This window comes from Choloepus didactylus, chromosome 23 (assembly GCF_015220235.1).
Source record: "Choloepus didactylus isolate mChoDid1 chromosome 23, mChoDid1.pri, whole genome shotgun sequence".
NCBI classification, from domain to species: Eukaryota; Metazoa; Chordata; class Mammalia; order Pilosa; family Megalonychidae; genus Choloepus; species Choloepus didactylus.
Genome location: NC_051329.1, coordinates 12,600,435 through 13,171,477, shown reverse-complemented (window position 1 = coordinate 13,171,477; position 571,043 = coordinate 12,600,435). Strand labels below are relative to the sequence as shown.

Here is a 571,043-nt window from a genome sequence, read left to right as displayed (position 1 = left end):
CCCCACTGCCCCAAAACCCACAGAATCCAGAGTTATTTTAAGCCATTATGTATTGGGGTAACTTGTTAGGCAGCAGTAGTAACCGGGATAAGTCAAGAGATGGATGGCAAGAGTGCTTTATCTGTGCCAGGTTCTCCACTAAGGGCTTTAGACAGCTACCCCCACGACGATGGCATGATTATTATCATTCCCACTTTACAGGTAAGAAAAGTGAGGCACAGGTTGTCATTCAATAAAAATCTATTAAGGGCCTATATATAGCAGATACTGTCCGAGGAGCTGGCGACACAGCAAGGAACAAAACAGGTCCCTGCCCTCATGGAAATTACATTCTACCAGGGAGAAGGAGACAATCAACAATCACCGTAAAATATTAGTAACTCCCAAAGCAAGTTAATTGTGGGACCTCAAGCCCCAGCACTCTGACTCCGGGAAAAAGTACCTAACCCCTCTGAGCCTGCTTGCAAACAAGGGCTCTCTTTTCTGCATGGTTTTCTGGATACACATGATTTAGAAATATTTACCCCCCTGCAATTTTACTATGCCCAGAGATATACCAAAAAGAGACTCAAGGCACTGGGCCCCCCTGGACAGCGTGTCCTTTGACTTCAGCAGCCAAGGGTGGTCCTCCCAGCCTCGGCTCCCTGGGGAGCTGCTTAGAAATGCAGAGTCGCAGGCACCACCCCAGACCTGCTGAAGCAGACTCTGCATTTAATATGATCCCAGGTGATCCGGGAGCACATGACAGTTTCAGGAATGCTGTCTTCTGAGATGCCACGGTTCAGCTGCCTGGAAGTAGAAGGCAGGGGCCCTCCGGGTGCTTGTGTGTGCCCCACGATGGGAAATGTGGGGGTGACGCCTGAGCAGGTGCAGGCAGGGCACCCCTCAGCCCAGCCTCACATCGCCCAGGACCTCAAGGGCCAGTGCCCGGCAAGTCTGTGTGTTTCAACTCTATGAACAACTGCTCCGCCAGGTACTCATGGGCAGGGCGAATGTTTATCAGATGGTATTTTAGAAACTCAGATTTGTCTTTATTTCACTTTAGTTTTAAATTTTCACAGGGAATCACCAAAATATCAAAGTATTTTTAGTCTTGTATTTAGCATCTGATTTCTTGTTTCTTAAACCTGCCTTTAAAATGAGTGTGTGTGTGTGTGTGTGTGTGTGTACAATTGGTATGGAGTTTGGAGTGGGAGTGGGTGGTGGTGATGGAGGCTCACTTTGTGAATGTAATTAACAGCACTGAACTGCATATTTGAAAGTGGATAAAATGGGAAATTTTAGGTTGTAGATAAGTTACCAGAATTAAAAAAAAAAAAAAAACAGAACTGTACAACATAAAGAGTGAATCCTAATGTAAACTCTGGGCTATGGTTAATAGTATAATTATAATAGCATTGTTTCATCAATTGTAACAAAGCTACCAAAATAGTGTAAAATGTTAATAGGGAAAACTGCGGGGTGGGGGTGGGGGGCAGATATGGGAACTCTACTTCCTATACGACTTTTCTGTAAACCTACCTCCGCGCTAATTATATATAGAAATATACATTGTCTATATATAATTATACATACACACACATACACAAATCCATAAACACATCCTTGCCAGTACTGCTAGAAATTAGAGACATATGTCTACAAAGAGACACTAAAAATAATAATAAAATGACTGCGTTCCAACTGCACGCTACTGACGTTTGGAGCAGGGTGAGTCTTTGTCACCGGGTCCTTCCTAAGCCTTGCAGGGTGTTGCACAGCCTCCCTGGCCTCTATCCACTAGATGCCAGTGGCGTCCCTCCACTTTCTTACACACACACACACACACACACACACACACACACACACACACACACACACACACACACACACACACACACACACACACACACACACACACACACACACACACACCCCAAATTTCCAGACATGGCCCAATGTCCCCTGGGGGTGGAGGACAAAACTGCACCTGGATGAAAACCACTGCTCCAGCCTAAAACATCGGGGACTGACAACACCTCGTGCAGACACCCCCGCGGCGCCCTCTCGCCGAGTCAGCGGCAGCCGCCGTCCGAGCCGCCCCGGGGCGCCCGCGGGAGCAGGCGGCTGAGCGCGCGGGCGAGGGTGCGTGCGTGCGCGTTATCCCAGTAATTCTTTTTATCTTCTTCTCACACCCTGGGCATTATGAACATTCATCAAAATAATTGACGCGGATGAAATTAGCACTTCCTGCTATGTCGGGCAGATAAACTTTGCTGAATATTGATTTCACACAAAGAAAATGACATGTGCTTGGGCCTAACCCTTTATCTGGCCGGCCCAGGGAAATGCGGCAGGAGGGGACGGGGCTGGCGCCGCCGGTGGAGGAGCGGCCGTAAGAATTACTTTTATCTCTTCTTCCACAAGAAGACAAGGGAAGATAAGGAGCCAGGAGGGAGAGAAAGCACAGCCCTGGGCATTGGGGAAATCTGCAGAAGGCGTGGGACGGGGCAGTTCTCCGGGGACCCTGGAGGATGGATTCCGAGGAGGGAGGAGGAAAGGACCCCAGAAGAGCTGGCAGGGAACAGGCTGTGGGGGTCGGGGACTGAGTGGTTTCCAGGAATTCTGGGCTGTCGAGGAGAGCTGGTCACCCTGCATTTCAGCTGCATGACTTTGGGGGTTGGTGCCCAGCTGCCTCCTCTGTAGGACTGAGAAAGATGAGATCGACGTGCCTGGCTTGGGCGGAGGGAGGGGAGCGCCCCCTGGAGTTGTGCAACGTGGAACCTGGATCCTAGCAGCAAACGACTCTGATGGAGGGCACCGCCTGGCAGAGCCTGCCTGACTAGCCCGGCCCACAGGGACCTGCACGCGGAGAAGGCCACAGCTCCCTCTGCTTGGCTCTTAGGCACTTAAAGAGAGGCCAGTTCCTCTCCTTCACCCTTTTTCTGAAATCATGAGCTTCCTGTCCCTGCTACCAGGTGTGGCTGGGTGAGTCTCTGGGATGCTCAGGCCAGTGGGAAATGTTTGCTCGGAGATTCCCAAATCTGCTCAGTAAATATATACTGAGGGCCTCCTAGGTGGCAGGCTGTGCTGCGCCAGGCATTGTGAGGAGTGACAGAAGACAGCTGCCTCTTCTGCCACCTCCTCCTCCTCCTCCTCTTAGCCTCTGAATCCCTGAGCAGCCTCAGAACCCTGCACCCTCTTAGCGGAATGCCTGGTCAAGTCACCACCCCAAAAAGGAAGTGGGTCAGACTCTGGGCTGGTGTCACTGCCACACCTGAGTCACTATCCCAGGGCTCTCACGACATGTGGGACACTGGACAAAGCCCCTCGGGTTCCCGTTTGGAAGGCCAGATTGACATGCTTGTCCCACCCGCCTTGTTCATGCGGAGGACAAAGTATGGCGACCAGCACAAGGAAGGGGAAAAGGCATTGGGGAGCCGGCAGGTAGCATAGTGCTTAGGATATGGGTTCTAGAACCAGCTATCCTGGGTTGAATCCCGGCCATACCTCTTGCAGTGTGGCCAGTGGGAAAGAAGTTATTTAAACTTTCTGTGCTATATGTTCCTTCTCACTGAAAAGGAAAATAATAGGATCTACCTTGTAAAATTATTGTAAGGAGCAAATGAGCTAATATGTGTAAAGAGCTTAGTACAATGCCTGGCACATGGCAAGTGTTTGCCAATTTTATCAAAATCAGAGCCACCGTATTGCATGACGTGGAACAGAGTGCAAAGGGCACCCCCCGGAGTTGTGCCATGTGGAACCCCGAACCTAACAGCGACCTTACTGGATCCAGGCCACCTCCTCTTAGAAGCCTTGACCACCCCGACCCACAGAGACCCCCAGGAGCTGTACAGCTCCGACTGCCTGGCTTGCTCCAGACGTGTCAGGGAGTGTGCGTGTGCAGCCAGCACTGTGGCTTGGTCATCTCCCCTCCCGCTCAGTGCCCGGCCCGGGGCAGAGGGGACTGAGGGAGAAGTGAGTGTTGGGGAGGGGGTGTTTGCAGGTGGGCAGCCCAGGCACTGGGACTCGCAGACCCCGTCCCCACTGTCTCCTCTGCTCTCCAGTTCAGCTTGCTAGGGCTGCAAGAGCAAGGACAGTCATAGCAGCTGTCACTTATGGAGCCCTTTCTGCTTTCATAATACTCTATGATGTGGGTAGGATTATCCCCATTTTTCAGGTGAGAAAACTGAGGCTCAGAAAGAAGTGATCTGCCCAAGGCCACACAGCCAGAACATGAACACACTGGCACTTCTCTGAGCATCTATATTTCTAAACTTCAAAATGGGGATCATTTCCCTGCCTCCCTGAGTGATGGGGAAGATTTATCATGGGGAAGCACCCAGCACAGTGCCACGTACCCAGAGGGGCACGGGGATTGCAGGGATATGTTCCAGGTGATGTTCCAGGGAGGTAGGGGTGTGCAGTGGTCAGAGCGTTGGACTGGATGGGGGGGGGAGTTTCCATCCAACGCCCCCTCTGCAGAGCAGGTGATCTGACTTGATCATTCCTAATGTCCTTTCTGGCCTGGTAAAGTCTTGGCCTGCCAGGTTCCAAGAGAAGTCAAACCTGGCTGGCTGCACGTCGGATCTGAGATGCTCGAGTTCAGTCACCCCTGCCTGGGTTTCTACCAGCACCGGGCGGTGTCTCCAGCCCCCTGGCCATTCCCCACTTGGCGCCCAAGCTTTGCGTCCCAGCGGGGGGCCGTGGGGCTGCGGCTAATTGCAAATCATTTCTCAGGGCTCCCCGCTGTTCAGCTAAATTCACTGGAACTAATGTGTCCCGAAACAAATTTCACAGACGATCCAGGGCAATTACATGATGCTCGGTTCCCCTCCCTATTTCCCCCACTGGAGGCTCTGGGCCAGGGGCAGAGAGGGCTGGATGGAGTGGGGCGGGGAGCAGGGATGCAGGCTGCTTTCTCGGGGACCAGAATGTTCTTCCTTCCCCTCTCAGCACCTCCAGCTGCTGCCTCATCCAACCCCCCTCACTGTACCTACTGCTCCTAAATCTTAGCCCTGCTATCACACTGCCCAGCATCATCCCTTCCCTAACCTCCCGCCTCTCACATGTCCATTACCTCCATCCCTGAGTTTGGGAGACATCTCAATCTAGTGAGCAAAGCAAGCCTTGACTCTGAAATTAGACAGACCTGGGTTCAAATCCCAGCTCCAACAATGATCAGCTGTGTGTCATTAGGAAAGTCACTTACCCTCTCTGAGCCTCTGTTCTTAGTCCCTAATTTTAGAGAATACTACTACTTGGCCAGCATTGACTATTGTGACGATCAGACAAAATGACATGGGTACAATCTTTTTTGTGGCCCCAGTGCATGGTAGGTTCTCAATAAATAGTCCCTCTGGCACCTATTGATACTTTCAGGGGAACCAGATCAACCCCCTTCTGAGAGTCTCACAATCAATACAAAAAAGAGGAATCAGAAAGCAAAGACCCAGCCTCTCCTCCCCAAGCAAGGCATCAACATGCCTGATCTCTCTGCTGGCCATTCCACCTCACCCAAGCTGCCTCCTTGCAGCCTTTCCAGATCTTTCCATCAGAATAACTCTCCCTCCCTTCACCTTCCTTTAGCATTTCCCATGAGCCTCTCTGAGAGCCTTTATTCTGTTCTGTCTCCTCGTCCTTGGTTGACTAAAGTCTATCATAGAACCAAGTAGCAAAGGAGGGGCTTGTGGGATCATCCAGGCCAGCTGTGGGTGACCATTTTCCCATCCTGATACTCACAGTGGGCAGAGCCCAGATCCTGACAAAGTTCACACAACTGCAAAGGAACACAGTGACTTCTCATCATGATCACCGGCAACAGGGCCTCGATGGATGTGTCCCCTGCACTGTGGCAGCGAGGGCAGGACTGAGAGTCCCCTGGAATCAGGCTGGTGGCGAGTCCATCCCTTTGGCTTCTGCCCAAGACAGCAGAGCAGTCTGCTAGCCAGTGAGCCATGTTTGTCCTATATGATTGGATTTACCCCACATTTTATCTTTCAAATTTAAGAACCTACTCACCCACTTACAAATAACTTGAAATATACCTAGATAGAAACAGGTGTGTTGAAACATCAAGGCTCAAAGATTAATCTGATGAATATTTACAGAGCACCCTGTGCACCGGGCTCTGGGCAGGGTGCTGAGAATCCCATGGGAATAAGACAGACCCCATCCCTGTCCTTGGCTGACATTCCACTGGGGTTCAGACACTAAACATGCAAAGGCACACACAAGGTAATATCAGAGAGTGCTGAGTACAATTAAGATAATCAAGATAATAAAGATGATACAGTGGGTCCTAGAAGTCTATTAGATTGGGTGGTCAGGAGGTGATGACTTTTCAGCTGGGGACTGAGTGATAAAAAACAGCCAGGGGGACTGGAGGAAAGTGTTGCAGTAAGGACCATCATGTGCAAAGGCCCTGAGGTGGGAGTGAGCTCCACGTGGCTGGAGTAAAGTGAGCAAGGTGGAGGGTGGGAGACGACATGAGCTGGGCCAGGTCACACACAGCCTGAAAGACCAAAGAAAGGATGTTGGACTTGGTTCAGAAGGAAAAGGAGAAGCCATTGGGGTGTAGATCCCTCGGGCTGGATGTCGAGAAAGGGGCATGGGGCAGGAGAAGAGTGGCACTGAGGAGGCCACTGTCCAGCAGACAGATGATGGGGGCTTGGCTTCGGGTGGAGGGGGGCGGGCAATAGACAGTGATCGGGTTCACTCCTACAGGTGGAGAAACCGAGACCCAGACAGGGAAGCCACCGGCACCTGACCGCCCAGCCAGCCAGCGATGAGGTGCAAACCCAGAAGTCCGGTCCCCAGCCAGACCCTGTTTCATTTCGCCACCACTGACTGCTCCATGGGGGAACCTTGGCAGAGAGTACTCCAGCTTCCTATATTAGAGTCTTTTCGGTTTAAAGACTCCCTGTAAGCCATCCCTTTGTGATGAGAATAATCATCCTGAATGTTTCTGCTTCATGAGTTTGGTATCACTTTTCTTTGAAACACTGAGCATGTCTTTATCCCTGTCCAGAAATAAACTACTATTTTTCAAAACATAACTTGGGATTGCTTATAAAGGCCGCTCTTTCTTGTCAGTGCTGTGTACCGTATCTGCGCCCCACTGGTACACAGGAGGCACACAGTAAATAATAAAAGCAATAATTATTGTGCCCTATGTGTATGTGCCAAGTGATAGCACTTTCATTGATTTCTCATTCAATTCCTCATAATAATGGAATGAAGTGGGTTTTATCACTGCTCCCATTTTACAGCTAGGGAAACTGACACTCAGAGCAGTAAAGCCCCTTGCTCAGTGTCACACAGCCTGCAAAAGTCAGGACTCAAACCAGGGGACAGACAAACCCATGTTCTGAAACTCAAGAGCTATTGTTTAATGGAGGAAGGAGGGAGGAAGGGAGAAAAGAAGGAAGGAATATTTAGAGAGAAAACTCAGTTCCTTTGCTGATCAGTGCCTCCTTGGACCTCAGGCTGCTCTCCGCAGTTGAAGCGGGGTGAGGTAGGGGTTCAACTATGGCTGTCTGAGAACTGACCTCTGCCACTAGCAGGTTCCCCGGCACCCAAAATCCCTTTTTCTGCCCTGAACTGGCTAGTCATTTGAGCCCCCAACCTCTCCCCAGCCAGTTTCCTTATTCTCTCTTCCCCAAAGTCCCTGCTGGGGCCTAGGGAGGGAGCGGCTCCTCTATGTGCCGCTGAGAATACCTGCACATCTGAGAGCTGTCTCCTGCCACCCCACCTGCCCTTGGCTAAATGAATGCAGTGTCAGCCCAGATAATTCCAAAGCCATAAAGATGATATTAAAAAAAAAAAAAAAAGTGGGGGAGTTGGTGCAAGGAGGGGGTGATGGTGGTGGAGGAGGAGATTACACAAAAAGAGGGCCAGCCCGTGGCTTGTGCTCCTTATCTAACCTGCAGCAGGCCTGGCTGGGGGCTTTCTGGCTCTGGGGGAGGCAGCTGTGCCGCTCCCTCGGCCCTCCCACCCCCGACTGGGTGAGCTGAAGGACTGGGGGCCGGTGGGGGGGAGGCAGCCAGGGAGGCACGAACAGCTGAGCAGGGGATGGTGTCCCCAAGGCTGGGGGCTGGGAGGCCTACCTGCCCAGGAGACCCAAAGCACCTGCTCAGCTGGGGAGGCAGAATGTCCAGGATGTGCAGGTCACAGCCGAACCACTCGGATATTGACTCAGGGCTGGGGGATGCTAAACCCGACAGCGATAAGCAGATGAGCAGCCTTACGCTTTCACTGGTGCGGGCTAACCGTCCTCCTCCCACGGAGGAGAGCAGAGGCCTGGAGTCAGGAGGCTGCCAGTTGAGGTGTGGCCCTGGGCAGGAAGCCGCACCCCTCGAGCCTCAGCTTCATCACCGGTACAAAGGGGCCCCAGTCCCTGCCCTTTCTTGGGGCCGTGGGGAGCCAGTGAAATAGTGCGTGTGCGTGTGCATGCACATGTGTGCGTGCACATATGTGCACACACAAGCATACAGACTGCCAAGTGCTTTACCCTGGGAAGGACATAGTGGACGATGCCATCCAGGCTCTGAGCCATGCCAAGGATGAAAAGAGGGGCCCAGGAGCCCAGGGACCCACCAGCTCAGCAAAGCCTTCCCCATTCCATCTTTTAGTCCTTGAGATGTTGGAGCCAAACTGTCTGTGGGAGGACGAAAGTGGGGGTGGGGGCACAAGTGCAGGGACTTCAGGGCACCTAGCCCCCCAGCATCATTCTCTATCCTGCAGAGACGGTCAGAGACAGAGACACATGCACAGAGATGAGAACTAAAGAGGCAAAGAGACAGAGAAGGACATCAGAGCCAGAGAGTGGGACGAGGGGGAGAGAAGCTGACAGAGGGGGACGAGATGGTCAGAGAAACAGAGGACAGAGGGAGACAGAGTAGAGACAAGGAGAAATACAGACAGAGGCCATCAGAGAGAGAACCCGAGACCAGTGCTCAGAGAGCAGAGAGGCAGGGAGGGGTGACCAGAGAGAAAGAAATGGAGGCACAGAGATGGACATAGAAGGAGGGAGACAGAGAGAGACAAAGAGAGACAGAGAGGCAGGGCCAAGTCCCGGACAGCGGGAGAGAGAAAGGAGGCTGGTGGGAGACGCAAAGGCCAGTCGGGCCAGACCCCCTCTCCCCTCCGAGCCCCCCGGCCCCACTCAGCCGGCCTGGCCCCGCCCCAAGCCCCCCTCGTCCCCTGCCCCCATCCAGGCGGTGCCCCCCGCCCCATCTTCTTCCCCACTCGGGTTGCTCCCCCGCCCCACCCCTCCGAACACGGCAGGGTTTTCTGGCGCCTTTGTGGCCGGCCCCGAAGTGCGCGGCGACAATGGCGAAGGTGACGGGGGTTAATTCGCGCGCTGAGGTAGGACGCGCGGGCGCCGGGCCGAACAATGCCCGCGGCGCGCCTCTGAGGGCGGCCATTGTGCGCGGTGTGAACCGGGAAAGCTGTTCCCCGCGCCCGGAGGCGGGGCGCCCGCGCAGCCCGGCCCGGGGTGTGCCCAGGTGGGGGGCAGCTCGGGGCGTGCGTTTCCCGTTGGACTTGGGTTTAACGCCTCTGTCTTCCTCGTCATATCCTTGAACCCTGTGCCAGGGGCTTGGGGATTGATGCAGGGGAGGAGCTCAAGGTTCTCCCACCCACCCTGCCCTGACATGCTGTGTGACCTTGGCCAAGGCCCTGTCCCTCTCTGAGCCTCACGTCTCCACCCGAAAACACCAGACCCGTTCTAGGAGGCTGAAACTCAGGGCTGCAAGGGGCCACATAGAGGGGAGGTTGAGGGGTAGACCTCAAGGTCGCAGCTGGCTTAGCCGCAGAGTGTGGGGCTCTGGGTTCTCAGACCCCAAGTTTGTCCTTTGGCACAGTAAGGAACTCCCAGCCCAGCTCCAATACCGTTAGTGTGCTATCGACTCACCTAACCTCTCTGCCTCAGTTTCCTCCCCTGTGCAATGCGGAGCATCATAATACCTACCGTAGAGAGCCAGTGTGAGTATTAAACGAGGTGGTGTACATCAATTCTTATTACATATATATGTGACTATATATTCGTCATGCATGATAGTAATGCTAACATTTATTTAGCTCTTCCTGTGTTCCAGGAACTGTTCTAACTTTATGATATAAATTTTATGATATTTTACTTTCTACACATATATTCTGAACTCCATCATTTACCAGCTTTGTCACTTAATTTCGTGCCTCCGTTTGGTTGTCTATAGAATGGAGGCAGTGATCCCTACCCCACAGGATGGCGAGTTTTCCCTCCCTCCCCAAGCATGGACCCATTTCCTCTCTTTCCACCCCTCGTTGTCCTTAGGAGCCCCCGGCAGGGTGGTTTCCATCCAGGACCCACGCATTCCATCTCCTCGGAGAAAGAACCTCCCTGAGTGATTCAACTCAGCCCAGGCGCCCTCCTCCTCCTCTTTCAGCTCCTGCTGACCAAACCCTAAGGCCTGAGAAGTTGGATCCTCAATTTGGTGTGGAAGTGCTGGGGGAGAAGCAGGCAAAAAGTGGAAGGAGCCCTGTAGGGAAATTCCTGCCTTGCATCTGGAGAGCAGTTTCTATCTCTGCTGGTGTTTTTGCTCACATCTGCCCAGGGCTGGGGTGACTCCTCCAGACGCAGGGAGGAGGAAACACACACTCGCTCGGGAGATAATACTGTGAAGATGCTGAACCCCTTGTGGGGTCACACAGCCCTCTATGATACTGATAGAAGCTCCAGTCCCTCTCCCCGGAAAAATACACATCTGTCTACAAACAGAACATTTTACTTGCAACCTCAGGGGCCTCCCACGTTCACCTGGGCACTCCTGAAGGTGGCTTAGAACCTAGATGGTGGCGGGACAGAGCATCCAAAACCATGGGCTCGCGGTGTTGACCAGAGTCGGAGTTCTCCTTTGACGAGCTTTTGAGTCCGGGCCATGGGATTCAAAATCAGGTGGTGACGGAGGAGCGTTAAAAGTACACTCACCCGGCCCCACGCCAGAGTTTGCGATTGGGTTGGCATGGATCTTGGCCAAGCGTTTGCGTTTTTAACGTGGTGCCCTGGTCCAGGATGTCCTCGGGGGCAAATGAGCTTCACCTTTTCCACTCTGCTTTTCCACCCTGCCTTTCATCCCTCATCCATTTGAAGTCCCCTGTAAGCCCCCTCCCTGGGAGAAAGTCAAAGCTAGCCCTCTAGACTCCCAAAACAGTGCTCTCCTTTCCACTCCCAGACCGGATGGGGATCTGGAAAGCCCTGCACTCTTGGAGGAAGGGAGCAGCCGCGACCAGCAGGTGCCTCCAAGTCCCCGCGTGCTGGGACGGGCACAGATGGAAGGGCTCTGGGCTGGGGGCAAGGGGCAGATGCAGCCACCCCTGGAGCCTCAGCTGCCTTGTTATCTCTTCATTGTCTCCCTGTCGCCCCAGCCCACCTCCCTCCCCAGCTGCCCTTCTGTCATCTCCATGTGGCCCCCCTCAGCCAGCAGCCCAGCCCCAGAACTCCAGAGGGAGCTCGAGAGAGGGTCACGGTGGGTTTCCCTGCTCTGGGGGGCAAGGGGGAAGGGGGGGGGCTGCAGGGTGGGTGGGAGGGAGGCAGCTCGGGTGGAGAGGCCAGAGATGGGGGGTGTCAGAGTCTATAAATCACGCCCCACTGCGCTCCTGTTTAACACACACTTCTCCGACGAGTTGTCAGTGAAACCGTTAATTAATTAGCTAATCCCGCAATGAAGTGGATTCTAAATGGTTCTCCCCCTCCCATCCTCCCATTTAGATAATTGCTGCTGAGGGATCTTTTGTGAGAGTCATTTTTTTCCAACAGAGATGGCCCTGGAACACTGAGGGAGATGAAATTAAAGAAAGGGTCAGTGTACTGTCCCCCAAGCTCCTGTTGGAAGAGGGGGAGACCCTTCTCTTAGCCTGGGCAAAAGCTGGAAATCAGAATTGGTTGTCAGGGGTGGGGCAAAGGGAGGGCAGGGAGAGCTGAGCTTGGGGGTTTGGGGGTTTGTTTTTATTCACCATGATGCTTTGTAACTCTAAGGGGGTCTTCCTGGGCAGGATATAATATTAATAATGATGAAGATGATAATGACAATTACCACCTTGTAACAGATGTCAGTTAGGGGCCGGGCATCTAGCTACATGCCTTAGGTGCCTGATCTTATTCATCCCCCTCCAATAGCTCTGTGAGTAAATGGGACTATGGATATTGGGGAAACTGAGTTTTCAAACCAGGTAGTGGCTTGCCCAATGTCACAGAGCTGGGAAGTGGCAGAAACAAAGGTCTACATGATCTCAGCATCCACCCTCTTAACGATTATGGGATATGATGGGAATCTGCTCACTTCCCAGAGGGGATACGGAGGCCCTTGAAAAGGAGCGTGGTCAGCTAAAGGGCACACAGGGAGAGTAAGAGTGCTGGTGAATGAATGAACAGAACCCAGAGCTCATGACTTATGGCTCAGGATTCAATAACTTCCGTTGGCACTGAATGGGAGTAAGGGAGTGGAAACTGGTGGCTTTTACCTACCTAAGATCCCTGCCCACCTTGTGGCACTTGAACTTTGATTTTTCTATAGGGAAACTGCCCCCATGGAGTCTCAGTCCTTGTGGCTTCAGTGGGGCTGCCCTTCCTGGCCCAAGCCCAGCCCATCAGAGTACATTTTCCACCAAGCCCTACCACTACTCAAAGTGGATTGGCCAGGGATGGACTTGTGACCAAAGCCAGACCAATAGACACCAGTGTAGGGTTTTTGCTAGAACTCTAAGAATAGATGTGTCCTCCCTGCCTAAGATCATTAAACAGATAGTGTCAGCTTGCAGTTACTGGGAGCCATTTTGCACCAGGGATGTAACCACACAGAGGAAAATTACGATATGATGTCATTTGAACCCCTAGATCTAGCTGTACCTGAAGCCTGATACACCTGGATTTTTTTCAGTTACATAAGACTCTCAATTTGAATTGATATGGTAGATCCTGCTAGTCCCCTATCTGTATCCATTCTAAGTCCTTGTGACTCTAATGTCTTCAGGTTCTAAAAGTCTGTAACTCTAAGATTTGAAATTTCAGTAATTCTCACACTCTACTTTATTCTACAATTCTATTAGTTTATTCTGAAAATCTGTGGTTCCATGATGTGTATACAATTCTTTTTTTCTTAATAATTCAATTTTATTGAGATATATTCACATACCATGCAGTCGTACAATCAATTGTTCACAGTAGCACCATAGAGTTGTGCATCCATCACCAAAATTAATATTTGAACATTTTCATTACCACACACACAAAAGTAATAAGAATAAAAATAGAAGTGAAAAAGAACAATTAAAGTAAAAAAGAACATTGGGTGCTATTTTTTTTTTTGCCCCCATTTTTCTATGTAATTCTAAAACTTGAAGGATATGAGACACCTTAAATCTAGTATTTATAAAGTTAATTAGCTTAATCTAAAACATAATTTTAATATTTTAATCATTAAATCTAAAATTTTATGATGCTTAGATTCTATAAATTATAGAATTATAAGACTCTATGAGTTCCATTTTTAAAGATTTCTCTAATTCTAAAATGCTATTGTTCGAAGTTCTATAAAGCTAGAATTTTAGATCCTCTTGATCTAATATTATAGAATTCTGTACTTCTAAGATACCATTGTTGAGTCTTCTAAAATGCTAAGATAATGTGGTTCTAAATTTCTATAAACTTAAGCTAATATTCTAGAATTCTTTTGCTCTAAGATTTTAAGATTTCTGCCTAAGTCTCTTGGAAGAGCTGCACCTAGAAGGGTATGTCTGAGAAGCTGTACCACCTCACCACCTTCTCAGAACTTCATCCCAATGCAACCATCCCAGACCCAAATTCTTCTGGGACTGACCATCTAGTTGTGGATTCAGACCAGACTCCTGCCCCTGTCCCTGGAATAGGATTTTCAGACCACCAGTCCCCACAGGGTCCCTTCACAGGCGGCTTCTCCATCTTTGTGCCAGGGTATCGGGGGCTCCTTAGGTGCCCTAAGGCCTGGTGTTCCTGGACCCACCTTACGGGCATGGAGGCCCTGATTAGTTGAATGAAGGGGCCAACCTTGGTAGATGGTAGGTCCTTGAGAGAATGGGACACAGGACTGGTAAGTTGTGTTGAAGGTACGTAGCCAGCTAGGCTTTTGTACTTGGTGTAGGTGGAGAGATGACACATTTCTTCAGAGCCTTTTCCACCTTTCCTATTTTAAAATTTCGCCTGGAGCCAGTCTTTGCTAACGACCAATTTTCTTCCCCACCTACGTGCAATTTATGTTCCCTCCAGATTGCTATCTTTGCTGGGTTATAGAGATGAGAGAACAAGGTGGACAATTATCTTGGAGGAAGCAGAGAAGTGAAAGCTATTTCACCCTATCCTACCAGTTTCTTCTTCCCACATTCCTTACAAACTGTTGGAGCTGGTGGATCAGCCTGAGTGTTGTCGGTTGCAAATACAGAAACCCAATTCTGTGATTAGAATTGTATCAGGCTGCATGTAACATAAATGCAAGTATAACAGGTGAATCAAGCAAGGGGGTTATTTTTTCAAAGGTTAACAAGAAATCCAAATATAAGTATTGTAATCCAGGCAGGAAAAAAAGGTAGAAAGGCAACGAGCCTTCTCCTCAGACCTTGCCTTTTTCTTTGGGAGGGATATTTCCCCCAAAGACTGCTGCTCATATTTCATTGCCCAGAATTGGGACCCATGATCTCTCTCAGAGATGCAAGAGAGTCTGGACAAGTACTCCAGGTGCTGCATTGCTGCCTCAAGCAAAATCAGTTATGCTGTGGGCTGCATACTGCCCTAATGCCTGGAACTTATGGGCACTTTATGTTACCTGGCAAAAGGGACTTTGCAGATGTAATTAAGGTAGGGACCTTAAAATAGGAAGATTATCCTGGATTATCCAAGAGGGTCCAATTTAATCACACCCGTAAGAGCAGAGAAAGTCCTCTGATTGGAGTCAGAAAGGCAGCAGAAAGAGAGGTCAGAAAAATTTGAGGCACGAGAAGGATTCCACCTGCCACTGCTGTGGTGGGGGGGTGGTAGGGGGGCACCTGGAACTGAATTTGGTCAACAATAAAACGTGAATGAAATCCTAGGCAGACTCTTCCCTAGAACCTCCAGTAAAGAACGCAGCCCTGCAAGACCCCAGGCAGAGGCCCAGGCCAGGCCCCCTGAACTTCTGACCTGCAAAGCTGTGAGAATAAGTTTGCATTGTTTTAAGCCACTATATTTATGCTAATTTATTAGGGCAGCAATAGAAAACGAACGCAGATTAAAATCTGCCTACTAGCCATTACTCTTCTTTGAGCCTACCTTTGCCCTCCTGGGCCACCTAGAAACCCCACTCGCTCACCACCCCCCTCCACTTGGGGAGCCTTTTGAATATTTTAAGTCAATGCTCACAGCCCCCAGTGAGGCTTCCCTCTTCAGGGAAAGCATCCTCAGCTGTTTATGGGGCTCAAATGTCAAATGCATTTCCAGCCTGGCATGCTCCCGTGTACACATCCGACCCAGTCAAGGGTCTGTCCTCACTGGGCATGGCTTCCAGGCCAGTTCCTCCAGTACAGCTTCCCGGTGGCTGTCCCAGTTCAGATTCCTCCAGTGACTCCCCATTCCTCCCCATTGTCAGGCCACAAGTTCATTCAAGGGCCTTGCCCCATCTGCCTTCCTGGCTTCCGCTTCTCCTCTCCCCCACTTCCTGTTAAATGGGGCTCCTCATCGTCTCCCAAACAAGCTGATATTTTTGCACATTCACATATTCGCCAGTGCTATTGACCTTACGTGAAATGCCTTCTCCAGCCCCTTTCTTCTGAATCTGTTAATATCCTTTGTCTTGTTCAAGGCCCAGATCCTAAACCAACTCCTCTTTGGCCACCGCAGCTAGGATGAATCTCAGCTGGACCCAGTATCTGGGACTCAGTAGGAACTCCAAATATTTGCTGAATGAATGCTAAAGTCAACACTGAGTCCTGGAAATTTTACCACCTGAATGTTCCCAGATTCACCCACTTCTCTGCATCTGCACTGATCCAGCTCCTAAGACCAAAGTCCCATCATCTCTTCCCTGCACAACTGCAACACCCCCTAACCGGTCTCCCAGCTTCCACGCTCTCTGTTCTCTCTGTTCTACCATCTGTTCTCCATAGAGTAGCTAAAGGGGTCTTTATAAAATGGCATTTGTCGTCATGCCATCCCCCTGCTTAAAACCCTTTCATGGATAACCATTCTCTTAGGTCAAAATCCAATCCCTTCCTCTAGGAGCCTGGATCACCTGGTTCCTGATGCCCTGTCCATCCTCAGCTCATGTCAGTGGTGTTCTTTATTCCCTCGTTCTTATTATGCACCCTCCCACCTGAGGGCCCAAGCTCAGCTATTCCCTCTACCCAAGATGCTGCTCCTCTTCCCTGGTTGTATCTGTCAGCAGAGGCTAAGGTATGCTGCTGTTGACAAACACACCCCTAGTCTCCATGGCTGAACACAACCAAGGATTATTTCTTGTTCACATTACACTCTCACTGTGGCTTCGCGGGGGACTCTGCATTGTTACTGCCATCTCCCCTCTGGGATGAAGGCCCCTGGGCAGGCCCTTTTTGGAACACTGTTAGTGCACACAATAAAAGAAAAATAGACTATTCCAAGATGCATACTGACTTTTGGATCTTCTGCTTGGAAGTGACGTATCACTTCCATTCACATTTCACTGGTGGAGGCAATGGCCGCTCCTGGGTTCAGAGGAGCAGGGAAGTGCAATCCTATCACATTCCTGGACAAAGAGATAGAACCAAATATTTATGAATGACTCCACTATTTGACTCTTCCTTGGGATTTTAGCTCAAGTATTGCTTCCCTGACCAAGTGGCACCCTCCTGTTGGTGTTCATGGATCATGGGCCTCTCCTCTCCGGCACCTGCCACAGCTGGGATTTTGCATTTAATTGTGTAATTTTTTTGTGAGTCATTTCCTTCTTGAGACCACAGACTCTATGAGGTCAGGGATTGCTGTATCCTCAGCCCATGGCCCAGTGCCTGGGGCCTAGAGACACCCAGTCAATGTAAATGAACACAAGAATGAATGAAGGATGAAGGAAGCCTCTCTTCATTTGCCCTATTGCTCCTACCTCATTCTGTGGCTCTTTCCTATGTGCTGTCCTAGCAGAAAATCACCAAGGACACATTAGTGACACATGCAAATTCTGCATGCCTCCCTCCTGGCTCACTGCCTTCCACACGTCACTCGACATGTACTGGAATGGACACCATCCTAGGAGTCAGGGGACATGGATTCTATCCAGGTGAAGTTGGGGAGTCCTTTCTCTTCTCAGAACCTCTGTGGCCACATCTGCAAAATGAGAAATAATTTCACCAGCCATGATTCTAAATCCCAGCCTAGCTAGAGAAACACAGAAGATTTGCTTGCTCGCTCCTATTCATTGAGTGCTTGCCGTGTGCTGGCCGTCACCCCCAAACCTAAAGTGGTACAAGTTACCAGACTGAGTTATGACCTTGCCCAAGGTGACACCGAGAGAAAGAAGCCAGGCCGGCACTCCACTGAGCCCCTGTTGACTCTGAAGCCCCATTCTCTTCTGCTCTGGAAACCACAGACCATCTCCCTTTGTTTCCTGAAGAGGCAGCACAATTTGGTAGATAATAAGATAAATATAGGCACCAATAGGCCAGGTGTGAAGCCTGCTTCCCCTTGGCTTGGCTGAAGGAGCCTGGGCAAATGACATGACCTCCAAGTGCCTCAGTCTCCCAGTGTGGACAATGGGGATGGTAGAGCATTACCCCACGGAGTTGGTGGGGAGGGTAAGTGAGTGAAAAATAGAAAGTCTTAAACAGTAGCCGGCACACAGCTCACACTTGGTGAATGGTCCTTGATGGCTGCTTCCGGAAGCCTTTCCCAAGGTGTGGGACACACCACAAGTACGTGGACATGGTGTTAAATAACGCTCACTCCATGGTGGCAATGAGCCTCCATTTCCAGTCCTTACTCATATCGTGGAGAAAGCCTCAGCTGGGTACTAGCATTGTGTTTGTGTTTTACATTTTTAGGAGTAATTTACATAGGTAACCTTCTAATATAAGATTTTAATAATGGGGAAAACTGGACCTAGGGTATATGGAAAATTTTGGAACAATCTTTGTAATTTTTTTGTAAAACTATTCTAAAGTTAAAAGTTTATTACAAAAAAAGAGTGGATTTACAAATGCCCATCAGCAGATAACTAGATAAACAAATGGTGGTATGTCCATGCAATGGAATATTACTCAGCGATAGAAGGGAATGAACGCTTGGTACATGCAACAACGTGGAGGAACTCAAAATAATTAAGCCACGAGAAAGAAGACAGGCAAGAAAGCGTATAGACTATGTGATTCCATTTATATGAAACTTTAGAAAATGCAAACTAATCTCTAGTGACAAGGCTTGGCAATGGGGGCTGTGGAGACAGAAGGAAGGGGGAGTAAAGGAGTAAAGGAGTGCTAAAAAGCTTTTGCGGGTTCACTCTCTTGACTGTGGCAATTGGATTCACAGGCATAAACATATATCAAAACGTGTCCAATTTTACACTTTAAATATGTGCAGTTTATTTTATGTCTGTTAAACCTCAATAAAGCTTTTCATAAAGTGAGGGGATGTGAAGGGAGATATTAAGGAAATGCCGGTGTTTGTGGCCTGAGTTTGTGGGGAGAACAGGCGAGCCAGGCTGGGAAACATCTCTCCCTCCTTCGAGAAATCGACTCCCTGCTCACTGGACCTGTCTCTGGTTAATTCCTCTTCCCCGGGGGCTCCCTGGGAAACTAGGCCTCATTAGCTGAGGGCCTGGCCTCGTGGAACTTCATATTTGTTAAAGATTAGTAGGGTGTCTCCTGTGCGAGAGCAGAGAGGTCTTCTGGCCTTGTTTCCTCCAAATCAGCCCCCCGCCACGGCTCATCATCAGTCACGGGGGAGGCGACTGCCCGCCTGGGAGAGCTGAGGGAAGGCTGCTGGGGAGAGCTAATGGGCCTCTTCGGGCCCTCCCTGCAGGCCTCATCATTTCCTCCAGAGGCCAGACGGGGAGAGGCTCCAGCCTCCCAGAGTCAGGGTTTCCTTATTATATTTGCACAACCCAAAATTCGACCCCTCAAAGGGCTCTTTCCTGGTTCAGAATGGTGACCTTGTGTGTGTGTGGGGTGGGGGGCATGTTGTTCCAAGGAGGCTGCCATATTGCAGACGCTGGGGACGACTTCTCTGTGGACAGCATGAATCCCAATGATGGAGCGGGTCCCCTTCTGGCCAAGGATGCCAGGTCAATAGAGACCAAACTACCTGCACCATTTCTGTCACACCTGACCGTGCCTATAATTTCTTTTTCAAAGTCTGTGTGCTCCATTCCTGTCTGGCTTTGTCCCCACTGTATTCCCAGTATCTAGCACAGCTTGGCATATGGCAGGTGCTTAATACTTGCTTGCCAAATGAATAAATGAATGAGTCCTCTCTCTGTATGTTCAAAATCTAGCCGGTGTTTGACAGTTCTCCCCACGTCTGTTGTGACTAACCTGTGGCAGCCCCTCACCGGTGCCCCTGCTTCCTGTTTTCCCACCCCGCAGCAGCCAGTAAGCTTCTAAGGCAGAAATCAGATAGTGTAGATTTACCAGTTCAAAACCAACAAGCGGCTCCATCACACTCAGAATAAAATCCACGCCCTTCACCTGAGGGCTTTCCACAGGCCACCCTCGGCCATCCCACCTGTCTCCTCCCTCCCTCCCACTCCCTCACTTGGCTCCGGACACCTCCGCCTCCCCCCTGGTCCTCGAATGAGCCACACAAGTTCCTGCCTCGGGGTATTCGCCAATGCTGTTCCCTCTTTCAGGAGCTCCCTTCCCACTCATCTCCCTCTTCAAGCTCATTCCTGCCTCAGAGCCCTTACGTTCTCTTCCTTCTCTCCGAAGCCCTCTTCCACTAGATCTGGGAGGCCTTTCTTGAGACCAGAAAACTCCAGACTCAAGATAAATAATATTTTAGTGCAATATTTTAAAAAATTAATAAAAATATGTTTGGATAAATAAAATGTGGTATGTCCCTCCGATGGACTATTATTCAGTCACAAAAAGGAGTGAAGTGCTGCTGATCCCGCTACACATGAATGAACCTTGAAAGCCTTATGCTGAGTGAAGAACCCAGCTGCACAAGGCCAATGCCGTTTGATTCCATTTATATGAAACATCCAGAATAGGCAAATCCATAGAGACAGAAAATAATAAGTCAGGGTACCAGGGGCTGGGGGGAGGGGAGAATGGGGAGTGACTGCTGATGGGTATGGGGTTTTTTTTTTAGGAGAAGAAATGTTCCAGAATTAGGTAGTGGTGATGGTTGTACAGCTTTCCACAAAACTACTAAAACTACTGAATTATGCATTTTAAAACTACTGAATTATGCACTTTAAAATGGTTAAATGGTAAATTTTATGTTATATGAATTTAATTTTGATCAAAATATATATGTTGCTGGAATAAAAAACTTTCAAAAAAATCCATGGAACCGCAAAAACACAAAGAGTGAACCCTAAGTTAAACCAGGGACTATAATTAATAGTACAGTTATAAAAATGAGTTTTCATCAACTATAACAAATGTTCCACACCAATGCAAGGCGTTAATGATAGGGTGATATATGGAAATCCTATATTTTATGCATGATTGTTCTGTAAACCCACAACTTCTCTAGTAAAAAAATAAAATCTTTGATGAACAAAATATCAACATTTTAACTAAAGACGGGATCAGTGACAGCTGTGCTGAGCCATATTGAGCCTGAGGCAAAAGGAAAAGTCATAACAGGGATCCCCTGTCACTGCCACATCCCTGAAATCTGAGCTCACGTCATCACCTCAAAGAGGCCTTTCCTGATGCCCCTTGTTCGTAACGTCCCTACGCTTTCTTCCCTTTCTGAAATGATCTGCTCACTGCTTGATTATGTTGCCTTCAGGAGGGCAAGGAGCTGTGCCCCTCAGGTTGGGTGAATGCACTGCTGTGGCCCCAGCACCCAGCCTGCCTGGCACACAGTGGGTGCTCAAGAAATACCTGTCAAATCAATGAATGCATGAATGAATGAATGAGGGCTGGAGTGGATTGGGTTCCTTGAACTTGGAGGATGGGCGGAAGAGACCAACAGAGACGAGAACTCTCCAACCTCACTCCATGTTAAGATACAGACTCAAGGCCCCTCGCCCAGGCCCCAGAACCTCAGGGCTGGAGAAATTCTGCTTAAAGCTATTGCTCCAGGCCTGGACACCCCAGCAAACCAGAGAAGCTGCCTGTCTCCCCCAGATCTTCTTAGGAATTGGAGCCTGGGAGAAGAACCCCGAGCTCCACTCACTGGCCTCTTTGGGGACTGGCAGGACACGGTGTGTCAGTGGAGCTGGTGAAGGACGAGCTTTGCTCTGGGGGCCCCAGCCCAGCCCGAGTGACTGGGGAATTGGTGGTGTTTGCTGAGCAAACATTGCCGGGTGGGGAGAAGCTGCAGGCCGAGGGTTTAGCATACGTCTCGGATTTGCTGGCAAATATCCCTCAGCCTGCCAGGCTCCCCCCTCGGGGCTGCTGGTGCAAAGAATGGAGTTCTAATTTGAAGGCCGACTAGAGAGGGTCCACTCTGTCACCCCTGACATGTCCACACCAGGCCAAAGTCCACCATGGCTTTAGGGAGGGGGGCTCTTCAAAGCCAAACTCTTATTGATTTTCTTGCTGCATGATCCTGGAAGTTTGACATGATGTCACGGAGCCTGAGCCTTGTCTTATTTAAATAATAAAAGAGCAGATATTTCCAGAGCACATACACCAGGTGCTAACTTCTCTGTGCCTCCGCATTCCTATCTTTAAAATGGGGACAATAATAGAGCCATCTCGTAGTTTTGTTTTTCCTTTTTATTTCGAGATTTGTCAAACATGGAAAAGTTGCAAGAATAATAAATCCATGAACCCTTGCATACCCTAAGTTACTATTATGGGCTGAATTATGTCCTCCAAAAGATCCATTTTCAGTCTTACTCCCCAGAGCCTCCGAATGTGAGCTTCTTTGGGAATACAGTTCTTACAGTTGGAAAGTTAAGATGAGGTCATACTGAAGTGGCGGGGGTGGGGGTTAATCCAGTGTGACTGGTGTCCTTAGAAAAGGGGAGAGGGGACAGTGATGGAGACAAACGGAAAACACCATGTGACAACAGAGGCAGGGACTGAAACCCAGGGATGGTCACCAAACCAACAGAAGCTAGGAAGAGACAAGGAAGGGTTCTCCCCTACAGCTGTGGGACTCTTGGGAACCAGGACTCCGATACAATAGATTTCTGTTGTTTTAAGCCATCCCGTTTGTGGTCCCGGTTGCAGCAGCCTTAGCAAGCTAAGACACCTGTGTTCCACAATTGTTACATTTTGTCCCATTTTCTTTCTCATCCTGTCTGTCAATCTATCTATCACCTATCATTTTTCTATCTACTTTCTTTTCTTCTGCTGAACCATTTGCAAGTAAGTTGTAGTCATCCTGCCATTTCACCCCTTAGTGCCTCAGTGTGTATTTCCTAAAAACAAGGACCACAACGCAATTATCAAATCCAGGAACTTTACCATTGCCACAGTTCTGTTCTTTAACAAGCACCTTATGAATTTTTGTGAGAAATAAATGAGTTAGTATTTCAAAGCCCTTTGAAGAGTGCCAGGCTTGTAGTAAGTGCTGGATAAATGCTGTCATTTTTAAGCCGATGTTATGTTTATTGCTGTTGTTGTTGTCTTGTTGTTCTGAGCAGAAGGGCCGTTGCCTTCCCCTTGGGTGACCCGTGAGGCCCACAGGCCCTTCCCTCTCTGTTCGGGTGGGTCACATGAAGGCTGGACGCCCGGTGGGGCCGTCGGAGGGATTTCTGCACCAGGCAATGGGTGTCCGGACATCCAAGGTTTGGCCTTTTGGGGAGCCTGGGGCTTTGTGTTCAGGGCCTCATTCTACCCCACCTGACAAGTGGACCCCTAAGCCACCCTCCACCAGGGAGAAAAGGGAGAAGCCAATCCTGGGAAAGTGCCACGCCTGCGGGAAAACCAGGCACACGCCAGGGATGTTGGACCAGGAGGTGCCGGCCCCGGACTCTGCTCCCAGATGCGGGGCTGACCTGGGGGGTCCCCTCCCCCCTCCCTAGGCCGGGTTTTGGTCCAGCCTGCCAAGGGAAGGGTGTCGATAACTGAACTCATCCCATCTCCCTCTCCCAAAGGGCTGGCATGTCATAGGCACTCAGAATTTGCTATCAAATGAATGCACACGATGAGACCATAGTCTTGCGACTTAAAAACACCAAAAGCTCCAGGCATGGAAATAAAGAAACCATCACCGTCCTAATCTGAGAATACCATCTCTCAGGGTTGCCTTGAAAGCCTTTCAGGAAGCCTTCCTCCCGTTTTTCAGGGAGACGAGTGGGAAACTGCCTATAGATTTTCTTTTATGACAAAGTGATAGGGTTGCCGATCGACATCATGTAGCAATGCCAAGCCAAGGCTCTGGCAAACAAGGGCATTCTTCTAGCAGCCGGGCACCGCAGCCAACTTGTACTGATTAGCAAAAGCCACTGTCAAACTTACAGGAATTTTGCAACTCAGAATTTTGCAATGGAAACTATAATTAAATAAATCATATTAAAAACAGGAGTAAAAAATACTCGAAATTCCCCCCTTTACCTGATTATTTTACTGCATTTTACTATTTTCTTATGCTCTGAGATTATGTCCATCTATTGTATCTATGTGGTGGAAATACTGTATAAGGGCATGCATATCTCTTCCCAAATCCATGTCCAGCCAACTCCATGTTCATGAAGTCAGGTGGGAATATTTACGCCATGGAAATTGACAAACTCTACAAATCAGAGATTTTTTTTTTTTTTTTTTTGAGAGCTGGTTGTTAACCATTTACCAGCACACCACTGCCTAGGACCCTGATGGTGGCTGGGGACACACAGAGCTTTTTGTCTTCACAGCAGGAAGCATGGAGGGGCAAGGAACCCTGGGGAGGCAGCCGATAGGAGCTCAGAGAACAGCATGCCTCACCGGGTTTCATACCCACCTGCAGGGCGAAGCGACCCACAGGGACTCCCCAAGCACCCAATCCTTCTTAACCCCCACCCCCCCCCCAGCCCAGCCTGCAGGCTGAGAAAGGCCAAACATTATCCCTGCTGAATCTCCACTGCCTTCTCTTAAGCACCCTAACTGCCCAGCGTCTCGCAGGCTGCAGTTTACAGCAGAATGGCCCCTGATAATTGGGACTCCTACTTGCTATTTCTCTGCCTTCTTTTTTGCCCGAAAAACCCCGGGCGGTAATTGCCCAGCCTCTGGCGTGGAGAGGCGGCCAGCCCTTCTGCCGCTCCGGCTCCCAATTGGGCTATTACGACCCCGGTCCACTTTCCCTTAAATGGCCCCAAGTCGAGATCTGTCGACGTTTTGAAGAAGAGGGCTCATCTTTCTCACATCTGGACAGGAAGACGAGAAGATAGGAAAGCTCGCTTTATCTTGCAAGGATGGGAGGTGGTGAGAGCATCTCTCTCCGGCCCCCTCCTTTATTGTTCTGTTGTTCCCATTTCACAGATGGGCAAAGTAAGGTCGTAACTGACCAGATGCCTTAATCCCACAGTGAAAGCAGAATTCGAGACCCAGACTTTTCAGACGTCATTAGGCGCCTAAATGCTCTTGCTCAAAGGCCCCAAACCTCACCGAGAGCCTGGGTTTGCTGCCAAAAATTTCGAAAGGACTTTTCACATTTTCCTTTTCAAATCTGGTGCTAAGGAGCTCATGGAAGTGTTCAGGAAGAGCCAGGATTTGCTCAGCCCTCCCCAGGCACGCTCGCTCAGAAATTTCTTGCAAGAGTGAGAAAACATGAACTAAAATGGAAAGGGATGTTGTTTGGAAATATAAATATGTGATAAACTATTTTCAAAAGAGAAAGCGAATGTCCAAGACAAACTGTAGGACGATGATTAGCTCTTCCGAGTTGACCAGGGGGTGGGATGGGGAGAAAAGCACAAGGTTAGGGTAAGTTACTAGCAATGCACTACGAGTCTTGAGGTGGGAGGTTGGTTCACAGGTGTTTTTTATACTACTGGGATGGGAGGGAAGGAGGGGCGGGTCATGGATGGTAAGAAAAAGGAAATCTGCCCCACACATTGTTGTCATATGCAATGACATTTTTAGGAATGTCAAATTGAACTAGTGCAGTTGACATCAAATATGTTGCGTAGACTTTTAATTCCGCATTTGGTGGTTTTCTTTGCATATTTTGCAGCCAACCCTTTCTCTCCAGGGCCCGAGCATTTTCGTGGATGCTGAAAAGCCTGAGGGCCCAAGCTCTGGTCCCTGCTGGATGCTCAAGGACTCCGGGGGTGGAAGGGCCCTGCATCCTCTCCCGCCCTGAGCTCCCCCGGACGCCTCCAGCTCTCCTTTCAGAAATGCTGGCAAAGGCCACGCCAGGCCCCAGATGTCTCTATTGCCCTCATCACACTCACACAAACACACACGCTCACACACACTTTTTCCTTCCCCACACACGTGCCATCCGCGTCTTTCCTTTCCAACCAGGGCATGCCAGGGGCTGAAGGAGGTGCAGTCTGAAGCCAAGGGACCCCCGGGCCTGGGTTGGAGTGGGGGGGAGGGGTCTGGTCCCCGAGAAACTCCCCCTCTCCTCCCCCACCCTCCTCCCTCTCCCCTCCCCCTAGGTCCTGATCCTCCGCAGCCTAACTCGATCGGTGAAAGAAATACTTTGCGAGGATGTTGGGTCTTTGTTGGGGTGGAAGAGGACATGGCATAAAGGGTCTGAGAAAGTGAAATGGGGTGTGCGGGGTGGAGAGAGGGAGGGGGCAGCGAGGGGCAGAAGACGGATCCTCCGTATCTAAAAGGGAATTAAAGTGCTTTTACCGCAGTGAAGAAATCAGCTGAAGAATGGCTGGAGAACAAAAGCAGAGAGTCTGCGGACAAGCCCCGCTGAATAGGCCCCGATCCCCTTAAGTTTGTAAGCCCCCTCCCCTGCGCCCTAAGCCTTCCTTACTTACTTCTGCTGAGAACAAATGCCAGGGGGGAAAACACAGCCAGGGGAGGGGAGGAGGGGAAGGGCAAAACTAGGGGAGAAAAAACCTAAAATAAAAGGTAATCCCTCCGGCACTTTGCCCTCCAAGTGCCTACCAGGGATCTGATTAAAGGTCCAAGATGAAGCCATTCCGCTATTCACATGCAAGACGCGGGATTTACAAGAAAAGAGAGAGGAAAGAATAGGCGGAGAGGAGAAAAGGGGAATTATTTGTGTCCCTTAATGCTTGTTAAGCATTCCTCTTTGCTGCGCACCAGACAAGACAAGGCTCAGAACTTTCAGGGAAATCTCCTGCAAAACCCCACCATCACCCCTGCACACACATTCCCTACACACACGCACACACACACATGCACGCACACACGCACACACACACACACACACACACACACACACACGCCTGCAGCCGCTGAGCAGAGCGGCTCGGGCGAGCCAGATTTACAAAGAGAATAGCAATTAACCTCCGGTTCCTCCTGACAGTGATCTAATCAAATCGGCCCTCCCAGGTTCTCTCCAGGCTGTTCTGCGCACAGAGCCAGGGGCCTCGGCTGCCAGCAGTTTGGGGTGGGGTGGGAAAGTGAGGTCCAGGGGACGCCAGGGGACACGGCATCCTAAGGGACAGCTGTGGCTCCCCTGTGGTACTCAAGCTGGTCCTGCCCACCCACCCCCCCCTAGAACCTTCGGGGTCCCCAGTACTCTGGGCTCCCGCTAGTGTCTCTGAGCTGTGTCCTGCTCCAAGGCCTTGCTGACACTGGTGGATCAGCCAGGGCTCCTCCCGCCCCTGCTGGAGGAGTTCACATCCACCCCCCCTGGGGAAGGACCACATCAAATATCCTCTTTCTTATGGCCTTCTCCATGCATCCCTGTGTCCAAATTTCCCTCTTCTTATCAGCACACCAGTCATATTAAATTAAGGCCCACCCTCATCCAGTTTGACCTCATCTTAACTACTCACATCTTCAAAGACCCTATTTCCAAATAAGGTCTCATTCACACCATGGGGGTTCGGGCTTGAAACATGTTTTTTAGGGGATACAAGTCAACCCCTGTCTAGTTATTCGATCTCAGCTCAGCTTTGCATTAGCAGCACTGTGCAGCAATTCCGGTGTCTAGATCTGAACAGGATGTTATTGATTAGATTCAAAGTTCATTTTTAAATTTCCACCCGGTTTGGTGCCAAGGCAGGAAGGCAGGGTGGGGCCATGGAAAGGACCCTCAACTGGTGTACTGTTGACAAGCACATCGCCCCTATGTGTGTGATATGTGCCCCCCACCCTCACCCCTGGCAAGTCATAAGTCCTCTCTCCAGGCCTCATTTTCTTCACCTGAAACCTGGAGCCAATATTCCTGACCTGGTGACAAGAGAGACGATGGACATTTGGAGTCTGCAGACCTGAGTGCAAATCCCACCTCTGTCGCTTACCACCCGAGTGATCTTGGGCAAGTGATTTCATCTCCCTGAGCCTCGGTTTCCTTATCTGTCAAATAGGCTTGTAGGAGTGCCTGAGACTTAGCAGTGGTCTATGTAAAGCATCAAGTGCAGACGGGGGCTGGATAAAGGGCAACTGGTAGGACAGTGAAGGTTAAAATGCAGTTTGCAGAAAAAATAAGTCTCCGGGTGGTCCACCCGAGCTTGATATCTGTGTTAAAAATAATAGGAGTCATTTATCGACACAATTGCTATCTATATAGCATGCACTGTATGTTTGTGTACTATGGACTTAGCATATATTCTCCTAGTGGTGACATGCTTGAATTCAATTAATATTTAATGAGCACCTACTATGTACCAGGAGAGCCATGAGCGAGCAGAGATCCCTGCCCCCATGGAGATCACATTCTAGTAATCCCCATTTTTAGGAAGAAATTGAGCTTAGCATCCCCAGCCCAATCAACAAATGAACCTCTGTATAGCACACAGTATGTTGATTTTTTAAATCAAAATTTTAGGCATAGTGGGCAGGGGATAGGGATCTAATGCTCAAGCCCCTTCAACTCTGCCGTCCAATGATGACTTTAGCAAAAAGGAGAGCCAAAGGAAATTGGGGTTTGGAAGAGACGAGTACGTCAAAGAGAGGTAGGTACCTTCCTCAGAAACCAAGGAGACGCATAAACCCCTCAATTATACCTCGGGAAGCATGGCTAATGGAAGCTAGAATGATTCAAAGGTAACAATTAGGGAACTATTTTCATCCCTGCTGTGATTGAGACACGCAGTTTATTTTTAATTTGTATCCGTAATAAAAAATAATAATTAAAAGGGCCGGCAAATTGCAGCTTTTGCCAAGAAATTAGATTTCCACTGCCCACCTTCACCCCATCAGGAGCGAGATCTTTTCTCCTGCCTTCTCTCTCTGCTGACGGCACATCCCGGCTGCTCCTCCCGCACGGAAGCCACGGACCCCGTTTTAAATATAGGCATTCATTAATTAAAGGAGATGGGAAGTGGACTTTTTTTAGCATCTACTATGTTCCAGGAACAATGTGAAATACATTCGCATAGATTATTTCATTCAACCCTCGCATTACCTTGGGAAGTGGAAATCCCTGTCTACCACCGTGTTACAAAGGCAGAGCCGGAGCCCCAGCCACAGGGTTTGGTCACACAGCCAGGCGGACAAGGAGGAGAGGAAAGAAGAAAGAGACAGAAAAAGAGGAGAAGAGGGAAGAGGAAGAGAAGAAGCAGAACAGAGAGGAAAAAGAAGAGGAGGAAGGAAGAAAGAAGAGAAAGGAGAGGAGGAAGAGAAGGAGAGGAGGAGGGAAAAGAGAAAGAGAAGGAAGGAGGAAGAGGTGCAGTCTCAGGCTGCTTGACTCCCAGCCTGTCCTCATTGCCACGTGGTCCCAATCCTGCCTGTCTCTGAAGGTCTGGTTCAGAGGCCCCTTCCTCCATGAAGACCTCCATGAACTCATCCCCCAACTGAAAACAGCTGTCTTCCCTGACTTCCCAAAGCATTTTACATTTTACCGATGGTACTTGACATGGGGGACTTTGGTTATTTGGGCACCTGTCCACCTCCCCCACTAGCCTGGGAGCTTCCCAAAGCCAGGGAACCTGAACTTTGACCTCCCAGATCTCCCAAACTTTGTCTCGTGCTTTCTCCTGGGGCCCCTTTGCTTCCCTGGTGGCACCTTCCTCTTTAGCCCATTTGTTCCTTGATCAAACTCTGTTTTCTTGAAAGGGATGGGAGAAGGGAGAGAACCAATTAATAATAGTGATAGGGAAACAATGCTGATATTTGTCAAAATAGTAATAATAGTTTCCCATTATTGAGTGCTTGTGGCTGAGATATAGAGGCTACAGGGCCTAATGGCTTAAGTGTGGACTCTGCAACCAGATCCCCTGGGCTCAAATCCCAGTTCTGCCACTTACCAGCTGTGTGACTGTAACCAAGTTCCTTCACCTTTCTGTGCCTCGATTTCTCATCTGCAACAGGGTTGTTGTGGGCCTTGAGTGAGAGAGAGGGTTTATAGCATTTAGGAAGGAGCCTTGCATATTGTAAACACTCAATAAATGGAGATTGCTATTGACATTATTATTATGACTCCAAAATAATAACAGTGACAATTCCTTATTGAGTGCTCACCATGCCAAGTTTTGTGTAAGCTCTTTTATAGGCAGCATTTCATTCATCTTCAAAACAACCCTACTACTAACCTGTTTTACAAAAGTTTCCAGCTAGAAAATGGCAGAGATACAACAAGATCCCAGACGGTGGAAAAGGGTCAGGGTTCTTAAACCCCAAATGACACCATTCCTTGGGAGACAAGAAGGGGATGTCACCTGAGGAGGCAGCAGATTGGACAAGATGACCCCGGATGACCCCAGAAGGTCTCTAGAAACCCTAGGATTGGGTATAGCTCACCTTAGAAGGCCCCCTGTTCTGGTTGGGGGCCCAGCTTGGCCTACATTCTCGGGTACCTGAAGAATCCAAAGCCCCATCCGAGCCCCAGAACCACACTTGGATGGGGCCCAAGGGCTGAGCAACTCTTGTAAGGCAGGAAGTTCACTCACAGTTTCTGCCAACTAATTAATTTGGACCCAAAGTACTGGTTTGGGTAACTTGCCAGTAACTTGGCAGGTCCTGACCTATCACTGAAGCATAAATCCAAGCCCTATCCCACCTCCACCAACCACAGAGGTCTCTACTCGGAACTCAGTTCCTAGTAATAATCTACATGCACCTGTAATCTCAGAAGCCCCTTATGCATGGAGGGTACCAGAGGTTGTATGTTCTCCTGGCACCTCAGCAAGGACATGGCACCAGATCCCTCCTGCACAAGGCAAAAATCTCCTGGTTAAAAGCAGGGTGAAGAAGTCCCCTTGCTTGGATGAAGTGGGCTTCTGCCTCTCTGGTCTAATTTTAGGGGCAGTAGGATTTCAGGACCTAAAAATACTTCCCTTCCAGCTCAACAAGCCTAATGTTCCTCTACAGGGAAACCAAGATCAAGTTTAGGGGGCAAAATCTCAGGAGAGGGGGCAGACTGGTCTTAAGTCTTTCCTAAAGCATGAATGACGGATAGCACTTCCTACCTGGGCAGGGTGGGGAAGGAAGTGCAGGCGTTTGGGAGTCAGAGAGACCTGGTGTTCTGGTTTGCTAATGCTGTAGTTATGCAAAACACCAGAAATGGATTGGCTTTTATAAAGGAGGTTTATTTGGTTACAAAGTTACAGACTTAAGGCCATAAAAGTGTCCAAGCTAAGGTGTCAGCAGTCGAGTACCTTCACAGAAGGATGGCCAATGGTGTCTGTTGTCTGGGAAGGCACGTGGCTGGCGTCTTCTTCCTTTGCTCCTAGGTTGTGTTTCAAAATGGCTTTCTCTCAGGATGTCTCTCTCTATGTGTCTGGAGATATTCTCTTAGTTTCTCCTAGGCAAACTCTGGAGTAGCAAAAGTCTACTTTCAATGGACGTCTTGAAAATGTCTCTCTTGGCTGCAGGACTGAGCTCTTTTATAGGACTCCAGTGATTAAATCAAGACTCATCCTGAATGGGTGGGTTCCCTATCTCCATGGAAATAATTCAATCAAACGTTTCACCCACAGTTGATTGAGTGTTTCCATGGAGATGTGACTCAATCAAAGGATTCCAACCCAATCAACACTAATACATGAACCCCCACAAGATTGCATCAAAGAACACGGCATTTGGTGGGGGCATAATACATCCAAACTGGCACAACCAGGGTGACACCGCTTTCCAGCTTGGGCAAGCGACCTTACACCTGCACAGAAAAGGACTAACCTAGCTTGATACATGATGAGCGAGGAGTGGAGGGTAGTCGCATCCTCCACGCCATTTCCTCTCTGTGTTGCTGTTTGTCTGTCCCTTCCTCCTCCTCTCCTTATGCTACCACCCTCACATACATCTTTCTTGCTCACCCCACCGCCTAAAAAATAATGGCCTTTCCCTTTCTCCTAATCAACGTCTTTGGGGAGGAGTCATTTCACTGAAGACCGTCCCAGTGGATAGATTCATTCGAACCATTAAATTGCCATTTTTTGTAGGTCAAAATGATCAAATATCAGCAATTTCATATAACAGTAGAAGCACAAGCCCTGAGACTTCTCCTTTAGACTTTGTAGAAACAGGACAAGGATTTGTTATTTTTGGAGAGGCCACCTGTCTTGGTTTGCCAGGGCTGCTAGAACAAATACCACAGGCGGGCTGGCTTCAACAACAGCAATTTATCGCCTCACCATTTGGGAGGCTTGAAGTTCAAAACCAAGGTACTGGCAGGATCAGGCTTTCCCAGAAGTCTGCAGGGTTTTGGTGGCGGCTTGCTGACCAAAGTGTCTCCTTCTCTGCCTTCTTGGTCATGCTCTTGTCTCCCTCCCCACCCATCTCCTCCACTCCAGCTTTCCTCTGCTTACAAAGCCTCCGGTTGCATTGGATTAAAATCTGCGTTCGTTCAATTTGGCCTCAACTTAACTAATAACATCTTCAAAGATCATATTTACAAATGGGCTCTCATCCACAGGGCAGGGGTTGGGACTTGAACATGATTTTGTGGGGAGTACTGAAGGGAAAGGACTCATCCCTCTATATTAAACATCACAGTGAAATGTACAGACAATAAACCCAAGAGCCCCCCACCCAGTGCCACATCCCCTAAGACCGAGGATGGCAATTCAGCCATTTTTGAAAGAGAAAGAAAATATTCTTCTCACACTTAGAGACAAATTGGCTTAAATAATCTTCGTCATCGTCTCTTGTCTCCTCAGCTAATCATGTTGGTAAATGGTTTGTATTTTTTTCCCTGTGGCCGCTGCTTAGGAGGAGGGGAGGTGGACGTGGGGTGGGGGACAGGGAGGAGGAAAACGTTTTGTGATAGATGACTGATTCGAGTGTGCCTTTGATATTCTTGGTTAACTTCGGTGCAGACACAGAAAATTGGATTGGTCAGACAGCTCCCCCTGTGTGGCACAAACAAGAAACATTAATTAAAAATAATTGCCACCCCCTCCCCAGAATTCAGAGTGTGGTGTTCAGATTCGTTTTAAGAAAGGTAATTTGATGCCAATAAATTACAATTATAAAAACTTCATTACAGTCAAGAGCAATCTATCCACCATTGTCCTAATTACACATTGTAGGAATAATGAATGCTAATGATTTAATGTACAATAATTGCCACGATTGAAAAATAAAACATAATAATCGCGATTGTTATTGGTATCAATAATAAAGATATTTTGGCATGGCTGAACTCCACATGAGGCTGAGATAAGATTTCAGGGTGTTTTGGGGTGTTTGGGTTTTTTGGGGGTCCCCAATTAGAAATCCCCCTCCAAGAGTCATCTTTATTAAGATAAGAAATCCACTGCACAGAAAGGAAATGTTTTTCCTCTCCTTCCCAAAGAGCAGAAGTGAAGGGTCAAATCAAAATCCTCTAACCCCTGGCCCATAGATCGCTTTCAGGGATTTTCCTGAATATCTTTTGGGATAGGAAGGAAAGGTAAAGTCATCATTCTCCTACAGAGATGGGGTTGTGTCTTGGCTGCAGTCATTCTCAAGTTCTTTTATGAAACCATCTATGGCTTCCAATAGCAAAGAGAAAATAATCCAAGTTTTTAGCTTGACATTCACATGCAGGGTCACGGCAAAGAGTCTGGGTGCAGGAGCCAGGCTGCCTGAAGTTTGAGTCCCAGCTCCATTACCTACTGGCTGAGCAAATCTTTTAACATTTCTATGCCTTGGTTTCCTCCCTGTGAAATGGGGCTAGATATAATGCCTACCACAGGGTTCTGTGAAGTTCAAGTGCATTAATATGTATAAAGCGACTGGCACATAGTAACTGCTCCAAAACTGTAAAGCTTGCCTCAGTCTACCTTTCAGGTCTTTTCTCCCACCAGCCTTCATCACACATATCCTGATCTAGCCCCAGCAGTCAACTTGTCATTCGCTAAAGATGCTCTGCACACTCTGGTGATGCAATGCCCTCCATATGGAGGATGGGTCCCCTCCCAGCCAGGTGGGCTCACTCGTCCTCCAGGAGGCTGCCCCGTGGCTCCCAGGTGACAGGGGCAATTCCTTCTTCAGCATTGCATATACTATTCATACATCTGTGAATCTGATCTCTTGTCCTCTCTGTTTCCCAGTAGAATTCTTTGTTTCTATGTCTTATAATTGTGTATTCCCAAATAAAGTGTAAACACTTTGAAAGCAAGAATTGTGCTTTTCCCACCCCCATCTTTGTGCTCCTCCCATCTCCACACAATACCCCTTACAAAACATCTTGTGTTTAGAAGATGCTCGTTATGTGTTTGTTGGATGTCAGGGATGCAAAGGAATGTCTTCCTAACAATGTTGATTATTTCTGATTCTATAAGTAATGCATGTTTGTTGTAGGGCAACTGGAAAATAAAGAAAAGTATAAGGAAGAAATTTAATATGAACTACATTCCCATAACCTAGATAACCACTATAAATATATTTGTGTATTTCTGTCTGGCCTTTTACGTAGAATTTTAAATAGAATTGTCCTGCTGTGTATCAAGTTCAGTAATAGCAAATACCCTTAGCTAGCATTTCTCATGTGTTTATCATGTGCCAGATGTTAAGAATTTTATTCATACTATTTTATTTAATTCTGACAGCAACCTACATGGTAGGTGTTATTAGCATGTCCATTGTACAGACGAGGAAACTGAGGCTTAGAAAGACTAAGTACTTGTCCAGCACCACACAGCTGGCGTGTGGCAGAGCCAGGATTCGACACAAAGGGCCCCCAGATCCGACGTCCCACCCTTTGTCTGCCAGTTGGCATTTTATCATGAGCATTTCCCTGTGTCCTGAAATTATTTTAATAATTTGCACAGCAATCCATCCTACGCATATGCCATCATTTATTTCATCCTGCCCCTACCATTGGCCATTTTGTCAGTGTATAATTTCTCACCACAATAAACAATTCTTTCAAGTCCATCCTCATGCATAAATCCTTATCCTCACTTATGAATATTTCCTTATCATCTTAGAAGTGTAATTATGGGGCCAGAGGATATGAGCATTTTTCATAATCAGCTTGATTGAGGTATAATTTACATACAGTAAAATTCACCGATTCTAAGTGTGCAAGTTGAAGCATTTTGGCAAATAATGCACCACCAGTACAATCATGATATAGAACTTTTCCATCACCCCAAAAAGGTGCCTTTTGGAGTCAGTGCCTCCCCCACACCCACGTTCTGGCCCCAGGGAGCCAGTCCTGCTTTCTGTGGCTACAGATTGCCTTTTCTAGGATTCCATATCAGTAGAATCATACATTGTGTAATCTTTTGTCTCTGATTTCTTTTCACTCAGCATTATGCTTTTGAGATTCATTTATGTTGTATATATCAGTAATTTATTTCTTTATCATTAAGTACTATTCTTCCACTGTACGGCTATACCACAATTTGATACCCATCTATCCACCAATGGACATTTGAGTTATTTCCAGTTTAGAGCAATTATAAATAAAACTGCCATAAAAATTCAAGTACAAATCTTTGTGTGAACATAAGTCTCCATTTCTCCTGGGTAAATACCCAGGAGTGGGACTGCTGGATCATATAATAAGTGTATGTTTAATTTTATAAGAAAACAGTTTACCTGCAAACTGCTTTTCAAAAGAGCCTTCCTGCCAACAGTGTTTGGGAGTTCCAGTTGCTCTGCATTCTCCAAAAAAAATGGGTATTTTCAATCTATTTTATTTTAGTCATTCTGGTGAATATGTAGTGGTGCATCATTGTGGTTTTAATGTGCATTTTCCTGATGACTAATGGTATTAACCACCTTTTCATGCACTAATTGTCCATTTGTATATATTCTTTGGTGAAGTGTCTATTCAGATCACTCTTTTGCCCATTTTTATAAGGTTGTTTACTTTATTATTCAGTTATAAGAGTTTCTTATATATTCTGGATACAAGTCCTTAATCAGAATTTTTTTTTTTTTTTTTGGCAAATATTTTTCCAAGTCTCTGGCTTCTATTGCCAATTGTCTTTTGAAGAGGGCATTTTAATTTGGATAAATTCCAATTTATCAGTATTTTTCATTTATGGTTTGGATTGTTTTGTGTCCTAACTAAGAAATATTTGCCTAACTCAGGTCACGAAGATTTTCTCCTATATTTTCAACTAGAAATTTTCTAGATTTAGTTCCTACATTTAGGTCTATGAACCATTTTGGGTTACTTTTTGTTAATGGTTTGAGATAAGGATTGAGGTTCTCTTTTTTAAATGCATGTGGCTACACAATTGTCCTGGCACAATTTGTTGAAAAGATTATCTTTACCTTTTGAATGGCCCTGGAATAATTTTCAAATATCAAATGACTATATATTAGTCAATGTAATAGACATATAGTAGACTATATGTGACCCTAATTACCCATGTATTGCAATGCTTATAATTAGCCCACAAGTCACTGGTGCTTTGACCATACTTTAAATTCTTTTTTCTCTCTGTGCTTCATTTTTGGATAGTTTCTATTGCTGTATCATCAAGTTCATTGATCTTTTCTTTTGCAGTATCTAATCTGATGTTTATCCCGCCCAATATACATTTCCTTTCAGGCACTGTATTTTTCATCTCTAGTGTTCTCTTTGGATCTCTTTTATATTTTCCATTTTTTTTCTCATCGTGCTCATGTTTTCCTCTACCTTCTTGAACTTATGGAACATATTTATAATAGATTTTTTAATGCCCTTCCCTGTTAATTCTATCAGCTCTGTCATTTCTGTGTCTGTTTCTAATGATTAGTTTTTCTCTTGGTTATGGGTCCTATTTTCCTGCTTCTTTGCATGCATGGTGATTTTTGACTGAATGCTAAACATTTCCATTTTGGGTTGCTGGGTTTCTTTGTATTCCTTTCAATCATGTTGGGTTACGTCCCGGCACTCAGTTAAGTTACTTGAAGTCACTTGGATCCTTTCAAGTCTTGCTTTTAAGCTTTTTTAGGAAAAATTCAAAGCAGCCTTTGAATACTTTATCCCCACTACTAAGGCGATACCCTTCTGAAGATTCTACCTGAAGTCTTGTCTATTATGAGATCTTCCACGTTGGCTGGTGATGATAGAAACTATTCCCAGCCCTGTGTGAGATCCAGGAATTGTTCACCTACTCCTTTTTAGTGAGTCTTTGCTGACCTTAAGAAGTCCCCTCTCACATATACAAAGAGCACAGAGCCACAGGCACAAGGATCACACCCTCTGCAGCTTTCTAGAGTTTTCTCCCTATGAAGAGCTCTCCCCTCTGGTACTCGGTCCCACGAATTCTAGCCGTCTTGGAATCCCCAGGCTCTGATCTCTTTCCCAAGCTGATCTCAGGAAACCATCACGCTGTCTGGGTCTTCTCTCCCTGTGCTGCGGCCTGGGGCAGTTGACCGGCTCATCTCATCTGCTTTCCTTTTTCCAAGGATAGTAGCTCTGAGTTGCCTGTTGTTCAGTGTCTGAAAACTGTAGCTTGTTTTTAATTTAGTCTGATTTTCTAGTTGTTTAAAGCAGGGCAGTAAATCTGGTCTCTGTTCTGTCACCTTTAGTAGAAAAAGAAGCTTAGAATGAACACTTTTGAGAATTTTGATAAGATTAATAATGTATGGGGGGGTCTTCCTCCCATCCCCTCAAAAAAGCACCTCCCTCAACTAATATTTGAAAAGTATTTCTCATGAAATAAATGAATTTAAAGGAATTTAAGGAAACACTCTCAAAAGAAGCAGAAAACATAATTCTGAATTAAGCGAGAAAAAGTGATGCAAGGAAGACAATCAGGGTTGGAATATAAAATAAAAGTAGGATTTAAGCAGGTGTTTAACTTGCCAGCTCTGACACCCCTTATCAGGGTTTCTTAAAGCTTGGGCCTTTGCAGCAAAATTTACCCGGCCGTTTTGCTCATCTCTGGGTGTTCAGCCTCTGACATAGAGCCTAGCATCAGTAGCTTCTCAAAGAATATTTGTTGGGTGTGTCTAACTCTTCCCAAAATGGGTAAGTGAGGAAGGAGGCTTACATTCTGTCTCTTTAACTGTTTCATAAACATGCACTACTTTTAAAACATGAAGAAAATTTTAAAGAAGGAATCAGGGACAAACGAAAGATACTTTATAAAAAGGAAAGGAGGAATTTAACAAATTGATCAACAGAAGGCAAACCCGGCGATAGGACGAGAGGGTAGGTAGGACTTGGTGGCCAATTGACCGACACTTGCTGACCAGTTGACTTGGCAGCTCTGCTGAGAGGCTTCACCACCTTAGCAAGGTTGTTTGGCCACTGACCCTTGTGTCTTGCCCTCTTTCCCAGGGGGAGGAGACTGAGGCCGTAGAGGTTGCCCAACTGTCCCCCAAGACAGCTGCCCCCTTCCCGGATTCTGAGCCAAGCTGTCAGGAATGTGACCACCCAGACCTCCCAGAACAGTGCAGAAGGGTCCTTTGTTCCAGGAGACGCAGAGAGGTGAGTGGGGGAGGGATCTGTTGGGGATTAGGGAAGAGCCTGCAGGGAATTCCTTTCTCACTGGGGCTCGGCAGGGGGCTCAGGCTGGATTTTCACCTTCTCAGAGCCTGACCTGAGCTGCCTCCTACCTGCTGGGAATGCCCAAAACCAGGGATGCACGGAGGCCCACCCCCCACCCGAGGCTGTCATTCTTAGGGCAGCCCACCTGGGCAGAAGGAAAGGGGAGGAGGGGAAGTGGGGGAGGTGGGAGGCAGGGAGATGGAGGGAGGTGGAAGAAAAGGAGAGAGGAAAGGAGAGCCTCAGGCACACCTTTAAAAATGCACAGACATTTATATGCACACGGTCACAAATGTATATAAGACTTGCACACATTCAGATGCACATAAGTGTGTGCAGGATTGAGGATCTATGTATATATGTGTTTGTATGCATCTCTCTCCCCATTCATTTATAGTTCATGCACATGTATACACAATCACATATACAAAGATGCACACACAAATGCGCCCTCATCTGATGCAGATATGGACACACACGTGCTCATAGATCATGCAAAATATGCATGGATACTCACACATATGCCCAGACCCAGGACACTCCCACACACAGAGTCAGTCACAGTCACAAGTCACACGTGTACATCGTCATATTCATATAGGCTTGCCTGTACACACCCATGTACAAATATGTAGATGGGGGAACACGCACAAGTGCACACTGCAGACCTGCCTCTGTTGGCCCTGCTTGCCACCAACCCAAACCCCCCCCCAGCTGCCTTTTGCCCAACATTTAAGAAAATTCCTCTTAAGCAGTTTTGCAAGTCCCTGCATGAGCATTTTGCATCCAGGCAGCTGCAGGGTCTCCCCTGGAGATGAAGAAGTTGCTGCTATCATCTCCATTTTACAAATGGGAACAGCAAGGCACAAAGAAGCTACGTGACGTGCTGAAGGGATTTGAACCCAGATAGCCTGGCCCCAGAGTCCATGTGCTGATCGATTCATTCATTCAGTGAGTCATTTATTCACCAAATATTCTATTGAGAACCTACTATGTGCCAGACCCTGTCCTTGGCAGTGATCCTAGCTTTTAGGAAGCCTACCACCTAATGGTAGGGGAGCAAAATTATTGGGTTTATTTACTTTTTTAACTTGTTTATGGACAGTGGTAAGTGCTTTGGGAAAGAAGCAGAGTAATAGGCTAGAGAATGATGGGGATGGGGTGGTCAGGCAAGGCCTCTCCAAGGAGGAGACATTTGAGTGGAAACCTCAGTGTTGAGGAGAAAAGTCAAGCCAAGATCTTAAATAACAGTGTCCCAGGTGGAGGGAACAGGGGAGCAGAGGCCCCAAATCAGCAGCCCTTCTGGAATGTTCCAGAGCAAGGTGAGTGAGGGGGTGAATGATGGGAGAGGTTGGAGACGGGCTGGGGGGGCCACAGTCAGATCCTCAGTGTGAATTGGGCCTGACAAAGGAATCAAAGTGCAAATCTGATTCACACCCAGGGATGTGTGCTGAGGCCAGTGAAGTCTATTCACTTGAAATACCTTGTGTGTGTGTGGGGGGGGAGTAGGGAAGTGGGGGGATGAGGGGGTGAGGGGGTGGGGACAGCTGCAACAAGGAGGGGGGTCCCTAGTTCTATTTCTTGGAACCACAGTCACTGGTCCCAAAAGACTCCCCTTCTAGGCTTTCTTGGCAGAGCCAAAGCTAGTCCCCGTGGTTTGAGCATCATATTCTTGTTTATCTTTCTGCAATCTTGTGAAATCATCCGAGGGCACCCATTCTCCAAGAACTTGCCCTATGGAGAGAGCTTCCACTTCCCTTTTCCCTGGGAAAAGGGAAATAGATGGTGTGAGCTCGGGCTTCCAAGTGAGGCAGACGTAGATTCAGATCTCACCTCCACCCCTTCATAGCTGTGTGCCCTTGGGCCAAGGACTCAGCCTCTCTGAGCCTCCACTTCATCACCTGTCAAACAGCAGGAGTGTTGAGAAATAGCCTATGTCTCATCCCAGGCACACAGAAGTGTTCCAGCCCAGGTTAGTTTCCGCTTTCCTTGGGGACTGATTTTTCAACCTCAGGCAACAGGCTTTGCCACTTCTGATGAGGGGCAGTTTGGGTTTGCGGAGGGCTTGTTAGGATCTGCCTGGCCATGATTGGAGCGCACGATGAAGTCTCTCCTCGCCTGGCCTTCTCGGGGGCACGTCATCCAGGACCTTTGCCTTGTCTTTGCAGGATTCTTCTCTGCCCCACTGCACCCCTGAGTCACAGCTTCCAGGCCCGGGGGTCGTGGCTGTGGGAGGGGGAGCGAGAGGGTGACCTCCTGGCTGTTAGGGTGGGAGAGCTGGGGGTGGGGCTGGCGTGCGGTGACCCAGGCCGCGTCTTCCCCCTTTCTCTTTCTTCCTTGAGATGGAGTGAAGGGCTTTCACACTTGTCTGGGCTGACTCCGAGTGTGTGATCACTCTCCCCGGGTGTCAGCGCGGCTGGGAGATTTGTGATCCCGCCCGGCTCCTAATTACCTCCCTCTCTGCACTCTCTCCCCTCCCCGCGCTCCCCAGGGCGGCTGCCACCACCTCCATCATCTCCACCTGCCAGTCTGAAGAGGAGAAGAAGGGACGAAGGGACGGGGGCCGAGAGAGGAGGTGTCACAGGGCCCCGCTGCCAGGGGTCGTGTCACCTTGTGTGCCCAGGTGTCAACCTGCAGCCACACTCACACGCCCGCACAAAGACCCACTCACCGAGCAGGGCTTATCCCAGGAACACAAACATGTTTTAGAACAAAGTGACCATGTAATTCACTACATTATCAGATTGAAGGAGTGAAACTACATGGTTATCTCAATAAATGCTGAAAATGCATAAAAAAAATCCTAGTTGGATTATGAGAAGATAAAATCTACTGGGAAGGTGCACAACCAGGACAGTGAGAGTGGGGCGAACGGGCAGGAGGAGGTGAACAAGGCAAAGCGGCATCTTACTGGACTGCCCGCTGCTTCTTGGAAAGGCAGGTGGGATGCTGGCAGGTGCAAAGGCTCAGCCCCAGGGGACCTCCAGGTGGGCGGCGCCTCTGAGCTGTCCATCTGAGGGAGGAGTGGGGAATGTATCGGGTCAGCTCCCTTCCTGCCTCAGTTTCCCATTCGTCTAAGTTTGCCCTGTGGGTAGTGAAGACTCCTGCATTTCTGCATTGCATCATGCAGGTCCTTTGGCAGCTGCTGGGGAAGCCATACCCTGGGGTATGCTGTTTCTCTTAAGTCCAGAAGTGACAGGAGAAGCCAGAGACTCTGGGCTTGTGGCTGATCAGCCTCAGGCTGCAAAACTGGAGTCTGTTGGCAGCTGCAGGGGCTGAGGCTGAACAAATAGCTAAGGTCCGGGAAGCAGATGAGGCCAAGAGGATCTCAGGAGGCTCATAAGTATGTCAGTTACCATTGATTCCCACTCTCATTCCTGATAAAAACTCAGCAAGCAGCATACTTACTGCTGAAATATTTAAAATATTCCCATTAAGTTCAGGACTGAGATAAAGTTACCCAGGATCACCATTCCCATTCAACATTGTACTTTAAGCACTAACCAATGCAGTGAGACAAGAAAAAAAAAAAAACAAAAACAAAAAACAGAAGCATAAAGTTTAGAAAGGAAGGGACAAATTTGTCAGTATTTACATGTGATATGATTGACCACATACAAAATGCAAAAGAAGCAACTCATCAACTATTTAAATAAACAAATTTATATTCATTATTTCCAAATCATCATTGCTTTGGATATATTCCTCTATATTTTACATGCCAGGAAAACTTACTTCCTCTGTTCCTTGCACCTGCTCTACAATTTCGCACCTCTGGACATTTACCCCACATTGATCACTTTCCTTGCAGTTTCTGCAACTGCAAGTCCAATCCCCAATACAAATGCCATTGTGTCCTTTACAATACCTCTCTTGTCCCCCCACCATTCATAGACTTTCCATCTTCTAAGCTCACACAATCGGATTCATTCATTCATTCTCCATAGTTCTCCAAAGTCACCCCCCGTCCTACCTTTTATTCTAGCTCTCTGTGCCCATATCCTATCCACTGAACTAAGCCATGAGCAATTTGAGGCCAGAGGTTGTGGGGAAAGGATATAGTTTAGTAGCTAAGCACACTTAGGAGTTCAACTTCCATTCACAGTGCCGCTATTTATGACTTCTCTGAGCTCTTATGACTTCTCTGAGTTCTTACCACAGGTAAAATTTGAGAAACTGTTAGGGTTGTTCTGAGGTTTACACTAAACAAGTAGACATTATATGTTCATTTATACATATATTGGTAAGTATTTAGCAAAGTGCCCAGCATGTGGCAAGTGATAACATTATTATTACTCACTGTTATTACTCACCTGTTTATCTGCAGCACCTAGCACAGTGCCTATTATATAACAGGAGTTCAGAAGCGGCTTGAGGAAAGAATTCTATTTATGGTATTTCAGTAAACCTTTCTGGAGTCCCTTCTGTGTACAAGACAATACACAAGATGTTAGAGATGCAAGGATGAGAACCAAACCCTGGTCTCCAAGAGCTCAAGGGTGTGGTGGAACACAAACAACAAACAGAACATGAAAGCAGAGGAAGTCAAACCCAAGTACACTCAAGTCACACCCACACCCCCAATCCTGTCAGTTTTCATCCTGGAGGAGAAATTAGCTTAAGACATGGAGTCTTAGACCATTGGATCATTTTAGAGAAGTTGTCAAGAGCTTGCAGCCTAGAGTTCAGACAACCCTGGGTTCAAATCTTGGGTCCTGCAATGAATCAGATTGTGTGAGCTTAGAAGATGGAAAGCCCTGGCATGTAAAATATAAAGGATTATATCCAAAGCAATGATGATTTGGGAAAATTATCTCATCTCTGAGTCTTGGTTCCTCCCCTGTAAAAAGGGGATAATACAGTTCCTACCTAATGGAGTTATTGTGGGGATGAAATTAGACTATCATAAAGAACTTGGCACAGCACCTGCCATCCATGAAGCACTTGTTTAATGTAACATCCACGCCACCATCTCATTCTAGAGAAGGGGAACCAGGGCCCAGGGAGGGAGAGAGTCACGTCATGGGTCACGCTAAGCTGCGAGTATATCAGGTCTCCTGGCTCCAAAGCTGCCTTCATCTGGAGATGTCCTGGGTCCCAGCCAGCTCTGGTAGACCAAGGGCCCGTGGAAGATTCAGGAAGGTGAGCCACACAGTCTTCTCAAGCCCTCTCGTGCATGAGCTGGATTGGACACGGCAGCCCGACATCATTTCTAGGAAAAACGTGTTCCCTTCTTGGCTGATCTCCTTCCTTCCAGGTGAGGCATCTGATATTCTCGGTCACCTGCTTGGCCGATACCACCCAACTAGACCTCCCCATCCCCAACCCCGGGCACCAGGGTGTTCCCTTCTCTTACCCAAACCACCTCTCAAAAATGGGTCTTCCTAATGAGGCTGATCTCTGTGTAATAACATGGACAGACAAATTAAGTGGAGATAAACTAAGGGAAAAATCGGAAAATGCCACACCCTCCGCTTTCTCCCACACCATTGGAAAAATATTAACCAAGTGTTCTGTTGATTATGACTGAGGTTCAGAGTACAGTGAATGTTTTCTATTACAATATTTCTGTGTTTTGATGGAGGCATTGCTTTTGTAATCAGGCAAAATACAATTTCTGAAAACAAAAAAAAGAAAAGATTCTTTGGTTCTTGGCCAGCATAAGAGGCCAGCAAGGCTAAGAGGGTGAGGCAGAGAGACCACCTGCCCGGGCTGGGGAGATTCCACCCTTGGGTGCAAGACAGAGTTCTTCAGAAGCCGAGAGGAAGCAGGTGATGCCAAAGAGGCCCTGGCATTGCCTCTTTTCCTGAAAATGTATGTATGTCTCAGCATTTGCAACATGCTGCTGTCTCTGGGAGAACACCAAGGAGCAGGTGTAATGTCCCCCCTGCCCCAGGTAACCAGGTGGTTTGGGATGGGGTGGGGCGAGAGGGTGGTGACAGTTTCCTTTTATACCTTTTTTGGTACCTTTTGGATTATAAACCATGAGAATGTATTGCCTACTCAAAAACTAAATAAAACGTAAACATGAAAATAAGGTAATTTCAAAATAGTACCATGAAATCAGAGCTCAATGTGTTAAGTATGTGTATAGATGCATGGATAAACACAGCCATGTGAAAACAATGAATTGATTTTTAAATACTCATTAAGAAACATTTAGAAAATACGAAAGAGGAGGAAAAAATATAGATTTCATTCAGATTCTCACCACTCAAAGACAACCAATTTAATATTCTAGCTCATTTATTTCCAGTCTGCTTTCAATGCATGGGTTTCAGGGCTTTTGCTTGTTTTTAGTTTTTTTTACGGGGGGTGGTTCTTATAGTCTTGTAGTTACGGATCATGTTAGAAGGGTTATAATTTTAAAAATTGCTTTAAAGATCTGAACATGGAAAGATGCTTACAGTATAGTATCACTGTATAACTTTGAACATCATTCTTACAGGCTAGTATCGGGTCCTTGCTCGGGATGAGAAGCCCTGAGAAATCTCAGAAGAAAATTCTGCCCCTGCCAACCCCGAGGGAGGGTCAGGTGAGGCGGCTGGAGAGCGTCTTCTGGGCGGTTAACTGGGCTACACGCTGTCGGTGCCACCCCACTCAGCCCTGTAGCCAGCACCTCCCATCGCCAAGCCCTGCTTGGAAGGGGGGCTGCTGGCTTCAGGGCCATGGAGACGGGGTGGAGGGAGGAGGCGAGAGCAAGAGCAGCTCCCTGAGCAAGAGTGATGGGGCACTGGGACAGGAGGAGGGAGCGGAAAAGAGGAAATGATGGATGGGAAGGAGGACAGCCTGCGACGGGAGAAGTGTCCAGGAGGGGAAGGGGGAGCGTGTGAGCGTGGGAGGGGGTTTGCTTCCCCCTCTTCCACATGGGGTGGGGAGGGGTGCATTTCTCGGGTGTGAATCCACAGACGAGCAGGAAAGAGCCAGAGCTGCTGTGTCCAGTTAACTCCCCCAACCTTTCCTGAGCACCTCCTGTGTGTGTGTCCCGGGCTCGGAGCTGGGTGCAGGGGAGAAGGTCAATGGTGGGTTGAATGACGACCAAAGGAAGGCTGGGCGGGTTCCCAGGTGAGGTGGCCACTGCAGGGACCCAGGAGCTGCAGGTGCATGTGCATTTGGGGTCTGGGTGTGGGGGGGGTTGGTTTGGAGCTGGAAGATCACAGCCTCTGGTGGAGGGAGAGAGAAAGAGAGAGGGAGAGAAAAAGAGGAGGAGAGGGTGGGGAGAGGAGAAAGGGAGCAGGAGAGAGCCAGGGCAGAGTGGGGCAGGGGGTCTGGCCAGCCTGGTGTTGGAGAGGCCAGGGGCAGGTGGACACAAAAGGGAAAAGACAGAAATGAAAAAGGACAGATGGGCAGGATGGCACGTGAAAGAGAAGGGGACGCAGGGGAGTGACAGAATTAAAGAGGGACAAGTGGTGACGGCAGTGACAGTGGGTACAGTGAGTGACAGGTGCACAGGGCAGGCCCTGTCCCCGTGAGACCCCAGCCCCTTCCTGCACATGCTGGTAACTCAGACCCTCACTGGCCCTGCTCCGACACATCCATCCGCACCTTCTCTGGCTCCCTATTGCCTCCCAAATGGAGCTCAGGCTTTGGGCATTCCAGGCCTTCCCAGATCTGCTTGTCCTGCTCTCACACACCCTGCCCCACTGCCCACCTTTGCCCAGGTCCCATCTGGAGCCTCTGGGGCTCCTGACCCCCTTTACCCTGTGCCAAGACAATTACAGATAGTGCCCAGGCCAAACTGTACGTTTAACAAGACCATCCAATGATGCTGGGTTCCCATTTGCTGCTGCAACGTACAGATTTCCTTTCTAAATCCATTTACTTAAGGCCAGAGAGTAAGTGGATTTAAAGAACAATGTTAAGTGAATGTCGTCATGGGCACAGATCCCAGAGGTAGAACCTGACTGCCCAGTGTTTAGGAACCATTGCTTCATTTGAAACTCATTCCCAGTCCTCCCTCTAGAAGCCCTTCCCCGACGCGGGGCCCTCGTGTGCCTTTTGCTGCTTCCCGGCTTCCAAGGAGGGAGGGAATCACGTTCCCTCACTGGGTGGGAGATGGGAACAGCTTCGGGGAGGAGGCACGTTCAAGAACTGGGCCTTGAGGAGGGGGAAACGGAGGCAGGGGGCTTGCAGGCAGAGGGGCAGCAGCCCCCACCCCCGGCCCCCCTCTCACCCTAAGACCACCTCTTGCCTCATATCCATTTTCGGGCCTTCACCCCCGCCCCCCACTCCTTCCTGCCCGTGGAGGGCTCTGGTCTGGGTTTGCCACTGGGTTTGCTGGGTGCAACTGGGGAGTTGGGGCCATGTATCCGTGGAACGCCCAGTCTCAGCCCAGGAACGGCCACGTGCCTCTCCCCACCCTCCCCTCTTGTTCCTCTCTTTCATCACGCAGGAGAGCGGGAAGGTGGGTCCACAGAAGGAAGGCACCCCGCAGGTCACATGGGAGGTGGGGGGGAGTTGTCACTGGGCCGTCCAGAACCCAGAGCTCCCCCCACCAGGAGCTTCCGGGCCCCTGGCCTCTCACTGTCCCATGCCCACCTCCCTGCCCCCTCCTCCCCTCTCTGGGCTTGCGTGAGTCCATCTCTCTACCTCTGTGTGTCCATCTCTGTGATCCTACATGTCTCCCTTTCTCTCTGCATCCCTCTGCATCGCTTTCTCTCTTCCCCTTCCTCCCCCCCCAATCTGTTCTTCCTCCAGTTCCAACATCTTTGACTATCTTGTATGGATCTCTCTTGGGTCTCTCTCTCTTTCTCTACCTCTACATGTGTCTCCCTCTCAGTGTCTTCTGATTGTGTTTCTCCTTCTCTCTCTCTTCCCCTCCAACTCCCACCCTGCCCCCTCTCCCTTTCCTCCCCCCCTCCTGCCCCCACCCCTCAGCAAATCCCACCATGCTGTGCTCCCACTCTCCCCTTCTCTCTTTTCCACGACGCAGGCTTTCCCACACCGACGAGCCACACACACTCACACCCCTTCCACACTTAGGCTTGTGGACACACGCTAGCATAGTCACACGTGTGTAAGCACACTATCACATATTTCTATGCATGTTACACTCTGTCACAGTTGCACACTCACCCACACATGCACACGTGCTCACACTCAGTCGCACACTTACACAAGCCACGCTCACGCATGGTCACGTACTCACACCCCTGCACACACGCACGCACAAATGCTCACAGGCCCCGCTCCACTCATCCAGCAGCCCCTTCATCTTCCAATTCCCAGATGGGTGGGCCCGATTTCAGGGTCTGCAATGGACCCACCGAGTCTGGACTGGGAACAGGCACCTTCCGGAAGCTGGAAGGGGTCAGGGACAAGACAGCGGCTGGGAGGAGCAGAAGGTGGTGGGGCGAGAAGCGAGGCGCCCCTCCAACCTGGACCCTGAGCGCCGAGCATGTGGCCAGATATTATTTTAATAAACTCGGCGCATCTTGCCCTCACGCCAGCTGCTGCACACCCTCTCCCATCCTGTGGATCTCATTTATTCCTCATTAGCAAAATCACCTGTTTGTCAAATAGGGCCAGCTCTGTGAGACATTAAATTGCGCTGAGGCTGAGGGGGGCTTGGGGACCGCGGCGGGTGGCAGGCAGTGGGGAGGGCGGAGGGGAGGATGGGGGGTGGTGGAGGTGACCTAGAAGCCAACTTTGCTCTGGCCACTGTGGCAAGTCCCCTGCTGCTGGCCGCTCCGTCCCCACCACCCATATCCCTGGGGCAGGGCTGGGGGGGTCGGGGGAGAGGGTGGAACTGGGGCTGGGGCTGGAGCTGGAGCATCAAATTTCCCAAGGACACCAGCTGGTGAGGGAGCCAAGAAAGGTTGCCTGGGGGGCAGGTATTGGGCCGCCCACTTCCACTCTGTGGGGGGCTGGGGTGGGAGAAGGAGCCCGCAACAATGGATCTGCACACAACAATGGTGGCATCTCTCCAACCTGGAGAAGTGGTATCCATTCGCGGTTAAGCACACGGGATCTGGAGTCAGAAAGAGTTAGGTTCGAATCCCAGTTCAGCTCACCTCTAAGGGCTCCCATCTTGCAGCTGGAAGATGGAGCCAAGGTCAGTACCTACCTCGTAGGGTTGTTGCACGATTACTAGGTGAGTCCATGTGCCGACAACACTGCACCCCGGGGCGTGGGCCAGGGAGAATGATCAGCTTCACCACTTGCCACATCAGCCTGCAGCCAGGTTGGGAGGATGGTGCAAAATCATTACAGCCTCTGACTATGTCACTGCGTCTCACTTCCTCCTTGAAACCTCCTCCCCACTGGCTTTCGGGCTCTCTCGCCATCCCAGGACTCCACTCTACACTGCAAGCTCCAGGAGGTCAGCGTCCATCGCTGCTTTGTTTGTGCTAGCACATAGTCTATGTTCAGGTGCTGTTTGTTGACTGACTAATGGACCAATGCCTTCCTCCCTCCCCAATCACCACTTTCGCTTCCTTCTTCTCTGAATACCGTCTTCCTTCATTGCTCTAGCCCAGAGCCGCCCTCTAGAAATATAATGTAAGCCACAAAAGATTTAAATTTTTCTAATAGCCTCATTTTAAAAAGTAAAAAAGAAACAGGTGAAATCAAACTCAATCATCTATTTTATTTAACTCAATATATCCAAAATATCATTTCAACATATAATAAATTGTAAAAATCACTAGCCTGTAATTTTAAATTCTTTTTCACACCAAGTCTTTGAAGTCCAGTGTGTGTTCTATACTTAGCACCCCTCGATTCAGATGGTCCTCATCGCACTGGCTCAAAACCCACCGCACTGGACGGCACAGCTCTAGACCCAGGTAAGCTGCATCCCCTGGGAGCTGTCTAGAAATGCAGAGTCTCAGATTCCACCCCAGCCCTCCCAAATCAGAATCTGTTTTGTTTCGGTTTTTTAACTTTTTATTTTGAGATCATTGTAGACTCATACACAGTCGTGTGAGAGCCCATGTCCCCATGTACTGATTTGTATATATATTATGTCCCCCCCCAAAAAAAGCCATATTCTTTGATGCAGTCTTGTGGGGGCAGACATATTAGTGTTGATTAGGTTGGAACCTATTGATTGAGTGTTTCCATGGAGATGTGACACAATCAATGGTGGGCAAGACCTTTGATTGGATAATTTCTGTGGAGGTGTTACCCCACCCATTCAGGGTGGGTCTGAATTAAATCACTGGAGTCATATAAATGAGCTGACAAGCAGAAGGAATTCAGAGCAACTGAGAGTGACATTTTGAAGAGGAGCTGCAGCTAAGAGAGGACAGAACGCTCCAAGAGCAATATTTTGGAGAAAGCCATTTTGAAACACAACCTGGGAGCAAGTGGACGCCAGCCACAAGCCTTCCGACCTAACAGAGGTTTTCTGGACGCCAATGGTCATCCTTCAGTGAAGGATGCCTCACTTTGGACACTTTATATGGCCTTAAGACTGTAACTGTGTAACCAAATAAACCCCCTTTATAAAAGCCAACCCGTTTCTGGCATTTTGCATAACGACAGCATTAGCACACCAGAACACCCTGTCACCCCGTATCCCCCAGTGCTAGTGTCTTGCACAACTACAGTGCAATATCACAGCCAGGATATCGACATCTCATCACTTTTACCTGCCGCCATGCGTGTGTGCATTGAGATCTGTGCACTTTTATCACATGAGGGTTGAGATGCTCCCCACCACAGTCCAGATACAGACTGGTTCCCTCCCAGGACCCTCCCACCACCCTTTTATAGGCAAGATCACCTGCCTCCCACCCCTCCCTAGTTCCTGTAGAACCTGCTTTTCCACCAGACCCCCAGGTGATTCACATGCGTGTTCAGTTTGAGAATCAAACCTTGAGAGAGTTATATTCTCTTTCCTGTCTTCTTTCAATCTTTCGATTACTTGAGGGAGAAAGTCTTCGTTTAGAACTAATTCGTCCTTAGCACCTGTCTAGGTCTTGCTAATCTCCTGTGTGCCCTTGAGGAAGTTGCAGGCCTTTCCCAGCCTCATTTTCCAACCTCAAGCAGCAGAGACCATAATAAAATCCACCACAGTATTGCTGAGAGGATTAAATGGGATAATGCTGGAAATGGGCTCCTTCAGGGACCGCGCTGAGGCGAACACCTTCAGAATCTGCCCCTCGCTCGAGCTTCTATTCTTAACCGCTAGGCCAGGATGTCCATCACAGCGTTATTTATAATTGTCATGGTTGGAAACGACCTCAACTTCCAACCACAGAAAAATGGCTAAATTGATGCTGGAACAGCTACACAATGGAGTATCATGCAGTATCTCAAGCTTCATGTTGTGGGTGTCTGCTGACGGTCCAAGAGGGACAATCGTGCCATTTTATTTTTTTAAATTCAGTTTTATTGAGATATAGTCGCATACCATGCAAGCATCCATGGTGTACAATCAGCTGTTCACAGTACCATCCTATAGTTGTGCATTCATCACCACAATCTATTATTGAACATTTTCCTTAAGCCAGAAAGAATAAAAATAAGAATAAAAAATAAAATAAAAAAGAACACCCAAATCAACCCCCCCATCCCACCCTATTTTTCATTTAGTTTTTGTCCCCATTTTTCTACTCATCCATCCATACACTGGATAAAAAGATGTGGATACATCTGATCCACAAGGCTTTCACAATCACACTGTCACCCCTTGTAAGCTACACTGTTATACAATCGTCTTCAAGAGTCAAGGCTACCGGGTGGCAGTTTGATAGTTTCAGGTATTTACTTCTAGCTATTCCAGTGCATTAAAACCTAAAAAGGGTTATCTATATAGTGCATAAGAATGCCCACCAGAGTGACCTCTCGACTCCATTTGAAATCTTTCAGCCAATGAAGCTTTATTTCATTTTATTTTGCATCCCCCTTTTGGTCAAGAAGATGTTCTCAATCCCACGATGCCGGGTCCAGATTCATCCCCAGGAGTCATATCGTGCGTTGCCAGGGAGATTTACACCCTGAGAGTCAGGTCCCATGTAGGGGGGATTTTATTCATTTTTTAAATTAAAAAGCAATACATGGTTGATGTAAACTTTCAAATACACTATATTGTGGGAACCTGAAAGCTCCCTCTTCCCCATCCCTTCGGCCCAACCCAACTCAGGAGAAATTGTGGATCACAATTTTGTACGTCTTTCTGGACATTTTCTATACATATTCAAACACGCAAACGTGTGTGTGTGTGTGTGTGTGTGTGTGTGTGTGTGTGTGTGTGCATTTACACAAAGGTGTCATGCTGTATATCCCAAGTGGCAACCTGTTCTTCTCACCCAACCCTATATGTGCTAGGTTATTAAGTGAGAAAAACAAGTTACAAAATGACATGTTCAGTATGATCCTGATTTTGTGAATATATGCATAGAAAAGATCTGGAACTCCATATCTGAAAGATAAATAAGAAATGTTAGTGGCTGTGGGGATGGGAAAAGGCTGAAGACAGAGGTTTGATACTCAGTCCTGTAAGGTACAGAGTGGTCACCTTTCTGAGCCTCAGTTTCCCCTTCTGTAAAATAGGATATAAACATAAAAAGTGGTTCTCAACCAGAGATAATTTTGCCCCCAGAGTACATTTGGCAGTGTCTGGAGGCTTGTTTTGGTTGTTATAACTTGGGTGAAACTGCTATCAGCATCTACCTTAGTGGATAGAGTTCAGGGATGCTTCTAAACATCCTACAAGGCACAGGACAGACACCCACAAGGAATTACCTGGCCCCAATTGCCAACAGTGCCAGAGTTGGGAAACCCTTAATGTAATATCCCCTGTACACCTCACTAGGGCTACTGTGACATTCTAGGAGGTGCTGGATGACAGGAAGCTATTGCTATCACCATCATCATAATTATCATCTTTTATGGTTGCTATGATTGCCAACAATTGTGAAGAGTCGAATATCTTTTTAAACCTCAGAGATGTGTCCATTTGTCTGAGCCCGAGCTCACGGAGGCCACTGGACTGATTCACCATCCAGGTGAGCACACGGCTATCACACCATTTGCTCCAAGGACCAAGCCATAGAACGACCCCTCCTTTCCCCGCTGGCAGCCGGGCTGGCCGGGGCATCAGCAGGGCTGGCATGGAGCCCCAGCCAGCAGCTGATCTGCTGTCCAAGCCCCTGAGTGGGAGTCCAGCTGCCCAGCCTGGACCAGGGCCCTCTCTGCCTTCCCCAGTGGCTCCCGGTGAGCAGGAATTAGCACAGAACCGTCCTTTGCACCTCCGAGCTCATTAGCTCCCCGGCCTCATTCTCTGCGGAAAGCTGGAGATCTGCTTGTGGCCTCACGCTCTACTGCTGGGCCTGTGCTTGCAGCCCTCGTCCTCCGGGTTCCCATCCAGGGCCGCTCCTTCCCGTCTGCCTCCCCACTCCGGACCCTGCCCTTTGTCTTTGCTCCGTGTCCTCACTAGCACCTACGCATCTTTCTTCTCTCCATGCCATCCTGGTGGTGGACACAAAACAGAGCCAGGTCCCTGAGCATCTTCTTTCCCTCCCCTTGAAAGAGGACCCCACCTACCCTACCCCAGAGGATTGGGGGAGGCCTGAACCTTGGAGATGGTTGTTCCACAGATGTGGAAACCAAGGCCTGAGGTCAGAGGTCAAAGGGCAAGTTTGAGGCGGCGTGAGACTCACCTGCACATTTGTTTGCTACATATTTAAGGGACACAACTTTTTGCTGCCAGGCACCGTGCTAGACCCTGAGAACAGAGCAGTGAGCGAGACAGATCCCGGGAAGGAAAGTGGTGGGAAGCTCCTGAGGCAGAGGGTAGGGTTTGGGCAAAGGTCTAGAGATGGGAAAGTACAAGGCCTGCTTCCCAGGGCCTGGGCTCCCAGCCTGCTCCAGCCCTGGTTTCCCCCTCACATCCCATCTCTAACTTCCCACCTCAACCATGGGCCCTACCCTTGTGGAACTTTCCCTCCAGAACAGGGGTTGGCAAACTTTTTCTGAAAAGGGCCAAATAGGAAATTTCTTAGGTTTTGTGGCCATATGGTCTCCATCACAACCACTCAGCTCTGCCTTTGTAACTCAAAAGACAATACAAGTGGCAAATGGATGTGGCTGTGTCCCAGTAAAACTTCATCTACAAAAGCAGGTGGTCTGTCAGATTTCACCCACGGGCCACAGTTTGCAGATCCCTGGTTTAGGGGTTTCCTAATAACATTTTTCCCAGCAAGCAGCCTGCTGATTTCTTGTGTGTTTAAATGCATGGGATTGTATTTAGAAAGCTAAGGCAATTTTCTTCCTTTGCATTCCCCACCCAAGGGATGGCTGGGGGCAAAGGCTGACCAGAAGGCCCGCTCCCTGGAGCACAGTGGGTAGAGACCCGGCCTAAAGGGCTGAGCGGGGCTGAGTCTGCATATAGGCCCTAGCACTGGATCCACATTCAGAATATTGCCCAAAACCCCAAAACTGGGCCTCCCGGCTTCCAAGCTGGGCTCTTCCAGCTCCACAGTCACCCTCCTGCAGTGCCCGGGTCCAGGGAGATAGCCTCAGGCTCGAAATCCAAGAGCCTGGTTTCTTTCCTGGCTGTGGCTCTTGGAGTGAGTGCCTCAGTTTCCCCTATGTTAGCACCAGAAGCACCTGGTCTTTCTGTAGAGTGGCAGCCAGGTTAGTCAGAAAGCGTGCGTGCACGTGTGCACCCGCCATTCCTAGAACTGTTCATTCCAGAGGGCAGTGGGAAATCTGGCCTCTGTCACCTGCAGAGAGCCACTGTCTGAATGCAAGCCGCCCACACTGGGGCAGGACAGGGTGGTGGCATGGTTGGAAGGCAGCGCTGCTGAGCACAGCTGCACCCCTGGGCAGCTGAGTGACCTCAGGCAAATCATTTCACCTGTGAGCCTCCTCCGTGCGCCCCAGCTCCCACGTCCCAGGCTTGCAGTGAGGCCAAGAGGCAACTGCATGGGCAGCTGTGGGCGCGGCCTGCTAGGTGGCTCACAGTGAGTGAATCATCGCCGCCATTATCCCATCACCGTCACGTCATTTGATCAACATACTCCAGGCAGAAGGAGAAAGGTACTATCGTTCCCACTTTACAGGCACAGAGACTGAGAAGAAGTCATAGGCCCTGACCTGAGACCATGTTTCCCCAGAGGCTGGAAATGCCGGCTTCTGATGGCCCTCAGGTGAAAAGGAGGGCGCCCCCAAGGCCCCCGCCCTCGGGGAGCAGCGGAGAGCCAAAGGCTGGTTGGTGCGGGGTGCAAAGGCGCAGCCCCTTCCCCTCAATCAGGGGCACCTGGGGCACCAGCTTCTCTCCTGCTGCCCTCACTTCCTGTCCCCGGCGGGGCTGCCTGTGCCCCACCACCCACTCGCTGCCCGGCCTCTGTCACCTGGAGGGAGTGGACACCTGGGCCTGCAGAAGGCCATGCCAGCTGGTTGGGCTTTCCTTGTTGGCTGCACGTTTCTTCAGCGGGATGCAATCAACACGTGTGGATAATGGCAAGTGCCAGCCGGGCGGATGCCCTACCACGCCCAAGCCAGCCCAGTGCAGGGAGCCAGGGGCTCTCAGACTCGGCGAGCCTCCCAGTCACCAGGAGGAAGGACGGTTGCCAAAACATCGAGTGCATGGTAGGTCTGGGGTGGGGCCTGAGAATGGGCATTTTTAAGTTTTCCAGGTGCCACTTGTGCTACTGCTCTGAGAACCACTGAGTAGAAAACAGCACAAGGTCTGATTTCAGAGAACCCAACTTAAACCCTGACATGCCTATTTGCCCACTGTGTGATCTTTAGCAAGACTTAATCTCTCTGAACCTCCAGTTCTCTTTCTTTTTTCTTTTTGTTTTATTTTTTACTTCCTCTATTTCACGTGTGGGAAATGCATGCGGAGGGACCGACACTGCAGGGCTCACTGAAAGACTAAGAAGATCACGAAAGTTAAAACCCCAGCACCACACGTGTGCCCAGAACCACGGCATCTATAACCGTTGCCAGCAAGGTCTACGCCAGGTGTGGCTCATGCTCAGCAGTAGTTTCATTTCTGATACGAGTTGACCCTTTTCCTTCGGCGCCCAAGGCTGCCTGGTGCTGTCTGCCTCCCCCTCTCTGCTGGGCAGTTCTCCCCATTTTCGAGAGGAGCAAACCGAGGCACAGGCCTCGCCAGAAGAGGTCTCGCGGCTCCTGTCCTCTGCACGGCCTCCCCTCCCGGAGCCGGAGCCGGGCTTCCTCCGGAGTGAAGCCTTCCCAAACAAGGAGAGAATAAAGAGCTTTCTGTCCACACCAGAAGAAAAACAAACCCCCACCGCCCTCCATTCCCCGCTAAGGAAATGATGGATTTCTGTTATTGTTGTTGTTGAAATCACTACCAGGGGAAATAGATCACGGACGTTTTCCCCGCGAGAGCGCTCACCGTGTCATGGAGGGAAAGAATTTGCACTTCCACTAGGCTGCCTGTCTTCTCTCGCGCTCCTTCTTCTCTTCCCCAGATCTCGGGGTGGGGGCAGCACCCGAGGTGGGGGCAGCACCCAAGGGCCCTGGACCCTGGACGGAGTGATGACGAGGCCACTGTTGGGGCAGCGGGCACTTTTTAGCTCCTTTCTCTGCTCCTACTCCGCCTTCCCACCCTGTTTATCCCCCTGCCTCCAGCCGGGGGCTGGAAAGAAACAGGGTTTTATACTGTTTAAATCCCAGGACCGTGGGCAACTCTCCTAAACCTCTAGGAGCCTCAGTTTTGTCATCTGTAAAACTGGGATAATCTCATCTACCCCCGGAGGATTACAAGAGAATAATCACGTTTATGAAATACCTAACAAACAACAATAGTTAACATTTATGGAAGGCATTGTTCTAAGGGTTTTATGTGGGTAAACACATTTAATCTTTACAGGAACCCTATGAGGTAGGCACTACTATATGTGTGATAGAGGAGGAAACTGAAACACAGAGAGGTTATGTAACTTGCCCCAGCTCACAGGGCTGGAAAGAGGCAGAGCAGGATTCAAACCCAGGCAGCCAGGCTCCAGATCCCACTTGTAACAAGTCTTCAGTCCTCCACATACTAGATGCACAATTAAAGTTAATTCTTTCTTTCCCTCTCTTCGTTCTTTTCCTTTTGCTTTCCAGCCCCTACGCTCTCCATTAAGGACCTCACCAAACCCCAGTCCTAAGTCCAGATGTTCCTAATACCCAAAGGTTTGACATCATCCTGCCCCAACACCCAGATGCTTGACCAAGGTTATTTTCTTCCCTATTTTATCCGCTGGTCATTTGTGGTCATTTCCATTTGGTCAACATGCTCGCATTTACCCCTGGGGGTCACCATCAGTCCCAGTGCCTTTGGGGAATGATGACCCAGAAAACATCCTGGGTCAGTGTTACAGGTAGCACAGGCTATTACAAAAAGCATCCGAGGGAAGAGGTTCTGGGGCATCAATTCCAAAACCTTTGCCTGGGGGAGACGTTCCCTGGGTCTGTCTCTCCTAAAGCTCTCCTGCTCTGATCTTAGTCTAGTTCTTGGGCTCCCAGTGGCTTCATCGCTAAAACTGCAGGTGCCCGGGCCAGCCCCGAGCCTCCCAAAGCAGCACACTGGCAGCGTGGGGTGCTGGGCAAGCGAGGGCACACGAGCCCACACCTTTCATCCCTTGCCGAGTTCAGATAAATCTCTCCCCCTCTCCTTCCCAGCTGAAAGTCGTCAGGTCTAGCTAGGGTTTCTCCCACTTATGCAGCTCATGAATATTTAGCAGCATCTGCCGTGGAGGCGATAAAGCCCTACCAATCCTTGACAAATATGGCCTAATCTTTTCAATTTCGGGGTGCAAATATGCCTTCTGAGTCCTGTTTGTCACCTAGATTAATGGCCCAGGGTCCCATAATCCTTTGGTGCTAATTCAAGTGGTGGCTGGCTGGCGTGTGTCTGCTGGGGGGTGCTGGGATACGCACACACACGCGCACACACGTGAAGGAGTGATTAGGCATGTGAGGATTACTTGTAGCAAGCATGTGTGTGTGTGTGTGGTTGTTGTATGAATGGTTCGTGTGTATATATATGTGTATTTGCAGTCTTTGTATCACGACTGTGTTTACAAATGCTTGGGTGCATACATCCAGGGTGTGTTGTGTAGGTTCATGAGTGCATTTGTGTGCACGCACATGTATACAATGTGGATACTGCATGTGTGTCCGCGTACCTACTGGGGGGACATATAAACCAGAGGAGCCCTCCATCTTTCTCTCCTTCATATAGATGGTGATGGAGGGCCTAGAAGGTGAGCACAGGGGAGGAGAACATGGGGAAATATTCTATCTGCAGGGAAAAGTCTTCTGGAAATATGTGTGGTCTGTTTGTAAAGCAAACACACAACCCACATACTCTGGGGCCATTTTGGGTTCAAATATTCTATACTGCCGTCACTGTAAGAAACATGCAATCATATGTCTATATGGCCTATCTCAGCTTACAGCCCAGTAGAGGAGATAAAATGGATGTATGTGTTTTGCTCTAGTGTAGACGGATCCACAGTGGCTGGTCTGCTTTGCCTATATCTCTCCCAGCAGCCTTCATCATTTCACCAAAAGCTGGGGCTGAGTCCATGTGGATCTGGCCTCTGATGATATTCTAACCACCTCCATTTACTTCTCTCTCCCAGGTCTGTGTTCAGAGCAGCCCGGCAGCAGATGGAAGAGAGAAGGGTGTGAAGTCCCCCTCCATCACCCCATGGAGGAAACTGCACCAGGAAAACCACAGTCCTCCATCCTTTCCCCTCCTTCCCACCACCAGCGTCTGTACTGCTTACCTGCGAGGGCAAGGAGGCAGGTGAGTAGCAGCATGGCAGGTGGAGAGGCGCAGCCTAGCCCCAGCTGGGGCTGGAAAGGAGGTAGTAAGGCACAGGATGGCAAGGAGCCTGGACAAAAATGGGGAGCAAGGCAGGAGGCCCCTCATAGTGTGAATATGACATGACTATGACTCTATCATGTCACACATAGAGACGAAGTTACTCCCCCTCTTTCCAGTGCCTTCCATTCATTCCTTCAACAAATATTTCTCCAGCACCAACTATGTGTCATCTGGGCACAGCTTAGCTGCCCATCCATAGTGTTGCTACCTGGCCCTGTGTTTGGGCCTGAGAATACTGACAGAGAAAGCAGGGCCTCTCATCCTCAAATGGGGAAAAGAGCCTTGTATCCTGAGAACTGAAATGCAACGTGCCAAGTGGGAGAAGTGGGGGATTATGTGGGGGGTCCCACCCTTTGTCAGAAACATCAAAGGCAGGGTATATATATATTTGCAAAGGAAGAGAGCTTTGTGGACAAATTTACCAATCCCCGGGAAGGTACCGGAAGAAGGAAGTATAGCTCAGTGGACAAAAGCCTTGGTGCAGGGGTCAGAGGGAGCAAAGTTCGAATCCTTGTGAAGACTCCTCTAAGTTGAATTTCCTTGAGCGAGTCATTTCTCTATTTTATAGCTCAGTTTCCTCCAAAATAAGTGGAGATAGATAAGCAGTACATTTACTCCCCCTGGTGTGTTTTGAGGATTATATCAGGTAACGTGTGCCTGACACATGGTTTGTACTGGTGGGTGTTAGCTGCTGCCACCACCACCATCATCATCATCTTCATCATCATCATCATCATCTTCATCATCATCATCATCTTCATCATCATCATCATCATCATCATCATTTTCCAAGGCCCTTCACTGTCGATGTCCAATACTCTCCTCCTGCAAGAAAGAGGAATTCTGGGAGCTGGAGCTGGCCTGAGTTCAATCCATAACTCCCATGACCTACCTGGGGGGGAAAGGAGATGATTTTAAGGCCTTTCTCCCTTTTGTAAGGAAAGTTCTATTAGAGAAACCTCTGGATTGAGGCGTAAATACAGGTAAATACAGAAACAGCACTCGGCATCCCAACCTCTGGGACCTGCCCTTGGGAATGGCTTCCTCCAAGCCACACAACCTCAAGCACAAATGGGTCCTTACACCAGCGCCGGCCAGCCCACCCCACAGAGGAGGCCCCTCTCGGAGGGTGCAGGCCTCCCTGGTTGCTAGTAAAAATCGTCTCATCCTGAAGCCAGAGGGGTACATGGGAGGCCTTTGAAGAATGAGGGCTGGATGTGTGTTTCTCAGCCTTTTGAGGAACAAAAAACTCTCCCTCTTCCCCTCCCCATAAACAAGGGAGACTTTCTGCTCTGCCACCTGTGTCCCCACAAACCAAGGAGATTCTGTTCCCTTTTATATTCTGTGGCTTGTGTGATGAAAACAACAGGCTCAGCTCTTTTTCCAAATGCCGCTCGTTTTTCCAATTGTTACCCACTCCTCCCTGGGAGAGTCTCACTAGCAACGAATCCATCCACACCCTGAGCCAACAGTCTGCGGGTTTGCCTGTTGTTACATCCTGGAGGATGGGCTGAGCCCCGAGGGTCTCTGTGGAACACTCTGGATGTCTGCCCCAGCCTTTGAGGATGGAAGGAACGGTTGCTTATTATTGGGGTGGCGGTGGGATTGCAAGAGAAGGGCACAGTGGTTGTAGTGGGCAACCCCCAAGATGTCCCCAAGGATCCCAGTCCCCGGAGGTATCCAGCTAAGCCACTCCCAAATTCCTGCTTTAAGCCATTGCGGTTGGAGATAATCTGTTATTCAGCAAAATACAGAAGTTGTGCGTGGACCATCAAACCAGCCTGCCCAGGTTCAAATCCTGGCTCTGCCTTTCCTAGCTTAAACAAGTCACTTAACTTCTTGGTGACAGTTTCCTCAATTGAAAAGCAAGGATCATAAAAGCAGCTACCTCGTCCGGCAGTGGCCAGGATTAAATAAGCTAATACTACACTTAAAGCATTTGGTGCATAGAAAGCGTTCCATGAAAGCAGACATCACTCGTGTTGTTACCTCCAAAGATCTAAGACTGAGATGTCTCAGGTGACAGGTGCATCGAGACCAAGTGACGTGTAAAAGGTCCCAGCCAAGCCACGGCCATGACAATACTGGGCACGCCGAGTACCTGCACCCCATCTCCTGGAACAGGCTCCGATCATAAGTAATTCAAACTTCCAGAGTGTTAACCACGTGCATCATGTATCATGTCATTTAACCCTAACAGTCCTATGAAACAGGTAATGGAGCAGGTTGTTTCCAAAGGTGGCCCCATTGACCCCTTCCCTCCCTGGACTCACAGGGGCTCCTCCCATCAGGAGGGGAGTCTCTGTCCCCAGTCCTTGAGTCTGCCCTTGCCTTGTGACTTGCTGTGACCACTAGAATGCAGCGAAGAGGGCATTCAAGCCCAGGTCTTAAGGGCACTGGTAGCTTCCACTCTCTCCTCTCTGGAGCCTGGGGCCATGTGAGAAGTCTGACGAGCCTGAGACCACCGAGCTGCAGCAACAGAGAAACAAACCAGGAACTGTTATTTTATTCTGTTTTACCTATGAGTCAACTGAGGCTCTAAGGAATAAGGTCACTTGACCAAAGTAATATGGCCAGTGGGGGATGGTGCCGAGATTCGTCCCTGGGAAGTCTGGCTCCGGATCCTACAAATCTAACCATGATGCTATCCGGCCTCCAGGGCAAGTGTGGGTTGCTCCTCCTTCGGGGGCCTTTGGCCCACCTGGGCACACTTCTCATAGAGAATAGCCTCTGGCCAGGCATCACCATGTGACCAGCGGCCCCTCTTGAATCACATGAATGAATGTCACTCTTCTCCAGGACAGTGAATTCATGATCTAAACCCCCAACACACAGTAGATGCTCAGAAAATATGGGTTGCTTGGATGTGTAAGGTATTTTGTACTTTTCCAAACCCTTTCCTGTCTAGTGCCCCATTGCATCTTCACCAACACTCAGTGCGTACACAGGGCAAGGAGAGAAGGCCTTACTGAGCTGGTGACGTGTGTCAGCAAGGATCAAAAAGCAAGTGAATGGCTGAGCTGGGCCCGGAGCATGGATTTGCCAAAACAAGGTCACTGGACAAAGGATGTGAGCAGATGATTCCAGCCAAGGAAAAACAAATGAGCTGGCATGCAGTTGACTTGCCGGGCAAATACAACCTCCTAAGACACGGGCATCGTGTACTCCAGGGTTTCTCAACCTCAGCACTATTGATATTTGGGGCTGGGTGATTCTTTTTCGCGGGGGTCCTGTGCACTATAGGATGTTCAGCAGCACCCTTGGCCTCTGCCCATTAGATGCCAGTAGCACTGCCCCCTACCCAAGTTATGTCAACCAAAAATATCTCCAGATGCAGCCAAGTGTCCCCTGAGGCCCCACTGAGAACCACCACCTCACTAATGGCCAAAGAAGGGCAAATTAGTGCAACTTCAAGGTAGCAGTTACAACTCCCACACTATTTTTTAAAAGTAGAGTGGCCGTAGTAACATGGCAGGGAAATGGTGCAAGCAAATTTTATTAACATCTGGGGTGATGGGTCTGAGTTTGCACAAATCCACTTCTAGCCATCATCGTGGTGAAGTTTGCCATTCAGTGTAGAAATCCCATGTCAGTAGGGATCTTAGAGAAGTCAACCCCGGAGGGTTCAGAGCTGCTTATGAAGATGGGGGGGATGAGAGTTTAAAAGAACAAACACCAGTGGGGAGCTGTGACTCGCTGCCACACCTCTAGTACTGGGGCCGGGGGAAGGACTCGGTTCTGCAGCTGAAGCCCAGCAGTGGCCGAAGAGGTCGCTGGACAGGAGTGGTAGTCTGGAGGGACAGCCATCGTCTAAGACACACACAGAAGCAGGAAGGGGGCCGGGAAGAAATACCCCAACCTCTCTCCCCCTGCTGGGGTCTCCCACTGGCTGAGTCCAGTGTAAGCCAAGGGGCAAGGGGGTCCAGGAAGTCTACTCAGCAGGCACCCGCTCCCCCGGGCACAGAGCAGGGCAGAGGCAAATGATTGTGTCAACAGGGACTAACCAGTGCCCCGTCTGATGCTGTAAACCCTGCCTTGGAAATTTATTCTAAGAAAAAAAACTTCCTCAAAAGCCAAAAGATAGATGCACAAAGATGTTCATGTAGTGTTATCTATAATTCCCCAAATAAATCTAGAAGGGGGAAAATGCTCCTAATCCAGTGCTCATTTTACCACCTAAAACCCCCCCTCCAGGGACATCCGTGCTCCAGAAAGAGGTTCTTTTGCTTGCCCCCCAGACCGTCAGGGTTTCTGAGACCCCAGAGGAGAATGGAGACGTATTTAATTTGAATTCCAGAGCCTTGTCTCTGGGATGTTTTCCCAAGACTGCCGCACAGAGACCAAAGTCACGCCTGCTTTTGGAGGGTGGGAAACTCCTTTCCGAGGAATGATCCCCCGTTGAACAGTTGCCAGCGCCGGGCAAGCGCCGGGCAAGGTGGAGAAGGGAACAAAAGCCGGGGTCCTGGTCCCCTCCATTCTCTCCAGGACATTCATTGAGCAGAGACAAAGCAGACAAATTGCTCCAACCCTGCAGTGCCAAACAGGCCTTGGCTTTGGGACGAGGAAGCCCAGGCCACCGCGGGGGAGACGCCCCTCTCCCCCTGAGGATGTGCAGCTCCTGACTGCAAAATCGAGGCAGTGGCGTGATTCCCACCAGTCACCCAGCTCATCCTCCAGGCCGGGCCTGGGCTGGGCACGGCAGATGCTTTGTCTCTCTGAACCTCACCCCAGCCTTAGGAGGCTCGTTATACCTGCCTTATGGGTGAGGGAACCGGGCTCAGAGACGTTAAGTCACTGTTCAACCACACACAGCTAGGAAGAGGCAGGGCTGGGGTTCCAGCTCCAGAGTGGACACTCCTGACCCCTTAGATCTCCAGTCTCCCCCACTGCCACCCTGCTCTCCACACACCCATCCCCCAGCCTGGCTTGAACGGCAAAGGAGAGGGAACAAGTATTTAGTGCACCCCAACTCTGGGGCAAAGACTGTTACTTAATCCACTAACTGGCTTATCCCTGGAACCACAAGGCCCTTCACCTCCCAAGCCTCAGTCACCCTCATCAATAAAACAGAAACAGCACGTCACTTACCTCACAGCACTGTAAGCGTGAGAACTGCTAAGACAGTCACTAGTATTTGAATGCTTGGTCCTATGCTAAGCACTTCACACGGAATCTCATGGAATCCTCCCCACAGCCCCTTGAGGGATGTACTATTATTATTTTCATTTGACTGGTGAGGAAACAGAGGCCCAGAGAGGTTAAGAAAGTGGCCTAAGGTCACACAGCGAGGAAATTGCAAAGCCTGGAGTCACACTTGGTCTGTCAGATGCCAGAAGCAGAGATTTTAACCAGTAAAACATCTGCCACATCCTGAAAATGTGGAATTCATCCGTCCATCCAAGCAATGTCTTTGGAGCACCTATTATGTGCTAGGCACACTTCTTGGCACTGGGGATATCATCAAATGAATAAGACAGACCAAGTTCCTGGCCTTGTGGAGCTGACAGTTTAGTGAGGAGAGGAGACGAGGCAAATTGAAACATAGATAAATAAAACTCCAAATTATGATGAATGCTGTGATAAAATCAACGGTTGCTATGATAGAAAATGATGAGGGGGTCAGGGTGGCCGGGAAGGGCCTCTCTGAAGACACAGCCTTTGAGCTGAGACCTAGAAGAGGACAAGAGCTCCCTAAGCCAGGAGGTGGGGGGACAAGCACCCAGCAGAGGGGACAGCAGTAAAAGGCCCCGAGGCAGGACAGATGTAGCAGAACACCCAAAACAGCCAGGGGGGGCAGGGAGTGGGATCAGAGAGTGGGTGAGTGCAGAATGAAGGACAAGCGGGCTGAGGCCAGGAGTCTGCCATGGGAGTCACCGAAGAATGGTGTGGTGCAACCGCGATGAGTCGGGTTCTCTGGCGGGGTTCAACACAGCTCACAGTCCATGGGCAAATGGACAACGACATGCAATGGGATATATGTCCTAAGAAAGATCCTTGCACAGTGCTGACAGCTGGGTCCCACCAAAGAGACAGTTTGCAGACCCAGGGGCCAAGGAACACAGCCTGCCCCGTGCCCACCTCAGCCTCCCAGCCATCTGTGCTAGACCCTCCCCTCCCTGCATCTGTGCCCTTCACAAGATGACTTTGCTGTTCTCCTGATTAGAAGTGGAGTCTGTTTCCTTCTCCTTGAACCTGGGCTCCTTTTTGACTTGCTTTGGCTGATAGAATGCAGAACAAGTAACACTGTGCCATATTCAACGTCTCAAGAGGCCTTGCAGCTTCTGCTTGCTCGCTCTCTCTCAGAACCCTGCTGTCACCCTGTGGACAAGCCCGGGCTGGCCTGCTGGAGAGTGACAGCCATGGACACCCACATCATCAGCCTCCTTGGCCCCAGGAAGCCCCAGAGATGTGAAAGGACCAGGCAAGATCAGCTGCTCACAGATGCTTGAAGGAGCCTAGCTGGTCCGTGAAATGGCGAGCAATTGCAGCTGGGTGTTTTAAGACCTGAAATTCTGGGATCTTAAGATCTTAAATTTGGATCCCTTCAAAGCCTCTTCAACCTTTCCCCCACAAGTGCTAAGGCTTCACCTATTCTCAATTCCTTGGGAATATCAGGGGAACCCCAAAGGACACACCAAAAAAGTTATCTACTACAGTGGGGATCACCAAACCCCAAGCTCACAGCACAGCCTAACATTTCTGCAATAAAATACAGCTAAGAATAACCAAAAATTTCAGTGCCCCTTTCAGATCCTTGTGATTCTATAAATATAAGAACAATGTCATTTATAAAGCTATTTTCTGGCTACACATCATTCATTTCATTCTTTCATTCATCAAATATTTATTGAGCACCTACTACATGCAAGGCACTGTGGCAGCAAAGATAGACAGAGTCCCTAACCTCAGGGAGCTGATGGCCTGGAGGGGGAGAGAGGGAGGGAGCAGCAATCAATAAACCATTCTGAAATACAAACTGCTGGCTGGAAAGGGGCAAGATGCTTTGACTAATAGTGAAGGAGACTGACTTAGAGAGGGTGGTTGTGGAGGACTCTCCCGAAGGTGACATGTAAGCTGAACCATGAGAAGACGTCAGCTTTTCCGAGAGCCAGGGGAAGTGCATTCCAAGAAAAGGGGAGAGCAAGGCAAAGGCCCTGCGGTAGGATGCGCTTAGAGGACGTGAGAGAAGGCCAGTGCGACTGGAGCACCAAGCTTAGAGCCCCTTCTCTTCTTATTCCCCTAATAGACTGAAAAATTGACCACAAAATCTTTGCTGCTTTTCCCACCAAGAAATGGAATGCCTTGAATCTAGGTCTGAAGGTATGACTTGCTTTGGCCAATGGGACATTAGCAAATATGATGCAAGCAACGGTTTAACAAGTGCTTGTGCGCTAGGGCTTGCCCTATCTTACTGCTCTTCAGGATCCTGAGACCACCACATGAAGAAGCCTGGGCGAGCCTGCTGGAGGAGCACTGAGGAGCTCTATCTGAAGTCCCTTGGATGAAACTGCCAGATGTGTGAGTGAGGCCATCCTCTACCATGCAGTCCTATTTGAGCCATTCTGGCCCTCTGGCCATCCCAGCCAATGCACAGAATCAAGAGCCAAAAAAACCGACTGGTGTTCTAAGCTACCCAGTGTGCGGGCAGCTTGTTATGCAGCAGAAGCTAACTGATACACTCAGTTCCCCAGCCAAGTCTTTAGTCTTTGGAGTGATTTGTCACCAAGAAAGTTTTGCTTGATTAACCAATTTTACTGAGCAGAAAATTAAAAAGTGGTAATGAAATGTGAGGGCTGGCTGGTTGCTAGGCTCACTCAGCAGCAGCACCATACCTGCATGCATGTGAGATTTAAAATCCCAACTAGAAAAAATCACAATTTTTACTGGTATTGTGCAAAGACTCCAGGTCCTCAGTTAAATCTGTTAATGTTAAATCCCTTAATTACAGGGATCCACTGTTTTAAGCACCAACTATGTGTCTATTCCTGTGTGAGGCACTGCGGAAACACAGAAAAAGCAAGCAACACTCAACCCTGCCTTCAAGAAGCTTAGAATAGAGCAGGGAAGATGTCCGGCGCTGCCCCGCTCGGTCCCCGGTTCCCGGCCGGCGAGGGGAAACAGGGAAGGAGAGAGAGAGATGCAGACTGCGCGAACTAACCTGGTCATGAATCACGACTCGAACCACACGGCAGTTGTGAAAGCAAGCCCTTTACTACAGCTAGATGAACATTCTGTGTTACTGGTTCCCACACGGGGCACGGCGCCTCGTGGGAGAGCAGCCTCGATGTGGCCGTCAGGCACGGCTCCTTGTGGGCTGTCTCTCCGAGGCTAGCCCGGGTAATTTCTTATATACAATAGTTACAACCAATGTGCTGGCGCTACGTAAGCGTGTACAATAGGCTAGCAGCAACCGCTGCCTTATGCGTCATATGCGGAAGCAGGATACGGGCGCCGTCTTGGCTCAAACGATGGGCGGGGGCTACTCTAGAGCAGGTCGCGGCGTGTCCACTAGGCCTTAACCCGGAAAGCGGCTCCCCACAGGAAGACCTGACTAATTCATGAAGTGGGGGGAGAGGAAGACTAGAGAATAATGTAAGGACCTAGAAAAGACCTCAAACAAGTGGGTCAAGGGCTGAATTTTGTGTTATATTTAGATGACACAGTGCTCAGTAAATTTTAATGCCTTCAGGTGTTATCTTCCATTTGTCCTCCTGTGTCTGCTCTCCACCTTTTCTCACCCTGTCCTTGTCCCAGGAGGTCGACCCAAGTGTACCCACCAATGGGCTCCCTCACTTTCTGGTTTACAGGTGGATTCAGCCAATGGGAGGCCTAGCAGGGGACTGGAGGGCGGGAAGAGGGTGAGGTCGGGGTATTGAGTCCCCTGGCTCCCTCCCTGCTTTCCCTCTGTGCATGTGTTTGAGCTGGAAGTGACACCCCTACCCCCCACTCCCAGCTACTCTCTGGGCTCCTGCTCTATTCTTTTGGTTCCCCTCTCCCCTCCTCACCCCTTTGTAATTGGTCCCTTTGCAAATAAACCTTTGTGTGTTACCCTAATTGGAGGACACCATGTGATACCTTTTGGGATACACATGCACTCTCTAGTTTGCCACAGTCTCCACCATTCCCTATTGCCCTGAGGTGGACCTGACCAGCCATTTTCATGTATGTTACCTGCCTGGCATTTCGGTTTGAGAACTGCACCCATCCCCCACCTACACATTAAATTCTGGGGCAGAGAGGGACCCCTGGATGGGGACCACCTCCTGTTTAAGGAGGGGCTGGGGAATGGGTAGGATTTGCAAAGGTAGGGAGGAAGGGGTGGCAGTCAGTCCAGATGAAGGCAGAGACCCCCATTCCCCAGGACCGATGCCCTCACAAGGCCTCAGGTTGGCCAAAGGCCATTGGGGGCTGAGGGCACACCATTCCCTTCCTTCTCCACTCACCAAGGCCCCCTCTGGGTCTGGGGACAAATCGGGGTCTCATCCTGGAGGTCTGTCTGCTAGGAGCTTCCCAACCAGCCCTGGCACTCACCTCCCACTGCCTTTTTGTTTTGCATTTTCTGGGGGCCACGGTGTAGGGGAGGGGCTGGTGGTGATTGAGAAAACAAACAAACAAAAGGGCTGGCTGCTCTCCAAGCCACCTCACCTCCCTGCTGCGGTCCCCTGCCTCACCCTCACCGCTAGCTCTGCCTGTCTCTTCTCAGCCTCCCCCTTCCCTACAGGACCCTCCTCTGACACCCCAGACCCATCGACCCCTCATTCTTCCCTGCCCCCGCCACTGCCTGCCTTCCCCCTCCCTGCCTCCCGCTCCCAGTCCTTTCTCGCTCCCCCCTTCCTTCTGCACTACACTCAGCTCTCCCCTCCCTTCTCATTTTTTTCTCACTTCCGTTATCTAATGCTCCCAGGGGCCTCTCTCCCTCTCTTCCTTTCCTTTGTTTTTCCTCCCCTCTTCCACTCTGCCATCTCCTCCTCCTCTGCCCCCCCTCCCCTCCTGCCTCTGAGCCCCCACCCCATCCATCTTCCCCTCTCCCGTCCCCCACCCCTCCTCACATCATGACAGGGAGCGGGTGGAGAGAGATGGATGGAAATGACGCGGGGCTCTGGTGTGACTGCCACCCGCTGATGCATGGGGTGCCGTCCCCGGCTTTCTGTGGGAGCCATACAGATGAGATGGTGACCCCTCGCCACGCGAGGTCAAGGACACCGCAAGGGCAGGGGCCGGGGCCAGCGTGGACGGGGCTCTCCCCTCTCTCTGGGCCCCAGCAGTGGACAAAGGGCCCAGTCACGTAAGGCCAATGTCCGCAGAAGCAGGAGGAGAGTATGGGGGCGGGAAAACGACACACGCTTCGGGCCCAGCCGCACACTCGATGTACTCAAAACGCTCTGCGCCACAGTTTCCTCACTTGCAAAATGGGAATAATCATAGCCACCTCCTGGGAGGATGAAATGAGTCAATCCACATGCAGCATACAGCAGAGTGCCCAGCGTAGGATGAGCTGTCTCCACCTGGGGCTACGGATGACAGCACCCAGCCCGGTGCCCGGGAACCAGTGAGGATAAGAACCATCAAGATGTCCTGAGGCTCACAGATGCCAGCCCACTGCTCAGCGGCCTCTGATGGGAAGGCATGCCAGCCCCTCGACAGCCCTCTGCAGTGTGCATGCCTACCCCCATTTCACAGAGGGGGAAACTGAGGCCCAGGGCAGTTAATCTTATTATGAACTAACAAGTCATCTCCTTCATAGGGCACGTAAGGGATAGAGTGGGGTGATTCTGTTCCGCAGCCGCCCACCGAGACCACCTCTGAGTGCAAAAGCTGTGCCCGAGGTAGGTGCGTGCGTGATTCATGGGTGGGTCCTGAATGAGTAATCTTGGGTTAAATGTGCAGGGTTTGGGCTGCTCCAGTCTCCTGGGTGTTTCTGTCTCGACCTAGCCAAGCCTCACCCCTCTCCTGGCCTCCACAGCTCCAAGCCAAGGGCTTGGGAAAGGAAGTTGGCCTGGCGGCTTCCCGAAGCTCCCGCAGAGGGACTGGGCAGGCACAACTCAGAGATTTCCAGGCACAGGCAGCAGGAGGTGCCAGACCCTGGCCAGGGGTGTCTCTCAACACTGGAGCCCCCACCCTAATTATCTCCCTGGAATAAGTGCGTGGTGGTTTATCAGATTGGATCCAACAATCAAATAAGTGTGAATAGGAAACTTGTGTGTGGACAAGGCCTGGTCTGAGATCTCAGAAATGAATCGGGGTGCTCATGGAAAGATGTTTTTTCCTGCCTTTTGATTGCTGCCCAGTTAACAGGCTGCTTGTGAAATTAGAGGCAGGATGGAGTCAAGGAAAACCCCTGGGCCTGGATGTCCGACAGCCTGCTGTTTACTTGCTCAGGCACTGAGGCGCCTGCTGTTTGCCAGGCACTCGACAGGGTACTGGGGATTCAGGGCTCAGCAAGATGTCAGAAATCCCTGCCCTCACGGAGCTTACAAGGTGGTGGCAGCCGGCAGATAATAAGAGTGGGCACAGTGGCTGTTGCCACTCTAAAGGCAGGCCTGCAGGACACATGCCCCCTCCCTGGCACCACCAGGCCCCTGCCCCCAGCCCAGACTGCTCCTAAGCCACCCCAGAAAGAGGCAGCTAAGCCCCCCAGAATTCCTAGGGAGGAGGAAGCCCCCACCCCAACACCACCTCTTCACTCACCCTTGACTCTCCTCAAACATTCGTTTCTCCTTATTAAGCACCTGTTATGTGCCGGGCACGGTGCTGAGGGGAAAAGCTACTTGATGAGATAAACAGTCCCTGCTCTCTGGGAGCTTGCCAGCTCGTCTCACTCCCCTGTCTCCCCTTGAGGTGAATGCATTTCCTTCCTCTTTTCTGCCTCCCCAGCCCACAAGACCTATGCAAAACGGGCCTCTTCCCCAAATCCCTGAGACCAGCTCCCCTAAATGGCAGCTTTTAGAGCCAAATAGGAGGATGTTCACCTCCTTGTGGTGTCTGGTTTGCTTCTGTTAGGTGCAGAGCAATGTTCTCTCCCCACCTAGATTGCAACCCAGCGGGCAGTTGGGCTGATGGCGTTACTCGCTCCCATTCTTCTCCCTATATCCACAGCCTTTGTCATTTGACTTTGCAGTTTCTCTTACTAAAAAGAAGGAGTCTATTTCCTTGTCCTCAGCCACATGGCATGTTTAAGCCAACAGGATGTGGCAGAAGTGATGGTGGGGTTACCAGTTCTAAGCATAGGACTAAAGAGGACTTGCCTGTTTCTACTTGCTCCCTTGCACTTCTGCCTTCACCATGAGAAAGGTCTAGCCCAGCTTGCTCACTGACCCAGAGGGGACAGAGCTGCCCCAGCCAAGGAGCCGCAGTCAAGCCCAACTGAGTGGAGAAGCTCCGAGCCAACCAACCCACAGGAGCATAAGCCCAGCCAGGACCCCAGCGCACCTGCCGATAGGTGAAATACAGTAATTGTTGTTTTAAGCCACTGCATTTTGGGGGTGGCTTGTTACACAGCATTAGCTGACTGATACAGTAGACCTGGAAAGGGCATGGGTTTGGGAGCCAGCAGACTCCACCTGAAGCCCTGCCACAACTCACTGTGTGAACTTCGGCAAATTACTTAACCTCTCTGGTTTCATTGTCCTCATCTGTAGAATGGGGATGCTGATTCCGCCCTCGCAGGGTGGTTGGAATGGAGAATTAAGTTCCTGGATCTGTGTAGGTACTCACTGGATGGGGGCTACTATTATTATCATCAGGGAGGACTAGGATGGGATTTCCTTTTGTCTCTGGATACCAAGAGGCTTAGCTTCTCCATGCTCGGTAAATACTCATTGGTCAAATCAGGAAAGCTGACCCCATACTAGGATCTGTGGTACAATAGAAAGGGAACTGGATCAAGTGAGACATCTGGTTTTGAATCCCAGCTCTGCCCCCTTACTGCTGTGTGACCCAGGCAAGGGACTTGACTTCTAAGAATCTCAAATCCTCCATCTGTGAAATGGGGGTGATGGACCCATCACGGTGTCCTCTTGGCACCCTATAAGGACACAGACTGCTGGCATGGTATCTGCTACCTGGATCCCATTCATGGATTAGTGCTTCCCCTCTCTCTACAGGGGCAGCAACAGTCTTCGGGGCTAAAGGCCTTTTGGAGAGCTGATTTCTCTCCTTTCTGGGCCATGGAGTCAGACCACCTGGTTTAACCCATAGCTCCTCCACAGTCCGGCTATGCATCCTTGAGCAAACAGTCTTTACACTTCTAAGCCTCAGTTTTCCTGTCTGTAAAATGGGGATCATGAGATGTATACCATGGATGATTGTATGGTGTGTGAATGTATTTCAATAAAACTGAATTTAATAAAAAAAAAATTACAGTGGGATTTGGACAGGGCTTGAGAAGTGGGAAAGCCCTCCTGGCAGGGCAAATGGAGTAAGCAACGGCACAAAGGGGTACGCACAGGAAGAGGGGAAGAGCAGCCTGGCCGGGGCTTTAGGACCACATTGGGGACAAGGAATCAGCCCCTCCTGGAGCAGAGAGGAGCAAATCAGCATTTACTGAGGGCTAATGCAGTTTCGTGAGAGATCTGAGCCAGCGTTACCCAGCTAAGCCAATTTCAAATTCCTGACCCATAGAAACTGTGTAGGTAATAAATGTTTATTGTTGTGTTAAGCTGCTAATTTGTAATGCATGTGTAATGAACTCATATACCAGGAGCTGTCTTTAGCTCATTCTTCCTCATCTCCAAGTGACCAGATACCCCCCAAAGGACCATAAGCTCTTCCAGGACAAGGTTGTGTCTTATTCATCTCCAAATCCCCAGCAGAACAGCCCTGGGGTCACAGTTCCCCACCTGCTAAAGTTCCTAAAGGTGGCAGGGAATGGGAGTGGGGGCTTCAGGGAGGGCAGAGCTCATGATATGGACACGGATGGGGTCCTCAGCCCCAGCCACTCCCAGAACCTGAATACCAGGGAGCTGGATTCTCAGAAAAGTCCTTTCTCCCCACCCTATCCCACCCACTCAGCCAACCTTCCAAAGTCCCCCAGCCTTCCTCATCCCCTACCTGATACTATCAGAAGAGAGAAACAAGAGGGTGGTGTTAAGGGAGCCTTGAACCTGAAGCAAGAAGTAGGAGAAGGCACACAGGCATCCAAGGCCCAGAATCTTCTCCTGGCCCAGCTACCTACCGGCTTCAGGGCCTTGTATTAGTCATCTAGTGCTGCGTAACAAATCAACCTAAAACTTAGCAGATAAAAATTAAAATAATTATTTATTATCTATCTCTGACAGTTTCTGTGGGTTCAGGAATTTGAAAGAAACATGTTTAGGCCCAAGGTCTCTCTAGAAGCTGCCACCAGCTGTCAGCTGAGGCTGCAGTTATCTGAAGGCACTATGGGGGCCAGAGGATCCCCTGCCACGATGGCATACTCATGTGGCAGGCACGTTGGTGCTGGCTATTGGCTGGGGGGCCTCGGGTTCTTTCCACGTGGGCCTCTCCACAGGCTGCTTGAGTGTCCTTCCAACTGGGTGGCTGGCTTCCCCCAGGGACAGCAATTCCGGAGACCTGGCAGAAGCTGCAAGGCCTTTTCTGACCTACCTTCGGAAGCCACATGTCATCACATCCACTGTATTCTCTAGATTCCACAGGGCAACCCTGACTCAGTGTGGGAGGTGGCCACCCAAGGGTGTGGGGACAAAGAGGGGAGGGCCATGGAGGCTGCCATGGACCGCAAGCAAGTCACCTCCCTTATCTGCACCTTGGTTCCCTCATTTGAAAAATGGGGGGAACTATCCCTACCCAGACTGCCCCGGAGGGAACCCTTATTCCCCACAATCACTCTTTCCCCTCTCCTGCTGTATGCTTTTCAGAGCAGACATGACTACTAAAATTTAACTTGTTCATTTATGCATACAGTTGTTTCCCAGGTGTCCCTCCCACTATAGCAGAAGCATCGTGGGGGCAGGGTCTCATCTTCCTCCCAGCTATATCCACAGTGCCTTAGCCCAGCGCACGGCACCTAATCAGTGCCCAGTAAATATGTGTTGAATGAATGAATGCAAATAACAAACAGAGGCTGGGATGGCTAAGCCGCAAGCCCCCGGCACCTCTCTGTCCATCTCTGCCAAGCCCAGCTGCCTCTCAGAAGGGTCTCTGGCTGTCTTGTTTCCTAATCAGTCACCTATCTCCCCTCCACGCTGGTGTCACACTTGTTAGAAAAGTCCCCACAGCCGTGTTTACCGCGATTTGAACTTATCTATCACTCAGCCTGCTTCCTGCCTCTGTCCATCAATCTTATCACCTGTGGAAGGAGCGGAGGCTGCGGGGCCACTCTCCCTGCTCCCCTCTCTCTATGCGGGTGTTGATTCTCCCCGCTCCTGGCTCACAAACCCCTCCTGCACTGGGCTGCCCCACCCCTTCCTTATGTCTTGAAGGATGTTTCTGGATGGATGCGCTCCCAGGCTCCTACCTTCCTGCGTCCCTCCAGCAGTGCCCCCATCGCTGACACCTGCCCCAGGTGGACCCAACCCGAGGACGGGGTCCCCAGAGCATCCCCTGGGAGCTCTGGGTTGACGTGTGCCTGGTTCCAGGCTCAGAGGGCCTCAAAGGGGGCACCGTCTCCCAGCCCCAGCCTCCTGGGAGCTACAGCACCAGACTTCCTGTCTGCAGAAGCCCTTGCCCCGTAAAAGGGAGAAGCCACTTTTGCTGAGTGCACACCGTGTCCCTGTTCCAGGCACTTACATCTTCACCTAGCTTGTCTAAAGTAACCCAGCAAGGAGGTGGCAGAGTGGGGCTTTGACTAAAGGTATATCTGATTTCAAAACCCATGTCATCATCACCCTTTCAACAAGCAGCTTCTTTGTGCTAATACCTCACTCCTTCCTGCTTGCATTAATATGCCCACTTCCATTAGTGCTGAGCTGGATGAGGATTTTTTTTTTTAATCATCCAGAGCAGTGGTTTCTAATCGCAGACAATTTTGCCCCCCAGGTGATATTTGGCAATGTTGGAGACATTTTTGGTTGTCACAAATGGGGGCAGGGTCCCAGGGGTCTACTGGCACCCAGTGGGTAGAGGCTGGGGAGGCTGCTAAGCACCCTGCAATGCACATGATGAATTATTATCCAGGCTACACGGCAACAGCACCAAAGCTGGGAAACCCTGTTCGGACTACATCAGCAGCCAGTGAACTTGTGCAACAATGGAGATGTTCTCTAACTGTGCTGCCTAACAGGAAAGCCACACTTGGCTACTGAGCACTTTGAAATGTAGCTGGTGGGACTAAGAGACTACATTTTTATTATTTAGTTTTACTTAATTTAGTTAGGTAGGCTACTGGCTACCATATTGGACAGAGCAACTACAGACCATTTTTCGCTACCTTGTCCTTTTATATTCTTTTTTTGTTGTTTTTGTTTTTTTGCTTTTTTTAAATTCAATTTTATTGAGATGTAGTCACATACCACAGTTATCCAAAGTGTACAATCAGTTGTTCACAGTACCATTATATAGTTGTCATTCATCACCGCAATCAATTTTGAACATTTTCAAAATAAGAATAAAAATTAAAGTAAAAAAACAACACCCCAAACATCCCATCTCCCCATCCCTCCCTATTATTCATTTACTTTTTGTCCCCATTTTTCTATTCATCTGTCCATACACTGGATAAAGGGAGTGTGAGCCACAAGGTTTTCACAATCACACAGTCATACAGGGTAAGCTACATAGTTATACAATCGTCTTCAAGAATCAAGGCTACTGGGTTGCAGTTGAACAGTTTCAGGTATTTCCTTCTAGCTATTCCAACAGACTGAAAACTACAAAGTTATATCTATATAATGCATAAGAATAACCTCCAGAATGTCCTCTTGACTCCTTTTGAAATCTCTCAGCCACTGAAACTTTGTTTCATTTCTCTTCCCTCTTTTGGTCAAGAAGACTCTATCAGTCCCATGATGCCAGGCCAGGTTCATCCCCAGGAGTCATGTCCTGCATTGCCAGGGAGATTTACACCCCTGGGAGTCAGGTCCCACGTAGTGAGGAGGGCGGTGAGTTTACCTGCAGAGTTAGCTTAGAGAGAGAGGCCACATCTGAGCAACAAAAGAGATTCTCTGGGGATGACTCTCAGGCACAATTTTTAGTAGGCCTAGCTTTTCCTTTGCAGTAACAAGCTTCATAAGGGCAAGCCCCAAGATCAAGCGCTCAGCCTTCTAAATTGGTAGTCCCCAATGCTTGTGAGAATATCATTAATTCCCCAGATGGGGAAGTTTAATATTTCCACATTTTCCCCAAGTCCCTCAAGGAGGCTTTGCAAATACATTTTTATTCCCTGCCTAGATCACTCTGGGATGTATCAGGGCTTCACACTAACCTGTTGAAACCAACCAAATCTCACTCCTTATTCAAAGTTCCATGTAATTATTGCATTTGAATAAACTGACCATACAAGTTAAATTATATAGTGTGCTACAGAAAATATAGATTTTGCTCCACCAACAGTGATTGGGTACATCCCTCTCTCCACATTTTCTCCAGCACTTGTATCTGTCTGTTTGTTTTTTAAAAAGTTTTATTCATACACTATATATTCCCTCCTAAGTAAACAATTAAAGGTTCCCAGTACAATCTTTAAATAGGGTCTATTTATCTGTAAATATTTTAAACTCTCCCTCATTTTTTAAGGACAATTTTTCTGGATATAGGACTCTTGGTTGGCAATTTTTCTCTTTCAGTAACTTGAATATGTCTTACCACTGCCTTCTCACCTCCCTGATTTCTGCTGAGAGATCCATACTTAATCTTATTGAGCTTCCCTTGTATGTGATGGATTGCTTTTCTCTTGCTGTTTTCAGAATTCTCTTTTTCCATGACATTTGAAAATCTGATTAGTAAGTGTCTTGGAGTAGATCTATTTGGATCAATTCTGTTTGGGGTAAGCTGTGCTTCGTGAACCTGTAATTATATGTCTTTTGTAAGAGTTGGGAAATTTTCATTAATTGTTTCCTCTATTATTCTTTCTGCCCATTTTCCCTTCTCTTCTCCTTCTGGGACACCTATGACATGTATATTCATGTGCTTCATGTTGTCATTCAGTTCCCTGAGACCCTGCTCATATTTTTCCATCCTTTTCCCTATCTGTTCTTTTGTGTGTAGGATTTCAGATGTCCTGTCCTCCAGTTCACTAATCCTTTCTTCTGCCTCTCCAAGTCTGCTGTTGTATGTCTCCACTGTGTTTTTCATCTCTTCTGTTTTGCCTTTCATTCCCATAAGTTCTGCCATTTGTTTTTTCAAGCTTACAAATTCTTCATTATGGTCACCCAGTGTCTTCCTTGTATCCTTCCTCTCTTTTGTCACATTTTCTTTCAACTCATTGATTTGCTTTAGAAGATTTGTTTGAACATCTTTAATTAGTCGTGTCAACTCTTGAATCTCAGTTGATGTATTAGTTTGTTGCTTTGACTGGGCCATATCTTTGTGTTTCCTGGTGTTGCTCATGATTTATTGCTGTTCTAGGCATCTGATTTTCTTGATTAGTTTATTCTGGAGGTTGTTTTCTCTCTTTTGCCTAGAGTTTTCTTGTTAATAGTCTTTGATCACTATCTTTTCTTTGTTTCTTTCACTGGCCAGTTGTCATATTGGCTCTGCCCCATCTTCTCCCAAAATCAGGCACCCACTGTGGCCTGCCATAGGGATGGGAGGTAGACACTGGGCACCCCAGCAGGTTTACTGTGTGTGGTAATACAGATCTGCTGGCTTCCAGTGGTACTCTGCTTTCTGCCAGTCAGCAAGACCTGGGTTTGTTTTAGAGTCCTGCTTTAACAGTTGGGTCTTTCATATTTCTCAGCCAAAACAGGGCTAGGTGTGTCTGTACAGAGCATGGAGACCAGATCCTGTGGTCCTAAGAAAGGGTCTGAAGCATCTTTTTAAAAGTGTTTCAATTCATTTGCACCTTCCAGACTGTCTAGCAGATGGTGCTGTTTGGTAACTTAATTGTCCTCAGAAGCTGCTTTGCCTCTGAGCACAGGTTGTGTCTACACAGGTGAGCTGAAACTGCAGGGTTGCTATGCCCTCACTGTGCCAGCCAAAATCTGGCTTGATGTGGGGCTTCACTTCTAGCAAAGTAATCCCTTGGCTGACCCAGTACTCCAGCTGTCCCAGTGCAAGAAAACAACCACTGGCTATTTCCCTCAAGGGTGGCCGAAGGGCTTTCAGACCCAGGGATGGAAACACTATCTCTGTCCACGTTTTCTCAGTCTCTTTGTCCCTCACTGACCTGAGCCTTGAAATGTCCTCCCTTGTCCCCCAGGTCTTCAAATGGTGGGGGTATGTCTCACTGCTGTGAGATTTTATAGTCTGTGTCCCTGGTGGAAGGGGTCCTGTCTGCTGATTCTATGCCTTTCTCGCTCTGAGCCTGAGTGAGGGGGAGTGGAGAGGACCGGCTGGTCTGGGATGGAAGATTCCTACCTGACATTTCTTCTCTTTCTTCAATTTGGCATTTGCAGGGTAATTCTCCAGTCTATATCCTCCTCCAGAGTTTCAAACAATTCAGAATTATTCTTTTTTTTTTTTTTTTTTGGTTGAATCTCTGGAGAGAAGTTTTCAGTAGCTGTTTACATTGCCATGCTGATGAAGTCACTCCCCTCCTTTTATAATATTAAAGATGGTTTTAAAAAACTGCATAGAGGAATGAAAGAACAGTGAAAACAGACATGAGCTCCTCAAGAGCACCAACAATGTCTGCTTTTGACTTTTTACACCTGGGGGGGTGGGGAGCAGCAGTAAGGAAGCAAGAACTGACAAAGGAAATGACATTAACCTATAGACACAGAAAGCTGGCTAGATCTGTGACCTTGAGAGAGTTCCTGAGCTGTATTGGGCCTCAGTTTGTCAATCTATAATTGTCATAAGTATACTTAACTCATGGCTGTTCTATGGTTTTGGGGTTGCCCTCCTGATAACCAACAGTAGTAGTCCCTAAATTTGTCATCTCAGAGTTTCACCACAACCCTCTGGGGCAGGAGGTTGGAGGGCAGTGGTAGACCCTGCCCAGCAGGAGTTCACAATCTTCCCGAGACACTCCCACATGAAACCAAACACAAGAAGAAACCTTAGAAATGAAAAATCTGAAAATAATGTCAGAACCAGCTGCATTTCCCAGGCTCCAAAGGGAGGCAGATGGCTGGCTGCCATGGATCAGGGAAGGCTTCCTGGAGGAGGTGTCTTGAACCACATCTTGGAAGAAGGAAAAGGTGCCCATCAGCAGAAAAAAGATAAGCTGAGGTTGAGGAATGATGGGACCTGGAGCCAGAGATTTCGTCTTTGAGTCCTGGTTCTAGCACATACTGGCTGGGCAATCATGAACAACCTAATAATCCTCTCTAGGTCTCAGTTTCCTCATTTGTAAACAAGGACTAGCCATTACGTCTACCTTAGGATGCCACTATTCTGAGTAAATGGGTGTCAAATGCTTTGTGAGTTGTAGAGCAACCTGGAGGTGTGTTTAGGTTCCAGGAGGCAAAGGGACAGACCTGGGTTCAAATTCAGGCTCTGCTATGTATGAGCTGTGTGGCCTGACAAGTGCCTGAGCCTCTCTGAGCCTCAGTTTGCCTATCTGTAGATTGAGTATAATCAAAATGTCTACTTCATGATGATTATATGAAATAATGTAATACAGGTAAAATGCCTGGCCATGGAGTAAGCATTCAGTGAATGTTACTCATTATAATTTTATTTATTTATTTAATGAGCACAGATATGACACCTACTCTGTGCAAAGAACTTTTCAAGGTGATTTATACATTCTGAGTACACCAATTCATTTAACCCCATAACAACCCTATGAAGGAGGATGTCCATCAGGATCTAACCAGGAAATCAGATGCCACTTTAAGTATTAAAACAGAGAGAACAAATCAAATGTGATTGTTATAGATTCAGAATATTAAATATTAGCCCCATTGTAACGACAAAGAAAATATATGGAAAATTTGTATGGAAAGAAATCAGAAGGGACTCAAAACGGTATGATACAAAAAATCAAAAGAATATGAAAGTGGGCTTTATGGAAGAATTGAGGGAAAAACGCATAAGACTTACAAAGACCAAACAAAAAAATGGCAGAAGAAACTCCACTCAAAATGCCAAGATTGACAGAATGGATTTAAAAAAAAAAGCGTGACCCAACTATATGCTGTTTTCAAGAGAGTCACCTTAAATTTGAAGACACAAGTTGGCTGAAAGTGAAAGGACGGAAAAAATATACCATGCAGATAGTAACAAAAGAGAGCTGGAGTAGCTACACCAATATCAGATAAAATAGACCTTAAGTTAAAAACTGTTTTTTAACAGAGAGACAAAGAAGGTCACTATATACTGATAAAGGAGTCAACTCAATAAGAAGACATAACAATTATAAATATATATGCACCTAACGGCAGAGCCCCAAAATACATGAAGCAATGTTGACAAATTTGAAGAGAGAAATAGATGGTTCTATAGTAATAGTAGGAGACTTCAATATACCACTTTTAATAATGGATAGAACACCTAGACAGAAGATCAAAAAGGAAATAGAAGACTTGAATGATACTACAAACCAACTGGACCTAACAAACATGTATAGAACACTTCACCCAACAGTAGCAGAATATACCTTCTCCCTGGTGCACATGGACCATTCTCCAGGATAGACCATATGTTAGATCACAACAACAAAACTCAATAAATATTATAATGTATCTTCTCCAATCACAATGGAATGAAGCTAGAAATCATTAACAGAGGGAGAACTGGAAAATTCACAAATATGTGGAAATTTAAAAATACACTCAAACAATCAGTGGGTCAGAGAAAAAAATCACAAGGGAAATTAGGAAATATCTTGAGGCAAATGAAAATGAAAACACAGTGTACCAAAACGTATGGGATGCAGCAAAGGCAGTACTGAAAGGGAAATTTATAGCCCTAAGTGCATACATTAAAAAATAAGAAAGATCTCAAATCAGAGACCTAACCTCACAACTAGAGGATCTAGAAAAAGAAGAATAAACTAAACCCAAAGCGAGCAGAAGAAGGGAAATAACAAAGATTAAAACAGAGATAAATGAAATAGAGTAAAAAAAAATAGACTCAACAAAACCAAAAATCAGTTCTTTGTAAAGATCAGTAAAATCAACAGAACTTTAGTTAGACTGATAAAAAAAGAGGGATGATGCAAATAAATGAAATCAGAAATGAAAGGAGAGATATTACTACCAACCCCACAGAAATAACAAGGACTATAACAGGATACTATGAACAACTGTACATCAACAAATTAGATAACCTAGATGAAATGGACAAATTCCTAGAAACATATCAACTGCTTACACACACTCAAGAAGATCTCAAAAGACCATTAATAAGAGATTGAATCAGTAATCAAAAACCTCCCAACAAGGCAAAGCCCAGGACCAGACAGCTTCACTGAAAGTTTTTACCAAACATTCCAGAAGAATTGACACCAATTCTGCTCAAACTCTTCCAAAAACTGAAGAGGAGAGAATACTTCCTAACTCATTCTATGGGGCCAACATCCCCCTAATATCAAAGCCAAATAAAGATATCGAAAGAAAATAAAATTACAGACTAATATCCATTATGAATATAGATGTAAAAATCCTCAAAAAAATACTAGCAAATTAAATCCAATAGCATATTAAAAGAATTATACACCATGATCAAGTAGGATTTATCCCAGGTACACCAGGATGGTTCAACATATGAATATCAGTGAATGTAACACATGGCATTAATAGAATGAAGGAAAAAAAAAACCCATAATTATCTCAATTGATGCAAAGGAATTTGACAAAATCCAGCACCTCTTCTTGATAAAAACACTTAGAAAACTAGGAATAGAAGGGAAATTTCTCAATATGATAAAGGGCATATATGAAAAACCCACAGCTAACATCCTACTTAATGGAGAAAGACTGAAAGCTTTACCTCAAAGATCAGGAACAGAACAAGGATGCCCACTGTCACCACTGTTATTCAACATTGTACTGGAAGTTTCAGCCAGAGCAATTAGGCAAGAAAAAGAAATAAAAAGCATCCAAATTGGAAAGGAAAAAGTAAAACTTTCCTTGTTAGCAGATGACCTGGTCCTACAGGTAGAAAATCCTGAAAAATCCACAACAAAGCTACTTGAGCTTATAAACAAATTCAGCAAATTGGCAGAGTACAAGATCAACACACAAAAATCAGTAGTGTTTCTATATGTTAGTAATGAACAATCTGAAGAAGGAATCAAGAAAAAGTTCCATTTACATTAGCACCTAAATAATCAAATATCTAGGAATAAATTTAACAAGGATATAATGGACTAACACATGAAACACTATAAAACATTGCTAAAAGAAATCAAAGACGACTTAAATAAATGGAAAGTGTTCATGGATTGGAAGACTAAATATTGTTAAGTTATCATTTCTACCCAAAGTGATTTATAGATTCAACCCAGTTCCAATCAAAATTCCAACAGCCTTCCATCCAGAAATGGAAAAGCTAATCATCAAATTTGTATGGATGGACAAGGGTCCCCGAATAGCCAAAACCATCTTGAAAAGAAGAACAAGGTTGGAGGACTCACACTTCCCAATTTTAAAATTTATTTCCAAGCCACAGTAATCAAAACAGCATGGTACTAGCATAAGGACAGAAATATAGACCAATGGAATCTAATTGAGAGTTCAGAAATAAACCCTCACATCCACGGCAAATTGATTTTTGACAAGGGTGCCAAGTCCACTCAATGGGGAGAGATAGTCTCTTTAACAAATGGTGCTGGGAAAACTGGATATCCATATGCAAAAGAATGAAGGTGTACCCCTACCTTACACCACAAACAAAAATTAACTCAAATGGCTCAAAGACCTAAATACAAGAACCAAAACTATCAAACTCCCAGAAGAAAACGTAGGAAGCATCTTCAGAACCTTGTGTTAGGCAATGGTTTCTTAGGATTTACACCCAAAACACGAGCAACAAAAGAAAAAATAGATAAGTGGGACTTCATCAAAATTAAACATTTTTGTGCATCAACGAACTTCATCATGAAAGTAAAAAGAATCTACAGAAAGGGAGAAAATATTTGGAAACATGTCCTTTAAATGTTAAATATCCAGACTATATAAAGAAATCCTACAATTCAACAACAAAATGACAAACAACCCAATGTTTTAAATGGGCAAAAGACTTGAATAGACATCTCTCCAAAGAAGATATAAAAATGTCTAAAAAACACACAAAATGATGCTCAACATCTTTAGCCATTAGAGAAATGCAAATCCAAACCACAGTGAGATACCATTTCACAATCACTAGAATGGTTACTATTTAAAAACTGGAAAATAACAAGGGTCAGAGAGGATGTAGAAAAATAGAAACCCTCGTTCTTTGTTGGTGGGAACGTAAAATGCATTGGGGGAACTGTAAAATGGTGCAGCCACTGTGGAAAAGTTTGGTGACCTCTCAGAGTTAAGTATAGAATTACCATATGACCCAGCAATCTCACTTCTAGTTATATACCCAAAAGAACTGAAAGCAGGATCTCGAACACATATTTGCACACCGATGTGCATAGCAGCATTATTCACAAATGAAAAAGATGGAAGCAATCCAAGTGTTTGAGTGAATAAACAAAATGTGGTATACTCATGCAATGGAACATTATTCAGCCGTAAAAAGGAATGAATTTCTGATACATGCGACAACATGGATGAACCTTGAAGACATCACATTGAATGAAAAAAGCCAGACACAAAAGGACAAATATTGTATGATCTCAGTGATATGAAATCATTAGACTAAGCAAATCCATAGAGCCAGAAACTAGAATACAGGTCACCAGGGGCTGGGATGGGATAGAGAATGGGAAGTTAATGCTTAATTAGTACAGAACTCTTCGGGGTGATGGAAAAGTTTTGGTAATGAATGGCAGTGATGGCAGCACGACAGAGCGTGGTTAAAAGGGAACATTTTAAGCTGTATATATGTTACTGGATAAAAAAAATTTAAACCGTAGAACAGTACAACATAAACAGTGAACCCTAATGTAAACTATGGACTACAGTTAACAGTATAATGATAATAATGTTCTTCTATCAATTGTAACAAGGTACCACATTAATGCAGTGTTAATAATGGGGGGAGAGGGGTATATGGGAACTCTATTTTCTGCATGATTTTTCTGTAAACCTACAACTCTTCTAATAAAAGTGATAATGATAATAAAACAGAGGGAAGTTAAGGCAGGGAATTGATTATACAAGTTACAGGGAATTAGTTACAAACTCTGCAATCCCCCGACCTTGCTTCCCGGGGCGGACGCAGCTACCCCCGGGGGCCGCGGGCTACGGCAGCCCAGAGGGGTCAGTCCCTGGGGCCACAGGGCAGCGCAGGGGAGCGCGGGCGGTGGGTCAGGGGGCAGTAGGCCCGAGAATGGCACCCGTAGGAACTATTATTATCCCCTTTGTACAGAAGGGGACATTGAGACCCCGAAAACTTACGCAACTTGCGCAAGGTCCCCCAAGCGCCTCTTGAGCCAACTCGCGTCCTCGCGCACAACCTCTAGGCCCGGGCGCGCCTCGTGCAGCGGCTCCATGTTGTTTTTGTAGCTGCCGGGGGGCAGGACGCCCCAGGGGCTGGGGCATGGCTTCTGGGTGAGACAGGCCAGGCCAAGGGGCCGGGATGTCCGGCTGGAGAGAGAAAGCAGGCGACGGCCCTGAAGGCAGGCAGCGGAAGCTGGGATTTGACCCGACTGAGGACGACCTCCGAGCCCGAGCGCCGGAGAAAGGAGACAACCACCTTCTCCAGAACCGCAATAGCAGCGATTTCCCGAGGTGAGGGGGGACGGGGCCGCCGGGCACGACTGTCGCCCATTTGTAATCGCAAAGCAAGCATTTTTCCACCCCTTAATGGGGGACCCAACCAATCCGCGAGACACCCTATTTCTCTTTGTCTTTCCCCTGCCAAGTCAGCAGGCTGACTGATCTCCCCCGGGTGATTAATTTTCCCCTTGACACCCTGGGGAATGAGACATTTGTCCCAAGGGTAGAGAGACAAAGAGGCAGGGCTGACGCGCAGAGGGGAAGCGGGGCCGCCGCAGACCCCGCCCACCTCCCCAGACACCCCAGCCTGCCGGGGTTTCTAGGGTTGGGGGACTCGGGAGAGCTTCCCTGGCCTGGGGTTTAGCAAAAGGCAAGTGTAAAGGCCGAGTAGGTACCAAAATTCCACTGGGGACAAAACAGAACTTTTGGTGAAATGATCCCAGGCCGGGTTTTTAACTGGGGGCTGTTCCGGGCTATTTTACTTCCTGTATTCCTAAGATTCGGAATCAAACCAATTAGAGAATTTGTCCAATGGTGATCATGGGGAGGGGCAGTTAGGTAGAACACATATGTCTCTGGGTCTCCTTTCTTCCTGTTCTAAAACTAGCTTAGTGGTTGCAGGTACAGGCCTGGGAGTTAAATCCCCTGGATTCAAGTCCTGCCTTGGCCACTTACTATGAGATTTGGTGCAAGTTACTTAACTTCTCTGAGCCTTGCTTTCGTCATCTGTGAATAGCAGTTCTCATCTGGTAGGGTTGTTGGGAGGTCCTAAGTTTAGTTCTCTAAAACCTTGGGACAGGGCCCAGTGCCTAGTGGATGCTGTATAAATGTTAGTTATTTACTCTTTACATTCTTGGAGTTGGACAAAGTGAGGGTTTCTCAAACTCTGGTCACTTTTGAATTCATGATTCTTAGCACACCATGTAGCATTTCTAACACAACTTACTTAATGAGTTTACTTAAATTGATTCTGGTTTTGCTCCAATTTATTTTAAAGGAAAACTTTTTGTTCTAACCTTAAAGGGAAAATCTCTTAAGAAGGTAACCAGGAAAATAAGTACCATAAAAAGAAAACATTATGATTAAATTCTAGCTCGTTCCTGTCGCCTGCTAAAGGATCCATGCATGGGCCTGCTCTCTCTTATGAAGAGGTTAGCTAGTTTGGAGCAGTGTTAGAGGGTTAAAGTAGTGTCAAACAGAGACTTCCGCCTTGATGGACTTAAAAGGATTGAAAGAGGATGGAAAAGGGAAGAATGTTCTTGCTGTGAAATTCCACGGCCTGCACACACCACAGTGAAAACTCTCTCGTGGAACAGCATCCCACCTCGTGGGCCAAATCATTCTGGGGGCCTTGCAGCCCCAATTTCTGGTTAGCCAGTAGCCTCAGTGTCTTGGGGTGAGTGTGCTCGACCTGCTGCTGAGGTTCTGAAGCAGCAGTGGTTTTCCTTGGTTTTTCAACCAAGGACTGACTAGGATTTGGGTAAGGCAGTACCCCACTTCCTTTCGGCTTCCATCTTGGTTTCCCAAAGAATGGAACAAAATCACTGATGTCGTGTTTTCTTGCCCTGACTTTCCTGTGTCTACTGAACCCAGGGACCCTGTACTCTGCCTTTAACGGGCTCATGTTTCTTGAGAAGGGGGATGCTATTTAGGCCTCTGACTCCATAAGACCTCTGACTCTTTAAGGGTGGAAGCAAGAGTTTCTAGCTTGTCCATACTCTGGAGGACAAGAGAGAGAGAAGGAAGGTTATGAGGCAGTGAGGTAAATGGAGAAGGGAACTAGTATTGATTTCTATGTTCTCCTTCTCACCTCTGCCTCCCCCTTGCCCCCATCCAAGTAGCTTGGAGGCATGCTATCAACCACTGGATCACCTCAGGAAACCTATGTCAGAGCAGTAATGTTCAATAGGGGCTTTGGGACTCTCCTATGAAATCCATTAATGAGCATTTATTGAACACCTACTAGGTGCCTTGTTGGACTCATCTTTGAACTCTTCCTCTGCAACTTGCATGCAGTGTGGCACATAGATCGCCAAATGTTTGTTGAATGAATGAATGACAGTGAATGAATGGGTGACTGAAATGAATTGTTTAGATGGATGGTTGGATAGTTGGATGGATGGATGGATGGATAGATGGAGGGATCAATGATTTAAATAATCGAATGAGTGGGATGATAACTACTGGATATGTCAGGGTTTTTTTGGTAAACAATAGAAACTCACTCTGGCTAGTTAAATCAGAAAGCAAATTATTGGACAGCTTTTGAGCAGCTCCCAGAAATTGCCAGGAAGGTTGGAGAACCAGGCCCAGGAAATGGGCTAAAACAAGGGAGGCTAGCACTAGCAAGCACAGCCAGGGCCCCATCACAGGAATAGTCTGGGGAAGATGCCAACCATGGCCCGCCTCCCCTCCAGGTCCTCTAGACCACGGCTATTGAGCCCTGGACACTTTAGCCATGAAAAGGGACTCAGACCCTTCCTGTTTCATTACCTCCCTCCCTCAAGATTCAAAATCCCGGGCAGGAGCATTCGAGGGCCTGAACCCAGGTTCCATGGCTGAGTCCTAACTGCAAGGGGAGAAGAGAAGGGTATCTAGCCCCTCTGGCTTCCATGTGTATCCCACCAAGATTCACTTAATGGAAACCCCTCCAAGTGGGAAGGAGGTGAATGAATAAATGAATTAATTTGAGCGTTAATTAGATGGATGGTCAGATGAGTGGATGGATGATGGATAGATGGCCATATGAATGAGTGGGAAGGGTAGGATAGAGGGAAGGAAAGAAGGGGCAATTACAAAAGGTTGGTAGAGGACTTGGGGTTGGAAGAGGAAAGGAAAAGGAAGGAAGAAGGGAAGGAGGGAAGATGGGCACGTAGCAGTAAGCTCCTATTAGGAGGTTCAAATATACTAAACGAGATGCCGACCGCTGAAGGCTGAGTGAGAAGGACACTGTGAGGAGGAGACCCTAGCACCGTGTCTAGGGGCTCCCTTATCTTCAGTTTCCCCTGGCAATGACCCCTCCAGCTGAACACATGTCCCCACTGTCCCCACACACACTGTGACTTCCCCACCACTGTGCCCTACTCACCTGGAATACCCTCCCTGCCCCCTACCTGTCCAAGTGCTGCCCGTCCATCTGGCCTGGTTCAAGGCTGCCTTGCCCAGGACACCTTCACAGGGAACACCAAGCTCCCACTTAGCTCTGGCTGGAGGATTCCAGAGACTATCACATGAGCTGGTTGGTGTTCTAAATGGGAGCGTGTACTTGAAAAGTGTTTTGCAGTCATGAACAATGCTCAAAAGCTGGTGGAGATGAGCAGTGTTAGTGTTATTGTGGCTAATAATATCCTCAAAGGTTCCCGAGTGCCCACCATGTGCCAGTGTGCCAGGCACTGGCCTAAGCAACTCTGGACGGTACATCTGACTGAATCTTCACAACAGCTCTACTGCCCCATCTTACAGATGAGGAAAAGAAGGCTCAGAGAGGTTAAGTAACTTGCCCATGGTTGCATAGCTCCTGCATGTCAGGGCTGGGCCTGGATTCCAGGTTCGAGTGTCTCTCTAGTGCATGTGTAATTGATTACTTTGGTAGCTGCTTCACTCTAATGCTGTATCTGGTTAGTCCTGATTCCCCAACTGGACTATGGGGCAGGAAGTGGGTGTCAATTTCTCTGCAGGTTCAGCACCCAGACCAACACCCCTCCTGAGGGAGCCATCAATACAAGTCCATTGCCCTTGAATTGTAAGGTCCATCCTCTCAGACCCTGTGTTTCTTCCCAAATGCATGTTCAAGTTCTCTCTCCATAAAATCTGTGGGTCTGAACCACCTCCCCAGGACAGTGGGGCCAAATCTTAAATACACTGTGCATGTGCCTACTTCTGGGTCTTTGCATCTGCTGTTCCCCCCACCCAGCATGTCCTTTTCCAGGCTACAAGTGGCCTGAGTGACTCCCATACATTTGTATAGGAAGAAACTTACAAAATGTGTTCACAGCAGCCAAGCAAGGCAGGAAGCAGCCTCCCCATTTGACGAATGAGCCTCTTGGGTCCCGGGGCTGCCTCCAGTTCATGGGGGATGGTCTCTGTAAAAGGCTGGCTTTCCCAGTCCAGGGGGACGGAAACAGGATGGAAACAAGGGCTGGGGTTTGCACAAGCCTTTCTAATCCAAAGCAAACAGATAAAGCCGGGGAAGAGAGACAGGAAACAGGCCCTCCCACCCATCGATGCCCACCGCCAGCGCCGGGCTGCTGATTGCCTCGGGAACCACCTGGTCTCCACTTAGCACAAAACTGCCCCCTTTGCTCGGCGCGGCGGCAGCGAGGCCTCAGGTGCTTCTTGGCTGGGTGCAGAGAGGAGGCTGGGACTCGTGCCCTGGGCCAGGCGAGGGCTCCCTTCCTGCTGGAGGGAGAGGGCTTGGTCACCACGTTGCTGGGGTTTTTGTTTTCTTCCTCCTGCTCCTGGCAGGGGAGCCTGGCAGAGTTGGCTGTAAGCTCTGTCCCTGGAATTTGCCATCTCAATTAGGACCCAAAATGAGCAGAACACCTGACGGAGAACAGAGGGAAAGATGTAGGGAGAGGAGCGGGGAGGGGAGACCCTCCGTGCTGTACCTCAGGAAGCAGAAGTCCAAAGAGAGCGAAAAGAGAGGAGGCCTTAAAAGTCCTCAGGCCTTCTCATTCTGGAGCTGAGTTCAGAGGGGGAAGGCAATTGTCCAAATAGACACAGCGGTGGGGCTGGACAAGCTTTCTTTCTGGCAACTATTACTGTAATACCCAGTGTGCACCAGCTACTATGCCACATGCTCTATATGCATTGTCTACACCTTCCTGGCAACCCTTCCATATAAGCATTCATTCATTCATTCCCACAAATATATATTGAGCACATACAAAATATATTGAGCACATACGAACCCAGACACTCCTCTCAGTGCTGAGAGTTCAGTGGTAATCTTTCTAGACAGACAGAGTCCCTGTCATCACAGTGTTTACAGTTTACTGAGGGTCACAGGCAATCATCAGGTAAGCAAGTAACTAAGTGGCATACGTATTTTGGAGGGGTAGTTGGGGGGAAGCTCTCTCGATGGCGGCAGGCAATATTTGAGCAGAGACCTGGATAAAGTGGAGGCATGAGCCACATGGCTAGGGGAAGAGTGTTCCAGGAGGGGACGGCAAGTGCAAAGGCCCTGAGGTGCGAATGAGCTGGGTAGGTTTGCAAGGTGGCAGAAGGACTAGTACGGCTGGCAAAGGGGGAGCAGCAGAAGATAAGGGCTGGGAGGCAGAGGGGGACACTAAGGTCGAGCCTTGGAAGCCATGGGAAGAAGGTAGGATTTGGAGGGTTTTGAGCTGGAAGTGACATGGTTGGATTGATAATTTACAAAGAACCCCCAGGCAGGGGTGATCAAGGACTGTGGGGGCCAAATGTGGGAGCCAGGAGCCCAGTGGAGAGGCTGATGCGTCAGGACAGGTGAGAGAAGACGGTAGCTCAGACTAGGCTGGTGGCAGTGGGATGGAAATGTTTGATTCTCAATACACTTTAGGGATGGAACCAACAAGAACAAATACTCTTCATCTGCAGTTGAGTAAACTGAGGTTCAGAGAGTAGCGTTGACTTGCCCAAGGTCACCCAGTGAATCGCTGGAACTGGGACAAATATCATGATCCCCACATAAAAACCTTCTCCCCTGTGCCCCAAATTGTCATCTGAATCAGGAGTCTGCGAAGTTGCTCTGAAAAGTAAAAAGTTTAGGCTTTGCATGCCATCCCGTCTCTGTGGCAACTTCCATTGCAGTTCAAAACTCTGCCGTGGCAGTTTGGAAGCAGCCATAGGCAATATGTAAACAAACGGGCATGGCACCTGCCAATAAAACCTTATTTACAACACACATGTCTGGCTCAGGGACTGAGATTTGCCAACTCCTGGTCAAAAATGACCCAGGAAGACTTTCAGAACAAGTGAATGACCATCTAGAGGAGCCAACGTAATCTTATTACCTGATTTCAGTCACTGGGACAGAACTCCCATACCCTGCGAAAATAAAAATGCCCACCGGAAAAAACAAAAACAAAAAAACCCCAGTAACAGCATTTGGGACCATCCTGAGTTCACCCCACTGGGAAGCAGGGCTGAGCAGGAGTCTTCGCCCGGAGGTGTCTGGCTGCTGGCAGGACCTGAGGAAATGGGGGAATCTGCGACCATCCCAGCCATCAGCATCACAGATGTGCAGGCTGGCAAAGCCTCCCGACCATCGTCACTCTCTGGGGTCCCAGGAGAGGAAGCAGGACACAGATGCTATTTCAGAGCACAATATGGGCCGGGGAAATGGAGACGGAGCCAGGGGAGAGGAAGCACCCCTCGGGGTCCTCGTCATCAGTATTAAGAAGGGCTGGCAATGCTTGCACAGCAGCAGTCACTGTTTTGTTCTGGTGTACGTTTATGCGTGTGTGATATGTGTGCTTGTGTGTGTTTCTTGGGGGGCGGGGTGAGGGTGTAAATTTTGTGGGGGAAGGGGTTGTTATTTGATTTAACAAAGGGATTTCAGCACTACCTGAGCCTTTGTGCAGCTGTCACTTGGTGGGAGACTTCCACTGCAACACCTGGGCTGTCTGAGCCCCTGTTTCCTTCTCTGTGACTCAGGAGATAATCAGGGTAGAAGTGGCATGTCATTGGGCCAGCTCTGTGGCTCTCAACACTGACTGTGCATCAGAATCAACTGGGAAACTTGTTAAAACACCCCAGCGCTGAGGGCTCTCCAGAAGGAGCTGGCACCAAGGAGGAGATGCAGCTGCTACCAAGAAGCCACCAAGACAGAGAAGGGGAAAATGCCCCGGTGTCTCCCTTCCTACTCCAGCAATCCCCTGACAGTGCCTCCCACGACGCAGCCTGCGGACATCAGCCCCTGTGGCACTACCTGAGCAGGGGAGGGCAGAGAATGGACCTGAGAGCAAATGAGCTGAGGACCAGCCCACCAAGCCCTCCTCCCAGAATTCCTGCATGGTCCCTTACTGGCCACTGTCTGTCCATCTCACTGGACTCTTTTGATCACAGCCTTACCCCTGACACCTGCCCAGGGGCCGTGCACTGAGGAGGTACCCCATTAGGTTGGATCAGTGCGTGCAGGGAGTGCATTTGGGTCAGACACACTGCCTGCTCCTTGCTGCCACCATTCTAGAGTAGTTTCTAGAGTAGAAGAGAGATCTTTGCTCAAGCCAACCTCAGGACTCCCGAAGGTATCTTCTAGCTGGAACCCATCAATGAGCAAGGCCTTGAACACCTGTTATCTGCCCAACCCCGTGCTGCCAGCTTGGGGAGTTCAGAAGTCAAACAAAAGGAGGTGAACAAAACAGGTAGAAGCTGACACCTTAGCAGGATACAGAGAGTAAACAAATAAACAAATGTAGTAGATAATTTCAGATAACGCTCAGTGCTGGGAGGAAATAAACAAGGTGATATGATCCGGAGGGATCAAGGGGATGGAGCGGGGGCTGTTTTCTCTGAGGAGAAGTTTCAGTGGAGACCTGAAGGAGATAAAGAGAAGAGTCATGTGGATACCTGGGGGAGAGTGTCCCAAGCAGAGAGAACAGTAGGTGCAAAGGTCCTGAGGTGGGAGTGTGCTTGGTGGGTATGGAGAACCACAAAGAAAGAGGCCGGTGTGGTCGGAGTCTGGTGAGAGAGCTAGACAAGGGCCAAGATTTTTAGGGTCTTATGGGTTAGAGTCAGAAATGGAGTTTTGTTTAAGAGGTGGGGCACCAATGGGGAGCTTTAGGCAGGGGAATGACATGGTCTGGTCCATGCGTTCATTAGTGCACTCTAACTGTTGTAAGGAGATACGGACTATGATGAATAAATGTATCATGTTGCCACTGATTCACTTAAATTTTACAGACCAGTAGTATCCCTCCCCTCTAAAAAATGGGGACCATTATAAGGCTGTCAGCCCTTCATCTTACCAAGGTTGAAGATGTTAAAATTTTTGAAAACGTGCCATCTCCCATCACCTTAATTTTATAATAGGAAGGACGTTTAGTACCAAAAGAAAAAAATAGTAAGTGGGAAGGAAATAATCTCAGAATAAGGAATAGTGCTTTATATTAAATGCATTTCACTTTGTGAAAACCTCCCCCTTCTGTCCTTTCTTTTCTCATTTTCCCTGAGGAGGGGTGATCGCTTCCTTGTGGATCCCCCATCCCAGCCCTGGCCAGGGGTCAGGGGAGGAACAAGGGGTGGGATGGAGCCCAGGCCTTGTCCTCAAACAGGGGCTGTGGTACAGACGAGGGGTCCTGCTGGCAAACCTAGAACTCTCCAGAGCTCCCCCCCCAACCCCAGCACGGCCCCCCAGGCTTGAGGGTCAATGGGACACAAAAGCCAGCGGTCCTGCCGTGGACCTCAGAAGATGTCACTGAGCTCTAGTTGATACTACAATTAATAAAAATTACAGCAAATATTTATTAAGACTTGTATGTGCTGGGCTCTGTTCCAAGAGCTTTATACATATGAATTCATTTAACAATGATAATAATTGTAATATATGTAATATAGATACTATTATTAAATATTATAATTATATGTAGTATTATATATAATAATCCTATAAGGCAGATACTTCATTTTCTGTTGAAAGACTGAAACACAGAGAGTTCAAGTCACTTATCTGTGGCAACACAGCACATAAATGGCAGAGCTGGGATTTGAACCCATGCTCTCTGACTCTGGCACCAGTGATTTTAAAATTTCCAAATTACTTCGATCTCCGTTCACCTTGCCCATGCTCTTGCAGAGAGAACTGGGGAAGCAGTTCGGCGGGCAGGGGGTGGGCAGAGGCCTGGAGGTGTGAGTGATGATGGGGACAGGTCAGGAGGACTGACAGAGCAGGGAGGATCCTGGGAGGGGAGCAGAGAGGGAGGAGGGCACTTGGGAAGGACACCTACGCCCTAACCCTGAGCCGGGAAAGGGTGTGCCTGCAAGGACGCGCAGCCCCTTTAGATTCTGTTCCAAGACCTCGGTCCAACACCACTCTTCTCTCACGGTTTACTCCCTCATTTGACAAAACAGTGATGAGCACCTACTACACAGGCAACTGTCAGAGACAATCCTAGAGGAGAGGGGCCCTGACCCATCCTGAGGGTCTGGAGGTCTTCCTGGAGCCAGAGTCCTGTGCACTCAGATCTAAGACATGAGTAGGAATGGGCTGGGCCTGAGCTTCTCAGCCCTCTCTGGGCTTCAGAACCACCTGGGGTGATTGTTGAAGTGCTTGCCCAGGTGATTCTAATGCGCCAGCAAAGTTGGGAAGCACGGCCTGGATAGAGGGAGGAGGAAACACTCTCCAAGCAAAGGGAAGAGCTTGAGCAAAGGCCCAGGGCAGGCGAGAGCTGGCGGTTCTAGAGGAATGGAAGGGAGAGCCTCCAGAGGGGAAGTCTGAAAGGCCCACAGTGAGCAGTCAGCAGGTCCCGTGGACCGTGCAGCCGGATGGGTTGTCATCAGGGGAGAGGACTTTTCAAGTTAGTGTCTTTGAGAGGTTACTTTGTTTCACCTCCTGGGGAGAGAAAATGGAGGAATCAGTTTTTCTGGTCCTGAAAAAGCAAAGAGCTTTCCAGAATCATAGGGCTGGACAGAACGTCTCTCCTTCAAATATCTTTTTCTGCCCTCATATCCGAGCTCTGCCCCCAACAATCCATGCAACTTTGCAATGTCTCGGAGCCTCAGTTTTCCATCCATCAGACAGAATAACGTTTTCTGCATCCCAGAAGAAGTAAAGAAGATTTCGTGGGGTGGGGGGAGCTGGGGGGGTGGTTCTGGGCTTGCACATGTTTCCAGTACCCTTTCATTGGGCACCTGCTCTGTGCCAGGCGCTGTGCTGGGTGCTGGGGATGCAGCCGTGAGCAAGACTCCGCTGCTGTCCCCCAAGGAACGCACATCTGAGCAGAGGAGACAGAGAAGTAGACAGATGCCCGGAAAGAAGAGGCATCGTGGGCAGCGAGAGGGTGTGCCGGGCCAGGCGGGTGGGCAGGGTCCTCACTGCGCTGTTTGCCTTGCTGCCCTGCATGTGGAGCGAAGGTGAGGCAGCCAGGCCCCGAGAGGACAAAAGGCCATCAGACAGGGCAGGGGAGAAACGGGGCAGGCCTGTGGTTTGGGTGGACGGGGAGCGAGGTCAGGGCGGGCGCTCGGGGTTCAGGCTCCTTGCCTTTGGGATCCTGGAGGAGGCGGCCCCAGAAGGAAGGCCGAGCACACAAAGGAAGCCAAGAGACCGCAGGAGGAGCCTAATGCAACCTTTTAGAAAACAATAAATAATAGCACCCGGTGATAAATGCGTCCCCTCATCTGAGTGGTGGCTGGAGGTCTGGTCCCTTCTTTCTAATCACTTAATGACCCCCAAGAGGGTGGGGGGGATTTCTCTCACTGACCCCCCTCCCCCTCCTCCCTCCACTCTCTGCACCACGGTCTATAACGAGAAACTCATTCCTTAAAGAGGGTCATTTACAAACCCTCCTTAATGGAGGGCGGCAGAGCTCCCGGGTGACACCCTTCTGGTCCCGGACAAGGGTCATGAAAAAGGAATTGGCTTCGGAGACCTGAGCATATGAGCTCGCCAAGCCCTGAGCCGTCCCTCTGGCCCCCACGCCTCTCCAGCCAGGAGCCCTGTGGCTGGCACACTCCGATGTATTTATTATTTCTTCCCCCATTGTCTCGGCCTCCCTCCACCCCTGCCCGGGCCCCTTCGCTCCTCCGGGCCTCCCCCTCCCCAGCCGCCCCTGCGGCCCGCCCTCCGCCTGCATCCAGCCTCTCTCATAATAGCATCCTTTTCACGGAGACAAATTGTCCAGCCTCAGGATGCACCTGAGGACTTTCGCCCCTTAACAAATGGTCTTTTAATTTTCTACCAGAAGGGCAGAGGGAAGGGGGGCTGAATCAATCACACATCCATCTTCATCATTGCTGCCGAGGGACTCTTTTTGCTGGCTGGCTGCCCCTGGGGAAGATGGGGTGAAAAAGAGGAAGGGGGGCGCCGTCGGAAGGGCCGTGGGGGAGGGGCGGCTGCAGGGAAGCCGGGCGGAGCCCACCCAGCTCATGTCCTCTTAGAGTTCGAGTCAAACCAGCACCACCGAGGGAGGGAGGTATTGCTATTTTGACAAATGGGGAAACTGAGGCCCACATAGGAAACTGTCTCACAGCAAGGCAGTGACAGAACAGAGAGGGGAAAGCAGCTTGTGCTTCTTTGCCACTTCCTGCAAACCCTTTGGAGTCACATAGTCTGGCTTTCTCCTTCTGCCCTATCTGCCCTGTCCCCCCAACTGTCTATCTGCGTTCTGGGCCAAGTGAATCATTCTGCCTAAGCCTCAGATTTCTCATCTGTAAAGTGGGGTTTTAAAGAGTACCTACTTCCTAGGGGTGTTATGGAGACTGAGAGAAAATCGATGTGAAATGCTTAGCACAATCCCAGGCACAGGGTGAGCATGTGATTCAAGATAGCTGTTGTATATTCCCTGAAGGCTCCTGAACCAGGTTTTAGGTTTCAAGCCTCCCTCACAACTCCCCTCAAAAAAAAAAAAATGTACCCTCTACTTAGGAACTTCGTTTCCCTGGAGTTGGGGGAGCTGGTTTTAGTCAGGCCAGGTATGTTCCTGCCCCAGGGCCTTTGCATTGCCTGTACCTCAGCCTGCTTGCCTCAATACAGGCCTGTCTCACTCCTTCACCTCCTGATCTCTGCTTAAATGTTGTGTTTTCACTGAAGCCGCCTTGGACCATCCTTCATTATATTGCAACACTCCCACACTTCATTTTTCTCTGGAGTCCTTGTCAGTATCTAACACTTTATAGATATTTATTTATCTAACAAACACATAGCATCAGCCATGTGCCAGGCACTGTTTCAGTTACTGGCTCATTTAATCTTTTCTAGTAATCTAAGAGGTTGGGACTATTGTTTCCCATTTCAGAGTGAAGAAACTGAGGCACCTGGCTGGGTCTGCTGAGGGGGCCTCCGAGCATTCACACCCACTGGCATTGAGCACACTGGAGCCTGAGTTGTGGTTATATCATTCCCTGCTAAAAGGAGCCAGGGCTCCTTGGAGAAATGGCTGATTCCAGGTCTGGGGCAAGAAAAGTCCAAGGTGAGCCTGGATCATCTTCCTGTGCAAAAAAGGAAGGAAGTGGACAAAGATTGATGAGGACAGGTCAAAGGGCACAGGAGCCAGCTTGAAGGGGTTCCCAATGACCAAATCTAGGACAACTTGAGCATCAAAATAAATAATACGAAAGGATTATTGCCCACTGAAGAAAATAAGGGCCCACAAGTCAATGTTGAAATAATAAGGAACACTCTTTTTTACAGTAGAAAATCAACTAATAAATGTAAGAGGAAGATTGGAATTAGAAAATCTTCATTTGGGAAATATCGTCATAATTGATTCAGGCAAGAATCATCAAAGGGTGCTAAAACCAGTGAGTCAGAGTCTGAGGAGTATCCAGACATTTGCAACGGATCTCCCCACAATGTACTTTTTCGTTAGAAAGGGCGAACAGTAAGTGTGCAGTGGGAAAACCTGCGGACACCACCTTAAGCAAGCTATCAAAGGTAACGTCCCCAGTAATGGGACAAGTAGATGTCAGCTAGACCTCCTGATCCCATGCACCGAGAAGAGCCCAGCATCCCCCATATGGGATCCCTGCCAAATCCCCAACCCAAATCGAATCTGGGGAAATCTCCAACACACTCAAACTGAGGGACGTCTTACAGAACAGCCAGCCTGGATGCCTCAAAATCGCCAATGTCATGAAGCCCAAAGACCAAGGACCTGGTTCCAAATTAAAGGAGTCTAGAGAGAGATGACAGCTGAACACAGGTGTGATCCAGGGTTTTCTTTTGCTATGAAGGACATTATCAAAGGACATCATCGGGACAAATGGCGAATTATGAATAAGGCCTGTAGATTAGATAATACTATTGTATCAGTGTTAATTTCTTGGTTTTGATCATTCTGAAGTGCTCAGCTCACAGCTGTCAGGGGCAGGGAGCCTGGACTTGGCCCCCATTTGGGGTGGCTCAGGGTCCATTATTCCACCTGCTACTCAGGTGGCCCGAGGAGGCTCCCAGTCCAGGGCCACTGAGAGTTCCCACCAAAAGCAGGCTCTGCAGCACCCTGTCCCCACCAAAGGAAAAACAACCCTCAAACTCCCCATTTCCCCTGACTTGAGGACTCTATACCTGGCCATTTGGAATAGAGTGGGTTTGCAGCGTGTATTAGGGTCTATTATATAGGAACGGGGTCTCAGACCAAGCTGAGCTGGAGGTTTAGCTCAGCCCCTACTGGAGGGGCAATGGTTTTAAAAAAAAAAAATCCTGGCTTCCTCTCTCTCCCTCCCCCCACCCCTCCTCCTTCCTCCCTTCCCCCAAATCCATCCCCCGAGGGAAGGCAGGCGCTGGGAGCCCCAGGAGGGCCACCTCCCCCTCTGTGGAGGGGACCGAGGGAGAAGGTTAATTAGATGTTTGCATCCAATTTACGTCTTGTTTGTGAAAGCTGCAGCCGGGGGCGGCCGCACCTTGCCCTCCTCCACCCATCTTAGAGTTACTTCACAGCTCCGGAACTAGTTAGCTGGGGTCAAAACGCGCCCATTATCATTTTATCACTGCCTCTTCCTCTATAATTACGGAGCTCTGCTCCCCCCTCCCCTTTTCTGTTGTTTAAATCCCCCTTTTCTCTCTCCTCCCAGGCAGGCCCACCGCTTGGGAAAGATGGGCCCTGGGAGGTCCATGCCAGCCCACGCCTTGGACTCGCCCACCCCCATGGACCTGGCACCTGCCTTCCGTGGGTTTGGTGGGGTGGGCTCAGAGTGGGGTGCCCCAGGGAGAGGCCCTGGGCATGAAAGCAGCCCGTAGCCTTGGAAGGCTCCCACCCAGGCTGGCTGCCCGGCCAGTGGTTAGAACCCCCCTGTAAACTCAGATGCCAGGCAGGAAAGGCAAGTAAGCCACACTGGAGAGTGGGAAGCAAAAAGGAGTGGAGCCGACTGTGGCAAATGGAGGGCACAACCGTGTCTAAAGGGGGCAGCTTCCTCAGCTCTGGCTAATGCGTAATGGGCGATTGGCAGATGGGGAGATTGGCCAATCTCTGTCCTCAGGGAGCCTTGGGGGGCGGGGGCAAAGGGGAGAATTCTGGGCAGTGGGACATCTGCCAGGTTAGCAGATTTTTCCAGAGTGGTTGGACAGATAGCTCAGCACTGGAAACTACCCAAGTGGCCATCAACAGTAGAAGAGAAATAAGATGTGGTTGATTCATATAATGGAGTACTACACAGTGACGAGAATGAACGGTCAGCTGCACAGAACAGTATGGGTAAACGTTACAAACATAAAGCTGACCAAAAGAAGCCAGACTCTGTGGTCATGTGGGGTGCATATGGAGGGCCACTGAATGTCAGGATTTTTTGTCTCTCTTGACCCCTGATGTCTTCCAAGCCTCTCACAGCACCTGGCACGTGGTTGTTGAAGGAACTCTTGAGAAGTGTGTACCAAGGTTTGGTTTTAAAAGTCCACTTCCAGAGACGTGTCCTAACTGGATGGTAATCCCGGCCAACCCGGACCCACTCGGAGGCTCCCCTTGCCAGCACCAGCCCCCAGCCCCCATTCAGAGCTGCTCCTGCTGCCTTGTCCTGCCTCCCCGGCCTGCTGGGCCCTGTCAGTCACTCTAAGTCCTGCAGGCAGGGCCCACTGGAGACCAGATGGAGCCCTCCAAACTCATTCTGATTGTCAGGGCAGCCGGACTGGAGGTGGGGAGCCTCTGGGGAGAGGCAGCCAGTCGGGTCTATTAACCCCTTCACCCCTGCCCAGCCCATCCAAGGCTTTGGGATGCAAATCAACGTGGGCTAGGTGGGAAGGGAATGGGGGGGGGGGGTGCTCCCTGTCACTCCTGGGCCCCAGCACCTCAGGAAACAGAAGGTAGCTCTGCTTTGTTCTTGCAGGGAGGGTCCAGTGGTGACAAAGAAGGGAGCCACTGAACAGAAACTCCCTCCACCTCCACCTCCACCTTCCGGGGAATCCGAGCAGCCTCCCTATTTATACAGGGGAACCAAGGCTCTGAGACCGGGAGGCCCAAGGCCACCCACTCAGCAGAGGCAGGAGTGAGTCTCCTGAGTCCACGGCCCAGGGTCTCCCCCCTCCCCTGTGGCAGAGTCCCTGCCAGTCAGGGACCCCCTTTGCCGCTGCCAGCACCCCATCCTCGGCCCTACAGACCTCCGCCCCAACCAGCACTTCTCAGCAGGGGGAGCGAGGAAAGGGGTGGAGGCTTGGGGAGAGGAACTCAGACACAAGAGGATTGGAGGGAGATGGAGCCTCCTTTCGTGACCCCCCAGGTGCTCAGGACTCCCCCACAGGTGAAGAATGTCTGGGCCTCGCTGACCCTTCCACTGACCTTCGACTCCTGAGGCAGCATTCATGAGCTTAAGGGCCCGATTTCAGCGCCACAGGCACCGGGAAATCCAGGACACTGGGGAAGGAGCAGGAGGGCATGGGACGATGAGGCCAGCGGTGTAGTCTTGGCTCTGCTTCCCAGTTCTCTTTAAGCCTCAGTTTACCCATCTTCAGAATGAGGATCAGGCCATTAACCCGACACCCACTTGGTGTTAGACACTGTAGTATGCACTTGCATCCCTGAGCTAAACGTCCCCTTTCAGCCATTCTGTGAAGTGGGTGTCACCGCCTCTAGTTTCTCTGTGGGGAAGCTGAGGCTCAGAGAGGCTGAGGAACTCATCCCAGAGCACACTAAGCCCAGCTCCTCGCTGGCAGGTCTCGTAACTGAGGAGCCGTCCCCTTTCCCCTGCACTAAGGGAAGCAGCTCCCTTGTGCAAATAAGACCACTGTGGGTCAAGATCCTGCTCCAGGCCAAGTAGGAGGCAGTTTAGGGTGGACCCTTCCCCCCTTGGAAAGAAAGAGCTCAGAGCCCCAGGCTTCCTTACGACCCTGGTGCTGGAGCTTTGGGGGCCCAGAGACCCCTTCCCAGAGACCCCTTCCCTGGAAGTTCGTCAGAAGATTTCCATGTATCACAGCACCCTGGGGAGCAGAACGGGCCAGGGCGTGCCCTTGAGGAGCTTCTCGTTCAGGGAGAGAACAGATGTTGAACAAAACACAGAACTGTGCAATTATGAATTGTGGTTCAGGCTTGGAAGGAGAAAAGTGGGGTGCTGTGAGAGAGAAGAACAGGAATCCGTTTCTGATGGGGAGTCAGGAAAGGTCTCTCTGAGGAGGTGACATTTGGGCTGAGAACACAAGGTGGATAGGAGACAGCGTGCGAGGCGTACACAGGCCGAGGGAAGGCAGGTGCAGGGGCCCTGAGGCCAGAGAGGGCTCGGCGGGTGGTGGTGGGGAGCCAGCTGGTCCCACCACAGTGATGGAAGAAGGAGGGCGGTGAGGCTAACATCAGGTATGTGAATAGCACCTGCTGGGTGCCAGGCGCTGGTCTAGGTTCTTTACGTGCATCCATTCACTTAATGCTTTCTGTGAAGTGGGTACCGCTGTTCCCCCATTTTTCAGATGAGTAAATGAACATACAGAGAGGCTCAATGATTTGCCTACAGTCACACCGAAAATAAGTGGAGATGCCAGGCTTCAACCCCCGGAAATCTGGGCCCTGGGACGTCGTTCTCACCCGCACTGCCTCTCACCTCGTTCCCACTGGTGTGAGATGAGACCAGAGCACTTATGCAGGCCAGGTCCCCCGGCCTCACCTGAGGAGTTTGGGATTCTATTCTCAGGCCCACAGAGGGAGTCATGTGAGGTGGTGTATGATTTTAAACTCCCTGGCTGCCGGGTGGGGAGGAGCGGAAGAGGGGTGCTCAGTTAGAAGGCGTGAGGTGATGGCTTGGGCTGGGGTGTGGCAGCAGTGCTGGACAGATCTGCACACCGCACGCCCACGTTGGATTCACGCCCTTCTAAGGTCCTTGTCTGGATCCAAAAAAAACTCTGACTTAGGGTGAAATAGCAGCTTCATCTTCATCCCTCTTTGTCCCTTCTTTAGACCCCACCCTAGAAGACCCTTGAACCCCTGCCCTGAGGCTCCTGCCCGAGGGCCATGGTGGGCAGCAGAGGGTGGGCCTGCCCTGCCAGAGCTGGTAACTTGCCTTGGCATCCATCCCCCTCCCCTGCCTGCAGTCCCCCCAACTCAGCTGGGAAGAGCAGAAAACCTCTGTCCTCATATGCAGCTGGAAGAAGGAAGGAAAGAAGGAAGGGAGGGGGTCCTAATTGCTTCTTATGACACTATAATGGCAGGACTATTTACGGGAGATTAAAATCCAATTCATAATAGGCTTTAATAATTTCACCATTGCTGGGCTAGCAGCCGGGCGGGGGTTCCTGATGACACTGCGAGGCGAACGGCCCTCAGCCACAGGTTCAAGATGCCTGACAGATCATCTAGCCTTCTGGCCTGGGGTGGCTGAAGAGCTGGAAACCCACATTGGCTGGGGTTGGGGGGGAGCACTTCATTTGTTTATTCTTTCATTCATTCAAGTATTTATTCAGCGCACTATGCCGGGCGCTGGAGGGCACAGCCCCTGCCCTCAGAGAGCTTCAGTCTCATGGGGGAGAACAATGACAAACCAGATGAAGGAATGCAAAATCCAGGGATAAGGGCTCCATTGATCCCTTTCCCAGGAGGGAAAGATCCTGAGATAGAGGGGATGCTTGGCAAGCTTCCTTTCTCCCCTAGTTGTCGCAAGACAGTGTCACTGACCTTATCTCCAGTTAAGGGGGTACACCTTAACCCAGGCCCAGGCTTTGGAGCCAGAATGCCAGAGTTCAAGTCCTGATTTGGCCACTTCCAATAACATTTTTTAAAAATAACAACAACAAAAAAAAGAGTGAACAACTCGTTTGCATTTATTAAGAGGTATATAGTGCGGTGGTTAAACACGTGGCCTCTGGGTTCAAATCCCAGATCCCCAGTTGGCTGGCTATGTGACCTTGTGCAAGTTACTAAATCTTTCTGTGCCTACTTCCCCATTTGAGAATGGAGAGAATAATTGCACCTACCTCACAGGGTGGCTGTGAAAATTAAATAAGTTAATACATGGGCAGCACTTAAAACCTGATAGCTGGCACACAGTAAGTGCCACACAAGCAAACAGACGTGAAATAAAATAAACCTATATAAGTAGCATCCCTTGTAGACAGCACCTACTGGTCAGCCCCTTCCCTGAGGCCAGCAGCTGCCTGCTGTCCCCAGCCCATGAACACCATAGCATGGACCCCAGATGCTGTTTCTGGGGCCCAGCCAGGCCCCACCTTCAGCCCTCACGGCAGGCAGACAGACGGCCTTGCCCCTTGAAGTGAGAATACATTCCACCGTCGGGAAGTGGAGCCCCTGAAAACTTGCTTGGAGGAGCTGGAGATTATACCTTCACTGGCCTGAGGTCCTGCCGCTGACCTCAATGAACTACCAGGGACAGATGGTGACAAAAGACCTGGCAGATTCACTGGGCCCCTGCTACAAAGTGCTTTCGGGGAGTAACAGGTTGAAGATCAATAGGGAGCAAGAAGGGGAGTGGTTTAAAATAGCCTAGTTTGGAGGGGATTAAAAGGATAGTGTGGGAGGGTGAGGAGAGGGGCGAGGGGATGCTTGGTCAACAGGAGCTTTTCCCCCCAGCCCAGGAGTCGGGGGTGAGCGGCTTTCAGACCTCAAGCAGATCTGGGTCGGCTGTAGATTGGAAATGGGCCTCCTCTGCAGCCGACCCTAATTCTGGCACTGGCCGGGGACACCACAAAGTGTTGGAGCCTGAGAATTACCCTGGAGGCTCCGTCTGACCCAAGAAGATCCTGGATGGCAAAGTTTAGGGTACTAAGAGCAGCTCACATCGACCGAGGCTGCCGGGTGCCAGGCCCAGAGCCGAGCGCTTTCCCTGGTGGATGAGCCTCCTTGGGCTGCTGTGACAAAGGATTACAAACCTGGTGGCTTAAAACAATGCGAATTTATCATTGCACAGTTCAGGAGGTCACAACTCTGAAAGGGGGGTCATGGGCTAAAATTAAGGTGTCAGCAGGGCCACATTCCCTGTGGAGGTTCTAGGGGAGAGCCCGTTTCTTTGTCTTTTCCAGCTCCTAGAGGCCACCCCCATTCCTTGGCTTGGGGGCCCTGCCTCCATCCTCAAAGCCAGCAGTGTAGCGTCGTCTCTCCCCCCTTTCCCTCTATGCCCTGTGCTCCCATTACCGCACTTCCTTCTGCGACTTTGACCCCTCCCCCACCTTCCTCTTATAAGGACTCTTGTAATTACATTGGGTCCACCCTGATAATCCAGGAGAATCTCCCCATCTCGGGCTCTTTAACCTAATTGCATGTGCAATGGCCCTTCTGCCATGTAAGGTGACACATCAGAGGGTCCAGGGATGAGGATGTTGATTTTTTATTTTTTCAGCCTCCCACACCTGGACTGACTCATCTCCCCCTTGCAGCTTCCTTATGAGGCAGGGACTGCTCTCCCTCCCATTTTACAGAGAGAAGTGAGCCTCTGGAAGGTGACCAGCATATCCAAGGTCATCCCCCCAGGGAAGGAGAGGCAGGTGAGCCCCAGACCCACCTCTGCCTGAAGTAGTCTACCTTCAGTTGTTCAACTCATGGCTCAAGTCCGTCACGGTGGATTTCCTGTTACTTGTGATCGAGAGAGCCCTGGCAAGCACGGGATTCTCTGGGAAGAGGACACTGGGCTCCAGTTCCCCAAGGAGCATGGATGACACGTGGCTGGAATAACCGGTCGTTTAACCTGCCGATTGGATCTTTAAGAAATGAAGTCGCAGATTCAGTCAGTCAGTCTACAAATAAATATTGAATGCCTGCTGTGATTCAGACAGTGTTTGGGTCAGGAGTAGGCAAACTTTTTCTGTAGAAGGCCAGAGAGTGAATATTTCCAGCTTTGCAAGGCCTCCAGTCTATTGCAACTACTTAGCTCTGCTGTTGTAGCACAAAAGCACCAGGGACTGCGTACACGAACAGGGGCAACTGTGTTCCAATAAAACTTTATTTACGAAAAACAGGGTGTGGGCTGGCTTTGTCCATGGGCTGTTCTGGGTAGTAAGGATGCAACAGTGAACAAGTCAGCCCAAGTCCCTGCCCTCAAGGAGCTTACATTCTGGTGAGAGAAACAGACAATAAACAAGTAAATAACTATGAAATAACAGTGAGAGACGACACCTGCCACAAAGAAAAACAAAGCAGGATGAGGAGCTAGGGAGGAACGGGGATATTTATGAGGGGTGGGAGGGAAGGCCTCTGTGCAGGGGTCATTGAACAGAAACCCGGGAGGTGAGGAGGTGAGGCGGATGGGTGTCAGCAGGAAGAGCATTCTGGGCAGAGGGAACAGCAGGTGCAGGACCACCGTGGCGAGTTTGAGGAACAGCGAGGAGGCCGTGGACCCAGGCCCGAGTCGAGCGAGCACGAGGAGAGAGGTGGGACCTGAGGTTGGAGAGTCCTGGGAGCCACGCTGAGGCCTCCGGCGTCCCCTGTGATGGGAGAGACCAGAGTCTGGAGCAAGGAGTGGCACGCTCGGGCTTAGGCTCAGAGACGATGTTCCTGGCTACTGGAGCTAGGGCAGGAACAGGGAGGCCGGTGAGAAGGCTGCGGCCATGAGCAGGCGAGAGCCGTTGAGGCCTGACCCTGGGACAGCAGCGAAGATGGCGAGGGGTAGCTGGAGTCGGGATGAATGTCGAAGGTCGAGCTGACAGGAGGGTCTGATGGCCGCCTCCCCTGACCCAGGCCTTGTTTTCCACCACCTTCCGCAGCCGTCCCCACCCACCCCCACAACAGTGAAGACAGCTATCAAGACTTTTCTTTCCAGAGAGTGGGGGGAAAAAGGCCAACAGTCTATTAACTCATCAATACAGGACCCACCAATCTGTCCATCACCCAGGATCTCATCAATAACTCCATCTCCGGGCTGACAAGGCAGGAGAGAAGGGGGAAAATGAAATATTTATAATTCCTTAAGGGACGAAGCCCTTCCCCAAGGTGATGTGTTCAGGTTCAAGCACACTGGTGTTTCCCTCACAGAACCATCTGCTCCCTGTCTCCCATCCTGCCACCATCTTGTCAGGGCAGAGCCACCCGATAGAGGGGAAAATCATAAAAGAGATCTAAGAGCAAAGTTCTTTGACCGTATAGATTTCCAGCACCCACTGTCTGTGTGACCAAGGGCAAGTTACTTAACCTCTGTGAGTCTCAGTTTCTCAACTATAAAATGGGGGCAGTGATAGCACCCATCTCGTGAGGTTCTTACGCAGATAAAAAGAGATGATAGTGTGAAGCTCTTAGCACAGTGCACAGCATGGAGAGGAAGTGCCTATGATAAGCAACCTTTTCCTGGGTGCCTGTTCCATCTGGTCCTGAAAGGTGAGGAGGTTCAGTGCCGGGAAGGGGATATCAAGCCTAGGCAAAGGCCCTGAGGATGTGAGAGAGAGCAGATAGAGGTGGGAGATTCCTTCTCTGCCACTCCCCAGCAATTCTTTTCTAGAGATGTAAGATACCCTAGGATGTAGCAAGGCAGTAGGGTTTCCCCAGTGTAGGATAAGCAAAGTCAGAATCTTGGCCTGGTTGTCCTGGTGAGAGGTGAAGGTACCCTACAGCTATAGAGAGAGTTTGTGAGTGGGGGGCTTTCTTTTTCACCTCTGGTGTGGAAATTAAATTGATTATTCTCCTCAGTACACAGGGTATGCTATCATCATTTATCATGCAAGGTTCTCCCCTTCCCCCCCTTTATTCCTGCATTAGTCACCTTCTGCTAGAATAGTAATATATAACAAACAACCCCCCCGATCTCAGACGCTTACAACAACCAACACTTGTTTTCACACTGTGGGTCTCCAGGGCAGCTGTAGCTTGGCTGATCCAGGCTGGGCTCAGGCTCCCAGAGGGGCGTGGGTGTGTTGTTTGTGTCTTGATTCTGGGTCCCAGACTGAAAGCACAGCAGCTGCCCAAAGCATGAGCTTAGCATGGCAGATCATAAAGTGCAAGAGAGCAAGGCAACCCACAAGTGCATTTAGTTTCCGCTCATGTCACATCCTTTAACGTTCCATTGGCCCAAACAGGTCACATGACCAAGTCAAGGTCAAGGAGCAAGCGAGTACATTCCACCTACCATGAAGACATAGCAAAGGTGGAAAAGTATAATTCTACATACAGCAGAGAGGGAGTGAAGAATTGGGAACAGTAATCCAATCTACAATTCCGTTATCCTCCCTACTGACCGCACCTACTCTTACGTATGTCCAGCCAGATGTTTAACGTATAGTTTTATTATAACAAAATACGCTTATTTTAAATAAACTCTTGAGCCTGATTTATAGCCAATAAAATGACGCACCATTTTAAGTCTGTAGTTTGATACATTATGATAAATGCATACATTCTTTCAGCCACTCAGGATATTAAACACTTCACAAACCCCAGAAAAAAGTTTCCTCTTGCCTCTTTGAAGTAAAGTCCACCAGCCCCAGCCCCAGGTAGCCATTGATCTGCTTTCTATGCCTATAGATTGGTTTTGCCTGTTCTTGAATTTCGTGTAAACAGAATCCTGCCATATGCATTGTTTTGCACCTGGCTCCTTTCACTTAGTGTGGTGCTTTTGAGCTTCATCCCTGTTGTTGCCTGAATCAGCAGTTCGTTCCTTTTTATTGCTGAGTAATGTTCCATCACAGGCATGTGCCATTTGTTGAACCCCTCAGCTGTTGATGGACATCAGTGTCATTTTAAATTTACATAACGAATGCTGTTTTACATATCTTATTCTTTCTTTCTTTTCGCAGAAAATATTTTTATAGGCATCCTTGTTGCAGGTGTCACTCTAGTTTGTTCCTTCTGTCCGCTGTCTGGGCACCAATACTCCTTCACCTCGTTTTCTTTATCCATTCCCCGGGCCACAGAGGTCGGCTCACCTGTTCGCCAGCACTAATGATGCTTCAGTGAACCTCCTCGTGCATGTTTCCTTTTATATCTGTGTCAGAGTTTCTCTGGGATTACCCAAGAATGGGATTTCTGGGGCATGATGTATGCAAATATTTAACATCACGCAGTACCGACCAACTGCCCTGCAGGCTGCTGCCCCAGCATACACTCCCCTTTCCCTGGCCTTCTTGAGCCTGGCCTTCTTGAGGAGGAACCCCAACCTCCAGCTCCTTGTGTCCACCCCCACCCCCCCCCACTCCCCACTTTCCAGTTGTTCCCAATGAAATTGGAATTCAACAGGAAATCTTTTTGTTTTCCTACATGATTCTCAAGTTGCTAGTGCTTCTTTTCTTGTACTCTCTTATCCAGACTTGGTGTCAAAGTTGAGTTGGGCAGCTTTCCTTTTTCTTTTCTTTCTTTTTTCTAGGACAACTCATATAATACAAGAATTATCTGCTTCTTAATATCTGTAGACTCTCCTGTTAAGACCATCTGGGCCTGGCACTTTTTTTTTTTTTTTTTGGATGGCATAGTGAGGCCTTTTCTGAGGAAGCTTGGCTCTCTTTGATGCTACCTGCCAGACACACGGGGGCCAGGGCAGCTGCTGCTGCAGCCAGGTGGATGAAGAAGGGATAAGGAAAGGGGGAAACCAGGGACAAGGGGTTGGGGGGTGCGGTCATCGCCGAGCCTGGGAATCCAGAGATCCGGGGTGGGGTGTACAAAATGGAAAGCTGGCTTGGTTCACATTGGAAGTGACAAGGGGAGGGAGAAGGAATGGGACCCTGAGAGCCTATACTCTGTGCTGCTTGCCGATGTGTGTGTGTGGAACTGAGCCTGGTGACTCTTTGTGAACCTGTCACACACCATGTTATCTGCCCATGTATGTTACACACAGTGTCCATTTGCATAGGTGTCACATGGTGCATGTGTATGTGTCTGCGTGCACAAAAGCACACCCCCACCTGCCATTTCCAGCAGTGCCTATTTGTATGAGCTCTGTGGAGTGTGTGTGTGTGTGTGCTGCGTGCACACATTTTACAGCTGGTTATTGTCTGTCATTTACATAATCTGAATATCACACTGCGCTTAGTGCATTTGTATCTTTTGTGTTCTTCGTAAAGACTTGGCACATGGAGTATGGGTGCACATGTGTGCAATGCACATGTATGTATGTGTGTTGGGGAAATATTACATAGAGTATGTATCTCATAGATTACATAGACTAGCTCATTACATGGGTTTGTTAAACAAAATCCATGCACCAATTGTGTTTGCTGTGTGCACACATGAGTGTATGTGTGTGTGTGCAGATGTTACCCCGTGTCTATTTCCAGACTCCACACACTGTGTATTTATTTGCATATTGATGTCTGTCCATTGCACCCAAACAGCCTCCCCCGGCCCCCGCCCCAAGCCTGTTTGTAAAGACACCCGGCATAATGTAGCTGTGTGTGTGAATGTGTGTGTGTGTGTGCTTGCCTTTTATTTTGCTCACTGTTCTGTGACAACAGAATGCCCCCCCCCCCTGCTTACCTCCTCTTCCACATTGCAGTCCTTTGGGGATATCAAGGGCAAGCCAGAGAAGGGTTACCTGGAGGAAAGGGTTGCTAAGCAACCAAACACCCACCACCCCCAGCACTACCAACCCAAAACTCCGTTCCAGGCCTGCGACCAGATTAGCATATTAATGAGGCTGTAATTTCCCCTGAATTGTCTGCTAGTACACACTCAACTCACAGCACACTGGCCCAGGAGTTTGCTATGCAAATAAACTGGTTTTACAGACTGCGACTTAATTAACTCATCAAGTTCATCCTCCTAACAGAAAAGGCAGACGAACTACAGATTAATGAACCTGTATTTGCTCGCCCCTCTCTCTCTCTCCCTTGCCACAGCAAGCCCGTTCTTTTTATGGCCCATTTCTCTTTCTTCTCCTTCTGAACCTGGTGGCTCCTGCAACCCAGCCATGGTTCCTCTCTCCTCCTTCCTCTGGCATTCCCCAGTCTAAGCCTGGCCCCCCCCCACCCCGGTCCCCCCAGTGCCTCTCTTCCCTCGTGCCTGGTTGGAGGCCCCCCCACCCCCCATCCCTCCACCAGCTCCAGGGATCTCCGTGGCCTTGGCGTTCAACCTTGTCACACAGGCCAGCGGGCAGGCAGAGGGCTGGAAACGGGGACGCTGCTCCTTTAATGAGAGGAACGCACAGGCTTTCTTTTTGACACACGATCCATATTTTAGCCCCAGCCCTGATATTCAATCCGCTGAATACAGACTCTGGAAGAAGACACAGTCTCCCTGCCTGCGTGTTAATTAGAAATGCCAGTCCTGGCTGCCACCCACACTAATCAACTTCCTCCACGTCTCCATGGAAGACACCCACCCAGGAGGGGTCTCTGGAACTCTTGGTGGGAAAGTTAGCAATGCCCTGGATGCAGGAAGCCCCTTCAGAGGGAGCGGCTTTGAATATCAGGTGATGTCGCCTTCAATCTTAAAGCTGCCTCTGGTAGGTCTTTTCTCCCTGGGTTCGCCCCTCACTGAGGCCTGTGGGTGGTGCCACCTCCTCCAAGAAGCCTTCTCTGGTTTGATGAAATATCATGGATGAATCCAAACCTGGAAGAGAGCTCTATATTGGACATTCCATAATTTCTCTAGTGCCACACATGAGCAGCTTGCTGACATTCTGCTCCCGTCCCAGGCCTCCTGCCTCCCTGTCCAGGTTCAGGCCCTACTATCTCTCACATGGATTATTGCACCTATGTCCTATATCAGTTCTCCCTGCTGCCTATCTTAGTTCCTTCCAATGAGGCTTCATTGTGCCATCAGAGAAATAAACCAGGCCCTTCCCCTGCTCAAAAACCTTCAATAACTCCCTATGGCCCTCAGAACAAAGTCCAGATGTAGCATAGTATTCAAGGCCATCCATGACCTGGCAATACCTAATTTCCCCACATATTGCCCCAGCACCCCAGGTGTCTATGGTTCTGAAATATACATGAGTATAAGAACCACCTGAACCCCATGTTAAAATACAAATTCCTGGGTCTCCCCTCAAGAGATTCTGTTTCTCCAGGTTTGGGATGGGGGCCCAGGAATCTGCATCTTTAGCCTGAGTCCCAGGTGACACCGATGTGGGTCATCCTCGGATCACACTGTGAGAGAAGACCCTTGGCTCATGCCACCCTGAGAGCTGAAATTCCCTTCTGCCTCCACCAGATTAAATCCACCTGTCCTAGGGGCTTGGTCGGGACTGGCCTTCCTCTGGGGAGGGGCCACCTAGATGCCCCTGCCTGGCACTCCCCCCTGTGTCACCTGTCCTGGATGCAGCCTGGGCCGTGGCAAGCAGGGACCCTCCCCCTGGAGTCCCCGGCCAGCTGGCCCCTCACTCCTCCTGTCAGCACACAGAGGGTACCCATGCAGTCCTGGGGACAGTTGTGTGCAACACTTTGGGTTGGGTTAGAGGTATGTTTGAGGTTTTCTTATGATTTTTTTTTTTTTCTGTCCTTTAAAAATGGGCAATGTTTGGAAATTAGGGGAAAAAATCAATTCTGTCAAATGGTTGCTCTTACTGTGTAATCAATAAAGATCTTGAGTACAAACTTAAGATTGGGTCCAAATTCCTCCATCTCACCACCGATTGCTGTGTGACCTTGGAGAAGTGGCTTCCCTTCTCTGTATCCTCAGTTTCCCCATCTGCAAAATGGGAAAATGACGATAGTGGAAAGAGAGTTCACATAAAGCAGTTAAGACCGCCAGTTGGTGCTGGCTTACTGTGAACCATGGTCATTAATAAGGCCCTGTTTCCCTGCTCATCAGACCCCGAGGAGCCCTGACAACTCTTCACCGAGCAGGTCACTCCCTGCCCCAGATACAGGGCCTCGCGCACAGTAGGTGCTCAGCCAGCGAATGCTTTACTGATTAGAGTTCAAATGAAAAGTGAACAGTGCAGGGGTGCAGAGAAGCTTCCTTCAGGCATCCAAGCAGCTCTTAACACTCACTCACACACCAAAACAGACACACTCAGACACATACAACGACACATGGACAGACACTGGTAGACAGGTACACTCAGACCCACACACAACGCTCAAAGACACACACAGAAACACACATCCATCCACATATACAGAGACACAATGCAGACACACACCAACACAGAAAACACACACACACACACACACGAGACACACCTATACATACACATGCACACACAGACACACTGTCACATGCACACTGGCACATGCACACAAAACCCGTCTGTTTTGTTCTCTTGTGCCGGCATCAGAGGTTGCAGCAGCTGCCTCCCGTCTCCATAACAAGCCTGCATTTATTTGAAGAGTGTCAGGAGGTCATTCCTCAGCTAAATAGTGTCATTCCCATCCCTTCCCTCCCCCCCCAGGACCTGTTCTGTGATCCCTTCATCATGCCGGATCTCCAGCTGCAGTGGCCCCCCGCCCACCCAGCCACTGGCCCCTCCCGCACAGAGGGGCAGCCCAAGCCTTGATTTGGGGGGCTGGCTGTCTAGTTTCCCCAAAGCTTCCCCCCAGCACCCCACCTTACAAATGAGAAGGCAGAGGCTTGGAGAGGAGAAACTCATTCATTCATTCATTCATTCAAGATTAGGTTGAACCATTTGAAGCTGCCATTTTTGAAAGGTCAGAAATGGTCAAATATCAGCAAATTTGAACAGTTCATCCTAATGTGTAATGAGTTTGTATCTTGTGCCAGGCTCTGGGCTAGGCCTGGAGGTCTAGGGATTGACCTGAAGTGAGCATTTCAGTGGGTGAGCAGGATAATACAGAGAAACCATGCGTGAGTCCCCTACTTTCAGATGGCAGTAAGTGCTAGAAGAAAATAGTGCCAGGGAAGAGATGGCATGATAAGAGCGGGATGGGGGGCTGTTTCAGACATGGAGAGACAGGACCTGTCCAGTAAAGTGACATTTGAGCTGAGGCCCAAGTGAAGCCATGGGCTGAGCCCCTGTGGAAATCTGGGGCCCAAGGATTTACAGGCAGAGGGAACACAGATGCAAAGGCCCGGAGCAGGGGGACATGCTGGGGGAAAGAGGCACAGCAAGGAGGCCAGAAGGGCTGGAGATGAGGGCAGGGGGCCCGGAGCACCGGGTCCCGTGGGCAGTTTGGACTTTATTATGTTAATGGAAGTGGCAGAGAACTTGGGAAGTGTCAGGATCTAGTAAAGGCATTGCTGCTGGGTAGAGAATAACCTGGAAAGGGCAAGGATGGCCACAGGGAGGCCAGTGTGAAGACAAGAGACTGGAGTGGCCAGAACACAACTTATCCAAGGTGTCTTGGTGAGGCTGGAAGTCTTGGGACTCAATCCCAGGTCTTTGGCCGCCACACCTTTCTCCAGTGCCAGAAATTCTGACTTTGGGAACTGCAGGAGTGACAGTAGAGCTCAAGCGCAAGTTCCAGGATTCGTGACCCCGGGGTTCACATCTCTGGCCTTCCTCTTCCTAGCTGTGTGACCTTGGGTTCATGACCTCCCCTCTCTGAGCCTTGTTTTCCTCTTCTGTCGAGTGGGGATCCCGGTAGCACCCGTTGGGAATTGTTGGGAGGATTAATTGGGATAAGGTAGCTAAAGGACTTGTCCCATTTCCTGACAACAGAAAGTCCTGGATAAACACTTCTCAGCTGAGGTCACTGTGGGAGGTGGTGAATTTCCAGCCCCAGGTGTCCTCCTTTTCTCCCCGCCTTGTCACACACACCCCCTCTCCTCTCTCCCTCACCTTCCCCCTCTTCCTCCTCTTTTATCACTTCCTCCCTCCTCTTCTCTCCTTCTCCCAGGCCCAGCTTTATACTATGTGATTCCATTTATATAAAATTTTAGAAAATACAGTCTAATCTCTAGTGACAGAAAGCAGGTCTGTGGTTGCCTGGGAATGGGTGGGGGGAGAGGACAGGGAGGGTGGGATCGCCAAGGGGCATAAGGCAACTCAGGGGTGCTGGATATATTCACTGTCTTGATGTAGTCGTGGTTTCACATCATCCATCAAAACTAATCATATTGAACATTTTTAAAATACGTACAATTTATTGTACATCAATTGTACCTCAAAAAAGCTGGATCAAAAAAAAATTCCCTCTAAGCAACCCCACAAAAACTTTACAGCTTCCCCGTCTCCTAAGTGCCCGGGCTGCTGGTTGGCAACCACTTGTGCTCATTCAATCAGAAACTGTTTATTGAGCATCTACTGTGAACCAGACACTGGACTCCATGCACCGAGGGAGGCTGAGACAAGCCCCAGCCCTCAGCAAGCTCGGAGCCTGTGGGAAACAGACCCCGGGGCTGTGGGAGCTGAGGTTTCCTGGAGGAGGCAGGCGGAGGACAAGATAGGCATGCAGGAGTGGGGGGGGAGGCGAATCCTTACAATAAAAGGAACATCAGAGTCTGAAGAGAGGGAATATGTTGGAGAGCCTAGTAAGGACTCAGGATGGCTGGACTATGAGAGGGAGGGGACAGGGGATGAGAGATGAAGCCTGGGAGGGGGCAGGGGCTTAGCAACCAACTAAGGGGTTTGCTTTTGTCCTGGCAGCAATGTGGAGCCCCTAGGGGAGGGGGGGTAAACACGGGAGTAAACTGGACGGTTTTGCTCTACAACAAAATCACTCTCCCTGGGACCACAACAGTGAATTGGAGGAGAGGAGATGGGAGCCGGGTGTCCCAGCAGGAGATTGCTTTGGCCTCACCTAAGGCATGGCCAGGGGTAAGTGAGAGATGTGAAAGAGAGAAAATCAACAGGATTTGGGGGTGGATTGGAGGGGAGTGAGAGAGAAGGAGCCAAGCATGGCTTCTGGCTTGGGTAGTGAGGTGGCAGGTGGTGCCAGGAGAGGCAGCAGGTGTGGGCAGGGAAAAGGAGATGGTTCAGCGTTGATTGCCGTGAGTTTGCGGGACCTGTGGGCTCCCCCAGGAATCTGTTCAGTGAGCAGTCAGGTAGATGGAGCTGACATTCGGGGGCCAGGTCCAAGGAGTCCTCTTTTAAGCTCTGAGATCCTTGAAGACAAGGGTCCTCATCATCTTTGCATCCGCAGCAAGCCTCACTCAAGGCTTGACACACTTTTCTCTTAATAGATGTTAGTTGATTGACCCATCCCTGAATTGTCTCTCCAGATTGAGCACATAAGCCCAGGCTCAGGAGACATCTATTTATTGGCTGATGAGTTTTCCATCTCTCCTTGGTCCAAGCCCTGGGTAAGGACAGTGATGGAGAGCACCCCATGGACCAACTCCTCCAGGCCCTCCCCACGACTTCCACTTTGCCTCCCCATTCCTAGAGGAGGGTGGGTCTCTGACTGGCCTCCCCTCTTAATGAACCATTTGCACCCAGGAGGAAACAGAACTCTGTATCTGCCAAATACTAATCATTACACCTTGGATAGCTCAAACGTGGTTCTCCAGGAAGCTCTGGCCAATGTAAGTTGGGCTGGGGAAACAACTCCCAATGCACAGATTGGGGGTGTGCAACAGAGAGTTTCAGTGACTTTCCCAGGGTCACACAGCAAATCCAAAGACAGAATAAGGCCTCCTGGTATGAGTGTGGCTAGTCCCTGACACTGGCCAATCTTACCTCTGCCTGCAGTGTCCAAAGTTTGGCTCTAAGGACTCTGAGGGTCTGCAGATTAGAAAAGCCATGAAGAGTGCAGAGGGGTGAGGTGACTTGCCCACAGTCTCCCAGCTAGAAAGTGGCATGACTGCTTTTCCTCCTCCAGCTACTTGATTCCTCCGGGTAACGTGTACAATGAGGGGGTCACTCTTGTATACACTGATGAGCCTGGCTGCCACAAACCCTTCCTTCCTTGGGGCATTTTGTATTTTTTCCTGGTTTCACAATTGATCTTCTCCACTGAACTCCTGGGCAAGCACTGGGTTTGATACATCTCACTACCCAGCCCCTTGCAAAGCCCCTCAGTCACATAGGAGGCTCAGTGAATGTCTGCTGAGTCACTTTGATCTCTCAGTGCAGTGGAAGAGGAGAAATCATTGAAGAAGGGGGAAACAAGCCCACGGCTGGATAAGGGCCCAGGACCCCTGGTGGCTCTTTGGGAACCTGGGTTCCTATCCCTGTCCTCTTTTCCACCATGTGGGAAGTGCCAAGGTAGACATCCACCCAGAGCCTGAGCTGCGATGTCTGCAAAATGGAAGAGAGGAAGGAAGGAAGGGATCGAGACCTAGGCAATCACAACTCACATTCAAAGAATCACTCTTCTCATCAAATAAAGAGGGACAGGACACCTCTGCTACTTTGTCTCCGCTCTCCTCCATGGACTTCATTGGGATCAGAGCTCAGAGAGTTCTGTCTATGGTGGAGGATGAGCTCAAATAAACACACCCAATCAAATGCATGGGCTTATACTTAATACTTTATCACTAATAAATAATCATAGCCGTCATTATTTGGGCACTTACCTTGTACCAGCACTGTGCTAAATATTCTACCTGCACCATCTCATTTAATCCTCACAACAACCCCATGAGGTTGTAAGTTTCATTTGTCGTTATTATCATCCCTGTTCTGCAAATGAGGAAAATGAGCCCCAGAGAGATCAAGTAACTAACCCAAAGGTACCCAGCTGTATGCATTTTTGAATGAATGAATGAATGAATGGACAAACCAGCAGTCCTTAGCTTTTCCTCCTCTGATGCCCATGGTAACCCGTAGCTTGTGGTTCAGAAGATTGTGTTGACATGTGGGTCTCCCCCGACCAGGCCAAGAGCAGCTTGCGGGCAGGGGGGCTCCTTCACAGTGGCATCTGCAGCCCCTGGCACATGCTTGCACCCAGTAGGTACCCAATACATGCCTTAGTGAATGAGCAAATGAAGGAAGGCACTTTCCATGTGTCTTCTCTACCTTCATAGGCACCCCCTCCCCCTGACCCAGAACAGCGCAGTATTATTGTGGTTTGCTCAAAGGGTAGAGGAGGGCTGACTGCTGGAAACCTGACGGATGGCTGTAGATCAGAGATGATTTTGCACCCCAGGGGACATTTGACAACATCAGAGACATTTTGGTCGTCACAACTGGGAGGTGGGCAGAGAGTACTACTGGCATCTAATGGATGGAGGCCAGAGGTCAGCCCCCCTCAACAAAAAATTATCCCTTCCCCAAATTTCAGTAGTGCCACAGTGGGGAAACCCCACTCTGCATGGACATGTGAGCAGATGAGTTATAATTGGAGGTGCTAAGGGTTGTTACAGATACTTGGGTACAAAATGCAATGGGGTCACCTGGCTGTTCATTCCTTCACTTAAAACATCTGTATCAAAACCTGCCGAGCCTCAGGCTAAAACATTCTCTATCCACTGTCCGATCAAGTCACCTTTTCATCCCACTTCCCCACTTCCCCACACCCAGTTCTTTCTAGCCTTATTTACTCCTCTCTTTAATAGAAAACTCCTTTTTGCAGAATCCTTGAGATGCTTGCTGATCTTATGGTCAGAACACCTCCCTATTGCCCCAACCCCCCTCGATTGCAATAGCCCCTTCCCCCTTTAATAATCCTTTTGAATAAAGTCTTTCCTTTCAAAAAAAAAAGCCCTGATATAAGACAGTTGTAAGAGGGGGCTGGGTAAGGAAGAGGCAAAGATGAATTTGACTCAGCCCACACTGCCTAGCTCACCAGCTGCTGGGGCCACTGGCAGGGAGAGGAAACATCAGCATGCTGGGTGGGAAACAGGTGCTGTCTCCAGTCAGCCATAGGGAGAAAAGCCCAAGAAGAAGGAGGAGAAAATGGCTTTGGAGTTACTCCCAGGAGGAGGGACATCCTCACATTTAGTTCCCTCCTATGTGATCTTTTCACCACATGTCAGTGAGATGCCCCTACATGGGGGATGCTGCATTGAGAGAAAGGTGACTTGAAAGAGGCAGGCCCTGTTTTAATTATCTCTGATCTATTCACAGCTAACATTTGTGCATCACTTTACAGTAGGCTTTCCTATTGCTAATGCTGCTGTTATACAAAATACCAGCAGTGGATTGGCTTTTATAAAGGGGGTTTACTTGGTTACAGATTTACAGTTCTAAGACCATAAAAGTGTCCAAACTAAGGTATAAACACAAGGATACCTTCATTGAAGAACTACCTATGGCATCCAGAACACCTCTGTCAGCTGGGAAGCCACGTGGCTGGCCTCTGCTGGTCCTTTGCTCCTGGGTTGTGTTTCAAAATGGCTTTCTTCAAAATGTCTCTGGGCTTCTTTTAGCTTAGCATCTCCAAACGTCCTTCTGTCTGCACCTCCAAGCATCTCCAGGAGTCAGCAAACATCTGGGTCTGTGTCAGCTCTTTTTAAAGGACTCCAGTAAACTAATCAAGACGTACCCTGAGTGGGCGGGGTCAGATCTCCATGGAAACATTCAATCAAGAGGTCACACCCTAATCAAAAAGATTAATAAGTCTGCCCCCACAAGATTGCATTAAAGAACATGGCTTTTGGGGGTTACATAATATATCCAAACCAGCACGACTATATTATTGGGAAAATTCTTATTTAGAAGCACACAAATAAAATAGGAGATGCACATTAATATCATGGTCAGGAATCAGGACTCCGAGTCACACAGGTCTGGGTAGAAGTCCAGGTAGGCTCTGCCACTTACTAGCTGGGTGACTTCCCCTTCCTTAGTTTCTCTATTTGTAAAATGGGGCTAATAACAGCCCCCTGCCTTGGGTTGCTTTTCTGAGAATGCCATGATACAAGGCACTCTATAGCCCTCATCTCACTTCATAGCAGAACACCTGGCACCTAGAAGGGATCAATGACTTTTTTAATGCCCGCAGATTAAGGAGTGATCATTAACGTAACAAAAGGATTTTTCCATGAGAATTATCTTAATGTCAGATTCCAGTAATGCATTTGACACCTGGTGACACTGACCAGCATGGGATGGAGACCCATTTTGGAGAATACTTCTATTATGAAAAAATGAAGTTCCCCCACATGATGACAGTGACTACCATGACCCCAATAAAACCCTCTTGGAACCAGCTCTGAAGACGTGGGACTAGATATTGGAAGGCTCTTTAATAACTCTGACACATAACTGCCTGCCCTTCTCTCCAGGAAGAGAGGCCTCATCTTCCTTCTCTATCTACTCCAGGGTTCAACATAATGGATTCACTCACTTTCACTCACTCAGGGAGACCCTTCTCTTTGTAAAGAGTAAAGAAATTAGCCCCCAAAACAAGGCCCGGTAACAGCAGCTAACATGTAGGAAAGCTTTCCAATTTCTCCAACATCATCTCCCCAAATGCTCCCAGCAACCCTATGTGGAGGAAACAATTGTTTCCCCATTTTACATGAGAGGAGATTGAGGCTCAGGGAGGTAAGTATTCCTACCTGTTCATGGCTGAGCTGGTCAGGATTGGAGCTAGGACTCTAAGCCAGCTCCTGTAACTTCAGAGTCCTCTTCTACCTCAACAGATAACAGAAGGGCTCTTGAAGGAGAAAACGAGATCTCCAAGGGTGCGTCTCAGCGCTTTTCCCTTTGCATCTCAGCCTCTTTGCACCATTGCTTTCCCCAGCCCCTGGCATACTCGGCTCCCCCTTTACCCACCCATAACAGATTCTGACACAAAACAGACCAAAACAATCCGTCATGACCACTCTGTGAGGCAGGTATACTGCTCTTATCCTCATCCCACGGAAGAGGAAACTGAGGCTCACAGAGAGCCTAAATGACTTGCCCTATTACACATGGCTGGTAAGCAACAGGCCCAGGAGACTCAAGCTATGGAGTCTGAGCTACTAACACTAGACTGTATTATCTCCCTCAGAGTGGAACAGGCTGAAATTTTCAAAAAAGTTTTGTAATTTAGATGTCTTCCTTATTTGCTGTGTTGTTCAGTATCACCTTTTTGTTTGCAACCAAATGAAGATTTCAGACTCAACAAGGAGCTTATAAAAATCATTCTCAAAGGTCCTAGATCCATTTTCCCACCCCAATTTGATTCCTCATGCAGTCTGCAGAATCCACCCAAAGATTGTATCCTCTTTGAGTCCTTGGGGAAACTTTCTTTTTTCTTCTTTCCAAACTGAAAGCTCACCCAGCCAGCTTCTCCATTTGTAGAGCCCAGAAGATTGGCAAATAAAGCTCAGTCCTTTCTCAGCTTTGCCCATCCATCTCCAGCCACTTCTGCAGCTCTCACACCATCTTTGTATTTTTTCATTATTCATTCGGTCAACAAATATGTATTAAGCATCTCCCATGTTCTAAGTACTGAGCTAGGCACTGGGGATTCAGCAGTGAACTGACAACAGTGAAGATGGCATTTTATTATGGAAGTCAGGCAATACATAACTAAACATATAAATAGGATGATTCTAGATATCAATAAAAGCTACAAACAAAATAGATAGCACAGAAAGTGGCTGGGGATGGGTGCTATTAGATAAAGTGGTCAGAGGAAACTTCTTTGAAGAGTTGACGTGAGCTGAGCTGTAAGGGACAAGAGGGAGCCAGCCTTGTGAGGAACTGAGGGCAGTGGGAACAGCCAAGTGTGAAGTTCTTGAGGGGAGAAAGCCTAGGTGTTGTGAGACATGGCAGAGGGCCAATGTGGCTGATGCAGAGCTATTAAAGAGGGAAGTGTTAGGAAGGGGGGACAGGACAATCATAAAGGGCTTTGCAAGCTGGAGTGAGGAGTGTGGATTTTATTCTAAGTGCAATATGGAGTCATTGGAGGATTAAAAGCAGAAGAATGACAAGCTCTGATTTATGATTGCAAATTATAACTTTAGTTACAATGTGGAGAATGGATTGCAGAGCAGGGTAAGGGCAGAAGAAACAGGGAGATCAGCCAGGAGGCTCTTGCTATAAAATAGATGAGAGATGATGGTGAGTTGGACCAGGGTAATATTGGAGGAAAAGATGAGAAGTAGATGGGTTTGGAATATATTTTGGAGGCAGAGCTAACTGAACTTGCTGATGGATTGGATGCAGGGAAGGAGAAAAAGGGAATCAAGGAGAACTCCTGGGTATGGGGCTAGGAGATGACATGGAGCCTTTTTCCCATTAGGCTTGTCCCATTCTTTCGAACACCCACGCAACTTGCATGAAGAGGAAGACCCCACTGTCTCTGCCATTCTTACTTCAGGGTTAGGGCTTAAACACAACTTCCAAGTACAGATCACAGGCCATGGTGGCCTGAGAATCCAAAGGGACAAGGCTATAAAAGTTAGCAGTGTAATCAGTAGTATACCCCTGTGTGACCACCAATGTGGGCCCCAGCAAAGCATGGGGTATTAGAGCAAACAAGGGCTCCAAAGACAATGAAACCTGGGTTAGAATCCCAGGCCTTCACCTTGTAATCTTATGCAAGTTAATGAGCCTCAATTTCCTTATCTGTAAAATGGGGCCATGGTAAATGTCTATTCCTTTTCAGGGTTGCCATGAAGATCAAGGAATCAAATGCACATAAAGGACACTCAAAAAAGGGCATTTATTTTCTCTTTTCCTTTACCCACCCAAGGTCAGGGCTCCTCTCCCAGCAGCATTAGGTTCTGCATTCTGAGAGGGTGAAAGGTGCATTGTCCAAAGGGATGACCAATTTACCCTTAATGAAAGATCTAAGAGTGTTTGAGTGGGACATAACAGTCAGGGTCTGGAGAAATTGGGGTGCCATTACCGCAACCCAAAGATCAACCTCTTATTACAAATTTTGAGAATTCTGGTTCCTCTCCCTTTATGGGCAGATGAGCTCTAGAATGTTAAAGCAGGAAGCCAGAGTGATTCTATTCAATTGAATTGGCAGGGCACCCTCCCCCAGTGTATTAGCAATACTGATAACTGGGCTTAGCAGACACCCCTCAGGGTGGGAAGGCTTTGGAGGGTGCTGAGAAGACCAAATGGAACCAGGACATCTGGGCTCTGTGGTAGGCAGTGTATCTGTGAGTGCACACAGATGTGTGTGAACTAGAATGGGTGCGTCATTCCCCCCATCCCCCAAGTGGGAATAGTTTCATGGTTTTTTTTCTCCCCTGCACTAACTTCTTTAGGCAAGTGTTGCATACAAACATGAGCAGAGAAGTGGATGCTTGGTTATACAGCATGCCAGGCATCTAGATAACACCACACACATTTAGAAAATGAAGCACCAGATTAAAGATTAACTCTTTGTTACTCAGACTGTTTAAAGGAATCATTTCCCTTGTAATAATTCTGAAGACTGTTAGCCCTGCAGATCTCATCTGTTCCACAAAGGGTTGAGTCAACTTAATGTCCATCTCTTTGACTCTCGCAAGCCATCTATCTCCACGCAGGCAGAAGCCTCAGATGTTTACCTTCATGTTTGACCACAAATCCTCCCAGGCCTTTATATTTTTCTACCCAAGAAGTTAAGTTCCCAGGGATACTGTGTTCCCAAAACTCAAATTTCTAAACCCCTTGCCTCTTCTTCAGAATAAATCAAAGGACAGATACATGCCATTCGTTACTGTTTAGTTCTATTGTTTTAAAAACGGATTTCCACTACTTTGGGGGTGGGAATAGCTATTTGTATCTGATTTAGAGTACATTTTAAATGAACCTTGCTTAAATCATTCATCTGAGAAGAAAGGAGAAGACACCGTTTGTAATCAATTGTTTTGTTCTTTGGTAGGAAAAAAAAATATATATATATATATACTTGCATACAGGATGCGAGTTCTAAGGAGGGAAATAAATGCAGGGGAAGGCGAGAGCCACGGAGTGAAGGAGAGATAGGAAGAGGAGAATGAGGGGGAGAGGGCAGGTTACAGGAGCCTCCTCGCCCCTGCGGCCGCGCCCACGGGTTCAGCACCGCGGACAGCTCCCATCTTTGTCTCGGTCGGAGCTCCCGCGCCCGTTCACAGCCAGGCAGCGACCGCCGGCTCGCCCCCTGCCTTCTCCGCCAAACCTGCTTCCTGAAGAGAGAGAGAAAGAGATAGTAGAGATTTTACCACCCTCTCCCCGCATCCGCCGAACTCGGCCTGGATTCCATTCCACCGCATCGCAGCAGCCGATTTTTATTTAGTTTCGCATGGTACCTCGCGTCTGTCTACGCGGTGTTAGGGCGGTGTGGTTGGGGGTTTGGGCGGTCGCGGTGGCAACTTCAGTTTGGGTTTGGAATTCGTTTCGTTGTCACTGCCCGAGGCTCCCGCCGTCCACGATCTGTCCCCAGTCAACGCCTCACCTTCGACCAAAATAAAACAAAACAAAACAAAAACCCGGCGATGTAGAGCGCTTCGCCATGCGCGCCCTCACAAGGACGCCAGCTGAGCTTCGACCCGAGACCCGCAACATCAAATCCAGGGGAGGAATAATCGAAATTCAAAGAGGGTCGCCAAAAAGCTGAGGAAGCTTTTCTTCCGATGCAACCGCGGTCCAACAAAAGCAAAGAATTAAGTTACAATCGCAGACCTTGCAATCCGCCCTCACGAATTCCGCAGCGCTTCTCTCTCTTTTGCCAGGAAAAGCGTCTGGCTCCGAGGTTGACAAGCCTCACCCATGAAGCTTCTCCAAAACACTTTTTTTTCCCTGGACTCTTTCGTAGGATCCAGGAGAAAAGGGATTTTTTTTCCCTCACGTTCTCCTCTGCCTGAAACCTCGCTTCCCTGGAGGGTGGTGGGTGGGAAATAGAGCGCGTCTGAAGCCCACTCTCCAAATCTTACACCCACATGCATACACACACACACACACACACACACACAGACGCCCAGGATCAATAAAGAGGCGCTTCCGCCAAGCTTAGATAAACAGGCCAGCCAAGCTGCAATTTTGAACTTGGCGAATTCTTTCCGAACTCAAACCCGGTAGTGGGGGTAGACGTGGAAAGTAAGATTAAGAATGAGCCTCCGGCGCAAAGACTTCACCTCTTCTTGTAGCCACCTGCGAGTACGTTGGGAGGAAAGAAAAAGGATTTTTCGCCAAACCACAAAGCTTGAGGGCCCCACACGCTTGTCTGGGCGGGAGGAAATCACCACACACCATCCAGCAGAATACCTCAGCTCTGCCAGCATAAGATACCTCAACCTTATCCCCACCCCTCACCCCCACAAACATACACTCAGAAAAATCCCCGGAATTTTTAAAAACAGCATCCTGCCCTCCCCCGTCCCCTCCCCAAGAAACCTGGGAAAGAAAGGCCGCCGCGCACTGTTGGGCAGCACAGGGGAGTTTTGCAGAAAGCCCGATCCCCGCTGCGGTTCCCGCGGTGCAGAAGGGCGCGCAGAGGGGTAAACATACTCGCCTTGGGAGGAAGGAGCTGGGGGTCGCCTTCCCTGGGCCCCTCCCCCCTCCCGGGGTCCACGGCGGTCGGCTCCTGGGGCGGGGGGGCGGGGGGCGAGCCGGCTCCAGCTCGCGGCGTTTAGCCGCGCTGCAGTGTAAACCGCCGCTTTCCGATGCAGATTTCCCTTTTAACACCTTCTAAACAAAGGCTAATGAGGCCACTGCATTACTCTATCAACACACAATCATTAACAGCCGAGAAATATACACACGCACACGCGCGGGCGCGCGTGCACACAGCGCGCGGGCTGCCAAAGTCGGGAGAATTCTAAAGGAACCCATATTAAGCTAACAAAAAGGAGGTGGGATATGAGGGGCGGGAAGGGGGGGAGGAGAGAATGGGGAGAGGAGGGGCTGGGAGTGCTATCGAGACCGAGAAAAAGACCATGAAAAAAGAAAGAGGAAGCAAACGCGGGCCAGCTGGTCTGAGGGAGTATAATTAGAAATCTTGGGGATCCTTAATTTGGGGCATTAGGGAACCCTGAAAGGCTCTCCCCCTTTGGGTTCCAGAGACAGCTCCAAGGGCCCCGCGGGTCTTTTGGGTTCCAGAAACAGCTCCAAAGGCCCCGAGTATCGCCTCCACTGTCAGATGCGCTCCGTGGGGCCAGAGCGGCCGTGATCACAGCCCCGCGTGCCCCGGCGCTGCCTGCCCTCGGACGCCGAAGGGCCGAGCCCAGCCTCCGGGCCCAGCCGCCGGGGCGAGGATGAGGAGGCTTTGAGCCGCCCTCGGCTCTCTGCCTGGCTGCGTGCGCAGGGCCGGTGGCCGCCCGGGGATGCGCTTTACCGGTAGTTGGTGGAGCAGCCGGCTGCTCTGAGCGAATTAGGGGCGGCTTGTCCACTCTGAACAAAAGCCTCAGGATTTCCTGCACAAGTCTGGGGTAACGGCTGGCATGCACATTTCCCTCAATCTTCCTTAGGCCTCCCTCTGGCGAACCCCAAGCATGGATCAGCCACTGTCCTCCACCTGCTCCCTCCCACATCCGTGGCCTATCCCTGGTGAGCTGAAGGACCAGCAAAGAGGATCGCAGCCTTCTGGCCCAGGCACCTGTCCCACAGCCACCCAGTTCAGTATTGCCCAAGCCCTGCCTGTTCCCCCCCAACAGGTCCCTTAAAGTTCCAGCCAGATATTGAGTTAGGGGTGGAGTTCAGACTCAGAGTCACCTTTTGCCAGATGGAAGCAGTGAGGGGAAAGTGGAACTTGTGGAGGTGTAAGGTTGTTGATTTAGTTCCCGTCCCCAGCAGCTCTTCCTGGGAAGGAGGGAAGGAAGGAAGGAGGGAGGGAGGGAGGGAGGGAGGAAAAGAGGGAGGAAGGAAGGGGGGACGTAGGGATTCCCTGCCTTTTTGATTAAACGTCCTGGGTCGGGACTGCCCAGTTAACAAGACCATTAATTAAGCCGAGTGCGATTCCACTGACAGGAAGGCCCTGCGCCCGGGAGATGTTCCGGAAACCAAGCAGGCCGCGGCAGAGCGCAAAGGGGCCACACCCGCTGCGCCGGCCCCCGCCTGTTTCGCCTAGGCCCTGATCCTCAGGGACACACTCCACGCTTGGCCTCGGGGCTGCCCCCAGCCAGTCCCCTCAGGGACCCGGGAACGCTCATCCACACACGCACACACCCCGCACCTCCACGCCCTCCCATCTCTCCCGCATCCTGCGCGGATACCTAGGCCAGAGCCCAGGCTCTGACCCATCCAGCGCTCTCCGCCCGGGCGGGCCCCGGCCAGTCCGGGAGTCATCTGGCAAACCCGAACTCCCGAGGTCAGGGCCTAGGGACCCGGCCTGCCCGCTCGGCTGGCTGGGTCTCGCTTGGAGAGCCAAACCAGCGGCTTTCCTCCAGCCTCCAGACGGCGGGGCCCAGCCTCCACGCGGCTGCTACTCCGGGCCGATTCCTCTCGGCAGCGGGCAGTGCGCGGCGGCGCGGCGGCGCCGCGGGACGCTGAGTGTGTGTGCGCGGCGCGGCCTATATTTACACCCCAAACAAAATAATTACACTTTTGTCGGAGGGAGAAAGCCAGTGATTAGGCGCGGGCTCTTTGCGGCAAAACAGTTTCTCAGTGGTACACCAGTATAATTTTTCACGGCTGGCTGAAATCAAAGAGGGGAGGTAATGAATCCGGCGAGCAATTTAAATTTACAATTTGTAACGCCGCTGCCGTGGCGCAGACCCGGCCGAGAGCGCAGCTCCGAGGCGCTCGCTGCGTTTGTTTAATGTTAAAGCCGCGCTGGCTCTGGGAGGGGGTGGGGGACGCCGAGTCTGCGGGGGGCGGAATGGGGGGGCTGTAACGATCGAAGTCGGGAGAGGACCGCTTTGTCGCCCAGGATGCGACGGGGAGAAAAGGGCGAGGGGCGCGCCTCCCGAGTCCCCACGGCCACCGCGGTCCCCAGTGCGCGCGCTCCTCGGGAAGGCAGGCCACGAGTGGACATGCAAAACAGGAGAACTTTAGGATGGGCAAAGGGAGACCCTCGGGCCGCGAGAGGAGACCTCCGTTCCTGCATGCCGGGAGAATCCCCCCAGACTGGAGAGTTTCTGGTAAGGAACGGGGAGATGCGATTGAAATATCCTCTTCAGCCTGCGGGAAGGTCAGCTCTAAATGCCCAGAAGAGACCCCATCCCGGGCCGCAGCCCCCGTCCGGGGCTGGAGAAGTCAAGGAAGGCGCCCTCCACGCCCAGCTCCGCCCGTCACGAAACTCCCCACCCGGCCGGGTGCGCGCCTCCTCGTCGGTAATTAATTACCGAACTCAAGGGGGAATATGCAAACCGCATATTACTAACTCTACAGGGCTTAAGTGATTGGAAACAGATTATTATCGTGTTTGTCTTTTGTCTGTTTTACTTATCCCGCCGCCGTCTGTCGAGTTGTAATGTTGATACTCTTTACTCTAGGAGGAAGATTTTTATATAGTAAATTCCATCAACATCTTGTATAAGTGACATTGCCTCTCCATGCATTACCCTGTTAAGATACAAGCGGTTTATTAGTTACATATAGGAGGGGATTCCGCTGCCTGGTCGCCATCTGTTAGTGCTGTTAGGGCGGGATAATGTGTCTAATAGTTGGTCTGATGGCGTTTTCGGTTGCTGTGCACCCAGGAAGGTGGAGGGCTTGGGAGGGCCCTGGAGGGTCCCTGGGGGCCGGGCTGGGGCTAGGAGGGTCTGTGGCTGTGGCTGGGCTGTTCTGAGGGTGATGCCCCCAGGGCACCTCCCAGAGCTGCGTCCTGGGTGTGGTGGGCGAGTTCAGCTGCAGAGGCAGAAGGCAAGCCCTGGGCTTCTGGAAGGGAAGCCCTCATCTCCTGCAACTAAGGATTCAGCCCTGGGTGGCCCACCCACATCCGGGCTTGGGGACCCGGCCTGCTCTCAGAGACCAGCTCCCTGTCGGCACAACCTCATTGACCCAGCGCTGCCACTGCTGGGGCCAGGCTGTGTGTTGGCATTTAAGCACATCTGGGAAACCGGGGAAGGTGGGTTTGCCCAAGAGTCAGAGGGAGCCGGGCGCTCAGCAGCTGGCCGGGTGGGCAAGGCCAGGGCTGGGAAGACAGACCAGACTCGGTACCTGGTGGGAAGGTGGCATTGCGGCTCAGTGAGCCTGATCAGGGGAGGAGGCTGGAGGATGGGGTTTTTAAATGTGTGCTTAGGGTGTGTGAGTCTTCCCCTGGCACCCCAAAATAACAATGAGGCTCATTAACCTGTGTGTTGAGCTGGCTGCTTGGTTTGAGCACCCAGCAGAGAGGCAGAGGGAGGAAAACAAAAGGAGAGAAAGAAGGTGGAGAAACCGAGGGAAAGGGCAAACAGAAAGAGGGCAGAGACTAATCATCAGACACAGACAAAAAGGAAAACAGATCTGAAGAGACCCCAGTGAGACAAAGACCGAGAAGGGAGTGAAACTGGCCTCCACCTGGATCCCCAGCACCTCTCTCCTCTGCTGGTTCTTGTTTCTCTCCATCTCTGCCTTCCTAGAGCTCAAGGGCTTTTCACCCCCCAGGCAGGCAGGACCAGGTGCTGTCAGAAACTGCTTTTTCGTTTGGGGCTCCGGGAGCCTCTCCATGGTTCAGCTGCACTCAGCAGTGAAGCAAGGTGGGGAGGCCAAGCAAGATCCTTTCCGCTTGCTCCTGGCCAAGCCTGGCTCTCACCAACTTACTGCTACGCTGTGTAGACACCTGTCCCCTGGCTAGTGGGAGGATGGGGTATCAGCCCCAATACCAGCACCCCTCAGTTCCCTGAGCCCTGCCAGACCAGTTCCCCTGGTCTAGAGGGGACCAGTGCTAGATCTGGAGACGAACACGGAGAGAAGTGAGCTTTTCTGTGTCTCCACCAAATGCCCCAACACGGACATCCATAAATCCCCCCACCCCCAATTCACAAAGGTAAGCACTGCCAGGATCACACAAGCACAAACACACCCAAACATACCTACAGGAGTCACAGTAAAAAAAAAAAACAAAACTGCTATCTACACACACACACACAACCGCATACGGCAACCGGCACAGATCCTCAAAATTCTTCCCTCACAAATACACCACCCTATCTCAGTCACATATACATGGTGTCTCAAGCACACACATGCTCACCTACACGCAAATACACACTCGGATTTTTTTAAAGTACACCTTTACCCAACATCAATATACACATGTACACAAAAAACTAACACAGACACACACACTATTTGTGTGTACACTCACATTCACACGGTCTCGAGTAAGCAGACAGATACGAAAACTAACAAAAGTACACACACTAATACATACAAACATTAGCAGAAATGTACTCAGAAATAAACACACAGAGATGCATACACAAAAAATTCAAATGCACTCACACAATTGAATCCTGACATGCCACAGACACATTAAAAAAACAAACAAAAAAAATACATATATACATATATACAACCTACCAGCATATCCTCACAGACACAAATACATACACCCTATTCTCGAACAGCAAATATATGCTAACAAACCCAGCAAATACACCCCAACGAATAAACGTTCACAGTCACGTCTTGGCACCAACACACACTCCTCCTGCTCCAGCCCCTGGGTCAGGCCCTAGCCCAGCAGCCCTCCTTCCGGGAGCAGGAACGAAACCGCGCAGTGCCTTCCCTACTCCCCAACTTGGAGGGTCAGTTGCAGGGTTGGCCCAGTGGGAAGAGAGACCTGGCTCCTCCCCTCTCCTGTTCCCCTCCCCACCCTCAGTGCCCTGCCGAACCCCAGGATCAGTCCACTGCTCCCAGTTCACCCTAGGAAGGGCCGAACTTGCACACATAGCCTGCACACCCCACGTGTGCAACAGCGCCCACGCAGTCACTCATGTCCCCTGACTTGAGCAACACACTCCCCTGGCTGACCTGGGATCTGAAAGGTGCAATGAGGAAAGCAGAGCCCGGGTGAGCCCCAGGCTGTCCGCCCTGCCACCCCACCCCCTAGCTAGCTCCTGGAAGTCTCCTCTGTCCTGGACCTGCTCCCCAACTCCCCCAGAGCTCCGTGGGCAGTTCGCTCAGGTCTGAAACTCCAGAATCGGGCCAGGCCAGATAACACCATCCTGCAAAAACTGGATCTAAACCTGGGCGCCCAGCTTGAGAATACTCAAGCTGGGCGGCCCTACTTTCTCTCTCCATGAGAAAGGCCCGGTTGGGTCCCAACCCCGTGTATGACAAAAGAAGCTGGGGGCGGTTCCCGGAGCCCCAAAACCGCGCTGCCGCAGCTCCAGGGCACCGACCCGAGGGCGCCGGGATAGGGGAGTCCTATCAGGGTGGGCTGGGCAGGGAGCTGGAGGCTGAGGTAGAGCGCGCTCCGGATCTCGGGCAACTTCTGCAAGTTCCTGGGATGGCGAAGGGGGAGGGGGACCCTACCCGAGTAGGCCTCGGAACCCTGGCCCCCAAAGATTCGTGAGAGGAGAGAGAGCGGGAAAGAGAGCAGCAGTTTTCGGATCAGGCGGCCCCCCGCCCTCCAGACCCAAACTGAAAGGTAAATACTTACTTAGCCTCCGAACCAGGTACAAGCTAATACTCAACAATACTGATGCCTTGTTTTTTTTGCTCTGTCTGGACCGCAACGCTGTAGCCAATTTAGATATGCTATAAATTTAAGAGGTTGCCATGGCCACGGCGCGCCCATTGGCTGCCGGGGCCCCTACGTGCCGCGCCACGTCACCAAATCTGAATAAGGATGCGCGAATTAGGCGGCGGCCAGACAAAGATGAGGATCGGGACTGCCTGAAAGTGGGGGAAAGTGCCGGCGCCTCCGCCACCGGGGAAAGCCGCTCGGCAGTGCCGAGGCCAGCGGCCGCCCGAGACACCTGGGGAGCCCGGAATAAGCGCCGGGGCGCGCTGCCCGGGATATGAGGCGGTGAACTCCACGCGCGTCTCCCCGCCCGCCCGGGGCAGCCGAGCGTCGGGCCGGCGACCGCGCAGGGACTTGACCGGCGGAGTCTTGGTCCGGACCGGACTCGCCCGCCGGCGGCCGAGGCAAGAGGCAGAGCGCAGCGGCGGGGCAGGGGGGCCCGAGGGCCGGGGGCCCGAACCAAGGACGAGGCGGCCCGAGGAGCCGCCGGGCCGCGGGGCTATGATGGTGCACTGTGCCGGCTGCGAGCGGCCCATCCTCGACCGCTTCCTGCTGAACGTGCTGGACCGCGCGTGGCATATCAAATGCGTGCAGTGCTGCGAGTGCAAGACCAACCTCTCGGAAAAGTGCTTCTCGCGGGAGGGCAAGCTCTACTGCAAAAATGACTTTTTCAGGTAAGAGGCCCCTCGCCCTGCTGCCTGCCTGCCTGCCTGCGCGCTCCTCTGGGTGCCTGGGAAGGGGAGACCACAAAACCCATCCCAGCCTCTCAGGCTCCCCGGCTGAAATGGGGAGCAGGACCGCACACTGCCCTCCTCTTGTCCTCGACCCGGGAAAGGACCGGAGCCAGCGGAGAAAGGAGCCTTCATGGCCTCCCATTGGGTCCTCCAGGCCCGGCTCTGAGCGATTGGGGCAGGAGTAGGAAGCCCTGGCAAATTTGCTCTCCACGGTCTCTACCCCTTCCCAGTGGCTGCACCCCAAGACTGGAGCTTCAAGTTCCATTCTTGATAGAGTGAGCGGCTGCTGGAGGCTTCTTGGGCCAGGCAGCTGGCAGAGAGGCTGAGCTCAGGGCAGGCCCAGGGCCCCCAAGCCCTCCTGGACAAACAGAAACTTCCCTTTTCCAAAAGGGGGCCGGCCAGGAAGGTCTCCCCTTTTTCCATTCCACCTCCCACCCTCTTAACCATTGTCTCCCATATTGCAAAGCACAAACGAGAATCAGGAGCTCCAGGAGCCAGCTTGGGCTGTGTCACCTACCCCCTCCCTCTGCGTGTCCTTTGGTGGGCCAGGCAGGTTTCTTCTCCGGGCCTCAGTTTCCCCAACTGGGAAATGCTGAGAGATGGTCTGGAAAACTAGAGGTTGTCAGCAGCGCAGCCCTGCCTGACCCCCACGGGAGCCCAGAGCAGGCTTTGTGATTGCGAATTCCAGGCGCTGAAGGAACGGGGGCTTGATTAACGCTTGGGAAAAAGGCAGCTCGCCTGTCCCAGAGGCTTGGCGCTGGGAAATTTGAATAGGAGAAAATGTCAGCCGCGCCTTTACACGTGTAAACTCCTGGGCCCTGGAGGCCCGACACCCCTAATGTAGCGGTGCTTGCAAAACGCCTAATGATTTTTGATAAGGTGCATATGGCCAATTACACTGCCGGATAAGGCCCAAAGTGACTTATGGCTTCTAATGCCCTCACTACATCAACGTCACCCAAATTCACCCTGTTCCGAGACATGGGTGTGAGTGGATGTGAGACCCAGAGCCCTGCACCTTACCCCTCCCCCGACACCCATCTAACCCACACAGGTCGAGGCCGGCTTTCTCCAGCACTCCAGGAAGAAAGAAAATGAATTAGACCAGGAACATGGGAAAGGGGGGGGGGGGGTGGGATCCTGCATCCTAGCAGTGCAGAGTTCAGGATTTCTTTCTGTTCATGTCCTTCTACTACCTTTCAGGGTCAGAGATTTTTGGAGGGTGGGGATTCAGTTCCTGCTTTCCAGAGTCCCCCACCCCTGAGGCCCTGCCTTCTGCAGGCTTCTCCAGATTAGTGTCAGAGGGTTTTACAGTAGGAACTGAAAAGCCTTCTTCCTGTTCCATCCTTCTGGCTCAAGTCTAACTCAGGAGACGGGCTCCTAACCCCATCGCTAGGACCAGCCCACGAGGTGGATTGGCCCTACCCAGTTCAGGGTGGCCAGGAAAGGATCCACACATCTGGGCTCCCGGCAAAGTCAAGAAATGAACCAAACTCAGCCTACCTGGCTTAAAAGCTTTCACAATTGAAGATCTGAGCCGGCTGCCTGGAGCAGCACCCGGGCGAGTTGGGCAGGGAACTGGGGGGCTGGGGAACATCTTCAGGTACTCCAGACCCTCAGCTTGGCTGAAAGCTGCACCCATTACTCTCTCCTTCCCAGTCCCCATGGAGACCAAATACCCAAACCCCTCATGACAGTTGGGAGAATAGCTTGGGACGTTTGTCTCGCCTTGCGTGCTCTGGCCAGGGAGGTCAGGAGTGGGGTCCCATTTGACAGATGTGGAAACCGGGGCTTTTCAGAAACCAGGGTGCGTGCGAAAGGATCAGGGCCTGGAGAGAATGGGACACAGGAGCCGGCGCCACAGTGACAACCCAGTATTGTGTCCGCAGGCGCTTCGGCACCAAATGCGCAGGCTGTGCACAAGGCATCTCACCGAGCGACCTGGTCCGGAAGGCGCGCAGCAAAGTCTTCCACCTCAACTGCTTCACCTGCATGGTGTGCAACAAGCAGCTGTCCACTGGCGAGGAGCTCTACGTCATCGACGAGAACAAGTTCGTGTGCAAGGACGACTACCTGAGCTCGTCCAGCCTCAAGGAAGGCAGCCTCAACTCAGGTACGGAGGCCTTGGCCCTGCCCCAGGCCCAGCCGGGGCCCTAGTGCCCTCCGCAGTGCCCAGCCCCGCGCTCTCCTCTCTGCTCCCCGTGTGCCTTCTGTGCCCCAGTCCAGCTTACCCTCAGGTAGCTCTCAGGCAAGGTGAGCAGAGCGACTGGGGAGGAAAGACAGCTTTTGGTGCCAGTCCCTCAGGGGAACCCGGAACCGCCAGCTTTTTCCAAGTTGCCCCCTAACCCTCGATTTGGAACAGCACAAATTCCCCTTAGGGGTCATTTGAGCGCCTGGTAATTGTTAGCTGCACTGGGGGAGCCCTGGTTGGGGTCTGGAGGAAAAAGAGGAAGGAAAAGAAGATCCGAGGTCCTGGAGGAGGCTTCAGTCCCTCCTCCCCCCCCCTCTCCCCCAAGACGGGCTTCTCCAGAGCGCCGGCTCCCCTCTTCATCCAGGCGATAGCTGAGATGTGCCGCGAGGGCTGGGGAAGGGCACTTGGAACGGCCCAGCCCCGCCTGGGGGTGGGGGGCGGGTCCCCGAGGGAGGGGCTACAGCGGGGTTTGGGAAGGAACCTCGCCCGGCCCTAGCCGACCGAACCCGCAGCGGGGTTGGAGAGGCCTCGGGCCGCCGCTGACGCCGCTGTCCCCTTCCCGCTCCGTGCGCCCACAGTGTCATCCTGTACGGACCGCAGTTTGTCCCCGGACCTCCAGGACCCACTCCAGGACGACCCCAAGGAAACAGACAATTCGACTTCGTCGGACAAGGAGACGGCCAACAACGAGAACGAAGAGCAGAACTCTGGCACCAAGCGGCGGGGTCCCCGCACCACCATCAAAGCCAAGCAGCTGGAGACGCTCAAGGCCGCCTTTGCCGCCACGCCCAAGCCCACGCGCCACATCCGCGAGCAGCTGGCGCAGGAGACTGGCCTCAACATGCGCGTCATTCAGGTGTGGCCTGGCCCCGGCCACCTCTCCCCAGCCCCGGCGCCTTCTGGAGCCAGGAGGCCGGGAGGAGCCTCCCACTTACTGAGAGCGCGCTGGGTTGGGAATGGGGCAGATGGTGCGCCGGAGGTCAGAGACAGCGGGACAAACTCTGGGCCAAAAACAGGCGGTGTGATCTGGGGCGTCACTTCACTTCTCTGAATTCCCGCCCTCCACCCCCACCCCACCCCTGGGGTCCAGGACCCCTCATTTTCTCTCAGCCTCCAAGAAGAGAAAGAGGCAATGTTCTTAATGCCCCCCGAGCCTTGCGCCGGATGCGCAGGCAGACACAGACGGCCAGAGCCCAGTTCGGGAGCCGAAGGACCCAGGCGAGAGCCAGGCCCGGGCGGGAGGTCTTTATAAAGCCGTCAGGCCGCGGCGGGCCGAAAACCAGGAAGCCCAAGTCTTTATGAGTCGCCCCACGGGTCCGCAAAATCCTTCACCCTTGGCTGGTTCGCAGAGGCCCCTCCCCAGTCCTCCTGGCCTAATCCGGCCGGCCCCCGCCTCAGGGGAGTTCTGGTGCACAGGAGGCGCTAGGACCCAGCGGGGGAGGCCCGGGCATGGAGGGAAGGGGAGGGCACCCCTGAGCCGGGAGCTCAGTGCACCCCCCTCTTTTTTCCAGGTGTGGTTCCAGAACCGACGATCCAAAGAACGCCGGATGAAACAGCTGAGCGCGCTGGGCGCCCGGAGACACGCCTTCTTCCGGAGTCCGCGGCGCATGCGTCCGCTGGGCGGCCGCTTGGATGAGTCTGAGATGTTGGGGTCCACCCCGTACACGTACTACGGAGGTAAGGAGCACCCCAGGACGCGCTACCCCACACCTTGCCCGGCCCAGTTCTGGGGGCTGAGGGTGCAAGACCGGGACCTGCCTGCTGTCGGCTGCCCGGAGACCCCTTCTCACCAGCCCAAGGACACAACACACAACCTACGCAGGACAGACTCGTGTACACACCTTCACAGAGACACAGCCACACACTCACCCACAGACACCTCAGGATACACACTCACTCACGCAGGACTCGTGGGTGCACTGACACACTCGTGTGCAGAGGCCTCAGAGACATACGGAGACACAACCACACAGAGGTCCACTCATGCCAAGTATCTTTACTAGCGACCCACCCAGGGACACACACAGACCCACACGTTCCCACGGGTCACCCAGCGCTCAAGCACTGGCCAGTCCACGTGCCCGGGCACCCCTGCCGGACACAACAAGCCTTCCCGCTGCCCTTGCCTGTGGACTGGGGTACTGGCACGAGCCGAGAACGCGCTCACTGGAGGACGGACACCGCGCGGCCGCGGGAGTAGCAGGGTGTCTTCATCCACCCGGGCCGCCTGCTCGCTAGCTTGCAAGGCAGCAACCCCCGGCTCGCCGCGGGGCCCTGCGCGCAGCGTCCTGCATGTGAGCCCAGATGCCGGCAGTTGCTCCGGGCAGTCTCCCAGCCGGGGGTCGTGGGGCTGGGAGTGCAAGGGCTGGGCCAAGCCCCGTGGTCCGCCCTCCCTCAGAAGCCGGAGTTTGCAAAGGGGAGTGCTGCAGTTGGTGTTTTCTTGAGCTTTTGGCTAGATCACATCTTCTGTTCTTCTCTCCTTCCTATTTTCCTTCTTCCACCCTTTCCATCTCCCTCATTTACCCCACACTGGGCCCGCAGTCCCGACTCCCCCACTGGGTTTTTGGGGACCTCGTCCCTAGGCACTGCACTGGAACACAGTCCTCCCCACACTTTCCTGAGCTGTGGATCCAAAACAGCACCTCCCTCCTGCTGTCCCTGAGCCTCTGGATGGAGGGGCGCCCCAGGAGTGCTTATGCCCGACAGGAGCATGAGTTGCCCCATGTTCCCTGCCACAGGAGCGGAGGCTCCTTTTAGAAAAGCGGGTTTGATGGCAAGGGAAGGGGGATGAGGTAGGAGCGGGGCCCTGGGCCTGGGACAGTTTATAGAACCTGCTAGCTGCCTGGGCACAGCCTGAGGCCTGGGAGGTTCCGGGCTTCAGACTCGGCCAGAACCCCTAGAAATTGCCAGCAAAACGCGCTTCTGTGCTTATTCTCAGGGCAGAGGCGGCTGGCAGGGCCCGAGTTTGGGGCGCTGCAGCCGCTCATCCCAGAACAGGACGGATGTATCCCCTTGGTTTCCTCTCACGTTCTCTGCGTCTAGTTTTGCCTCCTTCCCCACAAAATCTTGGCCCTGCGTAGGGAGGTGATGGAGGCGGTACCGGGCCGGAATTTTTCCCGCCTGGGTAATTAACTGAGGTTTCCCGGAGGACCAACCGCGCCCCCCACCAAGCTTGCCGTATTTTCTCCCTGCGCGCCTGCTGGATGGGTTGGGGGACTGGACCGTCCCGGCCACGCGGGCCCCTCTTTCCCCGGAATGGGGGGTGGGGGGCCGGGCTCCCCCCATCCGGGTCCTCAACAAGGCAGCCCCGCCTAATCCGCGCTGGGAGATCCCGGCGGCGGCGGCCGGCAGCGGGCGAGAAAGGGGCCGGGCGGCGGGGCCGGCGGCTCCCCGTGGGAGCGCGGACAAAGCCCCAGCTGCGGCTTTTGTGCCCTTTTCAGACGGCGTTTGTTCCAATTACCTCCGGCCCGGCAGCCATATGGGCGGAGGCGGCGCGCCCGGCGCGGGGGCCAGGGCCCTCGCTGGCTTGCCTGCTAGCTGCGGGCCGCGGGCATCCCCCATCCCCGTCCCTTTGGGGCCCCAAATTCGCCGCTCTCAACGTTCGCCTTCACTTTCGGGCAGAATGGAATCCATGATTTTAGAAAAGTAATTAGCGACTGTTTTAGCTGTTGTCTCCAAACCGCGCCTCCAGATATCACCCCCTCCCCCGCCCCCGAGGTGGACGGATTTCAGTGTTTGGAGAATGAAGGGGGGTGGCGGATGGTGTCCAGAACTCGGAGACCCCAGGACTGAATAGGGTTTCGGAGGAGACCCCCGCTTCCGCACGCTCTGGTTTTCCCGCCGTACGAAGCGGGTGGTTGTCATCGGTGTGGGTACGGGGTGTTCCTTTCATGGGGTCTTGCGCCCCAATCCTTTAGGGGGACCGACTTGGGGGACCCTGGAAAGACCTGGGAAGGGGCTACTGGAGGAGGGCAGAGGGGTGCGCAGAAGCAATTTGTTGAGGCAGGCCAATGTGGAGTCCCCTGCGCCCCTTGATTTTGTGAACGAAATGCGAATCCGCGCATATTTCTGGAGAGAGCGAGCCTGTATTTATCACCTCAAAAAGGCTCAATGCCCCCAAATGGTTCAGAACCACCCGGGGTTGGACAAGGTGCCCGCGTCGCTGTGGGTATGCGCGGGCGAATGCCCGCCTCCACCTCCGCCGCTGAGGCTCAGCTTGCGCGGGCCGGACAATGCAAGTGCACACGGTCGGACCCCAACTTGCACCCCCGCGCGGGGCTGTATTTGGCTCCGCAGGGCGGGGCAGGGGGCCGCGGCGGCTCGGCGGGAGGCGGAGGAGAGCGCGCCGAGGCCACTTCTGAGCGCTCCGCGTCTAGTGTCCGCGACCTGCGCGAACCGCCAGCCCCTCCGCGCCCCGTCGCTGCCTGCAGCCCCTGTTTTCCGTCCCGGGAGGGTGGCCGCCCGGATCTAGGACCGTTTCGCGCTCTGGTTCGGCATCCCCGCCCGCGCCTCTCGCGGGGCTGAGCCTCGGCGCCTCTGGCCGTCTCTCTGACTTAGCCGCATCGCGCTCACTTTCCATCCACTTCGGCGTCTCTGGCCGTCCACTTCCGAGTTTTGTTCGCGCGTGGCTATCCGCGGCCTCTTCATCTCTCGCTCGCCGCTCTCTGCATCTCCTCGACTTCATCTCGCCATGGCGTCCCCAGGTCCCCTCCTGCCTCTCCTGCCCTCTCTCCGCGTTTGGAGGTGTCCCGTGGCGCCTCTCTCCGCTTCTTTTCACTCTGCTCTCGCTCTCTTTGTATCTCTTCCAAACTCCAGGACACCGTCTGGAATCTTCTGCTTCGGTGTCCCGGGCGGCCTGCCCCTCTCCATCGCTCTGTCAGGGCCCCTCGACTTGGGGGTCGAACGCAGAAACTTCTTCGCTGTCTGTGTATCTCGCTGTCTCCGGGTCTCTCGCGCTCCGTGCGTCTCTCTTTTCGTCTTCTCACCCTTATTGTCCTTCGCGGTGTGGGTCCTCACCGTCTCGAGGGTCTCGGGCCTCCCTGTCCTTTGGCTTCCACGGGTCTCCACGGGTCTCTCACCTCGAGACCCCCCCATTAATGCTGCCTCTCCCTGCGCCCCTGACCACGTCCACGGGTCCCTCGTGGGCGCCACCATCTCTGATCTTTCCCTGTCCCCCACCTCCCGCAGACTACCAAGGCGACTACTATGGGCCAGGAGGCAACTACGACTTCTTCGCGCACGGCCCGCCGTCGCAGGCGCAGTCCCCGGCCGACTCGAGCTTCCTGGCTGCCTCGGGGCCCGGCTCGACGCCGCTGGGCGCGCTGGAGCCGCCGCTCGCGGGCCCGCACGCCGCGGACAACCCGCGGTTCACCGATATGATCTCGCACCCGGACACGCCGAGCCCGGAGCCGGGCCTGCCGGGCGCGCTGCATCCCATGCCCGGCGAGGTGTTCAGCGGAGGGCCGAGTCCGCCCTTCCCCATGAGCGGCACCAGCGGCTACAGCGGACCCCTGTCGCACCCCAACCCCGAGCTCAACGAGGCCGCCGTGTGGTAAGGCCGCCGGGCCGCTCCGACCCGCGCTCGGCCCCGGGGCGCCGCACCGGCCGCAGCCGCGCGCAACCCAAACGCCCCGCGCAGCGGCTGCTCGCACGCGGCCCAGGGCTCCCTCTCCAGCTCTCTCTCGGGTCCGCGCTCAACCGGCAGCTGCTCCTCCGCTGGGCGCGGGGGTCTGGGGGGCCGACCCCCCACCTCCACCCCTCGGGCTCTCCGGGACCCCCAGCCCCTCGGCAGCGCTCTCCAGGTGGCCGCGAGCAATTTCTTGGGACCAAAGTCGACACTCCAGAGGGTCAAGGGATTTCCAGCACGCTCTAGACTTCCCCCGACGCCCCCACGCCCCAACCCACCCACCACCTCTTTGGACCAAGGGCGGGTTGAGGCCAAGGGGCGGAGACAATGTTTTTTTTTTTCTTCTCTGCAATCCCGAGTGGCATTTTGTAATCTTATTTCTCACTCTGCTTTCCCCGTCTTCAAAACAAAACAAAACACCGATAAGTAAAATAGAGCTCGAAAGGGAGAGAGAGGCAAAGAGAAATGTGAAGAATAGAGAGATGGGGAGAGCGCCGGCTGGAGAGCGCGCGAGGTGAGCGCGCTTGGATGGAGGTGTCTCTGGCAAGACAAATCCACCTGCGAGTTAGCGCCCCCTGGTGGCCGATCTTGAGGCTCAAGGTCAGCGCTCCGAGGAAGGGGAGGTGGGAGCCGTGGGAACCGCGCCAGCCCGGGGCCAGCCGCCCTCTTCTTTACTTTGGACATTTATCTTGAGCCCGGGTGTCCGGGCCGGACTCGTACACTCGCCCACCCCGCTCTCCCCCTGGGGGGCTTTGGCCCACAGACCGCCCTCCCCGAGGCCTGGAGGCTGGGCCGTCAGGATGTACAGTATTATACTTTTTTGGAAGTTGAACGCTTCTAGTTTCCTTATTTTGTATAAAGAAGAAACAAATAAAGTATGTTTTTGTGTTTACTGTTTATTTATTGTACTCTAGTTATCTGGGATTGGACATTTTTATATTTTTAAGAGGCGGGTGGGCAGAGTGAGGGGGGGAAGGCAGAAAGAGGTTTACCTAAGAAAAACAAAAAAAAAATGAACTTTTTTAAAAAGAAAGATTAATAAAAAAAAATTCTTTTTCCCGCAGTGCTGTGTGGTTTTCTTTTTTGTCCCTCCCTTGCTAGTCACTCAGAGTGAGTGGAATTGTCCTTTTCTCTGAGTCTTGTCTGTCTAAGGGGAAGTTCTTTGGGTGACTCCCAGGGAGTGAAAGTGGCTGCCACTTTGGGACAGTTCCTATGGGCCAGACACAGGATCTCCCCACACTTCATGTAACCCCCTGATCTAATCCAAACACATGTGGCACATAGTAGGCCTTCAAAGTGTTTGACGAATAGATGAATGTGTGACTTGTTTGTACCCAGAAGGTCAAAAGAGTCCTAGTTTCACTCCTGATGAGGCCCCGTGTAATTTCAGGTGGCAAAAATGAAAGAGAGCGGGCTGGTAACCTGGTGCTCCTTATCTGCAAGGCTATAGTAGGGCAGAAGGGCCCCGGGGGAGGGCAGGCTATTCTGCGCTGCAATCCGTACACAGCGCACGCTGGTGTCATTTGGTAAATTGTCATGATGGATGAGGCTTAGGAGGCCTGAGGTCACTACCTAAAGACAAGCCCCTCCCCCTCTTTGCCTCAGCTTCCCTACTTGCAAAAGTGTGGGTTGGAGGGAGAATTTCCTACATTCCCTTCCAACTCGGAATCTGTAAAATTAGAAAAACAGGTGAGGGAGAGAAAAACAAAGGGAAGAGTGTCCTGCTTTTAGATCCCTTTTTACCCAAGTTTTAGTGGCAGCAGGGAAAGGTGAGGGTGAAGGGGAAGTAAACCCGAAGAGCCCTGTCACCTGTCTGCTTTTATGTGGACCTCACAAGAAGAAGGCAAGGTGGCCTTTCTGTTCTTTCCTTATGGGACATTTGACTTTATCAGACAAATGCTACCTGCTCATTGTGGAAAATTTTGAAATTTCAGATAAACAAAAGGGAAAAATGTCATTGCCTGGAATCTCAAGCACCATTGAGATTAAACCATTAATGTAGTTGGTGCATTTCGTTCCAGACTTTTTTTTTTTTTTTTTTTTCATTTTGAAAACAGGGATCACACTCTACACACCTTGTAGCCACCTGCTTTGGTTCACTTGGCAAACCCTCCAGATTCTGATCTTCATAGGCAGAGCTACACTGTCCTCTGTAGTGAGTGCTCAGAGGTCCCTGGAATGGATGAGCCATCGTTTTTTGTCTTCTTTTTAACCAAGTCTATTGTGGACATTTGGGTTCATTTGTAATCCTTCATCACTGTAAACCACACCGGAATAAATATCCCTGTGGCTAATTTTTTTTACTCGTTTCAACATAGGTATTTTTTGCCCTGTTAGGATGCTCAGAGAGGTCAGGGCACTTACCCAAGGTCACACAGCTTGGGAGAAGCAGAGCTGAGATTTGAGCCCACATGTTCAGTTGTATTTCTGCTCCACTATGGTGCAGTGGAAGGGGAGGAGGTGAAAGGAGGAGGGGGAAAGGAAAGAAGAGGAAGAGGGAGAGGACGATGGAGGTGGAAGGAGGTGAAAGGGATAGGAGGTGCACTTTCCCCTAAAGCGATGTACAGACCCTTAGTGCTGTGGCCCCATGGTGTCCAAGGACCCCAGCTGGCACCACCTACCCAGAGGGGAAGCTGGGACCCAGAGGCGTTAGGAACTCAGACTGGCAGGGCAGCTGAGTTGGGGTGCAGGATGAGAACTCACTGTAGGGGCCGCCCCTCCCAACCACTCCTTCCAGGTACAGGTGCACGCACACGCACACACACACACAGACATGGATGTTGCCACACACATGCATATTCACACATGCAGGTACATTTGCACCAACACAGAAACACACATCCACACATGCACACCAGCACCTCCAAGTACATGAACACACATACCAGCCACATGCACACACCGCTGTCTATGCACTCACAGACACACACGTACAGACAGGCATATGTCACCATGCACACACATCCTTGCACATGTGCACAGACAGGCACACATAATATACGCACACCTGCACACCAATGCAAACACCCACACATGTGCATACATATATGCACACAGCTACAGAGAGGCCTTGCACATACATACATGTGCACACAGCACACCCATGCATTTCCACACATACCTGTGCACACACGTGCCTAACCCCCATGGACACAGGCAAACCCAAACACCGTGTCCTTGGGCGTGTGTACACTGCCCTTCACATGTCCACGACTTCAGTCTGGGAGAACCGGGAGTGGGAGAAGCCCACCTTTGCATCAGGGGAACTGGAATAACCCTGGGGTGGCCCCAGCAAGATCTCCGAGGATGGCACCGGAAGCCCAGAACATGGGGCAAATTCCCCTGGGCCCTTCTTCTAGGTGTTGAGGAGGAGGAGGGACGGGAGCCCAAGGCACCTGGGAGTGGGAAGGAGAGAACACAGTGGGGGCTCTGGGCTCTGGGAGGCCACCCGGCTGGGGAACCACCAGCCGCTCCCTGTCACCTTTCTAGCCTCGGTTCGCCCTGCTGTGAAAGGGGCTCACAAGAGCATTTCATCCCAGGGTTGGGGGGAGGATCGAGGAGCAGATGTAAACTAACCTGTGGCCAAGACCCAGGAAATCAAGGTCACGGGGCCAATCCCCATACGCACACATCTGCATACACACACACAGGCAATGCACTCACACACACTCATGCACACACCAGCTTCTTAGTAGGACAGCAAGGGGAGAGAGTGGGGATGACTTGGCCTAAAGCCACCCCCATTTCTGTGTGCTTGTTTCAACTCCCCAGTTCACTACTGGGCACCAGGGGCACTGGGGGCAGAAATTCCCTTACGCACCCCACCCCACCCTATCCCCGGACCCCACCACCCAACACCAGAATCACTCTCTGGGCTGGAGCCCAGGAGGGTCTACATTTATCAAGCTCCCCAAGAGATTCCTATGCCCCACCCCCCCCAAGTTGCAGTCACCCCTGGCAGGATTCTGCTCCCCACTGCCCCCTGTCCAACCCCTACAATGCCCCTTCGCACTAAGCCTTGTTAGCCCACTTCGCAGGTGAGGAGATGAGGAGACTGAGGCCCAGAGATGATGCGAGACGCCTGGGTCACCGTAGTCAGAGGGTGGCAGAGCCAGGCTTTGGATCCAGAACTTCTACTTCCAGAGCCCTCTTTGCCCCTAGATCCAAGACAGAGCTCGGCACAAATAACAGCCACCTTCCATGTCCACTAATTGAATGAGTTGATTAAGGAACTAACGAAATTAATGAACAAATGAAACGAATGCCCCCCCCCGCTGCCATAAAAGGGGAGCCTTTAAGAAAGGGTCTAATGAATGCTATTTCTTACGGGTAGCGACCTAACTGGGTTTTATTAAAACCCCCTCCCGGGTTAAACAAAGCAAGCCGGGAGGGCAAAGGGAGTGATGAAAATCGTCAAGGTCAAAAGACGTCAGGACTTCTGGCTTCTCCCTGCCTGCCCTTGTTTTTCTCTCCCTCCCTGCCTTGTCCGTTTCCTCCTCCATTAATCTATCTCTTCATCGCCTATGTTTATTATCATTAAATTTTTTTTTTTCGGAGAGGAAAAAATACAGAAGACATGCAGGTCAGTCGGATTCCAGCTCTGGGAATAAGGGGGTGCTGTCCCTGTCCCCAAACCCCACCAGCCCTGAGCTGTGCTTCTGGCCAACACTGGATCCCCAGCGCACTTAGATTCTGGCCCCATCGTGTCCACTCTCCCCCATCCCTGTCCCTGTTTCCCCCCTGAGCAAACACCCCACAGAGCACGAGGGCTGCCCCAGCGAGCTCAGGACTAATATTTAAAATGCAGAATGGCTGTGGAGGGCTCCTGCTCCCCAGCCTTGTCTTGCAGTAAAAAGATATAAACAGAATAAATTACCTCTCCAGCTCGGATTATGAGAATACCCATCTCCTGACTGGAATTTTAAGTCCTGCCTCCCCCGTCGCCCCGCACACGGCTGATTTATGGGCAGCCGAGAGCTGCTCTGCATGTTTCTTCTGTTCAGCCAAGTGACAGTTTACCCTTCCTATGCCATTAGCGCTATTAACAACTGGGCAAGCCGTCATGGCAAATGGGCCATTCCCGTGGCCGTCGGAAACGTCTCCGGCCGCTGCTCCAGGACCGGGCCGCCTCTGGCCTCCTCTTCCGTAATTTTGTGCCAGGGCTGAGGACCGCCACCCTCACAGCCACCTGTTGAAAGGGGGGCTTTGGAATCTGCTCGCCCCGGCTGCTGCCCGTGGCTTCCTGGCCAGCACACGGAAAGTGACAGCGCTGCCCTGAGTTGTCACTCTTCAGAGAATGTTGGCAGCATGGGACAATGCCCCAGGGGGCCAAGGAAAGGCTCAGAGACGGCAAGAAACTAGACCAAATTCCCACAGAGTTTCTCGTGGAGCTGGGTGCAGAAATCACAGCATGGCCCACAGGCTGGTGGCATCAGCGTCCCCTGGGAGCTCGTTCGAAATGCAGAGTCCTCGGCCCGGCCCCAGCCCTATGAAGTCAGAATCTGCACTTCTGCAAGATCTCCAGGGAATCTGTGTGGTCACTAAAGTTTGAGATGCGCTGGTTTAGAAATCACACTCAAATTCTCAATGATCCTTTTTTCTTTTTGGAGGAAAACCTGATAGTGGTGTAAATTCTCTTTGCTCAAAATCAGCAGGCCTTTGCTCTTGGGTCACATCAATTAAATGATGATGAAGCAGCAGGCCGAGCTAGCGGCGTCTTCCTCTGGTGGAAAGCCTCGTCCCACGGCATGCCCAGGTGTGCCTGCCTCTCAGTCTCCAGGCTGGGAGCAACTTGAGATGTGTGACTTGAGGTTGGGCATGTCACCTCTCTGAGCCTCAGTTTTGCCATCTATAAACAGGGCACAGGAATATCTAACTTCAAGGGTCATTATGAAGGTTAAACGAGGCCATGTATGTCATCGTCTTAACCCAGTGCCTGACACAGCACGGGCCATTGAGTAATAAACGCAGAATGAAATGACACTAGTACAATGGGAACATGCCATTTTCTGGATACCGTAGCAATTATCATGCTGGTTTCTTTTTTGAGGATGTGCTTAAAACATTTTTTTAAAGCAAAGACTAACTCCCTGGCTTATTTGGGCAGAAATGCGGTTTATTACTTTCCAGAACATACTTTAAGCTATCCATGGTGTCTTCTAGAAGATTATAAGGGCCTGTGCAGATAAGAATTGGTCTGCACTCTGTCAGAGGTTAAAGGCCAATGAAGAATAGCTTGACAGATCGTTTAAAAAGAAACATTTTAAAAATTCCATTTCTAGGTATATACTCCGAAGAATTGGAAGCAGGGATTCAAGCGGGTATTTGCACACTGATGTTCGTGGCTGCATTATTCATAATTGCCAGAAAGTAGACTCAACCCAAGTGTCCATCAACAGATGAACGGGTGCAAAATGCGGCATCTCCATACAGTGGAATTGTATTCAGCCCTAAAAAAGGAATAAACTACGGATGTATGCTACAACATGCATGAACCTTGAAAACATTATGCTGAATGAAATAAGCCAGACACAAAAGAACAAATATTGTGTGATTCCACTTATGTGAAATACCTAGAATAAGCAAATTCACAGAGACAGAAGGTAGGTTAGAGGTCACCGGGGGCTGGGAGGGAGTTAATGCTTAATGGTGACAGAGTTTCTGTTTGGGGCGATGAGAACATTTGGTAATGGATGGCGGTGATGGTAGCACAATATCGCGAATTTAATTAATACCACTGAATTGTACATACGAAAGTGGTTAAAATGGGAAATTTTGTGGTGCATAAATATTACCACAATTGAAATTCATAGAAGTAAAGAAAAGCACCATCAGTGGATGCATGGATAAACAGTATGTGATCTAGGCATGCAATGGAATATTACCCAGCCATCAAAAAGATTGAAGTACTGACTGATGCTACAACATGGCTTAGCCTTGTAAACATGATGCTGCGTGAAAGAAAGCAGGCACCAAAGGACACATGTCATCTGATTCCATTTATATGTAATGTCCAGAATAGGTAAATTCTAGACAGAAAGCTGATCAGTTGTTCCCAGGGGCTGCGGGGGGAGTGGGGAGGGACTGCCGAGCGGGCATGAGGTGTCCTTTGGGGGCGATGAGAGTGTTCTGGAACTGGATAGGGTGGTCCCTGCACACTACTATGCACGTGCTAAACACCACTGATGTGCCAATTTAAAATGGTTAATTTTGTGTTATGTGAATTTCACCTCATTAAAAAATATATATGTTTGGAAAAAAAAAAGAAATGCAGTTTTATTATATTTGGGGACCTGCAGGACACCTGGGCCTGCTGAAGAATGAATCGCCTCTCTGGCCGAGAGCCTCGGGAACCTGTGCCCACCCTGCCGGGCGGGCTCGCTCGCAGCCCAGACTGGGGGCACTGCTGGGGGAAGGGTCTGTCTCAGGTGCTCTTTTGGGGGGCACTGAAGTCAAAATCAGCATCTTCACGTGGTGCTCCCAGGTCCTTATTCAACCAAGGGAGTGGCCTGAAGTGTGAGCCAGAAACCCCAAAGCATCTGGGCATTTTCAGAGGCCCAGCAAATGGCACCTCATAATCTCGGAAGGAAGTCACTCTCCTTTCCATTCTTTTTCAACCCTTCTGCTTCCTGGAAGGGGAGTCTCCGTTTGGTGCTAAGGTGTCTTAAACACCCCCTCTAACACTTGCCTCTCAGACAGAACTGCATTCTCAGGCTCCGCGACTTGGCACACAGAAGCTAGCCACGATGGCATGGCATGGTTTGGGTTTTTTGTTGTTTTTTTTTCCACTGTATTTACTTCTATCCTTATATTCTGGGGAATGATACTGGTTTTTCCTTCCAGAGTTCTGATAAAGTTTTCTTTCTAAATAACATCAATGGTTCAAAGAAAAACCTGATTAGGGGATAGGAAAGGATGCACAGGCCTGGGTGATAATATGGGAGTGATATTTTCGGAACGTGGGCATCCACACAAGTCCTGGAAGACCTCTCTGTGGTGACGACGCAGCCCTGGGGGTCTCCAGCTTTGGCCAGGCTTTGCCGTGACTGTGCTGTGTGGCTGTGGCTAGCTTACTCACCTTCTCTGGGCCTCAGGCTCCTCATGTGAAAACCAGGAATGGTACATGCACCACGGACCCTGCACACAAGTCATGCAGACCACTCCCTACCTTTTCTGAATGCTACTCCTCATGTGTCCACTCAGGCAGGATTCTGCAGTTTTTGTTGAAGGCCTACTATGTGCTGAGCACTGTTCTAGGCTCTGGGGTTACAGATGTGAATAGAACAGACCTTCTGAGCTGCTATTCTACTGGGGGAGACAGAGTGTGAACAAGGGAGAAAAGGAGAAAGTAACTGCAGATGGTGGGAAGGAAAGGGGGCAGACAGGTGGAGGGCAGCTGGGCTGGGCTAGGGTGAGGTGAGTGCACACATTAAGACTGGAGCGTCGAAAATGCAGCGCTCAACATAGCTAGTATTTCAATGCAGTAATTTTAAAAGTCAAAATGAATGAAAAATAACATGCGGTGGGCAAAACACCAACATTTCAGTAAAGACGGGATGCCCGGAGCCTGGGATTAGGGTAAGGAGGAGGGAGGATTTGCAAGTACAGGGTCGGATTCCGTCTTTATTGGAAACGTTGGTATTTCATTCATTGCAGATACGTTCTGCATCAATTTTTTAATTTTAAAAAAATATTGCCTTAACTCAGTGAGCCTGGGGGTGGGGGAGGAGCTGAGCCCCGAAAGGTCAGCAGAGGTCAGAGGTCAGTGGTGCAGGACTCCATAGGACAAGGAGAGGGGCTGGCCCTTTATCCTAAATGCAGAGGGGGCCGTGGGAGGGTTTACGCAGGCAGGTGCAAGGATCTACCTTAGCTTTGCCCAAGGCGACTCTGGTTGCTTGGTGGCAAAAGGTAGGGGTGGGCAGCAGGGAGACCACTGGGGAGGCTCCAGCAGTCACCCAGGAAAGCGGCATAAACAGGCTCAGAGAAGTAAATTCACCTGTCAGGATCCCAGCTAAGAAGGGGCAGAGGTGGGATTTGAACCCTGCTCTTTCTGCTCACCTCACCATCTCAGAAGAAAGGTTCACACCCTGTGACTTCAGACAAGCCCCAGTCTCCCTCCTGTGTGAACACAGGACAAATTCTAGCACCTTCCAGGGCTGAGGGGTCAAGGAAACACTCCACGCACAGCACTCAATGACTCTTATCTTAAAAGGAAGAAAAAAGGTCCTCTCCACCCACTTCTCTCTCTGCCGCTTCTCCCATAAAAGGAGAAACTTTGGTATTTGTTCTTCAAACATTTATTTTACTCTTTAGGGTTTTTTGGAAGGGGAAGGATTGGTGAAGGCAATCAGTTTTCGGACTTAAGATAAAAAATCGCAGGAGAGGGTCGACTTGACTCTTTATAATTAATGGGGCGGCTTGTAATAGGATTCTCCTGCCCGCGGTGCTCCCAGGAAACACCTTTTTACATAAGATATTGCCCACGCCGGAGGGGCAGCGGGGTGATTTATGGGGTTTCTTGCTCCAGAAAACCTCTCCTGGGGTTGCCCAGCCAGTGGAATTTATCAGGGAGTTTGGAAGCCAAGCAAGAAACCTGCCTGGGTCATTTTTGGTGGAGTTTAAAAAGCAGAACACTGGGGAAGGCAGAGGAAGGTGGGACGAGGGGAGAGAAAAACCCACGTCCACTGGGTTTGCTATAAGCAGAGCCTGAGACGGGATTCTTGGCACGTGATTTATTAAGGGATTTGGGGGCAGGGGGGGGAGTGCGCCAGGCCAAGGTGCAAACTTGCATGTGAGTCTCTGCTGGCAATCCTTTGGGGAAGGGGACAGCGGGAGCTCTTAGCAGCCAACAGTCCCAGCGGGTGGGGAAGGCTGCACCCACTTGGCAAAGAGGATCCGAAGCAAAGCTTGCTCAGGACAGGAGCTGGAAGTCAAGGCTGCGGGCAGGGCTGAGGGGGCCAGGGGAGGCGGGGGAGGACGTGACCTCAGGCTCCAAGGCCCTCCACGCTCTTTCCCTACCCACACACCCCTTTTTCTCTCTGTGTATCTTCTACCACTCACCCCCTCGCCCGCTGCCCCGGGGCCACACTGGCCTCTGCACCCATTCAGACCTCGGGGCCTTTGCACTCCCTGCCCCCTCTGTCCGACCCTGCACCCCACACAGTTTGCCCCTTCATTTCCTTCAGGTCTCAGCTCAAATTTCACCTTTGCTAAGAGGCCTTCTTTGACCCACCCTCACTCTCCATCTCAACCAACTGTAAGAGATTAAGAGACTTAAGAAACATATTAACCTGTAAGGAAAATGTTCAGAAATAGATTGGGGTGATGAATGCATCACTATATGATGGTGCTGTGAACAGCTGATTGTACTCCGTGGATGATTGTATGGTATGTGAATATATCTCAATAAAACTGAATTTAATTAAAAAAAATAGAATCACATCAACCAAATGCAACGTGAGGCCTTTGTCTGGGTCCTGATTCCAACAAACTAACTCTAACAAGACCATCTTGGGGGAAAGTAAATACACACTGGCCATTAGATAGTTAAGGAATCGGTAGTTCATTGTGATGGGTGTGATGATGGTCTTGTGCTGACATTTTACATTTTTTCCCCTTATCTGTTGGAGATATTGGCATACTTTATGAGTAAACTGAGGAGGTGGTGTTTCCCCAACTGCTTTGAGTCTGAGCTAACACTATGAAATTGGGAGAAGATCTGCCACACAGAGCGTGCTGCAGGCTGGAGCTGTCCTCTTTAGAGCACGAGCTCTCCAGTTTGCTCCAATCCCTACCACTCCCTAAAGTGGAGCCCCCAACGTCTCTGTAGACATCTAACTTTGATGTCCGGCTCATGATTGGATTCTAAGGCCCAAACATGAAAATGTGAAGCACTACCCACTTCACAGGGATTCAGACAGCCCTCTGTTAATTTTGTGTATTCCCCATAAACCCATGAGCATGGTGCACTCTCCAACATGCATACACATGGACACACAGTGTACACAAGGACACGGTACACACACAACCACATCCAGACGACCTGAGACAGGAAGTCAGCCCAGGCCATGACTTTCCCAGCACGGGGGTCTGACCCTTCTCTGCAAGTGATGGGACATGTGCCCTGCTGGGTGCCGGGCTTTGGCTCTGGCCAGGGAGGGTGAGGTACAGTGGCCTGACCGTAGACTCCAATCCCCATGCCCCTGCCCTACCCGGGGCCAGCTCTAGGGTGAGAACACCCACTTTGCCAGCCAAAGTACCCTGTAGCTATGGCTGAAATGGAGGCTGGATGGAGGCAAGGCCCCTGGAGGGTGGCAGTGGACAAGTGGTGGGGGGCAAGGGGTTGGAGAGGAGGGCAGGTGTTAGGGTCAGCCACGGAAAGAGCCAGAGGAGGCCTCAGCTGCTGGAACCCACAGGGAGCTCAAGGGGCTGCAGGTGGGACAGAGAGGCTGGGCATATCACAAGCAGGTAGACACACCTGGCAGCCCCCCGGCTCTCTGCACAGCCCTGGACCGGCACATAAAGTCCCCTGCCTCCAGGACTCCTAGCAGGCTCCCCTTTTCCAGAGGCAGTACCCTAGATTCTCCCTGCCCCCCAGGGCCCATCTCTGCTACATGAAGTCACAGCATGGTTCATCTCTGCTCTCTTCCCGTGCCTCCCTCCCCGGTCTTGGCATTCCTTGGGTGTCAACCAGGAAGGGCTAAACTAAGGTAATTGAAGCGTGTTATCTGGACAGGATTGACAGCCCCCTTGGCTACTTATCTCCAGTTTGCTGAGACCAGGAGAGGAGCAAACAGCAGCTGACAAGTCTCCCAGGAGCACGGCCAACGGCCCTAGAGAGTGTGGGCACAGGCTGGGAAACAGAGCATCTGGAACCGAGGTGAGTGCTGCACCAGGAGGAGCAGGGGGGCAGGGGGTAGGGGGGAAGACGTGGCTGGCTGAAGTAACCCAGGAAGGCTTCAGGGAGGAGGCTGCACTCATACTGGGCTTTGTGTAGGATTCAGAAGCATAGAGGGCATGGCAGGCAGGGATACACCTTAAGCAGAGGAAAGGAACTGGTGCACAGCTTCAGATTTTGCCATTTTGGGGTTCCCGTTGTGCTGTGTGACCTGGAGTAAGTGACTCAACTGTTCTGTGCCTCTGTGTCCTCATTTGCAAAATGAGGATAACAGTCTCTCCCACGTGGGTTATTGTGGGGATTGAATGAAATGTCTGGGCTGGTAAAGCCTGTAGTCCACAGTAGGTGCTCAAAAAAGGCTAGCTCTCCCCCCCCAAACTCCCCACCCCCTTTTTGGGGGAAGGAATGTTCAAGAAATACTAAAAACTAGCATCTGTTGAAAGCCTGCATGTCATGTGCCGGGTCCATAGTAATGATCCGGAAACAACCCATTTTACAGATGACAAGATTGAGGCGCTGAAGGGCGCCTCGTGGGCGCAAGGCCCCGGGGCTGGGGAGCAGGAGCAGAGGTGAGGCTCGGGGCCCTTAGCTCTCCTCTCCCCTGGGAAACCTCACACGGCCTGACTCCAAGGAACCCTGGCTGGGGTGGGCGGTCCCGGAGGGAACGGAGCAGCAGCGCGGGGCCGTGCGCTCCCAGGTCCGCCCCTTCGGAAAGCCTGCGCCCAGGGACGCTGGCGGAGGGAACGGCGGCGGCAAAGGCAGGTGGGTGGGGAGAGGGGCCCAGAGGTGCCGCCTGAGGCCCAGCGAGGGGTCACCCGGCCCACCAGAGCCCTGGGAGGGTGGGTGCGGCCGGGAGCTGGGGGGGATCCCATGCTCTGAGCCTCGTTCCCGGAAGGGCTGTGAGCGGAGGGACGAGGCCCTCTCCAGCGCAGACGTGGGGAGCCTCAGCACCCTCCAGCAGGGGTGAGGACCCCCCAGTAGGGGCAGAGGACCCCAGGGGCCCGCCTCCGCCTCCAGCCAGCCTTCCCCGTAGGAGACACTTTGCTGCCCCCTCGTGGCTCCAAAAGATTCTAAACTTTCTGTCCCGGTTCCAGGGAGAGGCTCCCAGGGGTGGGTGGCGCACACGCCCGGTACTTGCCGCTCCTTGTCACCCGCGGATGCGCCCAGGCAGACCTGGGGTCCTGCTCCCTTCCGCGATATCCCACCACCACTTAACCCCACCTAAAGCAAACCAAGGTCCGAGCCATAGAGTGACATTAAAGATCACAGAACCTGGCTGCGTGACCTTGGGAAAGTTACCTGACCTCGTGCCTCAGTTTCCCCATCTGTAAAGGGGGGGTGGTAATAATGGTTCCTACTTTATGGTGCCGTGGTGAATAGTCAAGAAGACAACACAGTCCTCTGAATAGTTCCAGGCACAGAAGGCTGCAAAGTGACGGAAGAGCCCCTTTCCTTCCTGACCTGCTTGACATAAGCAGTTACCCCAGGTCAGGGAAGTGCATTGGGCTGCTCAGCATGATGGATTTTTCGGGCACCCTGAGATTTCAGGCCTGGGCTTTGCTGCCCAAGCTGTGTGATGTGGGAAGGGTTGCTCCCTCACGGAGCCTGCTCAGGGTTGGGTGCCGTCTGGGAGCTCCCGGAGGTGGACAGACAGACCTGTGGAGTTACAGACTCGGTTCAGGAAGGGTTTATTGGCCACGGCTGCGGGCAACCACAGGGAGCTGCTCAAGGAGGACTTCCCGTAGGAGGCAGCTGGTACAGAAGACCAGTCATAGAGATGTCGAGGCTCGTTCCCAGGGCCTGGCTGCCTCCTCACCAGAACAGGACCCCTTAGCTCTGGCCCAGCTGTGCTTTCAGACCCTGGAGCTCTCGGCTGTCGATACTGTTGCCCCCACACACGATCACCACGACTGAGGCCAGGGAGGGGCTGAGGCGTCCATCGGCCTGGAGCCTTCCCAGAAGTCCCGAGTAGATGGCGGCCAAAGCTGCCCCGCAGGCAGGCTCCACCAGCATCCGCTCGTCATCTGCCCAGGGCAGGGGATCAGGAGTGGGGGAGTGGAGAGAAAGGGAGAAAGAACCAGTTAGTGCTCAGCAGGCTCTGGACACCGCAAATAGTTGACGTCACCTGTCCATCCATCTGTCCATCCATTCATCCATTCATCTCGCTATCCATCATTTGTCTGACTCTCTGTCCATCCATCAATCTGGCCACCTATCTCTCTCTCTGGCCACCTTTCATCTATCTATGCATCCATCCATTCCTCCATCCATCATTAGGCTGTCTGTCTGTCCATCAGTGTGCCCATCAATCAACGTGTCCATCCATCCATCTCCCTATCCATCATTGGACTGTCTGTCCATCCATCAATATGTTCATTAATCACTGTGTCCACCCATCCATCCATCCGTTTCTCTGTCATTCATCAATCCATTACCCCACCCATCTATCCAACCACCCATCCACCACCCATCCATCCGTTATCCACCTTTCCATTCATGCATTCATTCAACAAACATTTATGGGGTGCCCATTTCCTGCCAAGCCCTGTGCTAGGGAGGCCCTGGGGACCCAACAGTGAGCAAGACGCCCCAGGCCCCGGCCTCACAGAGCTCACAATCTAGCGATGTGATGGGAACCAGACACTTATGAACAGACAGACTGGCACATGGGAGGCCCCCAACCCAGGTGGGGTGAGGTGGGAGGTCAGGGGAGGCTTCCTGGAGGAGGAGTCATCATGGCTGAGTAGCTCTGAGTCATACAATGACAACTGGGAGAGGGCCATGGATAGGCATGCCAGAGGGAGGAACAGCATGGACGATAGCCTGGAGGCAAGCGACAATGTGGCACCCTCCTTCTGTTTACTCGACGTGAGTTTACTGTGTGCTTGCTGTGTACCCAGCCCTGTGCTAGGTGCTGAGCAGATAGCACACTGAAAGAGAACCTGCTCATGCTCTGGGGTCCTTGGACTTGCAGGGGCTCTGGCCCCTGGGTGGGGGCAGCGCTCACTCACCCAGGAACCGCTGCATGGCTCTCACGGCCTCGGCGTCCTCCACCACCTCCGAGAGGATCTCGCTCTCCTGCAGGCACTCCAGGGCCCGCGCGGCCACCGTCCGGGCGCCCAAGCACTTGGCCACACTGCAGGGTGGGTCGGGGCAGGGCAGAAGGAAGAGTTTGTGAGTCAGGCCTCCTGCCCACCCCAGTCCTGCAGGGGATCCAGCACCCGGCCTGGTGCCAAGGAGGGGCTCAGAAAGGACGTGCCCGCGTTTGGAAAGAGGGTGTTGGCAGATGGAGACAAGTTCATATGAGGTCATACTGGGTCTCATGAGAAGAGGGAGAGCTGGACATAGAGCGGGAGAGAAACAAAGGCTGGCAAAAATCCAGCCCGATCTGAGCCACGTTCAGCTTTGGACGGTGGAATTGAGGGTGATGTTTTGTGTCGTGTTGCTTTCTGCTTGTCTGCATTTTCCAACTTATCTGCAACACACTTAAATTGTTCTTGTCGTGATGCAAACCAGTGAAAGTGGTGTTTTAATTGGAGAAAGTACTTGAACAGCACAGCCTTCTACTGTAGATCCGCGCGGCTGTGCTTGGAGTCCCGGGGCTAAGAGGGCTGTTCCGATGCCTCCCCCTCCCCCACTGGCTGGGACGGGGAGACCCCTGGGGCAGGGTCACCCCCAGCCCGCCCCCACCTGGTGATGTCCGGTAGCGTGACCAGCCGGCCCGCCTTGATGGCCGCGTTGAAGCTGTGCGCCCCACGGGTCTCCATGGCAATGATAGGCACGTGCTGCCAGCCCACCTCCGCCAGGCCAGCCACCACCCCGGCCAGCAGCCCCCCACCCCCCACTGCCAGCACCAGGGCTCCCGGCGGGGTCCCCAGTGCTGCCTTCAGCTCCTGCACCAGGCTGGCGTGGCCTTCCCTGGGGAGGGGGTGGGAGAGAGAAGGAGAGAGAAACTCTGGGATGGGGGCATCACATAAATGCAGCCCCCCCTTCCCATCCACAGCAAGTGGAGAGGAGACCCTGCCACACTTAAGAGCTTTCATTCATTCATATGATTCCTTTGTTCATTCTTTCCCCCTGCATCAACCCTCCAGGTGCTTTCTTGGAGACCCCCACCACGGGGGAAAGAGGCAACAATAGTGCATGTGGTTAAGAGGGGACCAGCACGTCACTTAGAACACCCCCACCCCAAGTTCAGCTGTGTGATCCTGAGCAAGTTGTTTGACCCCCTCTGTGCCTCAGTTTCCTCGCCTGTAGAACAGGTGATACCCCACCCCCTTCAGGGCTCTGGTGAGGATTAAACAGAGTAGCAGAGGGAGCCTCAGCTGGTGCCTTGCCCCGAGTTCACACTCATTAAAGGGGACCTGTTCTTATCGTTTCCATTTTAGATGTGTGCTCACACCGCTCACAAGTGGCAGAAACAAGTGTCCACTTCAAATGCCCTTGTCCCCTCCGGGCCTGAGATCCCCTTTTGTCCAAAGGGAAGATCCTGACTCAGTGAGGACCCCGGCCCCGAGCCCCATACCATATCAGGGGGTGATCAAACGGGTGGATGTGCACCCAGCCGTCCGTCTTGGCCAACTCCTGAGCCCTCAGGTTGGCATCGTCCCAGACCTACAGAGGAACCGAGGGCGCCCAGAAGACCCGGGTCAGGTCTGGCAGAGGCTGCAGCAGAGGTCTGGGGTCTCCCAGCTGGCCCCAGGACCCAGAGGTCTGGGGAGACGCCTGGCAGCCTCCCGGGACAAGGGCGGAGACTTCCAGGTGGACAAAGGGACGCCATGTGCATCCCCCAGTCCCAACGGGACCCTCTCCCTGGAGTCACGCTAGCATGTGATGCTGCAAGCAGGTCAACTCGGTTACTGCATGTGACCAGGACAACCAGCAGTGGTTCCGCTGATGATTGGGACAGGCAAGTTTGAGCCACTGGAGAGCTAGGCCTTGAGGGACCCTATTAGACTAGGCAGGGGTGGGTTTGCTTTCCTCTCTGGCTTGGCATCCGTGGCAGAGGACCGTGTCCCACAGCCCACCCTGGATTCCCCTGCAGGGCATGCTCTGGCCGTGGTAGTGTGCTGGGCCGTGTGCAATGCAGACTGCAAGAACCAAGGGGTCGGTGCCCCAGGAGCCGCCCTCCCCCAGTCAGGGATGGGAGTTGGCAGATGAAGAGTAGCCCAGCCCACAAGCAAGTGAAAGAGATGTTCCCCATAAGCTACTGACAGATGGGGGCTGTTTGTTACGCAGCATGAGTTAGCAGCACTAGCGGACTAATGCACGGTGCATCCTTTGTCTCACAGTGCCCTGTGCTTCCCCCATCACGGCATTCACTGTGCTCTACTATAATCACCGGTAACAACTTCCCCGCGGTACTTTGAGCTTCATGAGATCAAGACCTGGTCTTGTTACTTCTGTAACCTGCTCGGTGGCTAGCTGTTGAAAGTATGGATGGGAAGATGGATGGAAAAAAGACAGGGAGGGAGGGAGTAAGGGTAATGGATGGACGGATGGGAGGATGGTTGGATGAATGAATAAATGGGTGGGTGGAAGGAGGGAGGGAGAGAGGGAAGGAAGGAAGGAAGGAACGAATGAACGAACGAACTATATACACTATTTGGTGACCAGCTTTTGGGTACCACAGTATGGCTTTTACTTTTACTTTTACTTTTAGTTTTAAAGGTTTTTTAAAATCTGTTTTCCAGGGATGGTTTTTGCCCCCTTCCCAGGGGAGGAATCTGTATCTGTTTTTTTGGCAACAGTGGGCCTGTTTCACATGAGACTGGTCTAAGAGTGAGGGGAAAATGCTGCCAGCCTCTTTTTATTTTTTGTTTTTTTCTGAATGGCAAAAATTTAAAAAGTGAATAATACCAAGTGTTAGCGAGGATGTAGGGACATGGACGCTGTCCTGCTTGTCACTAGTTTCTCCTGAGTTCATGAATGGGTGGGGAGGGGTCTTCTCAGGGTGGGGAGCACCCAATGGTGTGGGGGTCCTAGCCTTTGACATACATTGCCCCTCGCTCCCACCCCTCAGCTCGGCCAGTCCCGTGGGGCACCCCAGGCCCTTACCTTTCCAGCCAGCTGCACCTCGGCCCCTTCCCCCTGCAGCCTCCTCACCACCTGCTGGGAGGCGCTCTCGGGGAGCACGATGGTGACAGGAAGGCCCAGCTTCCGGGCTGAGTAGGCAGCGGCTATGCCCGCGTTGCCCCCTGGGGAAGCACAGCAGGGTGTGCGGTGGGCAGTGTTGTGTTAGCCTAGTGACATCCCTCCCACCTCCATTTTCCTTTGGAGCCGCTCCTCCCCCACTCCCGCCTGCCCCCTCCCACTGACTCTCCTCCTAGCTCCAGAGGGGGACACGTGAGTTACATGGACCCAATTGGAGAATCAGTTCTCTGAGCCAGGATTGATTCTGGCACAAGTACACGACCCAAGCTTGGCCAAAAGGATCAATTCTGGGATTTAGGGGGACCATCAAAAAGGAATGCTCTCTTTTCATGGGATTGGGAAGACGTTAATGCAAGCCTGGAACTTCTATCTTTTGAACTATCTTCCTACCATAAAGAAAGCAAAGTCAAGAGAGGGAGGGATAAAGAGAAGGGCTCCTGGATCCAGCCATGCCTGAAAGCCATTTATCTCAGGCCTGTAAATTCATTAGCCTACACCTGCATGCATTGGGTTTCTGCCCCTTCCTATCAAGAGCCCTGGATGATGGGAAGGGGGCGGGAGACAATATATGATGTGGTCACCTCAGGCTATGACCCTGATAAGACTGGACTCAAGAGGAGGCTGAGCCCAGGACATTTGCTGCTCTAGCAGATTGTCCTCCCCCACCCCCAGCCCTGAGGACCCTCTCCCAGCAGAAACGGGGGTCTCACCTGATGAGCACACCAGGTGTCTGCATCCCTTCTTGGCTACCTGGGAAGATAGACGACCAAGCAGGTAACAGGGGTGGAGTTAGACCCTCATGGTCCCACTCCCCCAAAACTCCTCACCTCTGTCCTGCCCACACCCCTCGCCCCACCTCACCCCACCCCTCCTCCTGGACAGCCCCCTTCCTCCCCCCTCCTGCCCCCCTCACCTCCTGGCAGAAATGCCCGATGCCCCGGATCTTGAAGGATCCGGCCGGCTGCACGTTCTCATACTTGAGGAAGACAGTTGTGCCCGCCACCTGGGACAGGGCCCAGCTCTCCAGCAGAGGCGTGACCACGTGGAAGTGCGCACCCTCGGCGGGGTCCTGCATCCCGGCCGTCACCCGAGGGGCCTGCGGGAGGACACGGATTCCGTGGTCCAGGCAGCTTCAGCCACACTGAATTCTACTTAAGGTGGGATAATTTTATTGACTTTCAATTATCCCTCAGTAATCCTAAGGTGGGGAGCCCCTCAGCCCCTTCCAGCTGCTATGCTGGGAGACCCCGGGCAGGGGCCTGCTCCTTCTGGGCCTCTGCTTCCACATCTGGACAGGGATTTGAGTAGGGGCCCTTTCGTTCTATAACCGTGGCTGCCCACAGTGTTGGGGATGTAGAATGTGGCCAATATGTGGCAGTGGACGAGTGAGAGAGGGGGAGGATTTAACATTCATTCATTCATTCATTCATCCAAAAACCATTTACTGAGCACCTACCCAGGAGTGGAAATCTTTGCCTGAGCTCTCACTGTGAGAATCGCAGAACTTCAAATGGGAGTGACTTGGGGGGATCTTTTAGCTAGGGGGGGTGCTTCTCTAGGGAGGGAGATTTACAAAACTTTTATTATGGAAAATTTGCAAGAAGTGTGTCAACTCCTCCCAAGTAGGGACCCAAAAGTCACTGACTTGTGTTCTATCTGGTTTCACCCGCATCTCTGACACTATTTTTCCTGCCTTTGTTATTTTTATGTTTTCCTCCTGCATTTTTTCCTCTGTAAATATTTCAATATGTATCTCTAAAATGACTGTTTTTTTATGTAGCCACATGATTTCACAACTGTATACATTTGTCCAAACATTGAATTCTACTTAAGATGGGATAGTTTTATTGACTTTAAATTATCCCTCAATAATCCTAACTTTGGAAGAAAATGTAACCACAATACTATTATCACACCTAAAAATAGTAACAATAATTTCTTAGTATCATCAAAATATCTGGTAATTGTTCTGATTTCCAGCTGTCTCATCAGTGGGGTAACCGTCGACTTTGGGTTAGTGGTAGGTTGGGTGTTTGACAGTTTGCATCAGGATGCGAATCTGGTCTGTGCGTTTTGATTGGTTGATGGGTCTTTTAAATCTCTTTGATCTGTAAGTTCTCTGGAGGGGAAACTTTGACATGAATGAGAACAAGAGGCAGGTCAAGGGGAAACATTCCTGCAGAGGGAACCCAGTAGAAACACTCTGGGGGAGAAATGAACTTGGGGTGCTGCTGGTGCGAAGAGAAGAAGTGGCTGGAGAGGGCGTGGGGTGGGAGGTGAGGAGGGAGCTATTGGGAGGTTTTAAGCCAAGGAGAGAGGGGTGAGTGAATGAATGAGTGAATGAGTGAATGGACCAGTGGGTAGATACAAGGAGGAGAGGAGGAGGAAATGAGATGGTGGAAAAAGGAAAAATAGAAGGAATTTTTTTAAAGGAGCAAAAGCAGCCCCACTGTTCTCTCTGGGGTAGTAAAGTTGGGCCAGCCCCCGCAGTTCCATTGTCAGCCACCAGGGAGCGCTCTGTAGCCATTTTACACACACACACACACACACACACACACACACACACACACACACACGCGCGCGCGCGCGCGCGCGTGCGCGCTTTGGGAATCCCCGGATCAGTGTTGTTCACACCTCCCGCCAGTGGATCTGACCTCCTTGTTGTCGGGGCAGCCCTGGGACTCCCCCCGCAACAGGGCGAAGCCTGAGACACCTCTGCTCATTCCCATCAAGGGAACCTCTGGGCTGGACATACGAGGAAAGAGCACGGGTCACCACTCGTCCACAAAACCCAGCATACCCCAGCCCAAGCCCCACCCCAACCGTGGAGCCCAAGGTTGTGGATTTGGGGGTCAGAGACCAAAGTTAAAAACCAGCTCTGACTTCCTGGCTGTGTGACTTGGACAAGTGTCTCAACCACTCTGTGCCTCGGTTTCCCCTTCTGTAAAATGGGGATACTAGCCGTCCCCACCTCTCAGGCTGTGATGCAGACTGATAATAATAATAGCCACCAATTGTTGGGCCCCTACTATGTCCCAGACATGGGCTGAGTACTCTGGGATAGTATCTCTGTGGGGCTTTCTGACACTGGGCACACATGTCCTTACTCTAGAGGGTTATAAGGCACACCTAGCGGTGCAGTGTCCTAGGCACTGGAGATACCATGAGGAACAAGACAGATGTCTGCTCTTGAGATGATTTTCAGTTTGAAGGGAAAAACAGCATTTAACAAATAACTGTGTAGGCAAACAAAATAATTAGAAATGGTGAAAACTTCTAAGATGGAAACAAGTATATAGAAATTCATGAAAGAGAAGAACAAAGGGATGTACTTTGGGTAGGGAGGTCAGGAAAGGCCTCTTGGAGGAGGTTACCATTAAATAGAGACCAGGACAATGAGAACCAAGTAGCCATACCCCAAACTGGGAAAAAGGTCATGTATCGCAGAGTCGTTGTAAAGATTAAGGGATGCCATGTAGTAAAAGCTCCAGCAACGTGCATGACATATTATAATAAGAGCTAGTAGTTGGGCAGGACTTACTGGAAGCCAGGCACTGCACTAAGCACCTTGTATATTATCTCATTTAATCCCCCCAACCACTCTGTGAGATAGGTTGTAGAGACAATGAAACTGAGACCCAGAGAGGTTAAGTAACTTGTCAAAAGTCACACAGTTACAAACTGCACAGCCAGGACTCAAGCCTAAGCAATCTGGCTTTGGTGTCTGTGCTCCTAACCACTATGCTATACTTCCACTATTAATATTATTGTTATTGTTAGATTATTGTTATTATGAAAGGTGGGGGTATCTAATAATTAATTGGTAGTTATCCTTAGGAGCCAAATTCTCCTGGCTCAGCCCCCAGGCTTCCCCAGTTCTCCTGGTTATACTGGCCTCCTCCAAAAGGACAGCAGGCATCAGTTAAATCAACAAGCCTTGTCAAGCCCAGACCCCATCAGGGACCCCAGCCTCCCAGACCTCACTGGTTGAAGTCAGGGATTCAGTGCCTCCCATTCTGAGGTCTGGGGCCGAGCTCTTGCTGGGTTTGGCAGCCGTGGAGGCTGTGGTAGGAGCCGTGGGTCCTTCTGGGTGTGGAATACTGCAGAGGGCCCTGTGCTGGCTCAGGGCCCACCTCTGCGTGACCTTGGCTAAGTCACATTTCCTCCCTGGGTCTTGCCTGCCTCACTGATGAACTGGATAAAAAGGCCACCACCTACCCTTTCCACTTCCCTGATCCCTAAAGCCTTTCCCCAGAGGCCAGATCCCGGGAAACCCCCAGCTGGCCCTGGGCTGGCAGAATGCCCGGCCCTTGCCCCTCTGGACCCCTCAGGGTTCCCAGTGGCTTCTCCAGGCAGGCTGGGTCCAGGGCACCCTATTTCATCCCGAGGTTCCTGGGAAAGCTCAGGCGGCTGTCATCCTCTCTCACATCCCATCCTTTCAGCTGGACGGTGCCCCAGAGCTGCCCAGACCACCACCCACTCACTCAGAGCCCCCGAGACCCCTTACCTCCCCGCCTGACAATCCCCAGACCAGCCCCAGGTTCTGCACAGCTGCAGCTTCCTGTGGCCCAGCGGCTCCTCCCACTTAAAGGGGCAGCTCCGGCCCTAAGCCTCGGGCTGTGAAGACAGAGGAGGAAAGGAGCCGCGAAGCAACTCTCGCTGCCCCGCCAGTGCTGCCCAGGTGCATTACCTGGTCCCATCAGACAGGTGGGGAAACTGAGGCTGAGGGGGGACACCCTTAGCTGAGGCCACCCAGACAGCGGGCAGAGCCGGCCTTCACCCTCACCCTGGATCACCCCTTTCATGATACAGACATCTACAAATCTTCTTACTCCAAGTCCATCCCAGACACCAAGCCACGTCCCCTGGGCCACTGCTGGGGTCAGTTTAGATGTGACAGGAGTTGGGAAAATGAGGGCAAGAAACTTATGATTATCTGTCACATGAAAAAGGCGTCTTTTTTTCTGAAGTACCTTTCCGTCTCTCATATTTTATATCCAATATACGAATGCAAACAAATATTTATTGTTCAAATGACTGACAATTCATTCATGGGTTCAGAAATGTTTATTGAACACCTACTATGTGCCAAGCCCTCGGACACAGCCTTGAGCAGGACAGTGTGTCCCCTGCCCTCACGAAGCCCTCGTGGCGCCAATGAGGAGCAATTACAAACAGCGCTATCAGAAGGGGTGGTGCCAGGTGACGGGTTTGTGGGAGTAAGCGCTGGCCCTGGGGGGCTGGGAAGGCCTCCCGGAGGAGGGCAAGTGTGAGATGAGTCAGGAATCAGGAACATGGAGTCCAAAGTTCCGGAATTTGAAAAACATGGTGCGTTCTAGGGACAGAGGAGTGCCCAGTGCACTGGAACAGAGAAGGAGGGCTGGAGCAGCAAGTGGGTTTGGGGCAGGAGAGCTGGGCAGGGGCCAGAGTCCGCAGGGACTCCCATGCCAATTCAGAGTCTGGACTTTACCCAGGGTCGCTAGGGAACCACAGAAGGCGTTAGACAGGGGAGTGACATGATCAGATTCAATCTGGTCTCTATCTCTTGACTCACTGAGCCAGTCACACCCACCTCTGGGCCTCAGTTTCCCCATCTGTCAAATAGGAGGTGAGGTCCGGGAAAGACCTGGCAGCCCAGACGTTCTGTGTCTTTCTTGGCCTAGGTGTGATCTCCCGGGTTTGATGGCCCCTTGGGGTCAAGTTGAACTGCTTGGCCACGATCCTTAATAAGGACCCTGGCAACTCTAGCCCCGTCCTCACCGTTATAAATACCCTGATACTCATCAAGGGTCCTGTCTTGGAACAAGAAAGGCACCCAATCCAGTGACAACTCAAGCACAGATGGCCCCATCGGGCAGCCGCAGTGTGAAATCAGGCTGGGCTTCCTGGAGGAGGTGGAGCCATAGCACACAGTTCAGGCTGGGGAGAGAAGCAGCTGCATTTATTGCATGCCTACTGTATGCCAGTCCTTTCAGGCTGGCTAGTACATCTCAGCATATTTTTTTAAATAGATGAGTATTTATTTCTTTGTGCATTAGGAAATATATGTACATGTATTATCATATCATATTACATGATATGTATATCATATATATAATATCAAACCCATAATTTCATGGATATCATTGCTTAGGAAGAAGCTAAACCAAGCATTAACATGTAAAAAGGGAGTCTGTTTCAAGAAAAATATAAGTAGTTTCCGGTATGGAGTTGACCCAGTGGTACATGAATTAGTGGTTCGAACATAGAACTTGCCTTGGTTTCCGCAACAGTAAGATGGGGATAAAATAGTACTAGTATTTTATTGATGTGAGGGTTATATAAGGTATTACATGTAAAACATTTAGAATGGTAGCAAGTACCCTGCGTTTGCTGCATCTGCTATTACTACTATTATAAAAGAGATGACATGACGATATGAAAAAAATTGCAAAGGCAGTCCCTGAATGTTGGAAGTTTGGGAACGTGACACAGTTATCTTGCACAATCCTTGAACAACCTGGAAAGGTGGGTATTGTAATGGATCCTACAATTGTGGAAACAGGCTCAGAGAGGCCAAGCTGCTTTCCCAAGGTCACACAGCAGTGGCAGAGCCAGGGCTCAGGCACAGTTGGGCTGGACTTCAAAGCTTCTGGCTTGGGTGAGGGAGAGGAAGGAAGGGGTGGGAGGGTCAGGGTGGCTGCAGTGGAGAGGTGGATCTGAGTCAATGACCTGTCCCCTCCAAGAGCCACATTTGTCAGCCAGCCCCTGTCCCTGACACCTCAGACTCCCCAACACCCACTCTGGCCAGTTCCCGGGGTTATTCATTAATTTTCATTTCACCATCCTCATCCCCAGCCAGCCTTCCTGTTTCCAGGGCAACGGAACCACGTAAAGAGGAGGGATGGAGCCTCCAACTAGGGTGTTTGGCTCTCCCCAACTTGCAGGTTTAACACTGGACTCTGCGTCACAAGTTTCCCAAGCCATGGAGGCTGAGTCTTATCAAACAGATGAGAGGTCTGGGGTTTTGGGCCGTCAAGCGCCCAGCCCACTAATGATTAACCCAGCAGGGATTTGGATCCCGGTCTTTTGCCAGCTGATACAATACAGTGTTGGAGCCATATTCTGACCTTTCGGCCCTTGCCAAGAAAATAGATCATTCTAGAGCAGAGAGGGTCTCAAATTGGGATGGGGAGACACGTTCCCACTGGCTGGAGCTGAATCGCACCGTCATGGATCTCTGTTTGCTGCTGTCCCCACCTCTCCCTGTTGCACCTCCAAATCCCAACAGCTCCCTGTCTGCTCCAGTCTGAGACCCTTGTGCAGAAGAAGTCTTCTCCTCTCCTCCTACTCCCAAAAGAGAGAGGAGTCACAGAGGCACAGAGAAGTTAAGTGACTAGCCTTGGGTTGCCCAGCAAATAAGCCACAGGACCAATTTTTAAGGGACCCCCACATCCAACCATTTTGTGGATGGGGAAACTGAGGCCCAGAGAAAAGAAGGGACAGTTTGACATCTCTCTGTGTCAAAGAAAATTTTGGTCTACCTAAACCAGACTTTGAGGATTAAGCCATTCATTTATGCCTGCAGCATTCATCACTCAAGCCTATTAAAACCCCAGCCCTATGGAGGGCTGTCAGTAAATATGTGCAATGAAGCATTAGAGATGTACCATCAAAAAATACAAAGTAGGACAACAATAAAATGTTATTTTTTTAAACTACCAGGTTGGCAGAACATTTTGGAAAGCAAAACAGTAACAACCAGGGCTGGTGAGTATGAAGGAAACCACATATTCTGCTGGTGTTGCTGGGAATTGCTACAGCCTTTTGGGAAACAGATCTGGCAATATCTATTACAAGTTGCTAAATAGCCATCCCTTTAACCAAACAATCTTATTTTGGGGGATTTATTCTCTAAAAAGAAAATCACTAGGAGGTGGGGATGTGGGTATGAGAGTGTTTACTGGAGTGCCGTTTAGAGTAGCAAAATAACTGGAAGCTTGGATTTCCTGGAATTGGGAAATGGTTAAATAAGTCATAATATACCTTCAAACATGGAATTTTAGGCAGCCATTCAAAAGAATAAATTCGAACCCAATCTGTTCACCTGAAGAGATACTCAGGATGCATTCTGAGGAGAGGAAAAGAAATATGTACAGTGTATAATGTCATGGTTTTATAAAGAGCAGTGGTCAAAACTGCCCAGTATTCCAGTCTGTAATTGTGAATATCTGTAGGGCTCATGGAGAATTATAATGATAACGCTGGTTGGGGGGAAGCAGGAATAAGGAATAACAGGTTCTTTATCCTATTTGTCACTGGTTATAAGGAAAATGTGTTACTTGTTTTGCAATCGGAATTTAACAGAAGAATAAAAAGTGAAAATTAGACACTTTGCATTGAGAGCAGAGCCATCCGATAGAAGATTCTGTGGCGATGAAAGTGCTCTCTCTGTGCTGTGCAACACGGAAGCCACTTGCCACTGAAATGTGGTTCGTGCAACCAAGGAAGTCATTTTTTATTTTATTTAATTTTAATTAATTTTGATTTAAATAGTCCAGCCATATCGGACAGCACCAGGATAGAGCATCTGTCTAGGGGGCAGTGTGGACCCACCGTGGGAGCTGTCATTGTCACCAGGGGAGGGGGAGAGTTAGAAAACACTTTGGCCTCTGAGAGACATGCAGACAGAAAGGAATTATCAAACCAGGACAGTAAATACCCAAAATAAGCAATGAAATAGTGTAGAGTGCAACTTTTTAAAAATCCCATGCTCAAAAAAAAAGAGGAACTTAACAGTGGAGAGACCTGACAAACACGACCTCAGCGGGGATCAAGGTCAATGTCAGCAGGGAGCGAGGTCAGCATCAGCAGGAATAAGTCTAGGCACGGCTTGGACCCTTCATAGGATGTGATGAGAACGGGGCTTCACCTCTGGGGTCTGGCTCCCCAGATCCCACAATCCCACTCTAATCATGAGAAAAACATCCGACAGATTCCCAGAGAGGGGCATCCCAGCCTGGGACCCCCAAAACTGTCAAGTCTTTAAAACAAGGAGAGTCTGAGAAACCGTCAAAGTCAAGAGGAGCCTGAGCAGAGCTGCGGCCAAATGTAATGTGGGATCCTGGATCAGAAAAAGGCAACAGGAAAAAACTAAGGAAATCCGAACAGAGCAGGGACTTTAGTTAATTATAGGGTCTCAGCATCAGTTCAGTCATTGTGACAAACGTACCACAGTAAACGTAAGGTGTTAATAATTGGGGAAGCTGGCACAGAGTGTCTCTTTGGGGGGAGAGAAAAGTTCTGGTAATAGATGGTGTCGAGGGTTGCACAACATTGTAAATGTAATTAACACCACCGAACATATACCTAAAAGCGGTTAAAATGGGAAGTTTTATGTTGTATATGTTACCACAATAAAAAATTTTTTTAAAATAATAATAGGGGAAACTGGGGTGGGATATATAAAACTCTCTGTACTATCTTTGCAGTTTTAGGTTTACTTTTCTGTAAATTAAAACTACTCTAAAATAAAGAGCTTTTTTTTAAATCCCCACACCCAAACTTGCAAAAATAATGGGAAGTAATGCCGCCTCTTAACAAAAAGATTATTTGCTTTGCAGACAGATTCTCCTGAGATCATTTAAATAATTAGGCTTCTTTCAACCTCATTAAAATAGTGCTCAAATTTTAAAAGTCCTAGGTTTTAAAACAGAGAGAAAAACAGGCTCCCCTTCTTGGATATAAATGGTGAGAAACTAGAAGATGACAGAGAAAAAGCTGGAAAATAAATTGGTGCTACCGTTGGATAAGGAATGGGTGAAAGCAGGAAGCACCCTTAAATCATCAGAGGCTATTTTTCCCCCTTTTGCCACAGTTATTAGTCTGCACTATGCGGGGAAATGCACAGATGAGGCGTTTGTGGGAGATAATATTTCATGTGTGTTAATGTATCCCACCCCCCGCCCCATCTTTCTTCTCTTCCTCGGGGCCCAGCGTCCACAGTGCGTGTTTAACAACCACACACACACCTCCTGCCGATTAGCAATCAGTGGCCGTCACTCCACACGCTGCCGCTGGGGCTGGGGGCGCTTTATAAAAACAGCCACCGGGGCCTTCTCTGCTTGCCGCCTTGGGGAAAGAAGGAGCCGTTCTTCCAGGCTTTTGCTTTTTCAAGAGCTTAGCAGTTAAGCAAAATAGAAGGAGCTTATGGAAGAGGCCAAAAATTGGTGGGCAAACACCCTGAGTTCCCACGGCCCGGCTCTGGAACGGTTGCTGGGGCCCCAGAATACAACACAAGGGACCCGTGGCTGGGAACGAGGGTGGGCTCCTCAGCCCCCGGGGGTGGGAGGAGGGGGAAGGGCCTGCCTTGGCCCCCAGGGTGTCTCTGTGGCCCCTGGGAGAGGCGGGGAAACCCCCATGGCCTCAGACGAAGTATCTGCTTGAAAGAAAACGTAAGCTGATTTAGGGGAAAATAAAGAAGTCTTCATTCGTTGCACACAGAGTTTGTGGTAGGAGATTTATTCCTTCTGCAAGTATCTTGATATTTTGCTGGGCCTGGGATAATAACCCTTCCTGGGGCGTTTTGTCCTGGCCGATTCCACTATTGCCCGTTGATGATGGGCTGCTGATAAGCCCAAGGTGGAGTTCCAGTGTGGCCTTGGAGGGACAGTTTTAGCCGAAAGGGCCCAGCAAGAGTCTGTCTGTCACACGTGGGGGTGACACGCAGCCGGGAGGCACGCGGAAGGCAGCACCCTCGCACCGTCCCAGGAGGGAACCAAAGGGCTTCCTCCAAATTGCACAAAGGCGAATTGAAGCCAGGTGGATGAAAAGGAAGCGGGCTGCATGCAAAGCCCTACAGTTAGGGTCACAGAGCTTAATTAAATTAAGTCCAAAAAAGGGATAGCCTGAACCGTGCAGCTTAATTTGGCCCAGATTAAAATCATTGACTTCCTTTTCGGGGGACAGGGGGTTGATCGACAAGCAATTCAATATAAAACAAAAGCCTTTTAGATGGAGGACACTTTACCCCAATGGGATTAAGTTCTGGGCATAATAATAGTAGTAGAGGGGGTCGGATGAGGGAGGTGTTGGCTCGGTCCACATTCCCCCGAGGCGCGGTGAACATTTAGGGCCGGGTAATTCACTGCAGGGGGTGCCGTCCTGGGCATTGTGGGGTGTCGGGCACCAGCTGAGGCCTCTGCCCACTGGATGCCAGGAGCACCTCCCAGTTGTGACAACCACAAATATCCCCAGGCATCAACCGGTTCACTGCCCGGGATCCACTGCTCCGGAATCAGGGGACCGGAGTGGCTCCGTCTTCAAATAGGGGCTGGATGGAGTGGATATAGATCTGTGGAACATTTATAGGGTTTTTTTTTTTTTCCTCTTTCTCTTTTTAGTAGAATCTTTTTTTTTTTCCCCAACAAAGAGTTTTCCAACCACATGCAGGAGGGATATGAGCAGGGGGAGGTGTCCGTACATCCATTTCTGGCTCCCACCCCATGTGGTTTTGGCAGCAATAAGGGCTGTGGGGTAACAGCCCCCAAGACAAAAAGGGTGTGTGTGTGTTTGGGAAGGAGAGAGGTGCAGACCAGAGGGGAATGGGCGGAGGGGACGGATGAGGTCAGTGCTGGGAACGCCGCAGGTGAGAGGCCATTGCGTCACGTTTCTCATTGCTCAAACCAGGTGTTTGGCATTTGGGGCGGTGCATGCGGGAAAGGGGGAGCAGTGAGAAGGCCCAGCAGGCTGGAGACACACACACCGGCCTACAGTCAGGCACAAGGGGCTCACAGCAGGGTCTCGGGTGGGGTTTTCCCTCCGGAAAGAGTAACCGCAGGCCCCCACTTTGAGCAAAGAAGATCTCAGATGTGCGTTGGCATCTCTACCCCAGGCTGCACGACGCCCCCAGCCCATCCTCACACAGCATAGATGGCCACTTAGTATTATTTCTTCTTATTTTTATGCTTCTCTGATAGTTTCCTTTCTTCAATTCATTTGGCAACCACCGACCCCGATGTGCACTGGGCACCTGCTCTGGGCTGGGCACTGCTGTAGGCCCTGGGGATTCAGCAGTGGACGAAACAGCTGAAAATCCCTGCTCTCCTGGAGCCTGCAGTCCAGTGGGGGGAAATGACGATAACAAGGAAAATGGGGTGTAATAGAATGACAATGTGATGGAAAAAAACAAAAGCACATTGTGCAATTTTAGATAGAGGGAACAGAGCAGCTCTGTCTTTGAAGGTGGCATTTAAGTAAGTAGCTGAGGGAGGTGAGGAGGAGCCTCTGGGACGTCTGAAGGAAGAACCAGGCAGGCAGGAGGCGGCAGGTGCAGAGGCCCCGGGGCAGGAGGAGTCTGCCTGGCGTGCTGGAGGAACAGTCGGGGGTGGGGGGCCAGTGTGGCTGAAGCAGAGTGGATGGAGGGGAGAGGTAATGGGGCCAGGTTCAGTAGGGTCCTAGAGGCCACTGCCAGGATTTCGGCTTTTATTCCAAGTAAGGTGGGAGCCATGGAAGGTTCTTGAGAGGAGCAGCACCATACTCTGACTCGGGTTGAACAGAATTCTTCCAGACTGTTGGGGAGCCCAGAGAGAAGCAGGGAGCCCTGAAGGAGACTGCTGCAAGAATCCAGGCACAAGAACTGGGGAGCCTTGGGCCAGGGGTCAGCAGTGAAGGTGGTGGGACGTGGCTGGATTCCAGGTCTGTCTGGAAGGTCAGGCTGCCAGAATGAGCTGGTGCAGCCGATGTAGAGTGAGAGCAAGAGGACACTGGATGGAGGGAACTGCCCCTGCAGAATCGGGGAACCCAGCAGGAAAGAGGTCAGCCCTGGGGATTGACTCAAGGGCTGCTGAGCTGTGCAGTCCTAAAGAGGCTCCGCCCCAGACTCGATGTGGAGGGAACGTGCTGGGTGTAGAGGGGGATCTGGGGGAGGGGTCCAGAAGGCGGGACAGTCCTAGGCAATCGTCATGACAATAACCAAAAAAATAACAGCAGGAGCTCCTATTCTTTGATCGCATATTCTGAGCAGCCATCGGGCTCCCAGTTCTCTAATTCTTTCAATACCCTGTGGGTATCACGTCCCCCTTTCTCGGCTAAGGGAGGTTAGGGGACCGGCCCAAGGTCACGCAGCTGGGAGGCAGTTCCAGCCCAGCTCTGTGGGACTCAGAAGCCAGAGCCCCTCCCTAATCGGGAGGCATTGGCTGGCCGCACTGACCAGGGAAGGCAAACAGAGGCGAGAGCTGTCTGTTCCTCCCGCGCCGTGAAAACAGCCGTCAGAACCCGTCAGAATCTCCACCTCCTGCAGCCCAGGACACGCTGATCTGCCCATTCTCCGGGAGGGTGTGATGTGACAGACAGGAGGTGGAGGGGAGCAGGCAACTTCCCCGAGAGTCCCCAGCCGGTCTCCCACTTCTCCTCCTGGGACTGAAGGCTCTGCCCAAGTGTTCCTGCTTTGGGCCTCAGTTTTCTTATCCGTTAAATGGGGGGAGGTGACTTCTTTCTTCCCCTACTCCACAAGACCTATCTGAGGAGCATCCCTGTGCTGTGATACCCAGAGCTGGGGGTACAAATGCCATCTCAGGCACCAGAAAAAAAAATGCCCACCATTGATTAAGTGCCCTCTATTTTCTGGGCACTGTCCTTACAGCTCAACATCAATTAAGTCATTCAAGACTCAGAATAAATCTAAGAGGTGGACTTTATTATTAGTTGAAGAGACTGAGGTCCAGAGAGGTTAGGTGACTTACCCAAGGTCACACAGCAAGTCCACAACAAAAGTTGGATTGAAACTTGGGCCTGACTACCCAGTCCATGCTCTCATGCTCACGGTGACTCCCTGGTCTCCTGGAAATAGATACCTCTTGGATACTAGTGTCACAAGCATGAACCAGTCCTTCTGGCCTTGGGGCACTGACAGTGGCCAGCCTTCCCCCCGAGCCCCTGTGGCATCCGGGTGACTGGTCAGAACACCCCATCTCATCGTTGCTCTACCTGGTCCTGCTCCAATTCTCCTACGGTGACCTTGGGCAAGCCCCCTGGGTCTTCCCATCCGAGTGACGGGACACTCACCCGTGAACCACCCACCTGGGTCTCGCTATATAAAAATTATGCTGTGCCCAGGTGGCAAGTATCCAACCATGGAGGAACAGAAAAACAAACTTCAGCCTATCCCTACAAAGGAATATTAGTCAGCCATAAAAAGGAATAGAGTTCTGATACATGCAACTCCGTTGCTAAGTGAAAGAAACCGTCACAAAAGGCCACATCCTGAGTGATTCCATTTATACGAAATTAACAGAATAGGCAAATTTCAGAAAGACAGAAAGTAGATTCATGATTGCCAGGGGCTCGGGGGAGAGGGGAATTGGCATAACTGGTAATGGATAAGGGGTTTCTTTTAGGGGTGACAAAAATATTCTGAAATTGAAACATTTTAAATGGGCAAACTGTCTCATAAGTAAATTATATCCCAATAAAGTTGTATAAAAAATATGTCCAGACAAGATGTCAAAAACAGTGATTATATATTTTATGCCCTCCCCCCTGCCCCCCCCACCTTTTGGTTCTGATAAGGTTGGTTTTCTCAGTTGGGTGTTTTTAAATAACAACAATGATGCATCCTTGTTGAAACAAATGGAAAATAAACAGAAGTCTAAAGAAAGAGTTGATCATTGTCCCTTCCACTTGCACCTGCCCACTACCCCCCCCCCACCCCCCCAGCAAAGTACCCGATCGTGACGCAGCACATCGGAGCAGGAATGAGTTCAACGTTAGACGCTGGCTGTCTGCCTCCAGTCCCTCCCCCTGGCCATGTAAAAAGCCTCCTGGAATATACAGTCAAAATCCGAAATGGTGTGTGACCTGGGTGTGAGCCAGGCTGTGCCAGGTGCCCCTCCTACCCCCCACCCCAGCCCTCGCCCTGGACTGGGAATCCCCCCGCGTTTGCGCGCCACCGCCCGCCTGGGTGACTCAGGAGTTTTACGCCCACCCCACCCCACCTGATTCTGCTTCTGTTTCCTCACCTGTAACCTGGGCCTCAAAAGGCCCTCTCACCTGCTGGCTTGAGAACTGAGACCCCACCTGGGAAACGCAGGGCAACGTGAGTGCCAGCTGTATACACTCAGAGACGCGTGCCGGGGGGCGGGTATGTGTCTCCAGGTGGCCACCACGCCGCTCGCCTTGCCCCAGCTGTGCCATCCTGTGTCCCCACACACGCCTGTGGATGTCCCACTGGGGAGGGGGCTGTGAGTGTCAGTGGAAGGTCAGAGGGAGCCGGCAGGAGAGGATGGCTTGTCCCCCAGAGAGAGAGGACTCGGCTGGCCGGGCGAGCTGTTTGCTCCCTGGCTGCCCTCCGCCGTCTCATCGACATTCCTGTCCCGGCCAGCCTGACAAGACAGCTTTGTTCAGGGGGCCGGAGAGAGAGCCAGCCGGGCCATGTGTGTGTGCATGCACGTGTGGACAGACGGACCCCTGCCCACAGCCCAGGACAAACATATGTTGAGACAGGGAGGCTTGTCGCAGAGCAAGGAGTGAGCACAGATGCAAGACCTTCCTTCTAGCCCGGCGTTGGCAGTTTTTGCTGCTGACATTTATTGCACGCTCGCTCAACCTCAGGCCCCTTATGTAACATATCACCATCTCATTTAATCCTAGGAGGAGGTGTCATTGTCACTCCCACTTTCCAGGTGAGGAAACAGGGGCTCCAGGGGGCAGAAAGCTTGCCCAAGGCCACACAGCTGCTAAACAGCACAGCCAGGATTTGAACCCCCGCATCCGTGGCTCTAGAGTTTATGTACTCTGCCACGCGTCTCGTCAGGCCAAAAGGGACTTGCAGGAGAAGGACGGGAGAAAGCAATGAAGAACTGCGTTTGGATTGTGGGGCCAGGAGTCAGACCGCCTGGGCTCAGCCGCCAACTTCTCCCTGGTATTTCCTGCGATATTGGGGAAGTGACCACTTCGCTGCCTCAGTTTCCCTTTCTGTAAGACGGTGATAATAGTACCCACTGCATCCTGTGCTTTGGCACTTGCTGAGGGCTCGGTAGCATTATTATTATTATTATCATTATTATTTCTTGGGCACCTGCTATGTGCCAAGCCCATGCTAGGGGTTTTCAGTGCATTATCTCCCATGATCTGCAGCCATCCTCATGGTCCTTGCGGAGTGGGTGTTGTCTCTGTGTGCAAGTGAAGACCCTGAAGACGCAGAAGGGAAGGTGCCCAGAGGAGAAAGGAGACCACCGATGGGGGAGGGGGCTGGCAGTGGGGAGGGGGCATGCAAGAGGAAGCTGCCAGAAGGACAGACGGAGGAAGGCAGCCAGTGTCCCCATCCGCTCCCGGAAGCCCCGGGGCCTCGGGCCAGGGGGCGGGTCCTGGCAGGGCCGTGCCTGCCCCTGGGGCCCCATTGGCTGCCAAGAGTCGCAGGGGGAATAAAGCCTCACACGGGGAGCTCCTGGGACAAATCAGAAGACAGCCGGCCTGTCATCCCTCCATCTGTCCCTGGACGGCCAGCCTGCAGTCTCTTCCTCCCTCCCTTTGCTGGGTAAGTGGCCCCATCTCCCATCCTCTGCCCCATCCCAGGACTGGGGCGCCCAGGGTCAGCTGGAGTTGGGGACTGCAAGGGAGGAGGGGGATAGAAAGGTCAAACGTGGGTAAAAAGCCAGGCACTGGAGCCAGACTGCCTGGGTTCCCAGCCAGCTTATGCCTCAGTTTCCTAATCTGTAAAATGGGATAATAGAACATTCTCCCTAGGGTTGTTGTAATAGTGGGGTGAGAGAGTACATTTAAAATACCCAGTCCAGTTATAATAATTACTGTTGAGCGCTTACTGTGAGCCAAGGGGGGCCCAGTCGGAACTGCGGGACACGAAGGGGTAGACAGCAGCTTCTAGTGCTTTCCTCCTCCGTGGTGCTTGGCAGGGTGGGACTGGCGGGCTGGGGCAGTTCACAGATGCCTGCTCTCAGCAGAGGGGGGTGCCGACACGGTGTGGGCGGCTTTCCAAGACCCATGCAAAAGGGGTCTTTCTGGTGGGCTCCTGACACTCCCATCTTGAGTTGTCTCTGCAGCCAGGGCTTGGAGGTCTACCCCGGCATAACTGGGGTGCCACTCAGGCTGAATTAATTCAAACACATTTGGAGATGCCTGTGTTTGGGGGTGCCCCCAGTCTCTGACTTTTATTCAACAGCTCTAGGGGGGAGGTTGTATATATTTGGGGCCCCTTGCCAGGTTCTCAATGTGAGCTAAATCAGACAGACAGGAGCGTGCTCATATTTGGAGGTTTGAGGCTGGTGGGGTGACCAGGGGCCCTACTTCCACTTTCCTTCTGACCCGGGGTATCTGGTTCAATCTGGGAGGGGTGGTGCCTGATCTGGGTGGGCCCAGGTCAGGACTCGGCCAGAGAGAATCTTGGGGAATGAGGGGTGGGTGGATGCTCAGCCCAAGTCAGGAGAACCCTGTGTGTGTCTCTGATTGTCAGCAGAGGAGAGGGAGGGATGGCTGGTTGCTGGGTGACCTCAACTTCTCACTCACCCAGAGCCCGTGTGGAAGAGGAGGCCTGGACTCGGGAACCAGACTGCCTCAGTTCAAATCCTGCCTCCCCAACTTATCAGCTATTGGGCTGGTCAATTTAACATTCCCATTCCTGTGGCTGCGTAACAAACAAGCTCCCCAAACTCAGGGACGTGAAATGACAGCAGTCACTCTGTTATCATCTGCCACAGTTCTGGGGCCTGAGCGGGCTCGGTGGGGCGGTTCTCACTCAGGGTCTTTTAAGGCTGGGGTCGCGGCCAAGGCCCCCTCCCACACGTGTCCAGCAGTTGATGCTGGCTGTTGGCTGGGGCCTCAGCGGGAGCTGTCAGCCAGAACCTCCGCACGTGGCCTGGGCTTCCTTGCAGCATGGCGGCTCGGTTCCCGGGGGAGTGTCTCAGGCGAGAAAGCCAGATGGAGGCCGTCACCTCCTATGACCTGGCCTTGGAAGCAGTGACGTGCGGTGTGGCTAGGCATGCTCAGAGAGCCGAGTGCACGCTTCTCTCCCAGCTCTATGTTTACGGGCATCACGTTGGCAGTTTGAAACGGCCCTGGTAGGAGTGAGCATTCCACCAAGTCAGCTAACCTTACAAATTGGGGCTCCCCTACCACCACCCCCTGCCCTTTGGAGAGGCAGTTGTTAGATGCAAACCAGCACACCACGGCTTGGAAGTCACATGGCGTTGCTTCCACGGCCATCACAGGCACCCCAGGACCCGGGGGAGGAAACCGAGACCCCCACCTCTCGAGAAAAGCGTCAACATCAAATTGTGAGAGGTGCATGTGAGAAGGGAGAGCTCGTGGTAGCCGCCTCGGAAAGCACATCACGAGTCTGTTTCCTCGCCAGGAGGAGAGGGTAATCGTGCCCACCTCCTAGCACTGTTGAAGAGGTAAAATGAGTTCGTGTTTGCAAAACTTGAAACAGTACCTGGCAATTGGTCATCACTTTATAAGCAAATATGAAATACTGCATTGTTTCCTCACTGGGCTTTCCAAAGGTTAGTGTTTTCAACCAAAAAAGATGTATTTAAATAAGTAATGCATTCATTAAAACACAGCACAAAAGGGGATGCTGTGTTCCTGAAGGCCAGGTCTCCCCAGAGGCCCACACCCTGACTGGTTTCTTGTATGTATTTCCCGAGATGCTCTGTGTGCATGGAAGCACATGGATTATGTGTGTGCATGTGCAGATTATATGTGTGTGGGGGTTATATGTGTGTGTCCTGCACTTTTTGCACAAACAGGCTATACCGGAGAGCCTGCCTTTACTGTATCCCTTAACCCTCTCGCAGCTCATTCTGCAGCAGCACATGCAAACCCCCCTCCACCTCATGCTTTTCAAAGGTCTGAATATTATTCGGTGAGATGTGTACGTGTTGGGGGAAGAGGGTGATTTTCATCCCCATTTTACAGACGAGGAAACTGAGGCTGGGAGGGGGATGTGATTCCTCTGCTGCCACCTGGCAAGTCAGTGGCCGAGTTGAGATTTGAAACCCCGTCTCCGGGATGCTATCCCCTGGGCCCTCTCCTTGGCTCCACTCGAGCTGACCACCCCCCAGCGGCGGCCGGCCCAGGGCCTCTCGGCTGACCCCCTGGGTTTCTTCCCTTCTCCCAGCAATGGCCTCCGGAGAGCCCCTGCATGTGAAGACCCCCATCCGGGACAGCATGTCCCTGTCCAAGGTGGCGGGCACCAGTGTCTATCTCAAGATGGACAGTGCCCAGCCCTCTGGCTCCTTCAAGATCCGAGGCATCGGGCACCTCTGCAAGACGGTACAGGTGGGGTCTCCACACCATCTGGGTGGGACGGGCGATGAGTCCTCCTTCTTCGGCGTGGCCGGATGCATGCTGGGTGACATTGAGTGCCAGGGTGGGCCCTGCCGACCACGAGAGCTTCCTCTGCTCAGTCCCCAGTGCACTGATGCCTGAGCCCTCACCTGCCCCTCCTTCACCCTTCCATAACCCTTCCCTCTTTGGGGAGAGGAAATGTCATCTGAGAGGCTAGGGTAGTCCAAGTGTAAGTTGAGTCACGGGGAAGGCTTTCCCGGTGGGAGGGAAGAGCCCAGGCCAAGCCTGATCTCCTCCCCACTTGTCTCCACAGTGGGCTGAGCAAGGCTGTGAGCATTTCGTCTGCTCCTCAGGTGAGCCACCTGCGGGCTGCTGTGTGTCCCAGGGCTGTGCTCTGCCTGTCTCTGGGCCCTGGTTTCCCCAGCAGTGAGCGGTTGCAAACATTTGCTGCATTTCCCAAATTTGGAATCCTGGGAGAGGTTGGCGGTGACCCAGGAGGGTCCAGGGCCCCGAGTTGGGGTGAGTGGTCCTGGGCTGGGGCCCCAGGCCCTCCTGTACTGATACGCTCCCCACACCCTCCCCGGCAGCGGGCAACGCAGGCATGGCCACCGCCTATGCCGCCAGGAAGCTAGGCATCCCCGCCACCATCGTCGTGCCTAGCACCACGCCCGCCGTCACCATCGAGCGACTCAAGAACGAGGGTGCCATGGTCAGGGTGGTGGGCGAGGTGAGTGCCGCCCGGGGGCCGTGGGGGGTGCCTGGTGGCAGGGCAGGACGCCCCCAGCCCCTCACCTTGGTCTCGCAGACGCTGGACGAGGCCTTCGAGCTGGCCAAGGCCCTGGCGAAGAACAACCCGGGCTGGGTCTACATTCCCCCGTTCGACGACCCCCTCATCTGGTATGTGGGGCTGAGGGTCGCCGGGTGTGGGTGGTGACCACTGCCCTACGCCCCTGGGTGGGCACCTGCCACACGGTGCACTGTGACACCATCACGCAGAGCAGCCGACGCAGTGTGCACACGCGTGCACACGATGAGTCGGCAGGTGGGGCCAGGCACATGGGTACACGGGGGTCTGAGACTGGGTTCCCAGGCCGGGATCTCAGTGCAGTTTATCTGGGAGGTGATTCCAGGAAACCCCACAGGGGAGTGGGGAAGTGAGAAGGGGAAGGAAAGGCAGGGCGCTTTGAGCAGGTGACACTGCGGGCAGCTGGAGCTTTGTCCCTCTGGAGACCCCCAGGAGCCAGTGTGAGCAAGCACCCCAGTCACCCCACCCCAGGGCTGAGGAGCTGGGGCATTTAGACCCCAAGGGAGGGCTGCTACTCTCTGGCACTTCCAGTGACCACACTTGCAGGCAGCTCCAGTGGCCCGAAAAAGCCCTCAGGCAAAGATGTGGACGCTGGAGGTTGGAGGTCAGGGTGGGGTGGGAGGGGGGCTGGTCCCAAGGCCCAGCAGCTGCTGGACAGGGGCAGGTGCAGACCCCAGCTGGCCTCTCCAGGGTCTCCTGCCTGGCCATTCTGCTCCAGCAACTCCAGCCCTGACCTGCCGTGCCCCCTCCCCGCCCCTCCAGGGAAGGCCACACGTCCATCGTGAAGGAGCTGAAGGAGACGCTGAGTGCAAAGCCCGGGGCCATCGTGCTGTCGGTGGGCGGCGGGGGGCTGCTGTGCGGCGTGGTCCAGGGGCTGCAGGAGGTGGGCTGGGACGATGTGCCCGTCATCGCCATGGAGACCCTGGGTGCCCACAGCTTCCACGCCGCCACCGCCGCTGGCAAGCTTGTCTCCCTCCCCAAGGTCACCAGGTGAGTAGCTGGGGTGCCTCTCATCAGGTGCCCTGCAATCCTCGGGGAGCCCCCTCAGAGCTGGCTGCAAGGTGTGTCTGATGTCAGCCCCGTTTTAGAGGAGGGGTGGGTAGACCAGGGACAGAATGGCAGCTCCCTGCAGCCAGAGGCCCAGGTTCTTTCCGTCTTCTGCCTTACGGCTCAAAATGACTGCCTGAGCGCCAACCACCACATCCACATTCCATGTAGCAGGAAGTCCGAAGCAGGGGTAGAAGGCTATGCTTCTTCCCTTTAAAGACATGCAGAATACTTCTACTTACCTCTCGTTGGCCAGAGGTTAAGTTACATGGCCACCTAGCTGCAAGGGAAGCTGGGACATGTCTTTATACCAGGCTTCCATGTGTGCAGCCAGAATAAATATGGGGGTAGACAACAGTCCCTGCCACAGATAGGGAAGACTGAGTCCCGGTGAGAACCTCCTCAGGCTTCCCGAGCCCGGCACCTTGGAGCCACTGTGTTGGCCTCTGCTCCTGCATTGTTGAGAGTGAAGAAATAGTTGTCGTGTGCCAACTTTGAGCCACAAGCCAGGCTAAAGGCTAAGGCGATCCAGGTCCTTAAGATGTTCATGGGCGAGAAGGCAGATGAGTAGAGGAGGTGAGCCAGGACCAGAACACACAGGGAGGCCGAGGGCAGGTGTAGAGTTATACAAGTACTGCTTGCATCCCAGTGTCACCACTTCCCTCTCTCGGCCTCAGTTTCCCCTTCTATGAAATTGAGTTCATAATGGCAAGAATTGTTGTGAGAATTAAGTAATGCTTGTCAAGTGCTTGGCACCTAACCCTTTCTCAACAAATAGCCACCATGTTGAATACCTTGGGGGTGGGGGTGGGGGTGGGGGTGGGGCCCATTTGAGAATTCCACACAGGAGAAAGCACTGGAAGGCTTCCTGGAGGAGGTGGCTTTAATCCTGCACCTTGCAGGGCAGGGCGGGACTTGGGAAGGCAGAGTAGTGCTGAGCAGCTTGGTGAAGGCATTCGAGGTGGAGGTTACAATCTGGAGCAAAGGCAGAGTCTTATCAACTCCTGAGAGTTGATGTTGGACAGAACTGATGGTATTAACCCAAATTCAAACAATCAGTGCCTTATTAAAAGCCTTCCTCCTACCCTGCTTGGGGAGCCCCTGGGGCTTTTTCAGTGTTTTTTAGCTGCAGAGTGTCCTTCCCTTTCCCCTGTCCACTGGCCCCGGTTGCCTCCTCCCTCTTACCATTTGATTTTTTGTCTCTCTTCCCTCCTGCCCTACCTGCTCTCTGCCCCCCTCTTCTCTCGCTGTCTGTTTCCCCCATGCCTTGTCCCTTGTCTGACCCTACCCCACCTCCCCACCCCCTCAGTGTTGCCACAGCCCTGGGCGTGAAGACTGTGGGGGCTCAGGCCCTGAAGCTGTTTCGGGAACACCCCATTTTCCCCGAAGTCGTCTCGGACCAGGAGGCTGTGGCCGCCATTGAGAGGTTTGTGGGTATGTGCTGACACCTTCCAAGACCTGGCCTGCTGGTTCATGAACTAAGGGGCTGTCTGCGTGGCATCCGAGGGATCCCAGTCACCCCAACTTTTCCTCCCAGTTCTGTTTCCCATCCCATCCCAACCTAGAACTTCACCACTAATCAAAGAGAATACAATGTAGTGATAAAAACAGAAAGACTAAAGCCACAAATGAAGAAGTAAATCTAGCAACCATAACAGCCAGAAAAAAATAACTGAGTATTTAAATGTTGATTCTGAGCTTCCTGGTAGCCAGTGCAGTAAAGGAAAGCATGGGGCTCAGAGTTGGATTCAGAATTGGGTCTGTAGCTAAGAGGGAACTTATACTTTCTGGGATTGGCCTAGGACAGGCCTGTTCCCCACCCCCCCACCCCCCAAAAAAAGCATTTCTGCTGCTACTTAATCCTCCTGTACCCATAACAGTTGTGTAGTCAACCATAAGCTCAGATGATGCCTCAGAATCCTTCTCAACACAGTGCTCAGGCAATTACAAAAATTTTATCAGTGTTAGCCCTGCCTCAGGGCTGGGGAGGGTCACTCTGGAGTGATGACAGGAGCTTTGGTCTAGGACCTAAGTCTGGCCACAGCTGGGAGCCTACTGGCTCATAACCCCCAAGCTCTACCAATGGCCCAACGGTCCCCTTGCACCTTGCAGAGCTCAGGCCCCACCCTCACTGTCCCACTTCTCAGAGTAAGATTGCTTCTAGCCCCCATGTCCCACCTGAACTGGGTACAAAAGATTGCTTCTCCTGGCAGATGATGAGAAGATCCTGGTGGAGCCCGCCTGTGGGGCCGCCCTGGCCGCCGTCTACAGCCACGTGGTCCAGAAGCTGCAGGGGGAGGGGAAGCTCCGCGCGCCCCTGTCCTCCCTCGTGATCATCGTCTGCGGGGGCAGCAACATCAGCCTGGCCCAGCTCCGGGCCCTCAAGGAACAGCTGGGCATGCAGAACGGGCTGCCCAAGTGAGAAGCCCCTCTCCCACTTGTGCCCCTTTACCCAGGAGACCCCTGGAGGCACCGGGGTTTTATCTGGACTCCCTGAGGTGCAGCCGGAAGGTCAGCAGCTAGCGAGGCTGTGAATCTAAGGGCCAGGCTCTGGCCATCTTGGGTGTGATGACTCTGTGGCCATCGTCCTTAGCCACCCCTGCTGGGATGACAACCACCCACGTGGAACAGCCCAGGTCCCAGGGCAGGTGGACAGGGAAGGAGCCGAATCACAGCAGGCAGGGACTCCTCGAAGTCAGCTGCCCCTGCTCCAGGCTTCCTCCCTGGGAAGGTGGACAGGGCAACAGCCCCAGGGGCCGCAGGCAGCTTGTCCTTTCAGGATCCTAGGATGCCCAACTCCACCCTCAGTCATTTTTCTAATGTGCAAACTTTTTCATTGAAAAAAAAATATATTTATGAAACCGAGCCTTTGAGCTTGTCCTTCTCTCTTCTGTCCTTCCGTCCCACCACACTGCTTTCAGGCAGGGCTCTCGGGTCACAGGGTGCTGTGGGAAACCCTGGGACAGACATCGAGGCCAGGAGCCTGACTCCAGCTGGCCTCCAAGCTGGGAGCAGGGGCATCCTCGCACCCCAGGAAGCAGGTGGAGGGAACTGGGGTGACACAAAGGCCACCTCCACCAAAGGCAGAATCTGCTGGGGAGGCAGAACTCATTCTGAGAGGAAGTCCTTCTTGGTAACAGTCAGAATGATTCTAGCACAGAACCACAGAAATTTGGTAGCAGAGGTAGTGAGCTCCCCATCCGAGAGTGTGTAAGTAGGGCACTCATCTCTGAGATGGGGAAGGTGGGGCTTGAAGTCAGGGTCGTGCAAACCCTCTTGAGATGCAAAACTCCCCCTTCCAATGCAAGTGTACACTAAAGCCCAGACAAGGGCCTGGACCCCCCCCCCGCCCCCCCCACACACACATACCTGCTCAGCAATGTCCCTCACCCCCTACTACAGCCCTCAGGGCACTATTTTGGAAACACGCTAACCCTTTGGGGCACCACTTAGATCACACAGGCTTGCTAGAATCCAACCCCACCTCCACCCTGGACATAGCTGGGGCTGGGAGGTTTCAGGGGGAGTGGGAAACCCACCCCAAAACCCACACCAGTGACAAGCCTGCCTAATGACTTCCAATCAGGAAGGACAGTGCAATACACAGCACATCGCATGTAAAAAACCTGGAGGACAGGGCATTAAGGAAGGGCTGGCAGGGACGGAGAAACCAAACGAGCCCCTTGGCCCCAGAATTTCTCCTGGGATGGGGGAAGGGGAGGGCGACATTTTAAAATTATTCAGTTCGGCAAAACCTGCTCAGAGTAAGATTGCTTCCAGCCCCCATGTCCCACCTGAACTGGGTGCAAAAGCGTAAGAGATGAAGCAGACACCTCTGCCCTGAGCAGAGGAGCAGAGGCATGGGGGCTGAGGTCTACCAGCTGGCCAGACCCCTGTCCTCAGGGACAGCCAGAGGTCACAGATGAGCATGTGACTGCCACCTTGGGGCAGAGGATTGTGGGGAACTTCCAGTGGGCAAGCCTTTCTAGCTGCCCCTGTACAAGTGCATCCTGCCTTTGCTGGGTCAGCTGAAGCCCAGCTTCAGCCACCACACAACACCCCCAATATCCAGTTCTGAGTCAGCCTGGCTCCAAGGCTGTCCCCACCCTCCTGCAATCAGAGAGACCAAAACCATTCTAGGGAATAAACCAGAGCTGCCCTTTCCTGCAGAAGGACCCCCGAGCCTTGACTTCCCCATCTGTCGAATGGGTCTCCTGGGAGCCCTGACTGCAGGGGTGTTTGTGAAGTGGGTGACTGGCACACAGTAGGTGCACAATGAGTGATCACCACCCCACAAGGTCCTGCACCGTCACAAGGGGAGCCCGTAAGGGAGTTCCGGGCCTGGGCTCCATGCCTGGCTCTGACGGGCCCATGTCTTGAGAGCTGGGCCACGTCCCTCCATTTCACCAAGCCCATGTGCTTATCTGCAAGCACAAGTGAAAATCCCCGCCTCTCCCACCTAGAGGCTGCGGTGTGAAGAGACCCAGGGTGCAGACACAGCTCTAGGGAGCCGGGAACTGTACCAACAAGGAGCTCCTCTTTAAAACCCCAGGCAGGCAACCCCCAGGTAACAGGGAGCGGAAAGGCTCAGCAAGAAAGACAAACCGTGAACCCAACCCCAGCCCCCACCTTGCTTGATTTGCTCCAGGGCATTTAGCAGCCTCTGACACAGGGCACATTCCTTTATTTTCTTTACTGTTTGTTTCCCCAACTTGAATGTCAACTTCCCAAGGGCGGGGATTTTGTGCCTTTCCTTATACCGTACTCCCAGGGTCTTAACATAGTGCTTGGATAAGAGCCCAGCTTGTTGGTGAACAAAGGGTGTGAAAGGCCCCATGGAGGCCGTGTCACAGCAGATCGGCACTGCACCCCACGAGGGATGTGCTGTTCGCATCGTTACCCGGTTTCACAGGCGAGGCCTAGCCAGTAAGAGGTGGAGGCAGGATTCGAACCCAGGACTCCCATTCCAGGGCTTGTGTGCTTTCCGCCCTCCAAGCACAAAAGCACTAGGGGAGCCTTGTCCCCGCTCCCCACAAGGGGAGGGGCTCTGTACTATCTCGGACTGGACCCGGCCAGGCCTCGGTGGTCACCAGGTCCTAGCACAGGACCAAGAACACAGCAGCTGCTCAAGAAACACCTTTTTTTTTTCCTGGTTTCTTTCACTTAGCAAAATGTTATTTTTTAAATTAGCTTTTTTTAATTATAGTTTTTTTAAAGTTAGGTTATAGGTTTACAGAATCAATAAATATCTTGATTTATGGATGGATGGATGGACAGATGCATGGCAGACAGACAGAAGGATACACGGGTGGGTGGTGCAAAACCCAAACCTGAGAGGATAATGGCGCCGGCCCAGCCTTCCCCGCTGCCCCAAGAAGCACAGCAAAGGGGTCACCGCCTCTCTCGTTTAATGGCGGCACAGCCCATGGCTTGGTTCCTACACAGGGGAGCTGTGGGCGCTGCCCTGGGGCCAGCAGTGGGGACAGATGGGGGGCGGCAGGAGGCAGGGCTGGCATTCTGCCTGCCCTGGAAGGAGGACGACGCTCAGGCCCCTCCAGCCACAGGTCACAGAAAAAACTTTGGTTTTTGATTGTTTTCAAGGAAGCTGCCCAGAGGAGAGACAAGCGGGCTGTTTCCCCACAATGCAGAGGGGCTGGGGCTGGGCACTGGACGAGTGACACCAACCCGGGGCAATACCAGGTCCAGAGGCTGTGAGGGCCCACAAGCTCCAGCAGGAAGGGCGCTGGGAGGTGGGCGCTGGACTGGCCAGCCCCTCCTGCCCACTGAGGGCGGCCAGGGCTCAGGCCCCCTCCCAATCCCCCCAGGGGAGCAGCCATGAGTCGGGGACCCAGGGCAGGGCAGAGAGAGAGAAGCAGCCTGAAACAGATGCAGAGAGCAGAGAAGCAGAAAGAGAGACAGAGGCAGAGGGAGGCGGCGATGGTACAGGCCCACGTCTGGAGAGAGAGTGACACAAGTCAGTTCTGGGCCCCCTGGTGTGCCCCCATCCTGGGAGGAGCCCACCCAGACGAGAGTGACCCCACAGCCGGCGGCAGAGCTGCGGACGGAGCCTCAGTCCCACCAGACCTCGATGGGCGAGAACTTCCAGAGGTCGGGCTGGCCCATGTGCAGCAGGCCGTGGAAGGGCGAGGTGCTCCACTGGAAGGGGGGCAGCTGGTCCCACGTGGGGCCGCTGACCGCCCGCAGGCGCAGGGCCTTGGCCAGTGCCGCGCTGGTCACCTGGGGGCCGGGCAGAGCGGGCGGCTCAGTGCCAGCTCACGTGGGACCCGCCTGCCCCGACCCACAGGGAGGCCCTCGCCCCGTTCCCGGCCTGTTTCTGACCCCGCTCCCCACCCTAACCTTGACCCCATCCACTGTCTGATTCTGACCCTGATGCTACTCTTAACCCTGAATACAAAGCTGACCATCACCTTAACCTTGGTCCCCACCCCACACCCAACTGTGACCCACGTGCTCTGACCCCAGGCTTCACCCCCCACCCTCTCCCCCACCCCTCGGCCCCCAGGCCCCGGGGGGGAAGGCAGCACCTTCACGTCGATGCCCCCATGGGAGCGCTGGCGCAGGGCCTGGAAGGGGTAGGAGCCGTTGGAGGGGTTGAGGTCGGAGCGGGCCGAGATGGCATTCTCCCCGTTGGGCTGGGGGCTGCAGGCTTGGCACAGGGACAGGGGGTCGTGGAGGAAGTCATTGTACCTGGAGGGGCCGGGAGGGGGGAGCACTGGTCATCTGCTGCCTCCCTCAGCCCGGCCTTTGCCCTGGGAAGCCCTCTGGGTGCCCACCCCAAGCGCCTGTGTATCCCTTTCTAGCACCTCCTGGGACTCGGACCCTAGTCACACTCCATGTCGGTGAGTACTCCCCTAATTTGGGGCGCTTTCTGAGGATGGGGGTGCAGTTCTGTGCCCGTTTCTCTGGATACCAAGCACACGGCCAGCCTGGGGCGGTCACTCGACACCGTGTGCCCCACGTGCAGCGGACACCCAGCCAGCCTGAGCCGCCGGCCCAGCTGTCAGCCTCCTCGGCCACCCTCGCCGGCCCCCGGGAGGTAGGGAGGTCACGGAACTCCGGGCTCCGTCCCCCTTGGCCACCCGGCCGCACCCACCTCATGAGCCGGATCATGGAGTCCACGTCCTGCACCAGTGACTGGTTCCGCCGGAAGATCTGGGCCCGCGGGCTGCCATCGTAGGAAAACCAGTCCCCATACTGGGCCACCAGTTCCTGCAGCCCGCTGGCGTTGAACACACACTCAAAGGACCTGGTGGGGACGAGGGGGTCACCCACGACCCCCTCTGGCCACACCCAGGCAGGGGAGGTGGCCCCAAGGAGGTTCGGGGTGGGGACAGGACCTTATGGTGAACCCCCGTGCGAGTCAGCAGCACGGTCACGTCTTTGGTGTGTGCTGGGGGGTGGCCTTGTGGGGTCCACCGCTCGCCAGCTAGGGGATCTCAGAGCCTCCGTTTCTCATCTGTGCAATGGGGACAGTGGTGGGAGTGCCCATGGGCAGTGGCTGAAGGGACCCAGTGGGTGACTCAGAAAAGCACAGCGGGCATCACAGAGGGCACGGCTGTGCAGACCGTTCACCGTGGGTGCCAGGCCTGGCAGGTCACACGATGCTGACCTGAGCCACCCCACTGCACCCCAAAACTGTCAGGCCTTTTCTGGCCAGAGAAGGGGGTAGGCTGGGCCCCTTTGCTCTGTGGGGGAAGCACCCCTCAGAGCACAGGTGGGGGGCAGGAGGAGAGGGGGCACGTACGGTATGTTGTAGCTGGCCCAGTAGGACTTCTGGTAGAGCTCCGAGGTCTTGTCGGCCACCACCACCACGCCCCTGGGACCGAGAAGAGAGACGGGGTGGAGGAAGAAAAGGGGCTCCCAGGAGCAGGGGTCTGTCTAGGACCCACAATGGCTCCCCAGTGCCTAGGGGACAGATGATGTCCTGGAGCTTCAGCCCAGCATCCGGGGCCCTGCCTTCTCTTCCAGCCTCACCATCCTCCAACTTTCCCCCTCCTGCAGGGGGTCCGGCCTAGGAGGTCCCCTCTTTCCCGGGCTACTCACGGGAGCTGCTCCAGGATGGTGAGCACCTTGCTCCCAGGGCTGGGGTCGCCCGGGACGAACGCCTTGTAGTCCACGATCATCCACTGGTTGTTGTACCTGCCGGGCCCAGGAGGGGGCACTGAGAAGACGCTGGGGCAGCTGCCCGAGCTGCCCCCTACCCCTGGCACCCCGCCCAGCCAGGAATCACAAGGTGGGGGGTGGCTGGCCATCAGCTCGACCAGGCTTCCATAAATCCTTTTCTCGTCAGGCTATGTTCCTGCTTCAGAATAGTCTGTAGATCCCCAGTGCTCATCAGAACAAAGCAATTCTTCTGCCCAATGTTCTAAGACCCTGCACTCCCCTACCCCCTCGTCTCTGGTTCAAAGGGCACCCACCCACCCACTGACGCCACCTCCTCGGACGGCCCATTCCCACTTTCTTGGTACCTGAGCCCTCAAGTTCCAGGTTCCCCTCCCGTCCCACTTCCAAGGTGGCCTCTGTCCCCAGGCCGAGAAGCATGCAGGGGAAGGGAAAATTTTCCTCCCCCAAGCCTCAGTTTCCCCATGTGTAAGCAAGGGCGAGGACTCTGGGACTCTCCCACCTCCCAGGAGAACCTGTAAGAGGGCTCTGAAGGTGTGGGGTGTGTGGCCCGGGCCCAGGTGTTAAGGGGGCGGCTGGTCTGTTTCCGGGGAGGAGACGCATGGCCAGGAGCCCACTCACGTGCCACTGTTGAACCTTTTGAAGATGTCTGTCCACGTGTCCCCGTCCAGGGCCAAGCGGTTAGCCACCACGTTACGCACCCACTCGAGCACCCCGCCCCTGGGCTGCACGTACTTCCACAGGGCCGGGTTGTTGTTGCCGATGGTGGTTTCCAGGGTGACCTGTGGGAGAGCAGAGGGGAGCGATGCCCTGAAGGGCCGCCTGATTTACAACCGGGCATGCTGCCACCAAGTGGCGGTGCTGCATCTGGCACGGCCCATAAGTAAGCATTTCGTAATGGTTTATTTTAAACCCACAGCCAAAGCAATTTTGTTGAACTTGATTTTCTACAGTGCATATTAGGAATACAGGGGGTTCTAAATATAAGATTATCCTGTAGTTTGAACAACACATGCCTCCAGAAAAGCTAATACATTCCCCCAGGAACGCTGACCAACCCCTCTACACCTGGTTGAGACATGCTCTAGGCACAAGTAGCTTGAAACAGCCATACCAACCATCAGGAAGGGTCTGCACCACCACCATCCCAAGTGACCCTCATGACCCCCCAGAGATAACAGGCCAAGTGGTCATCTCCGTTTCTCACTGAAAGCTAAACCGAGGCCCGAAGAGGCTAAGAGACTTGCCAAAGGTCACAGCTGGTAAGTGGAAAGGCCAACATTCAATCCCCCCAAACTCTTACTCCCAACTCTTAAATTAGTGTTTATTTCACCAGGCAGGACATCAGCATCTTGCCTCCTTTTTATATAAACAAGCTGGAAAACAGCCGGAAGACAGCAGCAGCTAGAGGGGATGTTTAAAGGAGAGCAGCGGCAGAAGCAAGGCTTTAAGGAACTGGGCCCGAGAGGAAGAGCTCCTCCCACTTCCTGAGCTAATTCACCGCCCGGGGTAAGAACGTTCCCTACGTCCCAGCCGGCTTCCCTTCTGTATGATCCTTGTTATCACACCCATTACAGAGCCTGTTATTTAATGCGTTAATAAACCAGCACATTTATCATAAATTATTTATATAGTATTTTGGTAACCGTATTTCAAAATCTTTGGTTTCGTTATAATCCTGTGTATTTTGCTTTAGACATTTAAACACATTCTGAGAAGGGGTCTGCAAGCCTCCAAAGGGGTCCACAGCACAGAAACAGAGGACTCCACGCGAGGGGGGCTTCCTGCCCTGGCTGGGTGCAGGCTGAGCCATCTTAGGCGCCACTCCAGGGGCCTCTCCCCACCCCCATCCCACCCCCATCCCACCCCCAGCACCGCAGAGGGGTCCTTCCCCACTGCCCAGCCTTCCCAAGCCTCTTTCCACATTTAGAGGGGAGTAAACGCCACATTCCCCACAAAAAGTAACAGAAAAGACCAGGAGAGCCGCCCCCCCTGCCCCGGCAGCTGGCGGCCCTGCACTGGGTTTCCTGGGCCAGGCTGCTCCCCTCCGGCGCTGGTTGCCCTGGCAATCGCGGGGCTGGCGGCCTTGGCCGGGGGGTGCCAGGGACAGATTTCTAAGCCAGTCTGGGCCCCAGCCAGGAGTAAGGATAAAAACACCTGACAAAACGGCATTTATTCGGAAAAGCTGCCCAGGTTGGAGGAGTTTTGAGGAAAGCAAGAAGTGAGGGTGAGAGAGAACCAGGTGATGGGCAGGGAGGATGGCTTAGCCCCGAGCCTTAAAACCTAAACGAGGCCTCTGAGGGAGGTCGTGGAGGTCAAGGGCATTTCCAGAGGCCGCTGAGAGCAGCAGCTCCTGAGCCGGTTGCAATGCTGGGGGCCGGGCGCTGGTCGTCTACACTGTAACGAGCCCCTCTGGGTGTCCAGGGAGGGACCCCCCCAGGGGAGCGAGCCTCAGCCCAGGGTGGTGGGTGGGGGCTGCGCCTGCCTCCCCTTCCCTGGGCACCCCCAGGGACACCCTCCTTGCCCATCCGGGGACAAGACGACACGAGGCCACTCACCAGCCCACTGCCCAGGATGTAGAAGTCATCGCAGGAGAAGATGGTGCCAGGGTAGGAAGAGAAGATCACGTTGTTGCCGGGAACCAGCGGGTCGTCCTCTGTGGGGAGTGAGCCCCGAGGTGGGGGTGCAGGGGTGCTGATCAGACACGCCCGGGTGGGCTGGGGGCTCTCAGGGGAAGGCCCACCCTGCCCTCGCTGTCACTCGGCACGCCAGGCCACTCCACAGACCCAAAGGGACTCGCCCTGGGTGCGCGAGCAGAAAAAGACTTATTGTAAAATGACAGCTCGGAGGGCAGTGCACAGAGGCCTCGGAGCACCGGCTCTGGGGTTGGGAGACCCGGAGGCGTCCCAGCCCAGCGCTCAGCAACTGTCGGACCTGTGTCAAGTGACCCAGCCTTCACAAGCCTCAGTGTCCTCAGCTGCAAAGTGGGAGTAATCGTTCCCCAACTCCACACAGGGAGGTTGTAAAGATTTAATTACAAGATCACAGATATAAAGAGCTTCTAGTACTAGACAGGGCACACAGTAGGCACACAGCAGACGGTTCTCACCCAGGAACGGGCCTCAAGGCACAGAGCTGGGGGGCAGGGGGCACTCGGAGGGGATGGACCAAAGGAGCTATTTCCATATGACTAAGGAACAGACATTAAAGGGCAAAATATAACAAACTAGTCAGCTGGAACTCAGAGGGTAGACAACTAAGGTTAACGGCAGTTCTTGGGGGAACGGGGAAGGGGGTCAGGTGAATTGTAAGTGATTCCTATTCCTTCTTTGTGCTCCCCTGTATTTTCTAATTTTCTACAGTGAGCAGGTATTATTACGTAAGTAATTTTTTAATTATTAAAAATTAGTGTGGTCTTACATAACGTTCTAGAACAGGCAAAACAAACCTAGTAGGAAAGCAATCAGATCAGGGGCTGCCTGGAGAGAGGAAAGGCTGACTACAAAGGGCAGCAGGGAACCCTCTGGGGTGATGGAGACATTCTCTGTATTTATGGGATGGGGCTCCCACAAGTGCATGCGTTTGTCCAAACTCCCCTGAATGTGTGCTCTTAAGCTATAGCTCAATAAAGTCAGCACCCTAGAAAACCAGAACAAACTTAGCCCAGGATGCCATTTGTCACCCCTCCAAATGGCAAAACTTGAAACGGGCAATAGCGATGCCCAGAGCTCAGCAGGCTGTGGCGAGACGGGCTCATAGACTGGCGGTGGGAGCGTACATCGGTTCAGCCAAGTGGGGAGGCGATTTGGCTGCTAACGAGTGACTAAAATTCCAGATGTGCCCAGCTTTTACCCCTGTTTCCTCCAGGAAACATCTCTGTGTGCCCCTTGCTTGCTGCAGCACTGTTTGAAGCAGCAAACCCCTGGAAATGGACCAAATCTGCAACTGGGGATGGAGTTAAAAGAGAACTGATCCAGCCCCACAGAGAACTCCGCACAGCAGTTGAAAGGACGTGCTGGACTGGGCACGGCAGCTCGGAGACTCCGCAAACTGGGCTGCTGAGCGAAAGAAGCAAGTTGCGAGCAATCCATGTGGTATGTTCTTATTCATGTTAAAAAAAAAAAAAAAAATGGAAAGAGAAAAAGCAAAGCAAGGGGGGAAAAGGGTACATATATACAAATAGAAACGCACCCCCACCCCAAATCTAGATGGATCCAAACTAAAATGGCAACAGTGGTTTCCTCTTAGGAGGAGCCTGGAATTTGGGAGGGAGGGTGTCAAAGACGTATTTCTACATCTTATTGTTGGGCTTTGTGACAATGAGCAAAAATGTATTCACACATTACTTATGTAATAATAATAAAAAAAAAGGAAGGAAGATTGTAATATGTTTTTTAAAAGTCTAGAAGAAAACAACCAAATGCTCTCAGAGATCATCTCTTGTGGGTTGCAGGGTGTTCGAGTGGTTTTCATCATGTGTATATGATCTGCTGTGATTCCAATTTTCTATAGCATACATGTATGAATTATGTAGGTTTGTTTACAGATATTAAAATTGTAAAGGATCTACAGCAAGAATGGTGGATTTTACAGCTACACATGGCATATGGCTGAATATGACAGATATCATGCTGAGCAAAAGAGGCCAGACACAAGTGAGTACATACTGCATGGTTCCATTCATTTAACATTCTAGAACAGGCAAACCTAATCTCTGCTGTTAGAAGTCAAGATAGAGGTCACCCCGGGTGGCTGGAGTGCCTGAAAGGGGACATGAGGGAAGCTTCCGGGGAGGCTGACAAAGTTCTGTGTCCCTCTGGAGACTATACATGGGTGTGTTCAATGTGTGAAAATTAAAGCATTTCACTTATGATCTGTACATTTTTCTGTATAAACGTTAGACATTGTAAATTTAGAAGTATACTTAAATTTAAATTAATGGACGTTGGGTTATTTCCAAATAATCCCCCGTTATGGCTGATATCCATGGACATGCTCCCTGTGCAGAAACAGAAACATTTCTCTAGGACAGATCTGAGCTGGAGAATTGCTGGATCTTGGGAGTGAAAAGCTGTGGAATCTATCAGCTGCCAGCCGGATTCCCCTTCCAAGTGGCTATGCCAACTTGTACTCCCCATAGCAGGGAACAAGAGTACATACTCTCCCACTCCCTCCACCACCTCCTTGGCAAGAAGGCACTGTGAACCTGTGGCAGTAGCAAGTGCTGAGGCTGACCCTGGGTCCTGGGGTCTGGGGTCTGGGTGGGGGGTACTAAAGGAGGCTCGGGCCTCAGTTGCAAAGTTTTAACGTTTGCCAGGAAGAATGCATTCGTGCATTCTTTGTGTGGTGGACTGTTTGCAAAACTGGCTGTAATTCTTCTCCCTGGATCCTCATCACTTGCAAGGTTGACTTTGCAGCCCTCTCCTCAAGTGCTGGGGTCTACTTCCCCACCCCTTGATTCTGGTCATGTGACTCACACTGGGCAACAGAAGGTGGAGCCAGTTTCAACCAGGCCTTAAGAGGTCCCCCACTTCCCTGCCCGGATGCCGCATGGATCAGCCTGGGCTTGCCTGTTGGAGGACGACAGACTCTACAGCTCAGTTGCCCCCTTACTCTGGCTAACGGAGACCCAACCCCTGGACATGTGATGAGGCCAGCCCACATCAGCCAGGCCTAGCCCAGAACAGCCAAGCCACCTAGCTGACCCACAGGCATGTGAGTGGCAATCAATGGTGGTTGTTTTAAGCATTAGTTGTTTTAAATTTGGGGATGATTTGTTATGCAGCAATAGCTAACTGATACACCTTATGAAATTTAAAAAAATGGAAGGAAATAAACATGTAAAAAAACAAGATGAACTCAGAGTGGCCGTCAGTGACCCCAGCGTGTGAGAGGGAGGGAGGTGGGGAGGGCTTCCAAGGCCGCACCTCCCTCCTCGTACCACCCTCCGCTGCCCTCCCAACACACACTCATACAGACAGACACGGCCACGGCCACCCACCTCGGGGGCCCTCCTGAAACTGGAACGAGTACTTCTTGATGACACGCAGCATCTGCTGGTAGGAGTTCCAGGTGTTGTGGGCAACCAGGAGGTCGCGCTGGCCGGGCAGCAGCTTGATGAGAGCAGAGCAGGAGCCCGAGCCCAGGGCGCGCTTGGTCTTGGTCTTATTCAGGGCCGGTTCCAGGTCTTCCAGGTCCCCGGAGATCTGCAGCAGGCTGAGGAGGGCCAGGGCGGCAGAGGGTTACCAGGCTCGCTCTTACCAAACCCATTTCACCGAGCGGGAAGCTGAGGCTCGGGGAGGTGAGCTGGCCAGTGACCGTGAGGGAGGCGGCTCTTTCCCCTGCCCTGTCTGCCCTGGGGGGGCACTTACAGGAACCCCAAGGGCTTGATGGTGAACCTCCCGGTTGGGAAGGCCACACTGCCTTCGTAGCTGTCCTCCAGGCCTTTCAGCTGCAGGAGGGTCAGCCGCACCTGGGGGAGGGGACAGGGGGCAGGGGGAGGGTGAGGTCTCGCCTCTAGGCTCACACCTTCTCCTCCAGCTGCAGGGGCCTGGGGATCCGGACGGAGCAGGAGAGACCAAGGCACACCCTCCCAGCTCCAGCCAGCCCTGCCCCCCACTTCCCACCACACACCACTCACCACTCCGTTGCAAGGACCTTCCTGCCTTGAGTGGATCATTCTATGTCCCCCGTCCTATACCACCTCAAATCTTTCTGACTTCAGAGCCCAGCCCCAAAGCCACCTCCTCCAGGAAGTCTCCCAGCCCACCCTGGCCCCTGGCCAACGGCTCCCCGTCGGGAGTTCAGTTCCTGGCTACGCTGCTGCCTTGGGGCACCTGTCCCAGGTGGCTGACTTCTCCCCATTGTCACTGTCCTGCCTCAACATCCTGCAACCAGGGAGTATCATCCCCATGTCCCTCACGGGGGCTTGGCGCTTAGGAAGCATCTGCAAGATGGATGAATGGACAGACAGATGGGCGAGACTGAGAGATGTATGGGTAGTTGCTAAATTAGACAGGGCAGAACAGAGAGAAGCAACTGGCTATACGGATGGGAGGGAGGAGAAAGGGACAGAAGTCCAGTCCGGCGCAGGGATTGCATGGATAAGACAAGATGGATTCATTCCTCTCTCTATAGTCAACAAACATCTATTTATGAAGTGCCTACTATGTGCCGGGCACTGAGCTAGGCACAGGGGACACAGCGGTGACCAGACCAAGTGTGGTCCTGGGACTCCTGGAGCTCACAGCTGATGAGAAAAGACAGACTCTGGATAGCCCATCACAGTTAGCATCCCAAGAACTGCAAAGAAGTGTGGGGACAGGATGCAGGGGGAGCGGACGGTAGGAGTTAGCCAGGCAAAGAGTGGGTGGAGGGAGGGGGTTCCCGGCAGAGGGAAGAGCGTGTTCAAAAGCCCTGGGGTGGGATGTAACACATCGTAACACATCGTGTTGGAGGAAGTGAGAGGAGGTTGGGGAGGTGGAGCTGGATGCTGGGAGGGAGACGAAAGAGGAAGAGCTTTGACTTGACAGCACAGGGGCAGCCCCTGCCGAGATCCAAGGCAGGGGCTGTGATGAGCGGATTTGATTAATCAACCAACACATATGGAGAGAATGGGAAATGCTTAGATGGCCAAGAGGAAAGCCGGGGGAAATGGAGAGCAGACGGAACGGTGGAGACACAGCTGGGAAGGTGGGTGGGAGGAAGCTTGCGGAAGGCAGAGGGACAGACAGGTAGACGACAGGCAACCAAACGGGGTGGGTGGATGTAAGAACAGACGGCTGGGGACATTCAGATGGGTGGGTGGATGGGAGGAGGAGAATGGACAGGGACTAGATGTGGGTGTGGGTGGGTCGGGGCAGACAGACAGCGGACGGGTGGTGGGGAGAAAGTCTACGGAGGGAAATGGTGTGAACCTGATGTGACCCAGGTGGGGTTGCTGACAGACACCGACAGTCTGTTACATGTACTTCACAGTTAAACGCTTGAGGCTTTTCAGGGAATCCATAAATGACTCGGCTCTTTTTGAAGACCTGCCCAGCTGCCCAAAGGCAGGACACTGCTGCCAGCTAATCTGCAGCTCACCCAAGGAAAGGAAAAAAAAATGTACCAGGTCCAAACTTTGCTTTTTTTTTTTTTTTTTTTATGAGAGAAGTTGCAGGTTCACAGAAGAATCACACATAAAACACAGAGCTCCCATCTACCACCCTATTATTAACACCCTGCCTTAGAGCTACAATGTGCACCTGTTACAATTTCTTTATTAGGAGTGCATTTGTTACAATTCGTGAAAGAAGAGTTTTGCAATTATACTATTATACTTACTGTGGCCAAACTTTATTGCCTTTTAAAATTCTCCCCTTTCCCTCTTCCTCTTTTATATTCTTTTCACCTGAATTTAATGATGCTAATCTGTCAAGCTTTTTCCCTTATAGACAAGTAAAACAGCACGCTAACGATTAACTGTATGACTATTCTTTGACAACAGGAAGGCAGAATGGGCTGGAAGGACAAGTAACTAGGGAGGGATGGCTGGAGTAGAGTCAAGAGAACAGATGGGAGGACGGACAGGGGGAGACTGGACAGACGGATGCACAGCAGGTCAGCCAGGAGGGATGGAGATGACAATGGACGCAAGAGTGGCAGCTGGACAGACTGAAGAGCCGGCCCAGAGGGGTGGGAGACGGGCGTCGGGCGGCAGGGGGGTGGGGGTGGGGGTGGGATACCCCCTCCTCCCTCCCCCCTCCCCTCCCCCTCCCGCTGGCATGACGGCTGTGCCCACCTGGTGCCAGTAGGTGATGTCCGTGCTCAGCTCCATCTCCTCCTGCATCCACGCCAGGTTGGCCTCCAGGAAGCTCTTGAGCCTCTCGCAGTAGCTGGCTTCGTACTTGAAGGGGCCGCAGTAGTTCACCACCGTATTCATCCAGTGCATGTAGATGAGCTGCAGGGGCAGGTGGGCTCGGCGAGGGCAGGGCCGGGCGGCGGGGCGGCTCCCTGCCCCGAGGACCCCGCTGGCTCCCCACTGAGGCTCAGAGGCCCTCACCCACCTCCAGGTCACCAAAGAGCCCCAGAGTCTTCGCGCAGGCCTGTTCCTCTCCCTGGGGGACCCTCCCCCCATCCAGGTCGCACCCTCTGCCAGGGCCCAGCACCCCTGGGCGACTCCCTCCTCTGGAAGCCTTTGGCCTTCAAGGACAATAGTAGACTGAGCCTCTTCTGTTACCAGGGAGGACCCCGAATTTATGTGTGCGTTCAGTCAGCCAGTCGGTCAACTAATAAGTTTTTTGAGACCTACTATGTTGGTTATCCTAAGCACTGAGGGCACAGCAGGGAAGCAAACAGCAAATATCCCCACTGCCTCATTTCAGGCAACAAAATGTTGTGCCCAGTTGCAAGAGGATTTCCACGCTCCCCTGCCTGGGTGCCTGGGCTAGCCCACTGGGGGATAAAAGGCCACACAGCCCAGTGGCCCCGTCACCTCAGCTGGCAGAGCCAACCCCGGATCCGTGAACAGGGCCAGCCTGTTGGCGCCGACCAGCCAGCTGACAGCAGAGGCCTTGGTGAGCCCTGCCAAGATTAGCCAGGCCTGGTGCCCAACGAACGACCCCCAGCCGACACTCTGGCAGGAGAAAGGGCTGGCGATCACGCTGAGCTACAGAAGAGGGCTCCACTGCCCACCGACAACGTCCCAAGAGCACTCTTTATGTGAACTAGCATGTGTGACCCAGAGAAGAAGGCTTTACTGTCACCATCCCCACTTTACAGATGGGGAAACTGAGGCCCAGGTGGACTAACTCTCCCAAGGTCACCCAGGAATGAGTAAGTGAGATATAGCTCAATAAAAACACACACACAAACCTACAAATTAATAAGAAGGAATGACGGTCACCTTGTTTAAGGTGGTGGATACCTCTGGGAGGAAGAGGGGAGGGGTTTTATTATGTTCTTATGTGCCACGACTTACAGCATGTTACATAGTTTTACATGTATCAAATAGTACAGAGTGTAACTTTGTATAGCCTTTTCTCCCCATTTTCCCCCACTAGCTGGAGAGCTGGGAGTGGGGGTAGGGGGCAACCCTCCAAAGCCCCCTGGGGAGCACACGTGGTGGGGCTGCCCCATGGTGGCCTTACCTCCTCGGACACGGCGGCCTCTGCCATCCCAGCCGCGTAGGCCTGCAGGCTGTCATTGTAGCGGCCGCTTGTGCCGACCTCCAGAAAGGCCCATCTGAAGAGACGGGAGAAGGGACTTGGTCAGCGGCAGGAGCCCTCACAAAGCCAGTCCTCGGGCTCGACACGCAAGCCAGTTTTAAACCATGAAAACCAAAGCAGTGCTCAATGGCTGTTCACACGGATGTCTGTGTGTCCATCTTTGTGCACCCACCAGGCCAAATCCCTGAAAGAGTAATGGCTGGGTCAAAGGGCACACACATTTTAAACTTCAGTAACTATTGCCAAGCAGACGCTGCAAAGCGGTGTACCTGTCTGTTTTGTTACGCAGCACCATTGCCCAAAACTAGCTGATATACTTGCCAAAGATCACAGAGCTAGCAAAGGGCAGAGCCAGGATTCAATTCCAGGCAGATTGGCCCCTCCTGCTCCTCTAAGCAGCACTTCTCAAACTCTGATGTGGATCCAGAGCACCCGAAGCCCTTGCTAAAAGGTAGATCCTGGAGATCTGGGGAAGGCTTGAAATTCTGCATTTCTAACTAGCCTCCAAATGATCCCAGTGCTGCCAATCCTAAAATTATGGTGGGGTATATACTGACTTTCTATGATGTATGAGCTCCTGTTTGCCCAATACCTAACTTGAAATGCTTTCTGATCAATCTCTTTCACCTTTGCTAACATGATAGTTGAAAAATTCATCTTGTCTTAATTAATTATAATCTTTTAAGTTACATATATTTTATTATTTTTATTGGCCGTCTATAGTTCTTTGGCTCATGTCCTTTAGCCATTCTTCTCTATTAGAGTCTTCTGTTTTGTTTTTTACCTTTCTTACTGATGAGTGAAATTCCTTTGCTTTCCACAGTGGCTGAAAATATGTTTGTATTTTAACTGATTTTTTGCTTTTGTTTTTGCCATATAGGAGTTAGCCAAATCTATCCATCTTTTCCTGAGTGCTTCCGGATTTCAAATTCCTGCTCCAAGGACCCAAAAATATCCACCCATGTAATTTCTATAACTAGGGGGAAAATACTTTTTAAAGGCAATTTCTAATACAAAAATGAGGGCAACAGGAAGACACTAAAAAGAACTTGAAGAAGCTACAAGACAAGGAAGAGCCAGGCTCAGCCAGGACTATCTCACGGAAAGTTGGCAAAAAAGCTGTAGAAAGGCTCCAGGACAGGGACAACTCCCCCTAGAGAAGATTCTGCAGAGAAAAAGACTATCAAATACCTGCACTCGATACCTCTGGCAAGCAGGGTTTTTTGAGTGGCTACTCGTTGCCTATTGAGGGCATAGGGGGATGCACGACACTCAGTCCTGGCCTTCCAAAAGCTCGTGGGGTGGGGTGGGGTGGGGGGAAAGGAGAATGACAAGTAAACAGCTAATGACAGGACAGGGTAAGGACTATTGTGAGCAGCTCTGAGGAGATGCAACACTGCCTGCGTCAAATCTGGGAAGGCTTCACAGAAGAGGTGTCAGCTTCTCTCAGTTTTGAAGTTTAAGTGTGTGCTTGCCAGGCAGACAAAAAAGGGAAAGTGAAAGAAGGAAGGCTGAGTTCTGAATGTTCCATAGCAAAGGATATTGGGGCCAGTAGGATGGAACTATGGGGATCAGGAGGAGGTCCCCCCCATGGCAGGTAACAGTAGCCCCCCAGGCACTGTGCTAGCCATGTCACATGTTTACCTATCTCTCTAACCTATGACACAGGTTTTATTCTCCCGATTTGCCAGATGTGGGAACCGAGGCTCAGAGAGGTAAAGTCACTGGCCTGAGGTCACACAGCAAGTAAGTGGCAGAATGGGGGGATAAGGGTTTTTACTTTCTACATGCCGTCTCACCCTTCTAAACTGCTGGAATTTTTACCACAAAAAAGAAATCACTCCAGTATCTAGGCACTGCCCCTGTTCAAGAGGGGGCCTTGTGCGCTGCCTTATTCCAAACAGCAACTGGGATGACTTACTTTAAAGTTTTTAGTCATTGTGCCCAAATCCTCAGAAAAACCAGATATGGTAGGTGGCATCTGCCCAGCAATGCTAGTGTTTCCGGGGAGGTTCCCATTACGGTTGAGAAAGCCCTCTCTCCACTTCCCATTTCCCATAATCGACGGCAACACAGTCCAGTGTGTGCCTCCGAGGGCAAAAGCCCCCTCCACACGCAGAACCTCACCTCTGAGCCTCCTCCCTTGGCTGGCATCAAGGCAGGGAACTGCCATGCCCTCTTGGCTCTGCTAAGCAGGGCCAAAAACAAGTGTGAGTCAGCAGAGAAAGGATCACCCGCTCCCAGAGTCACAGCCACCCCTGCAGCCAGCCACAAAGCTCTGGTTCCCTCCATACAAGCCAGCAGCCCTGTGGCCTCTCCCTGGGAGCCTTCCAGGATTAGCCCCACCCAGCTCCTACATCTGTAGCAAATCCTTCTCCCCATCTGTCTGTCTGATAACCCCCCAAGTGCCATAAAGCACCAGAAGGGGGGGTCCTCAGTGTCCTGTGTCTCCCCAACACCTACAGGAATATGGAGGGGGGCTGCAGTAGGGAGTGACCGTGCCTACTGGAGGGAGCAATACACTGTGAGCACCAAGATGGGCCCAGGATGCGGGTGGGTGGCACTCAGGGTTCCCTAAGGCCTCCCACCATGGCCTGGATCTAGGACTGGACACTGCTGGTCAGTTCCCACCCACTAACTGGTGTCTCTTCTGGCAGCATCCCCTTCCCCTTGCTCAGCTTGGTGTCCCAAGGCCAAGCACCAGAAGAATGAATGAATGAATGAATGAATGGACACAAGTCTGACGGGCTGTCCCATCCCTCCTACAACCTCTCAGCCAGAGTCCATCCAAAATATCTGGGCCGCGGGTGGGGAAAGGGGAGCCAGACAGGCAATGGGGTTAGGTGAGAGTCACCCCTCAGAGTGACAGCCCAGGTCCCTGTGATTCAGATAGCGGTTGTGATGGCCAAGTACACCGCACTTGCTCCGTGCTCGGTCCCTAGCCAAGGACTTCCCCTGGATCACGGCAGAGAAAGGGAGGGAAGAGCAGAGTCCCAGCAAGGACACTATCTGGGTCTATGTGAATTGAGGGGCCCTCTGCTTTCAGACTCGCCTAGAACCCAGGCTCAGTCCCGATACTCCAGTTCTGGAAGGGTGCAGGGGACTGGCATCCATGGGGCAAGCTACAGCCAAAGAAGTAATAGTTAGTCCCCTGCAGAGCTATCACCTTCCACCCCAGGCAGGGGGCTGGCCTCTGGGGGGTGGGGAGTTGAAGTCCGGGGAAGTGGGCTGATCCCTTGGGGATGGGAGTCGGCTTATTATCCGTCAGTCAGGGACCTGGTCCAGCTGGGGGCACTGCAGCCTTGGAGGCGGGAAACTGGCCTCTAGAGGGACGGTGGACTGTCACCCGGGCTGAAAGCAAGGGCTTGGCCCCCACAAGGTGAGGAATGCTGCATTAAGGCCCCCCAACCAGGGACCTGGTCCCGATCAGCGTTCTGCAGCCTCGGAGGAGGGGAACTGACCCTCAGGGGGATAGGGGCAATGTCACCCGGCAAAGGGCAGGCCCCATCGGGGCACGGTCACCTCCGCCGGAGACAGGCAGGGCCCGGCGCCCAGGCAGCCCGCTCTCGTGGCCTGCACCGCACGCGGTCAGGCCAACCCTTACCCGGTCTCGCGGATGGCGTTGGTGAGGTTGGCCCAGGCCACGGCGTCGGGGTGACGGCCGTCCACCAGGCGCAGCTGGCCCGTCGCGGCATCCAGGAGCACCGAGCGGCTGCGGGAGGCGGGCGGCACCGGGCTGTCGCGCTCCCAGCGGCCCCCTGCGGCCGGGATCGCGCCCGTCAGGCCGCTCAGGGAGAGCCCGATCAGGAGGTCTAGCGCCAGGGCCAGCGCCAGGGCCCGCGTCAGCGTCCGGGCCGGGCGGCCGCCCGATGAACCGCACATTGGGGCCACCATGCGAGCGCGTAACGGGACGCCCCGGCCCGGCTCACGTGACTGCGCTCCGCCACGTCGGGAGGGGCCTACAGCGCCGGGGGCGGGGCCAGGCCGGGCGGGGCGGGACCCGGCGGGAAGTAGGCAGGGCCGAGAGTGGGGCGGGGCGGGGCGGGGCAAAAGCGGAACTCTTCCGGGGAGGGAGGAGCCTAGGGTGACGCGTGGGGGCGGAGCCAATCTTAAAGGGCCCGGGCGCCCTGTCCCACCGACGCAAGGCCGGAAAACCTCACCCACTTTACACCCAAGTTTTTATTTTGCAGATTTTCATACCTAGAGACACCTAGAGAAAAGTTGCAAGAATAGTAGAATAAATACCCACATACCCGTCATCACTTGCTAATATTTTGGCACATTTGATGAATCTCCTCTCATACTTCTTTGCTGATGCATGCGAATTAATTGAAGACATCAAGATATATCAACTCTATCATTTATTTATTACTGTTATCTAATAAAGGGTATTTATTAAATTTTTTCCAATTGTCCCAAACTTTTTTTTCTTTCTTTGCTATCTCCCTTTCTTTCCCTTCTTTCCTTCCTTCCTTCCCTTCTTTTAATTCAATAACCATACCTCACATCATGCACAAGAACAAACTCCTAATTGGTCAGAATCTAAATGTAAAAAATGAAACTCTGTAAGCACTAGATGAAAACAAGGGTGAATTTACTCCACAACTTGTGTGTGGAAAAAGGGTTTCTAAGTATGACTCAAATAAAAGATTAATACATTTGACTATGTAATTTTTTAAAAAAACTTGTGCATCTCAAACACCATAAGCAAAGTCAAAAGACAACTGACAAACTGAGAGGAAATATTTGCAACAAATTATCACAAATCAAAGGCTAATAACTGTAATATTATAAAGAAATCTTAAATTTTGAGAGAAAATCTAAAGCCAGGTAGACAAATGGGCAAAAGACATGAACAACTTTTTTTTTAAAACGTCAACATGGTCCTTAAATTTATGGAAAGATGCTCAACTTCATTCACTATGAAAGAAATGCAAATTATAGCTACACTGAGGAAATAGAAAGACAATCCAGTGCACTGGTAGTGGTGGCTTAGTGTTAAGTTCCCCAGAAGAACACATTCTTAACTTAATCCAATGGGTGTGAATCCATTGTAAATAGGACCTTTTGATGAGGTTGCTTCAGGTAAGGTGTGGCTCAGTGTCAGGGGTCTGGAGAAATGGTATTTCTGGAGCTCAGTTTGTTTTTTCTTGGCGCTAGAGAAGGTCCCCCTTCTCTCTGGAGATGGGCCAGGCCAAGGCCAGGAGGTCTGCAGGGCCATGCCCACCTCACCACTCGCTCAGGGCTGCCCCTGAAACACCTATACCTGTTCTTCTCAGGATCACTCTGTTCCAGGAGCCCTCTGCCCTGGTAGAAGGGCTGGCTGCCTCCCTGGCTGAGCCTTGCTTGAGGAAAGCAGTGTCCCCCGGGGTGTGACGGGCAGGTGACAGGCAGCCTGGTGGCCCTGGGGTCTTTCTGGAAACTTGTCAGACTCAGTCATGAAGATGCCATTCAGCACCTCCTACATGCCAGGCTCTGTTTTGGGCTCCAGGGACACAGCAGTGAATGAGAGACAAAAACCTCTGCCCCTGTGGAGCTCCCCTTCCAGTAGAGGAAGACAGAGAGCAAACAGGTGACAGATTTAAAAATAACAGTGGTGATTTCAGAGAGCAGTAAGTGCCATGAAGACAACAAAGCTGGGAGTCCTCAATGAGGAGGAAATTTGGGGGAAGAGTTCTCGGCAGAGGGAACAGCAAGTGCAAAACCCCAGAGGCAGAAAGAGCCTGATGTTGTCTGAAGAACGGAAAGGAGACCAGTGGAGGGGTGGAGGGGGTGTGGCACGAGATAACGGAATGATCCTCCACTTGCCACAAAGTGACTTTCTAAAGCTTTGAAGGTGCCCTCCCCACCCGGTACCCTCGGTGAGGTTGACCTGAGCAGGCGCTTCCAGCCCCCTCCCCATCCTCGGGAAAAGGATCTTTTCCAAGTGGCGGCAAGATCAGGAAGCCGATCTGTTAATTGCTTACCGTGACCACTTTCTATCACGGGATCCTCACAGTCACTCAAGACGTTTGCGCTATTACTATTCCCATTTTATGGATGATAAAACTGAGGCTCAAGTTGGTGAAGAGACTTAAGCAGTTCACACAACCCAGAAGTGTCCCAACAGGCAGTTAACTCATTTCTGCGGCCCCGTGGACGCTGCCCATTGTGGCCACCAGGGGGCGGCCTCTGCCCTAGAAGGGTCCTTAAACGTTTCCTTTCCCCAGCGCCGCCTCCAATGGTTGCAAACACTTCCCCATTTAATGTCATTACCCCCCTCCTTCAGGAAGGTGCTGCAGGCCCCTGGGGAGAGCTCTGAGGTCAGACAGATTGGGGCCTGTACCCCCCCATCATTCCATGAAGGTCCTCAGCCAAAGTGGCGTCACCATTCTGTGCCTCAGTTTACCCATCTGTAAAAAGGGACCAGCAACATCCTTTTTTAGGATCCTTTTTTAGGATCAGGATTGCTCAGTACTTGGAACTTAGTAGATGCTCAGTAAATGCTACTCATCAGTGTCGATGCCTTCTGAGTACAGTATATTTGTTAAAGGCTGCTCCGTCAAGAATTTTGGGAGCCACTGCCCACTGGCATTTGGTCACAGGTGTGCCCACTGTGGAGTGAAAAATCGCCAACAGGGAGCAAAGGCAATCGGCACTGTCATTGGCCAGTGTGGGGTAATTGTTAGGAGCATGGAGTTGGGGATTCAGACACACTTGGGTTCAAATCCCTGCTCCATCATTTATTGGCTTTGTGACTGCAGGAGAGTGACCTCACCTCTCTGATCCCCAATAAATGAGGATGGTAATCATATCCACCAAATGGGATGTCTAGAGGACTGTGTGAGGTGCCTAGCATGGTGGAAGCCTGGGAGAAATAGGAAGCTGCCCTGCCCTGTCCCCTAACGCTACCTTATTGGACCCCTCAGCTGCTTTGGGCTGCAGAGAGAAGAGTGGATCTCACACCTCAGGATCCTGGCCAGGATCCACCAGTCACCCTGCTCCATCCCGGCCAGTTTTTGAGGGTCCAAGTTTGAGGGTCCAAGTTTTTGAGGGTCCAAGGCAACCGGCCAGGTAGAGAAGACAGGGCTCCCCAGGTCCCCAGACCCATCTCTACAACTGCCCAGTCAGCACTAGGGGGTCCCACTGCTGCAACAGCACTGCCCCAGCACCCGGTCTTTGACCCGGCCTGTGGTGCCATGTGACTTGCTGTGGTCCCCTGGCTGTGCCTCGGGCGTGACCGGCTGTCTGGGTCCAGCTGCCAAGGGATTCTGTGTTCTTGGGGACGTGATCCCTGATAACGACACCCGACGTCCACCTATTGACCCCTTACATGTATGGGCGTTTTGTGTCTGTTTCATTTTCTCATTTTATCTTCACAGCAACCCTAAGAGATCCATGAGACCCTTAGCCCCATTTTAAAGAGGGGAAACCGGACTGCAGAGGAGAGGTGCCTTGCCCAAGGTCATTCTCAAGGGAGTAGAGGACCCTGGTGTCCCTGATCCAAAGACCTAACTCTTACTCACTGCAGATGGGAGCTGCTCTAATGCACAGTTTTACCAAAAATGATTTTAAAGGCAACAGCCTCACAGAAAATACTCAAAGGAATTTAGGGAAAAGAACATGCAAATAGCTAATGCAACCAACAGGAAAGGAGTACAAATTGGAACAATGACAAAAAATTTTTTTCTTGCACTCAACAGGTTTGAAAATGTTAGCAAAATTGTTAACATCCACTGCAGGTGAGGATGTAGGGAAATGGCTGCTCCCTGACACCGCTGGAAGGAGCATGAATTGCTATAGCTTTTTTAAGAAGGGGTCTACCAGAGTCTGCTGATATTTAAAATATGCATGCCCTTTGGGGAGTCTAGCCTTCAGAAGTAGAAGCACCTGTACAAAAGGACAAGTCTACCAGGATGTTGAGGGACCATTCTTTGTAAGGGGTGAAATCCAGAAGCAGAGCAAATGCCCTTCGACGAGAGAGTGGCTGTGAAGTTAGGGGGCCTCCATCCTATGGAATATCACACACCTATTATACATAATGATTTAGACCCACCCAAGGGCAGGGTCAAAGGCCGGGCACTAAAGGCTGTGTACTTGGGACAATGCTGTCACAGCAGTGGGGCCCACCCAGCGCTGACTAGGCATGAGGGATGCCCATGAAAAAGGATCAATATATAAAAAAATGCAAGTCACAGAATGCTGTGACTTGTACATACCTGATCCTAACATTGATTATCTGGGTCAGGGCAGGGGCAGAGTGGGGATGCAGCAGGCACCTAGAGGACTAGAGGGCAGTGTCAATCAATCAGTTAACTAACCAATTAATTGTGTTCGTTTTCAGATTTTAACAAATGTCTTGTTCTTCAAACAATAAAAGAATGACATGCTTGTTGTAACAAATGAATTGATATGTTTACATTAAAAAAAAAAAAAAAAAAGCTTGTGACTTCTCTCCCATCTTGCTCCTTGCTCATGTACAAACAACTCCACACTCAGGTTTATGTCCTGGAAAAATTCTTTTGCATATGCACCAGAAGATAAGTAAAAGGATGTCCTCCACAGCAAAAACCAGGAAACAACCCACACACTCATCACCAGGAATCACCAGGAAAATGGAGAGGTAAACAGAGACAAAGTCCTGCAGTGAACTATTACACAGCAATGAAAATGAACTCCAACCACACGTCACAACCGGACGAACCACACATGCAGGATGTTGAAAGAAAAGCAAATCATAGAAGAATGTATAGAAAACTGTTTAATTCATGTAAAGTAAGAAAACAAAACAAAACAGGCAAAACAAAACAAGGCATTGTTGAGGAAAAGTTACTAGCCGTAAATATATGTGTGTGTGTGGGCATGTGTAGTTTTGCACATACAGTGAGGAACGATTACCAAAAACATCATGTTGATGGTGATTCCAGGGGCTTCTAAGGTACTAGTCAAGTTCTGTTTCCTAACGTGGGTGGAGGGCACTTGTGTGTTGGTTAGTTTTCTTTAAAGTGTAAATTAACTATTTTATGCCCCGTTTTGTATGGACAATACGTTTCACAATAAGACATTTTTAAACGAAGCAAGCAAGCAAATAAAGGCGGTCTGGGCAGGGAGATGCAGCAGAGGGTGTCCGGAATATCTTGGTGGAGACTATTAACCATCTCTTCTCCCAGAATGGGAGGGGATCCCTCTGGCACTGTGCTGGGTGGGGAAGGGCCAGGAAGGAGATCGGGGAGCTGGGATCTCAATTAGTTCAGAGTTCTAACTTCTCCACCACATGTGTGCACTGAAGCTCCTTCATGAGGAGATAGTGTTAGTAGAACTCGGGTGGGTAAATTCTAGAAAAGCGGATTTCAACTCTGGAGGAGGAGGTGGGAGGGGAATGGGGAGGAAGTAGGAAAAAGTAGAAAACAGAACAAGAAATTGCAGTCGATTGAATACACCCACGATTCTCGGCTGCTCCCTGCATCCCTTCACCCTGGCTGGCCATGTGACCTGCTTTGACCAATAGGATGATGAGAAAGTGATGTCATGTGATGGCTGAGGTTACCCCTCGCGAGACTTGAGACTTGGCAGGGCCCACCTCCACCTGCTGGGAAAGCTTCCTGGAGACCTCGTCCTGTAGAGAAGTGAAGGATGAAAACCAGAGAGAGAGATGGGGAGGCCTGGCTGTCCCAGTGCACCTGCCAGCGAGAGGCGGGTGCCTGAGGGAACCAGGCTGGACCCGGACGAACCGCCCAGCCGGCCCACGGAATCCCAAAATATACTAAATGATTATTGTCTTAAGCCACTAATTTTGGAGTGGTGTGTTACCCAGCAATAAACATTCCATTGTTTCTAGGTAAAAAACATTGCCAGTTTATCTTAGACAAAGTAGAAAATACAAGTATCCACAAGAAATTACCCACAATTCCTTTACCCTAGACAGTGATGCCTCCGCGAATGTCTTTCTAGACTGTTGTTTCTCATACATACATAGAAATACATGTGTTTAAAAAAATGATTGTATTTATACTGTATAAATGGGTTTAAATGCAACCTTTTCATGTGTAATACTTTAGTCTTAGTGTCACTGAAACGGGGTGTTAAATGGCTGCCTAGCAGTATTTCATAGGAGGACCCATAAGTTATTTGCCCAACCCTTACTGTCGGACATTTAGGTTGCTTCCAAATTTCTGCACAATTGTGAAGACGGCTGCAGTAGACATTCTTGTGCTTAGAGCATTTTCCAAATCTTCTCTTATTTACTTCACGAAAGCTTCAGTAGCAGCATTGGTGTGTCATAGGGCACCTGTGTTTTCAAGGCTCTTAAAATGGACATTTATCAATTGCCAAATTGCTTTCCAGAAAGGTTATTCCATTTGAGATTCCTCTCAGCAGCACCCATGAAAACATTTCCTCACAACTCCCTAGCTGTTAATTGTACCACCTTGTATGGTATGAGCACCCCATCTCTGTGTTGTATTTTTTTTAACTGTTTATTTTGAAATAATTTCAAACTTACAGGACAGTAGCAAAAATAATACATAACAAACACCCCCTACCCAGATAACCCAAATTTGCCAACTTTTGACATGTTGCCACGTTTGTTATATCTATCTATCTAACTTTGTATCTATTTTCTAAACATTTGAGAATAGGGTACATACAGCATGCTGCTTTAACATGTAATACTTCCAAGCATATTTCCTAAGAATAAGGATATTTCCTTATCAACCTCATTAATAAACTTATTGAGTTCAAGAAATTTACGTTGTTATAAAGCATACAGTCTCTATTTGTTTTTTTCCAGTTTTCCCAATAATGTCCTTTCGGGGATTTTCTTCTCCATTATTAGATCCAGTCCAGGATCAGGCATTGCATTTAATTGTCATTGTCTCTTTAGTCTTTCCTTTTTTTATTTTTTTAGTAGTGGAAACATATACACAACATAAACTTCCCATCTCAGACCCTCCCAAGCATACAACTCAGTGGGATTAACCACAAATAGTGATGTGCTGCCCTCACCACCATCCATTACCAACACTCTTCCATTACCCTGAACAAAAACCCTGCCTCCGTTATGTCTTAACTCCCTGGGGTGGGGGGTAGAGGGTTAAGGGGGTCCGTGTTACTTCTGTCTAGGGTGGCCACGGTGGGGAGGAGACGTGCATTGGTTGAAGGTGGGGCTCAGACACCCTTACGTTCCCCTTCCAAGACTTGGGCCCCTTAGACTAAGACTGAAAGCTCTGATTCTGTCTCTTTCCTGTTTTAAGTAGCCCTTCCAGCTTTCTGCTCATGCTGTGGCTCTTCCCAGGCTCCCACATCCGGCCTGGAACTGCCACCCACTCCTTGGCTCCCTCTGGCCTTACCTTTGACCTGTGGCGGTGAAGGGGACTCAATTGGGGTCACACAGATCTGGTGCAAATCCTGTCTCTTGTCACTTCCCAGTGGGTGCGTTAGGGGCTCTTCATCTCCCTGAACCTCAGTTTCCCTGCTCTGTATAACGGAGATAACTGTAGCCTTTACCCCATAGGGCTGTTAAATGAGACAAGCACATCAACACCAAGTGTAACTGCAAGTCTTTGGTAATTAGTCACAATCTATATTGCTTGGTTTGGGGTTTGTTTGTAAGAGGCTGTGGACAGATTGACTCATGGTGTTTTGAGGGTCTCTTCTCCTCCCTACCCCCAAAATATAGTCCCTGCCCCTGCTGCTCATTGTGCTGCCTAAATGTCCACCAGAGTCAACCCTCTGGGTTAAGGCATGGGGCAGGTTGTAATTTCCAAATATAGTCACATCGCACTCTTTCATGTCACGTACTCTTCTGACAATGTGACTTTGACATGCCTCTCACTGAGGGGGGATGGTCTATGCTCCCTTCTCTCGAATCTTCCAAGGTGGAAGTGGTGCAGTGTCACAAAGCATTACTTCTACAAGAAGGCCATAAGAGGCAATATAGCTTCCGCCGTGTTCCCCAGAACCCCCTGTGCTGGTGCCCTGAGCTGCCATGGCAGCAGGCCACCTGCCCTGAGGCTGCCAGGCTTCAGGGAAGCCCAGACACCAGCTCATGTGGAGAGATTGCACAGGAAGGACCCAAGGATTCTTGAAGAAAGAAATGTCCAGAGAGCCCTCAACTGCTCCAGCCCCAATCCCCATCCAATAGCAACCACATGAAAGACCTGAGCCAGAGATGCCCAGCTGGGCCCATCCCAAATTCCTGAGCCACAGATTGTATTAGGAATGTTGTGGGATGTTTGTTGCGCAGCAATAGATAACTGATACAATCACAAAATCCTCCTCTAAAAGGGAAGGAAATTAACATTTGTACCTGCTGTGTGCCAGGCATGGTGTCAGGTCCTTTTACATTAGTAATAATGATAATGATGATAACGACAGCAGCTTCTGCATTTATTCAGCTTTTACAAGTACCAGCATATGCAATAAGTTTTACATATATAATCTCATTGAATCCTCACCACGGCTCATTTTCCAGATGAGGAAATCAAGGTTCAAAAAGATACAAATGATTTATCTGAGGTCAAAGAGCCAGTAAATGCAGAACTAGGATTTGAACCTGGGTCTGAGTGACTTCCGAGACTGTTCTATGATGCAAATAGCCTTTCCCAGCCTGGGAAATAAGTCTTACTACTGATCACTGTCCCCTAGAGCAGGAGTGAATCAGGGACTGTGTCCCAGGCCTTGTCTGGCTCACTTCTCTGCTCCCACTGATTTGCCCCCTGTGGATCTTTCCAGGGAAACACATACACACACACTCAGCCCCTGGAAGACAGGGAGGCAGTGTCTGGCCTGCTGACATGACTCAGGATGGTGACTTCGTGGCCTTGTCTTGGCTGGGCCCCTGCATACCAAAGCCAGGGGCTCTGGGGAAGGAGGACTTTGGTTCCAAACTCAGCAAGTCTGGAGCCATTTTCCCCAAGCAGGTGACCTGGGGAACATCTGGCCCCTGAGCCAGCTTGGTGCCCCCTTCCCCACCACAGGCACCAGCTGGGGGCTTAACCCTGTACTGGTCACCTGGACCTGGGGACAAACCAGGCCTGGGCCCTGCTGTGACGGGGTCTGAGCTGTGGGGAACACAGCATGTGAGTCGCCATGTTGCAGCACTAATAGTGGACTGTGGCCACCACCCTGGCTTCCGGTGACAGAGCACTCATTTGGCTCTGGGCATGGGGCTTGGCACATGTAAGATCTTGTAAGGACCCAAGACGTGGGTCCTATCATCACCTTCATTTTTCAGGGAAGGAAACTGAGGCTCAGTGTCTAAGTGTCTTGCCCAAGCAAGTCACACAGAAACCCGATGCTCTGTGATTGCAAATGCATCATCATGTTCTGGACCACAATGACCTAGGTCCCTGAGTTGGGAACTAGAGGTGCACTCTGAAGGTAAGGGGGCTCCCGGGGACGTGGAGGGGCAGAGAGGACCGTGGAGGGGCAGGGAGGACCGTGGCCGGGGCATCCACACTCAGCCTGGATAAGGCACAGGTCTGGAAGGTGTGCTGGGGCTTGGAGTGGGGGCCTCCATCCTGCAGGTGAGGAAGGAGCAGACGGACTTCAGATGAGAGATGTGATGCGATTACATGTGCGTGGAATTAGGGGTGCTGCGGAAAGGTCCCCGGGAAAACAAGGGAGGCGGGGCTTTTTATTTAAAAAATCAATGCTGCTTAATTAACCCTAGTAGGCAGTCTGTCAAATAGAGGCATTTCAGGCAGTTGCGCCATACTATCTGTGGGTGGGATAGGGCCTTCGGGGACCTTCTCTAGTACTTCTTATACTGTTGATTACCGGAAGCATTTTACACCCTCTTGCCCACCCTACCCTCTGCAAAACAGCCCCCTATACTCACCGTCTAACTGCCGCTCTCGGGCCACCTGCTATTTTTACCCACCTGTTTTCATTTCAGTTTCGCCTTTCGTGGAGAAAGCAGAACTGGGAGGCAGGGGGCGGAGGGGAGGGTCTCACGTGTTGGAGACCTTCGGGGCCTCTCGGGGCACCTGTGCCTTTAAGGGTGGGGCGGGGCGAGCCTCCCGGGCCGGGGGCGGGGCCGGGGCGGGCTACACAGAGCGGATCCCGGGGACGCCGCAGCCTGCAGGGCGCACGGGGCGCACGGGCTTGACTGCGCCCGGGGCGGAAAGACGCGCGGCGCGGGACGGCGCGTGGGACCCGGGAAGGCAGCGGGGCCCGGGGTGGAGGGGGTCCAGGTTCGGAGTTTGCGGGCTCGAAGGCCGGTCGAGGTAAGAGAACCCCCCGCCCTCCCGGGCGCCGCGGGAGGACCGGGGCACCCGGATTCTACTTCTGTGTCGGGATGGGGCAGCTGCGCACCGGGACGTGTCCGAGGTCTCCCAGCCCCGAAGGTGGCTCTGTCCCCAGTTTCCTGCCGCCGCCCGGTCTATCAGGCCTGCGGATCTCTCTAGCGCTCAGCACGGGACAGGCGCGCAGGTGGTGCTCCTTAGAGGCTCATTCGGAAACGAGTAAAAGAAATCGGGAGCCAGTGGAGACGAGACCCTTGCGGATCCTTAAGTTGGGGACGCCAGGGGAGCGAGCATTTATCGGGTCCCCAGCGGCCAGCATTTGTTTGCATTTTACAGATGCGGAATTAGAGAGTCAGAGAGGTTAAGCGACCTGTCCAGGGCCTCCCAGCTAGTAAAGTGGCTGAGACCGAACTGGAAACCGGGGGCATCCGGTTCCAAGGCCGTGTCAAGTGGTGTCCAGGATACGGCGGAGGAGGAAAGAGCCGTGTCTTTCCCTCACAGGTGAGGACAGAGTGCTGGGGACAGGAGCCCGTCTTCCCCGTTCTCCTGCCTTCTCTTCCTCCCCTTCGTCGTCCTCTCCCTCCTCTCCTTACTCTTCTCTGCCAGGACGTTGAGAAACTTCTGTGCAAAGAATGACAAGAAACAATACAAAACATTGTTTACTGGGCTTTGTTTTTCCTGACTGCAAAAATAAAACATGCCCTTCGTAGAATGCGTGGAAAAGTCAAAAGAGGAAAATTACTGTGCCAAGGACCCCCCCCCCCCGCCCTGTTTAATTTCTTTGGAAAAAAATAAAGTGGCTTTTGCCCTGGTGTTCAGAAAAAGGCAGAAGCTAGAATTCAGCCCAGCTCTGCTGCTTGTGGGCTGTGTGACTTGTAGCAAATCATTTCCCTCTGGCTGTCGGTTTCCCCATTTGAGGAGCCCTTGGCTCTGTGACCTCGGGCTGATTACAGAACCCCACTCGGCTCCACTCTCTCGTCTTTCGTAAAAGGGATGGAGACAATGGCATCTCCAGAATTGTCCTGAAGACTAGATGAAGTGTGCAATGGCTGGGAGCCGGGACACAGGGTCTGGCTGTGTGACCTGGGGCAAGTGGCTTCACCTCTCTGTGCCACTGTTTGCTCATCTCTAAAATGGGACTAATAGAGGCTCTCTGTGGGCTGTTGGGATTAAATGTAAACCACCTGTGTAAAGTGCTTGGCCCGTGTAAGACGGAGATGAGCAGCCTTACTTCTGTGGCGTCTTTGTGTGGGGCTCGTCTGTTGGGATCTCAAGGTGGAGCCTGGGGACCAAGTGCTCCTCCCAGAAGTGTGTTCTCTTTCTTTGTTTTGAGGGTTTTCCTAGTTCGACCCTATCCCCAACGATCACCATTGCCCACTTCCCTTGCTTATTTCATTCAGCTGGGCCTCCTGAGGGACGAGTTTCTGGATCACCTTTGAAGTCCCTTCCAGCGCTGATGTTCTGGTTTCTGGGACCGGGTGGGGGTGAAGGGGTGCCCCCCCCAAAGACTCCATGGAGATACCGTGGAGGGCTCCTATGCTGAGTGGGCCAGGCCCTTGGCCCCCCAGTGTGCCTCCATTGGGAATGGGGGTGTCTACATCAGCTTTCCTTGGTGGGGGCGAGGAGGGAGCTCCCTTGCTGAAAAAGTTGTCATGCCCCTCTTGCTGGGTCCTGTGGTCTTTGCTGACACTGCCCCCCCCTTGTCACCCCCCACCCTGCAGGCCACTAGAGCCGCCGGCCATTTGGAGGTGAAACACTGTGGAGGGGAAGTGGCGAGTGAGGGCAGGGGCCCTCGTGGGGCTGATGGCTGGCAGAAGGCTGAATGGGGACCAGGTGCCCAGTTGGCTCTGTGTGCTGCTGCTGACAGAGACAGTGTCCGGAGCCGGCTCCAGGGGGCTGTCTGCAGGGGCCCACGTTAGCCCCGAGTTTCCAGCCTCAGGTGGGAAGGAGATCCCCGCGGTGGACGTGAGTATCTGGGCAGAAGCCGGGGTCAGGTGGGGCGAATTCATGTAATCAGTGAACGTTTATTGAGCTCTTACATGTGCGGGGTACGGTACTGAGCCCTGGGGCAGACCAGGGAACACTGTGGGTAAATTTCCTGCCCTCATGTAGCTGACAGTCTCCTAGGAAGAAAGAGAGAAAGAAGTAAACCTGTAAATAAATTTCAGGTGGGAGGTCCTAAGTGCCTTGCAAAACAATGAGGAGAAGTGAGAGTGGGAGCTGGGATGGGGTCAGCACTCTGAGGGGCGCGGTTTGAACTGTTTGGGATTGGGAGGTCAGGTGTGGCTTTTGAGGCAAGCCCTGAAAGGAGAGAGGAAACCACTTTCAGGGAGATCTGGGGGAAGGGCATTCCAGGCCGAGGGAACAGCAGCTGCGGGGGCCCTGAGGCAGGAGCGGGCTTAGTGTCTTCTGGGAACAGCATGGCTAGACCAGGTGAGTGAGGCTGAGAGGGTTAAAAAATGAAGGTGGGAAGGTGGCAGTGGCCAGATGACAAAAGCCTTACAGGCTGAGGCTGGCTGATTGAAATCGCACAGTTTTATGCAGAAGAATGTGAAAATCGGGCTTATTTCTTCAAGGGGTCTCTCTGGCTACTCTGGGGAGAGTGGCTTGACGGTGGCAACGAGGAAACCAGTGAGGGGGGGGGGCTCCTGCAGCCATCCAGGTCAGTGGGGGTGTTTGTGGGAGATGGGAAAGAAGCGGTAGGATTTGGAATCAGTGTTGGCAGCTGAGCAAGCAGCAGGTCCTGATCAATGAGATGGAAGGGCCTGGTAGCAGGAGGACGAGCCAGGGAGGGCTCCAGGTTTCTCGAGTGACTGGAGGTAAGGTGGGTGTGTGTGTGGGGGTGGGTGGGTGATGGAGCCGTTGACTTGGGGGCAGGAGCAGTGGGGACACTTCCTGTGGGGACAGAGAGCACGTGGGCCGTTGAGACAGGCTGCAGGGAGCTTGCTTCATTCCACCCAGATGTCTGGAAGGAGAGGAGAGAGCACAGCGCATCTAGAGAGAGAAACTGAAGGCAGGGGACTGCTCAGGATGACCCCCAGTGTCCCCTCCAGCTGCACCCTGTGTTTTCTTCCCCTCTTGAACTGACAGGCTGAGAGGTTTTAGCGTCCACACCCACTTTATGGGGCTGCAAAGTATGTTCATTCCCCCCCATGCCCTTGTGGCAGGCTGAGAGGTAATTATGCCCATTTTACAGATGGCAAGTGGTTTGTTTGGTTACAAAATTGGCTGCTGCCTCTTAGGGCCTGCTCCTTGGGGGCAGGAAAACTGGGGTGACTGATCGGTGGCTCTAATGCCGGAGAATCTCTCCCAGCGACTGAGCGTTGATGCCAGCACCGTGCCGAGCTCAGCAGAGCCTCACAGAGACCCCTAAAGATGGGTGTGGGGATCCCCGCCGGGGTTCAGGGAGGTGAACTTGGCTGCGAGGGAATCCCTCCACCTCCCCGGCACACTCGGGCAGCTGCCCTTCTGGAGGTCCTGCCCGCGTCGGGCCCGCCTCTGCCCGGGGTCTGTGGGCCGGGGAAGCCCACCTGTCCCTCACCTTAGGTCCTTTTTGAGTTCACAGTGACTCATGTCACATCCCACCAATATTTCCTGAGCACCAACTATATGCCAGGAACTGTGCTGTGGGGTGGGGATACGGTGGGGAGCAGTACAGGGGGACCCTCCCTGCCCTTGTGGAGCTTACGCACCAGTGAGAGTCACAGATAAGAGGCAAGCCAATGAGTACATCCGCAGGATGTTTTGGTGGTGGTGCACAAGACAGAACACAAAAGTGGATGTTGGAGCAAAATGGGGAGGGAGCCTCTGCTTTACATCAGGCTGTCAGGGAAAGCCTCTCTGGGGAGGTGATGTTTTGGCTGAAACTGGGATGCTTTGGAAAAGTCCAGGGAAGAGTGGTCCAGGCAGAGGAAAAGCAGGTGCAAAGGCCCCAAGGCAGGAGTGGAATAGTGGATTTTGTGCATAAACTGAGGGAGTCTAGAGCCTCTGGAACAGAGTAAGCAAGGGGAAAAGGGTGGGCTTTATCGCATGGAGCCGCATGGGCCGCTGCGAGGACGTTGGCTGTTTCTGGGGGTAAGATGGGAGCCATGTGAGAGTTTAGAGCAAAGGCGGTGTAAGTACTACAGCCTTGGGCCATGTTGCAGCTTCTGTATGGGGTTGATGGAGTGTGGTTGCAAAGGTGAGGAGGCTTTGAAGGTATTCAGATATCTCCATTCAACCGACTCTAGGCCAGTGCATTAATCTCCTAGGGCTGGTGTAGCAAATGACCTCCCATTTAGTGGCTTAAAACAACACATATATTTTACAGTTCTGGGGATCAGAACTGACATGGGTTTCATTTTGCTCTGGGGGAGAGCTGTAGATAGGGACCTTCCCTGCCCTGGGCCTGGCCTTTTCCAGCTTCCAGAGGCTGCCTGTGTTCCTTGGCTTGTGGCCCCTTCCTCCACCTTCAAAGCCAGCAGCGTGGCATCTTCAGATCCCTCCTTCTGACCTGTGTTCTCCCTCTCTGTGTAAGGAAGCTGCAGTTGCTTTGGGCTAACCCAGGATAAACTCCCCGTGTCGAGATCCTTGATTTCATCACATCTGCAAAGTCCCCTTTGCCGTGGAAGGTAGCATATTCATTCCCAGACGTGGGAGTGGGCCGTGGACGGCTGTGGGGGCCTGGTTCTCCCTCCTGCAGCCAGCGAGGCTGACCCAGTGTCCGGGTCCCCATGGCCTCCCCTGTCTCGCCTGCAGCAGTAGGGCCACCTGCCTTTGGCTGCAAGGAGCATTGAGGGAGGGCATTTAAATTAAGAAAGCACAAGCTTTTTTGGGGTAACTAACAAAATGGGAAAGTTTTTAAATTGTTCCCTAGGCTTAATTGGCTTCTCAGTGGAGGAGTGTAGAATTTGAGAGTGTGCACTCCTAGATTAGGTAACCATGGGAGAGCAGAGGAGCCCTTCACAGTCTGTGTGCCTCTGGAGGACGGCCGGGCCAGGGTGCGTTTGGTGGTTTTCTGTGTTTTTTTTTGTTTGGGTTTTTTTTGCTTTATGACTTCAGCATCTCTCATCCGGGCATCTGCCCTCTAGTTTATGGCAATTCCATGCAGCTCCTGTGGTTTTAGACATTTACACAATGTGTCTGGGCCCCCGAGGCATTGGGTTTTCCACTCTTTCCTCTCCAGCCTGACTCGTGAAACCCCAGTTTCTCCCTGGGCTGCCTGGGACTGACTCAGGAAAGAGGAGGGGAAGGGAGTGGGACGACACCAGCATGGTTGACGAGATGAGTCACCTACCCCAGGCTGCTGGACAGAGCTGGGGAGGGGCCCTGGGGTCCCCGCCTGCTGACTCCCCAGATCCAGGCCAGCTGGGGTGGGGGCGGCTCCCGGGCCGAGCCTGAGCACTGAGGTGGTCTCTCCCAGCAGCTGGTAACATTCACGCGGGGCTGGGTTTAAAACCACCAGGTGGCGGGCTCTGCATCCTAGGGCGAGATGCTTTGCCTCTCTGTGCATCTGTTTTCTCATCCATGAAGTGGAAATGGTAGCACTTACGTTTTTGGTCTGTTATGCAGCGTGTGAGCACACGGCTAGCGCGGGCCTCCTGTGTGCGGGCGCGGGCCACACCGTCTGTCAGGGAGAGGCTGGCGGTCGGGTAGCCTGTGATCCGGCTAACACGGGGGCGGCTTCAAAACGCCCTAAGTGCTTTGAAGGCGGAGACCTGGGTGGAAGGAGCATTTGACTGGGGGAATCCAGCCTCGTCTGGGCGTGGTCAGGGAAGGCTTCCAGGAAGCAACAGCCTCTAGGGAATTAGGAACAAGAAGACGGAAGTGGATGAACTGGGGAGAAGGAGCGGTTTACTTGGCGGAGGGGGAGGGGGAGGGAGAGGGGGTAGGTGGGTTCAGGTATCCTTTAGGAGCTAAAAATGAATCTCTTCTTCCTCACCTGGGATTTGGGTGTCGTGTTCTCCTTATTGGTCTCCTTGTTCAGTTTGGAAACTGAACAGGTAAATTTGCTCAAAAGTAGCAGCCTAAAAGTTTTGGTTTAAGATTAGGACCAGACAACTACATTCCCTTCAGGATTATTGCTCGACCCTGGGGCCTGCTTCCTTGCTCTGAGCCATGCTGGGTGGGACCTTCTGCTCAGAAGCCCCAGAGTGGGCCCAGCCCCAAATTCCTGGGCCCTGTAGAGTCCAGGCCTGGGCTTTGGGGTGGGCGGAAACCCTCTCCTCCCTGGGTGGGTTGGGGTGAGGGCCCTCACCGCAGAAAGCTGGGGCTCGTATCTGTGTCTCCTTGGTGGAGAGCTGTTGGCAGCCAATGTGGAGATCCCCAGGCCGAGGGGACTCTGTTTAGGCCGGGGGTTGGCAGACTTTTGCTGTATGCCAGATAGTAAATATTTTCGGCTTTGCATAGTCTCTGCAGCCACTCACTGTGCTGTCCCAGAGCTTCCGCAGCTGCTGGCAGTGTGGCTGCATTCTCATAAATACTTACGGGCACGGAAATTTGAACTTCATGCAATTTAAAAATGTAAAAATCAATTTTGAGAGGTGGTGGGTGGAGTTTGCCAACCCCCGGTTGACTCGTCTGTTCAGTGGGAATCTGTTCATTTATCTTGCAGAGGGGTTGTAAAGATTGCAGAAGAGCATTCAGCTGGTCACCACTGTATACATATTAGGCCTCTATTAGGTGCTGGGCTCAGGGCGAATGTAGGACTCCCTCTTTCACGGCTTAGATAGTGATCCAGTAAACCAGGAAACAGATGAAACAGTTAGAGACTGACGGCCGCTATGAAGGGAGAACATAGGGTGAAAGGGTGAAGAGGACGTGGAGGGGTTGCTACTTGACACAGAAGGTCTCTAAGGAGGGCAAATTTCAACTCCCATAATCTCATTTGATTCCTTCATCAAATTAATTCCATTTTATGGCTGAGGAGTCAGAGGCTCAGAGAGGGAAAGTGAATGGCTGTTTATTTGGCAGTTAGAAGGTGGAGCTGGGGGAGTATTAGGCTCAGACTGTGCTGACCCCCAGTTCCATGGTCTCCCACTGTTCCATACTTCCTGAGAGCCAGGCACTGTAGAAAGTGGAGGAGTGGGCCCTTATTTCCCTGATCGGAGGCCCCCAGTTTGGTGAAACCCGGAGGACGGGGCTCTGTGCCTGAGTATTGCATTGGGTAAAGAGCCAGTGAGCAAGAGATGGCCACAGGGCTCAGAGATGAGAAATCTCACCTCCAGTTTAGTGTTGGTGGGAGCTCAGAGAGGGCTTATGGAGGAGGTGAAACTGCTTTTGAACAAAAATTCGAAAAGGGAGGGGGACCCTCTAGGTGGAGGGTGTTGCTTAAACAAATGGATACCATGACAAAGGGGTAATATCCATGCTATGTAAAGAGCTACTACAAATCAATAAGCAAAAGGAAACATTCCAGTGTTGGGGGGGGGTGAGGAGGTGGGTTCAAAGAAGAAGAAACACAGAGTCATTGACATATGAAAAGAACACCCAGTTTCATTAGTAATTAGGTACTTGGAGCTTAACAACAAAGATTGTCATTAGACTGAGACTTCTGATGGTTTGTGCAGAACTGCTTATTTCCCATTGCTGGTGGGGATTTACATGGGTAGAGCTTTAGGGAGAGCATTTTGGCAATACCCACCAGAGTTCAAGCTGTTTATCCCTCTGCAGCAGACACTGGCAGGGCCCTGCCCGTACACTTTGGACCCTACCATTTGGGTGGGTTTCTGCTAATTTCTGGCTACAAGTATCATTTTCTAGCCTCTCACTTCCCTACTCCTCCCAAACATACTATTTGCATTTGAATCCTTTCCTCAGGGTCTGTTTCTGGAAGAAACCAGCCTAAGATACCTTCTGACTCAGCACTTTCACTTCTGGAATTCTCTCTGCAAAAATGTTCTCACATGAGCCCAAAGGGTCATGTCCAAGGAAGGTCATGGTTGGTAATATTGAAACGATAGCCACACGCCCGCTAGTAGGGAAGTGGTTTTCATCCGTTGTGTGTCACACATGTATGAAATACCGCACTGCTGTTGAAAAGATTCTGCAATGAGGCCGGAGAGTGTGATGGTTAAGAATAGGGGTTTGGAGCCTCAAACTTCAGGGGCTCAGATCCTGACTATGCCCCTGAGTGGACCCTGGGCCTGTGTCCCAGTCCCCTCACCTGAATCACAGGGATGATAGCAGGCCCTCCTCAAAGATTTTATCCAGATTAAGTGAGATACATGTTAAGTTCCTAGCACAGTGCCTGGCGTATTGAAATCACTCGGTACGTTTTGCTTTTTATCATCTTCAAAGCCATGATGTGTGTATTAACATAGAAAGTTGTCTGTGAAATTGCTGTCAGACCAAGACGGTGGATCCTTTTGCCCAATGCGCTCAAATGACTGATTCCTGAGACACTGGGGTCTCAAAGAGAGTTTTATTGCTAGGTATGAAGCAGGAGAGCAAATGGCCTATCAGTCCAAAATCTGTCTCCCCGAACAGCAGAAATTCTGATAGTTTTATAGCATCAAAAGATGGGCAGATTTTAGGATGATGAGGACGGTGGCCCCAGATGATATGATTAGAAGTGATCTATTGAGCATGTGCAGATTGATTACACGCTTAGTCACAGAACGTGTGTAAGAGAATGGCGGCCTTAATAGGAAGATGGGTGTGATTTTCAGCATCATAATGAGGTATAGGTGACTTGTAGGGTAAAGTCTAAGCTACTGTGCATGTCAGGCAGGCCCATTTTAGTTAGATCCAGCTTTGGTTATCAAGGGTAACTTTGAACTTGGGGTAGGTTAGTTCTGGGCTGACCCAAGACCCTTCATTAATAAACATTAGGGGCTCTCTTTAGTGATCATAAGACTTTGAAGTAAAAAAAAAACTGGGTAAATGGGTACAAGTGAAGGTTTGTCACAAGGTTTTTGACAATCACGAGGTCATAAGGTAAAGGCTATACAATCATTATCAGAGATCAAGGCAGCTGGATTATAGTTCAGGTTTCAGGTATTTCCCCGTCTCCTCTAATATGCCAGAAAGTAAAAAGGAATATCTATATAATCAGTATTCGTAATAAGTCCTTAAATCATGACTTCTTGATTGCAATTCCTCCTTCTCATTTGATAATTTTCCCTCAATCTTGAGGGATATCTGGGCGTTGACTCTTCTGACTGCTTTGTTCTGAAAAAGGGGCTTTGACATCATGGGGCAGAGGGAAGAAACTGGTTGGTGTTTTTTGAGAGATCTGTACATCTGGGTTTCAGAGTTTATCTGGCATAGGAACAGTCCGGAGGCTTTAAGGCTCTCAAAAATTAACTTGATAAGTAAAACTTCTCTAGAGCCCAGGGTATCCTTTAGGGTTTTTAGGAATACTCTTTGTTGGGGCTTGCCATATTGTGGCAGTTTGTAATATCTGGCTGATATTTGCATAAGAATAACCTCCAGAATGACCTCTTGATTTGATTTGTAATCTCTTAGCCATTGAAACTGTTTGCTTCTTTTCCCCATTGTGGTCATCCAATTCCACAATGCCAGGGAGACTTACACCCCTGGAAGTCATGTCCCATGTAGGGGGGAGGTAGTGAGTTTATTTGCAGAGTCTGGCTTAGAGAGAGAGACCACATCTGAGTAACAAAGGAGATTGTCTAGGGTGACTCTTAGGCATTAAGTATAAGTAGGCTTAGCTTTGCCATTACAGAAATAAGTTTCACGGGGGCAAGCCTCAAGATCGAGGGTCTGGCCCATCAAACTGGGAGCCCCCATTGTCTAAGAGAACATGAGGACTTCCCCAGGCGGGTAAGTCTAACAGTTCAGTTATTTAATCCAGTCCCTTCAAGGGCCCCTGCAAATACTTTCTCATTTTTTTTTTCCTCCTAAAATACTTTGAAATGCATCAGGGTTTAACAGTAACTTGTACAGAATGTCAAGATTTCATTTTAGGTTCCATGTCAAATAAAGCTGAATTAGGTTGTTTAAATAAACTGACTGTACAGGCTAAATTAGATAGTATGCTACAGAAAATTTAAATTTTGGACAAGATAAATATCTTTTGGTCTCACACGGAAGTCAAAGTTTTAAAATACAATATTATCTTTTACCCTTTACTCTGATTTACCTTGATCTTAACCAGATCAGCTTTATTCGCACTTCAATCGAAGTCTGATTTCCTTTTCAGCTTTTTGTCAGTTGTGTAGAGTAACGGTGACTGTCAGAGCTGGAGACCACTAACTCTGAGTCTCAGGTGTCACACAGAAATCTAAAGTGCTTGTGAACTACTAGGTTATACAAAGAGCAAAACACTTCAGAATTTGTAAATAACAGTTTAACTTAACAGTAAACGTGACTACCATAAGAGCTTACAATCTAAGCCCTAATTTTCTTATAAGCATTTCTGAATGAAGCTCTTTTCAGAAGTAACATTTAACAGTTGTCTTGTACTGACAAAACATAGGAGAGGTTTTGTCCTTTTTCACCTTTTCACACTTACCAGGGTTATGTCAATGAACAGGTGTGACATAAGTTATGTATTTTTCTTTTCTTTTCGTTGCAAATGAAGTTCTGACTTACAACTGACTACATATACTTTGTTTTGTTTTTTTAAGTTCAGTTTTATAGAGATATATTCACAAATTATACGGTCATCTGTGGTGTACAATTAACTATTCATGGTACCATCCTATAGTTGTGCATTCATCACTCCAATCTACTTTTTGAACATTTTCCTTATACTGGTATGAAAAAGTAAAAATAAGGATAAAAAGTAAAAGTAAAAAAGAACACCTGAGTCATCCCCCCGCTCCCACCCTATTTCTCATTTAGTTCTTGTCTGCATTTTTCTCCTCATCCATCCATACGCTGGATAAAGGGAGTGCAAGCCACAAGGTTTACACAATCACACTGTTACCCCTTGTAAGCTCCATTGTTATATAATCGTCTTCAAGAGTCAAGGCTACTGGGTTGGAGTTGGATAGTTTCAGGTATTTACTTCTAGCTATTCCAATACATTAAAGCCTAAAATGGGTTATCTGTATAGTGCGTAAGAATGTCCACCAGAGTGACCTCTCCAGTCCAGATTCATCCTCAGGAGTCATATCCTGCATTGCCAGGGAGATTTACACCCCTGGGAGTCAGGTCCCATGTAGTGGGGAGGGCAGTGAGTTCACCTGCAGAACTGGTTGTGTGTGAGAGAGAGAGAGAAAGAGAGAGAGAGAGCTAGCTACAAATGAGCAACAAAGAGGTACTCGGGGGAGACTCTGAGGCACAATTATAAGCAGGTTTAGCCTCTCCTTTGCAGTAATGAGCTTCATAAGGGTAAGTCCCGAGATGGAGGGCTTGGTATTCCAAACCACCAGTCCTCAATGTTTGCGAAAACATCAGCAACAACCCAGGTGAGGAAGTCCAACACTTCTGCATTTCCCCCCAGCTGCTCAGGGGGGCCCTGCAAATATATTTCTATTTTCTGTCCAAATTACTTTGGGATGTGTAGCTATTTCACACTAACCTATGCAAACCTACCAGGTCTCACTTCCTATTAAAAGTTCCATGTAATTATGTACGAGTTAAATTGTTCAGGAAATATAGATCTTGCACCAACTAAACATCTCTTCCCTTGGTCTCACATGGAATTTGAAGTTTTAAAAAGCAGTCAGTATTGTCCTTTTCCCTTTGGCCCAATTTGCCCTAGTCCTAACCACATCTGCTTCATTCATATCTCTAGTTGAAGTCTGGATTCTTTTTCAGCTTTAACAGTTGCTGTATGCACTAATACTGACCTTCATATCTGCCAAGCTCTAGCTCTGAGTTTCAGGTGTCACACAGATACCCAATGTTCCAGGGATCGGTCAGTTTATACACAAAGGGATCAGCATCTTGGAATCTGGAGATAGCTGTTACAATTCAGGAACGGATGTGACAGCTGTAACCGTTTACAATCTAGGGACTGTTAAAATAAGCGTTTCCCTGATAAGCTGTGCTCTAAGATTCAATTATGAGTTTGCACATTGTAGTTAGTCCATATTGGTGAGGCATTATAGTGTTTGCCTTTGTTTCTGGCATAGTTCACTCAAAATGCTGTCTACAGGATCCGTTCACCTCGTGTGTCTCACAGCTTCGTTCCTTCTGGCAGTTGCTCAGTGTTCCATTGTATGCACACACAACAGTTCACCATTCTGTTCCTCAGTGTACCCTTAGGCCACCTCCACCCATTGCAAATCATGTACACTCTCTGTAAACACCATTGTGCCAATGTCCATTCATGTCCCTGCTCTCAGATCCTTCAAGTAAATGCCCCTTAATGAGGCTGCAGGACCTTATGGCACCCACATACTTGGCTTCCTGTGGAACCACCCCACTGTCCTCCAGAAGGGCTACACCATTCTGCTCCTAATCAACAGTAAATACGTACATCCCTCTCTCCATGTCTTCTCCAGCACTTTTATCCCTCTTTATACTTTTTCCTACGGTTTTATAGAGCTATATTCACATGCCATACAATTACCCACAGTGTACAATCCGTTCACGGTATCATGATATAGGTGTGCATTGATCACCACTGTCAGCACTTGAATATATTATTATGAAAAATTTTTTTAACAAATAAAGATAATAAAAAGATAAAGTATCATACAATGCAATATAATAGTTGGTTCAGATAACACCACCACTACCAAGAATCCCATATCCCTCCCTTATATCCACTTCTCATGCGCATTTAACTTTTGTATATTGCCTTTGTTACGTTTAATGGAAGCATATTACAATGTTACTGTTGACCGTAGACTCCAGTTTGTTTTGATTATATTTTTTTCCCCCACACCTTCCCCTTTTCAACACTCTGCAGGGTTGACATTTGTTTTCCCACATGCAAGAACATTTTTTTATTTGTACATTTAGTCACAGTTGTTGACCACTCTGGTTTTTGCGGAATTAAACATCCCAGTCTTTTATCTTCTGTCTTTACCTCAGGTGTCATACATGCCCCTAGGCCACCTCTTTCAGCTTTACTCAAGGACATCTTTGTTCAGTGTAGTTACAATATTGTGATACCATCATATGGTATTATGCTGTCTATTTCTGGATCTATACAATCACAATCCTGCTGAACAGTCTGTAGTCTTCAGCATCAAATGCCTGATGTCTACCCTCTTTCTATCTCCTGATAGCCTGTGTTACCAGCTTTTAACTCTCAAAGTTTGCTCATTAATGTTAGTTCATATTAGTGAGACCATATAGTATTTGTCCTTTTGTTTCTGACTAATTTCGCGCAATATGTCCTCAAGGTTCATCCACATTACTATACGTTCTATGTCTTTGTTCTGTCTTAACAGCTGTGTAATATTTCATTGTGTGTACGTACCACAGTTTGTTTATCCGCTTGTCCGTTGATGGATGTTTGAGCTGTTTCCATCTCTTGGCCATCGTGAATAATGCCGCAGTAAACACCGGCTTACAAATGTCCTTTCGTGTCTTAATTTTCAGTTCCTCTGAATATATATACCTAGTAATGGAATAGTTCGTGTTCTAGTTTGCTAATGCTAGAATGCAAAACACCAGAAATGGATTGGCTTTTATAAAGGGGGTTTATTTGGTTACACAGTTACAGTCTTAAGGCCATAAAGTGTCCAAGGTAATGCATCAACAATTGGGTACCTTCACCGGAGGATGACCAAATGGTGTCCGGAAAACCTCCGTTAGCTAGGAAGGCACGTGGCTGGCGTCTGCTCTGGAGTTCTGCTTTCAAAATGGCTTTCTCCCAGGACGTTCCTCTCTAGGCTGCAGTTCCTCAAAGATGTCACTCTTAGTTGCACTTGGGATGTTTGTCCTCTCTTAGCTTCTTCAGAGTAAGAGTCTACTTTCAACGGCTGTCTTCAAACTGTCTCTCATCTCAGCTACTTTCTTAGCTTCTGTGCATTCTTTTTTTTTTTTTTAATTTTTTTTATTAAATTCAGTTTTATTGAAATACATTCACACACCATACAATCATCCATGATATACAATCCACTGTCCACAGTATGATAACATAGTTATGCGTTCATCACCACAATCTATCTCTGAACATTTTCCTTACATCAGAAAGAACCAGAACAAGAATAAAAAATAAAAGTGAAAAAAGAACACCCAAATCATCCCCCCATCCCACCCCATTTGTCCTTTAGTTTTTATCCCCATTCCTCCACTCATCCATACACTAGCTAAAGGGGGTGTGATCCACAAGGTCTTCACAATCACACTGTCACCCCTTGTAATCTACATTATTATATAATTGTCTTCAGGAGTCCAGACTGCTGGGTTGGAGTTTGGTAGTTTCAGGTATTTACTTCTAGCTATTCCAATACATTAAAGCCTAAGAGGTGTTATCTATATAGTGCAGAAGAATGTCCATGAGAACTTCTGTGCATTCTTCAAAGTGTCCCTCTTGGCTGTAGCTCCTTTTCAAAATGTCACTCTCAGTTGCTCTTCAAAATGTTACTCACAGCTGCACTGAGTTCCTTCTGTTTGTCATCTCATTTATATGGCTCCAGTGATTTCATTTAGACCCACCCTGAATGGGTGGGGTAACACCTCCATGGAAATTATCCAATCAGAGTCATCACCCACAGTTGGGTGGGGCTCATGTTCATGGAAACACCCTAATCCAAATGTTTGAACTTAATCCTCACTAATATATCTGACCCCACAACATTGAATCAAAGAACATGACTTTTTCTGGGGGACACAATATATACAAACCGGTACAGCTGGGTCATGTGGAGAATCTATACTTAGTTTCCTGAGGAACGGCCACACTGCCTTCCAGAGTGGTTGCACCATTCTGCATTCCCACCAACAGTGAATAAGTGTGCCTCTTTCTCCACATCCTCTCCAGCACTTGTAATTTTCTGTTTTTTAGGATAATGGCCATTCTGGTAGTTGTGAGATGATATCACATTGTGGTTTTGATTTGTGTTTCCCTGATAGCCAGTGAAGTTGAGCATTTTTCATATGTTTTTGAACCATTTGTATTTCCCCTTCAGGAAAGTATCTGTCCATATCTTTTGCCCATTTTTAAATTTGGTTGTCTTTCTGTTGTTGAGTTGCAGGATTGCTTTATATATTTGGGATATCAAACCCTTATCTGATATATGGTTTCCAAATATTGTTTCCCATTGCATAGGCTGCCTTTTTACCTTTCTGCCAAAGTCCTTTGATGTAGAAAAGTGTTTGATTTTGAAGAGATCCCATTTGTATATTCTTTGGTTGCTTGTGCTTTGGGTGTAAAGTCTAGGAAACCACCTCCTATCACAAGATCTAAGATATTGCCCTACATTTCCTTCTAAGAGTCTTATGGTCTTACTGCTAATGTTTATGTCTTTCATCCATTTCGAGTTAATTTTTGTATAAGGTGTGAGATAGGGGTCCTCTTCCATTCCTTTGGAAATGGATATCCCTTTCTCCAAACACCATTTATTGAAGAGGCTGCGCTGTCTCAGTTGCTTTGGCTTGACTGCCTTATCAAAGATCAACTGTCCATAGATGCAAGAGTGTATTTCTGAACACTGAATTAGGTTCCATTGGTCGGTATATCCTTATGCAGTACCATGCTGTTTTGAGCACTGTAGCTTTGTAATGTGCTTCCAAGTAAGGTAGTGTGAGACCTCCCACTTCGTTTAAGATCAACATAAATGTCAATAGGGATATTATTCTGAGAGAAAATCTTTGTCTTATAGACAGAGTACTCAGATGGTTAAGGAAACTTTTTATAACTTTTCATTAAGAGCAGGCTTACAATCCACATTATTTTAACAGAGCAAATTAATCTTTATGAATACAAGGTTTGACACAATAGTTTTTTTTTTTTTTTTCCCAAAAAACATAATCAGGTTTATCAAATTTTTAGTCAGCGTTGACTATGACAGACAGAATTGACTTTTATAAACCTTCTACAATTTTCCTTATCCATTCAGGGCTTGTAGTCGTACAAACAAAATTCACTTTCTCAAACTTTCTCCAACTTTCCATGTTCATTCAGGGTTGCTGACTACAACAAACAAAATTACTTTAATCAGAGAATATAGTCATCATAGTACGGAAAACAATAAAAATACTGTCTGTCCTACCTACAGTTTTAACTTATCCGTACTGCGTATAATCAGAAATAAATTTGATAACAAATTCACAAAGCTCTTTGACCATGCTTACTACCTTCCAGTAGCGGTGTTCATGCAGGGAGAAGACAGATACTACAGCATAATGGAAGAAGGAAAAATTTATGCTTAGGTTTGGAGCACAGCCTGGCATTTATATACTTTATACTCACAACATCACAACACACAAATGAGTACTTCACAATATGCCTAAAATTTCTTGGTCCAATCCAGCGCGACCTTCAGAGGTCACAGGAGCCCAAATGTGAAATACAGTTCTTTAATGGTTAACGGATTTATATCCAGAAAAAAACTCAAAATTTCAACATTATTTCCATGTTCTAAATAATACCAGGAATGTTCACAATGTTAAATTATGGCTTCTAAAAAACTAGTTTAAAGCTCTGTTTATTCAAATACAAATGTCATCTCTTTTGTGAGGTCTTCCTATGTCATTATTTATCTGCTTTTAAAAATTCTTCCAGCATTTTAATTTCTTTATTGAGATAATCAGCTATTTTAATTCTTTTTATTTTTTTAGCTTATTGAAAAATTAAAACAAAAAAAACAAAAAAAAGCACATTTCAAACAAAACAAAGCAGAGGATTAAGAAAAACAACCTAAAATGACTACTTTGCTTCCAATATGTTCCTGCCATACCCCAAGAAAATTAATAAACCATATCCAAGCAAAGGAAAAAAAAATAATCGAAAATAACTACATTGCTTCCAACATGTTCCTATCATACCCCAAGAAAATTAAACATAATCAAAGGTATAAGAAAAACCAAATAACCTAAAATAACTACACTGAAGCTAATTTTTTAATGCAATACTTTATCAAAAAATTAAAAAAAAAAAATTCAAACAAAACAAAGGATTAAGAAAAACGAATAACCTAAAATAACTGTATTGCTTCTAACACGTCCCTACCATATCCCAAGAAAATTAAACCCTACCAAAACAAAGGAATAAGAAAATCAAGTAACCTAAAATGACTACATTGCTTCCAGCAGGATCCCACCATACCCAAGAAAGTTTGTAAACCATAGTCATTCCTGAGCATTCCCATAACAGTGCGATTACCCTCAATAGCTTATCCGTTCTTATTAGATTATCATTCCCCCTTTACTAGTTGCTGTCTATCTCTAGGTTCCCTGCATTCTACAATATAAAATATTTATTTTAAATTTTTCACTGAGTTCACATTAGTGGTAACATACACTATCTCTCCTTTTGTGTCTGACTTATTTCATTCAGCATTATGTCTTCAAGGTTCATCCTCGTTGTCCTATGTTTCATGACCTCGTTCCTTCTTACTGCTCCATAGTATTCCATAGTGTGTATATAGCACATTTTGTTTATCCACTCATCTGTCGAAGGGCATTTCGATTGTTTCCAAACCTGCAAAGTAGGTTGTTGGAATTTTGATTGGGATTGCATTGGATCTATAGATGAGTTTGGGTAGAATTGGCATCTTAATGACATTTAGCCTTCTATCCATGAACATGGAATATTTTTCCATCTTTTTAGGTCCCCTTCTATTTCTTTCAGTAAGGTTATATAGTTTTCTAGGTGTAGGTCTTTTATATCCTTGGTTAAGTTTATTCCTAGGTACTTGACTTTTTGGTTGCTATTGAGAATATAATATTTTTCTTGAATGTCTCTTCAGTTAAGTCATTTCTGGTGTATTGGAACATTACTGATTTATGTGTGTTGATCTTGTATCCCACTGCTTTGCTAAATTTGCTTGTTAGCTCAAGTAGGTGGGATGTTGATTTTTTCAGAGTTTTCCAAATATGAGATCATATCATCTGCAAATAATGACAGTGGGCCAGTTCAATGAATTATGTCCCCTAGAACGCCGTTATCTTTGATGCAATCTTGTGTGGGCAGACATATTAGTATTGATTAGATTTTGGAATCCTTTAGGTGTTTCTATGGAGATGTGATTCAATCAATTGTGGACAAGACCTTTTTTTTTTTGAATTTGGTTCTATTGAAATACATTCGCATACCATACAATCATCCATGGTGTACAATCAGCTGTTTACAGTACCATCATATAGTTAGGCATTCATCAGCACAATCTGTTTCTGAACATTTTCCTGACATCAGAAAGAATCAGAATAAGAATAAAAAATAAAAGTAAAAAAAGAACACCCAAACCACCCCCCCATCCCATCCTATTTTTCATTTAGTTTTTGTCCCCATTTTTCTACTCATCTGTCCATACACTAGATAAAGGGAGTGTGATCCACAAGGTTTTCACAATCACACTGTCACCGCTTGTAATCTACATTATTATATAATTGTCTTCAGGAGGTCCAGACTGCTGGGTTGGAGTTTGGTAGTTTCAGGTATTTACTTCTAGCTATTCCAATACATTAAAGCCTAAGAGGTATTATCTATATAGTGCATAGGAACGTCCACCAGTGTGACCTCTCGACTCCATTTGAAATCTCTCAGCCACTGAAACTATTTCGTCTCATTTTGCATCCCCCTTTTGGTCAAGAAGATATTCTCACTCTCATGATGCCGGGTCCAGATTCATCCCCAGGAGTCATATCCTGCATTGCCAGGGAGATTTACATCCCTGGGAGACAGGCCCCAAGTAGAGAGGAGGGCAATGAGTTCACATGCTGAGGTGGCTCAGTTAGAGAGACAGAGGGCCACATCTGAGCAACAAGGAGGTACTCGGGGAGATCTTAGGTGCAATTATATGCAAGTTTAGCCTCTCCTTTGCAGTAACGAGCTTCATGAGGGCAAGTCCCATGATAGTGGGCTTGGCACATCAAACTGCCAGTCCCAATGTTTGTGACAACATCAACACCAGTACAGGTGAGGAAGTTGTGGACAAGAACTTTGGTTGGATAATTTCCATAGGGGTGTTGCCCCACCCATTCAGGGTGGGTCTGAATTAAATTATGGAGCACTATACAAGCTCAGACAGAAGGAGCAAGCTTGCTACAGCCAAGAGGGACACTTTGAAGAAAGCACTGGAACTGAGAGAGGAGCTTCGGCTTACAGAGACATTTTGGAGACGGCCTTGAAAGCAGACTTCTGCTCTGGAGAAGCTAAGAGCAGCTAAGAGTGACATTCCTTGAGGAGCTGAAGCCTAGAGAGGAACGTCCAGGGACAAAGCCAATTTGAAAGCAGAACTCCGGAGCAGACACTGGCCACATGCCTTCCCAGCTAACAGAGGTTTCCCGGACACCATTGGCCATCCTCTGGTGAAGGTACTGATTGTTGATGCCTTACCTTGGACACTTTATGGCCTTACGACTATAACTGTGTAACCAAATAAACCCCCTTATATAAAAGCTAACCCATTTCTGGTGTTCTGCATTCCGGCAGCATTAGCGAACTAGAACAGACAGTTTTACTTCTTCCTTTCCCATTTGGATGCCTTTTATTTCTTTGTCTTGCCGGATTGCCCTGGCTGGCACTTCTAGCACAACGTTGAATAACAGTGGTGACAGTGGGCATCCTTGTCTCATTCCTGATCTTACAGGGAAGGCTTTCAGTCTCTTGCCATTGAGTACTATGCTGGCTGTGGGTTTTTCATACATGCCCTGTATCATATTGGGGAAGTTTCCTTCAATTCCTACCTTTTGAAGTGTTTTTATCAAAAAAGGATGCTGGATTTTTTTGAATGCCTTTTCAGCATCTATTGAGATGATCATTTGATTTTTTCCTTTTGATTTATTAATGTGTTGTATTACATTGATTTTTCTTATGTTGAACCATCCTTGCATGCCTGGAATGAACCCCACTTGGTCATGGTGTATGATTTTTTTAATGTGTCTTTGGATTCGATTTGCAAGTATTTTGTGGAGAATTTTTGCATCTGTATTCATGAGGGAGATTGGCCTGTAGTTTTCCTTTCTTGTAACATCTTTACCTGGTTTGGATATTAGAGTGATGTTAGCTTCATAAAATGAATTAGGTAGTGTTCCATTTTCTTCAGTATTTTGAAAGAGTTTAAGATTGGTGTCAGTTCTTTTTGGGAAGTTTGGTAGAATTCCCCTGTGAAGCCATCTGGCCCTGGGCATTTATTTTTGGGAAGTTTTTTGATGACTGCTTGGATCTCTTTGCTTGTGATTTGTTTGTTGAGGTCTTCTGTTTCTTCTCTGGTCAGTCTAGGTTGTTCATGTGTTTCCATTTTCTCTACATTATCTTGTTTGTTGGTGTACAGTTCATAGTATCCTCTTAAAGTTTTTTTTATTTCTTTGGAATCTGCAGTAATGTCCCCTCTCCCATTTATTATTTTGTTTGGGTCTTCTCTCTTTTTGATTTTGTCTATCTAGCTAAGGGCTTGTCAATCTTATTGATCTTCTCAAATAACCAACTTTTGTTTATATTTATTCTGTTTTTTCGTTCTCTGGCATTTATTTCTGCTTTAATACTTGTTAATTCTTTTCTTGTTTGTTTAATGGCAGCCATTCTAATTGGTGTGAGATGATACCTCATTGTGGCCTTAATTTGCATCTCCCTAATAGCTAGTGAAGATGAACATTTTTTCATGTGTCTTTTGGCCATTTGTATTTCCTCTTTAGAGAAATGTCTTTTCATATCTTTTGCCCATTTTATAATTGGGCTGTTTGTACTATTGTCATTGAGTTGTTGGATTTCTTTATATATGGAAGATACCAGTTTTTTGTCAGATACATGGTTTCCAAATATTTTTTCCTATTGAGTTGACTGCCTCTTCACCTTTTTGACAAAATCCTTTGAGGTGCAGAAGCTTTGAAGTTTCAGGAGTTCCCGTTTATCTGTTTTTTCTTTCATTGCTTGTGCTTTGGGTGTAAGGTCTAAGAAGCTACCTCCTAATACAAGGTCTTGATGTTTTTCCTACATTATCTTCTAGGAGTTTTATGGTACTGTCTCTCATATTGAGGTCTTTGATCCACTTTGAGTTAATTTTTATATAGGGTATGAGGTAGGGGTTCTCTTTTAGTCTTTGGGATATGGATATCCAGCTCTCCCAGCTCCATTTGTTGAAGATAGTCTTATGTCCCAGTTTCCTGGGTTTCAGGGCCCTTTAAAGATGTCGGCTGTATATCTGGGGGTCTGTCTCCAAATTCCGAATTTGATTCCGTTGATAAATATGTCTATCTTTGTTCCATTACCATGCTGTTTTGACTACTGTGGCTTTATAGTAAGCTTCAAAGTCAGGAAATGTAAGTCCTCCCACTTTGTTTTTCCTTTTTAGAATCTTTTTGACAATTCGAGGCATCTTTCCCTTCCAAGTAAATTTGATAACTAGCTATTCCAAGTGTGCAAAGTAGGTTGGTGGAATTTTGATTGGGATTGCATTGAATCTGTAGATGAGTTTGGGTAATTGACATCTTAATGATATTTAGCCTTCCTATCCATAAACATGGAATATTTTTATATCTTTTTAGGTCCCCTTCTATTTCTTTTAGTAAATTTATGTAATTTTCTATCTATAGGGCTTTTACATCCTTGGTTAAGTTTATTTCTAGGTACTTGTTTTTTTAGTTGCTATTGAGAATGGAAATCTTTTTCTCGAGATTGCTATTGAGAATGAAAATCTTTTCTTAGTGTCTCTTCAGATAGTTTATTTCTAGTGTATAGGAAGATTACTGACTTATGTGCATTAATCTTGTATCCCACTACTTTGCTAAATTTGTATATTAGCTCAAGTAGCTGTGTTACCGATTTCTCAGGGTCTTCCATATATAAGATCATATCTCATTCAGTTACTCTTATCCCCAGGCTATTTATATTTTAATAATGATCTGATTAGTATGATTACCTTGCAAAGTTATTATTGGAAAAAAAATAACTTGAACAGATATGGCCTATTCCACAGCATTTTTTCTATGCCTACTGTTTCTAATTTCTTGGTTCAGCTGAAAGGATTATAAAACACACCCCCGCCACCTTTCTATATCCAACCCTTCCCTCATAGCTGCCTTAGGTGGTGGGCCCTGGAGCAGGGATAGGTGAGACAAGGAAAAAGTCAGGTCTGGTTTGTGGAACTTGAATTTAAAAGTTTTAGGTGAGGGCAGTGTGATTTGAGAGTTCCTATGCCCCTCTTTTAATTATTTCCAATTATTAGATCTACTTTACTTAAGGCTGTGACCCAAACTATGGATAGGGTCTTTGCCTTTTCCAGAGACAGCCCTCTGACAGCCTTCTGGTGTTGCAGGGAAATCCCAGGGGCAGTTTCTTTGTTATGTCCAGGTTTGTTTACAGTAATTACAAAACCAAGACTTTGAACCATGCTACCTAGAGGGTTTTTCTTTTCAGACTTCTGGATTACAAAGTTATATGTGTGTGTGTGTGTGTGTGTATGTAGATGTGTGTGTTTGTGTATATATATATATATATACACACACATGTATATATAGATGTGTATATATATGTAGATGTGTATATATACACATGTGTATATATGTAAATATGAAGATGTATATATACATGTGTATATATATGTATATGTATATTATATACATGTGTATATATATGTGCTTGCTCATTTTAAAGCAATTCAGATAGAGAATTTAAGAATTTTTTGTTGATTTGCTGTTACCAACCAGAGGTATAGGGATATACATTTAACAGGCAGACAGGATACAAATAGAAAGTCACAAGAAACAAAAACACAGAAATACGTTAGAGGAACAAGTAAAAGACTGAACTGTGCATAATCTTATCCCATGTCTTTTGCAGAACAATACAGAGTCCTTCTCAGGCCATTTCTCGCCTTATCTTTTTTTTTTTTTTTTTTTTTTTAATCATCATTTTATTGAGATATATTCACATACCACGCAGTCATACAAAACAAATTGTACTTTCGATTGTTTACAGTACCATTACATAGTTGTACATTCATCACCTAAATCAATCCCTGACACCTTCATTAGCACACACACAAAAATAACAAGAATAATAATTAGAGTGAAAAAGAGCAATTGAAGTAAAAAAGAACACTGGGTACCTTTGTCTGTCTGTTTGTTTCCTTCCCCTACTTTTCTACACATCCATCCATAAACTAGACAAAGTGGAGTTTGGTCCTTATGGCTTTCCCAATCCCATTGTCACCCCTCATAAGCTACATTTTTATACAACTGTCTTCGAGATTCATGGGTTCTGGGTTGTAGTTTGATAGTTTCAGGTATCCACCACCAGCTACCCCAATTCTTTAGAACCTAAAAAGGGTTGTCTAAAGTGTGCGTAAGAGTGCCCACCAGAGTGACCTCTCGGCTCGTTTTGGAATCTCTCTGCTACTGAAGCTTATTTCATTTCCTTTCACATCCCCCTTTTGGTCAAGAAGATGTTCTCCGTCCCACGATGCCGGGCCTACATTCCTCCCCGGGAGTCATATTCCAGGTTGCCAGGGAGATTCACTCCCCTGGGTGTCTGATCCCACGTAGGGGGGAGGGCAGTGATTTCACCTTTCAAGTTGGCTTAGCCAGAGAGAGAGGGCCACATCTGAGCAACAAAGAGGCATTTGGGAGGAGACTCTTAGGCACAAATATAGGGAGGCCTAGCCTCTCCTTTGCAGCAACCGTCTTCCCAAGGGTAAAATTTATGGTAGAGGGCTCAACCCATCAAACCACCAGTCCCCTATGTCTGTGGTCATGTTAGCAACCATGGAGGTGGGGTAGGCGAATACCCCTGCATTCTCCACAGGCTCCTCAAGGGGGCACTGCATCTTTTTTTTTTTTTTTCTTTAACTTTCCCTTCTTTTTTAAATCAACTGTATGAAAAAAAAAGTTGAAAACAAACATCCAATAAAAGAACATTTCAAAGAGACCATAACAAGGGAGTAAGAAAAAGACAACTAACCTAAGATAACTGCTTAACTTCCAACATGTTCCTACTTTACCCCAAGAAAGTTACATAATATAGCAACATTTCTGTGAACTTGTTCCTACTATATCCATCGGAAATTAACAGACCATAGTCATTTCTGGGCATCCCCAGAACGTTAAATAGCTTATCTGTTCTTCTTGGATTATTGTTCCCCCTTCCTTAATTGCTCTCTACTGCTAGTTCCCCTACATTCTACATTATAAACCATTAGTTTTACATTTTTCAAAGTTCACATTAGTGGTAGCATATAATATTTCTCTTTTTGTGCCTGGCTTATTTCGCTCAGCATTATGTCTTCAAGGTTCATCCATGTTGTCATATATTTCACGAGATCGTTCCTTCTTACTGCCGCGTAGTATTCCATCGTGTGTATATACCACATTTTATTTATCCACTCATCTGTTGAAGGACATTTGGGTTGTTTCCATCTCTTGGCAATTGTGAATAATGCTGCTATGAACATTGGCGTGCAGATATCTGTTCGTGTCACTGCTTTCCGATCTTCCGGGTATATACCGAGAAGTGCAATCGCTGGGTTGAATGGTAGCTTTATATCTAGTTTTCTAAGGAACTGCCAGACTGACTTCCAGAGTGGCTGAACCATTATACAGTCCCACCAACAATGAATAAGAGTTCCAATTTCTCCACATCCCCTCCAGCATTTGTAGTTTCCTGTTTGTTTAATGGCAGCCATTCTAACCGGTGTTAGATGGTATCTCATTGTGGTCTTAATTTGCATCTCTCTAATAGCTAGTGAAGCTGAACATTTTTTCATGTGTTTCTTGGCCATTTGTATTTCCTCTTCAGAGAACTGTCTTTTCATATCTTTTGCCCATTTTATAATTGGGCTGCCTGTACTATTGTCATTGAGTTGTAGGATTTCTTTGTATATGCAAGATATCAGTCTTTTGTCAGATACATGGTTTCCAAAAATTTTTTCCCATTGAGTTGGCTGCCTCTTTACCTTTTTGAGAAATTCCTTTGAGGTGCAGAAACTTCTAAGCTTGATGAGTTCCCATTTATCTATTTTCTCTTTTGTTGCTTGTGCTTTGGGTGTAAAGTCTAGGAAGTGGCCGCCTAATACAAGGTCTTGAAGATGTTTTCCTACATTATGTTCTAGGAGTTTTATGGTACTTTCTTTTATATTGAGATCTTTGGTCCATTTTGAGTTAATTTTTGTGTAGGGGGTGAGGTAGGGGTCCTCTTTCATTCTTTTGGATATGGATATCCAACTCTCCCAGCCCCATTTGTTGAAAAGACCATTATGGCTCAGTTCAGTGACTTTGGGGGCCTTATCAAAGATCAGTCGGCCATAGATCTGAGGGTCTATCTCTGAATTCTCAATTCGATTCCATTGATCTATATGTCTATCTTTGGGCCAGTACCATGCTGTTTTGGCAACTGTGGCTTTATAATAAGCTTCAAAGTCAGGGAGTGTAAGTCCTCCCACTTCGTTTTTCTTTTTTAGAGTGTCTTTAGCAATTCGAGGCATCTTCCCTTTCCAAATAAATTTGATAACTAGCTTTTCCAAGTCTGCAAAGTAGGTTGTTGGAATTTTGATTGGGATTGCATTGAATCTGTAGATGAGTTTGGGTAGAATTGACATCTTAATGACATTTAGTCTTCCTATCCATGAACATGGAATATTTTTCCATCTTTTAAGGTCCCCTTCTATTTCTTTTAGTAGAGTTATGTAGTTTTCTTTGTATAGGTCTTTTACATCTTTGGTTAAGTTTATTCCTAGGTACTTGATTTTTTTAGTTGCTATTGAAAATGGTATCTTTTTCTTGAGTGTCTCTTCAGTTTGTTCATTTCTAGCATATAGAAACATTACTGACTTATGTGCATTAATCTTGTATCCCGCTACTTTGCTAAATTTGTTTATTAGCTCTAGTAGGTGTATCGTTGATTTCTCAGGGTTTTCTAGATATAAGATCATATCATCTGCAAATAATGACAGTTTTACTTCTTCTTTTCCAATTTGGATGCCTTTTATTTCTTTGTCTTGCCGGATTGCCCTGGCTAGCACTTCCAGCACAATGTTGAATAACAGTGGTGACAGCGGGCATCCTTGTCTTGTTCCTGATCTTAGAGGGAAGGCTTTCAGTCTCTCACCATTGAGTACTATGCTGGCTGTGGGTTTTTCATATATGCTCTTTATCATGTTGAGGAAGTTTCCTTCAATTCCTACCTTTTGAAGTGTTTTTATCAAAAATGGATGTTGGATTTTGTCAAATGCTTTTTCAGCATCTATTGAGATGATCAATTGATTTTTCCCTTTCGAGTTTTTAATGTGTTGTAATACATTGATTGTTTTTCTTATGTTGAACCATCCTTGCATGCCTGGAATGAACCCCACTTGGTCATGGTGTATGATTTTTTTAATGTGTCTTTGGATTCGATTTGCAAGTATTTTGTTGAGGATTTTTGCATCTATATTCATTAGGGAGATTGGCCGGTAGTTTTCCTTTTTTGTAGCATCTTTGCCTGGTTTTGGTATTAGATTGATGTTAGCCTCATAAAATGAGTTAGGTAGTGTTCCATTTTTTTCAATGTTTTGAAAGAGTTTGAGTAAGATTGGTGTCAGTTCTTTCTGGAAAGTTTGGTAGAATTCCCCTGTGAAGCCATCTGGCCCTGGGCATTTATTTGTGGGAAGATTTTTGATGACTGATTGGATCTCTTTGCTTGTGATGGGTTGGTTGAGGTCTTCTATTTCTTCTCTGGTCAGTCTAGGTTGTTCATATGTTTCCAGGAAATTGTCCATTTCCTCTACATTATCCAGTTTGTTGCCATACAGTTGCTCATAGTATCCTCTTATAATTTTTTTAATTTCTTCAGGATCTGCAGTTATGTCACCTTTTTCATTCATTATTTTGTTTATATGTGTCTTCTCTCTTTTTGATTTTGTCAGTCTAGCTAGGGGCTTGTCAATCTTGTTGATCGTCTCAAAGAACCAACTTTTGGTGATATTTATCCTCTCTATTGTTTTTTTGTTCTCTATGTCATTTATTTCTGCTTTAATCCTTGTTATTTCTTTTCTTGTACTTGGTTTAGGATTGGTTTGCTGTTCATTTTCTAGCTTCTTCAGTTGATCCATTAGTTCTTTGATTTTGGCTCTTTCTTCCTTTTTAATATATGCGTTTAGTGCTATAAATTTCCCCCTTAGCACTGCTTTTGCTGCATCCCATAGGTTTTGGTATGTTGTGTTCTCATTTTCATTCGTCTCTATATATTTAGCAATTTCTCTTGCTATTTCTTCTTTAACCCACTGATTGTTTAGGAGTGTGTTGTTTAACCTCCAGGTATTTGTGAATTTTCTAAGTCTCTGATGGTTATTGACTTCTAATTGTATTCCATTGTGGTCAGAGAATGTGCTTTGAATAATTTCAATCTTTTTAAATTTATTGAGGCTTGTTTTATGTCCCAGCATATGATCTATTCTGGAGAAAGTTCCATGAGCACTAGAAAAGTATGTGTATCCTGGTGATTTGGGATGTAATGTCCTGTATATGTCTGTTAAATCTAATTCATTTATCAGATTGTTTAGGTTTTCAATTTCCTTATTGGTCTTCTGTCTGGTTGATCTATCTATAGGAGAGAGTGATGTGTTAAAGTCTCCCACAATTATTGTGGAAACATCAATTGCTTCCTTTAGTTTTGCCAGTGTTTCTCTCATGTATTTTGTGGCACCTTGATTGGGTGCATAGACATTTACGATTGTTATTTCTTCTTGTTGAATTGCCCCTTTTATTAGTATGTAGTGGCCTTCTTTGTCTCTCAAAACATCCCTGCATTTGAAGTCTATTTTATCTGAGATTAATATTGCTACACCTGCTTTCTTTTGACTGTAGCTTGCATGAAATATTTTTTCCATCCTTTCACTTTCAGTTTCTTTGTGTCCCTGTGTCTAAGATGAGTCTCTTGTATGCAACATATAGATGGTTCATTTTTTTTGATCCATTCTGCGAATCTATATCTTTTAATTGGGGAGTTTAATCCATTTACATTCAACGTTAAAACCGTGAAGGCATTTCTTGAATCGGCCATCTTATCCTTTGGTTTATGTTTGCCATATTTTTCCCCTCTCTCTATTAATATCCTTTATTGTACCCATACTGAATCTCTTTAGTACTGAACCTTTCTCCAAGTCTCTCTGTCCTGTCTTTGTTTCTCTGTCTGTAGGGCTCCCTTTAGTATCTCCAGTAGGGCAGGTCTCTTGTTAGCAAATTCTCTCAGCATTTGTTTGTCTGTGAAAAATTTAAGCTCTCCCTCAAATTTGAAGGAGAGCTTTGCTGGATAAAGTATTTTGGCTGGAAATTTTTCTCAGAATTTTAAATATATCGTGCCACTGCCTTCTCGCCTCCATGGTGGCTGCTGAGTAGTCACTACTTAGTCTTATGCTGTTTCCTTTGTATGTGGTGAATTGCTTTTCTCTTGCTGCTTTCAGAACTTGCTCCTTCTCTTCTGTGTTTGACAGTGTGATCAGTATATGTCTCGGAGTGGGTTTATTTGGATTTATTCTATTTGGAGTTCGCTGAGCATTTATGATTTGTGTATTTATGTTGTTTTGAAGATTTGGGAAGTTTTCCCCAACAATTTCTTTGAATACTCTTCCTAGACCTTTACCCTTTTCTTCCCCTTCTGGGACACCAATGAGTCTTATATTTGGACGTTTCATATTATCTATCATATCCCTGAGGTCCATTTCGATTTTTTTCAATTTTTTTTCCCCATTCTTTCTTTTATGCTTTCATTTTCCATTCTGTCATCTTCCAGGTCACTGATTCGTTGTTCAACTTCCTCTAGTCTTGTACTATGAGTGTCCAGAATCTTTTTAATTTGGTCAACAGTTTCTTTAATTTCCATAAGATCATCCATTTTTTTATTTAGTCTTGCAATGTCTTCTTTATGCTCTTCGAGGGTCTTCTTGATTTCCTTCATATCCCGTACTATGGTCTCATTGTTCATCTTTAGTTCTTTGAGTAGCTGCTCTAGGTGCTGTGTCTCTTCTGGTCTTTTGATTTGGGTGCTTGGGCTTGGGTTATCCATATCGTCTGGTTTTTTCATATGCTTTATAATTTTCTGTTGTTTTTGGCCTCGTGGCATTTGCTGAACTTGATAGGGTTCTTTTAGGGTTTGTAGACCTATTGAAGTCCTTATCTCTAATTTATCAGATCTACAGCTTCATGGAGTACACTTTCTCTAACTAACCAGCAGGTGGCGTCCGCGAGCCACCTGTTCTCCACAAGCCAGTTCTCCCCTGCTTAGCCTTTTTGGTGAGTGGGGGAGTGAGTCTTGTGGGGCCCAATTGGTGTACCAAGCTTGCATGTGTAGTTGGTGTTGCCTGCCCTGTATGTGGGGTGTGTTTCTGGGCAGTCGGGGAGGGGGGGTGGCCCTAACAATCAAATCTCCCTGATGATCCTAGAGTTTTAAAGCTGCTGCAATAGTCTAATCCTTCAGTTCAGTCCTGCCACAGTTTGTCTCTGCCACTGACCCACAAGTCTTTGGTATTGGCGTATGGCTCCTGAGACTTGCAAGTGGACCCCTCTTCCAGGCCGTGCACCCCGGGTCCTCTGTTGAGGGATGACTGTGCTATGTCACAGGTGAGTGCCGTCCCCCCAGGGCAGTTCTGGGCTGCTGGGCTGTGTAGGGAGGCTCCCAGTCTGCTCAAATGATGGCTGAATGGGGCTTTGTTAATTCACACTGCTCCACCTTCCCAGCTCTGGGACAATCAGCTGAGGTTGCAGGGAAGGCTAATGTCCACGCCCAGTTTTGTGGTGTGTGCCTGTTATTTGAAGCACTTCCGTCACACTGGGTTGTCTGGGGCAGTTCTGGGCTATGGGGCTGGCAATGGGCAGGAGTGTTTCCTGTCCACCAGGATGATGGCTGTGAGCGGACACCCCCCTTTTCTTGGGAAGTTGTGGTGTTTAGTGAATTTTCTCAGCCACTGGATTATTGCCTTTTGTCTCAGAGCTCTCTTAGTTCTGCTCTTGACTTGACGTGCCCAAATTGCAATTCTTTGAAGCTTTCTGTATTGGGCTTCTTAGAGTAATTGTTTTAGAAAAAGAAAAAAGGATTTAAAAAAAAAAACAAAAAAAAAACGGCCCTCCTCAGAGATCTAATGGGTTATTGAAATGCTAAGAGACAAAGCAACCAGGGCCATTAAGGAAAGGTCCACAGGGCAGAGAGATCAGCTTTTCTTCGGGATTTGCATATGCGCCTCAAGGCCTGAGCTCCGCCCTTCCCCTTTCTGTGTTCACCAGAACTCCAAAAATCCTCTGCTTTTATTTTGGAGTTTTTCGTGTTATTTTTTTTTTTTCTATGCCTGTCTCCTCTCAGCTGGGCTGGCAGCTCTCAGATTCTCTGGTGTCTGGTCTCAGTCTATCTATGGTTGGAGTATGGATCAGTAGAATGAGTTTCAGAGAAGGGCTACCACTGCAGTTCTCCCTTCTCCTTCCCGGAGCTGGCAGCCCCTCCTCCCACGGGACCGAGCCTGGCAGGGAGGGGCGCGGGTCCCCTGGCCGCAAAAACTCACAGATTTCGCTGATCTCAGCAGTTCGACATTTTCTTGAGTGTTGTATGAAGTATGCCCAAAGACAGATTGCTCTGTGGTGTCCAGTCCACGCAGTTCCTGGCTTTTTACCTACTTTCCTGGAGGAGTAACTAAAACTTACAGCTCACCAGTCTGCCATCTTGCCCCGCCTCCTCTCGCCTTATCTTAAATCATACTGAGGCCAGATAATTTTACAGAAATAAACCTTTTTCTCATAGGCTTGTAATTAAAATCCATCCAACTTTTCAAAATACAGTCGAAAGGACTACATTGAGGAATGCTATTGGAAATAGAATTTCCCATTGTAAAAAAATTTTTTGGAATCAGTAACCAGTTAGGAATGCTTGACCAATACAAATGCGGTAAGACACCAATTAATAAACTTAAATGCTTAACATTTACAATATGATTAGTAACACACCAGTTAATAACTAGACTAAATACACCAATTAACAATTCAACAGGCATTATTATATCTAACACATCAATTAACAATTAAACAAGCATTAAACACTTACTATACCTGGGTAACATACCGGTTAACAGTTAAACAGGCCTACTTAATTTCATTAAATACCAATTAATTGTTGGATGACTTATTTTTTTTCAAGAGTATACCAGAAGACACATTTGAGGCAGAGTCCTTAAACCCTGTACAGAATGGTACCCAGAAAACAGAAGTAGAGGGCAGAGCACGAGGATCGTCCTGGAAATGAGACCCAGGCCTCCAACCTAGGTCTAGGGGACTCGAACGGCCATACTAACTCTCCGGTCCATTTTTACCTTGATGACTCAGTCACACAGTCAGATGTCCGGTACTTGAAACCATTTCTCTCCTTGAAGCTTTTCAAGGCGCCAAGGGTCTGGAGTGCCAGCAGGACAGAGAAAAACCCGGTTGCCGAGCCTTTGGACTAAATACAGTCCAGTGGCTGCAAAAGGCTTGGCTACTGCGCTTACCTGTCATACTGGGCCCCAGAGACTTGGGTATCGTCCCATCTGGGTCGCCAGATTGTTACCGGACCAAGGCGGTGGATTCTTTTGCCCGATGCTCTCAAATGACCAATTCCTGAGACACTGGACTTTCAAAGAGAGAAAGAGTTTTATTGCTAGGTGTGAAGTAGGAGAACAAATGGCCTATCAGTCCAAAATCTGTCTCCCCGAACAGCAGAAGTTCTGATAGTTTTACAGCATCAAAAGATGGGCAGGTTCTACGTGGGACCTGACTCTCAGGGGTGTAAATCTCCCTGGCAACGCAGGACATGATTCCTGGGGATGGATTTGGACCCAGCATTGTGGGATTGAGAACATCTTCTTGACCAAAAGTGGGGTGTGAAATGAAATGAAATAAAGCTTCAGTGGCTGAGAGATTTCAAATGGAGCTGAGAGGTCACTCTGGTGGACATTCTTATGCTCTGTATAGATAGCACTTTTTAGGTTTTACTATATTGCAATAGCTAGAAGTAAATACCTGAAACTACCAAACTCCAACCCAGTAGCCTTGACTCTTGAAGACGATTGTATAACAATGTAGATTACAAGGGGTGACAGTCTGATGGTGAAAACCCTGTGGATCGCACTCCTTTATCCAGTGGATGGATGGATGAGGAGAAAAATGGAGACAAAACCTAAATGAAAAATAGGGTGGGATGGGGTGGTGGTGAACGGGGTGTTTTTTTTATTTTTTTATTTTCATTTTTTATTCTGAGTCTTTCTGGTGTAAGGAAAGTGTTCAAAAATAGATTGGGGTGATGAATGCACAACTACAGGATGGTACTGTGAGCAGTTGATTGTACACCATGGATGATTGTATGGTATGTGAATATATCTCAATAAAACTGAATTGGAAAAAAAAAAAAAAGATGGGCAGATTCTAGGATAATGAGGACAGTGACCCTAGATGATGATATTAGAAGTGATCTAACTGTTGAGCATGCACAGGTTGATTACACAGTTTGTCACAGAACGTAGGTAAGAAAACTGCAACCTTAATACGATGATGGGCGTAATTTTTAGTATTATAATGAGGTGTTAGTGACTTGTAGGGTAAAGTCTAAGCTGCTGTACCTGTCAGGCAGGCACATTTTGGTTAGATCCAGCTTCACTTATCAAGATAACTTTGGACTTGGGGTGGATTAGTTCTGGGCTGACTGAAGACCCTTCATTAATAAGCATTAGGGGGTGTCTTTAGTGATCATAAGATTTTGAAGTAAAAAAAACTGGGTAAATGAGTACGAGTGAAGGTTAGTCACAAGGTTTTCACAATCACGAGGGCATAAGATAAAGGTTAGACAGTCATTATCAGAGATCAAGGCAGCTTGATTACAATTCAGCTTTCAGGTGTTTCCCTCTGTCTGCTCTAATATACCAGATAGTAAAATGGAATATCTATATAATTCAGTAATCATAATCAGTCCTTAAATCCTAACTTCTCGGTTACACTGTGAAGTGGTAAAAGCAAATTGTAGAAACGAGATTTAGAGTAGATCCATTTCTGTAAAGGAAAAGGAACTGTATAATTGGGTGTACATACAAATATAATTCAACTGAGAAATGTCTGTAAAGATATGCTTCAAACTGCTCACAGTGGGATCTGTGGAGAAAGGATTGTGGAAGGCAGAGATGAGAAGGGGCATTTAGAAATCTTTATATATAGTTCCAGTTTTTGGGGAAAGAAACATATTCATGAATCACTTGTATTAATTCCAAACTCAAGTTTTTTGTGATTTTTTTTTTTAAAAGGCCAACGCCCAGAAGCGGCAGTGGGTGGGGCAGATGGTGGAGCATGTTCTAGACGGGTTGGAGGTTCTAGGTTTATCCTCCCGAGGGGAACAGCAGGAAGGACACCTGGAGGACAGGGCAGTGAGGAGCCCTGAATGCCCCGTTAGGGCGTCTGGGCTTAATCCTTGGGGCGAGGGGAGTTGCAGAAGGACCTGTGAAGCATTAGCGTGGAGGGGGTCTCTGCCCCAGCCCTGGCTCTGCCGCTTCCCTGCTCTGAGACCTTGGGTGGCTGAGCTGACTTCTCCACACCCTCTTCCCTCATCTGCAACTAGGCGTGGCCCGGTACCCAGTGAGCGCCCAGTACGCGCTCCAAGGTGCAGTGCGGGGTTGGCGCTGGCGGGGCTGGGGGCTGCGAGACGGGGTGTGGGTGGTGGTCTTCCCCCGCTCCATGGGCCTGTTACACCGACGCCCCCTCCGTGCTTTCTTGCAGTGCCGAGACGTGTGCACCCTGAACGTCTCCGACCGCTGCAGCTTCGTCCGCACAAACCCCAACTGCCGCAGCGACGGGGGGTACCTGGACTATCTGGACGGCGTCTTCTGCCACTTCCCCCCCGGCCTCCTCCCCCTGGCCGTCACCCTCTACGTGAGGCCCTGCCCCGGGGCGCCTGGCGAGGGGGGCACTGGGGGCCCAGGCCGGCCTTCAACCCTGCCTCCCTCTCCCGCCCCCCACCAGGCCGTCTGGCTGCTCTACCTGTTTCTCATTCTGGGCGTCACCGCGGCCAAGTTGTGAGTTTGGCCTTGGGGTTGCCCCAGCTGGCAGGTGGGGAGACTGAGTCCCAGAGCTTGACATTCGGAGGTTGGGGCTGACCACTGGCGAGCACCGACTGCGTGCTTCTTCTCTGTAGTTTCTGCCCCAACTTGTCAGCCATCTCCACCTCCCTGAAACTCTCCCACAACGTGGCAGTATCCTTTTGTCCAGGGGCTGGCGCTCGGGAGGGAGCGAGGGCAGCACGGGGGGGAGGCTGGGGGACAGGGAGGGGGCTCAGGGCCCAGGGCAGACCCTCCTTGACATGCCCCCACCCCATGGCGTCACCTTCCTGGCGTTTGGGAACGGCGCGCCCGACATCTTCAGTGCCCTGGTGGCCTTCTCGGACCCGCGCACGGCCGGCCTGGCCCTGGGAGCGCTGTTTGGTGAGTGTGTCCCTGGCGGGGCGGGGTAGCTGGGGGGCACAGTGGGGGTGCTGAGCCGGGGCGTTCCCCCTCCAGGAGCGGGCGTCCTGGTCACCACGGTGGTGGCCGGTGGCATTGCCATCCTGCGGTCCTTCACGGCTGCCTCCAGGCCCTTCCTCAGGGACATCGTGTTCTACATGGTGGCCGTGTTCCTGACCTTCACCGCACTCTACCTCGGCAGGGTCACGCTGGCGTGGGCGCTGGGTGAGCAGCTGACGGGTGGGAGATGTGGGGACGGCTGGAGGCAGAGGGTGGCGACTGGGCGGCCAGCAGGGGCAGTGCTGGGGCTCCTGTGATCCAGGTGACAGAGACCTATCTTCAGCTGGCCGGAGCCAGAAAGGGAACCTGTGGTTGAGAGAACCAAGGGGGCAGGGGCCGAGCCGGGGGTGATGGTCACAGTTTGCAACAAACAGCATGGCCAGGAGGCTGGCTGCCACCGTCAGGGGCTCCATAGCAAAGGCTTTCGGGAACCGACAGGGAGTGCCACGATGCCGAGACCCCCAGGGGCCAGCAAACGTTACTGCAGGGGCTAGGGGCCTGGTCCCAGGGCCCATGAGCCACAGCCACGGAGGGTCCTAGGCCCTGGCGGAGAGACACTTCTGCAGCAGGGAAGGAGTGGGGAGGAAATACCCCGTCTCCTCTGCCTTCTGATTTCCTGCTGGGCCTCTGTAGGCTGAACCCCACTGCAGCCAAGATGCTGGTGATCAGCCCCTCAGGACCCAGAGCATGACACAACCCTTGAATGGGGCCCTGGAGGCCGCTGTCTGTGCCCGGCAGCATTGGCTCCTTTATTATTGGATTGTGAGGGAGTGAGGAGGAGGAGGAGAGGCCAAGGAAGGCAGGTGGGGGTGGACCCAGGGTACTGACCCTTTACCTATCTTTATTGGGCTGACCCAACCAAGGTAGCCACTGCTAACCCACACCAGCACAGCAGCCTCACTCTCTGTGCCCTGCCGCAAGGACGCCACTTGGTGATGGCGTGCACCCTTGTCTGCAGGTTACCTGGGCTTCTATGTGTTTTATGTGGTCACCGTGGTTCTCTGTACCTGGATCTACCAGTGGCAGCGGAGAAAGTCCCTGGTATGTTCCATGCCAGGCACTCCAGGTAAGGTTCTGAATCGAGTCTGCAAGATGATCAGTGGGGACTGGGACCCTCTGTGCCCCTCACTGCTGCCTTCTTTCCTTGAGGCCATTCCCATGGGCCCTGCCAAGCCCACCTCCTTAACTTCTTTCCACTCTCTCTACTCATTCTGTCGAAGGTCCTGCCATCACGCTTTCCCTTCCAGTGAAGCCTCCTCAGCCCCTGCTTCTCTAAGTTGATTAGTTTTTGTTGCCAGGGTGATCTTTGTAAAGGGTGTCTATGCTGATAGCCTGTAATGGGGTGAAATCCAAACACACCTGCACACACACCCAAATACATAAACCACACATACAAACCACACACATACACAAGTACACAAATACATACACCACAGACACAAACCACACAAATATGCAAACACACACAAATACATTTACCGTGGACACAAACCACACATACACAAACACACATATCCAAATGCACAATTACACGCATCACATACATAAACACATACACAAACTCATATATATACAAATACATACACCATACACACACACACACACAATTTATTGTATAATTACTGCTAGTCATTATGTATCATTTTATTCATTCCTTTTGATGCTACTTTGAGCCAGAGATTATCATCCCCCTTTATGGATGAGGAAACAGATTCAGGAAGATCAAGTCCTCCCAAGTCCAGAAGGCTGGAGAGGGGCAGAGGTGGGACTCGAACCCTGGTCTCCCGTGCCCCAAAGGCCACCCTGTTTATGCACTGTGCCAGAGGTCGCAACTGGGAACCTGCAGACCACCTCTTATATACACAAGTGTTGTCTAGGTTTTTGTTTTGTTTTGTTTTGACAAGCATATTTTAAAAAATCAGGCCAACAGTTAAAATGGAAAGATGTGATTTAAAAAACCCCTAAAATTTGGCTTCTCTTGAAAAACTGGCAGCTCTGGTCCCCCTGGGCCTCTGTCCCCACCTGCATGATGGCTAGAGCTGAGGGGAGCTGCCCCCTTAGAGTGAGGTGTGGTTCTCGAGTATACCCCAGGCCCCACCACTCTCTCGTCCCCTGCTCCCTGCCTCGCTATGATAGTGAGCTGGCTGGAGACCCGGTGAAGTGAGGAAACCGGAGTCCGGTCCCATGACTGATCCGGCCCGTCAGTGTCTGAGCCTGCACTTGATGTTTTGCCATCCGTGATGGACCTTGGCTTTATTCTGCAGATTGGTTTCATGACCCCATTCCCCAAATTCCATGTCCCAGCCATGCAGAACTACCCCTTTGTCCCTGGACATGCCAGACTCGGACTTTCTCTGGGCCTTTGTGTGTGCTGTCCCGTCTTCCTGCTCTGCCTTTCTTTCTGAAAAACTCAAGGACTTGGCACAGAGGGGGCTCTAAAGAGAACCACCACATGTCCCCTCTGTGTCTCACAGCTTCTTGAATTCCCTCCAGCACAGCCTTTATCACTCCGTCCTGTTATTAATTTATGTCTGTCTGTTGGATTGTGGGCCTCCAAAGGGCAGGACCATGTCTTGTTTCCTCTCATATCCCTGGGGCCTTGGCAGAAAGCAGATGCCAGATGACTCCTCCTACAGGAAGCCTTCCATGATCTATGTTTCCCTCCCTTCTTTGCCAACTGAGCTTCCAGAGTTCAACACACATCACCCTTGTGCTGCCTTGTAGACCCATCATAGCTTATCAGGCTAGAACAGAAGGGGAAACTGAGGCCTGGAGAGGGGCCCGAGGTCACACAGACACAGAATTCTGGCCAGAATTTGTGGAGGGCCATTTTCCTATTTAGCCACTCTTTATAGGATCCAGGACCTGCAAACATACTAGAGGATACCTGGAGAAGAAAAATATTACGTGTTCCAAATTCTGAAAAGTAAAAACCTGAAGTAAATCTCAGTTTAAATAATATCCTCAAATACCTTTATCATTAAATGTAGCTTTATAACTACATCAATAAATTTGAAACTGCTTTGTAAGACAGACTTTCCTACTCCGTAAGAACTCCCGAGCACACATGATGATTGCTGAGAAATCTAAAATAAGAGGGCCTGGGGCCTGCACCCTTGAAACATGTAGGCAGACAGGGTCTGGGCTCCCGGTAACCACCCCCTTTTCCTACAGAGGTACTCTCGGATTCTGAGGAGGATCAGGTGTCTTCTAACACCAACAGCTATGACTACGGTGAGTCCAGTGCCCGGTGTCCACATGGGACGGGGGGTGCCAGGCAGGGCTGGGTGGAGAGATGAGGCCATCCAGGGCCTCGGCCCCGGGGTGAAGCCATGAACCAGCCCCACCTCCCGCTGCCCCTTGGCTGAGCTGGGTTCCACTGCCTCTGCAAGGGATGGGGTCAGGAGGGCTGGTGGGAGGGAGGGAGAGGGTTTCCTGGAGCCCAGGCAGCTACAGGTGCTGCCCCTGTCCTGCCCACACGCACAGGTGATGAGTACCGGCCCCTGCTCCTCTGCCCGGAGTCCACAGCTGAGATCCTGGTGCAGGCCCTCAACCCGCTGGATTACAGGAAGTGGAGAAGCAAATCTGCATACTGGAGGGTCCTCAAGGTGTTCAAGGTACAATGGGGTATCCTGGAGCTGGGCTCATGGCACCCTGATCTGGGGCCTGGGGAAACTGAGTCACAGAGCCAACCTAAAGTCTGACCCGTCTGGAGAAAGGAGAGCGTCTGTGCAAGGAAAGAGAGGAGGAGGGCACTAGCCCTGACTGGATGAGGGTGGGGAACTGGGGCTGGGGTGACTGAGGTGACAGAGCCGCTCAAGGGGAGTTAAAATGAGAACAGAAGGGCTTGGCAGGCTTGACTAAGATGGGTGACGGAAGATGCTCCAGGATGCCTTCCCCCAACAGAATCTTTGAACAATTAGCAAAAACGGCAGAGCCATTGCCTCAGAAATCCAGAAAACAGTTAAAGGATTACAGATATAGGGTGAGTGTCCAGTCAAGAAAACGTGGCTTTAACAAATGATAAAGAAGATTGTGACACCCTTGCTGACCCCTTCTCCACCCCCCCCCCACCCCCCGGCTCAGTGTGGAACCGGCCTGAGCCCCCGCTGTGTCCCTGGCCCTGTTCTGGAGGTAGCAGAATAATTATGCGCATATCGGGGTGCCTGTGAGTTGGCGTTAGTGGCGCCTTGAGAGACTGAACCAGGAAACTCCTCTCTAGCTTGCTTTCTGAGAAGTTGCCCTGTAGGCATAAGCTGCTTGCTGACAGCTAAAGCAGTGTAAGAAACAATTTAGTTGAGAGTAGTGTTGTAGTTTGCTAATGCTGCCAGAATGCAAAACACCAGAAATGGATTGGCTTTTATAAAAGGGGGTTTATTTGGTTACACAGTTACAGTCTTAAGGCCAAAGTGTACAAGGTAACGCATCAACAATCGGGTACCTTCACTGGAGGAAAACCTCTGTTAGTTGGGAAGGCACATGGCTGGCGTCTGCTCTGGAGTTCTGGTTTCAAAATGGCTTTCTCCCAGGACGTTCCTCTCTAGGCTGCAGTTCCTCAAAAATGTCACTCTTAGTTTCTCTTGGGGTGTTTGTCTTCTCTTAGATTCTCCAGAGCAAGAGTCTGCTTTCAGTGGCCGTCTTCAAACTGTCTCTCATCTGCAGCTCCTCTCTCAGCTCCTGGGTGTTCTTCAGAGTGTCCCTCTTGGCTGTAGCAAGCTCACTCCTTCTATCTGAGCTTATATAGGGCTCCAGTGAACTAATCAAGGCCCGTGCTGAATCGGTGGGGCCACGCCTCCATGGAAACTATCAAATTAGAGTTATCACCTACAGTTGAGTGGGGCTCATTTCCATGGAAACAACCTAATCCAAACCTTCCAACTTAATTCCCGCTAATACGTCTGTCCCCACAGGATTGCATCAAAGATAATGGTGTTTTGGGGGACATAATGCATTCAAACTGGCACATGTAGCTTGGGACAGGATCAACTGCTTTAAGTCATACAATAGAGCACCCCAGGGGCTGGGGGTGCGGGTGGGGAGTCTGTTTCATAGAACGTACGTAAACGGGCTTTCCTGAGGCCGTGGGCAAGCACAGGCCCAGGACAAGGTGCAGGTGCAGAAGAGACAGAGAACACACTGATAGGAGAGCTCAGCTCCAAAGGATAGCACCAGCCAGCACAGAGCAGTTTGTGTAGATCCTGAAAGGCTTTTTTTACATTGGTTGGTTTTTCTTAGCTCCTGGCTTCAAGGATATTGCTGTCATAGCACTAGCTGAATAGAAACTTAAGGAACTGATAGCTCAGTGACTCACTCCCAGAGTTGGCACTCAAAAATATTAAAGTGTACAGTGTGCAACAAAAGATTATAAGACAAAGAAACAGGAAATGATGACCCATCCAAAGGAAGAAGATAATTTAGAAACCATCAGTGAAGACCAGACATTAGACATACTGAACAAAAACTTAAAAAAAAATAAAAGGATCCTCAGTGGAAAAACTTAAGGGTATCAGGAAAACAATGAAGGAACAATATGAGAATCTCAAAAAGGAGAAATTTTAAAAAGGTACCAACAATTGCTGGAGTTGGAGAGAGCAGTGACTGAAATGAGAAATTCCCTAGAGGGCTTCACCAGCGGAAGAAAGAATGTGTGAGCTCAGACGAGGCAGTTGAAATGATTCAGGCTAAGGAGCTGTCACGGCCCAAGACGACTTTTGCAGCCACAGACTAAAGAAAGCACTGGATGCATTCTGAGACATGAGCTTTTATTTGGGGGCTCACCTTCAGGGTGGGAAATCGGTCACATTGCCCTGAATTCAGGAGCTGCTCTGAGTGGCGGCAGGTTCAGAGCTCAATGTGAAGATTCTCTGCAAAAGCGGGGTGGTTTATAAGGGTTAGGATGAAGACATTCAAATGGGTATGAGAGGAGCAGGGGTATTGTGATGTAGGGAGGGATCGATTGTAGTCAGCAGGGAAGAGGGGAGGATTATAGATTATTATAGATAATAGCAATTATCTACAATGATAGATAATAATATAGATTATTATAGATAATAGTACCTCAGGGAATTTCAGGGAGGAGGTAGTTTCTTGAGGGATTTTACAAGGAGAGGAGGTCAAACCTTGCTTGTCCTAGGTCAAGCAAGCTGTTATGTGCCGTCTTCAGGCCCTTGGGGAAGGCCCTGCTCCCAGGGCTCCCACAGTGCACCCCCATGCAGTGTTTTGCGTTGACCATAGGACAGACATTGCATCCATAATTCACAACAGCAATACAAGTAAACCGGTACATATGGGTAGTAATCCTATTAACAAGTGGTGCCATGGCCAAGTTAAAGAATTAAACCATTTGGACAAAGGATCATCAGATACGTGTGCAATATTTTGTATATGATCTTGCATGGATTAAGAGCTTGTGTTACAATTCTGGGAGTTGTCAGGTATATAAATACAACCTTGAATATTAATTAGAGCATAAGTATACCTGGGGCTAAAATAGCTAAAGGATAAAACTAGGCAGTCTGCTTTATTCTAGATCCAGTTTTTACCATTTCCTAACTTTGAGTACAGAAATAAATTTCCCTTTCTGCAAACTTTTTGCAACTTTCTGTATGCATTCAGGTTTTGTCCTACATTTTCTTTTTCTTTATTCTGAAACAACCAGTCATTTAGGATAAAGCTACTTTCCTTTTTCTTTTAATATAAAACATCGTTGATACTTCTTATACTGAAGTTACCAAAATAATTTTGGAAACTATTTTCATGGAAACATTCTACAGCATACAATTACCAGTAAAATTAAAACTTGTTAGACTGATGCTAAATATTTAAAACACTTTACTTAATGCATTATTGAAACAGTAATATACGATTTTTTAAGTAAGAATGAACACATGCAGGCATTAAACTGGATGGCTGGGTGCTTTAACAATAAGCTGAGTTTTCATTAGTGGATAGAAGAGTTCCAGGTGAGGGGGATTTAAATGCCATATTTTCTCCCCCTGCAGGGAGCCCTTTGGGGTCAGACTTACAGTTAGTTTAGGGTTGCAAAGTTACGCATGCAGTTCCCTGGGGGATGGAGGTCCCAGATGGGAAATACAAATAACCTTTGGCCTCCTATGTAATTCTGATAACCCGTGGGCTTAAGATCCTCAACTAGTGTGGCTGCATCGGCCAGAGCCTGAGCCAATTGACGTTATTTTCCGTGATTTCTAGAGTTTGTGGCACAGGCAAGAGCAGGTGATCATCGCTGCCTCCCTGCGGCTCGAGGGCAGCCGCCCCCCTTATGTGAATTTGTAAGGCCTGCACGGGCCCTGCGGTTACCGTGTCCACGGGCAGGGGAGTCTCTGCTTTGGGTCTGGAGTTAAGGCTGGTACAGTCGTCAGATCCATTGTGGTAAGGAGTTTCTATCATCCTTTAAGTGTTCCTTTAAAAGACCATTCATTCTTTCAGTTAACCCAGCTGCTGTGGGACTATAGGGCAAGTGAAACGTCCAAAGGACATTATGTTCTGTAGCCCAGGCCTGGGTTAGTTGCCCAGCGAAGAGGGCCCCCTATCGCGTCCACATGTGCGGGGGTCCAAAAAAGGCACTTACTTTTTCTAAGGTACATATGGTAGTTTGTTAGTTGGCCTTGCCCCTTCGGAAGGCTGGCAGCAGTCCTGTAGCCATATCTGTGGTGGTGAAGGCACATTTTGCTTCTTCGGACACAGGAAGGGGCCAGTATAGTCTACTTACCACCAGGTGATAGGGATCTGATCTCGGCTGATGTGCCCAAGTAGGTGAGGTAGCATTCTGGGCCGTTGGAGCGAGCAGGAGGGGCTAGCGTCCTCTGTTCCTTTTAGCTCTTATAGGGTGATTGGCAGCCGAACTGCTGCACCAGCTTCCACAGGGTCTGGTACCCTCCGTGCCCAGTTTTCTGATGCAGCCATTCAGTCACCTCATGCATCATTGGTGTTAGGCTGTGGAACTTCACTAGGACATCTGCTTCTGCATTACCTGGCAGTGAGTTAACATTATGGGCAGAAATGTGGAAAGCAGTTACCTTACGTTTCTGGCAGGCTGTCCAGATGTCTTTCCACAGTTCCTTCCCCCCATAGGGGCGGTCGACCACCATCCATTACTCTTGCTTCCACGTGGCCATCCATACTGTTAGGCCTTTATATAGGGCCCAGTTATCTGCAGACAATCAAGGTGTCTGCTGGTTCTTGGATAATTACCATCCATACAGCCTGCAGCTCAACCTACTGTAAATCTTCATGCATCTCTGCATGCAAAGAGTTGTTAAAAATGCTGCATCGTAGGAGGTAGGCTTTTCACTTTGTCAGCATGCTCACCTAAGCGCTCCCCACGTGGGGCTTGTTTATAGTATCCACCCCTGTATGGGTGTGGTCATCTGTAAGGTCACTGGGCACCTTTGAGTTAGACCTTTGACTTGTAATGGAGCATTATAAGCTCTGCACAATTGCTCTTCCAAAGGGCTGTATCCGAGTTCTGTGCCCTTCCAAAGTTGGGACCAGAATCTAATAGTTACACATTCAGCCTGTTGCCTTTGCCACAAACCCCACCCAAAGCCAATATTGGCACTAGCCACATCCAGTTCACAGGGTTTATCGGGATCCACCCTCCTTAAAGCCTGTGCTTGCACGATAGTGTGCTTAGCTTTTATAAACACAGCCTGCTGTGGAAAATTCCATTCCTATGTGTTTCCTTTTCTAATTAGGGTGTACAAAGCTTTTAAAATTTGTACTAAAATAGAGTAAACAGTTTCTAATAGCCCAATAACCAAGAAAAGCTATTAACTGTTCAGGAGTTAGCAGTGTAGGATAACTTTGTATTTTAATAACAACAGCTGAAGTAATAGCTTTAGTTTTACCCAACCCAACAATACCAAAGAACTTGATAGAATGTCCAGGCTTTTGTAATTTGCTTTGATTTATCGTCCATCCTCCACTTTCAAGGTAGGTCGCCACTGTGCTAGTGGCGATTTCTAGTTTTGGAGAAGAATTACCAGTTAGCATGATATCATGGTTATAGTGAAACATAGGGGGTGTCCTTTTCTTTAAATCTTGTGCTACCACACATGGCAGATGGTGGCACCGTGGAGGTATCCTTGTGGGAGGAAAGCAAATGTCTGTTGTTGGTTTTCCCACTTGAAGGTGGATGCAGCCTGGCTGGAGAGATCTAAAATACTAAAACAAGCTTTAGCAAGCCTTAACACAAAGTGAAATTGGTTTGATTGAGTATTCATATCCTGCAACAAGGTAGCTATATTTGGCACAGCTGCAAACAAAGGAGTTACTAAATTAAGTTTGATGTAATCATCATTTGCCAGGTACCATTAGTTTTTTTCATTGGCCAAACAGGGCTATTAAATGGCCTTGATAGTTTATACTGATATATTGCCACAGTACATCTGGGGGAAGACACCTTTTGTTGGACCATACAACGCATGTGCTTACTTTCATCAGTTTTAACTTCTCAGTCAGGCAGGGATTCTTCATCTTTTTTTTTTTTTTTTTTTTTTTTTTTTTTTTTTTTTTTTTTTTTTTTTTTTTTTTTTTTTTATCATCATTTTATTGAGATATATTCACATACCACGCAGTCATACAAAACAAATTGTACTTTCGATTGTTTACAGTACCATTACATAGTTGTACATTCATCACCTAAATCAATCCCTGACACCTTCATTAGCACACACACAAAAATAACAAGAATAATAATTAGAGTGAAAAAGAGCAATTGAAGTAAAAAAGAACACTAGGTACCTTTGTCTGTTTGTTTGCTTCCCCTACTTTTCTACACATCGATCCATAAACTAGACAAAGTGGAGTTTGGTCCTTATGGCAATTCTTCATCTTTTGATGAGGAATCAACAGGGTTCCATACTTTGGGGTCCCAGTTGGGGGAAGCTAGGATATGTGTAACTTGCCCTTTGGGCGGCTTATGCCCTCTTACTCTAATGTACTGGCATGTCAGTATTTCTAAACTTTTATCCAGAGTATCTTTCAATTCTGCTTGGGTCAATTGCATATCCCTTTCTAACTTTAATTCTTTTTCTAAGTGGCAGACTGCCACATCGGCCTTTAAGGCCTTTTCTGTAGTTGTATGCACAGCCTCCAAGAACGGCCAGGCTACTGCTGCAGCAGCTTGGCAGCTTTCCTTTTTCTCATGAAATCCTATTTTGAGGCCTGTTGCAGGAGGGCTGTTGTCCAGCCGGGGAGTTATACGCATGTCTGTACTCCCTCAGCAGACCCCATTCATCTAGGAGGGGTAGCTGCCCCTCCCCGTGTAGCTGTCGCAGGCCACCCTGGTGTCCCTCACGGGGACGTCCCCTTTCCCTTCCCCAAGTTCATGTCATCAGTGCCTGGGATTTCGTTAGTCTCCAGGTTGGTACACCAATTATCATGGCCCAAGAGGGCTTTTGCAGCCAGAGGACTAAACAAAGCACCAGACATGTTCTGAGACATGAGCTTTTATGTTTGGGGCTTACCTACAGGGCGGGAAGTCAGCTGCCCTGAATGCTGGCGGGTTCAGAGCTTGCTGTGTAAGATACTCCGCAAAAGCAGGGGGTGCCAGCGAGTGGTTTATAAGGTTAGGACAAAGACATTCAAATGGGTATGAGAGGAGCAGGGGTCTTGTGACATAGGGAGGGATCTATTGTAGTCAGCAGGGAAGAGGGGAGGATTATAGATTATCTCGTAGTAATAGTACCTCAGGGAGTTTCAGGGGGGAGGTAGTTTCAGGAGGGAGGCAAGTTATAGATTACATTTAGCACCAGAGGCCTGATGTTAAAAGGAGAGGAGGTCAAACCTTAACTGTCCTAGGTCAAGCAAGCTGCTATGTGTAGTCTTCAAGGCCCTTGGGGAAGGCCCAGGATTCCCACTGGAGTAGAAAGAAAAAAAGTTTGAAAAAAATGAACAGAGCCGAAGAGTCCTGGGGACACCATGAAGCATGCCAGTATATACCTTATGGGAGTCCCAGAAGGAGAAGAAAGAGGCAGAAGGAATATTCAAAGGAATAATGGCAGAGAACTTCCCTGAATTTAACAAAAGACATGAATAAGCAAATTTAAGAAGCCTAACAAACCCCAAACAGGTTAAACTCGAAGAGAACCACACCCAGACACACAGCATTCAAACTGTCCAATGCCAAGGACAAAGAGTTCTGGAAGCTGCAAGAGAAAAGTACCATATTATGTACAAGAGAGTCGCAGTGGGATTACGCCTTGATTTCTCATCAGAAACCAAGGAGGCAAGAAGGCAGTGGGATGAAATATTTAAAGTGTTGAAAGAAAACAATTGCCAACCAAGAATTTTATACCCAGTAAGACTTTCAAAAATGAGGGAGAAAATAAGACATTCCCAGAAAACAAAAGCCGGGGAGTTTGTCACCACCAGACCTGACCTAAAAGCAGTGCTAAAAGGAGATCTTCACACTGAAAGGAAAGGACCCTAGACAGTGGTTCAAAGCGGCATAAAGAAATAAAGACCTCTGGTAAAGGTAAGTGTTCTGGTTTGCTAATGCTGCCATTATGCAAAATACCAAAAATAGATTGGCTTTTTTTTTTTTTTTTAAATTCAGTTTTATTGAAATATAGTCACAAACCATACAGTCATCCATGGTATACAATCAACTGTTCACAGTATGATCCTATAGTTATGCGTTCATCACCACAATCTATTTCTGAACATTTTCCTTACATCAGAAAGAATCAGAATAAGAATAAAAAATAAAAGTGAAAAGAGAATACCCAAACCATCCCCCCATCCCACCCTATTTGTCATTTAGTTTTTACTCCCATTTTTCTACTGATTTTTTTTCAATTTTTTAACTTTGTTTATCAAAAAATTAAAAACAAACAGGCAAACAACAACCAAAAAAACCCCACAACATTTCAAACAAAGCAATGGATTAAGGAAAACAAATAACCTAAAATAACTACTTTGCTTCCAATATGTTCCTACCATACCCCAAGAAAATTAATAAACCATGTCCAAACAGGAGTAAGAAGAACAAATAATCTAAAATAACTACATTGCTTCCAACATGTTCCTACCATACCCCAAGAAAATTGACAACCCCTAAGAAAACAAAGGAATAAGAGAAAAAAAAAACCTAAAATAACTCTATTGCTTCCAACATGATCTTACTATATCCAAGAAAGTTTACAAACCATAATCATTCCTGAGCATTCCCATAACATTGAGATTACCCTCCATAGTTTATCTGTTCTTATTAGATTATCATTCCCCCTCCACTAATTGGTATCTCTAGGTCCCCTACATTCTACAGTATAAAACATTGTACATTTTTCACAGAATTCACATTAGTGGTAACATACAATATCTCTCTTTTTGTGCCTGGCTTATTTTGCTCAGCATTATGTCTTTTTTTTTTTTTTTTTTTTTTAATCTTCATTTTATTGAGATATATTCATATACCACGCAGTCATACAAAATAAATCGTACTTTCGATTGTTCACAGTACCATTACATAGTTGTACATTCATCACCCAAATCAATCCCTGACACCTTCATTAGCACACACACAAGAATAACAAGAATAATAATTAGAGTGAAAAAGAGCAATTGAAGTAAAAAAGAACACTGGGTACCTTTGTCTGTTTGTTTCCTTCCCCTATTTTTCTACTCATCCATCCATAAACTAGACAAAGTGGAGTGTGGTCCTTATGGCTTTCCCAATCCCCTTGTCACCCCTCATAAGCTACATTTTTATACAACTGTCTTCGAGATTCATGGGTTCTGGGTTGTAGTTTGATAGTTTCAGGTATCCACCACCAGCTACCCCAATTCTTTAGAACCTAAAAAGGGTTGTCTAAAGTGTGCGTAAGAGTGCCCACCAGAGTGACCTCTCGGCTCCTTTTGGAATCTCTCTGCCACTGAAGCTTATTTCATTTCCTTTCACATCCCCCTTTTGGTCAAGAAGATGTTCTCCGTCCCACGATGCCGGGTCTACATTCCTCCCTGGGAGTCATATTCCACGTTGCCAGGGAGATTCACTCCCCTGGGTGTCTGATCCCACGTAGGGGGGAGGGCAGTGATTTCACCTTTCAAGTTGGCTTAGCTAGAGAGAGAGGGCCACATCTGAGCAACAAAGAGGCATTCGGGAGGAGGCTCTTAGGCACAACCATAGGGAGGCCTAGCCTCTCCTTTGCAGCAACCGTCTTCCCAAGGGTAAAACCTGTGGTAGAGGGCCCAACCCATCAAACCACCAGTCCCCTATGTCTGTGGTCATGTTAGCAACCATGGAGGTGGGGTAGGCGAATACCCCTGCATTCTCCACAGGCTCCTCAAGGGGACACTACATCTTTTTTTTTTCCTTGTTTTTCTTTTCTTTTTTTTTTTTTTTAACTTTCCCTTCTTTTTTAAATCAACTGTATGAAAAAAAAGTTAAAAAGAAAACAAACATACAATAAAAGAACATTTCAAAGAGACCATAACAAGGGAGTAAGAAAAAGACAACTAACCTAAGATAACTGCTTAACTTCCAACATGTTCCTACTTTACCCCAAGAATGTTACCTAATATAGCAACATTTCTGTGAACTTGCTCCTACTATATCCATCAGAAATTAACAGACCATAGTCATTCCTGGGCATCCCCAGAACGTTAAATAGCTTATCTGTTCTTCTTGGATTATTCTTCCCCCTTCCTTAATTGCTCTCTACTGCTAGTTCCCCTACATTCTACATTATAAACCATTTGTTTTACATTTTTCAAAGTTCACATTAGTGGTAGCATATATTTCTCTTTTTGTGCCTGGCTTATTTCGCTCAGCATTATGTCTTCAAGGTTCATCCATGTTGTCATGTTTCACGAGATCGTTCCTTCTTACTGCCGCGTACTATTCCATCATGTGTATATACCACATTTTATTTATCCACTCATCTGTTGAAGGACATTTGGGTTGTTTCCATCTTTTGGCAATTGTGAATAATGCTGCTATGAACATTGACGTGCAGATATCTGTTCGTGTCACTGCTTTCCGATCTTCCGGGTTTATACCGAGAAGTGCAATCGCTGGATCGAATGGTAACTCTATATCTAGTTTTCTAAGGAACTGCCAGACTGACTTCCAGAGTGGCTGAACCATTATACAGTCCCACCAACAGTGAATAAGAGTTCCAATTTCTCCACATCCCCTCCAGCATTTGTAGTTTCCTGTTTGTTTAATGGCAGCCATTCTAACCGGTGTTAGATGGTATCTCATTGTGGTCTTAATTTGCATCTCTCTAATAGCTAGTGAAGCTGAACATTTTTTCATGTGTTTCTTGGCCATTTGTATTTCTTCTTCAGAGAACTGTCTTTTCATATCTTTTGCCCATTTTATAATTGGGCCGACTGTACTATTGTCATTGAGTTGTAGGATTTCTTTATATATGCAAGATATCAGTCTTTTGTCAGATACATGGTTTCCAAAAATTTTTTCCCATTGAGTTGGCTGCCTCTTTACCTTTTTGAGAAATTCCTTTGAGGTGCAGAAACTTCTAAGCTTGAGGAGTTCCCATTTATCTATTTTCTCTTTTGTTGCTTGTGCTTTGGGTGTAAAGTCTAGGAAGTGGCCGCCTAATACAAGGTCTTGAAGATGTTTTCCTACATTATCTTCTAGGAGTTTTATGGTACTTTCTTTTATATTTAGATCTTTGGTCCATTTTGAGTTAATTTTTGTGTAGGGGGTGAGGTAGGGGTCCTCTTTCATTCTTTTGGATATGGATATCCAACTCTCCCAGCCCCATTTGTTGAAAAGACCATTATGGCTCAGTTCAGTGACTTTGGGGGCCTTATCAAAGATCAGTCGGCCATAGATCTGAGGGTCTATCTTCGAATTCTCAATTCGATTCCATTGATCTATATGTCTGTCTTTGTGCCAGTACCATGCTGTTTTGGCAACTGTGGCTTTATAATAAGCTTCAAAGTCAGGGAGTGTAAGTCCTCCCACTTCGTTTTTCTTTAATTTTAGAGTGTCTTTAGCAATTCGAGGCATCTTCCCTTTCCAAATAAATTTGATAACTAGCTTTTCCAAGTCTGCAAAGTAGGTTGTTGGAATTTTGATTGGGATTGCATTGAATCTGTAGATGAGTTTGGGTAGAATTGACATCTTAATGACATTTAGCCTTCCTATCCATGAACATGGAATATTTTTCCATCTTTTAAGGTCCCCTTCTATTTCTTTTAGTAGAGTTATGTAGTTTTCTTTGTATAGGTCTTTTACATCTTTGGTTAAGTTTATTCCTAGGTACTTGATTTTTTTAGTTGCTATTGAAAATGGTATCTTTTTCTTGAGTGTCTCTTCAGTTTGTTCATTTCTAGCATATAGAAACATTACTGACTTATGTGCATTAACCTTGTATCCCGCTACTTTGCTAAATTTGTTTATTAGCTCTAGTAGCTGTATCGTCGATTTCTCAGGGTTTTCTAGATATAAGATCATATCATCTGCAAACAATGACAGTTTTACTTCTTCTTTTCCAATTTGGATGCCTTTTATTTCTTTGTCTTGCCGGATTGCCTTGGCTAGCACTTCCAGCACAATGTTGAATAACAGTGGTGATAGCAGGCATCCTTGTCTTGTTCCTGATCTTAGAGGGAAGGCTTTCAGTCTCTCTCCATTGAGTACTATGCTGGCTGTGGGTTTTTCATATATGCTCTTTATCATGTTGAGGAAGTTTCCTTCAATTCCTACCTTTTGAAGTGTTTTTATCAAAAAGGGATGTTGGATTTTGTCAAATGCTTTTTCAGCATCTATTGAGATGATCAATTGATTTTTCCCTTTTGACTTGTTAATGTGTTGTAATACATTGATTGATTTTCTTATGCTGAACCATCCTTGCATGCCTGGAATAAACCCCACTTGGTCATGGTGTATGATTTTTTTAATGTGTCTTTGGATTCGATTTGCAAGTATTTTGTTGAGGATTTTTGCATCTATATTCATTAGGGAGATTGGCTGGTAGTTTTCCTTTTTTGTAACATCTTTGCCTGGTTTTGGTATTAGATTGATGTTAGCTTCATAAAATGAGTTAGGTAGTGTTCCCTTTTCTTCAATGTTTTGAAAGAGTTTGAGTAAGATTGGTGTCAGTTCTTTCTGGAAAGTTTGGTAGAATTCCCCTGTGAAGCCATCTGGCCCTGGGCATTTATTTGTGGGAAGATTTTTGATGACTGATTGGATCTCTTTGCTTGTGATGGGTTGGTTGAGGTCTTCTGTTTCTTCTCTGGTCAGTCTAGGTTGTTCATATGTTTCCAGGAAATTGTCCATTTCCTCTACATTATCCAGTTTGTTGCCATACAGTTGCTCATAGTATCCTCTTATAATTTTTTTAATTTCTTCAGGATCTGCAGTTACGTCACCTTTTTCATTCATTATTTTGTTTATATGGGTCTTCTCTCTTTTTGATTTTGTCAGTCTAGCTAGGGGCTTGTCAATCTTGTTGATCTTCTCAAAGAACCAACTTTTGGTGATATTTATCCTCTCTATTGTTTTTTTGTTCTCTATGTCATTTATTTCTGCTTTAATCCTTGTTATTTCTTTTCTTCTACTTGGTTTAGGATTGGTTTGCTGTTCATTTTCTAGCTTCTTCAGTTGATCCATTAGTTCTTTGATTTTGGCTCTTTCTTCCTTTTTAATATATGCGTTTAGTGCTATAAATTTCCCCCTTAGCACTGCTTTTGCTGCATCCCATAGGTTTTGGTATGTTGTGTTCTCATTTTCATTCGTCTCTATATATTTAGCAATTTCTCTTGCTATTTCTTCTTTAACCCACTGATTGTTTAGGAGTGTGTTGTTTAACCTCCAGGTATTTGTGAATTTTCTAAGTCTCTGATGGTTATTGACTTCTAATTGTATTCCATTGTGGTCAGAGAATGTGCTTTGAATAATTTCAATCTTTTTAAATTTATTGAGGCTTGTTTTATGTCCCAGCATATGATCTATTCTGGAGAAAGTTCCATGAGCACTAGAAAAGTATGTGTATCCTGGTGATTTGGGATGTAATGTCCTGTATATGTCTGTTAAATCTAATTCATTTATCAGATTGTTTAGGTTTTCAATTTCCTTATTAGTCTTCTGTCTGGTTGATCTATCTATAGGAGAGAGTGATGTGTTGAAGTCTCCCACAATTATTGTGGAAACATCAATTGCTTCCTTTAGTTTTGCCAGTGTTTCTCTCATGTATTTTGTGGCACCTTGGTTGGGTGCATAGACATTTACGATTGTTATTTCTTCTTGCTGAATTGCCCCTTTTATTAGTATGTAGTGGCCTTCTTTGTCTCTCAAAACATCCCTGCATTTGAAGTCTATTTTATCTGAGATTAATATTGCTACACCTGCTTTCTTTTGGCTGTAGCTTGCATGAAATATTTTTTTCCATCCTTTCACTTTCAGTTTCTTTGTGTCCCTGTGTCTAAGATGAGTCTCTTGTATGCAACATATTGATGGTTCATTTTTTTTGATCCATTCTGCGAATCTATATCTTTTAATTGGGGAGTTTAATCCATTTACATTCAACGTTATAACCGTGAAGGCATTTCTTGAATCAGCCATCTTATCCTTTGTTTTATGTTTGTCATATTTTTCCCCTCTGTCTATTAATATCCTTTATTGTACCCATACCGAATCTCTTTAGTACTGAACCTTTCTCCAAGTCTCTCTGTCCTTTTTTTGTTTCTCTGTCTGTAGGGCTCCCTTGAGTATCTCCAGTAGGGCAGGTCTCTTGTTAGCAAATTCTCTCAGCATTTGTTTGTCTGTGAAAAATTTAAGCTCTCCCTCAAATTTGAAGGAGAGCTTTGCTGGATAAAGTATTCTTTGCTGGAAATTCCTCTCACTCAGAATTTTAAATATATCGTGCCACTGCCTTCTTGCCTCCATGGTGGCTGCTGAGTAGTCACTACTTAGTCTTATGCTGTTTCCTTTGTATGTGGTGAATTGCTTTTCTCTTGCTGCTTTCAGAACTTGCTCCTTCTCTTCTGTGTTTGACAGTGTGATCAGTATATGTCTCGGAGTGGGTTTATTTGGATTTATTCTATTTGGAGTTCGCTGAGCATTTATGATTTGTGTATTTATGTTGTTTAGAAGCTTTGGGAAGTTTTCCCCAACAATTTCTTTGAATACTCTTCCTAGACCTTTACCCTTTTCTTCCCCTTCTGGAACACCAATGAGTCTTATATTCGGACGTTTCATATTATCTATCATATCCCTGAGGTCCATTTCGATTTTTTTCAATTTTTTTCCCCATTCTTTCTTTTATGCTTTCATTTTCCATTCTGTCATCTTTGAGGTCACTGATTTGTTGTTCAACTTCCTCTAGTTTTGTACTATGAGTGTCCAGAATCTTTTTAATTTGGTCAACAGTTTCTTTAATTTCCATAAGATCATCCATTTTTTTATTTAGTCTTGCAATGTCTTCTTTATGCTCTTCTAGGGTCTTCTTGATTTCCTTTATCTCCCGTACTATGGTCTCATTGTTCATCTTTAGTTCTTTGAGTAGCTGCTCTAGGTGCTGTGTCTCTTCTGGTCTTTTGATTTGGGTGCTTGGGCTTGGGTTATCCATATCGTCTGGTTTTTTCATATGCTTTATAATTTTCTGTTGTTTTTGGCCTTGTGGCATTTGCTGAACTTGATAGGGTTCTTTTAGGATTTGTAGACCAATTGAAGTCCTTATCTCTAATTTATCAGATCTACAGCTTCGTGGAGTACACTTTCTCTAACTAACCAGCAGGTGGCGTCCACGAGCCACCTGTTCTCCACAAGCCAGTTCTCCCCTGCTTAGCCTTTTTGGTGAGTGGGGGAGTGAGTCTTGTGGGGTCCAATTGGTGTACCAAGCTTGCGTGTGTAGTTGGTGTTGCCTGCCCTGTATATGGGGCGTGTTTCTGGGCAGTCAGGGAGAGGGGGGTGGCTCTAACAATCAAATCTCCCTGGTGATCCTAGAGTTTTAAAGCTGCTGCAATAGTCTAATCCTTCAGTTCAGTCCTGCCACAGTTTGTCTCTGCCGCTGACCCACAAGTCCTTGGTATTGGCGTATGGCTCCTGAGACTTGCAAGTGGGCCCCTCTTCCAGGCTGTGCACCCCGGGTCCTCTGTTGAGGGATGACTGTGCTATGTCACAGGTGAGTGCCGTCTCCCCAGGGCAGTTCTGGGCTGCTGGGCTGTGTAGGGAGGCTCCCAGTCTGCTGAAATGATGGCTGAATGGGGCTTTGTTAATTCACACTGCTCCACCTTCCCAACTCTGGGACAATCAGCTGAGGTTGCAGGGAAGGCTAATGTCCACGCCCAGTTTTGTGGTGTGTGCCTGTTATTTGAAGCGCTTCCGTCACACTGGGTTGTCTGGGGCAGTTCTGGGCTATGGGGCTGGCGATGGGCAGGAGTGTTTCCTGTCCACCATGATGATGGCTGTGAGCAGACACCCCCCTTTTCTTGGGAAGTTGTGGTGTTTAGTGAATTTTCTCAGCCACTGGATTATTGTGTTTTGTCTCAGAGCTCTCCTAGTTCTGCTCTTGACTTGACCTGCCCAAATAGTAAGTCTCTGAAGCTTTCTGTATTGGGCTTCTTAGAGTAATTGTTTTAGAAAAAGAAAAAAGGATTAAAAAAAAAAAAACAAACAAAAAAAAAACGGGCCCTCCTCAGAGATCTAATAGGTTATTGAAATGCTAATAGACAAAGCAACCAGGGCCATTAAGGAAAGGTCCACAGGGCAGATAGATCAGCTTTTCTTCGGGATTTGCATATGCGCCTCAGGGCCCTTCCCCTTTCTATGTTCACCAGAACTCCAAAAATCCTCCGCTTTTATTTTGGAGTTTTTTGTGCTGTTTTTTTCTATGCCTGTCTCCTCTCTGCTGGGCTGGCTGCTCTCAGATTCTCTGGTGTCTGGTCTCAGTCTATCTATGGTTGGAGTTTGGATCAGTAGAATGAGTTTCCGATAAGGGCTGCCACTGCAGTTCTCCCTTCTCCTTCCCGGAGCTGACAGCCCCTCCTCCCACGGGACTGAGCCTGGCAGGGAGGGGCGCGGGTCCCCTGGCCGCAAAAACTTACAGATTTCGCTGATCTCAGCAGTTCCACGTTTTCATGAGTGTTGTATGAAGTATGCCCAAAGTCAGATTGCTCTGTGGTGTCCAGTCCACGCAGTTCCTGGCTTTCTACCTAGATTGGCTTTTATAAAGGGTGTTTATTTGGTTACAAAGTTACAGTCTTAAGGCCATAAAGCATCCAAGGTAAGGCATCAACAATAGGGGACCTTCACTGAAGAAAGGCCATGGGCATCCGGAAAACCCCTTTTAGCTGTGAAGTAACGTGGCTGGCATCTGCCAATCCCAGGTTGTGTTGCAGCTCCACTAGCTCCTGTGCATTCTTCAAAGTGTCTGTCATGGCTGCAGTACCTCCTTATGTCTGTGAACAATTTTGTAGGACTCCAGTGATTCAATTAAGACCTACCCTGAATGGGTGGGGTAATATCTCCATGGAAATTATCCAAAGTTCTTGCCCTCAGTTGGTTCACATCTCCATGGAAACAACTGATCAAAGGATTCCAACCTAGTCAACACTAATACGTCTGCCCCGACAAGATTGCATGAAAGAACACGGTGTTTTGGGGGACATAGTACACCCAAACTGGCACAGTAACTGCGTGGGTGATTATCATAGCCAGTACCATTCTGTTATATTTTTTGGTATGTAATTCCACTTTTTACTTCTTAGAAGGTCTATGATGCAAATGTATAAGAGTAATAAAAGGGTTTTGGACATACAGTGTATAGAGATAATTGGTAAGAAGTACAATGAAAGGTGGGGGTTGGAAGGTATAATAAGAGTGTATATGTATGCCATTGAAATTAAGTTGGCATCAAATCAGAGATGATTGTTATATATTTAGGATGTTAAATTAAAACCCTGTAGAAATCACAAAGAAAATACATGAAAAATATATGCAGAAAGAAATGAGAATGGGCTCAAAACGGTATAATACAAAAAATCAAGTAAATGTAAAAGTAGGCAATAACAGAAGCATTGAGGGACAAAAAAGGCATGATTTATAAAGACCAGATCACAAAACGGCAGAAGAAAGTCTTGCATTATCAGTGGTTACTTTAAATTTAAATGGATTAAACTCTCCAGTCAAAAGGCAGAGATTGGCAGAATGGGTGAAAAAAAAAACAAAAAACTATGCTTTCTGCAAGAGACTCACCTTAAAATAAAGACACAGGTATGTTGAAAGTAAAAGGATGGAAAAAAAAATAAACCATGCAAATCGTAACCAAAAGAAAGCTGGTGCAGCTATACTAATATCAGATGCAATAGATTTTAGGTCAAAAACTGTTACAAGGGACAAAGAACGTTACCATTTGACAAAATCGAGCACCCCTTCTTGATAAACAAACAAACAAAAAACTTAGAAAACGAGGAATAGGAGGAAACTTCCTCAATGTGATAAAAGGCGTATATGAAAAACCCTGAGCTAACACTGTAATGGTGGAAGACTGACAGCTTTTCCTCTGAGATCAGTAACAAGATAAAGATGCCCGCTGCCACCACATTTATTCAACATTGTACCAGAAGTTCTAGCCAGAGCAATTAGGAGAGAGAAAGAAATGTAAGGCTTCCAAATTGGAAAAGAAGAAGTAAAACTTTCCCTATTTGGAGATGACGTAATCCTATTATATATGGAAAATCCTGAAACATCCACAAAAACGCTACTAGAGCTAATAAATGAAGTCAGCAAAGTGGCAGGGTACACGATCAATATGCAAAGACCAGTAGTGTTTTTATACACTAGTAACAAACAATGTGGAGAGGAAATTTTTTAAAAATTCCGTTTAAGGAGTGAAATATCCAGGAATAAATTTAACCAAGGATCTAAAGAACTTACATGTGGAAAATCACGTAACAGTGCTAAAAGTATTCAGAGAAAACCTAAATAAAGGGAAGGACATTGTGTTCCTGGATTGAGGACTAAATATCAAGATGTCAATTTTACCTAAAGCAATTTATAGATTCAACATGATCCCAATCAAAATTCCAACAGCCTTTTTTGCAGAAATGGAAAAGCTAACCATCAAATTTATTTGGAAGGGTGAGGGACCCTGAATAGCCAAAAACATCTTGAAAAAGAACTAAGCTGGAGGACTCTCACTGCCCAGTGCTGTCTCTTGCTCGAGGGCCTGTGAGTGGGCTTGGCAGCCTCTGCTTCAGGCTGTGGGTTTCAGGCCTGCCCAACATCTTCTGGGACCACTGGGGTGTGCTTCATGGCAAACGGCAGAAGCACAGGAGTCCAGAGCAAATTGCACAAGCACATTTAAAGCCTTTGTTCATAGGATGTTCACCCATACGCCACTGGCCAAAGGAAGTCCTATGGCCAAGCCCAGTTGGGCAAGGAAATACATTCTGCCCACTCTAGGAGGCCCTTGACAAAGGGTGTTGGTGTGTATTTCTGTTATCAGAAGGGGCAGAGGGCTTAGGAACACCACAGTCGACCACAGTGGCTGTGAGAATTTAACTACCTGATTTGTGTGAAGGGCTGAGCACGGGGCTGGAGATCTGGTGAGTGTTCATCCGTGCCATTGCTATTTAGATGTCAGCTAAGCATGCGAGCTGTGGAGTCAGAGCTGGAGTTGTATCCCAGCTGTATACTCTTCTCTGACTTTGGACAATTTCCCTAACCTCTCTGAGTCTGTTTCTTCATATGGAAAGTAGAAAAATATTTCCTAATCACAGGATTGTTGTCAGGATTAGCATATAAAGTGTCAGGTGGGTAGTCAGAATAACAGCCCCCCAGATATACCCACGTCCCAATCCCCAGAATGTGTGGCTATGCCACCTGGCATGGCAATAGGGGCGTTGCAGTTATATTAAGTTAGGGACCCTGAGATGGGGAGTCTGCTGGTTTGGATGTATTACGTTCCCCAAAATGCCATGCTGTTTGCTGCAATCTTGTGGGGGCAGATGTATTAGTGTTGATTACGTTGGAATCTTTTGATTGAGTATATCCATGGAGATACGACTCAATCAGCTGTGGGTGAAATATTTGAGTAAATTACTTCTGTGGAGATGTGGACCCTGCCCATTCAGGGTGGGTCTTGATTTAATCACTGGAGTCCAATAAAAGAGCTCACAAACAGAAGGACCTCAGAGCAACTGAGAGTGACATGTTGGAGAGCAGCTCAGAGAGATTTTGGAGATGGCCACTGAAAGCAGAGTTCTGCTGACACTTTGGAGGTGCTAGCCCAGAGTTTGCTTTGGAGAAGCTAAGAGAGGACAAAACGCCCCAAGAGCAACATTTTGAAGAATGCACAGGAGCTGAGAGAGGAGCTAGAACACAACCCGGGATCAGCAGATGCCAGCCACTTGCCTTCCCAGCTAACAGAGGTTTTCTGGATGCCACTGACCTTCCTTTGGTGAAGGTATATTTATGCCTTAATTTGAGTATTTTCATGGCCTTCAGACTAAATTTGTAACCAAATAAACTCTCTTTACGAAAGCCAATCCATTTCTAGTATTTCGCGTAATGGCAGCTTTAGCAAACCAGAACAAGGAGAGTTCCTGGATTACCCAGGTGGGCCTGGTGTCATCATGAAGGTTGTTAGAAGGGAAAGAGGGAGGCAGGGTGGAGAGTCAAGAAGGAGACATGGGGACAGAAGCAGAAGTCAGAGCGAGGGAGCAGTTGGAAGATGCTGGGCTTGTAGCTTTGTGACTGGAGGCAGGAGCTACCAGCTAAGGAATGCATCAGCCTCTAGAAGCCGGAAGAGGCAAAGAATACAGCCCATTTTAGACTTCCGGCATCCAGAACTGTAAAATTATAAATTCATTTCGGTTAAGCCACTGTGTTGGGGGTAATTTGTTACAGCAGCAATGGAAACTAACACGATTAGCCCGGGTGCTACCCGAGTGGCAGCCTGGGTCTCGTGGCCAGCTGCCACTCAGGCCTCCCTGGTGACACTCTCCCGGCTTTGCCCACCCAACAGATTCCTGTGGAGTTTGCCCTCCTCCTCACGGTGCCCGTCGTGGACCCGGACAAGGATGATGGGAACTGGAAACGACCCCTGAACTGCCTGCACCTGGTGACCAGCCCGCTGTTCTGCGTCCTCACCCTGCAGTCGGGGGTCTGTGAGTATCCCTTCCTCGGGCTCACCGATCGTCTCCTCCCCTGTCCTGCCATAATCTTCTCGGGCACACCTCCAGACCGGGAGCTGAGAAAGGGCCGGGCTTTCTATGCTGTGATGGATCACTGTCGCCTCTGTTGGGTTTTTTGACTGAGAAGAGAAGAGACCAAACTCAATTGGAGAAAGTTTTATACGTGTGCAGGCGGGCTGAAGCCAAAAATGGTGACAGCCCCAAACAAACGTGGGAGTACAGTTTTATAGCTTTTGGGATAAGATAGAGACGTAAGGAGTTGGCGTCGGGATTGGTGTGCTTGGGGTAAGATAAGGAGTTGAAATCAGGAGGGGTATTACGTTATGGAAAATTTTTGTTTTTGTTCTTGCTCAGACTGCTACATTAGCTAAGAGTAGGTTTTATGTAAACAGTCACATCTATTGGGGGTGTGGAGAGCTTCCTGGAATATTTGATAAGGGTGGGTTGTGTGTGTGTTGGGGATGGAGAGTTTTGCCTAACATTCTAGGCTTTTTCTTTCAGTTTTCTAGGAGTGCTGAGGGGCATGTATCCATCTTCTTTATCTGCTTCCAGCTTCTGTCGAGTTGTCCCTATGGTTCGTTACGGGGTAGTGGCTGGTAGGGGTGTTTTAGTTGGAGGAGTAGCATGTCGTCGACGGCTTGATTGGTCATGGCTTGTATTGTCCTGCAGATGAATTTAACTAAAAGTTGTAAGAGACAAAGTTCCAGGAGAAGGATTAAAACGAGCATGATGAGAGCATTATAGGAGGTGTTACTATAGAATGTAGAGGAGATGAGAAGTAGGATATGAGAGAGCTGAGCCAGGATGAGGTGTCAGCTGCATTTTCTTTAGCTGTTATAATAATTTTTATGTTTTCTTTTAGAATTTTTAGATTTTGTACTACCTGCCCTGTAGTGTTAATGTAGGAAAGCAAGTTCTGTTTATTATAGCACAGGTGCCACCTGCTATGGCAGTTAGCATGTTTAGAGCTCTTCTATTTTGCAGGACTACATTTGCTAAGTTGTTTAGGGATCTTTGTTGGTTTTCTTTTTTCTTTCTTTTTTTTTATAAAGGGGTTTATTTGTCCAAACCAAGGCATCAACATCATTATACCTTCACTGAAGAAAGGCCAATGGTGTTTGGAACATCTCTGTCAGCTGGGAAGGCACGTGGCTGGCATCTGCTGGTCCTTTGCTCCCGGGTTGCATTTCAAAATGGCTTTCTCCAAACTGTCTCTGCACTTGTCTCTCTTAGGTTCTCTGGGGCAAACTCTGGGCTTCCTCTCTTAGCTAAGCATCTCCAAACATCCTTCTGTCTGCATCTCCAAGCATCTAAAGTGTCAGCAAGCGCCTGGGTCTTGGCTTAGCATATCCCAGGGTGTTTTCATCTCTCTGCTCTCCGTGTGAGCTCCCTTTAAAGGACTCCAGTAACTAATCAAGATCTACCCTGAATCGGTAGAGTCAAATCTCCATGGAAACATTCAACCAAGAAGTCACACCCTAATCAAAAGATTAATAACTCTGCCCTCACAAGATTGCATTAAAGACTCTGACTTTTTCAGGGACATAATATATTCAAACCGGCCCTACAGCTCTAGGAGCTATATTGAGAACAGACCCTACAGGTCAGGATGGAAGCAGGGGGGCCAATTAGGAGGCCATGCCAACACCCAGAGGAGGGCTGAGAGTGGCTTGGACTATGGTAGTAGCCGTGGAGAGGGTGAGAAGTAGTTGTATTCATGATATAGTTTATCCACCATGTGTGCCAGTTTGGTAATGCTGCCATTATGCAAAATACCAGAAATGGATTGGCTTTTATAAAGGGGGTTTATTTGGTTACACAGTTACAGTCTTTTTTTTTTTTAATTTTATTTTGTAATAAATACAAAGTTACAGGAACAGTTACAAAAACAATACAAACCCCATACACAGCATACCCTGAACCCCCTCCCCCGATAACCCAATCCATCAACTTTAACGTGCTATCACACCGCCATTTCTTTCTTTCCCTCCCTCCCTCCCTATCATCCATCATCTATTGCTCTGTCTTCTGAACATATGAGAGCTAGCTGCACACATCCTTGAACAAACACTGTAATTCACATATACACTTCCCATGAACAAGAACATTCTTTTATGCAATCCAGTTAAGCGCAGCTGAGAAGTTCAAGAAATTCAACATTGATACAAAGCTTACATTCTATATTTCCTTTTTTTTTTTTTCCCTTATAACCCACCTCTGTCCCTTTGAGCCTCCTGTCCTCCATCCTCAGATCTCATCCAGGATCATCCTTGGCATTCAATTGTCATCTATTTAGACTGTCTTTTTTTTTTCTCCCCCAATTGTGGAAACATGTATACAGCCTAAATCTTCCCATTCTACCCCCTCCCTAGCATTCCCTTAGTGGGATTAATCACATTTAGAATGTTGTAATGCTATCACCTTCCCACCATTGATTACTACGAATTTCCCTTCACCTCAAACAGCAACCCTACACTCGTTTCTTAACTCTCCATTGTCCCTTCCCCCACTTCTCGTAACCCACACTCTACTTTTCATCTCTATGGTCATATTCTCTAATTTCTTTCTGTTTACTGTGGGGCTTAAATTTAATCTCTTAAATCCATAACAATCTTGGTTTTCTTTGATACTAACTTAACTTCAATAGGACCCGTAAACTATGTTCCTATACTCCTCCATTCCCCCGCCTTTATATAGTTCTTGTCAAATATTACATATTTTACATTGAGTCCAAAACCACTGATTTGTCATTAGAGTTTATGTGTTTTATATCCTGTAGGAAGTAAATAGTGGAGTTACAAATAAAAAATTATTGACTTCTATTTGTATTCCATTGTGGTCAGAGAATGTGCTCTGAATATATTGAATTGTTTTTTTTTTTTGTTTTTTTTTTTTTAATTTATTGAGGCTTGTTTTATATCTCAGCACATGGTCCACTCTGGAGAAAGATCCGTGATCATTAGAGAAAAATGTGTGTCCTGGTGATTTGGGATGTGAGATTCCATATATGTCTGTCAGAATTCTCTATATCTCTCTCTCCTTTCTTTGTTTCTCTGTCGGTAGGGCTTCCTTTAGTATCTGAAGTAGGGCAGGTCTTTTATTGACAAAATCTCTCAGCATTTGTTTGTGAAGAATTTAAGCTCTCCCTCAATTTTGAAGGAGAGTTTTGCTGGATAAAGTATTCTTGGTTGGAAATTTTTCTCTCTCAGAATTTTAAATATGTCATGCCACTGCCTTCTCGCCTCCATGGTGGCCACTGAGTAGTCACTACTTAGTCATATGTTGTTTCCTTTGTATGTGGTGACTTGCTTTTCTCTTGCTGCTTTCAGAACTTGCTCCTTCTCTTCAGTATTTGAGAGTCTGATCAGAATATGTCTCGGAGTGGGTTTATTTGGATTTATTCTATTTGGAGTTCGCTGGGCATTTATGCTTTGTGCATTGATATTGTATAGAAGGTTTGGGAAGTTTTCCCCAACAATTTCTTTGAATACTCTTTCTAGACCTTTACCCTTCTCTTCCCCTTCTGGGACACCAGTGAGTCTTAAATTTGGATGTTTTATTTTATCTTTTGTATCCCTGCATTTCAATTTTTTCGATTTATTTCTCCATTCTTTCTTTTGTTCTTTCATTTTCTGTTCTGTGGTCTTCTAGGACACTGAGACGTTGTTCACCTTCCTCTAATCTTGTATTATGAGTATCCAGAGTCTTTTTAATTTGGCCAACAGTTTCTTTTATTTCCATAACATCTTCTGTTTTTTTAATTTACTCTTGCAGTTTCTTCTTTATGCTCTTCTAGGGTCTTCTTCATGTCCTTTATATCCTATGCCATGTTCTCATTCTTTGACTGTAGTCCTTTGATTAATTGCACCAAGTACTGTGTCTCTTCTGATCGTTTGATTTGGGTGTTTGGGATTGGGTTCTCCATATCGTCTGGTTTTAGCAAATGCTTTTAAGATGTTCTGTTGTTTTTGGCCTCTTGGCACTTGCTTTGCTTGATAGCTGTGATGTTCCAGAACCTCTGCTGAGGGAAGGCTGTGCTACGTCACAAGTGCGCACCTTCCCTCAAGGGAAGCCAGGGCTGCCGGGCCGTGCAGAGGCGCTCCCAGCCTGATGCAAAAATGGCTGAATGGGGCGTCTCAACCCCCCCCCCCGCCTTTTCACACAGCTCTGCCTTCCCAGCTCCAGGACAACTAGCTGTGGTTTCACCCAAGGCCACTGTCCACGGCCGATATTGTGGCATGTGGAGGGTGCTGTGGGATACACTCCTGTCAGACTGGGTTTCCTGGCGCAGCTCTGGGCTGTGGGTATGGCCCCAGACAAGAGTGTCTCCAGGCTGCTGGGAAGCTGGCTGCAAGGCATGCGGTTTCTTTTTCCTTTTGGCTCTCCCCTCTGTCCCTTTGGCCCCGGGACAATCAGCAGCGGGTGTGGGGAGGGCTATCCTCCATGCCAGACACCGAGGCATTGGCTATAGCCCGCTCCTGCAGTGCTTCACTGCACGGTTCTCGCTGCCGTATCCTGGTTTGTTTTTTTTTTTTTACAGAACTAGTCCGTCTTCAAATGCCAGGCCGCAGTTTCCCCATACCACAGTGTGGCTGTGGGACTTTCAACCGGCTTACCCACTCGTTTCAGAATGCAGACTCCCGGTTTCACCAAATGCATAGCCCCTTGGATCTAGCAGACCTTGTGCGGCTGGTGCATCGCTGGAGGTGGTATTCTGGGTCACTTTCTGTTTTTTTTCTAGTATTTTTCATGGAGGTGTTTTTTTGCCCTGTCTCACCTAGCTGCCATGTTAGGTTCTGGCCCACAGTTACAGTCTTAGGGCCATAAAGTGTCCAACAATGGGGTACCTTCACCAAAGGATGGTTGATGGCATCCAAAAACCTCTGTTAGCTGGGAAGGCACGTGGCTGGCATCTGCTGATCCTGGGTTGTGTTCCAGTTCTTCTCTCAACTCCTGTGCATTCTTCAAAATGTTGCTCTTGGGGCATTTGTCCTCTCTCATCTTCTCTTGAGCAAAAGTCTCCTTTCAAATGACATCTCCAAAATGTCTCTGTAAGCTGAAGCTCTCTCCAAAATGTCACTCTCAGTTGCTCTGAGTTCCCTGTGTCTGTGAACTCCTTTTTATGACTCCAGTGATCCAGTTAACACCCACCTTGAATGGGTGGGGTAACACCTCCTTGGAAATTATCCAATCAAATGTTTCACTCACAGTTGATTGAGTTGCACCTCCATGGAAACAACCAAAGGAGTCCAATCGAGTCAACACTAATATGTCTGCCTCCACAAGATTGCTTCAAAGATAATGGCATTTTGGGGGCCATAATACATCCAAACCAGCACACCATGTATTTTATTTTATTTTATTTTTTGTCTTTTAATCACCTTTATTTTTTTAACTTTATCAAAAAATTAAAAAATAAACAATAAAAAACATTTCAAACAAAACCAAAACAAAGGAATGAGAAAAAACAAATAACCTAAAATAACTACATTGCTTCCAACATGTTCCTACCATACCACAAGAATATAAGCGGACAATAATCCAACAAAGGAATAAGAAAAACAAATAACCTAAAATAACTACGTTTTTGTGAACTTGTTCCTACCATACCCCCCAGAAATTAACAAACTATAGTTGTTCCTGAACATTCCCAGAATATTAAGTTTACCATCCATAACTTATCTGTTCCTAATAGATTATCGTTCCCCCTTCGCTATTTGCTGTGCATCGCTAGGTCCCCTACATTCTACAATCTAAACTATTTATTTTTCTTTTTTCACAGTGTTCACAGTAGTAGTAACATACAATATTTCTCTTATGGTGCCTGGCTTATTTTGCTCAGCATTGTGTCTTCAAGTTTCATCCATGTTGTCATATGTTTCACGACATCATCCCTTCTTACTGCTGTGTAGTATTCCATTGTGTGTATATACCACATTTTGTTTATCCACTCATCTGTTGGGTTGTTTCCATCTTTTGTCAATTGTGAATATTGCTGCTATGAAGATTGGCATGCAGATACCTGTTCGTGTCACTGCTTTCGGATCTTCCTGGTGTATACCGAGAAGTGAAATTGCTGGATTGAAGGGTAACGCTGTATCTAGTGTTCTAAGGAACCACCAGACTGTCTTCCAGAGTGGCTGTACCATTATACAGTCCCAACAAGAAAGAATAGTGTTCCAGTTTCTCCACATCCTCTCCAGCATTTGTAGTTTCCTGTTTGTTTAATGGCAGACAATCTAATTGGTGTGAGATGATATCTCATTGTGTTCTTAATTTGCATCTCCCTAATAGCTAGTGAGCTGAACATATTTTCATGTGTTTTTTGGCCATTTGTATTTCCTCCTCAGAGAACTGTCTTTTCATATCTTTTGCCTATTTTATAAGTGAACTGTTTGTACTATTGTCATTGAGTTTTAGGATTTCTTTATATATGCAAGATATCAGTCTTTTGTCAGATACATGGTTTCCAAATATTTTTTCCCATTGAGTTGGCTGCCTCTTCACCTTTCTGGCAAATTCCTTTGAGGTACAGAAGCTTTTAATTTTGAGGACTTATTTTTTCTTGCATTGCTTGTGCTTTGAGTGTAAGGTCTGGGAAGTGTCCTCCTAATACAAGGTCTTGATGATGTTTCCCTGTATTACCTTTTAGGGTTCTTATGATACTGTCTCTTAAATGGAGGTCTTTAATCCATTTTGAGTTAATTTTTGTGTAGGGTGTGAGGCAGGGTTCCTCTTTCATTCTTTTGGATATGGATATCCAACTCTCCCAGCCCCATTTGTTGAAGAGACTGTTATGTCCCAGTTCAGTGGTTTTGGGGGCCTTATCAAAGATCAGTCAACTGTAGATTTGGGGGTCTGTCTCCAAATTCTCAGTTTGATTCCATTGATCAATATGTCTGTCTTTGTGCCAGTACCATGCTGTTTTGACTACTGTGGCTTTAGAAGAAGCTTCAAACTCTTTTTGTATGTATTCAGGTTTTGTCCCACATTTTCTCTTTTTCTTCATTCTGAAACAGGCAGTCATTTAGGACAAAACTACTTACTTTTTTCTTTTAATAAAAACATCCTTTGTACCATTTATAAATACATTTCCCTTTCCACAAACTTTTTGCAACTTTTTGCGTGTATTCAGGTTTTGTCCCACATTTTCTCTTTTTTCTACATTCTGAAACAACCAGTCATTTAGGACAAAACTACTTGATTTTTCTTTTTAATGAGAACATCCTTGATTACCTGTTATACGTAAGTTAACCAAATAATTGTAGAAATTGTTTTTACGCAAACGTTCTACAACATACTATTATTAAAATTAAACTTGCTAAAAGTATGCTGAATACTTAAAACATTTTAGTTAATGCATTATTGAAACAGCAATACATAATTTTTTTTTTACAAAAGAAACAAATTGTATTGAAGTCAAATACCAAAATATTTAAAAAATGGGTATCTGTTAATATATGTGCTTTGTTTTTTTAATTCAATTTTATTGAGATTATTTACATACCATAGAATCATCCAAAGTGTGCAACCAGTTGTTCACGGTACCATTATGTAATTGTGTATTCATCACCATAATTAATTTTTTTCAATTTTAGAATATTTTTATTACTACAGAAAAGAAATAAAAAAAGAAAACTCAAATCCTCCCATTCCCCTAACCACCTCTTTCTATTATTGACTCATAGTAGTGGGATAGTACATTTGTTACTGTTGAGGAAAGAATATTAAAATATTACTAACTGTAATACATAGTTTGCAGTAGGTACATTTTCCCCCATTTCCCTCTCTATTATTAACTTCTAGTTATAGTGACATACATTTGTTCTAGTTCAAGAGAGAGATATCTAATATTTGTACAGTTAATCACAGACATTGCTCACCACAAGAGTCACTGTTTTATACATTTCCATGTTTTAACCTCCAGCTTTCCTTCTGGTGACATACGTGACTCTAACTTCCCCTTTCCACCACATTCACACACCATTCAGCACTGTTAGTTATTCTTACAATAATGTGCTACCGTCACCTCTGTCCATTTCCAAACATTTAAGTTCAACCTAGTTAAACATTCTGCACATATTAATCAACCACTCCCCATTCTTTAGCCTCTTTCTATATCCTCGTAACTTATATTTTGTGTCTATGAGTTTACATATTATAATTCATATTAATGAGATCATACAATATTTGTCCTTTTGTGTCTGACTTATTTCACTGAATATAACGTCCTCAAGTTTCATTCATAAACCTGAGTTTTTGAAGACGATTTTATTCACACACCATACATTCCATCCTAATTAAAAAATCAATGTTTCTCTGTATAATCATGTCGTTTTGCATTCACCACCAGCATCCCCACTATCTGTATAAGGACATTTCCATTTCTTCCAAAGAAAGAACAGTCAAAAAGAGTAGAAAGACAAAAGAAAAAGAAAAAAAGTGACAGCTAAAAAGCAAAAAAATAAAAGATAAAATTAGAATAAGGTACAATAAAAAAGTTAGACAACATCACCAATGCCAAGAATCCCATATCCCTCCCTTATATCACCCTCCTATAGGCCTTTAGCTTTGGTATATTGTCTTTGATACATTAAAAGATGCATAATACAATGTTTTTGTTAACTGTAGACTCTAGTTTGTATTGAAACTATGAAAACATAGTTGTACATTTTATCAGAATCATTGCCTGCTCTAGGTTTCACTGAGTTATACAGTCCCAGTCTTTATCTTTCCTCCTCTCGTGTCCCACATGCTCCTAACCTTCCTCTTTCAACCATACTCATAGTCATCTTTGTTCAGTATACTTACATTGCTGTGCTACTATCTCCCAAAATTGTGTTCCAGACCTCTCACTCCTGTCCTTTCCTATCTGTGTGTAGTGCTCCCTTTAGTATTTTCTGTAGAGCAGGTGTCTTGTTCACAAACTCTCTCATTGTCTGTCAAAGAATATTTTATTTTTTGTTTTTTTAAATGCAATTTTATTTAGATATACTCACATAACTATAGTCCTTGAAAGTGCACAGTCAGTGATTCATAGTATCATCATTTAGTTGTGCTTTCATCACTACAATCAATCTTTGAACATTTTTGTTACTCCAAAAAATAAAAATTAAAAAAGAACATCCAAAATATTCCATTCCCCTCCTCTCCTCATTGTTCATTTACTTATTTACTCTTTTTTGAACAGCCATTCATTGTTTTTTACTGGACAAAAACTTATATTTAGAATTTGCAGCTGGACTCAGTTTAGATGATCCCAGTTTTGTTGGCAACATCCAAAGCATCATAGTCAGGAGCCAGTTGAACACATGCCGTCTTCTGTCCATCAGGCCTGATCAGGTGTTGACCTTTGCCACGTCAATGTCATAGAGCTCCTTCACAGCCTGTTTCCTCTGGTGCTTGTTGGCCTTGACCTCCACAATGAACACAAGTGTGTTGTCTTCAGTCTTCATGGCTGACTCAGTGGTCAGGGGGAATTTGATGATGGCACTGTGGTCATGCTTGTTTGTCCTGGGGGTGCTCTACCAAGGATATTTGGGCATCTTCTGAGATGCAGTGTCTTGGGCCGCTGGAATGTGGGTGAAGTGTGGATTTTCTTTTTGTTGTGGCTGTGGACGCCTTTAAGTACCTCCTTCTTGGCTTTCAAAGCCTTTGCTTTGGCTTTGGTTTTGGGAGGGGCAGGGACTTCCTTCTTCGCTTTCGGCGCCATCTTTGGGAAAAGGCAATTTTTTTTTTTAAACTTTATAAAAAAATTTAAAAAACACAATAAAAAAACAACATTTCAAACAAAACCAAAACAAAGTACTAAGAAAAAAACAAATAACCTAAAATAACCACATTGCTGCCAACTTGTTCCTACCATAACCTCCCCCCACCCAAAAATTAACAAACCATAGTCGCTCCTGACCATTCCCTTAACATTAAGTTTACCCTCCATAATTTATCTGTTCTTACTAGATTATCATTCCCCCTTCGTTATTTGCTCAATATTCTACAATATAAACCATTTATTTTACATTTTTCACAGAGTTAACATTAGTGGTAACACACAATATCTCTCTTTTTGTGCCTGGCTTATCTCACTCAGTATTATGTCTCTAAGATTCTTCCACGTTGTTGTATGTTTCATGACCTCATTCCTTCTTAACTCCTGCGTAGTATTCCATCGTGTGTATATGCCACATTTTATTTATCCACTCATCTGTGGATGGACACTTGGATTGTTTCCATCTCTTGGCAATTGTGAATAATACTGCCATGAACACTGGCCTGCAGATATCAGTTTGTGTCACCGCTTTCTGATCTTCCGTGTATATACCGAGAAGTGCAATAGCTGGATCAAAGGGTAACTCTATATCTAGTTTTCTGAGGAACCGCCAGAGTGGCTGTACCATTATACAGTCCCGCCAGCAACGAATAAGAGTTCTAATTTCTCCACATCCTTTCCAGCATTTGTAGTTTCCTGCTTGTTCCTGCCACTCTAATTGGTGTGAGATGATATCTCAGTGTGGTCTTGATTTGCATCTCCCTAATAGCTAGTGAAGGTGAACATTTTTCACGTGCTTTTTAGCCATTTGTATTTCCTCTTCAGTGAGATGTCTTTCATATCTTTTGCCCATTTTATAATTGGGTTCTCTGTACTACTGTGGTTGAGTTGTAGGATTTCTGTTTAAATATAAGATATCAGTCTTTTGATAGATAGATGGTTTCCAAATATTTTTTCCTATTGAGTTGGATGCCCCTTCACCTTTTTTGACAAATCATTTTGAGATACAGAAGTTTTGAAGTTTGAGGAGTTCCTCTATCTGTTTTCTCTTTTGTTGCTTGTACTTTGGGTGTAAGGTCTAGGAAGTGACCTCCTAATACAAGATCTTAACGATGTTTCCCTACGTTATCTTGTAGGAATTTTATGGTACTGTCTCTTATATTGAGGTTTTTAATCCATTTTGAGTTAACTTTTGTGTAGTGTGTGAGGCAGGGTCTTCTTTCATTCTTTTGGATGTGAATATCCAGCTCTCCCAACCCCATTTGTTGAAGAGATTCTTATGTCCCAGTTCAGTGGGTTTCGGGGCCTTATCAGAGATCAGTGAGCCGTGATCTGGGGATCTATCTCTGAATTCTCAGTTCGATTCCATTGACTAATATGTCTATCTTGGTGCCTGTATCATGCTGTTTTGACTACTGTGGCCTTATAATAAGCTTCAAAGTCAGGGAGTGTAAGTCCTGCTTCATTGTTCTTTTTTAGAATCTTTTTAGCAATTTGAGGCACCTTTTCCTTCCAAATAAATTTGATAACTAGTTTAAGTCTGCAAAGTAGGATGTTGGAATTTTGATTGGAATTGCATTGAATCTATAGATGAGTTTGGGTAGAATTGACTTCATAATGACATTTAGCCTTCCTATCCATGAACAAGGCATATTTTTCCATCTTTTTAGGTCCCTTCTATTTCTTTTAGTAAAGTTATATCATTTTTTATGGATAGGTCTTTTACATCCTTGATTTAGTTTATTCCTAATCACTTCATTTTTTAGTTGCTATTGAGAATGGAATCTTTTTCTTGAGTGTCTCTTCAGTTAGCTCATTTCTAGTGTATAGGAACATTAATGACTTACGTGCATTAATCTTGTGTCCTGCTACTTCGCTGAATTTGTTTATTAGCTCAAGTAGCTGTGTCGTTGATATCTCAGGGTTTTCTAGATATAATAAGATCACATCATCAGCAATAATGACAGTTTTACTTCTTCCTTTCCACTTTGGATGCCTTTTATTTCTTTGTCTTGCCGGATTGCCCTGGCTAGCACTTCCAGCACAATGTTGAATAACAGTGGTGACAGCGGGCATCCTTGTCTCGTTCCTGATCTTAGAGGGAAGGCTTGAGTCTCTCACCATTGAGTACTATGCTGGCTGTGGGTTTTTTATATATGTTCTTTATCATATTGAGGAAGTTTCCTTCAATTCCTATGTTTTGAAATGTTTTTTATCAAAAATGGATGCTGAATTTTGTTGAATGATTTTTTAGCATCTTTTGAGATGATCATTTGATTTTTCCCTTTTGATTTGTTAATGTGTTGTATTACATTGGTTGCTTTTCTTATGTTGAACCATCCTTTCATGCCTGGAATGAACCCCACTTGGTCATGGTGTATGATTTTTTTAATATGTCTTTGGATTGGATTTGCAAGTATTTTGTTGTGAATTTGCATCTATATACATGAGGTAGATTGGCCTGTAGTTTTCCTTTCTTTTAGCCTCTTTACCTGGTTTTGGTATTAGAGTGATGTTAGCTCCAAAAAATGAGTTAGGTAGTATTCCGTTTTCTTTAATATTTTGAAAGAGTTTAAGTAAGATTAGTATTAGTTCTTTTTGGAAAGTTTGGTAGAATTCCCCTATGAAGCCATTTGGCCCTGGGCATTTGTTTGTGGGAAGCTTTTTGATGACTGATTGGATCTGTTTGCTTGTAATTGGTTTGTTTGAGTCTTCTGTTTCTTCTCTGGTCAGTCTCGGTTGTTCATGTGTTTCCAGGAAATTGTCCATTTCCTCTATATTTATAATCAAGTTTATTGGTGTATAGTTGCTCATAGTAGCCTCATAATTTTTTAAATTTCTTTGAGATACGCAGTAATGCTCTCTCTCATTTATTCTGTTTATTTTGGTCTTCTCTCTTTTTGATTTTCTCAGTCTAACTAGGGGCTTGTAATCTTGTTGATCTTCTCAAAGAACCAACTTTTGGTGTTATTCTCTCTATTGTTTTTTTCTCTGTCATTTATTTCTGCTTTAGTCCTTGTTATTTCTTTTTTTCTCCTTTATTTAGGATTTGTTTGCTGTTCATTTTCTAGAGTCTTCAGTTTTTTCATTTATCTCTTTCTTCCTTTTTAGTGTATGCTTTTAGAGCTATAAATTTCCCCCTCAGTACCACCTTCGCTGCATCCCGTAAGTTTTGATATGTTGTGTTTAATTTTCATTCCTCTATATATTTAGCAATTTCTCTTGCTATTTCTTTTTTAACCCATTGATTGTTTAGGAATGTGTTGTTTAACCTCCAGATATTTGTGAATTTTCTCAGTCTCTGGTGGTTATTGACTTCTAATTTATTCCATTGGGAGCAGAGAATGTGCTTTGAATAATTTCAAACTTTTTAAATTTATTGAGGCTTGTTTTATGGCCCAGTATATGATCTATTCTGGAGAAGGTTCCATGAGCACTAGAGAAGAATGTGTATCCTGGTGATTTGGGATGTAATGTTCTATACGTGTCTGCTAATTGAAATTCATTCATCAGATTGTTTAGGTTTCCAATTTCTTATTGGTCCTCTGATTGATCTCTCTATGGGAGACAGTGATGTACTGAAGTCTCCCACAATTATTGTGAAAGCTTCTATTGCTTCCTTTGGTTTTGCCAATGTGTGTCTCATGTATTTTTGGGCACCTTGATTAAGTGTGTAGACATTTATGATTGTTATTTCTTCTTGTTGAATTGTCCCTTTTACTAGTATATAGTGACTTTCTTTGTCTCTTATAACATCCTTGCATTTAAAGTCTATTTTATCTGAGATTAGTATTGATACTCCTGCTATTTTTGGCCATAACTTGCATGGAATATTTTTTTCCATCCTTTCACTTTCAATTTCTTTGCGTCTCTGTGTCTAAGATGAGTCTTTTGTAAGCAACATATTGATGGTTCATATTTTCAAAATCCATTCTGCCAATCTATACCTTTTAAGTGGAGAGTTTAATCCATTCATATTCAATGTTATTACTGTAAAGGCATTTCTGGAATCAGCCATCCTATCCTTTCGTTTTTCTGGTCAGGTATATTTTTCCCCCTCTCTTTATTTCCTTTAATGTACCCTTACTAAATCTCTTTAGTTCTGAACCCTTCTCCATACCTCTCTCTCCTTTCTTTATTTCTCCGCCATTAGGGCTCCCTTTAGTATCTCTTCTAGGGCAGGTCTCTTGTTAGCAAAGTCTCTCAGCATTTGTTTGTTTGTAAAGATTTTAAGCTCTCCCTCAAATTTGAAGGAGAGCCTTTCCAGATAAAGAATCTTGATTGGCAGTTTTTCTCTTGCAGAGTTTTAAATACGTCATACCACTGCCTTCTCACCTCCATGGTGGCCACTGAGTAGTCACTACTTAGTCCTATTCTGTTTCCCTTGTATGTGGTGAATTGCTTCTCTTTTGCTGCTTTCAAAACTTGTTCCTTCTCTTCATCATTTGACAATCTGATCAGAATATGTCTTGCAGTGGGTTTTTCTGGATTTATTCTGTTTGGAGTTTGTTGGGCATCTGTGATTTGCGTATTTGTGTTCTTGAGAACGGCTGGGAAGTTTTCCCCAACAATTTCTTTGAATTCTCTTCCTAGACCTTTACCCTTCTCTTCCCCTTCTGGAACACCAATGATTCTTATCTTTGTGCACTTTATGTTGTCCATCATATCCCTGAGGTCCGTTTCAAATTTTTCGATTTTTTTCCCCATTGTTTCTTTTGTACTTTCGCTTTCAAGCCTGCACTCTTCCAGTTTGCTCATTCTTTCCTTGGCTTTCTCTAATCTAGGACTGTGTGTATGGAGACTCTTTTTAATTTGATCATGTTTCTTTTATTTCCATAAAATTGCCCATTTTTTTTTTAAGTTACTCTTGTAAATTTTTCTTTATGCTCTTCTAGGGTCTTCTTCATGTCTTTTATACCCTGTGCCATGATCTTGTTGTTTTTGATTACTTCTTTAATTGCTTGAAGTATTGTGTCTCCTCTGATGTTTTGATTTGGGTGTTTGGGTTTCAGTTATCCATATCTTCTGTTTCTTCATATAGTTTAAAATTTTCTGTTGTTTTTGGCCTTTTGGGATTGGCTTATCTTGGTAGGGTTGTTTTAGGATATGCAGGCTTATTTGAACAATTAGCTATAATTTATCAGAGCTACAGCTTTGTGGAGTGCATTTTCCCTGACTTACCAGCAGACGGCGGCTCTGAGCCACCTATTACCCTCAAGCCAGTTCTCCCCAGCTTGTCTGTTTGGCAAGTGGAGGTCCGAATCTTGTGGGGGTCCAATCAGTGCACCAAATTTCCATGTGCAGTTAGTTGGTGCAGCCAACCCTGAAGGGGAAGTGTGTGCCCTGTGCAGTTAGCAGCTTTAAGACTCAAATCTACCATCCATTCCTGGAGACTTAAAGCTGTTGGATGCTTCCAGTACTTTGGCTCAGACTCCCCACCGTCTCTCTCTGCTGCAGGCCCACAAGTCCCTGGGAGTGATGTAGGGCCCTTGGGACTTCCATATGGGACCCTGCCCCCAAGCCATGCACTCCGTGGGCCTCCGCAGAGGAAGACTGCAACGTCACAAGGGAAGCTCTGAGCTGTGGTGCTGCTCGGGCGTTCCCAGCTGGCTGAAGAGATGGCTGTACAGTGTGTTAATTTCCGACTTCTGCGGACCTTCGCCTTCCCAGCTCTGGGACAATGAGCTGCAGGTGTGCGAAAGGCTATTGTCCCTGCCAGATACTGAGGCAGGTGCCCAGGGTGTGGACAGGACTCCCCACCGCACTTGACCACTTGGCTCTCGCTGCCAGCTCTGCAGCCACTTTTGGGGATTTTAATCTAATCCATCTCCAAACCCTGATCCTGTTTCTCCCCATCACGGCGTGGCTGCCGTTTCCCCAGCAGCCTCACTCACTTGTTTCCAAACACAGACTCTCAGTTTCACAAAGTGCACAGTCGCTGTGGAGGTAGCAGACCTTGTCCAGCCAGTAAAACTCTGGAACTGGCATTCTGGAGCACTTTCTGTCTTTTATTTAGTGTTTTTCATGGAAAAGTATTTTGCTCTGTCTCTCCTAATCTGCCACCTTGGATCCTCTGCTCCTTGTTGGTTTTCTGTGATCAGTACAGTGGCATTCCAAGACTACTGCATCATAGAGATGTTTAAAACTGATCTTTCTAATATTGGGATGCCCACACACCAGAAGAAACCTCAGAAAATTGAACGTCCAATGCCTGTTTTTTTTTTTTTTTTTTTAAGTAGGGTTATTGTGTGCATGGTATCCCCATTCTGCTGCATTTTTTAAATACTTTTTTGCTGGGGTAGCCTGGCTAGAGTTAAGGAGGTTTCTAGAAGTGAACCTAAGTTGGGGATTTGGCCAGAGGTGGCTATTTCTGGGGGTGGGGTGGGGTGGGGGGGGTGGTTTAAAATCATTGCATTAAGGAATAATGAGACAGTAGGGTGGGTTTCAGACCATAGCCTTGGGAGAATAAGGTGTGCTGTGTTCCCGCACAGGAAGTACTATCCTGTTCCCATGAGAGTGAGAGAGCAGTTGTGAATTCCTGGGGTCAAGAATATTGAAAGGAGCTTAGAATAAACGGATCTTTAGAGTTGATGATTAGTCTACCTGAGAAGAAATCATCTATGCACAAGGGGGAGTAGAGGGGCCCTGAAGTGTTACGTGGGTGTCATGGGCTTTGGTAGAGTAAGTTATGGGAAATTAGTTGGAAAAGGTGATTTTTTGGGCCTAGGGTAGGGAATGGTTCATTACCATTTTGTCTCCTGAGATATTGAAGAGCTAACCTCAGCATGTTCCTGTGCTAACGAGTTTTGTTTTGTGTTGTGAGCTGTTACGCTGGAGAACTTTTTCGGTGTAACTTTCTGAGGCATTTTGGCTGTGCTTCCCCAGTATAGAGGAGTGGTATTATCATAGTACAGGTCGCCTTTGGCGGGGACCCATGTTAATGTTGAAAGGTTAACATATAGGGTGTGATTATAGTAGGAGATGTTAAGATAGCTGAGATATGATGCTTGAGGGTGTAAGGAGTTATGCTAGAAACAAATGTACGTATTATCCATGTCCCGGTTTGCTAATGCTGCCGTTTTGCAAAACACCAGAAATGGATTGACTTTTATAAAGGGGATTTATTTGGTTATAAAGCTACAGTCTGAAGGCCATAAAGTGACCAAATTAGGGCATCAACACAAGTATACCTTCACCAAAGGAAGGCCATTGGCATCTGGAAAACCTCTGTTAGCTGGGAAGGCACGTGGCTGGCGTCTGCTGATCCTGGGATGTGTTCCAGCTCCTCTCTCAGCTCCTGTGCATTCTTCAAAATGTTGCTTTGAGGTGTTTTGTCCTCTCTTAGTTTTTCTGGAGCAAACTCTGGGCTAGCATAAGTCGCTTTCAAAGGCTGCCTCCAAAATGTCTCTCTCAGTTGCTCTGCAAAATGTCACTCGCAGCTGCTCTGAGTTCCTTCTGTTTTGTCAGCTCTTTGATATAGCTCCAGTGATTTAATTCAGACCCCCCCCCATGGGTGGGGTAACACCTCCATGGAAATTATCCAATCAAAGGTCTTGCCCATAGTTGACTGAGTCACATCTCCATGGAAATAATCAATAGGTTCCAACCTAATCAACACTAATACGTCTGCCCCAACTTTGCATCAAAGAACATGTCATTTTGGGTGACATAATACATCCAATCTGGCACAATCCATTGAGTAGGTGACGGTTCCTACTGGTTTAGAATTTTTTTTTAAAATTTTGTGTCTGAAGTTCACGAAGTGCTAGAAGTGCTAGCTGAGTTTTGGTTAGTATGGTATTGTTTAAATTGATTTTAAACCCATGGTAATGAGGTATTATGGTGAGAGGGATTTCTGGACTTACAGGAAAGGCTAGAAGAGAGATGGTGATGGCAGGGGTGGACTCTGGACAGGTCCAGCCGTCAGTTTGGTTGTTTGGGCAGTGTACTGGATAGTGGGAGTTAAGGGCTGGTGAGGTAGGGCTCCTGTTGTGTTAGTTTAGTGAGGAGAGTTATCATTTGTATTCTATGTACGGGCTTCTTAGTTTTAACCAACAGAAACCTCCCAAGTAAAGTGGATAAGGCACCTTGCAGGTGTGCCTCCCAGCGAACGGTTAGGGGTCTTTTTCTGTGCAGGGCTTGGGAGAGGCTTGAGCGATAAGATTAAGGACTAGAGAGTAAAAGTTATCAGGAGCTGTGAGAGGTTTCTGGGTAGCGGGTGGTGTGGGATGCGAGGGGTTCATGTGTGTTGGGGACCCACGACTCTGAGGTGGACGGTTCCCTTCTGGAATGCGTGACAATTTCAGTTTCAGTGGTGCAACCGTGTGCTCCGGGGTTGCTCTGCTTGTTGCTCTTGATGGTTCCCTCTTGAGTCCGGAGGTGTGGAACCAGGGAGCTAGCCCCGGGGGGTTGGCTGCGGTGGGAGTAGTAAGAAGAACTTGATAGGACCCGACCATCGGGGTTTTAGCTGTGTTTGTCTGCTGATCTTTCAGCAGGACCCAGTCTCTGGGTTGGAGGGGTGGCGTTAGTGGGGATGTGTCAGTGGGTTTGGGGAGTGCTTTGCATGTTGTCTGAGGAGGTACCGGGTGAGGCTGAGGGTTGGGGTGTAATCCCCGAAGGGAGAGGAGCTGTGGGGGAAATTTCCTAGGAGGAAGGGTTTCCACACGTAACCTAAAAGGGGCTCAGAAAGGAAGGAGCCTGTGGCGGCTTTGCGTGCACATGAGGGCCTGTGTGAGCAGCGTAATCCAAGTTTCTTTTGTTTCAGTACTTAGTTTAGTTAGATGAGTTTTAAGGATAGAGTTGGCTTTTTCTGTTTTTCCCGAGGACTGGGGATGATATGGGATGTGTAAATCCATTTGATACTTAGGGATTGGGCAACTTCTCATTATTTGGGAGATGAAGGCTGGGCCATGGTTGGACTGTGGGGTGGAGGGTAGGCCACGTCGCGGGATGATATGATTAGCAAGGGCCTTGACTACTTCTGTTGCTTTTTTGGACGTTGCTGGGAAAGCTTCTCCCCAGTCTGAAAAGGTGTATACCGGAGTAAGAAGATAATTGTGCCGGTGTTCAGGGGCATATGGGTGAAATCTGTTTGCCAGTCCTGACCTGGAACTTGTCCTCGGGCTTGGTGTGTGGGGAAGGAAGGTGGTGGTTCAAGTCCGCCTCGGGGAGAGGTTTGGCTACAGATGTGACATTGGTGGGTGATGTTTTGAAGAATAGGTGTTAGCTTTGGGCAGATGACTAAAGGGATGAGGAATTTTAAGGGTGGTTTAAATCCTCCATGTAGGGCATTGTGAGACTGTTGGAGGATTTGTTTTTGTTGTGTGGTAGGGAGAATTAATCGCCCCCCTGATGTTAGTCATGTTCCTTGCCATGTTGCGCCAGCCCCTTTTAAAGGTTGTATTTCTTTGGGTGTCTACTGAGGGATAATAGCGGGGATGGCCAGGGGATGCTTTTCTGGCATTTCTATGAGTGCAGCCTTTTTGCTTGTCTATCAGCTGCTTCGTTTCCCTGGGCAATGCTAGAGGAGGACCCCTGGGGTCCTTCACAGTGGGTGGCTGCTACTGGACTTACCTCTTGGGCTTTTTGTGAGTTTAGAGATTGATCAGCATTAGTAATGGGGGACCCTTTAGTGGTGAGGAATCCCCTTTCTGCCCAAGTGGCCGCGTGTGAGTGTAGGATATGGTAAGCATAGCGAGAGTCGGTGTGTATGTTGATTTTTCTGTCTTTCGCTAGTGTTAGGGCTTGTATTAGTGCAAGTAATTCAGCCCGCTGGGAGGATGCTCCTGGGGGAAGGGGCTTTGCTTCTGTTTTTGTGGGAGACAATGGTGTATCCTGCTCTCGTTTTCCCTGGTGGTTATAAAGGAGCTGCCATCAGTAAACCAGGTGTCATGGGGTTTAGGTAAGGGCATTTCTGGGATATGTGGGAAAGGAGAGAGGAGGTTAGAGAGGATTTCAGGGCATGAGTGAGGATTATGTGTAGCTGTAGGAAGCAGAGGGAGAGTGGCAGGGTTGGTGTAGAACAGCGGGACACAGTAACTTGAGGAGCTTGCAGTAGGGTGGGGAATATTTACATTCTGTGAATTACTAGGCACATGTACTTGGCATCGAATATTTATTACAGCACAAGTACTGCTTTGGGTGGCAGTTAAAATATTTAATGCTATTCTGTTTTGCAAAACCACTTTTTTAAGTTGTGAGGCTTTATCATTAAGCAGTGATAGCGCTCGTTTTTACCATGTGTTTTTAACTTTGGCCATAGAAAAAATTTCCCTTTCTGCAAACTTTCTGCAACTTTTTGTGTGTATTCACATTATGTCCCACATTCTCTTTTTCTTGAAACAACCAGTCATTTAGGACAAAATTACTTTCTTTTTCCTTTTAATAAAAACACCCTTTATACCTTTTATACCTAAGTTCCCAAAATAATTTTGGAAATTGTTTTTAAGCAAACATTCTACAACATACTATTATTAAAATTAAACTTTCTAAGATTAATGCTAAATACTTAAAACATTTTAGTTAATGCATTATTGAAACAAAAATATATACTTTTTTTGCAAAAGAAACCAAGTTTATTGATATGAAATACCAAAATATTTAAAAAAATGGGTATCCATTAATATATATGCTTTGTTTTTTTAATTCAGCTTTATAGAGATTATTCACATACCATACATTCATCCAAAATATACAATCAGCTGTTCACAGTACCATTATATAGTTGTACATTCATCCCCACCATTAACTTTTTTTCAATCTTAGAACATTTTCATTTACTCCAGAAAAGAAATTAAAATAAAAAAGAAAACTCAAATCCTCCCATACACCTAACCACACCACTCCATTATTGACTCATAGTATTGGTACAGTACATTTGTTACTGGTGATGAAAGAATATTAAAACATGACTAACTGTACTACATAGTTTGCCATAGGTACAATTCCCCCCATTTACACCCCTACTAATTAACTTCTAGTAATAATGTCATACATTTGTTCTAGTTCATGGAAGAAATTTCTAATATTTGTACAGTTAATCATGGACATTGTCCACCACAAGATTCACTGTGATATACATTCCCACATTTCAACATCCAGCTTTCCTTCTGGTGACATACGTGACGCTAACTTCCCCTTTCCACCACCTTCACACACCATTCAGCACTGTTAGTTATTCTCACAATAATCTGCTACTATTGCCTCGCCATTTCCAAACTGTTAAGTTCAACCTAGTTAAACATTCTGCGTATATTAAGCAACCACTCCCCATTCTTTAGCCTCATTCTATATCTTGATAACTTATATTTCATGTCTATGAGTTTACATATTATAATTAGTTCATATCAGTGAGACCCTGCGATATTTGTCCTTTTGTGTCAGACTTATTACACTTAATATAATGTCCTCAAGTTTCATCCATCAGCCTTTTTTTTTTAAGATGATTTTATTCATGCATCATACATTCCATACTAATTAAACAGTCAGTGGTTCCCTGTATAATCACATAGTTTTGTATTCACAACCACCACTACTATCTATATAAGGACATTTCCATTTCTTCCACAAAGAAAGAACAGTCAGAAAGAGTACAAAGACAAAAGAAAAAGAAGAAGAAAGAAGAAAATGACAGCTAAAAGCAACAAAAGAAAAGATAAAGTAAAATAGTCAGACAACATCACCAATGCCAAGCGTCCCATACCCCTCCCTTACATCCCCCTCCTATATGCATTTAGCTTTGGTATATTGCCTTGGTGACTTTAAAGGAAGCTTAATACAGTGTTTCTGTTAATTGTAGACTCTAGTTTATATTGATTGTATTTTTTCCCCAATACCACCCCATTTTTTAACATCTTGCAAGGTTGATATTCATTTGTTCTCCCTCACGTAAAAACATATTTGTACATTTTATCACAATTGTTGAGCACTCTAGGTTTTACTGAATTATACAGTCCCAGTCTTTATCTTTCCTGTTTCCTTCTGGTGTCCCACATGCTCCTAACCTTCCTCTTTCAACCATGTTTACAGTCATCTTTGTTCAGTGTTCTTACATTGCTGTGCTAATGTCTCCCCAAACTGTGCTGCAAACCTCTCACTCCTGTCTTTTCCTATCTGTGTGTAGTGCTACCTTTAGTATTTCCTGTAGAGCAGGTATCTTGTTCACAAACTCGCTCATTGTCTGTTAGAGAATATTTTATTTTTTTGTTTTTTAATGCAGTTTTATTGAGATATACTCACATAACACAGTCCACCAAAGTGTACAATCATTTGTTCATAGTAGCATTATTTTGTTGTGCATTCATCACCACAATCAATTTTTGAACATTTTTGTTACTCCAGAAAATAAAATTAAAATAAAAAAGAACATCCAAAACATTCCAATCCCTTGCTTCCCCCATTGTTCGTTTACTTATTTAGGTTTTTTTTTTTAACAGTCATTCATTTTTTTTTTTTTAAACTTTATCAAAAAATTGAAAAACAATAAAAAAACCATTTCAAAGAAAACCAAAACAAAGGAATAAGAAGAAATAACCTAAAATAAATACATTGCTTCCAACATGTTCCTACCATACCCCAAGAAAATAAACTGTAAACAAAGAAATAAGAAAAACAATTAACCTAAAAAACTACATTGCTGCCAACTTGTTCCTATTGTATCTCCCCACAATTAACAAAGCATAGTTGTTCCTGAGCAGTCCCATAACATGAACCATCCATAACTTATCTGTTCTTATTAGATTATTGTTGCCCCTTCACTATTTGCTGTCTATTGCTAGGCCCCCTATATTCTACAATATAAAACATTCATTTTACATTTTTCAGTGTTCACATTAGTGGTAAAATCAGTATTTATCTTTTTGTGTCTGGCTTCTTTCACTCAGCATTATGTCTTCAAGGTTCATCCATGTTGTCGTATGTTTCACGACCTCATTTCTTTCAGTGCCACGTAGTACTCCATTGTGTGTATACACCGCATTTAGTTTATCTGCTCCTCTGTTGGAGGACATTTGGATTGTTTCCATCTCTTGGCAGCTGTGAATGATGCTCCTGTGAACATTATTGTACACTAATGTTCGTGTCACTGATTTCAGATCTTCCGGGTGAAGATGTGAAATTGCTGTATTGAAGGGTAACTCAGTATCTAGTTTTCTAAGGAACAGCCAGACTGTCCTCCAGAGTGGCTGTACCATTATACGGTCCCACCAGCAATCAATAAGAGTTCCAATTTCTCCACATCCCCTCCAGCATTTGTAGTTTCCTGCTTGTTCCTGCCACTCTAATTGGTGTGAGATGATATCTCAGTGTGGTCTTGATTTGCATCTCCCTAATAGCTAGTGAAGATGAATATTTTTTCATGTGTCTTTTGGCCATTTGAATTTCCTGTTCAGAGAACTGTCTTTTCATATCTTTTGCCCATTTTATAATTGGGCTGTCTGTACTACTGTCATTGAGTTGTAGGATTTCTTTATATATGTAAGATATCAATATTTTGTCAGATACATGGTTTCCAAATATTTTTTCCATTTCAGTTGGCTGCCTCTTCCCCTTTTTGACAAATTCCTTTGAGATACAGAAGCTTTTAAATTTCAGGGGTTCCCTTTTATCTATTTTTTCTTTTGTTGCTTGTGCTTTGGGTGTAAGGTCTAAGAAGTGACCTCCTAATACAAGGTCTTGAAGATGTCTCCCTACGTTATCTACTAGGAGTTTTATGGTAATATCTCTTATATTGAGGTCTTTAATTCATTTTGATTTAATTTTTGTGTAGGGTGTGAGATAGAGGTCTTATTTCATTCTTTTGGATATGGTTAGCCAGCTCTCCCAGCCCCATTTGTTGAAGAGACTGTTATGTCCCAGTTCAGTGGGTTTGAGGGGTCTTATCAAATTTCAGTTATCCATGGATCTGGGGGTCTATCTCTGAATTCTCAGTTCGGCTCCATTGATCAATATGTCTCTCTCTTGCAATACCATGTTGTTTTGACCACTGTGGCTTCATTATAAGTTTCAGAGTCAGGGAGTTTAAGTTCTTCCACTCTGTTTTTCTCTTTCAGAGTGTTTTTAGCAACTCAAGGCATCTTTACCTTCCAAATAAATGTGATAACTAGCTTTTCCAAGTCTGGAAAATAGATCGTTGGAATTTTGATTGGAATTGTGTTGAATCTGTAGATGAATTTGGGTAGTATTGACATCTTAACAACACTTAGCCTTCCTGTCTGTGAACTTGGAATATTTTTCCATCTTTTTAGGTCCCGTTCTATTTCTTTTAGTAAAGTTTGTAGTTTTCTATGTATAGGTCTTTTACATCCATGGTTAAGTTTATTCCTAGGTACTTGATTTTTTTAGTTGCTGAGAGAATGGCATCTTTTTCCTGAGTGTCTCTCTTCAGGTAGGTCCTTTCTAGTGTATAGGAACATTTCTGACTTATGTGCATTAATCTTGTATCCTGCTACTTTGCTGAATTTATTAGCTCAAGTAGCTGTGTCATTGATTTCTCAGGGCTTTCCAGATAAAAGATCATATCATCTGCAAACAATGACAGTTTTACTTCTTCTTTTCCAATTTGGATGCCTTTTATTTCTTTGTCTTGCCGGATTGCCCTGGCTAGCACTTCCAGCACAATGTTGAATAACAGTGGTGACAGCGGGCATCCTTGTCTCGTTTCTGATCTTAGAGGGAAGGCTTTCAATCTCTCACCATTGAGTACTGTTCTGGCTGTGGGTTTTTCATATATGCCCTTTATCATATTGAGGAAGTTTCCTTCAATTCCTACCTTTTGAAGTGTTTTTTTCAAAAAAGGATGCTGGATTTTGTTGAATGCTTTTTCACCATCTGTTGAGATGATCATTTGATTTTTCCCTTTTCATTTGTTAATGTGTTGTTTTACATTGACTGATTTTTTTATGTTGAACCATCCTTGCATGCCTGGAATGAACCCCACTTGGTCATTGGATTTGCAAGTATGTTGAGAATTTTTGCATTTATATTCATGAGGGATATTGGCCTATAGTTTTTCTTTCTTGTAGTATCTTTACTTGATTTTGGTATTAGAGTGATGTTGGCTTCATAAAAAGAGTTAGGTAGTGTTCCATTTTCTTCAATGTTTTGAAAGAGTTTAAGTAAGATTGGTGTCAGTTCGTTTTGGAAAGCTTGGTAGAATTCCCCCGTGAAGCCATCTGGCCCTGGGTTTTTATTTGTGGGAAGCTTTTTAATGACTGATTGGATCTCTTTGCTTGTGATTGGTTTGTTGGGGTCTTCTGTTTTCTTCTCTGGTCAGTCTTTGTTGTTCACGTGTTTACAGGAATTTGTCCATTTCTTCTACATTATTTAGTTTGTTGGCGTAGAGTTGTTCATAGTATCTTCTTATAATTTTTTAAATTTCTTCGGGATCTGCAGTAATGTCTCCTCTCTCATTTATTGTTTTGTTTATTTGGGTCTTCTCTCTTTTGGATTTTGTCAGTCTAGCTAAGGGCTTGACTTGATCTCAGAGAACCAACTTTTGGTTTTATGTATTCTCTTGTTTTTTTTTTTTTTTTCTCTGTGTCCTTTATTTCTGCTTTAATAATTATTTCTTCTACTTTGTTTAGGATTAGTTTGCTGTTCATTTTCTAGTTTCTTCAGTTCCATTAGTTCTTTGATTTTAGCTCCTTCTTCCTTTTTAATGTATGCATTTAGAGCTATAAATTTCCCCTGCAATACTGCCTTCGCTGCATCCCATAAGTTTTGATAGAATGTGCTCTCGTTTTCATTCGTCTCTAGATATTTAGCAATTTCTCTTGCTATTTCGTCTTTAACCCACTCATTGTTTAGGAGTGTGTTGTTTAACCTCCAAATATTTGTGAATGTTCTAAATCATTGATGGTTATTGACTTCTAGTTGTATTCCATTGTGATCAGAGAATGTGCTTTGAATAACTTGAATCTTTTTAAATTTTTTGAGGCTTGTTTTATGCCCCAGCATAGATCTTTCCCGGAGAAAGTTCGATGAGCACTAGAGAACTGTGTGTATCCTGGTGATTTGGGATGTAATGCTCTCTGTATGTCTGTTAAGTCAAATTAATTTATCACATTGTTTAGATTTTCAGTTCCCTTATTAGTCCTCTGTCTGGTTGATCTACCTATAGGAGAGAGTGATATATTGGAGTCAGCCACGATTATTGTGAAAACATCTATTGCTTCCTTCAGTTTTGCCAATGTTTGTAAACTCATGTACTTTGGGACACCTTGATTGGGTGCATAGACATTTATGATTGTTATTTCTTCTTGTTGAATTGTCCCTTTTATTAGTATATAGTGACCTTCTTTGTCTCTTATAACATCCTTGCATTTAAAGTCTATTTTATTTGAGATTAATATTGCTACTCCTGCTTTCTTTTGGCTTTAGCTTATATGGAATATTTTTTTTCCATCCTTTCACTTTCAATTTCTTTGTGTCTCTGGGTCTAAGATGAGTCTCTTGTCAGCAACATATTGATGGTTTATACTTCTTAATCCATTCTGCCAATCTATAACTTTTAATTGAGTTTAATCCATTCACAGTCAACGTTATTACTGTGAAGGCATTTCTTGAATCAGCCATCATATCCTTCAGTTTTATATGTCAGATATATTTTTTCCCTCTATTTCCTTTAATGTACCCTTACTAGAATTCATTAGTTCTGAGCCCTTCTTCATACCTCTCTCCTTTCTTTGTTTCTCTGTCAGTAGGGATCCCTTTAGTATCTTGTAGGGTAGGTCTCTTGTTAAGAAATTCTTTCAGCATTTGTTTGTCTGATGATTGTAAGTTCTCCCTCACATTTGAAGGATAGTGTTGCTGGATAAAGAATTCTTGGTTGGCAGTTTTTCTCTTTCAGAATTTTAAATAATTCATACCACTGCCTTCTCACCTCCATGGTGGCCGCTGAGTAGTCACTACTTAGTCTTACGTTGTTTCCCTTGTATGTGGTGAATCTTTTCTCTCTTGCTGCTTTCAGAAGACTCATTTTCAGCATTTGACAGTCTGATCAGAATATGTCTCTGGGTGGGTTTATTTGGACTTATTCTATTTGGAGTTCGTTGGGCATCTATGATTTGCGTATTTATGTCGTTTGGAAGGGTTGGGAAGTTTTCTGCAACAATGTCTTTGAATACTCTTTACCCTTGTCTTCTCCTTCTGGAACACCACTGATTCTTATATTTGTGTGCTTTGTGTTGTCCATCATTTCCCTGAGATTCATTTCAAATTTTTCAATTTTTTTCACCATTCTTTCTTTTGTGCTTTCAATTTCCAACACACTATCATCGAAGTCACTTATTCATTCCTCTACTTCTTCAAATCTGGTGTTATGTGTCTCAAGAATCTTTTTAGTTTAATTAGTTTATTTTATTTCTGTAAGATTTGCTATTTTTTTATTACTCTTGCAAATTCTTCTTTATGCTCTTCTAGGGTCGTCTTGATGTCCTTTATATCCTGAGCCATGATATTACTGTTTGTGATTACTTCTTTGATTAATTGCTCCACGTTCTGTTTCTCCTCTGGTTTTTTATTTGTGCATTTGGGTTATCCATAGATTCTGGTTTCTTCATATACTTTGTAATTTCCTGTTGTTTTTGGCTTCTTAGTGTTTGCTTATTTTGATAGGGTTCTTTTAGGGAATGCAGACTTATTTAAACAATTATCTGTAATTCGACAGAGCTATAGCTTGTTGGAGTGTGCTTTCCCGACCCTAGGGCCCCTCCCCTCCCGCCGCCATGGACGCTGAGCACCGTTTCCCCAGCAGCTCAAACATTCACTTGATTGCGAAAGCAGAGTCTCGGTTTCACCAGGTGCACAGTCACTGTGGATGTAGGGGACCTTGTCCAGCCACTAGAACCCTGGAACTGCTCTTCTGAAGTGCTTACTGTGTTTTATCTAGTATTTTTATGGAGGAGAATTTTGCTCGGTCTTTCCTAATCCCCTATCTTGAATCTTCCCAGAGAATATTTTAAACTCTTCCCCATATTTGAAGGACAGTTTTGACAGATATAAAATTCTTGGTAGGTGGTTTTTCTCATTCAGTATCTTAAATATATCACATCACTCTCTTCTTGCCTCCGTGGTTTCTACTGAGAAATCCGCACACAGTCCTATCGGGCTCCCCTTGTATGTGATGCATCCCTTTTCTCTTGCTGTATTCAGAATTCTGTATTCGTCTTTGACATTTGATAATCTGATTATTAAGTGATTTGGCATGGGCCTATTCAGATCTATTCTGTTTGGGGTACGCTGCGCTTCTTGGATCTGTAATTTTATGTCTTTCATAAGAGATTGGAAATTTTCAGTAAACATTCCCTCCATTATTGCTTCTGCCCTTTTCCCTCCTCTTCTCCTTCTGGGACACCCATGACCCATATATTTATGAGCCTTCAGGTTGTCATTCAGTTCTCTGAGATGTTTCTCATATTTTTCCATTCTTTTCCCTTTCTGTTCTTTTGTGTGTAGGATTTCAGGTGTCCTGTTCTCCAGTTCATGAATTTTTTCTTGTGCCTCTTGAAATCTGCCATTATATGTCTCCATTGTGTTTTTCATCTCTTTTGTTGTGCCTTTCATTTCCATAGATTCTGCCACTTGTTTTTTCAAACTTTCAATTTCTTCCTTATGTTTGCCTAATGTTTTCTTTATTGCCTTCATCTCTTTTGCCATATATTCTCTCAACTTGTTGAATTGGTTTTTGAATTGACATAGCATATTTGTTTGAAGATCTTTAATTGGTTGTTTCAATTCCTATATCTCAGTTGAAGTGTAATTTTGTTTTTTTGGGCCATAACTTCATTTTTTCCTAGTGAGTTGTAGTTTTCTGTTGTCTAGGCATCTAGTTTTCTTGATTACACCAGTAAGATTTTCCCAGACCAGTAGGGACTCAGGTCTGAGGAGGAGGCTGTATTCAGTATCAGGTTTCCCTGAGGGTGAGTCCTAGAAGACTGACAGACTTTTCTGTGAGGCCTCTAGATGCTGTGGTTTTTCTAACTTGCCCAGCAGGTGGCACCTGCCAGCTCTTCACTCCTCATTTGTGTAAAGATGTCTCTCTCTAATTCTTATCAGACCCTGTCCTGACCAGAGACCGAGGGTGTCAGAAGCCAAGCTTTAAGTTGTTTCTGGTTTGATTGATTGTTTTCCCCCAGGCCCTGGGTTCTGGGTTCTGAAGGGAAGGTAGCCACTTGAGCTGTGCCCTCTTCCCTTCCTCTTAGGGAAGATACACCCCTTAAGGATTTATCGTCTGCACTTGAATTACTGCTTTGTCGCTGACTCTGTCACCTCCACCGCTGCCTGGGCCTGCTCCAAGAAATGAAAATGCCTGAGGTTTTCTCCACTGAGCCCCTCAGTTTGAGAGAGAAATAAAGGAGAAAGAGAGTATGCCGCTTTTCAGATCCAGTCCTTGGCCTCCCCAGTTTTACCTGTTGACCAGAGATATAACCTGGTCCTCTGTGCTCCTTTTCTTGGGGCACAGTAGTCTTCCAGTACTCTAAGCTCAGCCGTCTCCTAAAGCCTCTGTATTTGTTTTCCTGTCAGCCCTACCTCCTCTCCGCTGGGAGTGCTGTCATGGTACTTTGCTGCTTGTTAGAGGCGTATCTGTGCTTGTAGCTTGTATTCAGCAGCCTACATTTGTTAATTAAAACCGCAGTTGGAGCTTGGTTGAGCTGCATTCACTTGCTCCTGGCAGGGACTGCTGCTTTGCCCCACAGTGAAGTTATTCAGTTTAGCCTGCCATGCTGGGGGCAGGGGAGGGGTGCCGGTTCTGCAATTCTCATTTACAGCTTTTATGCTACGATCTCAGCCGATCCACCCATTCCAGTCTGGTGTATGATGTGTGGACAGTCACGGTTGTCCCCCAACCATTGTTCCAGAGTATTTATTAGTTCCTCCCTATTTACTAGTTGCTCTTGAGGACTAACTAAATTCCATACCTCTCTATGCCACCGTCTTGCCCCACCCCTCCATAGTTTTTTAATAAGAATTAACAGCACATGTAGGTATAAAACTTGGTTTCTGAGTGGTTTAACAATATGTAAGCTGAGTTTTTATTAGCAGATATAGTTTTAGTTGAGGTTGTTTTTTTGTTCTATCCTTAAGCGTCCACTAGAGAGGGAGGGAAAGGGAGAGAAGGGGGGTTGGTAGGGTCTGTTGAAGAAGTTGTATTAAAAGACAGAAGGAAGACACTTGATGTAGTTTTTGGAGAAGAAATGAGTATTTGGGCTTTTAGCTCAGCTAGGAGTTTTCTTCCTAGGATTGGTGTAGGGAGCGTGGGAGGATAAGGAACAAGTGGGTAAATACATGGTTGTCAGGTGTGCAGGGTAGGAGTGGGGTAGCTAAAGGCTGTGAAAGTATGCCATGAACCCTAACTATTGAGACTGATTTGGTGGCCCTTTGTCTTCAGGGAGAGCAGAGTAAGTGGCCCCCGTGTCTATAAGAAATGGAATTGGCTTAACGGCTACTGAGTTACTCGGGGTTCCATGTGGGTGATCACCGTGGGGCTTTGCATGGTTCCCAGGCATTTTCAGTCCTCCGCTGCTGGTCCCGGTTCTGGAAGGTCTAAGAGGGTGTCTGAGTCAAGTGGGTAACTGAGGTCTCCATGCCTTGAGGGGTTGGAGGGCAGTCGGCCTTCCAATGACCCTCCTGCTTGCAGAGCGGGCACGGCCCCGGGGTTTGGACCGTGGTTTTGGGGATTTGGGCAGTGTTTAGCTCATTGCCTGAGCTGTCTGCCTTTAAAACAAGCTCCCAGTGGTGTTTTCCTTTCGGTTTAGTAGGGCTTTGGGTTTCTTTCAGTGCTGAAGTAAGACGCTGGTAAGCCTGAGTATGAGATTTGGCTTTGGCTTCCTCTTTAAGTTTTTCCTTCTGGGCTTCTTTTACATCTCTATTGTTAAAGACCTTAAAGGCCAGGTTGACAAAGTCTTTTTGGTTAGCCTGGGGTTCTCCTTCTTGTTTTTGAGGTTTTTGGTGGATATTAGGGACTGACTGAGAAATAAAATGCATATGGAGGAGTAAAGTGTTTTCAGGGGAGTTTGGGTTAAGATTAGCATAGCATTGGAGGGCTTTTAGGAGTCTAGCTAGAAAAGCTGCCAGGTTTTCGTCATTGTTTTGGGATTTTTTTTTTTCAGTTTATTATAATTGCTTTATGTACAGTTGCTTGCAGTTCCATAATGAGGCAATTTATTGTAAGGCTGAGAGACTGTTGGCTAGGCTTTGCATCTGGATAATTCCAACTGGGTTTTTGGGGGGTATTGCGGTGGCTCCTATGGGACTGTTATTGGGGTCCTGTCTATTTAAGGTGTCTGCATGAGTCTGAGCTGCTAGCTATGCTCGTTCCTCCTCGGGGGTGAGACAGGCAGAGAGAATCATATTAGAGAGTTTGCTAGGTGAGGCTGTAGGACACAGTATGGTATTGGAATTTTTTTTTTTTTTAAGAAATCAGGTAGGGTCAGTAGAGTATGAACTTACATGCTGTTCAACTTGGGAAAGGTTAGAAAGAGAAGGGAACAAGGACGTGGATGGGCTTTTTCCGACTAGATACTTCTCGCAGTGGAAGAAAACAGGCTGGGGTTGGGAGAATAGGGTTCCTCGTGGAGAGGGAAGGGAGGGTTGAGGTTCTGAGGTGGAATCTGAGGATGGAGGAGTGTTGTTTCCTGGCTGCAGTTCAGCCGCAGCCTCGGCTTGATTAGGAGGGGCTGCATAGAGAGGAGCATTGAGGAGAAGGTTTCGGAGGGATTGAAGGAGGAGTTAGGAGGAGGAGAGGGAGTATTGGGTGGAGATGGGCTGTTTAGGAACAATCAAGAGGACATCCGCCGCTTTGAGAGTTTTTAAGCCCCGAGGCAGAAGCAGGTGGAGGAGTGGATGGAGACATCCCATAGTCTCACTCTCTCGTGGGTTCCCAGACCTGGCAGAGGCAGCTCTCATCTAGCACTAGGATTTCATGAGTGTTGTCCCAGACAACAGAGAAAGTGAGTGCCAGAGGGGAAAGAGAGGGCACTTTCTCCCTACCTGGAGGTGATTCACTGGTGTTGGTGCTGAAGACAGGCCAGTGGGTTCTGACCCTTCTGATGGAGATTTTGTCTCCTCTTATGGTCCCGGGTTTCAGCACCAAAATGTTAGGGTTTTTGACCAGGAAGAAAAGAGACCAAAGCTTGATTGGAGAAAGTTTTATTTATGCACAGGCGAGCTGAAGCCAAAAATGGGAACAGCGCCAAACAAAAGCAGGAGCACAATTTTACAGCTTTTGGGAGGGGTGGTTGGGGGGTAAGATGGAGAAGTGAGGAGTTGACGTCAGGGGATCGGTTTGTTCAGGGTAAGATAAGGAGTTGACATCAGGGAGGTTATTATGTTATGAAAAATTTCTGTTTTTGTTTTTGCTTAGACTGCTATGTTATCTAAGAGTGGGTTTTATGTAAACGGTCATGTCCATTGTGGGTGTGGAGAGCTTCCTGGAATATTTGCTAAGGGTGGGTTGTGTGTGTGTGTGTTGGGGGTGGGAGTTTTGCCTAACACCCTCCATTCCCTCTTGCGTAATTCTCATTTCGTTCATGTGTGTGACCTGGCTCATCCCACTGGCATTTCAGGTTTTAACCTCTGCCCCAGACTGTCCTTTCTTTCCAGCTCTGATTGAGGAAATGCCCCAGTTTTGTCAGGTGGCTGCTGACTCCTGCTCAGTATCCTTCCTGTTGTCTAACTTTAGTATCTCATGCTGTCCATTGTGTTCTCTAGTATCTGGGCTCCTCTGTCTTCAACCAAGGGGCATCAACTGTGGGTGGAGCTGGGGCTCTGGTGGCAAAAAAGTGCCCAGCTGTGTGTGCTATTTGCTATCACAGCATATGAAACTATATCAGGGTGAAGGTGCAGCCAAATTCCCTGTGAGTCTTCTTTCCCCAATTCCCACTGACTTGTGGGAGGACACAGAGAGCAAGAGAGGGGAGAAATGCAGAGGGCAGTGCAACCCTGGGGCTGTGAAGGAACTGCCCTTTTGGGGTGCTTGCTGTTTCAGCACAGTGCTACCTCAGTCCCTATATAGCTGGGAAGTCTTGCCTCTGGGGCCAGGGCAAGCCCAAGGATTTGCTTTCACGATCATTGTTGCTTCCTAAAAGAGTAATTCCTAAGCATCAGCGATTCATGAACCATCTTCTCAATTTTCTTCCATTCCACACTATTTTTGTTTTTCTTAAATTAAACTTAAATTTATGAAAAAGGAAACTGTATTATCCACCTTACTAGAAAACTGGCATCATTTCCAGTAAATTCAAGGTAACTGCAAAAATAAATACAACAAAAGCAAAACAATCTATTCAGCATTCCAATTGTAGTCTGAACCCTGTGGTTTCTTTGCCAAATATAGGCATACCTTTTAAACTTAGCAGATACTGTGTTTTTAAAAGTTGAAAGTTTGTCTATTGACACCATTTTTCCAGCAGTATGTGCCCATTTCCTGTTTCTGTGTCACATGTTGGTAATTCTCACAATATTTCAAACTTTTTCATTATTACTATATCTGTTATGGTGATCTGCGATCTTTGATGTTACTGTTGTAATTGTTTTGGGATGCCATGAGTTGCACCCATATGAGACAGTGAACTTGGTAAGTGTTGTGTGTGCTCTGAGCGCTCCACCGACGTTCCCTCTCGCTGTCCTGCTCCTTCCCTGAGAGGCAACACTATTGAAATTAGGTCACTTAACCCTACAATGGCATTGAAAGTAGGCCACATAATACTCCTACAATGGCCTCTAAGTTTTGAAGTGAAAGGAAGAGTCGCAGGTCTCGCACTTTAAATCAAAAGCCAGAAATGAGTGAGCTCAGTGAGGAAGGCAGGTTGAAAGCCAGGAGAGGCCAAAAGCTGGGCCTCTTGCACCCAACAGGTATCCAGGTTGTGAATGCAAAGGAAAAGTTCTTGAAGGAAATGAAAAGTGCGACTCCAGTGAACACGGGTGATAAGAAAGAGAAGCACCCTGAGTACCTCTTTGTTGCTCAGATGTGGCCCTCTCTCTAACTGAGCCATCTCGACAGGTGAACTCGCTGCCCTCCCCCCTACGTGGGACCCAACTCCCAGGGGTGTAAATCTCTCTGGCAACGCAGAGTATGACTCCCGGGGATGAATGTGGACCCGGCATCATGGGACTGAGAGTATCTTCTTGACCAAAAGGGGGATGCAAAATGAAACGAAATAGTTTCAGTGGCTGAGAGATTCCAAATGGAGTCGAGAGGTCACTCTGGTGGACATTCTTATGCACTATATAGATAACATCTCTTAGGCTTTAATGTATTGGAATAGCTTTAAGTAAATAGCTGAAACTACCAAACTCCAACCCAGCAGTCTGGACTCCTGAAGACGATTATACAATAATGTAGATTACAAGGGGTGACAGTGTGATTGTGAAGACCTTGTGGATCACACCCCCTTTATCTAGTGTATGGATGAGTGGAGGAATGGGGATAAAAACTAAAGGGCAAATGGGGTGGGATGGGGGGATGATTTGGGTGTTTTTTTTTTCACTTTTATTTTTTATTCTTGCTCTGGTTCTTTCTGATGTAAGGAAAATGTTCAGAGATAGATTGTGGTGATGAACGCATAACTATGTTATCATACTGTGGACAGTGGATTGTATATCATGGATGATTGTATGGTGTGTGAATGTATTTCAATAAAACTGAATTTAATTAAAAAAAAAAAAAAAAGAGAGAAGCAGCCTTATTGCTGACATGGAGAAAGTTTCAGTGGTCTGGATAGAAGATCAAAGCAGCCATAACATTCCCTTAAGCCAAAGCCTAATACAGAGCAGGGCCCTAACTGTTCAATTCTGTGAAGCTGAGAGAGGTGAGGAAGCTGCAGAAGGGGCTGGAAGCTGGGCAGAGGTTGGTTCACAAGGTTTAAGGAAAGAAGCCATCTCCTTAAAGCATAACATCAAAGTGCAAGGAGAAAGCAGCAGATTATCCAGAAGATCTAGTAAGGTCATTGACGAAGGTTGCTACACCTGAAGAACAGATTTTTCAATGTAGAGGAAACAGCCTTCTGTTGGAAGAAGATGGCATCTAGGGGTTTTGCTAGCTAGAAAGGAGAAGTTAATGCCTGGTTTCAAAGTGTCAAAGGGAAGGCTGGCTGTCTTTTAGGGGTTAATGCAGCTGCTGACTTTGTTAAAAAAGCCAGTGCTCATTTACCATTCCGAAAATCCTAGGGACCTTAAGAATTATGCTAAGTCTCCTCTGCCTGGGCTCTATAAATGAAACAACAAAGCCTGGATGACAGCATGTCTGTATACAACATGGTTTCCTGAATATTTGAAGGCCAACGTTGAGATCTGCCCAGAATAAAGATGGCTTTCAAAATACGACTGCTCACTGCTTGGCAGCTATGAATGTCAGTATTACCACATACAGCAACTGTTTAAAAAAAGCTGAAAAAGAGTCCAGACTTCAATTAGAGAAATGAATGAAGTGGATCTGGTTAGTACTAAGGCAAATCAGACCAAAGGGTAAAGGACGATATTGACTGCGTTGTAAAACCTCAACTTCTGTATGAGACCAAGGGAAGTGATGTTTATTTGGTGCAGAATATATATATATTCTATAGCACACTAAATAATTTAACTTGCATGGTCAGTTTATTCAAGCACAAAAATTACATGGAACTTTGACTAGGAAGTGAGACCTGGTAGTCTGTACAGGTTGGTGTGAAATAGGGATACATCCCAAAGTAATTTGGGCAGAGGATAAAAATATGTTTGCAGGGACCCCCAGAGGAGCTGGGGAAGCATACTGAAATGTTGCACCTCCCTACCTGGGTTATTGCTGATATTCTCACAAACATTGAGGACTGACGGTTTGGTATGCTGAGTCCTCTGTCTTGGGGCTTGCCCTCATGAAGGAGGTTACTGCAAAGGAGAGGCTAAACCTGCTTACCGTTGTGCCTAAGAGTCTCCCCCAGAGAACCTCTTTGTTGCTCACATGTGGCCTCTTTTTCTAGCTAACCCAACTCGGCAGATGAACTCACTGCCCTCCCCACTATGTGGGACCTGACTCCCAGGGGTATAAATCTCCCTGGCAATGCAGGATATGCCTCCCAGGGATGAACCTGGAGCTGGCGTTGTGGGGCAGAGAAAATCTTCTTTACCAAAAGGGGGAAGCGAAATGAAACAAAGTTTCAGTGGCTGAGAGATTTCAAATTGGGTCAAGAGGTCATGCTAGAGGGGATTTTTATGCACAATATAGATATCCCTTTTTAGGTTTTAGTGTATTGCAATAGCTAGAAGGAAGTACCTGAGACTGTCGAATGGCAACCCAGTAGCATTAATTTTTTTTTTAAAGGGTACAATCCAGTGACTTTTTAAAAAAAACTTTATCAAAAAATTAATAGAAAAAAACATGTCAAACAAAACAAATATATAGATAACTACATAGCTTACAACATGTTCCTCCCAAACCCGAAAAACCTTAACAAACCATGACAAAACAAAGGAATAACAAAAAACAAATAACCTAAAATAACTACTTTGCTTCCACCATGTTCCTACCATACTCCAAGAAAATTAACACACCATACTCATTCCTGAGCATTCCCATAACATTAAGATTATCCTTAATAACTTATCTGTTCTTATTAGGTTATCATTCCCCCTTCACTAGTTACTGTCTATCTGTAGGTTCCCTACATTCTACAGTATAAAACATTTATTTTACATTTTTCACAGATTTTACATTAGTGGTAACATGCAATATCTCTTTTTGTGTCTCGCTTATTTCACTCAGCATTATGTCTTCAGGGTTCATCCATGTTGTCCTATGTTTCACGACCTCGTTCCTCCTTCTGCCGTGTAATGGTCCATCGTGTGTCTATACCACATTTTGTTTATCCACTCATTTGTTGATGGACATTTGGATTGTTTCCATCTCTTAGCAATTGCGAATAATGCCGCTATGAACACTAGTGTGCAAATATTTGTTCGTGTCACTGATTTCACATCTTCTGGGTATATACTGAGAAGTAAAATTGCTGCATCGAAGGGTAACTCGATATCTAGTTTTCTAAAGAACAGCCAGAGTGTCCTCCAGAGTGGCTGTACCATTATAGAGTCCCACTGGCAATGAATAAGAGTTATAATTTCTCCACATCCTCTCCAGCATTTGTAGTTTCCTGTTTGTTTAATGGCAGCCATTCTAATTGGTATGAGATGGTATCTCATTGTGCTCTTAATTTGCATCTCCCTAATAGCTAGTGAAGATGAACATTTTTTCATGTGTCTTTTGGCCATTGTGTTTCTTCTTCAGTGAAATGTCTTTTCATATATTTTGCCCATTTTATAATTGAGTTGTTTGTACTACTGTCATTGAGTTTAGGATTTCTTTATATATGCAAGATATCAGTCTTTTGTCAGATGCATGGTTTCCAAATATTTTTTCCCATTGAGTTGGCTGCCTCTTCACCTTTCTGACAAATTCCTTTGAGGTACAGAAGCTGTTAATTTTGAGGACTTCCCATTTATTTTTTCTTGCATTGCTTGTGCTTTGGGTGTAAGGTCTAAGAAACAACCTCCTAATACAAGGTCTGGAAGATGTTTCCCTACATTATCTTCTAGGAGTTTTATGGTACTCTTATATTCAGGTCTTTGAACCATGCTGAGATAATTTTTGTGAATGGTGTTAGGTAGGGGGTCCTCTTTCATTCTATTAGATATGGATATCCAGTTCTCCCAGCTCCATTTGTTGAAGAGACTGTTAACGTCTCAACTCAGTGGGTTTGAGGGCCTTATCAAAGATCAGTCGACCGTAGATCTGGGGGCCTATTTCTGAATTCTCAATTTGATTCCATTGATCAATATGTCTATCCAGTACCATGCTGTTTTGACTACTGTGGCTTTATAGTAAGCTTCAAAGTCAGGAAGTATAAGTCCTCCTGCTGTGTTTTCTTTTTTAGAATGTTTTTAGCAATTCAAGGCATCGTTCCCTTCCAAATAAATTTGATTACTAGCTTTTCCAAGTATGGAAAGTAGATTGCTGGAATTTTGATTGGGATTGCATTTAATCTGTAGATGAGTTGGGGTAGAATTGACTTCATAAAGACATTTAGCCTTCCTATCCATGAACATGGAGTATCTTTCCATCTTTTTAGGTTCCCTTCTATTTCTTTTAGTAAAGTTATGTAATTTTCTATGTAAAGGTCTTTTACATCCTTGGTTAAGTTTATTCCTAGGTACTTGGTTTTTTTTAGTTGCTGTTGAGAATGGAATCTTTTTCTTGAGTGTCTCTTCAGTTAGGTCATTTCTAGTGTATAGAAACATTGCTGACTTATGTGCATTAATTTTATGTCCCACTACTTTGCCTAATTTGTTTATTAGATCAAGTAGCTGTGTGGTTGCTCTCTCAGGGTTTTCCAAATATAAGATCATATCATCTGCAAATAATGTCACCTTTACTTCTTGCTTTCCAATTTGGATGCCTTTTTATTTCTTTTTTCTTGCTGGATTGTTCTGCCTAGCACTTCTAGCACAATACTGAAAATACTGGTGACAGTAGGTATCCTTGTCTTGTTCCTGATCTTAGAAGAAAGGCTTTCAGTCTCTTGCCATTGAGTACCATGCTAGCTGTGGGTTTTTCATATATGCCCTTCATCATATTTAGGAAATTTCCTTCAATTCCTACCTGTTGAAATGTTTTTTTATCAAAAAGTGATGCTGGATATTGTCGACTGCTTTTTCAGCATCTATTGAGATGGTTATTTGATTTTTCCTTTTGATTTGTTAATGTGTTGTATTACACTGATTGATTTTCTTATGTTGAACCATCCTCGCATGCCTGGAATGAACCCCACTTGGTCATGGTGTATGATTTTTTTAATGTGTCTTTGGATTCGATTTGCAAGTATTTTGTTGAGAATTTTTGCATCTATATTCATGAGGGAGATTGGCCTGTAGTTTTCCTTTTTTTGTAGCAGTTTCACTTGGATTTGGTATTAGAGTGATGTTAGCTTCATAAAATGCATTAGGTAGTGTTCCATCTTCATTTTTTTTGAAAGAGTTTAAGTAAGATTGGTGTTAGTTCTTTTTGGAAAGTTTGGTAGAATTCCCCTGTGAAGCCATCTGGCCCTGGGCTTTTATTTGTGGGAAGCTTTTTGATGATTGATTGGCTCTCTTTGCTTGTGATTGTTTTGTTGAGGTCTTCTGTTTCTTCTCTGATCCAGTCTAGGTTATTCATGTGTTTCTAAGAAATGGTCCATTTCTGCTGCATATCTAGTTTGTTGGCTTACAATTGTTCATAGTATCCTGTTATGATTTTTTAAAGTTCTTAGTATCTGCAGTAATGTCCCCTCTGTGATTTATTATTTTGTAAATTTAGGTCTTCTTTTTGATTTTGTCAGTCTAGCTAAGGGTTTGTCAATTTTGTTGATCATCTCAAAAAACTAACTTTTGGTTTTATGTATTCTGTATTTTTTGTTTTCTATGTCATTATTTCTGCTTTAATCCTTGTTATTTTTTTTCTTCCACTAGATTTAGCATTAGTTTGCTGTTCATTTTCTAGCTTCTTGAGTTTTCCGTTAGTTCTTTATTTTAGCTTTTTTTTTTTTAAGGTAGGCATTTAGAGCTATAAATTTCCCCCTCGTAACTGCCTTTGGTGCATCCCATAAGTTTTGATATGTTGTGTTCTCTTTTTCATTCATCTCGAGATATTTTGCAATTTCTCTTGCAATTTGTGCTTTAATCCACTGATTATTTAGGAGTGTGTTCTTTAACCTCCAGATATTTGTGAATATTCTAGATCTTTGATGGTTGTTGACTTCTAGTTGTATTCCATTGTGAGCAGAGAATGTGCTTTGAATAACTTCAATCTTTTTAAATTTATTGAGGCTTGTTTTATGCCCGAGCATAGATCTATCCTGGAGAAAGTTCAATGAGCATTAGAGAACAAGGTGTATCCTGGTGATTTGTGATGTAATGCTCTATATATGTCTGTTAAGTCAAATTCATTTATCACATGGTTTAGGTTTTCAGCTTCCTTATTGGTCCTCTGTTTATCTATCTATAGGAGACAGTGATGTATTGAAGTCTCCCACAGTTATTGTGGAAACTTCTATTGCTTCCTTCACTTTTGCTAATGTTTGTCTCATGTGTTTGGTGGCACCTTGATTGGGTACATAGATGTTTATGATGATATTTCTTCTTGTTGAATTGTCCCTTTTATTAATATATAGTGTCCTTCTTTGTCTCTTATGACATCCTTGTATTTAAAGTCTACTTTATCTGAGATTAATATTGCTACCCCTGATTTCTTTGGCTATAGCTTGCATGGAATACTTTTTTCCACCCTTTCACTTTCAATTTCTTTGTGTGTCTGGGTGTAATTTGAGTCTCTTGTAAGCAACATATTGATGGTTCATATTTTTTTAATCCATTCCGCCAGTCTATATCTTTTAATCGGGGAGTTTAACCCATTCGTATTCAGTATTATTACTGTGAAGGCAGTTCTTGAATCAGCCATCATATCCTTTGTTTTTTATCAGTTATATTTTTTTCCTCTCCTTCTTTAACGTACCCTTACTAAAACTCTTTAGTTCTGTGCCCTTCTCCAGACCGCTTCCTTTTTTTCTCAGCTGGTAGTGGTCCTTTTAGTATTTCTTCTGGGCATTTCTTTTGTTAGCAAATTCTCTCATGATTTGTTTGTATCTGAAAATTTTAAGCTCTCCCTCAATTTTGAAGGCGAGCTTTGCTGGATAAAGAATTCTTGGCTGGCAATTTTTCTCTTTCAGAATCTTAAATATGTCATACCACTGCCTTTTTGCCTCTATGATGGCTGCTGAGTAGTCACTACTTAGTCTTATAGTGTTCCCCTTGTATGTGGTAAAGTGCTTCTCTCTTGCTGCTTTCAGAACTTTCTCCTTCAGTATCTGACAATCTGATCAGAATATATGTCGGAGTGGGTTTATTTGGATTTATTCTATTTGCAGTTCATTGGGCATGTATGATTTGCATATTTATTTAGTTTAGGAGGGTTGGGAAGTTTTCCCCAACAATGTCTTTGAATGCTCTTTGTGGTCCTTTACCCTTCTCTTCAACTTCTGGAGCACCAGTGATTCTTATATTTATGCGCATCATGTTGTCCACCATTTCCTTGAGATCTGTTTCAAATTTTTTTTATTTTTTTCACCATTCATTCTTTTGTGCTTTCACTTTCCAAAACACTTATCTTGTAGTTTGCTTATTTGTTTCTCTGCTTCTTCAAATGTGGTCTTATATGTCCCAAGAATCTTTGTGATTTGATCAAGTTTCTTTTATTTCCATAACATCTGCTATTTTTTTATTTACTTTTGCAAATTCTTCTTTATACTCTTCTGGGGTCTTCTTGATGTACTTTATATCCTGAGCCATGATATTCATGTTTGTGATTCCTTCTTAGATTAATTGCTCCAAGTTCTATGTCTTCTCTGGTTTTTTGATTTGGGTGTTTGGGTTATGCATATCTTCTGGTTCCTTCATGTGATTTATAATTTTCCATTGTTTTTGGCCCCTTGGTATTTGCTTATCTTGATAGGGTTCTTTTAGAATAAGTAGGCTTATTTGAACAATCATCTCTGATTTGTCAGAGCTACAGCTTGGTGCAGTGCACTTTCCCTGACCTACCAGCAGATGGCTCTTCTGAGCCACCTCTTACTCCCAAGTCAGTTCCTCCAACTTCGTGTGTGCACTGAGTTGGGGCACAAACCATGTGGATGTCCAGTGCATCGGTTTTCCTTGTGCAGTGGGGACTGCCAGCCATGTGGGTTGGGGGTGTGCCCCGTGTGGTTTGGCAGGAGGATAGCTCTAAGACAGTACTCCCAGCCATTCCTGAGGCTGCATGTGGAATACTCTGGGGCTGCAGAATGCATCTAACCCGTCAGCTTAGTTTCCCCACCATCCCTCTCTGCCGTGGACCCACAGTCCCTGGGACTGGTGTAGGGCTCTTGGCACTTCCATGTGGCAACCCTGCCTCTAGGCTGTGCACACCCCGGATTTCCTCGGAGGAGGAGTGTGCACTGTCACAAGCCAGCTGAATCTTGAATTCCCTCAAGGAAGCTCTCAGTCATAGTGCTGTGAAGAGGTGTCTTCCAGCCAGCTGCAGAGATGGCTGCTTGGGTGTGGAAACTACCTGCCTCTGTGATCGTCCGTCTGCTGTTGCAGCCCGTCCCTGGCACGGGGGCTCTTAGTCGTGGGTGTGTGAAGGGTTATCACCTACACCAGGTACTGAGGCAGGTGCCTGGGGCATGGAAGATACTCCCCACCACGCTTGACTGTGGGTCCTGCTGCTCGTTCTCTGGTGGCTTTCCAGGTTTGATTCTAACCTGCCTCCGAACACCGTCTCTCAGTTTCTCCCCACCACGCTTGACTGCAACTCCGGCTACCATTTCCCCGTCAGCTTTCCTGACCAAACAGTCACACAGCCCCAAATATGGTTTCTCGGTTTCTCCCCACCATGCTTGATTGTGACTCTGGCTGCCGTTTTCCTGGCGGTTTTCTGAGCCGGACACTCACGTGTTCCAAATACAATTTCTCGGTTTCTCCCCACTGCGCTCGACTGCGATTCTGGGTGCTGTTTCCCCCGCGGCTTTCTGGACCGAATGCTCACATGTCTCTGAACACAGTGTCTTGGTTTCTCCAGTTACACAGTCACTATGGGTGAAGAAGTCTCTGCCCAGCCAGTAGAACCCTGGAATCGCTATTCTGGAGCACTTTCTGCCTTTTATCTAGTGTTCGTGGAGAAGAATTTTGCTGTCTCTCTTAATCCACCATCTTGGATCCTCCAGCCTTGATTCTTTTTTTTTTTTTCCTGATACATGAACTTTTATTCAGGGCTTACCAACATGGTGAGAAGTCGCGGAGAGATCATGATGGCTCTCTGAGGCTGGGTGGGCACCGCATTCGCAGTGGAGTTGACCGCACGATTAAAAAGGATCAGGCTTGATTCTTGAAGATGATTGTGTAACTATGTAGCTTATGTGGTGTGACGGTGCAATTGTGAAAACTTGTGGCTCACACGCTCTTCATCCAGTGTATGGAACAGATGAATAGAAAGATGGGGACAAAAACTAAATGAAAAATAGAGTGTGATGGGGAGACGGAATGATTTAGGTGTCCTTTTTTACTTTTTCTTTTTGGTGTCAGGAAAATGTTCAAAAATTGGGGTGATGAATGTACAACTATATGATGGTACTGTGAACAACTGATCACCATACATGACTGTATGGTATGTGAGTATATCTTGGTAAAACTGAAGTAAGAAAATACATGACTGCTCGTTGACAGTGCACTTGGTCACCCAAGAGCTCTGATGGAGATGTACAATGAGATGAACATTGTTTTCATACCTAACACAGCATCTGTTCTGCAGCCCATGGATCAAGAAGTCATTTCAACTTTCAAGTCTTATGATTTAAGAAATACATCTCGTAAGGCTAAAGCTGCCATAGATAGTGATTCCTCTGATGGAGCTGGGCAGAGGAAATTGAAAACGTTCTGGAAGGGATTTAGCATTCTGGATGCCATTGAGAACATTTGTGATTCATGGGAAGAGGTCAAAATATCAGCATACACAGGAGTTGGGAAGAAGTTGATTCCAAACCTCATGGATGACTTTGAAGGCTTCAAGGCTTCAGTGGAAAAAGTAAGTGCAGATGTGACAGAAATAGTGAGAGAACTAGAATTAGAAAGGGTCCCTGAATTGCTGCCATCTCATGATAAAACTTTAATGGATGACGAGTTACTTCTTATGGATGAACACAGAAAGTGGTTGCTTGAGACAGAATCTGTTCCTGGTGAAAATGCTGTGAATGTCGTCGAAATGACAACAAAGAATCTAGAATACTATATCAACTTAGTTGATAAAGCAGAGGCATGGTTTGAAAGGATTCCACTATGGGTAAAATGTTATCAAACAGCATTGCATGCTACAGAGAAATGTCTCCTGAAAGGAAGAGTCAGTCGATGCACACTTCAGTTGTTTTAAGAAATTGCCACAGCCGCCCCTACCTTCAGCAGTCACCACCCTGATGAGTCAGCAGCTGCCAACATCGAGGCAACGCTCTCCACGGATAGAAAGATTTCGACTTACTGAAGGCTTAGTGATGGCTAGCATTTTTTTTTTAAGCAATAAAGTAATTTTAGTTAAGGTATGTACATGGTTTTTTTTTTTTTTAAGACAATGTTATTGCCACTTAATAGACTACAGTATAATGTAAACATAACTTTTATATGCAGTGAGAATCCATAAAATTCATGTGACTTGGATGTTTTATTGCAATAATCACTTTATTGTGGTCTGGAACCCAACCCACAGTATCTCCAAGGCATGCCTGTAGGGGGATTAGCAAATTTTTAGAGAGTTAAAGACTTATCAGCCCCAAATGGAGACTGCTTCCTTGTTACAATGAGAGAATTGCAGAAGGAACTGCTTTCCTGAGATGCGATTTTGGGGTCTCTAGTGTCTTGTCCACGTGTTTCCTAGCACCACTGATTCGCAGCAGGTCCACATCAGGGAAAGACTGGTTCAGGGACTCTGTTCTGGGCTGAACCACTGGGACCCACTGAAGAGCGAGAACCCCAAACTCAGCTCCCTGCCTGAGGGTGCATGATTCAAGGGGAGCCCCTGGCAGCAGCTCCTGGACTCATGCTAGCTCGTCTTTCTAAGGAATTACTTTTCACAGACATGACCACTCTTCCACCCAGAGACCCTGACGGCCCCCTACTACCTCTGGGAATAAGTTCTTGTCCCGTCATTCGAGGCCTCTGAGACACAAAGTCAACCGAACACAGCATTTCCCATTTTAGCCACTTTGAAGAATAGAGTCCAGTGGAGTTAATTGCATTTACAGTGTTGTGTCACCCTCACCACCATCCATTACCAAAACTTTTCCATCACTTCAAACAGAAACTCTGTACCCGCAAACCATTAACTCCTGATTCCTCACCCCCATTTTTAGTGTTGTAATAGGAAGCCTCCAGAAGCTTTGTAACTTAATGGAATGGTTTATGGAGTGGAGTTACCTGGATAGCAGGTGTTGGGCTCTGAGTCAGTGGATAAGGGTGTGTCTGACTCACTGTACACGCCTCTATCAGTAATGCCTGGCTGGAGGGCCTTCTGGCTCAGTTGGACAGCAGTGCTGTGGTTGATTAGTGATGCCTGCCATGAGGGCAGGAGAGGGTAATGGTGGCAAGTAGGCTTAGCCACAGCTGGGAAGGAAGCAGGTAAAGGCTGGAGAGAGTCGCGTTTTCATGTGTCTGTCTTATTTCCAATGTGACTGAAGCTTGAGGGCAGGGGTTGTGTGTTCAATTTCTCTGAACTGCCTAGGACAGAGATGGACACATGAGAAGCCTCTGCACTGTATCCAGACAATTGAGTGTTAGTGGGGTTGGTCCTGGGGTCTCACTAGCCGGCTCCCCTTGTCGTTCGGGTTAGGGGGCGGTGGTGAGCTAAAGCTCCTTTCCTGTCCCTCTGCAGATGGCGTCTACCTGATCGGTGGCCTCCTTCCCATCTGGGCTGTGGTGGTGATTGCGGGCACAGCCTTGGCTGCAGTGACCTTCTTTGCCACATCCAACAGCGAGCCCCCACGGCTTCACTGGGTAAGAATGAGGGACTCTCGGTGCTGGGAAGGGAAACTTGTGGGACTGTTTGGCGAGAAAATACTTTCCCTAACTATGGGCTTACCAGACTTTAGAGCCACTTTTCTTCCAGTTCCAGGGTCTTTTTTTTTTTTTCTTTTTAATTTTTATTGGGATTGTTCAGATACCATACCATTATCCAAAGATCCAAAGTATATAATCAGTTGCCCCTGGTACCCTCATGCAGCTGTGCATCCATCACTGCAGTTAATTTTTGTTCAATTTTTAGAAACTTTTCATTACTACAGACAAGAAATAAAGTGAGAGATGGAAAAAAAAGAAAAAAAAAAAAAAAGGAAACTCGAATCCTCCCATATCCCTAACCAACCCCCCTCAATTGTTGACTCGTAGTGTTGGTATAGTACGTTTGTTACTGTTTATGAAAGAATGTTGAAATACTACTAACTGTAGTATATAGTTTGTAATAGGTATATATTTCTTCTCTATATGCCCCTCTATTATTAACTTCTAGGTGTATTGTCATACATTTTTTCTGATTCATGGAAGAGTTTTCTAATATTTGTACAGTTAATCATGGAAATTGCCCACCATAGGATTCAGTTTTATACATTCCCATCTTTTGACCTCCAGCTTTCCTTATGGTGACATATATGACTCTGAGCTTCCCCTTTCCACCTCATTCGCACACCATTCGGCACTGTTAGTTATTCTCACATCTTGCTACCGACACCTCTGTACATTTCCAAACATTTAAGTTCATCCTAGTTGAACATTCTGCTCATACTAAGCATCCGCTCCCCATTCTTAAGCCTTGTCCTGTATTTTCATATCTTATATTTCATGACTATGAGTTTACATATTATAATTAGTTCTTATCATTGAGACCCTGAAATATTTGTCCTTATGTGTCTGGCTTATTTCACTCAGTATATTGCCCTTGAGATTTTGTCATCAACCCATTTTTTTTTTTAAGATGGTTTTGTTCACACACCATAGATTCCATCCTAAGTAAACAATCGATGGTTGTCTGTATGGTCCCATATTTATGTGTTCACCACCTTCATTACTGTCTATATAAGGGCATCTACATTTCTTCCACAAGGCAAGAGGGAGAGTCAAAGGCAGCAGAGAGGCAAAAGAAAAAGGAAAAAAAAAATGACAGCTAGGAAGTAGCAAAAGAAGAGTAACCTTAAAGTTAAGAGTCAGACACCACCACCAATGTCAAGTGTCTAACATGCCTCCCCATCCCCCCCTCTTATCTGCATTTACCTTGGTATATTGCCTTTGTTACATTAAAGGAAGCATAATTCAATGATTCTGTTACAGTCTCTAGTTTACGTTGATTGCATCCCTCCCCCAATGCCTCCCCATTTTTAACACCTAGCAAGGTTGACATTTGCTTGTTCTCCCTCGTAAAAGAACATATTTGTACATTTTATCACAATTGTTGAACACTCTAGATTTCACCAAGTTACACAGTCCCATTCTTTATCTTTCCTCCTTTCTTCTGATGTCTCACATGCTCCCACCTTCCTCTCTCAACTGTATTCGTAGTTATCTTTGTTCAGTGTACTTACGTTGCTGTGCTACCATCTCCCAAAACTGTGTTCCAAACCACGCACTCCTGTCTTCTCCTATCACTCTGTAGTGCTCCCTTTAGTATTTCCAGTAGGGCGGGTGTCTTGTTCACAAAGTCTCTCATCTGTTTGTCAGAAAATATTTTGAGTTCTCCCTCATATTTGAAGGACGGCTTTGCTGGACATAGGATTCTTGGTTGGCGGTTTTTCTCTTTCAGTATCTTAAATATATCACACCACTTCCTTCTTGCCTCCATGGTTTCTGCTGAGAGATCTGCACATAGTCTTATTAAGCTTCCCTTGTATGTGATGGATTGCTTTTGTCTTGCTACTTTCAGGATTCTGTCTGTCTTTGACATTTGATAATCTGATTAAGTGTCTTGGCATAGGCCTCTTCAGATCTATTCTGTTTGGAGTACGCTGCACTTCTTGGATCTGTAATTTTATGTCTTTCATAAGAGATGGGAAATTTTCACTGATTATTTCCTCTATTATTGCCTCTGCTCCTTTTCCCTTCTCTTCTCCTTCTGGGACACCAATGATACGTACATTCTTGTACTTCGTTTCATCGTTAAGTTCCCGGAGACGTTGCTCATATTTTTTTCATTCTTTTCTCCATCTGCATGTAGGCTTTCAGGTGTTTTGTTCTCCAGTTCTTGATGAGATCTGCTGTTGTATGTTTCCATTGTGTCTTTTGTCTCATGTTGTGCCTTTCATTTCCATAGATTCTACTAGTTTTTTTTTTTTTTTTTTTTGAACTTTTGATTTCTGCCTTATGTATGCACAGGGTTTTCTTTACAGCCTCTCTCTCTTTTGCGAAATATTCTCTAAACTTTTTGAATTGATTTAGCATTAGTTGTTTAAATTCCTGTATCTCAGTTGAAGTGTACGTTTGTTCCGTTGACTGGGTCATAGGTTCGTTTTTATTAGTGTAGGTTGTAGTTTGCTGTTGCCTAGGCATCTGACCCCCTAGGCCACCCCAATCAGGTTTTCCCAGACAAGAACAGGCTCAGGTCACAGAAGGAGGTAATATTCAGTATCTGGTTTCCCTGATGGTTTTTCTTAGAGTATTGATACACCTGTGCTTTTCTGCCTGGCAGGTGCACCTGTCAGCCTTCACTGCCTGTGTAAGAGGGTGTGGCCTGTGGCTCTCCTCCCCCAGGCTTTGGGGTCTGGTTCCAGAAAGGCAGGCAGTGGAGCTGGGCCCCTTCCTTTCCTCTTGAGAAGCTATGCCCCCTCCAGAGAGGTCAGCTGCATATCAGTAAGTTCTTTGTTTCTCTGACTCTGCTGATCAAAGTCTTTTGATTTTAAAATGGCTGAGGCTGTCTTTACTGCAAAGTGCTGCAGGCTGAAAACGGCTAAGGTTTTTCTCCACAGAGAGAGAAGGGACAGAAAAGCTCCAGGTTCACCCGTCAGCCAAGAGATAGCACCCGATCCTGTGGGCTCCCCATCCTGAGACAGATATGTCCCCTGACTCTCCCAAGGTCAGTTGTCACCAAAAGCCTCTGGTTGTTGAGGATTCGCTGTCTGTATTGAGCAGTTAACGTTAAAACCCCAGTTGGAGCTGGGCTGAGAGGGTGCTGCTTAGCACTGTGAAGCTTCTGTGAGAGAAGGGCTCTTGGCTCTGTTAGGGTCCACAGTTTTACTTACAGATTTTATGCTGTGATCTCAGGCATTCCTCCCAATTGAGGTTGGTGGATGATGAGTGGACAGTCACATTTGTCTCCCGGCAGTTATTCCAGGTTATTTACTAGTTTTTTGGTCATTTATGAATTGTTCCAGGGTGGGGGGGGACTAACAGTCTTCCACTCCTCTCTATGTTGCCATCTTAGCTCCTCCCCCTCCAGGGTCTTTTTTTTATTTAAAACTTACTCTAGAGATTTTTTTTTTCCTTACTGTAGGTTTTTTTGGTGATAGCTTTATTAGGTTATAATCCACATACCATACAGTTCACACATTCAAAGTATACAACCCAGTGTCTTCTAATATATTCAGATATATGCAAGTATCCGCACCATCAGTTTTAGAACACATTCATAATCTCAAAAAGAAACTCTTCGCCCTCTAGCTATGGCCCCCGTCTCCCCCACTGTGTTCCACTCCCCCAACCCCTGGCAACCACTAATCTATTTTGTGTCTTATCGATTTGCCTATTCTGCACAGTTCAGATAAATGGAGCCATAAACTGTGGAGCTTTTTGTAGCTGGCTTCTTTCACTTGGCATGATGTCTTCAAGGTTCATGTAGTAGCATGGATCTGAATTTCAGTCTTTTTTTTTTAATGGCTGAATAATATTCTGTTTAACAGATATACCACATTTTGTTTACCCATTCATCAGTTGATGGACCCCAAAGCCCAAGGCCCCTCTCCACCCATCCTCTGTGAAAAGTAAACATTTTTTTAAATCCAGTTTTTCAGAAAAAGGGTGTGTGATGGGAAGGAGGCTGTTGATCAGATAGACACCATCTGCAGATGGACATTTGAGTTGTCTTCACCTTTGGTCTATTGTGGATAAGGCTGCAGTGAACATTCGTGTACAAGCTTTTATGTGGATGTGTATCTTCTCTTCGGTCAATACCTAGGAGTGGAATGGTTTGGTCAAATGATAATTCTTATGTTTAGTGTTTAACTGCCAGACTGTTCTCTGTTATATAATGAGGAGATGTTATATATTGACCTGGTAGTGATGGAATTGTGTGGTTACAGTGGGTGAGTGGGTGTCTTTTTCCACTCTGTCCACTCTACAACACTGTAAAGAATTTTTAGGTACTTTGTCCAAAGACTAGTTCTTTAGAAGTTTACTTGAATTTTTCATTTTTCATTTTTTTTTTTACTATTGATTTTAAATGTTATGTTTATAAACTCTGAATTCTAGACATACCAACTCACCAAAGGGGGTTGAATTTTCAGGAAATTGATAACTTAGGGAGTGGTATTCAGCCAGTGTTTCTTACTGTTTTTTGGTTCGTGGACTGGGAATCTGTTAAAAGCTATGGCCAGACCATTTCCCTAGAAAGCAATAGCACAAGCTGACATTTTATTGGGTGCTTACTCTGTGCCAGGCACGAGTTGCTTTGCATGTATCACCTTGCTTGATGCGCAGGATCACCTCACAAGGCGGGTACTGTTATCCCGTTTTGCAGATGAGGAGCCAAGGCCCTGTGTCTCTGCTGGGGGCTGGCCTCGGACCCCTTGGCATACCTTTCTGCTCCCTCCCCAGCTCTTTGCTTTCCTGGGCTTCCTGACCAGTGCTCTGTGGATCAATGCAGCTGTCACAGAGGTGGTGAACATCTTACGGTCCCTGGGTGTGATCTTCCGACTGAGCAACACAGTCCTTGGGCTCACGTTGCTGGCCTGGGGGAACAGCATTGGAGGTGAGTGTGTGGGCTTCTGCCTGACCCCAAGGCCAGGCAGGGCTGGTTGGGTTCTGGGGTGAGTGTAGCCCTATCACAGCTCTATGCTCCCCCAACCAGGGTTGCATCTGGGCATGGACATCCAGAGCAGCTGCCCTCAGTATGCACTTGGTACTCACTGTCATTCTGGATACCAGGGTGAGGTGGCCTGGATTGCAGCTGGGTGGGAGTCTCTGTAGAGGCCCCAGCCTCTTCACCACACTGTGATGCTGGACACCTGGTGAACTCCCAGAGCTGTGGTAGGGCAGGGGACCCATTGTAGCCAGCTGTGCTGAACATGCTCATGGGTGGTGATATGCAGGTATCTGCTCAAGGATATGTATACCCTTGTCTAGCTAGAGCAGCCGGATAAGGTTGGCCAGGTTGCGCACTGCACAAGAGAATCCAGCCAACAAAGTGGAAGGGAAGCTAAAATCCAGCCCTCTTTCCTCTCACCTTTTCTGGGCACCTTTTTCTGATCTGCATGGAAGTGCTGGGTATGCTATCTGCAAGCAGAACTTGGGTGAAAAATGGAGAGTGGTGCATCACACACCCATAAAGTTGCTCCTGGTGGGGGAGAGGGGTTAAGAGGTGCTCAGGAGAGAATGGTGGGCCCCCCATTGCACTCAGCTGGCTACTGCCTGCTCAGGTGGGTGTTCCTGCATTGACTGAATGACTGTGGATGTGGCCGGGGAAGCCAAGGGCAGCCCCTCACCTCTCAAGGCTTTCTGTTTTCCCTGCAGATGCCTTCTCAGATCTGACCCTGGCCCGCCAGGGCTACCCACGGATGGCATTCTCAGCCTGTTTCGGCGGCATCATCTTCAGTATCCTTCGAGGTGCTGTCCTTGACCTCAGCAGTGGTGTGTGCTGTGGGGGCCATGATTGTACTAAGCGCTGTACCCTGGGGCTTGGCTCTGGGCATAACACCTTGGGCAGGTGACGTGGCTCTTGGACCTCAAGGTCCTCATCTGTAAATGGGCGTATTGAGAGTCCTGACCTCAGGGGGTTGTCCTAAGAACTGAATGAGGTGATGGAACTGTGTGGCCCTGATACACCCTCAGCAGATGGCAGGTGTTACTGTTAGGGCCGTGGGGTTACTAGGAGATGCCCACCTGGTGCGCCGTGAGGGAGACCCTCTCCCTCTTGCTCGAAAAGACATGTCATGGGCTATAATAGGGGTCAGCAAACTTTTCCTGTTTAGGCCAGATAATAAGTATTTTAGGATTCATGGACAATATGGTTTCTTGCAACTGTTCAACTCTGCTGATACGGTAGGAAAGCAGCCATAGGCAATAAGTGTGGCTGTCACAATAAAACTTCAAATAAACAGGCAGTGGGGCTAGCATTTCTCACCTCATTCGTTTCTTAAAAACATACACTCCACACCCACCTTCTTAGAGGTGCAAAATGTACACTCCACACCCACCTTCTTAGAGGTGCTAAAACTGGATAGGGGCTTCCCCTATAGGTTTGTTTGTTTGTTTGTTTTTTAAGGGGGAGGGGAGGACAGACTGTAAAGAAAGCCGAGTTCTGTTCTTGCTGTGGCACATGTGCCCCAGAGTTGAACCTGGTGGGAAGCGTGGGCTGTGTGGTTGGGGTTATGGGGCAGGTTGTTCTGGAAAAGCTTCCTGAACTGGGCTGCAGATATCCTCGTGGGAGTGGGGCTGGGCTGCCTGCTGCAGATCTTGCGGGGCCACGCAGAGGTGAAGGTGAGTGGCCAGGCCCTGCCGCAGGGGCCTCCTTAGAATGTCTCCTTGTCACCCTCCTCCGGCCTCAGAAACCAGGCACAGCTCAGCAGTTTACACTTGCCCTGGAAAGGGAACTTGCCTGAATTTGTGACAACTCTGATTTATAGAATATTTTAAAAATATTTTGCACACAGGATTGAAAATAGTTTATTGCTTTGAAGTTCACAGAGTAACTGTGCGATAGCGCTTGAGAGGAAGGGGCAGGAGCCCTGGGTTTTGGGACTGGTCCTGTCACTTGAATGAGTTAGGCCATTGCTGAGCCTCGGTGTCCTTACCTGTAAAATGGGGCTGGATAAATAAGGTTGAACTAAATAAGGTCAGGAACATCATCTCCCATTGCTGCCTACAGGGGAGGGACAGGGATGAGAGAGACAGGGAAGTCTCTCTCAGAAGAGGGAGAAGGTTCTGAAACACACCAAGTCACAGAGCTCCTCACACTTCATGGGTGTGGGGGGCCTACCACTGCGAGTGTTCCAGTGACCTGCATGCTTCAGGAGCTCCTGGGGCTGTGCAGGGGTAGGCACCCGGATTCCACTTGAGAGGCTCCACAGGGTCATTGGCAGGCAATGTGAGTGTGGCGCAATGCAGGTGGGCTTTGTATGGCCAGACTTTCCAGTTTTTCTATGGCAGAAGAAAACATTTGCACAGGGCATAAAAGCACATGTAGGGCAGACTCGAGTCAGGGGTGGCAGGTTTGCATTCCCCATCACAGTATCTCTATTCTAAAGGATTTCATCTTTTGTTTGCTCTCTGGAAATCAAGATGGGAAGGCATACGGGACTGCACGGTTTTATGCCTCAGTGCAGAGCCCAAGTGTGTGAGATGACATTGAATGTTGTGAGGCTAAAAGCCTCTTGGATCCAAGAGGCCCCTCATTCTACAGTAGACTCCTGCCAGCTGCCTTGCACTGATGTGGAGGCAGGAGCAGCCTTCCACAGTGGCCATACCCACAAGTTCATGGCTGCTGAGGGCTTGAAAGTTGGCTTTTCTCAATAGGTAGACACCCCCTCACCTCACCCTGCAAAGTTTGCCTTTATTCTTCCTTGATTTTAGTAGGTCCCCTTTCATTGTAGGTTCTAAGGCTGGTTCCTCAGGTGCCTCTTAGCTCTCATTCCCTTGGGGGGTATCTGTGTCTGGCTCCATCCCCTCACCTTTCTGCTGAGCTCAAGAAATGCGCCTGCCTTTAAATGTCACAGGCCCCTCAACAGGGCAAGATGTCCAGGATGTACTGTTTGGTAGAAAACCCAAGTTGCTCCTAAACCCTTACCTACTGTCTGATCCCATTTCTGTTATGAAAAGTGATGTAGAAGTCTGTGCCTGTGTATGCACACACTTGTGTATGTGTTTATATGCCACTGTGTGGGAGGCAGGATTGGATGGTGCTTAGGAACCTGGGATCAGATTTCGGTTCTGCCACTTACAAGTGACTCGTTACTCCTTCCACAGACAAGGAAACTAACAGTGCTCCTTGTACAGGTGGTTGGAAGGTGAAAGGAGACTGTGGACGGACAGTGCATGGCACCCACCTGGTAGTTAAATCTCAGGCTGTGGTAGCTAAATGCTAAGTTGGGAAGGAACTGATGTAGGGATGGGACAATTTCACTTCCTTTTTCAACATCCACATACATAGAGATATATTCTGTTAGGTTCCTGGGCTGCCATAACAAATTACCACAAACTGGGTAACTCAAAACAATAGAAATTTATTCTCTCAGTGAGCTAGAGACCAGAAGTCTACAATCAAGGAAGAGGCAAACACTTCTGTTCTAGTTTGCTAATGCTGCCAGGATGCAAAACACCAGAGATGGATTGACGTTTATAAAAAGGGGTTCATTTGATTACAAAGTTACAGTCTTAAGGCCATAAAGTGTCCAAGGTAAGGGGGTACCTCCTCTGGAGGATGGCCAGTGGTGCCCAGAAAACCTCTGTTAGCTGAGAAGGCACATGGCTGGCATCTGTTCCAAGTTCTGGTTTCAAAATGGCTCTCTCTCTCCCAGGACGTTCCTCTCTAGGCCGCAGCTCCTCAAAAAAGTCACTCTTAGTTGCTCTTGGGATGTTTGTCCTCTCTTAGCTTCTCTAAAGCAAGAGCCTGCTTTCAACAGCCATCTTCAAACTGTCTGTCAGCTGCAGCTCCTGTGCTTTCTTCAAAATGTCCCTCTTGGCTGTACCAAGTTTGAGCCTTCTGTCTGATCTTATGTAGTGCACTGGTAATTTAATTCAGACCCACCCAATAGGCAGGCCAACCCCTCCATGGAAATTATCAAATCAGAGTCATCACCCGCAGTTCAATGGGGCACATCTCCCTGGAAACGAAGAATCACAATCTAATTAACACTGATAGGTCTACCCACACAAGATTACATCAAAGATAATGGTGTTTGGGGGGACATAATATATTCAAACTAGCACACCTTCCTCCTCCTCACAGCTTCTGGTGGTTTCAGGTGTCCTTTTTGGCTCCAGCTCTCCAATCTCTGCCTCTGACTTCACAGGGCCTTTTTCCTGTTTCTGTCATCTGCAGTCACTGGATTAATTTTTAAAATTTATATTATGTATGTTTAGTTTTACAAACACATCCCCTTCCCTGCTCCCTAGCTCTGAGAATTTGCTATTTCTAGCAGTGATACACAATTTTTGTCATTTCACTGAACATGCTGCTTTCAAGGCTCTTCCATGTTGCAGAATGTCTCATAACTTCCTTTTTTCTGTTGGCTGAGTAATATTTCACTCTGTGCATGTACTGCACTCACACTTGAGCTATTCATTTGTTGATGGACAACAACTGCTTCCAGCTGGTTTTTGTGAATAATGCTGCTGAAAATACAATACTGGAGTTCCAGTTTCTCTTCAGTCTTTGCAACAGTGGTTATTTTCCATTTTTAAAATAATAGCCCTTGTAGGTGTGTAGTAGTATCTTATTGTGATTTTAATTTGCGTTCCCCTGACGGCTATTGATGTGAAACATCTTTTCATGTTTATGGCCATTTATATAGCTTCTTGTTGCATTGTAAAATTCTTTACATATTCAATCCTTATCTGAATTATGAGTTGAAACTTTTCTTCCCATTATGTAGGTTGTCTTTTGACTTTTTTGATAAATTCTGATTTTGTTGCTTGTTTTTTTTTTTGGAGTCAGAATCCATTGCCACATGCCAGGTCATGATTTGCCCCTATTAGCTTGATTTTTAACTCTTACATTTAGGTCCTTGATACATTTTGAGATGACTTTTTTGTGTATACTTTGAGGTAAGGGTCTAACTTCATTCTTCTACATGTGGGTATCCAGTTTTCCCAAAACGATTTGTGAAAGAGGCTATTCTTTCCCCACTGCATGCACTGAGTACCCTTGTCAAAAATCAGTTGGCCCTAGAAGTGGAATAGATTTGCCCATCTTTGTGCCAACACCAGTTTTGATTACTGTTGCACTGTAATACAGTTCGAAGTCAGGAAGTACGAGTCCTCCTACCTGTTCTTTTTCAAGATTGTTTTGCATATTTGGGGCCCATGCAGTTCTATATAAACTTGAGGATTGGTTTTTCAAAAAAAAAGCTGGGGCAATTTTAATAGACATGGCATTAAGTTTTTATATACTTTGACATAACCATGGGTAACTTGCCTGATCCAGGAACATGGGATGTCTTTTGCTAGTGTTGATATTGTACCCTATCACCCTGCTGCGTTCATTTATTAGCTATAATAGTTTTCTTGTGGATTTCTTTGGGTTTTCTATATATAAGATCATGTTATCTGTAAATTTCCAATTTAGATACCTTTTTGTCTTTTTTTTCCTAATTGTTCTGGCAAGAAGTTCTAGTACTGTACTCGAGCAGTGGTGAAAGAGGGCATCCTTGTCTTATTCTTGATCTTAGGGGGAAAGTTTTAAGCCTTTCACTGTTGAAGTTCCCTTCCACAGGCATAGCTTGGAGATATTGTGGGTTCAGTTTCAGATCACTGCAGCAAGGCAAGTCACATGACTTTGATGATTTCCCAGTGCATGTAAGTTATAATAGACTACAGTATAGTGGAAACATGTGTCCAGTAGCATTATGTCTACAAAAATAATGTACATACTTTAACAATACTTGACCGCTAGCCTTTTTTAAAAAATAATAATAATCTGAGCCTTCAGTGAGTTGTAGTCTTTCTCTTGGTGGAGAGTCTTGGCTTGCTGTTGATGGCTGCTGACTCATCAGGGTGGTGGTTGCTAAGGACTGGGATGGCTGAGGCAGTTTCTTAACAACGAAGTATGCCACTTCGATTGACTCTTCCTTTTGGCATGCCATGCTGTTTGATAGCTTTTTACCCACAGTGGAACTTTTCAAAATTGGAGTCAATCCTCTCCAACCCTGCCTCATCAACTAAGTTGATATTCTAAATCCTTCGTTGTCATTTCAACAACATTCACAGCGTCTTCCCCAGGAGCAGATTTTATCTCAAGAAACCACTTTCTTCATTCATCCACAAGAAGCGGCTCCTCATCTGTTCAAGGTTTAGTATGAGAGTGCAGCAGTTACTCACATCTTCAGGCTCCCCTTCTAAATGCCTGCGATTACTTTGTCCACTGAAGCCTTGGAACTTTGAAAGTGAAATGAGTACTCCATCTATAGGCTGCCGCAGGGATGTTGGGTTGGCATGCTTGAAAACATTTCATCTTATCGTGTATCTCCGTCACAGCTTTTGCATGATGACCAGGTAGCTTTTGGAAGGAGCCTCTTTTTCTGAGCAAGTCTCAACAGTGGCCTTCAAATATACAATAAGCCATGTTGTAAAGAGACATGCTCAATCGCTGCCTGTGCTCTGGAAAAACAAAGCATATCAAAATGGGCATTGGCGTCAATTTAAAGTTGCCAGGGTTTTTTTTTTTTTTTTAATGGCAATATATTCACATACCATACAGTCATACGTGATATACAGTCAACTGTTTAGAGTACCACTATATAGTTGTATATTCATCACCCCACTCTATTTTTTGAACATTTTCCTTATAAAGAACACCCAACTCACTCCCCCTATCCCACCCTATTTGTCATTTAGTTTTTGTCCCCATTTTTCTATCTTGATCCATTTGTCCATCCATACACTGGATTAAGAGTGTGATAAGGTTTTCATAAGGGGTGCCAGTGTGACTGGGTTGCAGTTTGATAGTTTCAGGTATTTACTTCTAGCTATTCCAGTACATTAAAACCTAAAAAGGGTTATCTCTTGACTGCATTTAGAATCTGTCACCACTGAAACTTTATTTCATTTTGCATCCCCCTTGGTGAAGATGATGATCTCAGTCCCCCGTAGGGAGGAGGGGTTCACCTGTGCCAGCCAGTCTTCTGAAGCCAGGCCTTGACTTCTCTAGCTAAGGAAAGTCCTAGATGGCATCTTCTTCAATACAAGGCTGTTTTGTCTACATTGGAAAGTCTGTTGTTCAGTGTAGCCACCTTTGTCAACGACCTTACCTAGATCTGGATAATTTGCTGCTTCTCCTTGTCCTTGGATGTCCTGGTTTAGGGAGATGGCTTCTTTCCTTAAGCCTCACGAACCAACCTCTGCCAGCTTCCAACTCTTCTGCAGCTTTCTCACTCCTCTCAGCCTCCACAGAACTGAACAGGTATGGCCTTGCTCTGCGGTAGGCTTTGGCTTAAAGGAATGTTGTGGCTGTCAGCTGTTTTGCTTTCTTATCACCCCTGTGTTCACTGGAGTAGCACTTTTCGTTGTCTTCACAACTTGGCTCACTGTTTGGCACAAGAGGTCTAGTTTTCAGCCCATCTCAGCCTTCCTCACTGAGCTTAATCATTTCTGGCTTTTGCTTTAGAGACCTGCAGCTCTTTTTACTTGGACAGTAAGAAGCCCTTGAGGGTTAAATGGCCTTATTTCAGTGCTGCTGCGTCTCAGGGAATAGGGCCATCCTAGGGGAGCTGGTGGAGTGGTCACATTATCTGACATGAGTGTGGTATGTGGCACCCCAAAACAATGACAACATAAACAGACACAGTAATAATGAAAACTTTTCAAATAGACACAGGAAGTTGATAAAATGGCACCTACAGACAAACATTCGATTTGTGAAAAAACCCACAATATCTGTGAAACACAAAATGAGATATGCCTGCATGACTACTTTTCTGAGTATTTTTATCAAACGGTGGTGGATTTTGTCAAATGCCTTTTCTGCACCTCTTGAGATAAAATCATTGAGTTCCCTATGTTGAACCACTCTTGGATTTGTGTGAGGACTGTGTTTTCGTGACATTACATAATACTTACGAGGCCCTCAGCAAAGTACCTGGCATATAGTAAGTATCACATATAAATAGATAGTTGATTTTCATTATTTGCAAATTCACCTTACTTGTTAAAAAATGTTTGGTAACCCTCAAATCAATAATCACAGCACTTTTGCTGACATCTGTAGACATGTGCAAAGCAGGAAAAATGTTGAGTCGCACACATGTACATTCCCAGCTGTGTCCACCAAGGTGATGCTTGTCTCAGCTTCCATACTGTAAACAAAGGTACTTCTTGTAGCATCTTTAGTGCCACATTTGTGTGCTTTATATTGGAGATTTTGTTGTTTAAAATGACCTCTAATTGCAATGCTGTCATGTACCTTACAGAGAAAATAAGTTAGGTAAGCTTTGTTCAGGCCTGAGTTACAGTGCTGCTGTCCATGAGTTCAATATGAGTGATGTAACAAACACTGTATTAAAGTTGTTAAAAAGAAACACACACAAAACAAAGTTATCTGTTGATGGAAATGGGACCAGAGGCTTGCAAGGAACCTACCCCCTGCATCTCCTCCAGGAGTCTTGTTCAGTGACTTTATACAGCATTAACTATTGTGAATAAGAACTGTGTATGTAGGAAATTTCTTCAAACCGATTTTCCCCTATATTACAAAAATCCAACCCAGAACAGTTGAAAGAATTGTACAGCAAACACTCATATACCCACCATCTAGCTCTTACTATTAATATTTTTCTCCATTTACTTTATCACCTGTCCATTCACCTTTTTTTATGCATGTCACAAGAAGTGATAGATATCAGTGCAGACATATCATTCACTAGAATTCAATATTGAAAACATTTGTAAAACTGTACTTACATCAGAGAAGCACCCAGGCAGGTGGAACTGAAGGGGTAGAGAAGGTTCCTTTTCCCTACTGTGTCTGAGTCCACCTCTGGGTAACTTCCAGGTGGGGCATGCCCACCCAGGGTACAGGCCCTGCAGCTGCCGGCTGTGTCTAAGGTGACCTACTGGCAGCAGGGGACACCCTGTGCTGGTGAATGACCCAGCCCCTCTCTTTCCTCCTGCAGCTGGAATCAGATGGCTTGCTGGTGTGGGTGTTGGCCAGTGCCCTGGGGCTCAGCCTCGTCTTCTCCCTGGTTGCCGTCCCACTGCAGTGCTTCCACCTGAGCAAAGTCTACGGCATCTGCCTTCTCCTCTTCTACTTCAACTTCCTTGTCGTGGCCCTACTCACAGAATTTGGAGTGATTCACTTGAAAAGTGTATGAGCAAAGCCACACATCAGAGTCCGCCTGGGGGTGTCGCGACAGGCAGGTACCCAGCAGCAGCCTCCTGTGGAGAGACAGGGCTGCAGTCATCTTCTGGAAACCTCCAAGGGGTGTGCAGTGGAGGGAATGGCGTCTGGGCTCCTGTGGGGGTAGTTGTTGCTGCTAAAGGTTGTTTGAAGTTGCTGCTGTGTGGGGGAGGACAGCACCGTCCCTCTGTGTCATTTCTGATTCTGGCCATCGTACCCAGGGATGGTGGAGACTGGGCTTTACTGTGGACTGAAGCTAAAAGACCTCTCTGAGGAAGGGGGGTTGGGGCAACTGCTAAGCTGTGGCGTTCCCCATCTTCCTCCCTTGTTGCCCTTCTGCTCTGCACCATGCTTGAGGCCTTCTAGCCTTCTAGTATCTTCTGCTCAGGGTATGGCAGTCACATATTTGGGAAGTCCGGGTGATTGCACCTCACTCACCCAGGTGGACTGGGTGACCACAGCCAAGAATCCCTTGTGTGCTGCGGCATCAGCGGGTCCAGGGCTGGGCCCTAGACTTGCGCTGTCCATCAGACACAGGATGAAAGACCTGGACACCCTTGAGTTCTCTAGTAGCCACATAGGAGTGAAGAAGAAAAGGTGAAATTGATGTTACTATGGTTTATTTAACCCAACAGATCCAAAATACTTCAACCTTTGGCTCTGGCCCTCCCTACAGAACTCTGTCCTGGGCTATGGGGACAGTCCTCTGGGCTCCAGGCCTTGTTTCCCCAGCTGCAGAGCAGGTGTCAGCACAGCCTGCACCCTGTACCTACCTCAGAGGGAGGCTGCAGGCTCTGGGGAGGATGTGAGCTGCCTTCTCTGTAAGAAACTCTTGTGTGCCCTGTTGCCTTATGCTGGTAATAAAAGAAAAAGGATTAGACTACCTTTTTTTTTTTTTTTCTATTAAAAAACTTAAATATTTCAAGTATATAGAAAATAATGTACCAAGTCTTCCTTACCTCGGGCCAGGTGCTGAACAGCTAAGTCGAAGCTGTAGGAGGCTCCTGTGGTCTGATACCTGGGTCAGGGGTGGGATGAGGAAGTGGGGACCTCGCCCGTCCTCCTCAGAGCAGCACCCAGGCAGAAATCACGAGGCAGGGCCAGATTTACAAAGCAGAGGCTCGTTTATTAATATGCCAGAAATCCAGAGACACAGTCGGGTTTCCAGGTAACAAATCACCAATGTACAAAACCTTACAGTGCCTCTCCTGTTATCCGTACAAAATGATTGTCTGCAAGGTTTGGAATAAGGCTGGGGTGGGATGGAGGGGCAACCAGCTTTGCCCCCAACTCCTTCATTACAGGTCAGTGAGGGGTACCCTGGTTTCACGTAGTAGAATAGGGGAGGCAAGAGGGCAACTGAGCCAGCTGATGGCCCAGGTCCCTCCACGAGTCCCCAGCCCTAGGGGCAGGTCTGTTCTCAGCCTGGACACAACTTGAAGGGGCCACAGATGATCCCACAGTGCAGCTGTGCCGAGTCTCAAGGACTGGCTGGAGTCTGCCCCTGAGCATTGCTGTCATTTTGCCTTCATTCGGTCTTCACTAACAGCAGGCCCTTGCTCAGGGCTAGACCCATTACCCCCTCGGAGTAGGGCCAGGATTCTGCCATCCTGGTGCCTCTCCCAGGTCTGTCTGAAACCCCTTGAGGACAGAGGAAGGAATCAAAATGAGGCAGTCAGGGGACTCCTGCCTTCTTCCAGCTGCCCCCTGGTTCAAGACTCAAAGCTAAAAGGCACCCACCTGTGCAAATATTTCCTTCTCTGGAGAGGGAAAAGGGTTTGGGGTTGGATGCCAGGCTCTCCACAATGGCCCACAGGCTCTCCAGAGACGAAGAGGAGGAGCATGCCAGTCTCCTGCTTCGCAGTGTGAATCACAGTGGTTGGAAGATTCACCTTTCTTAAAGGGCTGTGCTTTAAAAGCTAAACACCCACAATCCTCTCCTGGTGAAGTGGTGGGGAGACCCAGTGGTGCTCCCCTGGGGTCAGTCAGGCCTGCTCCAGGGCTGGGAAAAGGACTTGGGGGAGCTTCTGCCCCCACAATCCCAACTCAAACAGGGCAGTGTGGGAACCTGGGAGGCCCACAGGTGGCTGCTTCTCCCACCCACTGCTCTCCACTCCCCTTTCATCCCATTGCTGCCTTCTGCCCTGATACCACCACACTATCTTCTGCAACCCAGAGGAGCTGAGAGGCAGAACCCCCTCTAACCAATACTGACAGCCTGCACAGCTGGTGACCCCACAGAACTCCAAGGGCCTTCTGATTCAAGCACACCTCTTAACTCAGGTGGACTCTGATCACTATACAGAACCCTCACGAGGTGCCAGGGGTGGTGGTGTTGGCTAACTAAAGGAGCCCCAGAACCCACTTCTGCATCAACCAGACCTGCTACTCAAAACCTGGGGGAGAACAGAGTCCTATCAGCTGAGTCCAGCAAGGGCAACTACATAAGGCAGAGAGGGAGCAGGGCCCGTGTGCACCACAGTCGTGCCCTGTGCACCACTCATGGCAAGCAGGTCGCCATTATGCTGGCTCCTGCTCCCAGCAGGGCCTAATGCTCACAGATGAGCTATCTGCTATTTTCTTTAACAGAATCCTTAACTAAACCACATTCCTTCTTTCTTGAACAGGTAAACTGCAAAGAAAAGGGATTTAGTCAAGAAAGCCATTCCAGGGGATGGCCTGGGGCTGGAGCCATCAGCCAAGCCTCTGGCCTGCTTCCCCTCCTGGATGGGCAGGAGGCCATTTTAGCAGGATTTTTAGCAACACGAGTTAGAGAGGAGGCTTGCACAGCCAGGAAATGAAATGCATCAGCACAGTCTCCAGCTGCCCAGCTCTCTGGCTAATTGAGACCTGACAACACATCTCTACCCACACCCCTCAGTCACTCTTCCCCTTAGGTCCTAGGCACTGGTCCCACAGAGGAACCTTCTATTGCATCATCACATACCAGGGAATGCTAACCCCAGGGACTGGGGTTCTTTCCTTCCTACGTGGTTCTGTCCCTGAAGCAAGACACACGAACCCTGGATGTGGCAGCAGGGAAAGCCCACAGGGACTCGTCCGTGGGCCACGAGTCACAGCAGCATCGGGGCAAGTTTGGGTCTGGCCTTTGCAGGGCTGACCCGCTTTAAGGGCAGGCCCTGCAGAGATGGGCACACTCTTTCCAGGAGGTCTCTGGTGGGGGGGGGGGCTTCTGAAGCTTTACAAGGCAGGAAGAACTCATCATGGCTGGACCACTGCCAAACCAAGATGACTTCTGGAGTTAAGGAAAACTGGACAAGGTGGTTATAAACCTAACCCCATCTTGTCTTTCTTCCGACATGTGAATCTGTGCGTATATATGACTGTGTGTGGCTGTGCAGATACACACACATGCACACACATACACACATTCCTTCAGAACATCGCAGTAGAGTAATACTATGAGTTATTGCATAGAAGGGACGGCCTCCGTGAGCTGCTAGCTGATGGTCCGGGAGCGCTGGCGGCTGCCCAGGGGCTGCTGGGCGGCGGGGACCCCGCGGTGGCCGGGCTGGCACTGCTCTTCCTCCTGTTTGCGGGCGTGCTCCTCGTACCATTCCTAGAGCACAGCAGACAGCAGTGGGCAGCCACACCCCAACCAGCGCCGCACGGCCCCCCGCCGGACGACAGTGGCCAAACGGGGGGACCACTCGAGCCCACGGAGGGCCCGGCTGCCAGCCACTCCCACCTGGGACTGAAACCCCCTCACCCCGGACCTCCTGGACATTCTGAGCATGGCCAAAACCGGAGTCTCACAATGGACTCGGTCCCCTGTGAGTGAGCAGCTGGGAGACTTCCTTTTTTACACCTGAGAAAACCGAAGCTCGGAGGTGTGTAAGGTTGAGTGGGGACTGAAACTCAGGTCTTCTAACTCCCGCAGTGCCGTTTCCACTCTTCCAAAGAACAGCTTAGCAGCCTAAGACTGTTAGGCCATAGCACCCGAGGCTCTCTGGGATGGGGGGTGTTTGGGGAGTTAAGGGACTGAAGGGAAAAACCACCCATTTTAAACTGAGTCACAGAACTTTAAGCTTAAAAAGTACTTTAGAGGAAGTCACTTCAGGGTGTTAGACTCCCAGACTTTTAGGCAGGGACACAGTTACCACTGTCCTGGAGAGACAGGAGGGTTTCCAGCTGTAGAATACAGGAGACCCTCCCCGAGCTTTCGGGGACCCTGAGGTGGAGGAGGAGACCCCACCCAGGGCTCATCACCAAGGGGCCAACAGTCTGCTTTTCACTTAGTTATCAATATGGAAAGACTGGGAGACTTTGCAACCAAACTTTTTTACCTCTGGCTTTTAAATAAAAACAAACATGCCAAGAGATCTGGGAACAGCCTATTTGCTTCTGGCAACACTTGGCTGGAACCAGGAAGGGACAGCCCTTGTTAGAGAGGCCTGTCCTTGCCAATTCAGTGCAGTCCCCACCACTTCCCCTTGGCTCACTGAAGTTTCCCGCCTGGTGCCATTTCAGTTGGCAGCTCCAGCTTCCGTAAGAGATCTAAATGAGAATTCCCTATTGCCAGTAACATGCTACGGCAAGCCAGAAACAGCAGAAGCAGCCCGACAGCTCTGCCCCCAAATCTGAGTCTGTATACCACTGGCAGATCTCCCAGTGGATGATCCTGTGTCTCCCCACTGAGCCGTCCAACTCTACACAAGACGGGCAGGAAGGCAGCCCCCTGCCCAGCAGGGGCGAGGCCCACTCCCAGGTTGGGAGTGGATGGGGGATCTGAGTGGCAGGGCCTCAGGGGGCTCCTACCTGTATCTCCTCTTCGTACATCTTCAGGCTCAGATCACTTTTGGTCCTCGACCTCCTACCCAGGAACACCATGGAATTTTGCTAAAGAAGAACAGAGGCTGAGGGGCAATGCTGAGAAGGGCAAGGACCCACTGACCCCAGGGCCTGGGCAGCATGCCACAGCAGGCCTCTCCCACTCCTCTGCCTTTCGCAAAGGTTCCACCCAAGACTGTGATCAACATATTAGATGACGGAAGCTGGAGGGACAGGATGGGGCTGCACCCTGCCCCTGTCTGGGGGCCCTGGAGGAGGCTCACCTCATGTTTCTCCATCTGGGAGAGGATCCGGAGCAGCCGGGTGACGTCCGAGGTGGCTCCCCGCACCTCTCGGTAGAGCTCAAGGACAGAGACCAGCTCTTCTTTGGAGATTTCCTTCTCAAGGGTGATGCCACCATCATCTGCAAGAAGGGAGGGTGGGGGTGGGCGAGTTCTGGCTTGGCTTTGTTTAACCAGCCTTCCAACTGCCCCTCCCAGGGTCTTAAGGTTCCCTCCTGCAGCAAAGCTCCAGCTCAGCATGGTGCACCCTGCCCAGCTTCCTGCTAACGTTCGTCCCCTCCCTCTGTTTTGGCTACCAGGAGTGTTGGTGTAGTCAGCAGCTTACAGGGGACAGGGTTTCAGGAGGGAATTTCTAAGAAAAAGAAAATGGTCAGCCAGCCAGATGCCATAGGGATTTGGAAACAAGTAATAGGTTGGGGGCAGATCTGATATACAATTTGGAAAGAAGGGAGGATCAGTGAGCAGAAAGCTATGCAGCCCGTGAAAACTGAGGCAATTATTAAAACCAGGATAATGAAAAAGTTGCAAAAGAGACTGATTCTGCAGTACAGTATTACATCTCTTAAATCAAGAACTGGTCGTCTGCACATTTCATTTAGAGATGTGGAGATAACTAAAAGCAGCAGCAGCTAAGAGTTAGGAGTCTGGAAGGAGATGTGGCTACAGAAAAGCAGGACAAGGGGCCGCTACTTTTCATACACCTTTCTCTACTATTTGATTTTTCTTAAACTATGACATGCATTGTTTTATTTTAAACTGAGACCATGAGCATTTTTCTGTCACTGATTATTTTTTGAAAAGCAATGCAGATATCCAGACAAGCTGTTCATACAGCTCAATGGCCAGATGGCCCAAGAACTGATAGCTGGACAAAGACGGAGGATGGCCAGATGACAGCAGCCAGCACATGCCCAAGACACTGAGTTCCTGCACAGACCTTCTGAGTCCTGGTTCTTGCGGCTGTAGTTCATTCGGAAGACGAAAGCCTCGAGGATGAAGGCAACGATGATAGTCATCACTACCTGGCCAGAGACAGCAGCACAGGAGTGTGTGTGCATGCCTGTGACCGTGGGGTCCCACACCGACAGAGCCCAGTCAGTGCCCTCCTCCCTGCTGCCGTGGCCTCGGGGAGCAGGAGCAGCTATGGACCTACCATGGTCACGATGTAAAAGGTCATGAAGTAGAGGCGGCTCCAGTGGGAGGTCTGTGAGGTGACACCTTCCTGGAGGCAGAGGGAAGTGGCCCAACGGTGAGTGCCTGGGCAGGACCAGGTTGCAGTCTGTGTCTCCTCTGGCCCCTCCCTGGCCTCCGACCCAGAGCTCAGCGTCCCCCACTCTTTACAGCCCCTTCCTGATCTGCCTCTGGTTGTGGGAGACAGAAGAGAGGGACCTGGCTCCTGGGTCTGGATTCAGGACTACTAAGGACAGTCTTTATCCCAGTAGGGATGGGATTTGGGAGAGTTTAAGGAGTGACAAAACAACCCTTGCCAACAAACAACCCTTCCTTGACAGAGAAGACACCTCCATACTGGTGGAGACCCAGGCTGACACTGCTGGCTGCTGGGGGAGGCCCAGGGCTGGGGATGAAAGCCAAGTCCGGCAGGGGCCGGGAGGGTGGCTCCTGGGGTGCAGCCCACACCGCGCCTCCCACCGACCACTAACCAGCGTGACTCAGGACGCCACAGCCTGCAGAGTAGGAGGGAGCAGTGCACCCCACACCGCTGAGGGGACACAAGGAGCCGGCCCAGAGGAGGCGCCCGAGAGCCTTACCATGATAATGTACCAGTTGTTGACAACTGTGAGCTCGAACAACGTCACTGCCAAAGGGGAGGAAGAAAGAAGGGTCTTGATCAGACCCACCTCTCTAAGGCCAATCTCAAGGGGCCTCTGTCCACCTATCCTCTGTACCATGCACCAAGAGACAGTGCCTCACATGCCAGCTTAGGCCATGAGCTCTTGCAGGGATCTGCCAGGGCCCTCCCTGCACGCAGGCTCTGCAAGGAGTCATGCCATCTTGGCCTGTGCCCCAAAAGGTGTGCCTTTTGCCAGTGAGGCCCGTGATGGGCAGGGCTGGGGCTCAGGCGTACTGGGGAGGAGAACATCCAGAGCTGCTTCAGTGCAGGGCTCACCCTTCCTCCTAGGAGGTGCAATCCCAGCAGCTCTTCCCTCCTCCCACCAGGCCTTTCCCTGGAGTCCTCGGGCAGAGCTGGGTGGGCCCGAGCTGGGGTGTGTCCAGGTCACCCCCACGACAACGGCACTTCCCTCCCAGGTGTGGCATGAAGTTCTCCTCCCAAACAGAAAAATGTCCAGAAAAGGAGAAAACTGCAGTGATCCCTGGAATCTAGCTTGGACCCCACCCCAAAGCTGGGCAGACCACCTCCCTCCACCTGGGCCAACGAGGAAACAACAAGCGAGAGTGTGGCAGGCAGCCTGGGAGGGGCGGTGAGGGACGGCTCTGCTACGCCACCTCGGGAAGCAGAGCCGACAGGCAGCCCGCACGGGCGGTTCCACCTGTGACACCTCGACTCACCAAAGCTGTTGAGGATGTTGTCAAAATTATTGAGATAGTAGTAGCCCTCCTCCACAACAGTCCTGTTGCCAACAGTGTGGCTGACCCAGCGGTAGGCATCTGCGACTGTGCTCGTACTGGCCGGGAGGACAGGGAGAAGGGAGGTCACCCAACAATCGTCACCTCCACGGAGGACAGCGCTCCAGTGAACTGAGAGCCAACCGAGGGTCCTTCTGTCCTGCCTCCGGCCTGGCTCCCTTCCCAGGGAACCGCTGGTGGAAGCCTCGGGCCTGCCCTTCCTATCTGCCTTTGCTTGGTCTTTCTCTGCACCTGCCCAGGCCTCCTCTCAAGTGCAGCTACAGAGGGAAACGCTGCTGGGGAGGGCAGAGCAGCCAGTGTATCCCCCAGGGGAGGCCTTACCCTTGGGGCCAGGTACTGTGCAACAACCCTCAGGCAGGGAGGGTCCTCACATGGCTGCTCCTGGACTTGGCCTGAGAGTGTCACATGTTTTAACAGGTTATCCCAATTCTGAGGAGATCTTATCTGCCACTTGCCTTCCAAACTCTTATGGCTGTTCTGGTAAAACCCATGCCAATGCTTCTAAAAGTCAGACCTTGGACCACCAGTCAGCTTGTACAGAAGGCAGAGTCCTGAGCCTCTTGCAGATACATCACATCAGAACCTGGGATGGAGTCTAGAATTTACATTTTTAAGAAGCTCCCTGGTGATTCTGATGCACTTTAAAATTGGTGAGCCACTGCAAGGCTTCTGGTTCCTAGCTCAGTTTGATACTCAAAACAGCTATCGGTATCTTTGGAAACTGCCTCATTTTCTGTGCTTGAGACTGTAAGACCAAATTTGAAAGAGAACACTGTGACTTGAGAACAAATGGCAGATACACTGATTTCATTGTGGTGGCTTAGGGGGAAGAGAGAAAGAGGGTTTCAGTCCTGCCCCTGTATCCCTGAGCCCAAAAACCTTCCCACTTCAGGTGCATCTGTCTTCTCCTCACAGACTGCACCTAGATGTGCCTGCCTAGGTCCCCAGCCAATCCAGAAAGAAGTGGGGCGAAGCCACAGGCCCCAAGTCTCGGGCCACAGACTCCTCTTGTTTCCAGGGCACCTCCAACCCTCAACCCTCAGCCCAAAGGGCAAGGCAGGTAGAGGCCTGGTGGGAGTGTGGCTCCCAGCCCCTGCTGAGGGATGGAGAAGCTCTGGCAGATGTCCACACTCAGAGACAACCATCAGAAGCAGGGCCCTCACTGAGCTAACTGCCCTGAACTAAGTCTGCAGAGCAAAGCAAAGTGATTCCCAGGGCCATGCAGGGCAGGAAGCTGCAGCTTGGAAGGAAGTGTCCCCAGGGGCCCTGAAGCTCTGAGGGACCAAACAGGCACAGAGGCTGCTGCACTACTCTTGGCTCTGGTCCTCCAGGAGACACAGGCTGCCGGGTTGGGTTGGGGGACCCATTGCACACTCACTTGCAGCAGTTGGGGTAGAGGATTCCACAGAAGAATTCCATGCCCACGATGGCGAAGGAGTAGTAGAAGATGAGCAGGGTGAGGCCCAGGCTGGGGAGAAAGGACAAAAGGCATGGGGTGACCTCGGGCCAGGCAGCAAGACCAAGTGCTCCGGCAGCCCCGGCATCCTCAGACCCCTGGGCCGACTGGCGAGACATGCCCCTCGCCAGGTTACCAACTGGAGAGTGCCTGCAGGGAAGGGGCTTCGTGATTCAGGTCTGGGGTTAAGAACAGCTCAGATCAGGACTACTGATGATGCCCCTTTACCAGAGACAGCCCTTACCTGTGAAGGTAGACTCACAGGTGACCCCTTACCTGTGAATGTAGACACAGGTGATAAGTGAGTTGACAGCTCCCTGCCCTCCCTACAAATATTTCAGATAGGTCAGTGGAGAAAATGGTGCCAGGGACACCTGTGGAGGTCAAGATGTCATCCTCCCTGAAGGCCCACCAGACCCTCAATTTCAGTCATTTTCAGGGCTCCTCAGCCCTGCAGCCCCCCAGCTCCCGCCCCTCTGGAGCAAGTCTCATGACACCTGGACTATGACCATGAGGCACAGCAATACCTGGCCATCCGGGGCAGCAGCTCAAACATGGTGTCTAGCACATTGCGGTACCGCTTTTTCAATTTAAACAACCTGAGTAATGGAAAAGCACACAGTCACTTAGAAACACAGGTACAGGCCGGGGCCCCACCTTCCACACCGCTGTAGAAGTGAAGACAGCCCGAGGGGCCACTTCCCTCTGAGGGCTCTGGACCCACCAGCCAGCCCCTTTGCTCAGGTAACTCATGCATGTGGGAGAAGATGGTGGCAGCACCAGGACATGGCCAGACGGAGCCCTTCCCTGAGAACCCTAGTGCTTCTCCCCGCCTTTGCCCTCTTTACATTTTACTGAGGTGAGGAGGCAGCAGCAACTATTTGCAGTTTACAAAATAAAGCAGGGAGGCTCCAAGGGGCAAGGCCTGGCTCAAGGCAGTGTGGCCTCCCTGAGGCAGAAGGGAACAGACCCCTCACCCATGGAGAGGTGGCATGTGGCCACAGGTGCAGGCCCTTCCTCCAGAGAGAGGCCGCCCTCCCCATGCCTCTGCCTCTCCTCCCAGACAGGGGAGCTGAGGATGCTGGCCATGGGTGGGATCACTGCAGGGTACGCAAGGAGAAACCCAGGCTTCTTAAGACACAGAGAACTCGGGGATCCTAACCAGGAGACACCGTGAGTCACACTCTTCACCACATCCCACGCGTCTGTTGGTGGAATGGTGCTTTACTCTCTCCTACAATGGTCCTTGGGGAAAAGGTGAGACCGTGTGAGGGTTTTTCTTGACAACAGGCTGTGCCAGAAAGGTGTCAGATATGGATCAGAGGGGAGCCCCTGACCTTCGGAATCTGTGGCTCTGATTTAGGACATGATACACCTATTTCTGTGGCTGCAGCCGATACCATCTCAGGCATCTCCCCTATGCTGGGAGCTGTGTTTCTCTTCCAGTAGGAGGCAGTGACGTGAGGGGGCCGGGGCAGAGCCCACACACCCTCAGAGCGACGTGCTGATGCCTCTGGGGTGCATCTGCAGGGACTGGGATGTCTCACTCCAGGATTGCAGTTCTTCTGGTTCCTTCCTGGGTCACTTCCCAGACAGCTCTCCCAGGCTTCTCCCTCCCTCTGCCCACCTCCCCCAGCCTGAGCCCCACCCGTCACCTCAGCAGCTGGAGGGGACGCAGGACCACTATGAAATAAAACGGCTCCATGTCAAACGCCAGAGCTAGCAGTCCCAGGAAAGCGAATGCTGTGACAGAGAAGTCGAACCTGGGAGAGAAGGAGAAAAGGCACAGCCTGTTCAGCCCACTCGAGCCTCCCGAATGGCTGCTCAGCCCCCCAATCTGTTCTCAGCTCAGCCTTCCAAGGAGCCCAGACACCAGAAAGCCAAGCACGCGGCGTGCGGGGCAGTGGCTTCAGCAGTCAGCTTCCTGCCGCCCTGGGGTTGCTGAGGTTAACGTGGTCAGGCCCCCAGTACGGCCCACTCAGGCTCAGGCCTCGATGCTGACCCCTGGGGCAGGAAGGCCCGGGGCCTCTCCTGGAGCCCTGCCCTGGTCTAATGACAGAGAGGACGGGAGCTCCAGCCTCTGCGGACCCTGAGACAGGCCTCTCCTCCTTCAGAACTACCCAAGCTGCCTCCTGCACGGGAAGAGACTTGAGAGAACGGCATCTTTCCCCTCTGCTCAGCAAGACCCTCGTCTTCACTATTCCCCCAGATCCATCTCTCTCTAACTTGTTTTGCCCTCACAACCCAAAACCTCATGAGTGTGGGTCTGATGTCACAGACGAGTTAACCTGAAGGGGCCGGGCGAAGGGGTGATCAGCCTGAGGTCTCAGTGGAACGGGGGGAGGCCAGTCGGGGCCCCTCACTGCTCATCCAGAAGGGCCATGCCACCACCTTCTCTGTGGAAGTTACAGTTTTCATGGAGAAGAAGGAAGCTCAGTGTTGGGATGGGTGTAGGGAATTAAGTGGCTCATAAGAGCCAACGAGCCTCAGGGACCTCAGTCAGCCATTTCCAGGTGAGCTGGCAGGGAAGCCCGAGGGACTGAGGAGAAGAGGCAGGCCCCATTGGCTTCCCCAGCCGCAGACAGAATTGCACCAGGGGCACCAGGCTTGACCTGTCCTCCAGCTGCCCTCAAGCTCCAGAGACTGCGATACGGTATGTACGGGTGTGGGGAGGGAGAGGATGCAGGGCTTTCATTAGACTCTTGGAAATGATTAAGAAACATACTCTCCACTTACAGATTCCACCCAGAGGACAGATATTCGATGGGGCCCAGACCGGCAATTTTCAGGAACAGCTCCACCCCGTAGACTGTGAACAGGAGGAGGCAGTCAGCAGCAGCATCCACCACTTCCTCTCCCACACCTGGCCTGCCTCGGTTTCCTCTCTGAAGCCTCTGCAGGCCTCCAGCCACCCTTACGAGGCGTGTGTGCCACGCTGAGCCCACCCCCTCCCAAGCCCCTCTGAGAGCATGTGTTCAAGCAGAGGGTCGAGCCCAGAGGCTGTAAACTAGGCAACTGGGCTAAGAAGAGAACACCCCCTTTCCCCTTTCAGGAATGGCCCAGCCATCCATCTTTCTATCCAACAACTATTTCCTGAGACCTCTTCTGTGCCCGGCCTTGTGTCAGGTGCTGAGTGTGCAGCAGGGAACACATGGACAGCACAGCGCGTGCACTGAGCTTACCGTCTATCGGGAGGAAAGACAAGTCAACAGGTGATGCCAGTGCAGCGTGTTCAGAATGCTTGGCTTACAGGATGTGAAGGAAAGTCAGGCAGAGGTATGGCAAGGGGAAGAGAATACCAAGCAGAGGAAACAACTCGTGCAAAAGCTCAGGAAGGCCAGAGTATAGAGTGAGGGCAATGGGTGCTGCGGGCAAGAGGGAGTGGACAGGGCATGTCCTACAGGGTGGTATGAGTCACACCTGGGCTCTGAGCTAATGGGCTTTAAACAAGAGCAAGTTGGAATCAGAATAAACTTCTGGTCCATTCTCCTTAGGGTTCCCTGTTTTAGATATGAGACACGAGATTCTAAACCAAATGAGAATTATTCTTGATGGGGTTTAGAACAAGCGGTTCAGCAAAGCCACGTCTGAAACTTACTAGTCAGAAAAACGAGGTAACTCCAGGGCACGTGTTTGGAGAAGAAGTTCCCACCTGCAAGACAGAGAAGGAGCAGCTCGAGAAGCCAGCAGGTGTGCTGACCGGAACACGGCCTGCCCACTAAAACGCTCACCTTTCAGCATGAACGTCTCCACGAGGATCCACATCCCGTTGACAGCCACCACCAAGTCTGCAAAGAGACAGGCCCATAAAAGACGGAGAGGACAGGTGGGCTGAAGTCCTGCTGGACTGCCAGGAAGTTGGGGGATGCAGAGAGCAAGGCGACTCCACACACCCATTTTGAAAGGCGATTTCTTTCCACTACAGCTACAAATTTCTAAAAGCTCCTATGTCACTGTAGGGATACCAGTTAAGACTGAAATAAACACTATAGATTATTCCAAGATGTGTAATCGATGGACAATTACAAAGTATTCAAGTACTGAAAACATTTATTTTCTCTCAGTGGTGTGACTTCACAATGACTTTACAGTGACTGCATGAACTGCTTAGCAAAATTGCATTTATACATTCAATAAGCCTTTCACCTAGCAACCCCATTTCCAGGGACCCATCCCAATGATATGCTAGCAAAAATATGAAATATGCATTCCCAAAGGTATTCACTGCAGCACTATCTGTGACAGCAAAAAACTGGAAATAACCTAAATGATTAACCATAAGGGAAAAGTTGACTAAACCATGCTGCTTTCACAAATGGGCACACTACCCACTCTAAAAGGAAATGAGGACCAGCTCTGCAGTTTACTATGGAGTGCTCTCTAGGATCTATCACTAACTAAAAAAAGCAAGGTGGAAAAAGGTCCACAGAGCATGCTATTTATTTAAGACAAGGATATATGCACATATATGGATCTACTTGTATTAAAAACAAAAACAATGGAAGGATAAATCATAAAAAAGTTACTCACTGGGGGAGGTAATGGAGATAGAAACAAAACTTCCTTATATACACTTTGTTTCCTTCATTTGACTTTGGAAACATAACTTTAAAACAAAATTAAATGTAAAAAGCAATCCCTAAAAATAAAAAAGTAAAATGAAATAAAGTAACCTAAATGTATACCCCCGTGGTGACATACCACATGGAGAGGGGCTTTTACAGGTGACCGGAAAACACAGCAATCTGATTGTATATCCCTGGAGTGGTACACACTAACTACAAAAGGTCTGCTCAAAAAAATTGTCGAACATTTCTTGTAATTAGATTGCTGGAGTTGTGTGGGTGTGACTTTTCTGAGAGGACTGTCTGTGTATTATGGCAAAGGAAGTGAGTAATTGTGTTAGTGTCGTTGGGAACTTGGATTTTTGGTATAGGAGCAAGGAGATACACATGTAAGGTTGCTGAAGTTAGGTAAATAAAAACCCTATGATCCTAAATTTGAATTAGAAATGTCAGGATTAATTCAGAATACAGTATTATAATAATAATAATAATAAAAATCCTAGCTCCTTCCATAGAAAAGGCCTGGAAACAATAAATAACAAAGGAATGAGCACCCTTTGCACCCTAGATTGTGGTCTTTACGTTCCATCTCCCACTAAAAGGAACCAGAGTTCCTTGGAAAGATTGAGTCCAACGAAATCTTGAGATTAGTACTGTCCAAGAGAACTTTTATGACAATGGAAGTTCTCTCTCTCTGCACTAGTCCAATTGGTAGCCATTAGTCATACGTGGCTAGTGAGCACTTGAAATGTGGCTAGAGTGACTGGCGACCAAATTTCTTATTGTAATTAGCTTAAATTTAAATAGCCACATTTGGATAGTAGCTACCATATCGGACAGTGCAGCTCTAGATACAACTACCAAGTTACAGGAAATAAGCAACAGACGAACATGCAAAAACCAGACTATGTGAAACACAAAGGACAAACAATCCTGTTTCTCCAATTAAATACTGCAAAGGGGAAAGAAAGAGGATGGAGGAGAAATCTATAGATTAAGAGATTTAAGAGATGTATCAACCAATTTAAAAGACAACCAACAGAACACTCCATGGTCCTGGGTCCTGGGATTTGTTTTAAAAAATTCCAGGTCTAGAAAAGGAGAGTGAGGAAGCAGATGATACAAGGAAAGACTGGCCATGAGGCTATATTGTCGAGGCTGGGTGAAGAGTACACAGATGCTCATTCTAATCTCCCTTCTTTTTGTTTTTTATACATGCTTGAAGTTTTCTCTAACAAAAACAACAACAACAACAAAACCAATTTAAAAATGGGCAAAGGACTTGAACAGACACGTCTCCAAATAAGATATACAAATGGCCAATAAGCCACGAAAAGATGTTCAACATCAGTGGACATTAGGGAAGTGCAAATCAAAACCAGAAGGAGATACCACTTCACACCCACTAGGACGGCTATTATTTAAAAAAACGAAAAATAAGTGTTGGCGAGGACGTGGAGAAACTGGAAACTTTGTGCACTGCTGGTAGGAATGTAAAATGATTCAGCTGTTGTGGAAAAGTTTGGCAATTCTTCAGAAAGTTACATGTAGAATTACCATACGACCTGGCAATTCCACTGCTAGGCATAAAACCCAGCAGATCCTAAGCAGGGATCCAAACAGATACTTGTAAACCAATGTTCACAGCAGCATTATTCTCAATAGCCCCAAAGTGTAAACAACCCCAGCGTCCACTGATAGACGGACAGACCAACAAAATGTGGTCTATACATACAACGGAATATTACACAGACAGAAACAGGAATAAAGCTCTGGTACATGCTCCAACAGGGATGAACCTTGAAAACATGCTGTGGAGTAAGCCAGACAGAAAAGGACCAACACAGTACAAGTCCGCTTATAAGAAGTCTCTATAACAGGCATATTGATAGAGATGGAAAGATTAGAGGTTACTAGGGGCTGGGAGAGGGGAATGGGGTATTAACGCTTCATGGGTACTGAGTTTCCATCTGGAGTGATAAAGTTTTGACAATGGTGATGGTGACATAACATTGTAATGCCACTGAACTGTAGACTTAAAAGTGTTAAACAGCATATCTAACTCTACGTGTACATGTCCACAATAAAAGTTTTTTTTTTAGATTAAAAAAACCGACCACAGAACTGATCTCTTGCCCCTCTACCTTCTAGAGCAGAAAAGGGCCTCACACTTACACATGAAATACTGGAAGGCCTTGGACTTCACAAGGATGTTGATTCCTATTTGAAGAGAAGAAATGTTAACATCAGAATTTTCACATGGAAGTCCCCCTACTGCTACTTCATGTGTGTAGGCCACCAGGGCATTTGCACAAGAAATGCCCTGCAAGCCAACCATACCCCTGTACGGAACTTCTAAGCTGGCATGAAAGGAACAACTGCAAGGTAAATGAGTACCCCAATTCTCAAATTTTATACTGAGCAAGAATTAGCAGGGATCATGTAAACTAGCTAGACGCATCCTGCTGTAGGAGGAAGCTCAAAATACATTAGACAAAAAATGTACAGAACAGAATATACAACGTAATTCCATTATTTTAAAAATGCACAGAAAAGTAACCAACAACAGAAGGAAACAGAGAATTAACAGCAGTTATATCTGGGTGGTAAATTTTTGTTTTCTTCAATGAATATCTATTGTTTCTGAATAAAGAGAAAAATCCACAAAATGTCTTTTGATTTGAAATTTCCTTCCTAGTCCCACATAGTATTTCCTTACGGGGGTTATCGCACACACAGACATTCAGACACACATGCTCCAAACATGCTCTTCAAAGGCCCGACTCTGGTCCCCGGAAGCCCCCATCTGTCCCCGGCTGCCGAGGCGCCACGCTGGCCTCAGGTCGACCTTACCTTTGAAGATGAGGAACACGGTCCTGGGAAGCTCGTCGAACCAGTGCTCCCGGTTCCTCTTTGCCTGGCCGGGAGAGAGAGCCACAGGAGCGAGAGCGTGAGGGCCAGGGACCCGAGCCCAGCCCTGCGCCCAGGACTCCAGCTTTCCTCCCCTGCTCGCCCAGCTCGCTTGAGGGACTACGCAAACCCTCAGGGAGCTAAACAATGACAAAGATGGCTAGTGATTACTGAGCATTTACCGCGTGCTAGAAACTGCCATGCAATTGCATTATAAATACCTTGTAGGTAGGTATTATCATTCTCACATTTCACAGGCGAGAGAACCTCTGGGAAGGTTAGACAGCTTGCCAGATGTGACACAGGGACTAATGAGGCCAAACTGAGATCTGATGCTCTTAATTACAAAACCACATTGCAAATACAAGGGAGGTGGGCAGAGGCACCTGTTATCCCTGAAGTGTGTGCTGTCAAGCTGAGAGTTGAGCTGTTTTTGCAGGTACCTCTTGTCCTTATCACCCACTCTAGAGCCCGCCTGCCCACTCCCTCTCTGTTCTCACGAGAGCACCCACCTTCCACTTCAAAGTGGCAACTTCATAGATGTCATAAAAGTCCTTTAGGCTGTCACAGCAAAATGAAAAGGTAAAAAATCAGACACATTCTCAAAGTGTTGACCCTCTCATGCCCCTGCCTGTGGTTGGGGTGAACGTGGTGGTGATGGTGGGGTACCCAACTCTTCAGAGCATCAAGGGAGCCTCACTGTGGGCATTCTCATCTCCTTTTCCTACAAGGTACTATGACTACTTAATCCGTGTCTACACTGCCTACTGAGAGTTTCAGTCCCCCCCGGAGAGGCAGTCTCTGGAGTACCGTAATTCTCAGATGGGCAGAAACTTCCTATCTTTTAGCAGAGGACTTAATGGAATAACTGACTGGGAGTTCAGCCCAAACACAGCCCGCTCGCTCCCATCCCATGAGCAGGCCTGCTGCTTCTTCCACCAACCAGGGTTTTTTGATCAACAACTGTATGGGACACTGATGGAGCCCCTTGAGATTTCAAGGCAGCTCTCTGAGGTTATGTCGGCTGTGTGTGTGTGTGTGTGTGTGTGTGTGTGTGTGTGTGTCCACCCCCATCCATCTGGCTCACATGGGACTCCCCACGCCTCACTCGTGGCTCCAGGGTGAGCAGCTAGGCCAGTGAGTCAGCACATCCCCTCCACCAGGCCTCCGTCCCTCCCACAGCTTCTGCTAGAGCTTCTGCCTGGAAAACAGGGAGGCTCTCTTCCTGCTGGGGCTGCTCAGTGGGTGGGAGGGAAGCCTGGAGCAGCTGGGGACCATCCCCCGGAGGGTGGGGAGAGCCTGCCCACAAATGAAGCCAGCAGAGAGGAGAGCAGGACCAGGGACAGGAAGACAGATCCTGACACTGAGGGCCTGGATCCACCTTTAGCCTAGACTTTTCCATTTCATGAGCTGATTGTTTTGTGTCAAGCCAGTTTGAAATGAATTTGGATTGACTTTTGTCACTTGCAAAAACACAGAGTACTGAGTAAAAATCTCTCTGAAGAAAACTAAATCTTTAACAAGCCTCTCTGCTCGCCCACCTTCCAGTGCCTTTTCATGCCCAGTTCCCTCTGGTGAACGCCTTGTCTGGTCAAGCCGCCCCCACCTATGCATCCGCTCCTACCTGAGCAGAGGTGTGCTGCTCTGGTTGAGGGCCTTGAATGTCAGGTAGCGCTCCGTCGCACTCATCCGGGGCTTGTAGAACCGCATCAGGCCCTCGAACTGCCTGTAGGAGATGCCAGCGGGCCTCTGGGGAGAGGAAGACTGTGATGTGGAAAGCAGAAAGATACACACCCCAGGCTGCCCCCTTCCCTTAGGGCAGCAACTCCAGACGCCAAGATGCCCTGTTCTCGTTCTCCTAAGGACAGGACTCCTGGTTTCCAAAGCCACTGGCCTCACCCTGTTCTGGGCCCGGGCCCCTCTCCCTACCCTCTGGCTGATGAGCAGGCGGTAGGCATGCTGGATGGCCGTTCGCTTATGCAGCAGCAGTGACTTGAATTTACGTTTCTCGATGTCATTGAAGGTGTCGAACACCACGGCCAGGAGCTGGAAGGGAAAGCGGAGAGACCTGGCTGCCACCGCGTGCTGGGCTTCAAGCGGTTGGGAAATTTGTCCTCTGTCTCCAGGCAGGGCTCTCATCCAACCTCCCCAGAGGATGGGCTCGAGGACACCCTCTCACCAGCACCCTGTGATGTAGGACATGTGTCTCCGACGCTCAGTAGACGAAAGCCATCTGTGGCCTCTAAATAAATGATCTTTCCTCAGATACATGAAAACAGATGCTATTAAAATTTCCCCCAGCCTCTCCTCTCACCACCCTACAGTGTCCCCAGCTGGACAGTTTTCTCAGGGGAGGAGAAAGTGGTGAGAGGAACACACCTGAGCCCTGAGCCTGGTCAGCTCCCTCTGGGGGCCTGGGGAGGCCACCCTCTCAGCAGCAAGGAGCAACACCGTGCAGACACTTTCTCCCACGCCCCTTGCTGCCTGTCCCCGTGAGTCACAGCTTCACGCTGGCACCAGACAAAAGGGTGACGAAGAGGCCTGCACTCAGGGCCGAGCATTCTGGAATCGCCTAATGCCCAGGTCAGGAGAGTTGGCAGATTCATAATGCAGTCTGCGCTTTCAGAGAGGGATGACAGGGCAGGGGTGGAGAGTTCAAGAATCCTTTTTGGGAACACTTTATCTTTCAAAATATTTTGAAGGGAACTCTCTGATTCTTTCTACCCCCTTCAAATTGGTCTCCCATTTTTTTTTTCAAAGGTCAGCAAATCTATAAAGGGCCAGATAGATATTTTGGACTTTGAGGGCCAGATGGTCTGTTTCAACCATCAACCCTGTCTAGTGCCAAATCAGCCACAGACAATATATAAATGAACGGGGGTGGCTGGGGTCCAATTAACTTTATTTACAAAAAAAACAGGCAGTAGGTTGGATGTGGCCAGTAGGCCAGATCCACAGAGTGCTGACCCCCGGGCCTTCAATTTTCACAGCTCTAACATAATACAAATTAAAACAAATCAATTAGACATAACACATTTTTATGGCTCCAAACTAACATTATATAAGAACCGTAATGTGTACAAAGAGGTATCTAACACATTTTCTTTGGGTTTTGAGAAATTAAAAAAAAGAAAAAACAAACCTTTTCCTTTATTTTAAGCCTTCAACTTTGTAGGAGATTTCACACATCTGCCCCAGAGAAAGTACTTTCCATTTCTACTACTGGGCCTAACTCCAGAGACAGGTGTGAGGATGCTCTTCAGAAGTATAAAACCAACGCATGACTCTTTCAAGAGCCACGTTCCGCCACCAACAATCCTGGCACTGACATGCGGTCTCGGTGCCAGCTGAGAAGTAACTAACAGCAGGAAGCATTCCTGGGGACCCGCCCATGTTCTCAGAGAGTCTGGCTCTCAGTTCTCCTCAGTTTTCCAACAGGTCTTGATAAATGGGTTGGAAACACACAAGACGCTCTTAGCACATGGGTGTGGCAGAGCAAAGTGGCTGAGAGCAGGGCCCTGGAATGAGGCCCTGTGGCTTCCGAGCTGTGCAGACCTGGGAAGGTCACTCTGCCAGTCTGACCCTCAGTTTTCTCATCTGTGAAATGAGAATCCACAGTACCTCCAGGGCAGTCGGGTTAAATCACTTCATCCTCGTATATAAAGTACTCTGCATGGTGCCAGGCTAAGGCTTAATGAATGCAGCTTTTATAGCTCTTACAATATATGCTTGCTGTGAGAATGAAAAGGTCCCAGGGTGGCCCTGGCTTAAAATATAGCACTCATAAAATATAGTGGCTGCTGCACAAACCCAGTAAGTCTTATATTACTGGAAACCAGCTGGACTCCTCACGTTCTCCCAGGGCATTCCTCCCAACCCCATGTTTTACTGCAAGCCTCAGACTTCTGCCCCCCAGCGTTCTATCCTGGGATTGATGGCAATCCTACTTCTCCATTCCCCACAGAGCCTGGCGCTAGGTGGGCTGGGGCAGGCTGCTCCAGGGGCACCTGAGGCACGGCCACTCACCAGGTTCATGATGAAGTACAGCTCGATGGAGAGGTACACAATGAAGAAGACGCAGGACCAGGCATTCCGAGAATACGAAGGCATCATCACATCTGGGAAGCTGTATTTGCAAAGTGTCACCACAGGGCCCTGCATCTGCCTGTCTCCTCCTCCCCAAAGGACGGAGCTGGCTAAGGACAGAGCTGGCTCTTTCCTGCCTTCCCAGCTTCCATCCCTCCTTCCACTACTCCCAGTCCATGGGTTTTATGGCTTGCCATGCCCAACCTGGCACTCAGGGGTGCCCCAAGGACCCATCTTTGCTGACAGGTGGATACACCTTGCTGCGGGCACCTGCAAAGGGCAGAAGCTAAAGCAAAGTCTAACTTACTTGGCTGTGGTCAGAAGGACAAACAGACTGACGATGCTGTTCTCCAGGGTGTTGAAGTACTGTGAGGGAAACGAAGTCAGAGGAATAGGTTGAGGTCAGCCCCAGAGCACACATCAGCCCAGAACAGGTAGAGACGAGCCACCTCGAGTGACCTCCCCTATCAATTCCTTCTCTTTCCCAAGGCACCCCCAAGGGAGCAGAGGAATTAGCACATGTGGAAGCCCAGAGCCCTGTGCTTTCCTGAACTCAGTGCTTCTGGCAGAAGTAGACAACTGCCTTTAGGACTTTTCTCCCAGAGAATCCTGTCTGAGCAATTAGCCTGGCTCTCCTCCACTGCTCTTTCTCCAAATGTTCCAAACCCGATCCTGAAAACATCCCTCTTGAGGCTAAGAGAGGGGATTCCCTTAGCTCTCCAGGAAGGAAACTGCTCCACTCTGGTGCTGGGGAGCTTTCAGGTGCCAAAGCTGAGATGCAAAACCAGGCAGGATGTCCTTCCTGACATGGCTGCAGGGCGATCCCCACCCTCCTTGTCTGAGGGAAAACGTCTCACATGAAAAGAAGAGGCCGACCAGCATGCTGATTACTCACAGGGTCTGAAGGATTCGGAGAGAACAAGTAGAAACCTAAAAGGTGGAGGAAAAACAAACAGAAAAAGGTTAGAGGGAAAAAAAAAAAAAAAAGGGTTAGAGCACAGAGACTCAAATAGATGTTCATAGCAGCGCCATTCACAGTCACCAAAAGGTGGAAACAACCCAGTGTCCATCAACAGATGAATGGATCGACAAAATCTGGCATGACCATGCAGTGAAAGGAAGCCACAAAAAGCAATCAAGTGCTGATCTATGCCACCACGTGGATAAACCTAGGGAACATTATGCTAAGAAGCCAGACACAAAAAGATAAACAGCACATGATTCTACTTATATGAAATATCTAGAATAACCAAATTCATAGAGACAGAAAGTAGATCAGGGTTTACCAGGAGCTGGGGGCAGGCAGAGAATGGGGAGATAATGCATAATGGGTACAGAGTTTCTGTTTGGAGTGATGAGAAAGTCTGATAACGGATGGTGGTAATGATAGCATGATATTGTGAATGAAATCAATGCCACCGAGTTGCACACTTGCACAGCCAGAAACCCAGAAGTCGAAAGGATGGGACTAATGAAGTAAACGAGTATAGTGGGTCGAGGGAGAGCAACAGGGAGCGGTGGGGACTGCAGAGCCCTGGAGAGCAAGCGCCTGCCTCCAGTACATAGGAGACTCACCGAGGGTGGCGAAAATGATCATGAAGAAGAGCAGCAGCAGGAGGATGTCCATGAAGGGTGGCAGAGACTGGAAGATCTGCCGCAGGTTGCTGGGGAGAAAGACAGGGCCAGGTGGGACGAGGTGTCAGACCTGGAGCCGCCGGGACCCAAAGGTCTAGGAGCCTGGGACTCCTTGGTGGGGTCCTCTCCAAACAAGCTGGGGGTCTAGTGCCCTGACTGAGAGAACACTGAACCCCATCACACCGTGGCTGTGGCTGCATGCATAGTTTTCCCTATGGTGGTTTGAGACCCACCCCTCCCAACTTGTTGGGGAACTGGGTAAGGGTGGGGACTGGGGGAGCACACATGGCCACCACCTCCTGCTCACAGAGTCTAAGCAGGAGAGAGCACTGCGAGAGAGGGAAGGAGCAGCAAGTGGCCAAAAGCATGGCTTTCAGCCAAAAGGTCAGCTTCCCCCAGCAGGACGGGAGCTACGTGAAGGCATTTCAGAGCCACCTTATACTAGGACACCTGTGTCCAGCTTTGAGGATGGGCACAAAATATAAACTACCAGCTCACCACCACCAGTAGAACCCCAGCAGGGAGATCTCCCAGACGGTCTTCAAAACTAACAACTCTAGGCTGACGGTGCGGTTTGACTCAGTTCTAGAGCTTTGCTGCAGGATTCAGGTGTGCCTGCTTGGGTCATGCTGACCTTGCAGACCTTGCTGGGGTCCCTGCTTTAGTTGCTGCTGCGTTTGAGCAGATAACACTCTCAAAGAGAAGCCAGCTCCAGAAGGCTGGAGGTGAGGTGGGAAAGAGCCCTAGACCCAGAGTCGGGAAACCTGAACTTCAGTGGGGAGAACGCCACCTGCCTCTGCGCGAGTCAAATAGCAGAGGGCAGGTGAACATGCTTTAGACTCTGCCCTGGTGCAGTGCTGGTCACACGGCTAATGGACTCCCAGGGTCCTGCTCCACTGGCCACACACCAAGACAGCACCTGCGGAGCAGCTCCTCCCCCGGCCTTACCGCCGCACGCCACCGCAGTACCGGCAATCCACCAGGAAAATGCAGCGCAGCGCCCGGGTCACTCGCACGTGGGATGTCTGCCGTACCAACACCACAATGGCTTCGATGAACTGGACCAGGAGCACGGAGGTCTGAGGGCAGGCACAGAGCACAGTCAGCTTCGCCAGTCAAGCCCTCCTCCTCAATCCCTGATCAGAGGCTGGAGAGGGAGGGCCCAATCTGGCCTCCAGAGGTCCTGGCCCCATTCTCCAGCTCTCTCTCATAGCTCCCACCACCATCAAGAGGCCCCAGGAGAAGACCCCACAGCTGCGGGCACAAGAGTGTAGCCCCAGGAGAAGGAACCCAAGGAAAAAGCTCCTACCAGCTTACACTGCAGAAGCAATACTCAGAAGGTAAACACTGAAGCAAAATCCCCCACTCTAGCCTTCTACTTCTACCAATCCTGCCCACTCAGCTCACCCCCATGCACCATGAAGCCACACCCTAGGGTCTGCAGCTCATCTGGATTTCTGATTACTCAGGTAGATCTTGGACAAGTGTGCGTGCTTTCTATGCCACCAAGTGCCACTCTGACACACTGCCACTGACACCACTTTCTGTTGCAGAGTGGTGGTGTCCAATGCTGGTTACCGAGCAGTGTGGGCCCAAAGTCAGACAAACCTGGGATCCCATTCAGATCCCAGTCTCTCCGCCTGGCTGAGTGTCAAATAAGGACAGTAACACATTGCCTTCCAAGGCTACCATGAGGATCAGCACAGAGCCCAGCATGTATGATGTTCTGAATCACATCAGCCACCGTGAGCTCCGCATGGTCCCCAGAGTAGCTGGCAAGGCTGGAAGCAGCATTGAGGACAGGAACCTGTTTCTGCACTGCTGAGGAGAGTAGGAGATGCCGAACTGAACCCAAGACCAGGCTTGAAGAGGGCAGGGGAGAAAATGCTACAAGGAGGTGGACAGATGGGTGGACACATCACCTTGACCATGGTCCGTTTGTGGCGGATGAAGGTGTAGAGGCCCAGCCACCGCAACTTCATGCAGAGCTCAAACACCACCACCATCAGGGCGAACAGCTCGAGGGTGGCGTGGACCTGCAACCCACAGAGGGTGGGAGAAGGGCTGTCACTGCCACCCCTGGCCCACGAACCACCTCCCTCACTTCCCCACCCCCTCACGGGATCTAGAAAACTGCCACAGGACCTGCCCACCCCCAACACACACGTACACCCCAGAGTTTCAAAAGTCTGGATGCCCAGAGACACAGCCTTGGCAATGGACTTTTCCCCAGAAAATGTAAATATAAACTTGGTATCCATGAAAAAGACAATCCATACCCAGAAGTATTAAGAAGGAGCCTGAAGTTTAAAACGTTAAAGGAAAACAGAAGATAAAAAATTTGTATCTCACTCTATTCTATGAAGAATTCCAAATAAATTACAAACCACCCATAAAATACACTAAGGAAGCATGCATTAGGGTCTTAAACTTCAGTTTAGCAACCAAAAATGAAGGAAAATCACGGTTGAATTTTACTGAAAATCCATGAGTCCAAGAAAACAAGGCTGTCAAGCAGACAGTGGCCTCCTGAAATTCTCCTTGGCCCTCCTCCTGCTCGTTTGGACAAAAGGACAGGAACACGTGGACGACCCCCAGACCAGCCTCTTTCTACTTGGTCTAACTGAATGGACAGGGTCCTCCTTAGTTGTCTCATTAGCTCTTGACAAACAAGGTGGGTAAAGGGACCTCAAATACACATCAAAACCAACAACCCCACCCAGATCTAGACAGTGGGTGGGAAGCTCCCAGGCTCTGGCTCCCACAGAAGCTTTGAACAGCCAGCAAGAACCAGCAGAAGCATCTTTCTCAAAGCTCCCGAAAACACTTAAGTACTGTAGTGACAGGGCAAGCGCCAACAAAGTCAAAGGCCACTTGAAAGTGATGGACCTCCTGGTGCCCTGGCAGGCCCCTCCCCGACCCCTCCCTGGCTCGTTGCAGAGCCAGACCACACTCCCTGTGCAGAGCCCAGAGGGAGGAGAGAGACCCTCGTGCACATGCCAGGAGCAGGTATGTCTGGCACAATCTTTCTGGTGGCTGCCCAAGGGACTCGCCGTTCCAGAAATCACCCCACATGTAGAAGAAAGTTCACAAAGTGCTCCTGCAGAAGCACTGTTGTTGTTGGGGGATGGGTGGCAGGGGGATGGGCGGCAGAGGGATGGGATCCAAGATGGCTGTTTGGAAGAGAGGCTGGCCTCACTTCTCTTCCAGAAAAGCAACCAGATCTGGGGCTCTATACGTGCCAGTGTTGGTCCTCTTCATGGATGGTTTCTAATGCTTTAATCTTCTGCTTTGCTTAGGCCATCATGTCCTCTTTCTTTGTATGTTTTGTCATCTTTTGTTGAATTCTAGACATTTTTGTATTTTAAAATGGTATTGCTGGAATTTAGATTCTGAAGCATCTGTTCCCTAAACTTGTATCCAAGCTAGTATTACGACAGAACTTTCCTTGAATACTGGTAGCTAACAACAACAACAATAAATAAAAGGAAGAAAACACCTTTCCCAGTCCTTATAGACTGACCTGTGCAAGTGCTCTCCGCAGGGCTTATAATACAGTGAGTTTAGAGGATAGCCCCAGACCAAAGTGTAGGGGCCTCCCTGATCCCCTCCTCACACTCCTTTTGTGTTGGTCATGTCTATGTGGCCCTTGAGATTCCTCCATTCCTCCGGCACGTACCAAAGACTTAAAAAAATGGATCTAAGTATGCTCAAAGAGCTAAAGGAAAACACTGACCAAAAACTAAAGGAAATCAGGAAAACGATAGATAGATAGGAAAGAGAATACCAAACAGAAGATGGGAATTATATAAGCAACCAAACAAAACTGAAGCCCAAAGTAACAAAAAATAAAAATTACCTAGAGGGATTCAACAGCAGACTGGAATTGGCAGAAGGAAGAATGAATGAACTTGAAGAAAAGATAGTCGAAATCATCCAGCCTAAAGATTAAAAGATGGAAAAATGAAGAAAAGTCAAGTCTTGCCTGCTTTAAACACCCGAGAGAGGGAGGTCTTTCTCCTAGGAAAGAGAGAGGACATTCGAACTCCAAAACTCCAAAACAACTAAAAAGCACAAGCCCAGAACGAGGCACAGGCCCAGAAAAGACAGGGAGGATCCAGTACTCTGCATTTGCCTTGGGCAGACCTGACAGGAGGCCAAAGCTCAAGAAAATCTCTGTCTTATCACCAGCTGATTAGAAAATGAAGAAACAGACATCTCAGGGAATAAATCCCGGAGTATACATTTTAAAATATTAAAATGTATTAAAGGAGTACAACACACAGAGAGACAGGAAATGACGGCCCATCCAAAGGAAGAGGATAAAAATCCAGAAAACACCAATGAAGAAGATCAGAACACGGAAACACCGAAACAGAATGTGACTTCGAAAGCAAACAACAAAAATAAACAAACAACAATAAAACTTAATGCTGAAAGAGATGAAGGAAAACACAGAGAAGAACTGAAGAATATCAGGAAAACAATGAATGAGCAACTTGAGAAACTCAGTAAAGAGATATAAATTTTTAAAAAGAATCAAACAGATGGGTGGGATCCAAGATGGCTGATTGAAAGAGAAGCTGGGCTCACTTCTCTCCCAAAAAAGCAAGCAGCGTCAGCAGGAACTGTCCACAACAACGGATCTGGGGCTATGGAGATTGGAGGGAGTGCCCTGCAATACCCAGAAAAGTGCAGGAGGAAGAGCCACTGATAGCCCCTCAGCCCCAGCTCCTGCCGCCCACCCCCCACTCTCAGGGCAGAAAGCGTCCAGCTCTCCAAGCCCTGGCAGGTGGGCAGCTCCAGACTGAAAGGGCAGTGGAGAGCCATTCTCCCAAGAACACAGTGGGACATGATCTACCATATATGCCAGCTTTTGGGTAGTGAATTTGGACTGCTGGGACCACTGGAAGTTTCAACCTGCCCAACTTGGGGCTACGCCATTGTCTGGTGCCCACAGCCAAATATAGCCTGCCTGCAAAGGGCTGAGGGGAATGGGTTACCAAAGAGCGCTATCTGCTAGTGGGCAAGGAAAGTGCACCTCCGGGAAGACAGCTAAATGACTTTTGGGTGAAGAGGGCCATATGCTGGGCAGGCCCGGAAAGTACACCCCTGGGGAGCAGAATTAAAGGCCTTTAGGCATTTTTACCTGACCTCTTTCCTGGAACCCTGTGGAAATGGGGGGCACCCAACTCGTGGGTCGCTGGCCCAGCCCTGGTTGCATAATAGTGACAAACCAAGTGTCAAAGTCATCCATTAACACAAACCCAATCAACAACAAAACTTTTAAAAAGAGGGAGAATTTGACCTTCAGAGTAAATTCACCAGATAATCCGATGCCCAGACAGCAGCAAAAAGTAAGCCATATTAAGAAACAGGAAGATATGACCAAGTCAAAGAAGCCAATCAAAAAGTTGGAAGAGATACAGAATCTGGAACAACTAATCAAACATATTCAAACAAATCTACATAAATTCAAAGAGATGACTAAAGAGATAAAAGACATTAAGAAGACACCAGGTGAGCATAAAAAAGAATTTGAAAGCATGCAAAGAAAAACAACAGATGTTTTGGGACTGAAAGGCATAACAGCTGAAAGTAAAAATACACAACAGCAGATCTGAACAGGCAAAAGAAAACATCAACAAGCTAGAAGATAGAGCATCCAAATTTGAACAGACAAAAGAAGAGATAGAGAAAAGAATGGGAAAAATCGAGCAGTGGCTCAGAGCCAATTGACAATATGCAGAGCACCAACATTCATGTCATGGGAGTCCCAGAAGGAGAAGAGAAGGGAAAAGGGGCAGAAGGAATATTTGAGGAAATAATGGCCAAGACCTTCCCAATTTTTATGAAAGGCACTGATATCCGGGTTCAGGAAGCACAACATACTACAAACTGAATAAATCCAAACAGACCTACTCCAAGACACATACTAATCAGAATGCCAAACACCAAAGATAAAGAGAGAATTCTGAAAGCAGCAAGCGAAAAATTATCCATTACATACAAGGGATGCCCAATAAGACTAAGTATCAATTTCTCATCAGAAACCATGGAGGCGAGAAGGCAGTGGTACAACATATTCAAAATATTGAAAAAGAAAAATTCCCAGTCAAGAATTCTGTATCTGGCAAAACTGTCCTTCAAAAATATGGGAGAGTTTAAGATATGCACAGATAAGCAGCAGCTAAGAATTCAGTGACAGGAGACCTACCCAAAAGAAAGACTAAAGGGAGTCCTACAGGCTGGAAGGAAAGGACAGGAAACAGAGGCTTGGAGGAGAGTACAGAAATGAAGATTATCAGTAAGAGAAATTAAAAGGGTAAAGAGAGACAAAAATGAAATACAATGTATAAAAACCAAAGGATAAAATGACTGAAATAAGTACTGCCTTTACAGTAATAACACTGAATGATAATGGATTAAACTCCCCAATCAAAAGACACAGAATGGCAGAATGGATTAAAAAAAAAAAATATATGAGCCATGTATATACTGTTGACAAGAGACTCATCCAAGACCTAAGGATATAAATAGGTTGAAAGTGAAAGGATGGAAAAAAGATATTCCATATAAACAGTACCTGAAAAAACGAAAAAAAAAAAGGCTAGGGTAGCTATACTATTATCAGAAAAAAAAAATGACTTTAAATGTAAAGCTATTATAAGAGACAAAGAAGACATTATATTTTAACAAAAGCGACAATCTACCAAGAAGAAATAACAATCATAAAGATATACACATCCAACCAGGGGGCACCAAAAATACAAGGCAAACACTAGTAAAACTGAGGGAAGAAATATGAAGGAAGAAATCAATGTTTCTACAATTATAGTTGGGGGCTTTGATACCCCACTCACATCAATAGATAGAACATCAAGACAGAGGATCAATAAGTAAATAGAGAACTTGAATAATGTGATAAATGAACTAGAGCTAACTAGAGCTAATGGAAACAAACATAACAATGCACCCAGGACAGCAGAGCATACTCTTCTCAAGTGCTCACCAATCATTTTCCAGGATGGCCACATTTTGGGTCACAAAACAGGTCTTAATAAATATTAAAAAGACTGAAATTATACAAAGCACTTTCTCTGACCATAATGGAATGAAGCTGGAGGTCAACAACAGACAGAGGGCTGGAAAATGCACAAATTTATGGAGGGTAAACCACACAGTCTTAAGCAATCAGCGGGTCAAAGAAGAAATGGCAAGAGAAATCAGTAAATATCTCAAGACGAACACAAATGAGAACACAACACATCAAAACTTACAGAGATACATGTCTGGGAAGATGGTGGAGTAGGTGAGGTGGACAGGCTTCTCCTCCATCAGAGTAACTAGAAAGGGGCTGGAGGATACCAGGGACCACAGATCCGGGGTGTGAGCGGCCACAGAAGGCCCCCACAGTACACAGAGGGGACATCCAACAAAAACAGGAGAGAGTGGCCCAAGGAACAGGGTGAGTTCATTCCCAGCCTGACTCCCAACCCCCAGGCCAGCAGCAGCAAAACCACCACTGGGCAAGGAAGTGAGCAGCGGCTCTCCGCTCCCTTCCACCTCCATTGACAATTTGCTGGGGGTTGATCCTCCACAGCCAGACAGCGAGGAGTTCCCATGAGGGAACCAAGCAGGCTGTGAATGCTCTCCCCTCACAGAAGTCCAGCGGCTGGGAAGGGTATACAACAGTGAGAAGCAGGGAAGGTAGACGCACCATACCAATGATCGGGAGCCCCTCCCACACTCCACAGACTGGAGGGCGAAGGGCAGAAAGAGGACTGGCAGGCAGGGCCCACATTCTTCCTGCACGGTGCCCTTGATAGGGCTCCCTGCCTACCTGCTTGGGGCCCAAGTCACAGCCCCAGGACAGGGATTCCCCAGAGCACACGGAGATCCGGTGCACTGATTGGTTCCCCACCTGGTTTGGATTCCACCCACCCAACAGAAGTTCGGGGGAGACCTACTTGGGAGCACCACCTGCTGATAGGTTAGGGAAACTGCACTCCAGCAAACCAAATTATATATAAATACTCAATTTATTCTGCACTTGCCAAAATAACCCTATCAAGATAAGCAAATGCCCCGAAAGAAGCAGAAAATTACAAAGCTCTAGAAGGATATAGAAGATATGGACAAGCCAAACAAACAAATTAAGAAGCCAGAAGATAAACAAAATTTGGAGCAATTAATCAAAGAAGTACACACGAATATCAACATCATGGCTCAGGATATAAAGGACATGAAGACAACCATGGAAGAACATAAACAATTTTCAAGAGCAAATAAAAAAAATAGCAGATCTTATGGAGATAAAAGATACTGTTGACCAAATTAAAAGTAGTCTCAACACATAACACCAGATTTGAAGAAGCTGAGGAATGAATTAGGGACCCTGAAGATAGCATGACAAAAAGTGAAAGCATAAAAGAACAAATGGTGAAAAAAAAAATTGAAAAATTTGAAATGGATCTCAAGGAAACAATGGACAATTTGAAGCTCACAGATATAAGAATCATTGATGTTCCAGAAGGGGAAGAGAAAGGGCTAGGAAGAGTATTCAAAGACACCGTTGGGGAAAATGTCCCAACCCTTCTAAACAACATAAATATCCAAACCAAAGATGCCCAACGAATTCCAAAAAGAATAAATCCAAATAAACCTACTCTGAGACATATACTGATTGGATTGTCAAATGCTGAAGAGAAGAAGAGACTTCTGAAAGCAGCGAGAGAAGCAATTGACCACATACAAGGGAAACAACATAAGACTAAGTACTGACTACTCAGCAGGAACCATGAAGGCAAGAAGGCAGTGGTATGACATATTTCAGACTCTAAAAGAGAAAAATGGCTAGCCCAGAATCCTCTCCCCAGCAAAGCTCTCCTCCAAAATTGAGGGAGAGTTTAAGACAAACAAATGCCGAGAGAATTTGTTAATAAGACACCTGCCCCTGCAAGAAATACTGGAGGGAGCCCTATTAGACGGAAAAATAAAAAAAAAAAATTAAAAAAAGAATGAAGAGAGAGGTCTGGAGAAGAGCACAGAACTGAAGACATATTAGTAAGGGTAACTTAAAGGAAAAAAAGAAAGAAGGGAAAAAAATAGATCTAACAACTAAAAACCAAAGGATAATATGGCTGGTTCAAGAACTCCCTTCACAGTAATAACTTTGAATATGAATGGATTAAACTCTCCAATTAAAAGATACAGACTGGTAGAATGGATTAAAAAATATAACCCAGTGATATGCTGTTTATGAGAGACTCACCTTAGACCCTGTGACACAAACAGACTGAAAGGTAAAGAATGGAAAAAAATATTCCATGCACACTGCAATCAAAAGAAAGCTGGGGGTGGTGCGGGGCAAGATGGCAGCATAGAGAGGAGTGGAATTTTTAGTTAGTCCCCTGGAACAACTAATAAACATCCAGGAATAACTAGTAAATAATTTGGAGCAACTGCTGGGGGACAACTGTGACTGTCCACAAATCATACACCGACCTGGATTGGGAGGAATGCCTGAGATTGCAGCATAAAATCTGGAAGTAAAGACTGTGACCTGTTCTGGGAGCCTCCTCTCCCCATGGCAGGCTGAGCTGCAAAACCTCACTGTGGCAGAAAGCAGCACTCTCTGAGAAAGCAAATGTAGCTCAGCCTAGCTCCAACTGGGGTTTTAATTAACAAACGTGGACTGCTGAATACAAGCTACAAATCCCCAAAAAGCAGACAGAAGCTTTTAGCGATGACCGACCTTAAAGAACCATAAAACTCATTCATCCCGGGATGGAGAGCCCAGAAGAACAGGTGTTACCGCTGGCTGACGAGGAAAACTGGGGGGCCATGGACTGGCTCTGAAAGGGGGCTTTCTGTCCCTTTTTCTCTCTTTCAACTTGAGGGGTTCAGTGGAGAGCCTCAGCCATTTTCAGTTCCCAGCAATCTGACCCAGACAGGGGGGTAGATAACAGAATCAGAGAGACAACAATTTAAATGCAGATGAAAACTCCCTAGGGTGCGTATCTTCCCTAAGAGTAAGGAGGTGGGGCCCAGCTCTACTACCAGTCTTCCCTTCAGAACCAGACCCCAGAGCCTGGGGGAAAACAGCCAAAAGATAATTCTATCTTTCCTTTTGTTGCTTTTTAGCTATCATTTTTTCTCTTTCATTCTTTTTCTTTTGTCTCTCTACATTCTTTGACTCTTTCTCCTTCTTTATGGAAGAAATGGAAATGTCCTTATAAAAATAGTGGTGATGGTGGTGGTGGCTATACAGGGAACCATCGATTGTTTACTTAGGATGGAAAGCATAGTGGGTGAACAAAACCATCTTAAAAAGAAGAACGGATTGATGAAATAACCTAGAGGGCACTATATTGACTGAAATAAGTTAGACACATAAGGACAAATATTGCAGGGTCTTGCTGGTATGAATTATAATATTTAAACTCATAGATATGAAATATAAGTTACCAAGATATAGAATGAGGCTAAAGAATGGGGAGCAGTTGCTTATTATGAGCAGAATGTTCAACTAGGTTGAACATAAGTGCTTGGAAATGGACAGAGGTGAAGGTAGCACGTTATTGTGAGAATAACTTAACAGTGCTGAATGGTATATGAATGTGGTGGAAAGGGGAAACTTAGAGTCACGTATGTCACCAGAAGGAAAGTTGGAAGTTAAAAGACAGGAACGTATAAAACAGTGAATCTTGTGGTGGACAATGTCTGTGATTAACTGTACAAATATCAGAAATCTCTTTCATGAACTAGAACAAATGTATGACACTATAAATTAATAATAGAGGGATATATAGGGAAAAATATACATATTGCAAACTATGTACTACAGTTAGTAGTATTTTAACATTCTTTCATCAACAGTAACAAATGTACTATACCAATACTATGAGTCAATAATGGAGGGGAGGTGGTTAGGGGAATGGGAGGATCTGAGTTTCCTTTTTTTGTCTTTATTTCTTTTCTGTAGTAATCAAAATGTTCTAAAAATCGAAAAAATAATTGTGGTGATGGATGCACAGCTACATGAGGGTACCGTGGGCAACTGATTGTACACTTTGGATCTTTAGATAACTGTATGGTAGGTGAACAATCTCAAACTTAAATTAAAAAGAAAGCTGGGGTAGCTATACTAATATCAGACAAAATAGACTTTAAATGCAAAGATGTCATAAGAGATAAAAAAGGACACTATGTATTAATAAAAAGGGACAATTCACCAAGGAGAAATAACAATCATAAACGTTTATGCACCCAATCAAGGAGCTCCAAAATACATGAGACAAACACTGGCTAAACTGAAGGGAGCAATAGACACATCTACAATAATAGTGGAAGACTTCAATACCCTCTTCTATAGATAGAACTAGACAGAGGACCAATAAGGAAATTGAGAACCTAAACAATATGATAAATGAATTAGACTTAATTGACATATATAGGTTGTTACATACCAAAGTACCAGGATACACATTCTTCTCTGGTGCCCACGGAACATTTTCCAGGATAGATCATATGTTGGGGCAAAAAACAAGTCTTGATAAATTTATGTAGATTGAAATTATTCAAAGCACATTTTCTGACCACAATGGAATGCAACTAGAAATCAAAAACCACCAAGGAACCAGATCTTCCTCAAATATATGGAGGCTAAACAACACACTCCTAAACAACCAATGGGTCAAAGAAGAAATTGTAAGTGAAACTGGTAAATATCTACAGACGAATGAAAATGAGAACACGACATATCAAAATCTGTGGGATGCAGCAAAAGCAGTGACGAGAGAGAAATTTATAGCTCTAAATGCATGTATCAGAAAGCAAGAAAGTACTAAAAGGAAAGAACCGAACAACTGAAGAGGCTAGAGAATGATCAGCAAACTAACCCTAAAGCAAGTAGACAAAAAGAAATAAAGATTAAAGCAGAAATAAATGACCGGGAGAACAAAAAAAAAAAAAAAAAAAGAATAAACACAACCAAAAATTGGTTCTTCGAGATCGACAAGATTGACAGACCCTTAGCTAGACTGACAAAGTCAAAAAGAGAGATGACCCAAATAAACAGAATCAGAAATGAGAAGGGGATAATTACTATGGATTGTGAAGAAATAAAAAAAATCATAAGAGGATACTAGGAACTGTATGCCAACAAGCTAGACAATTTAGAGGAAATGGACAATTTCCTTGAAACACATGAACAACCCAGACTAACCCAAGAAGAAAAAGAAGACCTCAACAAACCAATCACAAGCAAAGAGATCCAATCAGTCATCAAAAATGTACCTAGAGAAAATGGGGACGTAAACAGCTACGGAAAACTTCTCTCCACAGATTCAACAACAAAAAAGGCCAATTCTGAATTCTCTGAAACCCTGGAGGAGGATATAGACAAGAGAAAGACCCTGCAAATGCCAAAATGAAGAAAGAGAAGAAATATCAGGTAGGAATTTTCTGACCCAGACCAGCTGGTCATCTCCCCTCCCTCTCACTCAGTCTCCGTGCAGGAAAGGCACAGAATCAGCAGACAGGACCCTCCCACCAGGGACACATTTTAAAATCTCACAGCAGTGAAACATACCCTCACTGTTTGAAGACCCAGTGGACAGGGGAGGACATTTCAAGGCCCAGATCAGTGGAGAAAATGTAGACAGAGACACATGTCCAGCCCTGGGTCTGAAAGCCCTTCCCCTACCCTTGAGGGAAGCAGCAGCCAGTGACCGTTTCCTCACCTTGGGGACAGTTGCAGTGCTTTGCTGTGGGTGCACCCCCGCATCAGGCTGGATTTTGGCCGGCAGAGTGAGGGCACAGGAGTCCCACAGTTTCTGCCAGGCTGTGCTCCAAGGCAGAGCAGCCTCCAAGGACAACTGAGTTACCAAACAGCCCTAACTGCTGAACAGTCAGGAAAATGCAAGGACACTTTCTTAAGAACACAGGAGCTTGTCTACATGCCCTGTAAGGAAGACTGGCCCTGTTTTGGCTGAGAAATAGGGTCAACACAACTGTTAAAGCAGGGCCCTAAAACAAACCCAGGTCTTGCTAGCCAGTAGTAAACAGAACACCACTAGAAGCCAGCAGATCTGTATTACCACACACAGTAACCTTGCTGGGGTGCCCAGTGCCTACCTCCCATCCCAGTAGCAGGTCACGTTACGTGACTGATTTGGGGGAGGAGACTGGATGGAAGAGCCAATGTGAAAACTGGCCAGAGAGAGAAAAAAGAAAAGATAGAGATAAAAGTCAACTAACAAGAAAATCTTAGGCAAAAGAGAAAACAACCTCCAGAATAAACCAACCAAGAAAGTCAGATGCCAAGACACCAGCAAAAAATCATGAGCCACAGCAGGAAGCGGAAAGATATTGCCCAGTGAAAGGAAGAAACTAACATTTCAACTGAGATTCAGGAGTTGAAACCAATTATAGATGTTCAAACAAATCTTTTAAATCACATGAACTAGGTAAGAAAGAACGTGACAAAAGAGATGAAGGCTATAAAGACGACACTGGGTGATCATAAGGAAGAATTCATAAGCTTGAAAAAACAAATGACAGAACTTATGGGAATGTAAGGCACAACAGAAAAGATGAAAAACACAATGGAGACATACAACAGCAGAATTGGAGAGGCAGAAGAAAGGATCAGTGAGCTGGAGGTCAGGACATCTGAAATCCTGCACACAAAGGAACACATAAGGAAAAGAATGGAAAAATATGAGCAGAGTCTCAGGGAACTGAATGACAACTTGAAGTACATTAATATACATGTTACAGGTGTTCCAGAAGGAGAAGAGAAGGGAAAAGCGGCAGAAGGAATAATAGAGGAAATAATCAATGAAAATTTCCCAACTCTTATGAAAGACATAAAATTACAGGTCCAAGAAGCACAGCACACCCCAAACAGAACTGCTCCAAATAGACTTACTCCAAGACACTTATTAATCAGATTTTCAAATGTCAAAGACAAACAGAATTCTGAAAGCAGCCAGAGAAAAGCAACCCATCACATACAAGGGAAGCTCAATAAGACTAAGCGCAGATCTCTCAGCTGAAACCAGGGAGGTGAGAAGGCAGTAGTATGATATATTCAAGATACTGAACGAGAAAAACTGCCAACCAAGAATCCTGTATCTGGCAAAACTGTCCTTCAAAAATGAGGCAGAGTTTAAAATATTTACAGATAAACACAGAGAGAGTTCATGAACAGGAGACCTCCTCCTCTACAGGAAATTAAACTAAAGAGAGTGCTACAGACAGATAGGAGAAGACAGGGGAGAGAGGTTTAGAGAAGAGTGTAGAAATGAAGATAACAGGATAGAAAGAGGGTAGAGATTGGGCATCTGATGCTGAAGAAGCACAGAATGTTCTAGAGAACTGATTGTGTAGATCTAGAAATGGATAGCTCAATACTGTGTGATGGTAGCACAATATTGTAAGTATACTGAAAAAAGAAGACTGTGAATACAGTCTGTATGACACCAGAAGGAAAGACTGAAGATAAAGACTGGGACTGTACAACTTAGTGAAACCTAGAGTGGTCAATGAGTGTGATTAAATGTACAAATATAACAATGTTTTTGCATGAGGAAGCAGCAAGAAGGAATGAAGTTATGAGGTATGTGACAAAGTGAATGGAATTTGAGGACAGTATGTTGAGTGAAATAAACCAGAAATGAAAAGAAAAACATTATAATGCCTCATTAATATGGACTAATAACAATGTGTAAACGCTGAGAATTAAATCTGGTAGCATGGGTTATAAGCGGAAGGCTTACATAGAGGTTCCTAGATTGTAAGCTTTTACAGCAGTCACATTTATTCATGTAACAGTTATTTCCAAATTTTGAGATTCTGAGCTGTTTGTGTGTGACATGGTTGGTCCCTGGAGCTTCGGGTGTCTGTTTGGCACCTGGGACCCAGAGCCAGAGTTTGGCAGCTGTGTGTGTCAGCATTGTCTCACAAATCAACTGTTAAAGAGGCTGAAAAGGAGATCAGATCTTGATTGGAGATAGAAACAAAACGGACTTGGTTGACATTGGGGTAGATCAGACTGAAGGGGAGAGGATGATATTAACCATGCTTTAAAACTTTGGCTTCTGTGTGGGACCAAAGGAACAGATGGTTATATGGTACAAAATCTCTATTTTCTGTAGCATACTATATAATTTAGCTTGCATGGTCAGTTTACTCAAATGCCATAATTACATGGAACCTTGACTAGGGAGTGAGACCTTGTTGTTTGTACAGGTTAGCATGAAGCCCTGATACAACCCAGAGTAATTTGGGCTGAGAAAAAAAAATTTGCAGAGATTAAAATGTGGATTAAAGACCTCAATATAAGAGACAGTACCATCAAACTCCTAGAAGATAAAGTAGGGAAACATTTTCAAGACCTAGCATTAGGAGGTCGCTTCTTAGACCTTACACCCAAAGCACAAGCCAACAAAAGAAAAACCAGATAAATGGGAACTCCTCAAAATCAAAAGCTTCTGTACCTCAAAAGAATTTGTCAAAAAGGTGAAGAGGCAGCCAACTCAATGGGAGAAAATATTTGGAAAGCATGTATCTGATAAGAGATCAATATCTTGCATATATAAAGAAATCCTACAACTCAATGACAAAAGTATAAACAGCCCAATTATAAAATGAGCAAAAGATATGAAAAGACATTTCTCCAAAGAGGAAATACAAATGGCTAAAAAACACATGAAAAAATGTTCATCTTCACTAGCTATTAGGGAGATGCGAATCAAGAGCACAATGAGGTATCATCTCATACCAGTAGGACTGACTGCCATTAAACAAACAAAACTACAAATGCCGAAAGGATGTGGAGAAATTGGAACTCTTATTCATTACAGGTGGAACTGTATAATGGCACAGCCACTCTGGAAGACAGTTTGGCATTTCTCAGGAAATTAGATATTGAATTACCCTATGATCTGGCAATTCCACTTCTTGGTATATACCCAGAAGATTGAAAGCAATGACATGAACAGACATTTGTACACTGACGTTCACAGCAGCATTGTTCATAACTGCCAAGAGATGGAAACAATCCAAGTGTCCTTCAACAGAGGAGTGGATAAACAAAACGTGGTATATATATACGATGGAATACTATGCAGCAGCAAAAAGCAGCAAGGTCTTGAAACGTGGCAACATGGATGATCCTTGAAGATATAATTCTGAGTGAATACATACCATATGTTACCACTTCTATGAACTATCTGAATAATGTAAAATCAATGTCTGATAATGTAAGAATATTGGGGATCTTGTGACAGACAGTAGCTAGTGAGGGGGAATGATAATCTAATTTGTTCAGACATGTTAATGATGGTACATTCAAATATGCAGTAATGATTAGGGGTAATGATTATTTGTTAATGGGATTATAAGTATCAGAGCTGTACTGAAGGTGAATCGGAATGAAAGGGGTTGTTTGAAGGCGTATTTTCCACAGATCAACACCACAAATATAGACACATGCTTGCATGATGTATTTCTAAGGTATAACACTGGCACAGACAGTTGACAACAGAAGGGTACATGGGAAAAATCTACACATTGCATACTAGGGACTGTAATTAATAGGAATCTATACTCTATAAAAGTTTCATTCACCAAGTTTATTCATCAGAAACTTAAATCCTTAAGAGTGCCCCATGCCAGCTAAGTCCCCAAAACCAGAGACAATAGCCTCTTCAAGAACATTAACTAATGTGTCCCCTTTGCTCATAAAGTTGACACCCCTTTTCAACACAAGCAGGTTAGGGCGGTCACTGCCTAGATGTCCCTGAAGATCGGGAAAGTCATTAAACCAGAGGAAGGGGTAACAACAGACAAGATGGAATTTAACAAAGGATTATGAATACTGAATATTTATATAATTTTCTTTTTCTTAGTTGCTAGGGTATCGGAATGGCTACAAGGAAAGAACTGAAATGGCGGAACTGTAACCCATAGCATCCTTTGAAATTTGTTCTATAGCTACTTGTTAAATGGTAAATTTGAAAGCTATACCTTTTTGTATATATGTTAGATTTCACAATAAGGAAATGACTGAAACTATGGTACCATAACTCATAAAAACTTTGGAAATTTCCTATATATCTACTACTTAAATCATACTCTGAAAGATATTACCTTTGTGTATATATGTTATCTTTCATAATAAGGAAATAAACTGTGGAATTGTAATCTAATATTGTTTGAAATTTGCTCTTTATTGTTAAATTTCACTTGGAAAGCTATCACTTTTATGTATATATGTTATATTCTACAATAAAAAATGATTAAAAAAACTTATAGAGTGCAGCAAAGGCAGTACTAACAGGGAAATTTATATCCTAAATGTCTACATTAGAAAGAAAAAAGAGCTAAAATCAAAGACCTAACTACACACCTGGAGTAACTAGAAAAAGAACAGCAAACTAATCCCAAAGCAAGGAGGAAGAAGAAGAAGAAGAAGAAGAAGAAAAACGATTAGTGTAGAAATAATTGAAATTAAGAAAAAAAGTAAAATCAACAAAAGCAGTTGGTTGTTTAAGGAGAGCAACAAAACTGACAATCCCTTAGCTAAACTAACAAAGAAAAAAAGAGGGAAGATGCAAATAAAGTCAGAAATGAGAGGGAAGACATTACTACTGACCCCACACAGAAATTAAAAAGATCATAAAAGTATACTATGAACTGTATGGCAATAAAGTAGACAACTTAGATGAAATGGACAATTTCCCAGAAATAAACTAACACCCGACACTGACTATAAAAGAAATAGAAGATCTCAACAAACCAATCACAAGTAAAGAGATCGAAACAGTCATCAAAAAACCTTTCAACAAAGAAAAGCCCAGGACCAGATGGCTTCACAGGTAAATTTTACCAATCATTCCATGAAGAATTAATACCAATCCTACTTAAACTCTTCCAGAAAATTCAAGAGGAGGGATTACTACCTAACTCATTCTATGAAGCCAACATCACCCTAATACCAAAACTAGATAAAGATACTATCAGAAAGGAAAATTACAGACCAATCTCTCTAATGAATATAGATGCAAAAACCCTCAACAAAATATTTATAAATCAAATCCAACTGCAAATTAAAAAAAAAATTCTACACCATGATCAACTGGGTTTTATCCCATGCATGCAAGGGTGGTTCAACACAAGAAAATCAATCAAAGTAATATACCACATAAACAAATCGAAGGAGAAGAACCACACTACAATCATCTTGATTGATGAAGAAAAGGCATTTGACAAAATCCAGCATTCCTTCTTGATAAAAAATACTTCGAAAGATGGGAATAGAAAGAAACTTTCTTAACATGATAAAGGGCATACATGAAAAACGCACAGCTAACATTGTACTCAATGGTGAAAAACTGGAAGCACTCCTGTTGAGATTAGAACAAGACAAAGATGTCCTCTGTCACCACTATTATTCAACATTGTGCTAGAAGTTCTAACTAGAGCCATTAGGCAAGAAAAAGAAAAGTAAAACTTTCACTATTTGCAACATGATCCTATACCTAAAAAGTTCCAAAAACCCACAACAAAACTACTAGACCTGATAAACAATTTGCTCTTTAACTATTGTTAAATTTCACTTGGAAAGTTATCACTTTTATGTATATATGTTATATTCTACAATAAAAAATGATTAAAAAAACTTATAGAGTGCAGTGAAGGCAGTACTGACATTAGCCTACTCAATGGGAGAAAATATTTGGAAACCACATATCTGATAAGGGTTTAATATCCAGTATATATAAAGAGATCCTACAACTCAGCAATAAAAAGACAAACAACCCAATTTAAAAATGTGCAAAAGACATGAACAGACATTTTCCAAAGAGGACATACAAATGGCTAAAAAGCACATGAAATGATGTTCAGCATCACTAGCTATTAGGGAAATGCAAATCAAAACTACAATGAGCTATTATTTCATAATCTACTAGAATGGCCACTATTTAAAAAACAGAAAGTTGGAGACGATGTGGAGAAATAGGTAACATTCACTGTTGGTGGGAATGTAGAATGGTGTAGTCACTGTGGAAGACACATTGGCAGTTCCTTAGGAAGCTAAGTATAGACCCGCTGATCCAGCAATCCTACTACTTGGTATATACTCAGAAGAAATGAAAGTAGGGATACGAACAGACATTTGTTCATAGCGGCATTATTTACAATTGCCAAAAGATGGAAATAATCCAGATGTCCATCAACCAACGAATGGATAAACAAAATGTGGTATATACATACAATGGAATATTATGCAGCTCTAACCACAAATGAAGTCATGACGTTATGTGACTACATGGATGAACCTTGAGGGCATCACGTTGTTTGAAATAAGTCAGACACAAAAAGACAAATATTGAATGACCTCATTAATATGAACTAAATATAACTAGCCAATTTATGTTGTTAATATTTGGAACATAGGTCACCAGAAGACAGAATGAGGGCTGAAAATGGTGAGCTGATGCTTAATTTGTGCAGAATATGCAATAAGTTTGATTGTAAATGTTTAGAAATGGATAGAGGTGATGGGAGCACATTATAAAGTGTAACTGACAGCAATGATATGTAGGTGCGACCATGGTTAAAAGGGCAAGTTTAGGGTCATGTATGTCCCTACAAAAAAAGCCAATGGATGAAACATGGGACTGTATAACACAGTGAACCCTCCTCAGGGTGAATATGTTCTAGAATTAACTGTGGTGATGAATGCACAACTGTGTGAATATACTAGAAGGCACTGATTCTATACTTTAAATGAATTGTATGATATGTGAATTTATCGCAATAAAACTGCTTAAAAAAAAGTTACCAAACAGAACTACTGGAGGTGAAGACCAGAGTAACTGAAATAAAAAATTCTGAGGAGGGTTTCACAACAACAGATTGGAGCTGGCAGAAGAAAGAATCAGCAGACTTGAGACAAATGAAATGAGTCAGGTTGAAGAGCAGAAAGAAAAAAGAATCATAAAAAGCAAAAATAGCCTAAGACACCTCTGTGACACAATCAAGTGTACTAATAAGTGTTACGGAAGTCCCAGAAGGAGAAAGAGACAAAGAGGCAGAAGGAATATTCAAAGAAAAAATGACAGAGAACTTCCCAAATTTAGCCAAAGATGTGAATACGCACACCCAAGAAGCCCAGAGAACACCAAACAAGATAAACATGAAGAAAAACACATCCCATCCTACACTGATCACACCATCGAATGCTAAGGACAAGGAGAGAGTTCTGAAAGCTGCAAGAGAAAAGCAACATGCTATGTACAAGGGAATCCCAATTAGATTAAGTTCCAATTTGTGATCAGAAACCATGGAGGCAAAAAGGCAGTGGATTGAAATACTTAAATTACTGAAAGAAAATAATTGCCAATCAAGAATTTTATATCTATCGAGACTTTCTTTCAAAAATGAGGGAGAAACTAAGACATTCCTAGATAAACAAAAGCTGAGGGAGTTCATCACTGTTAGACCCCTGCCCTACAAGCAATACTAAAAGAGTTCTTCAGACTGAAAGGAAAGGACATTAAACAGTGGTTCAAAGTGCCATAAAGAAATGAAGACGTCTGATAAAGGTAAACATTTGGGTAATTATATATGCCAGTATTCTTGTATTGTGTTGTTTGGTATATAATTCTACTTCTTTCTTCCGACCAATGCTAAAATGCAAATATGTAAAAAGTAATGATAAGGCTATGGTTTTTGTACTTAAAATGTACAAAAGACGTGAGTGGTAACTAGTACAGAAAAGATCGGGAGACAGAGAGGTACAGGAAAAGTACATATATACGCTACTGAAGTCAAGGTGGTATCAAACCAAAATTACTGTTATATATTTAGGATGTTACATTTTAACCCCATGGTAACCATGAGGAAAACAGATGAAAAATATATCCAGACAGAAAAGAGAAGGCACTCAACAAGGTGTAACACACAGAATCAAATAAATAAAAAAGTAGGAATTAATGGAAGAATTGAGAAACAAAAAAGTTAAGAATTACAAGGGTTAAACAGGAAAACGGTAGAAAAAAGTCCTGCAGTATCGGTAGTGACTTTCAATGTAAATGGATTAAATTCTCCAGTCAAAAGGCAGAGATTCGCAAGACAGATAAAAAAGCATGACTATCCTGTCTGCAAGAGACTCACTGCAGGTTGAAAGTGAAAGGATGGAAAAAAATGTACATGCAAGTAGTAACCAAAAGAGAGCTAGGGTAACTACACTAATATCAGATAAAATAGACTTTAAGTCAAAAAACAGTTACGAGGGACAAAGACAGTCATTACATACTGATAAAGGGGTCATTTCAACTCTTGTAGCAATTGTAAATATTTATGTGCCCAACAGCAGACCCCCAAAATATATGAAGCAAAGACTGACAGATGTGAAAGGAGAAATAGACAGTTCTACCTTAACTGTAGGAAACTTTAATACATCCTTTCAATAATGCATAGAACATCTACTCAGAAGATCAATGAGGAAATACAAGACCTGAATGAGACTCTAAACCAACAAGACCTAATAGACATAGATAGATCACTTCATCAAACAACAGAATACACATTCTTCTCGAGTACACACAGATCATTCTCTAGGATACCCTACATTACATAACAAAACAAGTCTCAATAAATGTAAAATGAATGAAATTACACAAAACTCTTTCTTTGATCATAATGGAGTGAAGCTGGATATCAATAACAAGTGGAGAACTCAAAAATTAACAAATATTTTGGAAGTTGAACACCACACTGAAAACAATCAATGGATCAAAGAAAAAATTGTGAGAGAAATCAGTAAATATCTTCAAATGAAGGAAAATCAGAACACAATGTATCAAAATTATGGGATACAGTAAAGGTACTGCTTAGAAGGAAATTTACAGTCCTGAATGATTACATTAAAAAAAAGAAAGACTTCAAATCAGAGACCTACTTTCAAAACTGGAAGAATTAGAAAAAGAAGAGCAAATTAAACCCAAAATGAGAAGAAAGGAAATAACAAAGTTTAGAGTGTAGATAAATGAAATAGAGAACAAAAAAAAAAGAGGAATCAACAAAACCAAAAGCTGGTTCTTTGAAAAGATCAGTAAGATTGACAAACCTTTATCTAGACTGACAAAAAAAAAAAAAAAGATACAAATAACAAAAATCAGAAATGAAAAGGGGAACATTACTATCAATCAAAAAGGACCATACAAAGCTCTTTCTCTGTATGCCAATAAATTAGATAATCTAGATGAGATGGACAAATTATTAGAAACACACAAACCACCTACACTGACAAGAAGAAACATAAGATCTCAACAAATTACTAGTAAATTACTAGTAAAGAGATTGAATCAGTGATCAAAAACCTCCCAACAGGACTTCCTCACCTGGACTGCTGTCGATGTTGTCACAAACATTGGGACTGGTGGTTTGATGTGCCGAGCCCTCTATCATGGGACTTGCCCTTACTACGCTCAAGCTCATTACTGCAAAGGAGAGGCTAAACTTGAATATAATTGTGTCTAAGTATCTCCCCGAGCACCTCTTTGTGTTGCTCAGATGTGGCCCTCCCTCTAACTAAGCCACCTCCGCAGGTGAACTCACTGCCCTCGCCCCTACGTGGGACCTGACTCCCTGGGGTGTAAATCTCCCTGGCAATGCAGGATATGACTCCCGGGGATGAATATGGACCCGGCATCGTGGGATTGAGAATATCTTTTTGACCAAAAGGGGGATGCAAAACGAGACGAAATACTTTCAGTGGCTGAGAGATTTCAAATGGAGTCAAGAGGTCACTCTGGTGGACATTCTTATGCACTATATAGATAACACCTCTTAGGTTTTAATGTACTAGAATAGCTAGAAGTAAATACCTGAAACTACCAAACTCCAACCCAGCAGTCTGGACTCCTGAAGACAATTGTATAATAATGTAGATTACAAGGGGAGACAGCGTGATTGTGAAAACCTTGTGGATCACACTCCCTCTATCTAGTGTATGGATGGATGAGTAGAAAAATGGGGATAAAAACTAAATGACAAATAGGGTGGGAAGGGGGGATGGTTTGGGTGTTCTTTTTTTACTTTCATTTTTTATTCTTATTCTGATTCTTTCTGATGTAAAGAAAATGTTCAGAAATAGATTGTGGTGATGAATGCATAACTGTATAATTGTACTGTGAACAGTTGATTGTATACCATGGATGATTGTCTGGTATGTGAATATATTTCAATAAAACTGAAGTTAAAAAAAAAACCTCCCAACAAAAAAAGCCCAGAACCAGATAGTTTCACAGGGGTATTCTACAAAACATTCCAAAAAGACTTAACACAAATTCTGCTCAAACTCTTCCAAAAAACTGAAGAGGAAGAAAAACTTCCTAACTCATTCTACAAGGCCATTACCACCCTCATCCAAAAGCCAGATAAAAATACAAGAAAAAAACAAAAAAAACACTACACACCAATATCTTTTATGAATATAGATGCAAAAAACCTCAACAAAATACTTACAAACTGAATCCAACAGCATATTAAAAGAATTATACACCATGATCAAGTGGGATTCATCTCTGTTAATGCAAGATTGGTTTAACACAAGAAAATCAATTAATGGAATATACCACATTTACAGAATGAAGGAAAAAAACCTCATGACCATCTCAATTGATGCAGAAAAGGTATTTGACAAAATACAGCAAACTTTCTTGATAACAACAATTTGAACTTTAGGAATAGAAGGAGACTTCCTCAACATGATAAAGGGCACACATGTAAAGCCCACAGCTTACATCCTACTTAATGGTGAAAGACTGAAAGCCTTCCCTCTAAGAGCAACAAGACAAGGATGCCCACTGTCACCACTGTTATTCAACATTGTCCGGTAAGTTTTAGCTAGAGCAATTAGGCAAGGAAAAAAAAAAAATAAAAGGCATCCAAATTGGAAATGCAGAAATAAAACCTTCCCTTATTTGCAGATGACATGATCCTACATACAGAAAATTCTGAAAAATCCACAAAAAAGCTCCTAGAGCTAACAAAGGAATTCAGCAAAGAAGACGGGCACAAAATCAACATCCAAAAATCAGTAATGTTTCTATATATGAGAAATGAAACATCAGAAGAATAAATCAAGAGAAAAATTTCATTTACAACAGCAATTAAAAGAATCAAATATCTAGGAATAAATCTAACCAAGGAGGTAAAGGACTTAGTACACAAAAACTGACAAAACATTGCTAACAGAAATGAAAGAAAATCTAAATAAATGGAAGGACATTCTGTGTACATGGATTGGAAGACTAAATATTGCTAAGATGTCAATCCAATCCAAAGCGATTTATAGATTCAATGCAATCTCAGTCAAAATTCCAACAACTTTCCCTGCAGAATTGGAAAAGCCAATCATTAAATTTATACAAAGGGTAAGGGACCCTGAACAGCCAAAGCCATACTGCAGAAGAAGAACAAAGTCGGAGGACTCATGCTCCCGATCTTAAAACTTGTTACAAAGCCACAGTAAGCAAAACAGCATGGTACTGGTGTAAGGACAGACATATAGACCAGTGGTATCAAACTGAGAGGTCAGAAATCAACCCTCACATTTACTATGGCCACTCTGATTTTTGAAAAGGAGGCAAAGACCACTCAATTGGAAAAGAACAGTCTCTTCAAGAAATGGTGCTGGGAAAACTGGATCTCCATCTGGGAAAGGAGGAGGACACCTACCTCTCAACTTATGCAAAAGCCAACTCAAAGTGGATCAGGGACCTAAATATAAGAGTCAAAACTATCAAACTCCTAGAAGAAAATGTAGGGAGAGATCTTCAGGACCCTGTGTTAGGCAATGATTCCTTATGCTTTACACTCCAAGTACAAGCAAAAAAATAAAAAAAAAATAGATAAATGGAACCTCATTAAAATTCAAAACTGTTGTGCCTCAAAGGAATTTATCATGAAAGTAAAATGAAAACCTACACAAAGCAAGAAAATATTTGGAAACTACATACTCAATAAAGGTTTTAAATCCAGAATATATAAAGAAATTTTTCAACTTATTAACAAAAGAATAAACAAAGCAATTTTTAAAATGGACATAAGAGTTGAACAGACATCTCTTCAAAGAAGATATACAAATGTCCAAAAAGCACATGAAAAGATTCTCAACATCACTAGCCATCAGAGAAATGCATATCAAAACCCCAATGAGATACCATTTCACACTGATTAGAATGATTACTATTACAAAAACAGAAAAAAGTTTTGGAGAGGATGTGGAAAAATAGGAACACTCACTCATTGCTAGTGGGAATGTAAAAGGGTGCAGATGCTGTGGAAGAAAGTTTGGCGCTTCCTCAGAAAGACAAGTAGAGAATTACCGTATGACCTGGCAATCCCACTACTAGGTATTTACCCTAAAGAATTGAAAGCAGGTACTGGGACAGATATTTGCACACCAATGTTCATAGCAGCACTGTTTACAATTGCCGAAAGATGGAAGCAACCCAAATGTCCATCAACTGATGAATGGATAAATAAAATGTGGTATATACTTAAAATGGAATATTATTCAACCATAAAAAATGAAGTTCTGATACATGTGACAACATAAATACAACCCTGAAGACATCATTTTGAGTAAAATAAACCAGTCATGAAAGGACCAACATTGTATGATCTCACTGATTTGAAACAATCAGAATAAGCAAACTCATCGAGTCAGAATCTAGACTGTAGTCTACCAGGGGATGGGGAAGTTAAAGCTTAAAATGTACAGGATTCTCATTAGGAAGGAAAGAAATGTTTTGGTAATGGATGGTGGTGATGGTAGCACAACACTGTGAATACAATTAACAGCAATGAAATATGTATCTGAATATGATTAAAAGGGGAAATTTTAGACTGTATATATTGTAATAGAATAAAAATTGAAAACAAAATCCATGGAACAGCACTATACAAACAGTGAAGCCTAATGTAAATAATGGACTATAGTTAATAGGACAATTATAAAAATGTACTCTCATCAATTTTAACAATGGTACCATACCAATGCAAGGCATTAATAATAGGGTGGTATTGGGGCATCCTGTATTGTATGCATGATTATTTTGTAAACCCACAGCTTGCTGAATAAATAAAGTTTTAAAAGGACATTATTGGGACATATGAAAAAATTGAAATATAGACTAAGTTTTATATCAATTTAAAATTTTTTTGAACTTGGTAACTGTACTTAAGGTGGTTACATAAGTGAAGATCTAGAATCTTAGGAAATGAAACATACATGGCAGTATTAGGTGCTCAAGGAGCATAATATATATACCTACATGCAAGTGTTCAGAATATGGATTGACAGATTGATGGATAGCTAGCTACATGGATTGATAGCTAGAAGGATGGATAAATAGAATGACATGGCATATGTGGCAGTATGTAAAAAGTGGTGGATCTGGAAATAAAAGTTACCAGGATATAGAGTGAGGCTAAAGAATGGGGAGCAGTTGCTTATGAGCAGAATGTTCAACTAGTGTGAACTTAAACGTTTGGAAATGGACAGGGGTGATGGTAGCATGTTGTGAGAATAACTAATAGTGCTGGTAGGTGTGTGAAAGTGATGGAAAGGGTAAGCTCAGAGTCACATATGTCACCAGAAGGAAAGTTGGAGATTAAAAGATGGGAATGTATAAAACAGTGAATCTTGTGGTGGACAATGTCCACGATTAACTATACAAATATTAGAAATCTCTCTCATGAACTAGAGCAAATGTATGACAATATAACTAGAAGTTAATAATAGAGGGGCACATATATACCTATTGTAAACTATATACTACAGTTAGTAGTATTTTAACATTCTTTCATCAACAGTAACAACTGTACTATACCAAAACTATGAATCAATAATGGAGGGGGGGGTTAGGGGTATGGGAGGATTTAGGTTTCCTTTTTTTGTCTTTATTTCTTTTCTGGAGTAATGACAATGTTCTAAAAATTGAAAAAAAAATTTAATTGTGGTGATGGATGCACAGCTGTATGATGGTACCATGGGCAATTGACTGTACACTTTGGATCTTTGGATACTTGTATGGTATGTGAACAATCTCAATGAAAAAAATAAAGCAGTAGATCTGGTATCTGGGGTGTGGGGAGTGGATAGAGGAATGCTGCAGTTCTCTATATTGGGTTTCTATTATTTACATAATCGTCCTATAAGTTTGAAAGTATCTCAAAATAAAAAGTTAAAAATAAATAAATAAATAAATAAATAAATAAACAAACAAACACATCCCACAATCGATGGTGTCCTTGCCCTCACAGAACTCAAGCCCAGCAGGAAGTGAAGTGCTTCTAGGGAACAGGATGTGGTCCATCTAACTCAACCGTGGGTCAGGGGAGGCCTCCTGGAGACATGGACATTCAAGTGTGACTCAGAGGAGGAACAGGATTTGACAGGTGAAGGAGGGGAAGAGGGAGTCCTGGCAGTAGTGACACATGTGGGGAGGTGTGGAGAGGAAGGAGGGCAGAGCAGTTCAGGATGGCTGGAGCTGCAGGTTCTAGGTGGAAAGAGGGATAGACAGTCTTCCAGGAAAACGGCAGATTAGCAGAGACAGAGCAAAATTCTCCTCCATGAAAAACTTTAGGTAAAGGACAGAAAGTGCTCCAGAACAGCAATTCCAGAGTTCCACTAGCTGGGCAGGGACTGCTACACCCATACTGAGTATGTACTTGGAGAAATCAAGAGACTGCATTTAACCGGGTGAGTGTCTGGCTGGAATGCCAATGGGTAATGTGCGACTGGAGCATGCTGATAGCCGGTTGCGCAGCCTTCCACACCCTGGGAACCCTTCTCAGCCCTTGGCTTGGGGGATAATCCCTCACAGACCTGCTGCCAAGAGCCCCCATGGCAGGGACTGGTGGTTGGAGCAGACAGATGGAGCACAGAAGGGGGCAGCTTTCCATGCAGAAATAAAGTAGAAATAAATGACACAGAGAACATAAAAACAACAGAGAATAAACAAAACCAAAAGTTGGTTCCTTGAGAAGATCAAAAAGATTGACAAGCCCATAGCTAGACTGACAAAATAAAAAAGACCCAAATAAACAAAATAATAAATGAGAGGGGGGACATTACTGCAAATATGAAGAAATTTTTAAAAATCCTAAGAGGATACTATGAACAACTGTTCACCAACAAACTAGACAATTTAGAGTAAACACATAATTTCCTGGAAACACACGAACAACCTGGACTAAGCAGAGAAGAATTAGAAGACCTCAACAAACCAATCACAAGCAAAGAGATCCAATCAGTCATCAAAAAGCTTCCCACAAATTCCCAGGGCCAGATGGTTTCACGGGAATTCTGACAAACTTCCCAAAAAGAACTGACACCAATCTTACGTAACCTCTTTCAAAAAATTGAAGAAAATGGAACACTACCTAACTCATTTTATGAAGCCAACATCACTCTATACAAAAAGCAGATGAAGATCCTACAAGAAAGGAAAACTTCAGGCCAATCTCTGTATGAACATATAGAAATTGAATATAGATGCAAAAATTCTCAACAAAGTGCATGCAAATCTAATCCAAAGACATTAAAAAAATCATACACCATGACCAAGTGGGGATCATTCCAGGCATGCAAGGATAGTTCAACATAAGAAAATCAATCACTGTAATACAACACATTAACAAAACAAAAGGGAAAAATCAAATGATCATCTCAAGAGATGCTGAAAAAGCATTTGACAAAATTCAGCTTGCTTTTTTCATAAAAACACTTCAAAAGGCAGAAATTGAAGGAAACTTCTTCAATGTAAAGGGCATATTTGAAAAACCCACAGCCAGCATAGTACTCAATGGCGAGAGACTGAAAGCCTTCCTTCTGAGATCAGGAACGGAACAGGGATGCCCACTGTCACCACTGTTATTCAATATTATGCTAGAAGTGCTAGCCAGAGCAATCCGGCAAGACAAAGAAATAAAAGGCATCCAAATTGGAGATGAAGAAGTAAAACTGTCATTATTTGCAGGTGATATGATCTTATATTTGGAAAACCCTGAGAAATTGGCAACACAGCTACTTGTGCTAATAAACAAATTCAGCAAAGTGACGGGGTACGAGATTAATGCACATTAAGTCAGTAATGTTCCTATACACTAGAAATGACCTAACTGAAGAGACACTCAAGAAAAATATCCCATTCTCAATAGCAACTAAAAAAATCAAGTACCTAGGAATAAACTTAACCAAAGATGTAAAAGACCTCTACACAGAAAATTATATAACTTTACTAAAATAAATAAAAGGGAACCTAAAGAGATGGAAAAATATTCCATGTTCATAGATAGGAAGGCTAAAGATCATTAAGAAGTCAGTCCTACCCAAATTGATCTAACAAATTCAATGCAATTCGAATAAAAATTCCAACAACCTACATTGCAGACTTGGAAAAACTAGTTATCAAATTTATTGGAAGGGTAACGGGCCTCAAATTGCTGAAAACATTTTAAAAAGAACAATGAAGTGGGAGGACTTCACTTCCTGATTTTGAAGCCTACTATAAAGCCAAAATAGTCAAAAAAGTATGGTACTGGCACAAAGATAGACATACTGATCAATGGAATCAAATTGAGAATTCAGAAATAGAATTCTGAACTGGGACAGAACAGTCTCTTCAACAAATGGGGCTGGGAGAACTGGATATCCATATCCAAAAGAAGGAAAGAGGAACCCTACCTCACACCCTATACAAAAATTAACTCAAAGTGGATCAAAAACCTCAATATAAGAGACAGTACCATAAAACCCCTAGAAGATAATGTAGAAAAACATCTTCAAAAACTAGTATTAGGAGGTCACTATACCCAGAGCACAAGCAACGAAAGAAAAAATAGGTAAATGGGAATTCCTCAAAATCAAAAGCTTCTGTACATCAAAGAATTTGTCAAAAAGGTGAAGAGACAACCAACGCAATGGGAAAAATATTTGGAAACCATGTATCTGAAAAAAGACTGATATCTTGCATATATAAAGTAATCCTACAACTCAAGGACAATAGTACAAACAGCCCAATTATAAAATGGGCAAAAGATATGAAAAGATATTTCTCTTAAGAGGAAATACAAATGGCTAAAAAAAAACAAAATATGTTCATCTTCACTAGCTATTAGCGAGATGCAAATCAAGACCACAATGAGGTATCATCTCATATCAATAGGACTGACTGCCATTAAACAAACAAAACTACAAATGCTGAGAAGATGTGGAGAAACTGGAACTCTTATTCATTGCTGGTGGGACTGTACAGCCACTCTGGAAGGCAGTTTGGTAGTTCCTCCGAAAACGAGATATCGAGTTCACCTTTGATTCAGCAATTTCACTTCTCAGTATGTACCCAGAAGATCTGAAAGCACTGACAAGAACCGATATTTGCACACCGATGTTCACAGCAGCATTGTTCACAATTGCCAAGAGATGGAAACAATCCAAATGTCCTTCGACAGATGAGTGGATAAACAAAATGTGGTATAGACACACAATGGAATACTACATGGCAGTAAGAAGGAACAAGGTTGTAAAACATATGACAACATGGATTAACATTAAAGACATAATGCTGAGTGAAATAAGCCAGCCACAAAAGGAGAGATATTGTATGTTACCAATAATATAAACTCAGTGAAAAATGTAAAATAAGTGTCTTATAATGTAGAATACAGAGGTCCTAGAGATAGTCAGAAGGTAGTGAAAGGGGAATGATCATCTAACATGTACAGATATGATAATGAGGGTGATCTTAATGGTATGGGAATGGTCAGGTGTGATTATGGTTCATTAATGGGATTACAAGTATCAGTGATGCGTTGGAGGTGAATGTGTTCATAAATGGTTGTTTAAAGGCATGTAACCCATAGAGTTGAACTGCAAACCTAAATAAGTTTTAGCATGATCTACTTACAAAGTATGACACTGGTGCAGAGTGTTAACAACAGAGTGGTAATGAAAAACTACCCATTACATATCAAAGACTATATTTAATAGGAATATCTTACCAACACTATACTAATACAAGGGATGAATAATTAGCAGCTGACAAGACTTCTGGATGTATTATGTTATGATAATTGTATAAAGTTGAAAGTGATGATGATTGTACAACTAAGCGAAGATAATGTAAGAAACTGACTATCTTGGGATAAAATATATATTAAGTGAAATGAGGAACCCACTACTTAATAAATCAAGCCCTCAACTCGAGGCTTGCTCTTGTGAAATTTAGGGTTGCAAATGAGAGGCTGAGCTCTCCTATAATTATGCCTAAGAGGTACCTCCAGGGAACCTCTTTTGTTGCTCAGATGTAGCCTTTCTCTCTCTAGGCCCAACTTGGCAAGTAAATTCATTAACCTCCCCCTCACAAGGGACATGACTCCCATGGGAATGAATCTCCCTGGCAACAGGGAGAAATGAGCCTAGCCCTGGCAGCGAGGGACTGAAAGTGCCTACTGGACCAAAAAGGGAAAAAAAGAAAGGTAACAAGCTGAGGCCACAATGGCTGAGAGATCCCAAATAGAGTCGAGAGGCTATCCTGGAGGTTTCTCTTCTGCAAGCTCCAGCTAGACATCCCAAATGGCCACAGCACACCATGCCCTTACCAAAAGTAGTCCCCAAATACCTAGGTCCCTAACTGAGATTCTATACAAGATTCACTCGCTAAGTTTTCTCTCTCAGAAAACTTAAATCCACCACAATGTTCCTATGCCAGACAAGTCCTAAAACCCAGAGGCAATAGCCTCTTTAAGATCAACAATCAGATGCAGACCCCTTCCCCATGCTGTTAACACCTCCTTTCAATATGGACAAGTTAGGGTGCTCACTGCCTAAACACCCCTGAAGATGGAAAAAGAGATTAAGTGAGAGGAAGGGGTAGTGACAAAACAAGATAAGATTTAACAAAGGTCTATGAATAGTGAAACTTTATATAAATATATTTACATTTTTAGATGCTGGAGTGTTAGAATAGCTGGAAGGAGGTAAATGACATGGGAACTATAACCTATAACATCCTCTGAAATTTGCTCTGTAGCTACTCATTAAATTGTGCTTTGAAAGTCTTCACCTTTCTGTATATACCTTATATTGCATAATGGGGAAAGAACTGAGACTGTGGACCTGTAACCCATAACAATTTTTGAAATTACCTATATAACTGCTTGTTGAACTGTACATCGAAAGTTAACATCTTTCCGTACGCATGTCATATTTTAAAATAATGGAAATAGGTTAAGTTGTGAAACAGTGACCCATGACATTCTTTGAAATTTGCTCTCGAACTACTTGTTGAAGTGTACTGTGAAAGTTATCACTATTATGTATTTATGAAGTTCATAATAAAAAAAAAAAAAAAAAAAAAAGAGGGAGAGACAGGAGGGAAGCCAAGAGAAAGTACGCCAAGAGGCCAGATGAGTGTGCTCCGAATGAGACAGGGAGAAGTCTGAAAAGATAAAGAGGAATCCCACTTCTGTTCCTGCTTCCATGCCCCCCACACCTTCCCGAAAAGTGATAGCTGACTCCCAGACTGCTCGGCCCCCACAATGAATGACAGCTCAGCCTGGACGTGAGGACACCTGGGGGCTGCAGCTGCCCAGGATATTCCCCCAACACGCACACACGCACACACTCATGATCACGCCGGTTGCCTTTTCTTTGAGCTTGGACACAGGCTGGTGGGACTGACTATCAGGCGTCCTCCCCACCGGGAACCCAGGTGGGGCCACAGCCCTCACGAGGCGAACCGAGACCGCCCCTCCCTGGAAGTTAACAGTGAGCAGAACCAGATTGAGTGGCTGGAGTGCACTCACTCCTCTGGGGGCACCCAGGCAAGACTGTTGAGCCATTTCTGCTCCTGAGGCCCCTCTCAGCACCCAGGGCCTCTCCGTCTAAGCCTGTCGGCGGCGTCCACCCTTCCGAAATGTCTCCTTTCAGGCCTGGATCAGCCTGATGCAGTTTCTGCTGCTAGCCCCCAGAGAGCAGCGCCTCCCAGGCAGCCGGGCACTTACATAAATGCCGAGCCGGAGTGCGGGGACAGCGGGGGCCTCGCACAGGGACAGCAGCAGCAGGAGCAAGGCCGTCAACAGCTCCATCAGATAAAAGAGGTGGTTGTGTGCGAAGAGGTAGGCCGCCAGCGCTTTGGCATTCTTGGGGTGGGTGAAGAACTTGTCGTTATTCTCGCCTTCCTGAGAAAACAAGAGCAATGTGGGTGAATGAGCCTCGAGATGACACGGCACCACAGGTGTGCAGTGGGCGGGGAGGGAAGGGAGGGCCTTCGCAGGTGAGAGAAGAGCCAGGCTGGAGACGGAAGAGGATGGAAAATAAAAATCATCTTCGCAAAACTGCACATCAGTCAAGTCTCATTCCTGCCTGCTGACAGAGCTCAAAAGACTTGCTGTTTCTTAAAAGCCACGTGGAGAATCAAAGAACAGAGAGGTCCTGAGGGACAGTAAGGAGAAGGCAGGAGTGTCTGATCTCACTTAGAGGCCAAATTCCCCCTCTCAGAAGGCTCCAGCAGCCTCATATAGAACTCAGGGGTTCTGGAGTAAACAAACCTGGGCTGAGTCCTGGCTGCCCCATTCCCCTGCTGCCAAACACTGAGAAAGTTCCTTCACCCGTCTGAGTCCCGACTTCTTCAACCACAAAGAGAATGAGAGTGCCTGCTCACACAGTGACAGGTGGTCAAATGCGAAAGGCCATTGGGACTGTGGCGGGCACACAGTAAGGACATCACAGGTATTAGTTGTAATTATTAGAGGTCATACTAATATTGAGAGAGGAAAAAACGCCAGTAACTGTGACTAGTCAGACATCTATAATCCATCAGGTGGGATTTTCCACCCTTGCGTTACTCAGACTTCCCAACATCCCACTTAATTTTACTTGAAATTTCTTCCCAATTTCATAACCTCCTACAAAGTGACAAGCCCTGCCCACCCACCACGCCAACCCTCAATCCATCATCCCCAACAGAAACACAGGATGGCCGACATGGCTGAGTGCTCCCCAAGGGCCAGGCGCCATGCTCAATCCCTTACTCGCACTCACTCATTTAATCTCCACCACCTTCATTTCAGGTAGTCACTTTTATGATCCACGTATGACAGAGTGATGACAAAAACAGGGCAGGAGAGCTTCGGTAATAGCCTGAGGTCACAGAGCCAGGCAGCCTGGCTCCAGCATCCTTGCTCGAGGTGACTATACTGTCTTTCTGCTAGCGACGAACCTAAATCATAGCTCCAAGAAAGGTCCATTTGGGCATCCAGGCAGAAGACACCACAGAGACACCGCTGGTAAGGGCCCTACTAGGGTCAGCCTCCAGGAAGGTCTTCACAGCAGCCCCGAATTCATGGACCCAGGGATGAGTAAGGGCCTTCCCCCCTGGTCAGCACCATCCTAGCACCAGCACTCATCCTGCTGTGCACACATCTCCTCTTGCAGTGCTTCCCAACGGAGTTGATCTTGTCTCCTCACCCTGGGGAACATTTGGCAGTGGTGAAGACATTTTTGGTTGTCACGCTGGGAGTGCTACTGGCACCTAGTGGGTAGAGGCCAGGGATGCTGCAAAACATCCTACAAAGCACAGGACAGCCCCACAACAAAGAACTATCCAGGCCCAAATGTCAAAAAGGTCAAGACACCCTGCCTCACTGACTCCTTCACTAGCCCTCAAAGGGGAGACCATCTGATTGGTTCCATTTCAGAAGAGGAAAGTGGACTTAGAGAAGCCACATACCTGCATCAGAAAGTGGTAGAGCCAGAATGCAAACCTGGGTTTCCTCACCCAAAGCCCTTCTGAAAGTATTCCAGCTGTCTCAGGATTGTAGTCAGATCTCCAACTATCTGGGACGAGGCCACCCTCCCCATCCTCACCAACCCTCATTCCAGCGAGCCCTAGCTAACCCACACCACAGTAAATCATGTGCAGGTCGCAGAGCTGGGCTCACAGGAAGCATCTCTGGGGCGTGGAAGAAGCTCTGGCCTGGTGGGCTCCCATGCCTACCCCGAGGGTGCCTGCAGCTTGGCAAGCCTCTACTCCAGAGTGCTGGGAAAGTAACAGATAGCATAGGTTCCTGACCTGGCACAGTGCCCAGTACACACAGCAGGCATTTAATAGACACTAGGCAGGATGAACCACCCCTGCAAGAGAGTACTTCTCCAGGCCCCAGCCCAGCCAGGGAGCTGTCAGTAGCTGGGAGTTGTGGTTTGCTGGCTAACTGAGAGAATCACTTCCCTGAAGCTGGATATGTTGCTACCTCATCAGAAAAAAAAAAAGGCAAACCACAACCCAGCAGGGGTAGTCCCGAGAAAGGAACAAAAATCTCTGCAGCCCAACAAAAACTGCAAAGGTCTGTGGTCTGTGGAGGGCTGTGCTTTTCGCCAACCACCTCCACAGCTGTGGGACACGACAGTGGTCTGGGAAGCTTCTGGTTTGAATTACTAAAAAATGCAGCTCTTGAGCAATTTCTCCCCACCCACATTCAGGAATGGAGGTCCAGCTAGAGGAAACCACTGATGCAGGAGCTCAGATTTTAACTACAGGATTTGGAATTGCACAGGAGATGTGGAGACGAGGTTTCCTCCAACAAGAATAGAGTGAAATGTTAGCCACACCACTGGATTCTGATCCCCAGCCCCAAGAGAGAACACTGGACTTCCTTCCTAGTTGCTGATCATGAACCAGGTTAGGAAAAAAAAGAAGGAATGCCACTGTACGTGACTTCCAAGCCTTTGCTCTCTGCTCCCTGGGGTACAGTCCATGCAGAAAGGGAGCAGTGTCTTGGAGGCGCCAGGATCTCTAAGCACATGGCCCACACCCGGGTGCACTTGGGGAGGAGAAGAGACAGCAGGCGCCAGTTATCCTGGAAGAATGAGGGGCCAGTTTCCCAGGCACACAGACAAGCTGGCTGGGGGGCAGTGCTCAGCTTCAAGTACAAAAAGGAAGACCCTCTGGCACCAGCTAAAACACCCTACAGGGACAGCCACAAATGGGGATCACAAGTTTTTCTTATTTCCTTTAAATTTTTTATTTTGAAATAATTGTGCTTTATTTTTTTTAAAATGGAATGTTTTTGGTAAAATAATTCAAATAATACACAGAATTACAAGGTAGTAAAATAATCCCCAAATTCCAGCCAGTTAATCAACATTAAAATTTAAACAACCTTCTGGATGTGGGAGGTGTCTGCACAGATGCACGTGCGCACACACACATACGCAGCTGTCACGTGTGAATTTTACATGTTATCATATTACACCTGCTGTTCTGTAACCTCCTTTGCTACAAACACATGACCCACTTCCTAGCAGACTTCACGTGGTAAGATACAGATATAAGGCAACAAAACGTAGACGAAAGGACATCTTTTGGAGGCTAGATGGACACAGTTTAAATCCAAGCTCTGCAACTTACCAGCGGTGTGGACTTGGATAGGGGTTTATCCTCTGTAATGTGGGAGATGATGACACCAGTCTCGCAGGGCTGTTACAAAGATTAGCAGGTGCCCCCTTAAAGCTCTTATTTTGTTACCTGCAGTCTCATCTGCTTAGGGAGAGAAGGACTTAGGCACCTGGGGGTCCTCCAGGCCATTCTATTCTGTGTTCCGGTGCATTCCATGCCCTTGCCTAGCACCTATGCAACCCCAGAAAAGCTGGCAGTGCAGGTACTGCACTGGGTGGCCCTGCGAGACCTTTAAGAAGCATGCCTGCACTGGTACAGCTTCCCCTAGGGCCTTTTCCTTGCCTTCACCCAAATCAAAATGCATTTGTTTAGGAGGATGGCTATACATGACACTGCATAAGACACAGAAAACACACACAGGACTGAAATGTCAAATAAATAATGAGTTTAAATCATTTTAAAAAAATCAACACAAGTACTTGCAGTGGAGAGCTGCTTCAAAGAAAAAAAAAGATTAGGGAAAATTACCATTAAGAAAACTTCAGTTTCCTCATCTGAACCCTTATTCAATGCACACCAGAAACTGAAACATTATAGTGACAAGAATGGCAAGATCAAAGTGAAAATGTCACAGGCAGTGAGATATGCAGTTGAGGCAATACCTCTATGGAGAATATTCAATACTGTGTATCAATAGTATGTACTGATATAAATGTTGATTGCTTCCACCTGGCAGTTCCACTAGTCTTTTCCAGAGGAGAATGAACTTTCTAGATACTAAAAAAACCTAGATATTAAAGAGAGAGAGAAAAGAACTCTATGTATAGATCATTTTCAGATTATAATTTACAATAAGGGGATATAGCTAACATTATCAAGATAGTTAAGTAAATGAGAATATATCTATCTGAGGTAATTAAATCACCATTAAAATTATGTTCAATATGTTTTATCATAAGAAAAAATTTATGCTGCAAAAGACTACTAAAAAAAGCAGATTATACAATTGCAGATACCAGGACTGTAAAATTATTTTTAAAAATACATAAAACCCATGTTTTATTTTTTTAATATGTATCTCTTTAACATGGAAGGAAATAGTGTTGACAGCAACTGCCTTGGGTGATTTTTTTTTTTAATTTCCCCTTTGTACTTTTCGGTATTACCTACACCTACTATAATGAGCATGTATTACTTTTATAAAAAGAAATAACTGACATGAAAGCAGCAGCAAGTTAACCAGAAAGGAACAAAAGTGTCTTAAGCCGCCTGGCCCATCCCATCAGCAAAACCCACTACAATGTTAAGCACGTGGAGAAGGAGCCCTCCCAAGTGCCCAGCCTGTGCGCCTCCAGGCAGAGGAAGTGCAGCTGGGTGAGACAAGGCAGGGGACGCCTTGGGGACCAGGGGCCAGGAGGAAACATGACTGGAGGTCAGATGACAAGCCCGGCCCGCACCTGTCCGGCACAGGTACTGTCAGGTGTAGGGAACAGTGACAGGAACCTCAGCCAGAGAGGAATCTCTTGGCCATGCAACCCACCCACCTCCACCAGCGCTAAAGGTGGCCTGTCCTAGCAGGAGACACTCACCTGGAGGTAGATGGCTGCCTCTTGATAATTCATCTCCCAGCCATCTCCGGTGGAGCTCGAGGGTGAAATCTCGCTCCCTGAGTTCAGGCTGGGGGCCCGGGAATCCTTGGTGGCGTAGCTGCCTCCATCTGCATTGGAGGAGGAGAGAGACGACTTACAAGCCAGGCTTGAGAGAAAGCAGGCACGGTCCTCGGAAGGAAAGGCTAGCAGTCCCTCGTACACTCGCATGTGTATCCTATGTTCTACACATTAACACTCCATCGGGTGTGCTCATGACAGCAAAAGTTCTGACATATGGCAGGTTAAAAAATTGTTCATTCTCTTGTTAAGTGAAAAAAGCAAGTGTAAAAGAGCACACAGCGTGCTACCTTTTCTATCAAAAAAGGAGGCACCAAGAAAACATACATGTATCTACTTAGCTTTACAAAAAGAAAAACAGGATAAATCAGCATTCGATGAAACTGGTTCCCTACAGGAGTGGGGAACAGGACAGAGTGTCATTCAAAGGGAATAGCACTTCTGGAATAACTTTTGTTGTACTTTTGACTTCTGAAAGCAAATTAATAATATACTTAGTCAAAAATTAAAAACTATTGGATTTGTTCCCCAGTGCAGGGTCATGTGTTGTTTTTCCTTGCTTGACACCCACGACTCCTCTTCTAGGGCTGCTGCCCCGACTCTCCTCTGAGGGCCTCCTCCCCTCGCCAGTCCACACTATTGGGCCCTGACCCCAGTACCCCATCTCCCTGGGCACTGGGATTGCTGTGGGCCTGGGTAGTGAGGTGCTACTAATTCCTGGGCCAATTAGGAGCCAGGGAATCTTTCCCTGCTGCTGCTGGGGGCTGCCTCTGCTACCATGTGGGGAAAGCCTGCCCGAGAAAGGAGCCAACCAAGGAGAGCGAAAGGAGAGATAAAGACCGAGTCTGCTGACACTGGTTGTACACCTGGGACGGAGCTATGTTTGAAGTCTACCCTGAACTTTTCTAGAATCTGAGCCAATAAAAATCCCTTATTACTTAGCCTATCTGAGTTGAGTATGTTACAACAATCAGGCATTTATGCTAATAAACTTGGTAAACAATGGTACCAAAAATGATTCTCAACATCTTAATTTATTAGGAAGACATGACTCTAGGATGAAGAGCTGGTCCTCCATAATTCACACACTAAATGATCCACTGATAGGAAAATAAAGAATTGAATGTTTGGAGAATGAGATTTAATACAGTTGGCAGGAAGCAAATCTGTAAGGGCCACCATAAAACAGGAAAGGGCAGGAAGATGGCAGGGTTCACAGGGCTACTGGGTCACAACAGAACCTTATGACCTTGAACTGCCAGGCAAGGATAGTCAGACCCTCCCATCTGCAAAGTTTTTGCCTTTCACTGAGGTATAATTAACATGCACTAAAACTGCACATGGATAAGTGTACCAGTTGACAAGTTTTGACGTGTACATACCTGTGAAAAACCACCACAGTCAAAATAATAAATATATCCAACACCCCGCTCCCAATTTCCCTATGCCCCTCCCCTCCATGACCCACTTCCCATCCCCAGGCAACCACTGATCTACTTGCTGTCACTTTAGATGGGTCTGCAGTTTTTGCATTTTATATAAATGGAATCATACAATATATATTCTTTTTGTTTAGCTTCTTTCACTCAGCAAATTATTTTAAATTTCATCCATGTTGTTTAGTGTATCAGTGGTTTATTCCATTTCAGTGATGAGTAATATTCCATTCTATTGACATCCAGTTTGTTTATGCACCTGTTGATGGACACGTAGGTTGCTTCCAGTTTTTGGCGATTTCAAATAAAGCTGCTACAGACATTTAGGTACAGGTCTTTATATGGACATATGCTTTCATTTCTCTTGGGAAAATACTTAGCCATGAAATAGCCAGATCATATGGCAGGTTCATGTTCAACTTAAGAAATTGCCAAAGTGTCTTCCAAAATGACTCTATCAATTTATATTTCCACCAGCTGTATGTAAGAGCTCCAGTTCCTCTACATCCTCACCAACTGGCATGCTTCATCTTTTAAATTCTAACCATCCTAAAAGATGTATACTGGGATATCACTGTTTTTAACTCAGTGCTTCTAATTTGCATTTCCCTAATAACTAAGAACGTTGAAAATTTTTCCATGTGTTTATCTGCCATTTATACATCTTCCTTGAAGTATCTGCTTAAATCATTTACCTTTTTTTTTAATTGCGTTGTTTTCATTATTGAATTCTGAGAGTTTTTTAGATACAATTGATACAAATATTTTCTTACTGACTTGTCTTTTCATTCTCTTAACACTGCTTTTCAAAGAACACAGTTTCTTTTAATTTTGATGAAGGCCAATTTATCAATGTATTCTTTTATGGATTATACTTTAGATGTCATATCTAAGAAATCTTTGCCTAACCCTGGGCCACAAAGATTTGACATCAATAGTGTACCACAAAATCTTGATTTATGTAGCACTAAGTCATGAAATCAGATCATATTCCTCCAGCTTTGCTGTATTTTTTAGAGTTGTTACGACTAGTCTAGGTCTTCTGAATTTCCATTATGAATTTCAGAATTATTAAACTTCTATTAAAAAAAAAATAAAACCTTGCTGGGATTTCGATAGGAATTATGTTGAATCTACTGAGGAAAACTGACATCTTAACCAATGAATATAGAATATCTGTTTTTTAGGTTCTCTTTAATTTCTCTCAGTTGTTTTCAGTATACAGATCTTGCACATCTTTTGCTAGATTTATCCCTAAGTATTTCATATTTGTAATGCTATTACAAATGGTATTGCTCTTTAATTTCAATTTCCAATGGTTCTTTGCTAGTATATAGAAATATGATTGCTTTTATATATTGATCTATCCTACAACCTTGCTAAACTCACTAGATCTAATAGATTTTTGTAGAGTTTATCGGCTTTTATATATAGATGATTGTGTTGTCTGAAAATAAAGACAGTTTTTTAATTCTTCCTTTCCAGCCTTAATGCCTTTTATTTCCTTTTGTGGCCTCACACACCATTTAGAACCACCTGTACAACAGAGAATGAAAGTGATGAGAAAGGACATCTTTGTCTTGTTCCTGATCTCAGGGAGAAAGTATGCAGTCTTGCACCATTAAGTAAGATGCTAGCTGTAGGCTTTTCATAAATGCCCTTTATCAGGCAAAGGAAATTCTTTTCTTTTCCTAGTTTGCTAGTAGATTTGTCAAATGTTTTCTGTGTCTATTGAGATGATTATATTTTTTTCCTTTCTTAGGTTATTATAGTAAATTACACTGATGGATTTTGAGTATGTTTTCAACACTTTATTTTGAAATAATTTTAAACTTATAGGATAGTTACCAAATACAAATCCCTTACAGAGAACTCCAACATGACCCCAGCCAGATCCACCATATTTTATTTTACCACATTTGCTATATCATTCTATCTACCTACCTCATCCTAGCTATTTTCTATACGTGAGTGGGCTGTATATATAATACTCCTTGAACGCTTAACTACTTCCATGTACATTTCCTGAGAACAAAAATATTCACTTATATAACCACCATCATTTCAGTTATCAAGTTCAATCAATTTTACATTGACATAAAGCTTCTAGTCTATCGTCCTGTATTTCATAAATCTCAATACTGTCCTTTTGGGCCTTTTCTCTTCCATTATTAGTTCCAGTTCAGGATCACAGACTGAATTTAAATGTTGTCATCTCTTTAGTTGCTCGCCCTTTCTTCTTCTTTTTAGTTGTGAGAACATATATACAAAATAAAGTTCCCCATCTCAACTGCTCCTAAGCATACTTGTGTTTCTTGCTTCCTCCTGCACAGTCGCCCAGATAGAGAGGAGGTCAGGCCTGCTCATACCCTTCCTTTGGTTCAAGAATAGTTTTCCAGGGGATTCTGATAGCTCTTCTAAGTTAATCATACGAGCTACAGATAGTGAGAAATGCATATTCTCTTTTCCTTTTATTTATTTTTCATGTTTTATTGCATTGGGGAAGACATGAATGGTAATGGTAAGAGCAAGTATCCTTGTCTATTTTCTAACTTTAAAAAGAACATTTTATAATATTTTATTATTGAGCAAGAGCTTAGCTCCAGACTCTGGATAGCATTTTAAAATCAAATTAAGGAACTGTCCTTCCATTCCTACTTTACCTTTTTTTTTTTTTTTTTATGATCAGGAAAGGATGAACAGGTATGGAACATTTTGTCAAATGTTTTTCCATAGTAGTACTCAGAAGACTGTATAATTTTTTTTCTTTAACATTTACACAGTCATTTGAATTAACAGATTTCATTTCCTTTATGAGATCAAAATTAAACTTGATCAAGGTGTGTTATTATTCTTTTGATACACCGCTGGGTCCGTCTTGCTGAAAAACCTTAAATTTGTGGCGTCAACAACATTCAGGAATTAAATGTTTTTCTTGGGCAGCACTTGGTAGTCTGAGTACCGGCTGGGCAGGCAGATGGTCTGACAAGTTTACACGTGGGGTGTGGCACTGTGGGTGCCATTAAAAGGAAAAAGCAATGATGTGCTGTGGCACGGCTCTTAGCTGAATGGGGAAGACAGGGAAGTCTGGACGGTGCTGACAGATGGAAAATGGGAGTCTGGGACACTCAATGGGAGAAGAAAAGTTGTAGTGAGGGTAAGGGAACAAGACGGAATCTAAAAAGCTCTAATCAGAGAGAGAGCCATTCTGGAGCTTTAAGATTTAACAAACTGTGCCCTATTTACCTCTTTTAATAATTTATTTTTATTGTGAAAAAATATACATAAGAACAACCTTAACCATTTTAAGTGGTGATTAAGTACACTAATAATGCTATGTAACTTTTACCACTATCTTTTTCCAAACTATTTCCATCATCCCAAATGAAAAGTCCTACTCATTTAGCAGTAATTTACTATTTCCCTCAACCCCACCTCCAGTAACCACTATTCTGCTATTCTATCTCTATGAATTTTTTCCAAGTACTTCACATAAGAGAAATCATACAATATTTGTCCTTTTGCATCTGGTTTATGTCATTCAACATGGTGTCTTCAAAGTTTATCCATGTTACATCATGTACCAGCACTTCACATCTTTCTACAGCTGAATAATACTCTGCCGTGTGGGTACACCACATCTTGTCTATCCTTTCATCTGTTGATGGAACTTGGGTTGGTTCCATCCTTTGACTACTGTGAATGTTGTTGTCATGAACACTGGCGTACAAAAGTCTGTCCAAGTCCCTGCTTTCAATTCTTTTGGGTATATCCCTAGGAGTGGAAATGCTGGGTCATAATAGTAATTCCATGTTCCACTTTCTGAGGAACTGTGAAACCGTTTTCCACAGAGGCTGCATATTTTACACTGCCACCAGCAATTTAAGAGGGCTCCTGTTTCTCCACATCCTCACTACCACTTTTTATTTCTCTATTTTTTAAACAGCCATTCTAGTAGGTGTGAAGTGGTATCTCATTGTGGTATTGATTTGCATTTCCCTGATGGCTAATGATGGTGAACATCTTTTCGTGCGCTCTCTGGCCATTTATATCTCTTCTTTGAAGAGAAGTGTATCCAAGTCTTCTTGCTCATTTTTTAACTGGGTTGTCTTTTTGTTAAGTTGAAGGATTTCTTTACATATTCTGGATATTAAACCATTATCAGAAATATGGTTTCCAAGTGTTTTCTCCCATTCTGTTGGTTGTTTTTTTTTTACCTTTTTGATGATGCCAATGCAGAATACTCTCTAGTTTTCATGAATCCAAGGTTTTTTGTTTTTTGTTTGTTTGGTTTTGTTTGCTTGTGCTTCTGTTATAAAACCTAAAAATCCATTGCCTACTACAAGGTCCTGAAGATATTATCTTAAGTTTTATTGTAACAAAGCTATGGTATTAGCTCTTTTAGTCATGTCATTAATCCATTTTGAATTAATTTTTGTATATGGTGAGAGGTAGGGATCCACCTTTATTGTTTTGCATATGGACATCCAGTTGTCCGAGCACCATATGTTGAAGAGACTATTGTGTCCCCTTTGAATGTGGAAGAGAATATTCTTTCCACCTGAATGGTCTTGACACCCTTGTCAAAAATCAACTGGCCATTTGTGTGTAGATTTATTCTATTCCATTGGTCTACATGCCTATCCTTACGCCAGTACCACACTGTTTTAATAACTGCAGGTTCGCAGTAAGGTTTGTTTTTTGTTGTTGTTGTTGTTGTTATATTTCTGTTATAATAGAGCAATTCAAAAATGCACAGATATCCAGAGAAAGAGGTAAAGGCATATGAGGCATTGAGAATATGGCTATGCTTTAACTTGGGCTTAAGTTTCTAACTGTAACAGACACTACACTTGTAAACAACATCCATTACCTCTGCAAACATATCAAGTATCTACTCCATAAACTCACCGTGTTATATCCTGATTTTTTTTTTCATAACAAAAGGGGCATATCTGTAATTCACATTCAGAGGCATGTTCCTGAAGACTAAAAAGGTACAAAATATTGCCTGTCAATTTACTTCTCAAACGATTTTTTAAAAACAGCATAATTTACTCTTTAAAGCAATTTTATGGACATGGGGAGTCTAGTTAATTTCATAGTAAGGTTGTTGAATATGACACAAAGAGAATACAGGTATTTTCCAGAACAATTTGATAGATATCAGCAGTAAAGTATAAGGTCACAACTTTTAAAAATCTGTGAGGAAAAAAAAAGTGATATAAATTTAAGCTTCTCTTTAGACGTTTTAAAATTCCTATAAAACTTTTTGTCCCAGGATCATTTAACTATGGTACACAAAAGATACTGAATATATTGCCTGGTGTCAAGGTGGGGAAACCTTCTCTTTCATATAATAAGATCATCTTCTTATCCATCCTGATCCAAGTCCTGCTAGTCTGAGGGCAGCTTCCTCTTGAGAGGCTGAAAACTGTACTGGAGGGCATCGTCTTCATCTATTGGTTGGTATTCTCATTCAATCTCAGTTAGAAAGCCACTTCCAGAGCCAGAGCCAGAGCCTGATCTAAAACAGTCCTCAGAAAGAGGGAAGACAACGTGCGTGTTCTGGAACCTCGTCAATGAAAAGGGTCAGTCCTTGGAGGGAGGATCCCGTCAGATTCACCAGGAGGTAGGTGGGACATTGGTCCCTTCTCAACACTCAACACAGTTTGCAGAATTACTGTTTGGTTGCTCTCTGCATGGGATAACCCTGAACTGAAGATTTCTAAAACAGGATGAGGGAGAAAGCCAGGACAAGCCAACTGCACAGGAGGAACCCCTGCATCGTGACCAGCCCAGCATGCTAGGGTCCCAGCTGCTGCATACCAACCTCACGATTAGGAAATGTAGCAGGGTGCTCGCTGTCCCTTTTAGGAAAGGTTCCAAAACCTCAAACCCTGCCTGGAACACACATCACAATTTCTTCCCTCTGGCTCTTATCCCTAGCCCTGCTCGTGCTGCCAAGGACCACAGGTGAAAGGGTCTTGGCTTGCTCGTGACACTGCCCCACCAGAGGGTGAGGCTGGGTTCCTTAACACCTAGTCCATAGTAAGTTTTCAAACTGGGAAATGTGAGTTCTCCACCTTTGTTCTTTTTCCAGACTGTTTTGGGTATTCAGGGCCCCTTGTAATTCTTTACGAATTTTAGGATCAGCTTTTCTATTTCTGCAAAATTGGATGCTGGAATTTTGATAGAGATTGCAATGAATTTACAGATCACTTCAGGCAGTACTGATGTCTTAAAAGTCAAGTCTTCCAATTCATGAAGGCTTTCCATTTATTTAGGTCTTCTTTAATTTCTTTCAGCAATGTTTTATAGTTTTCAGTGTACATGTCTTTCATCTCAGTTAAATTTATTCCTGGGTAGTTTATTCTTTTAGATACTATTGTAAATGGAATTATTCTCTTGATTTCCTTTCCAAATTGTTCATTACAGGTGTACAGAAACCCAACTGACTTCAGCATGTTTATATTATATCCTATAGCTTTAATTCATTTTTAGTTCTAATAGCTTTCTTGTGGATTCTTTGGGATTTTCTACATGTAGGATTATGTCATCTGTGAGTATAATAAATTTGCTCCTTCCTTTCCAAATGCATGCCTTTGCTTTCTCTTGCCTAACTGCTCTGGCTAGAGCTTCCAATACAATGTTGAATACAGTGGAGACAGTAGGAATCCTTGTCTTCTTCCTGTCCCCCCCCTTCATTCTATTAATGTCATGTATTACATTAATTGCTTTTCTCATGCATGTGGAACTATTCTTGTATTCCTGGAATAAATCCCTCTTGCTCATTGTGAATAATCCTTTTACCATACTGTCAGAATTGTATTTGCCTGTATTTTTTTTTTTTGGGGGGGGGGGGTACTTTTGCATCTATACTCATAAGGAATATTGGTCTCTAATTTTCTTTTCTTATGCTGTCTTTATCTGGCTTTGGTATCGAGCTAATGCTGGCTTCATAGAATGAGTTAGGAAGCAATCTTTCCTATTTTTTTCAAAGAGTTCGAGGAGAACTAGGTGTTGAATCTTCTTTAAACGTTTTGCAGAATTCAACAGTGAAACCATCCAGTCCTAGGCTTTTCTTTTTGGGAGGTTTTTAATTACTGATTCAATCTCTTTACTAGTGATACGTCTGTTGAGATTTTCTATTTCTTCTTGTGACAGATTAGGTAATTTGTATGTTTCTAAGAATTTGTCCATTTCATCTAGGTTTTTTATTTGCTAACATGTAATTGTTCATAGTACCCTCCTTTTATCCTTACTGTTTCTGTAAGGTCATTGGTAATGTAAGCATTTCATTCCTGATTTTAGTTATGTGTCCTCTCCATTTCTTTTCAGTCTGGCTAAAGTTTGTCAATTTTATTGATCTTTAAAAAAAAATTAACTAGATTTTGTTGGTTCTATTGTTTTTCTATTCTCTATCTCATTTATCTCTGTTCTAATCATTATTGTTTCCTTCCTTCCACGAACTTTGGGTTTAATTTCCTCTTCTTATTCTAGTTTCTTTAGGAGTAAACTATGTTATTGATTTGTGACCTTTCTTCTTTATTACTGTAGGCATTTAAGGCTATAAATTTCCCTCTGAACATTGCTTTCACTGTATCCACCATAAGTTTTGGTATACTCAGTTTTTATTTTCATTCATCTCCTAATTTGCCTTGTGACTTCTTCTTTAACTGAATGCTTGTTTAATAGTGTTAAGTTCCATATATTTTTAACTTTTCCATTTTTCCTTGTTATTGATTTCTATCTTTATTTCATTGTATTCTAAGAAAATATTTCATATGATTTCAATATTTTAAAATTTACTAATATTTAATTTGTGGCCTAATATATGATCTATCATGAACAATGTTCCATGTGCACTTGAGAAGAATTGTGAATTTAGCTGTTGTTGGGTGGAGTGTTCTGTACACTTCCATTAGGTCTAATTGGTTAGTAGTGTTCCTCCAGTCCCTATTTTCCTTATATTTAGATGTTATATCAATTACTGAAAATGGTGTATTGAAGTTTCCAACTATTATTATAAAACCATCAATTTCTCCCCTCACATCAATTTTTACTTCACATATTTTACAGCTGTTGTGATACAAATGTCTATAACTGTTACATCTTTCTGAATTGAATCTTATCAATATATATTACCTTTGTCTCTTTTAATCTTTTTTTGACTTGAAATCTATTTTATCTAACAATAACATAGCCACTCTGGCTAGTTTTTAATTACTGTTTGCATGGATTATCTTTTCCTACCCATTTATTTTCAACCTTGTTGCATCTCTGTACCCTTAAGATATATAACATAGATAGCACATAGCATATAGATGGATTATAGTTTTTCACCCAATATACCAGTCTTTTAATAGGGGAGTTTAATCCACTGACATTAAAGGTAATAACTGAGAAAAGATATACTTCAGCCATTCAGCCGTTTTCTATATGTCTTATCTGATTTCGGCTCCTCAATTACTCCTTTACTGACTTTTTAATTTTGCATTTAGTTGCTTTTTTCAGTGCCCCATTTTGATCCCCTCCTTCATTCCTTTTCTCTATACTTTTTAGTTATTTTCTTAGTTGTTACCTTTGTAACTACAATGAACACCTTAAACTAGTAACAGCTTAGTTCAACTAGTACCAACCTAGTTTCAGTAGTATATAAACTCTACTCCTACATATATCCACCCGTCCCCCTTTATATTGTTATTGCCTCACTTTATGTCTTTATATATTGTTTGCCCATTACTGTAGATTCAAAATGTTATTTTGGAAACCTGCTTGGGTGGTGAGGCCCGAGGGAGGGGGGATCCAAGATGACAGATTAGGAGGGACAGAGCACAATTTTCCTGCATGGAAAAACACTAGATAAAAAGACAGAAAGTGCTCCAGAATAACGGGTCCAGGGTTCCACCGGCTGGGCAGGGACTTCTACACCCATAGTGACTGTGTAACTGGAGAAACTAAGAGACTGTGCTCAGAGACATGTGAGTGTTTGTTTGGTCTGGAAAACTGCCAGGGAAACAGCACCCAAAGTGGCAGTCTAGTGCGGTGGGGAAAAACCAAGAGACGGTACTCGGAGATGGGTTACAGTAAGACCCCGAAACCTGCTAGAGAAATGGCAGCCGGAGTCGTAGTCTACCACAGTGGGGAGAAACCAACACTGTGTTTGGAGGCGGGTCAGTGGAAGACCCGAAAAGCTGCCGGGGAACCAGCAGCTGGGGCCACAGTCGAACACAGTGGGAAGTACCTTCCACATCCCGGGCACCCACCTCAGTATGTGGTGTGGGTGACAACCCTTCACACATCCGCAGCTAAGAGCCCCCATGCAAGAGACAGGCCACTGCAGCAAGTGGATGATCATGGAAATGGCTGATTTCCATGCCCCAAGCAGCCACCTTTGCAGCTGGCTGGGAGACACCCGTACCCAGCTCTGCAGCCAAGAGCTTCCCTGAGGGAATTTGGGATTCGGCTGACTTCTGATGGCGCACACTCCTCCTCTGCAGAAGCCCGGGGTGTGCACAGCCAAGAGGCAGGGGTGCTACACACAAGTGCCAGCAGCCCTACCCCAATACCAGGGACTTGTGGGCGCATGGCAGAGAGGGACTGTGGGGAAATCTGAGCTGAAGGGTTAGACGCGTGCTGTAGTCCAAGGGTATTCCAGCCACAGCCCCAGGAATGGTTGGGAGTACTTGGTCTTAGAGCGGTCTCCCTGCCAATCTGCACAGGGCACACACCCCAACTGCAGAATGGCGGCCCCAACTGAACACGGAAATTTGGTGCACTGATTGGACGCCCACAAGGTTTGGACCCCCACTTGCCGTTAGAGGAAGTTGGGGAAAACTGGCTTGAAGGTAATAAGTGACTTGGGGATGCCATCTGCTGGCAGGTCAGGGAAACCAAGCTGTAGCACTGACAAATTATAGATAATTGTTCAGATAAGCCTGCATATCCTAAAAGAACCCTATCAAGACAAGCAAATGCCAAGAGGCCAAAAACAGTAGAAAATTTTAAAGCACATTAAGAAACCAGACGATACAGATATCCAAAACCCAAACAAACAAATCAAAAAATCAGAAGAGAGACAATACTTGGAGCGGTCAAAGAAGTAATCACAAACAACAAGATCATGGGACAGCATATAAAGGACATGAAGAAGATCCTAGAAGAGCATAAAGAAGATTTTGCAAGAGTAAATAAAAAATTGACAATTTTACGGAAAAGAAACTGTTAATCAAATTAAAAAGATTCTGGATACACACAGTACTAGATTAGAGGAAGCTGAGGAAAGAACTGGAATAGTACAGGCTTGACAGTGAAAGCACAAAAGAAAGAGCGGAGAAAAAAATAGAAAAATTTGAAATGGATCTCAGGGATATGATGAACAACATGAAGCACACAAATATAACAATCGTTGGTGTTCCAGAAGGGGAAAAGAAGGGTAAAGGTCTAGGAAGAGTATTCAAAGACATTGTTCGGGAAAACTTCCCAATCTTTCTAAAGGACATAAATACCCAAATCGTAGACGCTCAACGAACTCCAAACAGAATAAATCCAAATATACCCATTCTGAGACATATTCTAATCAGATTGTCAAATGCTGAAGAGAAGAGGCAAGTTCCGAAAGCTGCAAGAGAGAAGCACTTCACCACATACAAGGGAAACAACATAAGACTAAGTAGTGACTACTCAGTGGCCACCATGGAGGCAAGAAGGCAGTGGTATGACATATTTAAAATTCTGAAAGATGAGAACTGCCAACCAAGAATTCTTTATCCAGCAAAGCTCTCCTTCAAATTTGAGGCAGAGCTTAAAATCTTCATAAACAAACAAATGCTGAATTTGCTAACAAGAGACCTACCCTACAAGATATACTAAAGAGAGCCTTATCGGCAGAGAAAAAAAAAAAGGAGAGAGAGGTATAGAGAAGGGCTTGGAATGAAAGAGATTTAGTAAGGGTACATTAAAGGAAATACAGAGAGAGGGAAAAAATATATCTGACAAATAAAAACCAAAGGATATGATGGCTGATTCAAGAAACACCTTCACAGTAGTTACACTGAATATGAATGGATTAAACTCCCCAATTAAAAAAACTATAGATTCACAGAATGGATTAAAAAATATGAACCATCAATATATTGCTTACAAGAGACTCATCTTAGACCAAGAGACACAAAGAAATTGAAAGTGAAGGGATGGAAAAAAATATTCCACGCAAGCTACAGCCAAAAGAAAGCAGGAGTAGCAATATTAACCTCAGATAAAATAGACTATAAATGCAAGCATGTTATAAGAGACAAAGAAGGTCACTATATACTAAAAAAGGGACCATTCAACAAGAAGAAATAACAATCATAAATGTCTATGCACCCAATCAGGTACCTCAAAGTACATGAGTTTACAAACTCTGGCAAAACTGAAGGAAGCAATAGATGTGTCCACAATAATTGTGGGAGACTTCAATATATCACTCTCTCCTATAGACAGATCAACCAGACAGAGGACCAATAAGGAAACTGAAAACCTAAACAAACTGATAAATGAATTTGAATTAACAGACACATACAGAACATCACAGCCCCAATCACCAGGATATACCTTCTTCTCTAGTGCTCATGGAACCTTCTCCAGAACAGATCATATGCTGGGCCATAAAACCAGCCTCAATAAATTTTAAAAGATTGCAATCATTTAAAGCACATTCTCTGATCAAAATGGAATACAATTAGAAGTCAATAACCATCAGAGATTTAGGACACTCCCAAATATTTGGAGGTTAAACAACACACTCTGAAACAATCAGTGGGTTAAAGAAGAAATAGCAAGAGAAATTGCTAAATACAGAGAGACGAATGAAAACAAGAGCACAATATATCAAAACTTATGGGGTGCAGCGAAGGCAGTATTAAGAAGGAAATTTATAGCTCTAAATGAATACATTAAAAAGGAAGAAAGAGCTAAAATCAAAGAATAGAACAACTGAAGAAGCTAGAAAATGAACACCAAACTAATCCTAAACCAAGTAGAATAAAAGAAATAACGAGGATTAAAGCAGAAATGACATAGAGAACAAAAAAAAAAACAATAGAATAAAACCAAAAGTTGGTTCTTTGAGAAGATCAGCAAGATTGACAAGCCCCTAGCTAGACTGACAAAATCAAAAAGAGAGAAGACCGAAATAAACAAAATAATAAAGAGAGGAGACTACTGTGAATCCCGAAGAAATTTTAAAAACCATAAAAAGATAACTATGAACAACTGTATGCCAAATTAGATAATTTAGAGGAAACAGACAATTTCTTGGAAACACATGAACAATGTAGACTGTCCAGAGAAGAAATAAAAGACCTCAACAAACCAATCACAAGCAAAGAGATCCAGCCAATCATCAAAAAGCTTCCCACAAATAAATGTCCCGGTCCAGAATGGCTCCACAAGGGAATTCTACGAAACTTTCCAAAAAGAACCAACACCAATCTTACTTAAACTCTTTCAAAACACTGAAGAAAAGGGAGCATTACATAACTCATTTTATGAGGCTAACATCACTCTAATACCAAAACCAGGTAAAAATGCTATAAGAAAGGAAAACTACAGACCAATCTCCCTCATAGATACAAAAATTCTCAACACAATACATACAAATCAAATTTAAAGGCACATTTAAAAAATCATACACCATGACCAAGTGGGGTTCATTCCAGGCATGCAAGGATGGTTCAACATAAGAAAAATCAATGTAATACATGCAACACATTAACAAATCAAAAAGAAAAATGATCATCTCAACAGATGCTGAAAAAGCATTCAACAAAATCCAGCATCCATTTTTGATAAAAAGACTTCAAAGGGTAGGAACTGAAGGAAACTTCCTCAATATGATACAGGGCATATACGAAAAACCCACAGCCAGCATAGTACTCAATGGCGAAAGACTGAAAGCCTTCCCTCTAAGATCAGGAATGAGACAAGGATGCCCACTGTCACCACTGTTATTCAACCTTGTGCTAGAAGTGCTAGCCAGAGCAAGCCGGCAAGACAAGGAAATAAAAGGCATTCAAATTGGAAAGGAAGCAGTAAAGCTGTTATTATATGCAGATATGATTTTTTTTTTTAGTTTACCAGAGTAATTCCACTCTTTAATTTTATTTTATTTTGAAATAAATTCAAAGTTATAGGAACAGTTGCAAAAACTATACTAACCCCATACACAGAACTCCAGCATACCCTGACCCCCCTCCCGATACCCCAATTCACCAACTTTAACATGCTGTCACACCAGTATTTCTTCCCCTCCCTCCCTATCTATCATCCATCATCTATTGCTCGTCTTCTGAACGTATGAGAGCTAGCTGCACCCATCATTGAACAAACACTATAATTCACATACACAATTCCCATGAAGAAGAACATTCTTTTATGCAATCCCATTAAATGCAGCTAAGAAGTACTAGAGATTCAACATTGATACAAAGCATACAGTCTATATTTCCTTTTTTTTTTTTTTTTTTTTCTCCCTATGTCTCAACTGTGTCCCTTTGAGCCTCCTGTCCCCCATCCTCAGATCCTATCCAGGGTCATCCTTGGCATTCAACTGTCATCTATTTAGACTGTCTTTTTTTTTTTTTTTTCTCAATTGTGGAAACATATATACAGCCTAAATCTTCCCATTCTACCCCCTCCTTAACCTTCCATTAGTGGGATTAATCACATTTAGAATGTTGTAATGCTAAGATGATATGATCTTATATCTGGAAAACCCTGAGAAACTGACAACACAGCAACTTCAGCTAATAAATTTAGCAAAGTAGTGGGATACAAGATTAATGCACATAAGTCAGTAATGTTCCTATACATTAGAAATGACCTAACTGAAGAGACACTCAAGAAAGACTCCATTCTAAATAGCAACTAAAAAAATCAAGTACCTAGGAATAAACTTAACTAAGGATGTAAAAGACCTATACAATGAAAACTACATAACTAAAACAAATAAAAGGGGACCTAAAAAGATGGGAAAATACTCCTTGTTCATTGATAGGAACAGATTTGGTAAAGCTAGTTATCAAATTTATTTGGAAGGCAAAGATGCCTCGAATTGCTAAAAACATTCTAAAAAAGAAAAACCAAGCAGGAGGACTTACACTCACTGACTTTCAAGATTATAAAGCCACAGTAGTCAAAACAGCATGGTACTGGAACAAAGATATACACATTGATCAATGGAATTGAATTGAGAATTCAGAGACAGACCCCCAGATCTAGGGTCAACTAATCTTTGATAAGGCCCCCAAAACCACTGAACTGGGATATAACAGTCTATTCAACAAATGGGGCTGGGAGAGCTGGATATCCATATCCAAAAGAAGGAAAGAGGAACCCTGCCTCACACCATACACAAAAATTAACTCAAAATGGATTAAAGACCTCAACATAAAAGACAGTACCATAAAACTCTGAGAAGATAACGTAGGGAAACATCTTCAAGATCATGTATTAGGAGGTCACTTCTTAGACCTTACACACAAAGCACAAGCAACAAAAGAAAAAAAAAAACAGATAAATGGGAACTCCTCAAACTTAAAAGCTTCTGAATCTCAAAGGAATTTCTCAAAAAGGTGAAGAAGCAACCAACTCAATGGAAAAAAATATCTGGAAACCATGTATCTGACAAAAGACTGGTATCTTGAATATATGAAGAAATCTACAACTCAATGAGAATAGTAGAAAAACCCAATTATAAAATGGGCAAAAGACATGAAAAGACATTTCTCTGAAGAGGAAATACAAATGGCTAAAAAACACATGAAAAAATCTTCACCTTTACTAGGTCTTAGGGAGATGCAAATTAAGACCACACTGAGATATCATCTCACACCAATTAGAATGGCTGCCATTAATCAAACAGGAAACTGCAAATGCTGTAAAGGATGTGGAGAAATTGCAATTCTTCTTCATTATTGGTTGGATTGTATAATGGTAGAGCCATTCTGGAAGACAGTCTGGTGGTTCCTGAGAAAACTAGGTATCAAGTTACCTTTTGATCCAGCAATTTCACTTCTCAGTATATACCCAGAAGATCTGAAAGCAGTGACACTAACCAATATTTGCACACCAATGTTCATAGCAGCATTAATCACAATTGCCAAGAAATGGAAACAATCTAAGTGCCCTTCAACAGACTGAGTGGAGAAACATATTTGGTTTATACGCACAATGGACTACTACACAACAGTAAGAAGGAATGAGGTTGTGAAATATATAACATGGATGAACCTTGAAGACATTAATGCTGAGTGAAATAAGCCAGACATAAAAGGAGAGATATTGTATGTTACCACTAATGTGAACTCTGTGAAAAATGTATTATAAATATTTTATATTATAGAATATAGGGAACCTAGCAATAGACAGCAACTAGTTAAGGGGGAACAATAATCTAGTAAGAACAGATAAGCTATGGAGGGTAATCTTAAAGTTATGGGAATGCTCAGAAACAACTATGGTTAATTTTTTGGGTGGTATGGCAGGAACACGTTGGAAGCAATGTAGTTATTTTAGGTTATTTGTTTTTCTTATTCCTTTGTTTTGTTATGGTTTGTTAGTTTACTTGGGGTATGGTAGAAGCATGTTGGAAGCAGTGTAGTTATTTTAAGTTGTTTTTCTTATTCCTTTGTTTTGCTTGAATTTTTTTTTTTTTTTCGGTTGTTGGTGTTTTTTGTTGCTGTTGGTTTTTTTTTGCTTTTCAATAAACAAAGTTGACAAAAAATGTTTTCAACCTTTGCCGGTTAAGTTTTTGTGAGGGTCAGTTACAAACCAAAATTACAATATAGGATTTTATATTTACCTACGTAATTACCTTATGGATTTCCATTTCTTCTTGTGGCTTTGAATTATTGTCTAGTATCCTTTTATTTCAGCCTCGAAACTTCCATTAGCATTTCCCATAAAGTAGGTCTTCTGGAAATGAACCCTTTCAGCTTTTGTTTATCTGTAAATATCTTAATTTCTCCTTCAGTTTTGAAAAGAATATCTGCAGGATATAAAACTCTTGCATGACAGTTTTTGTTTTCTTTTAAAGACTTTAAAATCTGTTACAGTTTGCTGATACTGCCGTTTAGAAAACACCAGAAATGGATTTGCTTTTATAAAGGTTTATTTGGTTACAAAGTTACAGTCTGAGGGCCATAAGGTGTCCAAGGTAAGGCATCAACAATTGGGTACCTTCAACTGAAGAATGGCCACTGGTGTCTGGAAAACCTCTGTTAGCTTGGAAGGTACATGGCTGGCGTCCGCTTGCTCCCAGGTAGCATTTCAAAATGGCGTTCTCCAAGATGTTGCTGTTGGGGCGTTTTGTCCTCTCTTAGCTGCAGCTGCTCTTCAAAATGTCACTCTCAGTTGCTCTGAGGTCCTTCTGTTACTGAATTCTTTTATACAACTATAGTGATACAATTAACACCTACCCTGAATGGGTGAGGTAACACCTCCGTGGAAATTACCCAATCAAACTTTTCACTCGCAGTTGACTGAGTCACATTCCATAGAAACACTCAAAGAATTTCAATCTAATCAACACTAATAAATTTGCCCCCACAAGACTGCATCAAAGAACATGGCATTTTGGGGGACATAATACATCCAAACCGGCACAAATACATTATCTCACTGTCTTCTGGCCTCCTTGATTTCTAATAAGAAATGTGCTATTGTTCTTATTGGGGACCCTTTATGAATGACAAGTCGCTGCTTTCTTGCTGTTTTCAAAATCCTATCTTTGTATTCTGACAATTTCACTATAATGTGTCTTTGTGTACATCTCTCAGTCTGTTCTGCTTTGAGTTCATTTAGCTTCCTGGATACGTGTTCATTTGGGAAGTTCTGGCCATTATTTCTTCAAATACCTTTTCTGCCCTCCCTGCTCCTCTTGTCCTTCTGGGACTGCAATGATGTATAGGTTGGTACTCTTCATCATGTCGCACAGATCCTTCAGGCTCTGTTCATTTTTATTATTTTTCCTTTCTCTTCCTCATAACAGATCATTTCAACTGCCTTGTCTGGTCACTGATCTTTTCACTGATCCTTTCACTGACCAGTTCATTGATCTTTTTTTCAACTTTGCTGTTGAGTCCATCCAATGAGTTTTTCATTTCAATTACTGTACTCTGTAGTTCCAACATTTGTTTGGTTCCTTTTTATAATTACCTTATCTTTATTTTGTTCAGATAGCATTTTCCTAATTTCCTTTAGTTTTTGTTTATGGATTCCTTTAATTCATTAAACATTTCAAGACAGGTGATTTTGAGTCTTTGACTAATAGTTCCAAAGTATGATTTCTGGCTACTTTTTTTTCCTGTAAATTGGCCATACTTTCCTATTTCTTTGTATGTGTTGTAATCTTTTGTTCAAAACTCAAAATTATGAGTATTATGTTTTCATAATTGCAGATATCTAGACTTCCCATTCCTCTAGGATTTCTAGCGTATTGCTGTTGTTGTTGAGGACTAGGAGCCATCAGTCTGCAATTTTTTCCAAACTGTTTTTATTCCCAAACAGGGAATGGCAACAGAAAAGAAAAAGAATTTGGTACTGCCTCTTTCAAGACTCTTCTGCCACTTCTGCCTGAAGGGGATTAGAATGATGGCTGCCCTCAGAGCTGCCCCCCAGTGAACAGAAGTAGCTGATGAAAAAAGCAGTGAACAGTGATCAGATCATACAGCGCTGGATTTTGGAGGAAGAGGTCCTTATAGCCCACCCTGGCACCAGCAAGCTACACCAGGAGCCCGGCCTGCAATTTCCACTGCTACCTGCCATGCTGTTGAGGGATGGAGGGGTGGCAGCCACCGCACAGAGGATGAAACTCACCAATATTTACCACAATTTACAAGCTTCTTCCTCCAAATCTTCCCTGCATGCTGCACAGTGTTCTAATTGACTCACAAGTTTCAAAATAACTGATTCAGTCAGCTCCTGCCAGGTCAATAGTGGCTTTCATGGAGAGACTGATTCTTGGTGCTTCTTACTCTGCCATCCTGCCACAATCCTCTCCTACACTGAGTTTTGAACATTAAACCAACCTTGCATTCTTGGGATAAACCCCACTGGGTCAAGAGGTATTATCCGTTTTATAGACTATTGAATGTGATTTGCTAAAATTTTGTTTAAATTTGTACATCAAGAGGAAAAAACGTTGGCTTGAGATTTTTCTTTCTTTGTAATGTCCATTGCTTTTGGCATCGAGGCAATGTTGGGTTAGAATAACTTAGGAAATATTCCCTCCACTTCAATTTTTCAGAAAAAGTTGTGTCAAATTGGTGTTATTTCTTCCTTTAAATGTTTAGTGGAATTCATCAGTAAAGCCACCTGGGCCTGGAGTTTTCTTTGTGGAAAGGTTTTCAAGACAAATTCAATCACTTTAACATATATAGGGCCATTCAGGAAATCTATTTCTTCTTGAAAAAGTTTTGGTAGTTTGTGGCTTTCAAGGAAATTGTCCATTTCATCTAAGGTATCAAATTTACTGGAATAAGGTTATTCATTTATTTCCCTTATTTTCCTTTTAAGAGCTGTAAAATCTATACTGATGTCACCACTTTCATTCCTGATATTGGAATTTTGTGTCTTCTCTCTTTTCTTCCAACCAATATGGCTAACAGCTTATCAATTTTATTGATTTTTCAATAAACCAGCTTTAGATGTTACTGATTTTTTTTTTTCCCTTTTTTCCATTTCATTGATTTCCACTCTGATCTTTATTGGTTATTTTCCTTTACTTACTTTGGGTTTAATTTGTTCATCTCTTTCTGGTTTTTTAAAGTGGGAGTTAAGACCATTGACTTGACACTTTCCTTCTTTTCTAACATGGACATTTAGAGCTATAAATTTCTCTTAACTACTGCTCTAGCAGCATTCCACAAATTTTACATGCTATGTTTTCATTTCATCAATTTCAAAATACTTCCTAACTTTCCTTTGATTCCTTCAAACCATGGCTTATTTAAAGGTGTGTTTTTTAGCTTCCAAATATTTGAAAGTCTTTCCAGTGATCTTTGTAATTGATTTCAAGTTTAATTCCATTATGGCCAGAAAATATATTGGTATGACTTGATTACACAACACTTTTATGATTTGAATCCAACTTTGTCAAGACATTTTATAACCCAGAATATTATCTATCTTGATATATGTTCCATCTGTACTTGAAAAGAATATGTAATCTGCTCGTCAATTATGTCAAGTTGGTTAATATTATGATTCAAATCTTCTATTATCCTTACTGCTTTTCTGTCTCCTTGTTCTATCAATTATTGAGAGAGTGGTATTAAAATCTCTCACTATAATTGTGGACGTATTTCTCCCTGCAGTTCTATCCATTTTTGCACTATGTACTTCGATGCTCTTATTAGGTATATAAGCATCTAGAACTATTATTTCCTCTTGTTGAATTGACCCCTTCATCATTATAAAATGACTTTGTTAATTTTTTGCTCTGATATCTATTTTACTATTAATGTATCTGCCTGACCTCTCTTTCAATTAGTTCTTTTCTTTAGCAGTTAGTGAAACCTTTTCCATCCTTTAACTTTTAATCTGTGTCTTTATATTTAAACTATGTTTCTTGTAGGCAGCATATACTTGGTTTTTGTTTTATTCAGTCTGACAATCTCTGCCTTTTAATTGGAGTATTTCAATCATTCACATTTAATGTAATTGCTGATATGATTAGGTTTAAATATATCTTGGTCTTTATTTTCTATTTGTTCTTTGTTCTCTTTTTACTCTTACTGCCTTCTTTTGAATTAAATGAGTATTTTTATTATTCCATTTCATCTCTTTTGTTGGTTTATCATTACAACTCTTTATATTAGTGGTTGTTTAGGGTTTATAGTGTACATTTTTTATCACAGTCTTTCAAGTGATATGCCATTTCATGTCTAGCATAACAATCTTATAATATACTTCCCTTTTTCCTCTCCCAACCTTTGTGCTACTGTAGTCATACATTTTATTTTTACATCTCTTATAAACCCACATTACTCTGTTACTGTTTTAAATAATCTATTACTTTTCAACGAAATTCAAATACAAAAAAGTCATTTATTCATGCAGTTACCATTTCTGTATCCTTCATTCCTTTGCATAAATAATTCCATCTGGTATCACTTTCCTTCTGCCCAAAGGAGTTTAATATTTCTGTAGTATAGTCTGCTAGTGATAAATTCTTTCAGCTTTTATTATGTCTGAAGAAATCTTACTTTGCCTTCACTTTGAACGCTATTTTCACTGGGTAGAGTTGTAGATTGACAACATTTAAAAATGTTGCTCCACTGTATTCTTACTTGCATTGTTTCCGACGAGAAATCTTTGTTTCTCTATAGATAATGTTTTTCTTCCCCGTTTTAAAGATTTTCTGTTTATTACTGGCTTTGAGCAATTTGATTGATGTGCCTTGATGTAGTTTTCTGCATGTTTCTGACTTTGAAATTTACTGAGCTCCCATTTTTGTCTAGATAACTCCTGGGGTTCAAAGGAACCTTGAAAAGGCTTCATGTTTACATGTGGCATCAAGAGTGTACCTTCCTTTGACAGTAACAGTGCCATCTAAAACTTTTACAGCACATTAGAAGTTTACAGTGTGCTGTGCATTTATCCTGACAGCCACCAGGTAAGGTATTAGTATTCCCATTTGATGAATAAAGAAATCGGTTATTAGTGAAGTGTCATTCATGTGGGGATTCAGGGCAGAACTGTAAGCTGGCTACACATTCCCCATTAAGCCCAAGTCCTCCATGGCGGCTTTGGAGCAGGGAGGCCCCTCTTCTCCCAATGCCTACTCCTGATCATTCTGAGATCATTCTGAGCAGACGGGTCGCAGGTCTGTGGCCCTTCTGCCTGTAGTCCGTACCCTTTCTCTCCCCCACTGCCTCTCAGCTGATGTGTCACCCTATCTGACTCCCACCCCTATCCCTGGCTAAGTTGGGTGCCTCTTTTCTGTACTCCCAAACTCCCATGCAACCTCAAGAACTCAAAGTTTAATTCACTGTCTGTATCTCTCTCTCCCACTGAACTCCCGGTAGTGCTTTATGCCCCTCTGTGTCTCCAGAGCCTGGCACAGCAGCTGGAACACAGGATACTCAATACACATTTGCAGAATGAGTCTAACTAACTGGAAACTGGGAGTATACGTGAAAAGTATGCCTTCTGGAAATTCAGGGACTACCAGTTCACAAACCTACTCTGGATCGAGGTTCATCACCATTGCTAGGACATGTAAGTAGGAGAATCATGCTGGAAGGGACTGCACCCAAGCAGCAAGTAAGTGTAACACTACTTGCAGGCTCTGTGCTATGTGCTCCGTGCTGGTTAACTCATGCATTCGTCACAACAATCCCATGAGGTACATAATATTATAAACTCTACTGTACAGAGAGGTAAAGCCACTTGCCCAAGATCACACAGCTGAACCCAAGGACTAAGTCAGAATTTTATCCGAGACAGTCTGACTCCAGAGCATTCAGGTCTAATTACTACACTATTCTAAACCCACCCTATTCCACTCCCACCCTCACCCTCACCCAGAAAGAGGATTTGGGATGAGAACAGACAATAATTTTAAACTAATGGTAGCAAGTATTTGAGGCTTACAGTGTTCCAAGACCTATTCTGTGTCAGCCTGCATTTTCCGAAGGTGGTCACAGAACTATCTTTCATTGCACATGCTCTTCTAGAACCTGCCCACTTCACCATAAAGAAGTGGAGTGTGCATCTCCCCCCCTTGAGCCAGGTGGCCTTTCTACCTGCTCAACCAATAGAGTACACACAAGCAACACTTATGATTTCCAAGGCTAGGTCATAGAAATGCTTTCACCTTGTTCTTTAGGAACACTTGCTCTTGGAAGGCAGCCACCAATGTTATGAGGAAATCCACGCAGTTGGTAGAGAGACCCAAGGAGGAGAAATGAAGCCCCAGTCACAGCTCCAGCTGCACTCCCCACCAATAGTCCACATCAACTTAGCAGTGTGAGTGAACCATCTCAAAAACAGATCCTCCAAGTCAACTGTCCAAGCTCCTAGCAGCAGCCTACATGCCTCTCAAGAATTAGAAGCCAGAAAAGGGTGCCAGGATAGTGCTAAAATGACTTAAAATATAGCAGTGGTTCCAGCACTAAAATGGAATTACAAGCAGAAGATGGGACATCTGGACTGCAGTTAGCACTGGATAATTCCGGCCCTTCTCTACCCAATATCAACAGAGCAGCATTTCCCAACTCTGACGCTCATGTTTGAAACAACTAGGCCCCAGGCAGAGACAGAGAAGGTCAAACTGCCTTCCTCCATCCACTCACGTGGCCCGGGGAGGCACAAGCTCAAATGTGGCTGGTGAGTAGGCATAGCCACAGGCGGGCAGCTGGATGGGGCCATATCCTTGTGTGCTGTGCTCTGTCCTCCTCAACCTTCACACACCACAGCAGGAGCCAGAGCTGGCTGCACAGCAGAGTCCTAGGTAAAATAAATAACCAGCGACAGAGCGGGAGTGGGGGAGACGAGCTGGCCCAGATGGCAGCAGACATTAGTGCCACATTCTCATCCTGCAGTAAAAGCTAAGCGTCTGTGTGCAGCCCCCTGCCTGGTAGACACCCGTCAGAGACTTCCCACCCCTTCCTCCGATATGGGGTCACAGTGAATTGATCAGAGCTTCTTTCTGCCCAAGAGCTCTCTCAGCCCGTTCCTGGTGGGGTGAAGGCACGCGGCCCTCCTCAAACTCTCCCCTTCTCCTCACCACCTGCCCTCTCAAGCACCACTGGACCGGGTGGCCTGAAGCATCCGATGGGGCAGGCCTCTCCTTGACACTTGTGCAACACTTATGCAGCAATGAGTTTTGCCTGGGAGCAGGTCTCCCTTGGTCTCTAAGTGTTCTGACTGAGAGAGAGTCTGTCTTCTTCCCTGAAAGCCCAAAAATTGTTTCAGCTTCTGAAATCCATAAGAATCACTGGGTCAAGGAGAAGTATCAGGCTTCTGGCTGCCTTGGGAGGACAATCCTCAGAGCCACAGATCTCAGACACCTTCTTCTCATTCCTAGTGGCTCATACATCACCAGGTCTGCGAGGGTCTCCTCTCTCAAACCCATCCCTATTACCCAACTTCTTTGGAGCTTCCCGTCTTTCACCTGGAAGCCTGCAACAGCTTTCAGACTGCCTCCCGCTGGCCAGGCCTTTCCCAACCACCTGACCTGGGGATTCTGCTGCAGGACGAATTCCGTAAAGCATAAATCTGATCATGTCACTCTGCTGCTGAAAACCCTCCAATGGTTTCAGATTCAGACTTCAGAGCAAAGCAAGCAGTGTTCTTTATCATCTAGCTTCTGCCACATCTCTCCATTTCTTCTACTCTTGTACCAAACTCCTAACGGACAGGAGGACCTTCTCCCTGTTGCATACGGCAGGCTCCAGAGGGCAGCTGGCTGCTACGGAGCACCAACATCATCATCTAGAGATGCTGGAGCCCCCTCACCCCAGGGGGCAGGGAGAATCACATCCAAACAAGAAAAGAATGTACACTCCATGGCCACAGACCACTCCTGCCCGGGCTTGCTGGTAGGAGAGGGACATGTCATAGGGCTGCAAGGGGTGGACCTAAGGGAAGACTTTCTAACAGGCAGGAAAGTCTAACTACCTAACAGTAGACTGGGCAGAGAGGGCCCAAATAAGTAAACATCAAGCTCTGGTAAAGCTAGGCCCATTAGGTGTTTGTTCTTTTATTCCAATCTGACCTTAAGTTGGAAGCAATTCTTAATAAAAATATTTTAAAACAAAAAAAGGGATTCCTTGCTCACCCACTCATTTGTTTGCAGGCATCCTGAGGCGGAGGGCAGCTCCCAGGGGCTGGGCCCTGTGGGAGACAGGAAGTACCTGAACAGCCCCTGCCCCCCATGGGCGCCTGTCTGCTGAGCAGCATGTGCCCGCCCTGGCGGGTCCTGAAGAAAAGGCTCCACGGCCACAAGTCAGGCATTCTCAACAGAGAGGAGGGCACCCAGCCACTGGGGAGTTGAACCCTTCCAAGCTGCAGCACTTATGCGTTTACAGGGACATCGAGACTTGCGTGGGGAACCAGGGAGGTGGATGCGGAAGGCCTTAAAAACAACCAAACTCACAGGCTGCCCTTGGGGGGGACTGCAGGGCCATGATCAGCGCAGATCTTATAGGCTACCAAAAGGCTTCCAGGATCGCTGCCTTGCTGTGTGGAGAGGGTAATGGCACTCTCCCTCTCCCACCCCCTATTAACTGCAGCCCCACAAATCACTCCAGCCCAAATCCTGGCAACTCGGCTTCCGATGAGATAAACACAAACACGTATAGAGCATATTCTGCATGTCAGGCACTATTCTAAGCACTTTGTATATATACCTCTATATAGATAGATACATATAAAATAACTCCATCTTCACCACCATCTGAGACGGTGAATACTGTTATTATCCCTTTTTCAGGAGAGGAGGTGGAAGCTCTGAGAGATCTGTAAACCCGCCCAAGGTCATGCATTCAGAATGCGATGGTGCCAGATGACCCAGGTCTGTGCGTTGACCTACTATGTGCCAGGGCCAAGGAATGTTCCCCTGGAGCGGCTGCAGGGCAGTGCCACCATGGACAGTGTTACTGTCCACAATGGGGTGAATACGGGAATGGGAGTCAGCGTTTAGAAACCTTTATGGTAATTGGCACTGCTGTAGCATTTCCTTCTTCAATTCATTTCCACTGTATTTCTTGAAGGTATACACCCTTCAGCACAGACAGCTGAGGAGCACTGCAGTAGAGCTTTCCTGCTCAAATTTGGGATACTTTCTGCCAACAGCCTTAAAAACTGTCAGATCTGAACTGGCTAACAGAGACCATTTAATTCCATGCTCACCTTTCAGAGATGGGGAAGCTGGGGACCAGAGACAGATGTAACCAACCGAGCTAACCAGTTAGAGAGCCAGGCTGCCTAGTGCCCAGTCTAGAGCACTCCCAACACACACAAACAGCTGCCATCGTCCATTCCTAGGGCAAAGGAGAGGGGCTCCGCTTCCCACTCTCTCTTAAGACCAACAGCACGCAGCTGTCGGACAAGTTTAACATCTGTGAACAACACCAGAGACTCAATGGGCCCTCACACAGCCGTCCCTCCCATGGGCGAGAGATGACTGGGGGGCAGGCAGAAGAAGGTCTTGGTGGGGGTGCTGGGAACATATTTTCCTTGACCTACAAGAACTGAACAGAGCACCTCCATCAACAGAGAATGGCAGGGCTGGGCGGGTCCTCAGGAAGCCAGGCGGGTCATCTCCTCGCAGGACGAGGCTAGGTCACCACAGATGTTGGCCGCGGCCTGGACCACAAGACCTCACTTCTGGCCACTCCCCCACCAAGCCCATGGCCCAGGCCATCTCCCCCCTGGATAGGGACAAGCCCTTCTGCCCAGCCCTCTCCCTACTCCCCATCCTGCCCTCCAGGGGCTACTCTCCCCCTAGTCAGAGAAACCCTTGTCTGCCACTTCTTTTTAAGAGAACCTTTTAGTTTAGTGTAACAATGATCCCTGAATAACCTAAGCCAGATCGCACCATTCCGTGGTCCCAAACTGTGCCACAGCCTCCTATCTCTGAGAAAACTCTGAGGTCCAGCCCAGGGAATAAACATCCTGTGAAGTGTGCCCCACAACCTCTCTGGCATCACCTCTTCCCACTCAGCCCCACCACCCAGGCCTCCCTGTTCTCCCGGAGCATGCCTGGGAACTTCCGCCTCAAGGCCCTGCACTCACTGATGCCTCCACCCTCCTCTGGTCTTTAAACGGCCACCTCCTCACAGCTTTCAACCCTCTGCCCAAATACGGCCTTAGCAGAGGCCTCCCCTGCCACTCTCGGACCCCCTGGCACTGCTCATGCCACCTGCCAGTGTGTTCTTCACTTGTAGGCCTGTGGACTGGGTCCTGCCCTGGAAGGTCAGCTCCACAGAGGCAGGGACTTGTGTCTGGGTCATGTTCTCTGTATCCCAGAGCCCAGAATGTGCCTGGCATGATGCATAAGTACTTGATAAATATGTTGGAATTGAAGAGAAATGAGACCTTTCCCTGAAGACCCCACAAACTCCTGTAAAGAAGGTCAGTGAGTGGACGGAAGGCAGGGAGTGAGGGGAGGCGCAGTGAGGCCTGGTGGGCCTTCGGGAAAGTACAGACTCTACCCAAAAAGCAGCACAGAAGGGGGTGAAGGAGGGGTGTTGCATGACCTGTTTTTTTTTTAGAGACCATTCTTTTAGGGATTTGCCGAAGAAAGACTATCTTGCATAAGAGTAATTCAGGGTAGAACCTTTAAAAAAAAAAAAAAGTAAAGATAAATACTATTCAAAAGGCTAAGTGGAAAGAATAGAGAATTCCTCCCTCCCAGGGCAGACTTTGTTCAGTACTTCTAGCTATTCAACCTCACGCTTTCTCAGAAACAGAACCTGGCTTGCTTACAAGGTCCAAAAGGCCAAGCACGACCACTTGTTTGCAGCTCTTATCCTGGGAGAGGGTTGAAAGGCCCTCAGCCTCTGAGGAGGCGTTTCAAGAAAGCCACAGGTGATTTCAAAGAGCCTCCTTTACTTGCAGCCCCGAGCAGCTGGGCAGCACATTTAGGGATTATATTAAGGGCACGAAGCAATGCAGGGAGCCCCAGTACTGTCCCACTTCCTTTATACACAGCACCCCTCCCCCCACCCACCCTGCAGCAGCAGATGGGCTCTCTTAAGTCCACAAGCACTTTCAGCACAGTGCCGGAGGTGGGCTGTGGGGCCTCGGGGGGTGCTAATTCCCTGCCCCTCTCTGCTCTGCTCTAACCCTGTTTCCCACTTCCTAGGATGGAAAAGCAGCCAAAGAGGTGATGGAAATGCTCCAACTCCTTTGGTTGTTCCAGAATAAGATATGCTCAAAGGCTCAGCAGCTTTCCAATTAAGGGCCACTGGAGAGGGGAAGGCAGGAGGTGGGAAGGGACATGTCAAAGGCGAGAGGGCCAAGATGGCAGCCAAGTCCGTGGGAGACACACATGAGTCCAGATGGAGGGGTGTCAGGGGAAAGAGCCCCTGACTGCTGGGGAGCTGATCTGGGGGCCCAGCCTCTTCAGAGGGAACTCCTGCAAAACTGGCAGAGAGAGAGCATGCACATTCCAAAGAAGTCACCACTGTGTATGGGGACCTAGAAGCTGATCTATCTCCACATTCCTGTTGAGGCCTGTGGATCAGACCTACATGGTCTGCTCTGGGACCTCTGCCCAGAAGCCTCAGAACCCAGAAGCCGTTAGCTCCCACCCATGCTGGTGCCCTGCCCACCAGACACCCCCTCCCCAGCCCCCAACCCCTAGCTGAGTCTGCATTTCCCACAAGCCGACCCCCAGCTCTCCAAGGAAACAGCTAGCACCCACGTCTTTCACAGAGGCAGAGCCCCAACAAAGTGGCCGGGGCAGCTTTTCCCTTGTCATTCTCAAGGGTCAGACCCTACCCTCCGTGCGCTGGAGCCCGCCCTCTCCACCTAGAGATGACTTGTGACCTCAGTATGAGTCAACACCTGCACCTTCTGGCCCGAGCAGGGCGGGCTCCTCCAGGAGAGCGGAGAGGGCAAGGACAAGGCATACCGCAAGCACCCCGCGCCAGGAGACAGGACGACCTCAGCACGGGGCTGTCAGGGGGCTGGCCCCTCACTGCCTCCTCCTCCTCCCAGAAGACCTCAGCCGGGCCTCGCCTCTGCATTCCGCCTTTCCTGGGAGGCAAGTGGGCTGGCAACGGGAAAGGGCTGGGGAAGGCAGGAGAAATGCAGCAGCACAGAGAAGTGGCAGCAGCAGCCACCCCGGCTCCTGTGGCCAGCAAGCTTCTCCACTCACAGGAGGTCTTAAAAGGGCCAGAGGAAGTGGACCAGGGGTGTTCTTGGCAACCAGGAAGATCCCACTCCGTGCCTCTGGGGACAACTCCTCGGAGGGAAACACTGTGTTCTGCACTGGGGGTGCCTGGGCAGAACGTTCTCATGGGAAAACCAGGCTGAGAGGACAGACAGCCTTTTCAGGCCCACAGACGCTGGCCACTGAAGTACACAGCACCTGACACTTAACCAGCCTCCTGAGTGGAGGCAAGGAGCCCAGCGAGGGGAACATGAAATCTCCCGGAGAGGACGAAGGGGAGGAATGGAAAGAGGGCAGCCACACGCAGCTGAACTGACAGGGATGAGAAGACAATAAGCAAACAAGAGCCCTGACTTGCAGGAGGAGAGAAGTTCCCGACAGCAGTGCAGGCAGACACACCAGGATGACCTGTCTGCACAGATGGCAGTGCATCCTCCACGCTGAGGTAACAGGCCCAGACGCTCCCTGCAGAACAGCTGGCTGCTGTGCACATCGCCTCCGAAACGGGCCTGCGGGGGACCTGAGGTTTCTGTTCGCCGGAGCACAGCGAGCGGCGGCATCCTGGCGGGGCTGGTTAAATAGAAACAGTTTCCATATGTCGGCCATAAAGCGGCACCAGGGAGGAGGGGGACGGGGAGGGCAAGCGGTGGGCTTCGGCGACCCACCCCCACCCTGGGGAACCCGAGGCCTTCTCCCAGGGCCCAGGGCCAGAGGCTGCTTGTGATAGAAGGCCTATAAGCACCTCATGGGACGGAGCTCTCACCAGGGAGAATGCAAAGCAGGTTTATACTGAGCACCCTTCTCCCTTTCTGACTTTTTCATTCACGTGCACACCTGCCCCACCCTACCCCCCAGTTCATGATACTAATTCCAGAACCTCAGTTTCCTTATCCAGAAACTGGGATGGGTGCCCGTGTGCTCAGGGACATCACAGAGGTGCGAACACCCACAGAGCACTCCGAGCCCCCCAGAAACCAGTGTCCACAACAATGACAATGAGCCATCGCCCACTGGCCAGCTGTCACCGAGAGCCCCACTCCATGGGAAAAGCTCGGAGAGGGGAGGCGCATCCCGGGCACGGCGCCGCCGCGGTGTCTCTGTGCTGACTGCTCTTCAAAGGCCACCGGACACCGGCGGGCGCCAGACTCGACAGGAGAGGGAAGAGCACACAGCCCCTCCGCTCCCACCTCCTCATCCTGGTGGCTAGTTTAAGATGGCGTGGGAGGCAGACCTGCATTAGCAATGCACATCAGCAAAGCTCCAAACCAGGGCAGAAACCCTGGCAAACAACCGACCTCCAGAACAGCTAACTCTGGCACAGAGTCCTAGTTGAATTGCTGGCCTCAAGCCCAGAGCCTGTCCTGCCAGAGGCCTAAACCAGAGGAGGAAAGGAACTCAACCAGGGCTACACCTAGGCCAAGCACTGTTCTAGAAGGGAAATGCCCTGCATCACCGCCAACAGCCAGGGACCTATGTGGCCAAATCCAAAGGGATTCCCTGAGGATCCAGGAAGCCAACAGGAAAGGGCTTGGATTGCTGAGAGCAGTGATGGTTCCACAGGTTGGTGAAAGGCAGGGGGTGAAGGTCAGAAACAACAAGCTCTTGGGAGTTAGGGGCAGAGACAGGTACAGGTAGGAGAGGGGCTGAGGAAGGGAGCACCTCTCAGGGAGTCTGGGGAGGTGATCACAGCCCTGCCCGAGACGCCGTCCCTCAAAACTGCCTACCCACAACTGCACGAGGGCAACCTGGGGTTGCAAACGTAAGACTAGAGCATGGCTCTCAAGGTTAATAAACTGCGGCTGTAATGTGGAGGAGAAAGAGGGAGACAGATGTTTAAAAGGGTTGACCTTACATATGCAAGCAGGTAAGGTTTAATTTGAGGAGACACTGATTCAGGTATTATGGTAGATGTTTGATTTGGGAAAACAAAGCCACAAGCCTTGCCCCGATGGACCTCACAACCAGAAAGCAGGAATACAATTCCAAGGCACTGAAGTTACCTGTTGGTCCCACCGTCCCAGCAGAGATGCTGCAACAGCTAACCTGCATGGGGGCTGCAGGGAGAGGAAGGGAGGGCAGCAGACGCAAGGTCTCGGGTGGCTTCTGGTCTTGTTATTGTGATTACATATAGACAACACCATTGTTCTCATTCAAGTGTGCAATTCAGTGCAATCTGAATCTGAAGGATTTAGCAGGGGGGTGGCATGAAAGGCACCCTCCAGAAACAGGGAAGGGCACAAGGAAGCCAAGAGCACGGCATGTCTGGGAAACTGCCCAGGCAAGGCTGATGCAGGGGAGACAACAACAAAAATAGCAGCAGCTAAGACACAGGGCTTACTGCGAGCCAGGCACAGTTCTCAGGGCTTCATACTTATTGATTCCTCTAAGTGTTACAACAATCCTATTATTAACCCCAGTTTACAGAGAGGGAAACTAAGACACAGCAAAGCTAGACTTGACCCAGGTGTCAGAGGGAGGAAGTGGGTGGGTGGGATTGGAACCCAGGCTACTTGAGCCTTTCCCGCTCATTGTCCCTTTATGTGGTGGTGGAAGGAGCCTGGGGTGAGGAGCCTGGTGAGTCACATTCCGGAGGCCGAGCTTGAGCGCCGGGTTCCAACCAGGTGTGCCATTTAGAAACATGTCACAGAGGCGGTCTGTCTCGCTTAACATCATAATCTGTGACTATTCCGCACCAGCAAAAATCGAAATTTCTTTTTCCCAGGAAGCCATTGCAAACTGCCCCCCACCCCGGCAGACAATGTCGCTGTCTGTTCCTTCTGAACTGTCTTGCTGCTGCTACACCCCCCACACACCCTTCTGCAGAAGCAGGGAGAGAACATGTGGTTTGCCAGATGTCAGCAGGTAATTTCTTGGTGACACACGAAATGATTTCTCCTTTAGTCCGTGAACTTCAAAGCCTAACTTGCCATAGTACTTCTTGCTCCTGTGCCACAGGGTTTATTATGAAACAAAGGGCTTTTGCGCTCACCCATCGTTCACTCCAACCATTTATAAAGCACCCACCATGCGTGAAGTGCTTCAGATGACTTGAAAAAACATTTTTGAAGACTACCCGCATCTCAAAGGCCCTGTGCATCACACAGGCATGCACACGCCAGAGGTACGCAGCCTCTGCTGTTTACCCAGTGAAAGCACAGCACCTGTGCAAACATCTGTCCTGTAGTCACTCAGAAGCATCAGAAATGCTAATTGTGAAACGCGGGATGGGGAGGGGAGCTGTCCAAGAGCAAAGGTAGAAGGCATTTTTCACTGTGCGCTGGCGCTCCCTGGGTCCCCGCAAGAGCACAGAAGACCAGGGCTCAAAGAAACAGTCTGGCTGGATATGCACTCTGAGGGAAGGTTACTGATGTGTGGGGAGGGCAGAGGCTCACTCTAGCCCTCCTCGGGAGCACTGGGGTGGGGTGGGGGTAGGGATGCACCTGGCTGCCATTCATACTGGCCACACTTTGGCAACTGGGTCTTATGCCACCACAAGTGAATCTATTCAGAACAGCAATGCAGGAGGAGGTGGCCAGAGACACAGTCACCTTAGGAGCAGGACAGCTCGGAAGACGCGTACATGTAGAAAGCCAGCCGGTCCCGGCACACCACTTCTGCAGGCACCCAGGCTTGCCTGGTTGAGCTGCTCCCAGAAGAGCCAGCAGGGGCCTGGAGACTGTGGGCAGTCAGTGGCCAGGCACCGAGCCCAGCCTTCTCTTCCCATCAAACAGGGAAGGCAGCCCGAAAGAGGCATCATGAGTAAGGAAAAATACAATGGAAACCAAGAAGCCTCCCTCAAAAACCAGCAGATGGGAGCTGCTGCGTTTCAATTATCCCAGCAATGCAACAGGAATGATAGTCCAGGAACTTCTCACCCCTCAATTTGCCACAACAGAATCCTTAAGAAAATGTAAAGCAAAACAAAACAAAACAAACCTGACATTCCCTATGAGTAGGTCAGAGAATTATTAAAAGGAAAAAAGGGCTCTAATCTTCAATGCATGGAGTCCTCTGATTGCTTCCTCAGGGACTAAGAAAAGTGCAACACTGCTACTTTGTTGAAAATGAAACCATGATACTTAATTATTTACAGTTTCCATGTATTGAGCTGGAACTGTCACGTTACGTAAACTTCTCATTTAGTCCTTACGTCCATCCTGAATGCAGATTCTTATCTCCATTTTACAGATGAAGAAACTGAGGCTAAAGTAGCTTAGTTCGTCATTCAATGTTACACAACACCATGAGATAAAGCCAAGAATTCCTCCCCATCCCTTGCTGGAGCCTAAGAGACCCTGAAGAAATGTCAAAATGGTGTAGAGTGGATTTGGCCCCGATCAACATGGTGGACTGAGATGTGTCATTTCTCCATACCCCACAGAAGCTTTCTATAACCAGTAAGAACAGGCAGAAACATCCTTCTCAAAGCTCCAGAAAACAATTAAAGGATTGCATTAACAAGGCGAGTGCCAAATCAAGAAAGAAGCTACTTAAAAGCAGTGGGATCTCCTGGCACTCTGGTTGGCCCCTGTCATCACCTATCATCAGCTCAGGACACAGCTGGCCTGTGCTCCCAGTGTGGGTCCCTGGGCCTGGTTCCAGAGGGAGCAAAGTAACCCTCATGCACATACCAGGAACGTGTACATCTTGCACAATTCGTCTGGTGGTGCCTGAGGGACTTGCTGTCCCCAAATGTGCCCTGCACGTAGAAGGTGACTCATGGAGCTCTCCTACAGAACACTGTGGGAAAGCAGTCAAGTCGTGCGGCCGGGGACAAGGGATTGCTGGCTGTAGGATGTACAGTGCAATGCCAGGGAATGAGGAAACTGTTTCCTAGGGGAGAGAGGCTATTTGAACCATGTAAACGGGGGAATTCCTAGGGCCACACATGCATGACCAAGACAAGACTCATACACAGAAAGCATCAGAAGACCCCTATGCTTTGGCCTGTAACTGTTCCCCAAACGCGTATGGAAAGCTTTGGAGGAGCACACTTGCACAGGTCGATACGCAAAGACTGGGAAAGGTGTTTTTTTTCCTTTTTTTTTTTGTTAGCTCCTGGCATTCAAGGAATGCTCTGTCATAACACTAGATGGATACGGGCTTAAGGAACAGACGCCCCAGGATCTAAATTCTAGTAATAACACTTTAAAATATCAAAGTGTCCAGGTTTCAACAAAAGATTCCAAAACATTATAGAGAAACGGGGGTGATGGCTCAGGCAAAAGAGAAGATTAAAGTATTAGAAATCATCTGTGAAGAGGACCAGACCAGGAACATTCCAGACAAAGCCTTTAAACATACATTCTTTAGACAATGTTTTTTAAAAGCACTAAAGGGAAACATGGACAAAGGACTAAAGGAAATCAGGAAAATGACAGATGAACACAAAGCAAGTATCAACGGAGATGGAAATTATGAAAAATAATCAAAGAGAGCTAAAGACCACAGCCAACAGAAATTAAGAATTCCCTAGAGGGGTTCAACAGCTGATTAGAGCTGGCAGAAAAAAAGAATCAGTGAACTTAAAGATAAGACAATTGAAATCATTCAGACTGAGCACAGAAAGAAGAATGATGACAAGTCAACAGAGCTTCAGAAACCTGTGGGATGCCATCAACTATACCAATACATACATTGTGGGAGTCCCAGAAGAGAAAGAAAGAGACAGAGGACATATTCAAAGAAATAGTAGCTGAAATCTTCCACAATTTAACACATCCACGATGCTCAACAAACTCCAAACAGAATAAACTCAAATATACCCACACCATGATGTATTATAATCAAACTGTGAACATGAAAGAAAAAAAGAAAATTCTGAAAGCCACAAGAGAGATGCAATATGTCACATACAATTGAGCCTCAAAAGTTTCCTGATTTTTCACTGGAAACCACGGAGGCAAGAAGGCAATGGGATGACACATTTAAAGTGGTGAAAGCAAAAAATTACCAACTATGACTTCCATATCCAACAAAACTTATTTTTTAAAAATGAGGGAGATATTAAGACATTCCCAGATAAACAAAAGCTGAGGGAGTTCATCCCCACTAGACTGGCCCTACAAGGGATGCTAAAGGGGTTGAAAGGAAAGGACAAAAGACAATAGTCAACAGATGGAAGTCACGTGAAGACAAAGATCTCCGGTACGGGTAATGACATAGGTAAATATAAATGCCAATACCAGTGTATTTGATTTGTAACTCCACTTTACTTCCAACAGGATCTAAAGGGCAAATGCATAAAATGTAATGATAAATCACTGACTTTGGAATCAATGTAGAAAAATGTAATTTGTGACAAGAACTACATAAAGGTGGGGGACGGTAGGGTACAGAACCATGGTTTGTGTACACTACTGAAGTTAAGCTGGTATCAAAGCAAACGAGATTGTCATAGATTTAGGATGTTAGATTTAAGCTCCATGGTAATATTGGAGAATATGCAAACTCATAGAGACACAAATTAAAAGATAGATGTAGTCATGTTCTAGGGAGCCTGAGGCTGGTTTAGTGGATAATAAAAGCTGACACTTACACAAATCCAGTACTGTGCAAGAAGCGTTATATACATTATTTCACTCAGTCACATAATGTTATGAAGCTGATAATATCATTGCTGGGGGAATGGAACTTGAGGCGTAACAGATAAGGGTTTTTGTTTGGGGAGAAGGGCAAGTTTTAGTAATAGATGGTGGTGAGAGTACCGCAATATTGTGAATGTGATTAACCCCACTGAATGAATGGTATGCTTGGGAGTAGTTGAGATGGGGGAAGATTATGTTGAATACTTGTTCCTACAATTAAAAAAAAAAAAAAAAAAAGGCCAAAGAGACAATGACAATGAAATGCAATCTATGATCCTAGATGGGCTTTAGCAAGGGAGGAGAAAAGGCATAAAGGGACATTACTGGGACATATGAAAAAATTGGAATATAGACTGTAAGCTTTATGTCAAGGTTAAATTGCTTGAACTTGGTAAGCGCACTTAAGCTGGCTGTGTAAGTATCCTTGTTCTTAAGAAATGTACACAGCAGTACCAAGTATTCAAGGAACATGATATATACAATGATACATACAATCTACACTCAAGCATTCAGAAAATGGATTGATAAATTACAGACAGACAAACAGATAGTTGGATGTATGGATAGACAGACAGAGAGATAGAATGATGTAGCAAATGGGGCAAAATGTTAAAATTGGATGATCTGTGTATCGGGGGGTAGGGGTATTTTGGAGTTCTCTGTACTGAGTTTGTATTATTCTTTTTATCTGCCCTGTAAGTTTGAAAGTATTTCAGAAAAAAAAAATTTTTTTTTTAATGTTGATAGAGTATCAGCAGTTATTATCACTCCCCTGGCATATGCACATTCCTAACAACCAGAACACACAACCCTAAAAGTTCTCCCAAGCCACCCCCAACTCTAGACTTTTAAGCCCCTGCACACCTCCAAACAGTGTTTGATCTCCAAGAGGAAACAGCAACAAAACAACAGGCCACAAAACCAAACAGGCCCTCTGCTCTCGGGGCTGTGTGGACTTCGGTACCGATGAAATCTGCACTCTATCTATGCTCCTAGACTGGCTCCGCGGTGAGCAGTAAAAACTGTGATTCCAAAAAACAAGGCAGGCCGGCCAAGTATGAACAGCCGAGACCGCAAGAAGAGGGGGCCCTCGAGAGTCACAGTGAGAAGACATCAAGCTTGTCAACGACCACCCACGAGTGAAAGCCAAAGCATCCGGAGCTTGGCATGGCTCCAGGCCATTAGCCAGCACTGAGCACAACGGCTGTGCCCAAGCTGATTTTCAGCAAGAGCTAAAAGAATAAGAAAAAAAATAGAAAATAAAACCCAAATCTAACAAAAAGAGAGAGTAACGAGACGGGGGAGGCCTATGGATGGTGGGGGTAGTGGTGGTGGTGGGGAGAGTTCAATGTGGGAGAAGGTGGGAATTGAACACCCAGCTGATATGGCAATTACAGCACATGGCAGCCCCTGGGGAACTGAAAGACACTATAAGCAGAGACCTAAGGCCTCAAAGCAAGCTGCTCCAAGGGAAGGCAAGGGCCAGGCCTCGTCTGGGCTATTCCTGATATGGTCACATGTGAATGAGTCTCATCATCATCCCAGATGGCTTTCGGAGCTGGCTAAGCAGTGACAGACGGAGTCACCACGACCATTTCTGGGAACTGGTGACTCACTCCCAGATATGTTACTTCATGTCTTTTAAGTGCCCAGGATATGTAGAAAAGACGTGGTCCCTACCTTTCCAAAACTGTGTTACCAGAAACAGGACACAGGGGCGGGGGTAACACACCAGCACCCCAAACCACTACCACCCACCAGCATTACCCTGGGCCAGGCACTACCCATTCCTGCCCCATGCAACCAGGCCATCTCAAATGGGCATCGTGGAGACACAAGAGAGAAACACACAAACAGGTTAAGTCTTGATCAAAGGGAAAAGGACTGCCCAAACCCAACTTGGCAATGGATGAACTAAGGGGCATCATTCCTGTTATGAAAGGATTCTTTGCCAAACTCAGTCCTCCAGACCATATATTCAACCATCTAGTTTACCAAAATTCCATTTTCTCACAACCTTTAGGAACCCATCATTGCACAAAGTAAACCCCAGTAAGTAAGACATCAAACATACTACACGCAGGTGTTGGAGAGCAAGTCGGCGTCTATGCAGAGGAGAGAAGAAAAGGAGACTTAACAATGTATTTGGAGAATGGGGGGCTATGGAATTACGGCCACCATCCTAAACAGTCAGAGATAGCTCCATGGAAGAGGAAGACAAAGTTCTTGAACTAAAGAACCCTGGAGAGGGAATACAAGAGAAGCAAAAGGGACAGCGGCCCGGGGAAGGTTTGGTGGTGGAAGTGGTTTAAATAACTGGATAAAGGAGACTGTGTGAGCAGACCCATGTTTTAAGACTTCTGATTACTGGTTCTGGTTTCTAGGGTACAGTAAGAGGATGGAGGCCAATCAGCCAGGAGTTGACCTGAGGCAAGAATCCCCACAGGCTAGAAGTGCTGGGGCCACCGGCAGGTTTCAGTGCCCAGGCAGGAAGGAGGGTCAGGGCACCAGGCCTTAAAGGGCTTTGTCTTTTACTCAATTCTAGAACTTGGACTAACTCTCACCAAGCAAGCTAGCCCAAGTTTTGGGGTTCCTTATCTATACTCTGATGTTAATGAAACCTACAAGACTACTGGAGCGTGAGCAGAAAAGGCAAGGCCTTACGATTAGAGAGCAAGGCTACTGCACAAACCACTCCTGTGCTGCTGTGGTGTCTGTAGGACACACAGTAACACACTGCCACTTGCTGAATGAATGAAGCCTACGGCACCCCGCAGGGTCTGCACATACAGACTACTTGCCTCTCCACACCTCAGCTTGCAAACCTGAAAAATGGAGATAAACACCATTTACGTCACGAGGCCTATTAGGGTAAACCATCTATAAACATCATTGTGCACGTCCTTTACAACTGTAAACAGTGCTTGCTGCCTGTAACAAGGGATAACCAGGGCAGCGCTGGGGAAGATCACAGCTGGAGGTGGCAAAGAGGATATTCTGATTTGTAGCTACTGGATTCACAGAGCCAGGGAGGAGCAGCAGACCCCACAAAAAGCCAGATTCACTGAGACACAGAGACAGAGCACTCACGGCAGACTCCACATGTGCTCCACACACTGACGCAGGGAAGCCGCTGAAAGGCTCATCTCAGAGGTTCCCCAAACATAAATAAGTCTCCTATGAAAAAATGAAACCCTTAAATCATGTCTCAAAAGACAATAAACAAAAACAAAACAAAAAAAAAAAAACGCTGCTGCAGCAATATTGTGCTCTTTTATAACTAAACACATAAATATACCAGATACATTAAAAAATTTTTCATCCACGTACCCCAGTTGTATTCCAAGATGCCAATTCCTCAGTATATGAAGGGTGGTTACAAGGACTGAAATGAGTCCTCTTTTCCTCCACTAAGGGGAAATAAAGGACAGCACAGCTTTATCGTGAAGGTCATATAAAGTTAGATCTACGCAGAACTTCCTGCCTAAGCAGATTGAGAAATTCCTGATCAACCCTAGATTAGATGGATTGTTCAGCAGGGTTGTAGGCTCATCTTCATGTCAGCACATGGGGAACAAAGCTGAAATTTATCTGACGGAAGCAGCCAGAAGCCATGGCGTTTTAATCAGGAGACTGGATCTGGACTGTTGTGGTCCTTTCCGGTTCTAAGTTGGCAAGGCCAGATCAGGAAGAGCACAGCAGGACACGGGGTGGCGTGAAGGGACAGATGGGTGCCAGAGCACAGCCAAACACACTCACCCGTGTGCTCTGTTTTCCTTTCATTAACTACTTCCTCCATGCTTCATACTGCTTGTGATGGTTCTAAGAGCCAGGTGAGGCTGTGAAAGTACAAGGCAGTTCAATACTGTCCAGATATTTCCTGCATGCCTTTTATGAGCCAGGACCTGCAGAGCTTCAAGGATGTATGGATGAATCAAGTTAGACCTGGGAAAGTTCAGAGCCCAACTGGGGAGGGAGAATGCCAAGTCTGGTCCCTGTGACTGTACAACATCCTGGGAGTTTCCTCTCCACCCACCTCCCAGGCTCCAAGGAGAAAAATAACCCCTACTTAGGGCTGACTCACCCCAGGGTTTCTAAGGCGGGTTATTGTTGCAGCCATGAGACAGCATCCAGAGCTGGCAAGCGGTCAGTAGGAAGATGCTCCATCATGATGTCACTTTCTGGACCAAACACATTTAGGAGCTCCCATACCCTATCTGACCAAGTCCAAACTCCTGCCATCAACACTCCAGGCTCTCCACAGATGGCTCTACCTGCTCAGACCCTTTCCCTTAACATCTAACATCCAAGGGCTCACTTGGGTATCAGCCGGGCACTGTGCTAACCGTGCGAGGTACACAGTCTTGTTTAAACCGCAGAATGGCCCTATAAGGTAGTATTATAGTGCATTTCAGATTACAGATGAAACGAAAGATCAGAGAGGTCAGGTCACCTGCCCAAGGTTTCACAGCAGAAAGGGGCAGAGCTGGATTCAAACTCAGCTGATTTGACCCCAGAGCTCATGTTCTCAACCACACCCCAAATCCAGTCTTTCCCTAGCACACACCTCCCTACCCCGCACAGGGAGTTCACCCCCTTCTTACCTCTGCCAGTGTCATTTCCCCTGCCTGGGATGTCCCAGCCCTCTCCCCAGCAACCTCACCCCCACCCCCTCCTCTCCCTAAATCCCACTCGTCCCTTAGTCGAGGCTTCACAGTCATTTCTCTCTCAACTCCTGTTGGAGAGCTGTAACATCAGATTTTACTCCAGGGACTGCAAACGCGAGTGAATGGCTACAGGGACCAGGAAGGAAACACCTTGAGAAGCCATGCTGCAGAAGGCCACAGGTGCTAACCCGCTCACGCTGTGACCAAGCATAATGCCCTCTAATGATCTTACCACTTTGTTCAGGCCAAACAAAACAGGGACCACCATGTCCCCAGACTGCAGCACCCATTTCCAACCATTTTCTCAGGACAGTCTGAGTGAATATCCAGTCAGCTGAAATGTGGCCATGCCCCTCCCCTGCTTAAAGCACATCTGGGCTTCTCCATCGGCTCAGGATAAGGTCCCAACTCTTCGGCATGGCCCTAGGCTGGGAGGACACAAGGACCTCCGGGATCGAAACCCCACCTCTCCCCCAACTCCAACCCAAGCACCACCCATAAGACGGCTTGAAATCCAACCCCCTTCCCCCAAGCACATCTATATCTCTGCTCACCCTGTTCTTTCCTTTGGAAATAGTCCTTCCCTTTCTATTCCTCTTCTTAACCATTCCCTTCCCTTTAAAGGCTTAGTACACTAAAGCTTAATCTCCTCTCAGGCTGTTCTGACGCTAGCCCATCCTTCACCCGAGCAGAACTTCTACCTCCTCGGGGAAGCTCTTCCCACCTCCCCGATGGCCCTGACTCTCCTGTCTCTTAACCCTTCCACAACTATAATATACACCACTCAAGTGGCATGTTACATACTCATTTGTTCACTGCCGACCAGACTGTATGCAAGTCCTCCACGAGCAATAATCACGTCCGGTATGTCTCCTGTAACCTCCACTGCAGTTGTTCTAAGTACTCAAGAAATATGTGCTGACCTACAGAAACTCTCTCCTTTTTCAGTTGACAAGAAGGCAATGATTAAAGAAAAAAAAAGACTAGCTATTAATCCTTTTTTTTTAAACTTCTAATGCCCACTTGGATCTTTATTACACATCTCAAAAGTCCAAGCTAAAAGAAAAAGGAAAATAAAGTCACAGACAGCTTGGCCCAAATAGCTAAGAAAAAGAAAACAGTTTAAAGATGGAAGGGGTACAGATAAGAAGGAAGAACGGACAAGGGGCACCTGGCAGGGAGAATCACATGAACCACAACACAGTAGAAAGACTAAGAAAAGAAAGAATAAGCCACTCCAGGAGCTGTGCCCACCTGTTACCCCTTCCTTCACCTGCCTGCCCTGGCTCTACACATCTACCCTCCAGCTCCTGATTCCAAAACTGAGGGAACCCGGGTCCTTCCTTAGGCAGAGAGAAGTCTGCCTGATCAGTTCCATATCCCATAGAAGTCTACCCAAAGGGGAAGGTTACTCACGGGCCATGGAGAGTTTGCTGGTTTTCCTTATTTTGAAGTAGTATGTTCTGAACAGAAAACAAAGACTGAATTGGTATGTTCTGTGCCAGAGGTCATAAAGTGGCAGCCTCTAGACCAGATTTTATTAGGCTGGTGATGTTTCAGAAATAGGAATTGGTTGCCAATATTAAAAATAAATAAGACTTCAGATTAAAAATCCAGATTTCTGACTTGTCTTGCAAAGTTGGAAAACATGGCAACAATCAGCCTATAATCCCATATGGCAACCTTCATCCGGAGCTAAGTAGCAGCCACCCATTTAGACAGCACATGTCCTCCCCAGCACCCCCTAGGCCCATCGGGCCCCAAAACAGCTAAGCCCTCCAGTCTGAAGCTACAGGGTCACTCTGAACCAGATCCTCCCAAGCAGTTTGGGAAGCAGAAGTACAGATTTTTACAACTGGATAAGTACCCACAACAAAAAGCAAACAAAGGGATCCCCGGTAGAAAAAAATAACACAAGCACCAAGTGGCCCCAATTTGGGCCTCCAGCCCAGGAGCATCCTCCAGGCAAGTCCCAACGTGGGGTCACCTGACACTGGGGACTGCTGACCTTGGGGATCACCTCAACAGTGGACCTGGCTCAGGAGCCGGCCCTATGACCCCACCCCAAGGCTGGTCCTCCTTTGTCCCTCCTTTCCCATTCCCAAATCTTCATTCCTGCTGGTTCCCATTTTCAGTCCAAATTTTCTTGCTTCAATGACTATCATGTAAAACTTAACTAAATAAATGCCTATGCAGAGAAAAAGCTGGGGAAGGGCATGCATTGGGGTGCAAGCAAGCTGTAATTCTCATTGATCAGTGGAATTGTGGCTGTTGCTTCTGGTCTTGTTCTCACGTGCTCGTGCTTCCTGGTTGTTCTGTAATGACTGGATACTGCTTTTGCTATGAAACACCATCAAGCTCTGCTCTTTTTACAATATTAAAGGAGCTCCAGGTATGGAAGCCCAATTTAGAACATGCCTTGTAGGAAATAAAGGTTTAATTTTTAAAAAAGATTAAAATAGATACCAATTTCATTTGGAAAAGGAGATACAGCCTACATTCCTACCTCTTCTACAAAGTTGTACTTCGTGGCATATGGAATAGTTAGGAGCCTGGGCTCTGCAGCCAGGAGACATGGATTCAAATCCTGCCACTACCGCTTTCTGGCTGTAAGACCTCTCTGGGCCGCAGTTTCCTCTTCTGTAGGACAAGGATACTGACTACCCATCTCACACATCTGCTGGGAGGAGCAACAGGATGTCACAACCAAATAAGAAGTCATGAGCAAACTGTTCCGGACACTGCCTGGCACACTGCAGGGGCTCCATATAGTATACCCTTATTACTACTGTGTACAACCTCACTTGGCTCGTCTGCTCAGGAGAGGGTCAGAGTCAGCAAGTGTCCACACAGGACTACAGCAAAGGGATGCGACGGAGAGGTGCCCCACAGGCTCCCTGAGCACGCAGTTGGACGGGGTCAGTCTCAGAACCAACAGCTCCCCCGGGCTCAGTCCCTTGGCACTTCCCCTGAAGACGACAGGACTCCCTCTTAGCCACCAGGCTCTAACATGAGGCAGCTCCAGGGAGGGCACCCCAACCAGAAGCCACCAAAGACACACTGCTGTGAGCCATCAAAGCCATCCCCTGTTTCCCTCTCAACCTGCAGACTGAGAAGTTGACTGTTATGGCTCATGAAATGCTCTCGGAGCAAATGTGAACTTGCTTCTCCCTGAGGCAATCAGCAAAGAGATGTGCAGCAGGCGCTCCAGCCCCGCACCCAGCTGCCACTACTGTGACTGAGATGCAGCAGCTTTCTGCACATGGAGGGGAGAAACGGCATTTCATGGCAGGGGACCCGAGGCAACAGACAGGATCCCCCCATAAAGACGTGGAGGGCCAAGGAAGTGAAATGCTTCAAGTTTCAGTTACGAAACAAGAACCCAGCATGCCGGATAATTGCTCATTTTAATTGGCACAACCACCAGTCTGGTGACACCCGACATTCTGCCTGGGTGGAGCCCTCAAAAAAGCCAGGAGAACTACTACAGTGGAGCCAAATGCCCAAGCTCCCTAGGAGGCTGTGAAAATCTAATTGCTGTTTGGTCTCCAGCTGCCATACTGCTCCACTTCCTGCTCAGCAGTGGCCACCAGCTGTGCAGAAGGGAGGGCAGAAAGGATTCGGATCTTGGCCTGGGTTCAAGGCTCCTGCGCATGGCAGGTAATTCACAGAAGGAGCCCAGTCTCCAGTTTCGACAATAACACCGACAACCAGCCAAGCACTTCCCTAGGCCGGGCACTGAGTACATCACATGCCCCAGCTCACTGAGCCCCCGGACAACCCCACTGTTAGATTCTATCATGCCCCACTCTACAGATGAGGGGGCTGAGGCTTGGTGAAGATAAGCTCCACACTCATCCAGGGCAGGAAGCCTGGGGCTTGACTCGATCACCCAGGATACCACCCATGACGGAAGCTAGACAAGTTCCCTGGGCTTCACTCTTTGGCAAGTATTCTGGGGGCATTCAGTCTGAGAAAGGGCCACGGGCATGGATTTCTACAACACCAAGTCTACCTTGGGGATGATACTCTGTCACTAATGGTCCCACTCCCCTCTCCCAGCTCATCTTGGCCACATCTGCCTTAATGTCAACAGTACTGCCCTCCCTGACTGAGCTTGGAACCAACCAGCTCTGGCTGCATGAAGACTCTGGAAAGGAAGCTAGGGCACCAGGTGCTGGCCTGCAAGGGGGCAGGGACGCACCATATCGCTAGGAACTGCAGTGGATCCTAGGTAACTCCTGATGGTGTGCCCAGCCTCAGGGAAAGGTGGAGAGGGGGATCCTCTGCTCTGGTACCTTCCTTGGTATCCCTGCATGGCTTGACACCTAGAAACCACAAAGAATCCAACTCCAAAGGATCCTGTGAGAGAACACACCCTGCTCAGCCACCCCTTCTGCCTCAATCTTCTCTCACCCAGCAAGGTCATATATTAGAGGCCCATCTTATGCAGCAGTTGGATTTAAAGGCAATGAGAAGGCAAAAACTGAGTGTGACCAAAATTACTCTGGAAAACTCCTTGCCCTGCCCACTATGGACACATCCTGAATCCTGAAATGAGATGGTCTAGACCACTACCTAATGCATACTGTGGACCACGGTCCATCTCGAAACTGCACCGTCACACACCAGCCCCGCTGATTATTTTCAAGGCCATTCCTCATTTCTGAGCTTTCAATACCTCTGCTTATACCTGCCTCCTTTATCCACCTGACACTGTTCTGCCTGTGAATCATTCATTAGCTTTTCAACAGCCATTCTTACAGCTCAAAGATGTGGGAGTCTTAAATAAATCCACTCTTGCTCACATAAGGAGAAATATTCAAACCCTAGTTTCCTGCAGGGATGAGGCCCTAGCATAGGTGATGCCTAGCAGAGGGTTAAAGGTCATAGGCAGCCCAACCAGACTTCTGGGTACCTGCACCTGAGCAAAGGGCAGGAGTCTGTAGGCACAGGGCCAGAGCGAGGCTTCGGGGCTGCTGCCAGGCTCGGGCTGAGGTCCAAGCTCGGTCCAGGCTCATGCCCTTAGAAAGCTCACTCAGTTCTCAGTGGCTCACGCCCACGAAGCTGCCAACTCTGCTAAAAGGCGCCAACTCCCTAACGCCTCCAGGGTTTGTACCAGCCACAGAATGGTGGCAATGGGCAGCAGCTGTGATTGTCCAGGACAATCAACCACGTTCAGAGAAACGGGACCCAAACCACTGGTTAGGAGTCGAGGCAGAGGGGCTGCCCTCGAACTGCTGCTCTCATGAGCTACGAGACTCAGAATCCCAACTAGGTCTATTCCGACCACCACTTACTGAGTCTACCTTATAAGCACCAAGCTGGGTGATCCAAAGATGAATAAGATCCTTCGGGCCCTCATGGAAATCCGGGCCTAGGTGGTGATTCAGATGGTTAAACAAGGAATTACCACACAGTAAGCTCCCTGCAATAACAGAGGCCTAATCAAGATACCAAAGCAGAAAATGGCAGTGAGTAATTAATTCTGTCAGCAAGGGGAGGTTCAGTGGAGGCTTCAAAGAAGAGATGGTATTATCAGCAGGGTTTTCAAGACAGAATTGGAGCTCAAGAACAAACAAGAGCCTGGGTGAGGCCTTCCAGGCAGAGTCAACAGCAAGGCTGAGAGGTTTAAGAAGGCATGAGGGAGTCGTAGAATGACAGAAGTTTGGTATTGCAGGATGAGGTAGGAAATGGGAGCCATGAAGCAAGAAGGCACTAGAACACACAAGGCTTCATATACCAGCTGAAGAGCTTGGCCTATATCCTGTGAGGAATGGGAAGGTCCTGAGATGCTCCAAGCCTGGAAAACTACCAGGCTCGATCTGTGCTTTAGATGGCCTGCTCGGACAGCAGGGATGGGAGGCAGGGGAGGGACACCTTGGATAGAAGGTCAATGCCAAAAATCCAAACATGGACCAGCAAAGGCCTGAACTAAGAAGAGTCCACCCCTGCAGTCTCTGTCCTCAGGGAAGCCCTGCCACTTTCCCCAGCCAGGCCTGGGGAGGGGGTCACACCCACCAGTCCTTAGAGGTTTTAGCAAATGACCCTGTCAGAGGCATGAACACACAGTGCAGAAAGAAAGCACAATTTCTCTGGACCCTGTCAGTTGTACATTTATTTTTTCCTAAAAGAAACAAAGAAGCCACTGGCTTTGCCTATCCAAGGTGAGTTTTAGTTTATTTTTGGCCTATTTTTCACCTGTCAAGCACTATCACCTGTTCAAAACCTCATCTTGACCCAGGCCTGGGTTGCTTTTCCCTCTTTTATCCCACAGGAGAGCTGGACACCCCACCATCAGCGTTGATACCCTGGAAGAACTTAAAAGTGAGCCTCACGATGCCAACCAGTGTTCCCAATTTAGAATCTTGAGCCTGGCTATTTCCAGGCTTGATCTGCACCTTAGAACCTCAACCACCTTCTCTTTCTGCCCGTCTGTAACTCCTCCCTCCCTCATGGGGTGGGGGGGGAGGATGTTCTCTCCTATGATGCTAAGATTGTATCACATTTATTTACAGCCTTTTCCCCAAAGCACCTCACACAGCAGCACAAGATCAGAGAGACATTATTCCTTCCTAGCTGTGTGACCATGGGCAAATTACTTAACCTCTCTGAGGCTGCTTCTTCCTCTGTAAAACACAGATAATAACTAACTCTATTTTGAGGTTATGAATTAATATATGTAAATGCTAAGGGCCAGCACGCATGTTTATTAACTGCTTACAAAGAAAAGAAAAATGGGGAGGAGGGGGAGGAGGGGGAGGAGGGGGAGGAGGGGGAGGAGGGGGAGGAGGGGAGGAGGGGAGGAGGGGGAGGAGGGGGAGGAGGGGGAGGAGGAAAGTGGGCCATAGGGGAGGAGAAGGGAAGGATCTTTGGAGTCACATTCCTGGGTTCAAATCACTGCCCAGCCGCTATGCTGGCTGTGATGTGACCTTGGGCAAGTTACATAACCTCTCTGACCCATAGTTCTCTCCTCTATAGAACAGGGATAACACTGCCTACTTGGCAAAGAGTATTTCCATAACAAAGAAGATAGAGCCTGATACTTAGCTTAACAGTTGCAGGCAATATAAGAAAAGTTAGCGAATCGGAGCCACTGCTTTCCCAGCCCTGAGTGGCTCTTAAGAAGACACCTGACTTATATTCTAACCCTCCTGGACTATGCTCCACCAGAGCCACCCAGCTCTGCCAGCCTAGATGGGGGTGAACATGCAGAAGCAAGGAGAGGCCAGTGTACAGGGAGCCAGGCCCCTTACTTCAGTCCCATCTCCAAGGGATATGGCTCCTTCATAACTTCTACCGGGAAGCTGCCGAGCTCCCTGCAACCTGTGTTCTCTCTGGACCAAGGAGATAGGGAGCCACACTTGTTCTTCTCAGACCCAAGTGTCTTCCCTGGTGAACTGGAGAAGAGCAGTACCTCACTGCCCTGAGGAGGACTGGAACATGGGGAGACCATCCATTTGCTAAGGGGACCCCAGAGCATTCTTTCCAAGATCTTAGGACCCTCCCTAAAAGGAAATTTAAGTGTCTCCTGAGCCCAAGGCCTGAGGAAATGAAGAAACTGGCTTTGGGACAAGGACCAGAAAGGTTTTCAAGGCCTCTCATTCTGCCAGAAACATACTTAAAATCTAAAAAATTTAAAGCTCACACCTCTCTTGGGTTCACCCTGTGCTAGGCTTTGGTTTACAGGAAGACAAAGCAAAACCCAAAACCTTCAAATCAATGACTGACTTGACCACGTCAAGAGAATACACAACAAATGCTTGCCCCCCTCTCTCTGTCCCAGAAAATGCAGCAACTGAGCTCAAGTGGAGAGAAACAGTCAACTCCACTTTCCTGCCAATGGTTTCAGATTGGGACAGATGGAGGCTAGTGCCAAAATCTGTTTCTTTTTTTACAGGGAATGGGGCAGCTAGCCAAGGAGCAGGTTAGATGAGGTCCCAGCCAAGCATCCACGGACAAGGCCAAGGTAACCCCAGCACAGAGAGGCAAGTAGCAGAGGAAAGCAAGGGCTCCTGGAGGCCAAGCTAGCCCCAAAAGCATCATGAAGCCTACGGATGAGATTAGAAACCCCCAGGTCTCCCAGGACTCATTTCTGTGTTAGAATTTGGGGGTCAAACGGTTCAGGCAATAGGGTACACACCTTTCCTACCAGACAACAAAACCCACATCGTCCCTCACACCCTGCAACAGAGAAGTCACGCTCCCCCCAGCCCACCCCACTGTCTTACTTTCGCTAGGCAGCTCCCCTTGGCCTAGTCCGTTGGAGGGAGCCGGAGGGGCACCGGCACCCTCATCCAAGGTCAGGATAAGGGGCACGTCGTCATCTAAACTCACAGCCATGGTGTTCTCTCCCGCAGACCTCAGAATGTGATGTCCAGGGCTTTAAATAGTCTCTGGTTTGATCTCTCTTTCAAAGCCACAGCCCCAGAGGTGCTTCTCAGAAACTCCTCCATTAGAAGCATCTTCTAGGATCTGGGGGATTTGGGGAAAAAAAAAAAAAAGGCAAAGAATTATTAAAATCCAACCATTACGGATTATGTTCTGGAATTAGTGATCATGGTCGCACAACCTTGTGACAATACTAAAAAAACCACTGAATTGTACCCTTTAAAGAAGTGAATTTTATGGTACGTGATTTCTGCCTCAATCAAACAGTAGTACAGCACACCACCATTAAAATATTACAACATGCAAGAACACACAGTGAAAAGTTAAGAGTAATTAGGTCTGAAAAGTGAGATTATAGTTAATATGTTCCATTCCTTCCTTACCCCTTTTGCTGTATGAATTTTAAAAAGTTCTTAAAGACTCAAAAAATAATATACAACCATTAACTACTCTTTGAGTGCTTACTATGTATCAGGCACTTTTCTGGCCATTCATAAGTAAAAGCTGATTGAATCTTCCTAATAGCCCAGTGAGATAGGTAGAATTATTATCCACCTTTTACAGAGGGGGAAACTTTAGGCACAGAGAGGTTACGTAACTTGCCCAAGAACCCACAGCAAGAAAGCCGAGCTTCGAACTACCCAGTCTAATTTCACAGCTGCGCCTTTAGCTCTCTACTCCCATTTCTCTAGGTAGCAGCCGGGTATGCAAGCAGCCCTCAGCTTCAGTGAAATGCAAAGCATGCCAGGTGATCTCCATTTGCCCCTCTCCTAGCTTTAGATGTTTGAGGAGGACAAGAATATTTGGAGAAAAAAAAAACAAAAACCAAACAACAACAACAACAACAAAACTTCCACAGTCACACAGCAAAAGTGCTTGAACCTAACTTCTAACTTAAAAGCTTCAGAACTAGACTGTCGGAGTTCCTATTTATCTGCGTTTCCATTTCCTCTTAGGAGAACCAAAAGGAAAGCAAAGACTCAGCAGATCCGACTGCAGACCTTTGAACTTGAAAACAGCTGGCAGGTTCCTTCCTCAAGCTGTTCCCATTTGGGCTCAATCAACTTTGCCTCGGAACTGTCCCACTGAATGACAGCTGGGCAGCTGAATTCTTTCAGGAATCATCAAAGTAATTCCAGGCAGATCCCTCTGCATCAATTCGGGAAGAGGACAGCTTAAAACAAGGCAGCAAAAGTAAACACCATTCAACTTGCTGTGAAGCTGTAACTCTGTCCAGCACACTTCCTGTGAGAAGATTTAAAATTTCCCCGAGATTTGGGGATTTATTTACCCTTTAGATCTCAGTACTGGGGGGGCAGAAGAGGAAATCCCAAAAGAGAGGCCACCAGTAGGCTGTCTTACAACGTATGTGCTTTTTTTCTTTTCTGTTTTTTACCACAGACATTTTCAAACACATATAAAGGAACTTCCTTGCATCCATCCCCCAGCTTCAACAAATTACCAACGTTTTGCCATTCTCTCCTGTATTTATTTGGAAGGCAGGGGGCTCTATTAGCCCTCTCAGCTAATCAAGAACAGGTTTCCTGATTTTATCATTATAACTGCTAGTATTTTCTTCTGTTTACTGTTTTATATATGATTGCTTGTTTGCATTGCCTTTAGCTCCGTGATTGTCAACTAAGGGCAAACCCCCACCCAGAGGACATATGACAGTATCTGGATATTTCTGATAGTCACAACTTGAGGGGAGGGGGGATACTGGCATCTAGTGGGTAGAGATAAGCTCCAAACAGAGCTCCCAAAGCAAAGAATTATCTAGCCCAAAATGTCAACAGCACTGCTGCCATAGCTAACATGCTAACTTTACAGAGAAGGAAACTGAGGTGTAGAGCGGTTTACTAAACCTGCCTCCCATCAGTAAGAGCCCAAACTTCAACCCAGCCTGAGTTCGGGGACCTACTCCCTTATTATCCTGTGGTAATGGTTAACCACCACCCTCCTCCCAGAACCAGTTCCCCAATTTGGACTCAAACCCCTCATTTTGCAGGAAGGGGAAAATGAGGCCCAGGGAAGGGAAGGAACTTGCCCAAGGTCACACGATGCAGGGGCAGGGATAGCACCCAGGGCTCCTGAGTGCCAGCCCAGTGCCCCTTTCACGGGCTTTGCTTACTCCTATACACAGGACCCAGGAGGATAGGGTCACGTCTGGGGAAAGGTCCCCAGGAAAAGGGGGTCAGCAGGTATCCCGCCGCCAGCTGGGGTAGCCGGACCCGGGCACAAGCCCCGTGCCGGGCATCCTGAGGGCACGAAGGGATGAGCAGGCGAGGGGGGCGGCAGGAGGGGCCGGCACCAGCTCCACGTGCTCCCGGCGGTGGTCTGGACCCCCGCGAGGGGGTGGCCCCAGGAGCCGGGGGCGAGGAGAGAGGGTGCAAAGCCCCGGCCTGGGCTGGAGGGAGCGAGGCGCGGCCATGCCTTTCCCCAGGTCACGCTCTGGCGGCCTCCCACCTCCCGACGCCCGGCTGCAGCCCCTTGCTTCGCGCCCCCGGGCTCCTCACCCCTGCCCTCGCCCTCAGGCCGAGCCCTCGCGCCCCCCGGGTTCTTACACGCGCCGCCCCAGCCACCCGCACCGCGTGAGGGGGTCTGCACCGCGCAGCCCAGCCCGTCGGCACCGCCGCCAAAGCCCAGACCCGAAGTTGTTGCTGCCGCCGTACCCGCCGCGCTACGAGCCGCCACTTCAAGACGAAGCCGCCACAGCAGCTGCGCCAGCTCACCCATATGCCGCCTACTGGCCTCTTAACCCCGCCGGCCCCGCCCCATTGCCCCTTCGCCACCGTCTATTGGCTAGCTGGGATGCCATGCTGAACTCTGATTGGCCAAACTTCACATCCTTCCCCCGTGTTCTCCCGCGGCGGGGGCCGCACTTCTGCCCGCCTCCTCGGGCAGGGGAGGGACGAAGAAGCCCCGCCCTTTTCCTCTTCTCTCCCTCCCCGCCTTCCTCATTGGCCCAACCCACAGGGAGTCCCGGCTCTTTCAATTGGTGCAGAGGCAGAGAGACGGCGCTCCTGAATGGTCGGACGTCAAGAGGCGGGACGAACTGAGCGAAAGAAGAAATTGAAGGTTGAAAAGGAAAGTCAGTCAGGTGCCGAGTCCAGCCTCCTGAGATTGGCCGGTAACCTAGCAACGCAGGCACCGCCGAATTAACCGTGGGCAGAGAGACCTGGACGCTTCAGAGCAGGTGAGTAATCAAGTGTGTGATCAGGGGTTTGAAGGGGTGGGGGTGAGAGGGAGATATGGAATAGGGTGTAGCCCGCCCTCCTTTAGCTCATTAAGAGTCAGTATCCCCATTCCGATCCCGTCCCAGCCCCAGGACCCCACTCTCCAGCCTCGGCTTCCTGTCACTCTGGACCTCCGTCTCCACCGCCTGCAGAGATCACTGCACATCCTCTTCCGTCTCCCGCTTAGTCAAGTGGAGTCACATCATAGTTCCTTTATTTCAAGTCAAATAGGTGCTGGGGGTGCCACCCAACGACCATGGGTTAGCATGCAATGGAAGGCATCTCGCTTGAGTGTTTAAATGAGGTCATTTTGATTATACCGATTTTTTTAATTTCGTGCTGACTTTAGCACTTAATTCCCATCCCCATCCTTAAAATGTGATTCGTCATAGGGGCAGGCACTACCCTAAGTGTTGGGGTGCAATAGTCAATAAAGGAAACTTCATTCCTCCTCTCATGGAGCTCATAGCCTAATGTACAGATAAATGTGAAACCACACCTGTGGAGATTCACGAGCAACAGATGGAGCAAGGAAGTCAACAGATCCTCTCCTTAAAAAGCAAATATAAAGCTGGAGAAAACTGTCTAGTTCTATCTCAGCACTCTGGAAACTGACCAAAGGCACACAACAAAATGAGAGCATTTATTCATGAAAACAACTGAACTTCGAGTTTGTGGCATACTTACCTGTGGCTGCTCCTACTCCCCCTCCTCCAGTTCTACCAGCGTGATGGTTCAACCAGGGCTGGCAAGCCATGAAAACCAATAGCTTCACTGTCACTGCCTGATGGGGCTCATCTGATTTGGAGCATTGTCAGGTGAAGTGGCAGTCTTGGGGGCAAGTGAACAGGGAGGGCCAGCAGCTCCACTAGCCCAAGGTTGCAGTCCTATTTGGGGTAAAAATGGATTGGCAGCCTAGAGTTCTGGGAAGTGAGACAGCTATAGGGTGCTTGATAAGCTCTCTGCATATCCTGTGTTGACTAGAGGCTGTGCACATACATAGTAGAGAGTGAGCAGATCCAAGCCACCTACACATCCTGGCCATTGGAGCCTGTACCTGTACACAGTTGCAGAGGAGATGCAAGGGGTCTGGTGGAAATTAAAAGCCAGGCAGGCTTGAAAGTGACCTGAGCACTATTTTTCCTAACAGAGATGGAAGCCTTACTGGCTCAAAGTGTTTGAGCACAACCTCTGACAATTTTGTGGTAAACATTTAGCTATGCACACACAGGGGTGACCCCTAGGAAGCCAAGCTTAAATATATAAATAATTTTAAGAAAAAAATGGGCAGAGACAGCAGCAGCTGCACATTGTGTGAGAGACTAACTTCACAGATTTAGTCCAGGCAAGTTACTTAACAAACACACAAGCAAAACAAAGCAGTTATTAAGAGGGAAAAAAACAGAATCAGAGTTGCTGCAAATTTTATTTAAAATGTCCAATAGTTAACAAACATATATGAGACAGGCAGAGAAACAAAAAAAAAAATGTAAAGATAGGGAAAAAAGCAGTCAATAGAAACAGTCTCTGGGTATCCCCCGATGTTGAATTTAGCAGGAAAAGGCTTCAAAGAAACCATTATAAATATGTTCAAAGAACTAAAGGAAACCATGTTTAAAGAATTAAAGGAAGGTATGATAACAAAGACTTATTGAAAAGAAAATAACAGCATACTTTCCTCGTTTCTTCCCTTGACTACTTTAAAAGATATAAGATTACATAAATTAATAATTATAATGCTAATGCCGTATTGGTTTATAACATATATAGATGTAATATAGATGACGATAACAACACAAAAGAGAAGGTAAAGGAGACATTTTGGAACAAAGTTTCTATAATTTACTGAAGTTAGTTTAGTATTATTCTAAGTTACATTGTGATAAGTTAAGGTGTACATTATAATCCCTAGAGCAACCTCTAAGAAATAACTCAAAAAATACTTAAAAAATCAACAGAGGAATCAAAATAGTCCACTAAAAATATTTACTTAACACAATAAAAGGCAGTAAACAAAGAAGAAGAACAAAAAAAGGCATGAGACATAGAGAAGACAATAGAGAAATGATAAATGTAAATCCAATCGTATCAATAATTATACATAAATGATCCAGTTTGCTAAAGCTGCTATTGTGCAAAATACCAGAAATTGATTGGCTTTTATAAAGGGGATTTATTAGGTTACAAATTTGTAGTTCTAAGGCCATAAAAGTGTCCAAACTAAGGCATCAACATGAGGATACCTTAACTGAAGAAAGGCCAGTGGCATCCAGAAAACCTTTGTCAGCTGGGAAGGCTCATGGCTGGCGTCTGCTAGTCCTTTGCTCCTGGGTTGTGTTTCAAAACGGCTTTCTCCAAAATGTCTCTGGGCTTCATCTCTTAGCTTAGCATCTCCAAATGTCATTCTGTTTACATCTCCCAATGTCTCCAAATATCTGGGTCTGTGTGGGCTCTTAGCTTCTTCCAGGGGCAAACTCTGGATTACGTATCTTAGCTTCTCTCCAAAATGTCTCTCTCAGCTTCTCTTAAAAGACTCCAGGGATCTAATTAAGACCACCCTGAATAGGCAGGGTCACACCTCCATGGAAATGATCTAGTCAAAAGGTCTCACCTACGGTTGGGTGGGTCAAATCTACATGGAAACAACCTAATCAAAAGATTCTACCCTAATCAAACAATTAATAAGTCTGTCCCCACAAGATTGCATTAAACAACATGGCTTTTCTGGGGGACATAATAGATTCAAACCAGCACAATAATTAAATGTAAATGGAATAAAAACTTAAATCAAAAGCAGAGATTGTCAGACTAGATAAAAAAGCAAGACCCAACCATGTACTGTATACAAGAAACAGACTTTAGATTCAAAGATACAAATAGGTTGAAAGTAAAAAATTGGAATCCAGACAAATAGTAACCATAAGAGAGCTGGAGTGGATATACCGATAACAGACAAAACAGACTTTAAGACAAGAAATATTACTAGAGCTAAGAGGAACATTTCATACTGATAGAAAAGTCAAGACATCAGAAAGAGATAACAATTAAAATGAATAGGCACTAACAACAAAAATCCAAAATACATAAAGCAGAAAATGACAGAATGAAACATAAATAGACAGTGCAACAAAAATAGCTAAAGATTTTAATACCCCACTGTCAATAGCTGATAGAACAACTAGACAGAAAATCAGTAAGGATACAGAAGACTTGTAAAACACCATCAACCAACATTGACCTCACTGACATTTATATAACATTCCACATTCTTTTCAAGCATACATAGGAACATTCTCGAGGATAGACCAAGTGTGAACCACAAAAAGTCTCAATAAATTTAAAAAGATTTAAATCATACAAAGTATGCCGTCTAACCACAACAAAATTAGATTAGGGATCCATAACAGAAACCTGGGAAAATCTCAAATATTTGGAAATTAAACAGACTTCTAAATAACCCATAAGTCCAAGAAGAAATCAAAAGAGAAATTTAAAATATTTTGAAATGAATGAAAACAAACACAACATATCAAAATGTATGGGATGCAGCTAAGTAGTACTTAGAAGGAAATGTATGGCTTTAAATGTCTATATCATACCCCTTTCCAGCATGAAGAACCTAAAATGGCCATTGCTCAGATATTCCTGAATATTGAGAGAATGATCAAATGAGAGGGAAGAGGTGTAACTGAGAGATTAGGATTTGACAAATGATTATGACTATAGACTCATTATACAGATATTTCTTTTTAGTTTCTAGTATATCAGAATAGCCAGAAGGAAACACCTGAAATTGTTGAACTGTAATCCAGTAGACGTGATCTTTGATAATGATTGTATAACTATATAACTTTTATCATGTGACCATGTGATTGTAGGAACCTTGTGACTGACACCCCCTTTATCCAGTATATGGGTAGATGAGTAATAAAGTAAAAACATGCATTAAAAAAAAAAAAAAAAATAGGTCGGGAATATGGGGAAAAATACCCCTACATAAACTATGGACAATAGTAAAAGTTCTACTTTAATAATCTTTAATCGATTGTAACAAATGTAATTACTGTTAAAAAAAATAGAATTGCAAAAGGAAGTGTTATTATCAGTTTTAACAAATTTCTGACACTAATGCAAGTGCTGTTGGTGGGTTGGTGTATGGGAATCCTGTATTTTTTGCATGATTGTTCTGTAAACCTACAACTTCTCTAATAAAAAATTTTAAAAAAGAAAAAAAAAATATATTGGCCATGGGGGGAAAATGTCTATATCAGAAAAGAAGATCTGAAATAAATAACATGAGTTTCTACAAAAAAAAAAAAAAGAAAGAAAGAAAAGAAAAATAAGAGCAAATTAAACCCAAACCAAGAACGAGGAAGGAAATAATATATATTAGAATGGAAATCAGTGATATAGAAAACAGAAAAGCAATAGAAACAATAATTGAGACCAAAAATTGGTTCTCTGAGAAGATCAACAAAGTTGACAAATCTTGAGCTAGGCTGTCCAGGAATATAAGAGAGAAGATATAAATGACCAAAATCAGAAAAAAAATAGGAGGCATCACTACCAACCCTACACAAACTAAAAAATCATAAAGGAATATTATGAACAACTTTATGCCAAAAAATTAGATGACTTAGATGAAATGGATAAATTCCTAGAAAGACAAATTATTAAGATGATTCAAGAAGACAGATTTCAATAAACCTATAACAAGTAAAGAAATTGAAGTAGAAATTCAAAATCTTCCTTCAAAGGAAAGCCCAGGCCTAGATGGCATTGATGGAGAATTCTATCAAATACTTAAAGAAGAACTAACACCAATCCTTCACAAACACTTTCAGAAAATAGCGGAAGAGAGAACACTTCCCAACTCATTCTATGGGGCCAGTATTACACTGATACCAAAGATACACAAAGACATCACATGAAAAGAAAATTACAGGCCAAATCTGGCCTATCACCTGTTTTTGTAAATAAAGTTTTTTTGAAACACAGCCATGCCCTTTTGTTTACATATTGTCTATGAGTACTTTCGCTCCACAAAAGCAGAATTGAGTATTTGTGAAAGACACTGTATCGCCGCAAAGTTGAAAGTGTTTATTATTTGGATATTTACAGAAAAAAAATTTGCCAAATTCTGCTATAGACCAATATTCCTCAAGAACACAGATAGAAAATATTAGCAAACCAAATTCAACAACCCTTAGAAAGGATTTTACACCGTGACCAGCCTCTTAGTTTGCCAGGCTGCTGTGAAAAACATCACACAATGGGTTGGCTTAAAAAATAGAAATTTATTGGTTCACAGTTTTGAGGCTAGAAGTCCAAAATCAAGATATCGGTGAGGCTTGCTTTCTCCCAAAATCTCGTGTTCTGTGTCTGGCTGCCAGCAATCCCTGGGTTTCCTTGGTTTGTTTCTGCCTCCTGTCTCCTTCCTTTCTCCTGGACTCCCAGGTTCTATATAACTCAACCTACCACAACAAGTGAGGTTTATCCCAGGAATGCAAGATTGGTGTAACTTTTGAAAAACAATGTAATACAATATATTTACAGAATATAGGACAAAAACTGCATGATCATCTCAAAAGATGCAGAAAAAGCATTTGACAGAATCCAACATTCACTCATGAAACACTTCTCAATAAATCAGGAATAGAAGAGAACTTTTTCAGCCTGATAAATGTATCTACAAAAAACCCACAGCTAACATAAACTTAATGATTTCTCCTAGGATTAGAAGCAAAGCAAAGATATTTGCTCTTGCCATTTCTATTCAGCATTTCACTTCAATTTCTGGAAGTGCAATGAGGGGGGGGGGGGGGAGAAATTAAAGGTATCCGGACTGGAAAGGAAGGAGTAAAACTGTCTTTATTTGCAGATGACTTCATCCTCTATGCAGAAGATCCTAAAGACTACACAAAAAATCCACTAGATCTAATAAATGAGTTTAACAAGGTCGTGATATGCAAAAATCAGTTGTGTTTCTGTATACAACAAACAATCTGAAAATGAAATTAAGAAAATAATTCTATTCCCAGTAACATCAAAAAGAATAAAATACTTAAATATAACAAAACACTGCTGAGGAAATTAAACAAGATCTAAATAAACAGACATAGAGAGTTCTTAGATGCAACACTAAATCACAAGCAATAAAAGAAAAAAAAAGATAAATCGGACTTCAAAACTTTGAGTTTCAGAAGACACTATTAAAGAGAGAGGATGCTAGCAAGATGGCAGAGTAGGAAGTTCCAAAATCCCATACCCCCTACAGAAACAATGAAAAACAAGCAGCAATTGTCAGAACCAAATTTCTTAGAACTCTGGAAAGCAGTCAAAGGTTTACAGCAACCAATCAAATGTTGAATCAAGAAAAGGCAACTCTGTCTCTCTCTAAGACCGCTTGGCAGCTAAACTCACTGCACTCCCCCCTACATTGGACCTGACTCCCAGGGGTGTAAATCTCCCTGGCACTGCGCCTTGGGGATACGCTATGACTTCCAGGGATGAGCCTGGCCAGGGCATCCTGGGACTGAGAAAATCTGACAAAAAGGGGAAGCAAAACGAAACAAAGTTTCAGTGGCTGAGAGATTCCAAATGAAGTCAAGAGGTCACTCTGGAGGCAATTCTTATGAGCTATATAGATAGTCCCTTTTAGTTTTTAGTGTGTTGGAATGGCTAGAGGGAAATACCTGAAGCTGTCAAACTGCAACCCAGTGGCCTTGATTCTTGAAGATGATTGTATAACTATATAACTTACACGACTGTGAAAACCTTGTGGCTCACGCTGCATTTATCCATGGACAGATGAGTAGAAAAATGAGGACAAAAACTAAATGAAAAATAGGGTGGGATGAGAGGATGAAATGTTTTAGGTGTTCTCTTTTACTTTCACCTTTTTTTTTTGGAGTAAGGAAAATGTTCAAAAATTGATTCTGGTCATGGACGTACAACTATATGATGGTACTGTGAACAACTGATTGTACACTGAATGATGGTAGGCTATGTGAATATACCTCAATAAAACTGTGTTAAAAAATAAAGAAAAGAAAAAGGCAACTCAAGAATCACAGCAAAGCCACATGGTGATTTTACTAGCCCTTCCCTGACCCCTCTTTTGTTTGGTGTGGCTGCAGCTTTCACTGTCAGTGGGGTCCCTGTCCCTGGTTCTGGAGGGAGCAGAGCACACCTTATAAGCAGATTGGGGTGTACGTATGTCTGTACCAACCTGTCCAGTGATGCCTGAAGGACTGATCCAAGGAACTGACTCTAAGCAGAGAAGTGGCAGGTTAAACACTGTAAGAGAACAGTCAAACCCCAGCCACCTGATTGAGCACTGGGGCCCAGGAGAAAAGGCTGGGGAGAATTTCTTGGGGAAAATGGAGCATTTTGAGATTCTGCTTATAGTCAGAAAAGACCTGAGAAGACCCCGGGCTTTCCCCCCAGGCTGTTCTTTAGGCTTAGTGCCAGGCTGGCTGAGCACTGAAGGAGAGCCTCAGCAGAGACTGCAAGGTCTGGGAAAGGTGTTTTCTGTTTTTGTTTTAGGCCCTGGCATTCAAGGAAATCTGTTATGACACTAGCTGAATACAAGCTAAAGAAACGGAGAGTTCAGTGAACACACACATCCAGGAACACAGCCTTTGAAAAAAAAGTTTGGAAAAATCACTAAACTAATAGACTAATATATCCGTTAGTGATTAAAGAAGAAAGAAAGAAAGAAAATCAAAAATAATAACAAAAAAGGCAGCAAACCCTGGGGAAGGGGGAGAATCTGACTTCCAGAGTTAACATGTTAAAATATTCAAAAGCCCAGATTTCAACAAATGACACCATAAAGAAAACGAAAAGACAAGCCACAAACTGCAAGAAAATATTTGCAAATCATATCTCTGATAAAGGGCTATATAATATATAAAGAAATGTTACAACTCAATTAGAAAACTCAATTTAAAAAACAGGCAAAAGATATGAATAGACATTTTACCAGAGAAGACATATGAATGGCTAATAAGCACCTGCAAAGGTGCTCAACATCATTAATCATTAGGGAAACACGAACTGCCAAATCATTGCACCCATCCCCCTGCCTCCAGGCTGGACAGGCTGCCTGGAGCATCTCAGACAGGCACGGTGGCTCTGAGCAGGGAACACATTCCAGACATACGTGGTTGGACCTAACTGCCATAGTTTTAGTTTGGGGTTTATACACAGTCCCAGGGAAAAATTAAATGAAAGGGTGGGTCTTCCCTTCTAGCCTGCTAAATTGCTAACTACCCCCAACACACACACATACACACTCACTCTTCCTTTTATGCCCAAGGAGAAAGGAGCTCAAGGCAGGGAGCAGATGCAACACCTGATTTGTGCCTCAAATCTCAGTGATCATCATCATCATCATTCACCTCTGCAGAGGGCTTTTAACTCTCCAGAGCACTTCCTCATCTATCAGAGCTTCCCTCCTCCACACAGCTCACTTTTGATGTGGCTAGGGCAGGTGTTACATCCCCAGATAAGGGACTTGTCCAGAGTTATTCCCGGAGGCCCCAGCTGGGGAGGGCCATGAAACCAGGTGTCTTAACATCCAGCTTGTGAATCTAATCTTGGTTCTGTACCGAGGGGTGGCTGTAGATGGCACCAGATCAGCCTCCTAGGCAGGGCCTGGTGTGGACCTGCCCGCCTTTGAACCTGGGTGAGCGCTGGACTTGGGGCCGGGGAGGCAAAGAGCCCAACAAGGTCATCGTTTCTAACCCCTGGTTCGCACCCAGGGGCCATCTCCCTCCCCCTAGGGGACATCTGGCCATTTTGATTGTCACAACTCAGGGAGAAGGGGGAGCTACTGGCATCTATTGGGTCGAGGCTGGGGTGGTGCTAACATCCTACCATGCACAGTCAGTCCCCCACGACAAAGAATTATCTGCCCAAAATGTCAGCGGTGCGGAGGCTGAGAAACCCTGTACTAGACTGATATTTGCACACAAGGCAAATGCTACACACGCACATGCACACACCTTTTCCCTCAGGCCCTAGTTTGTGGGACTGAAAGCAGAAGTGATTCATAATCAGGAACATTTGAAATACAGAGCCTCCAAGGAAAAGCATGTCTTTGTTGTTAGCTTCTAAATAGTAGCAATGCGTTTATCCTGTAGCCAAAAGCCTTTGCCACCTGGCTTTTGAACACAGGTTGTTTTTTTAAAGCACAAACCAGAGAAAGACATTTTCCTGCTCCACCCAGCACACACCTGTTTAATTACACACTAGTGCTTACTAAATGCAATGCACTCTGATCTCTTCTATTCTATTTCATTTATTTTTAACCCTAGTCCCAACTGGAGAACTGATTTCACCACCCACTCATTGGTCACAATCCTTGATTTAAAAAGGACACTTCTTCAACATAATGTCATTCAGGAAAAGCCGGTCTTTTGCATTTGATAGGTTATGGTTAAATACATTTTTAAAAAATGTAAAACGTGAAAGTGGCAAAGTTTATTTCAGTAAAACCTAAATTCACTAATAGGTAATTCTCCCTTCTGTCTGAAATAACCTAAGTGATACTGTCTACAGTGAGATATAACCAGAAATAAACATTTCTAAAGTTATTCTGTAACCAAAAGAGGAATACAAAATTGCGATGAAGTCATTTGTAAGGAGTAGGAGACTAGAAAATGGCAAATGGTTTAAGGAGGCCCAGTCTGTCACCATCACTAACAGAACATCATGAATAATGTAGAGACCAACAAAACTAAAAACAGAAATAGTAAAAAGGAATGGAAAGTGGTTCATTTGGCTCTTTATAAACCCTTCTTTTCAAAAAATGTCCATATTATTTTGAGGAAAGTTACATCTATTTCAGGAGGTATTCACATGTTAATACTAAATTATATCATTTTTGAAGTAGTAATAAAAGAAATAAGAGCTAACCATTATTGAGTCAGGATTTCTTTTAATATAACAGTTCTACTCAATGTGGGTTCCATACCTTTCCCCATTTTACAGATGAGGAAGTTCATAAAACATGGCTTTTCAAAAAGGATAAGAGAGGATGGGAAAATAGTTCAGAAGTGGTGCTAGGAAAAGAAAAACCAAAACTATAAACTATGGAAAAATTAGATTTAAATCTTTCATTTTAAACTTCCAAGCCCTAAGAGCAGAAATGGAAACAACCCATAGGCCAAATCTTAGCCCACAGTTTTCACCATAAAAACATGACACTATTTTCATGGCTCTAATTAAGAACCTGTATGTTAGGCAGATCTCCCCCACCCCAAACACACACACAACCCACCGCTAGCGAACATTCCAGGAAGCTCCCAGCACCCATAAGAAACGTGGCTGTTTGCGTGGAGCCCACCCTTAGCTGACATGACAGTCTGAGCAAGAACAAAAATTTTCTGTAACGAAAAAAAAAAAAATAATTACCTCCCTGCTTAAACTCCAGACCTTAAGCAAACCAATCTCCTGAAGTCAACTCCTTACTTCTCTTTCTTACCCGCCAACAAATTATTCCCCCAACCCCCCTCCCAAAAGCTATAAAGCTGTACTCCCGCCTTTGTTCAGGGCTGTCGCCATTTTTTAGGCTTCAGCCCGCCTGTGCCTGGCTGCACAATAAAACTTTCTCCCATCAAGTTTTGGTCTCTTCCCTTCCCAGATGAAAAACCTAACAGTACATATTTTGTGAAATAAGACTTTCCTTTCATGCCAGCATTTCCCCATGAAGAAATGGGTCCATTGGTAATCTGGGTCTGCCATTTCTTCATTTATTCAAGTTATTTATGGATCACCTACTATGTGATAGTTGCTTGGGATAGCAGTTTCTGGCAGGAATTTGCTCGTCCTTTCCATCCCTCCATTTCCCCACTCTGGCCTCAGAAGGCCCAGATAAAGGATTTAAGAAAGTACTTCCAAAAAAAGCTGGCTGCATGACTGACAGGCTAATAGGATCCTCCTGGGGCTAAAAGGAAAACTGCTGCTTCTAGAGCAAAACCTCTACCTCTTAACCTACAACCCCCAGTGGTGGAATTGGTACCAAGCAGCCAGGAATCCCTTCCCAACCACGGACTTCTCTGAGTCACAATCATAGCCTCAGGGTGAGGATGGGGCAGGTGGTGTTAGGTCCTGGGGGAGCGTGGGGAGGGAGGAAATCAGCTATGCAAATTGTGAACTCCACAACACGATTTTATTCCCTCTGCAGTTGTGCAGAAGTTGCAAATTTTTCATTAGGGTAGAAAATAAAAACAAAGACCACGAGCTGCATCTCATGTGGAAACCTATCTCTGTCATGTCTACCCCCAAACGTATTGTCAACCCTAAACCATTCATTCTCATACCTAAACTGAGAGCAACATTTTTGGTCAAGCCCGGGGTAGTATCAAGAATAGAGCTAAGTAGGCACAAAACCTCAATCGCAGCTAAAACCCATGAAAGAATAATTAAATTGTCTGGGAATACATGCACTGTCGATTTAAAGGAAGATGGGTTTAGCTGGTTTTGCTGGTTCACTGAAATCTGGCACAGATATGACACCGAGTAACACTGAATCCCATGGTGAGAAGCCCTTCCCTTCTCAGATCTTTCTTAGTCTAATTACATCATTGAGAAAGTCTCAGTTTGGTGTTACTTTATTATCTCTCTACCACTTGCTGATCTCGCTCTTTTAACAGAGGTCTGGTCTCAGACTCAGGGCTTTCCTGGATAATCGGACCTAGCCAGAATGAAAAATCAGGATGTAGACATTGTCATCTTCTATTTAAGGCAAATGATACAGATTTTTCCAGTTACAGTGGAAATATAAAGTTTCCTTTTTAATGAAAGGAAAAAAAAAGAGTTGATAATAGTATAGCATGGTCTGTAGATCTGGCAGAAATCACAAAGGTGGTACGACAGTGAGAAAAATTTGGACAACACTGAATTGGAACAACCTTTCAGGAAGGCAGCCTGGTGTCAGTGATCGTGATCAGTTAAGACATGTGTCTTGGTGATTAGTCAAAAAGTTCCAAAATATGTGGATGACTGACTCAAAAACATAAAAATCAGTGTGAGATGATTCAAAGCTTTCCCTAAAATAGTCCAGGTACTCTCACGCGCTTGCCTTCTGATAGCCTTCTTAAGCCAGGAAAAAGGGATGGGGTGACAGCTATATTGTCACTGTGTGTGATCCCGGGGGCGGCCATGGGAGCTACATGCTGATAGGGCAGCAAGGGCCAGAACTAAGCCGGAACTGCTGAGCGTGAGGCTGGGGCCCTTTCCACCTCACTGGTTAGTCCCCCTTTCTTCTCACTGCCACACACTGTTAAAACTGTCATTGCTCCCAGGGCCACACCCAGAAGCCCCTGAGACAGACTGCAGGGGCTGAAAGCCCAGCTCTGCCACTTACCAGCTATGAAATCCCCCACCTCTGTTTGCTCAACTGCAAAATGGAGGTAATCATAGCACCTATGCCAGAAGGTTACTGTGAGAATTAAAGAAATTAATTCATTAAAGCATATGTGTCTGGCATATATTAAATTCTCAAGAATTAGCTAATACTCAAATGGCATTCCTTAAAATGAAATCTGCCCCCATGTTCACATGCTCAGTTTTTTTTTTTTTTTAAAACATCGTCTAACTCCTGCACATACCAGTGTTGGACTTGTGGGGTAGTTGTAGGTGTTGAGTTTTCTCCTTTTGTTTCTTCCCGAAGGAAAAATAAAATTTTTCCTCAAATCTTTCTTTTTTTTTTTTGTCCAAAATGTTCTGAGAGGGAGAAAAAGTAATGAAATATCTGAGGAGCCTATCTGAATGAAGACGAGGTATAATTTGCCTGATAAAGATATATTTCCATTTATAAAGTTCATCAGCAGAATTAATGACAAATAAAGGGAAGATCCAATTAAAGTTCCACATCCATTAACAATCTTGCTTCACTCTCAGGGCAGGAATTTTAAAAGGGGAGGCTTAAGTTGGAAATGATTTAAATATTAAGGCTGATGGCATTAAAAAGGACATGAGATGATCATATTAGAATTCAAAGAAAAGAGATTCTCCAGTGATTTTTGTCATCAGAGTCAGATGCATCCGCCGTCCCCCCATCCCCATCCTAGTTCCACTGGCTTTTTCTTGTTCACCCAAATGAGCTGTCAAGAACTGATGGGCGTCATCATAATCAAAGAAAACAAGTTTGCCCTTTAAAGCAAAAGAGGTAATTTGGCTGAAAGCAAATTGGAAACATTTCATATAATGTTGCTTTTCCAGCCACAATCTCTGAAGAATTCAGGAGTTTTGATTTATGCCTGAGAGCTTTGGGGGAAATGGGGAGAAGTGCGTTTATTAAATGCTGTGTTCCCATTCATCCTGTAGCCACAGGGCAAAGATCATTCTTCCTCAGAGAGGCTGAGGAAGTTCCTTGGCTGTCCCTAAAACTTAATTTTCAGGAAAAGCCTTAAAGGAACCCACGAGACTGATGGGGAAGCAGGAGGGGGTGGGGGTCAAAGAGATGCACGATAGGTAATGCCCGTCTCCAGCTCAGTCCTGGGCTCCCAAAGAGGCTTGAGATCTTGGAGCCACTTTGCCTGACCAAGGAAGGAGACCTTAGCACCCGACTTGGCCTGTTTTTCTTCCTTGTTCATAGATATTTTAGGGATTTCTTTGGTTCCCTCCCCTCCTTCCATGTACACTGTGGTTTGGGGGACGGAAGGGGTCTTTCATGGCTTCACATTGTGCTTTCTTTTCCCTTGCATTTGTAGCTCCTACCCGAAGGTCTTCCTTGAGCCCCGGTCTTGTGTGGCCAACAGCCTGGGGTACCTTATGAGCCAGGGTTCTTAAACTGCCAGCACAAAAATGGATGCTGGGCAAGCCAAATAGTGAAGGAAAGGCTGAAGAACCAGGCTTCCAAAAAGGAGAGCAGCCAGGGAAGCTCTGGGGTTCTTGGTAGCAGGGGGTTCGGAACTCACCACTGGCACTTCCCATCCATGTGTCACTAGCTCTCCTGCAACTCGCACGGCCCGGAGAGAGTTGGGTGGGCCAGCTGAGTTCCCTTGCCTCACCCTTGCTGGGCTAAGAGGGCAAGGGCAGGGCTCTTCGACTCACAGTTCTGCCAGGACACACAGTGAGAGGGAGGATGAGTTCACCGAAGGAAAACTGGGGTGCTATCCCCTGACAAAAAGGAATGGATCATGGGAAGGCCAAGACATCATTGTCCACCTTCTGCTAAGGTAGGGCAGCTAGAGCGCAACGGGTTTAAAACTGAACTCCTGATCTTTCCCTCCAAACTTTCTCTCCCAACTTCCCTAATTTCCCACAGGTCCCAGCATTCTCTTCCAATCATCCAGACCCAAAACCGTCTTTCACCCATCAAGTCCTAATTATCTTTTCTTTAAAACATTTCTCACATATGTAAACAGACTATGAGAAAAAAAAATAGTACAGCTAACCTGTAAGTGGCAGCAGCAGATCTCTCCTCAAAATAATGATTTTTTTTCTCAGTGCTGGAGTTAGAGTAGTGATCAAAAAACGATGAAGTTCCCCTCTTTGTGGAGCTTACTTTTTAAGGGAGGGGGGATAGGCAGACAATAAAGAAAAAATAAACTTTTCCATAGAGAGAGGTCAGATGGCAATACCTACCTTGGAGAAAAATTAAACTGAAGGGGGAAAGGGAGGGTACAAAGAAGGAAAGGGCTTATATTTTGTAAGAGAAGTCGGGAAAGCCCTCACTACTAAAGTGACATTTAAGCTGAGAAGGAAGTGAGGGAAAGAGCTCTTCGGATCTCTAGGGGGACACTCCAGGCAGGGGGTGACAGGTGCAAAGGCCCGGAGGTGGGGGACATTTGACAAGTTCAAAGAACAAGAAGGTTAGTACGACTGCAGAAGAGGGTGAGTGGTAGCAGCGGCCAGATTATAGGTAATTATAATAATAATAATTGCTACTATTATATTTGTTAAGTAATTGTAAAGACTTTGGCTTTTATTCTCAGTGGGATGAGACTGTAGTTGTGTGTGGTTAAATGGTTAACAACAAATTTGTGCGGAAGGGCTAGCAATGTGTATAACATTTGCAGATTTCTGCGATGTAAATACTCCCACCATGTCCAGCGTTCCAGTGGTTCAACAACCAGCTCACAAAAGTCCTGAAAATTGAACAATCGGCTCTTGTGGGCCACTACATGCCGACTCCAGCATATCATTGTACTGGAGACTTTGGAGCAGAGAAGTGATATATATGATCTGATATTTTCAAAGGCTCCCTCTGGCTACTGTGATGAGAAGAGACTAGGGGACTGTAAGAACAGAAGCAGAGTGATCAGTGAAGAGGTTGTCACAGTCATCATGGCAAGGCATTGGACACCTGGAAGGTCCAGAGGCTCCATGACGTCTGAGGCAGCGTTCCTCAGTTTTCTCTTGACTTTTCCTTCTCATTCACAAGATGGCTGCCACTGCTCTATGTTCAAGTCCAAGTTCAGGGAATGGAAGTTAAGCCACCAATGTCTGTTTCTTGCATCAGGAAAGTATAAAGTTTCCTAAAGTCCCTGGTAAACTTCTCTTTCCACTTGGTTGACTTGAACTGTGCCCACAGGCACCCTAGCTGCAAGGGAGCCCCATAAGGTGAGCATTACGTGTTTGTAGCCTCTGCAGCGGAGGCAGGCAAGAAGGATGGAAGGGTGCCTGCCCCAGGCGGATGTGGCGTTATAAGCACCTGCGACGGGAATCTGACCCAGTCAGGAAGCCCAGGGAAGGAAGTGACACTTGAACGGAGATCTGAGTATAAGGAATTAAGTTGGCAAGGAGGAAAGAGAAGAGTGCTTCTGGAAGAAGAGACAGCATGTGCACAGGCCCTGAGGTGACAGGTTTACAATATCCCAATCTCTCTACCTGCCACCAGCCTTTTTCCCCTGTAAATCATCCATAACAACCGATGTTTCTCACAATTAGACTTTATCCTTCTATTCTCTTGCTCAAATCAAAACACATCCCAGTTTCCTACAAGATAGTCTCCAAAGTTCCCAGTCTGTTGTCGTAATCTGGCCTTACTTACAGGAATACAACCTTATCCTCTTCCATCTTTGCTGAACCTTCACGTGTGTATGTTTCACATCCCAAACGAGGTTATAAACTCAAGGAGGACGGGAGCCATACCTGGCATCTGTCTCATTTCCCCAGGAGTGCAGTAAATACCTGAGTGGATGATAACATGGGTGATCTTTACAGCAGGGAGCAGGGGCAGATGTGGGCTGACCGCCTCTGACGCTCTTTGAGAGTCATCTCAATGCAGCAAGGCCGCCTAGAAGGAAGTGCACTGGAAGCTATCAAGGAGAGATGCTGTTACAACAGGGTGGCAGACTGGACATGTGGGCGAAGGAAGAGTGTGGGGTGGCTCTTAGGTTTTGAGCTCGAGCAGCAAGGCTGGCAGCACGGCTCCTCATCAAGACAAGGGCTAAAGAAGGAGCAGGGCGGGGAGGGCTGGGGATGTCACAGGCTCCATCAGCGCTGGGGTCCGCTGGGAAAGCCTGGCCAATCCTGGGGATCAGCATTTGAGAGGTGGATCTGGACCTCCAGACCCAGACTTGGGATTTCTGTTACCCGGGGGTAATAATATTAGTTGCTCTTATCGAGCTCTCACAGTGTCCAGGCCCTGTGCTAGAAGCTTCCCACTGATCCTGATGATCCGTGTTTTACAGCCGAGGAGGCTCAGGCTCAGGGGATTAAATAGCCAGGTCCGGGTCACTCAGCGAGGGATCTGCACCCACGTCGGGCTGCCTGCCAGGCTCGTACTGTTAGCCACTAAGCTCTGTAGGTGACATCAATTGTTAATTTCCAATGGCTGCCACAGATTTTTTTCTCAAAGAGCCATGTTCAATAAGCTTCTCACATTTGAATAATTGTAGCTTTACAGAAAAGTTGCAAAAATCGTACCGTTTCCATATGCCCTTCATTCAGCTCCCCCTACTGTTACTATCTTACATTACCACGATATGTTTGCCAAACCTAAGAAATTAACGGTACAGTACTCTTAACTAAGATACAGAGTTACTCGAATTTCATCAGGGTTTCTACTAAGTCCATTTTCTATTCCAGGATCTAATCCAGGATATGGCATTGCATATACTGAAACAGTTGTTGAAAAATTGTGTTGAAGTCATCATTGACTCCTGTCCCCGATTCTTTAAATCCTTACTTAACCAATAAACATGTGCCGGTCAGTCCCAGCCCCATTTAGTCTTTGGTCCATTGCTCGCTTTGTCCCTGCCCCCTCTCCAGATGGCTTCCCACTGTGTGTGCCCCTGGGAGGCCCTGGTGCTGGTCTGGGGAGCAGAAAGAAGGGAGAACCCAGGGTCTTTGTCCTCCTTGCGTCCTTTGGCTGGCATTTCCCACAGGGCCTGCCTGTTTTCTGGGGCTCCCGCTCCTCCTAGAAAAAAAATGGCTCTGGTTCCCGCTTCCCCTGGTGACTCTGGTCCCCAAGCTCACCACGTCCTCCTTCTGTGGTGGCTTCCCCCGTTGGCCTCTCAACTCCTCCATCACTCATGAAACCAATTCCCTGATGGGTATGCCTGGGACCCACCCCCATGTGGAGTCCCCCCACTCTCACGGCGCTGACACAGTCACAGAGCCACTCACTGCTGTCAACCAAGGGTGCTGTGTCAAAGCCCCAATGCCAACAACTTATGGCCACCCAGATGTCAGCACGGCTCTGACAGCTTCCTCCTTCCTTTCCTAGGGTTGCCACGGAAGTGAGAGGGGGAGACCCACACTGTCCACCAGAGCCTCAACCTCCCAGTGTGTACGAAGGCAAAGGAAGCCGGGCACAGAATGGCTTTGGACATCCTCGCCGTGGCCGCTCTCTACCAAGGCCCCGACATTAACCGAATAAGGCTGATGACCGAGGCATCCAAAGCCCCGGTCTCCCCGCTAAAACCCTTGGTCCCCTCCAAGACCAAACTCACCACCATCGAGACCAAGAGGATCATGTCTGTGCTGGACGAGGCCATCCGCAAGGTGGAAATGGTGACCCTGCTGTCATACGTGGCATCCAACGAGGAGAGTCTGGAGGGGATGCTGGGAGAGGACATCATGCAGGCAGTGAGAGACCACGAGGAGCTCTGCAAGACCCTCCTGGACAGCACGGAGGGCCTGAAGGATGCCCAGAGACAGCTGCAGGAGGCGGAGGCCGAGGCCGAGGAGGAAGGGTGGTTCAAAGACCTCCTGCTCACCACCGAGCAGCAGAAAGCCAGCCTCCCGCCACTCAGGCAGCAGATCAAAGACTCCACCAAGAACGTCCTGAGACTCTTGCTCACCAGTCCCCAGGCTGCCAAGGTCCTGCAGATGCAGAAGCTGGGCAGAAGGGCAGAAGCCCAGCTTTTTATCGATGGCCTGATAGAACTCCGGGGGTTCCTGTTTGAAAAGCTGCTCACCAGCCCCATGGAAGCAAGGGAAAAGGCCCAGTTCCTACAGGACATCAGTAGACAGAATAAGAGGAACCAAGAAATCATCAAAGCTCTTGAAAATGAGTTGTCAGCAAGCATCAAAAACAGGAATACAGAGGTATCACTTCCCAGGATTGGGCAGCTTATGGAAGGAGCCACACTGAGCAGCAGAAATTTTTTGGCAGTTGGGCTGTTCTCAGTGATTTATATTGTTTTGCTTTATTTTTTATTCATTTACACCAAAATATTGCTTTGAGCCCTTATGAGGTACCAGGTCTTGTAAATAAGCCCCTAGCCTCATGAGGTCCTAGCCTCATGGAGTTCACTGTTGCATAGGGAAGGTGGGTATTAAAGAACTGACCAAATTCCAGCTATGAAAAGTACAGTGACGGCTAAGTACAGGGTGCTTATCAGGGAGTGTCACAGGAGAACTGAACTTAGTCCAAAGGCTCTGGAACACTGAAGGCAAGACAGGAAGAATGGGAGGGAGTGACCCAGACACATGAGGTAGCAAAGAACATTCTTTGTCAGGGGTCAGCAAACTTTTTCTTTTAAGGGCCCGATAGTAAATACTTTAGGCTTTGCAGGCCAGACAGTCTCTGTTACAAATACTCAACTCAACTCTATCATTACGGCGAGGAAGCAGCTGGAAACAATATGGAAACAAAGGGGCTGTGTTCCCATAAACTTTATACACCAAAACAGGCAGGGAGTGGGGCTGGCTTTGGCCTGTGGGCCTTGGTTTGCTGATCTGTTCCAGGGGATGGGGCCAGCCTAAGCTCTGAGATGGGAAGAAGTCTGGGGGGTGGGGGTGGGAGGCTCAGAAACCCAGAAAGTGCCAGTGAGCCAGAGAGACGGGGTCAAGATGGGCCTGGAGAGAGGGGCAGGAGCCAGACCACACGGGGCCTTTGAGGACCATTCAAAGAATTTGGGTTTTATCCTGAGGGCAAGGGGCAGGTGGGAGGGGTGGGACCTCTAGAAGAATCCTTAAGAAGGCAAATGATGTCATGACCCCAGACCTACTAACAGCCACCATTTTTGGACACATACTATGTATTATGCTTTACATAGATTTTTCTCACTGAATCTTTATGAAATCCCTGGGAGATGCTCCATGAGTATAGGTTTGGCTCCTATAACAGAGACCCAAAATAATAATGGTTTAATCAAGGTGGAAATGCATTTCCCTCTAATGGAAAAGTTGGAGCTGGCAAGTCGGTTCTGCTTTGCAAGATTGTAGGGGTCTAGGCATCCCCCTGGAGACTGGCCTCTCTGCTGTCTTCCCCATGGGTCTCCCCAATGTGGACCAAGATGGCTGCTGTATCTTCCCCCATTGTGTCACTGCCAAGCTAGCCAGCGGGAAGGCAGAGAGGGAGGAGAGAGTGAGGTCCTGTCCTTTAACGACGCTACCTGGAAGCAGCATACAATATTTCCGTGCACATCTAAGCCTTAGCCACACCCAGCGGATAGAGATGCTGGAAAGGTAGTCTGTAGCTGGGGCCATGTTCCTGCAGGCACTGCTGTTTTTATCCCTCCATGACAGACGAGAGTTTTAAGGCACAAGAACTTATTTGTCACCTTCCTGCCCCCATGCACTAGGTCAGGCAGCCCCCCCACCCACGAGTGTTCTCACTGAATCTGTCCTTTAAGGCACTCATCAGAGTTTACCGATAAACAGTTGAGCCTGGCACCAGAAAGGGCGTGCTAAATGTTTGCCAAATGGAGAGGTGACAGGCTGTGGGGCAGCTAGAGCCCAATCACAAGGCCACCTGGGAGGTGGGGGGGGCGTCACCCTGATGCACACACCCCAAGCCCTGCGGCGCTCTAGGGGCAGGCAGAGGGCCACAGATGGCTTTGCTGATCCCATTCAGGTGGCAGAACCAGCTTGGGGCTTTCATGTCAGACAGAGCTGGGATCAGACTGCATTTTTGCCACGGGGCGAAATTCCATCATGTCACTGAACCTCAGTGTAAAATGAGGGACTGACACCAACCAGGCACACCGTGGAGTGTCCGTAAGAAAAGCTTGGTCACTGCTAATAGTACTGCCCGGTCTAAAACCCAGTGCAGGAAGCCTGGCACGCAGGAAAGCTTTGTCCAAGGGGGCAGCTCCCCTCCCTGCTCCCCACAGTGGGCAGACAGTGAATTCAGACTCCCTGTGGCCCTGCCGCCTGCTGGCCCCAGAGCTTGGCTGCCAGTATTATGTGCAGACGGAGACTCTTAAAATTTTGTGATAAGACTTTCTGGAGCATATTTACAAAACCGCCCAGCCCCACCCACTCTGTTCCTGTTTTAGAACAGGTGGCAGTCGCTGCACGTGTGCATACCTCACGCACCGTGGTGTGTCTCTGCCGGAGGGCTGCCCCGGGCAGGACGCAGGATGTCTCCACCGCCCCCAGACATCACAGTAGCCCCTCCACTCACGCCAGGAAATAGAGGGTGGTAGCCAAGAACATGGGCTCTGGGTCAGACGGACCTGGCTTCAAATCGTGGCCCACCTGAGCAACCCAACATAGGGTGTTCTTGAGCCTCAGTTTCTCCTTCTGTGAGTTGGGGTCGGGGTCAGGGTCGGGGTCGGGATTCGGCGAGGGCAGAAGGCAGCCGGCGTCCCACCCTCCGCGAGCTGGCAGTAATGGCCGCTGCAGCGTTAACGGGCCCCTCCTCTTCCTGGCCCAGGTGGAGAAGGAGAACTTCGTGATCCAAGAACTGAAAAACCACCTGCACCAGGTGCTCAAGTTCTCGGAGCACAGCCTCCGCCGCACCAAGCAGGAGGCCGAGAAGCAGCAGAAGGCGGACTTCCGGGCCTCGCAGGCCAGAGTGGCCAAGATCCAGCAGGAGATCCTGCTGCTGCGGTCGCAGTACCACAGCCTGGTCATGGAGAACCGCGAGCTGGAATATGCACTGCGGAAGGTGCCCTGGGAAGGTCGGGGGGTGGGGTCAGTGGGGTCGTGGGGACACGATGGTCCCATCACTGCTAGGAGGGCCAGCAGCGTCGGGCTGGGCTGGGCTGCACCAGCTGCCCCATGAGATGGCTCAGCGGAGGGGGGGGGGGGGGGTGAAGGGAGCCCAGGCCCTGAGCCTGTGTCCCCTGGGAGGCAGGCAGGTGCAGCAGGCAGGCCCGGGGACGAGCACGGAGACCCGTCCCAGCGCTGCAGCAGGCCAGGCCTGTGGCCCTGGGCGAACCAGGGATACTAATCCCCACCCCTTCCCGATGCCAGTGCCGGCCTCCATCCCGGCTGCAGTCTCCACATCTTTAAAATGAAAATGATAAAATTGGCCTTAATGAGTTGTTAGAATTAAATGATTAGATAGAGCTGGTGCATAGTAGGTGCTCAATAAACAATCATTTCTTCATTTCCCTTCTCTTTCATCATCTCAGCCAAGACCCAGGCCCAGCCCGCATCCAGCTTGCTTTGACATCCCTTTCTTCACAAAGGCCACCACCCCTTCTAATACTTGTTCCCAGTCTCTTTGTGTCACCATCTCTTGTGCATTCTGACAGAAGCCATGGACCCTTCCCCAGGAAAACGGCATAGATGCACACACGCACCACACACCACACACACACCACACACCACACACACACACACAACTGGGCGATTCTTGGCATGGAGTGGGGCTGGGGTGGGGGATGTCCTCAGGCCCTCTGAAGGCAGCCCATACATGGTACCAAAGAACTTCTGCTCTGTATGATTAGGGAGCTGATTTATTTTGAATTGAGGAGAAATTTACCTAACAATACTAACCATTTTAAAGAGAACAATTCAGTGGCATTTAGCACATTCACAGTGGTGTGCAGCTGCCACCCTATCTAGTTCCAACATTTCAACACCTCCAAATAAAACCCCGTACCCATTAAGCAGTCACCCCACCCTGTTCCTGCCCCCAGTCCCTGGCAAACACCAATCTGCTTTCTCTCTCCATGGATTTACATATGCTGGATATTTCATATAAACAGGATCATATATGTGGCCTTTTGTGTCTGCATCTTTCTTTTAGCATCATGTTTTCAAGGTTCATCCACACAGTGCCATGTATCAGCACTTCATTTCTTTCTAATGCTGAGTAATATTCCACTGTCTCTATGGTAAACGATCTTTTAAAAGCAAAATGAGATCATGTTCCTCTTGGGCATCTAAATCCTACCCGGTGGCTTCCTCTCCCCCTTCGACTAGAATCCAAGTCTTCTCCCTGTTGACACTTCCTCCACAACCTGGCCCACGTCCTCCCTCCTCCCTGACCACTCCATCACAACCACACTGGTTGTTTCTGTTCTTGACATACAAGCTTGCTCCTGCCTCAGGGCCTTTGCACCTGCTGCTCCCTGCCTAAAACCACCCTCCCTGCCTTTCTCACCATTCAGCTCTCTGCTTAATCTCACAGAAGTAGGGAGGCTTTCCCCACCCACCTTAGCAGACTCTCTCCATCAGCTCACCCTGTTTTAATGCTCTGCCCAGCACTCGTGACTACCTGATGTTTTTCCCATCTAGTTTCCCAGTGGCTCGTCATCTGTCTCCCCAACTACAACACATCTGTCTTGTTCACTGTTGCAGCCCCAGCTCCTAAACAGTGGCTCAAGTAACTGTTGAAGGAATGAATAAATGTGGGAAACCAAGGCCAAAACAAAAACTCTGGAAGACTTAACCTGATGTAGCTACTTATCTCTACGAGTCTCTGACATTTATCGAGCACTTCCTGCATTCTAAAGTGTAATAAATTCTCATTCAATCCTCTTAACAGCCCTCCCAGGCAACAACCCTTATTCTCTGTATCTTACAGATGGCAAAACAGTCTCAGAGAAGTGAGGGTTCTTGCAGGGAAATGGTGAAGCAGGGATTTCATCCCAGGTCTCTCTGGCTCCAAGCCAGGAACGACACCACCAGGGAGGTCAGGGCCGGGGGTTCTATGAGGCAGCAACATACTCTGAAGGTGAGCACTGACGAAGGAAAATCAGACTTGGGGGTACTCGTTTCTTCAACACATTGTCTGAGCACCTACTGTGTGCACGGACTGTTGTTTTGTAACGCCTGGTTCTCTCAAGGCTTTTGTTTTTCTTACTTGTAAAACACAGAAAACCATTCCTGACCCCCTCCCTCTTCACAGCACACTTCAACTTCCCTTCAAGGCCTGGAGTTTGTAGGGAGGCCTGGAAACACAAGACAGTGTTCTCTGGGCAGGAGCAAGAAAGTTTCCCTGGCTTTGGAGACTTCTTGGCCTCCCAGGTCTTGAACAGCTGGCGGAGAGGTTGGGGGGCAGCACAGACCGAGACCACAAATTCACGTGCGGCCAGATCCAGGGGCCAAATTCTGAGCTCAGTCAGGAAGGTAGACTGAGGCCTCAGTCGAGGAAGGCAGGTCGGCCCGGAGCCAAGAGGCTGGACTGTGAGTTCCAACAGTTCCCGTCACCCCACTGCCCAGCCTGATGACCTCCAGCAAGTGGCTTCTCCTCTCCAAACCTCAGTCTCCCCATCTGTAACGCGGGTGGGTGTGATAAGCCACGGGGGCAATAATAACAACAGCTCTTGTTTGCTCAACATTTGTTCTGTGCCAGCACCAGAGCCATCGGGGCCCGACAAATGTCCTGGCTGCCAATACAGGCTCTGCCACCCATTAGCTCTGCAACCTGGGACAAGTGACTGGGCACATCTGAGCCTCACTTTCCTCATCTGTGAAATGGGGAGAAGAGACCTGACCTTGTTGTGCTGATTCAATCAAGCGAGGTGCGTGAAGCACCACCCAGGGCCTGCTGACCCAGGAGCTCAGTCCTGTTTATTAACATCATCCATCCAATGACTAATTGGAATTTCTTTCTTTCTTTTTTTAGAAGAAATATAAAGTGGAGACAGAAATAGAGAACTGGATCCAGAAATACGACACAGAGATGGGTGAAAAGCAGGTATTTCCCAGGACCCTCTAGGGCTGGGAGGTGAGGCCCATGTCCATGGCTGGGGGCAAGTGCTAAGCCCCCCAGAGGACCCCGGAATGTGGGCTGGTGGTAGGGTCCTCCCCACCCCTCACTTCGGCTCAAGGTCTTCCAGCCTGGGCAGAGAGGGGAGGTGGGAAAGGAAGAAGCTAGAAGCTGAGCTACGGAGACATGCCTGCCTCTCAGCCTCCCTGTCCTGGCTCCATCTGGTACCCACGTCCCCTGCTCCTCTCTGCCCTCCTCACTCACCCCCAGCACAGCACCCCGTCATTCAGCAGGTGTTTACCAGCACCTGAGCCATGCTGGGGAAATGGTGAAGAAATTACCATTACTGTTTGGAGGTTCCACTCTAGTGTCACTTAGCAGCTGTGTGACCTTAAGTAAGGGACTTGGCCTTTCTGAGCCCATTTCTGCATCTGGTCCAAAGAGGTGGTAACACCAATCTTGGGACCACAGTGGGGACGAAATGAGACCCCGCTGTCACAAGTGTTTGGATACAGCACAGGCTCTGGGCTGGAGGAAGGGCTCAGGGAACAGTAGTCTACAAAATGGGGCTCCCCCAAGCCCTCCGCCCATCTCTGTGATGACACTGGTGGTCCATGTCCCAACCTGACATCCACTTCTGAGTGCCCCCAAGCCAGGTGTGCTGTTCAGAGAAGGGCAGGTGAGGGCCTTGGTCTGTCTGACCACAGGCACCCCACAATGGGGAGACTTTGGAGGTCCTTGCCCTGGTTTCTCTGGTCTCAGAGAGCTGGGGGTTCCTTGCTGGCAGGTCCTGTCTTTTCAGGAGAAGGGCAAGAACAAGCATCTGGAAATGCTTTGCTTATGGTAGGTGCTTAGAAGAGAGGGAGAGGAGAAAGGCATAAATTACAGCAGGAAAGGCTGTGATTAGACACGAGGGAGAACTCTCGAGAGTCTGACACCTGAAAGAGTCCTAGAATCCGCCTCAGGGTATCTCCATGAAACCGACAGCTTCAATGGCAGCAGCTTCTATTTCTGTGTCCCCACTATGTGCCTGGCACCATGTCCAGGACACTGTGTCCTTCAGATCATTTAATCCTCGAAACAGCCCCCCAGGTTTGAACTGTCCCCATATTGCAGATGAGAAACAGAGGCCTGAGAGCTGAAGCCCCTCAAGGTGTAGTGGAGTTGGGATTTGAAACTACATCCACCCAGCTCACAAGCCCATGTGCTTTCCTGTTCCTGAATGGGAGCTGGGACAGACCCCATCACTCTCCTGTTCCCGCCTGGGCCTCGGGTGCAGAAAGGCTGGGTGTAGATGGCATCACTGAGGCGGAAGCCCATTTGGGGTACACGTGGAGAAGGGTGGGAGGCAGCGCTCTATGCTGGTGACGCCCCCCTCCCCTCAGGCAGAGTATGAGGAGCTGGAGATCATCCACAATGAGGAGAAGGTCCAGCTGGAGGAGCTGAAGCAGAGGCACGACGTGCTGGAGGAGGAGTTCTCCCAGATCCGGGCCGAGCGGGAGATCAGCTCCAAGAGGAGGATGGAGGCCGAGCAGGAGATGCTGATGATGGTGCGGGCCGCCACCATCATCCAGGCCATGTGGAAGGGCTACCTGGTCCGCTCCATGCTCAAGTCCAAGAAGAAGAAGCGGGGCAAGGGCAAGGCGAAGGACAAGGCGAAGGGCAAGGCAAAGGACAAGGCGAAGGGCAAGGCAAAGGGCAAGGAGAAGGGCACGGAGAAGGGCGAGAAGGGCAAGGAGAAGGGCAAGAAGGGCAAGGAGAAGGGCAGGGACAAGAAATGAGCCCTCGACACTAGAGTACAGCTCCGGCTCCAGGCACTGCTGCTCACTGTCCCCACCTCCACCCCCAGAGATCAGGCCAGGAAGCCGCCAGAAAGGAGGCTCTGCTACTCCTGGCTTTATACCATTTGGTAAAATTAAAAGACTCTAAACCTCATCCAAAGGCTTACTCTACAGATATACCTTGCTTTACCCAGGGCTCCTGGCAGGGTACCCACACGTGCTCGAGGATGCCCGGCTTCCATGAGAGAGAGTGCAGGCTGGGGTGTCAGAGCATGACTTGCTGCTCCTACTTTGGCCTAGGTGGGGAGAACCAGACCGGGGGCTGCAACCCCCCTCTGCCCTGGACCACTATGGACATGTCACTGGCCAGGGTGGTGGGATGGAGGTCACAGCTGCCAGCAGAGGTACTGGGCAGGCAGAAAGCTCCTGGGCAGGGCCTCAGGGATTATCTTCTCGCCTATAACCTTATACCATCTGGGACTCTGAAAGCTCAGGAGGAGTCCAGAGGTTGTAAACCAGTAGCCTCACACTGGCTTTCTTTAGTGCCCAGCTAGTGGAACCATTTTTTAAAATGAGCTGCTGGCATTTAAAGAATCAGAGCCATCTCAAAGGAATCTAGCCGCCTTTCTCTGGAAAAATCCAATCATTCAGACACCCTGGGCCTTGTACTCCTGCAGGCAACAGTTGTCTCCCAGAACTGGGCAGCAGCACTTAGCTGTTTTAGAGGGGCCATGGACCCTGCAGGTTGCCCCAGGTCCCCCACGGTCTTGCAGGTCCCCCACGGTCTCGCAGACCCCAAGGCCCCTTGTCAGTTGCCCCTGAGCATCACCCTCAGGCTGCTGTTCCTCCTTTCCTATAGCTTGGAGGAAAGACACGTGTTTCCAGCCCATGTCAATCATAATGGGAGGGAGGGGCTAATTATTTGTGGAAGTGACATCCTACATCTGTGCTCAAAGAAGCCACCTGGCCTGCTTTCCTCACAGCCCACCTGACCCCTGCAGGCGCTCACAGACATGATGCTGATCCGCCCGCCTGCTCCCCAGCCCTGTCCGTTACTCCCTCCTCCCCCCTTCTCTAAGACAGAGGCGCAGAACCAAAGATGTAGCTTCCAACCTGGCTCCCTGGCATCTAGTGTTTCCCGGACGTGACTCGGGGGTGGCAAAGAGAGGCCCCAAGCCCAGCCCCCGACCCAAATCAACCAGGACAGGATGCTGGTTTTCTAGACACAACTCCATTTGAGCAAAGGCTTTGCTGTTTTTCTTACGTGACCCAACTCAGGGTCGTGCAGCCAACAGGCAGTAAGCGGGAGGCAAAGACAGTGCCGTAATCCTGGCATTGCTTTTCGAAAGGGTAACAAATGTATACATGTACATATAACTTAAAAATCAAACAAAAAAAGCTACAATCCATATTCTGAGCTCAGGTTACCTGCCAGTTCTGGGCATGAGCTGGAAACCGATGGGAGTGGTAGTCCGGTGTTGCTTGAGGCTGACGTTCCCAAACCACAGTTGCTTGCTCGCCACTGTCATGCTCTTGGCCACCTCCTGGTGCTACCTGTTGTGTTATTTAACGTTCCTATTAAATGTCTCAGGCCTAACGTTGGCCATATCCTAAAGGGAAAATAATCAGTAAAATCAAGGCTTTGCTGAGCTACTGATATATTTAATAGAAGAAAATAAACACATGACTATTAAAATAACAGAAAGGTCACCCACATGTCACCCCAGATGCTCTTGCATTCTCCTGTGGTCCACAGACCATGCCCGGGAAAATCTCCTCCGAGGCGCCCACACTCAGTTGGAAACTAATCTAAACAGGAAGCTCAGCCTGCTGGGAAGGGAAGGGATCCTCTGGCCCAGGTTGGCAATCCCACCATTTATTCACACTAGGTGGCAAGACAATGTTGTGGGAGTGACAGGGAAGGGAGGGGGCCCCCAGGTTGGCACAGATATGGAGTGATCTCAAGGGGCAGCCCCCAATCCTCATCAGGGGCAAGGAAAAGCAGGGAGCAAGTACAGACTGTCAGCCTAAAGGGAGGCACTGCCCACCTAGCCATTTCTGTCCCTATAGGTGCTTCTCCATTGCCTGGGAACCTCAGGGCCAGGGCTGGGGGTAGCTGGCCCTTCCGACAAGAGGCCCCTTGCCAGTGCTGAGCCCCTCACCGTGACCCCATGGGCAAACCCGATGAAGGACGAGGAGCCTCACTTCCAAGGGGGCTTTTGTTTCTGGGAGGTCCCACCCCGCCGGGGTGTGGCTGGCACTGACACACTGGCAGAGCGAGCCCTGGGAGTCACCAGGGGGTTCCGGAAGGTCACCCCTGATCGGGGAGACCTGGGGTCCTGAGGTCCATTTGTGTGTGGGGCACTGGAGGGTGGGTGGTCAGGGCTGGGGACACTCAGGTGGGTGAGGGAACGGGACCGCCCCCGCCTCAGAGGGCGTGGAGAGGGTAACCCATCCACGGGTGTTTTCCCGGAGTCTGCCGCCACTCCAGGCTCTGTCTTCGAGGCACCAGCTGGGTGAATGGCCCGAAGCGGGGTCTCCCTGGGGCGGGGCAAGTTGCTGCCCCTTGGGGTAGCTGGGGGTGTCCAGAAGAGGGCCCGGAGTTTGGCAGCATCCCCCCTGGCCATCCACGGGGCTTCCCAGCTGGCACTCTCAGGTCGGGAACCAAACAGCGACTCATCACAGTAAGATTGAGTGTGGCTGATCAACCTGACAAAGGGAAGAGAAATGCAGTGAGCTGGGGGTGATGACTCCCCAACCTTAACATCCCCAGCTACCCATAGCAGCAGAGAGGGTTGCCTGTAGAGCCCAGCAGCCCCTGTCTCCTAACCTGGCACCCACAGTGAGGCCAGAGCCCTCTCCTGTACCAGTGACCCCCCATCTCCGATGTTTTCCCCTGCCAAGCATCTAGTCCCCTGCATCCTGACCCCATTCCCTGGCATGATTCCATCTTTCTGGTCACACTGGCTGGTTCAGGAATGGGCACATCACCAAGTCTGCCCAGTGAGAGTCTATCCTATGACATTTGCTGAAACTACTAGAAAAGAGATGTTTTCTGCCACTTAGCATTGCCAAGCAGCACTGAGAGGGAGTCCTGATGATCATCTGGGACCTGTTAGACTCACTGAGGAGTTTTCATGTGCAGGCCCGAGGCTCAGCATGTCAGATGCATTATCAGCTTCCATATGAGATAGGGATCATGACTAACCCCATTTTACAGACAAGGAAACTGACACTTGAGTAAGGTCCCATAGTAAGAACAGAGTAGAGACAAGACTCAAATCCAGCCTGACTTGAGAACCCAAGAGCTGAACCACTAAATCAGACATAAGTGCCTTCTGGGCCTCTAACCTTTCATCAGATTCATTCAGCAATGATTTTTCATTAAATCAACAAATATTTACAGCATGTCTTCTAGGTGCCAGGCCCATAGTTTTGGGGGAGAACCGAAAATGCTTCCATTCCCAAACAGCAAGATCTAATCTTTGCCACCTGGTGTAGCTGCTCAAACCTTACCTGGTTGATGTCTGCGTCTGCCTAGCACCAACGTTTTGCTTAATGACGTCTCTTTCTCACATACCCCCTCACTTGGATACACTCTACTTGTCAGAATCTAAAACAAAATGCCATACTCCAGGTGAGCATGGGGTTGTCACCTCCCTCGTTCTGGACACCATACTTTTGTTAATGCAGCCCCCATTTCCATTCGCGTTTGCAGCCCTCTTACAGGTGTCAATGTTGCTAATGTCATGCTGACCCCACCCTGTGGTCCACAGAAGGTGTCAGACACATCGCCCTTAACCAGACATGATATAACTGATTCTTGCTTTTATCCCTGTTGAATTTTGCCTCCTTTGATAAGCATCATTCCCACCCTCGTTTCTCTCACCTGAAGTACGTCCCTCCTGGCTCTGAATGGATCCTAAATTCAACCAGCCAGCCTTCTATATCTCTGTTCAAATACTAATAATGAAAAGGACAGGGCCCTGTGACTCACCACTAGACACTAGGCTGACATTAATCTGAAAGAACCCAGATAGTCTAATCCTAATCTGATCATCTAGCAACAATAACCACAAGCATCAGCTCTTATATTTCTAACTTGTTCATGAAAATGCAGGAAGACCTATTTATAAAATGACTTGCTAAACTTCAGAAATACCACGACTCAGTCATTTCACGGAACGTTTGGGGATGCGGAGCTTCCTAAAAGCCAAGTACTGTATGCCTCATCTTATTTAATCCTTTCAACAACCCCAGCAGTAGGGATGATTGGTTCCATTTTCCAAATGAGGAAACAACTGCCCAGAGAGGTCAAGGTGCTTGGCCAAGGTCACACAGCAGGTGAGCAGCAGGCTGTAGAGTACGACAAGGCATCTCCCCACTCCTTTACCTGTATTTGCTCTTCTTCCTTGGTGTGAGGGTGGGGGTGCTGCCCCTGGAGGGGGGGGGTCTCACGGCTCCTGTTGGCCCCTGAGGCCTGAGGTGCCTCCAAGCCAACTCCCCTGGTTCTGCTGGCCTTCTCCACCCAGGGTGGGTCAAATTCTGGTGGAATGGTCCGGGACCCCACAGGACTGCCAAAAAGAGTCTCATCCACATAAGACGCCCTGGCCTTGACCCGGCAGCGGTGCTGAAGGTGGAGAGTCTGCATCCCACTGACTGCCACCTCCACGGGCGTCTTCATGCTGCTCATGGTCCCAGGTGACAGTGCTCTGCCCGCCAGGCCTTGCCGCCAGGGTGTCCTGTGTAAGGGGATTAGGGTGGTACCTGCGAGCCAACAGCAGTGCCAGCAGGAGACTGGTAGCCTCTCGAGTCCCCACCCCAAAGGCAAAAGGATCTAGTTCTCCCCCCCGACCAGTCCTTCTCAGGGTGAGCTATCAGCCCCAGTGGACAGTTCAGAAACTTGCTGGGGCATTTTTAGTTGTTATAATGATGTGGGGTGCGGATGCTACTTGGCAAAATGCAATGAATGAAAAGGGATTGTCTCCTGGCATACAGTGAATGCGCAATAAATATTTAGGGAATGACTGGGGTTGGGGGATGAAGGAAGTGTTGGGGCCTGTGCCCATTTTGGTACCAGCCAGGAAACAAATTAACCATGGCAGGAGGAGGGTGACAGGTCCCTGCTGGAACACCCCGTGTGTATCTCTGGAGCTGGGGATGATGGCCAACACTGTTTGCAGGCTCACCCCGTGCAAAGCGCTGTAACAGCATTGCCACTCGGAGTCCTCTCAACAGCCCTGTGAGGTAGCGTCAATCATACCCATTTTACAGATGACAACACTGAAGCTTCTCAAGGTGAACTCACATGTGTAGGTCACACCTAGAAAGTGGCGTAAGCGCAATCAGAAACTGATGGGAGTCGAGCCTGTGCAAGCAACTTCTCTACTGGGGAATCTTAACTATGGGGGAACCACCCCCCCACACACACATACACACACTCGTCTCTCCCCAAGTCAACACCCAGGTTAAACCCCGAGGTCCCTGAATTCTGGAGTTATTCTCCAAGCTGCGCACCTTGGCTCGCAGGCGTGGGCTGCAGCCCCCAGCGACCCCTCCCCATCCGGTCTGAGGGGGCGCGCGGTGCACCTGGGACCCTCGTGAATTCTCAGCCGGGAATCCAAGGAGCTCAGGCGGTCCCCGCCGCGGGGACCCCGCGCGGCCCCACTCACCCGCGCAGCCAGGCCCTAGCGACGTGCGCCCGACGCGCGCAGCCGACAACAACCAGCGCGCAGCGGCGGCCGCGGCCGGAACCATTCCCGTCCGGGGACGAGGGGGGAGGCATCCTGTTCCCGACGCCCTGGAAGTCTCCCAAAGCCACGCAGCGGGGCCTCCGCGTCAGTCGCGGACGCGTCGTTCATCGGGCTCCCTGGGACCGCAGGCAGACGAGAGCGCGCCAGGGCGGTGTAGACGGCTCCCCCCCGCCCGCCGCGCAGTTGGTGCGTCCCCGCAGGCTCCTCCCCTTCCCGCCCCGCAGCGCCCGAGCTGTTATGGCTGCCGGCGCGCGCCGCGGGACCGGCCCTGGGTCCCGAGCTACCATGGCCCAGTGGAGGAAGAAGGGGCTCCGGAAGCGCCGGGGCGCGGCCTCCCAGGCCCGCGGCAGCGACTCGGAAGACGGCGAGTTTGAGATCCAGGCGGAAGATGACGCCCGGGCCCGAAAGGTGGGAGCGCGGCGCTGGGACGCAAGTTAGGGCCGGAGACCCGGCGTCGGGCGTGCGCGGCGGGGGCCCCTCGTGGATGCGATCGGGGCGCTCGGGCGCAGCGCTGCCGCGGCCTCAGTTTCCCCGGGTGGGGAGTGGGAATGGGCGAGGGTGGGAGGGAAGTGTGGATGTCCGGGGACGGGAGCGCAGGTCCCCTGGCCTGAACACGTGTCTCCGGGTCTGTCACGCCCTCGGGTCCCGGCGGCCTAAGTGTCCTAGTTCCGAGCGCTGGGGCCTGCGGGCCTTCAGGGTTCGCTTCCGAGCGCTGAAGTCCACGCCCCTGGGATGCGGTAGCGCGCCCCTCATTGGCTTCCCCTGCTCAGGGGGCGAGTGCTGCTTTCCTTTCCTCCAATGAAAAGTGCGAGTTGGAAAGATCTGACTTTGCGAGTTTGGGGGATTCTTGGGAGGTTGAATTAGAGGCAGACCGGAGCCGGCAGCTTGAGACAGTGACGCCATCAAGCGTCCTGGGAAACTTAATAGTCAAACTGAACATTTGCTGAGCGCTTACTGTGTGCCAGACTCCGTGCTAAGTTCTTTATGTCTTATCACTTCATCCTCAACACCAACCCCGTGAGCTAGATCCTGTCATCCCCACTTTCCCGTCGAGGAGACTGGGGCCTCGAGGGAGACTGAGGCCTCCAGGGGTTAAGGAACTTACCCAGACCTCCCAGCTTGTGAGTGGCAGAGCCAGGATTCAAACCCGGGACTATCTGGTTCCGGGGCCTGTCAGTTTCCACTACTGAGTGCCAGCTCTATGCAAGGGGGGTGGTACAGCTGTGAGCACCAGGAGGGCAGAAGAGCGGTAGCCGGGTATTCCCCAGAGCCCAGTGCCAGCCGGTGCCTGGCACAGAGGAGGCCCTGGGTAAGCATGTGAATAAGTGCATGTTCATATGCAGAGAAGGGCCTGCATGCTTCGAGGGCAGAGACCAGCCAAGACCTTATCCCACTGTTTCCCCACCCCCACCCCCTGGAGAAACTGCCAAAAGTGACATATGGCACAAGACGTTAGAGGTGGTGAGTGCCAAAGAGGAGCTGCAGTTGTTCAGACCAAGGGCTTTGTCGTGGCACAGCCCTGCGTTCCAATCTGGCCCCACAGTGAACTGGCTGGGGGACACTGGGAAAGTTGCTTAACCTCTCTGTGCCTCCGTTTCCACTGCTGTTGAAGACTGATGATTATATGCAACTCAGAGACTGTCTGTTCATCAGCTCGTTCCCTAAGTATTGCAAAGCCCTGGTACAGGCGGGCGGTCGGCTTCCAAGGTCCTGGAGCAGGGTCGGCAAACTTTTTTTTTTTAATTTTTTTTTTTATTAAATTCAGTTTTATTGAAATACATTCACACACCATACAATCATCCATGATATACAATCCACTGTCCACAGTATGATAACATAGTTATGCGTTCATCACCACGATCTATCTCTGAACATTTTCCTTACATCAGAAAGAACCAGAACAAGAATAAAAAATAAAAGTGAAAAAAGAACACCCAAATCATCCCCCCATCCCACCCCATTTGTCCTTTAGTTTTTATCCCCATTCCTCCACTCATCCATACACTAGATAAAGGGGGTGTGATCCACAAGGTCTTCACAATCACACTGTCACCCCTTGTAATCTACATTATTATATAATTGTCTTCAGGAATCCAGACTGCTGGGTTGGAGTTTGGTAGTTTCAGGTATTTACTTCTAGCTATTCCAATACATTAAAGCCTAAGAGGTGTTATCTATATAGTGCATAATGATGTCCACCAGAGTGACCTCTCGACTCCATTTGGAATCTCTCAGCCACTGAAACTATTTTGTCTCATTTTAGGGTCGGCAAACTTTTTATATAAAGGGCAGGAGTGTAAATATTTTAGGCTTAGTGGGGGCCATGCAAAGTCTCTGTTTCCTTTGTTTGATTTTGTACAATTCTTTAAAATGCAAAGATCATTTTTAGCTCTTGGGCTGTACAAAACTGGCTGTAGCCCTGACCTGAGGGTTATGGTGGGTCACTGAAGGTCTAGGGGAGCGAATGTAGATTCTGAAACCAGAGTTCAAATCCCTGGTGCCCACACTTTCTGGCTGTGTGACTGTGGGCAGGTCACTTCACCTCTCTGGGCCTCAGTTTCCTTGTTGCATGGATTAAGTGCTTTAATTTAGAAGACTGCTGAGAGTAGCCTCTGTCTTATAGTCTGTGCTATGGGAGTTAAAGCTATTATTATTAGTCAGTGCTCCATCAGTTGTTTCTGAGAGGAAGAGGACAGTCCTGTAGCCCAAGAATCCTCCCTGGAGGAGGTGTCTGGGTTGGATTTAGCTGTCCCTTAAAGGGTGAATGGGTCCCGGATAGGCAGAGAGGAGACCAGGGACGAGGCAGACCCGAGTTGGGATGGGGTGATGCGTCAGAAAGGATCTGGGTTAGGGCACAGGACAGCTTGGAAAAGTCTAGTTCCTTACGCATAGTAGACATTTTGATTGAGTAAAGTTTTTAATTTTGAGAGCTTTGAATGACAGGTCAGGATGAGGATGACAATGACGTTAATGAGAATACTACCACCAGCTGCGTGCTAGGCACTGTCTGGAGCTTTCCACTTCCCTGTTCAATCTTCCCAGCAGCCCTGTGAAGCACATGCTCTTGTCCTCCCTCTTTTCCAGTTGTGCAAACTGAGACTCAGGGAGGTTGTCACTTGCTTGAGGTCTCAAGCTGGTGAGTGGCAGAGCCAGGATCTGCACCCAGGCGGCCACCTGCAGAGCCCACCCTGAGCTGAGCTTGGCCTGGGCAGGGAGAGCCCCTTAGCAGGGAGGCCACATGACCTGGGGGGAGAGGGCCTGCCTGGAACAGGGGAGAAACTGGCAGCGGGACAGCCCACTCCCTGCCCTCTGTGGTCCGGTTGTGCTGGCACGACCCTGCATCTCTGATCTTCCCCCCAGCTGGGCCCTGGCAGACCCCTGCCCACCTTCCCCAGTTCGGAATGCACCTCGGACGTGGAACCGGACACCCAGGAGATGGTGCGTGCCCAGAACAAGAAGAAGAAGAAGTCCGGAGGCTTCCAGTCCATGGGTGGGTGAGCTGGGCACCCAGGGGCCTCAGGGCAGCAGCAGTGGGAGTCCTGGTGCCTGCTGTACCCCCTTACCCATGTCTGCTCTGGGCCCAGCACTGTGGTGGGTGTTGGGGAGACGGAGGCAGTAGACACGGTCTCTGGGCTTTCAGGGCCTTCTGGTGGGGATGACAGGCCTAGAAAGAGAATGTGCAAGAGCAGAGCCTTGGTGGTGGCACTGGGAGAGCCCCAGGTGGGGAAAGAGAAGGCTGGCGGGCTCCAGAGCAGTTTACAAGCTGTCTCAAAAGGCCCAGATGGTAAATACCGGCGGCGGCTTTGCGGGTCACCGTCTCTGTCACACCTACTCGACCAGGCTGCTGGAGCACCAAAGCAGCCAGACGACAACTAATGAATGGGTGTGGCTGTATGCCAATAAAACTTTATTTACAAAACTGGCCCTGGGATTGGGCCCAAGGGCCATGGTTTGCTAGCCCCTGCTCTCAGATATCAAGGATGACAGTGGATGGGGCAGGGTTTGAGACTTCCGCAGAGGCCATGGAATTGATCCTGGCCCCCTCTTTCAACTCCCACCCCCTGAGATGACCTCTCCTACCAGCCCTGGCATCTTGGCTAGTCACAAAAGGTGCTGGCACTTAGTGGACATCCATAAGGCACCATAATCTGCTCAAAACACTTACAATGCCTGAACTCAATCCTCAGAGCCCTTTAAGGGAGGCACCACCATGGCCTCTTAAGTTACAGATGGGGACACTGAGGCAGGGGCAGGCTGAGTCACTGAGCTACTTCTGCTGGGGAAGTGGCACGGCTGGGACTCAGACTCAGGTCATTCTCCTTGGAGGCTGCTGCCACGGGGGCTCCCCCAGCCCCTGACCATCCCCATGTCTTTCCCAGGCTTGAGCTACCCGGTGTTCAAAGGCATCATGAAAAAGGGCTACAAAGTGCCAACACCCATCCAGAGGAAGGTACAGGGTGGGGACTTTCCGGGGAGAAGGGGTGAAAGAGTGACCTGGCTTCTTGACACCCACCCCTCGCCCCAGCTGTCACCTCCAGCCTCCCCTCTTACCCTGCTGAAGCACAGAGCTCACCCAGTCCACAGGCGGGGGAAGCCGGGCTTCTGTGCCAGTCACACCACCCCAGGGCTGCCCACTGCTGAGCCACTGCCCAGGCACCTTGCAGGCCCCCATCATCACCCATTTCTCCAGGGTCCCAAGGAAAATGACCAGACAGGGAGGGCGAGTCTGACTCCTAGAGAAGGCTGTTCCGCCAGTGGAAAGATTTAGGGGTAGTGAGCTGCTTGTCCCAGGGTGTGCAAACAAGCCCTTGCAAGAAAGGGATCGATCGGGGCTGGGTGGTGGGCCCTGTTCCCTTCCCGGAGATCCTGCAGTTTGCACTCCCTGGGGGCTCGGATTGTTGGATTGTGCAGTGTTCGGGTGAGTGATCAAGGCCCCTGGCCACCCCCCACCCCCTGCCCCTGCTCCTCTCCAGACCATCCCTGTGATCCTGGACGGCAAGGACGTGGTGGCCATGGCCCGGACAGGCAGTGGCAAGACGGCCTGCTTCCTCATCCCCATGTTCGAGCGGCTCAAGGCCCGCAGTGCCCAGACCGGGGCCCGCGCCCTCATCCTCTCGCCCACCCGTGAGCTGGCCCTGCAGACCATGAAGTTCACCAAGGAGGTGCTTCGGGGGCTGCTGGGTAGAGCTTCACCCTGGGGGGAGCCTGCAGCTGGGGGGCTGGGAGTGGCCGGGGCCGCCTCACCCTCCCCTCCCTCTCTCTGTCTCTCCACAGCTGGGCAAGTTCACAGGCCTCAAGACTGCCCTGATCCTCGGCGGGGACAAGTAAGAGCCCCTCACCCCACGTCCCAGTCACCACCCTTCAGCACGTCGAGGCCTCGGGGTATTAGATTGACTGAGCCTGCGTTGCTTAGTAATAGTCGCAGCTTCTCTGCACATCAGAAAAATCTAACAGGGAAACATGCCATAAAAGGTTAAAATGAATGGCCACCCAAGCACTACAACTCAGACACGGGGGCGCTCCCTAAAGGGCACCGTTGGCTCACAATGTCAGTTCTGCTTACTGACATGCAGTATAGGGGTGTACGTTTACCGTGCCTCTTTGTGGGTTGCTGAAAAGATGAATGCACAAAAGTGGAGGAATTGTGTCATAGCTTAAATATGCAAAATGCATTCCATCCTGGCATGTTTGTGCCATCCTTCTAAGGCAGCAGATACCACACCTGGTTCACAGGTCAGCAAAGCGAGAAGTGAGGGGTGCAGGACCCAGCCTCCAGCCCGCCCCCTCCCCACACCACTGCGCCCCCCTCACCCAGGAGCCCTTCCTGACTCTCCCAGGACATCACTGTTATTGATTATTCTTGACTCAGATAGTGTTTTGCTTTTTTGCTGCTCTTTAGCATACATTATACTTGATTAGCTCTATAGTTGGTGATTATCAGTAATGCCTCCCTGGGCTAGGCCTGGCCCAGGGTGTTTCAGAGGAGGACTAAATTTAGGGGTGTGCCTCCAAAAGGTGTCAGCAAGCACATAGAGACAGGGAACTGGGCCCTAGCTGGCGCTGGCAGTTCCAGCGTTAGTCACTAGGTGGCACTGTGGGCCAGGGCAGCTCATTCCTGCCTGGGGGCAGGGAGCCTGGTGGGTTCTATGGCTGAGCCCATCTCTTTGGGGAACTCGTTGTTGTAACCAATTCTTTTGTATGTTTCGGCTTGTATTTCTCAGGGAAATGCCTTTCCTGGTATCAGCTATAGCCTCTCCTCAGCTTCAGTCCTAGAAGGGGTGTGGGACTCACCTGGGCATTTGCTTACGGGAAGGGAGAGAACTAAAGAGACCTGTTCTGTCAAGCTGATACTTCCTCTCCTTTCTAGAATGGAAGACCAGTTTGCGGCCCTGCACGAAAATCCCGACATGTGAGTCTGTGGATCGGGGATGGTGGTCTGGGGCCCCCTTCCCCAGAGAGGAGGGCGGTGGTGGGGCCGGCCGTGGGACCACCTGGTCTGTGCACCCCCTTCCAGAATCATCGCCACCCCCGGGCGGTTAGTGCATGTGGCCGTGGAGATGAACCTGAAGCTGCAGAGCGTGGAGTACGTGGTGTTCGATGAGGCAGACAGGTAAGGCTGCGCGTCCCCTCCATGCGTGTGTGTTCATGGTGGCCCAGAGGCCAGCAACGTGGAAGGGGCTCGGCCTCGAGAGACCTGGGGGACAGAGCCAGCAGCAGTGTTTTCCCAGACGAGGCTGCAGCCAACAGGCAGTGCGGGGGCTGCTCTCCGGGGCTCCCCAGACCAATAAATACTTTTTATCATGTATTATTTTCAGGATTATTAAAAAGAATAGTAAAGCCACAAATGCATGATTTCAAAAAGATAGAAAAAACGCAAATTTGAGAGCATAGACTTGACCAAGACAGGGGTGGACTCGAACCCCAGCTCTGCTCCTTCCCAGCTCTGTGTCGTCTGGGCCTTGATTTCCCCGGCTGTAAAGTGTATATGTGTGTGGTGGTGGTGGTGGTGGGGGAATAGTATGGACCTCAAAGGATGGGTGTGATGGTGAAAAGGGTTGGTGCATGTAAAGTCCTTAAAATATGCCTATTACCCTTTTAATGTGAAGTTATAAGAAACATAACTGAGACAGCAGATGCAAAATTTCAGGGTCATTGCCAGACACAAAAGGACAAATTTTGTATGCTTTCACTTAATATGAAATGTCTAGAATAAAATTAATAGGGACATAAAGTAGATTAGAAGCTACCAGGAGCCAGGGAGAGTGGCAGGGAGGATGGGGAGTTATTACTCACTGGGTTCCGAGTTTCTGTTTGGGGAGATGAAAAAGTTGGGGTAATGGATGGTGACGATGGTAGCACAACATTGTGAATGTTAATAATACCACTGAATTTAACACTTGAAAGTGGTTAAAATGGGAAATTTTGAATTGTATATATGTTGCCACAATATAGAGTTTAAAAAAAAAAAGGTTTCAGGGGTTATTCTTGCTTAGGGATGAGGTGGTCAAATACAAAGTGAGTTGAATTTAAAAAATATATTTAAGGCAAATGGCAGTAGGGTGGGCGAAAGTGGTGGCGGGAGAAGGATGGCTGAGGTTTGGGAGGGGTCAGAGTGGAAACCCGGCTCCTGACCCTGCCCTGCCCTCTGCCCTCTGCCCTCTGCCCTCCCAGGCTCTTTGAAATGGGGTTTGCGGAGCAGCTGCAGGAAATCATCGGCCGCCTCCCCGAGGGCCACCAGACGGTGCTGTTCTCTGCCACGCTGCCCAAGCTGCTGGTGGAGTTCGCGCGGGCAGGTGAGTGAGGGGCGGGGCCGGGGCTCGGGGGCGGGGCAGGGGGCGGGGCCGGGCGCGGGGGCTGGTCCCGCGGTGACTTCGCGGTGACTTCCCGCTGCCCTCCCCAGGCCTCACGGAGCCGGTGCTCATCCGCCTGGACGTGGACGCCAAGCTCAACGAGCAGCTCAAGGTGAGGCTCCGCCCGTCCCCTCTCCCGGGCTGGCCTGTGCAGGCCGGGCCCCCGGGAGTCACCCTCCTGGCCCCTCGCCCCGCAGACTGCCTTCTTCCACGTGCGCGAGGATGCCAAGCCCGCCGCGCTGCTCCACCTGCTGCGCAACGTGGTGCGGCCGCAGGACCAGACGGTGGTGTTTGTGGCCACGAAGCACCATGCCGAGTACCTCAGCGAGGTGAGCAGGGCCCTGCTCTGCCCTGGGTGGGGGAGACACCAGGGACCGCCCCCCTCCCGCGGGGACCAGCCCAGCACCTTCCGCTGGAGCTTGGAGCAACAGGGCCGCCTGCGGCCACCAGAGGGCAGCACCACAGCGGACTGCGGTCCTGGACAGGGTCATACATTTGATTCTCTGAAACTTTCTATCATGAAAAATTGCAAGCACATACTAAAGGACAGAAAATAGTGTCATGAACTCCCAGGTGCTCATCATCTGTAGGTACCACAGTTATCAACTCATGGCCACTGATCCATCTATTATCCACCCTCCCATCCCCCTATCCAGATTATTTGAAGTATATCCCAGCCTATAGATTTTCAGTGTTCTCTGTTTTAGTTTTTAAAATGGAGGTATAACCTGCAGGCAGTAAGCTGTGTTGAGTGCCCTGATCTTACCTGAGCATCTCAATGGCATTTCTTACATGTGTAAACCTGCATGAGCCCGGCCAGGCCAAGGTGTGGAGGTAGGGAGGGGGCCACAGTCCCCCGAAAGGCTGTGGGGCCCCTTCCCAGTAGGTGCCTTCACCTGCATCAGGCACCCCTGGGGGGCGTTACCTGAGAACATGGTTCACTGGGTTTCACTTACTCTATACATTGAATGGGGCTTCCTCTGTATAACTGCTAGGATCACCAATAAATAAGACCAAAATGATCATTTTTAAAGAATAGTTCGACTTTCATGATACTTCCTATGTTCTAGGCCCTTTTCTCAGTGTTGTACATGTTTTAACTCATTTAATCCTCATAACACTACTGCAAAGAAGGAACCATCATTCTGCTCATTCTATGGATGAGAAAACTGAAGCACAGAGAGGTTAAGTAACTTGTTCAAGGTCACACAGCTTAGTGACAGCAACAATTCAGCATGAGGCTTATACCCTGGGGCGGCACCTGCAGGTTCCCTAAGGGAGCCCTCTGCATATGTTATCTCCTTTGATACTCACACAATCCCACCGGGAGGGGAAGGTGATGTAAGCCCCCCCATACTGACGAGGACTCCACAGCCCATGGTCTTACCCAGCGTACGTCGCATCTGGTGCCAGGCTTCCCCTCTCCTTCGAGTCCACCTCACCTCTCTCTGCCCTCCTGCCTTTGTCCCATGCAGCTGCTGGCAGCTCAGCGGGTGACTTGCACCCACATCTACAGCGCCCTGGATCAGACGGCCCGCAAGATCAACCTGGCCAGGTTCACACACAACCAGTGCTCCGCCCTCATCGTCACTGACCTGGCAGCCCGCGGCCTGGACATCCCGCTGCTGGACAACGTCATCAACTACAGCTTCCCTGCCAAGGGCAAGCTCTTCCTGCACCGTGTGGGTAAGGAGCCACTAGCGCCAATTCCTGCCGCTACAGACAGGGAAACTGAGGCCCAGGGATGGGGCTGAGTAAGTCCGACTCTCAGGGATGGGGCCCAAGCATGATTCTAATGGGCAGCCCCAGAGCTCTAAATAAGGGCTTCTGCCTCGTCTGGATTCACCAGTCCTGGGCTTTATCTGTGTCTTTCCCACTGGTACCTGGCCATGTGCCCTGCCAGTCCTCTCCCAGAAACCTGCCTCTCTTTTTAGCTCCTCTCCTGGGTATCTTTGCACCCTTTCTGTACTCTATAAGCCCCCATCTCCCCACTTGCCCACTTTGTTGATTCAGGATGTTGGCGCCCACCTTCCCTTGGCCCTCCCAACCCAATTTACTCCATTAAATTTCACTACAAAAGTAGTAACTGCAAAACAAAGCAAAGCGCCCAGGTGGTGGTAAAGGTCACGCGCTCCTTGCGATGGCTGTGACAGCAACTGCGAGCCACCTCCTGCCGGTGTCAGGCCCGCCTCTAGTCTGTAATGTAGCGGCTTTTCATCCCCCCAACAGCCCTGTGCAGTGAGTGCCAAGAGCATCAGGTTCATTTTACAGATGAGTAAACTGAGGCCAGACAGGTTCACTAACTCGCCAGGCATCATACGCACTCCCTAGAAGTGGGGAGGCCAGGATAGGAACCCAAGGAGTCTCTGTTCAAAGGCCACACTCTTCTCCCCTCTCCCTCACTGCCTCTGACAACAGGGCCATTGTTTTGTGTGAGTCCTTGGCCTTTTATTGACATGTACAAATACACATAAATTAAATACATGTGCCTAGGAGAGGAAATAGGTGGGTGGGGTTTCTTTGGCATGTTTTGTGTATCATTGAACATCATCAAATAAGCAAACCCTGGCTGCCCGGTGACGCCCCAGGAGAAGTTTGATGGGGCTGTGGCGGGAGCCTGTGCCTTAGAGGCCCATGGAAGGCGCTGTGTCCCACTGCCTGAACCCCTTTCAGTTACTAGTGCCACCCCCTGGTTTCCGGTGCTCCTGGGGGTACTGCCTCGCATGTCCTGCCAGAGTCACCAGAGCCCCCCACAACCAACAGTATAAATCAGACCCTGCAAACAGATCCTCCAAACGTGGTGACACTGTTTTCACAAGATGCAGAAATAAACTGAAATGTAATGATTTATTTAAACAAAATTTGAATCACACTGGATGTTCTTTCCTGTAACCTCTCTTTTTTTCTCTCCCCATCGCTATATGTTATAAACAGGTTCAGCAAATCTTCTTAGTCTATAACTACTGCCTTAACTACTCATCGCTGCTACAGTAGCACGAAAGCAGCCAGAGACAAAACATAGGCCGATGGGTAGGGCGGTGTGCCAGTAAAACTTTATTCACAAAAGCAGGGCCTGAGCCAGACTTGGCCTGTGGACTGCAGTTTGCCAACCCTCTTTTTCAGCTGGATGATTTTCTATCATGTTTTTATAATCTAACTAACCCCTTTTGTTAGCCCCTTGAGTGGTTTCCAGTTAGGGGCTGTTCCACTCAGGGCTGCAGGAAGAATCCTTGTGTGTGAGTCTTTGCCTCCTCGAGCATTTTGTTAGGGAACGTTCCCAAACATGGGGATTCCAAAGACTTTTGATGCCGATTATGAGCAATGCCTTGCATTTATTTTTGCTGACTTTCCCGGAGTGCTGTGCATGTTTGCCCAGCGACTGTCAGTCCCCCTCTGCTTTCACGGGTGGAGACGGCAGCCTGGTGAGGTGGGCCTCTTGTCCTGGCTTCCGCCATTGGGGTTTGGCACATGTTGATCGTGGCTGGGGCCCTTCTCTTTCCCTCGATGGTCATCTCCCCCCACAGGTCGCGTGGCCCGGGCTGGCCGAAGCGGCACCGCCTACTCCTTGGTGGCCCCGGATGAGGTCCCCTACCTGCTGGACCTGCACCTGTTCCTGGGCCGTGGCCTGGCCCTCGCCCGCTCGCACGAGGAGCCCTCAGGTGAGTGGGCGCTGGGCCCCCCGGGAGTTCATGGTGGGGCATGGCTGGCACCGCGTCCCTGTCCTGCCTTCAGGAGGAGGTGGGGCTAGATTTGACCCCAGGCAACAATCCATGTTTTAAACTCTAGGATTTCACATAAAAATCCACACTTCTGGCTTCTGAAATGGTCAGATCTGGCTGTGCCGAGTCTGCCTTTTCATGCAGTGAGTGCTGGCTAGATAGGGCTCAGCCAGGCACCCTGCGGCAGGCCGGACCCTCGGCTTCACTGCGGCCCCCACCTGCGCCTCTCCCCTATGACCGGCCCCCAGGCACTGATCTGTGACCCTGTACTCAGCCAGGTTTTCAGGGGAGCCCAGGGGAGGAAGGAGAGAGACTGAGGCTTGTTCAAGCTGAGCTCTCAGAATTTTCCTCTGTACTTCCTGCAACGCGATCAAGTGGGACAGGCAACAGGAACCGGGCGGTCTCCTCCTGTGGGCTGCTGGGGGACAGATGCTGCACACACGCTGCCTCATTAGCGCATCTGTGCCATAGGGAGTGTCATCCTCGCCTCTGCCCAGGGAGGCCAAGCATCTTGTCACAACAGGGGTCCAGCCAGAGCCCTGGAGACCCCGGCTCAGAGAGCCCAGTGACCGCCTCAGCCCTGCCCAACAAATGGCGAGCAGAGAAGACAGCTGCCCCATCTGGTTGGCTCGGAGCCCAGGTCCCCACTCTGTCAGGAAGGATGTCTAGCCAGGCAGGGACTCCCTGTGGGGACCAGGTGGCCCCCAGAAGTGCCCTAGCCCGGGACTCTGTGCTTCGAGGCTGTTTGAAAGCAGAGTCTGCAGTGAGGACAGTCAGGCTCAGACCTGAGGGCCCAGGAGGGGGGCAGGTGTGCCGTTTGAGGGGAGCCCCATCTGTGCTCCGCACAGTCCTCAAGCGGCAGAAGGACGGGTGGGAAGCCAGGCAGAAAGGACCTGCCCCAGGGCCGGGCAGCGGCACCTGGCTCAGCCCGTGTGCACAGAGTGCCAGCCGCAGGCCCCGCCACCGGCTCGGAGTCTCGATGTGCAGTGGAGGGAGACGCTGGCACATGGAGCGTCTCAGCAGTTGGTGTCTCCTGCTTGACCCAGTGCCGTCATTTTACTTATGGCCAGGCTGCCGGCCCCTGTGCTGGAGCTGCTGAGGCCTGGTCTGCGGCTCTGAGGCGCCCAGCATGAGGGCTGGCTGCAGTAGCTGTTCCGTAGCGACAGCGTCTCTCGTGGCAACTGTTCTTGCCTGTTTGCCTGTAATGGGCCAGGGCAGGAGGTGGGCTGGGGCCGAGCTGGAGGCATCTGACTGGGTGCCGTTGGGGCAGGCGAGGCGGCTGTGGACGGCGTTCTGGGCCGGGTGCCGCAGAGTGTCCTGGACGAGGAGGATGGCGGCCTGCAGAGCACTCTGGAGGCTTCACTGGAGCTGCAGGGCCTGGGCCGCGTGGCCGACAATGCCCAGCAGCAGTACGTGCGCTCACGGCCAGCACCCTCGCCCGAGTCCATCAAGAGGGCCAAGGAGCTGGACCTGGCGGGGCTAGGCCTGCACCCACTCTTCAGTAAGTCTCCGTGGGGGCAGGGGGCAGCCGGTGGGCCCCACAGAGCCCAACCTCATACCCCTGTCTCTGCCAGGCTCGCGCTTCAAGGAAGAGGAGCTGCAGCGGCTGAGGCTGGTGGACAGCATCAAGAACTACCGCTCCCGGGCGGTGAGTGAGAAGCCAGGCAGGATCACACCTTGGCTTTCAGGGCCCAGAGATGGTGGCCGTTGGCCTGGGGATCACACGGCAGCAGCTGTGGTGCTGGGACTCAGATCGCGGGAGCCCACAGGGATTTTCATCTCAGCATGCAGCTGTTTAATCTGCAGCCCTGGCTCCGTTGGCATCTCCAGAGATCCTCCCTTGTTCTGGGACCATCCCTGGTGCTCTTTCCCGCCACTTACAGATGGGTAAACTGAGGCCCACAGAGGGGAGTGATGTGCCCAAGGCCTCTTAAGAGGCCTGAGGAGCTGCCTTTTGGTAGCCTTTCCCCTCTCCCTTCCCTCGACTCCCTCTGGCCACCCCAACTTGGGCATAAGGAAGGGGGTGCCCACAAAAAAGGAGAGCCCTTGGGTGGAGAGCCTGTCAGCCAGCGAGTGCCAGGGAGGAGTGGAGGGTCCTCTTAGGAGCACAGTCTCGGAGTCAGGTGGACAGGGTTGAAATCTGCGCTCTGGCTTGTCCTGGCTGTGTGACCCTGAGCAGGTGCCTTGCCCTCTCTGAGCCTCACACTCTCGCTGTGGCATTGGAGGACCTAGGGCGAGAGACCCATGCAGCACTCAGGTGGCCCCTGGCACCAAGCAAGCGTCCACCAGGCTGGCGAGGGTGGGGCCAGGGGTAGAGGACCCCCTGGGTGAGGGGCTTGGCGTCCTCCCTGCAGACCATCTTTGAGATCGGCGCCTCCAGCCGGGACCCGAGCAGCCAGGTGATGCGCACCAAGCGGCAGAAGGACCACAGGGCCATCGCCCGCTTCCAGGAGGGGCGGCGGGTGCAGCAGAAGCAGCAGGAGAGCCCGGCCGGCCCAGCCCCGAGCTGCGCAGCACTGCCGGAGTTGCAGCCCAAGGAGGAGGAGGAGGCGGTGGTGGGAGACAGCATGGAGGTATCAGCCCCACCCCGGGGACCATGCGGTTGGGGGCAGAGCCTGGCATTAAGTCCCAGCAGCCCATGGGGCCGCTGAGCAGTCAGTGGGGCAGGAGACCCGGTCACCTAGCTAGTACATGGCAAAGCCCGGCCTCAGAGTCCCCGGGAGGCTCCCAGGGCTGGGGACGTGATGCTGGGCCTGGTTGGCAGGACGTTTTTGCAGCAGTAGTGAGCCGGAAGCGGCCATGGCCAGGACCCAGCGGGGCATCTAAGAGGCGGCGGGAGGAGGTCCGGCAGCGGGAGCAGGACTTCTACGTCCCCTACCGGCCCAAGGACTTCGACAGCGAGCGGGGGTGAGTGGCCACCAGGGCCCAGGCCGGGGCCGCGGGCCCTTCTCCAGCCCTGCCCTGACCGCCCGCCCTCCCCCTGCAGCCTGAGCATCAGCGGGGCCTTCGAGCAGCAGGCAGCCGGCGCCGTCCTGGACCTCATGGGGGATGAAGCCCAGAACCTGACCCGGGGCCGGCAGCAGCTCAAGTGGTGAGTGATCAGGAGGGCCACCTTCCCAGGGCCACCCTGCCTCCATGCGGCCCCCAAAAGCAGGAGGTATGAGCCCCCCCCCCCCCCCACCGACACACACACACACGCACGCACGCACACGGCTGGTCCTGTCCCCCATTTGGTCCGGCCCAGCAGGGATATGACCCCTGCCTGTCCTTCCCCTTGATCGACTGTGCATAATAGGGATTTTGACTCATCTGTCCTTTTTGCCGCTGGCATTTCCAGCCAGGGTTTGTGATCCATTTTGCCCGTGAGGACTCTAGGTCCAAGGGAAGTGACGTGACTCATCCGGGTGACAGCGCTGGGCGGTGGGAAGCTGCCCCAGGCCCACCAGCCACCAATGCCTGTGCCAATCCCCTGTCCCCACACTCCCCTTTGAGATGTGGGGCTGCCAGGGGAAGGGGGAGCAGGAAGGGGTCTTAGCACCTACTGCTTGCCAGGCATGGCCGCCCAGCTTTCAGGGAACCCTCCGATATCCAGTGACGGCTCAGAGGAGGAAACGGCCCCAAGGTGGGGCCACCACCAGGCCACCCCCTGCCGGGCAGCCCTCCCAACGCCTTCTCCCACAGGGACCGGAAGAAGAAGCGGTTTGTGGGACAGTCAGGACAGGAGGAGAAGAAGAAGATCAAGACTGAGAGTGGCCGCTACATCAGCAGCTCCTACAAGCGGGACCTGTATCCGGAGAGGCGTGTGACGGGGTGGGGTGGGGTGGGGGGTTGGTGTGGGATCTTGGGGACCGCGGCCGGTGCCTGTCAGCTTCCCCTGGGGTGGGGCCAGTTCCCAGCCCAGGCCCTCAGGCTTCCTTAGTGCAGCCCCCAGCTATCAGAAGTGGAAACAGAAACAGAAAATAGATGACCGTGATTCCGAGGGGGAAGAGGCGGCCTCAGAGCGGCGAGGCCCGGAGCGAAGAAGCAGCAAGTGGGGCCGGGGCCAAGGTAGGAACCGGGCAGAGAGAGGAGGAGGCTGATGGGGAAACTGAGGCACAGAGGGCTGCAGCAGCTGCTGCCATCTCCCAGCCCCAGAGCTGCATCCAGTGGGTGGGTGCTGCTAAGCCCTGGGTCTCCCCCAGTAACCCTCCCCTCACACACAGGGACCCCTCCCCTGTTCCCCGCCGGGTCCTTGCACCCTCTGTCCCTCAGTGGACCTGGCCTGGGCCTTTTCAGCTCCCCACGTGCCACTCCTGCTGGTGCCCCTGGGTGCATTTTCCCAACCCTTCCTGTTTCACAGAGGATGTGACCAAGGCGGTGTCACTGTGCTTGAGCTCTAGGGTGACTTACAGCCATTTAAGCACATCGTCCCAAAACCTAAAAAACATACCAGGCCAAGCCTCATGCATTTTCTGATATTTTCCACCTGCCAAAATGGGCGTGGCCTGTGGTTCCGCCCGACAGAAAGTTAACGTGGGAAGGTTCTCTAAGTGCCTGGGGGACTCTCTTCTCAGCAAGACTGTAAGGGGGTTCCCTTTGCAAAAGCTCCAAGTCAGAAGGCGGCTTTTCAAGGAGGCTGCAGTCACAGGGAGGCTGAGGAAGGGCTTCCCCCAAGCCCCGGCTGGCAGGTGGCGCGGGCAGTCACCTGGGGACTTGGTCCTCTCTGGTCTGCCCTGCATCCCGGCACCTAACGACCGTGGCGTAGTGCCCCGGGTTGCAGCCCCCAGGTGCCAGGTGCCGAGTCCCAGGTCAGCCCTTTGGGGCAGAGGGCAGCCGCAGAGCGATGACAGCTGCACACACGCCTGTCCTCCCTGCTCCCGGCCTCCGCCCTGCTCCGAAGGCAGGGACTGGAGCGCAGCCCCCACCTCTGGGGACGAGCTGGCTGACGGGGAGAGGCTTGGGGACAGGCCCTGTGCTAGACACTACTCGTGACCTGGGAGGCAGTGAGACTTGAGGGACAGGAAGCTCGTGAGGTGGCCCGGGGTCACCCAGCTGCCTGCTGTCTCCCCCCACCCCGTGGCCTTCGCTGGGGAGGGGGGAGTTGGGACCATGTCCTGGTGCTCTTGCGGGTGGGCCTTAGCCCCTCTGGTGTCCCCCAATCCTCGGGACTGGTCACTGCCTCTTCTCCATGTCCCTGAGAGTCTGTCTCTGGCCAGGGGCTCAGGGGTGGCAGGTCTGGGGGCCAGGGTCCACTCGGCCTCCTGGGGGCCTCTCTGTCTCCTCCTGGCTTTCTACATGGGCGTCTCTGTCAGCACTTCCTCTCCTCGGTGACTCTGACATGTCTGTTTCTGTCTTAGACCCTCTCCCCGACTCTGGTCAGGTCTCTCTCTGGTTCCCTCCTGTCCGTGTGTGGCTGACGTTCCCTCTTCATCTCTCTCTCGTCTGCTGTGCTCTCTCTCTGTACATCCCTGTCGTGTCCCTCAATGATGGTCTCCCCCTCTGCCTCAGTCTCTCTCTTGCTGTCCTTCCCTTCGTGCCCCTCTTCTGGCCTCCCCTGGGCCCTCCTGCCCCTCATTTATCACTTCCTGTCTTTTCTTGGGGTGGTGCAGGCTGGGGATGGGGGCTGGAGGGGGCAGCTGCTGCCCCTGCATCCCATCATCCTTGGAGGCGATGGGGTCCCTGTCAGGAGCCTGAGCCTGAAGGAGACATCTGGGGCCGCCTTAATGACCATGTGTCTGGGAGGACTGGAAAGGTCACAGTGGTGGGGAGGAGCCCAGCTGGGAGGAGGAGGGAGCAGCTTGGTGGGGAACTGGGGCGGCGGGTAGGGTTGCCCTCCCAGAGTCTGGAAGAACATTCTGGAAGAATAGCACCTGCTGGATGTGGCCACTGACCTCTGCTGCCGCAGCTGTGCTGTGCCACCTTGGGCAACCCCTTTCCCTCTCTGGCCTCCTCATTTCTCTCCTTCCAAAAGGAAGGTTATGCTCCAGCCTGTTTCCATCCACCAAGCATGGAGCCTGCAGTCCAGGGAGGCAAGGATTGGGGTCTGGCTCGGTCACTGCCGGGTCCCCAGGACCATAGGAGCTCCAGCAGCCTTGGTTGGGTGACCGATAATAATAATCACAATCCGGAGACACTGTGTACTCGACACATTATCACATTCATTCCTCATCGGGGCTCCACCAGGAAAGTGCTGTTAGTCATAATTAACAAGAAGGGGAAATGGAGGCACAGAGAGGTTAAGTGATTTGCCCAAGTTTTCAGAGACCACACTAATGACCACTCCACTAGACTACCTAACCACTATTGAGCACCTACTGTATGCCAGACACGGGGTCCCCAGCCAGCCATAAACACACAATGGGAGAGGGGACAGGGAACAGTCCGGGAGGCTTCTGGGAGGAGGAGACCCTGGGAGTCGCCCTAAGGATGAGCCGACAGAGCCTCCCCATCCCTGCAGGTGCACCCCAACCCCGCACCCCAGGCGCCCCTACAGGTCGTGTGCGCTCCGAGCTCAAGACCAAGCAGCAGATCCTGAAGCAGCGGCGCCGGACCCAGAAGCTGCGCTTCCTACAGCGCGGGGGCCTCAAGCAGCTCTCAGCCCGCAGCCGCCGCCGGGTGCAGGAGCTGCAGCAGGGCGCCTTCGGCCGGGGCGCCCGCTCCAAGAAGGGCAGGCTGCGGAAGGGGATGTGAGGGCCGGGACCCAGGCCGTCCACACCTGGATGGCAGCAAATGCTTCCCAGGCACAGCTGCGGGCCTGGGCCGGCCGCAGGGCAGCCTGGAGGGGTAGCAGCCACCTCTGCAGAAGGCAGGGACATGTGAGCGGGGTCTGCAGGGGAACCTAGGGGCTCTCCAGCAAAGCCTGTGGGCTGGGCCCTGAGCTGACAGCTTGGTTGCTGCCATGTCTGTGGGTCTTGGGTTCAGAGGTCCTGGCCACCCAGATCTGAGCCCTGAGTGCCCAACACCCGGTGGATGTTTTTTTTTTTAAGGTAATAAATCTTTGAGCTCCTCTGGGGGACCACGAGTGCAGAGTCTATCTGGGGAGCAGGGAGAGTCACACGTGCCAAACTCCCAGGCAGCCTTGTAGGGGATGAGTCAGAGAGCATGGTTCACCCAGAGTCTCCTGAGGGTGGGCTCTGGCTGTGAAGGGGTTAACACGGCCCCCCTAACACCCAGAGGTCAGGGCCTTCATCTGCTCCAAGCCCTGCCCCTCCCATCTGGGATCTCGGGGTGGTCTGGGGTGGCCCCCAGCAGCTAGGTGAGCAGGACAGAGCCATAGCCCAGCCTGTGTCCCTGGAGGAGGGAGCTCCGAGCACACCTCAGGTCACCCTCCCGCTGGCCCTGTATCTCACTCCCCAAACGCTCATCCAGCAGTTCCCATATGCCGGGCCCCATTCCATGCACCTGGCAAATAACTCATCTAATCCCCCAGTCACCCCGGGAAGTAGGGCCTGGTCCTGCCTCGATTTTACGGGTGTGGCAAGGTGAGTCCTTAGGACCACACAGGGGCTGAGGGGTCAGCAGCACCTGGTGTTGGCACATAGCCCTTTGTCACCACTGTCACCGCAGCCCAGCTTTATTGGGGGCCGGCTGCCTCTCCACACCTCATTTAAGCGGCACAGCATGGGCACAGCCCTGTCCTGTCTTTCAGGAGAGGAAACATGCTCGGGAAGAGCCACTTAGCCCTACACCCCAAGGGAAGCATGAGACCTCCTTTCCAGAGCTGGGGTCCTCACAGGGCCCCCCTCACTGCTCACCTGGGTCGGGGCTAGAAGGCGGGGGCCGCAGGCTCGGCCTGACGGAGGCTGGTCAGCAAGGCCGAGAGATCTTCCATGAACAGCTTCACCTGAGGGAGGGAAGCCAATAGGGCCAAAGTCAGTCAGGGTCCCCAGGTTGCAGTCCAGCCCCCACCCAAGGCCTGGGGAGGCTGTAGGGCAGGGTTGGGGGCCTGAGACCCCTGTTAAGGGAACAGCAGCCATGGCGCATCCCAGAGGCGCCAACCGGGCTCCTAAGCTGTTCGGGCTGAAAAGCCTCGGGCAGTGCCTCCCACAGGGCGCTGGTCAGCAGACACCTGGGCTCACGCTGGCTCATGTCTGTGTTTGATTAAATTAATAGCTTCACATCAGTTCACTTTGTTTCTTTTAATTAAATCAGCCATATTTGTCAGCTCATGGTCTATCGTCTATGCATGGTCCTCTATTTCATTTTAATTGACTTCTTTATACAAACTTATTGAACATCCATGGGCTTACTGCCAAGGGCTGGAACTTGATGGATTGCTCATAACTGTGTACTCCCCCTTTCCTTCACATTTGCAACTTAAATAAACCTCTGAGAAGGAAACTATCTCTACCAATGGAAAAAAATAAGGTACCCCATTCCCTTGTCATAATGGGGGGAAATTGGAAAACAGTGCCATGAACAGGATGCCTGTTGAATTGGGGCCACCTGCTGCTGCCTGCAGGAAGGCCAGGAAAGGGGGGTGTTGCAGAGGGGCTGACGGGCATCGGAGAAGGGACTTTGCACTGTCCTTCACACTGGGCCTGTCACCTTCCTTAGGTGTGTGTGCCACAGGGGTTCCCAGGGCACACTTGGGGGGACATTGGTATGAAAGAAGTCACAGCCCAGGATGTGGCTGCAAAGGCAGACTCAGGTGACTCAGCTTTTGGCCTCTGATGGGATCTTGGCAAGTGGGCGCAGAAGTGGGGCAGATGGGGAAAGAGGGTGCCCCCCTCTTCTGTCTCTCCATAGCATCACAAAGGGGCTGTGCCTTCAGTTCCTCGGTAAAAACATGACAGAACTGTTAGAAATGTGACCCCCCTTCCTCCACTCTACTGAAAGTAGAGAAGCCAGTGTGCTTGGTCTGCAGTGAACTTTAGTGGCATCATTGGGCAGGGAGAAAGCACTGGGCAACTCGGCCCTCACCTCCCTCAGGAAACTGAGGCCTGGCCATGCATGGAGCGAGAGGTCAGGAATGAACCAGGTTCTAATCGACTAGTGCTACTTGTTTGCACTGTTTGATCCTGGGAGGAAAGAGGAGCCTGTGGCATAAAAATGCTGTGACTGTCAGTGCACGCCTGGCACAGTGTGTGAGGGAGGACACAGACCCAGAGAGGGGCACAACCACGATCTCCTCACATGGCACATCCCTGTCAGGACCTGGGTTGTGGCTGAGCCCACAGGGCCTGCTTAGCCCAAATAAGGTGTCATGAATGGTGGGATTTAAGGCATGTGATGTCTCCAAAGAGTATTTGGGGGCTGGAGGTGACACAAAGAGGGGACCTCACCTGCTCCAGCTGTCCCTCGGTGTCCTCAATGTCCAGGGCGGGTGACTGCATCCGGTGCTGGCACAGTTGCTGGAACAGGTTGAGCGCTGACATCCTAGTGCGTCCCAAGAGCAGGGTCTTCTCGGCGGCTGTGTTCTGGATCTGAATCCACTTGGACTCCTGGCGAGCACCCCCACCCCCAGCCCTGCGGGTTATGGAGTGAAGGAGCTGGAGGAGGGCGAGGTCTCCTTCCCACCCGCTTCCTGCCACTCAGACGCCGCTGTGTGCTCCTGGAGAGGCGCGGGAACCACCTGTCAGCTTCTGATAGATTGGCCTCGTGTGCCCTAAAGTGGTTTCTGATGCCTGAAATCCCCCCTTCAGTGCCGCTGCCCCCTCTGCTCTCATCACCTCTGGCCGCCCCGCCCGGCGGCGTGGGGCCGGGGGCGCGCCGTACCCAGCGCAGCGTGCGCTCCCGGGCCGCCTCCAGGCGCTCCTGCAGCTGCGCCCACCGCTGGCAGTGCCGGAGCAGCCGGTCCTGCCCCGCGTCCTGCAGCCGCTGCAGCCGCGTGCGCGCCGCCTCCAGCTCGGCGAGCTGCTCGCGCTCCGTGACCCTCAGCGCCGCCAGCGTGTCGGCCAGGCCGTCGAACCGCGCCACCATCTCGGGGACCTCCTGGAACTGAGGCGGGCGTGGGCTGGGGCACTCACACGATTCTGCAGCCCCCTGATCTCCGCACCCCACCTGGTCTCTCCTGGCACCTTCTCAGCCCAACTGCTAAGTGGGGACATCAACCAGGCCCTGTCCCAGAAGTGGGGACAGCAGGAGCTGGAGGGTCTGGGACGCGGGCTCTACTCCTGCTGCTGCCCACCTCTGTTATCAAACCCATCTTAGCTTTACTACCTGTAATTAAAATAAATTCATTGATTCATTCAACTCGTATTTTAAATGCCTGGATCTCCCCAACCCCTCACCTGCCTGTGTGAACTTAAGTAAGAAATACCTTTCTGGGCCTCAGTTTCCCCAGCTGTAAAATGGAGTTGACAATAACAGGACTCACTTGCCTGGGCTGTGGGGGGCGGATTCGAAGAACGGCAAAGCGTGTCATGGCTTACGGTTGGCGCTCAGTTAAGTGGTGGTTCCTGGCCGGCACACGGTCAGTGCTCCAAGAGTGTGCCCGCGCAAAGCCGTCCCCAAGGCCACCCAGCGCTGCAGGGTGGCGCTGAGCCCCTCCGCCCCCTGCCGGGAGCCCACCTCCGGCCGCCGCTCCAGCACTCGCCCCAGCAGGCGCGCGCAGGGCTCCAGGCGCTCCAGCCGGCTCCGCAGCCGCGCGCGCTCCCGTTGCAGCTCCTCGAGCTGGGTCCGCAGCCGCTGCGCCTCCGCCTCCTGGCGGCCCGCCCGCTGCCGCTCCTCGGCCGCCCTGCGCAGCGCGCGGCCGCGCCGGGCCTCGGCTTCCTGGGGGCCGGGGTGGGGGGGGCGGGAGGCGACGCGCCTCAGGACTCGGGACCCCGCCGAGCTCGCCGCCCTCGCCCCGCTGCATCACGCGCGCGCTGAGCCACAGTGGCAAACAGACGGCCCGCGGGCCAAATTCAGCCAGAGTCTCTGATTTTGGCCCCTAACGCACGTCCTCTCCCCCCTCCCCCCCACCCCCGTGGCGTCCACCTCAGCACTTCCTTTTGTATTACTTAGCCCGTTTCTTTGATTTACGTGACCTGCCTGGCCCCTGTCGGGCTTTGAGTTTGCGACCCTGTGACCCTCCCTACCCCCAGCAGTCTCCACCGACCTGCAAGAACTGGTCGAAGCGAACAAAGGATGCCTTTAGCTCCCGCTCCTTCTGTTCCAGCTGTTCCCAGCGCTGCTGCAGGGCCTCCCTCCTGCTCTGGAACACCTGGGGATGAGGAATGGGTGTGTTGTGGGGGATTCAAGACACCCAGCGCTTTCGAGTACACAGGTAATCCCTCCCGTCTATTGTCCCTGATCTTGTCGCTGCTTTTCTGCCCAAATGCATGCACGGCTCCCACCACCCTCAGGACGAAGCCAAAATGCCCTCCCGCAGCCCTGTGTACCAGAGTTTCTGCCCTTTCTTCTGGCCTCATCTCACCCTCTCTCCTCTGACACGCTGCCTTCCAGCACCCGGTCACCTAAGCTCTGTTCTCACCTCCCAGGCTTTGCAGATGCTGTTCCCTCTGTCTGTGTCTTCCTCCTCCCCATCCCCGTTTGCTGGATAAGCTGACTTGCTCTTCATCAACCAGTAAGACATCACTTCCTCCAGGAAGCCTTCCCTGACCACCCCTATGGGGAGCTGCTAGAGGCCTCCTCTGAGGCCCCACAGTCCCTGTCCAGTGTTTCGCCACCCTAGCAGTCACTCCTGGACACTCGTCTGTCTCTGTCTCTAGACCGTAAGCCCCTTGAGGGCAGGGACTATGGTGAGACCTCCAGACCCCAGAACACTGCTCCACCCATAGCAGGTGTTCAATGCACACTTATTTGCATCAACCACCAGTCTCCCTTGATCCCCACTTGACAGATGAGGAAACCAAGGCTTATGGTGGTGAAATGACTTGTCCAGGCCTTGCAGCTGATAAGTTGGCTCCATAAGTTCCCATACCCCTGCTCACTGCCCAGTTCCCCTCCCCTCCCCATTTTCCATCTGGGGTCCCCAAGAGTCTCAGGGGCCAGCAGCGAAGGCTCACCTCCTTCTGGGCCTGCAGGCTCCGGTCTGCATCCACCAGCTCCTGCCTCTTCTCCAAGAGACGCAGCACCGGGGGGACGCGGCCCACAGTCTGCTCCGGTATCTTCCTGGAGGGGTGTGAGGAAGAGTGGAGGTGAAGAAGGCAGGAATCAGGGTCCCAAAAACCCCACGAGTGCCTGAAATGCCCCCATTAGCCACCCACTGACTGTTAAAATCTTCACTCATTCAACAGATTGTCCTGAGTGCCTGCTCCGTGCTAGGCACCATTCCAGGCACCCGGGTGCAACTGTGAACCGGGCAGACAGAACACCCCGGCCCTGGGGGAGAAGGCACTCTGCCGGAGCCAGGGAAGTAAAGGTATAAGATACGGCTGGGGTGTGGTAGGTGCCGCAATGAAACACTGAGGAGACCATGGGAAATCCTTCAGTGGGGAGGTCAGAAAGTCCCTCTGAGAAGGTGACATTTAAGCAGAGACCAGAAGGGGAAGGGGAAGGAGCCATGCAGACACACACAGGGGTCCAGGGAACAGTCAATGCAAGGCCCCCAAGGGAAGGAAGGGCCTTGCAGTGTGGAGGGAGCAGGGGGAGGTCAGCGTGGCTGGAGGGGAGGGAGGGAGGAGGGGAGAGATGAGAATTGAGGTGAAAGAGGTAATGAGTCAGACCCTGTGGTGGGGCATGGGGAGGGTGCGTGGGGAGGGACGACTTTGGCTTGGCCCTGAGTGAGGAGGGGGCACAGGAGTGTTTGGAGCGAGGGATCCCTCTGGCTGCTGCAGGAGCATGGACGATGGGGAGGGGCACCCGGGGCAGCTGTAGGAGACCAGTGGTGGGGCTCTGGCCTAACCCAGAGATAATGGGGTTCTGATCAGGGTGGTAGTGTGGAGGGGTCAGGAGGGGTCAGATCTGCATACAATTTGAGAGCAGAGCTGTTGGGGTGAATGAGGGGAGTGAGAGAAGAGTCAAGGGTGACCCTGGAATTTTAGCCTGGGCAGTGGAACGACGTTGCTGCTAGGAACTGCGACAGGGAGTACTGGGTGGGGGTGGGGGACAAGACAGAGTTTTCAGAGTAATTCCTTCCCACCTTGTGAATGATTTTATCTCAGCTGGTTTCTGCCAGTGGCGATCAGGTGCAGGTGAGAGAAATGGGCTATTGGCCCAGCTTTGCCCCTAACTAGCCCTGAGACCTTGGGGAAGTTGAGGTTCCTTTTTGAGCCTCAGTTTCCTCTTCTGAGAAGAGGGGGCAATAACCCCCTACCATGAACTGCCCGAGGAAACGAGACCCACTGGGAGGGGGCCCGGGAATGAGCCATCCCACCTGCTCCTGCCCTGCCTCCTCCAGCCCTCCCTGCCACTTGCAGGCCACTCACGCCAGCAGCTTCTCTTCTAAGGCCAGTCGGAAATATTCCTTCCAGTTCACCGCCATTCTCCCAGTGGTCCCCCGGGTTACGTTTCCACCGGCTGGAGTTTTGCACAAGCCTAGGAGGGCCTTAGGGGGCTCTGATGGAGGGTGGTGCAGCAGCGTGCTCGCTCCTCGCTCTGGAAAGGCAGCGACCAAGCAGGCCCTGGTTGCCAGGGCAACCAGCTACGCAACATTCTGCTGCCTGGCTCCGGAATCAGCCAGGGGAGGCTGAGGGAGGGGGTGCAGGGTGGGGAGCAGCCTCTGCTCCACCTGGGGAGGGATGGGTCCCTCGGCCAAGAACCACCTCTCCTGGGGACCCGAGTCTGGCCAGCCTCGTCCTGGCTGTGCAATCACACTGGGTGGCTGCACACTCAGTTGTCCACTCTCAAGAATCATTATTGGGCACCTACTGTTTGCCAGGCCCTGTGCTGAGTCATTTGCTCCCTGGAAAGGAGCTGAGGCCCTACTACGTTCTAGCCTTTGGAGGCTCCCTGTGCTGGAGATAGGCTCCCCCTGGCCATGCCATGTGGGGTCCCCAGTCTCAGTAGGACAAATAAAGAGGGACCATCACACCACAAAACAGAAACCAGCATTTGGGGACAGGACATCTGGATTTGGAAAGGCAGGGGTGGGAAGGAGTGGACATGTTTTGAGCACTTAATGCAAGGTCAGACACTAAGCCAAGCAGTCTATATGTCGTTTCTAATTTAATCCTTACAATCCAGAGTACTATGGAAAAGGTACTCAGAGTAATATAACAAATACCCACAGGCCCTCCACCCAGAAATAACCATGCTATCTCTGTTTCAGATCACTTTTTTTTTCCAGTTTTAAATAATTCATTTTTCCACTGAAAGAAATGTATTTTCTTATTGTAGAGTAACACTATTTAAAAATCTATAATTACTTGCAATGTCTACATTGATTAAAAGAATTCCTAGGAATTTTGTTAGAGTGTATTTGAGAGAAACTGAGCCAAAATAATGTATATCTTATCTTTGAGCATTTTGCATTAATGTTCACATAATATCATTCTGCATAAGTCAGTGTCAAGTTACAATAAGGCACCATGATCCGATTTTTTCTTGTTTTTTAAAAATGGAGGTATAATTTACATACAGAAAAGATCACTCTTTTTCACATATAGTTCTATGGGTTTTGACAAATGCATAATAGTTGTGTAATCACTATCACAGTCAACACAGACAGCATTTCCATCACACTAAAAAATTTCTCATGCCCCTTTTTTTTATCAACCTTTGATCCCACCCCAGGCCTGGCAATCACTGCTCTGTTCTCTATCCCTATAGTTTCACCTTTTCCAGGACACTGCAAATGGAAATGTGCTCTGTAGCTCTTTGAGTCTGGCTTCTTGCACTTAGCAATATCCATTTGAGATTCATTCTTGTGGACACATTTACTGGTAGTTCATTTGTTTTTTTATTTTTTTATTTATTGCTGAGTAGTATTTAATTGCATACTATAGTTTGTTTATCCATTCCCCAGATGAAGGATATTTGGATGGCTTCCGGTTGGGGCAATTATGAATACAGCCTCTATTAACATTCACGTACAGGTTTTTTGCGTGAATATAACTTTTCACTTCACTTGCATAAATATGTAGAGGTGGGATTGCTGGGTCACACAGTAAGCGTATGTTTAACTATATAAAAAATTGCAAACTGTTTTCAAAGTGGCTGTACCATTTTTATATTCATGACAGCAATGTATAAGAATTCCCGTTAGTCTTTATCCTCAGCAGCAGTAAGTACTGTCAGTTTTTTTTAAGTCATTCTCATAGATGTGTAGTGGTACAGATTACTCTTTCATTTTAAGATAAGTGAAGAGTCACCTGTAGTTTAGAAATTCTACAGCGAGAGCCTATACACCAGTCACCTAGTTTCCCCCAGTGGTAACATCCTGCACAGCTATTGTTCAATGAATATCATAATCAGAAAACTGACAATGATACAATCCCCCTGCCTAATTCAGATCCCACCAGTTTCCATGCACTCATTTTGGTGTGAACTGTGGTATGCAGTGTGACAGCATGTGGATTCGTGTGTCCTCCTCCACAGTGAAGATCCAGATTAGTTCCATCCCACGGACCCACTTGCTGCCCTTTTATAGCTATATCCACCTCTCTCCATCCCCATTCCCTAGCAGCCATTAGTCTGTTCTCCATCATAATTTTGTCATTTCAAGAATGCTATATAAATGGAATCATACCTTTACAGAGTAGCCGTTTTCCCCCACTCAGCATAATTCTCTTGAGATGCATCCAAGTTGTGGCACGGACCAGTAGCTTGTTCCTTTTTATTGTCAAGTAGAATTCCATGGTATAGACGTATCGCAGTTTATCTGACCATTCATCTGTTGAAGGACGTTTGGGTTGTTTCCTGTGAATAAAGTGGCCATCAACATTTATGTTCCAGGTTTTGCGTGCACATAAGTTTTCATTTCTCTAGGATAAATGCCCAGGGGTGCAGTTGCTGGATTGGATCAGAAGTGCATATTCAGTTTTGTAAGAAACGATCATGTTCTTTTGCCGAGTAGCTGCACAATTTTACATTCCTGCCAGCAATGTGTGACTGAGCCAGTTTCTGTGCAACCTTGCTATTGTCACTATTTTTCTTATTGTAGCTTTCTGAAAGGTGTATGCTGCCAGCTCACTGTGGCTTTTTATTTTGCATTTCCCTAATGGCTAATAATGTTAAACAGCTTTTCATGTGTTTATTTGCCATCTGTATATCCTCTTCAGGAAAATGTCTGCTCATGTCTTTTGCCTGTGTTCTAATTGGGTTGTTTTTTGTTTGTTTGTTGTTTTTCCTGCTGAGTCTTGAGACTTCTTCATATATTCTAGATATATGTCCTTTGGTGAAGTTATTCCCAGTCTTTTCACAGGGGTTTTGTTTTATTTCGTTTCGTTTTGTTTGCAGTGCAAAAGTTTTTTATTTCAATGAATTTACCAATTTTTCCTTTTGTGGGTTGTGCTTCTGGTGTCCAGCCTATGTTGGGATTTGAACCCAGGCCACTTTGGGTGCAGAGTCTACCCTCTTAAGTGCAACCTTCCAGCTACAGTTGAACCAGGCTTGACTTTCTCCCTCCTCATGCACACTCCCTTCCTTCCTTCCTCAGAGTATGCTGCCATTTTGAAGCTGGTGTGCATCCTTCCCCTCTTAATTATCATTATTTTAGAAGAGAGTTTGCAAATGTTTATTGAGCACCTACTATGTGCCAGACACCATGTTAGATGCTGAGGCTACAACATCTACCTAGAGGAAGCTCACAGGCCAGTGGTGGGGGTAGGGGCAGAAGAATCAGACAACCCTGCAAATATGCCATTACACTGTGATGAGGGCTAGGAAGAGAGGTATGGGGTGCAAGGAGGAGGACAGGACGACCTCCTTGAGGAGGTGACATTGAACCCAGACCTCAAGGATGTGGAGGGATGAGTAGAGGAGGAGAAGCGTGTTCCAGGTGGAGGAACAGTGTGTGCAAAAGCCCAAGGCAGGTGTGCAGAATTTGAGAATGACAAGATGGGGCTAGGCTGGATGGGGACAAAGAGGGGCCAGATTTGTACTACAAGTCACAGGCGAGGAAACTGAGGCCCAGGGGAGTTAAGCAACTCCCCAAGGACACCCAGCTGAGAAGTGGTAGGGCCTGGCTTTTATCTAAGGTCTAGGCCCTGGGCGTTGGAAACATACAGAAATAACTCAACCCATCCCTGCCCTGGAACTGCTCACACAGTTTAGAGGAGGGGATAAGGGTCCCACATAAAGGACTTGTCTTCAAAAGGCTGGAGCTACGGCTAATCTACCCCAGGCCTCAACATTCCTCTCTGTTAAATGGGGTGCTGCTCCCAGGCCCTCTGGGGCTCTCCAGCCACGTTGTTGAGGCAGGGGTCCCAGCCTCCCTCTAACTCAGCCTCCTGCCCATCTCTGCCACCCCCTGGGTGATGGGTTGGGTAAAGCTGCCAAATGACAGCAGGACATAACTTCCCAGCTGGTCCTGCCCTTGGCCGCAAACCCACAGTCTCTGCAAATACCCACTGTCCCCACCCCCATGTCTCATGCTTCGATGGCTCCCCCTTCCTACTTCTCCATTCCAGTGTGGCCCCAGGTGGGCGTGGGGTGGGGGTGGGGGAGGATACAACTTTGGGGAGTGGGGTCTAGGGAGAAGGAGGCGGGGATGCGGACTGACAGACGGACAGCGTGGTTCCAGGCCAGTCCCAGCTTCCTCAGCAGCCAGCCCGCGGGAGGGGGTTTTGGAAAGCCTGCCCGTGCCTCCTACTGCTGCCTCCTGTCCCACGTGGCTCCCTGCCCAGAAGCATGCCCGGCGATCACAAACGGGGCTTTGTGTTCCCCGAGACCAGGAACACGCTCCTCACCCCCAACCTGGCCCAGGCCCTTGTCTGCCCTGCCCGGATCTTGGCCTCAGAAGGGATGGTACCACTTCCCAGGAGGGGAGACTGAGGCCCAGGCCTAAAGGTGGGCAGGTCTGTAGTGCCAGAGGATGGGGTCAGGCCTCCTGGTTTTGGGGTGCAGATGTAGAGGGGAGGTGGTAGGGTGGCCATGACTAAATTCCCTTCCTGGGTACCATGGGGAGAGAGGAAGTACAAACTAATCTGACCTGTTATCACAACAAGAGTGGCTGGATTCCAGCTCTCAAGGGGAATTGAATTCTATTGAATCTCACGAGTGTGTTTCGAGTCTGTCTTACGTGCCAAGCAGTGTGGGAGGTGCGGCATGAATCAGACATTGTCCCTGACATTTAGGAGATACGACGAGCATGTAAGTCACCACACAAAACAGGGTAACAAGAGCCCAAGGTTGCAGAGAGGTGCCCACGGGGCAGTGGGGTGGGGCGGGGGCATCGCAGCCTTCTGGGGACTTCTGCGGGGGCTTCCAGGAGGCAGTCGGTGGTGCTACAAAGGGAACTGGCAGAGGCCCGAATTATTTTCTGACTGTAAAAGAAGCACATGCCATATGTCTAAGAAGCCCCCCAGGTCCCCCAGCTCTGTCCTCACTTTATCTTCTTTAAGTCGCTACCTCCTCCCTGGGAGTACATTATTTCGGGGTGTGTTTATCTTGTTGGTCTCCCCTGCTGCGCTGCGAGTGCCAGGAGAGCAGGGCTGGGCCGTCTTGTGCCTCACCGTGTCCCCACTGCCTCGTACACAGCAGGCGCTCAATACACACTTGTCCAATAGTGAAAGAAGATTAAATCCATGTGCATATAGACCTACTCAAAAAACTTCATATAGGGTTGTATATACTGTTCTCTCCCCCGCCACTCATTCTGTTTTTCAGCATTTTTGCTGCCATGACATATTCTTTGAGAACATCATTTTTGGCAGCTGTATAGTATTCCACCACTGCTCTGCTGCACTTTATTTCACCCCACCCCACACACCATTTATCCAATTGCAGAGGGAGGACTTGAACACTTGGAGAGAGGAGTGGGAGGAGCTGATGGAGCAAAGTTGGGGGGGTGGTATGAGTGGGGGCGTGGGTGTTGAATTCGGGAGTGGTGTCTAGAAGGCCACATGCATCGGGAGGCCACAGTGATGTGCTGGGGGAAAAAATTGTAGCATTTGCCAGTTTCTGTGGAGCAAATTCTCCCGTGGTGGCCAATTTTCAAGTTCCCAACTTGGTGTTGCTGAACACGGAGCTGGGAAGATGGAATTGGCTCCCCCAGGCCAGCAGAAGGCACCAGCACACCCCTGCTCATGCCCTGAAGGGCCGGACCCTCCCACCGGGACCAGGAGCCCTCTGGACCGCACGTCCGTGAGCCCTCCCGGGGCCCCAGGCTTGGCATTTCAGACGAAGGGGGGCCCCTCGGGACGGCAGGAGCCCTGATCTTGGATCTCTCTATCAGATTTCTCAGCCAGGACATAAATCTCCAGATTCCCCGGGCTCAGCACTCTGGAGCCGCACGGGTCACTCAAGTGTGGCTGCTGTGTGCCCTCAACACAGGGGTGGGCCTGTCCCTCCACCCAGGCCACGGCCTCAGGACGCAAGAGCTAAGCTACCGAGTGGGGCTCGGAGCCAGGCACAGGGGAGGGTGCAGGAGGTCCATGACAGCCATGGTGCTTGGTGAGTCCTTGCTGTAGGCCCTATGACATAGGTGCTATGATCAATCATTCCCATTTCACAGATGAGGAAACTGAGGCTTGGAAAGGGTAACCCATGTGCCCAAGATCACTTAGCTCATAAGTGTAGGTGCCAGGATTCAATCCCAGGTCAGATCTTAAACCCTGAACTCAGCATCTCCTCCCACCAAAGGCTTTAAGCACCTGCTGTGTGCACCCCAAAGGTGCTAGACTAGGTAGGGTGTCAGCAAGAACACAATCGTGGGTTTTTGTGTTTAAGGAGCTTAAGGGAAGGGAAGGAAGGGGAGGCTGGATGTTTCCTGAGCACCTACTACGTGCAACAAAGATGCCAAGCGGCTTGCACTGCCCTCTAAATTCATCCTCGGAACAGCCTACGAGAGCCCAGGTTGGGGTTCTCGGGAACCCGCCCTCCCCTCTCCCAGTTGTTGGTCACTGCAGGTCACACATCCTCTCTGGGCCACCCTTCCCACTTTGGTTCCTCCACAACAGCTGCCCTGGGAGACCTCAACCCCTGCCAGTTTCAGGTCAAAGCTTCTCAGAACAACAGGAAGTGGCCAGGCCATGCGGAAAGTATAGGGAGTGTGGCCACAGCCCTGGGCAAACTGCGGGGTCAGACCCATGATATTTGACAGGTGACAGAGCTTACTCCCTGGAGGCCCGGCTGGCAAACTCAAAAACCTTCATAATCCCCCCTGGGGGACTGGGGAGGGATGTTTGGGAATGTGGCTTCCAGCTCAGCTCCGGACAGGCTGAGAGGACTGGGTGGCAGTTTGGCTGGTGTCCCCAGAGGCCCTGGGACTTGCCCCCCCAGCTTCTATCAGGGAGGCCTCTGTAGTCTCCCAGGAGAAAAAGCTTCAGCCAGCAGCCCCCACGAGATTGGAGGGGGCCAGGACACCTGTCTCAAAGCCAGCGTCACGTAGCAACTACCATTTCCTCTTAGACTGTATATTTATTTGGGCTGGGGGGATCTGGAGCTACTGATAAAGATGACAGGAGAGCATTTAACTACCCCATGGAGCCACCACTGTTCTGAATCCAACCCTGGACCACCCCTTGCCCCCCAGTGAAGGATGTTGCAATACTTCTAAGCCTGGGAGCCTGCCCTGCTAGACCCATTTCTCAGATGGGGAAACTAAGACCCAGGTCTCTGGGGGCCAGAGGACTCACCAGGCAGGGGTGAGCTGGGGAGAGAATTCCAGGGTCTGAGTCCCTCACCAACTTGGTGGGATGGGTAGAGGGTGAAGGAGAGAGACTGGGAGGCAGATCAGGAAACCTCTCTCCTGCAGCTGGCAGGGGCACCTGCTCCGGCCGGTCTGGGCGTTGGCTCCCGACCTCATTCAGCAGGTTGGTGCCCAGGCCTGGGCTGACCGGGTGAGTCAGGCCCAGTGCCAGCTCTTCTAAGAGCTCTCAGGCCAGGAAACAGTGAACTCACAGGTAGGACAAGTGTGTGTAAGTGTCTGCCCCGGGACAGGCCCTTCTGGTCCCATTCTCTCATTTCAAACTTGAGAAATGTACAGACCTAGAGCTGTGGAACAGCTTTGGGGTGGGAGGGCATCCTGGAAAGCTTCCCAGGAGAGGTGATATTTGAACCAGGTCTCGAAGGACAATAATAAAATCACTGACTTTCTGAGAGCTTATTATGTGCCAGTCACTGTTCTGAGAACTTCTGCATTAACTCATTTAATTCTCTCAAAATTCTGTGAGCAAGACACTATATTCACATCGAATAGATGAAAAAACCAAACCAAGGCACAGAGAGGTTAAGTGACTTGCCCAAGAGCACACAGCTCTCAAGTGGTGGAGCCAGGGTTCAAACCCAGGAATTCAAATCAATACTGGTTGTGAAATCTCTGGCAAACCATTTGCCCCTCTGGACCTCAGTTTCTTTATCCATAAAATGGGAGTAAGGGTACCTAGCTCAGAGGGTTATTGTGGACAAAATGTGATAATGCCTGAAAAGACTTAAAACAATGCCTGGCACACAGCAAGTGTTCAAACAATTATAGAATGACTTTTGTCGCCGCTGTCGTAGTGGTTATCTTCAAGCTGCCCCTCCCCCTCGAGCCGCGGTTTCCTCCCCCGCAGTGCCAGCCCGTGACGTTAGAGCAGCCGTTCCAACAGTCTGAGTTTAATTGGAAATATAAAGGAGAGCGAAGGGGGGTGTTTGGGGCCCCTCCCTTGCCTCCGAACGGACCCCCAGGGAGCATGCGACTCTCTAGCGACGCCTCCCGCCGACCGCGGACACTGCTCTCCGCCAGGACACGGGTCGGACCTGGGGGGCCGCGCGCGCCGGGAGAGCGGGCAGGGGAGGGCGCGCGAGGTGTGAATGGGTCGGACGGGTGGGGCAGGCAGGGGACCGACTGCGTCTTCTGAGCTCCATGCCAGCTCACCAGGGGCCAGCCGCCAAGCCCGTCGTGACTGCGGGCCGCTCCCCACCTCGCCGCGCCAGCCTCAACGTGCCCCGGTGGCCCCGGCCCGTGCGCCCTGGAGCGCTGGGGCTGGGGTGCCGGCAGAGGGCGCACGCGGGGGCTCGGGGGCGGGCGGGGGACTCCGCGGGAGGCGGGACTGGGGGGAGGTTCCTGGGCCGCCCCCTCCCGCCCCCTGCCCGCGCTGCCCGCCCGCCAGGAGCTCCAGACACCGAGGCAAGAGGCGGGCGGTGTCCCCGGCGCGCTCCGCCCGCTCGCCGCGCGGCTCCTACCTGTAGAGCCCGGGCGCCCCTTCCCCGGGCACCCATCCTTTCCCTGCCTTCGGAAACCTCCCGCCCCGCTACCCGCGTCTCGGACAGGCGGCGCTGGGACCCCGGGGCAGGGCGCCAGGCTCGCAGCTGGTGACATGTAGACGCCCCCGGGTTCAGCCTCGGAACCTGGGCGCCTTTCTGCCTGGAAAGTTTGGGGCTGGGCGCCATGGCCAAGAGCAGCTCCCTGAATATCCGCGTGGTGGAGGGCCGGGCACTGCCCGCCAAGGATGTGTGAGTACCTCGGGGGCGAGTTGGGATTGCCCATTTAGGGTGCCAGGGCGGGTCGGTGGGGGGGGGGGGCTGCCTATGTTCTGGTATTGGGGCAGGTCCACGTGCACGGGGAGAGGCCCCATCTCCATGGCGATCTTGGTGGGAGGGGAAGCACAGATGGCGCCCCCACCAGCCTCGGAAGGGTGGGTGTCTTTGCTTCTGGAATGTTATCACAAGGGGTCTTGCAGCACTGAAGAGAGGATCTGAAGGTTGGATTCTGTCAGCGCTGGGAAGGGGATTGGGGTCCCTTCCTTAGGCCAAGCAGGTGTTGGAGATGGGGCTTCTGCAAGCCTGGGTGGGGGTCTATCAAGAGGACCCTGGGGAGGGGCCCCAGGGGGCATGGGTTCCTGGTGGGTCCCAACATTTGTAGTGTTTCTGTTTGTAGAGTGTCACCAGGCGGCCCCCCTGGCCAGGCCTGAGGGAACATGGGGTCCTCTTGCCCCAGAGCCCTGAGCACCCCAGTCTGGAGGCTTCCAGCCCACTGTGGATGCAGAGCTGCTCTAAGGGCCAGCTCCCCCCTGCAGCCCCCTCCCTGGCCAGGTGTGATGATCGCCCCCCAGGGCCAGTCCCTGGCTCTGCTCCCCCCAGGGCTGACTCAGCAGCTGTGCCGAGTCAGCAGAAGGGGGAGCAGGGTCCTTCTCCAATTTGACCTGGAGCCCAGAAGGGGCTCTGAGGGTGTCAGCAACCAGGACAGGTGTGGGACCTTGGCAGGGCATTTGCTGTGTGACCTTGAACCTGTTCCTCTCTGGACCTTGGCTTCCCGTCGGGGCAGCAGGAGCTCTGGAGAGGAGTCTCCAAGCCCCACCCAGCTGTGAGGTCGGAGGTGGGGAGGGCGGGGGAGGGTGGGGCTGTTGGCATCTACCCTGTGGCCAGGAACGTGGATGCTGAGCCTTTGCCCAGGCTGGGGTGGGGGCTCAGCTCTGCCCTGACCCCTGGGTGGGCCCTGCTGGCTCCCAGCACTGCAGCTCTGTCAAGGGGAGAGCTGGAAAGAAGTGTTTTAGGCCCCCCTCCCCATCAGCCAACCCAAATAAACACGCACCTGAAAGAGAAGCAGAGAGCTTGTTGAGTGAATGCAGCACCTGGATAAGGTCCCTGCCAACCTCTTTTTGCGATGCCCCTTCAGAGAACCCCAGAATTAGAGATTCAGGGCTGTCAAAGCAATGAGGTCAATGTGGGGGCTGGGCAGCTGCCAGAGGGCACCCATCAACTGTGACAAATGTCCCATGCCAATGCAAGGTGTCGCGCTGGGGTGATGTATGGGAATCCTGTATTTTATGCATGATTGGTCTGTAAACCCACAACTTCTCTAATAAACAGGTAAAAAAAAAAAGTGGGCTTTCCCATCTCATGGTGCTCTGGCCCCTCTCCTAGTCCTGGACATGTCCTGGCTGTCAGGGGTGGTGGTGGGTGGGGTGGGTGCTGCCCCTGGGTCTTGGCTCAAGGAGGGGGTTGAGTCAAGCCTGGTTTCCGCATCTCTGGTTCTCCCTTCCCCCAGTCCCTGGGCCAAGGTGAGCTCTAAAGGGGGCCAGGTGAGGGGGGTAACTAAGCCCCAGCTGCAGTGTGGGAGCTCCAGCCACCCTGCCTCAGTTTCCCTACCCATTGGCACCTTCCTTCAGAGGGGCTCTCCTCAGAGCATGCTGGGACCCCCAAGCCCGGGGGACTTGCAGATGGGTGTATTCTCCCTCTCCCTACCAAGGGAAAGGGCCCCAGACTGTGCCTGAAGTCGCTAGGTTGGAGGGGTGTCTGACCTTGCTGAGTAGCTAATTTCAGAGTTATTACTAGTGTTATTAATAATAGGTGCTGTCAGTCATTGAGGGCTTGCTGCCCCGGGCCTCACTAACACGTCCTGTGGTTCTCTTAGCATCGCCGTTTTACAATCAGGGAAACTAAGGCTCAGAGAGGCAAAGCCATTTGCTCAAGACCACACATTTGGATTTGAAGCCTGATTGCTGCCACCACACAGACCAAACTGGGCAGACAATGGCCAAGGTTCCTGCTTTCCCACGCTCAGGCTGGGGCAGGGGCCTGGGAGAGGCCGAGGGGCTGGAGGGGGCCGCCACCTCCTGTCACCGTTGCCCCTACCTGATGGGAGCCTGATAAGGCCCTCGTGCGTCACAGCCCCGGAGCTGACGTGGGGAGCTTGGCTCCCAGGAGGGGCCGGGAATCGGTCAGCAGCAGGGGGCGGGTCTGCCAGCCCTCTGCTAGCAGAGTCTCAGCCAATCTGCCCTTCCTTCTGCAGTTGGGGAAACTGAGGACTGGGATAACCACTTTCAGGAAACCCAGGGGTAGAGAACCCAGAGAGAGAAATTAGGACACAGGAGGAGTTTACCCAGCCACAGGGGTCCAGGGGGTGGAACCCAGATGGGGAAACTGAGGCTCATGGTCCAAAGGGTTTAGGGAGAAGTCCAAAAGGGGAAACTGAGGCCTGGAGTACTGCACAGAAGGGAGTTCGGAGGTAGAACTCAGAGACAGATTATCACCCAGTCTGAGCAGTTCAGGGGTTCCCTAGTTCCAGATGGGGAACCAGAAGCAGTGGGTACCCAGCCAGAGAAAGGAATCCAGAGAGAAAAACTGAGGCAGCTCAGGGCCGAGGTTGGAGCCGGCCCTTGGTGCAAACGCCCCCCTTCCCTGGAATCCCTGAAGTGTTTGAGTTTGTGGATCTGTGATACACTGAAGAGGGAGGGTGGGGTGGGGTGTGGAGGACAGGGCCGCTGGGGAGAAGGTGGTGGAGAGTGGGGAGGGGGGTTGGTTAATAGCGTGTGCTCTGAGTCCCTTACACCTGGGTTCAATCCTGGCTCGCCATTCCTTTCCATGTTACTCTTTTATTACTCAGCCCCTGGGGAACGCACTCCACCAATTCTTTCACTCAGAACCATCTCTGGAGGGCTAGCCATGTGCCAGGCAGTGTGTGGGACCTGAGGGGGGGGGGTAGGATACGGTGGTGACCGACTCAGCGCCTCCTCCAAGGAGCTCATCATCCGGAAGTTTGTGGGGCTGGGGGGCAGTCACTGAACACAGAGAAATAAGAGAGCACAATGACCTGGGGTGCCCAGAGGGACTGGAGGGCAACTTTGGACAGGGTGGTGTGGTCGGGGACAGGCTCTCTGAGGAGGTGACTTTTAGGCTGAGATGTGAATGATGGGAGGGAGCCGGCCATGACAGGTTCAGGAACAGTGTCCCAGGCAAAGGGAATAGCAAGTACAACGGCCCTGAGGCTGGACTGAGCTTGGGGGAACACACGGGGGTCCATGTGATGCGGCAGGGGTGGGGTGGGGCGAGAGGAGGGGTTGGACTGCTTAGGCTTTACTGGGACTCTTATTATGAAGGGGGGATGGAGCAGGCTTTTGGCTACGAAAGGGGATGAAGCTCATCTCTCTTGTTGGTTGAACTTTGAGATCTGCATTTAAAGGGTCCATCCCTGCTGGGACATGAGCCACTCACCGGGTCCCCCAGTCAGGGAAACTCCCATTGAAGTGACACCTGGGCAGGACAATGCTTAGCCCAGAGGGGACCGTATGTGAGGCACAGGGGCCACCACGTATCATCTCCTTTAGCTCCTCCAACAACCCTAGGGGGTGTGTGTTAATATCACGCCCATTTATAGAGGAGCGAAACCAGGGCCCAGAGAGGGGAGGTGGTTTGCCAGGGTCACACAGCTAGGGGTCCGTGATGACCCCCGGCACACGCTCTACCCCTGCTTTGAGCTCCTGGGGACCAGGACTCAGGCTCTCTGGCCTCGTGCCCCTGTTTCTCCTGGTGGAAGCCCAGAGGGGCGGCAAGCACGCGGAGGGTGGGCTGGCAGCTGTGATGTCTGCTGGGAGGCTAGGGCCCTGCCTTGCCCCTAGACTGTCTGGGTGACCCTGGGCAAATCCCCTTCCCCTTTCTGGGCCTCAGTCTCCCCCATCTGGACAGCACAGGTGGATTGGGAGCCCCCCCACGGCTGCCCTCCCAACCTGCCCCCTGCCCCCCTCCCCCAGGTCTGGGAGCAGCGACCCCTACTGCTTGGTGAAGGTGGACGACGAGGTGGTGGCCAGGTGAGGGGCGCAGGGGAGGGGGCTCCTCCTGGACCTGGGAGTCCAGCCTCAAGAATTCACCCTGAAGAGCAGAGCCGGGGTGGGCAGCGGGCCTGGGAGGGGTGCTTCGTTCCCTGGCCTCTGTGGGGCTGGACGGTTGGGGCTACCGGCTCCTCTTCCACTCCGGCCCCACCAACTGGCCGGGCGCCCTCTCCCTCTGGACTTGCTGGGGTCCCTGCCGGCTCCAGGGGGCTGACTCAGCGGCTGCCAGCCCGCACCTCCATGTGGCCTCTCCCGGGGCAGGCACCTCACGCTTGGCTGGGCTTGGCTGGTTCCAGGCCTGCTGGGGGCTGCGGGCGCCGAGGCGTGCGTGTGTGCATGTGCCCCGCTGGCCAGCTTGTGCTGTGTGCATGTGGGTGTGTTGGAGGGCTGGTGTGAATGCCTGTGGCCATGCGTGTGTGTCCCCTGGGTGTGCAGCTGTGGGTGTGTGTGTGTGGGTATGTGCATGGGCTGCCTGCTCGTTTGGGTACACAGGAGCTGCTGTGGACACACATGAGGACGTGAGCCTGTTTGGTGTGTGAGTGGTGGGGGTGGGGGTGGGGGACATCAGGCTGGGCCATCCTTGACTCCCACCCCCCCAGGCCGAGGGACAGCGCTCGGCCCCCGCAGACTTGAGGGGGACAGGTGGGCGGGCGGCTGAGGCCTCGGTTCCTATGGAGACGGCAGGATTCAGGATGCCCCCGGAGCGGGTGGGCAGGGAGCTGGGGCGGGGAGCCCGCAGGCGGAGGGATAAGCCTGCAGCACCCCCAGCTGACCCCACTCCTGCATCCCCCATGCCCAGGCCGCCCCCTTGCCCTGCTCTGTGACACCGCCCCTCAACCTGCAGATGGATTTTCTGTGTAACCTTAGGCTGCTGCCTCCCCCTCTCTGGTCTTTGGGGAGTATCTCAGCTCAGAGGCCAGGAGACCTGGAGGCGCCTCCAGCTGGGAAAAGGCCCGGGTGGGGGAAAGAGGGGGTTTGGGAGGAAGCTCTGAGGGTACAAGGGATGGTGGTGCCCCGGGCTGGGTGCCGAGGGCGAGACCTGCATGGGTGTGTGCACCTTGTCGGAGAGACCGTGCTGAAGGGCTGCAGGAAGGTAGCAGCACGTATGGCAACTGAATTTTGCAGCTAGGAATTTGGGTGGGTCGTCACTGGGCAAAGTGGGTTCTTTGTTCCCTGTTGAGGGAAGGGAAGGAAGTGTGTCTGTGGAGGTGTCTCGGAGGAGATGCTGTGTTTGTCTCTGGGCTTGTCTGGGTCCCCAATCCTCTGTGGACCCCCCCTTGTGGGACGTTGGGGTTTTGCTTGCTGCAAACCCCTCAGGCTCTGTTGCTAGCTGACCTCATGCTCCCCCATGCTCCCCTTTCCCACCCAGCACCTCCCTGTTCTCACTCCTACCCCAGGGCCTTGGCATGTGCTGCTCCCGGCACCCCAAACACTTTCCCTTGTCTTCCCTCCGCCTCTGCCTGATTAACACACCCGCAGGAAGACTTTCCTGAGCCCCATGCTGGGTGCTGCCCAGCTAACCCCATCCCAGGGCCTCTCCCACTGCCCCCAAGGGCACCCGCCAACAAGGGGGCTCTGTGGGGGTCGGGACCTGGGCACATGCACTTCTGATTCTCCCACGTCCAGCCCGGGCTTGGCACACAGTGGAGTGCACATTTGTGGAGTGAATGAATGAGTGGAATTGTGTGTGTGTCATGTGTTTGTGCATGTGTGAGTCTGTGGCTGTGTGTGTGTCTCTGTGTTTCTCTGTATGTGTGAGCGTCTCTGGGTCTCTGTGTTCTGGGCATTTCTTTTGTCTGTGTGTCCAACTAGGTGAAGCTGTCTGTTTCCTCTGTGTGTGTCTGCTCATGTCTGTATGCATCTCTGTCTTTCTAGAAATTTCTGAGTGTGCAAATGTGTATCTGTGTAGGTGTGAATGTGTTTGAGCTTCCCTCTGTCTCAGGATGTATCCCCGTGTGAGTCTGTGTGTGTGTGTATCTGATGTGTGTTTCTGTGAGTCTCCATGTGTGCCTTTTGGCCTTTCTGCGTGTGTCTCTGGGTCCTCAGGTGTGTCTTGGGGCCCCCGTGTATGTGTGTCGGATGATGTGCATTTTGAGAATGTGTGTTTTAGCCCCTGAGCATGTGCACGTGTGTGTTTTGAGGTCCCTGAGTGTGGGGGGGTATCTGCATGGGTGTGTCTGTGTGTTTGTGTATGTTCTGTGTTGAGGTCCTTGGGTACGTGTCTGGGTTTCCAGGAGTGTGGGTGTCTGGACCCTCTGTCTGTGTGTCTGTGTGTCTGTCTGTGTGTTTGTCTGTGTCTGGCTCTCCAGCATATGGCTGGGTGGCCCCAGGGCCCGCAGCCCCATCTGCTGCCTCTCGCAGGACAGCGACTGTCTGGCGGAGCCTGAGCCCCTTCTGGGGTGAGGAGTACACCGTGCACCTGCCCCTGGACTTCCACCACCTGGCCTTCTACGTGCTGGACCAGGACACCGTCGGGTGTGTAGCCGGGTCTGGTGGGCTGTGCGTGTGTGGGGGGCCCAAGGCTGGGCCCCAGAGCGGATGTGGGATGCAGGGTTGCACCTGCAGCTGAGAGACCACCCCTGACCCTTGATGCCTGTCCCGACCCACTGCTGCCCCAGCCCAGAATTGCCATGGGTGGGGCAGGCATCCGTGACGCAGTGCTCACCTGGCGGGGCACTCACCTGGCGGGGCACTCACCTGGCGGCCCCCCTGCAGGCATGATGACATCATCGGCAAGATCTCACTGAGCAGGGAGGCGATTGCAGCTGACCCCCGAGGTGGGTGAGGGGCTCTGGCCCCCAGTCGGGCAGAGGGAGGAGAGGCTGGTTGGGTGGGCATCTGTGGGCACAAAGCAAGTGGCAAGGGAAGCACAGAACCTTCAGTGAACAGTTATTTCTGTTGCAGTTTATGGTTTTACTTTTTAATTTAGTTCATTTATTGAATGGTTAATTCATTTACATAGTATTCAAAAGGTACAATAAGCAGTGAAACTCTCCTTCACACCCCAGCTACTCCATTCCCCTCCCCAATGTTGCCACCTTCTTGCATGTCCTAGAAATATTTTAAACATATGCAAGCAAATAACAATAGTAATCGAAGCAAAGCTTTGTATCCTGGTTACTGTGTGCTGAATGCTTTCTCAGTGCTTTGCATGTATCAACTCACTCAATTATCCTATTAACCCTGTGTGGTAGGTACTCTTGTTATTCCCACTTTCCAGGTGAACAAGCTGAGGCACAGGGGGTTAAATGGCTTGCCCAAGATCCCAAGTTATAAGTGGTAGGAAGAGGGCTTGAACCAAGGTTGACTAGCTCCAGCGTCTTGATACTGCACTATATGTGTTTTTTCTGTTTCCACACGTGGCAGCCTGTCACACTCACTGTCCTGTACCTTGAGTTTCCATTTTACCATGTGTCTTTGAGATCTTTTCATGAGAGCCCCCAGAGCTTCCTCATTCTTTATATGACCGTGTGGTACCCTGCTCTGTGAATGTACCATCATTTAGTTATCTAGTTTCCTATTGATGGACACTTGGGTGATTTAGTCATTTCCTAGTTTGAACAATGCTGCAGTGAACAGTCTGTACAAATGTGATTTCACACCTGTGCAAGTTATAACAATCAGAAAAATTCCCAGAGGTGGATATGCTGGATCACGGAGTACCTGCACTTACGTGTTTAATAGCTATTGTTAAATTACCCTCATGGAGATGGTACCAGTTTACCCTCCCCACATCCTTTTCAACAATTATCAAACTTTTTGATCTTACCATGTGGTAGGTGAAATATTGCCTCTTAATGTAGGTTTATTTTGCACTTCTCCATGGGTGAGGTTGAAAATATTTTTATATATTTAAGAGTCACTTTACTTCCTTTCCTGCCTATTGTCTATTTCTATCATGTGCATTTTTCCCCATTGGGTTGCTTGCCTTTTCTTATTGATTTGTCAGTGCTCTTTACATATTAGAGAAGTTAACCCTTTGTGATATTAGCTGCAAATGTTTTCTTTTTCTTTTATATTTTGACCTTGCTTATAATTTTTCCATATATAAAATTATTTTATTTTTCTGTAGCGAACTTCGTTTTTTTTTTCTTTCTCGCTCTTAATTTTCTGTCAAACCTTAAAAGGGCTTCCCAACTCTAAGATTAAGATCATTTGATTTTTTTGCTTGATTCCTTCTAGCAGCTTGTTTCTTTTCTTTTCTTTTTACATTTAAGTCTTTGATTCATTTGGAATTTATCCAGATATAAAGGTATGAGGTAGGGATGGAACTTTGTTATTTTTTATCTAGATGACTGCTAGTTGTCCCAACACCATCTATTGAATAATCTATCTTTTTCTTTGGCTGGAATTAATTCAGAACCTACTCATCATAATCATTGCTCCTATTTAATGAGGGCTTACAATGTGCTCTGCACAATGCTAAGTGCTTTATATTTAATCCTCACAACACCCCAGTGAAGTGGGCACTAGAGTTATCTCCGATTTATAGCTGATGGGAAGTGAGACTTGGAGAGGAGAGGTGCCTTGCCCCAGGTTGCACGGCTAGAAGTTGCAGGGATAGGATGCAAGTGTCTCTGAAGTCTGTGTTGTTGACCTGCCCACTGAGCTGTTCCCCAATGTGCCTCAAACATCCACCCAAAGGGGTGGAATTATATTAATGAAGTATTAGGCCTGGCTTCCAGTAACAGATGGACCAGACAGGAAGACAGAACACATTCACATAGAACACGGAACAAGGAAAGGAGGAAACCATCCATGTGTCTGCAGCTATGTAAGGTGCTTTTAATTTTTAAAACAAGACCAAATAGGCCAGGACAGAAACATGGGGGGTGGGGTATGTGGGATGTCACTGGCATGGCTGTGGATGAGGAGGAGAGGGCAGTGAAGGCTGGTGTGGTCAGGGAAGGCATCTTGGAGGAAGGGAAATATGAGTTCATTCTCAAAGGTGCTTTTGCAAAGATACTAAGGCACATCTCTATGGGTTCTCTTCTAGAAATAGGAGTAGGTCAAGGCAGGTGTTGTATTAGGTGGGGGCTGATTAGGGAGGGCCCTAGGTGTTGGACCAGAGTCTGGACTTTCTTCTGGAAGCACTGGGGAGCCACTGATGGTCATTGAGCAAGACAGTGAAGTGACTGGAGCCATCTTATTGGAAAATGGAGTGGCAGGAGAGACTGGATGCATTATTTTAAATAAATATTTAAAAATATTTAAATATTATGTAGGAGATACTGAATTGCAATGGAGAAGGGTGGATATGAGAGATAAGTTAAGAGTCTGTTGCAATAATGAAGTGAGAGCAAGCTGATAGCATTCTGGACAGAGGGTGTCAGTGGACATAGAAGTGAGGAGGGACTTCCACTCCCAGCAGCCTGAAGGACTAGATCCTGAGATGGGCCCTCCTACCACATAACAGTAAGATCCTGTTAATTAAACAGTCTTCCTAATACATTGCTAGATTTGCCGTAAAGGACAATCCCTCAGAGTCCTTAACAGGGAGTGTTAGACAAAAAGAAAGGGGATAAGATAAGAGTTCCCTGAAAGCAAATGTCAATATCAATTCCATAGTCAACAAATAGACTAAAACTTGGGTTAGGTACAGAGTAGATGTTGCTAAACCTGAGAATTCCCCATCAGGCTGGGCCCTTCAAAGGGTCCCAGAATAAGCAGCTTATCTCCAGAGATAAGGATCCTCCATTTAGATTTCCCAGAGTAAGATCAAACATGAGTTCATAATCAAAGATCACCAAACACACAAGGAAAAAGGCCACCATGAGTAAGGCCAGCAGAAACAACAAAGAACAGATTTAGATCCATAAAGACTTTATATTTTGCAATTTTGATGTACGGAAAAAAAAAATCAAATATTTAAAGAAATAAAAGACATAATCACAAGAAAGAGCCAGCAAGAACAGACTATCAATAAAGGGCAGGTTTCAAAAAGAAACAACTAAAACTTTGAGATAAAAAGCACAATTGTTGAAATTAAAAACTAAGTGGCTGAGTTAAACAGCAGGCCCCTCTCAGAGGTGAAACAAGGATCAGTGAACTGGAATAGACATATGAAGAAACTAGTGAAAATTCAGCCCAGACTGAGAGATTTCAAATGGAGTCAAGAGGTCACCCTGGTGGACATTCTTATGCACTATATAGATAACACCTCTTAGGTTTTAATGTATTGGAATAGCTAGAAGTAAATACCTGAAACTACCAAACTCCAACCCAGTAGTCTGGACTCCTGAAGATGATTATATAATAATGTAGATTACAAGGGGTGACAGCGTGATTGTGAAAATCTTGTGGATCACACTCCCTTTATCTAGTGTATGGATGGATGAGTAGAAAAATAGGGTTAAAAACTAAATGACAAATAGGATGGGATGGGGGGGGATGGTTTGGGTGTTCTTTTTTTACTTTTATTTTTTATTCTTATTCTGATTCTTTCTGCTGTAAGGAAAATGTTCAGAAATAGGTTGTGGTGATGAATGCATAACTATATGATCGTACTGTGAACAGTTGATTGTATACCATGGATGATTGTATGGTATGTGAATATATTTCAATAAAACTGAATTAAAAAAAAAATTCAGCCCAGAGAAACAAGGAGAAGGAAAGGTATAAAAGAGAAGTTCAGAGCCATGAAAGATAGCTGAGAAGATCTAACATTCATTTCAGTGGAGTCCCAGAAGAAAAGAATAGAAAAAACTGGAGACAGGAAATAATTTTAAATTTGATGGCCTAGAATTTTCCAGAACTGAAGCTAAGACAAGATTTTACTGATAGAAGAAGCACAATCTATACTAAGCAGGGTATTAAAAAAAATCATTCTTACTTCCTGCGTTTAAATCCCAGCTCTGTCATTTTCCAGTTGTGGGATCAGGAGAAAGCTCTTCCTTCCCTGTGTCTCATTTTTCTCATCTGGAAAAGGGGATCATTACCTACATCAGAAAGTCCAATTTGAGAAGTCAGTGACTTAATGCATTTGTAATTTTAATTGAATTTTTAAGTTACTGCAATGCTGAGTACATGGTAGGTGCCTAATAAATGTCAGTGCCTGTGCCTGCCAGGGATTGACAGCTGGATCAACCTAAGCCGCGTGGACCCGGATGCGGAGGTGCAGGGGGAGATCTGCCTCGCGGTGCAGATGCTGGAGGATGTGCGGGGCCGTTGCGTCCGCTGCCACGTGCTCCAGGCCAGGTATGGTCATAGGGGGGTTGTCTGAGAATGACAGAGATCCCCTGGGTTCCCCCAGCTGCCCTAACCTTAGGGACCTCCTCACTCCAGAAGCACTTCTGGGCTCACAACCCAGATCAGAGCTCACCAGGCTGCAAGCTCCTTTGCTGGGGGTAGAGCACCAGCAAAATTCCTTTTTGGAACCAGGAACTACAGACCGGACACTCAGGATGGCCACACAGAAAAGTGTGAAGGTGTTATTCATCAAATTCATACCGGCTTAAGCAGAAGAGCTAATTTCTTGGCTCATTTGACTGAAATGAGTTTCAGGCATGGCTGGATCAAGGTGCTCTGTCTCTGTCTTTTAGCTCTGCTGTCCTCCGTGTTAGCTTCATTCTCAGGCAGCCTCTCCCCACGTGGGGGCAAAGATGGCCCCAACAACCCCAGGCTGGCATCCTACTGATTTGGCCGCTAGAGTTGAAAAAGAAGTCCTGTTTCTCACCATTTCCAACCAACGTTCTGGGATTAATTCTTATTTAGTTCAGTGTGGGGCATGTGCCCATCTCTGAACCAATCACACTGACTCTGGTCAGGCCTGAGTCATAAACCCATTCCTGAGTAGAGAGGGAGATCAGCTCACCCAAGTCACATGGGGTGGGGGTGTGGTGCTGCCTCACAGAAGAATTGGAAGGAGGATGGATGTAGGATAAGCAACACCCCCAGGTGACTCTCCAGGGACACCAGCTCGTGGGATAACCATCTTCCCTCCTGCTGGCTCATCACTCTGCAAATCCCCTGCTCTCCTCCTCAGCTCTCCCACCATTCTACTCCCTTCAAGACCTCCATTCTTTTTCCCTCTCATTCCCCCATTCCTGTCTTTCTGCCTTTTTTTCACACCTCACTCCCCTGATGCTCACTTTTCAGCCAACTCTCAACCGAGTTGGCGAGGATCTCTATTTCTAGCTTGCTGTTTGGCCTTGAAGCCCATCCTTGCCCTCTCTGTGCCTTTCCCATACCACCTCCAGATTTCTGCCCCTAACCTTGGCTCCAGATGGGGCTCCCTGCAGTCTGGATGAGGGAGAGCCAAGGGGCCAGGAAACAGGCGAAAGGGCACAGCATGGGGCAGGGCCTCCCTGTCTGCTTTGTGCCCATGGGCCCCTCCTCAGCCACGAGGCTGTGCAGGATCCTTGCGAGCAAAAGAGGGACCAAGTGCTGTCGCTTAGCAACTGGGCCAGCTCCTAGGAAACCAAAGGCGGCTTTGGATGCTGCTCAGGGGTGGGAGAGGAGCAGGAGGAGGAAGCAGGCAGCCCTGGGGGAGGGCGTCCCTGAATTTGGGGGACCTTGGGAAGGAGGGTTGGGGGAGGCTGACTGGGGTGAGTGTTTTGAGTTTTCATGGCAACCAGAGGCTGGGGGTCCCTGCCTCGTGCCTTTTCTTGGTTACTAGGCAGGGTGTGGGCATTAGTGTGTGCCGAAGGAATGAATGAATGAGCTGAGCACTCAGCACCTGCCAGGTACTATGCTAAGCCCTTTACACACATCATCTCATTTAAGCCTCAACCTTGTGAGGTTGCTTGTTATTACACCGATTTTCCAGATGAGTAAAACTGAGGCTCAGAGACATAAAGTGACTTTTTCCAGGGTCACACAGACAGAGTGGGAGAGCCGGGCTTTGAACCCAACATCCAATTCTCCATCCAGAGGCTCCAGGACACTGAGGCTCCCTTCCCCCTCCCCGCTGCATCTTCACTTGCTGAGCTTTGTGATGCAGGACTTGACTTTTGTGTGCCTCAGTTTTCTCATCTGGAAAATAGGGACATTCCAGTGCCCCCCTTAGGGTAGTTGTGAGGCAGCAGGAAGATACTGGGTCTAGGTGGACACAGTGCTCCTTGCAGGCCCCTATGATGGAGCAGTTGCCTTGGAAACTGGTGGCATTTGAGTGATCTACCCAAACCCTCTCCCCCAACTCCCTTAAGGTCTTGGTTCCTGAGGGTCCTGTGTTCCTTTAACTCCTTTCCCTGATCTTTTCCCAGGGACCTGGCCCCCCGGGACATCTCTGGCACATCAGATCCATTTGCACGTGTGTTTTGGGGCAGCCAGAGTTTGGAGACCTCGGTGAGTCGAGCTGGGAAAGGGAATCTGGGAAGGGAGGTTGTCCCCATCAGCTCTCTCCCTCATGGACCACTCCCCTGCTCCCCAGACCATCAAGAAGACTCGCTTCCCACACTGGGATGAGGTGTTGGAGCTGCGGGAGATGCCAGGGCCACTGTCCCCACTGCGGGTGGAGCTCTGGGATTGGGACATGGTGGGCAAGAATGACTTCTTGGGCATGGTAAGTCTCTCCTCCCTCCAACACTCTCCATGGCTCCCCAGTGCCTCCAAGAGGGAAGGAAAGGGGAGATGGGCTGGGCTTCCCAGGGCTTCTTGGGGCTGGGAAGAGTGGGTGTGGAGGCTGCCTCCTCAGGCTCCCCAGGACTCTAGGACTGGCCAGGCTCCAGTGAACAGGTGAGGAGACTCCCAAAGGTGCAGGCTCCCAAAAGTGCAGGGACCTGCCTGAGGTCACAGGGTGAGCCCAGATTCTCATTCTGGGATGAGAATGCCCAAGGTGACCGTGTTGCAGCCCTGGGCTAAGTGCTTCTCTAGCATAAGCTGATTTCCCTAACCCTCACAACCACCCTATAAGGCTAGGTGTGTTGTTATCCCCACTTTACAGATGGGGAAGCTAAGGTTCAGGGAAGTCAAGTGACCTGCCTGAGGTCATGTGACTAAGGAATAGCACAGCCAGGTTTTGACTCCAGAGCCTAAGTCCTTAATTCCTACACCTGGAGGCACTGGGTTCAAAGCTTTTCTCTTGGAGCCTCAATGTCCTCATCTATAAAATGGGTGTGATTGCCTCACAGAAATAGTGGGTGTGAAAGTGACTGTACGGTTAAGGCTGGTATTTTTTTAAAAAAGGAAGCAAGATTAGAGCAAATAAAAGAGGCGCGGCCATGCATTGCTGGTTACAATGTAAAATGTGCAGGTACTTTGGAAAACTGGCAGTTCCTGTAAAGATTAAATATAGATTTACCGTATGACCCAGCAATTCCATTCTAGATATACACCCAAGAGAAATGAGAACACATGTTCACAGAAAAAAGTTGTACTAGAATGTTCAAACGGCCCCAGACTGTACACCCAAGCGTACATCAATTGATGAAGGGATAAAATGTGGACTACCCATACAAGGGAATATTATTCAGCCATAAAAAGGAGTGAAGTACTGATAGATGCTACAAGATGGATTAACCTTGAAAACATGATGCTAAATGAAAAGGACCACGTACTGTATGATTCCACTCACATGAAACGTCCAGAATAAGCAACACCTATAGAGACAGAAAATGGATTAGTGGTTGTCGGGTATGACGATAGGAGGCAAAAGGGGGAGTGACTGCTAATGGGTACAGGCTTTTTTGGGGGTGGGGAGGTGTGAAAACGTTCTGAAATTAGTAGTGATGGTTACACAACTCTGAGTAAACTAAAAGCAACTGAATTGTACGGTTCAAGTAGGTGAATTGTTTGATATGTGAATTATATCTCAAAAAAGCCATATTAAAAAAAAAAAACAGAGGCTCAGGGGGCCTCTTTTGATAGATGGAAGTTGTCTCCCTAAACAGAACTGAAAATGCTCCCATTTCGGACATGTTTGAGTCCCAGCTCTACCTCTAGAAGCTGTGTGACATTCGGCAAGTCACTCCACCTCTCTGAGCCTGTTTGCTCAGCTGTAAATTAATGTCCCTGGAGGACTTGGGGAGGGAGTGTCACTGCAGTTTTGTCATTGGGATATGGTGGGGAGGAGGACGGGACCCTGGGCTGGCCATGCAGCCCTCTTTTGGTAGGCATTTGAGCTCTTCTTCTAGGGGTGAGTGGGGTCTGGGCTGGACAGCGCAGGACTGAGCTGGCATCTGTGTCCCCCCACAGGTGGAGTTCCCCCCTCAGGTCCTGCAGCAGAATCCACCCAATGGCTGGTTCCGCCTCCTGCCCTTTCCCAAACCTGAGGAGGATTCTGGGTAAATGTGGGGGGCCGAGGGAGGGGGGCAGGCTGGGGCCACACTGGGTCCCGATCCTAGCTTGTGGGTGGGTCCTTTGGGTGCCACTTCATCTGCTCATTCAATCGCTCATTCACACATGTATTCATTTAAGCCGTTTGTTGAATGTCTCAATGTGTGTTTACATTTGTCGAAATGAGTTTACCTTTTACCTATCAACCTGTTCACATGTGGACATGCCAGTTCACACTCGCTGGTGTGTGCACAGAACTTGGGTCTTCCCACACCTGCCACTCCTGTACATACTTGTTTACACAAGTCACATCTTTCCATTCTGCCCACACTGTCTGCACTTGGCCATTCCTGTTTATACCTGTCGATACCTGTCCACACCTGTTCACGCTACCCTACCCTTGACTACACTGTCCACACTTGCCCACACTGTCTGCACTCATCCAATCCTATTTATCTGTCCACACCTGTTCATACTGTTACAGAGGCTGCACCTGTTGACGTCTGTCTGCACCTGTCCCATTTTGCACATATCCATGCTCCTTCCCTGTGTTCACACCTGCCTATCCTGGACGCCCGCACCATGCCATACATTCTCATTCTCCTTCCCCTGTGGTCTGGCCCGGGCAGGGGGAGCCTGGGGGCCCTGCGGCTGAAGGTGCGCCTGACCGAGGACCGGGTGCTGCCCTCCCAGTGCTACCAGCCGCTCACGGAGCTGCTCGTGACGTCCGTGCTGGGGCCAGCAGAGGTGGGTGTACCCGGCACGCAGTCCCCCCAGGGATGCGACGGCCTCCCTCTGCCTCAAGGAGCCCCTTATGGGCTCCCCTGTTTGGGGTCCCAGGGCTCTGGGCCGTCTCTCCCACCTCCTGTCCCTGCCCAGGAGGACACTGCCGGCCCCTTGGCTCTCCTGGAGGAGCTGACCTCGGGGGACTGCCGCCAGGACCTTGCCACCAAGCTGGTGAAGCTCTTTCTCGGCCGGGGCCTGGCTGGGCCCTTTCTGGATTATCTCACCCGGCGTGAGGTGGCTCGGACCAGTGAGTGGCCTGTGTGACACCCAGATACCCTTCCCCAAGGAAGAGTCTGCAGGGGGGCACGGGGAGGCCTCAGACAGAGGCAGGGGTTCCTGTGAGTGGGGGGTCCCTGCACTGTGCACCCCCAGCCAGTGCCAGAATTATTTGAGCTGTGTGACCTCAGGCAGCTCACTTAACCATTCTGGGCCTCTGCTCTGTGAAGAAGCAGGGGATGGGGGGTGGCTTGCAGGTCTCCCCAGGTCTCCCCAATTCCCGAGGCTGGAAGATTCATGACCCCTGCCTTGGGTGGGTGGGGTGAACTGGGCCCAGGCCTCCCAGGTCCCAGTGGACACTCACCCCTGTCCCCTCAGCTGATCCCAACACCCTCTTCCGTTCTAACTCATTGGCATCCAAGTCGATGGAACAGTTCATGAAGGTGAGAACAGTTCATGAAGGTGAGTAGGCAAAGGTTTGGGGGGACCGGGCAGCCACTTTCTGGGGGGGACCCGCTTCCCCGTGCCTACCCAGCCCCTTGCACCTAAATGGCCTCCGGTGGCATGGGGTGGGAGCAGGGTTGGGGTGCTGGTGGCTGGTGCCTGGCCTCGCCCTGCTCTGCCCCACCCTTGGCTGGGCCCCACAATTATTTTGAGCCCCACCCTGTGTGTCCCCTGCGCTCCCAGACCAGCTCTTGGGCACGCCCCGAACCTCTCCCTGCGTGCCCCCCAACCCAGGCTCATGGGTATACCCCGGCCTTGTGTGCCCCCCGCCCCCAGCTCGTGGGCATGCGCTACCTGCACGAGGTCCTGAGGCCGTCCATCAACCGCGTCTTTGAGGAGAAGAAGTACATGGAGCTGGACCCGTGCAAGATGGAGCTGGGCCGTGCCCGGTGAGAAAGCGGGGAGGGGGTGGACCCCGACCCTCCACTGCCCCTTGTTCACGGGGGTCTCATCAGGCCCCCCCCCAGCCTGGGGCATGGCTGCTCGGGAGCCCCCGAAGTCCCCAGAGCCTCACATGGGAGCACCCGGCCCCTCAGGCCGCAGGCTGGGATGGTTATGGGCAGGCACCTCAGACCCACTCCCTGGGTTCAAACCCCAGCTCCGCCACCCTTGGCGGGGCAAGTTAGTTTCCCTTCCGTGCTTCTGTTATTTCCTCTGAATCATGGGCCTTGGGAGAACCCCCTGGGCTGTTGGGAGAATTAAGTGAGTTATCCATGGTGAGAGCTCCATAAGTCCTGGTTACTTTTGTGATTGTTATGTGGTGGCGCAGGCCCTGGTGGGGGCCCGTGTGTATTGGTGGGATCCCAGCATGCTTGGTGAGAACGGGAGGGAGCAGGGCAGTGACTGGGGGCCATTCCATGCCCCCGTGGGCCCCCCTCTCCTGAGGATGGGCTCGTTCCCATGGGGCATCAGAGCTGCTTGCTGGGCAATCCTTTGGGGCTGGCGATGGGGATGGGAGAGGGTCTTCCCTTCACTCTGGGCCCTGCTATCCTGGAAGCAGACATGATGACTCCGTTTTACAGATGAGGGAACAGCCTCAGAGAGGGGAGGTCGTCTGCTAAGATCACACAGGTGGGAGGTTGCAAAGCAGGATTTAAACCCAGAACTGAGAAGAGGGGCAGAGTCTGTCTGTGAATCTCAAAGGCGAGGGCTTTTCCTAGCACCCCTGGCAAAGGTGGAGAGAGTCAGGGGGCGCCCGTAGGGAGCAGGGGCACCTGGGGCCATGGGCAGGGCCGGGTAGCAGGCGGGCTCTGGAGTTGGCAGCCCTAAGTTCTAATTGCAGCTCTGCCATCTGTTTGCAAGATAGCTTCTCTGATCCTCAGTTTACTCATCTGTTAAATGGGAACAATCAGGCTCCTTCCAAACAATTGTTTGGATCAAATGATGCAATGCTGGAAGGCATTTAATCCAGGGCTTAGCTTCTTGGGTCTGAGACACAGACCAAGAACCCTCTGGCTTTGCTCCTGTGGAATACACAGTCTCGAGGTGGGTGAGACAGGCCCAACACTTGTAAATAAAGAAGGGATTGATACAAGTGCAGATAGATAAGTGCTATTGCATCATCCATTTGACAAAATAATCGTTGTGCTCCTGCTCTGTGTCTGCACTGGGCTGGGCACTGAGGATACAGCAGGGAGCAAATGGGCACACATCCTTCCCCTGGGGGAGACAGATAGTAAACAGTCTAAAGAAGAAGGTTCTGCAGCCATCAGTGGAATGGAGGATGACAAGGCAGTGAAGGGGGAAGGGACGTGCCAGGGGGCAGGAGAGGGGGTTGCGATATTCCACAGGGGGTCTCAGGGACAGCCTCACAGAGGAGGGGACACTGAAGCAAGGACTGCAGGGAGTGGGTCCTGTGGAGATCTGGCAGAAGCATGTGCCGGGCAGGGGGAGCAGCCTGTGCAAAGGCCCCAAGGCAGACACGTGTCGGGCAGGACCAGCCTGAAAACGCTCGGAACCAGGATGAAGATGAGCGACGGGGCAGAATGGGCACTTTCAGGCAATGCCTAAGCTGAACGTGCAGGTGGGAGTGTCCCAGGCAGGGGGCATGGCGTCCCCAGGGGCTCTGGGGCAGGAATGACCTAGCTGTGTTGGAGTAACAGCTAAGAGCCCTGTGGGGACGGCAGGAGGGGAAGGGGGGTGAAGGGGGGTGCTCTGAGCTCCACGGGGGCCGGTGGGGAGTTGGAGCGGCAGGTGCCGTGCTCCCAGGCTGAGTCCCCAGCCCCCCACGTGCTCCCCCAGGAGGATCTCCTTCAAGGGTGCACCCTCGGAGGAGCACGTGCGGGAGACCAGCCTGGGGCTGCTGACGGGCTACCTGGGGCCCATCGTGGATGCCATCGTGGGCTCCGTGGGGCGCTGCCCGCCGGCCATGCGCCTGGCCTTCAAGCGGCTGCGCCGGCGCGTGGAGGACTGCTTCCCCCAGGCTGAGCACGAGGTGGGTGCCAGACGCCCCCAGGGGGCAGGGGGGAGGGACCCGGCCCAGGCCACCTGCACTAAAGCCCTCGTGCCCTGGCAGAAGTGGGGAGGTGTCCCGGCAAGGTCTGGGACCCAGAAGTAAGAATAATAATTAATAACAATGTAGCCGACACTGTGCAGCCATTATGTATTTGTCGCCTCCTCTAATCTTTGCAGCCACCCCAGGAGGTGGGTACTGGTGTTATTCCCATTTTACAGAGGCCCAGCGAGGTTAAATCACACGGCACCGGCCAAGCTAACCACCAAATAATAGGGTCTGGCACAACGTAAGTGCATCTTAAATCCCACTTATTATGGAGAGAGAGACAGATGGACAAACAGACACACTGATCTGACACACAGTAGATGCTCAGAACGAGACAACAAAAACAAAATCTGAAATCTAAAAATAAGTTGCTGCACGTGCTTTCCTAACATCAATACAACGGTTGGCAATTTGGATGCCGTGGGCTTCGGGCAGGTAAGGTCACTGCACTGAAGCAGGCGAGGCTGGGGCAGCAGGGAGTGGTGCGGACTGTGGCAAACTGGGTCACTCACAGCCTTCCAGAGGGGCAGCTCTGGACAATTACTGCCATGTAGGAATGGGGGCCCAGTATTGTCAGATCTTCTGAGCTTTTTTTAAAAGCTGATATGGATTTTATGTGAAGTCTCTCATTTTTTAAAATTTTGGCACCAATTCACCTTAGAAAACAAAACAACACACTTTGGGCCAGTCTTTATGCATTGCAGTTGGACTGACCCATGGGCCGCCAGATTGAGACGCCTTGGTTTAGTGCTCTGCACACTTTCTGAGTGGCTGTCATTGTCCTCGCGTACAAATGACATTGGGAGAGCCCAAGGTACAGGGGACTGATGTGCCAGAAAAGCAGACCTGGGATCTGCTGGAGCCCTAACCCTGGGTTAAAGTCTCTTGATGATGCCATATGTTCTCCCACTTCCTTTCCGCAGATGGGGAAACTGAGGCCCAGAGAGGTCAGGAGCCTGGGCTGAGGTTGCCTGGACTCCCAGATGGGGTCTGCCCCTTAGTCTCTCCTTCCTCACTGAAGCGTGAGCTCCAGGCCTCTAAATTGGGCCTGGCTTGATTTACACCCCATTTTGCCGGGCTCTCACCTGGCTGCCAGAAGGCGCTAAGTGGGGCACAGCTGTGGCTGGGAGGAGGGAAGGGAAGGGGGAGGCCAGGTCCTCAGACAGCCCAGCCCTGGAGGAAGGGAGCCTGTACCAGGGACACCCGGTGTCCCCCAGTTCCTAGCCCCCAAGGTGGGCAGTGGCCTTGGGCAGGGAGCAGGGACTTTCTCAGGCCCATGAGGGTGGGTCCAGGGGAGCCCAGGAGAGCCCCTTTCTCTGCTGCTCTGACACCTGTTCCTCCCCCAAAGAAAGGAGGAAGCGAATGAGCTGATACTGAGAGTTAAAATTACCCTGGAACATGGCTGGTGAGGGGTTGGCGGCTTGGGTACAGCACGGGAAGACCCAGGGGCAGGGCAGGGGGCTGGAGACCCTCCCCCTGGGCAGCTCCAGGTGCCCAGCTGCTGGCAGGGCTTGCTGTCAGGGCAGAGGTGCCCTGGGGAGTTGGTGCATACTCAGGGAGGGCATAGTCTCATGTGTGAACACAACCCCTAAATAAACACAGGAGCACATTTGCGGGCTAAATATAGCCAGTGAGTGTGGGAGGTGGGTGGGGAGCCAGATCGGTGGGAGCCAGGTGCACCCTGGTTGGAGGCATACCCTCTCCCTGAGTTCCCTCTGCTGGAGCTGGGTAGGTAGGGGGGCAGCATCACCTGCAGGTGGGCCAGGCACCGTGCTCTACAGTTTGTTCAGGGCGGAGGCTGGGGCTAGGGGTCACACGGGGTGGACTCAAGCTGACTGAACTGGGTTCATTAACGAGCCTCAGTCTCCTCATCTGTAAAGTGGGGTCAGTAGTTCCTGCCCCACAGGGTCATTGAGGATGAGTCTTAGCTTCTGACCCTCTGCAGGCACTCATGCCATCGTAGCTGGTGTTGAATGGCAGAGAGGGTGGTTAAGGGCAGAAGGTTGAAGTCACCGCCTGGGCTTAAATCCCAGCTCTGTCAGAGCTGTGTGGCCCTGGGCAAGTGACCTTCCATCTCTGGGCCTCAGCTGCCTCCTCTGAAAAATGGGTATGAAAATTCCTCCTAGGATGAGTATTAAATGAACTAATCTAAGAAGTGCCTGGCTCGTTGCTATTGTTACCATTGCTCTAAGCCATAAGATCTGGGTTTGAATCCTGTTTCCTCTACTCATCAGCTGTGTGACCTCGGGGAAGTCACTTGACATCTCTGAGCTTCTGCTTCATCATCTGTAAATAATGATGGTGCCTCCCCCATAGGACTGTGCCCCAAGCACCATGCCTGGCACAGAGCAGACTCTGAGGATGTTTGGTTAAACATGAATGTATGGGACTGATATTGCCAATCCTTCTTCCAAGAGGAGAAACTGAGCCCAGAGAGGAAGAGATTTGCCCAAGGTAGACCAGACGGTCTCTTCACCCACCTCTCCATCCCACTTGCCCTTGCACCACCAATCTCTAGCCCCCGCTGCCTCAGTTTCCCCAGCTGGGAAGGATGTGTTGGGGACCCCGTCTTACCTGTCACACCTCCCAGCAGGACGTGAAGTACCTGGCCATCAGCGGATTCCTCTTCCTGCGATTCTTCGCACCTGCCATCCTCACTCCCAAGCTGTTTGACCTCCGGGACCAGCACGCGGACCCCCAGACCAGCCGCTCGCTGCTGCTGCTCGCCAAGGTGTCAGCAGTGGAGCCCCCATCCCGGGTGCTGTTAGTCAGGGAAAACCATGGTAGGAAGACAGCAGGGAGACCAGATGCCCAGGAGACCCCAATGAGTCCCAGAGAAACCCATGTCTAAAATGCCACCATTAGTACTCCATTTGGAGGGTGAAGGCATTCAGTGCTCTCTCCAGTGTCCTCTTTTGAAATAAAGGCCCTGCTCTTCAGGAAGAAAGTGGGAAGCAGGCTAGCAGTCATTTACACCTTAGTTTGAATTAGCCCATCTTTGCAAAGTGGCAACAGTTTGAGGTTTTGACAGGCTCCAGAGTATGCATGATAGGATTCAATTTAGCATGAGCAGGGCTCGGTGGCAGGATCTGGGCCTGGGAGGAAATAAAATAGATGCACTGGGAGTACAGATTTGAAAACAGGGAGGGAGGGACAGATATTGTCCAAGGCAGGCATTGCTATGGGTCTTCTCTAATTGAGCACTGATTTGGGAGCCAGGACCCTGGGTCCACAGAGGGCCTTCCCGCCTGTGCCCCCCGCAGTGACCCTGGCCATGGCATCCCTGCTCTTCTGCTTCAGGCCGTGCAGAGCATCGGAAACCTGGGCCAGCAGCTGGGCCAGGGGAAGGAGCTGTGGATGGCCCCCCTACACCCCTTCCTGCTGCAGAGCATCTCGCGCGTGAGAGACTTCCTGGACCAGCTGGTGGATGTGGAGGAAGAGGAGGGTGAGTTTGCACTGTTCTGCCACACCTGGCTTCTCACCCCACTGGCTGCTCAGGACCTGCTCTTTCTGCCCATCTCCATTCCCCCCAATACAGAGAATGCAGGCCTGTGGGTCAGCCAGTCGGTCAACAAACATTTCCTGGCAACCCCCCCCCCCCCCCCCCCGCTAGGTCCCTTCCATCCAGTGTGGAGGGGTGGGCGGGGATTGTGGCCTGGAGTGTGTTTGATCGACAGTTATAAACTGCCTACTATGGAATAGGCGCCATTCTAGGTGCTGGGGACACAGCAGTGGACAAGATAGAAGTAAATCCTGTGCTCATGGCAGTTCCATTCTAGTGGGGACCACAGGCTGCAATCCAGATAAATAAGTAAATTACCTCGAGTGTCAGGGGAGTGATAAGAGCTAAAGAGAAAAAATAAAGCAGAGAAGGCGGATATGTTGGGGTGGGGGTGGCAGGTTCAAATTTTAGATAGGGTGGCCAGGAATGGCCTCACTGGGGTGACATTAAAAACCCGGACGACAGAGCGTGAGCCGTGAGGACCCTGGGGAAAGAGAGTCCAGGCAGAGCGAGCTGCGGGTGCAGGGTCCTGAGGCAACAGCAAGCAGGCGAGGGAAGCGGCGAGCAAGAGGGGAGGTCAGAGGGGTGAGGACTTTGCAGCCCACTGAAAGGAGTTTCCTTTTTGCTTGGAGTGGAAGGAGCCGTGGAGGGTTTTAGGCAGAGGAGTCGCGTGGCGTCGCCATGGGCGCCCAGGTCGTGGCGCAGCGGGGCCCCCGCGTCCCGGCTGTCCGGTTCCGTCGATTGTGGCGCCCCCTGCTGGCCGGCTGCGCCACCGCCCACTAATCCCTCGGGTTGGAGGCGGAGCCCATCAGGGCTGCCCCGCTCCCCACCCGGAGCGCCACGATCCCACTCCCCACCCAGGGAGGCGAGTCCAGGGGTCATCACGTCTAGGGGGCACAGTTATGCTCCTCCGGGAGGCCCCCGGCAGGGCCGGTGGCGCCTGGCTAGGGAGAGCTCACCACCCCCCTCCCCATTTCCCAGAGGTTGGGGTCCCCGCTGGCGCCCTGGTCCCGCCCTCGATGACGGTTCGAGAAGGCTACCTGCTGAAGCGCAAGGAGGAGCCCGCCACCCTGGCCACACGCTTCGCCTTCAAGAAACGCTACTTTTGGCTCAGCGGGGAGACCCTGTCCTACTCCAAGAGTCCTGAGTGGCAGGTGGGGTGCAGCCCGCGGTGGAGGGGTTTCCAGGGGCGGCCCCCCTCACAGAGCGGCCTCTGTGTGCCCAGGGGAAAGATGAGGCCCAGGGAGAGACAGGGACTTGACCCCCTAGCAACTCAGCAGCTCCAGACTCTCAGGCCCGGCTCTGCTCACTGCTGGGAGCAAACGTGCAAACGTGCAAACGTCGGGGCCAAGATGTGACACGCCCAGGGCAAGGACACTGCCTAACCACCCTCAGATGCCCCTGCCCAGGTCTACGCCCACATACTATATAGATTCCTATGAGAGCTTCTGTGCCGGCTCAGAAGTAGGTGCCCAGCTGTACAGACACGTCTGCCCAGGCTTTCATTCATTCATCCATTCAACATGCACCCAGCAAACATTTACTGTGTGCCTACTACGCGTCAGGCTCTGTTCTAGGCCCTGGAGACGCAGCAGTGGACAAGACAAACTCCCTGCACTCAAGGGGCTGGCACTCAAGGCCAGCACAAACTGGGACACATCCTGGGATGTACCCATTCCTATGTGCACACATCCATAATTAAAAGCTAACACTGGGGAGTGTGCACTCCTATTAGTCCTGTTTTGTTGGCAGGGGGTGGATTCTAGAGGTCCACTCTGGGTTCCAATTCTGGCCCCCTCGTGTATCAGCTGCTTGACCTTGGGAGGGTCATTTATCCTCTTGTGCCTCAGTTTCCTTATTTGCAAATTAGGGGAACATGACAGACCCAACCTCAGAGGCTTGCTGGGATGGTTAAATGAGGTGATAAACACAAAGTGTTCGGCATTGCATCCTAAGGGCCACGTAGCTGTTATTATTAGCACCATGATTATTACTCTGGAGGAAGGAACCGATGCCCAGAGAAGCTGTCACTTGGTGAGGCCCGGGTGGGGGTGGGACTGCAGGACTCAGAGGTGAGCAGTCAGATGGACCCGCACACACGCCACAGACACACGGGGATGCACACACCCAGAGGCAAGCTGTCCCGGACCCGCCATTCTGGCCCCGGGACCCCAGCCCGCCCGGCAGCGACAGTCCCCTCCCCCAGATGCGCTCCTCCATCCCGGTGTCGAGCATCCGCGCCGTGGAGCGCGTGGACGAGGGCGCCTTCCAGCTGCCGCACGTGATGCAGGTGGTGACTAAGGACGGCGCCGAGACGCTGCACACCACTTACCTCCAGTGCAAGGTGAGGCACCGCGAGGCTGGACGCCGGGGGTGGGGTGGGGGCCGGCGTCCCTGGGGTCCCACCGCACCCCTGATTGCCCTCCGCCTCCTGCAGAACGTGAACGACCTGAACCAGTGGCTGTCGGCCCTGCGCAAGGCCAGCGCCCCCAACCCGGACAAGCTGACCGCCTGCCACCTGGGTGCCTTCCGCGGCGGGCGCTGGACCTGCTGCCTCCAGGCGGAGCGCGCAGGTGCGGGGGCAGGGCCGACTGCAGGCTCCGCCCTCCCACCTGCCAATCAGCGGTGTCCCACCTGCACCTGGGCTGGCTGTGCAACCTGGGGCGAGTTACTTGAACCTGAGTCTCCTCAAATGCAACCTGGGTTTGCTAATAGTACCTGTCTCAGAGGGTTGATTTGAGGATAAAATGAGTCAGTATATGTAAAAGCCCTTCGAACTTGGCTAGGTACATAGTAAGTGCTCATTAAATGTAAATTATTTTTACGCACCCACTGTGTGCCAGGCAACTAGTGGTGAACACAAATGTGCCTGCTCTGAAGGAAGAGGAGTGCATAACCCAACAACGATACTATAGTGCTATAAGTGCTAAGGGTGGGGAATCAAGGGGGGCTTCCTAGAGGAGGTGCTGGTTAAATATAACCTGGGAAAAGTTGGAGTTGGGTGAAAGGGATGGGATGAGGAAGTGTTTCGGACAGAGCAAACAGTGTGAGCAAAAGCGTGGGGGTGATTGGGACGAATCTTCATCACTGAATAATGGGATCCTGGGACTGTGATGGGGAAGGAGCAGATCCCGGGTCATATAGCAAGCTGAGAGCTTGAAAGGGTTAGGTGTGGCTCGAGCCTAGAGTGTGAAAGGAGGGTGGTGAGAAGGGAAGCTAGGACCAGCGTAGGGGAGTGGGTCTGGGGGCTGGATGAGGGTGGAGGCAGTGGGTTGGAGGGAAGTGGGAGGCTTGATGAGAAAATTTAGAGGCAGAAGGGGTGGGGCTTGGCGACTGCCCGGCCACAGGGGCTTCTGGAAGGGGAGGGAGGAGTTGCTGATGACGTGTGTTCCCCTCAGCGGCTGGCTGCAGCCGCACACACTCGGCTGTCACCCTGGGGCACTGGAGCGACCCACTGGATCCTGATGCTGAGGCCCAGATGGTGTATCGGCAGCTGCTCCTGGGGCGGGAACAGCTCAGGTGGGTGTGACCCCCCTACCCCACTTCACTCTGTGAGCAGCTGGGCCAGCTGCCCACTGTGTTCTCCCCATGTTCATTTACTTTCCATGAGCGTCAGCTGAGCCTCCTGGCGGTCAGGTCTGGGATGCCTATAAAGTCAGGACTTGGGAAACATTCTTGGGCTGGCCTAATGCAGAACCAGATCTTGGGGATGTAATTATACCTGGGGCTTTGTAGACACGGGCATGATTCACATAAAAATCTGACTACCTGAGCTTGCTATATGACGTGGGATCTGCTCCTTCCCCATCATGGTCCCAGGATCCCATTATTCAATGATGGAGATTCGTCCCAATCCTGTACACTGCAGGTTCTGAAGCTGGCCTGTCTGGCTTCAAATCCTGGCCCAACCACTTACTGTCTGTGTGATCTTGGGTAAGTTGCTTAACTCCTCTGCACCTCAGGCTCCTCGTCTGGAAAATGGGGATAATGGTACCAACTTCATAAGGTTGTTCCAAGGACCAAATATGCTAAGACAGCTAAAGCATTTTGTAGGCTCCTGGCCACATAGTTTGTGTCCAATAGTGACTTTTATTATTCTGCTGCATGACCCTAGGCCAGTTACTTTGCCTCTCTGTGTCTCTCAGTGCTCATCTGTGTAATGGGGCTGATAGTAAGCACCTACTTCATATAGGTTTGTTATGATAACTGAATGAACCAATAAATGTAAAGAACTTAGCATAGTGTCTGGACTGTTATAGACGTTTGCTGTGATGGTGAGGAAGGGGTTGTGGGAACCTGTAATCCCTCTGCAATCAGCAGAGAGTCTCTGGAGTGGGGAGTGGGATTGGGAATCAGAGACAGGCCTTGTCTTTCTCCCTGTCACCTTCTAGAATGAAATTCCTGGAGGATCCCACTGTGGGTACAATTCCAGAGGCAGACAAAGGGAAGGGCCCTGGTGCCAGGGAAGGTAAGAGATTGAGGAGGCCTCATTTCTTTGCCCCCTCCACTGGCTGTACCCCACAACTTGCAAAGCCCATCCCTAAGTCATCCTGTTTTCAGTCTGCTGGGGCCAGGCTTTTGGGTGTAGTCTGGGGGCTCTGCTACATTTTAGGATTCTCAGGGCACAGGGCAAAGCTGGAGCCTGAAAGCTGTTGGGTCTGGGCTCTGGCTGATCCCCCATGGTCCTGTTCCTTGTGTCCTTCCCAGCAGACTCTCCTGATGGCCTGGCCCGGCAGAGAGCAGCAGCTGCCCACCTGCTGGATGTGCTCGCAGACCTGGATCGAGCCCATGATGAGTTTCAGCAACGGGAGCAGGAGAATGTGGCTTTGGGACCTCTCAGGCCCTGAGGAGATATTGCAACAGCCTGCAAGGAGGAGCAAGGAGCTCTGGGCCCTCCTCAGCGTACCCTTGGGGGAGCCTCCTCCTGGCCTGTCCTGTACCTTCTTGATGCCATGGCTTGGAGGCTCCCAGAGATGTGCCTCATCCCCTGTGCCCGGAGCCAGGGCCTGGTGCTGAATGAATCACACTCTCTGGGCTGAGGTGGACCAGAGCGGGTAGAATAAGGAACTTGACCTATTTGGCTGAGTCTGGGGCCTCTGCTTCACTGGATGGCCTCTGCCCACACCAACGAGGCAGCCTGGCTGTGCACTGCTGGATACAGCTATACCTGAACTCCTGATACCCATGTGGCCTTCTTGCCCCAGATAGGCACTAAATGAGCTCAACCCCTTCTGTTTTCATGTCTGCCAATCCCTGAAATCTCACTGATCCTCCTTCACCTTACCCTTGGCCAAGGACCCTCAACCTTCCAGAACCAGGTGTCCCCAGGAGGAACTGAGGCTGGGAACCCAGGGTACCAGACTCAGACCCTTGGAAACTGGGAGATCTCTGGCCAGGCTCTTTTCCCCTCTCTGAGCCTCAGTTTACCCTGTATAAAATGAAGGGGGAAAAATCCGTGTTTCACAAACTGGGTTCCACCAAGGTGCCTTAGGAACCAGGGAGGGGTTTCGCAGGCTGTGGTCCAAAGCCCACCCCCCTGGAGTGTTTGCTGAAAATGCAGATTCCTGTGCCTCACCCAGGCCCCCTGAATCAGAATCTGAGGGACTATGGGGGGGGGGCAGGAATCAGTTTTAACAAAAGTTTCTCGGGGGATGTGGATGGACATTAGGTTTGAGGATCACAAGGCTGGGGAGTGGGCAATTTCATATATTGGAGTTTAGAGTGAGAATGAGCCACAGGGGATAAATGTCTGGGAACACCTGCCTGGCAGAGCTGGGTCTCTGAGGACTCCTTTCCAATTTTGTGTGATTCGAAGGTGGGGCACAAAGTGGATGGAGAAAGCCGTGGTGCTATCCCACGCATGGCCAGCAGGGGTCACCTGGAGCAGCAGCAACCAACACAGTCACCCCAACAACCTGAGATGCGGCAGGGGCTCAGATCTGAGGCTGGTGTGCCCCTGTCTCTCCCTAGAACCTGTCCTTCCTCCCCAAGGGCAGGGGCTGGGGCTCTGAGGTCCTGATGAGCCAGTCATGGGGCCTCCCATCTCATCTCCGTATTTCTCCGCAAGCTCCCAGCCTGAGTTCCTGGTAATTAATTGTACCAGGGATTACCTGTGTGGGCTGCCAGGAACCCGTGTTTGAGAATGCACTTTCACCTCTGCCCTCTTGGGGCCCAGGACTGGGAGGGTCCAGCTCTGCTGCAACCAACCCCCATTCCTGCACAAAGACGAGAGAATTAAGGTGGAATTCGGCCTCCACCCGCCCTGCTATCCAAGGCCCCAAGGCCATCGCTTTGTAATGCAAGCCACCCTCCCTGATGGGGTAGACCGAGGGGCCCCCAGAAACAGCCACCCAGCCCGTCCTGGCAGGAAAAGAGCATGTGAGGAGAAAGACCATTTATTTCTCCACCCACAGTGGGACTGGTAGCTTTTTCAAAAGAGCAATTGCTGGTCCCTTTAAATCTTGGCTGACTTCCACCGTGGCAGCCAATCAACAGAGGCGGAGCTGGTGAGTTGCCTGAGCAACAGGCCCCTGGTTGGCCGGGGAGACTATCAGCCACCCACTGCCCACTCCCACGGAGAGCGAGCAAAATTGACCCTTTGCTGTCTGCTCTGCTTTTTAAAGGCGCTGGCCTAAGCCCCTTCACCACTTCTTCGCTAAGCCTTCTCATCTCGCTGCAGAAGCCAGAAGCTCCAGCCTCTGGATCTCAAAGTTGGGAGTGATTTGGTGAAGAAGATGGATGGGGAGGGAGGGAGAAGAGGGCCCTTATCTGGGACAGACATACGGCCTGGGGGTCAGAGGGGAGAGAAGTAGGTCACAGTCCCAGAAGGATGAAAAGACACAAGCACAAAAGATCCCTCTAGTTGCCCTCTCTATCCCCCACTTTGTGAAATTGCTCAACAAACTGGGGCTCCCACCCCAGGGGCACAGAGTTGCCCACCACTGGGTGGCACAGATGGGTGATGCTGCAAGGGTAGGTGAAACAAGGGAGGGAGACTGAGCTTCCCCGGCCCCCTTCTCCCCCAGGGGCCCTGGCAGCCCACGAGGGTTTGCCCTGAAGGCTGCTGTTTGCAGACAAGCCTGTACAGATGGGATAGAGACATAGATGGGAATCCACACGGGGTGTCACGGGGGCCCTCTGTGTCTTCTCCCCCAGTTTGGGGGTAAGTAGAGGCACATGTGTGTGCGTGCATGTGTTCAACAAGACACAACTGTTTGTGTGTGAGGGGGTGGATCTGTCTTTTTGGTAGGGAGGTCGCTGTGGTTTCTGGAACTTCCTAAAACATCCCTCGCAGGGAGCTATGGGTCGGCGCTGGCTGGCCTGACGTCCTCCCATAATCCCAGCTGCCACCGGCCAAATCCCCTGAATGCTTCTGGATCTTTCCGCAGGCTCCTAACCAGCCCTGAGCCTGGGCCACCAGGACACTCTCATTCTTGCCTTCCGCCCCGGGGGAGGGAGGCGTGAGCTGGGCCAGGGGCAAAGCAGGAGGGAAGGAAGGTGGGCAGCCTCGGGCCTCAGGCCTTGGCCGGAGCCTCGGACACGCCCTGGGCTGTGAGCTCGGCCAGCACATTGTCTAGGTAGCTGGCGTCTGGGTAGCCGTGTCCTGTAAGGTTGGATCCAAACTCGGTCTTGTGGTGGATCTCATTCCACACCACAGTGTCAGACTCGCCGGTGGTGTTGGAAGTGCCGATGGTGAAGATGAGTCTCCGCTCCCAGGCGGTGATGAGCAACCTCAGGACCTGGTGGACAGGGGGCGGGCCAGGAGGGGGTCACAGGCAGCCCCCACCCCGTGGCTTGAGACTCTCAAGTCCCATCCCCTCTCCCTCCCCACTTTACAGCTCCCTGAAGAATTCCCAACTCGGGTGCCCTGTGTGGCCATTTCCTTCCCACCTGTGTTTTCTGGACTGGCTCCCCCCAGGAAAAGCCCCTTCCAAGTTATCTGCCTGTTTCTTCTGGGATGAAGGAGGGTAACTGACAGCCCTCATCTGCTTTCTGTTTGGCTGCCACGCTCTATTAAAACAAACGCCACTTGGCAAATTAGTTGTCAATATTCAACACCTGGAAATTTCAACTGAACTCTAGATTGCTGGCTTCTCTTGAGAAACAGAACAAAAAGTAAAGTCAGACAATCCTTAGAGCAGTGATTAGGAGTTCAAATCCCAGCTCCACTACTACTTAGCTGTGGGACCCGAGCAAGTCACTTGCCCCCTCTGAGGCTCTGTTTCTTCACCTGTAAGACAGGGCCAAAGATCCCCTTGCCCTGGGTGAGTTGGTGAAGGCGAGGAGGTGTGTGAAACACCTGACCAGGCACACAGGTGGGCCTTGTTAGTGCCATCCAGCTGCTGTCACTGGAGCGGAGTGAGGCCAGGCAGGGAAATGGGTACCGCAGGCGCAAGCTGACAGTGGCTGGGGTCCCTGCCCGCCCCCCACCCCTGTACTTTACGGGCAGGGCAGGCATCCCACCTTCCGGCCTTTCTCATTGTTGGGCAGGTAGCAGTGCCGCGGGAAGCCTCTTGCGGTGAACTTCTTGCCAGGGTTGGGGTGCTCAGGGCCCTGTGGGGAGGTGGCTCTGTCAGGTCTGCAGCAGGGGCCTGAAGCAGGGGGGTGCACAGGGGTGAGTGGGGATGGGCTGGCTCACCTGGATGCCCGTGGGGATATCGTAGACGATGCGGATGGTCTGGGTGTCAGCGAAGCCAGGCAGCGAGTGGGGGATGAGGTGGAACTCCATCTTCCCGGGCGGCTGGGTGCCCGTCTTCTCCCCATAGATGGCCTTGCAAGTGGGGCACTGTAGGCTGCCATCCTGGGGCAGGTGAGGCTGGCTGTGAGGTCCCCAGGTGGCCTGGCCCCACCCAGCCTCCTGCCTGCTCCCCACCTGCCGCCCCGCCCAGCCCACCTTGTTGCCGTTGGAGTACATGGCCACGAGGCACAGCAGGTGGTACACGTGGCCGCAGCGGCCCAGGCGGCCCACGAGCTCCGGCCGCACGCCCTTGTGCTGCAGGACGCCCTCATACCCCGACGCCGTGACCAGCCGCTCCATGCAGATGGTGCAGTCCTGGGGGGCACGGACGGGTGACTGAGGACTGGGCCCCCACCCTCCCTGGGGCCCATCCGTCAAAGGGAGAAGAGATCCCCACCCCCCGGTTACAATGAACTCGGACATACATGCAGGAAAGTGCCGCACCCCTCCCTCACTCCCTAAAAGACTCAACTATCAAGAGCAATACTTTAAAACAGTTTATAGAAAACATGGGCGAAAATACTGGACCTTGGGACCTCGGGATAGACAAGGATATCTCAAGAGTAACAAAAAAACTGTTAATCATTGAAAGAGTAGCAAATGCGACTATATCAAACTTAAGCACTTCTGTTCACCGAAAGACACTGTAAAGAAAGTGAAAAGGCAAAGGACAAACTGCGAGAAGGGATGATTTGTAGCAGAGAGGACCAACCACCCAGGAATTCGTATTGCGGGCTGGGGGTGGGTTTCGGATCTCTGGAGACCCGGGGCCCTGCCCTCCCCCAGGCCCTCTCCCCTCCCCACGCTCACCTCATCAGGTGGGTTCTTCACCTTCTGCGTGTACCTTCGAACCACATCCTCGGGGTTCTTACCTGCACGGACAAGGGGGGAGGGAGTGGTTTCAGGGCCCCCAGAGTCTATCTATGAGGGTTTGGCCCAGGATGGGGTCAGAGGGATGGGGGATAGGGTCAGAGAAAGAGGAGCTGGGCGTCCATTGGCAGGGTTGGGGTCAAGGGTTAAGTTCAGGGGTCAGAGGTCAATGCAGAAGGCCTACTCTTCTTGAGGTGCTTCTTCTTGGTCTTGCGGCACACGCCGGGCACCCCGGGCACCGGCTTGACGTCGCTCTTGCTCACGGGCGGCGGGTGCAGGATGGGCTTGGGGGCCCGCGTCAGGCACACGGGCAGCCCGGCGGCGCACAGCAGGATCCCCGTCATCCCTGGGGGCGCGGCGGGCGCAGTCAGGAGCGGGGCGCCCCCGCCGGGCCCCACCCCCAGCCACTGGTGGTTTGGCGGGGACAGGCTGCCCCAGGCCCCGCCCACCGGACGCAGGCCCCGCCCACCCGGTGAAGGCGAAGGGGCCTCCCCGGCGGGCCCCGCCCACCAGCCCCACTGCAGGGGGCGGAGCCACGGAGCCCACAGGTGAGGCTGCCCCCAGCTGGGCCCCGCCCATCACTCCCGCGCGCCGGGCTGGCCCTCACCTGCCAGGGCCGGGTGGACGGGCCCGGTACCATTCAAGTTCTTCACCGGGAGCGCGGGGACCCTATGGAGGGAAGAGAAAGGGCAGCGGCTGGACTTAGCCCCATACCAGGAGGTCAGGGGTCAGGGGTTACGGGACCCTGTTCGCTTTGTGTCTCCTGTGATCCTGGGCACACCTGGACCCCACCATCTAGCATGATCACTAGGGAGCGCCGTTCCTGCTGTGACATCCTTCTACTATGGGGTACGGGGTGCCCCTGGACTCAGCGCTGACCCCTCCGGTTCCCGCTGCCGAGCTCCTAGCTAGTGAAAGCAAAGAGGCCGTTCTGCGCATGCACTTTGGCTGCAATAGCTCCCTTTCTTGGCCACTGTGCCTCAAACCCAAACGTCAGTGACTTAGCCATTCTGGTACCTTTCAAAGTTTTCTATATAGGGCACTAATCCTCATGAAAGACTCCGAGAAAAAAGGATTCAGGGATCAAACATGTTAGAAAACACTTTTCCGTGTCTCCCTCTTGGAGATCCATAACACAGCTTAATAGATTAAAGGCTCTGATAAGTCCTGCATAAGGAACAATGGACAGCAATGGTTGGTAAATCCAGGTTTTCTGAAGATGTTTAATGATGGATCATTTTCTTTTGCCTTCAGGAATATCTACTGATGTCAGTTCCTGTGCTGAAGGCAGCATTCTTCCCTCATCCACTGAAGGGCCCCTTGGAAAAAGTACCCTGTTTTTCTGCTTCCTCCCTCCCCCAAAGAGCTCTGGCTTTGGAGCCACTCAGAACTGTGTTCACAGCTCAGCTCAGCCATTAACAAACTGGATGACACACAGCACATCATCTCATCTCTCCCAGGCCTATTTCCCCATCTGTAATGAAGACAATCTAGTACCTTCCTTCTGTTTGCTATGAGGAGTTAATGAAGGTCTGCATGTCAAGGTCGTAGCACAATTCCTGGTACCTGATAAAGGCTTTAATAGCCTTGACTATCCGCATCATTGTCCTCCCCACCAGCTGTGGGACCCTGGCCCAGTAATTTCCGTTCTCTCCTCTCAGCCCACTAAGTCACAGTGCAACTTCTCTCCACCTCGGAGAGGAGCCCATGACAGTGCTGTGGTCACAACCTTGGGCAAGTCACACACAAACACCCCTGGGGAACACACACTGTACACACAAACATATTTGTTGAACACACGACACACATGTACAAGGTACAGATATATACTCACATGCCTGGAAAACATCATATAAACACATGCACACACTCCCAGGAAATAACATCTCCTACACATGTGCACACAGAGACACACACACGCCAGGGAACACACCTCCCCCCAACAGAGACACACAACTACACACAGACGCAGACACACCTACACCGAGGAACACACCACACACATGTACATATGCAGATACACAAATACGTATACACTAGGGGACATAGACCAAGCATGCATATACTGATAGATACACAAAGACATGCTTCTGGGAATCCACACTCCATGAGCACACACAGATTCAGACACGACACACATATACAGACCTGGAGAACACCACTCAAACATGTACGCACACACTATAGGTGACATACCACACACACAGACACAGGCACCTACACACAGTTGGGGAACATACATACACACATACACATGCTCACATGCTCAACTGGACTTGTACAGTCCCCAGCCAGAGCCACCCCCTCCCCAGACACTCAGAGCTGTCAAAAAGCAGACAGCTAAAGGGAAGGTGCACCTTGGCTCCTACAAGCACCCAGCACCCTACAGCCTGCAAAGGGTTGCTGCCATCCACCCATGGGGACACACAGAGACATGCTCACACACATGCCAACTCCCATTTTTCAGACATGCTTGCGATCTACAGTCCCCTACACAGACACACAGCCACTCAGTGCTCTTCCTCTCCAGGGGTATCTGGAAAATGAATGGAAAGAACAATATTTAGCATGCATGCCATCCCTTCCCTATCTCCTACCCATGGCAGACATCATTAATCCATGTAACAGACAACACTAATCCATCACAGCACTCAAGCTGAGCAGAATCTTCAACCCAGCTCTCCAGGCAGCCATTACCAATCGGTACAGCCAGTTTGCTACCCCGGGCCTATGTAAGGCCATAGTTGGGTACAGCTGATAACCCTGGTCTTGCCAAGCCTTTAGCCTGGGGGGCAGGGAAAGCACTGTAGGAAGGGAAGTTTTCAGATTTCAGCTAGCCTAAGAATTTCTGGAACCCCTTAAAAACCACTGAGCCTTGGGTTATACAACAGTCAGGCTTGCTCCTGGGAAGAGGGTTGTGAGTGGGGTGTGACTGTGGAGCTCTACTTTATCTACCCATCGACAAGCTGGGGGACAGTCCCAAGGTGCCCCAGCCCCTGGCAATCTGCAGGTCCCCCGCGAGAACCCTGGGGAGCAGAGTTCCCACGCCGCGCTGAGCGTGGGAGACACCCAGGCCCCTTTTGATGTGGGACATGCAGCTTCCTCCGAGTCAGTGAGAACATCCTCCTGCCCTGGACAAGCGACCGCTGCCTGCAGGCCTGCAGGAAGGGGGCTGGCTCCTCAGCCCGGCTACGCCTTCTCAGGGCGCAGTCTAGCAGAGGGTCTGAGGACTCTCTCAGAGCCCCCCGAAATCTGCTCTGACCAGAATAAGCCAGGCCTGGCTTCCCAGGGTAGGGACAGGCCCCCGCAGCCACACTGAATTCCTGCTGCCTTTCCCGCTTCTGCATCAGATCTTATCTCGCCCCTGTTCTCAATCCCTGGGGGCTCCCACTTCGTGCAGAGCAAAATCTGACCTCCTTACCCTGGGTGGCTGGGCTCCATTTCCCCTCCCCTCGCCCCCTTGCCCATGCCACCCAGCCACCCTGGTTTCCCTGCTCTTCCTCAAACCTGCCAGGCACACTCTCACCTCAGGGCCTTCGTACTTGCTGATCCCTCTACCCAGACGCTCTTCCCAGGATATCCTTCTGCCTCGCTCCCCACTCAACATAGGCTTCTGCTCACATGTCCCCTAACCAGAGGGGCTTTTTCCACCACATTCAAAAAGCCTCTTTCTTTGCTCTTACTTATTATTTTTCACAGCACAAATTAGTACCTGATATTATCATCTTTAGCCTGGCCACGCCCCTGCATGCCCATCCCTGCCTCCATGACCTCATCTCCTGCCCCCCTCCCTCCACTCCGGACACATCAGCTGCTCTTCTGACATGGGGAGCACGGACCCTTGCCAGGGAGGCTTTCCCCAGACACCGAGTGGCCCACTTGGGTCTCTGCACAACGGTCACTTTATCAGAGACCATCTCACCCACCAACTTGAACAGCACATAGTAGATGTTCAATAAACACTTGTGACCCAAAAGAAAGGAAGGCTTTTGTGGGGATGTCCTGAACAGATGACTCAGGCAGACACATTGGGGACACATCCTCCCCCTGTGTTCTCTGCACACATTTGAACTCAGCCTCAATGCAGATGTCCCAGGGAGACACCCTCTGTGGCCTCACGGTTCTTTGCCAATATTCATTCTAAGGTGAGCCTGCTCTGTAGGCGCTTGCAGGAAGACCAAGCCAACTTTCTCCACGAAATCCCCAGATATGCTCCCCCTCCAGTTTGAGGCAGGAGTTCCACCGCAAGGTTTCAGGGAACGCAGACCTTCCCCAGGAACCGTCTCTGTGAACCACAAAGATGGGCCACAGGGTGTTTTCAGTGGCCGATGCCTACATAATTCCAGGTGCCCTGTATGTGCCACTGTTGTACTGCTTCACTCCCTCAGCTCATCATCCCAGCAGCTCTCTGATATCCCACCTTACAGAGGGGGAAACCGAGGCACCGAAAGGCGAAGTAACGTGCCAGGAAGTGGTGGAGCCACCATCTGAGCACAGGACATCAGACTGTTCTCTCAGCCACACCGCACTAAACCAGGTTCTCTCACCCTCCACTCAGAGACTGAGGCAGAAGTCTCCGACTCAGAAAGAGGATCCCTGGGGTTAGTCTAGGAAAGAGGGATGGGGGTGTTCAGCTTTCCTCCCTGCCAAGCAAGAACGAATGGAGATGCCTTGTACCTGTTCTGGCTGGAAGGCAGTGTTCAAGAGCAGGAAGACATAATTCAGGAAGATTTTCTTACTTGCTGTTCCTCACACTGTTCCCTGCCCTTAACTGCCTGAGTCCTCCCTTCACCATGCTCTTCCCCTTGCCTGCCCATACTGCCTACCCCTATGCCCAAAGATCACTGACCCCACAGGGCCTCTTCTGAGCCACATCAACCAAGTTCACATCCACACTTTCTTAATTCCCAGGGACTGTGCCTACCTTTTTTTTTTTTTTTTTTTTTTGGTGGTGGTGGTGGGAGGGAGGTGCAGGCATTTTCTGCCTTGCTTTCTAGTTATGTGGTTCCACCCCTATCTCTTCCACCAGACTGTGAGCTTCTGGAAATGTGTCTGACCCAGCCCTGTGACCCCAGGATTGGAGACAGCACCCAGTGCAAAATGGATTCTCTGTAAGAACTGAATGGAATTCTTGGGCCAAATAAGAAACTGGTCCACTGGCTCGGCAGTCTCTTCAGAGCAGGGTGTGGTGCCCTTGGAAATAGCAGTTCTGATACCAAATGTCCCCCCAGAGACAAGGCTGGAGCTGGGATGGCAAACACATGCCACACATCCTGCTCCTGCCCATCCGGCACCCATGGCAGACAGCATTAATCAATCCCAGCTTTCCTTCTCGTGAAGCCAACCCAGATGCAACTTCAGAATCCTCCTCAACACAGTGTTCCAGGAAGTTGCTACCAGTCAAGTGTAGATGGCATATGAGACGAAATCTATCTGCTACTTATTTTGTAGATGATGGGACCGAAGCTTGGAGGGGGAAGTGACCTCACCAAGGCCACCTACTGGTTAGCAGTGTGGCTGGCACTGGGTTCTGGAGCTTTTGAGTCAGAGGTCAGGACCATCCCCACAGACTGGCCTGCGGGGCTGTCTGGAGTTGAGTCAGCCTGGTCCCGGGCAGGCCGGGTCAAGGGCTGTACAAGTGGGTGTGTTTGCCTGCTCTGGCCCAGACATCAGAGGGGGTTCAGGACCCCAGGAACCAGGAGGCTCCACGGACACACCCTGAAGGGCAGTGGAATTTCCATCTTTCCAACTAAGGCTGGTCTCCCAGGCCCAGCCCTCCCTCCCCCACTCCTATCCCCCCCAGCAGGCTGGGCCATGGGGGGAAGGAAGTTGAGCAATGCTTTGAGGGACTCCAAGCTCCCCTTTTTTCCTTCCTAGAGATTCTAGCCAGGACCTGGGCCTGTTTCTGTCACCTGCCCCCCTTTTTGGGCCCATACCCCCTCATGTCTGCATCCCTGCCCTACACAGTCCTGGGAACCCCGCCTGGCGCCAAGCCCCCAGCCCGTTCCCCTCTGCAGAGCTCTGACGGGATGTGTGTGTCTGGGCTGAGGACATCAGAGCAGGCTCCCAGGAGAGTGGGGTGCCCTGTGGGCCCAGCAAAGCCCCCAAGCCATCAACAGCTGCTGGCTGGGGGCCTGCTCACTTCCCCTTTCCTCGCTCCAAGGCCCCCATCTGCCTGGACAAGTCACTGAGCGTCTATGGGCCTCAGCTCTCCCTTGTCAAATGAGACCCCTCACCCCTCCCTGGTCTACGTCCCAGGTAACAAAGGGTGCCAACGCTTCCAAGAGAGAGATTTTGAGAAGTGTGTGGCATTTGGGGCTCAGATTTATCCAGAGGCCTGGGGGCTCAGTGTCACTCCCTCCCCTACCCCCGGTTTCCAGGCCTGCTCTGTGCTCTGCTGGAGGGCTGAGGGGGAGCCCAGGCAGGCGGCAGGGCAGGGGAGGGAGGGCAGGCAGGGCTGGCGGTTCCCACGGCCCGCCCGGGGCAGCCACGTGCAGACAGGCTGTGTGGTTTGGCCTCCCAGGGAGCAGGGCAGGAAGTGCTTCGGGGTCTGGGGGGGTAGGATGGCAGGGGATGTTTGGTTTGACCTTGTGATGAAGTGGCCCCGGGAGAGAGGCAGAGTTACTGCCACTTTGCACCAGTGAAGCCAGGAAAAGGGGAAGGGTGGGCAGGCCGGAGGATGGATGAGGGTGCGGTAGGGGCGAGACTTTTCATGTTGTGCCTTTCTGCCCTTTTGTAATTTTGAACCGTGTAAAATGTAGTATCTACCAAAGAATAAAATAAATAACCGGTGGATTCTTTTAAATAAAAACGTAAAATCACAGCTAGGAAAAATCCCAAACACACACGCCACAACAAAGCCTATCTCCCCACTGCCTCCTGCCTGGGCCCCTCCTGTAATTTATTCTCAAACACTGAGAGTGAGCCTGTGACAGCACAGTCACACCGAGCTCTCTATGCTCTTTCCCCTCCACTGGCTCCCATCTCACGCAGAGTAAAAGCCAAAGTGCTCACCAGGGAATAGAAAGTCCTACGTGACCTCCCGAGGACAAGCTGCCCCTGCCTCAGGACATTTGCACAAGCTGCTCACTTTGTCTGGACCGTTTTCCCCCCAGTTCTCAGTTCTCTGCGTGGCTTGCTCTTGACCTCCTTCAATCTTTGCTCAAACGTCACCTTCTCAGCGGGGCCTTTCGTGACCTCTTTATTCAAGATTGCATCCTTCTCTTCACTCCCCACACCTCTTCTCTTCTTTATTTTTCCTCTGTAGCAGTCCCTTTTACATTTTCTGTATTTTATTTCTTCACTGTTTGCCTCCCACTAGAACGTGTGAGCTCCAGGAGGACAGGACTTTTTGTCTGTTTTGTTCATTGTATCCCCAGTGCCTCAAACACTGCTTGGCCCACGGTAGGTGTTCGAAAAATGTGGATTAATTTAAAAACAGACAAACGTATGCCATAGAGAAAATAAAAAGAAATGGCAAAATGGACAAAGGGCACTTGCAGATCAATAGGGAAGTGATAAGCAGCCAGAGAGAAGGATAAGCAAAAGAAATAAACAAGTAATTGGCAGAAGAAGGAACCACTCCCGGCCAATCAACAGGAAAGGGTTCTCAGCCTCACCAAGAACCAGAGGTGTGAAAATTTAACCAACATCCCTTTGGTGCTGATTAGATTGGTTGTAAAAGTCTGATGCAGGTGGGAGGGAACGGCAACCCTCTCCCAGGGCCGGTGGCACTGAAATGGGCACAGACTGAAACATGTAGAGGCTTTGATATTTAGTTTCAAGCAGACAATGGTCTGTGTGTCCAGCCCCGTTTCACAGGTGCAAAAACTGAGGACCTGAGGGGGCTCTGGACTCAAGTGGGGTCATACAGAGAGAGGAGAGGCTGAAACTGGGCTGCAACATGGCTGCTGTCCGTCCATCCACTCCCCTGGCATCCTGGCACCGGGCAATCAGGGCCTGGGTCTTGGGGGACCATGGCTCAACATCCAACGTGGGGTGCAGCATTGGTAGCATTGGGAGTGGGCCACCCCATACCCTGGCAGACTGGGGTTCTCAAATCAGAGTCCGAGCTGTGTGACCTTTGGCAAGTGTCTTAGCCTCTCGGAGCCTCAGTTTCCTCGTTTGCAAAAATGGGGATAACAGGACCTGCTGCTTTGGATTTCTTTGAGAATCAAGAGGGCCGACATAAGCAAAAGTCATGGCGTGGAGCCTGAGATGAAGCGAGAGCTCAGTAAACGGAAACAGGCCTGCAGCTGCCCCCCACCCTTTTGGCCTCCTCTCCCTGCCGCCACATGGGTGGAAACTCTGAGTCTGGTTCCTCTGCCCCATAGCTGTGTTCTAAGGTCCGGACCCCAAGCTCTCAGGGGAGAGGCTGGCTCCTGCCCCACTGCGTGTCCCCCAGGCCCAGGCTGCAGCTGGCTCCCCGCCCCATCACAGTGCAACGGGCAGGCGGCCCGGGTGGTGGAACAAACCCCCGTCCTGTGTCAAGGCTGCCCCCTCCCTGGGTGTCCCCTCACCCTGCCCAGGCTGAGATGAAGAAGAGGATGCGATGCCAGAGCTAAGAGTTCACTCCTCCCCTGCTCACGACCACACGTGACTCAGTGGTGCACCCAACACCCCACAGCCCTGGTGAGCGCAGGGGCCTGCGGTGGTGGTTTTAGCTCCGTTTGGCAGACGGGGAAACTGAGGCCATGTATTCCGGGTCACACAACTGGGAAGGGCCCGGGGCAGGGCTGACATCTGTGGCTGTTGAGTCCAGAGGGGAGAGTGGGAAGGTGGGGAGAAGGGAGGGGAGAAAGGGGGAGGGAGCCTCTGGGAGCGAAAGGAGAAGGAGGGCGCCTGGGGAGAGAAGGGGAGAGAGAGAGACCAAGAGACAGAGGGAAAGATGAGAGCGTAGAGCGCAGGGGGACTGAAAGAGACGCGGACACAGAGACATAAAAACCCGGGGACAAAGAGAGACTGCGGGAACGGCCACAAGCCACGCAGGGGTTTGGGAACCAGTGTGGGGGTCAAGAAGGCCTGGACGCCAGACTCCTGGAGACCCCACCCTTCCCCCCTCACAAGCTGCGCTGGGCCTCGGTTGCCTTGGCAACAGGAAGCTTCCCCTGGAGGAACCCGGGTCCGCCATTCCCACCCCCTCCTTCCCCCCACCCCTCTTTATCCGGACCACACTGGCTGGTCCTGGCCCATTTCCCCACATTGAACCAGGGCTGTTTTTAGCTGGGGTTCCTTGTAGATGGAGGAGTGCGGGGCCGTGACGTAGGCTTGTTTGGCTGGAAAGAAACTGTTAAGAGGAGCTGGGGTGAGAGCGCGGGGCCTGCATGGCTGGGGAGGGGTGAGGGGAGCCCTTCTTAGTCCCTCCAACCCTTCCCAGGCCAGGGTCTGGGCTCAGGGAGGGTCAGAAACAGCTCTGAGGAGGGAGGGGGAAATGATGCAGATCGGGGTGGGGGAGCAGGACAAGCTTAATGATCAGCAAACCCGAGGAGACATCTTTCTTCTCTCCACCACCCTCTGGAGCTCAAGCACACTCCATAGCTCCCCCCTGACCTGGCCCCAGAGCGCCCCTTGGAAAAAACCTCAGCCCCTCCTGTTCCATCAGAAAACTTCCATCCCTGTGTGGTCTCCAGAACCTGCCGGATTCATTCCCACCTCTACCTCTTTACACTTGGCAGTGTCCCTGCCCGGGATGCCCTGTCCCCTCTCGCTGGCACGCCCTGTCAAGCCCACTTGGGCTGCAAATGCTGTTCCCTCTCCTGGAACAGTCTTTCTCCAGATCTGGCTATCTCCGTGGGGCAGGGGTGGGGGTTCTTCCCTGACACCCCACTCCCCCCGGACCCTCGCAGCCTCTCCTGCTGCCTCCCTCTCTCTGCAGTGACCATGTTCGTTTACTCTTCACTTGCTCCACATCTGTCTCCCCCATCAGACTGTACGCTCCTTGAGAACAGGGAACTTTGACTGGGTCACCTTTGGGAACTCACACACACCCTTGGAGAATTCACACTGGGCTATAAAAGCTAATTCCCAGCCTGCCCTAGCACACTGGCTTTCAGAAAGTTTTCCAGGGCCTAAGAAATCCATTTTACAGGGCAACCCGTTAAATACATGTAGAAATGAAGCAAAAGTTTCATGGAACAATTCTCACCCTTACCAGGTATGAATTCCCACCCCCCCCCCCCCCCTTCCAAGAAAATGTGGCTCACAACCTTCCCATCTCACAATCCACCGCCCCGGAGAGAAGGTTCTGAAATTCTCTAATTCCTGCAGGAGTCCCTGGAACGTCCCTGGTTCTGCTCCCTCCCACCCCCATTTTTTTTGTCTCACTTTTCCTGTCACTGCAGGACCCTCTAGCCCCCTCTCTTCTTAAGGGAATCAGTTCCAGGCCACCCTGGGGTCACCAGGCTCCCCTTCAGCTTCCCATGAGGCCCCTCCCAGCCCCTCCCTGTTGGCACTGGACCGGCTAGAGCCTGGGGTTGCAGGGGACACGCCTCTGCTGTCCCCACGGCCCCCATGACCCAGAGGGGAAGAGCAGGGCAGGCAGGTGGCAGCTGCAGTCCTTCCCCTGGAAAGTTACAGTTCCCCCCACCCCCGGAGCAGCCCTCCTCCCAGATCCCCAGCTGCGGATGGAAATAGTCCTGGCTGCCACTGTTCCACTAATGTGAGGTGGGGGTGACGTGCTGGGGTGCACAGCGTCTCCACATATGGGGGAGTCCTGCCCCCATTTTCCAGATGAAGAAACTGAGGCTCAACAAAGGGAAGTGAGTCACCCCAGATCTCACAGCTCAAAAGTGGCCCAGAGGGGATCTGCATGCATGCAGGCAGGCTCCCAGAGGACTGCAGATAAGTCAGTCTGGCTTAGGGTCCCTTCCCTTCCCCAGGCCTCGGTTTCCCTGAGCAAGAGGGGCTGAATGGGGTATCCTCAAAGGTGGTGTCCAGATCTGCCCTTTGCTGTTCTCAGGTCCTGGGCAAGCCCTTCGGCCATGCCATGGCGACCAAGCAGAGGCAGCTCTGGTGGCCTCCTCCACCCCTCTTGGACTTTTTCCTTCTGGTCTGTCCCAAACTCCAGGCCCTTCTCCCTCTCAGCCCCACTTCCTCAGGTCCTGGTCCTCTGGATTCCAGGGCTCACTGGACCCTCTCCTGGGACCTGGGATGCCTTAACCCAGGAGTTTCCAAAGTTGGTGTGGCTGGGATTCCCTTCCTCAGTGAAATCCTGCTGGGAAAGCCAATTCATTTTAAAAGACAGTCCCCAGAGGGCTGCCCTGGTGAAAACAAGAGCAGGGAGGCTAGCTCCTGTTTGCCCAACTGCTTCTCCTTATCCAACAGCCACCCCCCCATCCCAGGATGCCCAGGGGTCCGTGGAACCCAGTGTGAAAACTATAGTACTACCCAAAGTCATGGTTATATTACACGCGGGGCCCAGTGAGGAAAACACTGGACAAGTGGTCAAAGCTTGCAGAGCTCTGCTGAGCCCGCGGGCTGGGGCCGGACAGGGCAGGGAGACTCCCAAGCCTTCCAAACCATCCCGGACAGCACCCCACAGACTCTGGAGTCCTACAGTTTTGGGGTCCCATTCCTGTTCTCCCACTGGGGACCCTCAGCAGGTGCCATACCTCTTGCAGCCTCAGCTTCCCCACCCGAAATATGGGGAGGACACGTTGTTTGAAGGGAGACATGAAGTGATTTAGAGACAGAGCGTAGCAAACAAAAAACTTGGAATATGCCCCCTTGTTGCTGCTGTTAGGATCCTATCGCTGGTGATTAGTCTTCCTGGGGGAGTTATTTACCCCTGGGGCCTCAGTTTCTGCATCCATCAATTGGACACCATACCGGTCGCTGTGTGGGGCCGTGTGCCTTGAGGTGAGTGAGTGTACACATTCTTAACAGATGTTAGATGCTACTTATAATTGCACTTTGATCCTGGGCCTGGTGGGCAGCCACTCCTACCCGCGGGCAGACCCTACCCCCGCCCCCCATCCCCGGGCCTAGTCTTACCCAGGCGGGATGGAGGCTCGCGCGCTCACGGTGGCCGCACGCGGTGGCCCGGGCCGGTTGAGGTTGTTCTGCCCGGGGGTGAGCGCGCTGCCGGGGGCGCTCGGGCTCCTCGGGGACGCCCCGGAGGGCGGCGCCAGCTCGGTGGGGCCCACGGCGGGCGCAGCCCAGAGCGCGGCGCCGGCGAAGGTGGCGCTGGGGCGCACGGAGAGCGCACCCGGAGGCCCTCCCGGGGGCGGCGGCGGGGGCGCGGGGGGCGCCTTGCGGCGCTGCGAGGCCAGGATGGCGTTGGAGGCGGCGCGCGTGCTGTTGACCAGCAGGCACTGCTGGCACGAGCAGGGCTGGCCCGAGCTGGCGCCCACGGGCCACGACTGTGACTTGGGGATGGAGCCGACGGTGAGCGGGTAGGCGAGGTCCAGGCGGCGGCGCAGGCGGCGGCGCCGGCGCGTCTGGCGGTTCATCTGCGACATGCTGTTGAAGTAGATGAGGTAGCAGAAGCCGAGCGACGAGAGGTCGAGCCACGGGTGCTGCTTCTCGTAGGCGTTCTGGATGGTGATGCAGATGTCCATGTCGTAGGCCGTCCACGCGCCGCCGTCGTTCTCCCACTCCCATACGATGCCCTTGCCCGGCGCCGACGACGGGTCGTAGAAGTTGCGCCGCACCGGCCGCATCGTGCCTGGGATCGCAAGGGGGGTGGGGTGAGGGTCAGTACAGGTGGCGTTGGGGTGGGGGAGAGGTTAACTCCTGCCAATGGGGGGGGGGGTGTCAGCACAAGCCGGAGGGTCAGTATGGACAGGGGTGAGGGTGACAGCAGGGACAGCAGGAGGGTCAACACAGAAGGGTAGGAGGAAGCCGTGATCAATGCTGATTGGGGGCCTGGGATGGGAAGGATTACAAACGGGAGGGGCATGTCAAGATAAAGTGGGGGGGTCAATAAGGCACCAACCAGGGACAGGGTAGTCAAGCACCCCACACCCCACCCCCCAAAACCAGCACTACTGTAGTCAGGGCCAGCCCTGGTGGGGGAGGCTGGGGGAGAGGGAGGGGGAGGGACAGGGAACCACAGAGGCCAAGATCATGCTGACTGGTGGGTATACACATGCCTTCTTTCCTTCATTATTTCATTCATTCATTCATTCAATAATTGGCTCATCAGTCTATTCATTAAATGATTGATTCATTCAACAATTCTTTCATGGTATTTATGTAATCATGTTAGTACAGAAGTCATGTATTCATTAGTTCATTCACTCAATACTTCTTTCAAATTCCTTTACCCTTGCCTGCAGCTATCCATAATGCTGCTCCTTAGCTCACTCCTTTTTTCACACATTCATTTCTTCATTCAAGACCATCCTATTTAAAAGTATACCCCTGCCCCCTCCACTCCTTTCAGCCCCCTCCTTCCCTGCTCTGTTTTCTCTGATATACTTTATATTTTATCTATTTGTCTTGTTTTCTATTTCTCTCTCCCCACTAGAGTGTCTCAGCCACAAGGGCAGGGACTTTCTTTTGTTCACTACTATAGCCCCAATGCCTGCACTCAGTAAGTGTTTAATATATGCTGAATGAATTCAACAGTGCATTAATTTATCTGTTCACCCCCACTTGCTCACATGCTGATTCATTTTGGGTTGGGTCTTCCTTTATTTCTTCACGGCTTTTGTTCATCCCCACAGTGGTCCACACCTTTGCCCATTCATTTACCTGTTTTCCTTCACTGTTTGTGTGTTTCTTCCTTCACAAACATTTGCCAGCTGTCTGCTCTTTCACACTCATGGCTCTGTGGTAAACTCATTTATAATTAATAACCCTGTGATAACCTTCGCCAGGTGGGTATTAATGCTGCCACTTAAAAAAATGAGGGCACTGAGTCTTTACCCCCATGTTTCCCAAAGCACTGGGAGCTTCCAAGAGCAAAGCTCCACAGGAAACGCTGGGTTAAACAGAGATAACCAAGGTCCAGGTTGCAGGACTTGTCAGGGCCTTTAGCCTGCTCTGTGTGTTGGGGCTGGGGTGGAGAGACTCTTGCTCGGTTCCTTCAGGACACCTGCAGGAAGGCTGCACACTTGACTGGTCCTCAGCTGTGGGCAAGTCCCTTAAGCCTCAGTGGCCCCATCTCGAAAATGGGGGTGATGCTAATTCATGACTCACCCCACTCCTCTCTTGTGGGGCTCTGGGGAGGACTCACTGAGAACAGCCCCAGAGCACAGGGTCTGGGTGGGGTCCCAGCCCCCAGAGGCAGGCAGGCCTTGTTTCAAGTCCAACTCCCCCACTTTCCAGCTCTGTGACCGCTGGGCAGGTGACTCAACGTCTCCGAGCCTCAATTTCCTCATCTTTAAAGTGGGCATGAGCAGATCTTCCTTGTGGGGTTGTGAGGATCAATCGAGAAAAATACTGCCTCTGTTCCAATAATTCCAAAATTTGTCATCTCCAGTCCCTTGCTCTTCCCCGAGAGCCAGACTTGCATGCCCAGCAGCCTCCTCGGCACTCCCCGTGGTGGTCAGCAGGCGTCTGCACTCTGCTCAGCCAAAGCGGAGCTCTGCTCTCCCCCATTCCAAACCTGCTCCTTCCACTGCAGTTACTGGCAGCTCCGTCCTTCCCACTGCTCAGCCCCCAAACTCCTCTTGACTTCTTACCTCATACCCCACCTCCAATCTGTCAGTAAATGCAGTCATTTCTACCTTGTAAGACACCCCGCACTGGACCACGTCTCCCCACTCTGCTGCCTGGACGTGCAGGAGCCTCCTGTCTGGTCTGTTTCTGCCCTTGCCCTTTGTAGACTGTTCTGCACGCAGCAGCCAGAGGGATCCTTTCCAATGCCAGTCAGTCACGCTCCCCACTCCCTTGGAGTAAAAGCCAAAGTCCCCATTAGACTCCCCAAGCCTCACGTTATCCGGCCCCGTCTTCCTCTCTGACTCTTCACCTACCAACTCCCTCTCTCACCCCACTCCAGCCACCCTGCTGCTCCTCAAGCACCCCAAGCCCCAGCCCACCTCAGGGCCTTTGCACCTGCCGCCCCTCCACCTGGGATATGGCCCTTCCACTCCCAGGTGTTCTCAGGGCTTCCATCCTCTTTGCTTTCAGGTGTCTGTTCATGTGTCACTTTTATGGAAGGACCTTCCAGAACCACCCATGGAAAACGGCTGCCCTCCCACTGCCATTCTCTTACCTCCTTATATCTCTTCATGGCACTTGGCACTGTGTGACTCAATATACTAATCTGCGTACTTTTTCTCCGGCTCCTCCCACCGTGGGACCTTGTTAGCTTGGTTCACTGCTGTGTCCCTACCTGTAGCTAGAGCCTGGCACACAGTAGGTCCTCATGACATGAGGTTGTTTCCATTGTGAAATGGTACCCCTCCCCGCAAGGTATCTACCTGCCCCAGGGATCTGCAGCCACACCCCTTCCTGACGACCCCGCCACTGCTCAGGCTTCTCTCTCCTGACAACAGATTCTGTCGGATTGTCCTTCATTTGAGTCCCTAACTAGGGCTGAAAGAGCTTTTCTTCTTTCGTCTTCTCTGCTAGAATCCCAAGGGTGACAGACTACCCCCTGTCCAGACCCCGAGAGCTGAGGAAATCGAGGCACGGAGCTGGAGCTGCTGACGGGCGAGAGAGGGCTGGTAGCCCGGCCACTGGCTATTAGGTCTCTGGGCTCCTATAACGCTCCAGCCAACCAGAGGAAAACCTCCTCCAGGCCCCTGGGGCGGCTTCACTTGGATGGCTGATTTATCATTTTAATTGAGCGTGGGCATATCGATTTCTTCCCTGCCCATGGTGCTTCTTGCAGGGCAGCTCTGAGAGGGACCAGAGGGAAGAGCCTGGGTCCTGTTTCCTGCTCCACTCCTGAGGGCTGGTCTTCCCCTCTCAGTGCCTCAGTTTCCCACCCCATCTGCAAAACGAGGGGTCGTGATGGATGGTCTCCAGGTCTGACGTGCCTGAAGTACCACCATTACTTCCTGGTAAGTGTTACCCACTGGATGGAGAAGGATGGGAGTTTGCCTTGATTTAACAACCTCCATGTGCCAAGTCCCAAGCCAGGCAGGGGAGGGTTAGGGGTGACGGGTGCAGAGTGAAGTAGCTGAGAGAAACAACTAAGGAGTCTCACATGCCTTGGGCAAATTCTGCCTCCACATGTAGCCTCAGTGCCCTCATCTGTAAAATGGGGATATTAATAGCTCCCCCATAGGATTACTTGGGGACAAAATAAAATAATGCATGTCAAAGGTGCTTAGCAGAGGACTTAGCAGACAGAAAGCCCTCAATGAATGTTAGCTGGGATGGTTGTTCTATTGCATACATTATTACCTGCATTCGCTGGGACTGGTTCATTTCCTGCTGCCCTAGCCATTGTTCACTTGGCGAACTCCTATTCATCCATTAAAACCCTTCACATGACCACCTCCTCCAGGAAGTACTTCTCTTTATGTGTCCTGTTGCCATAGCTGGTATACACAGCTTTTTACTGCAAGTCTATCCTTGACCTATAATTAAATTATTTGTTCTTAATCTCCCTTGACTTATGATTTGGTGGAGGACAAGGACCAGGTCAGATCCACATCTGTTTTCCCAGCACAGAGCCTGGCATAAACAAAGCACTTGCAACTGAAATGACCAACCTTCTTGGCACAGGTAAGGGCTCTGAGGGAGTGGGGAAGAGGAGGGGTTGTCTTGATGGAGGGGGGCTGGGGTCTGCAGCAGGTGCAGCCTCATGGGGAGTGGGATGGGAGAAGCATGCATGGGGTCCCTGGAAGGGATTCTAAGGTTCTAAGGGGTGTGTGTGCGCGTGTGCATTGGGGGTTAGGGTCCAAAGGCCAACACCGGCAGGTCTGTAGCAAAGGACTCTGGGAGCTCCTCCAGGCCAGGTCAGGGTCAGCTGGCCCAGCATCCCTCTCTCCAGGGCTCTATTCACCAGGCATTGATTTTCCTGCCTGTTTACTGGTAGTTATTAAAGGCTGTGTCCCTGGAGTCCTTTTGAAACGAGATTGGAACCTGGAGAGCTGGAGTAATTAGGGCAGCTGCTGCCCTCCCTGCTGGGCCCTGCACCCTGCAGTGCCCGCGGCCGCCAGCCTGCCCATTCGTCCACCTCTTGGGCCCACTCTGGCTGTGTACCAGGCCGGTTCCCTGGTGACCTGCCTGGACTGCAATCTTGAGATTTCCAGGCGAGCGGTGGAACTCTCCTCCCCCGTGGCCTTGGCCTAGATTTTCGGCCAGAACAATGGGTTTCTAAGACTGGCCTGGAGGTTCTTGAGCCTGAGAGGCGGACTGGGGACCGGGAGGCAGGCTGGTCTTTCCCATCAACCCACTCCGCTGGGTGTCCTTGAGCAGCACCCCTCCATCCCGGCCCCCAGGGCACCCAGCTGTGCCGGCCAGGGGGTCTGAGTCCCCATGGCAGTTAGGAACCCGCGTCAAGCACGCATCCATTTCTGGGCTTGTGCTTGTTTTTGTGTGTCTGCCTTTGTTTTTTTTTTCCCCTTCTCCTTCAATTTCCTAAGAATGTTTGGCTGAAAAATTCCAATCTTGTTCCAGCTGAACTGCGGGGAAAGGGGCTTTGACCAAATGCCAGCTGGGAGATTGGAGGAGCTGGGCCCCCTGAGACTGGGCATGGGGGTGGCCACAGTCACTGCAGCCAGTGACCGCTTCGTGCCCAGGGCAGAGGCAGGGAGACACAGAGACTTCCAGAGAGAGGCCAAGCCCAAAACGGGAAATTCCGAGGCCAAGACAAGGAGAAGGACCCAGGGTTGAGATCAGAGAGATGGAGGGACTTTGAGAGCACAAAGAAATAAAAGTGTAGATCCAGGGAGACTGAGCCAGTGAGAAGAAGTCACAGAGGAGAGGGGAGAGGAGACTCCAGGGGATAGAACACAGCAAAAACCGTAGCCGTGTGCTTCTGTGCACTGAGCACCTACTATGTGCCGGAGGCCGTGCTCAGCACTGTCCTTGCACTAACTCCCAAGGTTCCTCCCGGGGCAGGGGGCAGGATTCTTCCCATTTTACAGATCAGGAAACTGAGGCCCAGAGAGGAGAAATCTAGGGTGGATGAGAGGAGAATCACCTGGACTAGTTCAACTCAGCCAAGTGGTATCCCAGCCTAGGATACCTCCAGGGATGAGGAACTCACTCCCTCAGCTCTGCTCTCAGTTATTTAGCTGTGAGCAGTTTCTGCCCTGAGAACAGAGTACTGATCTGAGCCTGCTGCCTGGAGGTGGGGTGTGGGGTGTGTCAGTGTCTCGCCCCCAACTCTTGGCTTCAGGGAGCAGACTCCATGGAGGGGGGAGAGGGCTCTGAGACCCCCTGCCTGCCCCTCAGCCTCCGAAGAGCTCCTCCCTGGGCTGGGCTGGGGTCTTGAGGCCAGTCCTGCCTCAGGCCCCGCAGGGTAGCCCTCCCTCTGGGGGTGGCTGCCCAGAGGGAAGTGATCTCAGCTCGGGGGCACCCGGACCCTGACGGGAAGGGGACCCGTGGGAGGCAGTCATGGGACATCCTGTCAGGTGGGGGGAGTCCTGCCGCAGGCTGGGGGCTGCTCAGACTCCAAGGTGGGGGGGTTTGTGGGGGGCAGGGGGGCGTTGCTGAGCACAAACTGAGCACCCACTAGATGACAGGCCCCCCGTGAGCAATTTTACCGAACCCTCCACCAACCCTACAAGTATCAACAATCGCTTACATGCAGAGAACCTCCTTACTTGGCCAGACTCATATCAACTCACTTGATCCTCACAACAACCCAACAAAGTTGGGATGTTACCACCCCACTGCAGAGGTGAGGAGACAGAGGCGCAGAGCAGTGCAGGATCAGGCCCAGGGTTTTCTGCAAGTGGCTGAGCCAGAAGCCGAACCCAGGCTGCCTGGCCGCCTGGCTCAAGGCCCTGCTCCTTTCACTGCTCTGCTCTGTTGTCGAAAGCCCAGAGTCTGGAGGGAGAAACTGAGGCACGGCGGTCACACAGCGAGTAAGTGACACGGCCGAGCCCCAGACTGTGTCCCACCTTCAGGAACAGCCACCCCTCTCCTAGCCCCTCAACTGATTCTCCGGGTGGGGGCCCAGCTCCCCTAACGATGACGATGACAATGACCGACATGATTGACGTACTGAGCGCTCCCCCCATCTGCCTGCATGATGGATGGGCTTACCTGCATCACCCCCTCTTCGGGCAGCAGCCCTGGGGCGTGCACTATTATTAGCCCCGTTTGGCACATGGGGAAACTGAGGTTCTTAGAGGGCACATGGAAGTCTGCCTGGTGCGACGGTGGGGCCGGGACGCGAACTGCAGCCTGTGGACCCAGGGTGCCCTCCCGCTGCCGCCCCGCGATCGATAATCCCGCAGTGTTCTGTTGCCATCAGAACCCTCCCCGGGGACTCGTCAAGCGAAGCTGCGGCCTATTAGCGGTTTCTGCAGGTTTGAAGTTGGTCCAAGTTCCCAGTGGCTGCAGCGGGGTTGGGGTGGGGGTGGGGGAAGGGGGGAGGGGAGAGGGTCCAGCAGCTGCCGCCTTTGAGTTGGCTTTGAGAGGCTCTTGCACCCCCGAGGCTGCGGGGAGCCGGAGGCCAGCTGAGCGCACATCGCAGCCGGCCCGGCATCCTGCACACGTGGGTTTGGATTCCCTGGCAGCGCAGCGACAGTCGAGCGTGGGAATGGAGGGTAGGGCATGGAAGGGGCTGCCTGGAGCATTGTGTGGCTGTGAAACGGACACAATGGTAGTAATAGCAAATACCCACAAAGGGCCTACTGTGTGCCAGGCACTGTTCTAAGTGCTTCATGTTGTCAGCTCTCAATCCACACAGCAGGTGTCATTTTATCGTCATTGCCTTTTACAAATGCAGAGGCACAGAGAGGTGTAGTGACTTGCCCAAGGTCACACAGCTTCTAAGTAGCAAAGCCAGGGTTTAACCCAGCCAGGGTTTGATCATCTCCCCACTCCACTATCTCCACCCTGGTCCAAGCCACCATTACTCCTTGCCTAGACTATTTCAGTAACCTCCTTCCTACTGTCCCAACTTCCACCCTGTGCCCCTATGCATTCTCCACGTGGCAGCCGGAGGGGCTTTCACAAACTCAGATCTGACCATGTCACTTCACTTCTCAACACCTATCAATAGCTCCCTAGTTCCCTTAGGAATCAGTCTAATCTCTTTTGCCCAGCCTTCAAGGCCCATCACAAGCCATCTGCACGGCCTCATGCTCTAGCCACGTCAAACTTCTAGTCTCTCTTTGAACACACTGTGCATGGTTATGCCTCAGTGCATTTGCATGTGTTGTTTTCTCTGTCTGAAATATCCTTCTGCCCACCCCATTCCGTTTTCCTCCTTGCTGGGCTCCTACTCAGTTGTCCCAGCTCAGCTCACGTGCTGTCTTTTGGAGTCTTCCCTGCCATTCTTAGGGAGAATCACTCCCTTCTTCATGCTTCCAAAGCAGCTCACACCTGCAGTACCCCCATTCGAGCACACTGCTCTGTAGGTGTTGAGGTGCCTGTGTGCCCTCCACCCTGGGAGCCCCCCAAAGATGGGCTGGTTTCCAGCCACCTGAGCAGCTTCCCATAGTCAGCAGCACAGGCGCTTAGAAAATGTTAGCTGAATGAATGAACAAATGGCCAACACATGTGAGTGAACCTTACTGAATACTACAAATAACTAGGCTGGAGATTGCAAACGAGTGGTGGATGTGGTTTTGTTCTACACTGTATTTATGTAAAAAATGACAATCAACATTTAAAACTCAGGGTGGATTCATGTAACAGTTTGGATTTCAAAAGTCCCCTAAATATCCAAAGATGTGGCCACAAGGATTTACACATCTCCCTGGCTACGGTCAGCAGAAGGCACCCCATCCATGCCTTTGCCAAGTGTTTACTGAGCACTTACAGCATACCAGGTTCTGGAAAACAAGCCAGGTCTCTCATCCCCCAGCTGTTTTGCACATTTCTATTAGCTGCCCAGGCCCTGTAAGCAACTGAATTTGCAACCTCTGTCTAGATGGGGAAACTGAGCCAGGAGAGGAAGGGACTTGGTCAAGACCACCTAGCAAATAAGAGACAGAGCTTGAATTTGGGCCCCTGACTCCTATTTCTACATTACTTGGTGACTGTCATTGTAGTGCTCCCCCAGAGGAACCTGGGGGAGGACAATGCTTACTCTCAAGCTGGGGGAGGGCTCTGCATTGGGGAGATTTCAGGCAAGCTCTAGCTTTGCTCGCGGTTGGAGGGAGAGGGGACAAAGGCTCGGTGGTGGGGCCCAGCCTGTCACTGGGCGGGGAGGCAGCTACGCCACGGCTGCTGGCAGGACTGTCCTGTTTGCCAGTGCTGCCTGCTTTGATTGCCTTGTCCTTTGTTCTGCATTTCAGGGAGGTTAGCTCCAGGGCCCTGTGCCAGAATCCCTCCTGCACCCGTCACCGGCCTGCCACTACGGCCAGGCAGGTGGAGGCAGCAGCCTGGAGTGGCTCCAGGACAGAGAGATGCTTTGCCAGGGGAGCTGAGCAACAGAGCGGGCAGGCAGGAGCAGGGACTCAGCCCCGAGCTGGGGACCTCCCAGAACAGAAGCTCCTTGGGGGCAGGGGTTTATGCCTGTGCTGCTCACGGTAGCGTCTCTAGTGTCCAGGATGGCGCCTGGCACGTTGTCCTGTGCACACTGTTCTAAGCTCATGAAGTTCCTGCAGAACGAGTAAATGCTCTAACACTGGCCACAGCCCCGGGAGACAGATGCTATTGTGTCCATATTGCAGGTAAGGAAACTGAGGCTCAGGGAAGGAGTGTGCTTTACCCAAAGTCACAAGCCAGTGCCCATCCCACTCCCCAGGATTTTCAGCGAGCTGCCGGGAAGGAAACCAGAAGACTGCTGGCCCTCACCAACAAAGCTCCCTGACGCAGCCCGTTCCAGGCTTTGGGCCCCACGTCCCCAGCTGAGGTCCTGGGCTCTGGAGGCTGACCTCGGGAGTGGCTGCCACTGGGTGTGACGCAGGAGCCCGGGGAGTCACAGGAGTGGGGCAGGGAAGGCCTGGGAGGCCCTGGGCACGAGCCATGCCCTGAGAACTACACACCGGGGAGGGAGGTGGGGACCCCACTGCCACAAGGGGCACCCCCATGACCAGGCTCGCCTCATGACCTCTCCTATCACCTCCCCCACTCACCTCCCCTCCTCCTCACCCTCCCTGCAAGTCTCCTCTGTCACTTCCCATGATAATCCCCACATGTCCCCCTTCACTCCTTATCATGTTCTTCACCACTCCTCCCTCACGGCCCCCACCACCTCCCAATCACCTCCCCCACTGCTCTCCCACCATGGCCCCTTTCACCTTCCCTATTGCTGTCCCTATTGCCACTCCCATTATAACCCTACACCTCCCCCATCACTGGTTTTCTACCTTTTCTGCCACCTTCTCCATCACAGTCATCATTTCCTTCCCTTCCCCCATCAAGGCCCCCTTTATCATGCCCCCCAGTCCACCCTGCCTTTACCAGCTCCAGCCATAGCCCCATCACCTCCCCATCGCCTCCCCCCTCCTCCCTGCCACAGCTCTCATCACCCTCCCTGCACCTGCCCGATCACCTCCCCCATTCTACTCCCCACACCTCTCTGTCACAGCTCCCATCGCCTCCCTCGTCTCTAGGTCAGACTCCACAGCTCCCCTGGGAAGGCATGGGGCCGGGAGGCTGGGAGAGAGCAGGAAAGGATGGGGATGGGACACAGGAGGACAGCAAAAGGGGCTGCGGGGAGGATTCCACCCAGGATCCCCGCCCCCCACTCTGGTGGCCGAGAGCAGAGCGCCGGCGACGCTGTCCAAGGTGCTGGGAGTAGCCTGGGTCCTGCAGGGTGTGCTGCTGCGGGGATGGGCAGGGGCCGGGCTCGGAGTCAGGCGGGCCTGGGCTGAGCCTGGACCACCTCCTCCCAGTTTGGGCAGCTGCCTCAGCTTCGCCGCTGCAAAACGGGGCAGTGGAGGGCAGCCCCAGTGTGCTGGAAGGAAGTGCCTACGTTGGCCCTCATCTTGTCTGCTCCAGCTCCAGGGGTCTCAGAGGACTGGTGATTCATGAGGCTGGCCCTGCAGGGTGGCTCTGGGTCCCCCAGGGCCCAGCCGCTAAAGGGCAGCAGCTGGTGGCCCAGCTATACCTGCCAGGTGCTGGTGGGCCCCAAGAGGCCTCCCCTACTTCCTCCCTGCCTAAATGCAGGCCACCAGCCACGTGCCCTCCAGGCCTGAGTCCCCTCCAGGACTTTGCCCATGCTATTTTCTCTGCCTGGAATTGCTCCTTCTATGGTTCTGTTTATCCAAACCATACTGACTCTCAGAAGCCCCCTCCTCCAGGAAGCCCTCCGTCTCAGTCCACATTACCTGGCTGCAGGCAACCTCTTCCTCTCCTAGGAGGCATTTACATCTTTTAACTATTCCAGCATGAGTGCTTGCTATGTGCTAAGTAATAGTCTCCATGCTTTCCCCTCCCTTATCTCACTGAACTCCCACCACACACACCTTTTCAGGTGGGGACTGTTCTTATCCCCATTTTACAGATGAGGAAATCAAGGCTCAGAGAGGGTGAGGAGCTTGCTCATGGCCACACAGCTAGCAAGGGGCCAAGCTGGAATGCAGATCTCTATCTGCTGGTCTCTGAGGGTTCAACAGCTGTTCCCATGAGCTGCCCAGGCCTTTCACCCCCACTAGACTCTGAAATCGAATTGTGCCGGGGCCTGGTGTCCTCCTCTCTGAATCCCCGGGGCCCAGCCTGGTACTGAGCAGGCACCAGTGACTGTCAAGTAAAAGTGACGATGAATTTACAGTATCAAAAGAGGTTCCTGGAGCCACACAAGCAGCCAGAGGCCAAAAGAATGAGTCTGCAGTGGTGGAGATGGGAAGGAGGGCAGGTGGCCATGGGGAGACGCTCACTTCGGACTAGCTGGACTTGCCGCCAGCATGAGGCGGACCCCTCCCTGCCCCCCTCCCCTATTGTCCTCCTTGCCCCTGGCTTCAGGCCCAGTTCAGGGGCCTCTCAGACTAGCTGGGAGAGGGTCCCAGGGGCATTCCCTGTAACCACGGTGCGGGCCCTGGAGGCCTCCCAGGGAGTGGTGGGGCTGTCCCGGCCTTGGTACAGACCCTGACAACGAGCCCCAAGAGAACTCACAAGGAGGAGGGGGTGGGGACTCTCTCAGCCGAGGCATTGAAGGTCACCTTGTCTGTCATCCGCGAGGTCTGTCTGAGCTCCGGGAGGCCTGGCTTCTTGGTCCAGCTTGGGACTAATTAGCCGTGTGAATCTGGGCAAACCACTCACCCTCCTTGGGCCTCAGTCTCTCCATCTGTACAATGATCTGTCTTGGGGGTCTAAATTCTGAAGGTGCTTTTTCTTGGTGATAGGCAATAGCTGCTCCACCCCTCTGGGTGGCCCCACCCAGTCTCCGAGGGCCTTCGGGTGGTCCCCAGTCAAGATGAAGGGCAGGGACCAAGGCTGAGTGGAGCCCAGCCTGTCCGGGGAGGGATGCAGGCTTGGGAGACGCTGAAACCAGCACCACCTGTCACTCCAGACCGACAGCTTGGGAGCAGCAGACGCGGCCACACTTGAGCATTTGTGGTCGGGCCTTGGCCTCAGCTGTTCCGTCTACAGAATGGGCAGACGGCTGCCCCAAGTGCTTTCAGCAGCAGAGGGAGAGGAGGATGGGAGACAGGGGTCAGAAAGGCACCCCTCCCCTCTGCCCCCAGCTGAGCAAAACTATGGAAGAATCTGGAAACTGCCTGGGAAGTGGCTGAGTCACAGCTCTGTCTGGCTGTGTGGACTGGCTGGAAAATCCAGGCCATGGGGTGAGGCCCTTGGAGACCACTGCCCGAACAGGCAGGGGGTGGGAACGTCCCCTGGGGAGACTGTGACCTCCCACAGCGCCCACCCCTCAGCCCCCAGCTGCTGTGCCCACCTGGGTTTCCCCCATTTGTGGCAACCTTGGTTTGTTTGTTGGAGGGCTGAGCTCAAGACAAAGGCAGATGAGGAAGGCTTTGGGGGAAACGGAGCACGTGGCCCAGCAAGATCACCTCTGTCATAGCACAAAGGCGGCTCACAGAGCCCGAGAAGCAAACGAGCTGCCTTGTCCTCGCCAACTCTGGCTCTCCGCTCCAGGGCTCTGCCTGGGGTCCCACCATCAGTGCTTCTTGGCCACCATCACGTGGCCAGGGGCACAGCGTTGCCCCCTCCCTGTGGGAGGGCTCCAGAATCAGACTCGGGGCTCCTGACCCGAAGGGCTTCAAGGGGCACCCCCCACCCTGCCAGTGGGGAGCAGTGAAAACAGCCCAGCAGGGAAGAGGTGAAGGGGCAACGGCTGAATAAACAGCTGTCCCCATGGGGCCAGGGCCCGGGCCTCTCCCCTGTGGCCGGAGCCTGACACCTGGGCTTTCTTCCGTTGGCTGCACAGGCATTTTGTACCCAGGCGGTACCCAAGCAGGCTGGTGCTTGTGCGTGTGCATGCACACACATGTGCAGATGCCACAGGGAGAGAGTCTCAACATGCATCCCCATGGACAGATTAAGAACAGGTTAGAGCAGGCAAGGGTCAGCAAACTACAACCTGTGGGTCAAATCCATTCACCAACTGTTTTTGTACGGCCCACGAGCTAAGAACGGTTTCTACATTTTTAAATGGGGGAAAAAAAAAGAAGAACATTCCATGACACATGAAAATTATTTGAAATTCAAATTTCAGCATCCATAACTAATGTTATCATGACACAACCAAGCTCATTCTTTTACATGTTGTCTACAGCTGCTTTCATGCTACACCGGCAGAGCCAAATAATTGCACTGGGGAATAAGTGGTCTGTGGAGCCTAAACTAGGAACTCTCTGGTCCTATCAGAAAAAGTCTCCTGGATCTGGGTTAAGGCACTGGCAAAAGCTGGGCACATCCCTACATCCTCCCCCAAATTAAAATTCAGCTTTGATAACTTGCTGAAAATTTTAGTTAGAAAATCTAGACTGCAGCTGTTTCCACACATACATGCGAGTTTTGTGTTTTACTGCCTTATATTGTTTTCAGTGTGTGTACATGGGAACCATAGTCTTTTGAAGATCTGAGGTCTCTGAAGGTCTGCCTTCCATGCCGCTCGTTCAGCACGTGCTGGGCACAGGGGGGTGAGCAGTCAGTGTCAGCGAGGCCCCTGCTAGTGAGGCGATACTCTTGGCCATTTTATAGTTGTGGAAACAAGTCTGGAAAGATGTAGACACTTGCCTGAGGTTTAGAAGTTGGTGAACTTCTAAAACTGCTGCCTGCTGGCCCAGGCTCTTTCCTGGACCATTAACTGGGGAGACAAGATGTCCTTTCTTGGCATTTTTTTTGCTCCTGGGTGAAGCGGGGAGCAAAACTATGATGTGTCTGGTGGGGACACATCGTGTCTCTCCCCTCTCAGCAGATTTCCAGGCATCCTAGGTCCCCGGCCAGCCCAAATAGGTTTCCAGGCAGTCCTCCCTCGCTGGGGGGTCTTGGCGGGCTCCCAGGAGCCTGTTGAGGGATGAGTATTTTTTTTTCCCTTTTCCGGCAAACCAGGGGCAGGTGTGGAGTGAACAGCTCCGGGAGGGGGTAGGAGGAAGTGACAGAAGCTGAACTGCTGGGGATCCAGTGAGGCTGAACCATAAAAGGGGTGCCCCTGAGAGTCAGGGGTCTCCTGAAGGGAGAATAGGAGGGAGTTGGGGAGTCTGGGGAGCCAGGAACCGAGGTGAAGAGAAAAGGGTCCCCGAAAGGGGAGGGGGACCAACTTGGCAGCCTTGGGTGGGGCTGTCCCTGCTTCTGTGGCTCTCCACCCCAAAGCCAGGCCCTGGAAAATCTCCACACTCCAGCGTCCCAAACCCGTAGAATATGCCAAATCATTGTGCCAAGAAGAAAATCCACCCCTTCCTGCTATCAGACCCCTGCCCTCCACCAGAGAATGTTCCAGAAAAAGCCAGAGAGGGTGGGTAAGGGACGCCCAGCCCTAGGGCTTCTCAGTTCTCCCTCAGGGCACTAGTAGCTCCTCAAGAACGGGTGCAAAGACTTGATGGTGACTTCCACTATTCTCAGAATAAAAACCCTTCTCAGGACTGAGCAGGCCTGTGTGATGGGCCCCTGCTCCCGGCTCTTCTTGCACCATCTTCTTGTTCACCTCACTCCAACCACAACAGCCTTGGAGGGAGCCTGCTCTTTCCTACCTTAGGGCCTTTGCACTGGCTAATCCCCCTGCAGGGAACGCTGCCCTGCCCACTCATTCTTCTGTTCAAACATCACTTCCTCAGACGAGCCTTCCCTAGCCACCCCCAGGTTTTTTTCAGGCTCTCAGAGCTGCTGTGAACTTCTTGGTGGAACTGTGTGATTATGAGTGTATCTGTATCCCCAACTACACTGGGACCTCGTGGGGCTAAGAACCCTATCGGTCTCACTCCCTGGGGTATCCCCAGTGCTTAGCACAGGGTCTGACACTCAGGAGCTCAGTAAAATCCTGCGTGATGGGACGCATGAAGGGTTGGCACTGCCAGTGAGCACGGTTACCGCTGGAGTGATGGAAACCAAGCCGTTCTGAGATGTAACATCAATAACCCATTTGTTATGAACTCCCCTGTGTTTCCAGACTTGCCAAACACCCTGTAGGTACCAAGTGATGTTCTAGAGCAGCGCTGCCCAAAGAATTTCTGTGATGATGGAAATGTTCTATATCTGTGCCGTCCAACGTGGTCGCCTCGAGAAACATGTGCCTATTGAGCGCATGCAACATAGCTGGTGGGACCAAAGAACTGAATTTTCAATTTTATATAATTTTAATTCACTTAAATTTAAATAGCCACAGGTGGCCAGTGGTTACCATATTGGACAGCACAGCTTTGCTGTCCTACCGTACCCAAGCCTGTCATCCAGGGATTCACAGGAACTTCCCCAAACCTCCATCAGATGGATTTTGGGGTCAAACATGCCAAGGCTTCTCCACAGCTCCCATGAGGCAGGACTCTGCAACCCCCCGCTACTCACTAAGCATGTTACAGAGATCACTGGCCAACAACTGCTCAGCAAGATCACCACAGTGATGGCAAATCTCCGGTCAAACTCCGGAAGAAATGCTGACACTGGGACCTCATCATTCTTATCCCCATCACTACCTAACACATCACCACCAACGCAACCGTCAACACCACCATCCTGCTACTCCCGATACATCACCATCACCACCAAGCAACACCTACCATCAGTAACTCTACACAGCCACTAAGAATGCCACCATCATCCTCCATCATCACTCCCACCACCCCAATACCACTACCAACACAATCCTCACCACCACCATCACCACTACCACTAACTACCACCACCACCACCAAGAAACACCCACCATTAGCACTACCAGCCACACAACCACCAAGACTGTCACCAACATCATTCTCTCCATCATCACCACCCCATCATAACATCCCAATATCACTAAGACAATCAACACCACCAACAACCCATTCCACAAACTACCACCAATATACTCACCAACACAACCATCACCACTACCACTGACATCTCCCCCCAACCATCCACCGTCGAACCACCATCAAGTGGCGGTTCTATTCCTGATGGAATCACCAACACCATTCTCTCCATCCTCATCACCTCCACCACCACAATCCACACAACCAATGCCCCCCTACCCTGTATCATTACCAGCAGCATTTCCTCATCAGATCCCCCCCCACGCCACCAATATCTGCAGCCAGTAGAGGATACCACTTAGGAGCTTTGGCCCTAGAATTAATCCCAGCTCTGAGTTTAAATCATTCAACTTCTGTGTGACTCAGTTGCTTCCTCTGTAAAATGGGACTAGTAACAATCATACAATAATAAGACCTGCTTCCTGTCATTGTTGGAAAAATCAAGTGAGACAATGAGCGCAATGTGTTGAAACTGCAATAATTGAGTGCTAACACACTTCTAGGTTCTATGCCCAGTAAGCACAATTCTACTGATCCTCCCACAGCTGTGAGACTGATCCATCCAGCTTGCAGATGGGGAAACCGAGGCTCAGAGATGTGACACTACTTGCCTGAGACCCCGCAACTAAAACGAGAGGCTGGATTGGAACCCAAGCCTAAAGTGGACTAGGCGAGACGGTCCCCTTTCTGGGTGGGGGCAAGGGGTTGGGTGAGCAGGATGGCCTTCCTGTAGTTCCAGACTCCCTCCTTGGAGAGGCTGGGTGGGATTCCAGCATCCTACATGGGAAGGTGGTGGCTGCGGCGGTGGTGTCTGTGTCTCGGCCCGACCCTGAGGGTGGGCAGAGGGTGCTCACCTGTGTCCTGGCGGAACTGGTGCATGGACTGCAGGTCGATGATGTAGGGCACCAGCTGAGCGTCCACCTGCCCCAGCACCACGGAGCCCCGGGCATCCTCCTTGAGCACGTTCTCGATGTGGTGGCACACGGTGGCGGTGTAGGGCCGCCAGCGGCTGTGCTCGTTCAGCCACTCCCACACCACCACCCGGGCCACGTTCTGCGGCGGGAAGCCCAGCCCGTTCACCGGCACCATCACGCCCTGGCCGGGCCGTGACATGGCCGCCGCTGCCTCAGGGGCCAGTCCCCACCACGGCTGGGCCCAGCTCCTCCTGGGCCTGCCAGCAGGCAACGAACTTCCTCTCACCCCAGGGGGTGGCAAGGGCTGTCGAGGGGGGCGGGCAAAGCCTCAGTTGGAGGAGCGTGAGGCGGGTTCCAGGCTCCCAGGACCCCTGCCCCCCAGAGCTGTCTCAGGCAAAGGGGGTGCTGCTCTGGAGAGCAAGTCTGATGATGGGAGAAGCAAACGTTGCTGTGAATCCCGTGGTCCCCTCGGCTCCCGTGAGGGAGTGGGGCAGCCGCCCCTACTCTAGGTCTCCGGTCCTCCTTCCGGCCGCGCACGGCCTGCCACCCCGGCTCCCAGCCTGCCCTCTGCGCCCCCGGGGCGGACCTGCCCCGCGCCCGGCTCCCACGGGGCTGCTCGCCTGGCCTCGCGCCCGCCCCGCCCCCCGACGGCTCCTGCGGACTGCAGGGGGCGTTCCAGCCCCGGTCCTGGCAGGCCTGGGGGGGGTCGCAGGACGCACGTGGGGGAGGGGCGCGGCGCGACACCCGGTCGGCGGGCGGGGGCTGCTGCTCTGGAGCTGGGCTGGGGGCCGAGGGGGGCGGGGGCCCGTGGGCACGCCCCACCCCACTCGTGCTCGCGACCTGCCGGAGACAAGAAGGGGAGAGTGCCCTTTAAGAGGAGAGCGCAGCACCCCCTCCCCCCTTCCCGGGAGAGCTTTCGGCTGAGAACAATGGGGAACCAATGGGGGGGGGCAACAAGGGGGCCTAAGGGGGTCGCCCTGCTCGCGTTCCCTGGGGGCAGGCCTGATAGGAGAGCTGGGGCTGGGGGGAGCGGTTTTCCGAGACTCGCTGCCCCGGGCGCCCCCTCCTCAGCTCCCCGCGCGTCTCCTTCCTCCCGGCCCGCGCCCTGCTGGGTGGATGCGGGGTGCGTGGGGATGCGCGGGGATGCACGAGGACGCGCGGCGCTGCAGGCGCGGCCCAGGGCCCCTCGGGGGTCGCGTCACCCAGGGGGCAAAGCCAGGAGCTGCGGCGCTCGCTCTCGCTCGCCCTGGCGGTAACAGCCCCCTTCCCCAGCCCGGACCTGGCGCGCGGGTGCCCTGCAGGAGCCGGGGGTGGGGTCCCTCTGCGCCCCGCGCTCTCACCGCCTCTCCTCTGCTCTGCCTCCTTCCCCGGCTCGCGCTTCAGCACCGCCGCTTCCCGGGCTCCCCCAGGAGTGGGAGGGAGCCGCGGTCCCGCCTCCGCGCCCTTTTGCTCCCAGGCCCCGCGGCCGCCGCGCGCCCGGGCGCTGGGCTTTCCGTGCGCGGACAGACTGCCCCGCCGACCGACGGACGCAGGAGCAGGCGGCCGGACGCCCAGATCCCGCGGGTGGGAGGCGGCTGCGGCCGCGTTTGGGGGAGGGAAGAAGGAGGGGACCGAGAAGGAGGAAGGGGAGGAGACAGACCGTGGCCCAGAGCGCCGCTGGCACTGACACGCGAGTCCCGGGCGCCCCACAGCCTCGGCCTGGGACCCCACGAGGCGCCACTGACCCCAAGCAGGGTGCGAGACAGCGGATGGGGTGTTTATGGGTCACTAATTTGAATCTTTATCACCTTGCGTTCCAGTCACCTAGTCCAGGGCCTGGCACACAATACATGCTCAATAAATGCTTGAATGAATAAATAAGACCCAGAGAGTGTCTAAAGAAAGATCTTAAAGCGTTCTGGGGTAGGCTCCTCTTCTCTTTCCACGATTCTTGGGGCAGGGAGTGTCTGGCAATGCCCATATCAGAGCCAAATGGAATCATGGAATCTGAAGTGTACAAATGGGAAGACTGAGGCCCAGACAGAGTTAGAGACAAGCCCAGCATCACACATCTGATTAACTAGGTGCCCAGACACTCTCCCTGATTGAATTCTCATGTCAGTACCCAGTTCACCAGCCTGGAGCCCACTTCTCCAAAGTGCCCACCTGCTCTGGGTGAGTGGGATGGGAACCAGCACCCTGCCTCCCAGCCAGGGGGTGGACCGAGGCCAGGAGACAAGGACCTTGGAGGAAAGTCTCCAAGCCACTAGAAATACACTCCCTGAGGGCAGACTCTTCCTTCTTGTGCACAGCTGCATTCCCCAGTGCCTGCAGACGAAAGGTACTCAGTAAATGCTAGGTGAACGTTGCTGGATGGAAAGGGAAGGAGGTGGCAGCAGCTCAAGTGTTAAAAGGACGGCCTGTCCCTCGCCCCAGCCATCTGGGCTGGATGCAGCTGAGGACACACATCATCTAGGAAGGGGATGGACCACCCGGGGCCTGCGGGTGTTTAGATTAGGGAAGATGAAGGATGCGTCCGGGAACTCCAGCCCAGGCGGCAGATGGGGGTCAGCAAGCTGTTTGGGAGCCTGCCCGGAGCAGCCCACGTTCCTCTGCCTCCCCAGGGAAGATGGAGATAAACTAGGCGAGGTCAGAGGCAGGCTGCTCAGGGCCCCTTTCCCAGAACTGAACTCTGGCTCTCTGGCCAGCCGGAGTGACCTCCCTTCCCCAGGCCCTTTGCTTTGTCTTGCAGGACAGCCCAGTGCCTGATGGGCTTTTCCGGATTGGGTCAATGATTCTGCTTGCTTGTATCTGCTGCAAACTAAAGAGACAAGCCTTGTCTGTGGGCAGGACCAGTTCTGCAGTGACAACACTCTAAGAGGATCATTGAGCTCGGGGATTTTAGCCAAGGGTCCATCAGTGGCTTTCAGGGGGGCCATGAAGCCACCCCTCCATTATAGGCAAACTTGTGTGACTGTCATTTTTTTTAGGAAGAAGGGCTCTCTCTGGCTTGCAGCAGATCCTCAAAGGAGGCTGTGACCCAAAAAGTTAAGAGCAGATGCTCAACATTATGTTACAGAAGAGGACCCAGGTGGTGGGAGAGATTGGCTCAAGGTCACATGGGGATCTAGCAGCAAATGGGAAAGAAGAACCCATGTCCCCTCACTTCCTGTCTAATGCTATTCAAGGCCTGACTAAATGTCACCTCCTCTGGGAAGCCTTCCGGGAACTCATCCCATCTTCTTCGGTGTTCCTTTGATATAACATCCTGCATCACAACTAGTTGTTTAAATGAAATCTGTCCCTGCCAGAGTGAGGCATTCATGAGATCAGGAATTAAGTCTTCTTCATCAATGTGGTGTGGGCTCATTATATAATG

General features: G+C 48.7%; 12 protein-coding genes, 1 long non-coding RNA gene and 1 pseudogene across 27 annotated transcripts; 6 read left to right on the top strand and 8 right to left on the bottom strand.

The window, feature by feature from the left end:
• The first annotated feature begins 129,443 nt into the window (after positions 1-129,443).
• LHX5 (LIM homeobox 5) lies at positions 129,444-137,422 on the top strand. The gene is made up of 5 exons (XM_037817347.1): positions 129,444-129,616; positions 131,566-131,789; positions 132,446-132,723; positions 133,379-133,544; positions 137,055-137,422. The coding sequence occupies exons 1-5, from the start codon at positions 129,444-129,446 to the stop codon at positions 137,420-137,422; spliced, it is 1,209 nt and encodes a 402-aa protein (XP_037673275.1).
• Positions 137,423-151,060: 13,638 nt separating this feature from the next.
• LOC119519284 (serine dehydratase-like) lies at positions 151,061-173,409 on the bottom strand. Its single transcript, XM_037816868.1, has 11 exons — positions 173,316-173,409; positions 172,342-172,466; positions 171,819-171,921; positions 160,050-160,126; positions 156,456-156,638; positions 156,253-156,292; positions 155,447-155,586; positions 153,915-154,003; positions 153,080-153,307; positions 152,401-152,525; positions 151,061-151,413 (listed from the first exon to the last, which is right to left on the bottom strand). The coding sequence occupies exons 1-11, from the start codon at positions 173,407-173,409 to the stop codon at positions 151,220-151,222; spliced, it is 1,398 nt and encodes a 465-aa protein (XP_037672796.1). The 3' UTR covers positions 151,061-151,219.
• Positions 171,983-179,530, top strand: SDS (serine dehydratase). 3 transcript variants are annotated; one of them, XM_037817076.1, is made up of 9 exons: positions 171,986-172,055; positions 173,743-173,928; positions 174,654-174,814; positions 175,137-175,176; positions 175,411-175,550; positions 175,629-175,720; positions 176,391-176,618; positions 177,985-178,109; positions 178,889-179,530. In XM_037817076.1, the coding sequence occupies exons 3-9, from the start codon at positions 174,656-174,658 to the stop codon at positions 179,095-179,097; spliced, it is 993 nt and encodes a 330-aa protein (XP_037673004.1). In that variant the 5' UTR covers positions 171,986-172,055; positions 173,743-173,928; positions 174,654-174,655; the 3' UTR covers positions 179,098-179,530. The 3 variants fall into 3 exon arrangements, with proteins under 3 accessions (XP_037673005.1, XP_037673003.1, XP_037673004.1); XM_037817077.1 differs by lacking the exon at positions 173,743-173,928 and having other exon boundaries at positions 171,983-172,055; positions 174,654-174,808; XM_037817075.1 differs by lacking the exon at positions 173,743-173,928 and having other exon boundaries at positions 171,983-172,055.
• A 2,319-nt stretch (positions 179,531-181,849) lies between these two features.
• On the bottom strand, positions 181,850-198,960 carry PLBD2 (phospholipase B domain containing 2). Its single transcript, XM_037817198.1, has 12 exons — positions 198,630-198,960; positions 194,948-195,041; positions 193,600-193,758; positions 191,189-191,289; positions 190,819-191,033; positions 187,376-187,473; positions 185,439-185,599; positions 184,740-184,835; positions 184,441-184,512; positions 183,790-183,942; positions 183,221-183,383; positions 181,850-182,912 (listed from the first exon to the last, which is right to left on the bottom strand). Exons 1-12 carry the CDS (start codon positions 198,917-198,919, stop codon positions 182,745-182,747), a joined length of 1,770 nt encoding a protein of 589 aa, XP_037673126.1. The 5' UTR covers positions 198,920-198,960; the 3' UTR covers positions 181,850-182,744.
• A 10,113-nt stretch (positions 198,961-209,073) lies between these two features.
• Positions 209,074-328,323, top strand: SLC8B1 (solute carrier family 8 member B1). The gene is made up of 17 exons (XM_037817278.1): positions 209,074-209,232; positions 209,587-209,751; positions 210,972-211,215; positions 242,950-243,102; positions 243,193-243,245; positions 243,365-243,422; positions 243,545-243,650; positions 243,726-243,893; positions 244,687-244,794; positions 246,903-246,962; positions 247,215-247,345; positions 267,692-267,833; positions 313,076-313,197; positions 317,995-318,148; positions 318,910-318,990; positions 319,811-319,875; positions 327,222-328,323. The coding sequence occupies exons 3-17, from the start codon at positions 211,054-211,056 to the stop codon at positions 327,417-327,419; spliced, it is 1,761 nt and encodes a 586-aa protein (XP_037673206.1). The 5' UTR covers positions 209,074-209,232; positions 209,587-209,751; positions 210,972-211,053; the 3' UTR covers positions 327,420-328,323.
• Positions 323,009-328,390, bottom strand: LOC119519568. The gene is made up of 2 exons (XR_005214048.1): positions 327,010-328,390; positions 323,009-324,711 (listed from the first exon to the last, which is right to left on the bottom strand). It is a non-coding gene; the product is annotated as an uncharacterized LOC119519568 (long non-coding RNA).
• Positions 328,391-328,550: 160 nt separating this feature from the next.
• On the bottom strand, positions 328,551-439,676 carry TPCN1 (two pore segment channel 1). 5 transcript variants are annotated; one of them, XM_037817274.1, is made up of 28 exons: positions 439,601-439,676; positions 436,769-437,012; positions 387,878-388,005; positions 382,897-383,073; positions 351,720-351,833; positions 350,746-350,876; positions 349,738-349,826; positions 349,058-349,092; positions 348,470-348,528; positions 348,103-348,202; positions 346,006-346,122; positions 345,701-345,825; positions 344,589-344,637; positions 344,020-344,083; positions 343,342-343,386; positions 340,333-340,389; positions 340,200-340,253; positions 339,338-339,410; positions 338,257-338,364; positions 337,129-337,200; positions 336,524-336,613; positions 335,068-335,183; positions 334,308-334,354; positions 333,692-333,760; positions 333,476-333,560; positions 332,521-332,660; positions 332,225-332,305; positions 328,551-331,025 (listed from the first exon to the last, which is right to left on the bottom strand). In XM_037817274.1, the coding sequence occupies exons 2-28, from the start codon at positions 436,878-436,880 to the stop codon at positions 330,906-330,908; spliced, it is 2,457 nt and encodes an 818-aa protein (XP_037673202.1). In that variant the 5' UTR covers positions 436,881-437,012; positions 439,601-439,676; the 3' UTR covers positions 328,551-330,905. The 5 variants fall into 5 exon arrangements, with proteins under 5 accessions (XP_037673202.1, XP_037673205.1, XP_037673204.1 ...); XM_037817276.1 differs by having other exon boundaries at positions 330,906-331,025; positions 436,875-437,012; XM_037817273.1 differs by lacking the exon at positions 439,601-439,676 and adding an exon at positions 439,493-439,529 and having other exon boundaries at positions 330,906-331,025.
• On the bottom strand, positions 394,744-395,655 carry LOC119519567 (annotated as a pseudogene).
• Positions 439,677-439,999: 323 nt separating the features above from the next.
• IQCD (IQ motif containing D) lies at positions 440,000-467,895 on the top strand. Its single transcript, XM_037816612.1, has 5 exons — positions 440,000-440,124; positions 457,854-458,677; positions 461,235-461,468; positions 464,382-464,453; positions 465,851-467,895. Exons 2-5 carry the CDS (start codon positions 457,946-457,948, stop codon positions 466,244-466,246), a joined length of 1,434 nt encoding a protein of 477 aa, XP_037672540.1. The 5' UTR covers positions 440,000-440,124; positions 457,854-457,945; the 3' UTR covers positions 466,247-467,895.
• On the bottom strand, positions 467,888-472,126 carry RITA1 (RBPJ interacting and tubulin associated 1). The gene is given in 5 exon segments (XM_037816616.1): positions 467,888-468,955; positions 470,640-470,695; positions 470,697-470,988; positions 471,510-471,569; positions 471,764-472,126. Coding segments are annotated over 3 exon segments (807 nt in total). The 5' UTR covers positions 470,940-470,988; positions 471,510-471,569; positions 471,764-472,126; the 3' UTR covers positions 467,888-468,447.
• A 98-nt stretch (positions 472,127-472,224) lies between these two features.
• DDX54 (DEAD-box helicase 54) lies at positions 472,225-491,874 on the top strand. The gene is made up of 20 exons (XM_037816611.1): positions 472,225-472,407; positions 475,360-475,489; positions 476,379-476,449; positions 476,973-477,161; positions 477,274-477,323; positions 478,367-478,408; positions 478,514-478,609; positions 479,671-479,792; positions 479,900-479,961; positions 480,047-480,178; positions 481,325-481,535; positions 483,374-483,508; positions 484,839-485,069; positions 485,143-485,216; positions 485,923-486,141; positions 486,333-486,475; positions 486,555-486,659; positions 487,250-487,354; positions 487,500-487,615; positions 490,005-491,874. The coding sequence occupies exons 1-20, from the start codon at positions 472,237-472,239 to the stop codon at positions 490,235-490,237; spliced, it is 2,637 nt and encodes an 878-aa protein (XP_037672539.1). The 5' UTR covers positions 472,225-472,236; the 3' UTR covers positions 490,238-491,874.
• On the bottom strand, positions 482,416-497,036 carry CFAP73 (cilia and flagella associated protein 73). Of its 5 annotated transcripts, XM_037816614.1 has the most exons (8): positions 496,861-497,036; positions 495,499-495,604; positions 494,589-494,693; positions 494,060-494,260; positions 493,265-493,486; positions 492,832-492,990; positions 491,302-491,390; positions 482,416-485,796 (listed from the first exon to the last, which is right to left on the bottom strand). In XM_037816614.1, exons 1-7 carry the CDS (start codon positions 496,914-496,916, stop codon positions 491,313-491,315), a joined length of 927 nt encoding a protein of 308 aa, XP_037672542.1. In that variant the 5' UTR covers positions 496,917-497,036; the 3' UTR covers positions 482,416-485,796; positions 491,302-491,312. The 5 variants fall into 5 exon arrangements, 3 of the variants coding, with proteins under 3 accessions (XP_037672542.1, XP_037672541.1, XP_037672543.1); XM_037816613.1 differs by lacking the exon at positions 482,416-485,796 and having other exon boundaries at positions 488,007-491,390; XR_005213966.1 differs by lacking the exon at positions 482,416-485,796 and having other exon boundaries at positions 493,219-493,486.
• Positions 497,037-505,213: 8,177 nt separating this feature from the next.
• Positions 505,214-534,358, top strand: RASAL1 (RAS protein activator like 1). 4 transcript variants are annotated; one of them, XM_037816745.1, is made up of 21 exons: positions 505,214-505,972; positions 509,989-510,045; positions 512,428-512,541; positions 512,782-512,843; positions 517,134-517,263; positions 519,270-519,351; positions 519,437-519,568; positions 521,200-521,288; positions 521,910-522,027; positions 522,160-522,313; positions 522,661-522,725; positions 523,063-523,175; positions 525,028-525,220; positions 527,877-528,017; positions 528,587-528,731; positions 529,770-529,942; positions 530,995-531,132; positions 531,226-531,361; positions 532,187-532,307; positions 533,180-533,256; positions 533,499-534,358. In XM_037816745.1, exons 1-21 carry the CDS (start codon positions 505,908-505,910, stop codon positions 533,633-533,635), a joined length of 2,442 nt encoding a protein of 813 aa, XP_037672673.1. In that variant the 5' UTR covers positions 505,214-505,907; the 3' UTR covers positions 533,636-534,358. The 4 variants fall into 4 exon arrangements, with proteins under 4 accessions (XP_037672673.1, XP_037672671.1, XP_037672674.1 ...); XM_037816743.1 differs by having other exon boundaries at positions 505,215-505,972; positions 533,496-534,358; XM_037816744.1 differs by having other exon boundaries at positions 505,219-505,972; positions 527,880-528,017; positions 533,496-534,356.
• An 809-nt stretch (positions 534,359-535,167) lies between these two features.
• On the bottom strand, positions 535,168-569,271 carry DTX1 (deltex E3 ubiquitin ligase 1). 2 transcript variants are annotated; one of them, XM_037816747.1, is made up of 11 exons: positions 569,026-569,271; positions 567,626-568,525; positions 550,387-551,059; positions 540,890-540,931; positions 539,003-539,064; positions 538,580-538,741; positions 538,336-538,397; positions 537,682-537,840; positions 537,427-537,588; positions 537,252-537,341; positions 535,168-536,527 (listed from the first exon to the last, which is right to left on the bottom strand). In XM_037816747.1, exons 2-11 carry the CDS (start codon positions 567,882-567,884, stop codon positions 536,303-536,305), a joined length of 1,896 nt encoding a protein of 631 aa, XP_037672675.1. In that variant the 5' UTR covers positions 567,885-568,525; positions 569,026-569,271; the 3' UTR covers positions 535,168-536,302. The 2 variants fall into 2 exon arrangements, with proteins under 2 accessions (XP_037672675.1, XP_037672676.1); XM_037816748.1 differs by lacking the exon at positions 540,890-540,931 and having other exon boundaries at positions 569,026-569,269.
• Between the last annotated feature and the right edge of the window lie 1,772 nt (positions 569,272-571,043).

Bases quoted from the DNA above. Each gene is read 5' to 3' on its own strand.
- LHX5 (XM_037817347.1), top strand. From the start codon at position 129,444: ATGATGGTGCACTGTGCCGGCTGCGAGCGGCCCATCCTCGACCGCTTC. The intron at 131,790-132,445 runs GTACGGAGGCCT...GTGCGCCCACAG, and splicing joins GGAAGGCAGCCTCAACTCAG to TGTCATCCTGTACGGACCGC. The intron at 133,545-137,054 runs GTAAGGAGCACC...CACCTCCCGCAG, and splicing joins CCCGTACACGTACTACGGAG to ACTACCAAGGCGACTACTAT.
- LOC119519284 (XM_037816868.1), bottom strand. From the start codon at position 173,409: ATGCTGCAAGGAAGCCCAGGCCACGTGCGGAGGTTCTGGCTGACAGCT. The intron at 156,639-160,049 runs GTAAGGGGTCTC...GTCCTCCCGCAG, and splicing joins GGGGATTGTCAGGCGGGGAG to GCCCCTCGGGTGACGGCCGG. The intron at 154,004-155,446 runs GTAAGGGCCTGG...GTTCCTCTGTAG, and splicing joins AGGTGCAGCTGGCTGGAAAG to GTCTGGGACGATGCCAACCT.
- SDS (XM_037817075.1), top strand. From the start codon at position 174,656: ATGGCCTCCGGAGAGCCCCTGCATGTGAAGACCCCCATCCGGGACAGC. The intron at 175,177-175,410 runs GTGAGCCACCTG...CCTCCCCGGCAG, and splicing joins GCATTTCGTCTGCTCCTCAG to CGGGCAACGCAGGCATGGCC. The intron at 175,551-175,628 runs GTGAGTGCCGCC...TTGGTCTCGCAG, and splicing joins TGGTCAGGGTGGTGGGCGAG to ACGCTGGACGAGGCCTTCGA.
- PLBD2 (XM_037817198.1), bottom strand. From the start codon at position 198,919: ATGGTGGCCCCAATGTGCGGTTCATCGGGCGGCCGCCCGGCCCGGACG. The intron at 193,759-194,947 runs GTAAGGCCACCA...CTGCCCCTGCAG, and splicing joins AGGCCGCCGTGTCCGAGGAG to CTCATCTACATGCACTGGAT. The intron at 184,836-185,438 runs GTGAGTGGGCTC...TGGGCCCGGCAG, and splicing joins AAAAGGTTCAACAGTGGCAC to GTACAACAACCAGTGGATGA.
- SLC8B1 (XM_037817278.1), top strand. From the start codon at position 211,054: ATGGCTGGCAGAAGGCTGAATGGGGACCAGGTGCCCAGTTGGCTCTGT. The intron at 243,423-243,544 runs GTATCCTTTTGT...CCCCCACCCCAT, and splicing joins AACTCTCCCACAACGTGGCA to GGCGTCACCTTCCTGGCGTT. The intron at 247,346-267,691 runs GTACAATGGGGT...CCCACCCAACAG, and splicing joins GGGTCCTCAAGGTGTTCAAG to ATTCCTGTGGAGTTTGCCCT.
- TPCN1 (XM_037817274.1), bottom strand. From the start codon at position 436,880: ATGGCTGTGAGTTTAGATGACGACGTGCCCCTTATCCTGACCTTGGAT. The intron at 344,638-345,700 runs GTAGGAGCGGAT...TTGCTGTGACAG, and splicing joins AGCAGCACACCTCTGCTCAG to CCTAAAGGACTTTTATGACA. The intron at 334,355-335,067 runs GTGAGTCGAGGT...CCCCTTTGGCAG, and splicing joins CAACATCCTCAACAGCTTTG to TGACGTTGTTCGAGCTCACA.
- IQCD (XM_037816612.1), top strand. From the start codon at position 457,946: ATGGCTTTGGACATCCTCGCCGTGGCCGCTCTCTACCAAGGCCCCGAC. The intron at 458,678-461,234 runs GTATCACTTCCC...TTCCTGGCCCAG, and splicing joins TCAAAAACAGGAATACAGAG to GTGGAGAAGGAGAACTTCGT. The intron at 461,469-464,381 runs GTGCCCTGGGAA...TTCTTTTTTTAG, and splicing joins TGGAATATGCACTGCGGAAG to AAGAAATATAAAGTGGAGAC.
- DDX54 (XM_037816611.1), top strand. From the start codon at position 472,237: ATGGCTGCCGGCGCGCGCCGCGGGACCGGCCCTGGGTCCCGAGCTACC. The intron at 477,162-477,273 runs GTGCTTCGGGGG...GTCTCTCCACAG, and splicing joins CCATGAAGTTCACCAAGGAG to CTGGGCAAGTTCACAGGCCT. The intron at 479,793-479,899 runs GTGAGTGAGGGG...TGCCCTCCCCAG, and splicing joins GGTGGAGTTCGCGCGGGCAG to GCCTCACGGAGCCGGTGCTC.
- CFAP73 (XM_037816614.1), bottom strand. From the start codon at position 496,916: ATGGCGGTGAACTGGAAGGAATATTTCCGACTGGCCTTAGAAGAGAAG. The intron at 495,605-496,860 runs GTGAGTGGCCTG...ACACCCCTCCAG, and splicing joins TTAGAAGAGAAGCTGCTGGC to GAAGATACCGGAGCAGACTG. The intron at 493,487-494,059 runs GTGGGCTCCCGG...CGCCCGCCTCAG, and splicing joins TGCTGGAGCGGCGGCCGGAG to TTCCAGGAGGTCCCCGAGAT.
- RASAL1 (XM_037816743.1), top strand. From the start codon at position 505,908: ATGGCCAAGAGCAGCTCCCTGAATATCCGCGTGGTGGAGGGCCGGGCA. The intron at 510,046-512,427 runs GTGAGGGGCGCA...TGCCTCTCGCAG, and splicing joins GACGACGAGGTGGTGGCCAG to GACAGCGACTGTCTGGCGGA. The intron at 519,352-519,436 runs GTGAGTCGAGCT...CCTGCTCCCCAG, and splicing joins GCCAGAGTTTGGAGACCTCG to ACCATCAAGAAGACTCGCTT.
- DTX1 (XM_037816747.1), bottom strand. From the start codon at position 567,884: ATGTCACGGCCCGGCCAGGGCGTGATGGTGCCGGTGAACGGGCTGGGC. The intron at 540,932-550,386 runs GTAAGACTAGGC...TTCATTTTCCAG, and splicing joins CGAGCCTCCATCCCGCCTGG to ATACCCCTGGAGAGGAAGAG. The intron at 536,528-537,251 runs GTGGGATGCCTG...CCTGTCCACCAG, and splicing joins ACAATGAGAAAGGCCGGAAG to GTCCTGAGGTTGCTCATCAC.